The 531,885-nt window shown below is 42.1% G+C and overlaps 2 protein-coding genes across 5 annotated transcripts; one reads left to right on the top strand and one right to left on the bottom strand.

Annotated features, from left to right (window-relative positions):
- Nucleotides 1-21,805: 21,805 nt before the first annotated feature.
- Nucleotides 21,806-31,338, bottom strand: ESX1 (ESX homeobox 1). Its single transcript, XM_075763498.1, has 5 exons — nt 31,065-31,338; nt 30,756-30,984; nt 30,590-30,635; nt 24,503-24,789; nt 21,806-23,202 (listed from the first exon to the last, which is right to left on the bottom strand). The coding sequence occupies exons 1-5, from the start codon at nt 31,162-31,164 to the stop codon at nt 22,977-22,979; spliced, it is 888 nt and encodes a 295-aa protein (XP_075619613.1). The 5' UTR covers nt 31,165-31,338; the 3' UTR covers nt 21,806-22,976.
- Nucleotides 31,339-112,897: 81,559 nt separating this feature from the next.
- On the top strand, nt 112,898-519,458 carry IL1RAPL2 (interleukin 1 receptor accessory protein like 2). 4 transcript variants are annotated; one of them, XM_075763494.1, is made up of 11 exons: nt 112,898-112,994; nt 132,354-132,470; nt 319,628-319,901; nt 334,638-334,824; nt 340,664-340,817; nt 403,208-403,282; nt 490,300-490,429; nt 496,682-496,827; nt 502,446-502,589; nt 506,446-506,616; nt 516,113-519,458. In XM_075763494.1, the coding sequence occupies exons 2-11, from the start codon at nt 132,389-132,391 to the stop codon at nt 516,808-516,810; spliced, it is 2,061 nt and encodes a 686-aa protein (XP_075619609.1). In that variant the 5' UTR covers nt 112,898-112,994; nt 132,354-132,388; the 3' UTR covers nt 516,811-519,458. The 4 variants fall into 4 exon arrangements, with proteins under 4 accessions (XP_075619609.1, XP_075619610.1, XP_075619611.1 ...); XM_075763495.1 differs by lacking the exon at nt 112,898-112,994 and adding an exon at nt 119,635-119,939 and having other exon boundaries at nt 132,370-132,470; XM_075763496.1 differs by lacking the exon at nt 112,898-112,994 and adding an exon at nt 280,696-280,769 and having other exon boundaries at nt 132,368-132,470.
- Nucleotides 519,459-531,885: the final 12,427 nt, after the last annotated feature.

The following is a 531,885-nucleotide window of genomic DNA, read 5'->3' as shown; positions in this document are numbered from 1 at the left end:
GCTGGCATGAGGATGTATTCCTCTGTTCAGAAAGTCTGCAGCATCTCGGGGATATAAACTGCCTTGTTCATCCCAGCTAAGGCTCATCAAACTCTTACAGAAGTTAAAAGTGACCCGATGTTACCATCCCAGTCTGTTTCTGTAGATACTGAGGGATGAAGCGGGACAGATGAGGGCAGAAACACTGCATGTCACGGTAAGTCTCGTCAAACTCTGAGGCCTTTAATTGTTGAGTCTGTGACTGGGAAGCTGCAGAATGTAACTGCAGAAACTATTGCTCTTGTGTTACTTTGCCTTCACTTCAGCAACCTGCTTGTGGTTTTGGTCTGTTTTCACCCAAAGATGGGTGACAGTGCAGTGTTTGGCAGCAAAACAAATTGAAATGTTGCCAGGGACCTTGACGCGTTGTGGCGGTCGCTTACAGTGAGGACTTACCGCTTTCTGTGTAGCACCTAGAAGCTGCAGGGAAGTTGATGCTTATGCTTTCTGAATCACAGGGTCTCGGTGAGCTAGTCTGCTGTGCTTTGGACTTCCGAGCTCTCCCAGTAAGTCCTGTTGCAGCAGTTCCTTACCGAGGTAACGGTTGTTATACCTCCTGGCAAACAGCTGTCTATATGTCAAGTGAGGTCATGTGGTCACAACTAAACACTGCGTGTTATGGATCTCTTATTAGCCCTCCTTTGACATTTCTCTCTCAAATGTATCACGTTTCACAGCAATGAGAAAGTCTCACTGATGGCCAAACACTATTTGGGCACAAGCTGAACCAAAATTTCCACCCTGGCAAAACAAATTGATAACTTCCTTTACTAAATTGATGGGGAAAGATGGCATTGGCTCTGATCTTGCTGTCCTCAGCCCTCTCTTACTACTACTTAATACTAGTAGTAGTACTGAACTGTACATTTGATCCACACATTTCCCAGTACAGAAATAGTTACAATTTGGTTTCCTGAGATCCTTTATATGTGCTCCTAAGTAGCCTGTGTCCTACTAGATGGAAAACATTTAATTTTTTACCTCCTTCCAGAACATTCATCTCTAGTAAATGGTTTCTCTGGTGCTTAAATTCTCAAATCCACATTTCTGATCAGAGATCTCATTTTGTGCTCTTTTCTACATGCTGCAGTGGCTTGCACTTGGCAGCATCACTGGTGTAAAAACTTGTTCCTCGTAATGTAGACCACATTCCTGAGGCTTAAGTGTGATAATCCATCTGGGCTGGAGAGTCTTTCTAATGCTACTTCAGTTGAAGTACCTGCTGTATTGCTACAAAGTTTCCCGAAGAAAGAGGAATTATTGCTGTAGCTGAAATTTAGAGTTTGACCACCAATATTCTGTGATTTTAGTGGAAGGTAAGTCACCCGTGTATATTGTCACTAGAGGGAGCACTGTAGTCATCTTACTCGCCTTTGAAACTACAGCTGCCAACGTTGCTTTGCTGCAAACACTTTTCCTTTACTCTGTTATATCCTATTAAAAAAATAATAGGGGGATTTGCTTCTCCTCTTATGCTGTTTTTGAAGGAGGAATCTGTCTGTTAGGAGTTAGTTTTACAATAACATTTCCAGTGACTAAGGAAAAAGTTTGCTTTTTCTTTTCATGGTGACTGCTAATTCCTGCCTGATACTGCTTATTGCAATTGAAAGATGGAAGTATATTCCTGTTTAGTGTTAACTTTTGCGTGCATACTGTATTGCTGCTTTAAATTTCCTGGTCTCTGTTTCAAATTCAGCCGTCCTCAGTGTGGGCTGAGAATTTGCAGTTGAAAATACTAGGTGGTGATTAAAAACTGACTGCTTGTTTTCTGTGTGCTAAGTCTCCTAACGTACATACCTGTCTGTCCCTGGGAGGCAGAGGAGAGAAGATGTAGCTTGACTATTTTATTTTTTTTTAATGTAACTTCTGAGTAGGGCTTTGGGGCTTCCTTTGGAACAAAGGAAAATACTGTTTCAACGGGAGCTGTTCTGTAGTTCAGTCGTCTTTTTTTTTTTTTTCCTCTCTACTTGTCTGACAATTATTTCTACCTTTAAAAAAGCTTACTAACATAAGCATATTCTAACTGCAGAGAACATGTGAGGAGTTCTCCCTGGAATCTCACGTTCATTCTTAGAAGTCAAGCTTTTAATGGTCTTGTGTAGAATTAGGAAGGCTTTGAGCACTCACATGTGATTATGCAGATATGCTAGTGACTCCTCCTCTTCTATCTCTGTGTCAGTAGCTGTCATAAAAACAAAATGCAAAAGGAAATACAAGTTCTAGTCATCAAGTGAAAGACTTTAGACAAATCTTTGCTCAGCGTGTGCTTTATAAGGTCTTTGGTTTAAAATTGTCATGTTACTATAGTAGAGAGATACTTTCTCATGTTCAGTGGGAAACTGCTGTTGGCAGTTTCTGCGTGCTGGCTGGTTGCAGGGTGATCTGAGGCAGTTTCTGCAAACAGCATGTCTGGTCCTTGCACTAGCCATGCTCCCTTAAGAAAAAGCAGTATCTTCTCAGTTTGAAGTTCTTTTCACAGAAGGATCATCACGCAAATCCAGTGACCCAGTGACGTTCACCTTCACGGCATGCTTGGCTGCTGTTTCTTCAGCGTTGTGAGAACTGATGTCATCAGCCTAATACTTGTGAAATCCTGAACTTCATAAGCCTATGCACTATGTTTCTCCTGATTGCTACAGCATGGCCTCGCAAGAAAGCAGGATGCTTCTAATTGTATCAGTAGGTTAAATATTGCCATCTGAGTTTAATGAGCTGCACTATACCAGCATATCATCAAAATGTAAGTTGCCTTATGTCCAGCAGCAGTATGCTGCTGCTGCGGAAGAGTTGAGGTGGCTTGGCCCTCAAATGCACTTTTCCTTTGAAAACGGAACTGATCTGAAGGGTTGTTAGTTCCACTGGGACAAAGGTGTAAAGTTTCTTGTGAATGCTTTGCTTATCCTTCCTCACTGATGGCTTGTAAATGGGGAAAAATACAGAGCAAACGGTCTGAAAGCTGCAGTGCCAAGTTCAAAATAGAACTTTAACATCTTTAGAGATGACTGTCTGTAATGTGGGTCCTGTGAAGGTGCGCTTTCTACTCAGGCTCTCGGTAGCAGATTCTTAAGTCTTTAATTCTGGGATATCTCCCCTAGAGAAAATGTGTGCCCAAATAATCTTGCAAGGGGGGACTAAAGTTTTAAATTATGATTGCAGAGTAAAGAGCTTTAAAATGTGACCTATGTTAATGTCTACATAGCTCTCAACTTGCTTTTTCATGAACTAGGTGACAAGAAACAGTAAGTAGCAAGTACAACATGGCAGTTTGTCATAGGAGTTACTGAAAATATATTTTTAATTCATGGTAGACCCTCCTAGTTATTTAGGTAATTCTCATTTCTTGGTATTTATTTCAATTCTTAGTTAAAGTTAGTTAAAAGGCAGTTGATTTAGTCCTTGCTTTCTTTGTTCAGTGTAGAAATAAATAGATCAGTCACAGGGTTTTGTTTCACCTTCCATTGTGCATAGTAGGAGCAAAGGGAGCTGAGACAAGTTAATTTCAGTGGTTGCTCAATTTTCATGTACGGACAGCTTCTTTCAGACATAGTTTAGATCACTTTGTAGGTTTGATGTCTCCTGCATTCAAGAGATATCTAACAGTGTAATGCATCAATTACTATCTTGAGTAGCACTGGAAGTATACGCAAGAACTGTTAATGACAGGAGTATTCTTTGAGCAATGAATGCTCCACACACAAGACAGTTTTGTGCATGTCCACGGATCTTGCACTTGACCTTTTTCCTAAGCCAGAGCACAGTGGTGTGCTCACTACCTGGCTGGTACTTTCTGGCAAGAGCAGCGTGAGCTGATTAGCAGTTACTATAGATTATTTTTTCTTAGGACCTCACAGCTCTCGGATGGTTCTACATGGCAACTCCTCTCTACTCTACTAGAATACAGACCAGCTTGGGGACCTTACCACCACATCCCTTCGTTAACATTGCTGCATTGTGGAGAATCTAACTGCAGTGTCAGTGTAAACCTCGTGCTTTCCAGATGGCTGTGTGATTCCTAGCATTACAAATGCTGCTGATCAGAGCAAAAACATTGTGTGTGTTAGGAGGATCTAAAAAACTTGTGAATGATGGTGCTGACTATATGACTTTCATCGTACAGTCACAAGTACATTTATTATATTCAACTAATGACTCCCTTCTGAAAGCATAATTGAACACTAAAGTTGATCAAATTGTCACATATTTAGTTAATGTTCTTTAACTCATGTTTGATATTCAGCCAACTCTGCTTTGAAATAGTCCCTGCTTGGTAGTACAGGGATCCAGGGTCTATCATGTCTAGGACTGGTGCAATCTTTTTGCCCTGGAAAATTACCCTTTGTACACTGGAAATGATCACTCCAGAAACAATTTATATTGACAGATTAGGTAGGCAGATAAAGATATGTGCATGTGTCTATATGATTATTTAATTTCATTAAATTCAAGGTGAGGAAAAAAAAGTTTTGTGGTGCTAGCAAGCCTTTATGAAGTTTGAAAGAATATTTTTTTTTCTGCTTAATATTTAAATAAGGTGAATTTATTTACCAAATACAAAGTATTCACAGTGTGTGTATGACATGTCGCTCAACAAATCCATGCACTTCCTCCTGAAACGATTTAGATCATAAAACTGTTTGTAGAAGTTACAAATGTTAGTCAACCGAAAATGAAGCAGTCTAAAATCTTAGTACAAACCCATTTGTGGACTGATAAACCCATTTGCAGACTGATAAAATGAGTGTAATTTATGGTCTAGATACCTTATTGGCATATGTATTAAAATTCTGGTATATGTCTATTTTTCTTAGTATTGCATTAGCTGTAATTTCTATGTAATGCTTCAATTCATTTATATATTTGCACAACACACTATCAGATAAAAAAGTGCCAAAATGTGTATAAGGAGGTCATCACTTTAGCTTAATTGCACACAAATTTCCTGCAGACTCTGATGCTTAAGACCAATAACGAGACTGCTACAGCTAGAATAAACGCATTAGCCTATAAATTTAGAGCTTCTACCTGCTTTGCAAAGGGAGCATCATCTCTAAATGAGCCTAGTAACATTGATTTGTGATTAATCATTTTACTTAGTGACTCATCTATGATCACAGTACAACAAAAATGTCATGTTTGCTTAGTGGCATTAACTCCATTTATCTTCTCTGCATTTGGAGAATTGCCTTGTTGTCAATGTGGGACTGGGAGTACAGCTGAACAGTACTGTTGTTAAAGGACTTATGATGTCAGTTTACCTAAAGCAGAATATAGACAAAAAAGAAATTTTTTTTGTTTGTTTTTTAACCATTCCATTCCTTGAAACTTAATTTTTCGACATGGTCAAGCCAAACCATTTGCAGTAATGATCTTGCATCTGCAAAACAAAATGAATTTAACCTTGAAAATCGGTATTATTCTAGTTGCTTCTGAATTTTTCTTTTTAAGGCCATCTCTGCAAGTTAACAAGTACTCTTAACTCTACTTTTGAGACTAATTTGCTTTACGTTTTGCAGAGTTAACCTACCCCTTGCTTACTACTAGAATGCTTGGCTTTGCCATGTTAGCACTGCATTTCTAGTTGGATGCCATCAGAATGGTTCTCTAAAAATGCCCTGCTAAAGAGTGTTTATGGAAAGTGATAGTCATTATCTCTAAGAAAACTTCTCTTACTTGCTTTAAGTTAAGAAACAGTAAATGCTTGCAGCACCCCCATCCCCCAAGAGGAAAAAAAGTCTAAATGAAGCTATATTGTTCTTTCCTAAGACTTGCATTGCTCAAAAACAGGAATCAACATGTGAGCATTTCTTTTTATTATTTTTTATAGCATCTCTTATTCAACAGTGTCATAATGGCGAGGATCTGCCTCCCTGGTCCTGCAAACAGAGTACTGGGTCTGGAAAGGAGATGCCTAATGTCTCATGTCTGGTTCTTTTGCTTTTGCTCTTGCTCTTGGCAGTGTGCTTTGTTGTTATTCCTCTTTACTATTCGGCTGTTGCATTGAAAGTGAAGCTGCTTTCTTCAGACTTTCTCTACTGCCCTCAGCATCGCAGCACCACAATCTTAACCAGGGTCTCTGCTCTTTACCAGAAGTAAAGACTGAAGGTGAGTTGTACTTGTATCGTGCTTCGGAATAATAGAAACGCCCACTGTGAATGTGTCTGGAGATGGATCGGGGTGTTAAGGATACAAAACATTGTAGAGGTTTCCCAGTGAAACAAAACTTAGAGTTGGATGATTGCTGCTATAATAATGGGATATTGTGTTTTGTGACAGAAGTCCAAAAAGGCTTTGTTGGTGTAAATATGCCCTGATTAGGTAGCACTGATGATTATTCCAATAATGGGGAAATATCTATGTAGTCTATAATTAAGATATTTTTGCACCGTGTAGTAGAGCAGGCAGAGGGCACAGGATGTTTTCTGACATGTAGGAAATATCAAAATGAAATAACAGACTGCATGATGTAGGACAGTACTGAAAAGAAAAAAATGCAATTACTCACTAGACAAAGACTGTTGACTTTGGGACTCTAGAAAGATGTTAGCAAAACAAAACCAAACCTGGCATATGCAGAGCAAACCACCTCTGTAACTGAAGGTTGAAAAAGTTAAAGTTACAAACACCGATAGAGCTAGATGCTACCTTATCCAAAATATTTTTGCTGATCTGTATATATTGCTAAGGTGATAAAAGGATTCATGTTGAGTATCAGAGCTGAGGGGGAAAAAACCCCAAAACCAACCAACCAAACCAAAATTCACAACCCAACAATGCTCAGAGGGAACTTTGGTTTAAAGAGCAGTATGTACAACCAGAAGGTTTAGTGAGGATGAAGAATACACACCTGCCCTGTATCGCCTACCTAGTGTCTAAAAGTCTGAGTTAGATCTCTGCACCAGGAAATTACTTTTAAAAAATCACTAATCCTTGCACGCACGCACACATAAATATACCTGGCCTCTGGTTATGGATTTAGAGGATATGCGTTCAGGGTTTCTTGTGACTATGAAAGCTGAAAGTCATCTTTAAAGGAAGAGACACAGTCCTGCAATTTCATAGCAACATCAGCAAAGCTTTAATAAAAACACAACCTACAGTGAATGCTTGCAGCCTTGCGTAATACATCTGGAGAAGGGCATATCAATGTGATAAAACTTGAATTTAAAAAAGAGCTAAGGACTCGTTGCTGCTTCTGTGGTAGTATTGAGGCGTTTTTCTTTAACTTTACAGCCGAGACTGCCTGCCTCTGTGCAGTTTAGTGATGATCAATGTGGACATGCTGGAACTGTTTACATGAAGTAAGTCGAATCATTCAACCTAATATTCATTTGTTTGACTAAAGCCTCTTTAGAGCCACTTGTGATCCGATGACTAACGTGGCACAAAGATGCTAATGCTCAGTGTATGCATAAATCATTAACTACTTAATTTGGATTTGGAAACCTGAGGCAACAGAATGCTCCATGGAGAAGCAGCTCTATTTATCTCTCTCCATCCTGAACCACCTGTCTCCAGAGACCTGGAATGCATTAGAAAAATGAATGTAATGACTGAGCTAAATCTAGGTCCTCTGTTTCAGAAGAAAACAGTTTTTATGAGCAGAAGAGCATGGAAATCTAGGATCTGTTCTGCTGAGACAGGAAAAATTAACTTAAGCAGGAAGATCTAGTAATCTAGACAGATTTTTTTTTTTCCCAGTACTGCCAGAAAAATAAGTAAAAGTTAAGGAGAATCTGAGGCCAGCTATTTTTTTTTTTTTTTTTTTTTTTTTTTTTTTTTTACAATTAAAAAAAAAATTTTTGGAGGTGGTCTGGGTCAGAATGCTTGTGGAAGAGAAAAAGGAGTTTCGGTCCCTGTTTAACTCTACACAGTAGGATCTGATGCTTTAAAGTCAGACCTGAAAGCCCCACTTCAGCTATATTTCAGCCCATTCCTGAAGACACAGTTAACTACATTTCTTTAGTGAAGTGTAGTGGCACTGATGAGGGAAGTGTATCTTCCAAACCGGTAAGCTCACCTAGCTAGACGCACATGATGTGACCAACTTCCTGCCATTCAGAGCCGACTTTTCTTCTTCTTGTCGCTCTTACCTTGTTCCTTACCCATGGTTATTTATTAAGAGCTGTGTCCCATTGACTAAAATACCCTAAAGAATATTATTGATGTTGGAGCCTGATGGAACGTGTGCAAGGGATTCTGTCTTTGTGCTGGTGTAGGGCAATAAACTTTAAACTTCATAAAGAGAAGTTTTGAGACTAGCTCACTTTTTAGATATAAATTGGCAGTGAGATAAGCATTTCTTAATGACATCAGTGAAAGAACTCCATCCTCTGAAGCTTTTGTTTATCTTGTGCTACTTTAGTAGGGTTAGGTGGGTGTATTTAAGTATGTTGTGTACCTAGAGCACCAAAGCTGCTCCTGTACCAAAGCTGGTTGATCCTATGTTTGTTCTGCAAGTCCAAGAGGTGTTATCACCCCAGTTCAGAGAGGGGAAAACTGAAGGTGCCATGAGCTAGCGAGGATCCTGCCGCGTGTCGAGCAGAATGGGAAGCAGGACCCTCCAACCTTCTTCCTGACTTATTTATCTATTCCTTCTTTAATACTACAGTACTACCAGATTGGACCTTTTCTTCTTCATTTCAGTTGTTAAATTGATCCTCTTGAGTAAAGAGTATGGTAATTGAAAATCTACTGCCATGTTGCCAGGTTTTTTTATTTGAGCCTGTTTAACTGAATGGAAAGCTCTGTCCCAATCTGAACGTTAGACAGGTTTTCTATTTAGTAAAGTAGACATTTTTTAAAAAATATTTTGTTTTAAACATCAGGTTGACTCACTCATTCTTAGAGAAGCATTACTTAAATATTTAATGACATTATCTTAGTGTTTGATCTGTCCTAAATAAAATGTTTGCTTCATCTTTAAATATATAGCATCTAAACCCTACTCCTTTAGACCTTTATGGTAATATAAATTTGGAAAAGTGATATGGAAAAAAACCCAACAGTGTTGAAGGGCAAACAGGAATTGTCACGTGCTTCAGAGAAATCAAAATCACTTCAATATAAGGATTTTAGCAATGTGCTCTTATTTAGCTTAAAAGCTGGAAAGTGAAATTTAATGGGCAAGTCAATATTCTCACAAGAACCTGTTTTACTTCATGATATAAAACCTGGAGATTACTTGTCAGCTACGTTGGTTTTTAAAGTCTGTTTTTACGGGATATATATACTTTGGAAGAAAGTTCTTTTTCAGGGATAGCATTTTAATTTTATTTCAAATATCGAGTGCAGAAAGCTCCAAAGAATTTAGTACAATAAGCCATTGCTGTGTTCAAGACAGTAATATAAGGGGGGTTTTTTTTGGGTTTTTTTTACAGTTGCTAATAGCAACTTATGTGGCGAACATAAGTACAGCAATTTAAAAGGACACTGTGGTAATGTGAATTTCTTCAAGTAGTTAAATACTAATGTCTTTCACCACAACATCAATGTCAGCTTTGCTTCCAGTCAAAAAGCAAAGGACAAATGAACTTACCGTTTTATTTGCTTTTTTTGAAGGGTTTTCAGAAAACTGACAGTAGCCAGTCTAGTCTGTAATTTTAGCTTGATTTATTTGAATTAGTGAAATCTTCAGTAAATACATCTCAGTACACTTCTTAAATATTTCCCCAGAGAGATTAAACATCCATTTACTTTAACTCCACCAGTGCTCACAGACTTTAATTGAAGTGCCTGACAAACTTCTCGAGAAAGGTAAAGTGAAGAAAGAGAAGGTGTCTCACACAGAGGGCTGTCACACTGAGCAGGAGCACTGGCTAGCACAATTCAGCTGCTCGTCTGAACGCCAGGCAAGTGTGTTCGTACAGCAGGAACCGTAGCCAAATAATTTACACTACAGATTTCTTTCTCTGTGTGTGTTGATCAGGAGGAGTACGGGTCTTCTGCTAAAGAACTCGCCTTTCTGTGTGGCGTTCCCAGCTACTTGCTGTGCCTGTGTGCATGTAAGAGTGGCTGCATTCACGTTGTTCACCTTAATCTATGTTTGGGGTGACCGGTTAATAGGTAGAATGTTTAAAGCAAAATGCTAGATAGGAGTCCCGTGCGTAGTGTCAATGGGGCGCAGACCTGTCAGAAGAACCTGGTAATAAAATTGACGAATTGCCAATGTTCATCCTTGAGGTGGAGCCCTACCCATGTTAAAATGGATACCAACAGTGTAGTTGATTTTAGCCTTGGGTTTATTTGCTCTTTGCTGCTGGTAACCATGGTATGGCACGTGTGTTCTTAAAGAAGATGTGGTGTTGTCTTAGCTTGAGGCTTTATTGCAAAGGCTATAGAAGTTGTCAACAGGGTTTTTACTACCCACAGCAAGGTCTGGACTTGGCAATGTCAAAATGGAAAGAAAAGGGCTGTGCTCTGTCCTCCTCCTTCACCCCTGCAGAATCCTCCACTAGCTCTCTTTAAGCCATCCTGGCTGAAATGGTGGACACAAGTGCAAGTAACCTCCCCCACCCATGGCATCACTGCCTCACAAAGATAATCCCGCAGACAAATGTCTTGGATCGACCCAGAAGTATTTGCGAGAGTTCACCTTTAATTCTTTGTTTCCTGCCATCGCTGCTTCTGTTGTCCCAGGAGTTCACCCTTTAAAGAAGTAGTATCCTGCCTTCCTGGGACTTGCCTGTTCCCCGGTAAACTGAGCAACACAAGTAAAGACAGACAGACACACTAAAGGTCCCTTCTGAAACAGAAATGAGTTGCTCAAGAAACAACTCTTCCAGACTGGAGGCTTCTGTGTCGATGTCCCATGCTGCAGTGCCCTCGGACTTGCTTTTGAGAGGCGTGTTTACAGACTGGCTGCAAGGAGTGAGGAACCGGCCTTGCCGATTCAGTGTGCTAATGTGATCGTCCTTGAGATGTTGCTTGGCTGCGATGTGCTCAGAAGTGTCTTCTCATGCCCTTTTAGTTTTTCTAAACAAATCCAGGCTTAACTGATCATTCTCTACCCTGGTGAAGTTTCTGGAAACTTTACAAAGGGAAAGGTATGGTCAGTATTTTGAAAGATATATGTATTTTCCTGCTATAATTAGGTAGAATATGGACATAGCATTATAGGTTCAATTAAAAGCATGTCAATAAAAGGCAGTTGTGTGCTACATAAAAGATTCTTTTGTTGAAAACTGGCCTGAGTTACGACTGTTTTATACACATTAATTTGCTTTGTACATACAGAATGGAGCTGATTGAACAGCATGATTGTCTGACGAGAGCTGAAAAGCAGCACTTGCTGTAGGTAATTTAAATTGAGCCCTATTATCATTTACGGATTTATTCTGCTTAGAATCAATAAGATGAAAAAGGGTCTGAAAGCTTTACGCTAATGCTAATCACTTCTGGGTCAGTAACTCCTTGTGTTTAAGTTATGTATTTCTTCCCTGTATTCACAGAGCTACTTGGAAAGTGAAATATTTAAAATATCTTCCACTGAAGAGAATCTTCCCAGCTCTTCTACTTCACAGAGAATTCAGCATTGATAAATACTTTGTTGTACTGAAAAAGCTCCCTGAGAGGGAAGTGACACCAACCAAAAGGACAAAAGTGATGCTCTGGAAAGAAGTTCAGCACAAAGTACCCTGAAAATTTTGTTATAAAGCAGCATTCTTGGTCGCTGGAGATTCAACTTGACTCTAGGATGCAGAGTGAAGCTGGGTTTGGGTAGCTGGAGTCATTTCACTTTCTACTATAGCAATGATTTTGTTCCTGGATAATTTATTTTTTCAGGTTAGAGAGGTATCAGCGAGCCCAGGATGGAAGAGAAAAGACAAAAGAGAGGCCAGAACCAAGATGATTTGGTATAGTGATACAATCAAGAGGGAATACAATTAAAGGAATTTATGTTATGCTATGATTATATGCATCAAGCAGAAAAAAAGGTAAAATTATCCCAAAAATCAGCTCGACAAATTTAGTTGTCCAGTCAGACCTTGGTTGTTGTCTTTGGGGCTGCAGGCAAGGGGCAGAGGTGTGCTGTGCTGTAGGGTTGTGTTTGGCAAGCTGGAGGAGAGCTGACAAGTTCTTAGGAGGAAGAAACCTAAACACAACATCACTCTGAGCAAGGAGCCATGGTGAATTTCCCAGTCCTCCAGACTTGCTTTTTTCCTTTTGAAGTTCAGGAACTGATGCTAAAAGTATGGCTTAAAGAGATGGTGAGGAAAGAAAACAAAACCAAATGAAAACAAAAAAAAACAAAACCCAAAAGGCCCCTGTTACAGTAAGGACATCTGCTGCATTAATGCCTAATTGTCATTTATTGGTCAGTGTGTCCAGTAGTGGATGGACTGCATCCCCTGCAAAGAAGCTGGGAAGGGTAGTAAAATAAATGAGCTGAACTGAATCTCTTCAGGAATCGTATCTGCAATGGCATGACAGCTTACTGCTGTCTGAAGGCTGTAGCTGTTCACGCAGAGGAGCAGACAAGAGATGATATATGTATCACTGCTGTGAAAAGGGTTCCTTGTCTTGGTTCTGCTGACTCGGCCGCTCCCAGCTTTGCCAGAAAAGATCAGCTCTGCAAGTTGAGAGGGCCCAGGTGGTCGCTTCTGAAATGACTTATGTCAGGGATTGTGCTATGGCAGTGCTGAGGCTCGGGATCCTGGTGGCACTGTAAAGGAGCAGGGCGAGCGATGCTCCTCTCCCTAAGGAGGCTGTGCTTTGCAGACAGGGAAAAGCACGGTAAAAGGATGAAATGCCTTGCCTAAGGTGTGTGGAGCTGCAGGGGCAGAGTCTGAAGTAGAATTAGTCTTTCAAGTCCCAGGTGAGTGTCCTGGCCTCTGCACCCTGCTGCATCTCTGTTCAGATACAGAAAGGTTAGTTCTGGATGATTAAACCATCAGTGCTATTACAGCTATAGTCCGTCATGTACACCACTGTTGGAGCCGATTGCCAAATCTTTGTTATTTCATCAACGAAGTGGCTTTCCCTCCTCATCTTGGTTTCCCCAGATACTCAAGAGTACTACTTCAGAGATTTAACTTTTTTTTTTTTAAAGTGTTTTAAAAAAACATGTTAAACTTTTCTTGTATTAAAATGGGCTGGAGTAGCTAATACAATCTCTTGCAGTAAATAGCTATAAAAACATCAAAGGTTTTGATAACTGTTAGCTGTATATTTTGTAATGCCTATTGTATTTCCATTTTGTTAGCTCTATTTAAAGAGCAGTATTATCATGCCCCATTTCCTGTTAGATAGTTCTATTTGTCTGCTCTACAGGAGGCAGGAGATTTTAGGTCCAAAAGAAATTATCTCTCAGTAAATTACTCCTAACTCCATTATGGAATACTAAGCACTCTCCCCTTACTGTCTGAGTAGCTTGAAGAGATAACATTGCAATTTATTTATTTGTTTTGTCCCATGTACATAGGTGACACACGAACTCATCTGAGCAGAGATGGTGATAACTGACAGGTACATTAGATCAGTCACATATAGCAAAGTTTACTTTGATTATGTAGTCAGTGTCAAGATGTACAGTAGCTGATGTCAGTTTGATCTCTCTTATAGTATATAATGGCTTGTCTTTTTCATGGTTGAATGGACACTAATTTTTGTCTAATAAGTAAGCTATCACTTGAGTGTTTTAGAGAGTAGCCAGAGTTTTTTATCCTACCGAAAGGGAAACCATTCGTGAAATTATTTTAAAATTTGTTTGGATTGCTTGTTGTATTCATTTTTCTCGTTCTAAAGTCCCCTGTTTACTCAAAGGTACTAAAGGTACAATATTTTCTAAGGACCTGCTGTGAATCTATTGCATTGCGTATGAGACCTTTCCATATGGAAATAGTAGCAGAGAACAGAATGTTTTCTATCTGTTTTGATGTATAGCTGCCAAACTGCAAATTCTGTATGTAACACCTTTTAAACTTTAAAAGCAGAGAAGAAATGATATTCTCTTACTACAACCCACATCCTTCTCCCCTGTAGGTAATGTAGGAATTATCTAAGACAACTTTGTAGGTTTGTTTTATTATTATTATTATGCAGCCATGATTTCAGTTGAGTTGTGGTTATGAAAATAATTTATAGAAGTATATTTTGTAAGGCATAATGTAACTGATTAATAATGGACTTTAAAAAAACCCCAAACAAACCAACACAACACCCAAACAACCAGAACCCCAAAATAATGCCAGCAAGCTCTGGAAGTGAAGGGTAACCTTCTGGGTTGTCTAGCATGGCTTAGCCTCCTGGCACATGGGTAGCTCCAGGGGAAACATAATTACAGTAAGTTGTAATTTCTAAATTTTGGGGAATATGTCAATTAAAAAACCCAAACCACCTGCCTTTCTGGCTACTACAAGTATGGTAGTAATTATTAACATCTCGGAACCCTGTAGTGTTAACAGTATATGTCAGGGGAGACCAGAAGGACTCAGGTCAGTATGGTTAGATCTTCTCTTGTGCTTCTTACTGACATACTGAGCTAGTTTAGCTCTAATTAGTGATCCATGGCTCTTACTCAGCAGGGTGCTGAGGCCTTTGATGCCTGGTATGCATGGTGCTAGGTGTTTTCTTGTTTTTCTTGTTCTTTTGTTGTTTGTTTTCTAGTCTAGAAATATGCCTGCCTTCTAGATTGTTACTACTGTATAGGAACTTCCTGCACTGTTTTATTGGGGATGCCAGGAAGATGTAACGGTGAGTGGAAACCCCCTAGTCAAATGCAGAGTGTGAATAACTAGTTTTTAAGTAGTAACAGTTGGGATTTTCAGGGTGCTTTTAGATTTGCTACAATGATCAAAGCTTTCTTTCATTGTCAGGTATGTTCAGATCACCTCAGATATGCACGTCTAAGTCTCACAGGACTGGGATTTGTACAGACATCTGAATGGCCTGCGCTGTTTTTTATTTCTCTGATCAAAGGGTTCTTCCACAAGCAAAACTGCTGAATGCTTCAGTGTTGAGGCTATGAATAATTTCACATATTGGGCTGCAGCATAGATGAGCATTTTTGTCTTAAATGTTTTCAGGAATAACGGTTCTTGAAACAGCACCTTCATAAGGTAAAATTCTGTGAGTCATTAGTAATGGCTGTGTCTGTGCTGGAAACCATAAATGAGGTTCTTTCCTGCCTTCTCTTAGACTTGAGATGAGAAATTGAGATGCAGATTGAGTTTTTTTTAAAATTGAGAATTTTGTGTGTGCTCTAGTAATGCCTGAAGCTGCTCTTCTATTGTTTTCTAGGCCATGTCTTGGCAGTCCTTAGCTCTTGCCATCCGCTCTGCTTGGGGAGGGTTATTTGTTTTACATCCAGGGCTGGGCTCAGAGCAGTGCGCTCAGCACAGTCCCAAAGCAGAAACCCTGCTGTGGAGCTGGGAACTCAGTAGGAATCTCTTCCATCTGTTCCTCCATCCTTCAGATGTAGCCCCTCACTCCTTCGTTCTCTCTTTGCTTAGCTCTGTCCAAAGAAGGTGGACGCTTGCAGCACCACTGCTAAAACATCAACTGAAAACTTTATTGCTGCAGTCAGCAACTTCTCTACTAGTTCAGTTTGAGAGAGCACTTACAGAGGTAAGAACTTAGATGTTCTGATAACTTACTCATGAGAGTGTCTCCAGGCTCTTCTCATACATTAACATTGCAGCCTGCTTCACTTCTCTTCCTAGATTCACTTTGGGATATATAGAAAATAAGGCTATAATAATGCTGTCCTTTCTTGTCTTCTTTCACAAACATTAATCCCGTGATTTTTTATCCGTACAAAATAACCCTGGAGATAGGGCAGTCTGTGGATCAGCTTCTATGAAACTAGAAAACTGAAATTATTTTGTTTAATTGCGTGTGAAAGTCAACTTTTGTCAAAATCTCTAGCTGTGACTGGGTACTTACAAAATGCAATGTATTCTTTTCTTTAGCAGATCACCTAAATACATTTTACTAGCAACCCTTTTGAACCAGATGAAACTGTAATTCAAGCTGTCTTGTCTGCTTCTGCTTTAGTTCACAATAATGTCACTATGCTGCTCACACCAAAGACTTAAGTTTTTATCTGTAACAGCTACATCAGGTATTTTGTCCTAGTTTTTCTGCAGATCATTACTGATAAGGTAGGGTTTCCAAAATAAAAAGCCCAACAAACAACGATCCCCTGTTCAGTATATATTTTAAATGTAAAAGTTTTGTTACTCCATCAGTGTGACTTTGCAAGCTCATCCCAATCTTCCAGTGACTTCCCGCCAGCCTTCGCAGAGCAATTCTCCAGCTGGAATATAGGAAATGTTGCTGCAGCCAACAAATGAAGTTAATTGAGAATATTATGTTCTTTCCAGGAATTGTGCCTTGGCATACTGCTTGACTAAACATCTTCAGTCCTTGAAGGTTAACCTCACATTTTTTAGTAGACTGAATACATTAGGGGTTGGGGGACACCATGGCCAAGGGCTGAAGAGAGGACAAGCCGCTGGGAGAGCTGGCTTCTCGTGGATGATCTGCCATTGCTGTGAGGTAATGCGTAAGCCACTTTGTGCTGCTGTTCCTTTGTCTCCAGCAGGGATGAGCCCTGTCCTAAGAGCAGGTCGGGGCAGGAGGGATGTCTGGGGCAGTGTCCCCACCTGGACCCTGCACACAGGCAGTGCATGGATAGGCTCTGTATGGGCAGTAAGAACAGCCTTAGCTAAAGTCAGGTATTTCTGAAGCTGTGGGGAAGTTCAGGGAGCAAAAATTAGCTTGTGACATGTCCCTTCTTGTACGTACTCATCACTGCACTGAGTGCCCGTGGCCAGGTGCTGGCAGCCAGGCTGCAGGGTCCCCTCTGAGGAGAAGCTGAGGGGCTGCCCTGTGCTGGGCACAGATGGTTCCAGATGGTTCCAGCAGCCCCACCACAGGGCAGAGCTGAGCCTCTCAGCCAGGCTGGCGGTGCCTCGGGAAAAAGTTACTTCAGGATGGGCAAAATGCTGCCGGTTGGTGAGGGGAAAAGTGTGAGAAACAGCCCAGGACAGCGAGGGCCAGGAGGGAGGAAGCATTCCAGGCCCCGAGCAGAGACTGCCCTGCGGCTGTGAGGAGACCCTGGGGGAGCTGGTTTTCCTGACAGGAACAGCAGCCATGGAGGGCCCACGCTGGAGCGGTGCATGATTTTGTGGAGATCCATGCAGACTGTAACACAACCCACTAGCTTGATTTCTTTGTAATTCATATGTAGAGCTGCTTGAATATAAGGTCTATAGAAATGCCCTGTCCTTAACTGCATTTTATGCAATCTCGGGTGGTTGTATAGCTCAAATAAGTGAAGTACAGGTGGCACACATATCATCACCTGCTTCTTCCTGCGTGTGTGGTGTTCATACAACTTCCTGGGAAGACACAACTCAGACATTTGCTGGTAAGTATTATTACATCACCGGGCATATACTATGTATAGTATCTTTCTCTTTCTCCCTTTTTTTCTTTTCTTTTGGCAGCCTGGGCTTTATCTAGTTGTGATCCATGGCACTTAATGACAGGGTTGAAAATGAACAAGTTGTTTAAAATCTCAATAATAGCAAAAAAAAAAAAAAAAGTTCTGCCTTGGGGACAAATATCTGAAGTTTTGGAATGTTTCTCCCCTATCTTCCTTTTCCTTTGGTTTCAGGCATCTTTTGCAGGATGAACAAGTGGAGCAAAATTATTACCTGGCTGGAGAAGAATATTTACAGAGAAATTCTTATTTACCTGGTTTAGATTAAAGTCAGCAGATTTCTATTTCCATATGGCAGCGCATTTGGATTTAGTTTTTGGAATAAGGAAAAAAAAGTAACATCCTACCCTATGGCTGGCAAATTTGCAGTGAGGACCCAATTGCAAGCTAAGCTGGTGGTTTACATCTCATATAACTTGAAATAAAGGAGTCACTCACACATTCATAATCAATACAATTACTTCTACTTTACATGAATTAAGTAATTTGTATGGCATTACTGTTTGGGGCATTTGTATCCCTATTCAGAGCACTTCTTCAGTATTTCAACCCCACTGATGGTAAAGGCAGGTGCATGCCAGTTACCCACAAAACCAAGGCAAAGCTCTATGGGGAAACTCTTTTATGTCCATCTAGATTTGAATTTGTAGTCCCTTTCCAATTACTGTGCTAATTGTTTAAGAGATTGCTAGACTAAAAAAGTTTTTAATCACTAATCTGTTTTTGAAAGGAACTTATGGGCTCAAAACCTGAACTACATACTTCTTAAATTAATTTTCTTCATGAATACTTCTTTCTCAATACAGATTTGTGAGTCAGAACACCCTACTGTGCTTGTTTCTTTGTCTTTTCTTCAAACACCTGGCCTATTATTCTTCTTTTTTTTTCCCCCAACAAAATTGCTCTTTCTTTGTAGGCAAGGTTCTGATGATATTATGTCACTGGAAATACAGAAATTTACCCAACGTCCTATGTTATCAGAACTGAACTTGGGACAAGGAACAAACTGAACCAACCTGACAATTTAGCCAAATGTGAGCACTCCAATAGACATATTTGTGAACATTTCTTGAAGAGATACCAATATGCTGCAGAATCTTCAAAAAAAAAAACAAAACCAAAAAAAACCCAAAACCCTCAAAAAATTGTGACATGGAGGGTAATGTCAAGAGGTTTAATCTGGAGATTGAGGTTTTTTTATGGTGGGCTAGTGGCTGTGGAAAGTGAATGGGGGTGGTGGTGTAGTCAGATCTTCCGTGTTGCTTTGAAAATCCTCCCCTACATTTTTGCTTTCAGGAAAACCAGACAAACCCAATAAAACAACCAGGGCTCCAGGCCTGCTTCAGTGGAAACCTCTGCCAGGAAACCATCTTGATGTCACCCAGAGAAGAATTAGGCTGCAACCCTTCTTTATTCAGAAGAGAGGCATAGGGTCAAATCCTGCAGTCTTAATCCAGATCTTAATGCAGGCTTTGCCTAAATTAAGACTAAAGAATTTAGTGCATAACGCAAGATAAAGTGTCTGGAAATAATTGCAATGTTCAGTGTGAGAAACTCTCTGTAAAATGGCTGGCCTGTTTAGAATGTGGGGTGCTGCTGTCCTCATTGCCCTGAGAAAATCTAGGAAAGTAAATGTTGCTGCTTAGTTCGTGGTAAGCGTGTTGACTCATGTGTAGCTATGAAACTAAGCTGAAGGTTTTTCAGTTAAATGCTCCCCAACATTTTTTTAAAATGTAATTTTAATACTATGTCCATAATAGGTTGTAATTAAGCCTTTTTATTTAAATTTAAAATAGACTGAATAAGTAAACCTTCTTCCCTTGGCGTGATATTTCATTATAAGATAGTAATAACTAACATAAAAGCTTGTTGAGTTTTGGTTACAGAGGCACTCTTGATTCCTAAACTGATTTGAAGTGTTGTCCTGCATATTTATTTTCATAATATCATTAGCTCTCACAGCCAGCTTTTCAATTCACATGAAAGAATAGAAATTTCTTGGAAGGACTCATTAAAGCAGAAAAAAATTAAATCAGCTTAGAGAAAACCTCTCTGCATTTCAAACTAAAACCAAATGAAACATCAGTAAGCTGTATTCTCTACCTGTACCCACTGGGAAACACTAATGACTGCAGACACCATCTTCTGCCCAGATGGCACAGGAATGGCAGCTCCTATTTAATCAGTGATGTAACATAACAGGGAATGTACTTACCTTTGCAATTCTGTCATGTATCAAATAGGACACAGTAGCTTGAAGCCACAAAGCCATGCATAAATATACACCAAAGTGGAGACTGTCCCTGCCTCAGTGTGACAATGTCAGGGAAGCAGAAACCACAGCAGGTGGTGGCAGGGGAGAGGTACCAAGCAGGTGCTTGGCAGTGGTTTCAGTAAGAGAGGAGGCTGTCTTGGAGGACGGCTGCCCTCTTGTAAGGAGAATTAGGAAAGAGCAACACCAAATCAATCCTGCAAGGGTTTAGGAGCCAGCCCTGCTGTCCAACCTTGCAGTTCCCAGAGTAGCATTAAGTGGCTGTGTGAGCTGGGTAGAGCTAGCAGTTCCTAGCTTTGGCATGAGCTACAGTGCAAATAAGCAAAGTTACTTGGCTCTGCGTGTGAATTGCTGTCCCTGAAATGATTCCTGTCTGTAGGTATTGGAAAACTTTGTTGATAGATGAAAGTTATCTCTGATGTAACTCCTGAAATCAAGGGAATTTTAACTTGTGAATTTGATATACACACACATTCCGCCCCCCCCCCCCCCCCCCCCCCCCCCCCCCGCCGAGTGAGATCCCTGTGGTCAATGATGACGTTTTTTGGTGATTACTATTTCATGCCATGTATTAAAACAGGCTTCAGCAGCTATTTTTCACTGAATTTGTGAATTTGTCTAGGAATATAATTTGGCAAAAATACCTAGGTTTTATTTTTATTGAAGTTCTTTTCTGAATGGTTCATGGCAAATGCAGGGCAGTTTCTGCTACTTTAAATAAAACAGTCATACAGTCTCCTTTCCTGCAGAACCTCCTTGCATTGCAAGAGAGATGCACTAATGGCAAGGAAAGATGCCACAGAAGCTGGTACAGAATAGAACACGAGTCGTGTAATGACAGTTTTCAAGCCATTAACCTACTTAAAAGGTTAATTTGGAGCAAACTCAGTGCTTGAGTGGATACCGTGTTGTGCTTGCCAGTTGGCAGTCTGGGCCGTGAGAGTGGATTGGTGGAAGCAAATAGCTGTTGTGGAAGAAACACACTCACACTTTGTGTGCAAGGTCCTGCTTACATCACTTCCCAAGTTTCCTGCTGCTTGAACCATAGTGCAGGCCTAGCGTAAATTGGGTAGAAAGCTTGCTTTTCAAAGACAGTGAGCTGTTGGAGTGAGTCCAGAGGCAGCCAAGAAGATGATCAAAGGGCTGGAGCACCTCTCCTGTGAGGACAGGCTGAGAGAGTTGGGGTTGTTCAGCCTAGAGCAGAGAAGGCTCCGGGGAGACCTAATTGCGGCCTTCCAGTACCTAAAGGGGCCTACAGGAAAGCTGGAGAGGGACTGTTTATCAGGGAGTGTAGTGACAGAACAAGGGGTGATGGCCTTAAGCTGAAGGAGGGGAGATTTAGATTCAATGTCAGGAAGAAATTCTTTACTGTGAGGGTGGTGAGACACTGGCACAGGTTGCCCAGAGGAGCTGTGGATGCCCCATCCCTGGCAGTGTTCAAGGCCAGGCTGGATGGGGCTTTGGGCAACCTGGTCTAGTGGAGGGTGTCCCTGCCCATGGCAGGGGGGGTTGGAATTAGATGATCTTTGAGGTCCCTTCCAACCCAAACCATTCTATGGTTCTATGATTCCTAACAGTAAAATACCACCACTACCTCCTACCTGTGCTAACAGTGGGGTGTCTGAACCTAGAAATACTCAAGAGCAAAGCTATTAGTATTTCAGAGGAAATGGAAAACTGATCTGTCTGATCCACCCAACTGGCTCTCAGGAGTCTACAGAAGCAGCAGTTAGGTATCTGGAACACTGCACTCAAAACTCTATCCTTGAAAACATCTATGTAGTCTTAAAAGTCCCAGGTTGCCTTGATAAAGAAGTTCTAAAATATACAAAATCTTTTCAGTGTGAATGTAAGTGCTGGAGAATTGTCTTGAGGAACCAGGCAGCATCAACGGAAGAGTTCCATGTTATCTCATCAAGCCACAGAAACAGAGCTTGCTTGGACTGCTGCTACAGATGTGGGAAAGGTAATCTTCATGTGTAATTAGGTGCTGGCCTTTCTTTTGTAATTGCTAAGCAACAATTAGCACTTGTATAACTCTACCATTTACAGTGTCATGTTTGTTTAATCAGCCCTCACAACAGCCCTGTGAGGTAGGCGAGTAAGCTGCAAAAGGAGGATACTACTTACCCTCACTTTACACTAAAGCATCAGACCTATAGATGAGACAGTTGTTCTCAGTCCCATTTATTGGATGGGGAAATTCAGCAAAAACTTTAAAATGGCCTGTCTGAGGCCAGAAAGGGAGTCCAGGAATTTGATGAACTGTAGACTCCTGCTCAGTAAGGCCTCTGTTTTCACTCATTTCAACATCAGTCTAAGGAAGAATTTAACACTTCACATTTAGTTTTCACTTAAATTCTGACTCAAGGCATGAAATGTCTGGAAATGTACAAGTAATCTGTTAACTTACTGGTCTGGTAAGATGTGCTGGTAATCATGCTAAAAGTATTCAGCAGCCTCATACTTAAAGCTAGGAGCTACTTATTGATATGTATATACATACATAGAGAACTACACACAATTTACTGCACATTGATAACTACTTTCACAGGATATAGTTTTCATATACAAAGGTTAAACTTTTTGAACTATTAAAACATTGCCATCCTGAACATAAAGCAAACATTATTGTTTTTTTTTTAGTTTGAAACAAGGTACTCTTTATACAAACCTAATTCTGAATCAAAAGCCTACACTGAAAATAGTCCCCATCTCATTCCTGCTAAGTCTGTCTAAAATGCAAGATTTCATTGGCATTTGCACTTCAACATGAAGCATGGTCTCAAAGTTAGTAACTGTGTACTGATTCTTACGTCTCAAATACTGCATGTAGGAGTTCCTCCTGAGAAACGAGTTAAGAATTGCTTATAAAACTGTATTCATACAAAGAATTCTGAACCTTTGGACTAGCATCTGGTGACTTTGGGGATTTCAAAGCTTCAGATTCATGTTAGCCTGAATTACAAAGATGAGGGAGTTCCTGCTTTTATTTCTGTAGGGTCAGAAATGATACAAGCCAATTTACTACCTGATTTCATGTTGTAATGAAGGAAACCAATTTTTAGTGGGGTTATTTCCTTTCAGTCTGTTACTGAAGATGGAGGAACTACAGCTCTGTGTTTTCTTTCTTTTTTTAAATGTGTCTCTCTAACAGGAGCTACTTATTGGAGAAGGCATTCACTTTCCCCTCCGTGGCTGTAGTCTGTGGGAGAGCTCCTAACAAAGTTCTTTGTTAGTGTTTGTAAGACTGGAGATGAGGTTTAATTGAGGGATTTGTGCTGAATGTTCTTTCGCTTTGAGTCTTAGTGCTGCAATGCTTGACGTTTTCCTTTCAACTGCTGCTGGATCAGTGAAGGCAGTAAGAGCAGGGTCTGACGGGGGTCCAGGAGCTTTCATTAGTACTGAAGCTGTTGTCATGAGAGGATTTAAAGCATTGAGAAACCTGTATTTGAAAGAAGTCAATATTATCCAAATTAAGAATTGTTTTGGAGAACAAGTACTTACTGAGTTGCAGCTTGCCCCACCCAAAGTATTACAAAATAATGTGCCAAAATTTCCAATTTCTTCCAAATGTACATTTTGTTTCCCAGAATGTATTTCAGCTATATTTTGCAGTATAGTCTCTTGCCCTTAAAAAAAAAACCCCAAAACCCCACCCCAAACAAAAAACCAAACCCTTTTAACTAAAACAAGTAAGAGAGATGATCAGACATGGCATGCAGATACCTAGAACAGCAACCATTTGCTTAACTCCTATTGCTAAATCCTTTCTAAACAAACCTTGGATGCTATAGATCAGCCTGTTCTGTGAAAGCAATAAACCACCTCATAAAAAGACCAATTTATGTGGCTGTTTATGCAGCCAATTTGTTCAGACAAGTTATTTCATGTGAAAAGCAGCGTTTGTCTGTCTGTTAATGTGGAACTACGACACAGGCTATAATTTCAGCAAGAAGAGAATGCTAATTTTTTTAAATATACATGTATCTACACACCTGTAATATGTATATACAGACAGACTGCACACATGTTTTTTTCCTATCTTATGGGGTGCACTAGAGGAGCATCTTGCTGATAAATTTCAGGTTGCTGGGCAAGAAAGCCCAGACAGCAGGTTTAGCTGAAATAAATTGCTGGAGTTCTAGGTGTCTGACTACAGAGAAAGAAAAGGAGCGTAGCTGTGGGCTTGCTCTGTGTTGAGAACACATCACCTGCCAAAGGAAAAGGACTGGCTTTTAGTAGAACATTAAGAATCAGGAAGATTCTTTCTCTCAATCTCTCTCTTTCTAGAGCTGTGTCACTCCTGCATATGTAGCCAGGCTCCTGGTCTCCTGAGAAGAAATGTCTAATACCTTTATTCCATCAAATCACCTACAAGCCATGTCTGTCTGCAGTCACATCTTTATGATGTATAATCTATGTCAGTCTGTGAGATAAGGATGGAGCTGGAACCACCTAGATTACAGCAGTCTGTGTGAAGACTGGAGTTCAATGAGACCAAAATGTCAGTAAGTACACATAATCGTTCTTCAAACAGCAAATACATGTTAAGTTTTTACTAGCACGACTTAAAACTAGATCTTGCTATTCCTAATCCAGTGATCCTACACAGGAACTAACCCCGGTTTAGTAAGTTTATTTATCTATGGGAGCACATTTATTGAGAACATGTGAGTATCAAACTAATAAAAATGCAGCATTTTTAACACTTTTGAGATTTAGAAAAAAATTTAATTCTATACCTTCCAAAATGTGGATTTAAAATAGGATTTCTGAAGAGAGAGGTCCAGGTAAGGCTGCTGAGGCCAAATGGCCCTAAGGTTGAAGGACTAAAGGCTGGAGACATGGATGGCACAGCCAGTGTTGAAAGAGGCATTGACCTCCACGTGTGATCTAGGAGGGGAGAATGACTCAGTGGAACATCCAAAAATAGACCAAGAGGGTGCGTTAAGGAGATTCCTGGAACAGTCCCCAGAATTTCATTTTTTTCACGTTTCCTCCACTTTGCCCTTCTGTTTTGGAACCAGACCTTCAATAAGAAATTATAAAGGCATTAGCTGAACTTACTCTGCAGTTTGTCTTACCAGCTACTACTGCATGCAGTGATACAGGCAGCAAAATATTTACTGTTAAACCAACAACCACTTCTTTAATATAAAATATCCATTCATGAATGCCTTAGTGGGTTTATTAATAAATAAATCAGTTATAAATATTGTAAATTTGACTACTCTCTAGCTCTGACTGAATAGTCCTGTATGTTTTAAAGCCATTGTAATATATAAACCTATCACCTGAGAACTCATGATCAGTTATTAAGAATGATCATTCTTCCTTTCCTAAGCAATTTATTGAAAATTAAATTTCAACAAAGCCATTCAAGCAGTGGCTATTTCTGTACAGACACCTCAGGAAGCAACTTAATCATGACTGTAAGAGTAACTAGGCCAAATATATGGTGTGTGCTTTTTATCTCGATAGCTGGGCCATACATTTTTATACAGAGGATTCAAAAGTAAAAGCAGCAGCTTTTGTTATCTACCATAAATGCAAACAGCATATAGTTATGTGAAAGTGATTAACTGTATTGCAGTGAAAGCCAATACTAAACTGGAAAATCTAGTAAGCAGTATTACAACAGGGTATCAAGCTGTTCCTAAAGGGGCTTTAGCTAGTATTGGTTTTGTGTAGTAAGCCATTGAGTATATTGCCTCTTCAAGCCTGACTAGTCATTATTTTAGCCCATTAAACATCTTTTAAAGATTTTAGTCAATCGAATCTACAGATCAGAAAACTGACTCTTCACACTGTTATTCTTTAACATTCACTGAGCAGAACCTTTCAGACCCAGGATGGTAGCAGAGAGTGAGGAGCATCAGCTCTAAAACAAGGGAACGCTCAACATCTAAATGTACTCGCTGCTCAGGTCTTCTAGCCCCCTCTGCAATGGAGGCCATTGAGGGTGGATTCTGAACTGGATCTGGAAGAAAGGCATTAGCTGTGGCCCATCACCTTATTCAGCAGTCTTGTATATAACTACTATTGATATTCAGTGCTTGCAAGCATCTTCTATGTATAGTACTTGAATACTCTAATCTGGATTCAATATTTAGTAGAGTGGTAACACAAGGAACAAGAGTTATTGGAAAGGACAACTTCTGTCCTGTACAGAATTACGACTTTCTGAAATTTACTTCTGATTTAGGACAAAGGTAGACTTTAAATATGAAGTTCTTTTACCATACAGTGTAGATAACTTCCTAATAAGAATGTAGCAGAGTCACTAAACCAAACTAAAATCATAAAATTAAATTGCAAAAACTTAAGTCTCAAAAAATTACAATAGATGCTAAAAATAGTTACTCATTTGGTATCAGTATTTCTGAAAGTAAAATTCTATAGAAATTTGCATTGTGACAAAATCTTTGGATGCACGATTTTTATGGATGCATAGATTATTTTAATAGTTCCTTTTTTGTACCTGCAATTATATGTCAGTCAAAAATGTTTTCAAAGAGTTTTAAATTTCTGTTGTGTAGCGCTTAAAAAAATCAGGTTTTGGGGGTTTCCAGCTTCACTGCTTGCTTTAATCTCAGACATGCCATATAACCATTTCCAGTGATGTGACTTACCTTCAGGTGCTTAAAGAATGAGTAGTGTGTTCGGAAGGAAAGCCCTCCACACACCAGGGTGCTGATACCCAAACCAGGAGACTATAGCATGCCACAGCCTTGCTGTCCTGAGTTTGATGTTGCTCCTATAAATGTCAATAACAATTTACTCTTTCAAAGCACTTGCTATGGGGTTCTCAGGAGCCAGCTGAAGAATTACTACTCTAGTCCTTTCATTGCATACATTATCTTTACACTGGGAAGTTGCTGTCCTCCTAGAGGAGGGATTCACACCCCTCAGGTCAGAATTGTCAGACTGTACAGGCAGTCAGCAGAGGGAGATGCCCTTAGAAGAAAAGTCATCAAAATTTTGAAGTTGGTACTTAAAATTCTTGAGTGCTCTGACTCCTTCTTTGGCCATTTCTCCAGTAACCACAGGCTTTAAATGATCAGATGCCTTACAAAGGAACATCCGAGCCAGTAAAACACCAGACAGCTATGCCTGCATGACAGTGAGGACTAGACACTTCATCTGTATTCATCCAAGACAGGGGTCTAGTAAGAAAAATTAACTCAATTACTGGGATCAGATGACTTTAAATCGCTGTTAACCAGTAATCCCAAATATTTGTAAGTGGAGCTTAACTGAGAACTCACAGAAGACCACCAACTCAAGGGAGTTAGTGTTTTTTATGAAAATAAAATCCAATTAAAAAGGCAGTGAACTGATAAAGCTTTTCCTAAAAAGGATAAAACAAATGCTGCACAGGTACTAATTTCCTTATTAAATCTTAGCATTGTTCTTCAATCTGTTCTTCATAAAGTAACCTAACACAAAATGAGACATCTGCTTTTCTGCTTTTTCTATCCTAAAGTAAATCCATTTGATCACTCAGACATGCGCTTTGACTGCAAAATAACTTTTTTTAATGTTACAGGTGATTTGGTGTATACAACCAAACTTAGTTTAGTCATCTCTTGGATTTTGTATTTATCAAACTGGAAGGAAATACCAGCATAGATAGCTAATAATTATCTTTAGAAAAAAAATAAAGCAAACAGCATTCAGTTCCTTACTGGTACAAGCTCATCAATGCAAGTGATAAAAGGGGCAAAGGCATGCCTCATACCTTACCTTGACATGACAAACAGCTTTCAAAATTTAGTGCATACATTATAGTCATTAACATTCAGATTAGTCATCTTGAACCTTTTGTTAAGCAGTTTTCCTGTGCTTCGAATAAAAGGCTTAACTTGCCTTTACTCTATTTTCAGGCACATCTGAAGTGCCAAACTAAACATAAGAGAAACTGCTATATCAGTCTTAAGATTTTTATGGTGTGACTGTAATATCAGTGGTAAAATACTTTGGAAAAAATGCATTACTTAATACTCAAAGATGAATTTTAAACTACTAAGTTTGAACTGTATGCTAAATATTACCCAGATTATTTTTGTAATTACTAGCACTGCACATATCTGACAAGAGAGATTTACATCTTTTTAAAAGAAGCTGTGTGTAGAATTGATAGCTTGCTTTCTGTAATTTTCTTTAAAAATGTATCCTATTTAATTTATGTAATACCTAATGATGATAAAAAGACACACAGATGTGGCTAACTGTATCGTGTTTCTGCTGTAGCTGAATACCGGATCATAATCAGAAAACTTGACAAGGATGCTTAGATCAGTTGTATTTTTAAGCTCATGTTTCAACACTGATGGAGTTTATTGTACTGAAATACCCAAGTAATGTTTCATTCCTCACATTAAGAAAATAAAATACTCCTTTAACTTTTTCTTATTTCCCTCCCATCGTAACAATACAAATTACAAGAAGCAGAATGGCAACAACAGAGGTGAATGCTATTGAAGAGCATCCCAACGTGGCTTCAGATTATGAAAAGGTTTTGCAGACTCTCAGACTACCCCTTTCCCAAGGTAAGGAATACAAAGATTCTTGCTGCCATCTCCCTTCATCTGTACAAGCACATAACGGGGGTTGCATGAGGGGAATCTCTTTGAAGTGATGCTGAAATGAGAATATGTTCAGGGGCAATTTTTTCTTGTTTGTTCGTTTTCATCCAATACTCAATATGCAAGAGAGGGACAATGGAGTTGCTGGTACCTATTTCAGCTGGTTGATGGAGGGTTCTCCCCAGAGAAGCAGACCTCAATTTGAAAACATGCTGAGGTGAAGAATTGATCTGATTGCATTCGGTAAGATTAGTTCCTGGGTTTACACCCAGGTAAATAAAAAGATACCATTTTGCATGCCAGCTGGTTCAGCCACATACCATGGGAGAGGGATGGAGTCTTCGTTTCACAAAAGACACCATACGGAGCAACTATGAGCATAGGCAAATGAGACAAGTATTTGGGAATTAAGATACCTTGTTAAGTACAGTACATCACCATCTATATAGTAGCTGTTCCTATGCATCCTCTTACCTCCACGCTAAGTTGTCTCCCATCTACCACAGGACAAGAACTCATACACAGGCAGATGCACTGTGCACCAAAAGTTCACCCTAAGTGAACTGTGCTGACTGCGTGCTCGAGCACAGGAGACTTGTGTTAAGATCTGACAAGGAGTAAGGAGGTGCAAGGAGCAACTCTCTGCTGTTCCTTCCATCCACTGGGGATACATCAACTCATTCTATTTTGCTTGTTAACTCCTTTTTGACTCCATCAAACCTAACATTTCCATTTCTTTTAGATGAGCCATTAGGAAAGGAGTTTCTCTCTGCCATCTACCATTGCACCATTCCTTCACAGGTCAAATGGACTACAGAGCAAGTACCCCACAACACAAATGTGACAGGAACAGGTAAGTTAACAGCTTTTCACTCGTGTCCTTTCCACTGGTAGATGCCATGTGTAATTGCCAGATATTCGGTATTTCACTAACTAGAGGTTTTAGTGATTGGAGGTGGCAGGGAGAGGGGAAGGCACATAATTTCCTCTAAGTCCACTAAAGAAATATGAAAAGTACATCTAGTTATTCTCAGATGAGTCAATTATGAAGTATCAGTCATACTTCTAAAGCCTTTTCTGAAGATGGTGCGTTTTAAAATAAAAAGCTAAAAAACTTAGAGCTTTACAGATGTTAGCTAGCATGAACCATTTCAGATCCAGTGACTGAAGCAACGACAACATATATAAGCAAGGATCTGGCATCAGCAGTAAAAAAGCATTGCAGGAGTAAGTAGGGCTGTCACACTGAGCAGCTGTGCCAGTTCTCAAGTCTTTCACAAGTATCCACGTACCCAGAGCTGTGCTGGAACAGTAGTTCAGTCAATATCTGACATACAGCACGAGCCAAATTTAGTACAATTGTCATTTTGAGCTTAAAAATACTTTGACTGCCTTCACACCTTTTGAAACAACTTTTTTTTTTAAAAAAAAAAAAGCTAGTGTTTCTGTATAAAAAGGGATTTCTAGCTTAGACAAGAGATGAATCCAAAGAAACTGTTTCTAAGAGGTATTGTTAAGTATGAGTTCTTAGAGTCAGGAAAAGCTACTAGGGTCATTCATAGTTTAAGAAAACTGCAGGCTACAAGGTGATGAGTTCTGTTTCTGTATGCTGAAGTTCTACGGGCGTTCCTATTATTACAGCCTGGCTAGGCCATAAAATTCTCCTGGGCAGTGCCTGACTGTTGTACGACTGTCAAATTAATCTTTTGTTTTAACCAGAAGTGCGACTGTTTTGTTGAGCTAAGTTAGGGCAAGAAAAGGGTGTAAGCTTCTCTGAAGCCTAGGTAAATAACTTAGGATGCCTCAGAGGACCCCTCATTTGCTGTAAATCAACTGATTTTTTTTTAATAGTTTTTATAATCTCCACACTCAGGAGACAGTACCTGCCTTTAGACCCGTGAAGACAGCAGCAAACGTGAGTGTGAAGTGCAATCTGGGAATGTTTCTAAGACGCCGTTTGTTTTCCCGTCGCTGAGGTAACTTGCCAATTTCTCCGTCCTTCGAGAACTAACTGAAACGGACGCCGCCGGGCACCCACGGCCTCCTGCGTCCCCCCTCCGCTATTAACTTCTCGCCCAGCTGAGGAAGAGGCGATCAAGCGTTCTTTTTAATGGCTGCTTTCAGCCCTCGCGAGGTGGCTTTGAAGCCCGGGGAGGCCGCACAGGGAGGGAGGGAGCGAAGGCCCCTTGGCACCAGCGGCTCTACGGACGAGGCAGCCCCGCTCCGCGCCCCGGCACTCACCTGCACGCGGGCTTCTGTCAGGTCCAGGCGCACGGCCAGCTCCTCTCTGCGGGGGCAGCACACCGTTAGCCGCCGCGCTGCCTCAGCGGCGCCCGCGGCCCCGGCCCAGCCCTCTGCCCGCCCGCGCCGCCCGGGAAGGCCGCCCCCTCCCGCCGGCGGCCGCTACCTGGTGAACACGTCGGGGTAGTGGGACTTGCGGAAGGCGCGCTCCAGCTCCTCTAGCTGGAAGGTGCTGAACGTGGTGCGGTACCGCCGCTGCTTCCTCTTCAGCGGACCCGGTGCCTCGCCGCCCGCTGCCGCCGCTCCGGGCGGACGTCCCCCTCGCCCCGTCGCCGCCGGCTCCTCCGCGGGGGCGCGCGCTCGGCCGGGCCGCGGCGGCGCCGCGCGCTCCTCGCCTGAGGAGAGAGAAGCGGGGAGTTACCGAGGCGAGCGGGGAGCGCCCCGTCGCCCCGCCGCCGGTGCTGCCGCCCCTCACCCTGCCGCCCCGTGGCGGGGCTCCGGCCCAGGATGCTGTCGATGAAGTAGGAGGTGAGGAGGTGCAGAGCCGGCGGGGCGGCGGGGGTCGCGCTCTGCATAGCGGCGGGCTGGTAGCGGGCAGGGCCCCCGCGCCGCGCCGGGTTTTATTGGCGCGGGCAGCACCCGGCTCCGCGCCCCGGCATTAGCATTTCATTAGCGCGCTGGCGTCAAGGCCGGGGGTGGGACGCGCCGAGCCCCGCTCGTCGTGCAGGGGCCGGGCCCGCGGCGGCCTCTCCCCGGGCGGGCAGAGAGCCGCCCGGTCGGGGTTGCCCCACGGCCGGGCCCTACCCTTGGACCGAAACCGCCCGCTCCCGGCAGGCGGGCCGGCGATGGCTTTTTGAAGCCTCCTTCGAGGGCGCGGGTTTGGAGCGGCTGCGCTGAAGTTGTGCCCATGCCCGCCGGGATGCGGGAGAGTTGCTCGGTTTGTCGGGAGCTGCCTCTGCTGGGTCGAGATCGTGTTCACCCCCTGCGTTGCTGCTGGGAAGAAGGGAGCAAGGCGTGGCAGCATCTGCCTGAGCTCAGGGAGTGCGAGGGCGAACTTACTGCTTACACAGAAGAAGAAGGATCACTAGAGTTTGACGCTATTGCTTCTGCTGAACTTAAACTTGTTGAATTCAGCTTTTTAAGACTGATCTTGCAAAGTGCTGTGTGCCGACAAGTGCAGGGAAAATGCACAAAACCATGCAAGATTGAGCCTTTTTTCATGGAGATCTTTAATTCCACCCTGATAGAATTCTGTTGTTGGTGCTATTACAGGAGGTCTGGAAACTATTTCGTACGCAGACTTCCAGCAGTTCTGTGATCTTACTATGGTGTATTGCTAGAGACTGATAGAACTTAAATGACAAATGGCTTGATCCTGAGGTCTAGATTTTGGAGTATGAGAATAAAATATCAGTTTCTAGAGGGTCATACAGAGAGTGCAGCAGAAAAGGGCTTAAAAAAATAAAATAAAAAACCCCAGTGGCTGAAAGCTGAAGCCAGACAAATTAAGATTAGAAATGAGGCATAGATTTAAAAATCTATGTGTTTATAACTAACCTTTGAAACAACATAGCTGGTGAAGGTCTAGGTTCTCTGTCTGTCTTTGCATCAAGGCTGGATGGTTTACATTTTAGCTGAAGACAAAAAGGCTGTCAGGGCGGAGATGTGTCCTGAATCTGTGACCTGTCTTATACCAGGTGACTGGCCAAATAATCTTTTGGTTCCTTCTGGCATGGTAGTCCACAAACAAATGATTTGTTGCTTTTGTCCTCCTCTCCTCATACCTCACTGGGGCTGTGTGAGTGCTTTAGTGCTTCTGTCTTTGGTTACTGACAGACATCCTTCTTGCTGTCTCACTGCTTTGCCGCAAGGCTCTTCATTGAGTCAGCCCTCAACTTCATTCCTTTTGCTACGAAAATTGTCTTTGGCCCGAAGCAATACTTTCGTGAACCCATTCCTGCAGCATCTTCCATGAGAAGCTTTAGGAAAGCACTTACTGATGCTAGCTCTTGAAAAAGTAGGCTGCCTTTATGAGAGTTGACTATATTTGAGGGTAACATTTCAGAAAGTGGGTTTTTACATAGTTTTCTTGACCTTTCCCAGATTCTTGTCCTGTTCAGATCCTGACCCTCAGCTTCAAATCTCAGATTGCATTTTCTCTCTTTGGCCTTGTAAGGTCCTACTTATGTTTGTAGAAGCATGTCATCAGAGGAGGACTAAGGTAAGAGCCATATAATAGTGGTAAGTGCTGAGGGGAGCACAGGAAGGGACAGAGAGATCATGTAACTGAACTCCTGCATCCCCATACATGGCTGCAGTTTGCAGCTGGGGCCATTTTAGAGGAGCAGGGTTTGGAAGTCATCTTACCTTTCCAAGATGTGTGTGGAAAACACAAGGTCCGTCTGTGGCCTTTTGGAGGAGCTGTGGGCTGTGCGTGTGCAGCCTTTAAACTCAGAATGGAGAGAGAAAACTCCTAATCTTCTCCATCTGCCATGAGTTTACCTGGCATACCCTGTGTTATGGACAAAGGCTTCCTGCTGCATAAATTCCCTGGGTGGTGTGGGCCTTTGGCTGAGAGAACCCAACACTGTTTGACACAGAAGAGCTTATGTTAAATATATGGGGGTTTTTTCCATACAGATCAAACAAAATGAAATATTTAATTTCTCCTTGTGTTCACATGCAGTCAAGTGTGTGTTTCCTGTGGTTTTACGTGACTGTACCATAAATTTGCTTTTACTAACAGGTAAACAGGATGTGTGTGCTATAACTAGTGGAAGTATTGTGCATGTATTGCCTTTGCATTTTGGGAATGACTGTAAGGTTCTCTGGTCCACAGAATGACTGAAAAATCTTCTGTCTAGAAGCACTATCTCTAGTGCTTTTGCTAGGTGCAAAAGTTTTTTTAATTTGGATCCCAGGACATTTCTTCAGTTGTGTTTGCTTCTGAGCTGTTCATTGCTAAACCATTCTGAATCATTGGTGAAGGTAGGTGTATTTTGTGCTTCAAAAGCGTTAACTTTTATAGTAAGAAATGAATATTTGGGAATTATAAAAAATGAAAGTAGATAAACTTAGCATTTTAAAATGATGTATGTTTCAGGGTATGCACAGTCACCTGCAAGAATGGAGGGATGCAATTCAGTTGTAGTGGATAGTGGAAAAAATTTCCAAGTATATCATAGGAGTATTGGGATGTGGTCTGGGAGTAGTACAGTGCAGCGGTCATAGGCCAGTCCTGCACAAGTCTAGGTTAAATTGCTAAAATTTACTAGCTATGCTCAGTGCTCTCTTTTAAAGAATGACGTGGAGGGTGCGTGCATGCGTGCAGTTGTCTGTGCTATGCTCCTTGACCAAATGGGCCACCTCCCCTTCTTGCTCTTCCTTATGTGCCTCCAAGAATTCTCTAGACACTTTTTTCTGACAAATTCCCTGATAGTTCAACATCTCAGGGCACTGCTATTGTTTTGTCTGCTTGCGATTGTATTTTTAGCAGCTTTTGGCTTCACATACAAAAGACCTTACCTGTGTGCAAAGGCTTAGGCACTCATTTGTGGTGGAAAGAACAGTGGTTCTGTGCATACTATGGTCTATAATACAGTTTCTTTCAATTCCAAGAAACAGAATTTGAGTGATCTAATTTCCTCTGGCCACAAGAAACTGTCAGAAACTTGTCAGGGAATCTGTTGGTTGTGGAATACCCGGTGATGTGCTTCCTTCCCAGGTTATAGTCGCACATGCGTCTTTGCCCAAAAAGGAGCCTCTGAATCTTGGAGAACAGGCCCAGGAACTCCAATGAGATCTCCCAGAGCCAAAAGTGACTAAGTTTTGTTACTTTTGTGTTCCAAACAAACCAAATGCAAGAACAACTCAAACAGCAGATGAAGTACTATTATGTCCTTGCTAGTTGTTCAGCAACAGCCATCTGACACAGGCTGATTTTTGCAAAAAGTATTTTCCTTCATTGCCCTCAGCAGAGCTGTCTATTAGGAAGGTGTTTTTCTTTCTACAGTTGTGTTTTACCAGTGTTTCTTCTTTTGAAATGGATATAAAAATAGCTTTTTTAAATCAAAACATGACTGGATGAGAAGGTCAGTCCTATTTTGTGTTTTTGCGCGTCATTTCGAGGTGCTTCATTCTTTTATTTGGCAATTTTCTAGCACTCTTCCTATTTTATGATTAAGTGAATAAAGTTACACCTGGAAATTCTCAAGGATGAATATATTATAAACATTATAATTATAACTCATGGCTTAGATGGGTGCGCTCTTTGCTGGGTAAAAAACTGGCTGGAAGGCCGAGCCAGAGAGTAGTGGTGAACAGAGTTAAATCCAGTTGGCGGCCGGTCACAAGCGGTGTTCCCCAGGGCTCACTCAGTCTTGGGGCCGGTCTTGTTTAATATCTTTATCAATGATCTGGATGAGGGGATTGAGTGCGCCCTCGGTAAGTTTGCGGATGACACTAAGTTGGGAGGGAGTTTCAATCTGCTTGAGTGTAGGAAGGCTCTGCAGATGGATCTGGACAGGCTGGATCGATGGGCCAAGGCCAACTGTATGAGGTTTAACAAGGCCAAGTGCACTTTGGTGGCAACAACCCCAGGCAACACTACAGGCTTGGGGAAGAGTGGCTGGAAAGCTGCCAGGAGGAAAAGGACCTGGAGGTGCTGGTTGACAGGAGGCTGAACATGAGCCAGCAGTGTGCCCAGGTGGCCAAGAAGGCCACCAGCATCCTGGCTTGTATCAGGAATAGTGTGGCCAGCAGGAGTAGGGAAGCGATCGTTCCCCTGTACTCGGCTCTGGTGAGGCCACTCCTCAAGTGCTGTGTTCAGTTTTGGGCCCCTCACTACAAGAAAGACATTGAGGTGCTGGAGCATGTCCAGAGAAGGGCAACAAAGCTGGTGAAGGGTCTGGAGCACAAGTCTGATAAGGAGTGTCTGAGGGAACTGGGGTTGTTTAGTCTAGAGAAGAAGAGGCTGAGGGGAGGCCTTATTGTTCTCTACAACTACCTGAAAGGAGGTTGTGGTGAGGTGGGTGTTGGTCTCTTCTCCCAAGCAAGAAGTGATAGGACAAGAGGAAATGGCATCAAATTGCTCCAGGGGAGGCTTAGGTTGGATATTAGGAAAAATTTCTTCACTGAAAGGGTGGTCAGACATTGGAACAGGCTCCCCAGAGAGGTGCTAGAGTCACTGTCCCTGGAGGTGTTCAAAAAGCATGTAGACATAGCACTTCAGGACATGGTCTAGTAGACATGGTGGTGTTGGGTTGATGGTTGGACTTGATGATCCTAGAGGTCTTTTCAACCTTAAAGATTCTATGATTCTGTGATTATTTCTAGGATGCAGCGTAGTTTTCCTTTCATCTGGTATTGGGTTTGCATGGCAAGGTTTTGGTAGCGGGGAGCTGCAGGGGTGGCTTCTGGGACAAGATGCCAGAAACTTCCCCCATGTCCAACAGAGCCAATGCCAGCCGGCTCCAAGATGGACCCGCTGCTGGCCGAGGCTGAGCCCATCAGTGATGGTGGTAGCGCCTCTGGGATAATTTATTTAAGAAAGGGGAAAAAAACCTGCACAACAGCAGCCAGAGAGAGGAGTGAGAAGATGTGAGAGGAACAACTCTGCAGACACCAAGGGCAGTGCAGAAGGAGGGGGAGGAGGTGCTCCAGGCACTGGAGCAGAGATCCCCCTGCAGCCCATGGTGAAGACCATGGTAAGGCAGGCTGTCTCCCTGCAGCCCATGGAGAATGATGGGGAGCAGAGATTCCACCTGCAGCCCCTGGAGGACCCCACACCAGAGCAGGTGGATTCCCAAAGGAGGCTGTGGCCCCGTGGGAAGCCCACACTGGAGCAGGCTCCTGGCAGGACCTGTGGCCCCATGGGGAGAGGAGCCCAGGCTGGAGCAGATTTGCTGGCAGGACTTGTGACCCTGTGGGGGACCCATGCTGGAGCAGTTTGTGAAGAACTGCAGCCTGTGGGAAGGACTCATGGTGGAGAAGTTCATGGAGGACTGTCTCCTGTGGGAGGGACCCCACACTGGAGCAGGGGCAGAGTGTGAGGAGAGAGAGGAGCAGCAGAGACAACATGAGATGAACTGAGCACAACCCCCTGACCCCCTGTGCTGCTCGGGGTGAGGAGGTAGAGACATGAAGGGGAGTGAAGCTCAGCCTGTGAAGAAGGGGGGGGAGATATTTTTAAGATTTGTTTTTATTTTCTTATTAACCCACTCTGATTTCATTGGCAATAAATTAACTTAATTTCCCCAAGTCGAGTCTGTTTTGCCCATGACAATAACTGCTGGGTGATCTCCCTGTCCTTATCTCCACCCACGGGCCTTTTGTTATATTTCCTCTCCCCAGCCCAGCTGAGAAAGGCAGTGATAAAGCAGTTTTGGGGGGCACCTGTGACGTGGTTTAGCCCCAGCCGGTAGCTAAGTGCCACACGCTGCTCGCTCACTCCTCCCCCGGTGGGATGGGGAGGAGAACGGAAAAACAACGGCAAAGCCTCGAGGGTTGGGATAAGGACAGTTTACTGGGACAACAAGGGAGAGGGAAAACAATCAACAACAGTGCTGATAACAGATAGTAACAATGGGTGATAACAGAGAACGATTTACCGATCCCAGGACCGACCCACCGGATGCTCGACCCGTCCTGGAGCCACGCTGAACCCGCCCCTGCCCGACTAGCCCCCTTTTATGGTGAGCATGATGTCACATGGTATGGAATAGCCCCCGGCCAGCCTGGCTCACCTGTCCTGGCTCCTTGTGAAATTAACTCTATCCTTGCGAGAACCAGGACAACCTGGCCTCCAGCCAGGGTCAACCCACCACAGCCCTTTTTTGGTGCCCAGCATGGTGCCCAGACAATGGGACTCATTTCCAAAATAACTTCATAAACTCCTGGGCAAAGAAACACGGTATTGAGTGGGCGTATTACATCCCCTATCACCCACAAGCCTCTGGAAAGATGGAGAGAGAGAATGGACTGTTAAAGACTATGTTGAGACCGTTGGGCAATGGAACATGGAAGCATTAGGATATAAATTTAGCAGAAGCCACTTGGCTGGTTAACACCAGAGGATCTGCTAACCATCCTAGTCCTGCCCAAACAAAGCCTCTACATACTGTGGGAGGAGATAAGGTCCCTGTTGTGCACATGAGGAAGTGACTGGGGAAGGCTGTGTGGATTGCTCCTCCCATGGGAAAACGAAAACCCATTCTTGGGATTGTCTTTGCTCAAGGACCTGGGTGTACTTGGTGGGTAATGTGGAAGGATGGGGACACCTGGTGTGTGCCTCAAGGAGATTTAATCTTGGGGGAATAATAATCTCTGATGTGAGTTGTATGTTGTAGGAAGTGATGTAGCAGGAACAACCTGAACCAACAAAGAGTGAGTTTCATAAGGAACTGGATGAGTGCAATGATGACCCAAATTAAGCCGGTGTTGGTGCCCAAAAACTGAACATACTGCTCCTCCTGTCCTGAACACCCATCCTGACGGAATGGGCCCAAGTCATAGCCTGTTCTTATGAGCATTTGGAGGAGTGGAGGAAGCCCGTGGAATGGGAGAGTAATATCTATCTGTTAAAGGACGAGATAGTAGTTAATGAGAATATTTAATTCTGTATGTTGGGTATAAAGATGGTTTAAGTATGTAGTATAAGTTGTAAGTGTTGGTAAGAAGGGATTTCAGTAATGAGAAATACAATGGGATGTTTAGAAGATATATATATGTATTAAATTATGTGGGACCTGACTATAATGCAAATGGTCTGGAATAAGGGGTGGAGACTGTATTGGGTCTGGCTGAGATGGAGTTAATTTTCCCCTAGCAGCCCTCATGGTGCTGTGTGTTGAATTGGTAGCTAGAAAGGTGTTGATAATGCACCAGCGTTTTGGCTACTGCTGAGTGGTGCTGGCACAGCATCAAGGCTGTCTCCCCAGCATTGCCCCCCTCACCTGTAGGCTAGGGGTGGGCAAGATCTTGGGAGGGGACTCAGCCAGGACAGCTGACCCAAACTGACCAAAGGGGTATTCCATACCATATGACATCTGCTCAGCAATAAAATCTAAGAGAAAGGAGGAGAAGGGAGGGCATTTGTTTTTACAGCATTTGTCTTCTGGAGCAACTGCTACACGTACTAAAGCCCTGCTTCCCAGGGAGTGGCCGGACATTGTCTGCTAATGGGAGGTATAGAATAAATCTTTTGTTTTCCTTTGCTTCCATGTGCGACCTTTGTTTTTGCTTTATTTAAGTGCCTTTATCTTGACCTACGAGTTTTCCCCATCTTGTTTCCTTCCCCCAGTGTCCTGTTGAGGAGGGAAGTGATAGAGTGGCTTGGTGGGCACCTGGCCTCCAGACAAGGTCAACCCACCACACCTCTGTATTTTTTGGATGTCCTAAGGCAAGTCACACCCTGTTGACTGGACTTTTGACTTGGTATTTTGGAGTTGTATTGCGTCTTGTCTTTAGCTGGACAACCTGTGTTGTAGTTGATGCCTAATGCCATTGAAAAGTATCCTAAAAGAGTGTGATCTAAATGACATTTTAATCATTTCATGTTTAACCAACCTGGCTGCTACTGCTTTCTTGGTTTTCTTTGACTCCCATGCAAAATAAAATGTGACAGATGAATCATAAAGCTCACCTTGTCCACAAAGTGTTTGAAAGATGAAAAGAAGCATATGTATATGTTTGTGGATGACAGCAGAGTTGCAGCTGCATGAGGGGGACTGATATTTGCCGTGCTTGAAATGTTTCTTTGTTTTAAGGGCACATTGATTATGTGCATCAGCATTCTTCATAGTGCTTTAAATACATAAATATATTTTAATGAACTTTAATATTTAGGCTTAGAAAACAAAGCCTACCTATATTTATATTAAAAGAAGGTTCTGAGATAAAATATGTGATGAGGTTAACAGGAAAAACTTCTTGAAGAAAGTCCAAGAAGTTAGTTTGACAGCTCAGCATGGATCTTTATTGGCTTGAGGAAGGATGGTGACTGCTTACTGGACACTTATGTGCAGAACTTGGATAAAACAGAAGTGATTCTGATGAGAGCTCTGAGTCAGCTTTGGTTGATGTTCCAGGAACCGGATCCTAAAAGATGCTGAACATCTTTAATGCCAATGTACCTCTCCATCTTGTTTCATATTCTTATTAATACAATTGGTATTTCTGTTTTACACAGCTGTCTGAAGATCTGGGTGAACTTGAAGATCAGCACCTCTCTTGCTATTTATGGGTTTAGATCTAGGTTATGCGTGGCAATTCTGTACATACTGGGGAACTGCAAGACTGAATGTTATGGGACAGAGCCTTAGCTGACATAGCTAGGTTCTCTCAAGCCAGTTGATACTTATTATACCAGCTGCACTTGAGCGCAGTAACTCTTTTGTAATGGAATCACGGTATGCTGCTTTCACATTTCAGTTAATAACTTCTGAAAATTATGTAAGTGCTTTTTGCTGATTAGGCATACCTGACTGCTTGGAAAAAAATGTGTACACAGTATATGGCAAATCAGCTTCCCTTTCTGTGTTGCATATTCAAGAGCACAATAAAATATTAGTTGGAAAACAAATGAGAGAAGAATTGGGGTGTGGCTGACTAACTCTGGAGAAGCTGTCATGTTGAGATGGCTGACATATTGCTGTCATTGTGCTCATTCTGACCAACCAGCCTGAAGCAGATGCCCTTCTGTTGTGTCCCCATCCAAATCTGTTTGCAGTCTTAATTTCAGATCTGTCTTTTTATGCGAGCAAATAAAGTGAGAGCCTCAGTCTTCCCTTTGTGCGTTTGGTTCTTGAAGGAGATTGTTCATGAAGGGCAGGCATGTAAGAGGTTGTAAGAGATTCCTGTTGAAATTATATGATAAAGTATTGTGAGGGAGACTTTGAACAACCTAAATGTACTGCACTAAGTGTTCTTTCAGCAGCTGCTGCAGTACACTATTTTTCAACCCTGTAGGTGAAAAGTGAAGAGCTCTTTGCCGCATGGATACCTCTGGCAGTGCTGTTATGATATTGTAATATTTACTGGATCTGGTAAAGCCACTCCTTTTGGGGTCACAATTGTATGAGGCTCTCGCCTCTTCTGGAAGGTAAATAATGTATGTTTGAACTTCTAAAATTTTCTAGACTTTGCATTTATGGAGAAAAACTTAAAAACCTGGTAGAGCCTAGGGGCCCAAGTCCAAGGATAATAAAAAGGATAAATGAAAGCAACTCAATATTAAGTTATTTTTTTCTTGGCATTCTTAAGACAAAGTGCCAGATAATAGATTAACAAGCCAGTTCCTATCTCTGTTTAAGGGTTCCTTTTTGAGTCTTTCTGAGGGGTGTCAGTCCTCTATCATGGTTGCACATTCCTAGAGTGAAAATTACTCTCTTTTTTCCAAATTACTGTGTATAGGGACTAACTGGACAGAATGTTGGACTACACTTGGATGTCCAAGTTTCTGGTTCCTCTGCTGACCAGCTAGGACAAATCACTGTATATTTATGACTCATTTATTCAGACATAAAATTGGAATAGTCATACTGTCTTTGCTAAATGTTGGATTTTGCTAATAAATTATCTCTGGGAAGCTGAGTGTGGTTAAAATACTTCACAGTTGATGTTTACCCATTTGTGATTGTGAAATGGATTATACACTTAGCTTTTTGCCTTTTTAACCCCTAAATATAAACTTAGGTTTGCTTCAAAATAAGCACTGAAAAATCTGTTTCTGATTAATTTGTTTTCTGTATGCAAGTTAATTATCATGCCTACTTTAGAAATGAGTCTTTACCAGATATGTTCTTCAGTATTGTCTGAGGTCCTCCGGAGTTTCTTTATGCAGATCTGGAGATACCCAGTTCTTCCCAAACATTGCAGGTACTATGGCTAGTTCCAACTCACTTCAGTGTTTACAGACAGGAACTGAAGTCACTAAACTTCAAAGAGTGTGAGCTGTCTAGTGTTGTGCAAGGGATGGCTCTGCTGCCATCTCTGTGTTATCCCTGTCTCACTCCTCCACAACTGGAGTAAATGATTGCTGCTTCATCCTATTTCTTTATATCACTTTTTGCTGCTGCCATCATTTTACATGGGGAGCTGAGGCACGGAGACATGGAACAACATAGGAAAGGTGGTGGGCTGTTCTGTGTATATAAAGTGATTGCCCATGTTCAGCCCTATTGACTGAACTGTCAGACTATCCCTTTAATACACCCACTTTAATACACTAAAAATTTTATAGTAAGCATATCTGTAGAAATCCATAGTGTCTGCATCTGTTCTCCTGATAAAATTTTAAGTGAAGCAGCCTATCAGTAGGTACAAATCTATAGTAGTACATTTCTTTTAGTGAGCCTGTGTGCTCACGGCTATTCCTTAATAGCTGAAAAGTTTACTGCAAAACAGATGTAGTCCTGCACTGTTTTGTGGATTGCTTTTCTAACTCGTTCTTGTCTTTTTAAGGATCTGAGAGCCCTGCATTTGGTAACAGGGTGATTTGGGAACTTCCTCTGCTGGATGTATTGAGGTATGGAGTCTGACAGGGCGTGCGAGCTTATTGCAGGCCTTTCTGACAGCAGCAGTTCTGCTTCTCGTTCGAACGGTGCAAGTGCAAGGGGAATCAGGTCTGGTCTGCATTCAACTGAAAATGTGTCATTCTGAACTGTACCACACTTAGTAATAGCAAGTGCCTGGAGTCTGCCACTGATGGTGTTTGTGACGGGTGCTGTCAATATCAGAGGGCAGTAACCGTGGTCTACAGCCAAGCTGACCTCTCAGGGCCTCCACAGGGATGTTAGAAACAAAAGGGCACTTGTTTGTTCTTTTAAATTGGGAAGAGTCTCTGACTTGGTTCCGCAGGTTGAAAGCATAGAAGAGATACTGGCATTTATTAGTTACTTGGCTTCTTTATTTTATGAACTAGTTCTGAACAGCAAAGGCTGTATAAAATTACTCTGTAATTAGCTTTGTGGAATTGGAATGGGGTGAATTATCAAAAGGAAACAGCTAAGCGGCTAAGACCTGAGGTGAGCAAACCACTTATCAGTGTGTTGGAAACTAATTGTGAATGATGGTACAAATGCAGTCTGGATCTGAGCAGAATTGGGTAACTACAGCCAGGAAACCTTATCCAAGAGGAAGGTGTGAGGCAGAGTGCTCAGTTCTCTTCTCTCCTCCTCCTCCTAGAAAATCTGTGTCTGAATTTAGTTGATCTATATCCAGCAATGTGCAAGGATATTTAACTTGCTGTGTTTGATACCAGTGGTAACAAAGTATAGTTAGAACTGCTATAAATTGTCAATGGGCTTAAGGACCTGCTGGAACAGTGTATTCGCTTTTAACAGCGGTGTCATCATATTTCAGCAGCAACCTGTAACTGCCTGGATTTATGATTAATTTCTAATCATTATAACTGTTTAGTTTTGTAACAGTAGAACCTAAAAAGAGTTTTGATGACTGGAGGGAGGTTGGTGTGGGTGTGTGTGGGGAGAGAGAGAGAATGACTAGACTGACTCTCCTATACAGAGTTTGTTCCCTCTTTATGGTTGTGTATGCTGCAAAAGAACAGGTTTAGGGGGATTTTTTTTTTACGGAGCTATTTTCTGATGTGTTTTAATGAGAAATCACAGTACACTGCAGTTAAAAGCAGTATGTGCAATTGGAAGGGTATAGTTTTCCTCATCTGTTCCCTGTCCCCACACTCATATCCGATATGGTTGAAAATGCTTATCAGTTTCTTGCAAACATCTTATTGACACTGCTGCGATGAAGCTGCAGGTTTCTTTCCATCAGGGGTGTCTTGATTTTACCAGCCTGTGGCATCACTCTGTGTGTCTCTTCCTCAGGTGAGCTCTGCAGCATCTGCTGGCTTTGAGGAGAGCTCTGCACAGCATGGATGTGAGGCAACACGTTTCTCAAAGCAAAAACCTGTCCCTTTTAATTGGCTGAGGACCTATGTGCTGTATAGAAGCATTGCAAACTCCTAGCCTGAACTTGGTCGTGAGTAATGACAACATCGAGCTGCTTATCTGTACATCGTCTTTGGAATGGAGAATTTAAGCAAGGTGAACTCTTTGCTCCCTCTTGTGGTAGATGTACAAATGTAAAAAAAGTTTTGGGAAAATCTGCTTGTAACACTGAGAGAAGCTGAGTGTCTACGTTTTCCTTAGCATCTTGTGACAGAATTAAATGAGAGTTTTGATGTTACCTTAAATGATATGAAAGGAAAAAGTTTTCTGAGGTCAGAACGCAGCCCTGAAGCAAATAGCTTTTTAAAGCAAGGCTAAATGCTATACTGTATTGTAGCTTTGAAACAGCCAGGGAATGCAGAATGGTGAAATATAGTTACATATACACTCTGTTGATTGACTTTTACATATGCACATGAAAAAACAGCTTAGGGATATTTGTCTAATACTGGTTAAAGTTTTTATACCACCTCTTGCAGATTTTCATGGCACTTGGTGTATTTTTTCCTTTATATGTTCTTGATTCTTCTGCAGGTTTGTAATCCAATAGTAGAAAATGCATTCATTTTGTGCCCTGTTAGCTTTCTTGACCTTAGAGTGCACAAAACATTTAGGTAGAAGTTTGAAGATCCTTATGCCATAGGTGGAAATTATGTGCATTATTACTCTAGAAATAAGAAAAGAAATAGCAATAGAGAACAAGACCCCAGATTACTGCAGATTACTATGTGCTGTCTAAAGATGCTGTGTTTTCTTGGACTTCATAATACCATTTTTAATAATGCTTTTTTGCTGGAAATGTTTATGCATTTACAGAAGAATTGTCTTCTTTTTGGTCTTTCTAGTGGAGCAGTATGCAATGTCATCTGTGGGGCCAGGAGCCTGGTTTGAAGGGGACTTCACTGGCAGCACACAGTAAGCTTCACGTCTTTGCAATGGGCAGCAGCGTTATTGCATGCGTTACACACATATGGGAGTGTCCAGAGCCTCCAGGACCCCCAGGTACTCTGCAGTAATGAACTGATACAAAGCCTAATCATGAAGATACCGAGAGGCAAGTGAGGAACGTCAGACGGGTAAGCAGTTATGTACTGGTTACAGCTGATGACTTGTGTTACCCTTTTATAACAAAGGAGAGACAGGTCTAGCTCATTTATACAGAACCTAAGACGATAGAATTACTGCCTTTTTGGCCCAATACTAGTTTAAGTGTGAAGCAATGATGTTATCAGTGCCTAATTTTTTCACCTAATTAAAAAAAATTCTGCAGCCCTATTTGGTAGGGGAAGATCCTCTTTGAATTGCTTTAATGTCAGCTGCCTCCTTTGCAGTGTTCAAATGTGTGGCTGAGGGTATGAAAATGTGTTTCGAGCAGGACAACTGCCTACTGGGGAAGTGTTTTGGCCAGATGGACCTCTTGGCAGCAGTGGACTGTTTTCCTTGAGCCTTCTGAATTCCAAACTTCCCATGGAGTCTTTTGAGGGAGGCATCTTGTTTTGCCTGATGTTAGAACAGGGAAGCCACCTTTTGCCACTGCCTGAAGAGTAGCATCCCAGGCCAATAACATCCTGCAGCTTATATCATGACTTTGTTGGCCATAATTATATCTATTAAATATCTGCAACCTCCAGTATCACCAAAAGTCTTTCATACAGTATGAACCATTGGCATTGGCTAGATGTATCGTGATTTTGAGAAGGTGGTGAAAGATTTTAACATTAGTGAAACGCTCTGATTTTGATGTGGTGCTCTTGGCAGTTTCAATCAAAATTGCTTTGCATTTACCTTTGCTGTGGTTTAAAGAATTTCAGTTTGCTGCAGAATGAGTATGTAGATATCTGTAGTTTTACTGCTGGCATAGAAAAAAAAATCCAAGCGAATCAATAGTTGCTTTATCTGGAATGGAAGCTGTGCTTTAGGCCTAAAGTGCTCCAAGCAATGCAAGCATTGTGAGCCACCAGGACTTTTATTTTCAGGGATTACAAGCTGTTGTAATTGTGGAACATCCTGAACTGAAATATCTTCATGTTACATGCCAGTCAAACGTGTTATCCAGAGTGTACTTAAGTGGGTAGGTGTCTCCTCTTATATTTTTCCAAGGTATTGCTGTAACGTTGCTGGGGATCTGCAGAGATACAGAGCTAAATATTTCAGTGGTGTAAAGTTTTGCTTAATGATGGGGCATGTCTCAAAACATACATAAGACCTACTGGAGTATTGATTGCTCACGTAGCCCCATAAGCCCTTTCACTGCACGAACAATAGAGGATTGATGCTTACGCTGAGAAGTGACCTACGTGCAGAAGTGGTGAACGAAAGACCTCACAGGGAACTGGAGCAACAAAACACAATGAAAAATGTTCTACTTAATTAAAAACAAAGAAGCCAATGAACCAGATTAAAGTTAAATAGCTATCTGTCTCATGGGTGCTGGAGCTCTAAGCTGCTGTTTGCCATTGTGTGCAGTTGTGCCAGCGACGGTCAGTGTTGAAATGTGCTAAGTAGAAGTTGAAGCCTATGGGACAAATCTGTTTCCTTCTCTTTGTCCTTAAATGGCCTCAATGCTGCTAGCTCCAGGCATTTATACCTCAGGAGAAAGGTGCCAAATGGCTACAAGAGTGGCCCAGAAAACCCTGAGATTACGATAAGTAACTGATAGCATGAGTTCCTTTTCATATGCTTTCTGGCTTGGAGGTGTGCAGGATACACATATGTGCACTGCTCTCAGTAACTACAAGGGATATGTCTCTTTTTCCTCTTTCAGATGAAAACCTAAGATTCTGATGGGATCATGTGAGTATAGTAATTGGGTCTTTAAAACAGACCCATGAAATAGTGCAGCACTTGTGGTGAGTTATGGGAGGGCTGACAATACTTTAAAAAATGGCTCTGTCTTGACTCTTGCTGCCTATTTCCTTGTGAACCCTCATGTGTGCTGCTCTCCTTCTTAGTATGGACAATAACATGATTGTTGTCCCCAGAGTAGCCATGTAAAAGGGGAGGGCTTTGTAATTCTAGAGAAATGAAGCAGAGATTTATTTTTACATTAACCTTCAACATAAATATCTTTTATCCTGTTAGGCTGTTTCACAGTCCTCATTAATGGACTAAACTTGCTTGTTTGTCTCTTTATCATGTTGATGGACCTGTTAAATGAAACCCTGAGAGATCAGACAATTTAGTCCTATGGCCAGTGGCAGCTTTTCACAGCAGTGATTTCTAGCTGGCTTGTACGTGCCAAATGTCCAGGCAGCTTGTGCTTATCAGCATCCATTATACTTTTTGTTGACTTGAACCATTAATAACCTGTCAGATTAGGTAATTAGGCTGTCTCTAGTAGCCAGGGGAAATTGTTTTTCCCTAACTGATGGTATGGATTGTGCAGTTGTGCAGATAAGCACTTGGTCAAACGGCAGTTCAGGCGATTTTTAACTGGCCTTGCTGATGAATGCAGAAGTAGTGCTGAGACATGAGAGGCAGATAGCAACAGAGAGACAGGCACTAAGAAAAACAACCTGCCCATTTCAGAACTCTCTCCAAATAAAACACTGATTGCGGTTCTGATTCTGCAAATCTGCTGCATGTAGGAGCAACCCCTTTGATTTCAACACTGTGATGTTTTATAAACATTGCTCCATCTTCTGAATTACAACTCTTCCCAGATCTGGGGGAATTACAGGATTTCTTTCTAGAAGGTGTCGTTTTACCTCCATGAGCAAAGCTGGCTACTGGCTACCCACTGCTGCTCTGAGATTCTCTTTGTGCAGTGACCTTCTCTCTTTGGCACTGATGGAGTTTGTTGTGCCCAGGAAATGCTTCAGCAGTTAGTAGATGTAGGGAAGGTCTGTTTATTCCATTGGAGCTGGGATCCCAGTCCTTAGGTGAATGACGTTTACCCATTTCTAGGAGTCATCAATCTTCAGTATGAAAAGGCTGAGTATTGTGGCAGCATCCATCAAACAGATGTGTCAGTTCAGTTATGTGAAGACTTTCTGTCGAAATAGACAAGAAAATGAATTTTCCTGAAAAGCTATTTGGGTTCCCCATGATTAAGGGCTTAAGTTCTCAAAGCTTACTTTCTTTATTTGAGCCAACTGATAAGATGGGTTCAAGAATTGCAGAGGGTACTTTATTCTACAGGATTGGTAAGGCGAATGAATTTCTGCACAGAATCCAACTATACCCCCCCCATCAAAAATATACCCACTCCTCTGAATTGGAACGATGTTTGGGAGTGAAGCAAGCCAGCACATAAATAGTGATTCCGCAAACCCGATTGTATTGATGTTGGCAGATTCCTACAAAGGGTTGTGAGATGGTAGCAACAGCGTGTGCTCAGCTGGCCAGTCCTGTAGACTCACAGTGACACTGAGCAGATGAGTTGTGCTTGGGTGCAGGGGAGGTCCAGGAGGTAGAGGGACGGAGTGACAGAGGGCTGGAACAATCTCTGCACACCTAAATGTACAGTGAATGAGAGAGAAGACTTGCTTCTGGCTGAAACCCACCTGCGTGTGCCCATCTTGCACCTCAGGTGAGTGGAGTGGAGTCGATCTTAGAGCCAGCCTGCCTCTATCGAGCGTTGTGGCTTGAAGTCCAGATGCATTACAGAGGTTTGTAGCCAGGGGTCTGCCATCCTTTGCCAGCTGAGTGACCACTGAGATATATGTGGTGTAAACCTAACCACGCCAAAATCAAAATACTTCCTGAGAGGCCAGCCCTGCCCAGGATACATAGTACAGGAGAAGGAAAGCCCCCTCATCCAGTAAGAAGTCCTTGGAAATGGAGTGTATCTTCACCAGTGGGTTTTCCTAGTTCCCTGATGCCTCCTTGGGAGATGTACCCAGGGCATCAGCCAGGCCAAGGGTAGGGCTGGTCCTTGCCTTGCAAATGTAGTGTACAGACCCTAAGGGGAGCCAGGCGTTTCCTGCGCAGGTGGTGGCATGTGTCTCTGTGCCCAGGGAGATACCTGCTTTTGCACTTTATTGCAGCCCCTGATGGGATGACAAAGATCTCACTTTTAAATGTCACTGAAGAAATTTTGCTGAACTTCTCACTGACAAAACCAGAAGATATCTTTAAACTTTCTCCTTTTGATTTACTGCCTGAACTTCTTTGGTTGTGGGCTCCAATGCAGCATTAAGTATTTACTGTGGGTTCAGGGATTGGAGACAGTTGATCTCCGAACAACGATCCATTAGAAGCCAGCTTTATCCATCACATCAAGATGGGTGAAGCCACTGCTTGGTTTATGGAAGTGGCTGGATTGAGCCTATTGAACTTTTCACTTGAAACAAGATGCAAATCCACTTTCTTTGAAGTTCAGCAATTGGAGTTAGACTCAAGCAGGTTTTGTCTTTTATTTTAGGGAAGCAGTTGAATTTTCAGTGTGGCTTTTCCTTAACATAGTTACAGGTTTTGAGCTAACCAAATTCCCTGCTGCCTCCCCTTGTCATGATTAGGTATGTACGTTGTGGTAGTGCCAACGCCTCTCTGTCTTCAGCTAAACCACACTGCTGTAAAGCTCCTTTGTCCCCTGGGTCTGGCAACGCATTAGCAGTGTTCCATGGAGTGAATGGGACAGCCTTCACCTTCATGAGCTCCATGTGAACTTCAGCAGGGTTTCTCCCTTCCCCTGACTCCACAACCCCTCTCCCTCTTGCTTGGGCAGCTGCCCACAATTGCCTGAAGCCCTTCATTCCTCTCGGCCCTAGTCCTGGCTCTACCCAGACTTGTTACACTGTGATTGTCCTGGGCTTGTAGTAGTTGCCCTGGTCTGGAGACGTTGATCAGATTTGCCTGTGGCAGGATTCCTGTTTCAGGGAAGTCCTAAGAAGTTTACTAGAGACACATCAGATCTCTGATACATTTGTAACACTACCTGAAGCTGTTTGAGACCAACAATGTTCCTACGACAGTGAAAGTGCATAGAAAAGGGAGTTGAACTTAGAGAATTCCATTGCATTTAATGAAAATGTTGAATATGGGGGTGTTTTTCATCACCAGTAAAGGGAGAGATCAGCTGAATTCAGCTGACTGAATTTAACAGCCTGAATATAACAAATTCGGTGCAGGATAAACCTTAAGGTGCACGAAGTGAAGGACTGGCTTAGAAACACTTCCTGCAAAGGTAATGCAATAAATCAGAGTCCACTTTTTTAATATCATGGGGCAATTGAAGCTCTTAGTTGTTTTAACTTCCAGGCTGGGCAACTTTTCTTTCCATAACATGTTTAGTGCTCGGGGAAATTGTGAGAGGAAGGGAAATAAGGAGGCACTGTGGAGTGAGAGGGCAAGAGTCACACTGGCTGGAGGGTGGGGAGCTGGAGGGATGGAGTGGGATTCTCTGTAAAACATGCTCTGTGCTTACAAGTGATTGATTTCTGTAGCTTACTAATGCCATGTCAGTATTAGTGAGCTGTAAGATCTTAAGTTAGTACCAGGGCTTTGATGGATAATGAAAGCTCATTGCAGATTTTGCCGTGAATTAATCCCGCGCTGCTCTCAGCTTCATGGTGACAGCAGACAGGCGATGGACGCCTCAGCCCAGGCTCCCACCGTTGCTTTTAATGAGGCACGTTGCTAGCTGTGGGAACTGCAGCCTGTGCGATACCCGGCTCCGTTCTCCTGCCCCGGCGGGGCACCGGCTCCCTGCCCGAGCCGCGGGGGAGCGGGACCGGACTGGCCGCGGGGTGTCGCCCGCCGGCCGCGCCGCCGCCGCTGCGTGCGACAGACGGGACTTCTGTGTGCCACCCCCCTTTAAATTGTAGAGCCCGTGTGTCTCCAGAGCTGTTGGTGCTCCGCACGTAGGTTTGTATTTCGGCAGCGTTAAAAGAAATCATCGCTGCTGCCCACCTGGTTTTTGTGATTGCAAGAGCTTTGTCATCTCTAAAAACTTTGTTACTGTTTTGTGCAGCATCCCAGGAAAGCAGCTGAAATTAACTTGTTTCAGCATCAAATATTGGCAGTAGCTAAGAAACAGCAAGAGTAAATGGACAACAAGAGTAAATGGAAGGGAACTTCTGTTTGATTCCCTGTCTAAACAACTTGTTACTCAGTCTGTATGAACACTATGTTGTGTCTGCTTTCTACAGGAATTCCAAGGAGGAAAAAGGCAAAAATAACTTGTCTAGTAGGATTCAAGTATGAGTCTTACATAAAATTTAACAGAACCATATGAATAGCTCTTATAGAGGTGACGCCTCAGACTGAGAGCATCCATCCAAACAGTCACAAAGGGTAGGAATTAACTTCTGAATCCCAGAAGCATCTGGCTGTAGATAGCACAAGAGGCTTTGCATGTGTATCAAATCCATTTTCAAAAATCTCTGTGCATTCCAGGACACTACTTATTTTCAAAGATGACTGAGCAGTCAAGGTGTCAGTGTCCTTTTGACTTGCTGCAGGAATCCAGGATGCTGAGGATGCATGACTCCAGCAATTTGTGTTGACTGGTGTGAGGTAATACTTCCAGCCAGCCCTTGCTCCTCTGCAGAGATTGCATCACTTGTAGCAGAGCAGGCAGTGGTTCAGTTCCTGAGCCCTCACAGTTTACAGCTGTTTTGTAACTTAAACCACCGCTGATTCCAGCCTGTGAACATGCTACACTGGGAGCTGCAGTGGCCAAAGCTTCCAGTTCACAATCTGTGTGGAAGTGGCTGCAACAGCTGAAGAGATAACCTTTCTTGCTGGTTTATACCTGACCTCTTCAGCTGCTGCAGCTCAGCCTGAAAGTACTTGTGAATCAGAACCCTAAATTCGTATCAGAAAGAAATCCGAGGTTTTAACTTGGTGCCTCCTCATTGATGGTTATAACAAAATAGAAATGTTTTATTCTTGTTTGCTCCACAGAGCAACTGCTCCTATCCCATGGAGAACAGCTTTTTTGAAAGATTTCTGTAGCTGAACTTGCCAATAGAAGGTATTTCTCGTTTCCTGTAGGCAAAACAGCAAGGTATCCCTGGAGAACAAGATGGCAGAAGAGTTGCTGTCCCCTGACAGTGTTAAATTAACACAAACTAGTGAATGGTTTCCTTTGTTTTGAACACTTGGGATGGATTTGGTAACCCCAGCAAAAGTTGGTTGCCCTCTGTTCTAGTTAGCAGGCTTATTTTCCTGCTGTCATCAGAAATTTGGGCCCTTTAGCCTAAGAAACTCTGCTAAGAGAGTCCTTGGCTACAACCAAGGTACAGTAGGATACAATTGAATGCTCTATTGCAGTTCTCTGAACTTGCAGTTTGCCACTGTTGGCACGGAGTTGGCTGTCTGCAAGGCAGCTGCAAAAGGTAATCTGATGACACGTGTACTGCACGCTTTTGAAACAGCACTTCGTGCTGGGAACTGCCCTTTGTCTTGTCAGACATCAAATCTTGTGGTCTCCCTCAGGTGATGACAGATGCGTTATCTTCCCTTTCAGGTGGGGATTCTAGGCAGAGAACTGGAGTGATGTAAAGCCCAGAATTAGGAACTATACCTTCCTTCCTGCCAGGGTTCAGACCCTTTGCCACTGCAGGCCCTGGGTTATGTTTACAGCAAGACTTTAGGTAGTGTCATGGTGTGCAAACACTTCTGTTTATTGAAAGTGAAGCAGATTTCACAAGCGAGGAGGAGTGGAAAGGACAGGAATAATGAAGCCGGAGTAGTTCGGCATTCCAATTGTGTTTTGGCACAAAGCTCAGGGAAAGTGACCTTGTACTAAGTAGGAAGTAGCATCTGTGGGACAGGATGCTGAACAATGTGGATTTTCTTTGTGCAAGGCCTCGCTTTGCCTATTTCATTGCCCTCCATAGTTTGGCAGTGCTTTACAAACCAGTGCTTGTGTGCTGGTTCACTTGGTGGACCGTCTAGTCCCCTGGCTAACTATCCATCATTTTGCTCTCCTACTAATGTGGCTGGGAGCTGCTGTTTCAAATGGGTGCCTGTTTCATCCTGGATAATGACATTGCTAATAAGCTGTGGGTATAATAATGGAAAATCAGCAAGGAGGATTGTAGACACTTTTCATCAGTGCCAATGCCTTATGGGAATAAAGGAAATGTCCTCCAAATGCAGTGATGCCCAGAGAAGTGACTATGAGCAAAGAGCTTGTGCCCTACCTGCAGGAAGCTGGTACCAATTTATGGAGGATTGCACCCCATATGTTTCTCTGGCTTGCTAAAATGTGTCCACGCTGCATAGCTAACCCAGCTGTGGAAGAGAGAGCTGGTTTGCATGCTGTCCCCTGCACCATCAGCCACGGGTCCAGGTTTTCCTCATCTCTGAGTTATCTTTATGACTCGTGGATGCGAGGCTGGACAAAAGTCAAGCAAAACAGAGTTAGACTGTCTGATCCAGTAGCAATCCTGCAGCATTGGTTTCAGGTCAGAACCAGACACTTTGCTAGAAAGGCACAGAGAAGTGTTTAGCATGCAGCCGAAGATTTTTCCATGAGGGGAAATCCCAGAGAGACGGTCAAGTACCGGTGAATTATCACTGCATCATCTTGTCTGGGAATTGGGATTCTCTCTGTTCTTGGGTGAAGTAAGATTCTCCTGGGATAGTCATAGTCTCAGAGATGCGTGTAAAACTCACTAGAGCTATTTTGGCTGTCTTTTCCTGTGCCCATTTCCAGTGTCCATTGTCAGAAACTCCTCTCAGCAAGCTGCTCAGCCAAGTCTCTTGGAGAGCTTTGGAGGAAAAGCTACAAAAATTCTAGGGACCTGAGATTAAGACTGAGCCTAGAACCTAATTCCTGTATGTTCAAGACAAAGAAGATACAAAAGATGGTCACTTTTTACTGCCTCGGTTTACTTTTCCTATAGCTCATGTCTTGATCCCTTCAGAAGCAAGACAACAAGGTCAGTCATGACATTTCCATGGCATGAGGTTCAACAAGGCCAAGTTCAAGGTCCTGCACGTGGGTTGGGGCAAACCTTGGTAATAATACAGGCTGGGGGATGAAGGGATTGAGAACAGCCCTGAGGAGGACTTGGAGGTACTGGTGGATGAAGAGCTGGACATGAGCCAGCAATATGCACTCACAGCTCAGAAAGCCAACCACATCCTGGGCTGCATCAAAAGCAGCATGACCAGCAGGTTGAGGGAGGTGATTCTCCCCTTCTACTCCACTCTCGTGAGACCCCACCTGGAGTACTGCGTCCAGCTCTGGGGCCCCCAACATAAGAAGGACATGGAGCTGCTGGAGTGAGTTCAGAGGAGGCCATGAAGATGATCAGAGGGCTGGAGCACCTCTCCTATGAGGACAGGCTGAGAGAGTTGAGGTTGTTCAGCCTGGAGAAGAGAAGGCTCTGGGGAAACCTTATTGCAGCCTTTCAGTACTTAAAAGAGGGTTATAAGAAAGATGGGGACAGACTTTTTAATAGGGTCTGTAGCGATAGGACAAGGGGTCATGGTAAGGAAGAAATTTTTTATGATGAGGGTGGTGAAACAGTGGAACAGGTTGCCCAGAGAGGTGGTAGATGCCTCATCCCTGGAAACATTCAAGGTCAGGTTGGATGGGGCTCTGAGCAACCTGATCTAATTGAAGATGTCCCTGCTTATTGCAGGAGGGCAGGAATAGATGACCTTTAAAGGTCCTTCCAACCCAAACCATTCTGTGATTCCTTCCATTGCCTCATCCACAAAACAGAGCTGGAGGGAACATCTAGGACCAGAATTTGTCACTGTGTTTTTAGGGAGTTGGTTTGCCACAAAGCAACTGTTAGCACAGTTGAAACAGCAACAGGACTTGGAGAAGATGTCAGAGACCAGAATCATTGACAGACCAGTAGGTTACCCATAGACCCTGTTTCCTCTTGGCTTTTTACTGAGAGTTTTGCGTTGTGGCAAAAAGCACCACACTTTAATGCGTCCAGCTAGGAGCATCCTGCAGCATCCGATATTGAGTGCCAGAGTATAATGAAGCATTGATCAACTCTTCTCTCCAGCACAACATGCCCTTACATACTGCCATCCTGAAATTATTGATTAGCCTGAGGTCCGGCTGATCTTGAGAGCTATTTTTGTGCACAAACATCAATTCAGAGAGTCTTCTTGCTCTTTGGGAACAAGAGCTACCTCACTTCCCTGGACACTGATTTTTTTTTGTACCATCTGCAGCAGCCAGGAGCATGCAAACCTTTGCTGGTCTTGTAGGGTATCTGGATGTGTTGGATCCCAGGATGGCCCAACATCTCTTTGGAGTTGAATTTTAGTTTCTTATTTCCTAAAACCTTCTAAACCAAAAATAACTTCCATGTTCCTGTATTATGCCCCAGCTGTCTCTTGTACTTTCTTCATCAGTGAATGATCCTTTTGTATTGGGAATGATTTATAATGTACATAGTGCAGTTGAAGTGTGGCTTCTTTGCTTCCTTAGCCTGCCCTAGAGTAAGTAATCTCTTTTTAGAGATTACTATACCTTCCTATACCTGTGAAATTCTGGTACATATTGGAGTTGGCTTCATTTGCCTCTGGCCTGAGCACAGATCTGAAATGTAATATGTGTATAAACAGTTTTTGTTACTTATGATTTTGGGATTTTGGAACCTGTGGCTACTGAAGATACACTTTGTTTCCTTTTCCTATTCCCCAAGCAATAGGTGCAGATTTTTTCTGCATTGCCCTAAAATGATTCCCCCTTTGTTTATTCCTGACCTGAACTTCAGCATAATCAATAGAGACCATGCCCAGAAAATGTTACTTGTGTTTGATATGTTTGGACAGGAATTTAGAAATTGTGTCCATACTCACAGAGCATGTGATTCAACAAGAGTCCTCCAGTGAAGACGACAGGCTTTGGACTTAGCCAGAGTATATAATTATTTACATGCTGACATGAGTGCTTTGATCGAGGTTGTTTCCTGTCACTTGGAATTACAACAACATCCTTGTCTCTTACCATTTTGCTACAGATTCCCCAAAATGCATCATTCTAAGATATCACAGATTCAGGTATGTTGGTTGCTGTGTGAAGCTTTTAGTGCTTTTCAGTTTCTGCAAAGCTAAAAGAACATCTATAAAATGTCAACAGGAAAAATTTATCCTTATCTTGCATGACCTCTTGCTTAGTTACAGCATCTCACATGTAAGTCTGTGCATACCTCTGTACCTTAGTTTTGCACTTTTCATATCTCATCAGAGACTCGCACACATGCTGTTTTAGAAGCATAGAATGAAACATAGTGGGAAAGGACTTAGCTCTTAGTTTAGAGAGAGATTTATTATCCTAGCCTATTTATATTAAATTAAATTGCATTATTACTCTCTCTTCTCTATTGATTACCTTCTCGAGTGTGTCTGAAGTGAGCAATTGCCATGATCTTCCAACTCATTGACATCTGAAAAGAGGGAATTCACACAGCCTCATTTCAGGCTCTTTCGCTTAAATATGTTTATGGAATTTTGTATTTTATCCGTTATTCCCCCCTCCCCTCCCCCCCCCCCGAGTTCATCTATCTATCTATGTATAACTATGCCTGCTTGCATTATGTATGATGTTAATACTGTGCAATATGGTTTTCTTCACTGTAGGCAGAAAATGTGCAGTTGACAAATGAATTGGTCAGACTGGTGCAAGAAGAACAGACAATTTCTGAATCATTACAGTTTCCAAGAGCTTCACTACAAGTACGTTATCACTTCCTCGAGATTTCTCTACCTATGCGGTTAAACAGATCTTGATAAGGCTTGTCTGTAATTGCACTTCTTAATGACTCTAAATAACATTACACCTTGCAATCTCGTTATCTGTGTACCATGGTATCCAAAAGTCTTTCAATGCTTATGGAAAGTAAAACAACAGTAATGCCAAGTTTATACGCAGGTCGTGTTTTACTGGGTTTTATATCAAGCTTTGAACATTACTGTAGTTCTTAAAATCTGGAAAAGCATGACAAAGAATTTTGCATTCTACTTTTTGGTGCATTGATGTGTCCCTCTTTATTAATCAAAATGAGTTTATTTACCCCAGTTCTGGTAAGTTGGCTATACTTAAGTAAATCCTCTAATATTGTGTCCTTGCAGGCACAATTTCCTGCAATGGGAGTATTGCTGTTGACTGATTGGAGGCTGAGGGATGGAGCGAGGCCCTTAGAGGCAGCCACTAAGGTCTAGGCATTCGTATAACGGAGAGTAGTTGTAACACATTGCACAGGATACATGCATGGGTACCCTCAGTCACTAAGGGGAGCTATTTTGTAATGGAACTGAGTTATGAAAAGGGAAAAATGGAGCTAACATTGATGCTGAGAGAAAAACTGATTATGATCTAAATTTTTTTTTTTTCTGGAAACCTATCTTACATTGAGGTCCCTTCGGTATCAGGAAGCCAGCAACCCCTTCACCCTGCAGCAAGGCAAGAAGAGCTCACAGGGGCTGCACCTAGCTTGATGAAGGCCAAGTCTCCCTACTGTTAATTTCACATGACTTTGGAAAAGGCTTCTGCCCTGTTTCCCTTGTGAATAGCAACATGAGCTCATGCCTGAATTTTTGCTTAGCACCTTGTCTAGACATTTATACCTGTGAACAGGGAGTGTTGAGCTGCCACCAAGAAAAAAAGGAGAATTCTTATTTGAAGGAATTTCATAGACACTTTGTGCAGGCCAAAATGAAGACGTGAAGGCTGTGGCAAAGGAGAGTCAGACCTAGAGATTGTCTTGAGCTTCATGAGAATGATCAGCCAGAACCCTTCCCCATCGCAGGGCATTGCTGGCATGTCTTTGGTATGTTGTCTGTATTCATCAACTAAAGGGTTTGCCCTAGGCAGCCAGCTAGCACAGGAGGGATACATAGGTCTCAACCCTTGCATCTCTGCTAGCTCCCCTCCTTATCACCCAGAGAATTATATGACATGTCATTTTCTGTCAGCTTCTTTTCTCCTTTGGGAGCGCTGAGGCAAATAATTAATTTAGCTTGTTTTAGAAAATGTCATTTTACTATCTTGATAAATTAGCCTGGCTGCTGTATCCCTCTGAGCCATTCAGGCAGTTTCACTCATCGCACCCCATGTGCCTTCTGGACTTGAATATTTTTATTATTATTTGTCTGAACATTTTGTATTATTTTTTATTTATTTTACCCCTTTGCTTTTCTTCTCACTTGTTCACAGCTGATGACTGGCAAGATTGAAGTTATATCAGTGCCTGAAGTTTTAAGTGTCCGTATGCCTCTAGAGCTCTTTATAACTTTGTATCAGTCTGTATTGTCCTTTTATGCCCAAGGAAAGCTCACTTAGTGAATTGTGTCCTTACCATGGAGCCCGAAACAGTCCTTGCACATAGGTGCACACCACAGAACCTACAAGCCACTTGCCTTTTTCTGCCCTGAGAGCCTTGTGCAGTTCTTATTTCCGTCTGATTTGGTTAGTTCTCAGTGGCTTGGAAAACTGTTTTCAGCTAGCAATATGAAGAACTTGCATCTCATGAGATCATGAGGTCCAGAATGGCCTACCGACTCCTTAGCATTGCAAAAACGCAATGTCCAAGTCTTGGCATTGCTCAAAGGAAAAAAAGAGCTAAGTTTTCACATGATGATGCATGAAAACTTTGTACATTTGCTGCTCTCCTACAGCTTTGCTCAATGACTTGGAAGACAGTTTAGCAGGCGCTACCATTAAAACAGTAGCCTGTACTGATGACACACAGGGGATAAGGAAGAGGAGAGAAAGGAGCAGACTGAGGAAGAGGTAGGTACCAGATATGGAAGCCAGAGGGGAGATTATCTATAGACACCTTTTAATATCAGCACTGGTTTTGGTAACATCGTTGAAAGGGTGGGAGGGTGGATGGGATTAGGAGCTAGTCTCAGGGTGAGAGAATCACTGGGTGAAATAGGAGGCTTAGGTCCTGTGAATTTAAAGCATGAGTGCTTTGCATGACTATTATTTGCACTGGATCCCTGTGCCTATGGAATCAGATCCAATGGCTTTAGTGATGCACTCAATTTGGATTGGTTTTTGGCCCTGCTAGTGCTGTGGACAAGGTTAGAGAACAGTGGTACTTTTTTGCAGGGAGCTGTTCAAAATGCACGCCCCACTCTGCAGAACTTTTTGAGGAAGGCAGGATAGCAGCCAAACTCTTCAGCTGGCAGAAACTTTGCTGACTTTGGTTGTCTTCCCCCCCCACCCCTTATGAACTGAACATATCTGATCTGGAGTCACTCAGAGACAACAGGCATGAAATCTTATGAAAAATTTCAGGAGCCACATTTCAAAGTAGATCTGCATTTTACTAAGCCTGGAAAAGACCAAAGTGTGAGTAAAGGATTGAGAAGACAGAGTGAAGGTAACTATATCCAGGGAGGTGATGGCAGGTGAGGGTTATGTGGGAGGAAGAGAATGAATTCATATTTAAGGATCTCTCTGACACTTCATGGCCTGATCTGTGGTGGGTCTAAGTTTAGAGAATAAAGTTAAGATCTGAGGAGAGGGGAAACAGATAGAGGAAACATAGCGCATAGAGAATGTGCTACCCTGGAGGATTTAACTCAGTAGTAGGGAGTTATGGTGTAGCCAGCAGTTGACAGCTTAAAGCAAGCCAGCTAGAGGGAACTGAGTGAACTGTCCCCAGAGCGGTAACTCATTAATGTTACCAGAAAGACAGAACTATGTAAGTCTGTCTTTCAGGTGAAAGAGATGTTATCTTCCAGCAATGAAGGGTTGGCTGATGAAGAATTTCTGTTTTAAAAGCTTTGCTACTGACTAAAATTAGCTGCTCTCCAGACTCAGCAATAATGAGGGCTTGACTATTTATACATGTAAGGCAGCCTGTGAGAGTTGGGCCAGCATCAGCTTGATTCTCCTGTAGCCCGCAGTAAACAAGTGAGCTCTCCCTTGTCCCAGTTATGCACAGAGAATTGCAGGCTCTGCTCTCTGGGGGCAGCAAGGACTGTTCTGTCCCCAGGCAGTGGAGATGCAGAAAGCTGTAAAGAGCACAGGGGGCCGGATCTGTGGCCAACCATCCTGCCATAACAGTAAGGTGCTTGGCTGGGAGGTACACTTAAAAGAAGGTAGGATCACTCTGCTCTAGTATTGCTTCCTCAGCCAGGGCTGCAGTAGTTTTGTTTCCATGTCTTAGAGTAAAAGGACCAGCTGTTTTCTAGTTCTCCCTTTCTAAGCATTTCTCTCCCTAAAGAATCACTGTGAACAGCTTAGACAAGAATACCTTTCCTCACAGCCTTACTTTTTTGAGGAAGACTGGGGTGTACTGTACTGTTAAGCCAAAGTAAAATTCTAGCAAAAATTAAGGTGGTGTGGTTTTAATGTGAACTAGTGGTCTGGATACATCCTCAGCTCTGCCACAGCCTGCCCTAGCCCATGGATTACAGGCTGTATTAGCAGTTTTGAACAAAGAACTTATCTATGGTGTAACACAGTAGTTAAATTTTTTGACATGACTTATGAACAAGGCAGCCACCTGTCAGAGCTTTCTTTTGCCTTCCTCTGTTTTTCTGCGTTGTCTCCTGAGGCCCTCCAGCTGCTGGGCTGGTAGCAGTTATAGCGCTTGCACACTCAAGGGCAAGGCAAGATCCATCCGTCTGCTACATAAAGATGTGCTCTTACACAAGACAATTCTGAGCTTCTGTCAGCAGTGAGCATATAATATTTCCCAACTATTTTCTGACACTATGTTTGGATGTGTTTTGGGTGGGACATAGAATGGGCTGAAAATTACATATGAAATCTAGTGGAAACTTCCTTTCTCATGTTGCGTCTTTCATTAAAACTTGCAATTTTGAAGGAAAAAACAGTGAAAATTCTGTGAAGTCCTTGTCACAAATCAAATACAGACTAGTAAGAAAGAGTTAATATGGAAGATTCCTGCTTATCTGAAACCTATGAATAGACTATGAATAGTCAAATAGACTGAAATATTCAGCATAGTAAACTTTCCCTTCAAGTTTCTGGGTGAGCAACTAAGGACTCGTTTGTGCAGCGTGAAATATAGTGCCTGACTATGTGACCAGGCAAAAGACCTGAATTCATGAGCTTATTCCTGAGCCGTTCTTCGCTAGCTAAATCCACGATGTCATATGCTCAGAATGTATGTGAGTATCTCAGCTTTCAGCATGCCAAGAATTAGGCCAATATCTGCTTGTTCTTCTGTGTATAAGCACTTGACACTGAATACATTGCAGTACTCTGAGCTATCCAATGTAATGGGATTTCTGTAAATTTTTTTAATGTAGACTTCAGAAGTACAGTGTTTAGCTTGTACATCAGATGGATCTGTTTCCCAAAGTTAAAGACCTGGGGCTGAGCAAACAGATCATTCTTAGATGCTGTAGCATCACACAGGGACAATGTAGCTCCAAAAGCAGCAACAAATACACAAGTGATACTGAAATGAGGTGTGGAGGAACTGGAAAATAAAATAAAACTCCAATGTGCAAATTCAGACCATTTGCCTCTGATTCTACATGAGAAGTGTTTATCCTAGGACTGTGTTTGATGCTTAGCGATGATGAGGCATGGTATGATAGGAGAATTAGGAGCCACGAGAAGATTGGATGCGCAGACACTCGTGCCTCTGTCAGGCTGGTCCCGCTAAGGTACTGCTGGTGCTGTTAGTGTTGTCTGCAGCTTGCTTTGTTCTGCCTCTGCATGGAGATGGAGGCATTTTGCCCAATGCAGATTGGTAGCATTCACAGGCCAAGTTTATCAATAGGAGGAAAGTGATATATTTGCTAATCAAACAGAATTGATTAAAATGTTTGAAGAACTACCCAAACTTTCTGAATGGGTTCAGCCATTTGTTGTCATTTATTGACTGGCCTTATTGCAACATCTTGCCTAACTGGACAGATGTAAAAAATACCCTATGGAGGTGGTGAGTTATGACTCTTTTTGGGTAAGTTGAGGTTTCAAGGATGATTTTCCTTCCATTTACAAACATTCCAGTGCAAGGACACACACACAGAAGTTTCTTTTCTGATTGCTCATTTTGGAATTACATGGCTTGCTTTGTGTTAATGAGGGCTTTCTAATCTCATATAAGCAGTCTTATTTATTGACAAGCTGTGCTTCATGGATCTTCATCTTTCCTCAATGAATGTAAGCAATGAGTGGAATTGGACTAGATGACTGCTATAGCATCTTTTTCTGCTTGTTAATAATGGTCTATCAATCATTGCTAAACAAAGCTTATGAGATAGCTGGCTACCTTAATGTGAATGTGAAGTTTGCCAGCTCTTTATTACCTGTGTTATGTACATTATGGCAATTTGTTGAGTTATTCAACTGGAGCGAAGAATTTTATGGTAAGCATCAGGATGGAAATATTAGAGCCAGGGTGTGCAGGAGCAGGATACAGCTAGCTAAGTGTTATGCCAGTATACAAGTCATTAATTTTAGGTTACTTAACACAATAACACTGAAAATAAACTTTATTTATATGAGAGAGGTTTTTTTTTTTTTTTTTTTTTTTTTTTAGGGAGAATGGTGTTTTATTGAAAAGTCAGAATTTGTAAACAAACATTCAAGGTGCCTTTGGGGAGGCAAATAAAATCTGTTCTCTTATTAATCTATGAGGTGGGAGACTTTTCTGAATATAGAATTTTAATCATAAAGAACTGCTAAGTATGACATGAATAATATCTGCTGTGACTTTTGCTGGATCTCTTCACTGACTCTATCCTAGAAATCCAAGCAGTTGTAGTCAAAACATAGTAAATGAGAAGATCAAATGTTGGAAATGACTGGTTTTTGTAGTGAAATATGGCTGATGTTGTCTCAAGTTGGAGTGAGCTAAAGCTCATAGCAGAAGCAGAGGAACTAGATGGAAAGTGGACTCATTTCTATTCTGTTGAAATAACAATATAATTACAGGAAATAGGGATTATTCTTAAAGGACTGAAGGAGGAGACAAAGGAAGCTATCAGGGTATTATCACTGGAGACAGGAGTCTGGGGTGAGATGAGAGTAATAGTAGGAATAGCCTTTCTGGAGGTAACTGCTGAGGTAACATATTCTGTTTCTCTTTTTATTGACTGGTCATCCTTCCCATGGAAAAGTCTCTAGGAGGGGTAAGATGATGCTGAAAATAGCATCCCAAAATAATGTAAGAAAGAGGAGTATAATCCACCCAATTCACTGTCACTGCCATCCTCAGTGGGTTTAGGCCATATTAGGATAGGATGGAGGAATGGAGGGATGCCTCACACCTGCAGTGCTTCCCTTTTGCTTGAGAATATCACGGGTAGTCAGAAGCACTTGTCTCATCCCACTGGCTGCCCACTGGGTTGATTCAACTAGTCCTCCTTGAATGGAGGGCTGAACTACCAAGGATCTGAAGACAAAAGACCATAGCTCTAGGTCTCACCTGGATTTTCTGGCAGTTCTTGATGCTCGCCATTTACCTGAGGATGGAACAATAAGATCTATAGTTGAAATAAAAGAATGGTGCAAGGCCTGTCCCAGTGATGGAGTATCTCCTTGTTCATGCCTGTCCTTGCTTGGCTGAGGGCAGACTAAGCCTTACATGATACTACTATGTCCATCTTGACTATGGTCTTCATACTCTGAATGTCAGTCCAAAGTGAATAGTGGAGGATGTCTGAAGCTTTTATTTGATTGGTACCAGGGATCTCATTTTTGATTTATCTCTTGAGTTTTCAGAATTTTCCTCTTGTGGGACTACTTCTAAGAATATTTAGAGTTTCTTAATCCTGGAAGTTTAAGAAATTCACACAAATACCAGTAGTCTTGGCATAAAGAGGGAAGAAGTGGAAACCATAATCTAGTTTCCCATAAACTAGAGACAATTCTTCAAACTACAGAACCTCTGGAGTTTGGGGGTATTTTTTCTATGAGTCCCATATTGTTAACTACTTCTGCCAGGCTGTATATCTCTTGAAGTTTAAACCAAATCTAAAGTAAGCATTTATGTTTGGTTATTATTTATTTTTGATGCTCAATTTAAAGAGCTACAATTGTGATCTAAACATTAAATTAAAACCTCGGCATGAATTGGATTGTGTACATCTCTGCGTGATTGCTTTTATATTAAATGGTTTACATGAATGCTGTTATTTATCTTGAAAGCAGGTTGACATGCATATTAATGAGACCAGGTGTTAACTTCATGCTGTTTCTTTCCAACTCAGAAAATCTTTATATTAACTTTGTGTTTCTTCCAAGTATTTCTTGTAATAATTATATGATGACACTTTGTGCATCATAATGTTCCAACATCACAACTTTCTCATTTTAATCTTGCCCTTCTTCTGAGTCTTTTGCTCAGTTGTAGATGGATCAAAAAGGGAGCGATAGCAGATGTAGTCCAACATAAGCTGAATACAATGCTATTGAGTAACCTACCAAAATATCAATAAAACCAAATAAAGCTCTGAGAACCAAATCCCAATCAAGCCAGTGCTCTCTAGCACAGAAGACAATCTTGGTGTATTCCCAGCTCTCCTTGACTACCCAGCTTTATAGCTGTTCAGTCACTAACACGATTTTCCTTATTTTGCCTAGTGCCAGAATTATGGTACCAGCTCATGTGGAGTTGAAAAACGTTACATTCAGGTTTGTGATCTTGCAGCATGGATAGCTTTTATTTGTGACCTTTTATTTTAAAGACAAGTAACACTGTCAATGATTTAAGTATGTTCTTGGACTTGTTGGAGCAAGCTAGGTAATACATACAGCTAATCCACGCAATGCAAAGACACTATCGGGTTGCAGAACTGCAATTCAACTGTAACTCTTGCAGTGCTGACTTCACCCTTTGCTTGCATGTGAGATATTTGGAGGCTTCTAAAGCTTAATTTGCCTCAGCTGGAAAGCAGAATTCATGTGTGTTGAATGAATTCTACAGAATTATACTCTGTACAGCTCTGGCTTCGTGTGGTGAGCTTTTAGTTAGCAAAGGGAACAAGGAGTGAGTGTGTCTCACACCACTTATATCTTGCCTGAGAAGAGCTACTTGGATATGGAGGGATGTAAGAAACAGGAGGAATTCTTCAAAATCTGAGCCACACAAAGCAAAGCTGACTCTGAGGAGCTTAGGAAAAAGGCCTGTATTTCATAAATAGACCTAGCCCCTGTAAGAGTTCAATCTCAATTGCTTTGAGTTTTGGGTTCTAGTAGAACCATGTGGTTTTACTCTGCTTGTGATACCTGATTATTCACATCTATCACAGTACTTGCCACAAGAACATTGTTTATCTGTGAGAATCTGATCCTTCAAGATGCTGGATTTCATGCCCCTAATCTGATCAACAGCTTTGGTTCTAGTTCTGCAGGGGACTTAGGCATATGCTGAATGTAAGTATATTAAGTTCAAGTTAAATAAGAGCCAAAATGCTTCCGATCTTACAAGTTTATTCCCAGGCCAACTAATGGCTCATAATGGGCATATTAATCCCTGCTTATGTAAAGTATTTGGATTGACCCTCTAGAATAAATAGCTTCGTACATTTACATCCAACAGAGCTTAATTATAGGTTTTAAAGGATCAGTACAAGAAGTTTGGAAATAAATACATCTTTAAAAAGAAAAAAAGATTTAATGTCATTACACTTAGTTCAATTTATTGCATGTTGCCAAAAGACACTGTATATATAGCAAGTGTGTGTACTCAGGTTACAGAAATAAATTGATTTATTAGTGTTGCTGAACTGAAATGGATGTAAAACATAAAAGTATTTTAACAGCAAGCCAAGATATAAGCAATGAGTTATGAATTGTTTTTAAAAACATGTTTGTTTTTCCTTTTAATTTGAAATTATGAGCTCAGCGAGCACTTAACTTTATTTTCAGTGTTAGTTACAGGTACTAATGGCATCATTTACATTATGTGAAATGATTACATTAAACTCTCACTCAAGCAAATCTTTTCATGGGGAGTCACTAGGAGTTCTTGTGTAAAGGAGCAGGACCAAAATTTACAACATATGGGAGTTGCCATTAAAATGTTAGCATCTCTTAATGGGTTGGTGTGTCAGATGCTCCTTAGAAGATAGGGTTTTTTTGTTTGGGTTTGGTTTTGGTTGTTTGTTTTTTTTTTTTTTTTTTTTTTACTATGGAATGGGGTGAGTCTATGTAAATGTTTTGATAGAGAAGAGCCCGCTGTGAAGGTGGTCAGAGAAAGAGTGGAGAGCAGAAGGGCTTTGTGGAAATAGTTGATGGGTGTTTTCAATGGTGGGGGGGAAGTGCTTGTCTATTTTTGTCAATGTTTTGAAAAATGTCATCAGCTCTCAAGGACTGTCAGCAGGTTTGTGAAGCTGGCACATTGGAGGGTGATAGAAAGAGAGCATTTGGCCTGTTCTTCTCACCTAGAAACCCTGCTCCTCTCGCCAACCCCCCGACAGCTGCGATTTTACTTCTTCACAAGTCTGTGAGAGGGGAGGAACAGAACCAGGACTGGAAGGGGCCTGAGAAGTTCTGGCCCCAGGCTTGGGCGCAACGTGCAGTTGCCTAGGGCAGCAAGCAAGCAGAGCAGACAGCGACCACTCTGCCTGGTCTGTTGCACAAAGCTCCTGGTGGAGCACTGGTCCTTTCAGCCCCACAGTAGTAAGGGGACCCTGACTCTCCAGAGCCCGTGGTTTGCCTTCGAGCATGTCTGGCATTTCCATGTAGCATCAGGATGAGGGCATTTCTCTTGGACAGAGATCCTCTGCTGGCACAGCAAGCAAAACTTGAGGCCTGATAGACATACTGACATGCAAGAGCAGACTAATTGGGCAACTCATGTACCAGAGCCATAGGGATGTCTGAGCTGTGAATGTTCAGATGTGGTCACCATAAAGTGCAAGTTGAGGCTTCCCAAAAGACTGGACTTCAGTGCATTCTGCACAGCTTAGCACATGGCTCAGAGGCTCTGGTAGGAATGTGTGGATGTGTGACAGCTGAGCTGGAGATCATTCTGGGGTTGAAATCCAGACATAAACTACAGCTATTCTTGCTGGAAAGCTGGAATGTGTGATGCCCTGGAGAAAAGTGTTTGGTATGGAAAGAACATGCTACTAATTCAGCTGGCTGTTCTCCTTGATTTAAGCTGAAGCTCCATGTCATGACTCGGATTTCCTCTGTGAGTCCAGGTTTTCAGGAATGCCTGTGTGTAACCAGGGAGACTCCAGCAAAACCTGCAAGAACAGAATCCTTTTGCTGTAAAGTTATTAAGCTAATGAGACCCTGTAGTGTAGGATAGCTCAAGGACCCAAGGGACAGAGCAGGAAGGAAGCAAGAAAGCTGATGTAAGCTGTGGCCAAGGCAAAAGGAGCATGATAAATTAGGTGAAAGTGCAGTTGTGTTGCCTTGGCTGCTGCAAGCTTGAAGGATTTGGAGATCATTGTATCTCAGCTGGGGAGGATGAGGAACAAATAGACTTGTGAGTGGGCTTATGAGGTTTGGAAGCCAAGTGTATTAGGTATAAAAGCAAGAGTTTATTTTTTGGATTTGTAAAGCTTTTACAGCTCTGATTGAGGACTAGATGAGAATTTGAACTTTTGGAAAGACTTGGCAAAAAGAAAAAAGGTTTTCTGTGAATGCAATACTGATACTAGGAGACAGATTTTTTCACTGCTGGGGCAGGAAGTCCTCAAGAACATGGCTACAGAGCTGGTTGAGTCCATTACCCATGAAATGATTTTACCCAGCCCACTTCTGGTAGAGGTTGGGATGTTGATGGGCCCTTTGCACTGGATCCTAAGCACTGCCAGGCAGGATATGTTCCCAGGCTCCGTGGAGATGAACTCTCACTGTCCTAGGCTTGTAATGTCTGAGAGACTAAAACCTTCACTACAGACATAAGTTATCTTTTTCAGGGGGAAGTTCTTGGATGGGATTGCTCATCACTTGAGTACAAAAAGACCCTACCACTAACTTCCAGAATGAAAACAGCTGTTCACCAGTATTTTTTCAGAGCAGTCTCCCAAATTTATGCCTCAGTTCTGATAAAGTGAGTGAAGTTCTTTGATACCAATAGTAACCCATGCAGCTGGCCTCAGATTGTTGCTGGGGCTACTGCATATTGTATGTGTTTCTCAAAAAATCTGTTAAACTAAAGCACAGTGTCTCTGCCTTATTCCTTAGAAGCCCATCTTCTTCTTTGTAATAAATCCTAACCATTGAGATATCTGTAGCTGACACTGGGTTTTGAAAGACAGCAGAGACTGATTAAGCCTTTCTCCAGAAATTACTTATGGTTGAGGATGGAGAGAAGAAACAAATAGCATATGCTGAATGGGGAGGAAACTATGCAGACCAAGGGATTCACTAGCTGGTGCAAGAACACAACACCCAACCTAAAATGCTTTTAGATCTACTGGCAAGTTAGTATTATCACTGATTTTTACTGTTGCCCAACTTTTCTCACTGTATAACTCTACTTCCAATTGTCAGTAACTTTTCCACTCTTTCAACATTTGGTTGAAATTCCTTCACCTTCATTCCACGTTATCAGTGCTTGATTCTTCTGGGATGTTATGAGTGTGTGTAGTTCTCTGGATATTGAGTTAATCATGTACTCACTGTCACTCCACTGACATCATCAAAAATGAAGTTACCATTTAATTATGGAGAGGGGTGTGCCTTTTCAATTCTTCATTGACCCTTGCATTGCTGACATTGAACCTTAAGGCTGTTGGGAATGTCTTATTCAGAATGCCTTGGGGAAGGATTCTGGTTATTTTTATAAATACCTTTCATTTCTCCTACTTTCAAAAGACTTCCTTTTACAAAATATCCCTTCCCTGTCAAAAACACTAAGCGGCCAGCCAACAAAATTTGCTGCCATCTGCAGTTTTTAAGAAGTGGCAGGAAGTGTGGTTAGTACATGAGTTCCCAGGGGAGTGTCACTGGGGGTGAGGCTGGTGTGGTAATTGCTGACCATAGGTAAGACTAAGGGTGATTGCTTGGAGGAATAGTATCAAGAGATTGCTGCTTACAGCCATCCAAATTTGCTCTCCTTTGCATCTTGGTAATGAGCAATTAGGACTTGCAGAGCAGCTTTATTTGTTTGCCCTGGTTCATTCAACGTACCAGGGTTAGCCTTGTCTCCTGCCTTGTTATGGGGTTTTGAAGTTTTCAGCTAGTTGGTGCTAGATTTTTGCTGCCTTGGAGGGTTTAGAGGAGCCTGTTAAATCACAGTATGACTGCAGAAGAGCTGGAAGCAGCATAGTGAGGCAGTCATGAGATCTAGGACAAGGAGACTAACTTTATGGTATTAGTCCTCACTGGAGGGTATAGCTAAACTTCCAGCTGTGGCCGAGGTTGTTTTTGGGATGTCAAGGCCCTGCAAAACAGGCTTGTGGTTCTGATTCTGGATCAAGATGGAGATTCCTTTGTTTGTCCTGCAGCAGCTCCATGTACAGTGATGGCAGTGGGGGCATTTCAAAAGGTTGGGATTTATACATAGATATTTTGCTTTGAATCAAGTTAAATTTAACTAAAGGGAATTTTCAAGCTGCGAAGTTCTGGTTAGAATTAGGCCCAATTTTTCAAGCCTGGTGTTTACTATAGCTATGGTAAAATACCTTGCATGGTTCTTGTATGCCATGTGAATGCTTGAGCCTCTGAGCTATAATGTCACCGTACAGCCCACCTCTAAGAGGTACGTAAATATTTTATAAAGAGAAGAACAACTACAATAGGAGATTGCATATAATCAGGGATATAATGCCTGATTTTTGTTTAAAAATAGCGTTGCAGACTCAAGGAATAATTTCCAGTGTTGATTACGAAGTTGACCAATTTCAATAGAACTGAGTTGGTCCAGAGAAAAACTATCGTGACAAACAGATTTGAAACTCTCTTCTGAGCTGGGTAGAAAAAGGATATGTCTCCAGATTTTTCTTTTCTTTCTAGATTTGTCTTTCCCTGGCTGAATTAGTAGATATGATGTCTTGCTGGTTTTGTGATAGTGTGCAGCTGGCAACTTCTACTCTTTGCTGTTATTCGAAATACTGTGAAGTGAAACAAAATCATTTGGGATTGAAATGAGTAGTTCAAGCCAAAACAAATTGTTACCATTTATTGTATAAATATGCACATACACATTTTTTTATATATATATTTATATATTTATTTATATATATTTTTTAAAATAAATTGTTTCAGGTCTACCTAAAGTATTTTTTCTCTCCCCAGTTGAACCACTGATCTAAAAAAGATCAGTTATTCACACTTCTCTATTGGTGATGGATGTTTGCCTTTGTCAGATCGTCAGGTTTGTAATGAAATTGTAGTATACTGTAATAGCTTCTTTTTGACAATTCCCCTTTAGGGCTCTTCTTTGCTAGGTGTCTTAGAAACCTGACTTTTAAAATTTAAGGATCCTGTGTTTTCAACTTCAACCTGGACTGTAACTTCACCACACAGTTTTTCAGCAAAAACTTGAATTTCAGAAAGTATCTTAAGGCAGCTGCCTTGCTTCCCTTTTAGGCATGTTTGGTTTCTTTTCTGACTCAAACCAGAAAGAGTGGGGGGGAAATGTCATAACTTCTTCTTCTCTTCTTTTTTAGTAACCTTTTCATCAAACATGAGGAGCTGCATGTCTTTGTGCTTCAAATAGTGTTATCCTTAGGCAATGGTTAAGTAGAAAAATGTGTTTCTGCCTTGAAAATCTTATCACCTTGCTTTCAGATTCTTCACTTGTCTTGTATCTTCTGTCTGTGTATCCTTTGTGACTGGGCATGTACTATAACAACATTATTTATGTAAAGTACAGGAAAGAGCTGTACATTAAGAGTTCAAAGGCAGATTGTAATTCAATAGAGATCAGGTGTTTCTTTGATTGCAGCTGGTTTGAAAAATGAAAATGAAGTACAAATCATCATCATTTCCTCCCCTCGGTTATTTTGAAAAATAGAATAGCATTCATGTTTTAGAGATTAACTTTTTTGTTTTTAAAGCTTAAAAATGTACTTAAACAGACATGGCTATCAGAAAACTTTTTTTTTCAAATCTGTGGCTTCCAGTTAATTTGATATAAAGAGGACACAGTCCTGGATGTATTGCTGCCTCTGCAGGCAAAACCAGGTTAAGAGCTCTTGGATACCAGAGGCCTCCCCAGGCCCTAAGTAATGGAGCAGTCTTTACTTGGATGCAGCTGGCTGGACAGCTGGTCAGACTTGAATGGAAAAGCTGTTTATTTTGCTTCTCCAATCTGCCCTCTGAGGAGAAGGATGTTTTCTTACTCTGCTTGGGTCTGAGTAAGACCTCTGTCGGTTCAGACATCTCAGGACACCCAGGGGTGGTGGGGTGAGGTTGAGGAGTGCTGTGGTGAGAACAAGGAAGATGGAGTAAGAAAACTGCTGGGCAGTGAGCTGGGCTGCTGGAAGAGAGCAGGACCCTGCATCTCCCTGGTGCTGAGCAGGGTGGGAGAGGGGAGGAAATGCAGGTGTCATAGCCTTTTTCTTTTTTTTTTTTTTTTTTTTTTTTAATCCACACCAATGGGACATCGATGGGACTGATTTCAGTGGGAGCCATTTAGGGTGATGTGGGATGTTTCACATTCCAGATGATGTTAATGAGGCCTGTGTACCTGACTGAGAGATGATGGGACACCCCAGCTTCTTTAGGGTTTACCTACCTCCATTAGTGCATCAGCCCCCAGCAGGGCAAGCCCAGGAAGAAAGCAAGCATTTCTCCTCTGGGGCAGAGCCGGTCCCCAGGAGATTTTCTTGGCTGTTGCTTGAATAGTGGTAGATCCATCCAGTCTCCTGCACAATCTCTGTGCATGGTGGGAAGCCTCCATTGAGTGTGGCCAGAGGTTGCATATCTCTTACCATGTTCCTCTGAATTTTGCCCCGTGGCTGATGCTGAGGGGCAGTTTCTTCCTCCAAAACATGGGGTAAGACTTCCCCTTGGTAAGCAGGCACTGGGCAGGAATCCAAAGTAGCTGGCAATGCCTCAGTACCGTGTGTCTTACAATTTCAGTATCTTCTGATATAGCTTTAACACAGTAGTACGGAGGAGGGTGACAACTGGGTACATTCTGCACCTGGATTGTCTTCACTCCTTGCCTCAAAACTAAGGACTCTTGCCTATGAATATCAGAGCAGTACTGAAATAAGGAATCATTTAGCATTGAGAACCTCCTGCTGCCTGTGTTTCTCCATTCCTGCACCAAATGAAGAGTTGTCTAACTGCTGTGTGATAGTACCACGAAGTACTGAATCGGGCAGGCAGTTCCACCAGGTACTGTAAGCAGCACAGCAAAATGATTAATGAGACCTGGCCCTAGCTCTGTCAAAGCCAGATCTGTTGGGTTGCAGAGTTTCTTCTTTTTTGGAATATTTTGCTCAGCAGCATGTTGCTGTACAGACTCATCAGCAAATGAGTAGCAGATGGAGCAGGAACACATTTTATCTTGCAGCAGTGGGGACATTGTATGTGCTAGGAGAATTCAGAGAAGTCAGTTTCATGCAAAGTATGTGATGAAAGAAAAGCTGGTGATCGTTTTTCTTTTTCCGCAAAATTGCAGATGGACAAACAGAGAGGAAAGTGGTTGTCTCAAGCAAGGCAGTAACAAAGAATGAAATGTTCGAGAAGTTAAAATTAAAACCTCTACTATGGCAAAGACACACATTTCTGCCTCCTGTGCCCAACTGTTACACCATGGCTTAGTTTTTGTTTCAGATAGTATCCTTTCAAGCAGGGCTTTACAAATTTGTAGGTAGAGCTACTGTTCTTTAAATGTCAGATGCTGCCTGTCATCAGAGAGCAGTTAATCCATATCCTGGGCCTTGCATAAATTCATTCCTCCACCCCTCATAATATATAGCAGATGAGATATTGTAAAGGAAAATCTGAAAATGGATCTGAGCTGAGATTGAGTTTCAGGATTGTTTAGTTCCTGGGCTCTGCCCACATAGGGCTTCTCCTCCTCTAAGCTCCATGCACCATAATGTTTACTAGGATACTTAGACTAGAAATTGCTGATTGTGAAGTTCAAGCCTGAGGCTGGATCCTGAAGCTAACTAGACTGTGAGAAAGAGTGAAGCAGACATTACAAAGCAAGATCGGTGTCCAGACAACATCTACCTCTTGAAGATGCAGTCATTGTCCGAGGTGCATGTAGGGTTTAACCTGCAATGCTAATTGCAGTAAGATTTTTTTTTTCCTCTGTTAACAGACATGTAGGGAGATGCTTCCTGCCTGGTTTACGTGGGTAGTGTTTCCTTCTCATTTTCACCCTGATATTCATGCTGCATCCAGGGATTTGGCAAGTAATTTTTCCCAATTACTATATGATCTATATGGAGAGAGCATATGCAGTTGGCAGCATGCTGTGTGCCTTACTGTTTACCAGGTACAAGGCACATCCATAGATGTCAGTTTGCCATGGCAGTGCTATGCAGTATTGGTGGATTTGGGCCAATGCACCCAAAAACTGTCTCAGCCCTTCCAGAGTCTGATTGCTCTTGAGATAGAGCTTGCTCAGATGAAGAAAGAGATGTGACAAGGTACTGGTAGCAGCAAGGAATGGGTCACAGTAACCCAACTGTCCCTTTCAGTCCTTTATCCCAGTCCCTGTGATGTCTTCTACAATAATTGATATCCTGTATCAGTGCATAACATTAGACATAATTCAATATTCTATTCTCCTCACTTGCTCTATCCTGTGACATCCTTGATGCACAAAGGGCTGTGACTTATAACAGAAGACATACTGGGAACCATGTGCTGGTCTGCGAGGTATGTCATGCAGAGAGGGAGATGCCGGCAGCCAGAGTCAAGCCTGACACTTCCTGGATTTAAAGGTGCGACTGCACTGCATCACCAGAGCCTGTCTGAAGTCTGCAGCGTGAATCATGGTGACTACCAGGAGAGGACAGAAGTTAACAGGAGCGGGACACGTATGTCAGCTCTAAAGCTTCACATGCAGTAAGGATGCTATGGTGGGAAAGTGATTCCCCCTCTCCAGCCCAAACATTGGCCAAACCAAATTCCCAGTCCCAAATTCTTTGGGACAGAGGATCTTTAACCATCTACTGCTGATCTTTCTGATGACTGTGGTCTAGTAAGAAACAGTTGGGGTTTTGGGTTTTTGGGGTTTTTTTTTGTAGTTGAATGCTTTGTTAAAGCACCCAGCTCTGCACACAGTCAGCAAAGTAACCAATGTGCCTACCAGACACACATGAATGAGCTTAGTGACCATGAAACCTAATAGTCCTGCTACAGCTAGGCAGAGTTTAAACAGATGTTTTGCAAAGAACCTCAGGCCAGCTCTTAGCAGCAAATAACAAAACTTTCCTCAAGAGGGTCTGATCTATATGCTAGTCATGGAGTTTTGAATGCTTTTAGAATCAAATTGGTTGTCATATAAAAAAGTTGGTGGAGAGGAAGAGACAGCTCTTTTTATCCATGTGAACAAAGTTTAGATGCACTCTGAGATGTACTTGCTGCTCCCAAGCCCAGATCCTCTATTAACTTGTATTCTCAGAGCTGCTGAGATTTCACAGTTGTACTAGTGCAGCAGTTCACGCGTTACTGCTTCCTTCTTCCAGCTCCAACAGTGTGTTGGAGTACTGCTTCCTTTGTCCAACAGTGGCCCCTCCACAGTGTTTCTGTCTGTATTAGTAAATTTAACCCTGCAAAGGAATGTTCATGGGACATGGTTGTCTGCAGTGGTATGAAGCATTGCTCCATGCATCATCTTCCCAACACTGATTCAAATGCAGAATACATGAGGGTGTTGCGCGTTCTTCAGATTTCCTGAGAATCCCTTCAGGCTGCTGCCTATAAATAATGTGACTCTTCTGAGTGCATACCAACAAAATCTTCGTGCTGCCCCATCATATCTTCTTTCTTCTCCCTTCTTTTTTGAGGTGTGTGTAGATAAGGATACAGATCTGCACTTGTACACCAGCAAGTGATCGGTATGATGTTCAGATACGGAAAAAATGGAAGTGATCACCTGTCAGTGCCATTACCTTGAGGTGTTTAAAGGACATGTTTGAGAGATGTAGGTTAAGAACATGCGCTCCATCCCTTAAAGAACAAAAAAAGGAGCATTTATTCATGCTTAGTGTGGGTTTTGTTTTCGGAATTTCAACTGAAGGGAATAATAGAGTCAATCTGACCTCCTTTTTGGTAACATGCAACAACGGTGCTCTAATGACAAGAACATAAGTCCAGATATTTTCTGCTCTCCTCTCTCTTTCCTGAAGATCAAAGATCATCTAATGACAACTGTAATGAGTCTCCCATAGAGATTGAGCTGCATGTTTTAGTATTTTGCCAATTGAAAACAATCTGACTCTTTACTGCAGGAGAGAAGGAGAGGCACAGTGGAGAAAAAGGCGTTCTGACAACAGTCAGCACTTCTGCAATGCTCAGATGATAGGCTGAAATACTGGCCTTGTCACACCTGGCTGGATTGGGCAGAGCTGTAACAAGAGGACTTCTTTTCCCTTTGAAATGTTTAGGGTTTTTTTCTTTGTGAGAGAGAATTGTGAGGCAATTGTTAGCACATAGAGCTTTTACACCAGAGTAAGGAAGATACAGGGGCAAAAGCTTTAAATTGCCTGTCAATAACCTGTTATATTCCGAGAAGTCATTTCTGAGGCTTCATTCTGAGACATGCATTCAGTGTGGTCAGGGAAGGTCTCACTGCGCACTTCAATCACCAACTAGTCTTCTCCAAGACATTGACTTTCTGGTTGGATGATGGATGCAGAAAGTCTCACAGAGCATGAGAGCGGGAGAAGAGGGTGCTAGAGGCACATGCTGTTGCTCTTATTTATTTGACACCTAGTGGCTGGAAACCTGGCTGATATGAAGAACTCCATCATGCTTTGTTGCTTACAAAGTGTTACCTGTGCTCCTCACACCCTGCCTCTAGGCTCTTCCTCATGGAATGGTATTTTAGTCTTCAGAGTTGAGGCAGCTGATCTGAGTAGTGGCAGGTCATCACCCTAATGGACAGGGCAGGATAAGGGATTTGTATGCAGAGATGGGGTCTCAAAGAGGAGAGAGTGAGTGCCCTGCTCTTCAGGGAGAGTGGCAGCTTCTGGGTGGTATGAAGAGAGAAGTGTGTGCCTTCTGTGGAAGATGGTAGCTGTCACAAATGACCAGAGGGATGGGAGTGGGTGTTGTTGGTAAAAGATAATTGGACTTCAAGCAGTGACGGCCTGAAATGCACTTTACTAAAAAAGCAGCAGATCTAAAGCACCATGAAGTCCCCCTGCATGATGACTAGGGTGTGGGGGAGAGGAGCACAAACTGCACAAGGCTGAGGCAGCCTGAAATCAGTCTGTGAGCTGTCAGTGTGGCACTTAACTGCAACTGAAGACTCCAAGGTGGTGCCCAGTGTTTTCATCAGTGCTTTGCACTGGAATTCACGCTGTCTTTACAGGTGGATAATTAAAACATCAAACAGCAAGGTGCTTTGCCCAGTCACCAACGTAGCCAAGATTACATTCTTGACCTCCACTGTTGCAGCCCTTCCCCGTTGGCAGCACTGCTAATAGGTGGTCAGTTTGGTTTTAAGTGCATGGGATCCTCTTGTGTCATCCAGCATCCAGAATGCAAGGCTGCACACAACAAATTGTAGTTGTCTGAGCAGACGGAGGGGCAGTCTCCTTGCTGCCACCAGGAAGTCTCCAGAGTGAGCGCAGATAGAGGCATTGCACTCTCATCTCTTGTGAGTTACAGCCTGGAAAGCAAACCACTAGAAAACCTCTTCTGATCATTATGTCACATGTGCAGCTCCTTAATTAAGCAAAACTCTCACCAAAAGACTTACTTCCTTCCCTTTCTTAGCGTAGCCTGTCCCACCATCTGCTGGGGAAAGACAATTTGGTAAGTGATTTACAAAAATATGAAGAGGTCCCTTTCTACTGTTCATGAGTAACTCTCCTCCAGTGCTGTGGTGTCTAAAATCCTCTGCAAAGCCGACTCCTAACATTGTCATTAATGTCTCTGGCATGGTTGGGAGGAATGAAGGATGAGCTTTAGCTGAACATTAATCTCAGATTAGTCTGGTTTAGTAAAAAAAAAAAAAAGCAATTGCATAATTTCTGAAAACCAAAGGGAGACAAAAACCTATTCATTTAGATGTAAATCACTTTAAAGTGCTGCTCTGGGTTGAAATTTAGTTGATGTTAAATTTGTCAGCTTAAAAATGCAAGAGGGAAGAGGGGAGAGGGAGAGAGAGATTGCAGGACTGCTTTCAGGACTCTTTATAATCCTATATATTTAGAACGAAGTGAAATCCTACCTTGTGGTAGTACTACAGATTTGTCTGAAGGAAGAGGAGGGAATATTTGCCTTCCAGTGCTTGCTTTGAACTTCTGAGCTTATTAGAGCCCTGAATCAATATTCAGTGCAATTTCATTACCAGTTAAGTGAATTTGGATTTTGCATTCAAAGTGATTATTTCCCATCCTCTAGCTGTCAGAGAGATTCTTAAATACCCTTTTGCTCCAGACTGATCAAAACATTAGTGGAGCTTTGTGAAGTTTGGACCTGCTACTCAGCACCAGATTCATTAATCTTTTGGGTTTCTGACAGATGCTAACTAAAAGAAGCTGTATGTTAAAACTTTCCTTTAGTGATCAACACATAAAAGTATGAGGAACTGGGAGGAATAACACAGAATATATTATGTGCTGTGAATGTATAACTGAAACAGATAAAATAGCTAGAAAATAAAATATAGAACTGCAGCTTGACATGATTCGTTATAATGTTTGAGGAGTATTTAACAATTTAATTTTCTTAATGATTTTACGTGTTTGTTCTGAATATTTCTAATAGATATTCACAGACAATAGGAAATTTAGCATTTTATATCCGAGGCTGGAATTAATTTGTACAAAATTCCTCCAGTAAAAAATAGATTTCTTTAATACTCCAGGCACAGATGCTGCCAATTCTTTAGAAATTTCCACGGTTACCAAGAAAAATTGTATGTATTATGAGACAAGTCTAATAGATCATAGAGTTAGTCACTTAAACCTGCAGGAAACACATTTATTAGGGCTTAATCTGTATTATTAAGTACTCATGGGGAATTCTCTATTAAAGCATAAATCATTGTCACTGATGATCTCTAAAAAGCAATGCTTGCTGACTATGATCTCTCAATTTTTCCTGCACAGAGAGCAGGCAAAACATAATTTCTAGATATGCATGGGTTCAAAGTGAAGTCTCTTGGGAGCAGTCTGCATGGTCAGTCCTTTCCCCAGGCATTGGAAGTGCTCACTTTTGGGTGAGTTTCTCAGTTTGCAGAAAGTCTTGGCCATAAGGCAGCATGAGGGGCCAGGCTCACAGAATAGGCTGTGGGGAAGATGTGCTGTGGAGCTGGCCTGGTGGCTGCAGATAATCTCATGGCAGGGTACTCTTACAGAGATGATGTCCTCTATTCTATTCTGGGTTGGGGGAGAATGTGCAGTTGTGAACCTTACTAAATACTAAAACAACTGCCCCTGGAGCCAGGGACTCATGGTTGGCCTCCCAACATGTACAACATGTCGGATCTGTTCATCAGTCCTACAGCTAGGGCACAGCAGAGCCTTTTACGGACAGAAGTTTTTGTGTTTTGGACCTCATCCTGCATTATAAACTCGTCATTTCAGTATTTGGAAGGCACCATTCCTGGCAGGCTGGAATCCCTTGAGATTTTTGGCTATAGATAACCAGTAATTTTTAAGCTAGGGTTAATGAAGTAAGGTATATCTTAATAAATGTATTCGTTTGGAGTAATACTGAGCTCTGGTCCCCCTGGGCTTCTGTGTGTTAAGGAAGAAGAGATTTAACTTTTGAGTGTGAAGAGGGGTTTACAACAGCAAGTAACTGGGCAGCACTAGGCAGTAAGTGGCAGCATGAGCTAAGGACAAAATGCTTTGACCAGTGTGTCCTTTTGGACAACGTTATTGGCAGGAGGTGGCTCTTGTTTGACAGCTGTCAAGGATGGCATAACAGGGAAAAGCCTTAAAATTCTGCTTGGCAACAAGCAGAAATCTTCGAGAGAGGCAACATGGTAAATATTTTGCTGCTGGTCCATCCTGAAGGATGGAGATTGTCATATATGCCGTGGCATTCAAACAGCACCCTGCGTAATGTTTGAGTTCTGTCCGTTAGGCATTTTATGTAAGTCATTCTTCTGATGGCAGTTTGATTTCGTTCTTGTTTGTTTTAATACACTGTGAACTCAATTCTCAATTCCACTAAAGTATTTTCCCCTTCTTTGACAGCGTGTCAGAGGCTACAAAGTATGTTCATATTAAGTGCTTTTAGTATTGTCAGAATGACGTGAAGTGTCTTAGTTTGAGTGAGGAGAAGGTCTTGTCTTGGTGCAACTTGCTGCTCGTAAGTCCACAGAAGTAAAGTCTGCTGAAGTAAATGTTTCTTTTCAACAGTGTCTGGAAAATAAATATCTAGTGTGATCACCAGACTGTGGCTGTAATTCACATTTAATTCTCCCACAAGATCCGGGGAATCGGAGACAGAGACTGAAAAGACTATTAGGTTATCTGCCGTCTTTCATCTAGAATCTTTTCATTGACTAATACTAGGATTAAAATCAGTCTGTTATTCCTCCTCTATACACATTTCCTACGGTCTTATTAAATCTTCTTTTAGATGGCTTTGAACAGAAAGGATAGAAATTATTATTTTTTAAAAAAGGCTGATTCAGAGTTAGAAAGTATAAAACTATGTAATGTTAAAAATAGATGCAGAGCCCCATGTCAGTCTAGTTTCAGATCCAAAGCTGTACTTCTATTCTTGCGTCTTTCAGAAGAAACGCTTGGTTTAGCCTGGTAGGGATGTAATATATTGACATCAGTGGCATGAGTATAACTGAGATGAATTTTGATTCCGCTCCTCATGCCACTTCTTTCTTCAATCTATATTTCACTTGAGAAACTTGATTTGGTGTCAGACGGAGTTGCATGTGGTAAAGGGTCCTGGCGTTTTATTGCTCCTGCTGAGATGATATTACTAATGTTTCAGGGAGTGCTGTAAAGCATGAAAGCAAGACATAAATCTCTAAAGGTAGCCTAGCTGCTGTAAAACTATAAAATGCAAACCTTTTGCATTTTCTGCAATTTTGTTAGAAAAGAACTTGACCGATTGACTGCTAATTCTGCTGATTGAAAATGGGGGACAGATTCGTACTAGCCAAATGAAATCTAACAAGCAAGCTACACCCTTGTTCTTACAGTTGTGCAATGTAATAAGGGAAAAATAGAAGGAAGTAACACATGCCAAGTTTTTTTGAGCTGACACTGGGCTATCAGTTAGAGCTGGCCAAAAGGCAGATTTTCCATGTTGTAAAACAACTTTTTTTTTTAATTATATTTTGTGTCAGTTTGAATCAGACTGCTACCAAATATTTTGACACTTCCTGTGAACTGGATATCCCGGCAAAACATCATTTTGGAAATGCTGAAATATGTCATTGTAAATTTACTCCCCTTGGCCCACACTACTTTTGGGCAAAATACATTTCTCTTTTTTTTTTTTTAGCATCACCACTGCTGACAGAAGCCGTGAAACAGGCTGGAGTAGTTGGGGGACTGATGAGCTGGGGCTTGTTCTGTGCAACGTGCTCTGAGCCGTGGGCCCCGCAGGTTCCTAGGTGTCTGCCAGGCACACGTCAAGGCAGTGGCACTGGTGGCTGAGGCTGCCCTGCTCTGTCTCCTCCCCTGCTACTCTTCCTCCCCTTGTTTACTCAGGCTCTGCTCTTTGATGGCTCTGGTCTTGTCTGTCATTCAGGACCCCTTTTTGTGGTAAGGAGTCACAGTTTCGTGAAGGTAGACCCATCCTCTGCGTACACGCTCACTGTCACCTTGGCTTGCCATGGTCCTTGCTTTCTGTGGCCCTGACTACAGTGAGGAAGTTCCTTGTACCTCTGCGCTTAATTGCAGCCTAGTTTTAATCACTGGATCTCTCTCTGTCCACAAACCTGTTTTGAAAAATGTATTTTGATTTCATTGATTTTGGATGAAATTGGTTTCTATGGGAAGTTTTGGTTTACCTCATTGTGTGACATTTCTAGGATTAGTATTAGTATTGCTTTCAAACCTATTCTACTTTTGGGAAACCTTCCTTCCTGTGGACCTTGTTCCTTGAAATCCCTTCTCATCTCAGCCTCAGGTTCATCTTCTGTGCTTTGTATTATTTACTTGGATGTTTCCACTGACATTTTAGATTCCTTTAAGAATTAAGGGTTGTGGTACACACAGTTCTGCTTTCATTTATGTAGGTCTTGCCCTGACCTTGCTAGGTGACCTGCAAAGTCTGATTTCCATGACTTTATCATCTGGCACATATTGCAGCTGGAGCTAAAGGGAAGGTCAGGAGCTGTAGCCCTGCAATTGAGACTGAAATTTCTGAACAGACAGGTGCTGCACTTCACCTGACTGGTTCAAAGCAGAGATATTAATTCCTTACTTTACTGGACATGCTTGCACAGCTTATTTAAAAAAAACCCCAAAACCGCACAAAACGAACAAAACCCAAAACAACACAAACACCCAGAAAACATCCCAAAGTGATGCTTGATTACTTTTGGCTCATGCAATGTTAATTACATTGGCTGGGTGGTTTGGAATCTAAAAATTATGATCTTCAATCTTTAATGAGAGACATCCCTGCCAATGACAAAAAGCGGGGAAACCGTTCACAGGTTGGCAGATAATGGCAGGTTGACTTAAATTCTCGCAAGTTACTAAAGGATTCCAGTGCCAACCTCAAGTCGCGCACCCCATCCCCAACTGCTTGGCCTGCAGTGTATGCCAAAGGCAGTAACTCATGACTAAGCAAAAAAAAATTATAATTGAAAGGGAGTTATAAAATATTATTTTGTACTTTATTCTGTTTTCCTTTGTGAGACAATGTTGCCTGACACATTAGTAATACTCACTGTTAATGCGTCACGAATTGTGTCAGTCTCTTCCCAGGAGGAGATACTGTAATCTTGATAAGGTGTTTCAAAATTGCTGATGATGATTTAAGGCATGAAATCAAAATATTTCATTTACTATATGGCACCTCATATTCTGGAAGTGATTTACAGTACTGTGTGACTACTGTAAGTAATGTGAAATGGGGAATTAATTTTTCCAGATAAAAATGAGGATTTGTCAATTTTTTTCCAATATGCTAAAGTTGGTAATTGTGCCACAATTGAAATTGCATAAATACTCTTGATCAAAGTAGTGCTTTTCAACAAAAACCCCCCTTCCAATAGTTTCAGCACTGAGTATTTCTAGGAAGTTACATAGCTGCACAGAACAGTTTTGAGCGACTAGAAGACTGATTACTTCACCTCTGTTTCCTCTTTGTTTGAACCAATGCCAGAGGCTGGCAGTGTGCGAGGTGTAAGAGCTAGTTGGCTGGAGCTTCATGTAGATAATACTGCAGTGTAGTTGAGAGGCTGGGGAAAAGACTAGAAATGGCAAGATTTCTCTCTGCTCTGCCGTGAAAGATGGACACTTGCCATAGGACATGACAATTTGCTGTGTAGAGTTGTTGTAGCTCTTGCTAAGCAGGTGTTGCTCGATCTGTGCAGGAGTTTGCAGCCATGTCCTTGGATGTGCTCCTTGCTATCACTTGTATTTTCATTTATTGGAGATGCTGCTGCTGCATTCACTTTTTGGTCTGTGGCCTGTTAGTCCAGAAGCTGAAGCCAGTAACAGTGTGGCACTGCCTTAGTAAGCTCTCTGTCCTTCTAAACACTATAGTGGGCATACTTATGCAGGAGTCAGCCTTCAAAAAGCCAACCCCCAAAACAACCAAGACGACCAACCACCCCACCCCACCCCTAGATCTCCTTTTCATTTGAAGATGTACGTGCTTTGTTTCTCTTGTGAGTGGGGGCTCTTGAGACACTCAGTGTCTTTGGGCTTGCGCTGATCAGAGCACTGCCACTTTGCATCCAGGTCCTGAGTTAACACGGGTATCTAACCTGGGTTTGTACCCGAATAGGTAACACTGCTGCTGGGTTTATGCAACACTAATGGCCCATGAGCTGCGTTACTTGTCTAGAGTTCTCTGGGCAGGATTTAAGGGATTGACCTTGTTCTTGTGGCTCATCTGTCTGAGAAGTTGTTCCCCTTCCTGTGCTATGCTGTTTTAAAAGAGGATGACCCACTAGAAGGGGAGGGACGTCACAATTCTTCACTCTTAAGTTGGATTGAAAATGGCTCTAGCTTTAAAGCAAATTTCAAAGCACATGTTTTCCATCAGGTCTTGCAGTTACTTTCTTTATGTGCAGTGGGAATGTCCTGAAGACATTCTTCCCTTATGTCTGCCTACCTTCTGGAAGAATTTCCTTGGCTCTTTCCATCAGACTCCCAGGTCTGGGCCCCAGTCCCAACAGGGACACTGTGTAGGGGGAGCTTTGCATTCTGCGCAGTTAGACCTATCTGCTATTTCCTCAGCTTTAGCAATAAAAACACATATCGTGCAGACAGAAGCATTTAATAGTGAGCCCAAATAGTAGCCAAGTTTAGCAACAGATATAATCGCAGATGAACTTGTTAGAAGTTCCATTATTTTATACACCTCTGTGCAGATATCACATGATTTGCGATAAGCTTTGAATTGGAAGCACTAGTCTGTGATTAATAAACCACAAAGAGAGTGCATACATGGTTTGTTGTTGTTGTTGAACTTAAGGCATGAAATATGCATCTTTTAAAGCAGACGCTTCTCTGTGAAATAAAACTACGGAAGCAGAGGGACTCAGATTATGCCTATGTTTTTATAAAGAGTGAGCTGCTGCTATGGAACAATGTGTAGAGGACTTTGTAATGAAAAAGATATCCAAAATGGTAAAGAAATGAACGTAAAAGAAAATTACAGCATTGTGAAGTGATATGAAATAGAACGAGAGTGTTAGGGTATAAAACTCAATGGAGGTTAACATTTAGGCAAAGAAGAAATATTGTTCCTGAACTGATGTTGTCTTTCTCTCTCCTTGGCTAATCTTCTCAAAGCTGTTGGCTAACACCTACTAAACTGTATTCATAATCAATAAGTCTATGGTCTGTTTTGTCCTTTGAGTTTGATGTTTGGTAAATTCCTGTAATCCATTAAAACTGGGACTCTGGTGTTTTGTAAGCCCTGAGCCCTGAATCGCTCCTGCTCTGTGAGCAATTCTATTCCCTTCCCACTGTATTGTGGCTAACTATGAAGGAAGCTGAACTACGTCGAAGTTTAATCAGTTTTGCTAATAGATTATAGCAAGTGATTAATCAACACAGAATCTGTCTGATTTACATCAAAACTTCTGAGATGTTTTCCACCTCTGGGTTTTGGGGATCACAGTTGCCAGTTAGCATGTCTGCTGGTTGGGATGTCAGTTCACAGCGACTGGTCTCCATTTGATTTCCTTGGGACTGCTATCTGCTCTGTAGTCCTGGCTCATGCTAGTGAAGCAATAGTCTGCTACACCAGAAAACAGCATGGCCTGATGGTGTGGCTCACCTTGGGAAGCAGAGGAGAGACGGTGCAGGGTACTTGCCTTGTCATGGCTGACCCAGGCACTCTGCTGAATGGGAGCTTTTGTTTCCTGGAGTTGTCAATCTGGGATATTTTGTGAGCACAAAATCCTCTTTAAAAATACTAAACAAACAAAATAATCCCCTTAGGACTGAAGCAGAGCCAAATTGCAGAAATAAATTACCCAGAGTTAGACAAGCATAAACACTTTTTTAAATGACACAAATGTTAGAGAAGGGGAAAAAGTGCCCAGTTTTGAAGAAATGAGAATTCATCTTAAGAGTCCCTGGTAAGAGGCTGAGGCTCAGCCAGGCATGGTCCCAGGCAGCTTCACAGATACCATGTTTGCTCCCTGCCTCCAGGCTGCCTATCTTGCTGTTCTGAATGTGGTTGGGGACTTCTCTCTTCTTCCTCCCCTATGATATTCAGTTTCTTGCTTTGTTTGGTAACTAGGGGAGGGCTTCTTTTGTATGTCACTGTAGTTGCTGCAAGCAGTCATTTGCTATAGGCTAGCTACAAACACCCTTCTCACCTTTGGGTTGGCCGAACCCTAACCATCTGTGAGTAGTCCCTTCATGGAGAAGGTCATTCCAGGTTGGAGCAGGTTGACAATCACTGGCTTGATTCTATTCTCTTCTGCTGACCTGCCCATCAGTCAGATGGTGTCCTTTCCGGCATGCATTGCCTCTTTGTGCAATGAAGCGGTCATTTAACGCAAATGGTATAGACAGCGTGTTGGATGTGGAAGGAAGATGTAAGCTCTGCTTTTTCATGCCACTGTATTCCCAAGGGCACCACTACCATTTTTAACTTTTCTTCATGAGTTCCTTTTTTGTTTAGCTTACCCCACCTGCTACTGGTTGCTGTAGTTCTATCTTTAACCGTGTGTTCTCTGACTTTGTCCTGCAGGTTAATTTCCCCAGCATGTTTGGCTGAAGATATTAGAAAACAGTAAAAACTGCTATCATTGCAGTCTGCTAGGGTGTATCTGAACCTTGGCTCAGGTCTGACCTGAAGGTAAGAACAGAAGGCTGCAGAGCTAAGGATGCTTAGGAACAAATGGATCTAACTTCAGAGTAATGTTTCCAACCAAGATAAGTACAATTGCTAAGAAAGGAGAACGCTTAAGACGGTTGGACAAGGCTGCCGTTAGGTGATAAGATGCAAAGGCCAACAACAGCTATTGTGCTTGTGCTATCTAATGATCTGTACTCAAAGTGGCACAGAGAAAAGGGGAAGCTAAATTTATTCATCCAAGATAAGACAATCCAGATGATTAACAATGGGCACCACCCTGAGCACTGCACCTTGAATGTGGCAGAAAATTAGATAGGCTGATGAACTTCAGTTAGTGTAAAGTGGGAAGGTATAGTTGGAAAAGGGAGAGGGGACAAGACCTGAAGACAAGGTATGTCTTTCCAGCTAGAACAGTCAAGAGAGGAAAATAGGTGATTCCCATATGGGAGAGGTATGGATCAGTGGCATGCATGGCATTTTACATATGGAGGTGCTTTTTCACGCCATTCCATGCTAGATTTGACTTAAGCTTTTTCTCTTTATTCTTAATACAATATTTTTAATTGGCCTATTTGGCTTTAATTAAACTATAGCACTTTTATGGCCATTTATAGAGCACTAATGTGGATAGAAATGCTCCACTGAAAACAATACCTGTGCATGAGGTGGTTAGCTGTGTATAGGGTTGGCCATGCCCTCAGGGCATGTTGGGAATCTGGAGTCAAATGTGGGCAGGTGTTGAAATGTATGAGAAGCAGAGCAGTGATTTGGCCTGGCAGGTGATGCACTGGCCTGGGAGCAAGGAAACTCCACTCTGCTTTTCAGCAGTGCTGTGCTGGGACTTATGAATTCATTACCCTTTGTATCGTTTTCCCTCCCTCTGTTGATTTTGTCTGTTCACAGAGCAAGTGAGCGTCTGTCCATTGGTGCACAAAAGCGCCTTGCCTTGCACTGCTATCACTGTATGATCCCACTGGTATAAATAATGCATATGGTTTTTAACAGCCCTACCTACAGCAGTCAGAAGAGACAGATGCTTTTTTAAAGCCTAAAGCATGCTAAGATACCTTCTCTTAGATAGGAAGCTTTTCAGAACAAGAAGTTGATGTGCTACTGGAGTATGTTGCCCTTAAGTAATAACAGTGAATCCATGTGAATAATTTCAGAACCACAACAGGACAATTTAGCTCTGGATCCAAACCCAAGATGTGCAGCTCAGTGTCAATTTCCATTTAGTGCTGCTTTGAACTGGACCCCAGGGTCATTACATGTGGTTCTGTCATCAAATCTCCATTAAAAACACCATGTATAGTATTAATTTTAGTAGCAAACCTGTATCATCCTTATTTAACCTCAGTGGCTTTCCACAGAGAAGTGTTGAAAAGGGGCTGCCAATTTGCTTCATGATTAAAATTGAGGCTAGTAAGAGTGTGAGTCTGTATATGCACACACATGTATTTATATATACATATGTATGTTAATCCAAGGCAGAAATCTCATGGGTCAAGAAATTCAGAGAATAAAACCCATTGCACTTACGCATCTCAGCTGGCACAGCAGTCAGTCTGGGAGATCAGCCTCTCTTGCCTAATACTTTCCAGGGGCATCTTTGGTTATTTTCACTGTAAACCCTTGTTTACAGTCACAGGGAAGGGACAGGAAAGCAATGGCAATTCCATTTTACCCTCCAGTTTTAACAAAGGGTGAAGGGCCGTTTTCAGGTTGCCTGCAGCTTCAGTGGCTTCAGGAGTTTATGCTGCAAATGCTGGGCCTGTTCTTTAGCAGCTGGAGATGTAAACATACAGCAATCGAGCATTCAATTTAACTTTGTGGGGCTGCATAACTTTCAGATTCTGAGGCAAATTGGCTGCTATTATAGGGAAAGACTGATGTTTAAATATACATTCATTCCAGCAAAAGGCTGGAGGAACTTTTTAATATTTATGGTGCAATAATTGATCCTTTACCACTGTCAAAAGCTGTTAAAGACTTATCAGCTTGCTATTTCAGCACCATATGCTCTATACAAGTTCCTCACCATGTGTCTTTCCTGCACTTTAGGGGAAGAACATTTGTTAGAATATCAAAACAGAGAATCACTTCCTCAAATGATGGTGCCTGTGTAGATATGTGCAACTTTACCATAAGCCTTCATTTATATCTAGACCTCTTGAGTATGGAGAGTTGGGTCTTTGTGTTGTGAAGCATGGAAATAGTATTTTGTCAGAAAAAAATGTATTTGAATTTGCTTTAATGTTGGCCACAATAACTTAGTGCAATGCTGTTGTGAAGGTACTGAACTGCAGCCTTGGAGTAAAGCAAATGTTTTTTGCACTGACGCATTGTGTTAGGTTTGTGTAGCAAGGTTTTGGTAGCGGGGCGGCTACAGGGGTGGCTTCTGTGAGAAGCTGCTAGAAGTTTCTCCTGTGTCTGATAGAGCCAATGCCAGCCGGCTCCAAGATGGACCCACTGCTGGCCAAGGCCAAGCCAATCAGCACCTCTGTGATAACATATTTAAGAAAGAGAAAAACAGTTAGAGAGCGCTTTTGCAGCCAGAGAGAGGAGTGAGAAGATGTAAGAAACTCTGCAGACACCAAGGTCAGTGCAGAAGGAGGGGGAGGAGGTGCTCCAGGTGCCAGAGCAGAGATCCCCCTGCAGCCCGTGGTGAAGACCATGGTGAAGCAGGCTGTCCCCCTGCAGCCCATGGAGGAAGGATGAGGGGGTGTAGAGATTCCACCTGCAGCCCGTGGAGGACCCCACACCAGAGCAGGGGGAGGCACCTGAAGGAGGCTGTGACCCCGTGGGAAGCCCGCGCTGGAGCAAGCTCCTGGCAGGACCTGTGGCCCCGTGGAGGGAGGAGCCCACGCCAGAGCAGGTTTGCTGGCAGGACTTGTGACCTAGTGGGGGACCCCACGCTGGAGCAGTTTGCTCCTGAAGGTCTGCACCCCGTGGGAGAGACCCACGCTGGAGCAGTTTGTGAAGGACTGTAGCCTGTGGGAGACACTCACGTTGTAGAAGTTCGTGAAGGACTGTCTCCCGTGAGAGGGACCCCACGCTGGAGCAGGGGAACGATGAGAGGAGTCCTCCCCCTGAGGATGAAGAAGTGGCAGAAACACCGTGTGATGAACTGACCGTAACCCCCATTCCCCGTCCCCCTGTGCCGCTGAGGGGGGAGGAGGTTGAAGCCGGGAGTGAAGTTGAGCCAGGGAAGATGGGAGGGGTGGGGGGAGGTGTTTTAAGATTTGATTTTATTTCTCATTCCTCTACTCTGTTTTGCTTAGTAATAAATTAGATGAATTCCCTCTCTAAGTTCAGTCTGTTTTGCTCGTGACAATCATTAGTGAGTGATCTCTCCCTGTCCTTATCTCGACCCACAAGCTTTTCGTTATACTTTTTCTCCCTTGTCTGGTGAATTAGGGGAGTGATAGAGCGGCTCTGGTGGGCACCTGGGCCCCAGCCAGGGTCAATCCACCACACGCTTTCACCTCATTTAGCTTTTATTGTCGCTGCTTAAGTTCTGATCTTGCATCTTGTTCCCACTCTTTCTGAAGTCTTACCTTCCTCTTGCCCATATATAAAGTGTAGTGTGATGGTGGGAGGTCTCTGGAGGCCCACGGAGCAATGAGAAATGATCTTATAGACCACTGAATACAGCTGAAATAAACCCTTTACTTCTTGCCTGAGTTGCTGCATGCAGATTGACACCCAGAGCAAGGGATAAATGGATGTTATGAAATATTACGTGCCAGCTTAAGTCTTCAGCTGTTTGCTTTTCTGTAGAGCTCAGGCGTTAGGGCTTAGCTTGGCCAGTTAGAGGTCTCCTCTGGTAAGAAGAATTCAAGTGGGGCCAAGTCAGTGTAAGTAGTCTCTGCGGCATCTCACCTCCACAAGGCCAGTGGGGAGGGAGTTTATACTCTGCAGGTCTCAGCCTGGGAATATATGGATGATGCAGGTGTCTGCATTGCATTTTGCCTTCTGGTGGAGTACAGAAGAGTCTCAGAGAGCTTCCCTGTCACCTGAGCATGTTCCATCACAATCCCTCTCTGCTAGCCTCGCTCTCATTTTCTACATCAGAAATGCTTAATTAAAATAAAAAGAATTGAGAAAAGAGTGAGAAAGTAGCAATAGTAGGGTGGGAAGATGAGTTAATAATATTGGATTTCTACTTATTTTATTGTATAGCAAATTTCTAGAGAAAGAGAGGTGGAATGAGTTTCTGCAGTTCATTAAGATCCTGCTTAAAGGGTCAGCCATACAATAGCCAGTGAAGAGAGGAAGAAGCTGAGCCTTTTGTGAGTCTTGTGTCTGCTCATAAGATAATCATGGTCTTTCTAAAGACCTTAAAGTACTGAAGAATTACAGGCCTCCTCAGTGGTGGCCCTGTGCCATACCCCCACCTGAGAGTTTGGGCTGTGTCTGTTTTTTGAAGGAATATAATTTTGCAGTTGAAGCTTGCAAAGTCTGGAGCAGAAGAAAAATGCCTGCAGATTTCAGAGCACCCTAAGCTGCTGCCTCCACCAGGAGAGTCCTTGCAGGATTCTGGCCAAGACATAGATGGCTGGGGCTCTTCATAGACTAAGGCCAGATGGACCTATTATGGATGGCTAATTGGATTCCTCCCTCAAGGAAAGCTGGGAGTTGTGAGACACTCGATTCCTGTTGCTTTTTATCAGTGTGATTTGGGCCCCTTCCTCTTTCAAGCTCCTGTGAAAAATCCCTGCCATAACATCTCAGAAGGAGGTTACTGTGGCAACCTTAACTCTTACTTTCTTGGCTGTGCAGCAGATACTGTTGTGCCTTATTATAAGACAATTTTTGAAGATTGTGGAGCTTTTACGAATCTGCTTGTTCTCTACAGGGAAGACGAAAAGTTCTGATGGGTGGTAGTGTCTGCCCTGGCAGCTCCATCAAATTCAGAGCTCCTCTTTTAGGTGAAATTACAGCCCTCCTTCATTTTGCTGATCTTTCATCAGGTTTTCTTCCTCTCCCTAACCTCCCAGTGACCTGTTCTCTCAGAGAGCATCTAAGGGCTTTTATAGACCTACTGTAACTCAGCAGTGCCTTTGAAGACTAGGATGTTAAACTGTGATCTTTTTTTCCTGCTGTTTTTCCTCTTAACCTTCCTCTCTGATTTTAGCCGTGTTCTCTGGATGCTGGTTTCCTCTTAAGCACAGCTGGCTGTCAGAGTAAAGAGACGCTTTTGGAAGCAGCCTAGAAGTAGAAGTTACTTAGGGTAAGCTTCCTGACATCAGAGTGCTGACTGGTTTTTAAGTCATGTTTTGCTGTGAGGACTATTTTGAACTAAATTAAATTATCTGAGTGTGAAACAATCTAGCATGATCCTTGATGGATAGCGCAAGGCTGGGAGTGATGGGGGAGGTGTAACACCCTCCAAAACTGCTATGTGTGTGTTTTTATATTCACCTGTAATTGGATGAGGTTTGTTTATATGCAGTAAAACGAGGCAAAAGCTGTGAGAAAAGGAGCAAACATAAAGGTCCCAATGCACCCGTGTTTGTGGACTGCTTTCTAATGAGACTGGCAAAGCCAAAAAAAGTAGAGAAATTTGGGAGAAGTTACCATGGCAGCTTTACTTCATGTTAGTTGAGGTAACACCTGACAGGAAGACTGATAGGTTTAAAACTGCAGCATCTGTGTGCCTGGTATAGTGATGTGGTGCTATAAGCATAGGGCTGGGAGCCAGGACACCTGGGTTCTGTATCCAGCTTCTCTACTGCAACCCTAAGGACGTTACTCACCCTTATGCTGTTATTTCTCCTCGTGGCTCTTGTCTGCTTCATCTGCGGAGATTGTTGACTTTCCTCTGCAGATGCTGTCCACTGTATTTGAACAGCACCTGACGCAACGGGGCTTTGCTTCTTATTGAAAGATTTCTTGGGTTCACTAATGATATCTGATGCTGAAGAAATGCCACCCTTGAGTCATTTTGATTTGGGGATGAGTCAAGCTCTGTAATACTTCAAAGGATCACAGCAAAGCAGTCGGTCCCATCCCTGCTTCCACTGGAAGGAGTTTGGGAATGCAGGACGTAGTCGGGCACCACATTCTGGAGCTGATGACCTGCTTTGGACAAATGCATAGATGTTAAGATCTTTTACAGCCCCTTGATGGGGAAGATTATTCAAGGCCATGGCATGATTCTGGAAGGGCCTAAGTCCATCTCTGAGCAGCCAGTGAACCTGTGGCACTTGGCTGGAAGGTGGCAGGTTCAGGTCTGAGTCTCTGCTGTGATGGACTTCAGGGTGGGTGTCCAACACTTCAAACAAGCACCTTGGATGCTGATCTGTTTTCTGTTTTTCATAGCAAAAGGCAGAAGCATGGAACAACTGCTGCATAGGTACATTGTGTGCATAGTGGAACTGTTGCTTGTGCTTCACAGCTGTGATTCTTTCCCACCAGTCTTTAGAGACATGTTTCTCTTTTCTCTTTCAGGGAACAGAGACTGAAGACAAAAAGGACTTGGAACAATGGATAAGTGATCAACACAAATAGTCCAGTGATGTTTTTATCACATGACAATAAGGCTGAGCCCGTGGCATGGACTCACAGTCTCAGACTTCGTTGTATATAATGTGACTTGAGATCCCAAAGACAAAGCCTCTCCTCCCTTGGTCTGGCATTCCTCATGCAGCTCCATTACCTTTTAACATCACAGGGAGATCTGGAAATCTGTCAAAAATGTAGGATTGAGCCTTAGGTCACCTCAAATCTTTTCTGCTAATGATTTAAAATGTCAGGCAGCTGAATATTTATGTAGGTAATGTATCAATGCATGTTTCAATAACATAGTAAAATATGTTTCAGCAATGTGTAGTGAGGGGGGGCTTTGGCACTTTGTGCCCGTTTACTAGCTTTGTTTCTTCATGAGGCTACACATTTTTTACTTTATTTGAGGATTTTTTCCCTCAGAAATGGAGAAAGTGTTGACAAATCTGTAGAAGTGCACTGAAATTAAGAGGTGCTACACAACAGTCAGAGATCACAAACTTAATTTGTTACTAATTAGCTTGCATTTCAGTATAGCTTAATTGATTCAATGCCTTATTCATTAGGCAGAACAGGAAAAGGTTTCTCCACTGAAGGCCCCATTGCAGGCACTGCAGACAAGCCCTTGGGAGGCAGTTAGTAAACTCAGCTCCTATGGAAATCACCAAGATACTTCTTTACATCCCACATGGCCATTGATATTTGGAATTGCTGATTGAAAGCAGTGATGGCTAATTCAAGAACATGCCACCACAAAGCAAGGCAGAAGCCATGCACATTTGGCCCATGCATTGCTAGGGAAAAAAAAGAGGTTCATGACACTAAGTAAATCATTGTCCTAGATTATAAACTTGAGAACATGAATTGTCTTTAACCTGCATTTTCTGTATTCTTTACTAGGTGCCAAGATGGATATAATGAACAAATTTTTGTGTTGGGTTGACTGACTTCTTATCTGAATTACACTAGGCAATAGAGATCTGCACAGGACAGGAATAGGAGGGGTTTTTTGTCCCCCTCCAATATATTATCTTCTCTTATTAAGTACATTTTGTGGTGCTTTCCTTTTTTCTTTGTGTGCCTAGTATGACTCTGTCTCCTATATACAGTGCTCTTGCCAAACTTGTAGGAACTTTATATCTTTTTGAATGTCTCACTTTTTGCTGAATTTAAATTAAACTGGTCAACAAGTTCAGTAGTTCCTGGGTGTGGGTGGACAGAGGGCACAAACAGTGCCTGCCTCTTCTGAGGAGATGAGACTAATAAAAAAATTCATATTTTGTTTCCTGCTCTCAATTAATAATGTTGCTCAAAAAAGAAAATCTGCTTCCTTAGAAGTATTGTTTTAGAATTTATAACACAGTAGCAAGTGTGACTCCCCAAGGCAATTGTTTCCTTGTTATAACTTCTTAAATATATGTTCCTAGAATGGTACTAAAATGAAGTAGAGAATTCACTCTAGACAAGGTATTAGATGATGTGCATAACATAATTACTATGGAAATTGCTATAACCAGTACAGCTAAGTATAAAGTTTGTTTCTTGCCTTTGGTAATTTAGGATTCTTTTTTTCACTAAGTTTTATGATCCTGAATTAGAAGAATTAGATTCAGTTGAAAAAAAAAAAAAAAAAAAAAGGAAAAAAAAAGGAAATAACTGTGTGCAGTTCTTTTTAAAAAAGGCAATAGAAAAACGATACCACAGTGTTCCACCTTTTTTTTTCCCCTCAATAAGCTCTGTTACATTTGTTCAGTCTTGTAATATTTTTCAAAACTGCTAGTCCTGCAAACTCAGCCTGAGTTTTAAAAAATGAAAGTTCTGTGTCCCTGTGCCCAGAGCATCATACATAGTCAGGAAAAACTAGTGGAAGTGGAAAGAAGTGGAATTTTGGCTCTATCTCATGCTTCTAGCACTGAAAACGTGTCTTTTGGTTTTTATTTTTTATTCAGAGTCATACTTTTTCTTCTGTACCAAATTCTAGCAATTTGATTATTTGGAAAATACCACCAAGGTTTGGTGCTAGAAACACATTGAGTCCTGGCTACAGTTGTGGAATGAATCTCAAGAATGACAGGAAGCAAGCTTTTTCCTCACTCTTTTTTCCAGAGTACTATATTTCATGCAAAGTCTCTGAAGTCCATGGGAACATCACTGAAGTGGTGCGGTGTGAAACCGGCATTTGCATTGTATCTGTAACTGTACAATGAACAGATCTGGGGTTTATATCCAGTATTGTATTTCTACCAATTGACAAATCCAGTGTATTAATTTTCATCCATTCAATACCTAGCCAAAGGCTTTCTTGGAAGTGATGGTGAATTTATTAAGACTAGTAGCTGGCCTTTGTGTTTGCATCTGTATTCTCTTTCCTAAAAATATTGGCTTTGTCTGTCGATTGCAGGAGGGATTGACTTTGAGGTTTGGGAACTAAGAAAACCTGCTGTACAGGAAAGAATGATATTCCTATCACTGCCTTCGGGGATAATTTGAGGTACAAGCTGTCTGGTTTCTGTTGGAGAGCAGCAATCAGATCTCTCGTATTTATTTTTCCTCACTGCATCTTTTAGATATCCTAGTAAAACCCTTCTCTGTTTAGACATCTGGCTTCATCTCATTAACTTGATGAGCCTTGATGCTCCATTCATCCATTTCTCCCATAAACAGCTCTGTGTCTCATTTTCCTGCTGCCTCCTTTTCACAGGATCCATGCTTATTGTCCTGGGTTTTGGCTGGGATAGAGTTAATTTTCACAAGAAGCTGGAAGGGGACACAGCCAGGACATATTCAATACCATGATGTCATGCTCAGTATATAAGGGGGGAGCTGGCTGGGCAAGAGGAGTTGCTGCTTGGGAACAGGCTGGGCATCAGGTTCCACGCGGTGAGCAAATTGCATTGTGGATCACCTGCTTTGTATGTTGTTGTTATTTTCCTCTTCCTTTGCTGTCCTAGTGAACTGTCCTTATCCCAACCCATGAGTTCAGTACTACATATAGGGCTACAGCTTGATATGTCCTCACTAAATATCATCTTTTTCTTCCAATTCTCCTCTCCATCCCACTGGGAGGGGAGTGAGCGAGTGGCTGTGTGGTGCTTAGCTGCTGGCTGGGTCTAAACCACAACACTTACCTAGAAATTTCTACTCCTTCCTAGCTTAAATCTCACCTAAAAATTCATTTAAGACTGCCCATGGTAAGCAAAGTAATAACAATCTTTGTGTTAGCTCCTCAGCTAGCAGATTTAATAATGGGCTTACTTTTTTTGGAGCCTTGAGTCAGATTTGACTCTGGAAAGGTAAAACTGCTGTGCTGAGATGCTCTCTCTCTTACAGGTAGGCAACATCAAGGGCTGGCATAAAAGAACTGTTAATTTCCCAGGGATTTTAGATCACTTGTGTCTTTGATCTGATGGATTTGAAATCTATGGCAATTAGAATAAATTCCTTTATTTCCCAACATTAAAGCTGAATTTTCCCATGTCCCATTCAATAAGGGCAAGGTTTTACTCTGAAGGTTGCAGGAATCTCTCTCACACACACACACATAAGGAGGCAGGTCTCTTTCTCTTATAAAACTTGATAAAAAGGACCATTATTATCCTTGCAGTCTTCAATGCATTCTGCACTTTCTTAGTTGGCTCAACTTCCATTTCTCTAATCCTTTAAAATTCTTCAAGGACAGGCTGGGGAAGAATGGATAAGCATCTATTATTGTTGTGGTACTTTATTGTTCTGCATGAAATGAAGCCTTGCTACCTCCAAAGACCTATTTCCTTTCCTTTCCAGGGCAGTGGCTCAAAATATTTTAAGAGGTACATTTTTCTGTTTAACTATATCTGTGCTGTGCCGGTAGCATGCAGTGCAGTGGGATGAAAGGTTTGTTGCATACCACATTTGGAACAGGATGTCAGCTCTGCACCGGTCCTCAGTAGCATCTGTAAGAATGCCACTACAGTGACAATAACAGATGACAGGATAGAGCTGGGAGGTAGCAGCAGGCTTCAGTAGTCTTCTCTGCCTTCAGTTTCCTTCTTTTTTTTTTGTTTTGGGCTAGATCCCAAACAGATGAGGTCCGAACAGGACGGAAATGTTGCTGTGTGGGAGGGTCAGAAATGGGAGAGAGGGAATGGGGGAGACATTAGAAGACAGTGTGGGGGTGCACCTTCCCAAGCTGAGAAGCTCCAGGCGATGGTGACTGAGCTGAGGCTACCTAGGTGCAGTACAGGCACAGGCAGAGATATACCATCTCCCCATCCTCCTGTGGCCTGTCACAGCTCTGAGGCTTCAGTGACTTTGCCCCCAGTGACAGAGGATGGGGAGCTCTGTACCTGAGAGTTTGGTGAGCTCCTGCGTGTCTTTTGGGCTGGGCCTGAGAAACCTGTTCAGCACCCACTCAGCAAGTACTGTCTGCTGGTCCCTCCCTCAGGGCCAGCATTACGCTTCTCAGTGCTGTCTCTGCAGTGCTCCTGTCAAGACCCTGAGTGGGGTGATGTGGCACAGGGGATTTTGGAGCACCAGCAGGTCTTGCTCCCTGACTAGGGCTGATGGAGCATTGGAGGCTCAGGAGCTGAGCTAGCAGCTCTGCCCAAGGACCTGAAATCTAAATCTACACAAGTCCTTGGAAAGTGTTGATCCAAGACTAGCTCTACTGTTAGGAGCGGACTGGTAGTTGAATGTAGTACCAAGCGATTCATCGTGTCCTGGACTCCCGTTGCCTACTACTTTGTTTTTTTCTACACTGTCACTGACTTTGGAGAAGTTACTCAGAGAATTAAGTCCTGTAACTTTTCATAGGAATATCTGTTACTCTAGAAATGAGCATTTGTCCTTTTATTCACCTCAGGATAGATGCTAGACATAAAGGCTGGTACTCTGAGATCTATCATCTGTGGTGTCCACAAGACATGCTGTGTTAATGGAGCCCTTTGTGCCAAGTCAAACCTGGAAGTCTCCTCCTTTTTGATTTTTACCAATGTTAAGTAATGCCCAAGGGGGATTCAAATTACATCAAACAAAGCTCTGGGCTGAATTCTTTTGATGGTCCATCACTGCTAACTGATAAATCTATTACATAAGCAGGAAAGCCATGTGGGACAGAGGATGTTCAACAGAAGTTGTATAGATAATCCATAAACGCTGTCCTGCTGGGAAACAGAACAGAAAACACTGCTGCTTTGGCAATGAAAGATCTGAGGATAACACACCAAATCCTGTAATTAAATGACTTTTAGTGTTCCTAAATGTTATGTTTCATCTAGACTTCCTAAATAGAATTAATTAGAAGCTAATTAAAAGAGCCTCCTGCTTTCTTTCAAAGTTTCTTTCTGGTATTGACTACAGTGAGTTTATCTATTCACAGAGCACCATGAATCACTCTCCTGTTTAAGAAAAAATTGATTGCTGTTCTAATACTTATTGAACACCTATAACAGATGTTTAAATCTCTACAAGCTTGAGATAATTAAAATAATAAATCTATACTCGTTTGACAAGACCGTTAGCAGGAATCAGATATAAATAATCTAGTGGAGCTGTGAGACCTTATTCTGCCAAGTGTTATGATCATGCTCTCATGGAAATTTCAAGCTTGATTCTACAGTCCTTATTTAGGCAATGCTTCCATCAGATGTTGTTGTCATGAATAAGGCAGTGCTCAGTAAAGATGCCAGGATCAGGGCTCGGGACTGTGTAACAGCAAGGACCTCCACCACAGTGCTAGTGCCTCAGCACTTAGCTGTCCTTGCCTATATCTTCTAGGAGAACTGGACACAGATCTCTTTTGTCTTTTTCTTAGTGTGAATTGATTATTTGTAGTAGTATGTGGGCACCTGCATTTGCACTTTGTAGTGCTTGGCTGCCCAGGTGTGCCTCCCAGGCTAGGAAATGTCACCTTGTACGTAGCCTGGGGGCAGAGATGTGGTGAGAGGAGATACAGCTTCCATCTCCCTCCCTTCCTTTGCAGCAACAAACCTACACCTCCTGTTGCATCAGGAGGAGCCCTGGTGGTTTCCAGCCCTCCAGGAGGGAGCTGGCACAGCCCCAAGCTGGGGTGCTGTATAGAAGAATTCAGGAGTCACTGGGCCCAAGAAGAAGAGGTGAGCTCCTAAAGCCTGATAATCAGAGCACTCCTAGGACAGGGCCGTGGCATGTCCCTGACCCCTTTTGTGTTATTGACTATTGTGTGTCCAATATCTGAATGCTTCTTGAAACAGGGACTGAAAACCATCTCTTGCTTCTTCCAGCTGAGTGCCTGAAGGAGACCCCAAACCAAGGGACATTACCAACATGCTGAAACTTCTTGACTATGGTGAGGATGTACCTGTGTCTCCATGATATCCAGCACTCTGGGAATCTTTCTTTCAGCTTCTGAAAGGAGCTGGGTGCCAAATCAGCAAAGAAGTACCCGTAGGTTAGACATTGCCTTGGAGAAATCGTGAGGTGTAATCCTGACATGGCCTTGCTTGCTTGGTTGGCTGTTGTGGTGGCAGCAGTGGAGTTGCACGTGTCATGCTTTACTCCCCAGTGATAGAACCAAAGAGGTATTGGTCACTTTCATTGCACCAACAAATTTAGTGGATAATCTCTCTGGGTACTTAGAATGAAGATACAGGCAAGCCAGAATATTGCACAGGCAGGAAGACAATGTCTAGCACCTCTGTGTACATGGAGAGAAGTTCCCATGGTGGCTTCTCTGCCCAGGGGCTTGACAGTAGTTGGTTTTAATAATTTTGCGTGAAGCCCATGAAGACACCAGAGTGATATACATTATTCTCTTATCCACCCAGCTCCTGACCAACAAGCACATCTAACAGACCTGATGAAGGCCAGGAGAAAGAGACATCCATGGGGAAGCTGAACAAATGAAGAGTGATGTTCATCCAAGAGGAACCTCTAACACTGTAACACTGTCTTTTTATAAAAGAGCTATGGGACTAGAGCTCTTGATTCACATAGTGAGACTTGTATGACAATAACTAGACAAGGAAACAAGCAAACAAAACATTTTAAGAAACAGCAGTGTTTGCTTTCATCTCACCGCAGTGCTAGCCTTGCTATTAGTTGTGACGTTCTCCTGTTTTCAGACTAATGAGTATGTTAAACTGTGTTTCGTATATAATTTCTGGCACCATGTCAGCTTCTCAGATCACTTGAAAGGGAGATCAGTGGGAAGAATGCCACAGCAGAGCTTGGAAAATAACATTGCAAGTCTCTTGTTTTTCCTTTCCTCCAGCCTTTGCGCACTCCTGCAAGAATCCTGGCTGGCAAAGGAGACACAGTGCTGTTACACTCGAGGCAATGTCAGTCACGCTCTTTATGAGTGAGTCGTGCTTTGTGGCGCGAGGTGCTCACCTCGGTGCTGCAGTTACACACATCCTTGTTTGGACCTGCTGAGTCCCTGGCAGCATCTATGGCTGTTTGTTCTCCTTTGATACTTGTGCTCTCAGGTGCTCTATTTGCGTTGCAACTTGGGGTTTGTTTTTTTTCCCTTCTTCCCCGGTAGCTCTGTTAGCAAAAGAAATCTACCAGCACTTCATTTATCACTTTTTTTTTCCCCTCTATGGCAAATATATATAAATAAATAAATCTTTGTCAAGGGAACTCTAATGGTATGTTCCTATGTGGATAATTATTACTTCCCTGTCAGCAAAAGGTTATAAAATCTTTTCTTTTGGGAAAATGCAGTAGAGACTTTTTTCCTGGCAGGCAAATACTGTACAGATGTTCTTCTCTGGATAATACAGCTGAAATGCTCCTTGTAGGATAACCTGACATAAATGCTTCTGTAAGGCTGATTTCTGTGTCACTGAAAGACTGTTGACTGTTTTCCTAGGAGGAAAAAAAGCCTTACGGTTTCCTCCTGCTGGGAAAACATTCTTCAGGCACCTGGTTCTGTCCAGAAAATACAAATAAAAAATGCTATTTTTTTCCCTTTAAATGCATCAGAGTCTTGGTTCAGAAAAGCTGTTAAACACATGCTTAAATCTGTCTGTATTTACAGGGACGGATTCTTACCTGCTCAGCTGTTGACTAGCTGCACAGCAGGGATTGCTCAGCTAACCAGTTTCTTTAGTGCTGGGAGTACAAGTTCACAAGTGAAGTGGAAGATTTACTACCTGAGTGGAACGATTTGCTGCTAGAGCCATGGTTTAGCTGACACTAGCAGTGCTTTCAGCTGGCTTGGCTGGATGGACTTTTTCCTGGAAACAGCTGTATTGCACTGAATCATCCCAGGCAAGTTATCTGAGGGAAACATCACCTTCTGGAGCGTCTGTGGTGGGGGAAGACGGAAAGCCAAACCTTGCCGTGTCATAAACCTTTCTATTTTCTGTCCCCAGCTGCAATGCCCAGCCCTAAGTCCCCAAGCTTAGTAGTGTCTGGAGGAAAAGGCAGGTGGCACAGCGTCTGTCCATGCTGTGGTGCCCCTGTGTAAACACTGTACTTTTGGGTGGGGGGTGAGTCCCTGACTCTCTCTCTGAACATGAACTGCAGCTGACTTAGTTGCCTTGTGTCAGGCATCACAGGCCCAGAAGAGCATGTTAGTGCAGGGCAGCGTGCCTGTGTGTGGCGGCTGCCATCTCTGATGCTTGTTTCTGAGCCTGGTTTTGTCTAAACTTGAGGAAAGATATTTCAGAAGGGTGTTTTGTTTTGGTTTTTTTAATTCTTCTCTTCTGACCCTTTTTTGCCACTGGGGGTGGGGAATGGAGAGACTGCTTTGGGCACTTCAGATACTTTTGACTATCAGCTATATAATGAAAGTGTTTAGGATTAAAGAGTAGGCCTTAATTGCTGACATGAATCAACGCCCATGATGTGTGTACAGGAGAAAGAGCAAGCTACTCAAGAAAATTATTGCTTTTCACCCTCTTAATTACTGCTGCTCTGAGGTCTAGGCTGAGGTCTAAGTACTGTTTCTCAGCTGTTTTGTGTCCAAGACAGAGTAAAATGATTCTGAGAATTAAGAGGAAATGGAAAATGATTTGTAGTTCAGACAGGTCTAATTTGGTCTCATTCTTTTCTGTCAGTCTGTCCCCTCCTTGTGAACTACCAGTGGAGTCACACATGCAGATGGGTGGTGGCATCTCTGCTCTCACAACAGACCTGAATAGTAGCAGCTGCTCTGCGGAGATTGCTGCAGAGCTGGGCTAAGCGAATTTGACTGGTTTTTTTCTTTCTATAGAACAAAGAATTGGGTGTGACTTTATGAAACCTTCTCTCAAAGGTGGTCTGCCTCAGCCATGTGTCCTGGTGCTCAGCGAAGGCAGTGGTTGCCCGAGAGGAAAGTTAAAACGTACCTCTTGCTCTCTTCACCATGGAGAAAGAATAGTGTGAGGAAATTGGGCAAATGTTAAAGCCAGTGGAGCTCACCTAAGGCAAAAGTAACACACCTGCTGGATGAGCAGTTTCCTGGAAAAGCAGTCAAAACTATGGTCTGTGTAAAGGAATTGGACCCACTGCATGGATCTTATCGTATAACAATGATATTTCTCTGTTCTCTCATAAAATTATTTGTTAGTTGGTTCAGAGAGGAGGAAGAAGTTCTGAAATGGAGATCTTTGAGCAAAAGCAGAAACAAGGGTGAAGTGCAGAGAATTAGGCAGAGGTCATTTCACTGAGCAGGCAGGCATGATTCCTGAGGCTGCTGAGCACACGTGGTGAAGACAATAATAGGCTTGCAAATGAAGGGGAAAAATTAGCCTTTGAAGAAGGATCATCTTAGGGAGAGTGAGGGAGGTTGATGGTGTGATATTGTTTTCATCTGAGTACAAGGAAATAAAATCTCCAGAGGCACTGGTGCTGTAGGAACTAAGAGGCTGTTGAAGTAAATGCTTTGGAGGGAAAACACACGGTGCAAAACATCAGTATGGGTTTGAGAGTGACCATGGCTAAGAGGAAGCACAAGGACACCTGATGGGCACAAGGACTGGGAACAGGACATGGGGATTCTAGTTTGCGGACTCTTGCTCCACTCACAAAGCTTTGAGTGAATACAAACTTATTCCAGACTCTTGTATCCTCCTCTTGTAAGATCTGTCTTCTCTCTCTCCCTTACAAGTAATACCTTTCTGCAGACCAGTATAGAGTTTATCTATGGATCCCTGACAATGTAGCATCTTTACTGGATTAACCTCCTCCGAAACCAGTAGTGACATATAGGAGACTGCCTTATCCCCTCCAATCCATTTGCGTTGTTATAAATGAGTGAAGCTGAACTTGGAGGAGAGAAGAAAATACTTCCTAAATTTTAAGCAGATGGGGAATTCAAAGTAAAGGATTTCCCCAAGGTTTAAGCCATTATTGCTTTGATGCAAAGTCACAACTAAGAGTTGTTCAGGCACCAGGGCATGTATTTCAAGTACAGTTCTGCACAGTATAGTGTGAAAGACGGCTGCTAGCCTTACTATTTCTCTTCCTCTACTAATGAGAAATGTTTGCTTACAGAGCAAGAAGAGCAGTCTGACTGCCCAGCCTGATACCCAGACCATGAAACTGCAGGGTCACATCCCTCTTGTGTGTGACAACCCCCCTTTTCAGAGCTAGGCTTGCACTTGAAATAAACTTCCGCAAGGTAACTGTGGTTCATAACTTGGTTTTGGAAGAGGCTTTCAGTATTCACGTATTTCTTTCCAGCAGTAGATGGCAGCAATTTTCCTAGTCCTAATCTGATAAGATCTGTATGTTAATTATTTTAAATTAATGTATTTTAGAAGGTAAAGGCTTCAGTTGCCCTTTTCAGCAGTCATTATTAACTAAGATGTCATCCCTGCTGTCCTCCAGTCAGTCCAGTGCTGAGCAACAGCAGAGACCAGTGCCTGAGCCTGCCTATCCTGTGCTTGTCTTCTGAAAAGCCCAGCCAGCACCAGGGATGCTCGCTGCCTCAACCCCCATCCTGGCGAGGCAGCGTGGGACCAACAGCCAGCTGAGCTGCATCCCCCAGGCTCTTAGCCATCGGTGGTGCCACCAGGCACCACCAAGAGGTAGAGCAACCTCCAGCTCCTTTGGGGTTACACTTTGGGGAGAACACAGGTCTGGGAAAACATGGGCCCACATCCTCGCCTTCAGCTATGAGGGGAAGTAAATAGCTTGGCAAATAATGAAGTACAAAAAAAACCTTATGATGAATGACTAGTTAAAGTCTGAACAAAAAGAAAAGAGCAGAAATGATCCGGCTCAGAAATAATCAATGCTGTACGTGTATTTCCAGAAGATGGTCATTAAGAGACTCATTTTTAAATGAAATGTTCGTGATCAGTATAAAGGTTTGCAACAGGAGATAGAAAGTGTGAGAAATAAATTGAGCAACATCACTATATGAATCTAAAATATAATGGCTCCTGTTATGTGCACATAGAAATAATGATGTTGAAATTAGGGAAGCTTCATCAACTTTAAATGAATAACTGATCTCCAGTGGACAGAGAGAAAACTGATTTTAATGGTTGTTTTAAACTAACATTTGGTGTAATAAATGTTTAATACATTTGTTCTGAAACAGAATTAACTGCAGTGCCATGTCTTATTCATGGCACAAGCACTGCTTCTATTCAGCAGTTTCTCTATCCTTTCTTTCTCCCAAAGTCTACAGTAAGTTGGGATTTTTAAAGTTTATGATCCATTTCAGAATGTCTGATAAATATACCCCCTGCTACTGCTTTTGATGATGTGTCTGGTTGATTTGGCTGTATCACGGGAAATGCAAGTGCAAGGCCAAGAATCAGACATTTATAATTGGGTAATTGTATTAAAACCATATCAAGCTCTGTTCACCCTGAAACATTGCAGGAATTATGACCTGCAGCTTTGCAGTCACTTGTGTTCCATTTCTGGTTGTGTATTGGGAACCCACTGGCTATTTCACATTTAAAAATATGCCTGAGGTATAATACAGGCAGATGAAGGAGACTGACCTGCCCAAAATCAGAAAAAGAATCAGAAAGGGATGGGCGGGGGGAGAGAAGGATCCTTGAATAACCTGGGCATGATCACCATCACAATCATTGTGGACAGCTGACCTATCCAGCAAGGGAGAAAAAAATCTTTTACTTAATCATTAAAGGAAATTAGGTGTAAGATATGAGCTCGGAGGAACGGGTAAAAATGCTCTTGCCTGCATCTTGGATAAAGCAACTAATTCTAATATTATGCCCTTAAAAGAAAAACAATTGAGGGCTGGCTTCTGTCCTCTAATGCCACAAGGAGCTCCTCCATCGCTGTTTTTGCTCTTTTACTCTGACTGCTTTTATGTTCTCCTGGACCGGATGTTCACTGGTGAAGCTGTTTGTCTACTTCCAAGTGCTCCTTTTGACCTTGCCCTGTTTCCCCTGCTGAAAAGGTCATGTACACAGTGAGCAGAGTTGTTGTAGAGCCACCTTTATGCCTATATAGCAAACATCCTGCCTTTTCGTATGGTAACAGGGCCATTTCACAGCAAACTGTTCCCAGCAGAGAAATGCAGGCACACAAATACACCTATCCGCTTCCAGGGGCTCTCGCAGACTCTCCAGCTTAGAGCAGTGAGGTGAGCAGGAGGCAGCCCCTGCAGCACAGGGCAAAGGGGCTTGTTTAGGAGGAGGTGGCTGGGAGGATGCAGAGCAGGAGCTGTCTGCCAGGTGGGAGGAGAGGGATGAGCTCAGACACTGAAGTAGCTTGTCCTGGCACTCACATACAGCTGGTATGAGCAGAAAGCAGCAGAGGTTGTGAGGAGCAGGCTGTTGTGTCCAAGTCATTTAGGTGCTTTGGTTTTCACCTTCTAAGTGAGACTTAGACTTTTTATTTATCTGCTTGATGCTTCTGAAATGTTCTCTTGCTGACAACATTACCAGTATGGGCACTTGCATTTTCTGGAAACAGGCCATTTAATACCTAATACATTCTCCCCAGGGCCTGGACTGAACTGATTTTGGTCACTGAAATGCTCCCTGCATTAAAGTGACTGTTACACGTGAGTATGGGATCTGTGCTTGTCTTCTCCATGACTGCTCAGCAGGCAGGAGTCCCTGGACTCCTAAGCTTTTCTGCCCCTCACTACTGCCAGCACTGTAGTTCTTTGGTATGTGATGGTCTAGTGCTGTTTTTTGACAACGTGCAGATGTAGATGCTGTGAAGGGTTTGTTTGTAGCTTCATGGTAAAGGTTGCACGGGGATCCGCGACAGCAGGGACCAGCTCCCTTTGTGGGGGATGAAATGTAAGTGCTCTCAATTATCAAACATGCACCACACTCTCACTGAGCGCAGGCTGCAACTGCTGGGAATTTGAAAGGCAATGAGTTTGCATTAGACAAGTAAACTTGCAATATGAATTCTCCCTCTCTGAGATCCCTGTATCCCTCATGATGCAGTCCTTTGAGCAAGGACTGTCATGTACTACATGGCTGCGTAGCTTATCACAGTAGGACTCTGGCTTGGCTGATGCCTCTAGATACCAGCGTGAAATAAATATTAATAACATGGGAGCCTCCCTGCTTACTGTATTCCTGTTTCAGGCCTCCTTATTACTGCTCCTTTGCAGCTGGAGAAATGGATGCAAAATCATCTTCTCCTTTCAAGTATGGCTAGAGCTGAAAGTGAAAGGGGGCCAAAAAGGGCAGCTGAAATAATTACAGGCATAAGAGGACTTTAATTTGAGACAATATTATGCAAGATAAAACCCATTTAATTCTAAGAGCAGGCTAATAAACAGGGGTGTGACAGAAGGATGTATAATAATGAATGGCACAGAGAGGGTCAGCAGAGTTAATACTGTGTGTTTGCAGTATACGGAAGGGATGCTCAATGAAACTCAAAGGTGACAAGCTTGAAATTGATAAATAAATTCTTTTTATACTGTGCATAACTTAACCTGTAGATCTTAATTCCACAAGATCCTATGTTGTTATGAGATATACTTAGATACAAAACTGGTGAGGATTTTACATGCCACCCTTATTAAATCTATTCAGTTCATGTAAAAGCAATTTAGCTTCATGTTTTAGCTAGAAATCAGAGGAGGTTGTGTTTCAGAAGCAGAAGCGGGCAACTGCATTCAAAAATCTTATAAAATATAAAGTGAAGACTATACCAAGAACAACATTTAGCTTTCAAAGCTGTATGTCTTTCCCTTATGCCTGCTAAGAGGTGCTAAGCAGGGTAAAAGTTGATGAGGCTTGTTAAACCATGTGCTCTGAAATGGCTGTGTAGGCTCACAAATACTGAATTCACAGTTGTTTTTTATACTTACCTTGGAATCAGCTAGCTTAAGAAAGCAAGTTCCCTGTTTTGTTCTGATATAGCCAATGTTTTACTTTCTTTATCAGAGGAGATTGTGCCTATGTAACGGAGAGCGTATTTGACTTTGTATTTGGGATACAGATGATGAAATCCTGGTTCCTGAGGGAAAAAAGAACCTGCCTTTCCTTTAGTTCTGCTCACTTGATGGAGTTGCCAGAACTCACCCTTTCCCCTGTTGGAAAGGGAGCCGACTGGAAAATCTGTACTGAATGCAAATGTACTGTACTAGGTGGTGGTGGGGGGTTGTTGGTTTTTTTTTGTTTTTTGCTTTTATGATTGTTGTTGCACTTGATGTTTATTTTTGCTTTCTAGTACTTGCTAGAAGATTCTCACCACTGGAACAGAAGTGATGGAAATATTTAATGCATGACATTTATCTTTAGATATTAGTGGAAGTAGGATAAATGACTGCAGATTTTACTTTGTTCTAAAATTGATTACATCTCTTTTGCATGCTTCATATTATCATATTATTCAGTCACGCATATGATTTAGTTATCTTATGGCACTGAGTCGTACCTGCGACTCTGGAGCCTGAGAGAATTGGATAGGTTTAGTGCTAACTTGGCAGGATGAATTCCATATAGCTGGAGAAAAGTAGGTCGAGCTACTTGATGCAGTTTGCATTGACTTGTACAAACCCAGGGCTAGACTGATTTCGGTTACATTAGCACTGACTCCACTCAATAGTTACCAAGGAAATAGCCAGGCCTACCAGGTGTATTCATTCAGGCAGACAAAAACTGTTGCTTCCTTTTGGCCTATTTATTTGGGTGATGATTATCACATGCTCAGCAACATGGACTACCAGACATGAGACATCTGGACAGATAGTCACTGGGCATGTTAAGCAACTCTCTAGTGCAGATAACGGTGCTGCATGCATTCGTTATGTCCCATGTGGGATATTGTGAACATTCCACTTTGGACTGCCACTGTTGGCAAGTCTGGACTACAGTCTGATGCAAAGCCCTCCTGTATCAGTAGCACTCCAGCAATGCAACTGAGCTCTGAATCTGGCCATTTCTAACGGTACCTTTGATGTTTGATAATGTAGGCAATTCCTCACTGCACTGAAAAACAGAATTGACGGCTGTCTTCTTAAACATGGAGGATCTGATTTTCCAGGAGCACAGCCAGTAGTTTGAGGGAAGTGATTATCTTTTTCTGCTCAGGACTTCTTGGATGGCATTTTGAATACTGTGTCCAGTTTTGGGCCGTCCAGTTCAAGAAAGATGTCAATAAACTGTAGTGAGTTTAGCAGAGGGCCCCCAGATGGCTGAGAGCTGGAGCACTTGCCCTGTAGTGAAAGGCTGAAGGAGCCAGGTTTGTTCAACCTGACCAGAGACGGCTTTGGGGAGACCCAATAGCAGCCTCTCAGTACCTATGAGGAAGCATCAAGGAGGCAGAGCCAGATTCTTCACAGTGTTGTGTGGTGGAAGGATGAAAGACAGTGGGCATAACTTCAAATAAGAGTGGATATAAAGGAAGCTTTTTTGCCCCATGAAGACAGTAAAGCTGTGAAACAAGGGCCCAGGGAGGTTGTCCACTCTCTGTCCTTGGAGGTTTTCAATGGATCTTGAAAACCCCAAGTAGACTGGTCTGATCTCATGGCTGACCCTGCTTTGAGCAGAGGGTTGGACTAGAGACCTCCTGAAGTAGCTTCTAGCCTGAATTATCCTGTGGTCCTAAGCATTTTCATTCCTGTAGGGTCTGCAGCCCCTGGGGAGCCTGTATCACAGTGGGCCAGGCTGTGCTCAGTGGAGGGCAGGAATCTGGTCCTATCTGGACAATCTTTGGCATTTGTAGCTTGGTGTGAGCTGCTTACTTCTGAAAAGTTGCTGGTCTCATATGTGTCGTGTCACTAAAACACCAGCTAGTATGGAAGAAGACAGGCTGTATATTCTGACCATATGTTGCATAAACCTTATTCCTAAATCTTCTTTCTGGGGTGCATCTTCTGCTGGGGGTCAGAACCATTAACACATCTGGTGAATTCTTCCCTGGAGTGTTTGGTACTAAATTATTTCCAGTCGTGTAACACCTTTGTGGCTGAGAAGATGCAAATAATGATCCATAGATATTCACTGTAAGCTAGCAGTTTATTTAGCTTCATGAATCCCATTAATACAATTAAATCTGAGATAATGATCACCGGTCACTGTACAGCTTCACACGAATGCCTGGGCACCTCATAAGGTAAAAAGTTTATTTTCTCAGACAGGGTTTGGATGGATGCAATAAAACTGAATCCTATCTGTCTCTGGAGATTTCTGATGCAATCACTGAAATCTGTGTATAAACCTGTAAATAACCTGATCCTCCAGTTTATTTTGAGTGAGGAGCTCTAGCTGCAATACTCGTGGAGTGCTCATTTCTAAAGCTATTGTAGAGCTAAATTTTGGTCAGTAAGACTCCTTCAGTCCCATAAAGACCTTTGAACAGAAAGTTATTGTAAGTTTTGTAGCTTTTTTTTTTTTCTCTTGTAAGGGGGGAATATTCCCTCAGGGGCTTAGGAAAATAAAACAAGAATCAGATGAAGAGGAGGAAGGTGAAATGCCAAATGTCTCAACCAATCCTGCTTAGTACTGAACACGAGCATCTATTCAATACAGAAGGCAACAGAAATAACTCTGGTGTTTGTTTTACAATCAGCTAGTTTACACAGAGGACCAGCAGGGGAATTCAGTGTGCTTGCATTGTTGGCCATTTAAATTTTCAAATGCAGCCGAACAATGAATTTTGATCATCAGTCTCACTAACATACTTAGTAAATACAAATCAAGTCATTCAAAGGACTTGGGTTTGCATCTAATTATTAAAATCACTGAATTGGAAAACACTTTTCACTCCCAGTTTTAAACCTTTTGCTACATGAGTCATGTCAGCCAAATAGCCATCCCACAGAGTGTTCATCTAATCCATCTGGTAGTGCAAATAGTTAAAGGACTCAAAATAACAAGAACATTGTTTACCTTTCTAAATAGGATGCGGAATGACTTTCTTGCCTCTTTACAGCAGCTCAAACATTTACACAAACTTGTTAAGCTGCTTAGAGAAAGGATTGTTTGTCCAGGTAATGCTTCTTTCAGTAAGTTAAGCTGCAAGGAAAGCAGATGCTTGACTTCATGGAATTTGGGGGATTCTGGAGAAATTGCCTCTGGGAGACATTTAAATAAATTAATGGAGATCTTCTGATTTCTTTCCTTCTCTGTCTTTATTTTGAGCGAGTTATTCCCTCTCTACGCAGATGGGTCTGTGCAACACTCATAAGGAAGACATTTAATTATGTAAAGCTGCTCCAGGTAAATATTATTTACAGATGGCTGAAAAAATTTGGATTATACTCATTTGCCAAGAATAACCTCCCTCTTTTCACTCTTGGCAGAGAGGTGTTTTTAGTCGTCATCAAGGTAAGCTGCAGATTGCATACTACTGTCTACATCTTTTTACCCATTTTACTGTTTTCTTTGTGATTTTTAAATGGTAACCCTGCAGGCACTGTGCACATAATTGAAGTAAGCAATCTGCTTGTTTATCCCTGTTTTCCATTAATTAGATATGTGCAATCTAAATTTCCTACTGAAAAACATGATATGACATGCTAAGGGGCCAAATTTGCTTTCCCTCTCAGTGTTAGAGGAGATGTCTCCAGAGCAGGGGCACAGCAGTGTTTGTAGCCATCCTGGCTTGGGCTGGACAGTGAGCGGAGGGCAAACAAGTTGCACTGGAAGAGGCTGGAGGAGTAACTGGAGAGGCCCCTACCCTCAGCAGCCTTCCTGTCCTTCGGGTTTGCTGTAGGCTGGATGTGCTGGAAAGCGAATGCAAGTCCACAGAACATTGTGAAGCTGCAGCATTGGCCCTGGGCAGTGTGAAATGGTGCTCCAGGAATTTCACTCCCTGCCTGAGCCGGGCTCACGGCTGTATCGATGTGGCTCCCGGATGCTTTTCTGTAGTTCAGATTTCTTTTTTCCTACTTTCACTGCTGATCTAATGGCTCAAATCTTTACTTTTATAAGAAACTAAGGTGCGAACCCTAACCTGAACAGTTACTTCTGACCTACGGCAGCATAGGTACGACCTAAAGGTACTGCTATTTGTTAAGGGTTCTCTGTAGTCCCCAGAGACAATTTTATTCAGAAATGGCCCAGGTCTGCAGTGGCCACATATTCGAAATGGGCTGGTGATCAGCTGTCAGATTCAGCCAAGAACTGAAGAATCTGCCAAGAGTGAACTTCCTAAGAAGAAATTGAAGAGATCTTAATGTAACAGGGAAAAGGAAACTGTTTTCAGCCCGCCCACAAATGAGAAGAGAGGAGAGGGAATAGCCCCAGCTCTGGGTGTGCAGAACGGCAGGTAAGTGGAGAATTTCATAAAGGAATGGGTCAGTGAAAATTGAGCTCTGATGTAAGTCCCGAGGCACTCATAAGGAAAATCTTTGGAACTAGAAGAAACTAGTGCTGTTTTTTGAGGTTGTTCTGTTGCAGCAAGGACACCAAGCTGGATGAATATCCCCAAGGTATTCTGCTGCCCCTGGAAGTGACAGGAGATACACCGTCTCTCCTTCCCAGTTTGTGCAGGATCAAGTGCTGTTTTAAGCATCCTGGCTGTTGTAACTGAGTAGCCTGCTCTTGGTCACCGGTGTCTGGGTGAAGAGCCTGTGGGGAGGGAGGAGTCTCACCTATGGAGGAGACCTTGCTGCCTCCTGGCAGAGCCGGTGGGCTCTGACACTTTGGATCCACAGACAGACAAAGCTGAGCACGCACATACACGCTTTGTGAGCTCGGGGCCCACTGCTTTTTACCGCAAGGGATAAATAAATGGTTCTTTGAAGCTAATGGTCTCTCTTGTCTGTATATATACGCCATAATCCCATCACAATCCTGTAACAACCTCCCTGATGTCAGACTGGCCTTGTACACCCTGACATTAATGAGCTGTCGTGTGCTAACTCCCTGCCCAGCCCACACCCTCTTCCTTCTCGCCTTCCCTCTGTTGCTCTGAATCATTTTTCTTTGGCTTGCTTGTTACTTGCCTGCGGTGATGGGTGTGTGCCCTTTTGCTCACTGGGAGTCTGGCAGTAAATCATAGGTTTGCTTTTTTTTTCTTTTTACATTCTGGAGCAGCTGCTCTGTTTAGTTTGAAGCAGAATAAAAGACCTATAAATGGGGAGAATCCTGAAGGTAAGTACTTTACTGTGGACTTAATGTCAAGGTACAGTACACATAGTAGCTTGTACAGGGACCATTTAAAAACTGTTATCCGCTGTGTATTTTGAAGGCAGGACATAATTCAGACATCTGATTGACTGCCCTTGAACATTGATTCTTCCTCTACAATTTTTATTTTTAAGAAACCTTGATCTGAGAACTTTTGAGAAGATTGTATATTGCATTCATCACCCTTAGTGGATTACTTCTGGTGTCTGAGTTGTGCCAGATTTGCGGTGGCAGTAAGGCAGAGGAAGGAATGGTAAGCTCTATCAAAGGAGCAGAGGAAAAGTCACTCCTGTAAATTTGAGGACTGCTTAAGTATTGTCTTCCTTTTTCACTGTAGAAAGTGTTATTTTGGATATTTCTCCTGGTTCTGATTACTCCAGGGAGGACATGATTCGGTGATCTCAGATCCCTGCAGAGACCATGACACGGTCTTTGTCCCTCTCAGGAATGGGGAAATGACAGTGACCCCCAGGGTGCCCTCGATAGGCAAAGCGTTGCCATTCTGAAGCACTGAGTCCAGGGATTTAACACAAGGATTAGGAAGGGAGCTGGACTTGAAATGTACTTCAGAAAGCTGTCGATCAATGCTCTGTAGCTTTCAAGTCAGACTTTTCCTCTGATGTATTGTTGCAGTAGTCTTTAAACTGAGTCTTCCTCACAACACCTCTAGTAAAATTATGGTGCTTCCTATAACTCTTTTCCTGCCCGTGTTCCCATCTGCCCCCAGACACACTCTCTGTGTTTCCCTTGGTGTTTGCAGAGTTTGGTGTTTGATCAAGCCTGTGCTCCACTTTTCAGCTGTTTTGATCATGTCCCCATCACCCCACCATTTCACTCGGCTGCTTTGACTCCTCTTCATGCTGTTCCCTAGCTCAACAAAGAGCTCCCTGTTTCCCAACCCCTACCCTTTTCTTGAGTCTTGGGACGTGTCCCCCCTCTCAGAAGGTTTCAGACCGTAGGGTTTACACTGCAAAGGGAGTTTTCTCTGGATCTTATGAAGCACTTGAAGTCAATGCTGTGATTTTGCTACTTGAGCTAAAACTGTCTCTGATGTGCCTGTTCTAAAGCTGTGGCTATTTAAATTCCGGGACAACTGATATGTCTGCTCTGTTCAGGTCTGGTTCTGTACGTTGAGTTCCAAATAGTGGCTTCTTTATTTTGGAAGTACAAGAGGTGCCTCTGGCCCTAACCAGTTCGATGGAGGTTTGATGGAGGTGGAGGCTGGAGAGCACAGGCAGTATGTGCCTGTGTGGAGCAGACATACCTATGCGCTTGTCTTCTGCCTGTTTTCTGCCAGGGAATATTAATACTCAAAATAGAAATTAAGCGGGTAGTTTCAGCATGCATGTTCTGTTTCCTTTAAGACAGCATATAACTCCAGTGTGTTAGATATTTCCAAGTACTGGCATTTTTACATAGGTAAGAAACCTTCAAGTCTGAAATACACGAAACAGCTTCTTACAGAAATTCAAGCCAGTTTTAGAATATTACTGTGTTATCACAAGCCAAAAGCATTGGCAATCAAAGGTGTTTTTGAAGCCGTTAGCTCCAGTTCCACTGACTTGTTTTGGGTTTTTTGTCTTTGATAACACGCATTGCTTTTGAGGAAATGAACTGACTGACAGCTTGGAGGGCAGGACTGGCTTAGGCATAGTGAAAAAAACCCAAATGCTGTATCTAAAGCCACTGTTTAGTCTTTGAATCTGAGATTAAATCATAGTCCTTTATTTCCAGAAATGTTTCTCTTTGCAGATGTACTGGGAGAGGGGAATTCAGCGCCTTAGAATGCATGGACAACAGAGGATGACAAAGACTGAAAACAAACATCCTGAAAAGTGTTTATTACGAGGCATTAAAACAGGTAAGGCTGGAAGAAGAATTTTAGCATATCTTTGCTTTGTTGACTGCTGCCAATATGGTTGACTGCTTTTTTTTTTTTTTCCCCCTCATATCATTCATCGGATATGGTCAGTGATGCTTAAAGAGACCTTGAAATATTGACATCAGAATTGAATTACTGATTTGATAAATCAGAAGACTACTTGATCAGGAGCAGCCTGCCAGGTGAGTGGGTGCACGTGCAGGTGTGTAAATGTGGAGTACCTTTTTCTTGCCAAATGTATTTCATGTACGTACACCTCAGAAAAACAAAGGAACCTCTTTTCTGCCAAATACTGTGTTGCCTAAAAGCTAGAGGATCTTTATGCTTATGTTTGCCCTCGAGGTGAAGCGAGGGCTTGAGAAAGGGTCTTGGCACGTGAGCGTCTTTGCCATGGCTCTGGCCTCTGAGGTCTGTGCTCCCCTCTCCAACCCTCCTCACCTGGAGCTTGGCGTGGGCTACTCTAGCTGGGAGCTGTGCTGCTGCGGCTATGCAGCATGGGTCATTTAACGCGCTTGGCTCTTTTTACACTCTCTGGCAGGCCCGGCGGTGACTGCAGCATGTGAGTGTGCAGAGCCAGGGAGGACTCTTGTGCAGACATAAGTGGGAACAGCGAAATTCTCCTTTTCTGCGTGTCAGGTTAGCCCGGTGCTTCTGCTTGAGTTGAAGCCCAGTTATCTTTTTGGGAAGCAACAGAATCAGACTCTAGAATTTAACCTTGAGCTTTACATTTTAGTAATGGTGCTGGTCAACTTGAAAAAGAGACACTTGTTCACAGTATGCTTCAGGTATGTAGGTTTAACACACGATTTATCTATCTGTGAACAAGGATATGAAACAAACTTAAAGTTGATCATTATGATTTTTACCACATTTCTTCCCTGCCCTGAAACTCCATTTCATTTTCATCTGAAACAACATTTTTCTTTTCCTTTTGCCAACTGACCTGGAAAATCCATTATTCAACTAAATCTAAGCTACCCCAAATATGTGTAGCTTCTGTCCAGAAAAGTAATTTGCAGGTTTTTACCATCAGTGCAGAGTTTCAGACCATTTGTTGTACCTTTCCCTTCATTGCTATGATTTGCCCTGTTCTGTGGCCTGAAATATGATAATCTGAGCAGAACAGAAATGCAAAATAGGATGATTTTTTACAACCAGATTTACAACTTCTATTGTTTGCCACAAACACAAAGAAGTAAACAAGGTGCTGTATTAATTTCTTCTTTTCTAGAAAGCACCAGCAAAAAATGGAGAAGGGAAAATAAATCTGTAATACAAAACCATCAAAGATCAACATCAGTATTTGTTGATTTCTAGATTTTATTTCCTTTTACTTTTTAACTAGGTTTTTCAAACCATCCACTTGCAGAAATTTGCATTTTATGAGGACAAAGTTACAAAATATGATGAGATCATTTTAGGTAACTTAACTTACCTCTTTTTCCTCAGCTTGTGGCATCTAAAACTAACTGCTTGTCATCTTCTCAGTAATTTCTTATCATTGAAGTTAAAATATAATCTAAGTTTGCACCAAATGAGCTGTTCCAAAGATGAGTTTGCCAAACTGTGTATTGCAGTGGGATTTCTGCAATTATGATTAGATACTGCCAAACAAAAATGATCTGTGGAATACAAGTGAATCCACCGTTGATTAGCTTCTCTAAATCTCCCAAAAGGTTAGAAGAAGCACAACTTGCATTTAATCTTTTGTCTCTGTGTCTCTGCCAACCACAGTTCTGCTGGTAGATACTGCACAGCTGAAAGGAGGTGAAGGGAGGAGAAATGAGGGGCTGATGGAGGACTTTTCTATTATTAGGAGCTGATCTGCTTTAGTTGGTTTTGGTGCTCACCAGAGGTCTCAACTGCTGGATTGATTGTTGTGTAACTACGTCCCATCCAGAGGACAGAAATGACCAGTACGAGTGTTTGTGTGTTAGTGTGTGCTAATTATTTTTACTCCTTCACACCCTCCCCCCTCCCCACCTTTTTCAGCTGATTATTGGTTCTCGCACCAAAAAGTGAAATAAACAGCCAAAGGCAGCATTTGTCTTAGTCTTGTCTGAGAAATTCCCAATGGGAAATGGAAGCATATTTCCACTATCTGTTAGTGGATTTTTACATTCCTGCTCCACAAAGTATTCTGCACATGAAATAAAACTCTCCATTTGAGCAGTTTCCCTAACAAGCTTTGTAGCTGTTTGCTGGATTAAGGCAAAGTTAGGATTTGTGTCTGATTTTAATTAATCCCAAACAGTGCTTCCATTTGTGCTGTTGACCAGTCAAGAGAGACAAGTAAATAGTCAATATGCTGTATCTTTTTACTCTTTTACAAAAATATAATGCCTACCACATGAAGATGTTACCTCTGCTGTAAGTCTGTCGCATTATTCTTTGGGGAAGGGAATTCTTCTTTTCCAATCCATATACTTATGCAGAGCAGTCACTCCTCTTACACTCTGCACATGCAAAATGCTTAATAATTTTATCTTCAGCTTTCAAGCATAAAAGCGAGAAAGTTACCCAATTCCAAACTTAACTACTTGTGTATGTTGTTGGTATCAAATAAGATTACTGCTTGGAAGATAGTGAATTTATCTTTCACTTGAAATAACCCAGGAGAATGTCAGATGCAAAATGGTTTTTGAAATCTTGGCATTTACTGCTGCTTTATACTGTCTGTGTGCAACTTCAGTCAACAGCAGTGACATTATTGTGCGAGTCCCTCCAACCGAAGGGAATTGGCACCCTATTAAAACTCCCTCTTTGCAGAGCTGAACTGGAAATATGTTACTATGCAGCTCTGTGTTTATCTCCTGACAAGCAGTGATCAGAATCATGGCTGCTACCAGCCAGGCAGGATTCTCTCCTTGTCAGTTTATTCCTTCCTGTAGCTAATCCTTCATCTGGTCTTATCCGGCCGCCGATGTCCTCCTCATTCCTTTCACAACAGGCTCTCTTTGCTTTGGCTTTTGTCCCGTGTAAATGCAGCCCTGCCAAGTCTCTCTGTGATGAGCTCCCTTCCGTGCTCCGCTGTTGCAGCATCAGCATCTCACATCCTTGTGGATCAGCGCTTCCGCCTTTCTCTGCTCCGGCAATGTGGGTGCTACTGGCAGAGCAGCCCGTGGAGAGTGCAGGGTCCTGGGCAGCAGGACGCAGTGGGGCTGGAGATGGTGGATGCAGCATTGGGAATAGGTGATGCCCTGCAGCATCTGCAGGTTTGCAGTGCTGGTCTTAGGGAGGCTGGATGCTTGTGACTGGCTGCAATAGAGTCATCTACCAGCTTTGCATCACTGCTGAAATTAATTGCTGGGAAAGGTTGACGGTGTTTTTGGAGAGATGGACTTAAGTTTCAACCTTTCCTCTTGCTTATGGTGGTCACGGCAGGGTCTCTTCTGAGCAGGAGCACACACACACATGCACACGCACACGCAGAGTTTCCATTTGTGGCCACATTTCCCAAAGATCAGACCTGAACCTGTGCTGCTATATACAATAGACATAAAGTCAATAAATGGGACTCTACACAGCTGTAAATTCTCTCATCCTGTCATCTTCCCATTGAGGTAAGAAAGATGTGAGAATCATGTGGATTCAGCAGCAGAGGTTCATGGCAAGACTGGGGGTCTCTTGATCACAGCCATGGATGATGGCCCCTTCTCGAACTAGCTGCATTAGTAGTAGGGTTTATTAGAGCAATTTATGCCCCCCAAATACCCTATTCCTGCTGGAGGCTGCTCACTTAGTACCCCAGCTCTGCCAAGCAAGCTGCTCAGGTGGGAGCTCTTTAATTTCTGCTATTTAAAGTCAAACCAAACCTATCTTCTTTGACTGAAGGAGGACAAGAGTGCAAGGCACTCAACTGGTAGATCCGTCGATCTTTGGTAGGTGAGAAAAGAGCAGCTGGGAGGACAACCTCTGCTGATGGCAGTCAGAAGAGGATGTTTGGCCACAATCTAATTGTAAGGGATGTGGATGAATCCACGCATAGATTGATTAAAATTGATTAAGAAACTGTATCTGAGGACTCTTCCAAAGCTAACTGAAGTCAGTGGAAAAGAGTCTTTTTCACTAAATTCTCTGGCATTGGATTAAAACCCCAGAATACCCGATCATGGAATAATTTGGTTAGCAGAAAGAATGCAGTGATTTAACAACTCAAGGATTGGAGAACTAAATGGGATTTGAGGTGATGCATTTGGTTCCTGGCTCTCCACAGACTTACTGCTTGACATTGCCCAAGTTCATCTGTCTCTTTGGACATCCCTTCCTAGTATGGACAGGCATGATGGTGTGAATAATTTCTCTCTCCCCTTTCTACCAGTGCCAACTGCATTATTCTCTGTTCTTTCTCTGTGTGTCTACAACACACAGCGTACCTGGGATGTCTTAGCTGGGGCCCTTAGCCTGCTTTATCACATGTATTAAAAAAAAAGAAAGAAAGAAGGTCAGAAACAAAGGCCAAAACAAGTCTCGTTACTTCTTTAGTGGTACACCAGAAATTAGCGCGAGGCTTGGTACATGGCAGGCTGTTCCTACAGTTCCTCTGAAGGCTGCTATCTTCTGCTCTGTATTCAACTCCATTAATATCACATTCCTCTTTTCAATCCTACTGAGCCTACCTAAAGACTGACAGCTGTATATCATATTACTCTTGTCTGTGAAATGGATTATTTTCCACATGGGCTGAAATGAGATCAGAATAAGGGAAACAAAATTAGTTTTTTTAAAAAATCAGTTAGTGATATATTCCCCTCTTTTTTACGAATAATGTATATATTCATATAGTATAGCATAATAATTAAGGTTTTTTGACTTATTATAAAATGTTGAAGAATGTCTAATGATACAGCTTTATTCATTTAAAGTTCAAATATAAATCCAAGGTATCATTAAATACAGCTTCACCTAACTGTATATTTCAAAGTCCATGGGATGTTTTATTTCTAGGCTTTTAATCTTTTAATTCAGCTAAAAAGTGACTTTAGTAAGTGACTTGATAAATAATTTAAAGAATAGCACTTTTACACTGTAATCATGCCAAGAGAAATGAAAGAGTAGCTGAAGTGTCAGAGGTTATAAATTGCAGCAAAGGTATTAGCATCTTGGTGAAGAAGTCTATGTCACACAGAGAAGCAAGGTCTCCTGGCAACATATTGACTCTTTCTAATTGGTTAAAAGATTTATACAGACAGTAAAAATAGGCTAGTTTATTGGGTTTTGTCACATTCCTGCACTACAATAGTTTTGCTCATTTACTGTATGTAAGAATACCTTGTGTGTGCCTGAGCCCTCCCCACCGCCGGGACTGTGAACAGTCCTTGAGTTTGGTTGTTCTTGGCCTCACCTTGCAGAACAAAGCGTCCGTACGCTGTTCGTCCCCAGCACCTCCTCAAGAAAGAAGGTTTTAAAGGATGGTTACGCTCAGAGAAATGACAAAAAATGCTGCTACTTTTGTTGTCCTTGTGTGACATCTAGTTTAGATTTGCTTTGTTTATAGGTTACAAGACAATTTTTGTAATTGTCAGCTCTGCGTACGTGATAAAGACCTGAAAGCCGAGCTGAGTCTTGTCTTGGCTTTGACATCAGTAATTGCAAAGATGCTGACACTGATGTGTAGCTGAGGTGGGCTGTGGGTGACTGAGCAGAACCTGGCTCTTCTCAGCTGCTCTGGCTTGGGGGCAGGATGCTGAGGGGACACTAACGTCTATGGTGAGGATCTCCCAAGGAAGATGTTTCTCTGTGAGTGGCTGGACTCTACTCGCGTGTTTAGGTTATGAGCTTCTCGCTGCTGCGTTGTTTGGTGTTTGCAGCCTCGCAGGGGTCACGTGCAGGAGTGACGATCGTACACCGTGACACAGCACAAGTCAGTCCAACCAATGGCACTGTAAAGTCGTGTTGCTTACATGAGCATGAAACACACTTACAGAAATTTGGCCCATGATTTTTCTGCCTGTATCGCAGTTGCCTAACAAAATGGGGTCCCCCTATGAATCTGAGCAAAATGCAGGAGTAGATTATATTCAGCATGCAGCTATTCTAAGATATTTAAAAGCGAATAAAAAGCAGCACAGGGAAACTAAAAATAACACTACCATGCTGTAGAAAGCATGGATGTGCCACGTCAGAAGCAGAGTTAGGGAAGACAAACTTAACCTGGTCCAGTTGAAGGCAGTCTGGTTAAATTGGTACTAATGATGGTACGAAAATGTACGGTTTGAAAGCGGCTTCTCCTGGTTTAGTGCAAGTGTTGTAACCCCTGGGATCAGCTACACCCCTCTCTGCTGAAATTAGGCTGACGCACGTTGTGCAGGCAGCCCGAGGCCAGAGCAGCGTTTGAGGGTTGTCAGAGGAGCAGGAGTTGGGGTTGTGCTCCAGGAGGTGCGTTCTGGCCCCAGCACGCTGGTACCCGCTCAGGGCTGGTTCAATGCCGCCCTTTGTGATCTGAGCCTTGCAAGACCAGGTTTGAAGGTGCCGACTCCTCCTTACGCTTCTACAGCGCCGTGCTGACGCTCCCTCTGTTCCTCAGGATGGTTCTTGGCCGCAGGCCAACGTGCGGTGCCCCGCGGGTCCGTGCTGGTGCCCACAGCCCCTTCCCCATCTGGGCTTTACGGGGCATTAGGGGCTTTGGGGGCGGTGTTTTGCTACCCCGGGGCCCGGTGCAGAGCGGGGCCGGCGGGGGCTGGAGGCGCAGCGCCGGTGCGGGGCGGTGGGGAGGCCCCGGGGGGCAGCGGGGCCGGGGCGGTGGACGGGCAGCGGCGTGGCGGGGCCGCCAGGGGGCGCTGCGGCGTCTCGCTGCGCGGGGCGGGCGGGCGCACCTGCCGCGTGCGGGGCCGTCGGCGCGGGGGGCAGCGCCGTCCCGCTCCGCTCCCTTCACCTCACGGCGGCTCCGCCGCCCGACCGCCCCGCCGTAAGTCGACCGGGGGGGGGGGGGGGCGCAGCGCCCGCTCATCCGCGGCGGCGGGAAGCCGCGCTCCGCGCAGACGGGCGGCCCGCGCCGCCCCCGCAACGGAACCGCCGGCCGCAGCTTCTACTCTCTCCGCGGCGGGGGCCCGTCCGCAGCCCGCCGGCCTCGGACGGGGCCGTGCCGGGATGGAGACCTAGAGGGGGAGTCGCCGAGGAGGTAAGCCCTGCCGCGCAGCGCTTCTCGCGGCAATTTCCTTTTTTTAAAAAATTAAATTCTTCCCTCACAAAAAAAAAGTTCGGGTGTAACGAGTATCCCCTCGGTGCCGCCCTCGCCGTGCGCGGGACGGGGCTGAGGGGCGGCTGCTGCCGTGTCCCTCCCTCAGCCCCGGCGGTATCGCGCGGAGCCGGGGCGGGCGGAGGGAGCCCGTGGGACCCGCTGCTGCCGGGGCGCTTCCCAAGGACTCCCGTGCGGCACGGACGCCCCCGCAGCTCCGGCTCTCAGTCCCGGGCGGGCGGCCTCCCCCGCGCCCTCCGGGGGCCGCCCCGCCGCCGTGCGGGTCGCGCTCCTCCCGCCGTGCCCGCCGGTCTCCTCAAAGAGCGGCTGCGTGGGGCTGGAGCCGTCCGTGTCGGCGCGGCGGCTTCGCTGTTCCCCCGGATCGGGCCCTGCGGCTGTGGAGGCGCCAAAAGAGTTTTCTCTCACGAAGGGAGCTCTTGGTTAGCATCGAGGAGCTCTCTGCGACCGTGCGTGGGTCTTCCTGGGAAAAGTGTTACTGCCGGGGATTTAAAGTAAAACCACGCCAGGACTTGTTTTTTTGGGACGTTGCAGCTTGGTGGAGCCTGTTGAAAAGGTGCCGATTCTTTGGAGGCTTGGCTGCTCTGAGGTACCGCAATGGTGTCCTGAACGTTGGGCCACTTGGAAATCTCCAGCTGCCTCCGCAAGTCTTGTGGTAATAAGGTGTCTCAAGTTTTATTTGGGGTCTGTTGGAAACCTGCTAAAGGGCATGAAACCTCTCTCAAGCACTTGATTAAGCAGCTGTTTTTAAAGAGTTTGTCCGTGGACTGCTGTTTCTGCTAAGATTCAAAGAATCTGAAGTTTCTGGTGGAAAATGCTGTAAGCTGCAGTTTCTCAAAGTTACGGTAAGGTTTGTGTGCTTTGGGCAACCTCTGCTCCTGTTGTGTTAACACCCAAACTTAGGCTTGTACCATGAGGAAAAACCCACTCTGGCAGGAACTGGTATGTTTTCGTGCTCCTCTGCAGTGTTTATACTTTCCTGGTTTTATCATGATTATTTTAAAAAAATCATATTTTTAGAGTGTGCCTGTGGGTTTGTGGCTGTTACGATATTACCATCAGAGTGCATATAGTTTTGAGGTTTTCCAGAAAATTGTTAGAGGTTGGTGCAAGGTGAGGTGAGCCGCTGCCTACGCAGGAGCGGGGAAGGGTGATGGGGAAGGGCTGTTTCAGGGTGCCCAGGCATTGTGCAAGTGTGGTTGCATTCACGCCCAAGAGAGGCACTCACCCCAAATGCTTGCTGTTGGTGCTTAAAAGGGGATGTTATTTCTTAGCAGGAATAGAACTGTGCAGCTGCCTGGTGGTCTGTGATACCTGCCAGATATCTTGGCTGTAAAAGCAGGTGACTGCCTGCCCTGCTTCTGTGTAGTGTGTGGGAAGGGGCTTCCCTCTGGAGGTAGTGGGCCAGTTTTGAGGAGGACACAGTGACTGAAAAACTTTGCTCATGCCAGACCCGAGGCAGGAGGTAAATCTGGGGAGGAAGCTGTCTGACAGTGAGTCAAGTTCTCACTTTGCAATAGACAAGTGGCTGACGAGGAAACAGAGGGACAGGCTGGGATTTGGGGGTTTGGGCTCCGTAAGCCAGTGGGTTGTAAAGCATGCACAACAAACATGAGAAGTGAAGAATTCTGGCAATTCACCAAGGCACAGGCAGTGCGCTTCAGGATTTGGCAAGTCTGTAGTTAAGCAGGGGTTGTAATTGGTCATGTGCAGGATGGCTTTCCAAGAAATTCCTAAGGATCACATCCTTCTGCAGGTGTTTCTCTGTGCATAGGAGACCTCTTGCAGTGGGAGGACAGGGACATGCTCCGACCTCCCTGCAGAGTGCTTGTGTTGCTAGGCAGCAGCTTGCACCTCCAGCATGCTCCAGATCCGAGTCTGCGAGGGGATACCTTCCTTCTCTGAATTAAAGCTTTCTAGCTGGTGACCAAGGATGTTGGAAAGCATGTATCCTGTGTGCATGGGTGTGCATGCACTTCTGGACTGCTCCTGGGTACCGGGGAGGTTGCTCAGTTGGGAACATGCAGGGATGTTAGCTTATGTTAGACTTCCGTATACTCACCTCCCTGCTTGGGCTGCAAGTGAGCACAGGAGAGAGAGAGATGAATCTTTGGTTTTTCCATTTGTAAGGCTCAAGAGTTCTCTGCAGACCACCCTTTTACTTTCACTGTACCTGGAAGCTCATAGGAGGTTTGTCTTCAGATTGGTGATTGATGCTTTAGCAGGAAAACAAGGGGGAGTGAGAAGGGAGGGAGATTTGCTTGCACAAGAGGTAAGATAAAAGGCCAGGTGTGCCACATTAATGCACTTAGCCAACTGTAGTCAATTTTAGTGGATGCCACACAATTGCTGGAGCCCCTGTGCATATGTGGCGTCAGCCAGCTTTGTCAGAACTGCGTCGTATCTTGCAGAGCGGAGCGATGGAAAGCCTTTTAATCTCCAGGGCTGCCAGTCTAAGTGGCTGCACTTTGAAGCAGTGCAGTAGCCGAAGCTGTTGGAAACCAGTGTCGGGGGACTGGCCATTCTCCAAAGACAAGTCAGATCAAAGCAGAGCCTGAGAGGGTTAGGAAGGATTCATAGGCTGTCAGGGAGAAGGTGAGCTCAGCAGAAGGACTGTTCTCGTGGCACAGATCACTTCTGATCAGGCAGGGACCAGCAATGTGGGAGAGGGAGGAGCAGGTTTCCTGGTTTGATGGAGGCTGGAGGCCTGGGCCTCAGAAGAAGCTGGACTTTGCGGCCTTAAGCCTAGAGGAGGGTGCAGAGGAGTAAGGAAGCAGGGGCAGGTAGGAGCATGCTTGCTGGGCTCAGGATCTCATGGGTGTTGTACCTTGCCACCGTATGGTGAGCTCGAGCCACGGTGGCTTTAAGAGTGTGTGTTTCTGGAGGTGTAAGGCAGCTGCTGGCTTCAGTTCTCCTCAGAAGTAATGGCAGCATGTGTATGGAGGCAGTGTGCATGAGAAGCCCAGCGGAGATGCAAGTAGGCCGCTGGAGAGCAAGGGCGAGGAAATGGGGACAACATGTAAGGCCTGTATCCCTTGGGATGCTCTTGGACATGATAGGAGCATCCAGGTGAGGCTCTCTGGCTGGGATGGGTCTGTAAAGGGATTTGGTTTGTTTGCATAGGCGGAGTAATTTCTTCCCTGACTGTCCACAGCTGTTTCTTGGGGAGAGAAGGGTGCATGTTACAACTATCCAGTTAAAGCTACAGAGAACAGTGGCTGCTATGTGGCATTTGGAAGAGAGAGGTTGTTTTGTCCAAATTTTTTATGTCCTGGGTTGAGATGACCTTGTGGCACTGGAGGCGGAGGAAGAGTTCCAAGGAGCATGTCTGTGCCCTGTGCAGCCAGTCATTGCTGCTGGCTGAGGTGGGAAGCTGCCAGGGAGGGCTGGGGCTGGTGGCGTTGACCTCTGCATCTGAGGGAAGGGGCTGAGAATTTGTACTCGCCCTAAGAAGTACAAATAAAGCATTTATAATGTATGGACTTTTCCTGTTCTCCAAAACATTTGGGCTCTGAGTAATCTCTCACTTCAAACTGAGACTCAAGCTGAAAATATCAAGGGATGCTAAATCGTGAACAACTATTAAACAGCCTTAAAAGGCTGTATGGGAAACAGTGTCTGCTCTCTGTTTCTAAGGCTTCCTCAAACAATGTGAGTCTGAGCTATTTATCAGGAGGTCTTTAGTGCTGGAAAGGGAAGCGAACATTTAAAGTGTACCGCAAAATAGTCACTTTAAGAGGCCATTTGCTTTTCAGGTTATCCAACTAAAAATAAATCTTCCTTTAAACAGCCTTGAAAAGATGACAAAGGGAAGAGATCTTGCCCTTGCTGAAAGTAATGAGAATCTTTTTGCTAGCTTTGATGGTCAGGGTTTCCTCATCTGGTACTTGACCTAGGTAAAGCCCCCCTTGGAATCAGTGGAGGACAGAGGGTTGTGTTATGTTCAGTGACAAAGCTGGTGGGAGAGAGACTGTGTTAGAAACTTCTGCAGGGGCTATTTGGCTAATCCTTTCCTTTCCAGCCCCTTTCCATCCCAAAAGCACTACAGGAAGAGAGTTCCTTCCACTTCTTCCCACTGCTTTATGTAACAGTTAAATTAACAAGGATGTATATTTGGCAGAGCAATAAGATAGCACATAAAATACATATTTTAGTTTGATTTTGGCCTACATCAGAGCAAAACTCCATTTTTTAATAAGATTTCCACAAAATATCTGGAAGTAATGTTCTATAAGCAGTTTCTTGTGATTCTCAAATTCTGGGAGATTTGTTTGTTTGCTTAATTAAATTCTTATTTTCACCCAGGCAAATCTGGCAAAATACATATATGTAAAGGCTACCCTCTGGTTATGTAAGGGGAAAAAAAATCTTGTCAAGAATACGTTTATCACTTTAAGGTACTATGAGATGGTGCCGAATACAGTGAAAGCAACTTGCCTTTGCTGACAGCAGAGCAAAGTGCCCTGTCTTGCTTCTCTGGAACTGTGTTTTCTAAGTGGAAAACTGTGGAAGAGTGTTTTATAAGAGGCGTAACAGCTGGTATGTCATCTTTTTCTGTTAATTCTGTCGTCTTTGAGCATTATATATTAGTTAGGGAAGCACGTGGCCATGAATGAGATCAAGGAATGAAATTCTAAGCACATTGCATGCAGAGTTGTGTTCTCTCGGTGCTTGTTTCATTAATGTGCAGGAGTGAATGTGGACCACGTTTGCCATGAATAATGCAAATATTGTTATTGTGTAAATATTGCAGAGGTATGAATGTATATAGGAGCAGATATAAAGTCAATACGGCTGACACTTGTAACAACTGCAGTCCATCTTCTACGTGGTCCTGAAAAGAGGACTGTTTTAAGACGCTGTAAAAGCAGTTTCTCTATAAAAGCAGGGAATGTTTCAGCATGCAGATGGCAGCCCAGTCTAAAATCTAGTTCTGTTTTGTGCTGAGCACCTCTGTAATGAGCCTTGAGGAACACAAGGGGAACAAGAGAAGCAGTGTGGGGGGAAGTGCAGGGATATACTATCTTTCGGGATTGAGACCTCTCTTTGAACTAACTGTCTCTCCATTTTTAATAGCTTTTCTACAAAAGCTGCTTGGGGAACAAGGTTGGTATGAGTATGAAAGAAGCAAAGCATCTAATCTTTTGGCTTAATAATGCTTTTGCGTAGGCTGCTGCGAATTGGACAGGCTTCCTTATTGATGTAAGAACCGTGAGTGAGTTTTGAAATTGGTGTGGGTGAGAATGGACTCTTCTCATCTCTTTTAATCTGAAATTTCTCCTTTTGTGGTTGAGGCTCTGTAGAGGAGACCTGTGATGGCTGGCAAGACCATCTAAAGCACTTGGGAGGAAAGGCCATGACCTGAGTGGTGGTGTTTGCTTTGGGTGTCAGCAACTGAAGAGCCAGAGTCAGGTGAAGCCATGGGTTTTTTGGAATTTACAAGGGTTTATCAGTGACTCTGAAGCCTAAGAGTTCTCATTGGCAACTTGCTTTTTTATTTTCTCCCGAGAGAGCTGAAAAGCAGGGTTCAGAGTCCTTTTTTCCTGAGCAGAGCTTCTCCACAGCCCAGGGCAGGCTGGCTGGGCTGCATCTGAGAGAGTAGCCTCCAAGTTCATCTGAGCCCAGAAGAAGCCTGTCCTCCTGGGACAGTGCCCAGCAGCTGTCTTGGCATTGGGAAGCATACGTGGTCATCTGTGGCTGGGCTCCTCTTTCCCCTCGAGTGGCTGTGATTACTGCCGCAGCTTACTCTGCTTTGGGAACTGCCTTGCTGTAACTGCGTCAGCTCTAGGACTTAGGCTGATTTAAGCTGATTCTTAAAATCACTCCCCTTTCCCCAGTACTGGTGTACATGTTCAGCTTTCCAAGTGTAGACCGTCTTCACGTTTTCTTCTCTCCCTCAGCTGGGTTTTCTGTAATCTTTTAAGTACTTCTGCAAAGTGGTAAGAGGCTAAGCCCCACTCTGTAAACCTAAACTCCCTGGGTCTGACAGCCTTACATTGCCTACGGTACTTCACGTTGCCTGAAATACTGTATTGATTAAACCACAATCTGCAGAAGTAAATATATGTAGAATATTAATAGCTCCTACTCAAGGGGAAAAAAAGGCTATAAATTAATAGATCCATTATGTTGACCTCATAAACCATGAGGGCTTCAAGTACAGCTGTAATCCTCCTCCCGCAACATGTATTTCACTTTGAATGTCTATAAAAGGCCTGGACTGCTCAAATTTAAAAGCTGTGATACTGGACAAGCATATCCATATATCCTGGGATGTATAGTTAGAATATTACAAAGTTAAGGCTTGAACTATAGTTCTCTGTAGAATCCAGGGTAGTGCTGAATCAGTACATCATTGATGGTGCAGCTGGGCTTAAAAAATAATAGCTAACTTTCCAGATCCTTTGTTGTTCTTGTTGTTCCTCCTTACAGTTTTCTGCATTTTCAAGTGCAGGGGTTGCTGCAATAAGGGAGGAGTAGGATTCAGGGATTTAAAATCCAATTTGAAGATATAATGAACTTGAATTCTGTGTGAGTTGCTTAGGGAATCGAGGTCAGTCTGTGGCGTGAGCTGATAGTACTCAATCTGCTAATCAGTGCTGACTAGTTCTACTTCTTTTGGTTCATGAATCTGTTAAGATGGGCTGCTCAGTTTTTTGTCAAATTTTCTTAGTAGAGATTTAGAGGAGTGTCTATATTTGAGTAGTGATGAATATCTACAGAGATATTCTATAATATCTGTAGAATTTTGATTCTATAGATATTGGAATCTTTATCTGTATTTGGAATATTTCAGGGGATTTTTCCATTTCTGGCTCATACTGCCCTGCCAGCGAGTAGGCTGGGAGGGGACGCAGTCAGGACAGCTGACCCAAACTGGCCAAAGGGATGTTCCATACCATATGGTGTCATGCTCAGTATGTGACTTGGGGAAAGCTGTTTGGGGTTTTAGACCGCAGCTCGGGAACTAGCTGGGCATTGGTGGTCCGTGGGTGGCAAGCAATTGTGCTGTGCATCAAATGTTTTGTATATTCTTTTATTATTATTATTATCTTCCTTTTCTGTCATACTAAACTGTCTTTATCTCGGTCCATGAGTTTTACTTTTTTTCCCCCCAATTCTCTCTCCCATCCCACTGGCGAGGGGTGGGAGGAAATGAGTTGTGTGGTTGTTTTAGCTGCCTACCAGGTTAAACCATGACAAGGGCAAAACACCAGTTTGCTCACAGTGTTGTGTCTGCCACTTTAACATGACTAAAATTATTTCTGCTCTTTGCAGCCAGAAATGTTAATGGGAGAGGTTATTGTGTGGAGGCCATCCGCTGTGGTGTGGGGTTTTTTTGGGTTTTTTTTTTTGTACTTGACACTGAAGCCCATTTTCTTGTTTCAGTGTTATACTGTAAGATGCTTTTTGAAGCTTTAAGATGCTGCTCTTGGTATCTTCTATGGTTGCCATTTGGAAGTTATTTAACTTTTTAATGGAAGCATTACAATCTTTCAAGCAAAACTCTCCTAACGCCTAAGAGAGTGGTGCTATTTGTTTCTTCTGAAATAGCTGATAAGATTCTGAGTTTAGCCCTTTCATATCACAAAAGATCTGTGAGTTTTACTGTTTGTTCCTTTTCTTTTGTATCCAGACATGCAGCCTTCGGAAGAATCATTACAGATTGGTGTTGTGACCTTGTCGGGTGCTCTGTGTATTTAGTTGTCATTCCCTTTGCTTCCTAAGGACAATATCGTGGTCTTGTATTGCTATCATGCAGCTGATACACCGTTGAGCTGGTAATAATCACAGACATTTTAGAGGTTGTCTCATTGTTGGTGGTTACTTTCAGTTCGCACAACACAAGCACTGCAAGGTTCCCTCTGCGGTTACCTCAGTGTAAAATTTCTTGTAGAATTTCAGCTGAACAAGGAGAATTAGCAAGTTCTGAATTTGAGCCCAATGGAGGCTCAAATCCAGCAAGACAAATGCCAAATGCACATGCTTTGTAGAATTAATGTTCATTGTGTATTTAGACAACGTAACTGGCTGGTTATGATGGTGAAGATACACAGTGAATTAGGCAAAATGAAATATTCTTTGATGATCATTGAGCAGCAGAGCGAAGAACACTGCATGTCCTGTATCAAGCAGAGCTGAAGATACATTATTTGAACTAGCATGCCTCTCTGATCTTAAATATTTTCTTGCTTGTGTTTGAGGTATCAACAAAAAGGGACTGGTGCCCATTGTGGATTGCTTCCATGCAGCATATTACATAGAGTGAAAATCTTTCAGTAATAAACAGCTCAAAGTGTGGTGTGTTGGCAAAAGAAGAGAAGACCTGAGGGAGAGTTCATATTAAAATTCGAAGCCTTAAAAAAGTGAAGTGGGGAAATGGTTTGAAAAGAAATGAACAGAAGTCACCATCTAGCATGCCGTAAAGACAACGAAAGAATTACTGTTGCCATTTCATCCTTTGTATGTGGAGTGAAAACTGTAATTTATTTCTGTGAGATTTCTGAGCAACAAAACCTGACAACTGGAAACCACTAAAGAGGTGGGCTGCTGTTTTTAATGAGCACCTTCTGCATCGCAGCTTCTGTGGAGAAACCAGAACCTACAGAGCCTCACGGTGTGTCAGCAAATCTTGGTCTGCGCGCAGACGTGTGCCTGAGTGCACACATGCACCACTTTCCTTGCTTTCTCTCGAAAAGGAACACTGTATAAACAAAGCTTGTGGTAGAAATTAGAGCAAACCTAAATTATATTTAAAGCAGGAACGTGGGAATCGCAGTGCTGGGTTTTGTGCAGAATATTAATGCTCCAATTTCCTTCTTGTTTCTAAGCACTTTCTTCTAACCTTGTCACTTGAAATTCTCTTGAATCTGGGAAGCTATGTGAACTGAAGTGGGTGCTAGAAGGACAGCAAGCATTACATGAAGAAAACGGAACACTATTTCCCAAGTTCTGTTTTCTGAGGACTCAGAAGAAAGAACTAAGTTTGTCAACATAGGTGAAGGGCATCAGGCAGCATATGGGAATCAGGGTTTCTGTTAGAAGAACAGAATTTGTGCTGCATCACAGCCTGGTCTCCTTGTAGCTGCTGGGTGCTCACAGCAGACTGGGAAAGCTGCCTGAAGGTCTGTAGCATCAAATGGTATGAAGAGGGAAGGGAGGCCTCATTAGCAGTGGAACGATTGAAAATAAAGTTGTCACACCTTGCTTCTCTGACACTTCTCCCTCTGATGGTAGCAACCTCCCTTTACTTATCTCGATACAAATGCAACCTGGCACATCACAAGAAGGGCTGGATTAACTTGTTTAGCGATTATTCCAACCTTCTCAACAAACACTCTCGATGATCTTGGGCAAGTTAGCTGTAATTGGTATTTCTATATCCTTATTAAGACAGATGTCTTCTTCACTCTTCTGGGAATGGTCCTAAACTTGGTCACCCTCTTGAGAGGGTGTATCCAGTGGAGTACTATGTTCTTGTTAAAGCTGTGAGGCCCTACTTACTGCTTGGAGTTGACAGCATCACAGTGAGCAGCTCCTCAGGGAAATGCTGCTCAGCGCATGTGAGGAGAAAGTTTGTCAAATGACAGAATCAGTGCTGCTTGGAGGAAAAGGCCTCAATTATAGAAAAATGGTATTAAATGTTAACTGGTTTATCCCATCTCATATCTCTTCAGGCTTATTCATGTTCTTCATCTGACCATGGATATTCTCCCACTCATTTATTTCTAGAAGTGCTAGTAGGTCTAGCACAGGATTGTCTTGAGTCTCTAGTCCATCCCACTGCCTGATAGGTGAGCGAATGGCCCAGAGGAGGGAGCTGTGAGACTGGTTCCGCTGGAAGACACGGTGGGAGTCTTGGCAGGCTCAGCCCCAGAAATTTCCTCCTGAGCAAATTTCGTGACTTTTCCTTGGACACATATGACCTTCCTTCTTCTGGCTGCTTGGCATTCTTCTGGAGGAAATATATCTTATACTGTACCTTGCATTCTTTGTAAAATTGTATGTTTAAAAAGTTATCTATAATATGGCAGTTTGAACAGCCTTGTTGTCTATAGCTGTCTGCTGTCTCAGGACAGTAATTGGCTGACCCACTGGTCACACTGGTGTGACTGTTCCTACCTTCTTCCAGTTGGATGTCTAAGATGATGAAGATGACACCTCAAACTCTGATGTGTATTTTCATGCCAGCTTCAGTGGGATTGTGTCAAATGTGACAAGCTGAGGCTCTGGGCTAGGCTGTGAATGACTGGGTAGTGGAGTAGTTTCTTGCCCTTTTCCTGCTGCATTTTCCTGATTTTTGCAGGAACAGAGACTGCCTGCCTTGGTGAGGTCAGGGCTTCAAAAAGCAAAGCTCCTATCAATGCTGACAGAACCAAGAATTTTCCCCTATCTCTAGCATGAATGTTGGCTGGCAGAACTTGCTTTGAATTTTTAAGTGTATTTAATGCAGCATAGCGCGTTTGGGGTGGGGATGGAGGGACCCACATGAAAGAAGACCTAGGAGTTACATACCTCAGCTGTAATAACTGAAGGGAGGGAAGCGGAGAAAGTAATTTGCAAAGCTACTCTTGAAAATCACTCTAGCGTAACATCATCATTACAATTATCTGTCAAAAGATTTAGTTCAATTACTTTTTTTAAGCTCTCTTGTCAAGATGGCCTTGCTTGTTTCAGGATTTTGGTACTCCAAGGAGAGGTTAAGGGAGAATGAATACTAATTCTGCTATTAACCACTGTCAGACAGCCTTCAGCACGTATTATTCCTTGAAAACCCCTTTAGTGTTGTTACTGTGGGGAATCAATAGGCATAAAGTGCCAACGGGAACATAGAATGCACGGGGGGAAAAAAATCCCCTGTCCTTTTATAGCTCGCAGTACGGTAGGGTGAGAGGGAGAAAACTTCAGTTGTAAGTGGTAATTTTGAAATAATTGAATAGCAGCATAATTGCCACTGTGTAAAAGATTATACATGGTTCCTTACATCTTCTTCACACAACAGTAGGCTGGTAGTAGAATTGCAAGGGAAGAATACTTGATGTAATAAACTCAAATTAAACTAAATAATTTTCAGTGACGTGCAGGACATTACACCCTCTTGTGGGTTTATCACGTTGAGCAACTGTTCGGAGCTGCAGGAGTCTGGGCTGGTCCCAAAGTTTGAGGGTGCCTCGGAGCGAGCTGGGCAGGCGGATGTGGTACAGCATTTAAGAAATGATTCTGTTTTGTTGGCCTTCATTTTGACTACTAATGCAGGTAGTTTTGTGGATTTTTGTTTAAAAGAAACTGCTATAAAATGTTTGCTGAATCTTTTGGTGCAAATAATAATTTTATACTGATTTAGATGACTGCCCTCTTTATCTGAGAATAAGGGTCCTGATCAAAAGTCTGTATCTGATATGGAGATGGATTCCTGGAGTCTAAATATATCAAGCCACTTAAAGGCCTGTGACTTCAAGCTAAGCATATATTTCAGGACTCTAGCTTATAATTAATCATCTCTCTTTTCCATTTAGATATAGAGAGAGAGATATAGAGAGATGGACTTTGCTTAGTTCAAGTTTGTTCTACCTGTTTTCAAGTACAGATAAAGAGCCTCAGTCTGCTCTTGCTATGTTTTCTTGAATGACCTTGTACTTGTAAATAAAAACAGATTTAGTTCCAGTAAGTATATAAAATTAAAAATACAATTTTAAACATTATTTCTTTTTTAAATTTATGTAATATAAAGTAGGTAGTAAAGTTCACAGGAGAGACTACTTTTATCTTTTTAGTAAGAATCCCGAGACCTGTATTCATTGATTTCTGAATTTTGTTCACCTGCCTTTACCTTATTTTATAGGAGAACTCTCTGGAATAGCATTAATTAATTGTAGGAGCTTTTACAAGGTGACCAGTGGGAAAATACGATTGCTAAGAGGAATTGCATGAATAACCTATTCTTTATCTTTTCCTGAAAAATGTGAAGTTTTTTTTAAATATGTGGCCTGTTTGTATGAGACAAAACTAATCATGACCATCAGGGTCTTCCCCTTAAATCATGTACAAAAATCTGCCAGATTAGACCCATACTATTTCAAATAAACAGTTAAATCTTGTGGGTTTTTTAAGCAAAATGGTATTTTCAAAGTGTCATTTAAAAAAACCCCAGCCCTTTTGTGTGATAGAGATAAATTATTCATAGACAGTTACTTTGAACCGTTATGTTTTCCTACCTCTGCATAAAAATAAACCCAGAAGTCACTAGATTAAGCCATTGCCCTGTAACCGTTCTTTGAGAAATGTTTAACTATAGCTGCTGCTTTGTTGTAGTGAAGAGCTGTGATTCAGACTTCATACTATGTTTGCATTTCAGCTGTCACAGAAAGTGAAAGATGAAGCCTCTTGTTCTCTTGGTTCTTGTGATCTGTACTGTAGTCAGCATGAATTTGAAGCTCGTGTCAAAGAGAAATTCTGGTAAGTCACAGAAAAATATTTTTACTTTTGAATCTGGACCTAGTGCTCATGCAATCAAGCATTTTAGATGACTGCTTTTTGTTTTGCATTAATACTTCTTGTTTTCTTCTGAAAAAAAAAAAAAAAGGTCATAACCAATATGGTTTGCTTACCAGATGTTACAGGATGATTTTTCTCACTATAATGTTCTGTTGATGTGACTAAGATATTTGAAAATTCCTTATGTTTTCTTTTAATAATAATAATTAAAAAAAAAAAGAAAAGAAAGAGAAAAGGTTGATCTGATTGAAAACCTATAAAGGTAATAATGACTTTGGCATTAACATTCAATCTTTTACTCATGCTAAGGGATTTTCTTAACTGTGGATGTGGTTTGTGGTGAATTTTAAGTCTGGATGATTTTTTTGTATGTTGGAAGGGCATCTTCCAAAAAGTCATGCCAGCCATATGTGCGATCATATGTGAGGCTAACTGGGAAGAGCTTTCCTAGGTAGATTATCTCTGGCAGTAGAAGGGAGTGGGAGTTGGTTTATGTTTACATCTGCTTTTGAAACCCACTAATAGTAACAGAACACTTCAAAGAGGTATTACAGTATCTCCTTCCAGGATACACATTTGCAGAATTAGATGTCACATCCCAGGCTAGGAAGCATGACTCTGGGAACCACCAGATGCTAGGCTGAATTCTTTCTGCTGGGCTAGAAAGTATAAATGGGTGTTGCTAAATTGAACTAGTCTACAGCTTTTTGTTGTGGTTATTGTGCCCTGAGCCCTGTTTGCCCTGTGAGAGCAGTTATGGATTTGGCTACAGTGGAGTTTGATCTAAACTCTAAGGGCGGTGGTGTTCCTGTTTTTCAAAACTGCTATTACTGGCCTGGATGGGAACCCCTATGAGATCCATAATCTGTATAACTGAACAGCCTTGATTCACTGATGCCCGGCAACACCACCTGGCTGCAAGGAAGGACCTTTGCATTTCCTTTATCAGAAGTACGTATCTGTAGAAGTAACATGCCTGTGTTTATAGCATCATTCAGCTAGTGGTTTAATTATATTTTAGTGGGGTTTTTTGTGTTTGTGGTGGTTGTTGGGCTGTTTTGAGGTTTTGTTTTTTTTTAATCTGCTTTCTTTGACTGCAGAATGTCTTGTGTTATTGGCAGCTGATGACAGTATCAATTCAGGTTGAGTGCTGGTGGGAAAAATGTTTTAATATGTTAGACTGCCTATTGCTAAATATAGCCCACTAGTGAATAGCTTTTTTCTTTTCTTTTCATTTGATTGAGTTGGTATATGTTGAGTATAAGATGAAGGGGGAAAATGCCCGTAAAGTAAAATTATAGTTTTTTTTGCAAGTACATGAAAATGTAGTTGATTTTCACCTTCAACATTCATTCTATTATATGTGCTGATTTTTAGCTCGCTGTGTGGAGCAAACTCTTGATTTCTTTCTATTTTTGCTTCTTCTTTTTCTACTACATTGCGTGTGAAATGCATTTTCTGTTTCTGTGATTTCAGCACTTGGAACAAAATTGATAATTTGACTCCCTTTCTGAAAGGGATCTTTAGATATGAAGGACTGTTGTTTGACTCTTGAGGGCTTCACTAAATGTTATCTGTTTTGAAGGGACAGATGCTCCAGAGGTTTCTGAACTTTAACTATTTGTATTCTTGTTTAAGAAGAAAATCAGAGAGAGTGGATGGATGCAGCCAGGCAACACAAAGAAACAATGAGACCATGTTGCTTGATAGGGTGACAGTAGCTATAGCATGCTGTAGTTCAGGGTCTTTTTTTTTTTTTTTTTTTTTTTTTACTGATGTCTTGATAAAGGAGAGTAGGAAGGGGAATGCAATTTAATGCTTATTTGTGGGCAGCTGCGCTGCAGTGGAAACAGCAGGATGTCTGAACACAGGAAGACTGTTTCAGCTGCAGATGGGACCTTGGGGGTGGGGGGGACTGGATGGGGTGCCCAAATGACACCCCGTGGATAGGATCTCTACAGCAGTGTTCTGGATGGATGCTGTAGTCTTGGGTCTTGCTGGCTATTGGTATGGGGATGTCTAAGTTGGTGAGCAACTTTACAAGAGGAAGGGAAATTGTGCAGACAGTTACGTAGAGCTGTGTGAAGCAGTGCATGGAAAGTGCTGACACTGATGATAAAGACAGATTTGGGCTACTAGGTCAATAAACCAGCAAAATCAGGGTATTGGTATCTTTGCTGACTTATGTAGACTGGCATTTTCCCAAGCAGTGTGTAGAATTATTGCATGAATGGTCAGAATTGTGATTAGTGTTAAGTACAAGAGCAATTATGAAGTTGACTAGCATGTGTGTAGTATCGCATAATGGAATATGAATTCCTAAAGGGGCAGGCAGAATCTAAAGAGAGCTGAGTTGAAGAGGACTTGGAGTGGAGCAAGGAGAAGGTGTAGTGTTGTCTTCAGGCAATGCAAAGGCATCACTACAACTCAGGCAATCAAGGGGGAGGGGGGAAAGAATGTCCAGAAGGGCATTATCAGTGAAACTGAAGTTGCCTTAAAGAGAACAGTGGTTTGGCTAGGAAGTCATCTTCAGAGGCTGATTGGAAAATATTCCTTCGACGCTAAGGAATGGAAACCCAAGGAGAGAAAGTTGAGAATGGGACTTCAGACAGCAAATGCAGAGAGTACACAGGGTCTGGGCAACAGGCAAGAGTCATCAAAGAGAGATCAGGAGTGGAGGATCTGAGATGTCAAACAGAAGGTGATGAAACAGTCCTCCAGTTGCAAGCATAGAATTAAAGTTTGCTGAAGAAACAGTTCTCATGGAAGGGAAAGCAGAACTGAAAGAGATCTGTCTCATGTCCTTTACTTGCCCTTTGTTAGAGATTCAGGAGTCCATATTTCCATTTGGAGAAGACAAGCAGGAATGCATGTGAGGCCTCAGATAGGTTTTAGAGTTCCTTGCAATGCTGCAAAAATGACACAGAAACTCATAGCAAGACAAATTTGTTTGGCTGCTTCTCACTTGAGATGTGGTGCCAAAATAATTAAAATGGGTGAGCTAATTTAATTATGCTAGTCAGATTCTTCGTTACAGGCAGCAACTTCCAGATGCTCCAGAAGAAATCTGTCATGTCTACAGAGTAACGATTGCTGTTTGTGGTGGGAACTGAACAGTTTGCCTCAAGCATCTGTGTGAATGTAACATTGACTTAAGTTTCACAAGCATTTCTTAATATTAAGAAGCTTTTTTGCAAGCTGCACATCATCCTTTCTGCCTGCTTTAAGAAGTAAAACTGAGTGAACAGCTATTGCTGTGTCTGCAGCCTTAGCAGTAGCCTAGAAAAGGGTATTTTACAGGTGGAGGTTATACAAATAAATTGAGGATGTGGGAACTGCTAGGTTCCTAGCTGGCAGGTGATTTCCCTTTAACCTGATTAAGTGACTTCTCTTCCCAAGCCCTTTGTATATAGTGCTTTGAATAATCATAGCAGGGAATATAAAACCAATTAAAAGAACATTGCATTTTTTAAGTAAAAGATTTTTCAGATTATAGATTCTGTTTGACTTACTAGACATAATTCCATTAGTGAATAATTGATACCATTTATTGTTGCTGTATTTATTTGCTGAGCTGAAATACCCTGTCTCAGCATGCTAGAGCTCCAGAGGGCATGCCAACCTTGTGTGGAGGAGCACGGGCAGACATTCGCAAGGTTTCTACTAGGCTGCTGGCTGTAGAGCTGGTAGTAGTCTTTCTGCAGGTTAACATGGCTTAATTGGCTCAGGCCTGGCACTGGTATGTCCTCCAAGCTACAGAGCCAGAGCCTTGTGTCTTCTCTTCTGTAGTGTGTCAGACAGATGTTCTCTGGGATTCTGGCCTTCCTTTTCCTCCTCTTTATCTTGGGAGCACCCAAGAGGCAGTCATATGCCAGAGAAGCAAGTGTGTCTGCTCACACACCTCACCCACCCCATCACCCTCCACCTGTATCCAACTTTGTCACCAATGGCTTGGGAGAGAGGGCTTGCCGTAGCATCATGCCTTGCTGTGCATGGCATAGCCAGATCCTCTCATTGATGTTGCAGTGTTTGGGACTTAGTGCTTTAACACATTCATTTAAAACCTATTGGCTTGATTTTTCATGCCTTTTAAATGTTGTGCAACAACTTACTGTGCTCTGCTATAGATGTTTCAGGAGAGCTTTGCTCTCCTACTAGTTGTCACTGTTCTAGCCAAGGATTTCCCTCTGCTCCCTTCTTTCTCAGTCTGTCTGTATTGGTGCCTCATCACTTTGGCCATGAAAACTGTGACACACATGGAAATGGAGGTGTTTATACTTCAGAGGTGACTCATGGATTTGTGCCTGGAGTGGGATATCCTAGAGGAACATAACTCTTAAAAGTCTGTTGCTCCTGCTGGGTTGGGCGCCTAGAGGAGCTGCAGGATGAGCCCTCACAGTTGCCATTTGCTTTTTGTTTGCAATTGCATCTACCTGAAGAGCTGACTTCTGGCCCTCATGTAAAATGCATGGCTATGGGTTCTCCCAATGTCCGAGATATGAATGATGCAAAACAGGCTTTCAGCTTTTACTTCCTGCAAGTAACGTGCATACATAGAGTAAATGGGAGCTTGGCAGCATTAATCAGCACGCACTGATCTCCTACTTTCCCCAGAAAATGTTAAGTTATTCACAGCTCCAGCAAACAAAAAAAGTCGAGATCACTGTTGTTCTAAGCTGTCATCGGTGGGGGAATGTAGGGTCCCTCTTGCATACAGTTGTGTCTGCTCACAGGTTCACGGCTGCTCTCCATCTGTTCAGTTTGGATCAGTGGGAAGCGAGGAGCCAGGCTCCTGTACTCAGTCAGGTCTCGGGGGGCTACCAGCCAGGAAGCTGTGAAGCATCGGTAGTCCGTGCACCTTGTTATGGGAGTCTCAGTCTTGGTTTCCTCTTTTCTAGAAAGAAAGCGGCATTGTAGCTAGACAGACTTATCTGGGAGACAGCTGGCAACATTTAGACATTCTATTTGCTGGTGGGGAGGAAGGGAGATGCATAGAGAAGAACAAAAAAGGAAATAATCTGCTAGAAGCTTGGGGTTTTTTTTAGTGACCTCAGCCTGACAGGGTTTAAATATTGAACTTATTTAAACACTCAAATTTTTAGCTATTACACTCATTTAAAATGAGTTCATGTATAATTTAAACAATTAAAATATTGATCTGATACTTAAATATTAAAGCTAGACTCCTTTCCCAAAAGGGAAACCGCAACTGTATCTGAATAAAATAAATGAACACAATTAAATTGTTCCAAGTGCAGTAAATCACAAAGGTAGGATCTTTAGGGATAGGGGAAATAAGCAAAGCATGAAAGAAATGTCACTTCCTCAGTTAAAAATCTATAATCTTCCACTCTTGCAATATGAGCATTATGTCAGCTGTTTGGATATCTGTTCTACATCTAGCTGCAGCATGTAAGAGTTTATTAATAATATCTGAACCTCCAGTAGACATTTCATCATGATTGAGAAATCTTCCAGCTCTGTGCCTTTGACTGGATATTTTTTTTTTTCCTCCTCAAAATGGAACCTTTTAAAATTAAAAAAAACAAACTAATGTATCCAGGTGTCTTTGGTTTGTTTTCTTTAAGATCCTAAATAGAAATTTTGAGAGATCTTTATTTCAGTATTTCTAGTATGTTCACTTTGAGGGTGTGTGTGCTAGGTTTGTGTCCTTACTCTGAAACTGACTGTCCTGAGGGACAGAAAAAGTTGTTCTGGCATGATTTGTTTTTCAACTTGTTCATGAAAATATTTTTGGGAGGTCTGTCTTACCTAATGATTGAATTTATATAAATAATACAGCTGCAAACTTACCCAGCACACAGTCTTCAAGCTCAGCATGTTCACTAGTCCTACAGATGAGTGCTCAGTTTGGGACATCTCTTGGTCATGCAGAGACTCGGAGGTGACTTAGGGGGATATGGACCTATAAAACCTATGGGGAATTTGTGATGTAATGGCTTAGTTATGGTTCAACTCCTGACCAAGAACAGTTCTGAAGTGTGCTTGGTTTTTCGTAACCTGAATATGTGTTTAAAGCAGCTTTCGCAGACTGCTGTATGTATTTGAAGGAATGTAGATAAGGCTCCTTACACTGGACTAGGTATGAATATTAATACACATTCTCATATCTCTGTCCACTGAATTTAAAGAACTTTTTCTGCTTGCAGAACCTTGCTTGTTGTTTGGAGTGCATTTCAGTTTTAAATTGCTAGTCCTTGTGACACACTGGATCGGAAACTTCTTTTTTAGTTACATACTTGTTTTTGCCATAAGTGTAGCTGTGAACGTGGCAAGCAGTAAAATTGTGAGGTAGGAGATGCTGGAATCGCTATGGGAAAGAACAACAAAGGAGAATTAAGGTGCATTTTTGGTTATTTTTTGGCATTTAAGTTTGGAGAAGTTGGCTTTACAAATAATGAAGAAAACAGGTTTCCCTTTTTGGGAGGTAGAGTGTTAAGTATTTCAAGTTGTTGACTGAAGAAGGAAGGAATTCTTTTTAGTGTAGTGCATGTGTGTGCAAATGTTGGTATATAGACCTGCGTGAGATTGTTGTGGTACTGTTATAACTTGCTAAAGTAGAAATGATTGCCTATCTATGAGTTGAAAGCAAAATTGATCTGAGCTGCAGTGTCACCTCTAGAGTGTACGTTTTATCACTTTATTAATCTCTAACCCTTTCAAATCCAATTGATTCTTTCCTACAAGAAGCATGATTAGTACTTATAATACATACTGATACGAAAACATATAGTGCTCTGCCACTGAAGACAGAGACTTAGACAAAAGTTAAGCTTCCGACCTGAGCACTTTGCTTTTTCCATGATATGGTAACCAGGCTGCCTGTGCCTGAGCGAGTTCCTTCTTGCTTGCCCTCCCCATGTGGTTCCTTGTTCAAGGCAGGAAAGGGAGGCAGTGTGAGGGTATTTCTGTTAGCCTGACTTGTTTTAGACCTCTTCTACCTTTGAGATTCACAAAACTGTAGCTCTGTTGTGCTGCATATGACCTATGGAAACTCACTCCCAATCACTTTTGTTTTTGATTAAGGTATTTTGATACTTTAATTTAAGACAGGTGCAGTTGGTTTGCATCTTTGAGGGATCAGTATTCCTTTAAAAAGGTATCTACTGAGATTTCTATAGCCATTATTCCAAATGGGAAATTAAATAGTAATTGAATAAGTAGGAGACCATTTGATCCAGGCAGCTGTAAGCATTGTTCACTGGTTTTTAATAAAGAAACTGGTCATAGTAGCGGTACCTGACATGAGCCTTTTGTATCTGGCTTTCTCATTCCTGTTGCTGCAATGAAGTGGGAAAATTGGGAACCTGCATCAGACCCTGACTGCTAACCTGACCTACAGCCCCTCTGGGGCAGGAGGCATCAGGGAAAGTGGTACATATCAGGGCAAGCCCCAGAGGGATTCAGCTCCCCTTTCAGTCAACAGGCCTGAAACAGGGCAAAAGGGAAAGCCTGAAGTTCCCAAATTCCTTTCTAATGTTTAAAGTACAATATTTTGTATGTCACTCTTGCTTGTTTCTGGGGGACGTACTGCTGTTTAGGCATCAAGTAATCACATGTACAGTTTAAATGTTTTAGAGCTGTGTAGTAGAGGCCTTGAAACATGATAGTATTATTTTCTGGACTTTCAGTATTCTAATTGTGCTTTGTTACCTTGGCAGGGTTGGTTTTTTTAAAGTCTCATAGGACTATATGGTGTTTTTAGTAAACATCTGCTACCATGATATTTAATACAAGTGCTTTTTGTCTCTAATGCTTTGCATCATAGTTATTCCCATTTTATAGATGGTAGAAAATTACCTGGATGAAGTGATGTTCAGGTTGCCCAGCACACTGAAGGTGTGTGGATAACACAAATGAAATGTTTCCCTCTGTTCTGTTGCTAATGCCTTAGGCAAGGATGAGGAAAACAATGCTATCTTCTAGAAAAGTTTTGAGGCTAAATAAGCATGTGTGTAGAATGTGCTTTTATGTCCTTGGATACATGTGCTAGGGAAAAGTATTTGTAATTTCTGCTGTTTTTCAGTAGAAGATAGTAAGATGTGTCTGATAGAAATGGAGGAGGAAGAGGAGAGAGATTCTGCTATACCAGGTTTTGTGCACTAGTTTTAGGCTAAGAACTTTTGCCTTTGAATGTTCCAAGTCTGTTGTGTATATTGGCTATAAGCTGTCCTCCCAGTGTATAGTGAGGGACACAGGAGGAAAAAACACTTATGACTGTAAAATGGCATATGGAATACCTGAGGGACCACGAGCCTTGGAGGCACCAATTGTCTCTTGGGTAACCAAGTTTATAGAAACCTGTGTAGATACTTAGTCCTCTGACCTAAAGAACATTTGTTGATCATAAACGGCAGTGACTCTGCAGGCAGTCAGCTGCATTTGAACCACTCTGGGCTCCATCTGTGCTTACCTAGTAGCTGCCTTTAGATTTTTAGCAATACCAGGAACTGGAGTTCTGTCATCAGATGTGTGAATAGCTTAAAACAGCTTTATCCAAGGACACCTCAGTGTATAGTCTAACCAGATGTTCATGTTTGTTTAAAGAAATGCTGGTCCTTTCATCCCACTGTACAAATACATATAAAAATTTGAGTGCCAAGTTGTTTCACAGACTTTAAAAAAAATAATTATTTGAGAGTTAATGGATATTGACTGATATGGTGAAGATAGAAGTGACTTAATATTTGTGAAGACTGTTCATATAGTAGGTCAGATTTTTCACAAGATGACAGGAATTGCTTGGGTTTTGATTTAAGCATTATGTTTTTGTTTTGCGGATGCACTCTGTGATCCTAAAGTTATTTGGATCAATGTGCGAGCCACTTCATGCATGCTTTTGCTGTCTTACGTGTTCAGCAAAACACGTGGGCCTGGAAAGGGAAGAGTAATGTGAGAAATAATCATTCTGGTGTCTTTGAGGTAATGGTAAAATGCAGAAATATAATCACATTCTGCAGAATAGGGCTCGTCAGAATTTCTTTTTCAGTGACACAATTTCATTTTGAACAGTAAATTCTCTGAGATGGATACATTTAATAAGCAACGGAAAACTGCTGGAACATGAATCAAAGTCAGGGTTATTCTCAGGCCCTGTATCTCTGGGGCATTCAAGAGTTGCAGCTGAATGCCAGGACTTCTGAAGTCTTTAGTATGGATGTCAGATGAAGAAGCTGGAAGATTGAACACATAGTGGTCAGGACCCTCCTGTTTCTGGGATTCCCTGCTGGGAAGCAGTTGGCCATGCCAAATCTGTTGGGTTCCCTGCAGAGGAGATCTGAAAACTGAGAAAGTGAGAGCTTTTTAGTGGAGCCAGGTCATCCTGCAGGCTTCCTTAGCTCCCAGGTTGGAGGTAGATGTGCAGCTATCAGCACTGCTCTCTGGCAGACCTCCCGGGTGAAGAGGGGCCTGCTTCTTCCTCTCTAGCTGCAGGGTCCAATTACAGAGTATGTTTTCTTAAGAAAATAAACCTTTTTAAAAGTATTTCTGAAACCTGTTTGTTCTGGTACTTGAGGTTTAGAAAAGCAGATTTGAAACTCAAGCCAAGAAAATAATTATTGTAGATTTGAGCCCTTGAATCTATTACTTATTTTTGATGTGACCTTGAATCTTGTCCCACTGCATAAAGCCAGAGAGGTGTGAATAATGATGTGGTTTTAGACAATCAGAAATAAGGAAAGAAATTACAATGTGTATCACTAATGACATTTTGGATGTAATATTTCCATTCAAAATGACATCTGTAATTTTAGGCAAATCAGAGGACTACAGAGGCAACTGCACTTTGCAGTGGAGTGTCTCAGCTTTATTGGAGCAGATTGAAAGCTGAAGCTTTTTGGCTGACTTCTGATGTAGGTCAACAGAATTCTTATTCACTGTGACTTTACATCATATTATTTACAGCATTATGATTTTTTCATCTGGATTGGATGATTAAACTTGCTCTTTACCATTCCATTGTTATTGCAAATGGTTTTGTTCCAACTGCGAAACATGCCTCTGACTTAGGGCATGAGAGATGAAACCTAAATCCAGCTACCTGGGATGCCTGGCTGCAACTGTTTTGGACCTTACACAGGGAAAGTATAAACCTCAACTGATGAAGAAAGCATCTTTATTAAATGCTGTTTTATAAATGTCTACAAATGAACTGCTCCATTTCCTTCATAAACAGCTGTAATTGATAGTTTTCTCTGAAGGACGCAGATCCCATGCGAACAGTTGGTTGTCCAGCATGTTCTTGTGTGAAATCTCTTGCAGAATGTGTCACCAACTTGCTGCATCTTGTAATGAGGAGGACACTTGATGTGCTATAGTAATTTGTCTTTTGTAGTTGTCTTTTGGAACAATTTCCTTCTCCCCCCAGCAGTACCTTGGTCACAAGAACTTAAAAAAATGCAAATTCCATAATGTGGTTGTAGGATGGCTTGGTAATGTCAAACCAAGTTGAAATGTTACATTAAGTCTCTTATTGGTGTGTAAATAAGGGAGGCAAGTGTTTTGCTTGCTGGGGGCTGCTGGGTAAAAGCTCTCCTCTGTAACAGTTTCAGTGCTGTGATTGGAGTTGGCATGTTTTTCAGATTTGTGTAAGACAAGCGCATCCTTTCCTGCACATAGGGTTGCCCTTTCAGAATCGCGATGTGTAATATACTTGTAAAAATCAGATCTCCTTTAATGGTTTTATTGTGCACATGAAAGTTATGCATTATCAATGTAATTACTGAGATAATTTAATACTCGTTCTATGCTTTACTACAGTGCTTTCCAACAGGGAGCTGTAAAAGGTAATTTTGATCTCCTTAAACTTTGTTTAGGTTATTAAGAAATATTTTTTTAGTGGCAGAAGAGGGAATTCTATTTTTGCATAATCTAATAGCCCCTTAAGGCTCACCTTTTAAAATAACATCAGTCAAATAAGGGATGAGATGGGAGCATATTGCTAAGCGTTCGGTGATTCTTGAGCATGCAGCATCCATGGATGGTGATCCTCAGTTGCGGAGCTGTGCATCATTTGGTGATAGTCAGTGTCAGATATTTCAAATGAATGGGAGATGAGAGGGAATAAAACCATCAAAGCTTTTACCATGTAAGCGTGGTATTGGCTCTTCCAGTCTGTCCTTTGAGGCGTTACTAAAGGTACTGTAGTGACCCAAACAATCAGGAGTGAGGGAGAGGGCTGAGCTACCCCCTTTGCAGGATGCTGTTCCCTGTCTTGGCTGCGTTGGGAAGCAGCAGTGCAGGCCCTGCTCAGGGTGGTCCCAGCAGGGACTTCTCAAGCTTGTGTCCCACACAGGGTTTGGGCTCTGCTCTAAGGAATAAGACTGAGCTGTGTCATGTTCCTCTCTTTTATATTCTTCTTTTGGAAACTTTCTCTGGAATAAGATATATGGTAATATGCCAGGAGAATTAACCGGAGGAAGCTTCTACATAGAGTGAGAGAGGAGCTCATTAATTGCTTAAAAATTAGGCGGTCTCCATCTGAGTAATCGGTGTTGGCTGGCCGGCCTTCCTCAGTCTAAGTAGCAGCTCATTAGTAGAATACACACAGATGGTACTGTGCTCTAAGGTATTTAAAACACACAGGCAGAGTGCTGTATTAATAAGGCAAACCTGTCCTTAGTCTCCATGACTGAGTTTGCTACAAGCAGCAGAGGGAACAGTGTCATTTGGTAAATGCATTTCCATAAATTTATTTAGTTTTCACATTTTTCTGCAGATAACAGATTATGATAAATACTCAAAGTAGTTTACTGTTTCTGGAAAAATTGTACTGCAAGAACGGACTTACAATAACTATTTCATTTGTTCAGTAAGTAATTTACCCATATAATTGCCTAGAGGGAGAGATGTATTCAGACCCTAATTTTTATTTGGAATTTATATAGTTTTTTGCTTTTTGTTCTTATGATATTTTTCTGTATGCAGGGTGTTCACAGTTTATTCAAAACAAGACTTTTTCTGAATGAGTTGAGTTCCTTCTGCAAATTCTAGTGGATAGCAAAATAAGAAATCACCCACCAGGGAAGACAGAAAGTCCAGATCCTGGAGCCCCCAGCGCTGCTGCGGGAGAAGGAGCCACCCTGCAGCGGGTGAGCAGGGGCTGCGCAGGGGCACCACCGGCTTCCTTCCTAACAAACCTGCCAGCGCAGCTGAGGCTGTGCAGCCCTGGAGAGGTTCTGCACCGGGACTCCCAGCTTCAAAGCTGTAGGGTGAATTCAGTGGTGGTCATAATCATGGCTTCATTTCCAAATGACAGACTTGCCCTCTGCTCCTCATCCTGTGTGTCCCATTGAATAGGGAACTGCTCCATCCCTCCTTCAGGCAGTCTCTTTTTTGCCTGAACAGGGTCTGAGCCCATCTTATAATTACTGTTATCTATTAGTGCACTTGACTGTGAGCAGTGAGACTCTCTTTCCTCACTCCATCTGTGAATTCATAAGTGTATTGGCTTTCCTGTTTAAGAGACTTTTACCATTAAGAGTGGCCTGGGGAAGAAATTGGGCTCCCTCAGATAATCGTTCTTCCCCAGTCAGAGTTTGGTCTCCTATGTAGTTACACCTTGTTTAGAGCTACTTTTCCCATCAGTGCTTGCATGTCTTTGTCATGAACTGTGATAAACTCTTTCATTAGAAAGAGTTTAATGTTTCCTGTGTTGATTCTCTGCAAACTCAGTGCATTTCATGCCTTCCTTGAGGGGGGGTTTAAATAGAGCTGCCAGTTACACCCTTCTAGTGCACATTTTTTCACCAAACCCTTAACAGATCTCTTTGTCGCATTTTCAGCAGATATAATTTACTTTGTTGCTTTACTCTGTTTTTCATTTCTGATAGATTGGATGTCTGTTATTTGAGTGTATGCTGTTGAAAAGAAGGGTTCCACTTCAGCTTGATTAGTCTTTCTGTTGTTGTGTATGTATGTGCAAGTTACAGTGCCATTTTAGTAGATCTTTTTCGGTTAACGTTTGTTTTTGTGGAGTGTATTTTAAAAATACTAGCCTGGCCTAGGTCACTCAGGAACAGGTGTAGTCTGTGAAGAATATTTGAATAGTTACCATGTTGCTTTAGTGATACACAAGTGTGTTGAGTGATGCCGATCCTCTCTGAGGTAGACTACTATTCAGTTTAAGTCCTGCTTTGGTCTTAGGTTCAATCCTTGGTAGCATGTGTGGCTTCCACAGCCTGCACTGGAGGGAGCAGAACTATCATGAAACAATGTTTATTTTGTGGAACTCCAATATTTGAACCTGAAAAATTTGAAGAAACAGTGGAAGGTACTTACTGCTCTGGGGCAATGGGATTCAATATTTCCGAGGTCATTTAAGGATGGCTGCAGGTAGAAATGCAACTTAGTGGTATATGGAGAGATGAGAGGATGGGATAGATGTTGTGCAGAGAGAACTGGGAAGGCTTTTTGCAAGGATATTTGTAAAAGACTAAGGCTTTAGAAGAAAACCCTTTAAAATGTGTACTTGATTATAGATTTGGCTTGATGGAGAAGTGGGGAGGGTTTGAGGTTTACAAGGACAGGAAATTGCCAAATGATGTGATTTCCAAGGATCAGGAGTTTGGTGGCAGTGGGATTCCATAAACTGTTCAAAGGCGGCAGTGTATGCAGTCCTGGAAGTGAGGAGGGCTTTTAAGTGAAGGTGTTGAAGAAGAGAGAGCAGTACTTCATTTCAGCTGTCAAATTACAGGGTTATTTGATAGGGTTTACTAGTAACCCTAGGCTGTGGTTTGAGGTTTTTTTTTTTTCTCCTGCTATAAAGCTATTGAAGTTGGTGGAATTAAACTAGGAATTAACAAACATGACTGTGTAGCAATGGGACTGTTTCTCCCTTCTGTGTGCCAAGCTTCTGCTCATTTGGTGTGAATCTGCAAAAACATCCATTGATTTCAGTTATTCAGGAGCTAATTACCTCATAACCCACAGGATCAAGCAGCAGAGCTGCTTATTTAGCCTATAACAACACAGTTCTTATTATGGTGCCCAGTTGTGTTGGCAGTTGCTGCAGGGAACCTCCTATTGACCCTGCTTGTGAGATGGCTGCAGAGCAGGTCCCCACGCACGTATCCTGCCTCTAGACTGTGACTATTGTGCATGCAAATGGACAGCAATTATCATTTAAGTAATGAGTACTTAATGGCCGTTTGTACTCTGTAAATTTGAAGCATTTTGAAGCTGAAATTTCCCTGCCAGTATAATTTGATGTGTGTCACAAATTGCTGAGGTGAGAACACAAGCGGGAGGAAACCAAGTTATCAGTGGAAGTAGACTCTGACAGCTCCCTCTCCTACTTCTACCTCAGACATTGCAATGGGTGAATGGAGAGGGAAGTATAAATGTATCACAGTAAATCCCCAGGAAGAATCTTTGTATTTTCTAGGTAGTATCATGATGAAAATTGCACTGTAGTGGATTTTGTAGGGACCTGGCTCTCCATAAAAATAAAAGTCAAGTCTGTCAATATGGTAGGTGTAGTAGCAGAAATTTCCCTAAAATGACCTTGGCTGTGGTTTGACTAAACAATCAGCAAACAGTTTAGTACAGGCTGAATTCGGGCATGCTGTGCAGATTCCTTCAGTGCATCCACTTGAAAAGGCCCTTTAATGCTAATCCATTTGGAGACCACAGTATTGTTTCCAAATCCAAAATCTGAATTTTAATTGAAGTTTTGTACCCCACAAGAGAAAAGTAATACATCACTATTATTATTTCAAAGACAAATCTTTTGGGGGCAACTCCCAATTGCAATTCCTCAAGCATCTTTAAGATTCTCAGAAGCAAATCAATACATTTCTCAACAGCAACTCTCCTTGGAAACCCTCTCAATTACATATGATATGAAGAAACAAAGCTGTGGTGGTCTCCAGCTGAGCTTTGCCCATGAAAAACTGCATTTGCAACTGGAAACCTAAATGACATTGTAAAGCAGAACTATCTTTTGTAAGCAACTATCTTTTGTCAAGTACATGTGGTGATAAAATCACTTCTGAGGTTGGAATTGTTGACTCATTTAAACTGTAAGTTTTCATGGACTGGCATAGTGTTTCCTATATTTGGGTGGAGCTCTTGAGTGCTTCAGCTCTATGAAGGACAGGAATACTTTAGTAGTGCTAATTAGTGGCCATAGCCTGTCCTAAAGTGCTTGTTTGAACTTACAGTGATAACGATAAAATATTAGTCTCTCAGAATGTTAATTAAGATTACTTATAGACATTGGGATCAATTTGCGCAGAAGAGCAGAAATGCTGCAATTCCTGAAAGGGCTATTTTTTTAAACTTCAGAAACAACTATTTTAGTGATATTATTTGTGATTAACTTTTAATGGACTTTTGGTGATTTGAGTGACTAAGAACTACACTGTGGATCAAGTTGGGTACCATTCTCCAGCACTTGCCTGATTGAACGCACAAATTAACATCTTTCTGCAAGAAAATACATGGGATTGTCTGACCACCTGTTTAGTGACCATCTCAGTCCTGTTTAGTTTGCAGCAGCAAATATATATATATGTAATCTATATTTTTAAAGGTGGTACTTTGAGAGAAACAGTTTGTCGGGGTGGAAAGACTCAGTGCTGTGTAATGAGAGTTTGCGCATTAGTTCTTGGAGCAATATGGTTGGATGCAGCTAAAATGGTAGCGGCATCTCCATCTCCCTTTAAAAGGCAAAAGCAGCAATATTCTTAAGTAGCTAGAACAAATTTATTTTGTTTCGAACAAATTCATCGTGCTCAAACATGAGTGTTTGAAGGATGCTTCTGCCAAAAAAAGCTATTCGTCTGGGGTTTTTTTTGGGAATAACAGGCTGAAGATCTCCATCGTCTCCCATCATCATTGTGGCTATGAAGAGCCAGTGAAGGCCACCAACAGCTCTTTGCCAGGTATCTTCCTCAGCAAACACTGAAACTGAGGCTGCGGAACAGCCTTCTGGAATCCAAGTTTCCTCCACCCCAGGTTCATTACCTTATTCAACCTGTTTTGTTTATCTAAATGGAATAGTCATGGGGGCAGAGGGTTTTTAACAGGATGTGGGAAATTCAGGTTCATGCTTTCTGGAATTACAGAAACATAATTTGCTGTTATTTTCTGTTATAAATCATCTTCCCGCATTTAGTCATCTAGTCTGCATTTGGTTACAACTTTCACAGTTTGACTCCAAGTCCATGTAGTTTGTGTTGCTAGCTGGCAAAATAAAATATGACAGCCTCCTACGGATAGTAAAGGACCCCAAAATCAGAAAGGATTAATTAAGTCCCTGGGTGAGACTGTAAATTATGACTGCTTTCTGCTATAGTCTTTGATGAGACAGCCACATATTACTACTGTCAAGTGCTATTCCAAAAGCACCACTAACATGCTCCTTTGGTTTGTTAAATTTTATGTCTCTCCATACTGACAACAGCCCATCAAGCCACATTTCTAACCAGAAAAAAAGGATCAAAAAAAAGTCCCTATGTTTAATGCAGCTGATTTAAAAATGTCAAAGTTGAATTCTCTGGTGGTGCGCTGTATTGGAAAACTGTAGGAAAAAATGTCTTCTGCAGGGGATCCCAGAATGATAAAGCATTTGAGGTCTCCTTGCACTTGATGGCGTCTCTGGGCTGTTACACCTTAGCAAACATCTACTCTGCTGTGTTAGCTCAGAAAGGGTTAAAGACTTTCTTGCAGCTTCTGAATACTAGAGCAGTTATTCTCCCCCTGTAACAGTGGAAGAATGACTATGCATAATCTAATTTTAACTTAATTTAGTGAAACCTCATAGATTTTCATATATAGAATAATGCCAGAAGAATTTGAAGAAGCTTTTCTCTTACTGAAGCCTGTGTTAAAACTCTGACATCAACAGAGAAAAATATGTTGATTCAAAGAACTTTTAAAAAGCCCTCCCTTGACTTCTGCATTTGATGATTTAAAAAAATTACCATGATTAATTTCTTGTTCTTGGTAAAATCTTAAGCTCTCCTTTTAATAAGATTGTGCTGATAGCAAAACTTCATATGCTGGTGTGATTTCCCTGTATGTTAGTTAATAGCTACCTAATTAGAAATGTAAAAGTAATTCTTGTTATGTAAACAAATAGACTTAAAAACCTCTTAATGGATAATGCAGTTTTACTATTTAATTTCTGCAGTACTGACAAAGAGAGGACTTTATTGTGAGATTGCTCTAGCAGTAATAAAGAGGTATATTTCTAACTAAACTGATTCTTGAGAGAGGGGATAAATTGCAGTTTTGAAATGGTGGTGTGGGTTGCCCTCTCCTGTGGGAAACTGAAGCAAATGAACGTTCTAGAGAGACTGGGGGTGTTTCCTGTGTTTCGTATGCTTTCTGGAGGCTCCTTGTACTATTCACATTCCTCTCCAAGGATGTATTTTGTTATATCTTCTCTTTTTAATTTTTTTTGAATGAATCGGGGTTCTCCAATGTTCCTGTCATCTTTTCTGAATCAGAAAGCAAAACATTAGGGAGAAGGGTAGAAAAAATTCACAATGTGACTTCTGAGAAGTACTGAAGGCCTTCGTACCCTTCAAAGAACTGTAGCTCCCAATTCTTGTTGACTCTAATACATTTTAAAATACCTACCCTTTAAATAAAAATTGGCCTTGAGTACCTACAACTTGCACTGCAATTGATGAGAGCTGCAGAACCTAAGCACCACTGAAAATCAAACTATCAGTCACGCTCACTGGCTTCCTTTGATGGAAGCAACAACACGCCTTGGGGAGTTTTGGGAACTTTACTTAAAATTCCAACCCCTAAATGAAGAGAATTTTCTGTTCATGCTTCTGGTGGTGTCGCCTTCTGGGAACAGAACTGGCACTTTCCTACGAGAGCGGGTACTGAAGGGTCACCTGAAAGCCCTTTCATGGTCCCTGAACCCGCACATACCCTCTCTCCCCCATCCTGCGATGGAATGGGCAGCCTAGAAAGTGAGCACTCATAGCTGCTGCTGGTGGCGAGTTCAGATTTGTTTACTGATTGCTGTAGCTTATTGTTAACAAGAGGAATTATTTTTTTTTCCTTTGGGGAGGAAACAAATGTGCTGTTCTTCTGGACAAGAAGAATTACCCAGGATGGCAGGTCTTGTGCTCATTAAATTAGCCAGTTGTACCTCCTCATTTGTTCATCTGTGTTCATAGCCTTTGAACAGAAGAATGCACCATAGTGTATAGGGCTTTATTAAACTATTGTACCTTCTTTATGCTGAAGGATGCTAATACTTGAAGTGTTACATACTGGAATAACTAAGTTTAAAAAAAAAATCAGTAGGATGACTTTTTTTAAAAGAGACAGTGGTATGTGTGTGTTCAGAATTAGAGGTTTAAACTTTTGATGAGGTGAGTTTCTTCTTTAATTGATGTACTAACTTGAAAAAAGAAAGACTTAAGTATGCAGTATTGCATCCTGGTACATATGGCATATGTTGAAAGGCTGATACCACAACAAGTGGAATATAAGAGCTCTGCTGGACCTGTGCACCTGGCTCATTCACAGCCTGCCTGTCTCTGTGCTGTAAGCTCTTTCTAAGGAAATAGAGTTTCCTGGGCTTCTGCACACACTCATGGACTTTTGCGAGAGTAGATTAACTTCACTGCAACTATTGAAAAGATTAACCAATGCATAGCAAAACACCAGGCATGTTATAAACTATATAAAAGAGTGGAGCTGAGGTTCTTTGCAAGAGTGTGTTTGCATGACAGATGAGGGAAGGAAGGAGGAGGAGAGGAAAGTGAAAAGTTTTGCAAAGCCACTAGCTTTGCCAGGACTCAGAAGCTGGATAGAAGAGTGCTGCTGTGTTTGTGGAGAGTGGGTTGTTCATTCAGTGCGCTGTTCCTCGCAGCCTGGGTTTGAATCTTGGGCTGTGTCCTCATGATGCCTTGCAAGAGGAGGGGGGCTTGCCTCTGGGAACACAGGAGCTTTGGCTGAGCACAATACTAGCCAAGGTAAACGAACAGCTCCCAGCTAGTCTGGAGTCTGGGCTGAGTACTTTTTTTTTTTTTTTCCTTGAAAAACTGTGGAGAACTGCAGAAGAAGAAAAATAAGTAGAAGTTGAGAAAAAAGCATATATGGCAAAATTGTCAAGCAATGACTGAATTCCTTTGAAACTTACGGAAACCTCGATGGCTGCAAAGCCAGTCTCTCTTCATCCAGGTGCAGCAAACTGAGGCTACCACAGTTGTCCTCCCACTGTGTAAGGGGCTCTGGTTTTTACTGAGGGACTCTGGCAGCTTTTGGGGCTTCCAACAGCTCATATAACACCTGGGAACTCCTATGAATTGGACCTCAATGGGACTTATAAAACTTTTGTCCTTCCAAACTCTGCATTGGTGGGAGATGGAGGGAAAAGCTGGGCTTCGTGGATCAAGGGAGTGGACTTGTGCCAGAGAAATAGGCTTACTCAATGAAGAGCAAAGCAATACTGAGGAGATTAGAAGTGAAAATGTCAAGCAGTTGGGCAGAGAAAGCTCTTTTCTGTATACAAAAAAGGGCTGGGAAAGCAACTGAATTCCTCCTGTGCTTCCAGTCTACATTTAGACCATTTTTTAAAAAATTTTTATTTTTTACTGTGCAGAAGCAGGGTCTTGGCTCAATGTGTTCAATGAGAAACCTCAGGTTGCAGACTTTGCAGTGTGCATGTAGGCTGCAGGGGGCATCGGGGCAGAACTTCTCCTCCAATTGAAAGATGCTGTAGTGCCCACAGAGCTTAGGATGCTGCAGCAACCCCAGCTGCCTTTGAGCAATGTTGTATGCCCCCCCTCGAGCTGTTGGCAAACACAAATAAGGGGCAGACTAACATTAAAAATGCACGGGGTTGTTGTAATGTAGCTAAAGAGGCTCTCTGGGTCCTACTCCTGTCAGCCTAGTGCCAGTTTCGTCTCAGTGAAATGTACTGAATACGAAAGGCAAAGCCCTTTCTGGAGTGCAGCTTTGTTGGGCTTTGCTCTCTGTCGTCTCTGACTTGCCTCAAAGCAGGACTGAACTCCTGAAGTTTGAGTTGGCAGCTCTGGCCCCAAGTCTTCACTGCCTGCCCTTGAGAGGGGTCATTTTGCTGCTAGCCAGAGATGGATGTAATGTGCTGCTTGGGGGTGTCTGATCATCATCCTGTGATGAGTGCCAGGCAGAGCCGTGGTGGAGGTGGCTTGGCAGCACTTGAGAGCAAAGGTCTCGCCACGTTACTCTCATGGGCAGCAGTGCCAAAGCTGAGGGACTGCTCTTGAGGTAAAGAGGCTTTGCATCAGCAAAGCAAGGATAAGCGTTGGTTCTTTGCCTCGAGCAAGCTTCCCTCGTGTTTGAAGACTTTGGGACTGATGCTAGGGAGGTCATTTGACTGACTTGCACATTTCTGTAATACCTGAGATGAGTGCTTGCTGAATTTCATTATATAGCTGCTATTCAAGACAGAACCCAGAACCAGAGTATAATTAATGTATAAAAGCCTCTTTTCTTTGCCTCAGGCTTGTTTCTAGTTTGTTTGTTTCAGTACATCTCAATGTGTATTTCTCTTGGTTCACTGACTCCAAACCAATGGCTGGCATCAATACATAAAGCCTCACAATCACTTTTGCCTCTTTCATGTGTGACTGCCTCAGAAATGGTGGCTCAGAGCACTAGAAATGTCAGCTACAAGCAGTTCTGGGGCCTACAGATCTCCTTGTTGGAGTAGAGCTGTAAAAAAACTTTGGCAGTAGGATGAGTTTGTTCCGCTGAGTGTGGGAGACTGTGGTGGTGGCTGCAACTATTTTGAAAGAAGGTTATCTCCTGGACTTGATCCTTTTGCTGTCTGTCACTCTGGTTTCTGAAAAAGGGATGTATATCCCTTGGTTTTTTTTTAGAATTTGTATAGAGTAAATAGAGGGTTCTTCACAGAGGTTTGATTAAAATAAAGATGAGATTGGCATTGCTTTGAGAACTGCTGAGCAACAGGCTTAACTAAAACTGCTTAAACTGAGGGAGGTCTCAAAATGTTGAGGAGTGAGGGGGATTGCTGATGAATGGAGAGTGTCTGGGATTATCTCCCTCCCCCAAAGTAATCCCATTAATAATTCTGTTAAATTATGTGGAATATTCAGGAGTGGCAGCTGTACAAACCATTTTGGACCATAACATGTCAGTGCGTTTAAATTAGTGCTTGGTCAGAACTTCTCTGTTCCAAATTTCTGTAGCTGTCATGATATAAATATATTTTTTTTTCTTCCTGTCTCTGAACACCTTAAGTCTAGGATGCTGAGGGTTACCAGTAAGGATAGCAGCCTTCCCCCACCTGGTATCATCCTGGTTGAGACTGCATGTTTTCAGAGGTTTGCAAAACCCTGACGTCTCTTGCCAGAAATAATGCCTTTGTCTAGTGGTTACTTATTTATGATGTGTCAAAAGCATGAAATTATATTCCATTTCCTTCCACTTTCTCGTCCTTTATGTGAGTCCTCTTACCAGGTCAGCCAAGCAGCCTGTCCCCTGTCCTATACCTCCTTAAAGTCTTGAAATTTTGAATTTTACAGATAATGGTAAATGCACATTGTCTATTAAAGTGCACAGTGGCACAACTGCAGTTCCCACATTTTTCCTTTAAAAGCGGAACACTCATCTAAATGTGGGGTAGCATCTCAATCTGAGAGTTTGTGGTTTTATTTTGAGATATTTCACATGAGTTCACACTTCGTTAACTCAAATACATCTGCCCAGTACTTTGACATATAAAAGGTCAGTGAGGTTCACTCTGATTTTCTTCTTGACTTGGTTAAATACATAACTGCAGCTTAAGGCCATCAATCTTAAATAGAAACTTGGTGAAATGAGATGCCAACAAGAATGGGAATAGTGGTGGTTCTGCTTTATGGGAGCTCATAGGATCCCAGCAGGGCCAGTCCAAACTCAGGATTTCTGTTTAATGGGAAACTTTGCACACTTTAAATTTAGTTTCTGTTCCAGTTCAAAACAAAACCTCACCTTTTCTCTACTTAGAACAAAACAAATCTTTCAGAGCTTTTACATATGGGAAATAAGATTTTACTTTAAAGACTGATGTGTTCCTGAAGGATTTCCAAATGAGGGATTTCCAAGTGTACAATTTTTCTTTGATTTTTCTTTTGTGTGTGTTGTTTTTATGTAATATTGAATAGAGGCCAAACACACTACAAAATAATCTTTTAAACAAGAAGGAAGACCATAAAACAAAATTCTAAATTTAATGTGTAAATGAATAATTCTTTTTATGACCCAAAGATTTCCCTAAATGAGTCACTTGCAAGTAGTTTTCTCAGTAGAATTAAGAAAATCATGGTTGACTCCATCAGCAACTTCAACCAAAAACCATGTAAAAAAAGCCGTCTGCCTAGCCCTTGAATCGCAGTCTGTGCGATGCTGCCGTGTTTCAGCAGGGATCGGTGTCAATGCAAGGAAGGGCTCCCAAGTGAAAGAGGAATGTGATATTAAGAATGTCAATATTTCACTTTCTAAATTGAAATTCTTGGTAGTGTTGAGATAATCCATATGTCTTAATCAACTCCTGGTGTTTGAGTGGGAGGAAGCTAACACAGTAACTAGTTGAGGAGGAGGAGCAGTTAGTCAAAATAACTGCTTTTCTCCCCGAGGACTTCTGGGTTCTGGAAATATTTAACAGATGAAATAGCAAGAGCAGCTGTCCTAAGGGAACTATCAGAGAGGCGTTTGACATTGCGAATCATATAGATTGCTAAATGAATGTTTTGTCTGCAGAGGGCCTGAGGTGTGATAGCGCGGGAGCAGAGTTGAGGAATTTGTCTGGCTGCTGTGATTGCAAACAGCAGCGCGGCAATGGCAGCTCCGATGGTGCGGGCTGTGTCTGCCTGCCCAGCGTTCTGGAGAGGGCTTCTGGGGACAGGTATCTGATGGAGCCCCCACTGCTTGCCTTGCCTTTTGAAATTACCCTGAGATGCAAGTCTTCAGAGCCGGGTGTGGGGTGCTGTCTGCAGTCGAAGGCATTGTGCATCTGAGGGGTTTTGCTGCCCATCACTGGGGTAGCAAGACAGGTAAGTGAGGCACCCTGTGCCTGTCTGCTGCCTGGCCTCTGCCATCCCGTAAGGGCCAGATCTGGGTAGAAATTCAAATGGTTCCCCAATAGATGTGGGGGGCAGGAGGTGCCCCCAACTGCAGCCCATTGCCTTCTCCTAGGGAGAGAGCACCCATGTGTCCCCAGCTCCCTGTGGCACAGGGTTACTGGCTGCTGCTCTCCTGGGGCAGCTCCGCTGCCGGAGTTCTTCCCTGCCTGCCCGGGGATGGTCTGCTGCCTCAGAATTAATAATTTAACTGATTATGAAGGCACGTTGGCAGATACCATAGTACCTGTCAAATCTAACTGCCTGTAAATTTAATTAGCGTGCAAAAACCGGCTTTGGAGTATACCAAAACTTAATTAGTCAGCAACTTAAGGTTGTTAGCGTACTCTCCAGGGTAATAATATCCAAAAAAGGGTACGTGAAGGCTGTGATAAAATAATTAAAAGTATAAGATCCTCATGGCATGTTTTCTTTACTACTCATCTCTGCTGTGTATAAATCAGGATAGAGGAATAAGAACAGCAGCATCTTGGAGCTGGGCTCTAATGGTGGGTTTCTTCCCTTAGTAGTGGGGGAACAATTAATTAGCAAGTGCAGTGGCTCAGGTCTGCTCAGTCCTATGCAGAAGATTGAGCCTGTCTTTGGGAGCATCCTGTGTGTGTCTCCATGATGGTGGGGAAAACTACAGTATTTACAGAAGTGTGGACTAATAATTAAGAATTTGAGATAGAATAGAACAGAATAGATTATTTCAGTTGGAAGGGACCTACAATGATCATCTAGTCCAACTGCCTGACCGCTTCAGGGCTGACCAAGTTAAAGGGTGTTATTAAGGGCATTGTCCAAGTGCCTTTTAAACACTGGCAGGCTTGGGGCATTGACCACCTCTCTAGGAAGCCTGTTCCAGTGTTTGACCACCCTCTTGGTAAAGAAATGCTTCCTAATGTCTTGTCTAAACTTCCCCTGGTGCAACTTTGAACCATTCCCATGCATCCTATCACTGGATTTGTGGACCATGGAGCGGCTGGGGGATTTCTAACTGATGGGGAAGTCTGTAATTAAAGTATTATGTCTTTCAAATGAGGTAATTTGGGAGAGAAATTAGACATTCTTCAGGACTATTGTGAGTAGTGAGCAGTGGTGACTTGTCCCTAGGCCTGTCCCCATCAGACTGAAGCACTTTAGGTGTCGGAGTTGCTTCTGGGTTACCGCAGTGGCTTTGCAGCAAAGCATGAAGGCTTTCTACCCTGAAAGGAAAGCTGGTTTAATGTTTGTCTGCGTACTCCTGCCACACAGTCCTTACGTGGAGAGAAGGATGCATGGCTTGTAGCCAGTGTTACTACTGAGAGGTTTTTTAACACGGTGATGGGATGGCATAGTGTAGCAGTGACTCACTGCAGGTTGCTTGAAAGGAAGGGAATGGGATTTACTAACACTGAGTGTGCCCCATCTATCACACCCCAGAGATGTACATGCTTTTCTTCCTAATGTTCTGCTTCAGCCCTAAGCTGCTGAAAAACATTTATCCCAATGACCTGTATTTTTGTGGGAATAGCCTCTCCTATGAACGGAGCATGGACTAAAATGAAAGCAACAAAAATTTCTTAGAGTAGCCCTGGTCCTGACTGCGGTTTGTTGCTAGGTGCTTGCCTTCTGAGTGCTCCTTGTCTCTCATTGTCCCCATGCATCACAGGGAAAGAAGGAACAATGAACTTTCTGATCCCTGAAAGGATATGTAAAAGTCAACAGTGACTAAGAAATGTCTGGAGGGTGAAATCACTTAGCCACTTACATTCAAAAATGAAGGAATCAATAAAACATAATTTGGCTTCTCTCTGTTTTACACCAGGACAGCAAGTTCAGTTCCTGTGCCCTGCAACCCTCATGGAGGAGGTATTTCGGGGGCACCCAGAACTCCTCTAGCTGCCAGTGCTAAACCCAGGTGCCGCAGCCTTGCTAAATGCTTGTGCCATGGGTCTCACCTGTCCAACTGGGTGGTCCTGCCTCCCTCCCAGACAGTGTAGAACAGGGGTGGTGAATGGGCGATCTGCTCTGGTACTCAGACTGGGAGATGGAAAACACCAGCCTGTCAGTACCAGACTGCATACCTGGACTGATGTCTCCAGCACTGCCTGGAGACCCTGTTTCGCAGCATGGGACTAGTGGGAGGGGGCCTGGGTCCATAGCAAAGAGCATCTCCAGGGCTGGTGTTTCACGCAGTGGGAGCGTGTTTCACAGTATGATGAACAGCCCAATGGAACCTTGTAGAGTTTCTCTGATTCCTGTATTATCACTGGGTGGTGTATGCATGTGAGCTGGGGTTTGGTGTTTGGGGAGTTGGTGTCTGGAACAGAATGAGGAAGGGAAGAAAGGTTGGGTGCTGTGTGTGTGCACGCATGTGTGCAAACATCTTTTCCCCTGGATTTAATACGCATCTCTTGAGTTTCACTATGGTTTCTAGTGAACCTGAAAGATCAAAGCAGGATTTGTCTGCAAAGGCTCTGTATCACATGTACAAGGTTCACTTGCAACTCACGCAGGACCTGCTGAAAAAATACAATGATTTGTCAACAATCCCCTGCAGAATTGGGAGCTTGTAATGGTACTGGACCAGAATTCTGCTTAGCTCTGGGTTTTTGCTGTGGCTATCTCATGTAACATCCAGCAAAAGTCCAGCTACCTTAAAGTCTATGGAAATTTGAGGTTGATTTGGGTAAAACCAGAATTTACGTGTTTTTCATCACAGGCCTGTGACAGTGTGAAGAACGACTGACAGGATTCAGTAAACCACCAGATTTCTGGGAGACAGTCTGCATACTGCTGAGTGGGCTTAATTTAATGAACTGAGGGATGTCCTGTAATCTAACTGCTTATTATGTTAAGAGGCAGTGGACAATCTAATAATCCACAGGTGGCTATTTTGATTTTACTGTGTGAAATATGTGCTTAACTCTACCAAATCGAACAGTGTTTCTTTTGGTGCTAGAAGTGGTACAGAGCAGTAGATGTCACGTCACCGGTCAGAGGCATTTAGTCTTTTGGCCTGACCATTCATGATGTGATAGCTCAAAACAAGTCGTCCTGCATTAGCTGTGAGGCCCTTCCTGGAGGGGCAGGACCTGGGGCTTGCCTGGTAGCCCCCTCCCCACATGCAGAAGTGGGGGGTGGCAGTGCTGGGGTGCTGGCAGGAGCCCTCACAGCTCTTGGCCGGCTGGTGGGGTGCTGTGGGTGCCTGTCAGGATGGGGCAGCCTCAGACTTCCAGGGATCTTCACTTTTGTGACCAAGAGCTCCTTGCTTTAGCAAAAGTGAGGGTGAGGATGTGCCCAGGTTTCTTACTGAAAACCAGCAAATGTGATTTTTATTTTTTATTAAGAACGCATGGTAACTTCCTGCCTTCATATGCATGTATAGGTGCTCTGATAACTGGAGAAGGGCACATGTCATTTGTTATTTATTTTTGTGGAATGCTTACTATATAAAAAAAGTACCTATTCACAGCCTGTAATCAGGCTGTAATCATTGCCTGTAATCACAATCAATAAATTAATAGATTAATTAATAAATTAATGTAAATATGTTTTTTTCTATTGATTGTGTGTCTGTTTATTGATTTTGGTGCCTGGAAATGCCAACCTTATCTTTGGATGTATCTTCAAAGGAGCAAGCTGCATTTCAATGGGGTTCGTGTCTAGTACTTAAGAATACTACTCTTCTGGTGTGTGCCCTGCTCCCCTTTCTGGCAGCATTTGTTATTGATATAAGCTGTTTCCAGTCTTTATCATAAAGCTCAGCTTTACTTCTAATTGGTTTTGGTTCGATTAAATCTAACTGTAATAATTTAATTTTTTTTTGTTTAAAATTTCAATCATGCTTACCATATGGTGGGTATCATTTATACATAAAAGCTACTTGCTGTTTTACCTTTGGAAATCATTAGGGCCTTCACAGTAAGAGCTTCCTAACCATCTGCTACCCTCTCAAATCTCGTGTTAATTTAGACATCTGCAGTTGTGACTCCAGGGTTATTAAACACTGATGTCCAGTCGAATGCCCTTGTGCCTGGCTTTCCAAAAATCAGCACTGCAGAAAGCGATTGTTTTAGCCACAACAAAAGCCATTCAATTTGCACAAGCGGTGGGCAGGCACATGCCCCTCCATGCACTGTCCTGCAGGTCCTGCCGCACAGGCAGAACAAGTGGGTTTTGCCATCCCAATTAGCTGTGAGTTCAGATTGATGTCCTGTAATCCTTTAATGCTAGAGAGGCTCCAGCATTAGACCCTGTGCTAATCCATTTTTAGAATGTGCATCGCACACAAAGAAGATTATGCCATTTTAAAATGAGCTAATTATTTGTAGTTAATCACTCAAATTACAGAAGAAAATACTGTAGGTTGAAATCCTGGCCTTGATTTAGTCAACAGTAAAACTCTCCCTGGCTTTGGCAGTGCAAGACTGGGGTGCTGGAGCGCGCTTACCCTGTCGGCTCTGGCTGCCTCACAGCATACTTTGTATTCTGGGGTTTGGGGCTTTTGGTTTTATTTTGCTTTTTTCTGTCAAATTTCTATATGCAAATGTTTGTCAATAAGGTGGAAGAGGTGGCTCCTATAACCTCTGATCTTGCAGTGGCTGAAAACAATGGAGCTAATTACAAAATTTAAATATCTAATGTTTCCAGTGGTTAGAGACTTGACACTCTTCATCTGGGTTCTGTGTAAATTGCAGGTGAAGACAAACTGATAATTTCAAAGCCATACCCTTCTTTAAAAAAAAAAAAAGCAAAGCTAATTTCATTGTGTGGTTAATAAATATCCTTTTAATGTGTGTTTTTTAAGATAAATATTGCTTACTAAAGCTGTTAAAGTTTATTTATATACATTTTTGGCATTGTATTCAACCACAATAATGAAAATTAGACTTAATGCATTCATGTTAATACTGGTCTGTTCTCCCTAAAGCGGAATGCTTTTAAGCCTGTGCAATAATTTTGCTATTGAATAGCAGTGTGATGATCAGTAAAAATATTTTATCTTGGTAAATTTTTCAGGTAATATGTCAGTCTAAAACTGATTCTTATCCGCATTAGCCCTTTTAAATAAAACGACAAGAAAACTGTTCTAAAATGTATTACAGATGAATGGATAAAGTATAGCAGTTAAATGCTGGGTTTTCTGATTAAACTTATCTGTTTTTGATGGCCCAACTGCATGTAATAAATCTTGATGAGGTGGTAAGAGTTTTTTGGGGAAAAAGCTGTGTCCTGGGGTGGCAGGTACAGCCACTTAAGTGTTGTGTTTCCCCAGTCTCTCCACAGCCCATGGGCAGGGTGTCCGTTTGACCCATAGAAAAATTAAATACGTTTGTATTATTGGGTCACATGGATTTGATTTCTAAAATAGATTATTTTCTGTGAAAGTGAAAAAAGTTGTCCACTCTGTGGCAGGTAGATAAGACAGTCACTGTGTGCAGATGGAAAAATGACCAATTTAGGTTACCAACATGTCTGTTAAAGTCTATGGAGAGTAAAAATTAGGCTGAAAAATGCATGCATTCTCTGAAAAGAGATCAGTGAAGTATCAAAAATGCTTTTTCATTTTTTATCCTTAACCAAATTTCATAAATATTTTAATACAAAGTATTTGGTTTTCAGTTACCTCGATGTATGGATTTTTTAGGAAAGTTGGTGGTGACTGTGTTTCTTGGGAGGATGTGGGTAGGAGGGGGGTGGCAGATGGGAAAGTCAGAAGAGGGTTATGATACGCTTTTTAAAGGATATGCAAATAGAAATGTAATTAAAAAGTAAAAATGAAAGAAAAAAAGTGTTTCTGGAAGGATCTGTTGGGTGAAGTAGGGTGGCTATGCTGTCAAGACGAGGGTTGAGGTGCAGAGTTTTAGCTTCCATTGGGGGTCCAGAGCCTTCCTTGCCGGAAAGGAATGAGTTTTGATTTCAGCCTGGCAGAAGCGCGAATGTGAGCTATTTGTGCTTTTCTTCAGCCTGGTGTAACTCCCACAGCCTGGCTGTGGCTAAGCGGTTCATTAGGGAGTGTAATTGACCTTGAAATGTGCTGTGAGTGCGGAGGACAAACTCTCTCACACTTTGGGGAACTTGTTTATTGCCAGTTGCTGCTTGTTCCTAAGCCTTAATTTAACTTCTTTCAAATTCCTCTTTTCAAAATCCCTTAAACAAATCCATGTGGAACAAGGAGAAATGGCAATTAAGCAGTTACAGCAGTGGGTGCTTGCCTGCAGGGAGGGGTATAGAGAAGGGAGCCCTGTGAGCAGGGATGTCCTCAGGGCTTTGCTCCTGTAGCAAGCCCTGTGGACCCAGTGCTGCTGCTGCTGTGGGAGACTGGGTCTGCAGGGACCTTTTTTCCTTTCATGGAAAGGAGATACCAGTAGAGGAGCTGAATGGAAAGTGTAGCTGTGCGTTAATTTTCATGTAGTTATTTTATTTAAGCATCTCTCTTGCTGATTTGAACTTGAAATAGGGTGCAGCCGCTTTGCCTCGCTGTTTGTGCTGCATAATTGGAAATGAGCAGAGCGTGCTTCCGAGATGGCAGCATGCTTGTAAAATTTTTGTGAAGATGAGATCATTGTGCGATGTTCTCATACATGGTGAGGCAGATGTTAAAGTGATCTGCATGTGATATAGTATCCATATCCGTTCAAGCCTTTGTTGCTTCTGCTGCAGCTGTTCAGGTGAATGCACTACGATTCCTTTACTCCTGCCCTATGGTAATTTACACAGATTTTGCAGATCCCAGTACCTGTGTTTCTTTAGCTTCTGGGATGAGGAAATACAGATTTGCCTAAAGCTGTGAGGTGGCTGTGTACAGCATGATAGCTGGGAGTGGGATGGGTGAGTGGAGTGCCTTGTCCTCTCCAGGAACTGTGCTCTGTATCCATATCCTTCCTCCGCCACTGGCCTTTGCTGCGTGGAGGGGTGGACTCTGGAGGTGATCAAGCCTTCTGCTCAAGTTTAGGTCTGAAATAACTTCGCACAAATTTTTAACTGCTTATCTCCATTATTACTGTTTCACTATTGTCCATGGTGCTTTTTGAGCTGGGGCTGTACCCATCAGCTGCTCTGACGTCTGTGCTGGCTGAAGGTTGAGGGCATGGATGGGAGCATGGATGAGGGAGTAGATGGATTATAAGTCACCTGGACACTGTTGACTACTTCAGGATGATGTTTTCAAGTGGTTGTGTCTTTTACATTTTGCTTTGAAAAATCCCTCTTTGTCTCCACCAGCAGACTTGTTTCTGGACTAGATGCTCACAATTGTACTAACAAGTCATGCCAGTTTGTGCGTCTTTGTTTCATTGCAGACTCTCTTAAAACAGTTTAATACAATTTCAGCAGTGGAAGGTGTGTGCTTTGTCTTGTTACTTCCAGAGTAAACTGCTTACTATTAGCAACCACTGTGTAATGTGACTGCTGGCAGTTTAATTAAATGAACTGTTTTTCTGCCTGAAGTTCAGCTCCTGTCATTGCAGCTAGTCACCTTAGAAGAAAAGATGTGGTGCTTGTTGCACAGCCAGAAAATTCAGGTATAGGGAAGCAAAGAGACTCGTCCATTTCCATTCTGGAGAAGGGATTTCGGTGATAGTCTTCCAAGTCATAATTCACTACACTAAGGCTTAGGTGAGGAGTTCTTCTGGGTCCATCCTGTGGTGGAAACCTTGATTTAATCTTTCTGCAGAAGGTAACAGTGCCATTTTGGATGCTGCTGATCCTGATCAGGCTTTGACCATGAGGCTGGAGAGACCCGCACCTGGTAGCCCTACTGCGTGGTAAATATTCCTGCTCCCAGGGATCCCTAGAGTCTGCCCGAGTGCACCTTTGTGCACAGTTGCTCATTTTTCATTAGGCAGTGATTTGATTAGATAAAAATAAAAGTTGCTTGAGCATTCACTTTTGCAGTGATGCATAACAAATTTATGCAGATTCGAATAGGACTAATCTGCATTCAAAATATAAAAATGTGATTACTAACCCATATGCACCTGTACTAAAGTTTAATCGGGTACAAATATGAACAGGAAGAAAGAAGTTTAACAAAATGCACAGCCTTGAATTTGGGTATGAATTAATGCAAAGAGATCCTTATAGTGTTAATGATGATTCAGGTGTTTCCAGAGTAAATTAAATCTTTCAGTAATTTAAGAACACTGTTATTCTTTAATTAACTTTGACTTTATTAAAAAAAAAAATCCTAACTTTCTGCAGGCTTTTCACTGTTGATGTCCTTTAGCTATCCTGTTCTAGTGGCATCAGTTCATGTCTAGGATCACCCTGAAAACACAAATTACTGATTCTAATCATGCGTGAATTAGTTTACAATGAATGTAGTTTCCTTGACATAAAGGAAACTTTATCAATGCTCACAGTGCACTGGGAGGTCAGGACTTAAAGTCAGAAGAGCTTTAAAGAGCACATTATTACTCATTTTCATAATAATTTTGGTGTTGTTCAGTGATTTGTTCATCTAACCCTGCAGCTTGTGTTCAAGTTCGGTTCTAGAGCATATCACTTGGCTGTGAAGGTTTTCATGGTCCAGGACAGTTGGATGTCAGTGGGAGTGCATTTTACCTGATGTTTCTTGCTTCCAGGATGCTCTGAGAAGGCTGTTAATGTTCCGTGGTTTAGCAGAGAAGAGTGAATTCAGGTTGTAGAAATGAATAAGTAATGAGAAGAAAAGCTGAAAGTCAATTACCATCACTTGCTTCTCATTCTTAGGGCATGTATCTGAGGGGAGACTCCAGCCCTTGCAGCACCCATCTTCACAAAAAACCCCATGTCACTTTTATAATGAAGCAAGTGAATGGAAAGTATTGCTGCCTGGTACCATTACTGTACTGAAAAGCTGGCAGTGTTTGAGCAAGGTTTTGTCACACACTGAAACAAAGTATTTCCCTTGTAAAGGGTACAGTGCTGGGAAAGTAAACCCTCTGCCTGGCTGAGGAGGCCCGGGCAGCCAGCAACATGGCCAGCTTGCCTGCCTCATGCACAGTGCAGGCAGCCCTGGTCACTGGAAATGCTTCCATGTAAAAGCTGTCCCAAATGGGTTTCTTGAGGACCAAACTCGTTCCAGTAGGAATGATGCTGTGATGAGGATAGCTGTTCTCAGAGAACCTACCAGTAAACATTGCACGTTGTGACCACCAGCAGTTGCAACTGGGTCCTGCTAACCCCTTTGGGTTAAGAATGGTTCTGACTAAGAGATTTCTGAGACATTTTGATGGAAAGCAAATGCAAGTAGTGGGAATGCTTTAAGTAAACTGAGCTGACATCAAATGATCAAAACCACTTAACACTGTGACACAAAGTGACAGCATCACAGAATCTCAAAATTAAAGTTGACACTCTGTCCTATGCGTTAGTAGATACAAGAACGACCAGCACCGTGGCATGGGTTAATCATGGACCATCAGGGTTTCCTGAGTGGCTGCGACACTGTGAGGCTGGCCCGTAACCTTGGTGTTGTTTTAAACAGAGTGGTGGTTTTGCATAGAAATAAACAAGCCCTTGAAAAAGTAAACTGCTTAAAAAGTGTCTTGTACAGAAGGCTCAAAATGGAGTGTTGTGCGGGAGCAGCGGCTAGGGTTATTTGCTGTAATGACCACTGTGCTTGTTGAAAGCTGTGTGCGCTGAGAGGGGGTTTGTGATTGGAGCCTTGCTAGGTGGAGCCTACCCTTTAATAAGAATATCCCCAAATGACTGTAAGGGGAGTCTTAAGTTCAGATTCCTGTTGAAGTTACGCATCTGAGACCTCTCCATTTATACATATTTCCCAGAGGAAACAGTCCATATTATTTCCTTTAAACAGTTACACAGGTTATATGCTACTCACAACAGCTGCTGCTTGCAAGAACCTTTGTTTTGTTAATGTTACCTTTGCCAGAAAATATTCAAAACTGAAAATAAAATATCTGTAGTGATGTGTTCAACAGGAAGCTGCATTGGTGCCAGGATGGAAGGAGACAGAATTCTGTAGCAAATAAGGTATTAACCTTCAATGTGCAAAAAGATGGGCTGTAGAAAGAAAGGATGGCCTGATTTGGCAATGCTCACAAGCACCTGTGAAGGCTTTGTGAGTCTTGGGGCTGTACTGAGTTTCCAAGAAATATCTTCATGTTCTAGGTCCTCAAGAAAATGATAGACAGTGAAGGAACCACCCAACCTGTTTATACACTAGCATGCACAGTGCTGACTTTACCAATGCCATAGTAAATCTTGGTTATCAACTGTTTGATCAAGCAGATGGGAACGGGTTTTATCCTGCACTGCCATCCACAAGGTCTCAGAGCTAATGGTGAACGAAGACAAGGATAAGATGTTCCACAGACCCTGGAAGATCTGATAATTGCTTATCAACGAATGACTAAATGACTTGAAAACAGACAAATGAGGGTGTGCAAGTGTTGTAGGTGAATTGGCTTCTGAGAGGTCAATGTTCTGGGAGTGTTCATGGGGTCCCAAGTTGCTTTGACAGCACTGGCCGTTTCAGAAGGCATTTGCTAGTGTCAGAATATTTTAGAGAGGTTTAATGAGCTCTTGAGAAGGATAGAGGAGTTTCTTAATAGAAAAGGAAGAGAAAGTATACTAAAAAAAAAAAAAAAAAGAGAGGGCAGTGAGGAAGGCTTGTCTTTTTCTGTAGTTATTCCATATTTAGGTGGACTCTGTGCTCTAGTATCTACGAACAGCCTGTGAGTATAAATGTTCCAGGAGAAGGTGGTATTTCAAGACAAAATACTCTGATATTCCAGGCTCAAGTGAGCTCATGGTGTATATATAGCAAAGGATAGCTTTGACTGTGTCACTGCCACTGGTTGGATGACGTGGCATCATCCGGCATTGCCCTAGAACATGTTCGGGCCATGGAGGTGTGATGCGTGGGTATACAGCGAATGCGTATTTAAAACTTGACTTTTGGGTATAGAAAAAACTCAGTTTTCCATTTTGGTTTACCTAGGGTTTGGGATTGCAGTGTGGTGTGGGAGTACCCTGAGTGTTTAGGAGAGGGAATCCAATGAAGTGCTAGAAAGTCACCATAGAAACATTCATGTGTTGAGAGTATGACAGAATTGTTTCTGTAGATACTTCCTGAGGCTTTAAAGGCTGATACTTTTCAGAAATAGTGGAGTGCAACCAATTAATTGAATGGGGAGATTCAAAGCATTATACATTCGAGTGCCTGTGTGGGGAGAGGTGGGCATGCTTTTAGATCAAGTCCTCTGCTGCAAACATGTCATGTATTCCCCTTAATTTTATCAAGATGTATTGTGAAAGCAGTTGGATCCAGGCTCCCAGTACTGCTCCTCCCTCAGAACCACTGGGCTCTGGTGACTGGAGACCACCTTGTCATTCCCACCCCAACAGTACCCATTTTTACTTGGGGCTGTGTAAATAGCTTTTCCGCCTCCCTGGTGCTTCCCCCAATGTACTTAGGAGACAATTATTTTGCTCCCTTCATCTTGCAAAATTGAATCTCAGTTTGCTTTTTCTCCTATATTATCCTTCTCAGCACTCCTTTCAATGTGAATTTCTCAGTCATGCGTGACTGGAACCGTGCAGTTCTGTGGAGCCTTCTTCCCATCAGCTTGTCATGTCCCATGGATGCGTGAAGTCTTGAAGTGGACATGTGCATTGGACAAGGATACATTTTCCTTTAGGAAGAGCTTCAAGGTGGTTTGTATTTGAGTTTCTTGACGAATGATCATGTTGTTGGATACTGAATTGTCCTCTACAAGAGGTCAGAATTGTTATTAGCTCACATGTCCAATGCTGTGAGGAAATATTAAGCATTAATTAACCATTACATCTGTTTAAAATTCATATACCAGTTCTCACTTGCACAACAAATAACCTCTTGCTTGCTGGCAGTTTCTCTAGTCAAACGATATTTTGCCTCTGTCTTCGTCTTGTTTTAGAAGAGTAAGGAACTAAAAGAGCCCTTGGATGTCACTTGCACATGACAACTGGTTTGTGTGTGCTGTTGGCACTGCTGCGCGCGGTTGACTCACCAGGATATCTGAAAGCTCTGGTAGGTGCTTGGAGTACAGATAAGGAGCTCAAAGCTTCCAGAAGTTCTTTGCTGTGCTGCAGTCTGATGGAGCAATGGACCTTCCCAAGGCTTCTGCTTTTGCCTATAATAATCTTGCAGATAGAAATGACGTGGGGTAGTATGGCAGGAACCATTGACTGAGCTTTCCGTTAGATAATCTGAGGTAGTCAAGTTTTGTACCCAATTCAGAAGCCACATTTGGTCAGTGTTGTTTTTTTTTAATCTCTGACTATATCTGTTTGTAACCGCATGCTTCTGAAGTTCTGTTGACAGTAATGAGTCTTCAGGTTCTTCCTGCTTTTTATCCAGAATTCTTGAGCATTCAGAAAAACCTTTACAGAAACTATAGAGCTGAAAGAATGGTCCTCAGGTGGGCTGGTGAACAAGTATTAGTTGGGCCAGTCCTAACAGAAGGTAATCCAACTTGTTCTTAATAAAATTAAGAACAAATTCCTTAGTTTTAGATAACCTGTACTGCTCTGTTTCAGTGTCCTTGCAGAGAGGTTTCTAATGTGTGAATGTCAGTTGTGTGCTGCAACATAATGTTGTGAAGATGAGGACAATTGCTCAGTTTTAAGTCTGCTTTCTGGCACTGCAGTATTTTGTGTTCTAAAAGTGTTCTGTATTCCTTTTGAAAATGGATCAAAAGTAAGGCCATGTGTATAAGAAATGTGCAAGTGTGCTTGCAAACTAGGCTGAAGGTTCATGGTGTTTGGTTTTTGGCATGTCTGTTAAGATGTTTCCCATTGCACAGAGCTTTACAGAGAAATTAATGAAGAATAAAAGCTGATGGGAGAAAGGGTCTATTATGTTCTTAACTCCTGCAATGAGTAGAAAAGTGACCATACAGAAATGGTGGCTAGTGTCAAATTAGGAAATTGAATCAATTTGTCATGAATTTCCATCCATATCCCATAGAGGATGATCTTAATGGTGCTGTGACTCAGAACTAGTCCTCAGCAGGGCCTTTGGCTGGGGAAACTGGAAACATCTGAGTGGACAGTTGGCGAGAACTGGGCTAGAGTGAAGCCAGTTGGGATTTTGCCTCTGACTTCAGAGGCATTGGGATTTTTTTTTATTATTTTTTTTGTTTGTTCATCTCAGTGGCCCTGTCTTTGATGGAGCTAGTCATCCTCCAGGAATTTGTTTTTTTTATTTCACAATAAAATATTTAAGACAGCATTTTCATAGAAACTTTCTCAAATAAGCTGCTGCTTGTCTTGGACAATCACTCTAAATTATCCATCGGGCTCGCAGTACTTTTCAGAATTAATGGCTTGACCCAGTTATGCAATTCATTCCTCATTCATTTTTCTTAGTATCTTGGATAGTCACTTATTTCCCATCTCATTGTATATTGAAATTACCTGTCCTATATTTTTATAGTTATTTAGCTCCTGTTGGGTAATGGGAGTTTGTAGAGGTTTGACTTTCAGTACCAAACAGGCATGTTCTAGTCTTTTGTTTAAGTTCTCACAGGAGCTGTTTGGTGACGGATTTTGTGTTGTGCAGAGACTGGCACTACATGATGCTGCATAGTTAGAAATGTGGAGCAATCTTCATCAAATGCCCTGGTTTTGAGCAATCTCTGAACAACATTCTGAAATTGGCTTACACTGATTTTTTTTTTTCCCCTTCCCCATCCCCAAATATTGCTAAATTAATGAGGTTATAACAAAATCGATTTATTTTGTCTTAAGAAATGACACATTGAGAATTTGCAGCTGCAATGTCATGTTCTCTTATTGCTAATCACTGCAGCTTCTGTTTTTCCTCACCAGTGCTTTTCCAAACTGGAAGTAGGTGGGTTTCTTTGTGCAGTGTTTAATTGAATCAGTTGAAGTGAATGGCAGTGGGCTCCCACTCTGCATGCCATCCTTGTGGTGAATTTTGAAGCAGCGTGCATGGTTCTAATACAAATTCTGTCTATGCTGTTATTTTAGTGCTATTTTTTAATATAACATTTACAAAAACATTGGCAATCAAAGAACTTGTTACCATTTGTGCTAATTTCAGGAGATGATCACAGGACTATGTAATTAGCATTGATTAAACAAGGAGCTGAATGGAGAGGCTACTTATGAGATGGGAGAGCAGGACATTTTCACTGCTAGACAAGGAACATTTAACAGTATGTTAATGAATCAAGACAGCTGGAGAATTCATAAAGGGCAACATCAGATATGATTGCTTCTGTTACAAGGCAATAGGTAGGTCACTGGGCATTGTAAGATACTTAGGATGGTATCCCGTTGTACTATGGGGAAAGTAAGAGATTTATGTAATGGAAATCCTGTTTCACAGCTCTAATAAGCTTGTTAATAACAATTCAGTGTGTCATGGCATTTAGTAAGGATTTCAGAATTTGTCATGTAGAATGAGAAGAAAGATTCAAGTGGAAAAGGAAGAAAGACTTTGCAATGAACATTTTTTTTATGTACAGCAGTGTAGACTAGCATCACCCTTGGAGAGGCTTGCAGGGACCACGATTTTAAAGTCCAGTTGCACAGTGTGAAGAAAGAGTGGTTCCAGTTGTGTTGCCTCTGTGCCACCTGCCTGTCTGCCCACCTTTAAAATGGGGCTACATTACTAGAGAATTTGGTGGAGGGAATTAGGCAGGGCCAGTTTGCTTTTGTCAGCACAACAGGCCATCGCTGCGTGAAATGGCATGTGCTAAAGGTTTTCTGAGCTCTCACATGAAACCCATCATGCAAAAAACTCACAAAAGCTTGTGTTCTTCCTTCCCTGTTTGGCAAACAGGGCGCTGTGGGCGAGAATTGATAGGTTGCAGGCTGTGTTTCTCACCTTGGCATTTACCCACCTGCATAAGCTAAGCAGATTGATGCTACCACCTGGGAAAGGGGCAGAAATTTAGGGTGTTGAAATCTAGGAATGAGTTTAGTGAGTTCCGTATCCCCTAGCAGTGGGAGGGATGCTATGCAATGGTATACCTAATTCATTCATGCAGTATGTTTGGATGCCTGGGTGGGTTACCATTTGGGTTCATCTACCATGGATATAGTGGTCTGGAACCCTTTGAAGAACTCTAGTTTATCACCCAAATGAGCTGAGTACTTAGACTATGCCATTTCTGACCTAATCTTCTTCAGATTTGACTTCCCCTGTAATTCCTTGGAAGGGCCATTCAATTTTCCTACCTGCCCGTCTCCTCAGACCCAAAATCCCAATATCAGGGGAACTCCAAAATCTTTTTTTTCTTCTGTAATTGCCATCAGAAGAACTTGTCCATGACGATTGGTCTTTCTAATGGATGTTCCTTCTGGAACTGACCATTTGTATGTTCTACACCAGTGTGAAAGTCTTATATCATTATTGTTTGGCATTGTCACAAGACACAACAGCATCTGTATGAATCTACACAAAACTTGACTGCAGCAATTGCCTTTATTTTGCCTCTTCACTCAAAAAAGCCTATTTTGATTCATGGGCATAACCACAATTCTATCCATTTAACTGCCGGTTCAATAGTTCGGTAGTGGTTACAGTTGTTAACTTTGGTCTGTTTGGGATATTATGCGATATCTGTGAAACGCATCCTCTAATAACTGGAGAGCAGTCTGAAGCAAAAGCCTACTTGTCTGAACAGCTTTGCAGCTTGAGAAGAGGTGAGGAAATCCAAGTTTTTTGATCTGGACTTTCTGTGGCTGATCCTTTTCTCATGATTAACCCAGGTCTTTGAATGTCTGCACTTATTTTGTGTGTCTGAAACCCCTTTCTAGACTTACCTACAGAGGACAAGGGCTGTGGCTGTTTGTTTTTTTGGTGGCTTTGTTGGTTTTTTTTTTTTTTTTTTTTTTAGAACCTGACTTCGTTGATATAGCACAGAATATATTTGCTCTTGCTTCCAGGTCATCTGTTCATTGTAGACCGTACAATGTATTGATATGGGTGAGCACATATAAGCTTATTCCAGATCGCTTGTACATAGTTTGTTTTCTGCCTTGAATTCAGTTAAAGGAGGAAGTCTCAGAGCTGTGGAGGTAGTGCAGTTTTTGGTCCATTGCCAGTTCCAAATAAGGTCTTTTCACTAGGAAAAGTCATGTTGGTAATAGATATCGACTGTCAGCTTCACTTCGTTTCTTTCTTTATTTCTTCTTATTTATTTTATTCTCTCCTTGAAGGAGGAGGATCAGACTAATTTGAGCTGTTCCTTAATTGCAGTAGAAGGATAGGTGGAGGTATACATTAAAGCATGAACAAACAGGAATCTGCTAGATAAACATTTAATTTCTGCCTGCCTACTTCAATTTTAAGTCCCAGAGGACCAACTTCATATTATCCCTGAACCTCATTATAGTTTTATCTCTGGTCTTATAATAAAATCAAAAGCATTAAGTAACTAGAGCTGTCTTAGGCTATTTGTGATCGATTCAGGTAACCGCTAATTGTAGTTTGCCTCCCAAATGCTGTGGAAGTTGAAGGTCTTTTGCTATATGTGGTGGTCAGATACCTTCTGAGATACTGTATGAAGAAAAGTTAATAGCGACTAGGGTTATTTAATATCCTAAATAAGGATACAGAGGAGGAAGTGGAAAGCAATCTGGCAATGTCTGCTGTAGCTGCTGGCATGGTTTTGTTACAAATTAACTGTATCAGAGTGAATTAGAAAGGGAAAAAAGAGTTGCAAATGTTTATATGATTTGGAAAGTGAATTTAGATTTGCTTGTATATGTGACTATTTCCATGTTTTCCGTGGAACTAGTTCATGTGGCTCCAATTATTCACTTAAGTCCCATATTATTATTTTCAGTTTCCTGAGTGCATGATTTATGTAACTAGGAATATTAAAGCCAAATGCGCAAATTGAAATTCACTGCATGTTGATTAAATTGGCTGTATGCATTACTTAAGTTAAATAAATTACTTATGTTAAAAAATAAATGGCAAACTATGACTAGAATAGTTACAATTTGCAATTCGAATGACCTATAAACTAAGAATTATTTGCTGACAAAATGTTTTAATAATATTGAATAATGAATACATTAGAGGATTTCATGATGTGTTCATCACGATTAATGAATAAGGAAAAAATACTCATCAAATATTAAGTAAGTATTTGTTCAGTGGAAAATCAATTTCACAACGGGTTATTTGGAAAGTCCAGCTGAACGTAAAGGTGGCAGGAGTGGGTAAGGTGTGATGAAGCTGGTAAGGGGCATTTTCAGAAGCAGACTCATTATCCCACATACCTTAATGGCTGTTGAATAACCTTGAGAAAGGCACATATAAGGAACTCATGGTCACCTTTGTAGCAGTCCATTAGTGGTGTTACACATAACACAGTTTTTAGAAGGCTGGCTTTCTGCATGTGTGCATCTTTCTGTGAAGAAAGAGAAAAACGTAAGACCATGGTGATGCGACATCCATGGAAGCTCATAATGGTGTGGTTAAAGTGCTCACTCCTCTTTTGCTCCAGAATTTGAGCAGAATCTAGACTGAATCTTGCTTTGATGGTGCTCCCCTTTTCTCTACGAACGTGTTCATGTTCTTTCTGTATTTGTCCAGGTGCTGGGGAGGCCTGGAGCTGCTTTACCTACCAGTGGGTATATGGCCCTTCTGGGAGGGTGAAACTTCTGGGTTGAAGCTTTTAAAAAGTAGCTGGTAGCTAAGAGGCTTGGGCTCATTTTTTCTGAAAGTCGGTCTCTGTTGAGATGTTGCAAGTTCAGTATCTGCAGTCAAAGTGAAGTATTGGGATGCCTGGGCAAATGGATAGGTCTCACTTCATAAAGCTGTTCCTTCATTGTTTGTTCTAGTCCTGTTGAAAACAAAATAGTACCCTAAAACCTGTGGGCTGTTGAGCTTTTAGTCTGATGGGAAAATTATACAACAGACAAAAACAACCAAACAAGCACAGACTGACCCCAATCCAACCCAAGCTATTTCTTTCAAATGCCACCGTCCAAATGCCAGCAATCCATCAATTTACAAACCCCTTTCTAGCCCTCTCCTGGAGGAACCCATTGTGTGTTATAAACCTTGTTAATGGTTCATGTTATAGCAGTAACACTAATGAAAGGTGTAGAGTTTTATTTTAATGTATAGACAAAGCAGCTTTATAGCAAAAGATTTAACTGTAAGACACTTTTAAAAAGATACATTAAGAGATGAAGCGCTGTTGCAGTTTAACTGCAGCTGGCAACTAAGCCCCACACAGCCGCTCGCCCACTCCCCCCCGTCGGTGGAATGGGGGAGAGAATCAGAAGGATAAAAGTGAGAAAGCTCGTGGGCTGAGAATAAGACAGTTTAATAGGTAAAGCAAAAGCCACACAAGCAAAGCAAAACAAGGAATTCATTTGCTGCTTCCCATGGGCAGGCAGGTGTTCAGCCATCTCTAGGAAAGCAGGGCTCCATCACGTGTAATGGTTACATGGGAAGACAAACGCCATCACTGTGAACGTCCCCCGCTTCCTCCTCCTTCCTTCAGCTTTATATGCTGATCATGACATCATATGGTATGGAATATCCCTTTGGCCAGTCGGGGTCAGCTGTCCCGGCTGTGTCCCCTCCCAACTCCTTGTGCACCCCCAGCCCACTCACTGGTGGGGTGCTGTGAGGAGCAGAAAAGGCCTCGACTCTGTGTCAGCACTGCTCAGCAGTGACGAAAACATCCCTGTGTTACTTACACTGTTTCCAGCACAACTCCAACCCACAGCCCCACGCCAGCTACTGCGCAGAAAATTAACTTCCATCCCAGCCAAAACCAGCACAAGTGCTCAGAAGAATTAAAAACAGATTGTATGGGGAACTTGAAAGGTCATACCAGTAATGATTGCATTAAGGGAAAAAGGGCATGTTAGTGAGGAATGGGCAGGTATGGATGTTAAATCTTGAATGGTAAATTATTTCATCTTAGCCTGGTACAGAAATCTCCATGTGTTACTGAAGATACGGTGTTCCTCATCTCCTTCCATCAGTCCTCATTAATTTCTGGGAAGATGCAAAAGACAAGGTTAGTTCCAGTTGGTTGAGGGGTGGTGCCTTCAACATTTCTTTCCTACTTAATGCACATTCTTCTTGAAAGTTATTAATTCACAGTGAAGAGACAGACGAGTATGTTAGCATCTTAGCCGGGTTGTTTTTTAATAATTTTTTTTTTTCTTCTCACTTTCTAATATTGCACAAACTGCTCTCTTAACATTTAAAAAACACCCCTTTCCTGTATGGTCTTTTCTCTTCTCCCACCTGGGAAAAAGAAAAAGATTTTGAGTTGTTGCAGACTGGATTTTAGGACTGTCTGTAGCAGCCTGGGCTTGTGCAGCTGTCCAGGAGCAAAAGATAGCACAGCTGCATTTCCCCACACTCTTTTCTGCACTCCTAACATCCTATATTCTACCTTGTCACAGCCTCCTCAAAAAGTATTGTGGCAAGTCTAAAACCCAATTTGGTTGTTGGAATAGCGCTTGGAAATATTACTGAGTTCTGAGCTTAAAAAAGATCAGAGATGTGCATATGGAGAGCACTAACTGAAATATGTAGTGCAGTACATTACGGGTAGTATTTTTATTTTCCATTTATTTCCATTATTTCCCTCAAGTAACACTCTTGTGGGGGGAGTGGGATAAGTGCTCGTTTTAAAAGTTTTCTTTAGAACTACACTTTTGCTGACTCTGTAAATTGGGCATTTTTAAATGCCATTGCAGTCCTTTTATAGTGAGGTGAATTGTATTTCTGTCCTGTGAAGTACCACATGCCTGGCTCTATTTGTTATCTTTCACCTTCATAAAAGTGCATTTGAATAACAGAATCTGCAAATACAGCTTAGGAGGAAGAGAACAATATATGAATACGAACAATTCTGAAAAAGCCCTTGTAAAATAAATAGGCAATACTATTCTTACTGTAAAGAAACCAGGGGGCTGATATTATCTGATGTTGAGCACTCTGTACATCGGTGGCAGTCGGGTCCTCTGAATTTCCAGTCATAAAGCCACTTGCCAGTCAGCAGCTGGTCTGTGACTGGACTACCAAAGGACCTTGTTCCCCCTCTTATATTCAAACTGTGCTACCCTGACAGTAATGGCATGTTGTGAAGATTAAGCAGGCTCAAGATTTGAATTTGAAATTAATTTTATTACGTTTAATTAACTATTATAACCTATACAAATGTACTGTTTAAAACACACAAAATGAAAACAAATGACCATCTGTGGCAATTTAGCATCTCTTCTGTGATCAGAAAAATGAGAGGTAGCTTTGTCTTGAAAAGTTACCTGGGAGGTAAAAGGTAATCCTCCAAATCTGGCTGCCAGATAGGAAAGTGTAAACCTTCATGTTTGTGTTCTACTCAGGGCTCTTGCTCTAATGTGGAACTGCTTTTGCTGTTCTTAAATGAAACATATTGATTTTAATGAAACTTCTTGTATTAGGATGTAAATAAAGATGCTTGTGCTGAGAATTACGACCTGGTTGCAAAGATGGTCTTTCTCGGAGTCTGGTGGATTCAGTGGAAATGCCTCACTGGTGTTTTTAATTTCGTTAGACCATATTCATAGATTCACAGAATGGTTTGGGTTGGAAGGGACCTCAAAGATCATCTATTTCCAACGCCCCTGCCATGGGGAGGGACACCTTCCACTAGACCAGGTTGCCCAAAGCCCCATCCAACCTGGCCTTGAACACTTCCAGGGAGGGGGCATCCACAGCTTCTCTGGGCAATGTGTGCCAGTGCCTCACCACCCTCACAGGGAAGAATTTCTTCCTAACATCTAATCTAAGTCTACCCTCCTTCAGCTTAAAGCCATTACCCCTTGTCCTGTCATTCCATGCCCTTGTAAACAGTCCCTCCCCAGCTCTCCTGCAGGCCCCTTTAGGTACTGGAAGGCTGCTATAAGTTCTCCTCAGAGCCTTCCCTTCTCCAGGCTGAACAACCCCAAGTTTCTCAGCCTGTCCTCATAGGAGAGGTGCTCCAGCCCTCTGATCATCTTCATGGCCTCCTCTGGACTTGCTCCAGCAGGTGCATGTCCTTCTTGTGTTGGGGACCCCAGAGCTGGATGCAGTACTGCAGGTGGGGTCTTACAAGAGTGGAGTAGAGGGGGAGAATCCCCTCCCTTGACCAGCTGGTCACGCTGCTTTTGATGCAGCCCAGGACACGGTAGGCTTTCTGGGCTGCAAATGCATGTTGCTGGCTCATGCCTAGCTTCTTGTCCACCAACACCCTCAAGTCATCCTCCTGAGGGCTGCTGTCAATCCATTCTCTTCCCAGCCTGTAGTTGTGCTTAGGATTGTCCTGACCTGTGTGCAGGACCTTGCACTTGGCCTTGTTGAACTTCATGCTGTTCGTATGGGCCTGCCTCTGAAGCCTGTCAAGGTCCCTCTGGATGGCATCCCTTCCCTCCAGCGTGTCGACCGCACCACACAGCTTGGTGTCGTTGGCAAACTTGCTGAGGGTGCACTCGATCACACTGTCCATGTTGCCAACAAAGATGTTAAACAGTGCTGGTCCCAGTACTGACCCCTGAGCGATGCCACTTGTCACTGGTCTCCACTTGGGACATCAAGCTGTTGACCGCAACTCTTTGAATGGGACCATCCATCCAATTCCTTGTCCACCGAGTGGTCCATCTGTCAAATCCATGTCTCTCCAATTTAAAGACAAGGATGTCGTGTGGGACAGTGTCAAATGCTTTGCACAAATCCAGGTAAATGACATCAGTTGCTCTTCCTTTATGCACCAGCATTGTAACCCTGTTGTAGAAGGCCACCAAATTTGTCAGGCATTATTTGTCCTTAGTGAAGCCATATTGGCTGTCACTAATCACCTCCTTATTTTCCATGTGCCTTAGCATAAATTCCAGGAGGATTTACTCCATGATCTTGCCAGGCACAGAGGTGAGGCTGACTGGCCTTTAGTTTCCCTTTTTTCTTCCCTTCTTTCCCTTTTTAAAAACGGGGGTTACATCTCCCCTTTTTCAGTCAGTGGGAACTTCACTGGACTACCACGATGGATAGTGGCTTAGCCACTTCATCCACCAGTTTCCTCAGGACCGTGGATGCATTTTATCAGCTTCCATGGAATTGTGGACGTTCAGGTTCCTTAGATGGTCTGGAACCTGATCTTCCCCTACAGTAGGTGATTCTTCATTCTCCTAGTCCCTGCCTTTGCCTTCTGTGACTTGGGCAGTGTGGTTAGAGCACTTGCTGGTGAAGACTGAGGCAAAAAAGTTGTTGAATACCTCAGCCTTCTCCATATCCCAGGTCACCAGGTCTCCCGTTTCTTTCTGGAGAGGGCCCATGTTTTGTCTTTCTTATACCACTGATGTACCTATAGAAGCTTTTCTTGTTGTCCTTGACATCCCTGGCCAGGTTTAATTCTATCAAGGCTTTAGCTTTCCTAACCTGATCCCTGGCTGCTCGGACAGTTTCTCTGTACTCCTCCCAGGCTACCTGCCCTTGTTTCCAGTCTCTGTAGGCTTCCTTTTTGTGTTTGAGTTTGCCCAGGAGCTCCTTGTTCATCCATGCAGGCCTCTGGATGTTTTTGCCTGACTTCCTCTTTGTTGGGATGCATCACCCCTGATCTTGGACGTGGTGATCCTTGACTACTAACCAGCTTTCTTGGGCCCCTCTTCCCTCCAGGGCTTTGTCCCATGGTACTCTACCAAGCAGATCCCTGAAGAGGCCAAAGTCTGCTCTCCTGAAGTCCAGGGAAGTGAGCTTCCTATGTGCCCTTCTTGCTGCCCTGAGGATCTTGAATGCCACCATTTCATGGTCACTGCGGCCAAAGCTGCCCTTGAGCTTCACATTGCCCACCAGCCAGCCCCTCCTTGTTGGTTAGAACCAGGTCCAGCATGGCACCTCTCCTCATTGGCTCCTCTATCACTTAGAGAAGGAAGTTATCAATGCATTCCAGAAACATCCTGGATTGCTTATGTCCTGTTGTGTTGGTATATATTGTGGTAGATGTTCAAAATATGGATGTGTCTGGATTCACAGAGGACAGCAGATTCATGCTTGAGGTGACTCTCATTCCAGGCAGTTGTAGCACTGATAGGAATCCAGAAGGCACTCATTAGAGAGAAAGCTATTGCTGTGTTATTTCTGATCATGAAACAGATGATGGGATCCATCCTGGCAGGAAAATATCTAGCTTATGTTTGTACTTGTCGTGCTAATTTTATAGCAAATGTTTTGCTTTATGTAACAGAGCTTCAGGTACTGCAGGTTTTAAAACAAGGTCTCCAGCTAGATACTGAATTGCTCACCTCCAGGAAAGTGGAGAGAAAAGTCTGGACTCTACAAGAGGTGTGTGTCTTGCGGGTAAAATGCCCAGACCAGATCTCAGTGCTGGCAAGGGTGCAGGGAACTGTGCTGAGGATGAGCCATTAAGTTCTGCCTTGATGAGCTCTGCACCTACTGTCAGGTAACCTCCTCGTGTGGTGGTAGGGTCAGTCCCCACCAGTCAGCCTCAGGACTTAAATGGCTATCTGATATGAAACCCATCAAAATGAGCCTTTTCACTACAGGCAGTGGGCTGCCTCTCATGTTTTTCTATGTTCTGGAGATGTTATAATCTTTTAAGTCCTGTATCAGATTTAAGGGTAAAGATAAAGGATGTTTGGGTCTGTTCATTGCTATACAATACAATTTTACTTCAACCAGTCAGCTAATCTAAGTTGCTTGAGACTGCTAAGTCTTCACTCGGTTGGAAAGAACAGGTAGTTTAAAGCTCTGAAAGAACAAACGTTGCACTGTCCAAAAGTGCCACAGTAGTGAAAAATTGCTTTGTGTGCTGATGCTTTCTAAGCACATCTTCTCCGCAAGTGTCCCTCTGTGATGACAGATTTGAGAAAAAAAATTAAAAAAAAAATGCTTTGCCTTTGGAGGATTCTGTAAGCGGGTAGAATATGTTGAGATCTGCCCCCCCTGTGAACAAAGCATAGTGGTGCTGGCACCTTGACTGGGCTGTCGCATCCATTAGGTAGCGTGTAAGCAGAGCGGTACAAGAGTCTCTGGAAACTATAGCTTGAGAAAAACATTAATGTTAATGTCAGCAGGACCAAATCTGCCCACCTATTAACTAGCCTGAACTCAGAGATGCTGGAGCTGAATTTAGCTGGAAGTCCACGTGCAGGTAGTCTGCAGGAGCAGAATGCCCCTTGCTTGGCTCTCCACAGCCTTCCCTCTGGCAAGGCTTGTGAAGTATGCCCAAGGGGTGCATGTCCTGTCAGGCCAGGGCAGCTTTCCATCCCTTTCCTTCCTCCTTTGGGTATGTTTTCTGAAATTGTGGTTACTGGTTTGCATGGAGGCTAGCTTCTGTTGTGCTTGGTTCTTCATATGACTATATTTACATCTTCTTCCCTTTGCCAGCTCTCATAGATTTTCTTTTGTATTGGTTCGTCACAGGCAAGATCTTTTGTTTCTTTAGTTTTAAAAAAAAATACATATGGGTTTTCAAGTTATTGGAATAAATTAAAAGCAAATGTACTGCAATGCTTCTCATAAAATACATAATTTGTCCAGAAGCAAGCTGGACACTTCATTTTCCTCATCAAAATTAACTATATTTCTTGACCTAAAGAGCTGACTATAAGTTTTAAGTTCCTGCTCATCCAGCGTCTGCCTGCTTTGCTCACACTGTATTCACAGCAATTATTTCTCATTTTTTAGGGAGGCTAATAAAATACTGCTTTGAGAACATTCTTAACCTTATAAGAAAGATCCTCTTGTTTTCTCTTCCACTGTGGAGAGGCATCTCCTGTGCTTCTCTCGAGTTGTGCTGTTTTTAACAGGTTTGTTAGACTGAGGTGTGAAAACAAGAGCAGCTCTGGGCAAAGCAGACGGGTGCTCAGGCAGGGGCAACCCCGGCAGCTGCTGCTCTGCTGCCTCCTCGGTGATGCCAGAGCCCTGGAGAGCCAGGCGGGGGTCTAAGGGACAGGGCAAGGCATGCTTCTGATGGAGGGGATGGCTTGGTCCCAGCACCAGCTGCTGTTGACTGTCTCTCTGCTGTTCCATCCCTGGTAGCAGGAACAGCAAGTCTGACTCCTTATGTGTCTCCCACCAGCTGGAGCAACCCAAGCTTGATCCATGGGCAGCAAAATTCAATTTTGCCTGCCCGACTGGAGACCTCGAGCAGGGGCGATGTGGCAGCTGCTGCCCTCCCTGGTGCCGGTGTGGGCTGGAGGAGGAGATGCTCTGCAAGTGACACTTACTTGCTGCATCTTGTGAAGCACAAGACTTTTCTAGAATCTGTGCAAGACTGCAATCCCTTATCCTCGCTTTCACACAAAAGTATGCTGTTCATCCCTTTTAATTTTTCTAGACACTTTCAGGAGAGGAGTTGGGCCGAATACCAGGTGGCCAAATGGAAATGAAAGTGTTGTCAGCCATTGAAGCATGTGAAAAAGCTATTTCTCTCTTCTGGCTCCACTTTGATGTGACTGCTCTGGGTGCCTCTGCTCTGGGAAAGCGCACTTTCAGGCCATGACTCAGAGAAGTCCTTGAATGGGTTTGTGGTCTGCAGTGACGGGGTGTAGCTCGGAAAGAGACAACTGTCTTTTTCCTCTTGTTGTGTATTCTTTTTTTTAAAAACAAACAACAAATTTTTTCTGTCCTTAGCTGCAGTGTACGATGAACTCTGGTTGAAATGCCAGCTGTATTCACTTGTGTTTTCCATCCTGTGCTATCTCTTCAAGCAAACTTTTTTCAACTGCTGATTGCACAAAGACAACAGACATAAGCTGATGTGCTGCCAGAGCTGCTGCCTTACGCTGATGGTATTTTGGTGCTGTAGCCTGTTGAGTATATGTGATAATTGGTTTCCCTTTTGGTCTTTGAGGACAGAAGATGCAATTAGCCTGTCCAGCATATTTTCCTTTATCCATCTCAAAATTGCAATTCTTTTAGGAACATCGAGGAGTCATTAAATTGGGACTTGGTTCTTACACTGTGAAATACCTTTGCTTTCTGAGCATCATAAGAAATTGCTTGCCCTAGCTGCTGCTCCATTGGTATATTTGAATTCATTTGTGGTGTCACAAGTGCAAGTACAAAATCCTATTGAAGTACACTAAAAACATTAAAAGTACCTCTGCAAAGCTCTTGAGACTTGGAGCTTATACCAAAGGATGGGTGTCGGCCCTCAATTGTCTTTCAGGCAAGGCTTGAGAAGCTTGTAGGTGGGTGATGGGGGATATTTACATGTTAAACTTTAGATAGGATTTCATAGTGTGCTGAAAACAACTTGTCTGGAACTTGAAAGTTTACCAACATCTGATTTCTAGTACCTTTCCACTTCTGAATAACAACATGGCCAGCCTACACCGCAATCTGGCTACCTGGATGAAGGCTGCATCTGAGGAGAAAAGAACAAAATGTGAGGGGCGTAGGTTTCAGGTTTGTGTATGTCTGTGTATACAGGTGTACATGAATATACTGAAACAGTTTTCCCTACTAGAGACGACTGGAGACTTTCCTGGGATGCTGAAGAGCAGCTGAGCAGTGGTAAGATCAAAGGCTGTATGTCCTTTTCCCACACATCCCATATCAGTTGTGTTGTCTGCTGGCTCATGCTTATATGCAGATGTACGTTTATTCCTTGCTGAGGCAGGAAAAAAGTGTATTTATTTTGTTCCAATGAGAAATGGTAGCACACTGAAATTTCAAGATTTTGCAGGCCAAGAAATATGTCTGCTGATGAGAACTTAGTGGGATTATTCCAATCTTGGAATAAATGATCAGAAAAGGAAAAAGGATGGAGCAGGAAAAAAAAGTGTGATTCCTCTGACTTTGGTTCTCTGTGAATGCTGCTGAGGAAATATGTGACCAACTGCCAACTTCTGCAGGGAAAAGGGAAATTTCTTCATTGGGCTCTGTGGAATTCCTTTGCAAAAAACTGACTTAAAGGGGTAACTAATCTTTTGGCAAAATTTGCCTTGTGTAAACAATACAAATAGCAATCTGCTTTTGACTGTTTATCAGTTAACTGATTCACATTTCTATTTCACTGATTTCCTATTTCTGCTTAAAAAAAGAAAGGCTAGACTTGAACACAGTGTTCTGGTTTAGAACAGACCTGGGAGGACACACCTAAACCTTGCTCTTCCATACCTTGGTCTCTTTGGTAATCTGCCTTTAAAATGTCACTGTTTACCAGCAGCCACTTCAGATTTACAACAGTTATTGTCCTAATTACACACAGAAACTGTTGTCTGAGAGAAAACTGTATGGAAACTGTCAAATGCTGACATTTAATGGCAACATGGGAGCTGGAGATCTGTTGTTTTGGTGGGGTTCTAAAAATACTCCATAAAAAGTAAGTTTAAGATCTGTTACTGCTATACGTTTTAAAAATCTTCCCCGTCACTGAATTTCATATTTCATTAGAAACTAAATATACTACAATAAAATAAAAAAGAAAAGTAAAAATCCACAGTAGGAATAAAATATGGCATTTGTGTTCATTTGGCTGTTTCTTTAGGGTAATTACTAGCAAAGCAAATTTGGAACAAACCCTGTTAGGATTTCTACTCCTGTCTGTAGAGCCCTAAGCCTGGCATATAGCCATTAATTTACCAATTTGAAAGAATTTTTGTCTAATAAAAAGAGAGGTAAGACCCTGCACTTCATTGCAGACGCAAAGATACACTTTTGACAAGGTTATCTCAAGCTCCTGTGATACAGCTCCAACACTCAGTGGAGAGGAACAGGCACGCAGAGCTCTGCTCGCTAAGCATCACAGTAAGCCTGCTCTGCCGTGCCCGCCATCACGCTTGAGTCTGGCAGTGTTGGCTGGAAGGTTTATGTGCACAACTCGTGGCTAGGCTAATGAAAGCCAATGCTTAGAGTATCAGATGTGTTAGTGAGAAGGATGGGAAGGAATGAGGGATGAAGCAGGGCCCTTGCCTGCTGCTTGACAGACAAGTCAGTCACAGCTGGAGGTGGTGCATCTCTAGGTGCACGAGGGCTAAGATCTGCTAGCAGTTAGCGAAGCTGGGACTAAGTGGGCTCAGGGGACTGACTGTGGATTGCCTCTGAGGGATGCCAGAGGTACCAGGAGGGGTTTGCGTTGCACGGGTCTCAGGGAGCAGATCCAGTGCAAATCCACGGGAAGTGATGTGGTCGCACCCAGGAGGAGGGTGATGGTGATGCTCTGTACAGGCTGCCAATTTGGACACCATCTCTGCTTGTTGCTTCTATTTTCAGTTAGTTTGGCTTGGAAACAAGGTTTTAAGCAAGGCAAGCACTGCGCATCAAACTGTGCTATGGAGGTGTGTGGTGGTGGGAGCATGAGGGTCTGGGATTGTCTTGAGCCGAGAGGGGAGAGGACAGGTCTCATTAGGTGTCAGAGCCAAGGTGCGTGTCGGGGAGCAGCGAGGTCTGAGGTGGTTGCTGGGAGAATCTTCCTCTGTCCTGGAAGATGCTGAAATGATCAGGAACGAGAAAACTGGAGGGTGGGGGGAGGATTTGATCCAATTTCCTCTACTTAGCAAAAGGAATGTTATTAAATGGAAGAGATCAGGTAAAGTAAGGCAAATTGTGTCAGAAGAGGGACTGGGGCTGCAGTTGTGCCCTGGTTTTTGTGCCTGACTTCAGCTTAGCATAGGTCAGACGCAGGGGAAGAGCCTCACCCCTGCCTGGCATGTTTGTCAGATGGGCCATGGTCAGGTTACTCTGGTGCTGAAGATGCAGCACATGAGTTTTTTCCACCTACAACAAAGAGCAGGTACGTCTGTGCTGGGCCATTTTTAAGAGGAGCTAACTTTTGCCTTGTGTGTTTTGTAACCTTCTGGGGGCACTGATGTCTGATAACAGCATGTGCAGTGTGCATGCAGGTGCTTGGTGTTAGCACTTTTGAATAATCTCTTCTCATCTTGAAGGGTTGATGAACCATAGGTCATGCACAGGAGAGGATTAGGTTCTGCCATTTGTAACGTCAGTGCTCCTGTTCCAAACTGTGCTTCTTTTCCTTGCCAAGTGGTTGTCGTGATATCTTCTTCCCATATCTCAACTACAAAAAATGGGTCGACCTTCAGTTTAGTTGGCAGAGTGTCAGAGTTGTAGCTGAAGGGCTGGAGAGGGAAAGGTGGTTTGGGGAAACCAGCTTTGTGATGAAAAGAAGGGTACTGACTGTCTGCTGGCACCAGTCTAGCAGATGCTCAAGTTGTATAAAATAGGTTAAGGGTGAGAGGTAGAGAAAGGCATCGTGAAATCTCCCTTCAAAATTTGCCAGCTCTTACAATGGTGGGATTAGCATACTAGTTATTTCCTAATAGAAAAGGACTGGGATTATTTGCTTTCATCAAGATTATGGCATTGTTTAGACTTTTTCCCCCCCCCCCCTACACTTCTTTGTGCCTTAAAAAAAATCTAGCTGTGTGGGCTGGAATAGCTCTGAAATGCAGCCAACTGGCAGGCCATAAACTAACTTAAAGCAATAATTTTATAAAGCTAAAATAATGGAAATCCTAGGAAAAGCAGTGTTTTGCATGCACATCTTGAGATCTGTGGAGTGTGTGTGTGTGCGTGTGCTCATGCTTGTGATGGGGGAGGTATTTGTCAGAGTACACCTGCCTGTCTTCTAAATTAGCTAACTGAGGGTTCGGTTTCCAGCGAGATCTATCTGTCCATCCGGCAGGCCCCACGGTTGCCAATTACTACCTCCGCGAATGCTGTCAAGCCACCGCCACGGCTGGCAGTGCTGTGCTGTTGCTCACGCCTCGGCAATCATTGTTTTTTGTGGCTTTTTCAGCCAGTTTGAGGCATGCCAGCGACGGTGCCCTGCCGGGCAGAGGTTGGCCCCGACCAGTTGAGTGGGTGAGTCAGCTTCTGCCTCTGCACTAGTGTCATACGGACGGCCAGTCTGCTGATGAGGCCCTGGCTCTCCCTTCCTCCCTGGCTGATCCTTTCCTCTTGGTGAGACCCTCGATGGTTTCCCCTGCCACTTCAATCGTTGTTTGAAAACATCTTACCCTGTTTATGCTTGAGATAAACCTGAAGATCCTGCCACTTACATATATTTCATAAATTTTCTTGTTCTGACAAGATGTGACTTTAAGATGTAGATCATTCTTGCCTTTTTTGCAAAGCATCTTTTTCTTTCTCTTCTCTGATATTTCTGAAGTTTTCTATTTGTGCTAATAACTTGACATCCAAATGGGTCAATACCTTGCTGATTTGTTCTCATATGCGTATTCAGCAGGAACTATCTTTCCCTAGAAAAGAGGTGTGTTGGGGGGAGGAAATCCTACTCGTCCTCGGAAGAGTCTTGGCAGGCGCAATCACAGGATTTGTGATTCATGTCCAATATACGTGAGAAGAGCTGACATCTTAGGGCAAGTTGCAGATATTAAGGGGCTAAGTAAAACCTGCTTTTGATGTTTGTGGATTTCTCTGTGCTAGATCAAAAGTGAAGTTCTTAATTCAGTTGATCAAACCTTCAGTCCCTTTTTACACTACAGTTAATAGGTTAAATGCTGTCTTAATGAGCTCAAATCCCTACCTTTTCCTTCTGCAAGACACCGCAAAAGTTAGGCCTGCAACATTAGTCTGTTTTAATGAACCTGCATCTAATGCTGAATAGGATGGAACTGCTAAAGGAGCTATAAAAATTGAGGTAGTAATTACATGCAGTTACATCATATTTAATGATGAAATCTGGCCGTAGGTTTTTGTATGTGGAGGGTTTCTTCTCCTCAGTTGATTTTCTCAGCATGTCCATGCTGGGTTTTCTTTGCCTGAATTTGGAAGGAGTTGGAGGACTGGGTCAGGTTCTGTGTTACCATGCTTTGTGCTGGAGTTAGTCTCTTAATTTCTGTTTCTCTGACTTGTCTGAGCTTAAAATTGTCAGTACCATAAGGACGTAACCAAGGGAAGGGTTCTGGAGTCCATCTGCATTGCTGAAATTCAGATCCCCATGGGGCTTATTTCTTAGCAATGTAAAACTTGCCTAAACAATAACGGGAGCATTTAAAATTACAGGACTTGGCCCTAAAACATCTGGGGTATTCAACTGCAGTGATAGCACAAGGTCGTAGAGGAGGGGAGACCTTTTGATTTTGTGAAAATAGTCAGCAGCAGCTCAAATGCAGGGGTATGTTATTTTGGGGAGAGGCTTCAGCTTTAGGGGAAGGTTAGCTCTTTTGGCAGAGGAAACAGGGCGAGGGCCCCCGCCGAGGTGCGGGAGTGGTGACTGTGGAGTGCGAGGGACTGCGTTTCAGTGGAAAGTATCATGGTTAAGAGCGCTGAAGCAGAGGGGATGTACAGAACAGTTTTGGAGGCTTTTCTAGAAAAAAAAGGTGTAAAGCCCCAAATCCTGCTCCTGGCATGTTTTTGCAGACCCACTGAAGCACAAGAAAAACCTTGAAAAATTCAAGCAGTTACTGCATCCTGTCCAGCAGGATGAGCAGCATGTGGCAGTTCACAGATGCAGGGCTGTGCACTGCAAAACCCCTCTGTACAGTGAGTGCGTGGTCTTTGCCGGCGTGCCAGCAGCAGGAGCCGTTCCCTGCACACACCAGTGAGACTGCCGAGGCAATGGGCTTGTGTGCCCAGAGCAGGGCCAGGCACTGGCTGAGAGTGGTAATTACACATCAGAATTTTAAAACAAATTGTTTATAGCATGCTTGTAAAGAAGGAGCAGATAATACACACCAGTGCCTATTTAATGTAAAACTCGAGGTAGTCTGTGGTATGGCCAGCTCTTATTTTATTTTGGTTTAATTTTTTTTTTTTAAACTTTAATGCTGTCAGGTGATGCATTATCGATACCGAGATGCCTACTGCTCACTGTGCAGGTTATCTCCACTATGACAGCTCTGTATCTTCAATGTCAGATACACTGCTCTCGAGTCAGAGTAGATTTACAGATTCTATTATACTTCTATTGAACAGCTCTTAATCTGGGCAGGGGAAAACATGCTGCAACCAGCACGTTTTATCCCTTGCCTTTAGTGTTAGAACCCTTTTTGGCAGGGCTGGACATTGTGTTACAAATAGCCCAACACTAGCTCGGTCTCGAACACTAAAAAAAACCCCATAACCCCGTAATGCTAGGGGTAGTGGTTTCTGTCACTCTGAAGCATGCCTGAGTCTGAAAACTAGCACTGGCATTAACTGAAGGTCTTTGCCTATGTAACCTGGGTATAGTAAACAGGTCACTTCATGTTGCTTTCTGCTCTTGTGCTGCATTCCTGTGTACCACCTTCATGTAAAACAAGAGTGTTGTGAGCCTGAATATAGAAGCTGTCTTCAGCCCCTTATTGTTTTGTCAGCTTTATTTTTGACATCACAGTTTCTTTAATAATTGAAGGTTATATGCGTGAAGAAATGTAACTGCTCTGTGCATGAAAAATGACATTTGTTTTGCTTGTATGATTTTGCAAACAGAGTTACTGCATTATTTAGCCTCTTTTGAGCAGCAGAACACAGGATGCTGCCCTTGACCTGTAAGGAATAGCGATGGCATTGCTCTGTGTATGTAGCACCTTGTTATAATTAGCAATGTTTCTTTCCTTTTTTAGTTGTAAGCAGTATAATATAAATTAGCAGTAAGTAGGTAGGAGCATACCAAATACTCCAGGAATGTTATGAATGTGAATAGTCCCTGATGGGGTTTTTATTTTTTTTTTTCCCCTTCTCCTCTGTCGCTCAGCTTTCTCCCACCAGCTGCTTTGACCTTCTGTCTACCTTGAGATTCACACTCCTTACCACCTTTTTTTTTTTTTTTTTCAATTGATCCCCGCTGTTAGTGCTTTGAATGCCATTGAGTCAACGCTGTGGTTATTCCTATAGCTCAGCAGTTCCACCTTGTTTCAGCTGCTGAAGTCTCTCTCTCATCTTTTTCTCCTTTTTGTTCATTAAAGGGAAAGGAAGGAAGATGGTGAGTTGGAATCCATCACTGGGAAGTATACAATTTGATTTGATTCTGTTTGAGGAGGGGGAGGACCTTGGCTCTTCCTTGTGTGCCGATGTAGGTCATGAAAATGTATAATCAGCTTACACTTGTATCCACACGCTGCCAGGAAGTAATCCTGCTTAGCATCACTTTATGGGGTTTGGAGTCTTTCTGAACCTTCTAATCCTTGGTGATATTTAAATAACACGTTGTGATCACCGTTTGGCTTAATTCACGTAGAAAGGATGGATTATACAGATGTGTCAGCATGGAAACACACATGTGCCTAGACACACACACACACACACACACACATGCAGAATGTATATATTCAACATGCAGAAGCATTTTCATTTGCAGACTATGGGCTAAACCCTGGAACACACTGGGGCAGCTCTCTAGACGGGTGCTCTGGGATGGCTGTGTGTCTGAGAAAGCAGAGATACTTCAGTGGTGATTTGCCATGCTATTTTTTGATGGAAACTTTGTTCTAAAACCAGAACAACCGTGATTGTCCCATTTCTGCAAATAAAGCTCAGAAGGCATTTGCTACAGCAGCACTCAGGATGAAACAGGTGTGAGGTTTTTCCCCCCAATTATCTGGGTTATTAGGCAAAGGGGGTCTGCCCTGCAGATTTATTATTTGAAAATAGCTGTGAAGAGCTGCTTGGTGAGTCGTGCAGAAGGCAACAGAAAATTTCTCAATCTGCAGCATCCAGCACCTACACAACCTCCTCCTGCCTCCAACATGCCAACACCTGTTCTGTGAAGCAATGAACCCCAGGGAGGTCTAGAAGTCCTGTAGGCATCACTGGCCAGGGCTGTGCTTTGGCCTTTTTCTAAGAGAGGAACTATTTGTGAAGCTTCACCAGAGTCAAAGGGAGTGTTGTTGGCCAGAGTTCCTCCCTAACTTGTCATCTCCAGTGGTGGAACTGTGAATACAAATTTTCTTCCTCCAGTTCCCCAGCAACCATCTGTGTTTCCGCCATCAGCTGTGGTATGGCTGTAGGACATACCACTCTGTACCTTTGGCTAAATAATTCCTGAGGAATTTACCCAGCATGCGTTCCAAGCTTGGGTCCAAAGTGTAGCAGTTACTATTCTGAATTAAGCTGTAGTCCTGTCCTGGCTTGCTCCAGTGGTCAGTCACATACCAGCAGGTAAAAACAGTGTGCACAGGAGGTGCCAGTACTGACCCCTGTAAGGGTCTGGCTTTGTGCAACTGGCTGGCAGTCTGTTATACACATATACTGCCTGTAGCATACATTTGTCTTTAATGTAACTCTCACAAAATGTGTGATCTCCATTGCCAGAGAGATGGACTTTGATCTAGCAAAGCACGTAAATGAGTAAATAGATCCACCTCTTAATGGAACAAATGAAAGTGCTTAAACTTCAACCCTTGCACTTGTGTACCGCTAGCTCTGATGGTAGTGTGCAGTTAGCACTATTGGTTGCTTTTGGAAGAAATGTCGGAAAGAGGAACAGTATCCACAGCAGGAAGCCAGGTTGTGATTCATGAACACCAATTTCAGATTAGAATCAGGTCCATACAATGGTGTCATTATGAATTTATATTAAAAGTCCTTTCCACTGGCATGAGAAATTGCTATTGCAATAAGACCCATTCTATTGTTAATAATAATTGAAATGCTTGAAATAAGAAAATACTAGCTGATATTTACACTACTTATTATCAAATCAAAGTTCCTTAGATAAAATCACTTAATTAAGCTGCATTCTATTTTCTAAGCATCTAGATCAGTATTCAGTAGAGGTAAATAATGCTCCTATGATTTCTAATACCAGCTAGCATATTCATTTCTTGAAGCATTACTACAATAACCAGCATTTTTGGAAAACTGTGTTGTGTAGCCAGAAACTGATCTGCTGTGCAGTTGAAAAAGTATTATTAATTTAAAGCAAATGTTCAGTTACACACAGAAAATCTTTGAAAGCCTCCAAATCCTGTTTTGTGAATCAAGGTTTCCCTTGTCTTCTGAAGTTATTTTTTTATTGCTATGGATATTGATACTTGGAAGCTCAGGTGATTTCTTTGACACAGCCAAGCAAGTCATTACTACTGTACATTACATGTAAATTGACATTTCTCCTTTTCTTCCCCCCCCCCCCCCCGTAAGATTCTTGTGACTCTTGTCCTGCTTTGCACTGAGAACTATTCAGAGATGTAACTCATGTCACCACGACAAGCACACTGCAGCCTCCTTCATTTTTCATTGCTTCCTGAAGGACATTTGGGGAGGGAGATGCTGTTAACCTGCAGAATTTTTATCCTGAGGAAGTGCAATGATTCAGTGCGTTGCCTTATTGAACTGTAATTCAGTCATAAATACGAAGAAATGATGTTTAAAAGATGTTAAATCTCTGACACACATTGACGAAAGAGAAGTTGGTGCTGATGACTAGGAGTTGATCCTAAAAATCCTTGGTCCTCCAGGTAGACTAGCAGATTATGATCTGCGAGTAAATAATTGTTCTCTTTCTTAGCCCTGCAGTGCGATGTGCACGGTTTGATTTCTGCACCTGCCTAGAAATTCACTGTAGTATTTGGAGTTGCTGAAATCTGGAACGTGTTTCAGGTTATTAAGTTGTATCTTCTGCATATGGAGAGAGGAAAAAAAAGCTTTGGCACAAGTGCAAGAGAGATTTGTTGGGATGATTGCAGTGTTCTTTGTGGTATCCCAATAATTAAAAAAAATTAATAATTATATGAATCTCATTTTGAAGAGAGAGTTAGGTTTCGAGCACTTAAATCCCATTGATTTCCTGTGGAACGTGATCTCATAAATCACTGAAGTAATTTTTTGATATTTCACCCTGTCACCTTTCCTATGCAGAACTTGCTAATGGATTCCAGCACATATGTTGTCACTAGCTTTTAAAACTGATAATTAAGTCCAGTTCAAAACCAAACACGTTTCTTATTAGATGATTATGATCTTCTAGCAAATAATTATTTAAGAAAGCATAACAAATGCAGCCATTTATTAAAAGAGCATTGTTGACAACATAAGCACTTAGTATGAGTACAGAACTGCTTATTTTAGTACTTGTTGAGCACCTGTCGTGAGGCACCTACTCCTGGTAGTGCTTTGTTGGCTTGTAATTTTAATTACTGTAAATTACTTTTGAGACTGTTGAATATTGGGGAAAAAAAGTAATGTACATCAAATATTCCTTGTTCAACAGTATTTGGAGGCTATTTTATTCTGAACTTGTGTGCATGTGTTTTTTGATAGAACTTATATAATTGGTTTATTACAGAGTTTCTACAGAAGGCGCTCCTAATTCTCCACTTTTAAAGAAGGTGCTTAAACGTTCAGACTGATAAATTTCATACTAATGAAATTTTCAGCTAGCTAATTAGCAAAAAAAGTATAATTCATTGTTAGAATAATCGTTCAGTATCCTTCAATATCAAGTCAAGTTCTGCAATTTGCAGAACAGCGAAGAAATTTAAAGGATAAAATTACGGTTTCAGTGCAAGAATTGGCAAGGTATAACACTTCCTGAAGGAGAAGCTGTGCTTTCTGATGAAAATTATTTCTGATTTATCTGGCCTCCTATGATTTTTCTGTCACTACTCCTAGATCTGGATCAGAACAGAATCCTGTGATCCAAATGCTGAAAATTTGAGAGAATTTGGACAGTGATAAATATTTTGCAGCTGGCTCACTCTGCTCATGAATGAGCTCCGCTAGAAAATCTGGCTCCCACAATTAAGTGATTTAGAGACCTAATTGCAAGGCAAAGGGGAATTGTAAGCTCCTATTTCTGTGGCAACTAAGGTAATTTTAGATCCTGAATCTAAATGGTGGAACATATGGAAATTATGGATCCAGACTTGGGCTTACAATGAGCTTTGCACAACAATAAAACCCAAAACCGGTGATGGAGAGAAGCTCATCCACAAAAATGGAGAATGGCTGAAAGGATGGTCACTGGTGTTAGTGCAGTGGAAGACACTGTGCAACTGCAGAAAAGAAGCTGTAGAAATGAGAGATAGCTAAAAGCAACAGCATCACTTCATCTTACGCTGTTCTTCACTGCTCTCCTAAGTAATTGGTAATTATTTATTAGATTAGTAGCCACAGGCTACAGCTGAGATCAACTCTTGTTTCCTAGATTTGTAGTCTTAATACAAAAGATGAAAGGGTGAAGGAGCAAGAAAGATATAACAAAGTGAAGTCATTTGCCTGAGGTCGTGCAGCACATCGGTAACTGTCTGCGGTTGGGCAGCCAGTTCGGCTTGGCCGCTGCAGCTGGTGGGATGGAGGAGAGCCGCAGCAGAGACAGGGAGAGGACAGGAGTGCAGTGCTGCTGCTCGAGTCTCTGGAGTTGCAGCTCAGTTATTCTGGTCGTGAGAATGAGTTATTTATGGCTCTGGATGGTGAATTGTAATTTGGATGGGGAAGAGAGGTAGGAGAAAGGAGAGGAAGGAGGGAAATGTGTGTTGGGGTTCTCTTGCTTCATGTGCTAAGGAGCAAACACCCTGCACAAGGCAAAGGTGATGGCAGACCAGCAGGCATGCTCAGCCCCACTGGTAAGTCTGTACTTGGCCACTTGTTAATTCTGTTGATTTTCTTTCGCTGTACAGTTGTGTAACACTGCAGGGAGCAGAAGGCGCTGAAGGGTGTGTAGGAGCAGAATAGCTCTTGCCAGGAGCACAGATGGTTGGAGAACAAGCCACCCTCGGCAGCCATGCTGGGGTTTTTGTGTTGTTCTCCCCCCCGTCTCCCCCCCCCCCCCCCCTTTTTTTTTTTCCAAACCACAGGTTTAAACCAGGAATACTTTAAACGGAAATAATCTGATCCCTCCCTCTGCTTCCTGGGGTCTGCATGTGCGCATGCTCTCTGGGCACACAGTGAGAGCAGCAAAGCCAAGCGGTGTTTTGTCAAAGGAGGGAAGCTCTGGTTTTTCCCGTTATCCAGAAAACAGGGAGCAGCTCTGCTCTGAGCAATGGCACATCAGATCCTTTGGGGTTGTCCATGTGGTTGTGGATGTTGTTCTTGCTGCTTTTTATTGTTGTCATAATTTATAGAATCCCTGCAAGTATAAAAGTGTGGAGGTTACCTAATCTTTCCAGAAACTGCATAGACCCCTTTGCCTTCCCCAAATATTGTTGTGATGGCACAAGGCTTTGGACTGTCATAGGACAGCATTAAAAAAGACATAGCTCAGACTCTTTCCACCTGATGGGAACTAGGATAGCAGGTTTGTGAGGGCAAGACCTGTGCTGGCATGGAAAGAAATGGAAGGGAACAGTGAGACCCAGTGAGCATGTGTTACTTTTGCCAGCGAAGCGAGCAACAGGCATGGATGCATGTGTGTTTGGATGTGTTGCTGTCTCAAGTGTGGACCTACCCAGAGAGAGTCTTTCTAGTGGAAAGGGTCATATGTGTTCATGGCAAGCCAAATGCAATGGGGTTATTGCCTCGAGGGATTTTTTTTTTTTTTTCCCCTGACTGTTGCCAGATGTATTTGTGCAGGTTATTTTTCCATTAGTGCTTAGGTAGATGGAGGCAGCAGTACCCTGCAGGTTTCTTCATGGAAGTGTTGGTGCACAGCTGCTGCGTACATAAAATAACTTGGAATAAGTATGATATATCCCTGAGTTAAAATGAAATGTGCTTATGTAAAATATACAGTTAAACATGTTATTTTTGTAAACTATATGGGCACATATGTGAGTATGTATATAAAGTTGTAAAGATTTTTTTATTTTCTTGGTGGTGAAAGTTTCCATATTGCATTTGTGTTACTAGACTGAGTAATTAGGAGGTCTGATAAGGAGCTGAGGTTCCTGATTTTCTATTTTTTTTATAGCTATACTGCTGATTTCCAGCACTCCTTTTGCCTCACACCTGAGGACATCAGTGGTCTGCCATGGAGCAGTGTGCTGAGCAGGGGTCTCCAGCTCCTCCTCTGCAGAGCAACCTTTTTGGAGAGTTTGGGAAAGGCTTTGCCTTTGGATGTTGTCCTGAAGTAAGCTGCTCATGGGAATGTTTTTGTTTATGAGTTTGGATGCTTGCAGATGGTAGTATCATGTCCCAATGGGTGCCAGCGGGCTGTGACCACTGTCCTGTGTGGTGCTGGGGAAGGCAGAGGCTGCAGGAGCCACGGGCCACCCTCTGATTTATCCCTCCTGCACTGCAGCCTCCTGCGTCATCGTGAGGCGCCATTAGAGCTGCTGTGTGTGTCCCATAGTGGGTCTGTGCCTCCTGTAACAGTGCGCACGAGCTCTGCCCTTCGCCTCGGCCCTCTGGGAAGGTAAGCGGGGGATGCTGGCTTGAGCAGCAGCTGCAGGTACTTGGGGCGATGGCTGGAGGTGCCTCAGCCTGCTGGTGACTCTGTTGCACTCTCGGCGTGACTTTGCAATTACGCAGTTAGTCTTGAGAATAATTATGTGTTTCTGGAGGGAGAGTTGAAAGTGGAAAGTCTGCTGTTCCTTTGGAGGGGGCAGAGTAGGGGCAGACAGTCCATGTATTGGCTCCAGTCATGATGTGCCTGTATGGGATGGGAGGACATGGACTGGGGGAGGGAATTCGTCAACAAATATGCAGACAGAAAGACACTGTGGCTGGGCCTACAAATTAGTTCTGCATAGCGTTCATTCCAGTACTCTGTGACTTAATTTTAAAAAAAGAAAGCCTCATTGACCTTCTTTGTGGGGTACGGAGTTCACATCCAGCCCCAGGGCTGGAGCTGGGCACAATGGTGACATTGCTGAACTGGGCTTGGAAAATCCTACCATTCTCACAGTTTAGAAGAACTGTTTGCAAATAATTTGGGGTTGGCTTTGCAATTGCACCCTGAAAGTGTTCAAGGTCAGGTTGGATGGGGCTTTGGGCAACATGGTCTAGTGGAGGGTGTCCCTGCCCATTGCAGGGGGGTTGGAACTAGGTGATCTTCAAAGGTCCCTTCCAACGCAAACCAGTCTATGATTCTCACCTGGTGTTATGCAACACATTTTGAGGTTAGAAGAGGAGGCTGAGTCCCAGGAAATTCCCTTCTAGGGAACTAGATGTGAGGAAAGCATATATCCATGCTCTTTCCTTAGTGAGAAATGGAGTCCCATATTTTGGCTCCCAGACACTTTGTCGCTCTGCCAGAAGTCCTTCCTGAGCTCTAGGAAGAGACAGAGGGGCATACTGTAGTGGGAATAGCTGGACTTGCGATGGCAGAGGGAAAACATCTGAATATAAAACGTTCCCCTCCTCCTACCCAATGTTAGGAGGTTTCCATTTCAGGAAGGAAGTGTGGGTCTGTTCTGTCATACCTGGGGGTGGGAGAGCCTGGTGGCTTAATTAATGCTGCACGCCTCTGCTCCACAGTTGTAGACTGTAAACAGAGCTGATCAAATGATGGTGTGGGAGAGGAATTGTTTAAAATAAATTTTAATAAATTATAAATAATGTATGACTTCTGTTTAACCAACTCTAGCTAGCCAGCAAGTATTTCCAAGCTTATGAAACACAGCATCATGACAGTAATACTCATGTGGGTAACTACATTGGTTGTTGAATGTATCATCTCATCCATGTTGAATTTAAGTTTAGTGTACAATAATAAGACCTAAAGTCCCAGTTGAAGATCAAAGTTTTATTGCTCTTGGCACTCAGTAGAGGATGGCTGTTATCTAGCTGTATCAGGAATTCTGCAAAAAACAAAATTCAATGCCTTTCTGTTCTTTGGATGGGAGGGAAGGGGAAGATTTCAAGTCCTGCTTTGTTGGTCAGTGGTTTTGGGGATTAACGGAAACTAGCTTAGACATGCACTCTATTGCTCTGTCCGAATTAGCAGTGCATGTAGTATTGCTGGCTCCATGCAGATTCACAAATGGCCCATAAAATAAGAAGAGATTGGGAGTAGTGAGGGGAGTCAAAAGCCGTTTTGATGAAGGCAGCTCTGCTGGGATTGTGCTCCCTCCCTTGGCTCTCCCAGAATGGGGCTGGTTAAGGGGCCATGGAGTTTGAGGCCATGGCAGAAAGGACTGGAGTGAGTGTAGCTGGGATTGCATTGGATTCTGTGCTGAAATTATGACACTGCTTCGTTACTGAACTTAGGACTTCTGTTCGCAGGTGCATAGGTGATGCTTTCCATTTGTTGCCAAAGAGTATGAATAGTCTTAACATTGGGATAGCTGGATTCAGAAAAAAATGGTATGTTATTTAGCTATTATAGAAAGGAGCTGAATAGCATGAATCAGAAATTTGACTTTAGTGGAAGTTAAACATCTAAAAATCATTGTGTCTCAGCCTTATGTCTCCATATTTCCTTCCAAGAGGAATAACAGCACTTCCCTATCCCCAGGGTTGTTTTGAGGATAAGTATGTAGAGCAGTGGAAGCAGTTTAGATAAGCAGACTGATTCAGTGGGGATTTCTTTGTTGTTCTTTTATCCTAACAAAATCGGTATAAGATGGAATACAGTACAACTCATTGAAGATTGGAAAGCCAACAAATACCTTTTTCATTCCTGTAGATGACTGAACCCCCACATGTTTTTCTTTTAAGAGGTATTCGGGAGGCAGAACAAAGCTCTGCTATTGCCTCCCAGCAAGTGACCTAAACCATTTAAGCCGAAACATATGACTCGGAGGAAGTATTTTGCAAAAACAGATGCACAGAAAGTCAATTTCCTATTCATATTTTGTTGTGGCAATTGGTACTTTAAAGAGATGGCAGACTTAAATTAGCTGGAAAAGTGACATCTTTAATTAGGAAAGCCTCTCTGCCAGCACATTGAACAGTTGCCAGTTTCTCAGCATTTAGGGACCATTGATTGCCAACAATGGCAGCTAAACTGCTTCTGGGTAGAAACTAATTGAATTTTCTCAAGTTAAAATGAGGATCTGAAGTTAAAGCAAGATGAACTCCTTTGCTTGCTCTCATTTTATTTACTGCTGTGATATTCTCAGCAGTCCAAAGGCTCTGCTGCACGTTGGTGAATGATGCTGCCTGGGGCATGGCTGTACAAAGTACTCCAGCCTCAGTCGTCCTGGGACTCTGCTGTTGGCATGCACAATATAGATCCATATCTGCCCCGTTGGCCCTCCCATACTATTTTGGCAGTGGTGTTCTGGAGGGACTCTTTTCCTGGGTCAGATTGCTTTCCTTTAGTCTGGCGCTGCCATGATGGGAGCTGGTGGAGCCAACCTGAGGAGCTGGGCTATATCCCATTCCCTAAGCATCCTGGCCAAGCCAGTGTTGCCTACTTGTTTGAGATGAGTGAATAGCCAGTGGTTGCTGTGCACAAGCTGTGAAGCTGGGTTACGGATCTGTGGGAGACTTGCCAACTAGCCTTTCAATGGTGCATGGTTGGTGTTGGTTGCAGATCTCTTGAAAGCTGAGGGCTGAGCATACCCCGAGGTGAAGCCTTGTGTCAGATTGGCAAAGACCTGGGAGTCAGAAGGACTGCTGCCTTTGCTTGGCTGCAGTGTGTGTGCCTTAGCCATACTTCTGTCCCTTCTTCAGTTATTTCCTCAGTTTCAGGTGCAGCTTCTCTGGAGCAAGTCTTCAATTTTAGCAGTTCCTGCCCCTGCAAGCCTAGGGAGTGTTGTCTTTTCTCCAAGCAGGTTCTGCTCCTACTCCTCTTGGTAACTATCCAGGCTGAAGTCTGGCCTAATCTGCTCCCATCCCATCTTTCCTCTGTTGCTATCGCATGGTCTGAGGGAGCAATGTGATTATCATTTCCTGAGCTCCGCTATAAATGCTGCCGAAACCTTTGGCTGCATGGAGACCCTGAGGGGAGCACTGCTGCAACGGGATCGGCTTTTTATTTCTTCTCCCCCTCCGGACTTTTTTTGCCAACGCTGAATCTGAAAACTTGCCTAACTTGTGTGGAAGCTACAAATGCTTTGCCTGAACTGTCTGCCTTGGGTCTATGCTTAGAAGAGGAACTCAGAGACATAATTATGTGTTTCCCAGAGGGCAACTCAGTTTCTTATTTTCCTCTTTACCTTCATCCTGATTTATCTCCATTTGCTCCCCTTCCCATTAGCAAGGGTTTTGGAGGATGGTGTCTGCTTGCGTCCTTCATGGTTTGAAATATAACTCTAGCTCAAGTCAAAATACGAGGCTGGTCTCAGGGGAAGGAGCCTGCTGGAAGATGATCTCGTTCTAACCATACACATGGTGTTTATTAAAGCTGTTCAGCTCTGGTAGACTCTCTTAGGGCTGCAAGAAAATGATTCTCCCATGTAGAATCTAGGCAAAACTTAAACTTTTGTTTTTGATCAAAATGGAAATATTTTTTTTCAAACAGCCTATTTTACACTCAAGTGTTTCAAGGCTTTATTTTCAAGTTAAAACATTCAGGTAAATTTTGGGGAAGGGCAGCTCATGCCTTGCTGTGTAGCCTTTCCTCCCTGGCAGAAGTTAAGCAGCAGAAGAAAGGAAAGGCTGCTCAGCAGCAGCTGCAAGGAAAGGCTTTATTCAGCGTGCTCAAGAAAGGCAACTTTATGCGAGGCATCAGCTGAGTCTCCAGAGGGCAATGGCTTCCAGCTGTTGTCTGCTTTAGAAATGTGTGATTAAAATCTGGCTTAGTGGTGTGGGGTTCTCCATCAACACAGCACTGTCTTATGCCTCTTTAGCAAAAAAAAAAAAAAAAAAAAGGCAAGCAAGCTTGTCCAGTGTGTCTTATCATGAATTATATACCTTTGCTGTCCACAAGAGTTGTCTTAATAAAAGGGAAGAAAAAAAAAAAGCTGTTGGGATGGGTGGAAACTTGAAACAGATTTGAAGATTGAGCAGGAGAAAGAATTCAGTTAAATCTTTTGTTAGAAAAAAAATCCTTTTTTGAGCAGCTGAGGGGAAATTATTCAGCTTTCCCTCGTTACCCTCTAGTGTTAATCCAGAGCAGAAATATTTTGCTTATGAAATGTACATTCTGCTTTCAGGTACTTTACAAGTGTTTTATTCCTATTGTGAATACAGTGATAGGAAAAAAAGATCCTTGCACCTTTTACAGGTCCATTGTCAAGGAGCTACTCTTCTTACCTCTCTTTCTGGGTGGGAAACATAGGGAGACTTCCAAAAGGATATTATCTCTGGAGATATTAAAGGAGATTCTCTCATCACCGTGTAAAAATGACAGCAAACATATTGCCTATATTTGGAAGAAAAGGTTAAGAGAAGTCAAAGCTGTGGTGAAGATAGGTTGTTCCCTTAAGTGTTCTGGAAATAATCTGCATGGAAAGTGAACGGGACAAATTGCTGGGGAGTGTATGAGGGTTTTAAATGGAGGCTGTGAAAAGTCTACTCAGCTGTTACCAGGGAATGGCAGGAACAGATGAGTGCCTTGAGGAAATTGAGATTTCCTGCATTTCTGTCAGCCAGGCACCAGGATGTGGAAGGCACTAAGAGGCTGATGCCATGTGTCCTGCAGTTGCACTGAGGATGAAGGAGAGAGGATGGACAAACAGGTGGTTGCTGACATGGGGGTCGGACTTCGCTGACCTTGAAGGGAGAGAAATACTAGGAAAAACACTGTGAGGAAGAAATCCTGGGGAATGTGTGAAGTGTTTTCTGTGGTGAGTAGAAAGGTCCTGGAGCAGAGGATGGTGAGACTCAAAAAACCTCTATGATAAACAAAGCTGTGCGAGTGTTGTGAGAGATGGGAGCCCTGACCTGTGACATGAGTTTCTCAGCAAGCTGCAGCGCTCTAGACTTTTGATTCAGTTTGAGATTTTTACTGTTAAAAGAGACGCTATCTTTCCTGCTGTAAAGCAGATTTCCAGTAGTCGAAGCAAGCAAAATGGGCCAACTTTCTTAATAAAACTGCAAGGACTGGGGAGATTAGAGTTTAGCTGAGAAAGGGAAGTGCTTTTCCCCTCCCATAAAAGACCAGAAGTTTGTTCAAAGAAGCTGTAAAAACCAGCAATAGTATCAAAAAGTCTGTGGTGCCGCAGGTGAAGCCTGCCCTTTTTCCTTTGTGGGCAGGCGTGGCTGTTCGTGCTTCCCGATTCTTTGGTCTTCTGCTAATTCACTTTGTGTGTGCGGCGTAATTCAGCTTTCCGCAAAGGAGCAAAGTGATTTGGTAGAGAAGGCAGAGGCCTTAGAAAAAACATGGAGTATGGAAGAAGGGATAGTAAGGGTTAGTTTTGATAAATGTTTTGCTGTGCTGTGAAACTTCTGAAGTTCATTATGTGGCATCAGTGGAGAGGGAAAAAACCCACCCCAATAAACCTAAACATTGAATGAAATATGGACAGGGGCTTTAATGTCAAGAAACTGAGAAGGCACTTGGGGCTTTCTGGCCAAAAAACTGTTGAAGTTTGCTGGTGATGAGATAAAAAGAGAGTTCTTGATAGTGTTTGCAATCGAAACTGTTTTCCCACAATGCTGTTAAAGATTTACCCATTTCTTTTGCCCATTGAGTTTTGCTATTTGAAGATGTAGGATTGGCGCAGAGTTTTAAGAAACTTGCTCAGATTTGTGGTAGTGTGAAACATCAGCTGTATGGACAGCCCTGGGCCCATATAACCCCTGCATCTGTCTCTGGAAGGAATGTCCTGTCCAGCGTGTCTCTACTCATGTCCTTCTCTGCTCATTGTAGGAGAAGAAGCCAAGCACTGGCATCACATTAAGCCTCCCTGTAGCTTCATCCAGCCTGGGAGCAGTCCTTGTACTGTGAGGACAAGGCTGTTTGAACCTGGGACAAGGCTGTTCAGACTAGTGAGGTTTTCCTCCTTTCCTGCACATCTTGTGTGTGACCTGAGAGATGGGTAATACTGCAAAATTACCTGCAAAGGTGCAAGTTTCCATTATCCTGGCCAATTTGATGCTTCTGTGGGGAATGCAGCCTCGTGAATGTACTCTTTGCCTCCCAAGATTCACTGCGAGGTGTGACACTTTGAGAGGAGGTTTGGCTCAGACATATAGGAACCAGGTTCTATTTCAGCATTAGATGTAAAGGCTTTCAGTCTTACTGAGGGCTATAAGCATGATTAGGGGACTGGACCATCTCTTTTATGAGGAAAGGCTGAGAGAGGTGGGTCTATTTAGCCTGGAGAAGAGTGAGAGGGGAATCTCATCAATATTTATAAATATCTGAAGGGCGGATGTCAAGAGGATGAGGCCAGACTTTTTTCAGTGGTGCCCAGTGACAGGACAAGGAGCAAGGGGCACAAACTGGAACACAGGAAGTTCTATCTCAATATGAGGAAAAAATTCTTCACTCTGAGGGTGTCCGAGCACTGGAGCAGGGTGACCGAGCACTGGAGCAGGCTGCCCAGACAGGTCGTGGAGCCTTCTTTTCCAGAGAGATTCAAAACCCGCCTGGACATGATCCTGTGCAACCTGCTGTACGTGATCCTGCTTTAGCGGGGGGGTTGGACTAGATGATATCCAGAGGTCCTTCCAACCCCTACCGTTCTGTGATTCTGTAATCTTTTTCCTTGTTTGTATACTTCTTTAAACTTTGGTTATTTTTCTCCACCAAGTGGTATTCTTAAAGTAAAAATGCAGTTACCTCATCAAGAGATGTTTAGCAGTAGAAAGTCAAAGAACTTTCAATCAAGAATAGATTTTAATAAGGTCCCAAGATCCCCAATTAATTCCCCTTCTTTATTATTTTTTTTATATACTCATCAATTCTGGGCCACCAATTGCATTGAGTGTCCTTTAAAAATAATTAATACTGCAATCCCTTAAGTACTTTCAAGGTAAATAAGTTTTAAAGTTGAACCACAGTAACAGTAAAGAGATAAAACTTCTATTTTCTGTACTTGTCATATATAACTATAGGCACATATAGCTAATCAAACATTTCTAGGCAGATCTGGATCGATTTAGAGATTACAGCTGAAGCAGGGGTTGAATTGCAGCTGGATGTTGTTGAAAATGTACAAGCTCTCTTCTTGACATTTTTTATATTCCAGCTTCCTCTCACTCTTTTCCTCTTCCCTATGAAATCTTGTATTATCTGCAGGTTTTCAAGACTTTTTTTCTAATCTGGGTTGCTTTTTTCTTTTGCTCCTTAAATAGAGATTGAGAAAATGTGAGAGTAGTAATTGACAACCAAATTATGTTGGAGTGAAACAAGTTGACTTTGTTGCATGGAGCTGGATCAGCTGGTCTTCTGGCAAAGTACAGTTCAAGAGGAAAGAGTAATGAATGCTTTATATTTAAGCTTGTGGGGAAATACTGGATGTAGTCTGGTTGTTATGGCGAAGTAATCTTTAGAAACTAGTGTTTAATAAAAACATATTCTTTCTGCCAGCATTTTTAGTTTGGATCAGCAGTGTATTTTTAAGTGAATCTTGCATGTCCCCACTTGCCAGGCTTGGTCTGCACTACAGGCTGGTCTCACAGTGCATGGGCTGAATTCCTTTCCAATAAAGACAAATGTGAAGATGGGCTCCCATTGCTTACCTGATTCATGCTAACTACTGGCAGGTGTTTGTTTGGGCTGCATGACCAGATTAGTGCTGATCTGAATGATATTGGTCAGAATGCGTAAAATGTGGGGGTTTGGTCCTTAGCACCCTGTTTCACTTCAGACCTGTCCCATTGTACTGTACTGCTTGGTAAGGAAGACCAAGCCACAGTTGGGTAATTTGTTCCATCAAAGTCATGGGCTTTGCTTTACCTGGGATAAATACTCTTTTTTACACTGGGATAAATAGAGCACCAATGTTTCAGTGTCTTCTGGAAATCCTGTCCCAGATGTAGGGTGTACTCTGCTGAGAAAAGTCTTCTAACCACTTGCAGTATCTTACATGTTTTGATACATAGGAGTCTGGCTATTAAAAGCAGCTGTTATGAATCTCTAAGAAGGTACCTTATACAAAAAAAATTAACATCTCTATTACTTGTGGAGTTAATTTGTTGTTTTTCCTGTGAAGTCCAGCTTTTTCCTTCACTGAAACTTTGGTCTGTCTTGCTCTAAGAGAGTCTTGTTACTTGTATGTACGCTGCGACCTAGAAATGCTCACATTAGAAATTCATCTATAGATGAGCGAGACTGGATTTCTGTATTCTGCAGAACTAATCAAAGCTCATTTTAATAACGTGATTTGTCTTAAATTTTCAACCGGGTCTAAACCTTTAGATTTTTCAATCTGCCTTCGAGTCATTATAGACAGATTTCTGTATGAATAATGCATTGTTTTGCTTTAAAAATCAGTCTACACAAAACCACTTCATTTTCACTTTTTATTGATTCCAACCTTGATGGCTTGCATACATGAGAAATTTCGCAACTTAAAAATGTGCCTATCCCTACAAACAAGTCATTGATCAAAAAAAGGTTAATTTGACTCCCTTGAATTTTTCGTCTCCCTTTTTTGTTTGTATCTAACTAGTAAAAACAATTTCCATTTAGAAACTTCACTTTTCACAAGATTAGGGATTCACTTTCTCTGCTGAGTATGTGTGCGTGTGGCGTATTCATTTAAGGAACCAGTTCACAGAAAATTTGAACCCATCACGGTAATTTATCATTGTAAGAATGCTTAGGTTTTGCTTTCCTCCCAGATTCATCCATTGTTAACTGCTAATACTTTATTCATCTTAAAGTTCAAGTACAAGAGAATATGATGTTTTTTGAAATGGTGAAGAAAACATTTTTGACCTCTACATTGGCAATGAAATTGCCAGCAATAACCTTTTCTTCTCTTTTTCACCCCTTCCCTTGATCTAATTTCTTTTCCCTCTTGAATTTCCTCGGTACTTTTCTTCCCTGTATCCAGGCAGTCTGTCATCCCACTTCTTAATTACTTTCTTCCTTTCCGAGCTGGATGTAGGAGGGACCCAAATCCTGACTTGGAGCTGATGGTGGGAACCCCCGTGGGTTCCCGGCATCCATGGCTCAGCCCCGTGAGCTGGGGTCTGGCAGGTGTTAACTTCCCACCTTCAGAACTGGATGCCGTGTCTGTCCTGGTAGACTGTGGTCATTTGTGGTGCCTAGGCTGTAGTCTTGAATCAGAGCTCTGTGATTGTATGAATTAATAATTTTAAAACAGAAAACACACCTCAGCTTACATGAGGAAGAGATCTCTTTGTCTTACATTGGCAACAGCTGCTTCAGACCTGGTTTTCCCACCCTCCTAGAAGGTGACTGACAAAATCCGCAGAGGAGCTTTGCTGGAGAGGTCGCGCATTTGGGTGCGAGTCACCCTTCAGAGTGCTCTGCAGGAGGTGAAGACAATTTCTGTTGCTCTTTTTAGGAAAGGTGATTTCTGTAAAATATCTGCCCTTCAGTATGGAGTTTGAAGATCCTGCATGGAGGGGACAGTTTTACAGAGCCTGTGGCAAAACGTGCTTGTGCAAGTAGCAGCCCCTTGTGTGGGGAGGAAGGGACCTGGTGCAGTTGGGCTCCCTTGGAGCAGTACAGGTGCTGCTGTGAGTAGGTACTAATCTTCCTTTGCTGCCTCTGATAGCGTTTCCCCACATTGGCGTAGGCCCTTGGAGTACTTTTTTTGATCACATCTGAATTATGTGCTGTCTCAGAGGGTTTATTGTACAGCACCTGTTTGGTTTTTTTTTTTCCTAAACCCAGCCACTGTGTGATCTGCATATTGTTCTCTTTGTTGTTTTTAGTGCTCCATTTCATACTGTTGTAATGCGAAGGGCAAAAACCTGTAGGGAACAGCATACTGCCGCACTGCTTTCCTGTGCTGCCAAACCTCTTGAGGTGAAGTGCCTTAAAAGCAACACTGTCAATATTAAGCTGTTAGCTGAGTGACAGAAGTGCTGTGCTGACCACTTGTTAGATGCTTGGTTAGTTGTGAAATGCCGAGTGGTTTTTATCCTCACCTGTAACTCCCCTGACTCAAACAGGCACTTCAGGACTCTCCTTCTCATAAGGTAGCTTTAGTTAATATACAGATTCTTGTATTAACCTCAGGAGACTAAGCAACATCATGGAAAGCTCAGGCAGTCTGACAGAAGCACACTGGAGTAGGGCAATGATGACATGGTATGCAAGTGCTGAAGGAAAAGTGAGCTTTCCCATTTCAGTGTTGGTCCATCTGGGGCTGGGCTGTTATGATTAATTGCTTCTATGCTTGCAAGTGACAATTGTATGATAAAAACCTGTTTTCTGTGTACCAGATTTTGTTTTCCTTCTAGAAGAAGTGGTTGCTGGTTGGACTGTTTGCATGCGGCTCCCTGGCTGACTCGCACACTTCCCCATGTACATGATACGTGGGCGAGGGGCCAGGAACCTGCTTCCCTGCGGTTGTCGAGCCCGCCCAGCACACACACCCCAGGCATTTCCTTTTCTGCTACTTTCTTTCTCATTCTGCTTGACATCTATGTGAGCTGGAACTTAAATATGCTCCATCCAGCCCTGAATACTTGTGCCACTGATTAAGTTGGTGATTCAAAGAAAAATAGAAATTGCTCCTGTCCTTCCCATGGTGGTTTCAGCCTTTCTTCTGTTGTTTCCTTACCAGGTCAACAGGTTCTTTGGGAACCAGTGCCTAAGTCGGCTCATTAGCTGGCTCTCTGTTGAGGCGATGGGACAAGCGACCCTACATCCCAATAGGTTATGTCTGCTTTGAAATGCTCTCAGCCACCACAGCCACGGTTCTCTGGTCCGCCTGTGTCTGCAGTGAGCTGCCTGCCTGGCACGCAGCCTGCTAACATGTCCTAGTGGTGGAGGTGTTCCCTGCTTCAGAATTTTGTGTCTTTCCTGTGAAACAGAAATGGCAGCAAAGATGTATTTATTCAAAGCATCAAGGGGAAGCGGCCTTTAGCAGTCTGGCTGGCTGTGTGACATTTACCTTCTCGTGTTTGTCAGGAATTTCATTGCTAAAATGAGGCTTGCAAACTGCTCCTCTCAAGACCACTTCTTCAGCAGTGGCAGAAGCCATTAAGGATGCCAGATAATCACTGACTGGCTTCATTTTACGTAGTGAGGCAATGTCCCAGGTATTTGGAACACTTCTGTGGCTTGTCTGTCGTCATTCTTCATCACATATTCTTTGGTCTTGTGAGATTGATGAAAGAATCACTTAAGCATCTGATTACATGTATCCTTTTTTAGGACAACATTTGACTGAGAAGTTGATGTTGATATTCAGTCTGAATTTTTTTCCTGAACTGGGCTCTAGGAGCTGGATGTAACTGTGCACAGACTTCAACAGACAAAGATGTCCCATCTCAGTAACTGGATGAACTATTTATTTGTTCTGGCAAGGTCAGAAAGACGAAAATACAGGGCTGGATTTAAAACTTGTTGTCGTAAGCAGGAAGACATCCATTGCTTCAGTGGACTAAGTCTATCCAGAGTGCTGGACTTCATGCTTCCTCACGGACCCTCCTGCCTGTCCCCACAGAGGCTGACCGGGGAGGCAGACGAGACCCCTGGGCTGCCTGGGTGCTGGAGAAGAGATGGAGCTGGAGCACTTGGGGGTTTTTTCCCAGCTGAAGATGCTGCTGTTGTGAAGCATGAGAGATTTGGCGAGGCGCGGGAAAGGCTGTGGTTAGGAAATGTTCTATGGTGAAATCCCATGAAGGATTTTTACCTAACTTTTTGTTTAATTTGAATGCGTTGGTGATCAGCATAACGACAGTAAAAATAGCTGCTAGGACAGAATGAAAAGGAGGATTTTTATTTTTTTTTTAATTAACATATGGGAGATTGCTGTGCTGTTTTTGTTCTGCTTTTTTGTTCCAGTATTAATCTGCATCGTCTCAGTACTTGAGACTTCAGTGCCTTGGAGATGTGATAAACAGCTGCCAGATGTTTCATTCTCTTTCTGTTCTTCTAGAGACAACCTGAATGTGCAACATGCTACTTGTTTTCTCAAAGTGTGGCTATAGTAGGATTTACTATGGTTTCTCCCCATGTGTTGATTGTCCCAAGCATTAGAGAGGACTCCTAAATTGAAAAAGACCTGTTAAAAATGAATGTGGCAAAATAAATAATTAAAAACAAGGAATAAAGCTTAACACATAGGTTTTATGTAATTCTTCTAAAAACTTAAATCTCTTTCTTAAGCTCTAGCAAGTTTATTTTGCACAGAGAAGGGAAACACTGCTAACATTTTATTAGCACCTTTGTTAACCTGGCCTTTCCAATCTAACAGCAAAGAGTAGCTTGGGGGAGGGTGTTACAGCTTGTTTTCTACTCTTTTGACATCTTGTCCAAATTAATGACAAAACCCCATGCATTGTGCAAAGTGAAAATGAGGTTTTGGTGGTGCTCGAAAACCCTACGCTAAAACTCAAAAATGAAAATTCTCTTTTCTTGAGCCCAGTGACCTAACCTCCTCCTGTGAGCAACTGGGAGGAGAGTGGGAGAAGAAAAAAGGGAAATGGGGAAAGAAAAAAGATTTTAAAGTTTTTCTGAGATTGTGATTCATTATCCTGTAGCTCTCTGGAATGCCACGAGACTTTTTTAAGCATCCGCTATTTGTTACTTGGCAGAAAGAGGCTGATAGCTTGAGACTTGAATTGTCATTTTATGCACAACACACTGACAGATCAGTGCAAAAACAAACCTACCAGAAATTACATTTTAAAAATGTATAAAGACACTGAATTAACTAACAGCGAGCTCGCAGACAGTATTCTTAATTCTGTGATAAAAGACAGGAAAGAGGGAGCAGCTGGAATTGTGCCTTTTGTATTTGCGCTGATTTTACGTACCTGGTGCTATTGCTGTCTAGTTGTTCTCTCGAAAGGGAGTGGGCTTTTCCAAACCTCTGGTAGAAGGGGGAACCTGGTTTTTAGCTCTTTAGAGGCAGAACAGAGAATCCAACTATGCAGGGAACTGCTTGAAAGCAGAGAGTGATCACCCTTATTGAGCAAGGTGTCGTGTTGATAATTTGCTATCAATACGTGCCTAAATTTGAATATGAACTTGCTTTTGGGCATGCCAGCACTTTTGCTAGTCTGCATTCACACACAGTTGGAGGATTGGTTTTTGTTTGCAAAATTGTCAGCTTGGATGTTTGGACTGTAAGAAACTGTTTTCAAAGTGATCCTTTTCTAACAGGGTGTATTAGTGCAGAAGGAAGAAAGGTTTTATCAAAACCCAATTGTCAAAGCAGACGTTGCAATGTGTGGCAAGATAAGGAAGGGTTTCACTCACCCATTTCTTTGCCCAACACTTGTGTGAAAGTGTGAAAATGTTAATTTTTGTAGCCCACCTCTACATTTTATTTTTGCCCACTATTATAAGGAGCAATAGTTTGTTCTCCATCTCTCCATGAATTATTAGAAGCTTTTTTTTTTTTATGCTCATACTTACTAGTGCAGTTTTTTGCTCTGTAATTCTCAAAAGTTTTCCTACTTGTTCTGAATGACTTTTGCAGTGGTCTGATTGATTGCTTGGGAGTTGAACACTCCCATGCAAGTACTCAATCCACTGAATCTCAAACTGGACCTGTGCGTCAGTGGCAGTTAACTGGGAGTTCTTTCTGTTTTTCTGCAGTCAATAGGTACTATTACTATGTTTCTTGGAGTAGCACTTAAAGGGTTCAGGTAGAGACCAGGGCCCTCCTACACTAAATGACATCTAGGCGTATTGAAAAAGAAAGTTCCTGTTCCATAGACTTTAGAGCTAAGTTACGCTTTTACAGTGAAAAAGAAATCTCGAGAAAACGAGTACTGAATACCCATGTCAGAGGAGCCAAGGAGAACATTATTGGTCATTCCAACCACTTCTGGATAATGCATTGCCTTGAATTTGAGGGGGAAGAGTTTACCTGGCCCTGTTGTCAAGGGTGCACCAAACCGAGTATTATAAAAAGTGATGCTTTGAAGTCAAGCTGCGAGGTACACAGTAGGGCTGTATACACTGACTTGACATGTTGACCCTGACTGTTGCAGATCCCATGGTAACCCTTGGAATATATATGCATGTATATGAGAGGACTGAGCAGAGCTCTTAAATTTCAAGAAGAGTAATCACTGTATCACTGCTTTCTCTCTGACCTTGAAAGGTCTTGAATTATTAAAGAGTCTCTTAAAAGTGCAACCTAGTTTCCAAGCTCTGTAACTTTTAAATGGCAGAACCATTGTGAAACTTAGTTCTGGAATCATTTAGGCAATTTTTTCTGCATCACTTTAATTACAAAAATTGGATGTTTCTCTTGCTTCAGAATGTTTTATCATCTTAATTAAAAATAATAATTTTACGTACACTGCAGTGCTGTGAATTCAGGATAACAAAAGTTCGAAGAACTTGTAATACTCTTGCAAAAGTATCTTGAGTAGCTGAAATAGTGGGAGTGTTTCTGATAGCTGAGCAGCACCTGACTGACTTAGTATATACTCAAATGATATAGGGATCTTGGTAGCTTTTAAATACCACTGGGGTACAAAAGTATTGTTTATGCTGCCTGTGAGCAGAAAGCAGACTCCACTGTGAGAACTGGAAATGGACCAAGCTTTGAACTGCTTAACAAAACCACCTCCATTTGGGCAGCTTGGCCTATGAACGAGAAGATTCTGAAATAAAGATATAAGGGTGGCACCTCTGTCCTTTGCATTGGGCCAGTAGTTTTCATCCAAGAAATGTCTCCCATGTTCCTCTATGATGCAGGTGGTGATGGTATGTAGTCTTTGCCCCAGACTTGCCCTTGACACAGTGAGGCAGAATCAGGACTGCAGTTGTTTACAGCTTATTATTTTTATATCTCATTTATTAACATCAAAGAAGTGACACGTCTCCCTGATTCCTAGGTCTGGGTTATTTTACATTCTCTTGTGCGTAAGTGAACTTTGTATACTGCAGGAGAAACTTGCAATGGAAAATTTATCCAACCCTCTCCCCTCACACGCATGTGCCCATGTTTCAGCTGGTACCAGAAACTGGTTCTGCTGCAGGAGCACTTGCAGACTGTGGTCAAAGCTGAAGGCTTGGCTGTGGGACAGCTTCAAGTCTTGCAAATGACTTTGAGCTCCATCTAACAGTGAGGCCTTTGAATTCTGGGTTATTGTCAATGTTTACAGCAGTGTGAGTAGAGCCAATTAGTGATTTGTGCTTTGTATGTGCTGTAATAACAGAGATGCTGTTTTCCCACTTTGCTTAATTGTCACAAGGCAAGCAAACTTCCTCCTGGCTCTGAGGAGGAAGGCTGTACTGAAAGACAAAGTCTCCTCTGCATGTAAAACCAACGTCTTGCTGCTGGGCAGGAGTATCTAAAGAAAGCAGGCATGGGAATATACAAGTGTGTGCTGAGAGGAGGAGCAGGGCAGGTTTTTTCAGTGTAGATGTGGGCCAGGGTCTGTCACTGCATATGTATCGTGATTCCACTGGAACAACAGTGCAATGCAGTATTTTGATGGCTGTTGTCAGCTGTGTGCTAATATAGACGCACTTACTGCCGTATAATTTGTGTCCATGCAGAACTGCTTCAGCAAAGGTTGGGAGAAATGGGGAGGGGTCAAGAGGAGCAATTAATTTTGTCTTTTCAGAAAAGCAGTGTCCCTTGATTCTGATAGGATCACATCCATTTTTTCTGCTTGTGCATTTGTCACAGATTAAGCCCTGCTACCTCTATTTTTAAATATAACTACTTTAAAAGAGACAGTCTCTGATTCCATTATCCTGCATCGTGCTGGAGCTGTGCAAATGTCCTGCAGGAATCCATCCTCCATTGCTCAGGTACAGGAATGCTGCAATGAAGCATGACCTGTCCCTTTTGCTTCCTCTGTCATAATAAAATAGAGACACCTTTCAAAGTTAATTTCAGAATTTTCTTTGTTGTCAGAAGTAATTTGGTGGCCTTGAAGGGCTGAAACCCCCACCCCCAGACAATCAAATGCACTTTTCGATGTTTGTAATGTGATTTGCAATGTGTTAAAACCTCATTGCAAAGCAACAGACAGCTTCCAGACCCTTCTCCCTCTTTATCTGAATCTGTAGGCTAAAAACAGTGTGGGTTTTAATTAGGAGATAAAGCTGTTCAGAGATGAAAAAATTGGAGAGACAACTGCTTGTGATATGGATGTGCATTCCTTTTTCTTAAACATGCTCGTGAGCATACCTGCTCATGGTGTCCAGGAGCTCCAGCTCTGGCTCCCTCCATGAGGCCGGGGCTTGGCAGAGCTGTGGAGCCTCAGCACCGAGAGCTTGGATTAGTGGTGGCCAAAGGTGCAGGATCCTTCCACCGAAGGATCCCACTGTGTCTTTCCAATGCTGGGGACCAGGACTGGCTGTCTTTTGTTGGCAGAGATGTAGCCGGGGCAGGCAACTCCACTACTGCGATCTGTCATGAAAATTGTGGAGCCGAGGGTCATGGAACTGGTGAGCCCTTCTGGTGGGGAAGTGCCATGCCCTCAGGCCTGCAAAGCTCTCCCTGCACAGTGCGGGCATGCATACAGCACCCAAAGGGTTGGAGGGTGCCCGAGCCGTGGGAGATGAAAGGAAATGCCACGTGGCTCTGGACCCATCTCTCATAAAACTTACACAGTGAGGGTAAATAGTAACAGTTGGTTTCTGCTTTGCGAGAGGAATTAAGCATAATAATGTGTTAGCCTAGACTGCTACCTGCCAGAGTTAGACAGACTCAAGACTGGGATAAAAAAAGATTGTCATCTGATTTTTCCATCTGGATGAGACTGCTCAGTTTGCCTGCAGACTCTGTCTCCGGGGGCCGAAGAGGAGCGACTGCTGCTGCACTCTCTGCATCACAGGAGGAGATAGGACCACTGATCGGGAGTCCTACGGGAATACAGATGCCCTTCTGGAGCGAACAGAGATGTAGATCCAAACATGCTGATGGAAAACATCCTGAAGATACGCACATTGACCTATTGGTGTCTCTCCCCCAACTTGCTGCTGTGCAGAGAACTAAAGTGATTTCAGATGCTGGGCAGATTTATCTAAAATGTTTTCATCGTGCTTGTCTCAATTTAAAAAATATATTAGCAAGGAAATGAAGCAACAGTTGCAAAGTATCCAGTATATTAATACTAAAATGATATGACCAGCATCCCATAAAAAGATGATTTCTATTTCATATCTAGAAATTAAACTATATGCAATTATGATCAGACCATTTATCGTTTGTCCAGTCCAGCTGTCCCTACCTGCTCAAACTTCCGTAAGCAAATTAGTTTTATAGCAAAACCACAAACAGTAATTAGCATAGAAACAGTATTTATTCTAATTATCCTCCAGTGGCTAGACTACTGCAAGAGTTAAGCCTCATTTGCATCTTTCTGCAAACAGATGTGGATGTACAGAGAGCTGTCGTATCACAGATAGTAAGGCTAACATGTAGGGTGTGTGATATATCAGCCTTCTGGTCCGGCTGGTTAGGCTTATAATTTCCTGCCAGTTTATAGTGGCTTCTGGTTATTTGATTGTAAAGGGGAAGGCGAGCACTTTGGGGCTTAGGCAGCAGGGGAATTGACTTACCTGAATGTCCTTCATCTGGACGTGATTTGTTCATTTGAGATTTAAAGACTATGCTGGTCTTTCATTTATCTGCTTAAGCCTATAGTTTGCTTCCTTGTATGTTTTATTTTTAACTGCAAGGTTTTACATCCATATTAATAAGTCATCCAAGATGTATTGTAGCGCTAAATAACCTGCACTTTCCCAGTGACATAATTGTCACAGTTTGCACAAATAGAACTGTCTGGTTTGCTACAAGTGACACAAATGTAATGGAGCATAGTCCAATGGTGGAGACAAACTTCAGAATAGGTTTTTCAAGGATTTATTATTGCTTTGCAATGCATGTTTTTGTGTAATAGGCAACCGGGCTGTAGTTCAACTTACAGCCTAACCTGCTGGTCATTATTTAAAATCATGAAATCATTTTTAATCTCCAACTCTTCGTCTTCATGAGTGGCTTTTTGGATGGACAGCATGTCAGCTGCTAACTAAATTTCAGATTTTAGGAAGGCCTTTAGTCGTATAACTCAGGATGATAAATATCCTATGTAATGGGGAGCACTCCTTTGCCACGGGCTTGATCAATAAATTAAATAGATTAATTAAGTTGAGCTGTCAGAACCGAGGACTGTCATGAAGTCAGGCCAGCAGAGCTGGCCATTTATCAGAAGCAAAAATTTGTTGAGAAAAGGCGGCCTTTAATGGGTAATTCTGGAGTGCATGCAAATGAGCAAGTACATAAAACGTCTAGCAAGGAGTGAGTGCCTGTCATCTGATCACAAGTGGTATAAAAGGAGATGGATACGTCTGTGCTAAGTCATTAAATTTGCTTATCAAACTCCTTCCTGTGAATTTTTGAACTTCAAGTTCTGAGGAGATGAACTGGCTTGTGATGTGGGTATATAGTCTTAGGTATTTCCATTTTTTAATCCTCACTGAGAAATTCAATTGGTTTTATGTTTTCAGATATATATATTTATGTGCTTGTATATAGATGTATGAAGTGATTTAAAATGCAAATCTATTAAAAAATAGGAAAGCTTTTATTGCTTTCAGAGCACTCGGAGAAATTGAGCTCTGCAGGTGGGATCCAGCACAGACCAATGCATTCCTGCCATGTCAGTGCAGGACACTTTGAGCGTTGTTTATGCCCAACCCCATTATCTGCTCACAGGAGAGTCCTGTCGATCCTGGTCTGGGGGAGTCTCGCAACTGGGTGCTGTGGATATCTGCAGAGGTGACCCCAATGACTGAACCAAGGTCTCCTCCTTCTCCCCCAGGACCCAGCATTGGAGAGGGACGGTCAGCAGGCTGTCAGCACCCACTTACTGAGGCTCTAGAGACAAAATCCTAGGGGTTCCATATCTTTAATTTTGCCGTGTACCTTAGGTCGCTGAAAGAAGTTGATAGTATTTCTCTGGCAGTTTTGGGTGTGATGGCTGAGGGAACTCTGTTAAGATAGTGTCACCTGAGGAGCTCCACGAGGCCAGCGTGGTGTGAGCGGCAGAGCAGCAGCAGCTCCTGGCTCTCACAGGCAGAGGAGCTGCTTTGCTACGGACCCCTTTGCTACCACGTGTTTCTCTGCGGATGCAGTGGGAGTGAGATGGTGCGCACTTCCCAATGTAGAAAGTGAAGCAGTGCATATAATTGCATGAAAGTTGCATCTCTGTTTTGATACTTCCAGTTTAGCTGTAAAGCTCTGACCATATGGATGTACTCCTACAGCCGCTCTGGAGGCAAGCTGAGAATAAAATGAGCTGTGTGCAAGTGCTGCAAGCCTGTGTAAATGAAACCTGCCTGACAAACCAGAAACATGCCTTTTTGGTGTATAATAAAAATAAAATTCTCTCCAGGCGTAGAACCTTACGTATGTTCAATTCCTGTTGATTAAATAGTTCTGAGCGCAAAACAGCAAGGGAGTGAGCCAGGGAAGCTAGTGCCAGGTTAGTGATCTGTCAGGAGAAACGTGGAAGAAGACAGTGCTAGAAAAATGTGCCTGGCCATGCGGGAGAGGCCAGAGTCTTTGGTGTGGCTCCAAGAGAAGACCCTGTTTGCCAGGGTGAGAAGCTGCAAGGAGGAGTAAGGACTTGCTCTTTCTTAAGGCTGTTCAGGAAAGGCAGAGGTATGCCTGACATTGGCCCACAGAAGTGCAACTGGGGTGGAAGAGGATGAAGATGAAAGACTGTCACTGGTGGTAACTTCTGGATTGCTTCCCTGCCCTGCTTGATGAGGCGATGAGAATTTTAGTCCAGGGTTTTGTCTTGGGGACTTTGGATAAAATTTAAAAATGCTCCCAAGTGGCTGAAGTGCCTCAGTCATGGTGTGAGCTGCGCTCCTTGGAGGGCAATTTGTTTGTGGTACTGATCTGTAGGCTCTTGATGGACATTTTAAAAATGGCCCTGATACTTCAGCTGTAGGAAAGCCAGGCTTTCTTTACTTCTTTTTCTTATACTATTAGCAGCAGCTGTGAAGAGTGATGCATATGCCTTATGGAGCACCTATATATGAAAATCTGACATATGGATGTTGTGAAGTTCTCGGAAGATTCCACACGCTTGAGATCACCCACGTTTTAAAAACATTCTGTTTGGGAATTAGTTGTTGAGAAGTTATGTTGAATTCCCCGAAGTGAAACCAAGGAAATTGTGCTGGGAATGTTTGTAGCATGGAGCCAGGTCTGAATTACTCTTTTTGGTCCCCGATGGAGCACCACAGGCTTTGGGAGGGGTGCGTTTGAGCCGAATGTTTTCAAGCTGTCTGGCCGGATGACTTTTACTGGGTCTGTTAGCCTAGCAGATGTGAGCCATTTTTAGCTTGTGGTTCTTCGCTGTTGTCTGCTGCACCTCACCTAGTTGGGAGCCTCTATTTACATTGGCAATATGGGAGAGGAGGATGAGGCACAATATTACTGAACACCTGGTTTCTCAATTAAGTCTTCAGGACTCTTTCCGCTCAACAGTGTTGTTTTGCTGCATGGAAATTAGGACAGCCTACTGACTGCTATTTATGAGTGACTTGAAGAAGGCAGGGCATTCAAATGCAACCAGAAGTTAGTAAAGCACAGTTTGCAAGAAGTTGCTGCCTTTGCTAACATTGATTTGCCATGCTGTTGTAGCTTGTCATCTCAAAACATTTATCTGGAAGTTCTCCATGGCTAACTAGCATGAGTTGGCCAGACTTTTTTTTTTTAAATCCTTTTTTTATCCACTGAGATGGGAGTCCATCCTTCTACTGCTGATTTGGCTGATGCAGCAGTGCTGGCGGCACTAGCTTCCCTGGGGAATTTGCCGTTGGAGCACATGAGCAATCAGCAAGGTGGGCATAAGACATGGTGAGCAGACGGAGACTTAGCAAAATCAACAACTGAATAAGCAAATGGTAAGGAGGAAGGTACATATCAAATGAAAGACTTCAGTTTTACTCACTGTTTAAGAACCATATAGCAAGTGCTATAAAAATACAGATGAATAATAGGTAGTTGGTTGATCTTCCCCTGGCCTCAGCCAAGGCAGATGGACATGCGTCCATCTTATCTGCTGATTTTGGGGCTTGTTTGGAGTGAGTGTCAATGCAAAATCTGCCTGTACATAAGGATCATGATCTGGGGAGGCCTTTGCTCCTCAGATGCCATCCTTCTCCCAGCACCTGTAGAGCTCAGTGTCTCCACAGCTCCCTTTTTGCAGGGAAGGCACACGAGGGATGTGCTGTGCCCCCAGATGGTTTGTACCAGTGCCTTAAGTTTTCATGAAAGGCATCTCAAATTGCTGCTGTCCTCTCTGTCAATTTTGTTCTTGTGGGATGGCAGAGGATTGACAGTGATTTGAATTCTGCTTTCTGAAATGCTTAGTCCAGGGCTTCAGTGATGTGGAGTAGCAGCAAGTAACACACTCTGGAGCTTGGTTATTTAGGAGCTCGGGTTATAGGTGTACCCCTTCCTCCCCAAAGAGCTGTCAAGGTGAAGTTAATTCCACTAGCAATAAATGTTTGTTGTAATCTGTGAAGCAATAGCAGGAGAGTGAGCCTACAGCAGGTGTCTGTACATCACTTTAATCTGTAATCAACCTGTTATGATTTCTTGTTCATAGCTATGTCTTAGTTATTTGCATGTGCTGTGCTACAATGGATCCTGCTTGCTTAAAATCCTTTGCAGGGAAGAAACATTTTTCTGGCTTTTATTTGAAATGAAAGCTGTTCCCTAGAGTCATGTCAGCTGCAGAAATCCAGACCCCAGTGCAAGTGTATGCATTAAAAACTGGGCTTTGGGCTCCATTAAAATACTGTGACTGCACATGTCACAAACAGAGGAAGGCAGCAGCACAGGCACTTAAAAGATTGCATCCCTGCTTTGAAACCGAGGGGTTTTTGAAACTGAGGGGCTGCATCCAGGGGAAAAGAAAATTATTTCCTCTCTTTGCCTCTTCCAGCACCCTGCCTCCAGTCCCTGTCAGCTCTTGGCTTTAAACTTTGTTTGAAATAATATGTTTGTCTCTTGGTAGTCTTCCCCTGTATTTTAATTGGGGATGGCAGGTAAGACATAAAGTCTAAGAACTGGAAATAATCTGTAAAACTGAAACAAGGGAGCCAAAAAGAGCGCCCTTCAATTAAAGGTGGTGATGGTAACTGCCAAATTTTCGGGAGTGTTTGCAAACTTGTGATTAGATCATGCAAAATTGTATAAAACTTTTAAGGCCTTTGAATATGAACGGAGCTGGAGGAGTCCGAGAAGGCAATGGCAGGGCTCCAGTAAGAGATGTGTATCATGACAGTTTACTACGTGCTGTGTAGGCAACAAGCCATGCTGAGGGGTTAATACATCTTTTTTCGCATTTAAGAGAAAAGTACATGTTGTCTTACTCTTTGGACAAGATGTTGCATGTGGTTATAGATGTATGTATGCATGTCCTTAAAATATATATGCAGTGTGTGTGCCATTCATTGTCCCTAAGACAAGTATTGACCTCCTCTGTTCTGTCTAGGTTTTATAGATGGCTCGTTGCCATAATGTAGGAGCGCCTTTTATTTCTGTAGCAAGCACTATGGCCGCTACCTGTTTTATATTAGTCTATTTTCCCTCGATTCCTTCTAGAGGAGGAGAGTTGGAGCACTGTTGGTTGTCTTGGCTGCTCTGTTTTGGTGTGGCAGCATCAGTGCAGGTGTATCTGTTATTACAGGAGGCTGGATCCAAGGGGACTTTGAAGCGGAAGGGATTAGGGTTTATGCTAAGGTCACGGTTCCTGGCAGAATTCATGCTTTGCGTCAGGTGATGAGAAATGCTGTCACCTGCCCTAGCAGGTAAACATGTGCTTTGTTTTTAAGCATGTGAGTAGTCCATATTGAACCTGGATTAGAAGCTGAGATTGCTTTTTGACAGTGTCAAAATGAACTAAAGAGCAACAATAAACCCCAAAAGAAGAGATTTGGACTGAAAAAACTGAAGACTGATCTCACACATCCTCTGCTCTTGTCCTACTCTTTTTGACTGTGGAGCTGAAGCAAAAAGAAGAAAGTGCTCAAGGCTATTTGGATTTTCAGTGAAAAGGACTAATGTTTTGGTGAGATGAGCAGGAAGTAATGGCCAGAGACTTGCAGAAGAGCATTGGGATTTGCATTGATTTTGAATCCCTGCTTAGCACCAGATCTTCCAAGATCTGAACTATAACAAAGGGCATGTCAGAGGTTGGGAGGAGTAGAGAAAGAGACATCCCATAAATTCAATCTGGATGTAACAAGCAGCTTATTGGTGTTAGGGATTCTTATTGTTTGGTGTGGGACTCTGCACGCTGTTCAGTGTGTGCTCTTAGGCAGAATTAACAATTTTCTCAAAGATTTTCCAAGGTGTTAATCCCAGTAACTAGGGTAATGCTGCATAAGTGGTGATTAACTTCTCCTTAGCTCTCTGGCAGCCTGAGAAAACTCTACTGCAGTTCTCCCTTTCCCATCCTAACACAGAAAGCAGAGGCCGGGGAGGTTGGGTCCCAGAGTATCTGTTGTTACATTCCTGCAGCCGGTGCTGACGGGATCGTTGGAGATGGCAGACGGGGCACTGTGGTTGCAAACGGAGCTTGTGCATTAGGAACACCCAGAAGGTGAGTGGGTGTCTGCGAAAGTCTTGGTTTAAGGATCTTAAATAGCATCATGAAGAAACCCAGGGGTAAAGAAAAGGAGAGAAGCCAGCTCTCCCAGGCCATGCTCAGTTGCCTACATTGGTGAGAGGGTGAGCCACTTGCTTGCTCCAGTTCCCTGCTTCGGCACCAGATTTTGCTTGTATTTTCTTTCAGTCCCTGCAGGAAGTGAAGCAGGGCTCGTGCAAACAACTTCGTGGTACCTAGACCAACCGTGGGAGTGGAGAAGGTGTATTCTGTAAGGAAATGTCCTTCTAGGAGTAAATAGTACATTATGAGGGCCAGCACAAGCAATCCAGACAGCAGTCTGGATTTGGATTTTCTGAAAGGCTACTTCCCTGTCTCAGTTCAGGACACCCCATTTCCAAAAGCATTCAGAATTTCCATAGAACTTTAATCTGTCTCCAGATTCCCACCCACTCAATCTCTAATTAAATGAAAGAATTTCCACTTTATGATTAATCCTTGTTTTCAGGGCAAGCTGCAAAATAGTTGAAAAAGTAAGACTTATCTGTCTGCCACTTTCCTTCTGCCTTTTTAGTTTGCAAATGAATGTAGGGTCATCTTACATCATTTGTCTTCTTAGAACTTTTGCCAGTTTTAATTCAGTAAAACACAGTAGTCATTCCTCATACTTATCTGTAAATTGCATTGAATCTTGTTGCAGTCATATTAGGTGGTAATGATTTATATGCCTTCTAATAATTTATTCGATTATGCCAGCTATGTTCCATTTTTAAAGAATTATCGAATTAATGCTCTTGTGTAGGGAACAAACAGAAATATTTTCCATAGTTCTTACTTTGCCTTTCTGCAGTTTGGTACAGTGCTGCATGTTTTGTTCATTAATATAGTGATATGTAAGGATCAGGCTGACAATTTATTACAGGTATTTAATATTGTTAGACTTCAGGTTGCGCGGAAGCTGTGTATCCAAAGGCAGTTTAAACGTGGGGGGGTGTGTGAGAGTGTTTAGGTGGTTCTGCCGTGTGCACGTCCCCAAATTCTGCAAGTCTGTGATGGGAGTATCTGTGCTGGGCACAGAAGGGGCTGCCGGCTCTGTGCTTGGCTGCGGAGGGTAATTCGAATGTGAAGGATGCGTGATGCTGTGTCAGAAATCGCAGTGGCAAAATACGTCGGTTCCTCCTCTGCTTTTCCTTGTGCCCCAGCAGTTCTTCCATGTGGAGTGTAAGGAGCCCTGTCAGCCCCCTCATCGGCAAAGGGCTGACTTCAGGGAAGTAGTTAGGTACAGGTTTAACTTTAGGATTAAAATTACTCCCACTGATTTCTGAGGCAATTGTTCTCACAAAAATAAACAAATATGAAATGGGGCTGCTGAGGAGGGGCAGGGAAAGAAACACTCCTTTAGTCTTGTGGAGAATCTTCTATCTGGTGTGTCTCGTACATCTGAAACTTTAAGTATCTGCTTTCTTGATGGACTGTCTTACCCTGTCTGTTTTCTCTCCCTTTTGGAAATGTGTGCCTAACTCCTGGATAATATGCCTCCCACGCCAGCTGACAAAACACAAAGAAGTAGGAAGAAGCTTCAGCTCTAGGGGGAAACCTCTTCTCTTCATGAAAAAATGATGTAGTTTTTCTTTTCTTTTCCTTGACTTGCATATTTAGGGAGGCATAGGATGGAACAAAGTCATTGCACAGGTGCAAATAACCTCCAACTTCTTTTTTTCTCCAAAATTTCTCTTTGAAAAATGGTGAGTTTCTTTCTGAATATGTTGGCATAAAATACCAGGTTTAGGCAGTATTTGAACGCTGCTTTTTCCCCCATTTGAGAGTAGTAGTATGCTGCTGAGCCATTCGACTTTTGAACAGGATGAAGTGCGGTTACTTCTTAGGGAAATTGTTTGCAATTACTCCAGAAGCAAAATTGTTGCCTTTTCCAGAGTTCGTGTACAGGCTGGTACTGTGCGAGTTTGAGAGGAGAGGTAGTGTGCAACCCAAAGGGACAGAAACGATGGGTGGAAGAACAGAAAGATATTTTACCCAGTGTACAAGCACCTGGAAACATGCAGAAAATTGAACAAGAAATGACTTCCTAGCAAGAAATTAAAGCATCCAAGCAATGAAATGAATAATCAAACAGACATATGATATTCTCTTCCTTTAAACCAGGTTTTTCTTCTCCTGAAGCAGTTGAATTTTTAGAGGAGAATTTGAGTCGTGACCCTGCAAACTGCCCAGTTCCCAGCTCCGCTCTTGAGTGGCTCAGCCCCTCTGATCCATTGAAATTGGGGAGCCAGATCCACAGCCTGAGTCACTGCATCTTCCCCCCGGTTACAAAAATACACTCCATGTCTCATCACGTCACATCTGTGGTTTTTCTTTTCTTTACCCTTTCATATTCACTTTGCTCTTATTTGGTTTATTCTGCCATGGAACGTCACTGTATTTGGGAATAGGCCTCCTTAACGTCTCTGTTCATGTGCTTTTCAACATTATTTGCTTTTTGACGTTATTGAAGGCAGCTGTGTGCACACAGTAACATCTGGGGGCCTGCTGAACTTTAAAACCTCCTGACATCAATGTTTAATTTACATTGACGTATTTTCACTTTTACATGATACCTGTTTGCAGTCCTGCATGTCTTTTGGCTCTTTACTGTTTTACAGATTGCAAGTAGCAGAGAGCCCAAACCAAGGAATACCTTTGGTTTTCTGCAGAGATGTGATGTGTGAATACGGGGTCGCTCCCAAAACTGTTCCGGTGGCTGCTGAGGAGTGTTGGTGTTTAAACAGTCACTTGTTATTTGCTGATACTCTTTTTAAATGTTATTGTTTTGTAATGGTCATTTGCACTTGTACAATCTCCTTGTCATGAGAGTGGATATTTTGCTAAGCCGCTGATTTCAGCCCAATCTTTTCACAGATGTGGTTATTAGGGAATGCAGCAATCTTCTGTCAGATTTTCTACTCTATTAAGCAGCCATATCATCTCCATGAATAAAAGTGCCTGCTTATATAGGAGTTGGCTTTAGCATGTTGAGGCCATTTGGATTTTTACAGTCGTGCGTTGAAACACAGCTCATCCTACATGTGCTGGTTCTCTGGCTATCTCTAGCTATTTTTGGTGCAGACCTGAAAGTACCATGTCTGGAAAGTCTCGTTTCCTTCTTTGCTCCTGGCGCAGCTCCGTTCTAAAGACGCATTAACACATATAAGGCAACACGCATCCCACAGCCTTCTTTGGACCTGTCAAATTTGTGCAAGGAAGGAGGTGGCCCAGGAGCATGACTGGTCCCCAGGGCACGGCTGGCTGACTAAGGGCGCTGCTTTGGGCCCATCCAGTGGGCGCTTCTCTTTTGCCCACAGCTTCCTCCTGAACCATTGCAATTGCTCGTTGACCAAAGCCTCCTTATTTCTTTGCGTCTGTAGTGACCCGTTAATGAGGTTAGGGCTATTTTTTCCCAGAGATGTGAAATATTTGTTCCCTGCACACACTGGCCTTTTGCTTATTCTTGAAAATACAATGTAGAGAATTGCATCGCTGTCTGTTTCTGTTCTGTTGTTGATTAATCTGTTTTTCCACTAGGGCTCTGTTATGAGGAAAGATTAATATTACAGAAAAGATACTTGTTTGTTTCAAATATTTTGTTTCCTTTCTCTGTTGGGAATACTAGTATAAACACCAGGCAATCTGAATTTAAATAGCTAAAGTATTAGTCTTGCTATTCCAATTGCTCGTCATTACACTTGAGGATATGGTTACAGCTGATTATACAAAAATACCTGAGCCATACATTTTACATTCTCAATCAGCATATTATAGATGAACTGTGAAAATTGGAGATAGCTTTTTATGATAATTGGGAGATATTTTCCTTGAAGGATGCAAGACTCTTGAGAGAAGTTGAATTGCTTGTCTGTAATTCTGTTATAAGCTTTACTGGTATTTATTTAACGTGCATTTTATTGCTACTGAATATTTTTCTTATGGCTCTCTGCATATTCAGAAGGTTGCTCTCAGTTTTGATGTCCTCTGCACAGCAGCTTGTTTGTTAGACCAATTCTGAAGCATGCTCCACAAGCCTGACTCACGCACAATGCAGCGGTGCACTTATGTGGAGAAAATGTGAATTGTTACATTCTGCGCGGCCCCCTTCAGCTCCCCTTTGACGTGCGAGGGTACCAGCCAGCCTGGGGCCCAAACTATGAACTGGCTTAGATTCCTCCAGCCCTTGAATTGGGCCTTTTGGGCCCACCCCAGACCCAAACTGCTCATTGCAATAGACCCCTGGTTCTTGGCTTTGGAGGCTTGAAGTTGGGAGCTGGTCCCTGAGTTGCTCCTGCAGGGCTGGCCTGCCCTGTCCCCCATGCCAGCAGCACGGACGACTTGGATTAACTTGCTCTTGGCTCAGGGGTGTCAGTGCCTTAGAGGTATCCCCCTATAAAGCTGTGTGAGGCAGCCCCAAGGTGCTCCTGGTTGTCGAAAACATGCAATTCTGGCAGCTCAATGCTTTTAAAGGAGATGAAGGAATTTCATGCACTGGGACTATGCAAGCAAAGGCCAAAAGGGACATTATATTTGACTGAGAAACTACTCACCTAGCACATCACTACTTCAGACTGTTTAGCTGGGAAACCGGCCGAACCCACAGCTTTTTCTAGCACCAGGATGCCGAGTTTTACCAAACGTGGGGCTTACGCAAGCACACGGGACAGCGAGGTGGCTGTTTGGGACCTAGCTCCCAAGGAGGACCTGGCCGCAGCCTCCTTCATCTGCAGAAGCTGGACTTCACTGGAGATGCTGCTAGACTCTTACAATCCATCGTGGGTCTTCTTGTTCAGCTCTTCCTTGCAATTATTACAAATAAAAATAAAGATGAGCCACGCTGATTGGCTTGTTGAGATGCAGGTTAAATTCAGTTTAAAAAAAAAAATTAAAAATTAATTTCTTCATTTAAATGAAGCAAATGAAGCACTAATGCAGCAAGCTGGAATTTGTGACGTTTTACTACAGAGGGTTCAGCATGTCCCTGGGTATATGAGGTACAGACTGGATTCTCAGGAGAGAAACAAATGGCTTTCTGCCTGGATGTATGGTAATACATGTAAAGTTACAACTCTCGCTTTTCTTTGTTGGCACGTGTGAACAAGGTTATTTTGTGCTTGGCTAGTTTTGCTGGTCTTGGCTCACAAGAGTTAGTTTCTTTACAGCTTTAAGGTACACTCTCATTTTCATTAGCATGGGAGATTGCTGCTGCCCCCATCCCTGACATCGACGCTGCAGTAGAGGTTTTATGTAGCTGGAGACTGGCATGCAGCACGGGTGAAACGCCTCTGCGCAGGGGGTATTGTAGGTGACGCCAGGGCGGTGGGGCAGAGCTCAGGCCTCAGCTTATGCACAAGGATTTGGAGGTTGGCGTGCCCGACTGAGAGCTGGTGTAAAGCACTTGACTCTGGTTTGATTGGAGTTATGTTCACCACAGTGTGGCTGGATTCAGCCCATTCGGCTGTGCTATCCGTTTGTTTTAGTGTTTATGGGGTCGACCTCTGGGGTATTAACTCCAGAGGAGATTTTTGTCTGTTTACCAAAATGGAAATTGCCTTGTTCAGGAGTGGGCTGCAATCCCTTCAGAAAACTCATCTTTAATATATTTCCTGTAATCACAGCTTAAAAACAAACCCACGTTTCTAAAATGTTCTTCAATTTTTCACCCTGCTATTTCTTGCACAGGCATTAATCATCCACTTCTCCATTTAAGTACTGAGCACAGAGTATTGCAGTGAAGAACTGACTTCTCATGCCTGGTGAAAAAAATGAGTGGTTTTATGGTGACATTCCTATCGCTTTGGGGAGCGGTGATAGTGCTGAAAAAATGTGCATTGACCTGTGTGACACAGGTGCTGTGTGTGTGTGTCAGGATTTCGGCAGTTAACCCTGATAGTTCACTTGTAGAACATGCTATTTTACACCACAAAGGTATAAACAGTGCTGGCTTTTGGGTTGTTTAAACCTAGCCCGGCTTGGTAATTGTCAGATTATCAAGTGTGTGCTGGCTCAGGTGTGTGCTGGCTCAGGTTGTAGAGGGCATGACACACTGGGAATTTGGGGTGCCTGGGTTTTGCCTGCTATAGTTTGGTGACGACTGCAGGGTTTACCCAGTGAACCTGTAGCACTGGGTATGCTCAGTGTAACTGATGGCTATGAAAATGCAGGTGTCCCCGCAGCATTGGCTTAGGGTTGAGTGACAAAAAGATGTCTAAGTTGTAATTTCCCTTTCTCTGGCAGGGGTCGGGTGGGTATCTGGATGGGGAGTTCAGCAGGGCGGGCGGGAGCGGTGTGCCCAGGCAGTGCCCTGCTCCGTCATCTGTGCTACTCACTCTTAATCCGCTTCCCCAGGCCCCTTCTTCCACCACGATCTCCCTTTCTGATCTGGGCCCTGCTCATCCGGGGTGTCTCAGACCCATGCGGTGAGCACATGAGCAGCAGCAGCAAACAGAACCTCAGCTTTGACTTTCTGTGCAGTCCTGGACTCAGGCACAAGGGCTTTGAAAAGAAAATCGGTTCCTGGTGGGGATGAACTGTCTGGCTCGTCAGGCTGTGGTGGCAAGGTCAGAAATCCTGAGGAGGCTGGAGCAGGATTTGGTTTTTGTACCTCCACGTGTTGCCACAAGTAACCTTTGTGTGCCATCACGCAAGAGCTGTTCTTTTTTGTCTTTGCATTTTAAACTGCACTGGTTGGCTCTCACAGCAGAGGGGTCAAACACACCATACAGTTGTTTTTGGCATCCGGAGTGCCTTCATGCTCCTGGGCAGCCTCTCTGCGTTTCAGCTGGAAGAAGCTTTGTACAGAAATGGTCAGAGCTGCTGAGCCCTGTCCCCTTCTGTGTCCGTGAACACTGGGCTCATGCAGGTGGAAGAACAGTGTGTGCAGGCAGGTTGTACCCAAACCAGGAGTGGGATCTGTGCTAAGAGTGGGCTCAGGGACCTCAGCTCAAACCCACCCCTCCCAGGCCCTGACTTGCCATGCAGCAGCACGGGCACGTGCTGTCAGTGCGGGCAGTGAGCGTGTGCAGCCTGCCCCTGCCTTCGTGTGCAGCGAGCCTCAACTCCCTGCGCCTGGGCCAGGGAGGAACTCCGTGCAAGCCCCGTGCCCGTGTCCCCTGCACAGCCTGGAAGCAGGCTCTTGGCAGTGAAACAGCTGAGGAAACCACCCCGGTGATTTGAAAATGTGTTGCTCTGTAATTTACTGCGTAGTCGTACAAACGTTGCTAAACAGGAATTTCAAGGTAGCAGGTTTGTAGCGGTGGGGAGGAAGGTAGAAGCGGATGCTGTGGGCTTAAATTTGCAAAAAATTTTGACTGCAGTAAAGTAAAGCAGTAAAGCTGTGGACTAGGACGTTTAAAAATTTAACGTGAAAACAACAGGCTGGCAGCCTGCAATACCGAAGACTTTTAAAAATTAAAATACCACCATGTTTAATGGAATCATGAAAAGTAATGATAAAAATGTAATTGCTTCTGATGAGACAAATATTCTATTAAGTAAAGAATACGGTAAATCTCAAGTGGCCTGGGTAACCTAGGTAATTTAAAATGAGTTACGTTTCTTAGAGCTCAATATGCAAGTGAGCTGGAGATTATATATAGTTAATATTTGCAGGATAAACAGCCAGTAGTTTAAGTTGATTACAAACAAATCCAAATCTTCTGGGTGATCACAGCCATGCTCCCATTTGAGTTCAGTTTAATGGAGGTTTGACATTGAGACCTCAGTTCCAAAAAGCACTTAACTGTTTAGGTGACTGGGGCGTGAGTGTATGCAGTTTGTTTTCAGTCTCTCTTCTGTGTCCTGAATGCATTCACGCCTTGATTTCACAGGTAAATGAGCGCGGTAGGAACAGTTTATTTTTCAGGTTTAACACAATTTAATTGACACAATAGTAAAGACCTTATTTTTCTACTGAATTTCAGACTGTTAAAATTGAGAAGACAAACATCTTTCAAAGGTACCATCGAATTTGATGCTTAACTTCAGTCAAGAACCAGCTTATTTGTAAAATAGAAGTGACGTTACCAAATGATCAATCATCTACCATGATGGAAACAAAATAGTGAACAATCCTCCATAATTGGTTTGTGTGTAGAGCCCACAATTTCTTCAGACCTTTCTCCTCTATATGCACGGTTTAAAAAAACCCAACACCCAAACCCCTCCAAAAAAGTGGAAAATAAAAGTAAGCATGCAACATTTATTTTGGCAAGTCTTTTTAAAAAGAGACTGTCTGATGTGAGGTAAAACAGGATCAGACATGCTATGCCAATTTCAATCAAGAGATGTAACTGGTATTGAATTCGCTGAAGCTGTCTGTGTCTGTTCATACCAGGAATGAACTTGGCCAGACGATTGCACTCCATTTTAATAGGAGATAATGAATATTGATTAATACTGTTGCAGGTGTTGCTGCAGCCTGAAGCAGTAGCCAGAGGAGCTAGAGATACAATGGGGTACAGAGCAGATGGTCCTGCCCTCCTGCTATATCGGCCAAGAATTGCCAGCGGCTCGTGGTTCTGCTCTGCCCCAGGGTTCCAGCCAGGAAAGCAGAGCTCGGTGTGAAGCGTGAGGCTGCACTGTCCTGGGGCTCCCCTGCAGTTTGTGCAGGACTGTCTGGGTGCCAGGGCTGTGAAATGGGCATGTTGGGGCCATCTGTGTGACTGAGGAGGAGGGTCGGTGTTAAAGGCTGGGTTCTGCTCTGAGTAGTAGAAACAGGTGGATTAACGTTTGAGCTGTCTGTATAAATTGGAAGAAATACCTTATGGAAAGACTAGAGTGCTTATCCTTTGGTAACTGTTCAGCATCCTAACAGAGGTTGGCTTTCTAATGGACTTGGGCATTAGTAAAGAGGAACCTGTATGTGTCTGCTATGGAAATGCTGAGTGTGGAGTATTTATGTACTATTGTTAGCCAAGCTATAATCAGCGCTATAGAGGGTTTAAAAATAGTATGGCCTGCTGGGAGGAAACGTAAGGTAATAGTATGTATTAATATATTGTATTTATACCCACAGCATGCTTTTCTTTACACAAGTGAGTTTTAACTGTAGTATATTACACATATGGCCTATGTCTCAGAGACAGCTGCGTGGCACTGGGGACGAAGGGAACAGAGTGCCACAGCTGTGGAGATGCTCGGGAAGGTGTGGGAAGGCCAGAGCTGGCTGTAGGCAGGGAAGGGGCAGCGGGTCCGTGCAAGGCAGACGTCGCTTGCGCTATAATGCAGCGGGGTTTAAATTTAGAACTCTTATGCGACCCAATGTCAAGTCAGAAATGTGTTGTTGAAAGTGTATTATCAGCTCCAAGTGGCTGCCTTGTAAATCTCAGGAGTGGAAACTGGCCTGAGGCTAGCAGCCGTCTCTGCTGCATCTTTGCTTGAGTGAACTCTAATTTGACTCTTTATCAAGAAAAGCAGTGAGAGAAAGAGGGGGAAAAAAGGTGAACACAGAGTTGCACAAAATAGGCTTTGTATGGATAAAGATGATTTTGCTGGAGACTTTGCAAAGACTTCCGTGTGCCCTCAAAGAAAAGCAAAGTCCCTTACAAAGTGTGTGGGAGAAGAAGAGGCAAGAGAAACTCAGAGAAATGCTCTCCTCCTGACTTTGAAAGCTCCTTTTGACTTTACTAGGTTGAAAGTGTGCACAGCACTCCAAAAAAATGAAGTAATTTCAAATTGGGCTGTTAAAATCTGATGCCAATCTGAGGCTGTACTTTGTGCGTGGCTTTGTCTGATTAAGCTGCTGACAGTAAAGAAAGGAGCATCTCTGCGAGCATCCGCAATGGCACTAATCAGTGTGCTGTTTGTACGCAGAGGTGTTCAGTCAGGGAATCGGGGGTTTAAACGCTGTCTGAAATTTTCGAGTAGCTCCTGGCTAGGGAGTTTTTCGATGACATTATAATGTGAAGTCTACATTATGAAAAGAGATTATCGATGTTGTGAAACTCCGCAAACCTCATCATGTCTTTCTTGATTATATGTGGGTCTGTTGTAACCTGCCATGCTGGAGACCGGGGAATATTTTGAGCCAGCAGTTTTTCACAAGTCTCAGACAATGTAAAATAAAGGAAATATTAGTGGCAAATGAAAGTTTTATCTCAGGCCAGTTTATAGTCCTGGGAACAATATATTTTGGAGCAACCTGTTATTAAGTTTTGGGGAAGATGCTTCATTTTGTGGGTGCTAAGCATAGACTGATTCAAAGGAGCCAGTTCACAGAGTCTGTGGACCAACTGAAGTCTGAAAATCAATTTGTTCTTAAATGAGTCAAGTCACTTTTCAAAGCTGTAGTCTAGAAATTTAGCTTTTTACCATTTTCACGGGTGAAATATTTGATATTTACTAAACTATGAATTTTACACATGTCCATATGTTGACAGCAAACATAAACATTTATATGAAGTAACACTGAAAATCTGTATTCTTCACACATTGGAAGGGTGTCTGAGTCCATTCTATTTTCCCTGAAGGAATATCAAAATAATTTTATAAAAGGAAATTGGATATAAAAATAATGTTTAGTGCTGAGTAGTCTAAATATATATATCTACTACAAAAACTGTTATTTTCCTTTTTTCCAGGAAAACAAGGGTGATATAATCTCACTATGTGCATACATACAACGTGTGTGGCCTAAAAATCAATCATGGAAATAAACAGTCAGAAATTCAAGTAGCTCAACCCGTTCAGCCTATTAAAGAGAATGTAACTTGTAATAGCTGCCCAAAGAATTACAATCTGATCAATGCTATAATCTTCCCTTGGATTTTTTTTTTTTTCCTTACATAGCGTATCATTGTTTTTTCCCTCAAGGTCATCACAGTGCTTGAGAAGGCAGAATGTACTGAGACTTTATAAAAAGTAGAAATACTTTGTCTGCTTACCTTGCCTGGTGGTCTGGTGGTTTCACTTGAGTCATGGCATGACGAATCTTGAAGGGCCTGCAGTGGAGAAGCCTCCATACTTCAGTCTGCCAAAGTCATAAGCTTACACATAGCTGCATCATGGCTTTGCTGCCCTCCTCGTTGATTCATTCGGTGTCTGTAAGTTCAAGCCTAGGCACATTCACATTTTCACACCCTAGAACAGTAAAAGAAACTGGCACAAAAACAACCATAAACTGTGAAACCCCAAAATATCAGGAAGGAAGAAGCATGAGTTATTTTTGAAGAGTCTGCTACCACCTCTTTTGTTAGGGGAAAAATAGTTGTGAGCTTCTGAGAGGTGCTCTAGTAGATGCTGAAGCCTGTCATAAAGCTCATTGTTCAAAAAGAAATCTTAACTAATGTAAACTATTTGAAGAAGTGTTTACCAATAAACTTAAAAATAGCTTTAGCTATTCTCTGATCTTAGAGACCTTCCTTTTCCTCCAACCCTGGCTATTTACAAAATTTTCTCATCTTGAAACTAGGTGAATGGTTACAAAAAGCTTTTTTTCCCCTTTGACATCCATATTGGAGGAGAAAATTATGTTAAATCCCCTTTAGCTTAAAGCTAATTAGAGCTAGTAATGAAGTCTTTGTTCTCGTATGCTGTTTCTCTTATAACTATGATAATTACATAAGGGTAGTGGCATCTGTCTGAGAGATTGGCAGGCTGAGAGGCTTGAGCATAAAGCTGAGGTCTGTTTGAGCTGTGGATGAAGTCAGGTCTCTGCAGCTCCAGTGCCAGAGCCAGACGCTCACGTGGCTCTAGTCTTACAAACAGGCAGGGCCCAGTGCCCGTGGGAGGACACCGGCATGGTCAGTGCATCCAAAATCATCATCTGCCCCTGTGTTATAGGGTGAGCCATCTTAACGTTCAGCTCAAGTGTAAAACTTGGTAGAAAGAGGTTGCTGATATGGTGAAAAGAGGTTAAAAAAGTCTCGCAATATACGGTGCTTCTGGGCTTTTCACTCATTTAGCTGCGTGGGCCTGTCTGAAGGTGAATGAGCCCCTGAGCTCCTGGTGGGACTGGGTGAAGGACTGGGACTGAATAAATAGGGCGTAGTGGGGTGAATATTCATAGACCATGTATGTGTGACTGTAACGGACCACCAGGCTTTGATCTTTTGAGTCTGAGTTCAGTGTTTATGAAGGAAGGTAATGGATCTGAGGACCTGCTCCCAGATACTTCTTTTACTCAGTCGGTAGGAAATGAAATGGGAAATGAAACTGCCACTTCAAGTGAGTTATTTTAAAGCTGAAAGCTTTGAAGGTCAGCCCCACTGGAGTGACATTTTAGCCAAGGGGAGCAGAGAAGAGATCATTCCGTGAGTGAAGCAGAGATAGTTGTGACCTTAATGGAGTTGTAAAAGCAGAACAAAACACTGTGGAAGTGAGTTTCGAAATCCAAGGAAGGGTTTTATATTAAATCAGGAACAAAACAAGCAGTGAAGAAAAGTTTGAATGGTCCCCTCTTTTCGTCAAAACAAAAAGCACAGTTTTTCAATTGACTTCTTTTTTTCTAAAATAGTTCCTGTTTGGTAACCATCGTCAAAATAAGCTCTAACTTCAGATACTTCAATATGTGAACAGAATTATCTCTTATCCCTGAGGATATTCTGTTCTCATCTAATTACTTTCTTTGCAGAGGTAATTCAGTTGTTTGTGAAGGACTCATCAAAAATCTGGAAGTTCTGGAGGGGCTGACCACCTATTAGAGTTTGTTCAAGGCAAGATTTTTCAGACATTTAAAAATCTGCATTTTGTATTTGAATTTCATGCTCTCTGGTAGGGCTCCTATGCAATTTGTTGATGACCAGCGAAGCCCAGTAATGGATCCTATCTTGTCTGATGTTGGCTGCTTCAAGTGCACTGAAACTTCTCTGGGGAAAGGCAGTGGGGTAATTCACCGTTAAAAGAGTGCGACAAGAAGAGCAGTGCTCTGACAGCCAGAATCTCTAAATTGAAATGTCTTCTTTTAAAGACGTTTTCGATCAAGCATGAATTAATAGATGTGACGTAGGAACTGTAGAGCACGACTCATGTTGAATGCTCTGCACACAGAAGGGATACCATCCTTGGGTGAAACTAGATTGCATGTGCTTAGAAACATCTTGGTCACTTGGGCTCAGGTAGAATCCTTCCTGCTTTACTGTAGTAAAATTTATTTAGTGTATCTTGCTTTCAGTTTGCTTTCTAATAAGAAGACTGAAAAGATTTCTCAACTCCTACAATGTTTAATTTTTGCTTCCAGCTGAAATGTAAGCCCTCCGGACGCATGGCTTAGCGCTTCCAAAACATAAGTGATGATTTTTTCAGGCTTTTAAAAAAAAATCCTAAATTATGAATGTTGTTTGTATTTCAATTCTTTTATACCCACCTCATCATATTAACAGCCAGGGCCATGAGGATGTGAGAAACATGGATTATGATGAAAGAATTAACTTTCGTCCCTAATACAGGCCAATGCAGCAGCTATCATAACACTCCTAGTGGTCTACAGGAGGAAGCAGAATGACTTCAGTAGACTGACCAACCTTCTTAATTCAACTTAACCTCTATTCCTCCTTCCCTATGCCACATTTCTCTCACAAGCACTACTTGCTTTCAAGGCTGTGCTCCTGAGCCTGTTACCTCTTTGTGTAGCATAGTTATTGAATTGTGTTTTCCCTCTGTGGAAATGGGGCCTTCTAACAAGGCAAGCAAAACCAGCGTTATTTAACGTCTGTGCTTGAAAATGTGACAAACCACCTTCAAGGTAACAGCCACTGCTTGAATAGCTTTCCATATTACTGATAGCCATCTTTCTTCACTTGTAATTGCTGCTTGGAGAGAACTGTATTGATTTGTAGATCTAATTATCTTAAAACAAAGCAAAAAACATTATCGTTACAAGAATATAAAATCCCATGCTGCAGAGAGGTTAGTGCTTCATCTCTACTCAGAAGTCCAGGCATGGAGAACTGCTTAAGAGCCGAGCTGATGGGCCTCAGACATTTCATGAAACATCGGGAAATGGGAAAAGCTCGGGATCTGAGCAGTGGCCGGTTGCAGGGGTCTGGAGAGGAGGTTAGATGTGAGAGCTGGGGGGTTCTTCAGTGTTGTGGGATGTTCCTGGAGGTGACCGAAGAAGCTTGCTCTTCTCAGGCTGGACTCTGAGGACAGCAGCGCCTTCCCGTCTGTGCCCACCAAAGTCTGGTTGAACACCATCTCCTCTGCATAGCTGAAATGCTTGTATTTGCTGTCTCTTGGCATAGCTGATCATAGAACATGGGATGTGAAGTCATGTAGATCTTGGAAAGTACTTGCTTGTGATTTCTTCAACATCTAAGGAAAAGGACCCATGTCCCTTCTGACAGCTTGTTCTGTTCTTAATAGTTCTTTAATCTTTGTGTCTTGTAGGATTAATTATTAAAACTCACTTCATGCTGCTGACTCCGGTTAATAAAAGTTACTGCCTTTGTGCTTCTCACAGCTACTGGGCAGGTCCTCATGCTTCGTATGCTGCTGTAAGTTGAAAGCAGCCTGTTTCGGGGCATTTTGGACAGAGGCAGATAGTTTCATGCTGTCTCATTGCTTCCTTGCAGGTTGCTGAGACTAACTGCTTTCAGGGCTATACAAAAGCCTGATTTCATATGTTCTGCTCTGGGTGCAGCTGTACATTGTCTAATAGTAAAGCAAGGACAGCACGTGAGATTGTTTTATGGTGAGAAGGAGAAAAATCAATTTTAATCGCAGGAGTAGAGGGCTGGGGGGGAGAAGGTCATTGAAGATTAGCAATTGTGCTACAGCACTGAACCTGGCATGGAGTTGCTGGAAAAATAGAAAACGGCAAGCTGTGGAACAAAACCTGTGCGTGTATCAGTACTCTGGCATATTGTTAAGGGAAAAATCACTCACAAAAACAGCTGCATTGTGTGGAACTTGAGTTTCAGAGGGAAGGGGAGTTTGTTTTGAACAGCATTTACTAATTACCTGTAAAATAAGGAGAGAATGGGGATTTGAGATAAAACCAGTCAGATCCTGCCATAGTGCTGACTGAAGCACAGCATTTTCAATCTTTACTCACTCCTGTAAGCAGCTCTGTGAGAGTCTCGTTGGGAATGGTGTCTTTGTCAATGTCCTGCTGGAATTGAGAATGGTCGTGTTAGCCTATGTGGGGGGTTTTGAAAACATATAGGAGGTGATGGCCCCTTAGTACGAACTGCCGTGCCTTCCCACATTAGTCTGTTTTGTTCAAGGCTTCCCCCTGCATTGTTCTTTGCTCTGACTTTTCTCCTTTGCAAGGAAATGCGGATGATTAGCAAGTTTTCTCATATAATTTCTGCTTTAGGACACTCATGGGAGTTTAGAGACCCTAATATGTGCTTTGGAAAGAGCCAGAAAACCAATTGCTTGCTGTTTACGCATGTAACCTTGCACAAGAAAGGCTCGGGGCGGGGAGGGGGGAGTCAAAGAACTTAAAGGGAAATTATATACTGGCTTAGCTTTAGAAGCATTAGACAGCTTTCTTCTTCCTTATCAAAGAGTGATAATCAACTTTCTTCTTTGTGACAGAAGTAGCTGTAAAATAGTTCTTTTCTCTTCCACCCTGCCTTTTTTCTTCTATATTTCTTTAAAGTTTGTTTTCCTTGTACATACACACCTGCTCCACTATGTGAGTTGATGGAGAAACTCTTTCATGAAATAACCATTAAAAAAGTCTGTAAAGTTTTTGTTGTCATGTACAAAATTGCACTTGCTTACTGTTTTAATATTCAGCTAAAGTTCTGTTTTTGTTTTGAAAGAGTTCATACAAATAAGATATAGGATAAGGAAACTGAGTGGTAAAAGATATAATCCTGAGAGATTATTAATTCCTACAAAGAAAAAAACTCTTGAGAGTAATTTTTTTATTGTGTGCTGGGAAATGATACCAAGGAGAAAAGTACGAGGTGCAGCAACTCCTTGTCTAGATCAAACATATATCACTTCCTTGGGACTGAGAACCAGCCTATAGATTTCTCTAAATAGAAGATGTTTTCCTTAAAGATACTGTGTCAGGTTAAGGAAGCCAAATGCATTACTTGATTTCCTTACTTGACGTCTAAGAGCAGAATATGTTGAGAAATCTCTCGGATCTCTTCTGAGAGCTATTTAGGTATCTCACTCCCATTGAATTCTCAGTTCAATGAAATTGATGGGAATTAAGCACCTGAAGAGCTTTACAAATCTGGCTTTAAATTTACTCTTTACGCAGGGGAGTGAGGGGTCGGGTCCCTCCCTTTCAGTTTTGTTCTTAGCAGGTTCAGGTGGGAGCATAGGTACAAACTCTGCAGCTGCCTTTGAAGTTCAGGGTGTCTGTATGTGTTTTAAACAGTTGTTTTCATGTTACTTTTTGGTTTTCAAACCACCCCCTTTTTTTGGAAGTAAACCCATGCAGTGGGGCATGGTGGATGAGTCCCTGTGCTTGACCTCCCATACAAGAGAGGGCGTCTAGTCTATTTTGTGCTTAATGTGGGAACAGGACCCAAATTAAGACATATCTTGGTAGCTGATTTTAATTAAAGTCCAAATTGCTGTAAGGAATTTATTCTTTTCCGATGGAAATGAGTTCTGCTGTTAGGACGTGACTTCATCAAACTAATTACACTATGAGAATGAAAATGTTTCATCTCAAGCCTGTGCTTTAGCACTTAGTACCTTCTCTATTTTTAGTGTATCAAATGCTTGCACCAGAAGTGTGAGGTCACAGGCACAAAATAATCTGTATGAATTATGAATCTTTACCATTTCCTTTTTATTAGTAGTAGGGAGACCATTTGACTCAATTACTATTGCAACCAAGTAAAAAGCAAGTATGTTACTCGTTGATATACGATGGGAGTTAGCTGCTTCTTGGTATGGGTCAAATGTCTTATTATCATCCTGAATATTAACTCCTTTAACAGTCTGGAGCACTTCCATACCCCTTTTATTGCCTCTGGTGCTATCTCTGATGACCAGAATGTCAAAATGGATTAATTAAAACACAAGTACTCTCTGTAAATAAATTTAAAATAAATGAGGCAGATGTGTTAGGTGGCCTTTTTTTCCTGCCCTGTAAGGTCATGCAAAGGAGATGATCAAAGATAAGCAAACATAGCCTTTAGCAAGGAAGAATACAGCAAAATTCAGCTCTTCGTTTTCCACAATCCTATCACCTCTCAGTGAGAAGTACAAGACGATCTCTTATGTACTCCTCCACAGGGACACGTGTTTATTTTGCTTATGTGACCTTTTTAATTTTCCCTTCCATTGCAGCTTTCCCTGCAAGGAGAGGGTGTTTTGCAGAAGTTGTACCTGAAAAAACCCTACATTTAATTTCCTGTTAATCGTAAAGACAGTCAAATGTTTGTGTTGACATCCTGGCTTTCAAAGCAGTCAGTAAGGTTTTACCTGTTGACCAGAAAGAGAAACGTGTTGGCCTCTCTATTTGGTTTTGTTTGAATAATAACCACAAGGGTTCTTTGTCCCTGATAGTTGGGGGAAATGGGAATTTAAAATCATGCAAAAAGTGGTGGCTGCTTTAAAATATTCCTGTACGTAGTCACAAGTATTTTTGCAGAAAATGTAGCTTGTTTACAGATTTTCAGGGTACTATGGTAATTGACAGTCTTCCATTCCTACTCACTTCTGTCATTCTGCAGTAGTGTCTCGTACCACTCCCTCTCCCTTTGGTATTTCCCCTGAAGTTTGACCACGCAGAAGATCAATTTTGCTGTTATTTAAACCCCTATGTCCTCCTTTATTTTAGTGTAATAGCAGACAGAGGGGTCATCTGAGTCTCATGCTGTAAACTAGAAATAAAAATTATGTGCATCCATTGGTCTGACACATAGGAGAATAAAACAGTGGCCTTAAAATTGGTGTTAGTAGCTTCATCTTCTAGAAGAGGTGGGCAGGGTAGCACTCTTTTGCATCTGCCCTCTGTTGTGGGCTGCAGTTGACGGCAGTCGGTTCCAGCTTAGTGGAAGAGGATTCCCCAAAGATTCATCAGTCAGCCTCCCTTTTCATTGCCACTTTCACCAGGAGAAAAGATGTCTGTGGGATAGTTTCAGTCACATCTATCAGGTTACTGCACTTTTAGTGTTTTTCATCCCTTTTCCAGTAGTCTAATGTTGAGTGATCAAAGTGTGAGTGGAGAAATCCTGCTATGGAAATGGTTTTCCTGCAGCCCTTCTTTGAGAGGTGACAGGGAACAAGTTGGGTGTCCTGAGCAGAGCTGGAGTGGTGTATGTCGATATACCAGTCAGTTTTGACTACTGATCTTTTCCCAGTCCAAGTATGTTTTTTGTTCACCAGCCAAACATTTTGTATTACTGTTTTTATTGTTGACAGTGTTTTATCTATGTCTTTATCTGATATGACTCCAGGTAGTTTTGTTTGCTCTGGCACATTAACTGGTGTGGATTTTTGTGCAACAATTCTTCATCTGTTTTGACATGTGTATCTGTCATTTTTATCAATTTTTGCCAAGACCAGACTGGGAGAATCTTAATCACAGTATTTGTTCTGGAGGTGTCTGCATGTGAGCTCCTTCACATGAATTCAATGGTTGGACTTGATGATCTTAAAGGTCTTATCCAACCTAAACAATTCTATGACTTCTCTTTCTTGGTGGCTGAAGGTCCCTGTGTTTTCTGAAAATGAGGGTTTAATTTCCTTATACACTGGTTGGTCAATTTATTAAAATGCTGGCATTAGTCAGTCACTTGTTAACTGTTTTTTATTACATTCCAGGGCAAATACCCCAATGACATCACAAGCTGGGCCATGTGCTGGGCAAACAGAACCTCTGCTGTGTCCTTGCAGGGCAAGTAGAGAAAGTGTGTCCAAGAGCTGGAGATCCAGATAGGTCAAGTTTTTTTGCTCACGATCACATAGGAAGACTGTATTCGAGCCGGAAGTGAAACACAGGTCTCTGACTTTCAGCCCGTACTATTGCTTTTGTTCTTTGCTCAACCTTCCTGATTTCGCAGACCTACCCTGGCATCATTCTGATTTTAGTTACAAAAGGATCTATTAATTTTTTTAAACTGTTCTGGTATTCTCTGCTGTAAGCTTTTCTGCCTCGGTGAGTCAAAACTTTCCTCTCTCTGTTTCTGTTAGAGCTGGCTGAAAAATATGTATGGATGAGTTGTTAGATGGCACAGCACAGCCAGATTTGGAAGTAAGGGTACTTTTCTTGAGTCACTCTTATTAGTCCATTCAGAGTTTCTTTTACATTCAGTCCCTCCAAGACAACCAACGTCTCTAATTTTTTACATCCTCAATGGAAGGAATTAATCTGAGGCTCTGTCTGTCCACCAAATAGAAAAGACAGCAGCTTCCCAAGGTGGGATGCAGGTGAATCACATGGGATACAGGATAATCACCTTGGACTATATTCTGCTGGGTTTACTGCTGATCCTCTGGGAAGGGATCTCTGTTTCTTGCAGGTTTATAGAGCTACCTATCAGTATAATCTCTGTTAGGTCCTGGGAGTTAATGATTGTAGCCTGACTTGATGAAGCTGGACATTCACTTTACCTTTTTAATTTGCTTCCAACAATTGTTGTATCCTGCAGTACTCAATCTTTAGCACTGGGAATAATCAGGCTAATGATCCTGCTCTTTACTTTGGGCTTCTGCAGCACATTGAAAGGTTTTGTCCCACTAGCAACTAATGTTGCTGCTTTGTCTGCAAGAATGTATCTGTCTACTTCCTTAGATATGCTGCTTCTTGGAAAGGAAGAGGAGTAACGATGTGAGACTTTCTCGCCCTCCTACAGCCCTGCTGTGCTCCTTGTTCATGCCTCCCTCACCAGCTTCCTTCATCCTTTTTGTCTGGAGCTGCTTGAGATTTGTTTCATGTCCATCTTCCTCTGTTGCTTTCCCTCTGAGAGGGCACTGAAAGAATAATGGGAGTGTTGGAAAAATGAAAAGCAAAATTGGGAGCAGAGGCTCAGGGAAAAGAGAGGTTGTAGAAGAGAGGGAAGATGTAGCAGGACACAGCATGAACAGAATCTGAAAGTTTCTTTTTGGCTTAAATCATTTAAACCTATGATGTTTGCCACTAATCTCATTCAAGTACTTCAATGATTTGGACAAACTATGTGAGTTTGTGTATGAGGAGTCTTTCTGTCTTTTGTTCTAAGTTATTATTTGGAGAGTCCTAATGAGCCGTGATTGTGCATTAAGCTAATAGCTATCCAAGTGATTCGAAATTGTGGGGAACAATTATTCGAGTGCATTATTGCTTTATCTTCATTACTGCCAAAATCTGAAGGGTACTATTACTGTAAGCTGACTATAATAAGTTGTGTCTGATTTTCTTTTAATTAGTGAAATGTTACCTCCTGAAATACTGGTTAATGCCAATTAAGAAAGCATTGTGAGATATGTCTGATGTAGTACTGTTGGAATTCCTCTCTGTCTGAATAAAGGGAGGGGGGAAAAAAAAAAAGACAAGATTCTTCTCAATGATTTTATCTTCCTTACACACTTCTTCATTTAATAAATGCCTAGAGTAATTCAGATGCCATGGTTGCTGATGAAGGTTACTCTGGAACAGTTCTTTAACCCTCAGTAATTCTTCCTGTTCAAAAGAGTGTGGGGTTTATGAGTCTCAGTGCTCTGTTAAGCAAAGTTGTAGGTGATGGGGAACACTGGAGTTTCTACATCAGTCCTGATGACAGCCTTCAAAGCTCTAGAAAGTGATGAAGCAAGAAACCATCACAGGGGTTGGCTTCTGATCTGAAAGAAAAATACAAACGTTAGTTGTCTTTGAGCGTATTTGGTACAGCTGATGGGATTTTTTCGATGCTGGACGAGACGTTTGTGGTTGATAACCTCTTGGGTCAGTAGTAGGAGGTGGGAAGCAGGGCTTCTGGAGCTAAATACAGAAACTTCAACAGCTTAAAATAAGATGTTTGACCCTAGCAGAGTGATCGTTGTGTTTCAGAAACAGCGGTCCTTGCAACACATAGTGGTTTATGTAGTAATCTGAAAATAGGTAAACCATACATAAACAAACAAACTGGTGTGCCGTTGTCATTATTTTTGCATGTAATTTGAAAGGCAAATTATGTTTCTGTAGTAATTTCCTCCATTCTATGCAGCTTTCATTCCTGGCTGTCAGTAAGTGGTTCATTAAGAGCTAATATTAAATTCACTAGTGTATACAAGGAATGGGCCCCTGAGCCACTGATTAAAAAGCAAGGTAGAGAAGGCCAAAGCATTTAATTGGAAGCATGAGAGCCGTTAATCCTTTTGTTTTCCTCCAGTCAACAAATTGTTGTTAAAATGAAAGAGGGAGAAGGGCTGTGCTTTTTCAGAACACAAAACGTTTGCAAAGAATCCTTCAGCTCCTGCTGCCTCGGCCCCAATGAATGCAGGATAATTCACTGGGAGAGGACAGTTGTGACAAACCAGAAGCGCTTTGAGTATTGCAGAGCATAAATATGATGGTTTGAAAATGAGCGAATGACAGACAATGCACACTTGTGACTGTGTGCTCGACTCTAAGCAATTTTTGGTAGTGACAATGGTTTGAGAAACATTTAGCAACATCTCTTGAAATGCTTTTGTGGACAACTGGTGGCCAGAAAATATGGTGAGATGTTTTTCACTGCTTGATTCAGCACTCCCTAATAACATTGTATTTTTTTTGCACCTTTTAATTCAGAAAGGGCTGGAGCGCCTTCCCAGGTTAATGACTGTGCAGGAGGAGAGTTTACTCTGCTTACTCTGGAACAAGCCACCCAGCAGCTTTTGAGCTTCCTCCATCCTGTTTCAGTTGCGGCATGCTCCATCCTTGACTGTGTTGTGTGTTTGTTTACTCTGTCTCTTCTACACGGAGATCATGGTTAGGACGAGGATGAGCTTTCTACTCTGTGTGGTTTCTGGCAGAATGGTGTCAGCCGTAGCTGGGCCTTTAAACATTAACTCCATACAAATGTTAAATACTAATGTGTAGTAGCATAAGGGATTGAACAAAAACAGATGTCTGGTTAAACGAAGAGAACCTGCTCTCAGGAATTTTAACAAGAGACCCCACAGGAAACAAAGGGAGCACTGAAAGGGCATCCTTAAAACAATGACTGTAATGAATAAGCTGCTCATAGACGGTGTGTTGGGCAAAAAATGAGCCTTGGGCATGGCAGGGAGATCCATTGAATAGTTCATCTCTGCAGACTCTTTTGATTTTAAAAAAACAGAGATAACATAAATATATAATAGCTATAAATCACTGGGTTATTCAATTATTCATATCCATACAAAACCCCTGCATTTATTTTAAGAGAGGGAAAACCAAAAGGGATTATTTCTCCTAGTTATTTTTTAATATAGGCAATGGAGGAACAGTGGTAAATGATCTTTGTTTTGTGTTCTTTCACAGAATTTGTAGTGTTCGTTTTTTTCGATCGCTTTACTAAGTTCACTGGCAAAAATTTTTAAACAATAGCATTGACCTTCTGGTAAATGGCACAGAATAATGGTGGGAAACAACTTTTGCTTTCCACATCGTGTATTCCCGGAGGACAGAAACATGCTGTGTAACCTTGAGGACAGGTCAGAAATTCTCCCATCCTTCTGTGGAGACCTCACAGCAGTGTCATGGGCAAGGATTATTCAGTGAATAACTGCAAATAAAAATAAGAGAGGAATTTGGAGCCTGTTTGGAGCTAATTGAGATTAATTAGATAAATGGTTCAGTATGAATTATTTGCTTAGATCCTTGTAATGGGACAAAATCTCCTTCTGATGTAGTTTCATTGACCTCAGGGAAGGTGAGTCACTGCAATAGAGAACTTGGCTGTTATTTCTTTATAATATAATATTGGCTCAGATTTAGCACCTTTTTTTTTCCCCCATTAATCCCAAATTAAATGCCTGGCAATAATGATTATATGGCAATGGATGACTTGCTAAGTTCAAAAGTGTGTACAACACCAGCTGTCTTAGTGCCGAGCTGACCCCCGTGCTCTCAGACGTATACTGCCTGCAGAAGTGGTGCTGTCTCTGCAGAGAGGAATCTGCTGCTAAACCTGAAGAATTAATTTCTCCCCATCTGTAGCAGCTCCAGGCTCCCCACAACGTTTAATTGTTAATCGCATGGTATCCTCCAGTTGATGTTTCCTTGTTCTTGTTGCTATGAGAGGGCTCCTCTCCTCCTCGTGCTGTTGAAGCAGTCGAGTAATGTTTGCAATGATGTACAGTGTGTGCTGGAAACGCATACCTGCCCCTGCGAGGGGAAGCCAGGACTTGGTGTGCATGCCGAGCGTGCTAGCATGCATTCTGTATGCCTTTGCTTTTGCGTAAGCAGGATATTTAATGCTATTTAATGTAACTTTCTATTTATGAATTATGTAGCTCTACATCTCGCACACTGGTTACAGCATCTGAATTTTAATCAGCCTTTTCTAACTGCTGCTACAGGTTTTGGTGCCGCATCAAATACCTCCAGATCCTCCTTCTACAAGTAGCATCAGTCTTTGTCTAAATCTGGGACACGTGTCTTCCCCTCTCCATTACGCTCATCTCAAACAATACTTAATGGTCTTTGCTAAGAGAGTATGGTGTGAGCTAAAATATTTTTGGTTTTGAAATGGACTTTTGTTAAGAGCTCTTTCTTTGGCTTCCTGGGGAAATAGCCTTTCCCTTTACCATCCCTTCAGTATATTTATATGCCTGCTTACAGATTAATCTATTTACTTTTGTGTAATCAATTCTCCACATAAACTGCATCTTTGGAGTGTTGTTAACAGGCACTAAGGGGACTGATTCAGAAGTTTTTGAGGTCAGGTGGACTCTTTCAGTTGATCTCTGTGAGCCTTGAGTAAGATTGATAGAAATGGGAGAACACTAAGTAACTCCCTGTCCACACTCCTTTCAGTCTGAATGTTAATTCTCTGTGAATATGGTTGAACCCTGTCAAGATTTCTAGGACAAATTACTGTAATGGCCCTTGCAGAATTTGTAACTAAGTAGTTACTCTGGGAAAGCCGGTAGTTTGAACCTTTCTGCACGGCTCTTCCTTGATGCTATGAAACTGTCTCCAGTTGCTACTTGGCTTGAGTTTCAAACTTTTATTCACAGCTCAGTGAAAATAGCCTAGAGATTGAAAATTGGTATTTTCTTCATTTTGTATGTTACTTTGTCTGTCGTGTCATTGGTGTGCATGAACTGTGTAGAGAACAGGGACTGACTGCGTTATTGAACCTCACAGGGTTTAAGCTCTGAAAATATTGAGAAGGAGTTTAAATTTTGAAGATAAGTGAGTAGCAATACAATCACTAGCAAGGTACGTGTACTTATTCCTGCATGATTTAAGTCTCCAGGCAGAACATCAAACTTACAAAAATCAAGTTGGTAGCACTTTCATGGTGCTGAGCCCATTCTTCAAGACCTGCTTCTTCCTGCCAATGACCGTTTCAGTAAATGTGAGGAATCATATTTTCTTTCAGGTTGAAATGAGGAGTTGTCCCATGACTATACCAACACAGCTTAGTGTGTCCTGTGTGTGTTGTTCTCCTTTTATGTGTTGATTTAAAAAAAAAAAAAATTAAACCCCAGTATTTACCTCTGACTTCCATTGCTGACCGATCTCAGAGAATGCAGGCAATGTGGTTTAATTAGGATAAGGAAGGACTTCTAGACTGCCCCTGTAATCATTACTAAAATTTTCAAAGCTATTTTCCTCTAAAGTGCTTTGAAGCCTGGTTCTTGACACTCAAGTTAAATATGATGGAATTAATTTTCTAGATGGCCTCGTCATAAAAAGCAAGATAACATCAGCTCTACGAAGAGTATTCCAGTTAGTACGTTAATTTTAATTATAGGGAAAAAAGATCTGTTTTACCCTGATAAGTTAGTGCTTGTCATCGCTTTAGATTTTCTTGGATGTTCTCCAGAGCAGGTAGAAGGTTAGCTAATTTTAACATGTGAATAGAGAAGAGGATATTATTAATACCCTCCCCCCAAACAAAACTGTTTAACACTGCTTTGAAGAGAAAATTATAGGCTGCAAACAAATGATACTGTTCACACCTAGACTTTACATGGGTCTTTGAATACAAAATGGTAACCACTTTCTCTAGTATTCCCATAGCAACGAGAAAATAGTAACACAGATGTAAAGTGATATATCATGACATTCCTGCTGTCTTCTCCTGTGGACAGACTTTCTCTTCCTCTCTGCTGCCGTCGAGTATCTTCTCTCCTGTTCAAAGGCTGTCTAGCTCAGGGCTCCTGCAGGATAGTTGCACGTCTCTGTGTGCCTCTGGTTTCTGAAGCTGCTTCGCCACAACATGGTATCTACAGCCTCATTAACCGAACAAGCCTGTTTCCAGCCCAGAGAGGAGCTCAGTCAATGCAGTATGTGAGTAGCTGGAGGCTGAGGAGGAGTCTTCCCCTGCCACTGTGGGCATGAGGCGCTTCCTCTTCCTGGCAACGACTGTGCTGAACTCCCCAGCAAACTGAGAAGAATGGAAGATAGCAAAAGTTTACTCCCATACGTTGTTTAAAATGGTATTATATTCATTTAAAGAGTGAATCAACGCCCAGTATCTTGATCCTTATGGGTCCCTTCCAACTTGAGATATTCTATGATCTCACGGAGGCCTTGTTAGCTTTGTAGTAGAGCTGCATTGCCAAAACAGGTGCTGTTAGTAGGGAGCTTTTTTGTTTTCTTGTTTGTGTTTGCAGTTAATTCATGTTTGATACTATTTCAGTCTATGTTCTTGGCAATGTGGGTTATTTTCATACTAAAGACACATTGAAAGTATTGATATTTACAGTATTTATGGAAAGGTGCTAGCTGAAACGGGAAGCTTCACTTCTGAAATTCCAATATTTATAAATTTATTTTCCTCCACTGTAGACCACAAAGACATTTAAAAGTTCAATATGAGATACAGATATTTTGTCATGGAATTACTGACACCAGTAAAATCAGAATGTTTTGTTTCAATTTCTGTTGTATTTTGATTTATGACTGTATAAAAAGTGAAGTGTTTTGGCCACCTGATAAACTGAAAATTAAGTATTCTTGACACTATCAAAATTACAGTCCAGGGAATCTCTCTTCTAAAAGACTAAGAAAAAGGTTTAATTTGGGCAGATCAGAACATTAATTAAAAAAATTTAAAAATGCCACTGGAGCCTGCATGCATAACCCGTCTGTTTGCTTTATTCAGTCTGAACTCTTGACATTGATGATATCACGTACTCTGAAGTTCCACAGATAGATAATGTGTTGTGTCAATTTTGCAACCTTCTGATAGTGTTGAACGTATCCTTGATCTTGCTTTATGAAAGAGACTGAATAGTAGACCTTGATTTATCTTTGCTATACCTTTTATCATATTGTCGTCTTTATTTTCATGTCGACTCTACCTTTGCTTTTGCTTCTCTGATCTAAGAAGTCCCAGCATCTTCAATCTCTACTGATATGGAAGAATCAGCACGACTTTAATCATTTTTATTGCTCATCTTTGAAACTTTTATAATTCTGCTGTGTCCTTTTGGAAGTGGCGTGACCCGAATTGAATGGGACACCTCATCCTTTTTTATGTGCTCTCGTCCCCTTTGAAGTACATTTAGAACTTAGTATTTCTTCTTTCTTTGGTTGCAAGAAAAAGATGGATGCAGCTGGGCAGTATCTGTTTTGAATGGGTAGATTTATTTTTCCTTGCAAAGACTTTAGGCATGTCACTTGAAATCAAGTGGAAGACAGTGCCAGTAGCTTGCAAGTATTGTACCAAATGTGAAAGTACAAGTTCCTTTTGAATAATGTATTATTTATCATGCATTAAGCTATTAATAGAGTGAAGAGTCTAAGATTGCCTAAGACGAAAGTCAGGAATTTGGTTGGAAGGAAAAATGCCTTTGTTAAGTGAAACTTTTTTAATGTGTTTTCTTTGACCCACATTTTGGAGCATTCTGTTGTTGTTTTGAATTGGATTTCAGTTATTTTGGGGGCTGAACAAGAACTGTTCAGATTTTCTCTTCTCTTTCATATTTCTCTTTAGAGCCTGAAAGTCCTTACTGGCCACAGCGAGTGCATACAAGAGAACTGGCAAAACTACCATTCTAGCTTCTTAATGAATAAAAGAATAAGTCAGAGTTAGAATTCTCTTATTTCCTCTGTGTTTTGTGTTTGGAACTAGCCATTGTTGGCCACTAACATGACTTCTTCCAAAGGAAGAACCTCCACCACTTGAGTTAAAAGATTGAGTCCCCTGCAGAACGCAAGCCTTGTACAACTGGACAGTCAATGCCTTGCAAGATCGATGTTGCAAAATGTACCTGATTTTGCTGTGTTTCTAGTTACTTGCTTGCGCTTCATGTTGAGGCATGTTCTGCAGAGGTCCTTAGCTGATCTTTTTGGAATGCAGGTTGGCTGTACTATTTGTGGAGGTTTATCACATCATTGGGGTTAATAGAGAAAAGGGAGGAAGAAGAGATATTTAGAAAGTAAAATCTTACTAGCACCAGTGACAGTGAGTCTGCCAGCCTGGAACGACTCCTTGTTCAGCAGGGAGGCTTTGTCAAAATGAGACTGAGGAGGAGATGAGGATCCAGCCAAACTTATGGGACTGATCTCTGAGGAGTATCATAAACCCCTGTGCTTACCCTGTGATTTATCTAGTCAAGTTTGAGAATGCTACAAAGCTGCTTTAATTTTCCTGTGTCATGACAGTGAGAAGGACAAATGATACAGTACAGAAAATACCTATCCTCCCCATCTCATCCATTTCATTCGGGTACACTTGTTTTTAAATGGAAAAAAGATAAAGACAGAATTTCTCTCTCTCTCTCTCTCTTTTTTTTTTTTTTTTTTTTATTAAGAGCTTTTAAGGGTAAAGAATTAATTGTGTATCTTTTGGTTTGCTTGTTTTTTTTAAATTTCCAGTAACTGGGTCCAGCAGCATGATGTGATTGTGCATAGTGTCTGACAGCACCATCAGACACGTTAATCAAGGAACTAGTCTGCACCATTGACTAACCTAATTCTGGGAGCTTTAACTGGTCTGAAAGGACAGGAATGGAACTGTGAAAACTGTCTTGACACTTGGTCATTTCTTTTTGATGGTAATGGGGTTAACATCCTCCTCTGCCATCATGAATTAGAAATTTTTATCAGTTGGCTTTTAGCCCACAGGGCTATTAAATGGAATCATCAAATGCAAATGAAGCCCCAGTAAGGTCTCTTGAAGTTTTTCTTCTAGTAAAATAATGACACAAATGTATAAATGAAAATGTAGATCACTGGAAGGCAGCAAACCTAGGAACAGGAAATAGCACGAGTGATAAAAGAAGTAGTCATGGTAGGTAAATGATCTGCTTTCTCTGATGGTGTCAGCCTAGTAAGAAACAATGTTTCTGGAATGTTTGAATATTTAGGTATCAGATGCCATTACTATGTTGTTACTATGTGGAGTTACCTGCTGTAGGAGCCACCCCAGGTAGTCTCTAGTAGACAAGATGACAGAATGAAGATTTTTTAAAACCAAGCAAACCAAAGCTGTAGAACCCCATGCTGTTCTGGCAATTTGTAGCTTGTGAGTGGTTTTCTCAGAAGCCTTGACTGGTCTGTGTCATGGAAAGTGGCTGAAGGAATTTACCCTGGCTTAGGGAGTTGGACTTAGTAGCACTTCCTTCAGTCTAATGATTTCTGTCTGAGACTTGGTTAAAACACTAACATTAATCATAGAATCATTTAGGTTGAAAAAGTCCCGTAAGATAAGCGAGTCCAACCGTTAACCTAGCACTGCCAAGTCCACCACTAAACCATGTCCCTAAGCACCACATCTATGCATCTCTTAAATAGCTCCAGGGATGGTGACTCAACCACTTCCCTGGGCAGCCTGTTCCAATGCTTGACAACCCTTTTGGTGAACAAATTTTACCTAATGTCCAATCTAAACCTCCCCTGTGCACATACACACGTCCACACACAGATTGTTCAGCTGTACAACGTTAAACAAAGATCAAGAATTTGATGTCATAACCCTGGTTTGACAGACTTTGGCTAATACCCCGGTTATCTTCTAGTTCCAGTCCTATTTTATGTTTCTCAGTTGGTACCTTGCATGCAATGGGAAAACAAGGTAAAATAAAATACCAGCTTGTGTGTGACCAAGAAGTTCAAATGTTTAACTCTGCTCTTGAGTGTTGCTTTCCAGGTACCTCTTACATTGATTAAATAATTCAGTCTGTCTTGCACAGGAATAACTTCTTGTTTCAGTTTTTTTTTTCTTGAGGAGGGCATGTGTGTGTTTGTGAGAAACAGTTTATTAACATGTCATGTTGTAGAAACTAATCCTATTACCACCATTCCCCATAGAAAACAAGCTCAGGCTTGTGGTGCTCACATCACTGCAGGGCTTCTTCCAGCACAAAGGCAGCCTCCATTCTCGGTGGCCTGTAGGTAATCTCTCTCCTGTACTTCTGCCTCTAGGGCGCTTTTCAACGTTTTGAGCTTAATGTTGCAATTTGGTAAATGCTAATTACCACAGTAAAGATTGCTCTTGTATGGTGATTAGGAAGTCTTTTTATCCCGCACCAAAGTAAGATTATGTATCATTGTCAGAGTGGTTAAGCCCAGTGAACTTGACTGATCATTTCAACGTGTCACTTCATACCATACAACATTTTAGTACGCTAAAGTTGATGTAGATGACTGTAGAAACATGATGAGTAGGGCTGTATGAATCTTTCGTAATGAAGCATGAAATAGGATGGAATTCTCCTGGACTCCAATCTTGCAGACACTGATTTAATGGAACTATATCTCTTACTAAAAGAAAATTGAAACTGGTAATAAGCGCTGAAGCTGACTCAAAATTTGTGGTCAAAACTACTTTTTAATTACTAAAAACCCCCCAAAGAAACAAAAAAAAAAAAAAAAAAAAGAAAAAAGTGGTGTGGACAATATAGTTGTGTGTGTGTGTGTATTCAAAAATAGGCATCTTTCCAAGAGAGGAACTTCCTCTTTTGTGTTGGCTTTTATGATTTAAATGATTCTTTTGTGCTTCACAGGATTTATCACAGGAAGGGAAAAAAAAGTAGTGATTGATAAGCACCAAACCAAGTAGGTCCTGTAGTCCCAACCTACTAGTCAATCAGTGGAAGGTATGGGCAGATACCATGTGCCTGAAATGGTGGGGTTGAAGGTGAGATTCTCTGTTTGTTCATCTCTGGAGTTTAAAGGAGGTATGGAGGAAATATGAAGATCACTCCGAGGCTTTGGAAGGGCCAAGGAAACCAGATCATTAAGCAGAGAAAGCAGACAAATTTTGGTGTGATCTGAGAAAGCCCTATAAAGTATAGTGGTATAGTGTAGGTAATGCATACTGTTGCTTGAGTTCTGCAGATCTGGGAATAAGCAAAGACTCCGTGGGCTGCATGTCAGCAAAGGTAATTCTACCTGAAGAGAAGCCGGAGTTAATGGAGAAGTCTCAAAAATGTGAAATTCTCTGTGCTCTGGAGCCTTCTGCATGCTGCCAGTTACCAAATTCAAGACAGACGCCTAAAAACTCGGAAGGCGGAGATGGGTTACTTGGATAATCAGGGCAGTGGGAAGCCTTACTATTGAGATGAGACAGAACAGTCATCTTTGCAGCAAAATAAAGCCTGTAAGATTTAATTGCCATTGATAATACTTAGGGGAGTTAACAACTGGGAATGAAATAAATACCTATTTGGGGAAAAAGGGCAGGGTTGCTGTAAGAATAACAGGCTGTAACTTGGTTATGCGCAAACTAAAAGAAAATTTGTAATTACTTAGGTGGGAGGTTCTGGAGGAGTTTTCTACCAGAAGCGGTGAAAGTAGAAAGCAACTAGTTGTAAGGCTGAGCTTAATCAGCTAATGAAAAAGATTAACTGGTGTGTTTGTGGGTAGCAGAGGTGAAGTTCTGTTTTCAGGCAGTACCTATTGTTGCATTTGTTTTTCCCTTTCCCTAAAACAACCCCACTTTTGGCTGCCTGCCCTTTCCCTAGGTTCGGAGGGCTGTTGGGGAGGCAGAGGGGAGACTGAAGTGGAGAAAAAAATTGTGACTGGAAACAAAATTTGGCAACTGAAAATGAATGATTTTTTCCTCAGTGGTTAGGTTTTAAGAAAAAAAAAAAAAAATCAGATTCCAGTAAAAACTCCAAGTTTCCCAACTTTTTGTTTTCAACCAAATCGGAGTGCAAAGTCAATCACTAAAATTCCCACAAAAAGAAACTTGAAAACATATTTTGTTTTAACCTTTCAAAAGAATTATATGAAAGTTATGTGGACAAAAACAGTTGGTGAAGACAAAACTGAAGTGTCCTTAATGAGTTTTCTTGAAATGTGTATAGATAGTTCAAAAAATTCAAATATAAAAAGATGCATTTGAGTTTAACTGTTTGGAAGTAATTTATGGGAAGTATATTCCTCTGAAACTTCTCAATTTTTATCAAATCAGCATTTTTTTCAGTAGAAAAGTCTGAATGTCAAGTGAGTCAAATTCTGAACTGTGTGCCGGACTGTATTATTAAGTCAAAAAATAGAAATAATAATTGCAGATAATCTGCAGTGTCTGTGGGTATCGTATGTGCTTACACTTGCTGGAGTCATCCTGCTCGATTAGGAAAACATTGTAATAATAGGTGAGGTTAAGAGAAACATGACAGCTGAAGATACTGAGTTTATAGCCGATCTGGCAGTCTACCTCTTGCATATCTTCTCAGCCATGGATGGGGAGAACCAGTGGCATTGTGGTTTGTATCACAGTCCTTGTCCTGCTGCTGTCCTACCCACGCGTGTCCCACTTGGCAGAGTGGCACCGACTTTCGGTGCAGGCTTCTCTGAGTCTCCATGGAGAGGCTGGGAGGTGACACTGTGGTGAAGAACCAGAGTGTCTTTTCATTTCACCTTCCCTTCCATGTCCTTCCTACCCTGGCTGAAATCTGACCTCTGATATTTATACAATAGATAAACAAATTTAAGGCAGGAAAATGTTCTGTTTATTTTTCCGTGCTTGTAAATCAGTCCTGTTAATAAATAGCCCTTCTCTTGTCAGAGGTTTTATTAACATCTATAAACTGTTCAGTCTGTATTTTTAAAAATGACAAAAATCTTGTTATCTTGTTTTTGCTGACCTTCCTCCTAAAACTGATGTGACTGATGACATAACAGGTAATAGGGAGAGATGGTGTATTAATGTCTAATAGGGACAGATAGGTTTATTACTGAAACATGTAAAATGCTCTCACAGCTGTCAGCCGTAATTACTGCCTTTGTCTAAAAGGTACATACACATTTGTGTATTTATGGAATGAAGTTTAGAAAGTCAAGATGATCAAAGTTAAGCGCTTAAATAGCCTGTGTCAGAATTAACTACTATGATTGTAGGGCTTTAAAACACAGAACATGTTTCAGTGCATAAGAAATTTGAGGGTTTGCCCTCATTAATCTATTGTGTTTTATCAGGTGGATGGATCTTCCTGCAGCTTTAAGGGTTAATGCTGATCTTGGAGATGAAATAAGATTTATAGGAGAAGCAGCAGAGCTGTCTCCAGATCAGCTGAATATTGCCATAGCAAAGCCCGTGGTCAGGAGAGCCCACGTTGACCCTGGTCTGTGTGTCTGTGGATTGGTCTTCAGCTGGAGTTTTCATGCCTCTCAGCATCAAAACCTTGTTTTTAGGTTCTAAACTCCATCTGTGCAGGTGGTTTGACACAACTTTGAGGTAATGCTGCTATAGTACTTGGCCGGTTCAGAGTATTTGGATCCCCAGAGCAGAAGGGAACTCGTGAAATGTCTGAAACAGAAAAGGCCTAAACTAGATATTATTGTTATTCACAATGGAAGTAGATGGGTTTTTTTCTAGTGGCTGATAAAGTTGGTTTTATTTATTTTTATTTGATGCTCAAGTGACAGATTTTATCAGCCTAGAGGTTCTCTTCAAGTATTTCCATTCCAACAGGCAAATACTAAAAGCAAAGCTTCCCAAGCTTTCTGTCACTTCTGCTTTCTGTCAACATATACACAATCCAAGATTGTATCCTGTTATTAAATGAGTGAGAACAGTGTGCTGGAAGCATGGTTATCGTCACCCAGACAGCAGAGATCTTATGAAAAAAATATGTATCTTCACACAACAATGTTGTTTGTTTGTTTTTCTTTCCCTCGAAATCCCACCGCAGTTACGAAGTTAATTTAGTTGCTCTTGCTTATCATACACACTTCACAGGAATGTATGGTAAGGCTAAAGAAACAGCTTTTGTGCTTTTTAAAGATCAGTTCAGTCTTAGAATAGGAGTTGTATTTCAGGGGAAAGAATAGGAATTGTATTTCAGGGGCTGACAACTTTCCTTATTTCCTATCAGTAATCAAAAGGACTTCTCAAATCAAATTCAGAGCTGGTACTGAGTTACCTTTTCAGTGCCATCAGCTCATGATATCCACTGCCTGGCTGCTGTGTACACTGGGGTGATGAGGTCTGTTGCTACTTCATCCTTTCCTCTGCTTTCTGCTTAAAGACAGGAAAGTTTTAATATACATAGACTGACGGCATTTAATATAACAAGCATATCCCCTGGACGGTGTGAGTAAGGCAAGCTGTGGCAAGCTGTGCTCAAGTCAGCCTTTCACAGCACTCAGGCATGCAGCTGTTGAGATGCTCTCACTCAAACAAGTATTGTTGTGGATTCCCAAGGGATTTTTATTTTATTTTATTTTTTTAAAGGAGGCCTTCAGAAGCGGGAATGACTTGGGCATCTGTTCCATGGTTCCCACAGGTTCACAGTCCCTGAGTTTCGTATTTAAATGGGTCCCAAAAGAAAGCTCAGTGAAATTTTGCCTTTTGAAAATTCTCCAATCCCCTGTCTTAGCCCTTATCATTTGGAATGCAGCACATACATGCTACAATGCTTATACACCTTGAATTTCTCCTTTTAGGTTTTCTTAGGAAATCTTCATTTTCTTTGTCTAGTGCTGGAATATATTTTAGTAGCGTGAAAAAGCAGACCTGATGAATGCTCTCTGGATAAAGGACTGGTCTGAAAGGATATGAACTTTGGAGCTGATCAGTTTAAGGGTCAATCTTTGCTGATATTTTGTATATACAAATACAGTATTTGTATGTTGCCAATATGGGCAGCCTAGTCTAGTGGAGGGTGTCCCAGCCCATGACAGGGGGGTTGGAACTAGATAATCTTTGAGGTCCCTTCCAACCCAAACCATTCTGTGATTCTATATCTCTCTTGAGAAATTTAAAATTCCTAGATGTAGAGGAAAGTCTGTATCTTCATATGGGTCACACCTCATCTCAGGTGAATTGGTGTATTCCAGAACAGCTGAATGTACAATGTCTCTCCAGTTCCTGGTAAAGCATTAGAGGAGGAAAATCCCACCCTTCACATGCCCATCACCTTCCTGGGCTCCCTGGCAGATCCACAGCCGACATGCCGGCGGTGGGGATGCTGCGGGGCTGGGCAGTGCTCGGGGGGCTACGGGGCACCGGCCACCAGCCCTGTGGGCTGCACCCTCGTCGGCTTCCCCTCCTGGAGCTCGGAGCTGTAGTATTTGCATAATTGCTGCCTGCGTGTATTAATGTAGTAATTATGCAATTATGACACTTGTGTGACTGTATTGTCTGTGTGGTATGTGGAAATGATACAACGATTATAAAATCATTATACAATATAGCAGTGTGCCTGTAAAATCTAGTGCCTTACCTGTGCTATTGATAGTTACCTGCACTCTACAAAAGGACTGGCTCTCCCTGGCAGGTTGGTGAAGTTTGTTTATTTTTATCTGCTACCCTTTGCTGTGAAAAATTTAACCAATTTCCACAATTCAAGCTTTAATGGTTTCCTCTAACTACTGGCCATCTGTTGTAGTGCAGAAAGATTTCCTACAGGGATGCCTGCTTTAACAAATTTTTGCCATTGCTGTCATATCTAGTCAGTGTTTTCCTGTCATCTTTCTGTTGTGATAAATGGTTTCTGAATTGACAGCTGTCACATATGTGCTTAGGTAACGATTGGGAAAGTCCACCGATGGGCTAAAGCTGAATTCTTTCACTTGATCATCGGATCTGAAGAAGCTAGGAGCAGCTAAAAGGTTTTCTTTGGTGTGTTAAAATGAACTGTAGAATTTAATCTAATTTTGGTAATTTATCAAGATTAATATATAGCAAAATTCCTTACTGTAAGAAGTCAATGAGAAACACTGTAATGCACAATCCTGCCAGACATGGCCATGCCTAATTTTGCAGACACGGAATTTTGTTTATTTCAGTAGGACATCACTTGTGCATAAAAAATCTTTTTACAGAAAAAGTTTTCGAGATGGATTTTATATGAAAGATGGTAATTATTTAGTATTTGCCCATTTCCTGAATTAAGATTTTCTGATGGTTTTACTAAAACCAAACTACTGCAGTTTGGAGCCCAGTGACTGGAGATTTACAGAAGTGAGTCCAGAGAAGGGAAACATACAGTCTGGGCTGGAAAGTCATAAGTCTTTAACAGTGGCAGCAGTCCTGTATCTAGAAGAGACTCTCCAGTGTGGGGACTACCTTGTATATTCCACTTCAGGGGAGAAAGAAGATGGATGGGCATGGGTGTACTGAGGAAGGATTTTATTTCAGCCTTGGTGAAGTTTTGGAGCTTAGCACCTTTAGGGTTCAGTGCTGGCAGGTGGGGACATCGCTGGAGAAACTGTTCTGCGGAAAAAGTGCAGGCGGAGCCTCTGCCCAGTTGTCGTGTCCTGTTCAGGACATGTCCAGCCAGCGCCACGGACTGCGTGACGGGAGCCCTGGGCTGGGGAGGGTTGTGTCCCATGTTATGATAGTGTCGCTTCCAGGAGATGGCTAGTATGGCTGCGTGAATGTAGCATCCGAGAGTCTGTGCTACCTGTCATGACATGTCTAAGCAAACAGTCACTATACGGGAGCGAGACTTGGGTCTATAGCAGACAGCTCTGTGAAAACGTGGGTGCTAGACTCAGTAGCAGGCAGAATAGAAAACAGAACATTATGGGCTATTAGGAGATAAATAGGGAACAAACTGGAGAAACATCATTGTGTCGCCATATAGATCTATGCTGTTCCAGCACCTTGAATATTTTGTGTGGTTTTGGTGCCTTTTTATCAGAAAGGATAGAATGGAATAGGGAAAACTTATGGAAGGGCCAGGAGCGAGGCTGGGGCAGGGATGGGCTGTCCAGGAGGAGCACAGAGAGAGCACCCAGGCAGGGAGGGAATTAGAAAAGCCAAACCTTGGCTGTAGTTGAATTGAGGAGATAGATTTCGTCTTCCCATTTTGTCTGTATAGCTGTTGGGTCCCTCTCCCTTGTTCCCAGCTGCTGCACTGCAAGAATACTACTGACAGCGTACTGGCTCTGCATAGGAAACCGAACTGCCTGTTCTTCTCCTTTTGTTCTTTCCCTCCCTACACTGGTTTCTCCTGTGCTGCTCCTTTCCCGACCAAATCTCCCCTTCATTCAGCGCTATGCGCTTCCAAGATCTCCCTCTTTATCGTACCCCATGGTTTTGTCAGGTACCTGACTGCAGAGCAGCACTCCTCACCAGCTCTCTGTTGCCCCGCAGGGCGCCAGGGCTCTGTGCAAACCTACCAAGGGAACACAAAAAAGCAATGCAGGGCCACACACCGCATGTCTGTCATCAGCCTGTCAATGACAAGAGCAGATCTGTGTTTTCACATGGCACAGATGGGCTCAGATGTCTTCACCAGCCACACTCAAAGTCCCACTACGCTCTGGCAGACAAATCAGACCCCAAGTGGGCAATTTGACATTTTGCAATAGTGCATTTTTGTGATGGTCAAATATACTTTGAAGAAGAAAACGCTTGTGGAGAGCCACATTTTACCCAAGTTTTATAATTGAGTTATTACGGAAGTGTGTAAAAAATGGGGTTTAGAATAGAAGTGCTGACACTAGGACAGCATGAACACAGCTGTTATAATAGAGTAAATTTGTAAGAAATTGTATAGCTAACAAAGTAGGTCAACAGCTTCAGAGGAAAAACTGTTTCAGATGGCATGCTACTCTATCTTAGCAGATCTTGATGCTTTTTCAACATGAGAACAGAGATGTTCTGTGCTAATTCCTGTCATCTTTGTTTTAAAATATTCATGCTGGAAGGTGGGGCTGACCTCCAAAGGTGAGTAAATACGAATCTAGCATGTACAGGTACAGCGCAGTGGAGCAGAGACCAGAGAACGTAAGGATGACGGTACCGTGCCAGATCACAGGTTGCACTTGCCCAGTGTTCCATCTGTGACAGTGGCCAGTAATGGATGGACGTGGACGAGGGTGAGAAGGCAGATGGCATGTGTGGCAGTTTTTCCAGAATATTCTCCTAGGCATAAGCAACTTGTGCATTGGAGACTTCCCAAATCGGAAGGGTTGCCTTTGTATGTAACAGTCATTATGGCATCTCTTCTTCCATAAATTTATCCAAGCTCTTTTTGAACTTTTTTAGACTTTCAGCACGCTCCCATGGAAAGCAATCCCAGAGTTTAGGAAGGAACACAAGGCTTCAGCTTGTCTAATTCCCTCCCTGCCTGCCTGGGCGATACCTCTGTGCTCTTCCTGGACAGCCCATCCCTGCCCTGACCTTGCTGGTTTTTGCTTTCCAGCTCAGTTTGGAGTTCTCTGTTCAGCCATGCTGGCTCCTGCACTTTGGGATGGGCTGTGCTCGTGTTCTGTGCAAGTAATCTCTGAAGATTAGCTAGCTCTTGTGCTCCTATTTGCCCTTCAGAGCAGTGTCTGATAAGATCCTGCCCACCAGTTCTGTGAGAGGCTCTTAGTGTATTTAGTGTTACATGTCATTTAGGCCTGTAAAGTGCTAGTAGTTTGGGCTTCACTCGGGTAGTTTCCTTTATTCTTGCTCCCTAAATATGCCTTTGCCTTTCTTGTCTCTATACGCTCCAGAAGCTCTTGATAAGACTAGTCCATCTACCTGTGGCTGGGAAGTCCCCAGCTCCCTAATGCCCTCCAAGGGACCTGTCACCCAGCTGCAGTGATCAGAAGAGCAGGACATTTCCCAATATACCAGGACATGAATGAGAAAACTCCCCGCTGATTTAAAACTCAGAGCAAATTATTCATTCTCTGTTTCTCCCTCATTCTTGGAAGGATTTACATTGCTGTCAGTGAATTACCCAACATTAGATTTTCATTAGCTCATAACGAAGTTGAAGACTTGAACATCTTACTCAAATCCATTTACTGCATCTCTGGTCCCTTCAGGGTCCACCTCAAGTCTCTTACTTTCCACTTTGCTCTTCCCTCGTGCCTGTTAACCCCTGCTTACCCGTCCAGCTTACAGCTCAGCATAGCTACTTAGTCTAGCTCAATGAGTCTGGATATGAACATTACCAGCCCGCACATGACAGTGTAAAACTGTTCTAGGGGACAAGGTTAATCCAAATACTAAATACAGCCATTAGAATTTCTGTAAACGCTTTATGTTTCCCTGAACAAATATTGCCGCACGAAGGTGGCACTTTTCAGTCTCTCCATCCATCCGCACCTCTGTTTAAATTCCAGTACCTTAATTTCATCTTCCTTGTCCCATTGTTTTTTTTTCCTTTACTCTGCTCCTGGCAAAGAGGTTTTGAGGTTCTCTTCTCTCCCTCTTTCAACCTTCCTGTATATCTCTCTCACCAGCCAATTTGTTGCTTTTGGGGTATGCTGCTGCTGTTGGGAAGGTTCAGCAGTGATGCCCACTTGGCTCAGAACAATAGATTTTTAGATACAGTTGTTCTCTTGAACCTCCAGTTCTGAAAACACCTAAATACCAGTGGTACTTAGACTGACAAGCATATTGCTTAATGGGATAGTTTCCATGAGAAAGGAATCTTGAGTGCTCAAGTGATAACAGGGTTGGGACCGATGGTAACATTTTCAAGGAACTCTCCATTCCCTTCTCAAAAGTGATCTATTTACAGAGGAGGCAAAACTGAACTGTTTTTTGATGCGTCAAAGACTCAATGTTGAAATCATTTGTGACAGTGGCACTTAATTCCTCTGTGGAGCCCAGGATCTTATTTTCAGTGTAAGCAACTACCCTGCCCTAATTTTTGTTCTGGAGCTTTCACCAATATCGATAACCAGCTTCACAGGTTAATCCTAATGGTTTGGGGCTTTTTAAGCAGCTTCCTGTCTCATTCTAAAATTTGCTTTTTATATGCATTTGAAAATATCTAGTATTTTATGACAGAGGAAACAGTTGTCTGTTCTATGCTGCGGCTTGAGAATGTCTCATATCATTTGTGAACAATTTCCTCTCAAAACAAATTTGTCTCCATTTTTTAATACTCCATACTGCAGGATTTCCAACTTTTATTTCTTGTGTTGGCTGTCCCTTGACTGCTTTCCTTTCTACACAGTTATTTTTTGGACAAACTGTAAGCACTGCAATTTTGTTATGAGCTACCAAAACTCTATTCTTGGTTGATAATATTCCTACTATTTCTTGGATGACACCACAGTCTGGGAGCTGAACATTTCAATGAAATATATCTATATGCCAATATTTTTTTAATTTGGTAATAAACATGTATTTTTTGCACAGAAATGGACCTAGACGTGACCTGCAGTGCCAGTCTCAAAATCTGAATTCTTCCATGTTTGAGTCATTTATTTTCATGCTGACTTGCAGTTAGATGTTCGTGCTATTTTTTCCCTGGGTTATATAATCCTTATCTAGGCAGCTGACACTGCAATCTGAGTTGCGGTGGTACTTACCAAGGAGTGGAAAAATGATTGGAATGATACGTTTTAACATTTCAGAATCACAGGATGTTCAGCTTATGCTTCATGACTGCTGAGTAACCCTACTGATAACAAGAATGTTACTGAAATACTGACCCTCTTTTTAATAATACAGCAAAATCGTGCTGTTATGTGCTACTGTGTTTTACCAGTAGAGAATTGGAAAAATTATTTACTCCTAGGTCTAGTAAATAGGTACTATCTATTATTCAGAGAAAATCAAACACCAAGAATTGAACCTCTTCCTTGCAATGAAATTAATGTTGCATTATCAGCTGTGTTTCAACTTAATGTTGTTTGCTTTGATTTCACGTTTGCAAAGAAGTTTGTTCACAGGGGATTTAATTTTATCTACATGATGTACAACAGGTAATGAAAGACCAATATCCAACAAACACAGTAGGGGGATTCATTCTTCAACATGAACAAGTATTTTGGCTACATATACATTTTAAAGGCAGGCAAACAGTGGCTGATAAAGAGCTTACTACAAGTCTTACCAAAAATGCAGGTGATTCAATAAGCTGGGACTGTTCTTACCCAGACCATCTGGGTCGGGCTATGAGCAAAATGAAATATTTACTTTTGAACTAAACGCTCATTTGCAGTGTTCAGAGTACATACCCTTTCACGTGTGAAAGCCTTGAGCTCAGCTTTAATCATCCATCAGTTTGTGCTGCCCAGCTGGAAAGCAGCTTTGCAGGAAAGGACCTGGAGGTCCTGGTGGACACCAAGTTGGCCATGAGCCAGCAGATGTGCACTTGCCACAAAGGTGGCCAGTGGTGACCTGGGCTACATTAGGAGAAGCATTGCCAGCAGGTCAAGTGCAGTGCTCCTTTCCCTCTACTCAGCACTGGTCAGGCAACACCTGGAGTACTGTGCCCAGTTCTGGGCTCCCCAGTGCAAGAGAGACACGGACATACTGGAGAGAGTCCAACAAAGGGCCTCAAAGATGTTGAAGGGACTGGAGGATCTCACATGAGGAAAGGCTGGGGGAGCTGGGACTGTTTAGCCTAGATCAGAGGAGGCTCAAGGAGGTCTTACCACTGTGTATAAATACATGAAGGGAAAGTGCAAAGAGGACAGAGCTAGACTCTTTCCAGTGGTGTCCAGTGACAGGACCAGAGGCAATGGGTAGAAACTGAAATGCAGGAGGTTCCCTCCGAACATCAGGAAGCACTTTTTTAGTGTGAGGGTGACAGAGCACTGGCACAGGCTGCCCAGAGACGTTGTGGAGTGTCCATCATGGAGATACTTAAAAGCCATCTGGACATGGTCCTGGGCAATCTACTCTACTGTTAGACCAGATGACCTCCAGAGATCTCTTCCAACATCAACTATTCTGTGATTGTATTCCCTGTGGGCCTTCACCCTCATAACCTGAATGTAGCCCTTGGTCAATGTGGAACATGGGCACATGTGGGGACCACATCCTCTGCTTTTATTTGCTGTGAATTTTGCCATTGCTTTGTTTTTACATTTTATAAGTCCACTTTTGCAGTGGTGTCAGCTCTTTTGGCTGCAATGAAGTTCCTCAGTTATAGGGAGTTATCAGTCCTTGGCCTTCCAGACATTTTGGAGATTGCAAATTATAGGTTTCCCTGCCGGTAGCTCCAGGGCTTTAAAACACAGATTAGTTCCAGGAATTAGAACATACCAGTCACAGCAGAAGAATAAAGGAAGGGTAAAGAAAGGATCAAAATATTTTCACCCAAGAGCCTGGGAACAGGAGAACTGACATGTGTGTATGAACCTAAAGACGGGGTAGGAACTGGCTCACTGCTTTAGAAGAAACAGAACTAAAGAGTGGCTGAGACACTCAAAAATAATTTTCAAATTGTGAATATTGCTGAACAATTTTGTGAAAATAATGAAGCCCAGTTGCTTGAAAAACTGTAGGTGTCAAGTTAGAACCCACTTTTGTTGTCGTGGCTGGAGTGTGCATTAATGCTGCCATGAACAATGGGCACTCTGCTCATCTTCTGAATCACAGATATTGTCCTGAATTGAAGTGTGGAGTTTGAGTAGTACTTAATCAGTAATAATCACAATCAAGATTGAATTTTAATGCAGCTTAGGATAATTAGTCATTTATCAAATGGGTTTGGTTGGGGGGCATGTGAAACGCCTGAGAGTGCAGAGCTGTATTCTTCTAAGTTTCATTGAAGAGCGTTTGCCAAATTATTTTAATGAGTAGCTTTTGGCCTGTAGCTCATTTGTAAATGGGTTTTCTGCAAGTCTGTCATGGGGCATCTGTAGGTTGGGAAGGGTTCGTGGTGTCAGTGACTGATATGTTACAGTCAGAGCTGGGGTGTGAGATGTTCAGTGCTCTGAACTGATGATGTTCTGCAAAACTACTCACGCTTTGTTTCAGAGACGTCACGTCCAGGCGATTTGCAGCCCTGAGGTACTGAGAGGAGACAGAGCAAAACAAAGGGGACCCATTGAGCATTTTTGAATAATCATTTGGATCTACTGTCGCTGCTAAGATGAATTTTACAAATACATTTTAGTGGGACAGATGAAGTTGTGAAAATAATTACATGAAATCAAATGAGAGAGTGCCACAAAGGACACAGATGGGAGTTGGAAAAGTGTTCAAAGATGTTTGAACAGATGCCCAAAGGTCACCCATGTTATCTAGCAATAAAAATACTGAGAGTTAAAGAAACAGGGTAGTGTATCTCAACAAGAATATGCAAAAAGTAACCAAGGACAAAAAGATGCTGCCTTTTTTTTTTAAGGAATAAGCATTGAGATTATTGCAGAGTGAAAGCAGTGGTGTGAGATAACTGTGTGCCAAAAGGCGGACACTAAAGTGCTGGTGTGTTACGGGCGTGGAGTGTCTGGTGTCCACGGGGGAATGGATCTATTTGCTGGGTGAGATGTTACACACAGTGCTCTCTGCACTCTTTTGAGAAAAAATTATGCCATATTTCAAAAGAAAAGGAATGCCTTCTAACAGACAAAAAGTGAAATTGTGGTTTCAGCACCTCAGAAGTGCTGGTGATCTCCTTTCTGGTCAGCTGCAACTGAATTTTTTGGGGTTTTCTACACTGGCTAGAAATGCAGCTGAAAACCTGAATTGCACATTCCCTGCAAACACGAGCCTATGCAATCCTCCTGGGTTGGGGAGAGGGTGGATAGCCAGCGCTGTGAAGAAATAGGGGCACGATGCCTCTGTATGGCCCATAAACCCCATATTATTCTTCAAATACTTGGAAACAATGGTTCAGAAGGCAGGTAGAAGCAATAGCATGATCAAGGGAAAAAGGGAATCAAAGAGGTGAAATTTGCTAACCTGGTTTGAAAGAGCATTTTTTCTGTTATGGGGAAAAAAGTTTTAAAGATTTTTTTTTTTTTTAACTTTTTTTGTGCCCTGCATAAGATTAAAAACCAGTAAGAACTTTCTTTGCTAAATAAAATCTGATTTTTTATTCTCTATTGGAGTATTTGATTTGAGTAAACTTCCAGTGTGTTCTTCAGATTTATATTTCTCTCATTTTTCTTTAAAATATTTCCTTTAGAAGTTTAGTGGATTGAATAACATCTACTTGAAATGAAAAATTGAAACGTACTGCTAGATACATGCAGAGAAGTGGTGCTTTGTTTGCATTTTCCAGATATTTTCTATTTTTTCTAAATAAAAATGTGAAAGTGGATCTGATGCTGCAAAAATCAGCTGTTGTGCATTTGTTCATCTGATGGAAAATGGACGGTGTGATTTTTTGACCTGTTCTGAAGGAAGGGTGCGGAGACAGGCACAGAGATGGTTTGGAGCAGGCATGTTTCCAAGGCATCTTTCAGAAACGGTTCCAGAGAAGGCTGGAGCCTTTCCCTGGGAACCAATTCTTCAGCTGTTGAGCTAGAAAAAACACTGGACTCTTTGATTGTGTATTTACATGGTGCTTCAAAAGACCATAGAAGAAATAGCTGAGAGTTTCTAGGATTTGTTTGTTTAAATCATGCTTGGTGTAATTCAGTTGGTCTTGCTTTGTCTTTGGAGCCACATAGGCCAAAGGTGGTGATGTGGAATAAGGCAGAGGGATATTAACTCGTCTCCCACTTAAAAGTAGAGATATCGAATGCACAGATGTTTTTAAATCACATTTCAGCATGTTATCTAATTTTTATGGTTAGTCATTACTGTAACTAACTCAACGGAAAGGAAGGAGAAAATTGGTATGGCTTCTAAAACCAATGAGCCATTAAATAGGTGACAATAATCTTGATATAAACTTAGAATATTTAATTGGCATGCAAAATACCTCTAGAAAGCATTACCATTTCAGGCTGTTCTCTAAATACCAAGTGTTTGTACCTTGCCCATGAGGATCAAGGCAAGCCAGGTCTCTGACGGGATCACCACAGCCTTTCTCCAGCAGGACGTGGATTCCGTTTCTTCTCTCTTGCGTTTTGTGCGCGTCTGAGTTTGCTTTCATGGTTTTCTGTCTCCCGTTCTGCCTGAACAGATGGGGCCGCAGAGGTGGCAGTGATGCTCTGCCAATTTATACCCACTGAGGGCTGAGCCCTTTATTTTGCCGAGCGGGATTATTTCATACGCTGCATTTTCGAATGCGACTGCCATTCTTGTGGTACCTAGTGCAGATAACGGGATCTCTACTGCTGTCTGGGAGAGCGGTCTTTGTAGCTTGGCCGTAAGCAACAGCTTGGGTTTGGTTTTCTAGTTGGTTTGCCTTTGTTTTTCTCAGTTGATGTTGTTCTTTTGTCCCCAGTGTCACCTGTAATAATATCTTTTCTTACCATCATTTTTTGTTTTATGTTCTAGAATGTGTTTCCACATTGTGTTTGATGTTTCAGAAAAAACATCTAGAGAAAGAAAAATATAACAAAGTATTGGGATAGCAAATAGAGGCAGAGAAGCGGGTCATGGCTTGTGTAGACAAACAGAGTTGGTTGAACCGAGGGTGGATCTCACGGTACTGGAAACACCGTTATCTGGCCTGGCCAAGGAGGATTTTTCATTGTGTTTGACAGCAAGTGCCGTTGGAGATTTTTTCTGTTCTTGATTTTTGCATTGTTGTTCCCATTTGACTCACAGTTTACAAATTAGTTTTAGATTAATAGCAATTGTGATTTTCATATTGTTCTTATTTGTAGTATTGTGAATGTATATTATGGCCCCTAATCTTCTAGGAATGAGACAAGACAACGTAAACAGGACTCACAACTGAAATCTCGTGCAATTGAGATTGATCCTTTCCCCTACAGAAAATAAGAATTTAAACTTCTGGAAAATGTTTACATGAAGATAGACAAAAATACTTTATGGAAAACCCAAATCACATAAACAAAACATTATATTTCATTCTCCTATGATGCTAAATTCTTGAAGCTTTCCCCCCTTGCCCTGAAAACATTTTCTCATGTGTTTGTTGTGCTCTGTTGTTGCAAATCTACCCTGGGAACATGCAGCACCCTTTTATTAAGTTGCCAAATGATTTTAGCAATCTTATTTTCCACATCTGGTTTTTAAACCTCTTTGAAAAGCAGCCAGGCCTGTGAAAAGAAGTAATGAATTGCAAATGTATGTGTCTCTGAAAGTTACCTCACATTTTTTCAACCTAGCACTGCTGCTCTGGCGCAGTGCAAACAATGACTCCACTGAGTGATCCTGGCAGCAGCCCGACGCGGGTGGATGACTGCGCACAGCTGTGGAGTACTGCGCTCTGCGGCCAGATGTGGCTCAGGTAGGGAAATGCACTGCGAAGGGCATCTCTGGTAAAGTGCCCGTGTGCTGGAAGAGCCTTACAGACTTGTTGCTTTTAGCATCTATTTCTCTTGCTGGTTCTATTCGCTCCCTGGTCTCCTCAGGGAAGCTTTTTAACTGCTTTTTCTTCTGATGCTTGGTTTACAAACGTTAAATGTTGAAAGTAAAGTGGCAGCTCAACAATATTTTCAAGTATGTGTCCTTCATGTCCAACAAGCTCATTTTCTTTCCGTGTCGTGAGAAGATAACATGATGGCCAGTCAGCCCTTATAACACAGCAGATGTGTATGGTCACAGGCCCTCTCTGCCACCACGGAGGAGTGAAGGAACAAGATGTAGGACCTGAAAAACCCAGCCTCAGCTGCAGTGGCATACTCACCACCTCCTGCTGTCTGCCCAGGGCCCTGTTCAGAGCTCAGCGGAGTGCAAGCCTCCCTCCTTGCAGAGCTGAGTGTTGTGGCTTTTTGTATGTTAGGGCAAAGAAATTACTTCTCCAGTGGCTGTGGTCTGTTGTGTGATACAAAGCTGCGCTGTGGCTGGTAGGTGATTCATTAAGCTGCAACCATAAGAACCAAAACTCTTAAGGTCTGAAAGAAACTTTGACCTATTTATTACAGTACAGAGGTTACTAGTACTGTACAATTAGTAGTAGCATGTACATTAGCAATTAAGAAGTCAGGGAAGTGTAGACATGAACAATAGACCATCTGTTTGACAGAAATAACTATTAAGATCAGTACGAATTTAGATGCTTCTTTATTACTTAAACCGCTCTAATGACTAACGTTCTCGTGGTAGAATTGCCTCATTAGCTAATGAAAATTCTGTGGGAAACCCCCAGGAAGAACACTTGTGAAGTACCAGGCAAAAATTAAATATTGATTATTTTTAATGCATCAAATTAAACTTAATCTTTCTCTAGGAAATACATAATGTTTCCCAGAAATAATTGAAATCCCACTGCTGGTTTTTGTACAAGGTGATTTCATACTGCAATGAGTTGCAGTACAATAGAAGCTATTGCTAACTTATAATTTGTGAAATTCAAAAAGTGTTAGCATATCATTTAGATAATGAAACCTTTATACCCATCTAGATTTGTAAGTACCAACTTGAGTGAAGGAAATGCTATTTCAGTGCTATTATATTAAATTATATACATTTGCCGGGGGGGGGGGTTAGATGGCTGTATGTTTAATTTACAAGCTTTTCATTCCAAGCTTTTCATTTATTCTTAGCAATTTAGGAAACCATGGTTTTAAAAACTACTGATAGTAGTGTTAAAATCAAGTGCGCATTCACAAGGCTGACCAAAGTCTAAATGATCCAAGTAGTCAATAAATATGAATAATTTCCCAGACACTTTTAATAACTATTTTTTCTGAATGTTTTAATTGCATGTTCCTCTTAGGAACCACCATCACTCTCCCCCTCTTCCCCATTTCAAATGGAACCATTTGATGGAGGAGCAGCAGCCGAACGTCTCACTGCAAGTGAAGGGAAGAGGGAGGAGTGAAGCGATCAGCGGTCCCTGGCTGCGGCAGGGCTGGCAGGAAGTGTGCCGGTCCAGCCCCCGACACGTAGTCTTTCATGGAAAGCTCAACCGCTGGTACCATTCAGCTCCGCCATCTGTTGAGGACTTTTTGCTTGCAGGTCACCACAGAGTCGCTTTGTGTTCTGACTTACCCATCCTGTGCCTGGATGGGTCCAGGAGGTGCTGCCCAGATGTTGCAGAGGGCACATCTGGCTCCCAGAAGCCATGGCAGTGGGGCTCGAAGCCACCAAGGAGCCTTTGCGAGGGTCATGTGTCTCTGGTGCTGCTGTCTGCCCCGTCCCAGCAGCCAGCCGTCTCCACGTCCTGCCACGTGGCCTGAGCGCGGGGTCTCACGCTCAGTAAATACAGGATTGTTAGAGATGGTTGACACCACATCGGTCAGTTGTTTTCATCACGATGGGGTAGTTCTGCAGGCAGTTTTGGAAAGCATCTGTGAAAGATGGTGCATTTCTATATATTGTGTGTGGAAGTCTGCTTGGAAAATATTAGGAGCTCAGAAGCTTAAAAAAAAAATAATTTTAAAATTGAAAACCACTGTTCTGTATTTAAAAGCCTTCATGGTATTTACACTGAGCCAGGAGCATCTTGTTGCTACTTCCATTTAAGAGTATCTCTTAGCGTAAGGCAGGCTGCAAAAGCTTCATTCCTGGTGCTGATATGTGCACGGGGAAGAGCTGGAGCTGGGTTTGCAGGAGAGGTGGTTAGAAAAACCCTCTTTCTGCTGGTCAGCTGGCAGTCGAGCACATGCTATGCCAAGTTGCTGGCGCTAAATATAAAGCACCTCTTTTACAGTGCCCTTTCTGAGAAACACTGTCCGTCTGCAGCAGCTGAGAACATGGCCCCGTAGATCTGCTTTTTTGGATCCTGAGGATTTCCTCCTCTTGTCAGAGAAAGCTCTCCCCAGCGACAGTTTTAAAAGACTGCAGAGCTGTTCCTGTCTGCTTTGTGGGATTTATTAAGATGCACTTTGGGGCTCTTTGGTTTTTGCAAGCATTAGCTCTAAAGTTTTCTAGGTTTTGGTGAATTTTTTTCTCTCTCCAGTAGGTTTGCATGTCCTGCTACCTGCAGAACGAGGTGCTTTAATGTACTTGTGCAGTTGCTTTTCGTTGCTGGAGGGTCTGCAGGTGTTAGCAGTGGAGAACGGGTTGGTCAAGAACAGCTCTAAGGAAGGGCTGTCCGGATCCGTAAACTGGAATCAGAGCTCCTAGGAGAGGTATCCCAGGAGCTCACAACTGCATCTCTATGTTATGGCTGTACCTGAGCTCTTGAGCTCTCAGTTTAGCCACGTTAAGAGAGAAAGGCCGAACAGAGCCAGCAGGACCCCAGCACTGGGTGCTGCTCCGATCCTGCTCAGTGCCAAAGGCAGCTGAGGCCGGGCATCTCTCCCTGGGCCAAGCCAACAGCACGGCCAGGGCAGACTTGTCTGACTGGGCACTCGTTCTGCAGGCTGCAAACTCTGTTTTATGTCTTCAAGTGGGGAAGAACCAACCCCAACCAACTTTAAAAAGCAAGTCAGCAAGCCACCCAGATCTACTTTGGAGTGTTACCCCGTTCTTTTGCAGTGGAGACGTCTCAGAGGCCTGAGGCAGGTACCAACAGCTTCCCTGCTTAGCAGCAGCACGACACGAGATGTTTTGCGCAGCCGCTCACATAGTATCACCTTGCTAGATTTCGTTCCTAGTCCTTGTTATGAAAACTCAGGCAAATTGTTAGTTTTTCTTATCTCAGTTTTCCTTTTTATAACTTGAGTGTTTTCTGTAACTGTTGGATGCTTAAATATCCTGGTGATGGATGCCTGAGGAAAACAAAGCAAAACAAAGGGTACAGAAGTTACAGTCTGCAGCACTATTTGTAAAGCGCTGGGAGATTCTCGCACGCGAGTGCAAAGCATTTGCAGCAGATTTTGTTTAATTGTAAGCAAGCTGTTTATGGCTGAGCGTATTTTTATGGAGTTGCTGCATTGTTTGGTTGTTGAAAATAGTTTCTGAAAGCGGGGCTGAGGCCTGTAGGGTGGCAGAAAATTTTCAACTCGGGAAATGGAGGCGGCAAGTTTCAGCAGTGTTCCACCGCCTGACTCCTTTGGCTTTTTGAAGTGACTGGCCGGTATTCAGGGTCCTGGTGTCAGTGCAGACTGGTTGTAGGAAACGTTAAATGTTTTTGGAATTCCTGCCCTAATTTAATGGGGTTTGTGCATGTTGAATGCCATTGAATGTGAGTAGTGTTAGTGGTGTTTTCCAGCACAGCTAAGAGTTCAATATTCCTTGCAAATCAAGAAACTTTGAAGAATTAATGCAATAAATTTTCTTGCTATTTTAGTACCAGAACTGGATGCCATGCCTATACCTGCCCATATTTTGGTGCTGTCTTTGTTTTCCAAGGCCAGTGAGAACCCAGCTTGTAGGTATCATGGCACTTCAGAAGCTGCTTGAGCAGGAAATGGACTAAAAAAGAAAAGGGAGCTATGGTTACCATACCTTTCCATAATCCTCATGAATTGTTAATTAGAGCACAGTTATTTGTGTCATTATCATCAAAGTGCTGTCAGTATTTTTTTAAAATCATCCCCCCTTCTAAGGAGGGATTTCCTTCTTTATAACTGCTAAAATAATTCTGAAACTTAGCACACAAAACCCACAGCACTTAGTTTGAGGCCATTTATTTTTATTTTATTTGGGGGACCATAAGGTGGTCAAAAGATTGAATCGTTAAAGCAAACAGAGTGCAGAGATATTTCAGGAAAGGATTTCCCATTCCTGTAATTTCACGCTTCCAAGGGAAAAGGAGTGATTTGCAGGGATTTTACACTTGCCTTTTCATACTCAAAGTTAATACATTGCACTATTATACTCAAAGTTAATGCATTGCACTATTCCACAATGGGTCATCAGTGCTCAGTGTCTCATGGAGAAGGGAAATGTTGGGAAACAAATGTGAACAAAGTCATTTGTCCAAAGACGCATAGTGGGTTTGAGAGCGCTCCTGGTCTATATTCCAGGCCATGAACCTGTCTTGGGTTTTATCTGACAGAGCTGCATAGACTCAGCTGTGAGCTGCGAGCTCTGAGCTTGGTCCATCCCCTCCTCCTCTTCCTCCTCCACAGCTGCCTGTGACCTGGTGCTTGAGGCCAAAATCTGGCTGCTGACCCCGCTAGGGCGGTAGAGGAGGGAGCTGGGGACTGGATGGGAAGAGAATGTGTGGAGATGCCACATGGGCAGACCCACACATGGCTCATGCCCTTGTAAGCTGTGGGGCTGGACCATCCCCTGCTATGCAGAGATCTTTGGGAGGACTTATCATCCTGATTTCTCTATTTGGTTTTTGGTGGTTTTGGGGTTTTTTTTGGGGGTGGTGGTGGTGTTGGTGTTTGTGTGTGAGAATGAATTGGGGAATAAAACTGGCTCCAAAACAAGACTTCTGCAGAGCACCACTGAGTACATCTGGCCCGTCTGGGCAGGGCACCTTTGATAACTACTTTCAAAGAATGGTATTTCACTTGCTTTTGAACCACCTCTATAGTTGGCCATAAAAAGTTTTTGACCTTATGTCAAAAATCCACCTACTGAGCTTCCAGCGCTCTGAGCAACGGGCTCTAACAATGGCGGAGGAGGAACTTTAAAAAGGTCTTGAAAGGTTTTTATGAAATGCATTATGGTGGAATGTTTGAAGCTGTTAGAACTGATCTTTAATAGTTACACCCTTTAAAAGCTCCTGAAATCCATTCATGTTTACAAGATGAGACATGATTTTCAAAAGTCTTTTTTCTTCTTCGTTTTAGTTACTGCATTAATGGCCATAGTTCCTGTGGGGAGATGGGCATTGCTGAGGTCAATAATACGTCTTAAACGTGAACTGTCAGGATAATCACCTGTGCTGAAATTCACCTTGATGCAGAGGGAGTGTGCAGAGCTCTCACTTGCTGCTTATGCCTTTGTCAGGGTAATACAGTGCACATACGCTACCCCTCCTTAAGGTAACACAATGCAAATACCCGAATCTTCTCTCGGGTAATACTGTGCAAAGGGCCTGGAGTGGGCTGGGGCGGAATCACTCTGCTACGTCGAGTCAGGTGGGGGACCGATGCTTTTGGATGAACTGCAAGAGACAATAAGGATAAACTAACAGAAATTATGAAGATCTCTGCAAATGGGATATCTTAGAGCCTTATCACACCTTTGGGCTGGGTTTGCCAGGAGAATAAAGGGAGACATTTGTGTAAGTTTAGGTTCACGTACTAAAACTCTGTGGAGAAAGAGGTCATCCTTTCCTACATGAAGTTTTAAGCATTTTTCCAATATTAACTGAAGATTGCTCATTTAGCTTGCTGATACAAATACGCCAGTGTGAAGTGGGTTCCCTAAACTGTAGGAAAAATACTGAAGGTAAAATATATACGATTTTAAAATTTCATTACAACTTTCATATGAGATTTAAAAACCCCTTCAATAATCTTAAACTTTTGACTTCAGCTATTTGACAGACTCAGTTAAGCACATTTTTAAGCAGGTATTTTGCATGTTTGTCTTGCTATCATCATTTGCAAGTGAAGAGTTGGAATCTGTTTTCTGGTATCAGTGATTCATGGAATTTGCAGTACCCTTAGATAGCACAGGCAGCTCGTAAGAAGGTAGGGTGTGGAACCCATATTGCAAAGGGAAGCTAATCAGGTTCAATTAAAAGTAGGCACAAATCATGGACTTCAGGTCACAGTCTAACAACCTCCCCAGGGCTTATGTGGCTTTTTCATTAAAATGAAGTTTCAGTAAGGCAAAACTGATTCTGCCAAGAAATCTGGTAGTCTTATCTGTAGTTCCTCAAGCAAAATTCTCATTAGCTTCACTGTCATGAGCATGCAGTCTGTAGTTCATACACTAAAAAGCTGTAAATACTATTTGCTTTAAATTATTGTCCTCGATCTAGTAACTTTGATACTAGGAATAATTGACTTGAGAAGGTGACTAGAGAGCAAGTATTTATCATTCCCCATGATGCAAAAACTGGAAGGCACTTGATGAGGACTGAGACAGCAGATTTAAAATAAATAAAAGCAGTGTGTTTTAGATGAGACATGAAATCAAATTGTCACTAACTCATTGCCACTGTGTGTTATGAAGAGCAAATGTTTTGAGGGGTTAAAAATTCATTGGCTAAGTTAATGGAGGATAAATCTGTTAAACATGGTACTCTGAATCCAGCTCCCACTTCAGGGAGTCCGGGGCTACTTATTTCTGAAATCGAGAAGACCACATCAATCTCCATCCACCCACTCCTGGTCCCTGCCAGAGCAAAGTCCTGGCCAAGGGGGACCTGTGAGTCGGCAGCACGTTCCTCCTGCGGGGTGGCCGAGTACTGCAAAGCTCAATTCATGTGTGCTTCATGTGTACCATATAACTTCAGATTATGTCTTCACCAGATCTCTTACCGGAGCCAACCGTGAGCAGCCGGCTGGATGCCTGCGGGGGGTTTGCTCACAGGGCCAGCAGTGTGAACACAGCTCCTCACTTTTAGGGGATGATTGGGAAGAAGTGTTTCATTTTGAACTGATGTTGTGAAATGATATGTTCAGCTTCAGCTGAGACAGGAGGCATTTTTTAATTTCCATATGTCCTTACTAATGTTTTCCAAAGGTTTTTACTTATGGAAAATGTTGATATTCTGGGGAAAAATGATTTTTCAACAGTGTATCACTTAAAATGCGTATTCTGGAATAATTAGCTTGCATAGGTGTAGGAATTTACCTCTCTGCAGAAACCCAAATAATCTGATCATTTATTGGTGAAGAATAATTTGACAAGCTGTCACCAGAATTTCAGCTTTTATAGATGTCTTCTATTTTGGTTGCTTCTGTCAAGAGGGTTTTTTTTTTTAACATGAGAAAAATTCAGTTCAATGGGACAGATTTCCTTCCAGAAGATAATTTTGAATGTTTAGTTAGATGTAGTGGTTTTTCTCCAGCTGTCACTGCTTTCTTGTTCTTACACTCTTGAGAAAAGATTTTAAAAATAATTAAGTGTGAGTGCGTCTGTGTCAGCCTTTCCTAGCAAGAGCTTTTGTTTATTTAAATTTAGCAGCTCCTTGTGTTTGTACTGCAGACTCTGCACTACGTTGTGCCCTGCGGGTCACAGACTGGAGGATTATTATTCAATCTCCTCACCCTTGGAGCATGTCTTGGAGAAGCAAAGAGGAGGGCTGATAATTAGAGATAGACCACAAAGTCTTCAGTGCCACTTTGTAAGATTGTCAGACGAGTAGTGCGAACTATCTCTTTAGCTGCTTTGGAAATGTAAGGATGAATCCTGTCCTGGTGGTCCAGCAAGACCATAGGGAAGTCACCCTATGGTTCTGATGAAGATAATGGATTTAGGCTGAGAATTCACACACGGGGAATCTATCTGCTCCTTGGGGTAGCTACCAGCTATTGAAGTTTGGTATCTCATAACAAAAATAGCTCTGATGGAGGTATCCATGGGCATGGAGCTGTAAGGCAACAGAGGACGCCAGGTGCTTAGCATTGAGGTGATCTCCTCAATCTTTCCTGATTTGGAAAACAGAAATCAAAGGGCAAACAATATAGAAATTTTAGTAGCAGTATTGTTATTTGAGAAGAAGTATTTCCTTTAAATTCTCAGGAAGCATTTTATCTACCCTTTTCCCTGCTCTGTGGTGGGACTTTGCTACTGTTCCCCGCAGAGCTCCAAGGCCTAATGGGGAGTGCATAGGCGGTGGCACGTCTGCAGCCCCCAGCAGAGTGGTGGTCAGCACAGCTCCCCGTCGTGCTTTGGCTTTTCTGAATGGGTGGAGTTGTTGGACCCTGCTGCCGGGGGCTGGCGATGCACCTGAGGGTCTGCCCAGGCTCCTGGCTCGTCCCTGTACGCCTGCCCCAGGCGCTGCTTGCAGGAGCTCTGCCTAACCCCTTCCAGTTGAGCTGAGATGCGTGAGCTTAGAGTATTTAAATAATTGGCCTCTGTACATTTTCCTGGAGGGAGACAGCAGGAGCATCCCTCGCCTTGCTAAAGCCCACAGCAATCAAAGCTGGTAAATACACCAGGGACTCGGCAAGCTGCTTGGAGTCGTGGGTTTTCCCCGCAGCTCTCTGCAGGCACTTCACTGCAGGAATTTGGCTGCCCCTTTCCTTCCCCCCGTCAGGAAGGAACCAGCCTTTGGGGCGAGGACTGGAAGGAGCGGGGAGGGCACCGTGCTCGTTGGCATCGCCGTAATGTCTGGGGCGCGTGTGGGTTTTGTACCATGAAAGAACAGTGTGTTTCCCCCATTCAGCAATAGAAGGATATTTTCCTCCTGGTGCTTTTGGCACTGTTTGACTTGGCATTTGTGAGCCAGTGGCCCGCTGTGCAGAGCGCTTTGGGAATTATGCAGGCGTGGACAATTAGTCTTTTAAAAGGTCTGCTGCTTGGCGACATGCCAGTGAAGCCGGCGTAGCCCCACTACATGATATCAATTTTTAATGATGATAACTTTGCTAAATTCAGCCCTTGATAAATCTTAGAGTTGGGTTTTCAAAGTTTAAAATCAAACATAACCCAATTACTTCAGTATTTGATTAAACTGAACTGCCACTTTACCAAAGTGTTTAAATAAATCAGTGTTAATATACTTTTCTACAGTAAATAAAGTTATGTCTGTATACTTCAAATATCAATATTCACATGGAGCCTCTTGGAAATGAAGCACTGGCAGTCTGCACAGAAAATGTATTAACTTAAGGAAATAAATATTTTATTGATATTTAAAGGCTGAGATTATGATCTTGGTGATTGAAAACACTATTTTTAGAACGGTGAAACAAATATTTGTAAATACATCATAGGAAGACCATTATATTTTATTCTTTTAACTCTGAAGACGACCTGCTGTAAACTCTCGAGGACTGACAGACTTTGGAAGACGATGTCAAATGGACTTTTTGGCAGCTGCAGCGCTTACAGACACGCGCTCTGCTGGCATTGGCTGCCGGGTGGCACTGCCAGGAGACACCTACCTTTACAGTCAGTTTGCAAACGCGGAAGAGATCTTCACCTTGTGAGGCTGCCCGGCTTTCGTGCTTGCAGTGCTTGCTCTTCCCTGCTTGCGTGCAAAGATACCTCTTCTCCCATGGGGCTTCATCCAGAGCCCTCTTACCCCAGTGGGAACCTGCTCACTGGCTTGGACAGTTTTGAAATGCATCGTTGTAAGAGAGAGCTGAGCACCAGGGCCTTGATATGCAGTTAGGCATGCTTTTGCACATAGAAATAGTTTCAAGGGGTGAGAATTAGGGGCTGCTGAGTCCCTCTTAGCCCTCTGCAGAGTACTTGAAACCTGCTCTGCCAGGAGCCATTGCCAGCCAGCGATGGCCCAAGGCCCGTGCAGCTTGACCTTCGCTGCCTGGGCAGGATAAAAGGGTACGACCGACTGAACTCTGCGTAATGATTTCCGAGCTGTCAGTAAGTCACACCATTACTTGCTTTCAGTTGCTCATGTCCCAGCTTGTTTCAGCAAGTCTTACTAAAGACGTGATCTTCTTGTCAAGCAAATTATAGGCCTTCTAGAAATGGTGCGAAAGGCTAATCTGCCCATTCTTATGGATGATTTTATGTTTCTAGGCTCATAAGATTTGGGAAATGTGATCCTGAATTCCAGATCTTAGGTCTTCGGTCTTGGTAAGGCTGAAGAAGTGGGCTTTGCTTCCTACCTTCAGCTTGCCTCAGGAATGCAGCTATCTGCTAAAATAGACAATGTAAAGACATTACCCCAAAATGTGAAAGCTATCGCTGTTTTCTGCTCGCTCTGTCTTGGAGCCCTTATCTTTATTGTCACAGCACATGTACGTATTCCCAGGAGGTTTATTTTCTACTTTGCCATGGAGCAGCTTCCTGCCATCCAGAGATTCTGGGTGTGTTGTGCTTGTTTGGGGCTGCAAAAGTCTGTTCTGAAATCCTTCAGATTTCAACCTATGCCTGTTTTGATCTGCTTGACCTGGTGTAATCCGTATCCAGCATACTGTGGTGCTCTGTCTGCTTTTAATTGTGTCTGAAGTTTCCCACTGAAGTGGAGAAAAACAACCATCTTCTGAGCTGGGCGTGTTTCTCTGTTGATGCCCATTTGAAGGGCCATCTTTATCCCAGGATGCCTCTGGAACATTCTTTGAAAAGAGACCGAATGTTTGAGAGTATTGAGAGAGATACTTGGTGAGCCCACTAATTAGAGTTGACAAATAAAAATTACAATTAAGTGAAATTGAACAAATCTTTAAAAAAAACAAATCTTTCATTACCTTTTTTCAGAGGGTGAAAAAAGCATTTCTGAGAGTGGGAGTTCGAGTGACTAATGCGTTACGTTCAGTTAAATCAACTCAAGAGTGAAAACTTCTTGTTGCTTTTCAGAACATTCAATATTTTAACATTAATTTATAGTGAAAGAACATGCCAAGACAGTCTCATCTCTTTTCTTATGTAGGCTTTTACACTTAATGCCTGTTTTTAAGGCATTTTTTCCCTACTGGTTTACATTGTTCCTTTACTTCCATGGGCCATCAGGGGTAGTCATGCCGGGTAAGTTTTCTTACCTGGCCTTCTATGCTGTGGGCAAGCAGCCATACGGACAAGAGGCTTTTTACCCTAAAAACTTATTCAGTCCTGCTGTTAACTTTGCAGGAGGGAGCAAAAAGACCCAGAAGAGTAGAGCACGGGACTGCTTGGTTCCCAGATGTGTCATTGAAAGGATCTCCTGAAGGAGTATGTAACTTGGCTTTTTGTGGAGACATGTCTGGTTTGGAGACTCGTGAGATCACCTGCATGTGCTGCTTTCCTATCGTGTTTTATTCTCTGCACCTCTTCTTTTTCTTTCCTTCATCCTCACATATACCTATTCTGAAAGTCTCTATGATAGTTTTGAACCTCGTCCTGATGAGGAACGTGGTTATGCATCCAGTTTCCCAAATGTGTGGCATCTAGCAGAGCGGGGCTGTGCCTGCATGGCACTTCTGTGTGCGCTCATAACAAAAATAGTAGTTCTGTTTTGCTGGCTGCCATCCCCTGCCAGATCAGTCAGTCATCTGAAGCTCCTGCTTGTTCTACCATGGCTCACAATCAGTTAAATCCATGGAAGAATTTTTAAATTCCCTGCAAGGCCAAGGCATGGAGACAAATGTGAAGTCTCTGTCCGTCAGGGGGGAAAGTACAAGGTAGAATTAAATAAATTCAGATGAAGATATTGATGTGTAGAACTAAGTTTTAGTATAAGATCAACCATGGTGAGTCACGGTCTGTCAGATTTAGAATGGAAACTACATACATATATATATGGCAGAGGACCATGTGGACAGTATATTTGGCTAATTACTGCAAATATTTAAAAATACAGTCCTGGCCATGCTGTCCACACTGGGGGTCTGGTAAGCAAGAGGAAAGATCTTTCTCTGCTGTCAGCCAGAGATTTATCTATTTCATAAGTAATTACAACAGGTGTATGATTTTGTTCCCTGAAGAGCAATGCAAACGTGGCTGTGATTCGCAGCTTTCCTAATAAACGTATTACCAAGGCATTGCTCGTTTTTGTCTAAGGCAGAAATCAGTAGTATCTTCTCAAACGGAGCTCGTCAGTGTTTATACCAACGAGCAGATCTCCTCTCTGCAGCAGTAAGGCATACATCGGCTTTAGCAGCTGAATTTGGGGCTTCCAGTCTGACTCTAATGTTACATGTACAGATATAAGAGTTCTTTGTGTTTATGTTTTATTGTGGGCTAAAGAAGCAACACAGGATTTGAGCCAAAGCTCATTACGGTCAATGGAAGTTTTGTCCAGTTGATTTCTAAAGAATGATTCTGTTCATGCAGCAAGGGCTGTGTTCAGGAAATAAAACCAATCAAATAACGTTCTTTAATCTGCAGAAGTGGAAGGTCCTGTTACTTTAGTAACATTAGTGTCACTGCTAATTAGTATTTACTGTCTTCCCAGGCTGTGAATGAGTTATGACAATAATCAGTATTAAGTGGGATTTTTGTTTCTTTGCTATGGCATAAAATAAAAAAAGGAACAGGAAGGTATGATTATGCTTTTTATCTACATAATATATTGATGCCAGATAATTGTTTTGGTAGTGTTAGAAATATGAAGCATTGCATAGTTGTGCTTATTAATCTAGTGCTCTGTGTGCTCTCAAAATTGATGATGTTACATCAATACCTTCACAAGTGATCCTGCTCTGCTGAAACCACGTTGAAATACTGAAGCCTTGCTTCAGTGTATTCACTAAATTAAATGTAATGTTACATCTTTGCCGATGTGATGTCCTGCGTGAAGGATTCTTTGCTGTGGTTAATTTGCAAAGTTCAAATTAAAAGTTCTTTCAAATATATTCTTTAGATTAATGGGGGACTATGTTTCAGATCACAAGCTATGTGAAATGATTTAGAGATGAAAAAAGTACTAATGCTTTGCTTTTCTCCAAATGGACCAAAAGTTAATGAGGAGTAACAATCAGCTGGGATATTCTGCAGGGATCTGTGCTTGTCCTATCACTCTTCATTTTTTCTGAAGTGAAAGTAAAATAAAATATTCTTCTGATTAAAGTTGTAGAAGGATTAGGTGTTGGCAACGTGGTAAATAATGACTGGTGTGAGGTCAGTCGACACGGTAAACTGGATTCATTTCTTTTAAACTAGTTTGGAGATCAGGTGATGCATCTAGGAAAAAGAACGTAGCTTGTGCTTAACTGGATGGAGAGCTGTGTTTGGAGAGCGGCGGCTCTGAGCAGGGTGTAGAGCTCACTTTGGGGAACCTATTAAACATGATCCCAAGATGTAGAGCTGTGCTTAAGAGGAATAGCATGAATACGTAAGCACTGAAATACTGAGCAGGGAAAGGCAGCTTGTTCACTGTATACAGTACTAGCAATTACTGCAGTACATCCCATGCTGGTGGTTGAAAAGAACTGGGAAGAATTATGAAAATAATCTTAAATAAATAAAGCTGCCTTATAAAGGGTTATTAAAGGGTCTTGATGTATTTACCTGGTACAAGGAAAAAAAACCCCAACACTAGAGGTGTCTTGGACAGGGTATGTATTCATTTATTTGAGGACATATCACCTGATCATTTGAAAATTACTGGTAGACCTGAATCTGGTCCTTGAAAAGTCTGCCAGAAGGCACTTATCTTTGCTCTTTTATCACATCAACAATTTTCCACCCATCCCGTCACATAAGAATCGTATTGAATTAGTGTTAGTTGTCATCAGTAGGGTATGAAAGACTGATCATATTAGAGACTGTCACACTATATTAGCCAAAATTAATACTGAAAGAATATGATAAAAAAAGTATCAGTGTTTCAAATGCTGTATCTTATTAGCACAGGAAGCTTTCTCCTCGTAAAGCCAGTGTTTTCTCCCTCAGTCCTGCTTGTTGATGTGAGATGAAATGCCATGCTCCAGTTCCACAGGATGCTAATGCTCTGCAGAAAGGACTTTACCGGAGGAGCTCAAGTAACAGTACGCTTTGGTCAAGGTTTGGACCACTGTTCACCTTAACTTTATCAGGTGCAAGGTAGGAAGGTAGTTATCATTTACAGCTCCTGACATGTCAGTTTACAGCCTGACTTATTCATGTAGGGCAGCATCAATTTTTTCCATACTGAGCAGACTGTAGTTTGCAGAAGTTCAGCAAATGTCATGTGGGGGCTAAGGTGGAGCAGGGGCGACGGCTGGGGAAGATGAAACCCTTCATCTATCCTGGGGTAATATAAACTAGACCTGAATTACACTCAGAAAACTGCTTGTGGTTTACGGAGCATGCCTGGCCTTTCACCCTGCTTTTTTAAAGCTAGCCAGAGTGACCTGCTTGTAGAAGGGAAAACACAACTTCAAATGAAGTTGCCACCACCTGGCTGGCTGGGGATGCCAGCTCCTGGCTGCAGCCGGCTGCCTGGCACTTGGCAGTGCGAGTCAGTGTTCCTGTGTATTTTAGACACAGAAATCTCCTGCCTCTTTGGATGAAATGAATTAGTTTTTGCGTATAAACTTGAAGTAGATTTTGTGGTAATGACATGGTATTATGCTGTGTTAGCTGTATAGCAAAATATCCTGTCCTGTACCTGATGTAGTTATTGTTTTAAAGCTATCAATGTTAATGCACTGACCTGGAATCTTTGTTCATTTTTAGCTCAGAAGCTCTTTTCTCTGAGATGCTTTGCATTAATGAAACACATTTCAAAGCTGGACAAAAAGCTAAAAAGAAAAGTTGGAAAATAATTGGGGGGGGAAAAACCACGCCCTTAAAATCTAAGGCAGAAAGATTTCTAGGCAAAAGAATTTGCAAGCTGCTTAATCTGCCACATGGAAAGCTCCTGTGTGCTGATTGCTGAGATTGGGGACTGGGATCTTTGTTTGCCCCCATTGGGAACCGGTAGCTCCCCAACTTCCTTCAGCTGCCCCGCACGGCTCTGTGCAAGCCAAGCCCCTGGCTGGCCCTGCTCCTGCTCCTGCTCCTGCTCCAGCTCTGCCTCTGCTCTTACAGGAAAGCTGTTACCACATTTGTTTTGGTTTGTTTTGCTTTTTCCTGGAGGAAATGATGATTTTGCAAAATGGTGATTTCTTTTGGAATGCCACGGTGAGGAAAGCTCCTCACCAGCTCTCGCTTGATCCCCCACATCAGCTGTGCCGTGTTACCCACCGAGAGCGTGTGGGAAGGAGTAAGGGAAGGAGGCTCCTCTTAACCCGCAGGCGTGCAGCGCTGCCGTGAGGGGATGCGCTCCTCTGAAAGGAGGATCTGGAAAGGGACCTGAAAAAATACTGCTTCCAGGAGCTTTCTAAATATTTTCTTAGTACAGGTCTTGATGTAGTTCATCTGAGGTCAGGCTGTATGTCAGAGACCAAGATCTTTTTCTGCTCTGTGATGCATTTGTCTATCTTTCAATTCAGCTGGTTTCCAAGAGCTGCAGAGAAGCCATGGCTCAGAGGGGGACGGGCAGCTGTGTTGCTCACTGCTCTTGGAAGTGAATGGCTCTGAACTGTGCTAAAAAGGGATCAGAAACAAAAGGAGGCATCAGTACATCTTGTAAGGGGAGAAAAACTTACGTACAAAAAAGCATAATTCCTGTAGACATCACAAGAGCTCTGTTGCCTGCTTCTTACCTTTGACTAATCAAAATCAAACACGAAGGGAGTTGGATTTCTGTGCCCTATTTTTGAGTAGAGTGGGTGATACTGTAGGAGTCTGGTTATACTTCAGCAAGAACACCCAATTAAGATGAACAAAGGTATTCACAACCTAATTCAGCATTTTTGTGGCTGGGCCTCTGCAGGCTCTTGAATATGCTTGGACTGCAATTTGTATTGAACATCTGATTAAAGTTTACTACTTGTAAGACTTTGGTCACTGAGAAAATAACTACCTTGGTTAATTCAATGTATTAATATACCAGCCTTCCATGCAAGCATCTACGTACTGTGCTGGTTGCCTCCTCTGCTTAAACCGTTACGGGTGGAGGCCAGATCCTGCATTTGTGCAGCCCTACCTGTGTAAGGTGATGTGAAGGCGGTACGGTTTAAAAGAATCACACCTGCCATGTGCAGGCGTCGTTGGATCTTTCAAAACGTAAAGTGACATGAAAATTGTCAGCTGTTTTATGATTGTGTAACTGCTGAGGCTTGTGCGTGGATTATCACAGGGACTGCGTGTCATCATGTAATGCATGACGCATCTGTGACAAGCACACCAAAACAGATTCCCATCAGCTCACAAACATGCATCGTTTCATTTTTTAGGATGTACATGTCTGTGCTGAGGATCAGAAAAGAGAATTAAATGCTGGAGCTAATCTTCAGCGGTTGCAGCACACGTAAGCAGATTATGCAAAAATGTTAATTTTTTATTATTAAATACCACTTTAGGGAGAAGAAGCCCTTAATACTCTGGCTAAAGACTCTAGTCATACTAGATTAGCATTGTTGTACATTAATAATAAAAATAGCTGGGTCTGATTAATGTCAGTTAAAGTTTTCTGAATGAGAGATATAACTCTTTGAATTAAACTGCTTGAATAGCAGCTAAGGATTCCTGAGGAATAATTTGTATTAAAAAGTTAAGACCTTCACTACTTTTCTAAAGGAAAATCTATCGCCACTGTAGGAATTACATACCATTCACGTAGCAGCATGAAAAGAAAGGAACTTCACAGACCATAAAGTGTAATAAAGGAACATCTAAAATTGATTTTCATTTAAGTAGATTACTTATGTTTTCCTCTAGAACAGGGAAAGCGCACTCTAATCTTCATCACTTTTCACAAGCAGACCGACTAGTTTGATCCAGATGTCCATCATTAAATGCACCGAGCCACTCTCTCCAAGCACATGCTTCCCTGAAACCTGCATCTTTGCATCTGAGAGCATTGTGTCCAAAATAATTTAAAAGAAAAAGGAGACAAGACTTCTTAGTTATTCCCATCTTAATGGTTGATATGTAGGTTAATTTGGGGTACCTCATTTAATTCTTCTGTCGTAGAGGATCCATTTGTGGGAGGGATTTGGGGTAATGTGCTGTTCCCAGGCCCATAGCAGGTAAGCCATTAGGCTGTAGTAGGTTCTCATGGGAGCTCAGCATGGTGCTGGAAGCTCCTCAGGCATCTGCTCCAGTATTTGCATTTGTTCATCACAGGGGTTTTGAGTGGTGTCCAGTGCATGGGTGGCTTCCCTGTGGTCTGAGTGGTTTTGGCCCAGAGCGTGTCTGTATTTTTCGCTCGTTGGGAGGTTCTTGCTGAGGGCTTTGGGTTTGAAAAACTTGTGCTCTCCACCAGAGTGTTTCACATGAGATATCCTGACTTTGCGGAGTGTTCATTTGGTTTTCTGTCCCTGCCACTGTGCAGAATGCCTGAGCTATGAACTGTGAGCTCATATATTTTCAGTTTGGTTTGTCTGATTGTTTTTAGCCTGCTTGCTTAAGGAAATGAGGATAATGTGATCACCTTGTGTGTGTGTGCACACGCATTTGTGCTCTGTCTTCCCCTGTTCCCAATAACTTACAAACCATTGCCCCCACTTGACAAGGGAGATGTTATAGGCAATTACAATTTTATGAAAAGGAGTACCAGGTACAGGTATGAATGGCAAGTGTGGAGGAGGCTGAAGGAGAAGCTTGTTTATTGGACTTCTGGGAATCAGAAGGAGAGAGAGGTTATGGATGCACCAGTCACATGGAAGGCTTTGACTCAGGCTTGTTCCTTCTGGAACCACAAGAAATAAATCCAAGAGAAAGCAGAATTTTTGGATGTGCTGGTCCCAGAACAATTTGTTTCTTTGACTAATGTGGGGTTTTTTGACAAAAGAAACCTATTTTTTAATTGCACTCATTACAAACGCCATTGTGTCAGTGTCAGAGCTGTAAATAACTGTCAGTGTGCTCAGTGCAGTGTGTGTTCTGTAAGCCTTAAATAGTAATGTTGCCTCAACAAGCAAGTCTGTTTAAGTGAGCAATTCAAAGATGAGACATCCTTCCTATAGCAAGCTGCTATGCAGCATCAGAGACAATAAGGTTGTCAAGGTAACTTTTGAGTCAAGTTGATGCAAAAATGGCTAGAATTGCATATGTCTGTACTGATTCGTCTGTACAGTGTAAGACTGTTGCCTTTCATATGTATCCACAGTTCCATTGTAGCTCAAAGGCATCGACATGTTTGTAAATTGGTCAAATTCTCCATTTTTTCCCAGAATTTGCAATTCATTCTGGAAAGAAACACTTGCAGGTCAAATTGGAGCAGAAATACGTGAGTTTGGACCGTATTCTGTATTTTTGGTCATTATCATCATTTATTTCAGAGGTTACCTTGGCACCTTTTGGCATTGTCCCTTTCAGGAGCATGTGACATTGAGGTCTTGACCCTGGCTTCTTGGCTCCGGGTGGGCAGGGCTGTGGGGATCTGCTTCCCGCAGAAATGCTGAAGTGCAGTAGCTCCTCGCTGTGTTTCTGTGCTTGCCAAAGCACCTATTAGTAATCTCACAGGAAAGCTTGGTTTTACAAGATTTAGAGAGCTGCTGCTGCTGGAGCAGACAGACTTTGGTGGAGTCCGACGTACTCACAAGGCAAGAAGCCCCTTTAGCTGAGGATTGTATGGCAGCACTTGCATCGTACGCACTCGCCACTGTGCGCTGGCTCTAGACCTTCCTGGTCTCGCTGGCTCTGAGCACAGGGTTCACGCTCAGTGCAGAGGCTGTGGATGATCCTCATGGTGACGTCGAGCTGGGAAAGGCGAGCTGAGATGGCATAGTCAGAGCTGGCTGAAAGGAGACTGCAAATTCAGAGTAGTGCTGGAGCCCGGCAACCTGTTAAGAAAACTGTATGCCTCTTGTCTAACATTCAAAAGTTCTTGTTAAACTGGAGAAGATCTTATTTTGATGCTATTTGAGCCTTTCCTCTGAGCTATGCAGAATACGGCCCACCACAGGATAACCCAGCCTGTGACTTTGGACAGACCTGGTAGGCTCTGCCAGACACTGGCTCTCCTGTCCCTAAAGGGAATCCGGAGCATCTGGAGGGAAATATGGCATGGCACGGGGTGCTGGCGGTTTTGAAGGGATGACAGCAGACCAGGGGCTAGTCCTGATTTTAGGTTCTGATAATGTTTTGTTGAATTGTAGCTGAATTCAGTTGCATGCTCAAAGCTATGCAACTTTGTAAGTGCTTTTGCTGGCTCATTCATGTTTGTTTTCAGACCACAAAATTAGGCCCTTTCATATGCTTGCCCGTTTCTGAGGTTGTTCGCACTTCCACTTTGACAGGTCTTTCGCTAGACACAGACATCTTCAGAGGCTGCTTTTATCATTGTAATGATGACGATAGTACTGGCTGTGCAAAGAGCTGGAAATGAGACCGTAGCTATTTCCCTGTGCACAAGCAAACAAGATGCTGTCCAGAGGAATTTTCCTTGATCACTGTGATGCATCTGCTGTAGACGTGTCTTAAGAGCAGGCAGTTTCTCTGTGATCATGCATTGGAAACCAGTTTGTTACCCAACCAAAACACAGCAAAGGAGACTAAAACCTTTGCAGTGATGATGCTTCCTTAGTACCCAGAACAAGCTAAAGAAAATCAACAATTTAAATGACATGTGTTCAGACCATTTTAGAGATAAGATGTAAACAGTTTTCACTTGGTTGTTGTAGTGGCAGGATATTCCAGGGATGATGAAAGTCGGACCTACTAATATTATGAATTCCCAGTTCAAAACCAGCTGTAAATGTTTATTTGATGTGAAAGAGCTAATTGTACAAATCATTACCTCCAGCCTGACATGCCTCTGCTGTTTATTCTGTGGCAGTAATTAATTCTATAATTAGAAAATGTTCTGTTAGATAACTTCTCTGGGAACTCAGCCTATTGTCCAATGCACGAAACCTTCAAGAAGCTGAAGTGACTTGCGGATGACCTTGGCAATTTGACTACTTTCATCAGCAAGGGCTGGTTTACTTCACTTGGAGATCATTACTGAAAAATTTAGCCTTTATCAGTGGGACTAGAGATGAGTCTCTCAATGCTGAGATTCAGTGCTGTGGATGGATGGATTTGCCCCTGGCCGTGCCCCTCTGCAGAAGTGGAGACCTGACCTACCTGTGCGTTTGCATCTGCTTTTGATCTGCCAGCATCTGCCGTTCTATGAGAAGTTTGCATGAAATGAGTGTACTTCATAAGGTATCAGAGTGAACACAAGAAAATCAATAAGCAATCTGTGTGATAATTAATTAGTGTGCCAGGATGAATTACTGTTTCTTCCCCTCCTGATTCGGGTCACAGTCACATCTGATTTGGGAAGTTGTCAGTTTTTCGATTATAGCTTGGTCTTTGTTATTGGCATGTTTTTTTGCTTTTTTCATTTGATGTGACCAGAGTGAAGGACTGGCAGATGGAAAATCACGCTGTGCAAACTTGCTTGTCGTGGGAAGGAGACAATATTGAGCTCAGCACCCAGCAGAACCTGTTCATGAGGAGGTGTACTGTATGCTGATCTGGTGCAGAAGGGTTGTTGCTTATGAATGTGACACAGTGCAAGAGGTTGACCAAGCTCTGCAGCTTTGGTGTCCTTTGTGCTCCTCTACGTTTTCCTCTCTGAATTTGGAAGTTAATTATTTACTGTAGCCCTTGAGAAGACTGGCATGGTGCTGTGGATCTGCAGGGGTGATGCCACAGGCTGTGACAGGTAGTGGTTCCCTGCCTGCTGCCCCCCCAGCTCAGCAGCCAGCTAGTTATTTTCACATGGGGTCTCTGCCCTCTTTCCACTAGTGTTGCCCTGTGCACACTCTGCATTGGCTGGTGTGACTTGCTTCTGGTCTGCGTAACCCCCTAGTACTCGCCCATCGCCACGTCACGGGCTGAAGCAGCAGCCTGGGGCCAGCAATGCCAGGTCCTTACTACTGTAACCTGCTCCAGTCTGGAGGCTCCTGTCTCTTCAGTTTTCCTGGGAACTCAGATGTCATTCCTGGGAAACAGTCTCTTCATCCCATATGTTCATGCATATTCACCCACTACCATCCCAAAATACACATGTAGTTTGGCTTGCTTTCAACTAGACTTAACATGGGAGTTATTCCTCAGGGTCACCTTCAAGCTTTTTACTCCCTTCTCTGGGAGGAAGGCTGGTATTGTGAGCTTTCCAGAGACTCCTGCGAAGGCAAAGCAACTACTAGCTTATTATCAAGCTTCTGGTGTAAATTCCTGTCCTTGCTATCCTGTTTCCTTTCTGTAGTCACACAAAAGACTAATTATATGTGATAGATTAATGAACTCATTTTGTAAATACATCAGGTAGTGAGATAGATGCCTACTTAACTTTCTCAATGAACTTCAAGAGCCCAGATTTCCCTTCTTTCCAACAAATTGGCTTCCATCAACAGAAAAGAGCCTCTCAAAGCATCTCTGCCAGGTCCCTAATGATAACAAATAACTACGCTTTTTACTTGATAGTAGACAAGAAAAAGCACTCTACATCTAACACACTGAGTGTTTAGTAAGGATCAGAAGTGAGCTGGTGACGATCACCTGGAGCTTTATAAATTACATGTGCAATTGAATGGTGGGTTTTGGGTGGGGTTTTTGTTGTTTGTTTTTTTTTTAAAAAAACTAGTTGTTATGATGTCTGAAAGGATTCATAGAAAATTAAGTGACTCTGGAATTTTCATCAAGAATTACTTTACTTACGAAAAGCAGTTTTATTTTTCTCCATCCTAGCTCCTAAATTTTCAAGGATTTTTCAGTGTTCTTTCTCTTAAAACTGGCTTTTTTTTTTTTTTTTAAGAAACTTTGGAGAATATGGAATTTATTTCCTATTTGTGTCACTCTTAATATATTTTCCAATACAGCTTTCAGGGCATCAAGAGCTCATCTTTATTAAAGGCCAAACACTGAGAAGCACTGAAGAGCTGAAATTTATGCTAGGGATGGTCATCAGTGAGGTGTAATTACTTGAGAACTGTTTTGGTCTGAAGAAATTAATGATATTTATACATGAACTTCAAGCATTTTTATGAAAATGTAACCCTAATAAGTAGCTGTTGTTATTGCCCCTACTTTGAGTCTCTCTGTACTAGTTATGTGATTGCCATCCTTGTGGTACTTTAACCAACTATGTTTTAGGTGGACCAAACATGGTTTCAGAGGTATGACTAGCATGTGTGAGGAAGGGAGATCTGATTTTTCATTATATTTCATGGAATCAAAAAGAACACCTGGTGCGTACGATAAATATTCTGAAAGACTTCTAAACACATTCAGTGCTTTCTGACCATGCTAAGATAGATTTGTAGCACCAAGTTTAAAATCTGTGTTTTTTCTTTAGACCGGTCCAAATGCAACTTTTGAAAGAAGCCCAGTGGAGGGTTTCCTCCATCAGAAGACCGCAGGTCATGGCCGTCAGAGTAATTCTAACATGGCCATAAGTGCATTCAGGTAGAAAAACCCTCAAACCCATTCATACTCTGTTTCAGAATCACAGTGCCATTACAAGGAAATTGAAGTTTGGCCCTCAGCGCATTGTGGAGGCAGTGGCTTCTCACTCAACGTCTGTCTGTTATGTCTGTCACATTTTCAGGAACTGAAAGCAGAGAGTCACATGCTGCCTACTCAAACCCAGCTAAACTGCTGCTCCATTTGTAAGGAGTCATTTGGTTTTAATTAGCAGAACCTTTTGGATGAGCATATTGATACAGTTGAATGTCTCTGGTTATGCGGAGTCAGGTTTTCTCTGGTTCCTGTGTGAAACTCTTTTTTTCTTCAAGTGCAAGAGTACAATGTTTATTTATAAAGCAGCTTTTTCTTATCCAAACCCAGCTAGATAAGTTTAGGTTTTTAAGCAAATTGTATTTGGCAGAGGTTGGCTGGAAGGCATCAGCTCAAATGTGATGTAACTTTTGTTTTAGATCGAAGCCAAGGAATTGTTCAGTATCTCGATGTTAAGAAACAGGAGGTGAAAGACCTTAATGAGAGTAAAGTGCAAAATTGTGGTTTAAGGTACTACTGTGTGCCAGCTTAAGTGATTGGAAAGTAGTATAGAAAACCTTCTAGTTTTTCCAGACAATGATGGACTAATTATCCTCCAGTTGTCAATAATTCGGGGGGAATGAAGGGGTCTAAACAGGACCGGAAAATTGGAAATAATCCAGAATGACGGAAGTGCACATCGGTAATGAGCATCCCTGCCCTGAACTCCGACTGCTGTGGAGAAAAATTATTTTAGCTTCAGGTGCTGTGTTCGCAACACAGTAGTAAAAGTAATGGATGTTGGGTAGCTCCTTAACTTCAGACCATCTCCAACGATCAAGTTATTCACATGGTAGTTACTTGTGAAAATGAACCTGGAGTGCTTTGAACTCAGTAGTTCAGGCATAGTTGCTTTTAAACTGAAAGGAGGATGCTCTGAGTTGGGCTCTGACTGCAGTCCTGAGAGTCCCCCAAAACAGTCCTCTTCCACCTGGGCTTTCGAACCCTTCCAAGCACAAGTATCTGCCTGAGCTTTTGCTCCTGACACTTCACATCCCGCCCTTTGCTCACCAGCACTATACAGCTCACTCTGCCAAAGTGAAGTCCTGGTTTTGTTTTGGGTGAGAGTTTCCAAAACCTGAGAAACAACTGTGTTTACAAAAAGCCATTGAATAGGGTTTTGATGGTGAAAAAGTGTGTAAAGGCTCTTGGAGAGCTGAGTTGCCAGTTAGACTGGTAGCAGATGAGTAATAGCTGGGAGGTACAGACTTCGTCCTTGCCAGGCAAATCTCTGGATGAACTTACGCCACGCATCTAAACACTGCAATAGTTTCAGAAAGGTTGGATAAGCATTTGGGTACAAACCTCAAATTGGAGACTCAATTAGCAGCATTAGATCTTTTGGAGAACTGAGCAAAAAAATCTTACAGGAAGCAGCGCTGATTATCTCCCCCTCCCTCCCCAGTCTGTAAACATTACAGACTGCATCAAACCCTGAACCATGAGTGTTATCTCCAATAGTCTTCCTATTTACATGAGCTATTATAACTTTTGTTACAGAATTGTTTTCCTTGTGATCCTTTCATGATAATTAGGCAATTACTTTTAATCTAAAATTAATGCTGAACATCCACCCAAGTGAGTGAATTCCTCTAGTTAAAGATATTGACAGTTTTATTTGGCTGCACTGTATAATATGAAAACTTTGTGCTCTTCACTAAAAACAGCAATAAATGACAATATGCACGTAAAGAAAACAGGGATAGAACATGCTAGATGTTTGCAGAGCAGTACTCTTATTATCATAGAATCATTTAGGTTGGAAAAGACCCTTAAGATCGTCAAGTCCAACCGTTAACCTAGCACTGCCAAGTCCACCACTAAACCATGTCCCTAAGCACCACATCTACACGTCTTTTAAATTCCTCCAGGGATGGTGACTCAACCACTTCCCTGGGCAGCCTGTTCCAATGCTTGACAACCCTTTTGGTGAAGAAATTTTTCCTAATGTCCAATCTAAACCTGCCCTGGCACAACTTGAAGCTGTTTCCTCTCATCCTATCACTTGTTACTTAGGAAAAGAGACTGACACCCACCTGGCTAAACTACCTTCCTTTCAGGTAGTTAAAGGCTAAAGGGTAGTTCTTCCCCTCAGCCTCCTTTTCTCCAGGCTAAATAACCCCAGTTCCCTCAGCCGCTCCTCATTAGACTTGTTCCCTAGACCCTTCACCACTTTGTTGCCCTTTTTTGGACATGCTCCAGCACTTCAATGTCTGTCTTGTAGTGAGGGGCCCAAAACTGAACACTCGAGGTGCGACCTCACCAGTGCCGAGTACAGGGGAACGATCACTGCCCTAGTCTTGTTGGCCACACTATTCCTGATACAAGCAGCTGGCTGTTAACCAACACCCCCAGGTCGTTTTTTCCGCCAGGCAGCATTCCAGCCACTCTGCCCCAAGCCTGTAGCGTTGTCTGGGGTTGCTGTGACCCAAGTGCAGGACCTGGCACTGAGCCTTGTTGAACCTCATACCGAGTTGGCCTCAGCCCATTGATCCAGCCTGTCCAGGTCCCTCTGTAGAACCATCTAATCTTTGTCTTTGGGGCAATAGCAAACTTCCCTTGGATTCCACGGGAGTAGAGAGGAAAATTAAGTGAGAGAGTTGATGATTGACATTTATATTATCTATCATAGAATCATAGAATGTTTTGGGTTGGAAGGGACCTCAAAGATCATCTAGTTCCAACCCCCCTGCTACAGGCAGGGACACCCTCCACTAGCCCAGGTTGCCCAAAGCCTCATCCAACCTGGCCTTAAACACTTCCAGGGATGGGGCATCCACAGCCTCTCCGTGCAACCTGTTCCAGTGCCTCACCACTCTTAACTTGCAGCTTTCTGGGCGGCAAGCGCACACTGCCAGCTCATGTTGAGCTTCTCATCAATCAGTACCCCTAAGTCCTTCTCCTCAGGGCTGCTTTCAATCTATTCCTCACCGAGCCTGTAGTTGTGCTTGGGATTGCACCGACCCACGTGCAGGACCTTGCACTTGGCCTTGTTGAACTTCATGATGTTCGTATGGGCCTGCCTCTGAAGCCTGTCAAGGTCCCTCTGGATGGCATCCCTTCCCTCCAGTGTGTCGACCGCACCACACAGCTTGGTGTTGTCGGCAAACTTGCTGAGGGTGCACTCGATCCCACTGTGCATGTTGCCAACACAGATGTTAAACAGTGCTGGTCCCAGTACCGACTCCTGAGGGATGCCACTTGTCACTGTTCTCCACTTGGACATTGAGCCATTGACCACAAGTCTTTGAGTGCGACCATCCAGCCAATTCCTTATCCACCGCGTGGTCCATCCATCGAATCGACGTCTCTCCAATTTAGAGACAAGGATGTCGTGTGGGACAGTGTCAAATGCCTTGCACAAGTCCAGGTAGATGACGTCAGTTGCTCTTCCCTTGTCCACCAACGCTGTAACCCCACCATAGAAGGCTGCCAATTTTTTTGACCAAATCTAGATACTTATCTTTTTCGCTAGGAGGCTTCGACTATGATCTTTTATTTAAAGAGCAGCTGGGAGATTTAGTAACCGTTTGTGCAGTGGATGTTGAATGAGGTGAGCTGATGGCATCTCTGTTCACATGCATATTCCTTATTCAGGTCAAGCCATTCTGAGGGAGGAGCTGAGCCTGTATTTGGGATATGTTCAACATTTGAATGTTGCTTTAACTGGCAGTAATTCTGTTGTACTATTTAGATTCTTCCTGTTCCCAATGGAGACAGGACTAAGATCCAGAAAGTAATATTTATCCTAACAACTCTTCAAAAGAAACTGCATTTTTTTCTGATAAACTTAGTCTAGAAAGGTTTTCATCTCTGTTGAAGAGATGTAAGAAATTGAAGAGGGTTATTTTATTTACTTGTCCTGCTTCTCTGCTCGCTACTTTCCCAGTTGCATAGATTAGCGGGTAGTCTCCAAGAACATCATGTCATATCTAAAGAGGAGAAGATAGTTTTAGAAAACTGTTTCTCTGAATTCTCCAGGAGCATGCAGCTCAGTTGCTGCTTCTGATGCTGCTTTGTAGAGTTCCAGTGCCCGTGAGCTGGAGTTTATGATAAGAAAGAACTATCTGAAATACCGTTACTCTATACATGAACTTTTCTTTATGCAAGATAATGCTGCAGTTACAGAATTCTTTTCACATTTTCCTCAGGAATTTTGTTATCCTTGGAGTCTGGAGCAGGTTAAATTAGTGTGTTGACAGTGTACCTGCAGGAAAACCATTAATTATGTGTAAACTGATTCTATGACAAATGCTGAAGATGTCCAAAGTTTCTTTTCTGTTTCCTGCTCCACCACAGAAAAGACTTTTAAGATGAGGCTATTGACTATGCATTTTTTCTCATTAAAAATACACCTTTGGGTTTTATTGAACTGTGTGCAGATTTCTAAGTTGAGGATATTACTTTGGGAATTTGTTACCTGAACAAAGTATTTCTTCTGTTATGTCAGTTAAATCCACCTTGATGCTTTTTTGTTTGTTTATTTATGTATTTACTTTTTAAATAGGCATTGAAAATGTTATAGTTAGAGATATGGGGAATATTGCATTTAACGATTCAGTGGAGAATCTTGTTATGACTCCACTAGCTGCATGTTCAGTCATATCATCACGTTGGTATCTTTCCGGTCTTTTTTTGCATGGTCTTCACCCATATAGTATCTGAGTTGCAACATCTATATTCTTGCATCCATAAGGTGGACCTTGGGCATCACAGGTTGGGCTACCTCTGTCACTGCTGCCCGGGTCACCCCCATGAGGGACCCTGCAGCAGACCGGGCACTGCTGAGCTCGCCTGCAGATCACTGCCAGGGGCTCCACTCTGTGCTGCTCCACGTAAAACTGGTTTGGAGAGCTGACCCCAGTTCTCATGTAAATATTTCTATTGAGAAATAAGGGTCGATTTTGCCTTTTGTACCAATAACCAAGTTCTTGTAGGACAATTTCATTTAGGCTGTACGTAAGGAGGTAACAGGACCGAGGTCCTGCCTGTCGTAGCAGAGCAGATAACCTCATCTTTTATATCCTGTGCAGCCTGTCTTCCTTGTTGTGAGCAAGCTAAATTCTGTATTTTGAAGTGTCAAGCTGAGTTATCTAAAACATCATTTAAAACCTAGGTGGGCATTTTTTTTTCCTCTATGTTTTTTTTATATTTGTCAAGTTGAAACATTCCAATTTTGCCTTGAAAGTTCGTCATGGTGAAAATGCTGTTTGGCTTCTAATCTTAACAGCTAGATGTTAGGTAGAAGCAATATATTTTTCTTGCTTAAATAGCCCCAAATAATTTCTATTTTAGATTATGTAAAAGTCTGTTCTGTGTTCCTAAGATGAAGGAGGAATTATTTTTTTCTTGAGAGATCCACCTGCGGGAAAAATTGCCTTTCACCTGTGCTTTTGTGCTGTGCTTGTAAAAGCACCTCTTAGGAGACCTCTTTCAAGTTTCCATTTGCCCTTGGGGAGTAATGATGTGGGGGATCGCTTCTGGAAGGTGTGTTTATAACTTGCGGTGCTTGCAGCTAACTGAAGGTTTACTGCTGTTGTGTTTCGTTAATGTGTGGCTGTCGTTTGTCTCTCAGCTATGCACTTCATTGTGCAAAGCCATTTGGACAGCACAGGCTGATATAAAATTATTCCAAGACAAATGTGAATGAGAAATCTTCTACATTTTCTATATGAAAGTTCGATAACCCTCACATGAACGTTGCATTTTTAAATGTCAACAAGCATTACAGAGTAAAGTAATTTTAACATCCAGTATTTAGTATTATAAAAATACAGCTAATATATGCATGCACTAAAGATGCTGAAATGTATGATCTTGTGAGGGTGGAGTGCAGCTCTCTGTATATAGTACTGGATTATGTAGGCACAAAATTCCCAGTGGCATTTGGTTGCCTAAATCTTTTTAAAAAAACAGCCATAAATATCTCAATTTCTTCCCCCTCCCCCCAGTAACCCTTAATTATGTTAATGTAAGTCAAGTAAATCTTAGTGGAAATATAAAAATGGACCAAAGTTACAACACTGAGTAAGTAGTACCTTCAAAAGTTGGGACATTGTGATATGTGAATTTCAATACCAGATTGCAGGTAGCTGGAGTTACCGAGAATTTGTTGCTGTCATGAGATTTGGGGGTTGAGATGGTGGCTAAGATAGGACCAGTCATCTTGAATCCAAAGGCTGCTCCTGCTGGGACCCAGAAGACAGGAGCTCCACATCCCTTCTCTAACAAAAACAGGAATTTTGAAACTGCAATTCTGGGTTGTGTCAGGGTGGAAGGCAGAGCTTGTGGTGTTTGTGATTGCCACAAGGAACTGTTAGCTTCGGGCATCGCACTTTTAAGGCAGAAGTGCCGCTTTTGTTGTGTGGGATAGTAACTCCAGCATTATGCATGGATTCCATGGATACCAGAGTAGATACAGAGGGAACAACCAAAATCGATCTCTGCTTAGTAAAAAAAACAAAAGAGGACATTTCTGTGTTTCTGAATTATAATGATACAGGAGGAATTTCTTTTTTTCTTACTAGGGTTGGAGAAAATATTAAATTGCAGGCTTACGTGCATTTGAGGCTGAGTGCAGCAAGAATCAAGTGAGCCAGAGAAGAGTGCCTTGTAAGGAGCATCCATAAGTACTCATGTGATTTCTTTTTATTCCTCCGCACTCGTTCCTCATTTTCTTTCCCTGTTTGATGTTCTTCTGTCAGTGGTACTTGATCCTGGTTGCTCTTTGCAGCAGGACTGTGCTTGCTGTGGCTTCAGATCCCATCACTTGCCACACACCGTCTGGTCTGCAGTGGGTCCTAGAGGTGGGGTGCACTGAGAAGGAGTTGAGAGCATCTGCAGCCAGATGCTGTGGCACCTCAGAGAGCTTGTGCCTCCTCGCTGGTTGGTGAAATAGGGTTTGTTTCTTGCCCAGGAAACAAATGAAGAGCTGTTAACCACCATCCATCTATTTTCACTAAGATTATAAATGTAAGTAGTTAAACTGCAGGTTGATGGTGATCATTTGTTAATGCAGCAGTGTGAGAAACCACCCTCTTAAATCAGACGTTTTAATGTGTTAGGCAGTGAGAATTTTTCAAAACTGTTACATTTGGGGTGCTATGTTCTTTTGTCTTTTTTTCACCCTTATTTTTTCAATTTGAGTTAGATTTGCCTTGAGGAAAGGTGAAGTGAAGGACAAAAGGTGTCAAAGATGTTATGGGGGTCCTAAATCAGCTTTGGAAAGAGGTTCTGAATGGGAGGTTTGACAGTCTGCTTTGTCAGGGCAAGTTGCTGCATTAGGAGTCTTTGTATTACAACTAAAAGCTGAGAGTTGATTAAAAATTTATTTGGAAATTGGTTTTCAGAAGTGACATTTTTACAAGAAAATCTGTGTTTTCTTTTTAATTTCACAATGAAATTTCAAAATGAATCTTTTTCCTAAAAGTTCTATTTAGAAATCATAGAAGCACAACAGTTATCTTTGTTGTTTTGTTGGTTTTCCCCCCTTCCTAATTTCAAATAGCTGCCGCCTCCTATTCCTGCCCAGCAGGAAAAAGCTGAACTGTTTAGAAAGAGGGCAGTGGAAATGAACTACTTTCTCTCACAATTTGACAGCCCTGTCCTTTTCCTGTTTCCTCCTTTTAGGAAAACAGGTGAAGGGTATTAAAATAATCAAGTAGGAGCTGGATATTCCCGCTTCCTGGTTTTCATACATTTCCAAAAAATTTCCAACAGAAGATCAGTGTCAAGAACTTAAATCTCTTGTTGATGGGTGGTTACTTTGTAGATTTGACCACTGCAGTGATTTCTGTAAACCAAGGACATGGAAGCGGAGCAGTGCAATGCTGAGATGCTAAACTGCCTGTGATTCCAGGTAGTGTGTTGGGATTTTATCTATTCTGCTTTTCCTACCGGGCCTATTTTTGCTATCTCTGCATAGCACTGTGTTGTGGGTGCGTTGTGCATATGGGTAGGCATATGCCACGAGATGATTCTTTGGGGGGTGTTAGTCTATGTAATACAAAACCTTTTTGTCACTAGACCAGTCTGGCATTGCTTGTCTCTGAGCAATCACAGGATAACTCGAGGGATCTGACACAATTAGCGCTGAAAACAGTGAATCAGTTTAAATACTGATGTTTTGGAAAGGATCTTGTATTTGATATCGAATTTAAATTCTGTGATTCTTTGAACACTAATGTGGATTTACAGCTCTTGTTAAGAAAGCTTGACCTAGTAATGCACAGGTAAAAATAATTCAATTGCAGTGAATGTACATACTGAACATCAAGTAAAAGCAAATGAAGCAGATCACTGAATTTATGAGAAATAAAGTTATTGGATAAAATTTTACAGTACGTACCAACTCCATATGCTGTCTTAGTAATGCTATAATTAAGCCAAAGACTCATGTCACACTGGCCTTTTCCATCTGCTCTGTGATCTGCTCAGGGAGCAATTTGGAAAGAATGACAGCTGACCTCAAAACCGATGTGTTTGGTTAATGTATGTTCCACCAGAGCTGATGCTTAACCAAAGCTCATCCACTTTCATATACGGATATGAATTGTTCTTCATTTAATTGGAAAAATCAAAATTGGGCTTGCTGTGAAGCAGGCTTGTTCAAAATTTTTGTTTCAGTAAATGCCTCTTGGTATTAGCTGAGCCATTTGATAGCTCATAAGAATATTCTTCCATTTTATTTGCAGCTATGTAAACTGCAGTGTGATGGCACAGGTTTAAAATAGCACTGTTGGGTGTTTCTGTTCATTTTTTATAGCTTTTGCCAAAACAAACCTGTTAATAATAAAGTCTCAAAAGTTCAGTGTGAATAATTGACATGTGAGACACGTGAAACTCAGCCTGTATTTATAATACTAATTGATTTCATTTATTTTGCATCCCCTATGAATTTCTCACTGCCAGTCTTGCCATTATCTTAATGTTGTTGTTTCCAATAACACTCAGAAAAGTAATTTTAAAGGCAGGGGGTCTTTCAGCACAGATGCATCAGGTGTAAAGCTTCCTTTCCTCGGCAGTGATCAAATTGGCTAAAGGAAACCCCATGGAATGGTACAGCTTAAAAACCAGGGTCCGTCCATCTGTTTGAATCTGTGTTACCTTGTGAAAGTCTGCTTAATGCTTGCTCCCACGAGTGTCTGTATGCAGATAATGCGGGCATGGTGTTTTGTTGTGACAGGGAAGTGTGAAAAATGTTAACGCTGAAATCAGTGCAGTATCTGGAAGGTCATAATCATTCCTATGGAAGGATAGCAAGACCTGCTTGCCAGTGACAAGCTGCAGTTAGACTTTCTGATTAGGAAAAAATAGTTCCATCTGCACAGTCAGACTGCTGGGAACCTTGAAACCCACCCCATGCGTTAAAGCTGGAGGCAGACATCTGATCTTTGGAGACATTTAGATCCGTGTCTGCGCTTCGTATCTGGCAGTGCTGCTGTGCCTTGAGCTGATGGGAATCTGCAGGGCTTCCCATGAGCTGCTCGCCTTCCAGTTCTTTAAAGCTAGAGCCATCCACCTTAAAAATGTGGATCTTACTCTGTAGTTAGTGACTGGCTCCAATTTCTGCCTTCCCATCAAATAGAAAAAACTTACTAAACTCTTCTTTGCAGTCAAAACAAGATAGACAAACCTAACGTGCCTCCTTGTACGTACTTTCTGCTGGCCTGGAATAAGAAAAACAGTAGTAAAACACTTTGATGGAAAAATCTAATTTCTAACTCTACTTGATGAGCAGAGTGAAAATATAAACGTGGTTGAGAATACTCTCAGTTAATTGTGTGTTGCCTGGCTGGCTGATGGGATCTGCCTCTGTGTCTGGTGGGCAGAGAATCCTGGTAAGTGCCCATTCTCTCAGTCATCCACAGATTTTTAGCACCTGCCTTACTTCAAAGTCATCTTTAAAACAGAAGTCGAGTCTTTAATCTGAGCCTTCCCAAGTGTCCTTCCCTCCCCCGCCTTCCCTGCTGCTTTTCAGCATCTCTTTGGCTTTGCCATTTACGCTGTAGCCCAGCCTCAGTGATTTTGCCGGAGAGAAGAGACGCAGCTGTAGCGCTGGTGTCCCGGACAGCCGCAGTGAGTTGTGCTGTTCCCTGCCCGCCGCTGCTGTTGGCGTCTCGGAGAGAAATTTTTCCAAAGTCTTTCTGAAGTCTTCAGCAGCTCGACATTGGATGTCTCAAGTCACCGCACACTGGGGGCTTTTACCAAGGGCTTTGTTCAAGCTGAAAGCAGTTCCAAGGTGAAATTCAACCAGTGGAATGTGAATGAAGCGTGGTCACTTTTTTTTTTTTTTTAACTTCTGCTGATTTATTGGACAAAACTGTGTTTGGGAAATGTTTTTCACTTGTGTTCTCTCTGCTTTTCCTGCCCCCTTTTCTGAAAGGTGAATGAATAGACATGACCTGCTGCATCCCAAAGTGCCTGTGCTCTCCCCGGTGCATAGCAGGGACCTTCTCTTTAGCCCAAATGGTCTTATTCTTGCAGAGGTGACAGATTTTCTGTGTGTAAGCAAGTGCTATCTCAGAAATCAGGAAAATTAGAAGACAGCAAAAGAGGACCAGCAAGAAAGTCAGAATTAGGAGTGAAGAACCTCCTGACTTGTTCCTGTTTAAAATACCAGAATGGGATAATCCTTTCCACTTGTCTACATGTCAGGTGTCACAGGCTCAGGGGATATGGGAGGTGTGGTGCTCCTGCAGCCATCGAGCGATGGGCAGATCGCGGTGTGTGTTTGATGCTGCCTTTTTTGTTGTGTGTTGAGAGGGGAAAGGCACTTTACCGTAGACAGGGAGCCTCAGAGCAGTTAGTGTAACATTTTGTCGTAACACAATTCCCAACTCCGCTCTTGGAAAAGCCATATTGTTGCCTCACAGTGGAAACTGCATTAGCAGTGTCATCAGTAGTGTACTGCGCCTTTTCAGTAACTAGGGATGAAGTGGTGTGGGTGGGAGCGAGCGGAGGTGCACGCCTGGGTGACCTGCTGAGGCTTTCTGGGGGGGGCTGCAGGTTTGAGTGGTCACAGGCTGGTCCCGGCAGGGCAGCAAGCAGCACCTCGGTGCAGTGTCTGGCTGCTCTGCTTCAGCATCGATGCGGAAAAGGAAGCGATGGGCGTCTCGGCGTCGGGTGGACGTTACAGAGCTTTTAATTCACAGTCTGTTAATTACGCTGCGGCAGAGCTTTACCTGTCTGGGGTGGCAGATTTGCACTGAAGACTGTTGTCGGGGGTATTACGCAACAGTCTGTTATTTCAATGAAGTATTAAATAAAATTGTTTCCACATCAGGAAATAGGGAGATGACCTGCCACAAAGCCTTAGTTAAACTTTCAAACATGCCTGAACCTACTGACCTTCAAGATACAGTACAAGGCTTATCTTTTCTTTTTCCTTCAGACCTTGGCCAGATGGGATGGCTGGAGGCACTGTATCAGTGCATGAGGGAGGGCCTCCTAATGCTGTCACCGTCATTTAAGTATTGATCAGAGCATGCAGAGGGACCGTGTGATGGCTGCTGTGAGAGGTTAGTGAGCAGAGTCCCCGGAGGCTTTTCTCCACTTCGGCGAGCAGAAGGAGCCCACGTAACCGCTCATGGGTCAGTGCCGCTACGCAAGACCAGCCTTGTACGGTGCTGCGGATGGAGCTGTGAATCATCAAGCCCACGCAAGGAGATTGGTCTGTGTCTGGGGAGGGGGAGCCTTCCCACCTGCTTAGTGGGGCCCATGCTGACGAGGTGTGCGGGGACGTGGTGCAGACGGTGCTGGACTCGCTGCAGCCCAGTGCCTTGGCAGCAGTCCCGGGCTCGGCTCTTTGTAAGCACAGCATGGGCATTTTGAGCCAGAGCTGCGGCAGGTTTAACAGCTTGCAATGCAGATCTGAAACACATATGTGCGTGATCTGGTCCTTTCCTATAAGGCTCAGTATCTGTATGTCTCGCTTGAGACTACTCCTTCCCTCAGGATGTTGCTCGGGGGCATGCAGCCTCCTCGCTGTTGTGCATGCCCACAGGCTGCCGGGGCTGAGCAGCGGGACCCGGGCAGCTCGGCTAAGAGGCAGCATGCATTTGTACTGGTGATGCTGCTTTGAGGTCCTGCTGAGTGCCCTCCTACTCATACCTGCACCCTGCTGCTGGAAAGACGACAATTAAAGAGGGCTGTCTGCATTGATAATTCACTTTGCCAGCACCACTCTTCTGAAGTGCCTTTGGGGAGACTGGGTGCTCCAGAGGAGGATTTTTGCCTGCGTGGTGCCCCGCTGTGGAGGTACAGAGAGCACAGCCGGGGCACTCTGCCAAGTGGGGTTCACCATCTGCACAAGTCGGAGATTCACGTTTTCCCCCCCCAAAACCTGTTGCACAGAAACTTGCCCAGGGCCCCCTGCTCCTCGGCTGCCTGTCCTGGGAAGAAATGATCCCAGGGAGGGATCCCGGTTCTTGCTCTTAAGTACTTGTAGGAAGTAAAGGAAAAAAAAGTGAGAAAAGTAGGAGTAAGAGTAAAGGTCTTGCCAGTTACCGTAATATTCTGGAATCTGGCTTTTATGTGTCCCTTTACACAGGCTCCTGGCACTGCATGACCGCTGTCATATACTTTAACCGAGCCAAGGTGAAAAAAAGGCAATTAAGATTTAATAAGGGTCACGAATCACTTCAGGTATACATTTCCTTTAAAAAGTGATTTTTTAAAAAGACTAATTTTTTTTTTCCTTGCCTGCTCTGAAGCACAGGCGAGGGCAGCACAGGTTGGAGGAGAAGCAAGCGGCAGGGAGCAGCGGCGAATCTGCAGGGCATGGCCAGGAACCACTGACAGCCGAGACAAGCCACCGCTTCACGCTTGCTGGTGCTGCGGTCTAATAGGATAGTGAGAGCAATTGGTGATGCTTATTAGATTTCCTCCTGCTCTCAAATCAAAGCAAAGTTTTGCTGTGAAATGTGAAGTCCTGGCTTGCAGCCCTCCTACTCCACCATGATAAATGCGGAGATACAGCAGCCTGTTTGGAAGAAGCCACCCTTTCAGTATGGCCACAAGTAAAATTTTTAGCAACCTTTGCCCTGAATCATAAACTTGACTCTGTGGGATCTATGAACAGTTGTCTGGAGTCCTGCAAAGCATCCCAGCTCTGTGGAAGGTTTGTACCACAGCTGGCTCACCCACTGACTGCGTGAAATGTGCAGATCAGTCATTTTCCAGCGTAGCATGAAGGATCTTTTATAGCGCTTGTAGAAAAACTTCACCTTTTTTAAGCTATAGCTTCATGGATACAATGCACTGAAGGTGCAGGTGGAATCCAGTTACTATTTAAGGGACAGACAGCGATGCCTGGCCTTTGATGTGATTTGGGGATGAAAGCTTTAAAATACAAATAAAAAACGTTGTGCGAAGATGTTGGCCAAATAAGTAAGTTTCATCTTTCCTGAACTGACAGCCTGGAGATTTTAGGGCTCTGTCTGTTGAGAGACTGAAAGCAAGTGCCACATCGTCTCCTTAATGAGCATCACTCTCAATGTGATGCGGCCATATGGCACTAGACATTCCTCGCTGGCTCACGCATGGGTGACAGCACCGTTGTCTCTGTACGGGCTGGCTCGCTGTCGAAGCTGCTGTCCAGCCTGCAGCATAGTGTCTCTTCTCGTGATGATGTTATGGCCATCAGCCCATTGCAGAATGGTTTGGGGCCATGTATTTGAGTCACATCAACTTCCCCACATGGCCCTCACCTTATCTCCTTAGAAATAAAGATGCTCAAGATCTCCTTGCTGAGCTGTTGGGGTAGATATTGTGCAAAAGCTGGGGCTGAGTGGAAAGGAAGTTACAAGTCAAGAAAGGCAGCACCAGGTCTTTCCAGGGAGCAAATAATGTTATTTTGAGTACAATCAGGAACAGGCTTTTATAAATGAAAAGGAAAACTAAATTCAGAAATCACAATAGCTGTTAAGGAAATCGAATAGATAAATGATGCAGGGGTGGTTAGCTTGTAGCTTCTTGTTGGTTGTTTGGGTTTTGTTTGTTTTGTGTTTTTTTTTTAAAACCAGTGCACTGTAAGTCCTCATCCAGCCCCTCTAATCTAAATGCCTCTCTCTTCATCTGTGTTTACAGATTTTACAAATAGGCAGACTTGTGCAGCCAGCTGTCTCCAGAAGACACCTCAGCAGACTGGGGTGTTGAAAGTTCAGCTAGAATATCCTTGTTCATAGGTTGAAAAGGAAAAGCTGATGGGGAAAAAGTGGGGAGCCAAGATGGGGAAAAAAACCCCACTGAACGCTTTAAGGCATCACCGCAAGTGCATCACATAGCAAACCCACAACGTCGAACAGCTTGAGGGTGACGCTGTAAGTAATAAATGACAATAAAGTAGCACAGTAAAAGTAATAAAAAAGTGGCCTCCCACATACTCACATGGCCAAATATTAGGGGTTGGGAGGGAATCGCTGCAGTTCATTCCTAAGTGGCTTCCACAGAACAAGTGGATGGAAAATGTCATATTAGCATAGTTGTTTTGCACGTGTTAGTGTTAACAAAGCTCTTTTGACAAAGTCTGTACTAGATCATTGTTTCTAACAAACGAAAATCAGAGTTGGAACTGCATCTTTAATGGCCAAGGGATTTTGTTAGCATATTAATCTTGCCTCTGAACGGTGGGCAGACTCTGTCTCCTCGAGAAGGCCGTCCTAAGATAGCCTTCACCATCTGAGGGATGTAAGACCAGAGAAAGCCTTGGCAAAGCTGGAAGAAACGATCTTCAGATACTTTTTGTAGGAGGTCTTCTTTTATTTGCAGCTTGGAGCTTAGAGAGCACAATGCTTGGTCTCACCTGACTGTGAAACTCTTGTCAAAGCTCAGAAGAGCCTTGTTAAAGTTACAGACATCACGAATGGTTGAATGATTCAGCCACCTCCTTGTGAACATCGTCTTTTCCATCCCCAAAGAAATACCATCTCTCTTGTACATCGTCATTCCATTAGGGAAGCTTGGGTGTGTATGGCCAGAATATTTTTAGTTGTTGTCTTCCTGCAACGAAAGTGGCAATCCTCCTCCAGGCAGAAAGGAAAGGGCAAGGTGCTTGTAGGAATTCCCACTAGAATGTTTAAAACAGAACAAAAACTGATCTGAAGGCTCTTGGGGAGGAAGGCAAACTTCAAATGTCCAAGTTTTGAAGTTTTTACTGGTGTACAGAGTGCGTATGAACCTAGTTAAACTCTGCAGGTTGAAAGAATGCAAAGGGAGACACACACACACACAAAAGGATGAAAAAAAAAAAGCTTGTGGAAGCCTGTTACTTCTAAAAGGTTTGGAAGTCAGAGGTGATGTGCTAAGCTTTCTTTGCTGAGTGTAGGCAGTGGTAATTAAAATCTAGAGGATGTTAACAAGAAGTACAAGGCTGCACCCTGTCAAAGGAGGCTGAGCTGCGTACAAACTGGTTTGCTGGGAAGCAGGCTTTAAATTGGGTTTTCTTGAGCTGTGGTCCATAACGCATCAGAAGGTGACCTCTGCATCAGCTGTGAAAAGACTGAAAAGAAACAGTGTGGTATAAAGTGGAATCAAATAAAAGCACGAGGAGCATTTTAAAATTTAGGTTTATTTTGATGTGAAAATCACTATGGCAGCAGTGTGAGTAACAGCTGTTTATTGCTTACCTCAGATCTAGCTTAGGTTATTCTTCAATTTAGGACCGTTTCAACTGCCAGCTGATGCCCTCTGTCCACTGGTAATTCTTAGTCCCTTCGGCTTAGATCTAAACCAGAGCTGGGGTTACAGAAGTGACTGTTCCCATCCGCATCACTCTCCTAAGTCGTCACGGTGGTTCTGTGGCGCATCTCGCTGATGTACAATGTGCTCTGGTCACATTTGCGTGGGGTAGAAAAGACTGGCTTATGTTGATCTTCAAGGAATTTTATTGAACATTACTAGAATATACAGTTTAGAAAAACAAGCAATGATAGAGTAGATTTTATTAATTATTTCCCTTAAGATCCATTCAGGGATGCAATTCCTGCAGTTTCAATTTTTTTTGTTGTGCCTTAGGGAATACCGCAGTTAAAACCAAACACAATGCTCGTGATTATTAATTTAGTTTATAATTAAAGAAAGGAAGAACAAAGTACAAAACCAACCCAATGTACTTCAATTACAATTTCCTTCTTTTCACCGAAAGTTCTTCCCAAAGATTATGTGTTTGGGAGCTGGCTTGCCTCTGGGAACTCTTCTTTTAATGCGTGAAGTCTGAAGCATACGACTTTCAAAGCGAACAGAAAGTTCCATCTTAGGGCACCCTGGGCTAGATCTATGTTAGCACGTAACTTGGTGCAGCAAGAGCAGATCTTTAGAACAAAAGATTTGAGGCGGAAGCATCAACATCTAAATGGTTGTGGTTTGTGGTGGGTTGCTTCAAACCAGATGGAATCCTGGGGTTCTGCTGATCCCTGGCACTGAATGTCTCGCAACCTCATGTCTGCTTTGGAGCTATCTGAAGATCAGATGTTGGCTTGGACCTGTTTGTCTCCATTTGGCTGGGAGTGTATGTGTGTGTGTACCTGCAGCGGAGCCTCTGGGGTAATAGCCTCCTGGTGAAATGGAGTTTCTATACCAAAAACCACTTTGAGAGATTTAAGTGAGGACAACAGTAGGATTTGATTCAAAGCTGCATTGCTCCTCTGAATTGTAACAATAATGTGGATAAGATGACCAAAATCCTGTGAAGGTGGACAACAGCAGGATGTTGAAGGTAGGGGAGGAGGTCTGCCAGGGTTGTGTAAGTCAGCTCACAAATAGGCAGGTGTAATTCTTAGTTCTGTGAAACAGAGGGATTAAGTTTTATTCAGTTACTTTAAAGAATCTCTTCAAGGCACAGTTTTGTGGCAGGTGAAATTAATGTGTATGGATGTTTTTTATTAAAAATAAATGCAAATCTGTCTTTTGCTTTAACAAAGTAGAAACGAAGTCCAACAGTTTAGACATGCTTTGACAAGTACTATCTCCCCTGTGAAATGATGTCTTGGTGAACTGGATTGCAAAACCAGTTCTGTATTGGGATTGTTGTACTTGTTGGTACTGCATGGGGGACCTTTACATGTTCTTTATTTTCTTGGCATGCACAAGCTTAGTTTGAGACATAAGGATGTGTTGCTTGCTTTATTGAGAGAACTGTGGTTATCTTTCTTCCTGGTTTTGCTGTACGAAATTTCTCTTTAGAGTTTGTGGGGAGTTACACATCACCTTTTGTCATCAATACTGCATGAAGGTCAGTCTGCCCATCTGTAGCACCATGTCAGCCCTTTGAGGTGCTTCTGAGCAGCTTTGTGGCTGGAGCAGTGAATGTGAGCAGATGCCTACCAGGGTGGGAGCTGGAGAGCAAGCTGGGGGCTTGGGGTTCCCCCAACCAAGTTTGGCTTCAGCAACTGAGATAGAATTTGACCTCTTATAGAGTTTAAAGTTTTAGCACTTTCTGGTATCTCAGCAAATGAACTGAATGTTCCTTTTGTTCTGATGGGTTTTGTCTGGAACTTTAATTAATTATGAGGTGAAATTCTGTTTGGCCTGGGTCCAGGCATGCTTACTTCTTGTGTAAGTAGTTTAGTTTGAAAAGTCATTTGAAACTTGCTTGGAGGACCTTGGACCTCATTTGTTTTCTGAGCAGTTCTCAGAGGAGTAACTGGATTTGGTAAGCTGACGAAATGCAACCAGATAATTACCTGTGCACGGTCACCGGTGTTCCATATTTAAATGTCATAGGATCACAATATTATATTGCTGAACAGTATTGATATGATGAAGTGTCTTGAGATTGTATAAAATTGTGTTTGAATGAAAATATATGAAAACCAGCAGCTTGACAAATTTCCTGCCTATTTAAGGAATTTACAAAGAGTGCATATATATACCCTCTCCTGGCAATACTAATTTTTTGTACTTACTGTATAAAAACTGCAGAGCATTCATAGGAGGGGAATTTTTCCAATAATTAGTTACTTAAACTTAAAATAGAAACATTGTTTAATAAAGAATAAAGGGAAACCGGTATCCATTTCCATTTTACAAATGAAGAATAGATTATAAATGCCAGAGTTGTGTAGGTGTTTAACTCATACAGGGAATGGATACTTAATTATCTTTGGTCTGGGCCTTAGAAACTGTAATTTCATTGCTACCATAAACAATTCACCCAAAACTGTGATTAAAGGCTTAAGGAATGTGTAGTTAACTCATAAAAATATGTACATAAATTTTGCTGATTCATTGCACTGTAAAGCACATCCTTATTTATTATTATAAATGAATCTCTAATGTAGCTCATGCAAAATCTAAATGAGTGCCATTCTTTTTCATTAGGTAGCTCTTTAAAATCGATAATGTTTTCTTTAAGGGAAAGCTTTGGCTGTTACTAATTTAAATCTCATTAACTTTTGCCTTTTTTTTCCTAAGGTTCAATTGGAGCTACATTTTTCATTTAGATTTGAAGCTGCAGGCTCCCTGTAATTCCATTTAAAAACCCAAGGTAGGCAGGAATAATGTTGGGTTAACAGTAACTTAGAGAACCAAAAATTCAGAATATTTTGCACGCAGCCTACACTTGTCATTTAGAAGTAAATGGTCTTCCCAGCACAAAGTTTGGAGATGCACAGGCGTTTCCTAATCCTTTCCTAATTAATGTAAAGTTTGCAAAAACAGGTTGAAAGTCAGTCTTTCCTGCACCATATTCTTTTGATTTATGTACATGTATGTGCAGTGAAAGTTTGTGAATATTCTTGAGGCTCAGGGTTGTAATCCCAGTCCCCTCTGTCCGTGCCAGTGTTTGCACGTCTGTTGGTTTGGGTCTAGTGGGACACTGCTGTCATTCCTCCCATCCTTCAAGTGTGTTAGCTGTGCTCTATAGAGTGCCAAGAGTATTTTTGAATATATGCAAATAGAAGCAAAGAAGTGCCATGTCCATTTTATGCCTGCTGAGTAGATTCGTCTCTTCTAACAGGAGGCTACTACACAGAGAAGCAGTGCAATAGCAACTGGGCTATTAGTGATGCTTTTTGTTATCTCCAGTCTGTAGCTCATTAATGAGGTTGTATTTGCTTATCTTTCTTACTGAAGACACACTGATCAGTCCCAGGGAAGAGGAAAAAAATCCAATTCTCATAATTTTGATGGCATACTTTGGAATATTTAGTATTAAACAATAGCCAAAAAAAAAAAAAAAAAGGCATTGTAAAGGTTTATGCAGCCATGGGCAGCCTGAAGATTGAAAACTTAGCACAGCTTTTCAAAATAGTGGTTGGCTGGAAGGGTTCTGGCACCATGTTATTCACTGCACATAAAAATCAACACGTTGCAAGCAGTGGTTATTTTCAATTATGTAAAATCAGATGAGTCTTTAGAGAGATTAAAATGAGATTTGTAATGGCTTAGGAGAATTCTTAAAATTGACAAGTTGACACAGCATGATTTCAGATTATGTGAAATCTGGCATGAGGGTATTTATATTTCTGTTTGCAAAGATTCTATTCAAAGTCATAATGATGGAAATATTTAGAATGAAGACATAATAATGTCTTTAATATGCAAATCATTCTAATTGCATTTCTTACACTGTCAACCTAACAGTGAAATATCATTTATTTCACAAGTGACACATGAAAAAATATGATTGCATTTGTGATACTCTTATTTTTAACAGAAATACAACAGTGTCTTCATCTTTGAAGAACAACTCTTCATCAGCAAAAACATAGTTTATATGATGTCTGCATCTCTAGTTCTGATTCACACCCCTGGTTCTAACATGCTCTCTCTCTGTTTTGCCCTCCTTCCCCTTTCACCAAGAGGGTTTGCTGTAGGGACATGCTCCCAGGAGTATCGGCACCCAGTGCTGTAGGACGCAGAGGTTGTGTAGGGTGCGCTGACCTCCAGGGGAGCTGAATGCCATCAACACCTCTAAGGCTGGACCTTGTTTTCATAAGATACAAGACTGATTTGTTGCCATCAAATTCTGCTTTGCCATCAAATTCTGCTTTAACCTTGATGAGAGCCAACTCAAAGCGCTTTTTTGTGCCCCGGGACCACGTGTTATACTGTCAGAGACCTCTCGCTTCACTTCCCTGTCTGTAGCCCAAAATCCCTACCCTGAGGTCACATGCCTCCTGTGTGCTTTTTCCCCTCCGGCTGGGGACAGTCATTTTCCTCTTTCTTCAGATGTAGAGCCGGACAGATGACAGTTCTGTCATCTGAGCTGAAAAATCTGTCATGGTGAACTGAAAAAATAAAGTCAAAATAATAAGAAAATTGACTAGGTTGAATTAAATAGAACATTTTTAATTGGGAATGCATCTACTCACAACACTGTTACCAACATTAATCCTCTCCTCCATCCCCACTGAAGACTATTTGCTGAATTCAGCTTGCATTTAGCAGGGCAGTGAGGGAAGGATGGGGGACCAGGGCGGGTAAGAGAGCCCCAGCCCTGAGCTGGGAGCCAGGAGCCCTCCCCAAGCCTGCCGAGGGGGTGGGGTGGGACACAGACCGGGGACGGGAGTCCCCAGGGCACTGGGCATTTGTGGTCCCTCGAACTTGTCGAGATAACTGCAGCCAGGCTTGAAAAGTAGCACCCTCTTTGTGAAGAAGATGGATGGAAGAAGGAAGCGTCCATCTTCATATTTCTGTCCTGTCTTCCCTAATCACTGAGAGTGTTTTCTGTTTAAGAATTCAAGTACTGATTTTCCATATTTTAAAACATGGTTTCCTTAGTGGAAAATATACTGATTTTCTTTGGGGTGATCCCTACAGAAGCCAATACAAGCGTAACCATGTCAATGCTTTCTTGTATTAATCGTTTTAAAATACTACTTGAACACTTGTTCTCAAACTGTTATGGCAGTTGATTCCCAAGGCTGGGAAAGTAAATGATGGCTGCAGGTTAGGTCAAGAACTGAGAGTGAACAAGAGTATGATAGAAAATGAGCAATCTCTACATTGCTTACTGAGTTTTGAGTAACCAGTCAGTGAAAGTGGGGAGACATTAATTAAAAAAGTTACTCCAGTTATGTAATTTCTTTGGTTTATCAGTAGCTCAGGTGAAGACTTTTATGATGACTTTTCAGAGTTATCTTTTAATGTTGAGCTGTGATGATTTAATAACGATGAGCTGATGACTGGTGGGGCTGCAGGACGGTGTCCCAGCTGGAGGACGTGGTGATGTCCAAAGAAAGGCCTGGGGTGCCAAGGCCTCCTCCGCTCCCTTCCTCCATCCCGGATCCCAATTCCTGTCTTTGCCTGGCCTCAGCCCGGAGCTCAAACATCTCTCCATCTTCCCGTCCCTGTGCTGGGCGCTGCTTGGTGATACACACGGCAGCTGTGTGTTTTGCAGAGTGAGTTGGGGCCGCTGAGGATGACAGGAGGCCCATGAATAAAACACAGACCTGTTTGTTTTGTGCCATTCTGAGCAAATGATGTATTAGTAATGAAGTATTTGCAGTGAGTTGCTTTTGCTTACTAATAAATGAAACGTTCCCACCACCAGTTTTGTTTCTGGCTTGTGAAGTTACAGGGAAGTGTGAGGGAAAGGCTGTAAACTGGACTGGTTTGGGGTCTGCCTGCCTTATGATGGTTCTTATTTAAAAATAAATAGTTGCTGCTCCGTGTCAGCTCGAAGCAGTGCCGGTTTCTGTGGGGTGTCAGTCAGCCATTGGCCATGGTCCGAGTGTCCTGAGTCAAGACTTGGGAAAACAACCAGAAAGCAGCCAGAGTCCCTGGGAACATGCCCATGTGGGGACTTGCTGCCCCGGTGATGGCAAAATGGCCCCTGTCCCCCTGTGAGGGGCCATCACCATGGCTGGGGCTGGGGAGGAGCGAGGCCCTGGGAACAGGAGCCCGAGAGGGGGCCAAGCGGGGCCACAGTGCTGGTGACAGGGTCTGCTCAGCACTGCCGCTCACAACTGATCTGGAAGCAGGTTGGGATTTTGTGGGATCTGGCAGATGGGGAGGGCTGCCATCACAGCCCCCTTTTCACAGTCTGTATTTGAGAAATGAAGGTGCGTCTGGCCCCATAAACGTGGCCCTTGTTTTCACTGGAGATACATTGGGGTGTGTGGAGCTGCCGGTGGATGCAGTGCTGCAGGATGTTGCAATAGGCAAGGTTTAGAAAATGTGTATGTCAATGGTAAAGGTGTACCTAAACAAATGTGCAACACCGTGTTACGGAGCACAGCACTGCATTACTGCTTGCTGCTTTACCTAGAGAGGCACATCTGGAACACAGGTAGCTCTTGTAATGGTTCATTTTTCAATCATCCTTCATTTTTCTTTCTTACATGTAATTGTAACAGCTTGCAGTAAGGATAACTGTTTATTTTAAATAGAAACAAAATCTTAAGAACAACATTTACTGTTTAAAAATATCTCATTTTGAAAGCATTTCATAATTTAAGTTACAGACACATTTTAGTCAAATAACCCTCTACCAATTCTACTCATGCTTATCCTATAAAAGCAAATATTGTCGTGATTTGTGAGTGTTCATTTTACTGAAATGAAATTCAGTGTGTTCTGCAGTCAGGAGAGCTTCCTATTTAAATTCTGCTGCATACGTGCAGCTAATGAATTAAAATGAGAGGAGGAATTACAACCTAGGTTAGAGCATGGGTCACAACCTTTTCAAACAGAGGTGCACCTGTCACGCAAGTGGAAATGGTAATTGGCTCACTGCAGCTGAAATTGTCTGTGCCAGATAACAGGAGGAATGGCATAGCAATTGTAAATTGGTAAGTATGTCCAGATATCCAGAGGTAAATGTGTAGAGACAAAGCAAATGACCAAAGCTGGTTCTTTGTTGCAAGTAAATTCAGATGAACTTGACTTGTTCCTTTCTATTCATGAGCATGTCCTGATTTAAAGTTGTGCATTCTCTCTTTTCTTTATTTTTTTAACGTGGCGATTTGTTCATCAAGTATTTGCTAATGTCCAAGGCCCGAAACATTCATTCTACCTAGTGTGTTTATGATGGGGAGCTAGTTTTGTAAAGCATTTGGTAATCTTCTGATGGACTGACGGCATCTTTTTAAGCTAGAAAATAAATGATTATGAGTACGGTAGAGAGCGTGCACACCCAGATACGGGTGTTTGTGCGAAAGGCTCCCTTCGTATGTCTGTGAGTTGTGACCAGCAAGGGCTGTGTCGGTGGTAGAACCAAATCATTGGGGTCAGATAGGTTGGAAGAGGCCTCTGGTGTCTGGGCTCCTGCTCAAAGGCCTTGCATGATGGCATGGTTGACTGTGCAGGCAAGGCCCACACATTGGTCAGGCATGAGTTGTTCATGGTAAATGGGGAATCTGGACTTTCAGAAATGTCCCTGCTGAGGTGTCCCAGTGAATAATTGCTTAAACCTTGCACAAATACCGTGTAGCTCATCCACAGGAATAAATGAGTCCTGCTTTCCTTTTGTGGTGAGGTGTGGTACTATCTCTAGGCTCTTCTGATAGTCTCCTTGCTCCTTCTGTTGAGCAGGCTTCCTCTGCCACAAGTGAGATGTAGTAAGAGCCCTTACAGCAAACCCGTGTCACTCAAACATTCCCCTCTGCAGACAGTAGAGGAAATGAATTTAGCCCGGTGTATTCAACAGGGAGTCTGTCTTCCTAACCGAATCCAAACTCAAGAGGACTGTGCCCTCAAAGCAGATAATCCAACTGAAACTGTCCACGTACTTGAAAAACAGATGAAAAATAAAATAATCTTGTGCATGTACGCCAGTCCCTCTGCCCCACAGGGACCGGAAAGTTAATAGAGTTTCATTTTCTTTAATTTTAAATTCTTATTATTCGCAGCTCTTTCCTACAATTCCCTCCTGGGGAATAACAAGCAGTTGATGTAGAGTTTCCTAACTGTGGATTACTTGAGACTGCAACTACCTGATCTGGGATCTAGTTTGCATTTACTTTACCTTCAGTAACTTTATTCAAAGGGACTAATGAAAAGAGACTCATCAATTATTGAAATGAATTCAGCTTTGTTCCCAAAGTTTGCGTGGTGCTAAAGACTTGAAAATAGAAGTGTATGAAAGTCTCCGTGGGTTAATGTGGTTGGCTGGCAAATATTAAAACTGTCTCAGAGAGTGTCCTTAAAGAGCTCGTATATAGTCAGCACCACTTAAAATATTAATTGCATATACCTTCAGGTATGAAGTGTATTTCCAGTGTGTTGCTCCTTACCCAAAATCTTCTTAGGATAAAATTTTTATTTATAAATGCAATGGAATATTTTCAGTCTGATTTACTCATTACTTCAATCAGTTATTATTCTCCTTTTTCTTAGGTACTGATTCTTCTTGTTTTCTTTTTCTATTTAATTTGTCCAAAGGTAGTTCTGTGCACCAAAGAAGTATCAGAGATACTGGGAAATGTCTCTTTGTGCTTTTTCATCGTTCATTGACTTCCTCAGGAATCCAAAGAGCTAATAAAAATGGCAATATTCATTGTGGAAGATGTTAGGAAAAAATATTTTTTCCCCTTTCTGGATCTTAGAAAGTGGAAGTATGGTTATTTACTAGATTTTGGGGGCATTATGTGAAAAAAAAAAAAAATTGGGGTTCAGATGGGTTTCAGAGCTAGGTGAACAGCTAATTTACAGTCTTTATTGAGTTCAGACCTGTATTTGCGCCGAGTTGTTGAGTGCCGAGTTTTTTGTTTATGGAATTTAAATTTTAATATTTAACAGGAATGTTTTGTTACTTCTTCAGTCCAGGAATCAGACATAACGTCACATAACTGATCTGGCCACTCCAATCTAGTGCAACATAAGTTTTGTTTAAAATGATGTTCCCTTGCTTGTGGGATAAAGAAAAAAGGGAGATGTGCTAATTTAATGACGATATTTCATGGCAGACTTTGACGAAATGGGGTTTAATTTATAGATCCACAAACCAGAAAAGAAGTGTAATTGTTCACTGCAGATCACCCACTTGGCTTTACTTCTGTGGGAGCAAAGACAGAAGCTGGGCAGAGGCAGGAGCTTTGCAAGTGAACTTTCCTACGACTCTTCCCAACCTGCCTGCCCCAGTGCAGGAGGGGAGCCGGAGCGGGAAGGGCAGGGGCCAGGAGGGGCTGGGAAGGCAGGACAGGCTGGGGCACCGTCCTCAAACCCATGTCTGGGACTTCACAAAATAGACAAAAGCCATGAAGTATGATTTCTTTATTGTTCATGTCGTGGCTCTACTGCTGTTGATTTTCAAGGTGCCTTTTACATTGTTTTCTAACGTGGTGACAGCCACGGAGAACCAAGGCATTACACTGAATATTTAAAACCAAACCACTTTGTAAGTTCCAATTTCTGTACTGTTTACTTCAACAGAGACTCTTTAAAAACCTGCCAAATATTGAAGTGATTAGGAGATCAAGGTCACCAAACACTCATTTTTAGGGTAAATATGCTGCATTTTAAACAGTTGCTTTAGTGCCCTGCTCTTTGTGCTCAGCAGAGCAATCCGCTCGAAGCAAAGAGCACAGCTTTGGAAGGGCACTTCGGTTCAGGTCTGTCTGTCTCCAGGAACATCTGACTTGGAAGAGGTAGCAAAGAATATGATGAGACCAGAGATTTCCTTTCCATCACAGAATGTGTTTTTCAGAGCTCCCTGTCTCCAGCAAAATCTAACCTGCCAGCTGTGATTTGCTCTTCTCTCCATCAGCGAGCATTTCCGAAAATCCCTGTGATAAGGTGCCACCTGAAAAGCTGGTTCTGACAAGTGCGACAGGATGAAATGCCCCTGTCCAGTAACTTCTAGTGACACTACTTTAGCGTTTTTTGTTCTTCAAGTCTAATTTCTAAGTCTCGACCTCATTAATATGCCATTCCTCCTGGAAGCTGAGAGCTGTTTTTTTCTCTCCCTAGAGAATTTTGCAGATTGGTGATCTACTAGTATGTTCTTTCTTTTGCATTTTCAATATAAAACTAAAATGCTTCTGGCTCTATATGCGTATGTAAGTCAGGACAGAGCAATCCGTTCTTATTTGGACCTCTGGCAGTATATATTTACAGTTTGTTTGACCTCAAAGGAAATTATGAGTGTTCGGCTGGAATATTTGACATTTCAGTTGGGCTGTTTAGCTGTGGCTCGCAAGAAAAGCTGGGCAAAAAGAATGAAGCGTATACAAGTCTTAAAAACTTTTTAGCCTATCTTACAGAAATTTGAAGCTTTGATCAATATTTGGGAAAAAATCAGCCAACATATAAGGATAAGTAAATGCTTTTTCCGTATATATGAGCTGGATTTGGAGAAATATTTGTATGTTACTAAATCTAATGAAGTTTTTTTGCACTCATCATTATTTGATTTAGGAATTTTGGAATATTTGCACTTTTACATGCCTTGAAATCCCAACTTTTTCACCAGTAAGTTGAAGTGGTCTAAATCTTGCTAGAAAATATTCAGAAAATGGAGATCAGAGTAGAGAAACTACACAGTCTGTGAGTGATCCTTTTCTTAGATGTTGTGTTTCTACAGTAAAATAGTGTTGGTTGGTGACTGCTGAATCTTGATGTTACTGTGATAGAAATGAATTATTTAGTAAAGTTGTTAACAGGGTAGTAGGAGAAACATTGTAAAATTCACCCAGCTTGGATCATGATAAACTTGGTTTTTTTCTTAAGATCGAAGGTGGTTTTCTAGGTGGTCTTCATCTCTAACAGATACATTTTTTTACAATATTCCTCAGGGTCAAATATTTCATTTTTTTTCTAAAATGCAGTTTAAAATATGAGCATAGTCAGAGTCAAAAACTGGTCTTCGCTTGACTCAAAGAAAGGTGAAACTATAAGTCTTGGAAAAAAGCATCACAGGCGCTTGACCTGAACTTCCTTCTCCTTTCCTCCCTGCTGGCTGTTTGAGATGGGCTCCCCTGCTGCTGGAGAAGGCCACCCTCCGCTCCCCTCTGAACTACCACCCGCATCGTCTTCTCCTTCTCCCCTGTACAACTGGGTAACTTGCTCTCCATGTCAGATGTCTGTCGGTAGAGTGGATTTTTATCAATTGTTATGAGACTATCCTTCAAGCATCAGGTTTGGTAGATCAGCTAAGCTGAGGGAGCTCTACAAGCAAAGATCTCACCTTGCTTTGGAGGTGACATCCATGACTTTGAAGAGGGCACAGAGTGGTCAAGGGACTGTTTTGTTTGAAATGTGTTCTCTGACCAGCAAATGCATCTCTGAATATTGGAGTATGTAAAGAATTACAGACAGGGGGAGGGGTGGGGGTTGCTGTTAGTTTTTAGGCGGCTCAGCTCCGTGACTCAGCTCATGATGGGAGGAGCGGGGAAGGGCTCCGTGAGGAGGCAGGATGGCAGGGGACCCCGCGCTGGGCTCTGCTGACTGACAGGTCTCATATGGCAGCGCTGGGCTGTGATGAGGTGCTGGCAGGGGTCTGCAAACACTGTAGCAGAATTAGCATAGCGCAGCCAGAAAGCCAGAGATGTGAAACCAATTACGTGTGGTGAGCCTGATCTAACACCCTGGCCCTTTGTGAAGATCACATCCTGCCAAAGCTCTTAAAGGCATTACTGTGTTTGCTCACATCCTGGATGCATTCTCTTTTCTCCACAATCAAGATCTGAAAATAACAAGTTGCCTAAAATTCATGGGTGGAAACTGATTTCTTCCCTTTAAGAGTCTAAAAAATTTGCATCCCTTTTTGGACTTCCTTAATGGAGTGCATCTATCGTTGCTACGTGTCTGCAAACCCCCAGCATGATGGATATCAGTTCCTGGACTCTGCTGTTCTATGACTAATACGTAAATAAAAATACAACGCCTCTATCAGAGGAACGTTGGGTTTTTTTCTGACTGTGTATTTACAGTCACAAGCATTGCTTGCTTTGTGGAGTAATAAATTTCATACATTAGCTAGTATATTATTTTTTTAATTATTTATTTGTAGATGATTTCAATTTAAAATGAGATTTTCAGGTAACAAGGTAGGCAAACATGTTTAACAATGCCATGATATAAATTACTGTAGGTGACAGATCCTTACAGAAATTATTACAGGCAGATTTGCAATGCAAAAAATTATTTATATGGCAGCAAGCAGAAAGACAAATTACTTGGAGACTATGTACATGGTCTTCTATAATTGCTCATAAATTATTATGGTTCATGTTAAAATGCATCTAGACTCCCTGGACAATTAGATTTATTTAAAATAAGAATAATGGGAAATTACCAGGAAATATTGGGGAAGGAGACGCAGTACAACTGGGTGACTGCTAACATGAAAGTACAGTAACTTATTGTCAGCCAACTTAATCTATAATTTGCTTAATAGTTTGGAAACCTTCATTTTCAGTTCACTATCTCCTCAGGTTGCATTAGCCTGGATAGATAACTGGGATGGGCCCAGTGGGACCCCACCGTCATTAACTGCTGCTGCGGTTCCCTGCCCGCAGGGGACCCATGGGGACTCTCTCCCGCACCCACGTAGGGCTCTCGTGTTCTGTGAAAGAGGATGGACTTTAGTCATTTGGGTCAGAAGTTACGCTAACGGGGTGGGGGGATTGGCAGATAAAAGGGCAAACCTCTCTCTCCTTAGGAAGCTGGGCTAAATATGGGACAATGTTTTTCCTTATCCTCTCCATGCTCCAAATTTTAGAAACTATTTCAAATAATTGTCTTTATTGAAAGTGTCTAAAATACACCCACAATAGACAGGATTTAATTTGAATGGGTTTTCTATCAGGCATTTATTAAGGATCAGCTGATTATTGGGTAACAGAGAAAAGATGTATATACATTTATTATGTAATACATGCTTCTCTCTAATGCCATTATTTTTCTCTTCTTACCACCCTGATTATATTATGTATTGAGAGCCAGCCCAACAAAAATGACAGCAAACTTTGTTCTGGATAATGGAGTGCTAAACTCCACCTAAGCAGCTCTAGTCATTTGTAATGACAGCTTGGAGAATACTCCAAACAAATCTAACAGCGCTCACGCTCCAGTGACTGACAGCGCGGCAAGAGGAAAAATTCCAGCTTCCACGTGAGCGTGGGGAGCCTGACCTAGATTTTAGCCTCTACAGCTTCATAAGAGGAAACATTCTTGACTGTGTATTTAACAAGAAAAAAAGAGCAAGGGGAAAAAGTCGTCTCCTGTTTGATTAGTCTTTCTTCAATAATTAAGATTTAGTCAAGGCGCTCTGTGAGACTTCTCCCCTCTGCAGATGTCATCAACCCTATAATGAATGGTTACTCCGTTCCCCATGTGCACTCCTCTCCGTAATTACCACCTCCTGGCATGCTGCGGGGAGCGAGCTGCTGCCGGGGAGCAGGCGGTGCAGGCAGGGCCGATGGGCCGGCAACCTGCCTGCACCTTCCCCCTCCGCTGTGCTGGGATCAGCCTCGCTGCTGGCTGCTGAAATTCTTCCGTTGGGATACTGTTAATGGGAAAAAGGTCTCTTGTGTAAATCTCCTTTTCTTTCTGTTCTTCTTTTGAGATGCAGGTGCGGGGCTGGGCTCAGGTCACCGTGCCCGGTGGCTCACCTGGAGCTCTGGCAATGGCCAGCGGTGCCCCGGCCCCACAGTCTCGCTCCCCACCGGGGGCTGCTGGAGATGGGTTTTAGCCACTCTGATGGCCTGGCTATAAATTACCATTCAAATGTCTTTCATCTGTTCCACTGTGCTTTATGTACTCCAGCAGCTGTAATTTTGAAAATAAAATAGTAGAGAAGTGCACACTAAAAGGGAGAAGAAAGGAAAGTTTCAGATGAAAGTGGAAGATGAGGCAGGTGGAGTGATACTGAAGGATGCTCCGTGTTCGTCTGAGCTGTGCTTTGACAAGTTGTTTGGTGTTCATGTGGGAGAAATTTTATTGGAAGCAGAGGCATTTTTCAGCTTCCAAAGCTAGATTTCCATATTGGGTCAGTACCTAACTCCATAACTCTTCCTAATTGTGCCTCTGCTCTGTGAAATAAATGAAAAACTGGCACCTTTCTGCTTGACCCACAAGCTTGCCATGTGTGTCTGGATGTCAGTTATTCTTTACCGTGGTTTAACTTTGCTGAACCAGCACAGGTTCAAAAGCATTAGGTGACATGACAGGATTAGATTGACAGAAGATTGACAGAATTCATTAGATCAGCTGAATTAGTTTGGATCTAAATTCCAGTTCTGGGCAGGCTTATTCATTTCAGCTTACGCCCCTACTTAGACTTTTGTGACTTTGCTAAAGCACAGGAGGAAGGGTGCCTTTGAGAATACCTGTATGTCCTGGAGAACGGGGATGAGCCATCTGGAGAGCTCAGCGTTGCCTTTCGCATCCCGTGCTGAGAGGCGGCGGCTGCAAGCTCTGCACTGCTCATTCATTGTAAGCTCACGCCAGCCTAAAGAGGGGGGCTTAAAAGAGGCGCAAAGCTTTTGTGCGGAACGTCTGTATGGAGTACGTTGATACCTGCTCGATGTAAAAACCCTCAAAGCCACCTATATAAAATAATTTATGATGTCAGAACCAGGCTTTACTGTAAAAGTGGATTGGATGGGTTTGTAGGCCTGGGAGACTTGGGTTCTGTTCCCAGCGCTGCTGCTGGTTGCCCGTGTCTGTATCACACCATCGCAGAGAGAGGTGAATGCGGTGCTTCATCGGGTCCTGGCAAGAGAATGTTTGAGTTGCAACATGCGGCTTTAGTCATGGGGAAGGATGTTATAAACCTGGAGGGGATGCGCTGAGAAGAAATACTTCAGTAAATGATTTTCAAGTAATGATTATCCAAACTTGTCCTGTTCTGTGTGGCACTAAGCCGTAAGAGGGAGAACACAGAGGAAGAAGTAATGCTGTGGCAGTGAAGAAAAGGAAAGTCAGTAAATTGCTACCGGCCTTTCGTTTTATGTCATTAATAGTAGCCGTTAAAAGAAAGAAGCAATGAATTTTAGTTTAAATCAGCAGGACGTTTTCAGCTAAATGAGAATGGAAATGAAAATTGAAGTTAGCTGAAACTGTGTACATCAGGTGAATGTTTTAGTTTTGAGGCTTTTTTTGTTGAAATAAGAAGTCAGTTGGCACAACCGGCTGCTGCGTTTGCATCTGCTGCAGGGTGGGGGGCAGGAGCAGGTAGCCTGGTCTGCACCACTTGGGGTGAAGGTCTTGTACAATCTCCCTCTTGTCAGTGGATACATTAACAGTATAGGTTTGAGTAATGGGTTTCCCTTCCCTCTTGAGCCTATGTTAGTTTGTTTTACAAGTTAAAGTTTTACAACAAGCTATTACATGGAGGTTCATATGTTAGAAATGTATGAAAGTGGTCAGTGTCAACAGGGTTAAAACATGGTTCGGTTGCATGGTTCATGTGGTCATAGTACAATTAAAGCTGCTTTACTGCCATGGGAAAATTAAAACCTTCCATTTATCATGGTTAGTTTTGAAGGATTCAAGAGAAGCCTGCAAAAATGATAGACATAATTTAAAAGCAGTAAAAGCCACTAAAAAAAAAGGACTAGATCTGATATTCCACCACATGTAGAAATTTTGGCTCACTACATTTGTTTAGGAAGCAAATAAAAAAATCACTTAATGAGTGAATGCTATTGAAGATGTATCTGAAACGAAGAGTGTACGAGAATATCTAACACTTAGAGTTTGAGAATTGATACTGTAAATGCAGAAGAGGCAACTTGAACCTTACTTGGTTGAATTTGAGGTAGCTATATCAAGGGTAAAAGTGTTCCGCTTACATGTAGCTGGATATGATCAATAAATTCTAAACCCTACACATTTCATCAAGTCTAGGTAGTGTATTTGCCTATTGATGATCTGCCTTTGCAGTCTTGTTCTTTGATTATATTCTTGGTCAACTTTCAGGCTTACAGTTTTTCCAGCATTAAAAAAAATTAAATTAAAACGTCTCTGATATGTGAGGGGGGAGTTATGTGTTGATAACATATGCATGTTCTAGGATTATATTGTAACTAAGATAATGTACAATAACGAGAGAAAAAACTGTAGGGAGAAGTCTTTTATTAAACCGGCTGACATGTTCATTTTTAAAGTGAAGTATCAAGAAAATGGTTTCAAAAGTTTTTGCTGAACAGAACATCAAAAATCCCTTTTCATATTCGTCCAGTTCCTGTATTAAGCTTGATTGCATAGGTAGCCTGTTGTAATTGTATCTTGTTTTATGTAATACTTATCTCTACAGTTTGAGTAGGCTGTAGGAAAAAAAAAAAAGCTCTGTGGAACTGCCTTGAAAAGAAAATGATAAATGTCACAGCTGTTATTTATTTTTTTTTACATAACATGATCAGCAGAGTTGGATGCAAAAGTTTTAAGGGATAAGATTGGGATCAGACGCCAGTGTACCTTTTCCTCCAACAAGGAATTAAAGAATTCAAAAGTGGTTTAAAGGGGCAAGTAGTTAAGGTGAAAACACTTGGTTTATTTATTAATAGCGTGGTTTGGGCATGAAAGTAATGATGTTCTAAAGAAATGGAATCAAGCAGGCCCAACGTGCTCTATTTATTGCCTGCCTGCACATTCACATTGTCATGTAACTAAAAAAGATGTGTAAACCCCTTTAATTGCCAATAGCTGCTTCTGGTTTTTCACATTCCTATGAAGCCAAGATTCTTCTTGTTTAATTAATTGCATTGCATTTCACAAACTGCCTTTCACTATCTTGAAAAAAATATATCTGTATCTAATATTTCTTTATTATTGTTTTGCTTTCAGTTGATGGTTGCATTGACTGGTCAGTGGATCTCAAGACATACATGGCTTTGGCAGGTGAACCAGTCCGAGTGAAATGTGCCCTTTTCTACAGCTATATCAGAACTAATTATAGCATGGCCCAAAGCACAGGTCTTAGGCTTATGTGGTACAAAAACAAAGGAGATTTAGAAGAACCCATTATATTTTCTGAAGTTAGGATGAGCAAGGATGAAGATTCAATATGGTTTCACTCGGTTGAGTCGCAAGACAGTGGTTTCTACACATGTGTTCTAAGGTGGGTATCGTATTAAAATCTAACTAAGAATGTATAGATTGTCTTGGTTTAAAAAAAATGTTTCAATTTAGCTCTCAGGATTGAGATATTCTTCCAGCTAATACATACTCCTTATTTTTATTCTCGTAATTATATATGTCACATAATGCTTTGTCTCAAAATTAGTTTCCCTAGTAATTATATTTACCTCTTCCAATAGCTATAATTAAACATGTGCTTTCACTTAATTACTTTTTTTTTTAAGTCCAACATTTGCAAATTCTCAATTTGCCATAAACCTTCAGAACTGGATACTTTGTAAATCATGAAGTATTTTGGTTAAGTAATGCTCTTTTTCAAATCCTCTGAGTTGTTCAAGAGTTAGATGCAGTTTGAATTATTCTGATAGGGTTAGGCCATGGGGAGTTACAGTTCTGTCTGGTTTTGAAGAAATGTTTATTTTAATATACAGTTATGATTTGTCATAAATTGAAGCAGACCTCGTTTGGTAAGGCACTGAAATGCATGTCTCAGGAGTATTTTGGAACTGTTGGATGAGCCTTAAATTAAGCATGTGCTGGAGCTTGTGATTTCCATCTTGTGGATGTTGATGTCAGCTCTATGCCTAAAATGAGAATATAAAAAAGGAGGACTCTTTAAGAATGAATGAATAAATATTCCTTAAATGATCCCGTTTTGAATTAAAAGGAGTTTACAGATACTTATATGATTTGGTTTTAAAGTATTTAGTTTTAGAGAATATGAAATTATACACAAGGTTGACAAATTTAGTATCAAATATTTGCAGCAAAATAACAGCACTGTTCAGAGCCCAGAACGTGCACTCTCTCCATCTCTGCTAAGTCTCAGCTGCCTCAGTCCATTTTGATCCTGAAGAATGCTACTAAAATCAAAGATTGTGTGGTGGTACACGGTGGTTTGTACTGGGGACCAACGTCCAGTTTAAATATCAGATGCATCTGCCAAACTCACTATTAAGTCTGTGTTGGAGTTAATTATTCTTTTATTAGCTGCTCTGTCACAGTTTGGTGTAATGTGAACTCCGTGATTTTGAAACATTATGGGAAGATAGTGTTTTACATGTTTCAAGGGAGCTATACTTTTTTCATAAGAAGTCACTGTACTTTGGAAATTTTAATGCGAATCCTATGTGAACAATGAAGAATTGATCTTGGATCAAGTTCTGGGACATACTTTTTCCCGGGAAATTTCAAAACTCCTTGCTCATTTACATGACAAAGTAGATTTGGTAACAAAAAATGGGCAAGTTCTTAAATAATTCATGCATTCCCCTCATTTTCAGATAAAAACTATATAGCATGCTTCTTGGAAGGCATTATACAGCAATAAAATCTTCCTTGTCAGTTATGCAGTATTCTGACTTTGGCTAGAACTTTCTATATATTCACAAATCTTTTTTGCCTTTTCCAGATTTATGTCAGAGTGCAGAATATTATATATAGTGGGCACATATAAAAGGGTATATTTCTTCCTTTACTGAATTAATTTTTCCTTCCAAAAATTTGGTAATGTATCCTTGTTTATGAAAACATAGGTGGCTTAAAATAGCTGAGGAAATAGCAATAGTAATTTATTTTAATTTCATTAAAATTGGGCTAGATGTAATTTTCTGAAATATGATCACACTTTTGTGGTAGACTATCCACACCATTAACTGTGTAATTTCAGCTTTATTAATCCATTTTTTTGGAGGGGGATAAGCAGATGTTTGCGTTTTAGTCATTAACCAGGATCACCTGCTTTGTAAGAATTAAGAGGTCACAAATGAGAGCAGTAATTCGAGAATATGATTTTATTTTCCAGAAACATTAACAATTTCTGTTACAAATGCCTTCTTTTGTAGACTGAATGCATAGAGACTGGTAGGGAGAACTCAGTGCAGTGGAAACGAAGAGATGACTGTGTCCATCAGTGTGCAACGCTGGGATAGGGTTGTATGTATAGTCTTTTGGTTTGGTAGCTGAATGAAAAAAATTTGGGGGGAAAAAAGCTTTTGATTCAAGACAAACATAAAACTCTTGAAGTTTTTTCTCAACAAAGAAGGTTTCGTTTAGGTTCTCTAAGAGAAAATCAGAAACAATTCAAATTTAAATCGATGTCTTTCTAGCCAGTCACCAAGGACGTGGGAGCCCTGGTGCAATTCCCTGTGCTGCCCAAAGGGTGAAAACCCACGTTTGTGTGTCCCAGCAGCCAGGATGTGCTGCATTCAACCACTCCAGGTCTCTTGCCTTAGAACCATTCTGTCTGAAATTCCTCCTTGTCTGTGCAAAAGGGCTCAAGAGAGTGAGATGCCTGGATGCGGTGCTAAGGCTAAGTGGGGACAAGAGGTCCCTGTCCCAGAAGAATTTTATGGCTTGAAAGGAAGGACACGCTTGAGCTGGGAATAGCTTCTCTGATAGAAGGGAATTGAAAACCAAGGGGTTTTAGCAAGTTGTACGTAAAGGATGTCACAGGCAAAAGAGAGAGCTGTGCTAATTCACTCTCCCCCAACTGGTTACTTTTTTCCCCGGTCTAAACAAAGCAAACTGCATGAGGAAAATGACAACTGCACATTTCACTGAATTTCCTATTTGTTGAAAAGGTTCTGCACAATTCTAAAAAAAACCCCCTATTTTTCAAGAAGCTGCATATTGTGGTTGCTCACAGGTGCTTGGAGGATCAAGACATGAGTATCTTTGAAGCAATTGGAAAGAATTTTTTGGAAGCTGCTTGAAAAGGGTGGTATGACCAGGTGAATGATAGGCTGATATGACAGTGATTTGGAGATGAGTAAAAATTAAATGTGTCAGTGAATTCTTTCTTATACAGAATTGTCATTTCAATAATCATAATGTCTGTTTTCTAAATGAAACTGCAATTCTGAATAAAATTAAGGAATATTAGAACAGCCTTAATGAAAGAGATTGCTTCTCCAGGCTGAAGAGGTCTGATAGCATAATTTAAATATTACCTCTCCTTTATTAACCAATTAGACATTGTTCCATAGGCGGGTGTGTGGGGGGGTGTATAATAGGAGGAAATTGTTGTTGCATTAAAAGTTACTTCTGTCTTCTGACAACACATTTTGACATTGAGCTGACACTCAGATGCAAACCAAAGTATGGTATTTTTCTCCAGTGTTAAGCATGGCTGTAACATATTAAAGGGTCCCAATTCTGCAGGGACTTTTAAGAGCACAGAATTGAGCTGTTTTAGCTAATCCAGGTGAATTCCACGGATCTGCTTTGTTCTCAGGTGCCTTTTCTGTGCCAAATCAGGGATATTACTAGAGCAAGATCCAATGACATCCAAAAGGGATCCTAACTAATGGATAGGTGTGTGTTTCATTACAGTTCCCAGATAAATGCTGGGATGTTTGTTTTGTGACTTTGACCAATTTGGAAATGCTGTGTTCTGGAGGTCTCTTTGCAGTACAGGCCATGGATGTGCCATTAATCTACCAGAACCCAGCAGTGCTACTTTCAGATAAAGCTGTCAGCATTTCTGTTGCAGAGGTTTGGTGTTCTGGGATTTTCACATCAGCACTCTGGATCGAAGCATCTTCACTGAAGGATTCAGAGATGAGAGCACCAAAACCAAACATGGAAACCAAAACATCTCTAAATGCATAGGGTGACCCTAAAGTTCTCAGTATGCAAGACAGTCATTTGCCAGATCATATACTGCTTTTGCTCTCTGAAAAAATACATTTATTTTTCTGTGTTAAAAACATCTGTTTTTTAAAGAGGGGAAAAAAGAACCGCACCTACGTAGATCTTCTTAACCTGTTAAAAGAAGAGAAGATGATCTAGGGAAGAAATCTCAGTACAGTTTAGCTGCACGTTTGCCCTCAGCAAGGGACTGCTCCTGGAGCCCTTTCTTCTAACTGGGACCAGCTCCAAAATAAACTGAAGTACTGAATAAATGCTTTATGAACAAGATCAGTAAGAGTAAAACAGTACTGCGTACTTGCTGTTAATTAACTGTTGGTGAAATAAAATAAGTCAGTTCCCAAGATGTGAATCAGGAAGGTAGAAAGTCTGGGCCTTGAGGGGGTGCAGGGAAAGCAGGAGGTGGAGGTTTGTAGTCGCCGGACTGGCTGACGGAGCTAAGCCTTGATTTTTGTACAGGATGCAGAATAACAAGGGAGTGAGGGCCTTGAATGCCTATGAGGCAATAAGCCTCTTTAATACCAGCATTTGATGCCAGAGAACTGCCAACAAATCAAGTCAGGAAACCTGCGTATCCTTTTTCCCTTACTTTGTCCCTATCTGCACAGCTCTTAATGGAGAGCAGCATTGCTATGGACATGAACAGAAGAATCAAGCCTTTGCCGAGCCATTGGTGAAATATCGAGATGTTACTTTCTGAGCAGTAATAAAATAGACTGATAGTAGATTTTAAGCCTTCCGGCTTCTGAATGTCTGTGGAGCGCATGACCAGCAAATCAAAATCAGATTTAGTCAGCCTGGAGGGGCTGTCAGTGCTCCCACTTCAGTGGGTGTTAGGTGCAGCTGAGGAACTTGTTTCCCGTGCCTACAACCTGGACTGCAGTATGTACCCATCATCCCAGGAAAAGTTGCATCACTTTTCTGAGCACTGAAAGTCTGTGTTCCAAGCAAAGGGAAAGAAGAGTTTTTTCAGGTCCAAACAGAGACCAAACGGGAAAGTTGGACTAAATCATTTGTGAAAATGTGTAGGGGTAAGGTCGCTTTCTCTGCAGCCATCTCCCATAGTTCTTACAATACATGTTTTAATACAATCATTCATTTTGTTGGTGGCAATATCTTATCATTACAGAATGTTTCATTTTTCAGGTGCTTTGGCTTTATTGAGTGCTCAACTGTTCACAACAAAGGTGATTTTGTATCTCAGATCCCTTTGAATGAAGTGATGTAATTCCAGTCATAGAATACCTCCTTCCATATGCTTCACTGGCAAGTGCTTTTTTTCCCCATAGAGTTATTCTGGAAAGAGCCAGAGATGTCCAAGAGGAGCACATCTAAGTAGCTGATGGATTCCAGATCTCATAGTTGCCTCTCAGACTTGCACACTGGTACCTGATCAGCTTTCATGGCTGTACCATCCCAGGCACGTCTGTAGAGGCCAGCTAAATTTCACACTTTGACTAAGCAAGTGCACGGATTCAGCATGGCATAGTCTTCCCAGGCTCCATGTGACACTAACATTAAATGTCATGCTTTAAAAGCATGTGACATTTCCCACATTTCCCACATTAAAAGTGACTGTTTCTGTATAAACAAAATCCCTGTGATGTATGGTATTCAATACTTGAATACAGTGTTAGAGCAGATACAATATAAAGTCAGCATGATTCATGATAAAATAAAATTTAACTTACTGAGATATAATGTTTTGGCATTATCAAAATGCAGGGGAAAGTAGAATCAGAATACTTCTACTTTTCTATCTAAAATTGTGTAAAAACTGATGGTGCTCCTGCAAATCATTTTGATGACATTGTCTTTATTGAGAGAAAACCATTCTATCTGTTCTTTTGACACACCTACAGAAACAAAGATTTGTTTCTTTTCCATGGTGATATATGTATTTCTGCTCACTCACCCTCCTTGTCTAAAGCTTGAGAAGAGAAAATACCCCTCCTCTCTCTTTCTGAAAGCCAGTGTTTACTGTTGATAAGAAGCTGCAGGAACAGTCAGGGCTTGCCCTTGTTGCTCTGTGGTTGGAGAGCATCTGGCGGCTTCCCTGTTGCAGCAGCATGCACAAGAGTTAAGAATATTATGTATCCTGCAGTTTTGCTAATAGCAAAATCCCAGCTTCGGGTACCTTTAAAATGACTGGAATTACCTTCTAGTCCCAACAGATTGTCATAGTGAAAGCTTCATGGGCTGCAGTGCATCAGTAACGTTTCAGCTCACTGTCACTGGTTGCTTGTGGAAGATGTGCCTTCCCTGGTGGGCTTCAAACCTTGCCTGTTGGAGAGAAAGGATGCGAAGTGGAGTGACAGCTTCCTCATGCAGTCAACCTGGCATGCAGGAGACCTTTTGCCGAGACGTTGTTCAGCCCTCCTCAGCTATCTCCTCTCCAACATGTCAGGGAGTTTTCATTTCCCTTCTGTTCTCCAAACAACAATGGAGGAGAATGTGCTTACCCAGGTACCACTCCTGTGAAACCCACATCAAGCCAGCTGTAACTATAACATGTCAGTAGACAATGTGGTATGTGTCCTGTGACTGGAGAGACAAAAGGAAGGTATCCTGAGGAAATTCATCGTCCCTGAAGCACAAGGTGACAGAACTGTAGGGAGTTAAACTGGTATTTGGTAAGTGATCCTGGAGGATAAGTTCTTCTCTTCTGGCAGACACGTAAGGGAAGACACAGCCAGGAGGACTCAGCTGCAGAACTCAAACAGCTCTCTTTGTCAATTGGCATAAGGATGTTCACTTCATGATTCTTCATGATAGCATTCCTTGTTTACCCTATGAGATAATAACTGATCCACTGGTTTACATGCTCAATTGCCCGTATGCAAACTGTGGGGGGCTTGCCTTTCCTCATTGCATCTACAAATAGGACTTACATGCACGAAGAAGGATGTACTCCACACGTTTTGTTCCCAGAGGCAACAAAATCAGTGAGATTTAGTAATGCAGACAAGTCTGATGGGTGTACTGAATGCAACTTTCATTTTGTGTGCTAGATGTCTAATAAAAAAAGCATAGAGGAGTAGATACACTAATTCACCCACTGTGTGGGTTGGAAGAAATAAAGGAGAAAGTGTTCAGTGCTCTTAGAAACAGGGTATTGCAAAAACAAAATTATTGGGGATTTCTTAATACTTTCCTGGGAGCAGTTGTCCCTGTGCCTCAGATTTATGTCATCAGTAATGGGGCTTTTCAGTAAGACAGTATAATTTAACAGTAATATCCAGAGTTCTAATATAAAATTATTAGGAAATAAATGAAAAGGGCTTAGTCATTTGCAGTAGCAAACTTCAGGGCAACTTGCTGCCTTGTAATTCTTGAGGACAAGGAAAAAATTTTCCCTGAGAGCAAACCCAGCCTATTATAGGATTTCTTCTGCTGGAACAGGATGTGCTGAAGCTGATAGAGACCAGATAGTTCATGAACTTACGTGTGGTACAGTGAGATAACTTGGTGTTCTTTTGGCTTCTGCATTTCTGCTATGTTCTGTATTATGTTTTCATATATTCATTTCTAATTAACATTTCTGAAGACTAAAAAAACCAAACCAAAACCAAGGAACACTGTTGACCTGTGTGATTCAACTTAAAGCTAGGAGATTTTCCCTCTATGCCTGAGTAGTGCCTGTTGGAATGACTGACTGCTGATTTGTTTGTTTTTCGATTGCTTCTGTCATGACACAGTGGTCAGCGGGACCAGTGCGTGTGTGTGTGTGTGTGTGTGTGAAGATAACCAGAAAAGAAATAGCTCCTCCTGAGCCATAAGCATGTGCAAATCAGGCTGGCTGTCACTTACTATTCTCAGAGAGACTTAAGAAACATGATACTAGAGATTATCCCTGAATTTTCAAATCATGACCTTGCTGTTACGGGCTGTACCACTGAATATACTAGGCACATCCTGACATTCTTGTGTCATGTTTCCTTCTTAATAAGGATGTTAGCTTAAGTCCAACTTCAATTTAAACTTAGATCTAAGCTTTGGTGAGAGACATCTAACTGTACGAAACTCTACCCAGCTGCCAGATCCGAACATCTTTTCTTCTCTGTTCCAGTATCTGGGAAGCCTGAAAATTCCCTGAGCAGGGCTAAACTCACAGTGAGGAGTACAGGTCTTGCTTTTAAGTCCCTCTGGTGAGAACTATATTCCTGATGGTTAACTTGAGGAGACATCCTTGGATATCTGTTTTTCAAGCTGTCATTAATGTGAGCCTTTTAAAATTACCTTTCAGTGACTTTGCTCAGGGTTTTTTTTCTGAATAGTAATGATCTAGCCTTTCTTCATTGTAAAACATGGGCCTCTGGGACATCTAGTATGTTTTAGTCAAGTTCAAATTGTCATTTTGTTTCTAGTGAGTCTTGTGTAGCGATTGAATCTTAGGAGAAAAGAAGCACATAAAGAATAAAAATTCTTAGAGTGATGGGTTAGCTCAGCACAAATACTTTTTTCTACTTGAAGGACACGGGGTCTTGAATGGTACCTCCATCTGGATTCACAATGCAGGTCTCTGTTGGAGGATCAAAGGAATTTTGCAAGAACATTGGGTTTGTAACATTGTACTGTTTTAGCACTTCATTTTCTGAGACACTTCGATGATGATGATTTCTTTTACTAGTAGAATCTTGAAAACCAGTCAGACATAAGGGAGAGGTAACATGAGATTAGGATTTCTCCTTATCATGCATAGGAGTTGGTGCTAGAATTACAGTTATAACAGCAACGAGCAAGCAAATACAAGACGGGAATGTCTGGAGTTGTGCCAAGGCCAGGTACCGCACACATAAGCTACAGAATCACTGCACCTCTTGGCCTGTGGTTCAGGGAGCAACCACAGCAGTGTCAGCTGTCTGTTGAATTCTTCCTCTTCAGGCATTGCTCTCTCGCTTGACAAATTGAGAAGAAGAAAAAATCCAAAAACTTCGAAGGATCTGTGATTTGTAACCTCTGAGAGTGATTTACACCATAAGTGGGAATTTGATCTTTTCCAGACAATGACCCCAAACATGTAGCAGTGGTAGTCACGGAGAAATAAGTTAGCACTTGAATGAAACCTTGGAAGAGTAAGAAACAATCCATTTCTTTTTAGGAAAGATGCTACATTTGTGTGATCTGAAAAAAATAATGATAATAAATAACTCGTTTTTCTTTAAGCAGATCACCAAACCATGACCTCATTGATCTGAGCGAAACAAACTCAGATACCAATGAGACTGCATGGTAACCATTATATGAAGTGTAAAATTTAGACAGGAATAAATTTATAAAATTCTCCTGAAGAGAGAGGAAAACAATCAAATGCTCAATTAAGTCTGAAAGCTGAAAACATAGCACATTCTCATAGCAGCTGGTAGTGGATCTGGTAGTGCATGAATTGCTGTGGATATTCAGATGGACAAAGACAGTTGGTGGTGTAGTTTTTGCTATTGTTACTTTAACTCAGAATGAGCAAAGATGAATGTAAGGGCTGACCTATACAGTCCTGCAATCAGTATTTCAGTGAACCACTGAGAATGTCATTAAAACAGCCAGAGTGTTCAGGGACATTGGGAGAGATCTAAGTCTGAGCTGTGCTGTTCCCTGAGCAATGCTTTGGTAAATACACTTCCCAGCTTTTGGATCTACCACCATAGTCTTAGTTCTAAGACCAAAGTCTTAAAATGTAATAAAAGCCCCAACACTTTATGAAAAATGAACCTGCAAGGAAAAAAAAAATTGCAAATCCTCTTTTATAAATATGCAATTCAAATTTAGGGATTTTTTTGATCTAGTAGGTATAAAACCATTTTGCTGCCTCCTTCCTCTTTATAAGAAAATCGATAAGTGGGGAGGACGGTTCCGTGCATACTAGAGACAAAATTGTTTTACTTGACTCTCTCAGCAAACCACCCTCACTCACATATGCCAAAAAAGTTTTTCCAAAGTTGTGAATATTTCCTCTAATTTGAATTCAGCCTTAGGGCTGATTAATTGTCTTGAATCCAAAACAAGATGAAATAATTTAGGGATTGACACTTCAATTTCAAATGTCCTTCTTATCCGTTTCTTTATATCCTCCCTTTTTCCCTCTTGTCCTTGCTTCGAAGTCAAGCCAAACTCACAGTTTTGCTTGCTTTTGTTTTGAGACCTGTTAAACTCTCTTGATTTTCCATGTGGTTTTGTACTGGATTCTAAGCTGGTTCAGTTTGTGGTTCAGAGCCAGCTCCAGGTGGCCTGGGGATTACAAATGCCTTGCCACCAGAACAAAGGAAACTGCTTTCTGAACTCTGGCAAAGCTAAATCCTTCTTCACATTTCCAGTCGAGAGAGTAGGCCCAGTTTGTAACTAGTCCCTTGAAACAGGGAATTACAAATCTTAGTTTCAGTGTGAAAACATAAGACAATTTTTTTTTCTTTGTACTATGGAGTGATTCTTTCTTTTCCCTCTTCCTGTTCCCCATATGACCACTGCTACCTCCTATAGAAATGGAATCCACTGGAAATCAACTCCCCTGGAAAATGAATGGTTTGGAAACCTTTCAGAAAAGACAAATTATTAAAAGACCCACTTTCAGACTCATGGGCTTACTTCCTGTACATGTGGAAAGTGGGCTGTCTGCAGTCTGCCAGGTTCCTTTGGGTTCCAGTATTCTCTGCTTGTATACAACTCTTCTTACCTGGCCTCACAATACTGAGATCACCGCTGCAAAGCCCTCCAGCATCTTCCTCATCCACCTGGAAGAGGTTTCCTTTTTATTCCTTTGGGCCACCAGTTCTGACAGCAAAACCCAGATTATCAGCTTTGCTATTGTTATCTGTTATTCTTCTTGTATTCCAGCTTTCCTCATTAAACAGGATCATATAACCTTTCCTGCCAGTCTGCAGACTGCTGGGAGCATTGACCTGCCTCACCGAGCTCCATGACCATGTACTGAAAACAAAAGTGGATCCTCCTTTTTATAATTCATAGGCCATCTGTTTAGTTTTTACAAGAAGAAAAACAGTAAGTGTAGGGTTCATGCTAGTCAGTCTCCACAGCTTTAGAAAAAAAAAAAAAGAAAGATTCTTATCATAAACAACTTCAATGCAGTTCACCAAGGAGACACACAGGTGCTAAAAACAATTGGAAGGTAAGAACTAGATCCCTCCCAGCACAGCAGTTCTGTAGGCTTCCTGAGGGATCTCTGTAGGTGAGTTCCCATCACCTCAGTGTCCTGCATGGCCGCCAGCACCATGATATTCCTGTCTGTTTACCTGAGTGGTAAAAAGAATGCTGTAGTGACCATCAACTACTTTGTGGTCCCCTTCCTGAGCTCTCCCTCAAGCTATCACCTTCTAGAGAGCCCCTTTATACCCCAGGCCCCAAAAGAGAGGGAAGACAGCACATTCTTACATGCCAGTATAACCAAATGCACGTTTTTGGGCAAATTATAGTTCAAATTACCAGGTTTTTTTCTGTGTAAGAAAATGAACAGATTTATCTACTAATTCCTGCATAGAATGAATATGGTCAATTCCATGACAATCTTCTGGTTAAAATGAAGGGAATGTATTTTTTTAGGAAGCTCTGTCTCATAGCATTTGAGCTGGCAGAAAAATGGTAGCCATGGGAGTCTCCAAGAAAAAGTCAGCAGGGATCCATCACCCACTCAGAGGGCTGAGCGATGAAATCCATACCATCCTGGGGAGCAGTTTGCTTAGCACAGGGAGGAAGGGCTCACCTCTTCTACAACCTTCGGCTCCCAGACTTCTGCCTCAAAATTGAGAAAAACGGTGAGGCTGATCAAACCGCTGCTTCCTTTTGCACATGACTGAAATATAACCGTTATCCCAGCCTGACGAGATTAAAGGAAGGCTGCTGCTTCATTCACTGGCATTCCTGCAGAAGTTGCCCTTTTCTGAATTACCATCAGTAGTGCTAACGTGAGTGGCTGGTGAAGAAGCATTCATAAAGCTTTCAAGTCTGTTGCTGTTGGCTTATTGAGGGCTTTCTTCATCGTGAGCCTGAATAGATTTATTGTCTTGGTCATGGAGTGTGAACAAAAGTGATAGTGCTCACCAGGCACGCAGTTTTCTCAATTCTACTCAATTCTAATTGTGACTAATGAAAAGACTACTACATTTTTAGGTCGTGGTTCCAGGAAGCACTTTAAATAGAAGTAGCCTCCAGCGCTGTTCAAAATGCAATCTAAATAATGCAAGATTGTTAGCAGAAAATACAGCACTATTAAATAACACCAAGTAATGGACAACTATTCAAAGACATTATTCTTGATTAGGCTGGATCATTATTACTGAGTGCATGTGACCTTATTTGCACTCAGTAATACTTGTAGTCATTCAGGAAAGTTAAATAATCATTACTGATTAATTACTATTGATTATACTGAGTGTTTGTGTCCATATTTTGTGGATTTTCAGTGCTGTATTAGGAAGCATTGAAACTTTCCAAATATGTTTGAGTTTCTTCCTAGAAAAACGGTAACCCTTTTCAAAAGCAAGTAGTTTGGGAGAAAGTTGACTTGTGTTCCGTAAATCATATAAGTATTTCTGAAAAGCCCACCCAAAATGATGCATTTTTTTTCAGTCCAGAGAATTTCTGTTTCTGGTAAAATAATATGTTTTGTGTAGTTTGTGAGGATGAGACTTTTTTATAGCCTCTCAACTGAAACACATCATGGCAGTGTGCAAAGTGAGCCTTTCCACTCTGAGGTGAGGGACAGAGAAAATACCCACCAACTTTATTACATAAATAAATAGGTGGCATTTTGAAGAGAAGGGAGTAGGAAGGGGGAAGTCTGTGGTTCTGTTGAATACGCAACACTAACTATGCTGAAAATGGGAGGTTTCTGAAGATTGCCTGTTGATTTGCCTTGCAAATACCTCTTCCCGCAAACACTTGCTCATGGCACACCTTTGACAAGAAGCCATTTGCACAGTGTTTTGTCAGCGCTTGTTTAACATGAAGCTTAGAGCTGTGATGAAACGTCCCTATAGACCTTTTTATTTTCTTCCTAACTACAGGCTCGCTTGACAGAGTGACATGTTGAAACGTTGCATAAGAAAAGATTTGTTATGGAGCATGTTGGATTTATTATTTATTTAAAAAATTAAAAGCATTGTCATAAGTCTAATTGGAGGGAGTAAGCAGCCAGTATCGCTGGTGTCAGGGTTTGACTGACGGATCCCTTTCCAGGTGCACAGGGCAGTTTTTGCCTGCCGTGCCACCCTCTTGCCTCAGCCAAAAGCAGTTTGCAGCACAGCTGCAATGGGAGAGGCCGCAGCAAAGCAGCAGTATCTCCTGCAAGAGCTCTCCACAACTCCCTTCGATGGAGCAACCACCCAGCATGTCGGTTTTACTCCAGGCTTTTTTTGGTTGTGGTGCAGTCAATTAAAATGACAAAATGATGCATGATGGGAGGAAGACCCTCATTATATTGTCGCTTGTACTTTGTAGTTTGCTTTTAAAGGACTCTGTTTGCCATCACACATAATGAAGGGCAGAAGCTGTCAGTCTGGGTTGCAAGGATCCTGTGCAAAGTGCAAATGCTTCACAGTAACACCACGACAAACACCAGTTTGGGTTTGGTTTTTTTTTATTGTGTGCCTGATAGCTCTGTTAAAGATGCAAGTCTGAAGGAATTTAATTTAATCCTGTTTCCATGATTGTGAGGCACAGGAGCTGGGCTGATTGTGTTTATCCTACCCTGATATTAAGAAAAACTAGGCGTAGCTCACAATCCACTCACCTGGATTTAACTCTGTCAGGGTTCTTTGGTGACAGAGCAGGCAGTGGATCAAAGTGCTAAGAGATTATATTTTTCAAGATTTTAAGGCCAAAATGCATCTGTGTAACCAGCAGTCTGACTTTTTCCTATCTGCAGTGGGTGCTTGTTGCCAGGTGCTGGCAGCCAGGCTGCAGGGTCCCCTCTGAGGAGAAGCTGAGGGGCTGCCCTGTGCTGGGCACAGATGGTTCCAGACGGTTCCAGCAGCCCCACCACAGGGCAGAGCTGAGCCTCTCAGCCAGGCTGGCAGTGCCTCAGGGAAAAGGTACTTCAGGACGGGCAAAATGCTGCCTGTCAGTGAGGGGAAAAGTGTGAGAAACAGCCCAGGACAGCGAGGGCCAGGCGGGAGGAGGCATTCCAGGCCCTGAGCAGAGACTGCCCTGTGGCTGTGAGGAGACCCTGGGGGAGCTGGTTTTCCTGACAGGAACAGCAGCCATGGAGGGCCCACGCTGGAGGAATGGACAGACCACAACCCCCCCATCCCCACCCCCTGTGCCGCTCAGGGAGGGAGAGGTAGAGGAGTAAAAAAAAGGAGGTGAGGGGAACGTGGTTTAGCTGTTTTGTCTTTTTTACCATCGAAATCTGTTTTAAGTTGCAATTAATTAAAATACGTTTTTCCAAGTTGAGTCTGTTTTGCCCATGATGGTAATTGGTAAGTCATCTCCTTGTCATTATCTCAACCCACGAGCTTTTTAATTTTATTTTCTCCTTCCCATCCTGTTGAGGGGGAGTGAAAGAGCAGCTGGGTGGGTGGCTGGCAGCCAGTCCAGGTCAACCCACCACAGTATCACATGCTGAAGGATTTTATATAGCAATTCTGTCAGGGGGAGGAATTCTTCCTGCATGATGTGCTTTAACATCCAACACATAACCCTTCTTCTCAAATGTATAGCACTGTGTACTGGAGTGAAATCTGCTGAGGGTGGGAGGGAAAGAGGGAGAGGAGGATTGTGTGTGACACATAGAGGAAATGGGACAGTATATCCTGACCAACATTTGACATGCCAACAGGTTCCTGTGTTTGTAGACTTGCAAGCTCAAAAGAGCAGCTCTGCTGGGTTAGATCACTTGTGAACAAAATTTCTACAAGGTTCTTCATAGTAAATCAGAAATGAGCCTTTACATTTTCTAGAAATTCCTCTGTGTTGGAAATACATAACATGACAGTCACTATTTGAATGTGTCACTGAAGTGTTTGTGAAGATAAGAGCTTAACAAGGAAACTTGCTGTGCTGAAATGAACATGGTAAAAAGAAGGTAGGATAAATGAAAACATTTCTGTCCCTGCAGAAACTCAACGTATTGCATGAAGGTGTCCATGTCCTTGACAGTAGCTGAGAATGAATCTGGGCTTTGCTACAACAGCAAGATCAGATATCTGGAAAAATCAGAAGTCACTAAGAGAAAGACAATCTCCTGTCCTGATATTGAGGATTACAAAACAGCCGGTCAAGAGCCAGATGTGGTGTGGTACAAGGTAACTGTTGCTGTCTTATTGCTATTGCACTGAAACTATACAAAACTTCCATTGTTTTCAGTCTGAGGCTTAGAGATGGCATTTTCTGAACCTGCAGTGGTTTGTGACTGATCTGGAGGATGCTCTCCCAGTATTACAGAAGTAATACTAAAGTACAGGCAAAACTACCCCGTGTAGTCATTGTTGAACAGAAATCAGCATTAATGAGGATGTTCTGCGCAGGAGGTCAGATGACTTCTCTAACAGCAATGCCACAGTCCCAAACCAATGTGCCTCTTTACCAGTTTCCACCTTGGTGGGATGTCTCCCTGCCTGGCACTGAGATAGGAACAAAGGGAGGCAACCTACAAAGGAGCCAAAGGTGTATCAGCGCTACCACCTTCAGTAGTGCTACCCAATTGATTTTTATGACGTCTATTGGGTAATTTCACCAAGGCTTGTTAATTTTTATCTAAGTCTGCTGGGTAGTTTCAGAGAGATGCATTTACTTTTGCTGAGGTTCATTGAGTAATTTTAACTGAGGTCTGTTAGACACTTTTACCACTCAGCAGGTAACAGCTGGCTGTGTCTTCTCCAAGGCTTGTCAAGTATCTCACACCACTTTCAGCAGCAGATGTATTGGTGATGTGTTTATGTAGCTCCCCAAGAAAACAGAAGAATGACTAAAATGTGGGTTGTCAGGCAGACCTCAGGTACCAAGACCACAGCAAGGTCTTGCAGATTTTACCCATTGTCTGGACTTGGACCAAAGTCTGATGTTTGAAAAGCACTCAGATATGAGTTGCTGCAAGAAACAATGGAGAAGAATAAAGACCTGAGAGTCAGAGGGAACAAGAAATAGTTGGGCAAGAGGAAGAGCTCAGTGGGGTCCGTGAAAAATAGAATTTGGATCATAGGGATAAAGGCAGAATGGGTTTAGGACAAACTTGGTTTAGGTAATGAAGACAGAAACACACAAACTAGCTAAATCCTAAATTTTGAGTGCTTGATTTGCCAACCTTAGTAACATTCTTTAAATATAGTTATTTTGTGTGAAATAAGTAATATGTGTAAAGCTACAGATTTTTTTTTTCCTCCTTAGCAGGTTGCATCAGAAAAGAGCAATTATAAAAGTTGTCATCTATTTCTATTTTTTACAGAAATCTCACATGTTTAATCTTACAGTAACAAAATGTGTGCCATAACCTACTGGTAGTATAAACAAAGTTTTTCTTTCAGCCATTGAAGCTGTTTCTCTCAGCATATGGGTGGATATCTTCAGTGCTGTTCGTACATAAAATAAATGTATTCAGTCAAGTCTGAAATCTTGGAGAAAAGAGGGTACCAGAGAGAAGCTGTTTCTTGCCGTATCTACCTAGGTATTACTGAACACCAGATCACTAAAGATCTCTCTTTTTTTTTTTTTTTTTTTTTTTTGCAAGAGCACACTGCAAAAATAGTCTGGCAGGAATAATCTTCACCTGTCATGAAGCAAAAATCAGTCTAAGGAAGATGCACATACAACCCCACATCAGTGATGCTTTGTGCTGACCAAGCCAGGGAGTGGAAGGGTCTTTCTTCCATATGCCCACATGTGTTACCTGGATTGCACACACAGGTTGTGTGACACCAGGCTGGAGTGTGACAGCTGACTGACAAGTCATCACCATGGTGAAATGGAACAGAATTGATGTGGTTGGATGATAATGGTGAGACAATCTGATTTGACAGCCTTTAATCTGGCTTGGTAATGAAAAGAGACATTGGTGGAATAACCTCCTTATCCATAACTAACAGTAAGGTCCTATCAGTTCAGTTCTTAGACAACACTTATGTTATCTGGACCTGAGTCACAAAGCTCAGTAATGTGTAATGTCAATGTTATGCAGAAGGTATGTATCTCAGGTTATCCCTTGAAAATTATTCCTGAAACAGGGTTTTGGAAAAAATATTCTAGAGGGTATTATGGTACTAACTGTTAATAGAAGTCTGCCTATTCAAAACAGCGTAAGTCCAGTTTCTAGAAAATATATGATTACTTGGATTTCAAAATAATATGATGAGTACTGGGGTAACCCCTGCAAACCGCAATCTGGGGCTTAATATCATGCTGTGTGAGGGAACGTGTGTAACAAAAATCAGGTCCCTTCTCCTGAAGAATAATGTAAAGTGATATTCTACTTTAGGATCTGACCCTCACTTTCTGAAGAAGGTATCTGTTTCCAGTCAGAGCACTCTGGATCCCTCAAGTTTTTCCCCTCTACCTTTGTCATTGAGTTTGACGTGTACACAAAGGTGTAATCAGCCATCTTCTTGTGTAAATCTGCTCCATAGGCATTTGGGGACAATTCCTTTTCATTATGCTGAAAAGTTTAGAGCTTTTCATCTAAGAGGAGACCATAAGTTGTCCAAAATAGAACAGTAGATAAATAAATATGAGGAAGTCCTCGAGATTCCTTCTTATACCTGTGGCTGAAAAGAGAAATCCTTGTGTTCATGCAAACCTGCCAGTTTGCTGGTGGTCAGGGAGTTTGGACTTGTGACCAATGAAATACCGTCAGACAGGATAGTAATGGTGCAAGCCCACCATGTGCAGGACTCACCCTGTCTTCCAGAAGGCTTCTCTATGTGGAAGGATTAATGAATCTGAGCCAATAATTGCATCAATTTACAGGGAGTTAACTATCATTTAAACACGCTCTTAAAATAATTATGCCTGAATAGATTTCACATGCATACCCAATAAGTAATAAAACATTTGCTATGAGGATTTGTTTTAACAGTAGTGTGAACTTCACTTCTAGCTAGAATTACCCTGCATGAAGTATTTATTTTTAAAGATTTCCACAATTAATGCCATTGATACATACACAGCCCTGTTATACCTTAGAACTGTTTTGACAAGAAGTTTAAGGATTTTTCTGAAATAAATGTATGTGTCAAGGCATGATTGAATGAATGGGATTTAACAGTAAGAGCAGTTTCATGAAAAATCAACTGGCAGAGGAAGAAGGTATATTACATCTTGAATGTGGAGTCTTAATCCATTTCCACCATCTCTTTTCTACTCCTGGGTTGAAGGAAGGGCTGTGAAAACAATGCAAATGTCAGGTGAAGGACAGGTAGTTGTTATCTACCCTGCAAAAAAATTGAGTTGTTGAGGTGCTGCCGCTTAAATTTCAAGGAAGAGAAAAAGAAGCATAATAGTGCACAACTTAATTATGGGGGAAGAAAACTCCAAAAGATTTAAGATGTCTAAGGAAAATAAGTAGGCTAGAAAAAGAAACTTTCAGATTCTTCTAGGAGGTAAACATGGTGCAAAAGCAGAAAAAAGCAATTAATTAAACAAGTAAGAGTCATACAATGAAGCACTTACCTTTTTAGAGAAATTAGCAGACCTCTGACAGTAAAATCTAGATTGTTTTCACAATATGAAGACTAGTTGGATAATTTTTTTAATTGGTTTGTTTCTTGGCCATTTTCGTTGCTTAAAATAGAAATTGTTATGATTTTCCAGCTTCTTTTTTGCTTTTAGTTTTGTGTATTGAACTAGTCTGTGAAAAACAGGCAGAATAAACCAGGCATTTTCAACATATGTTTAGAAAGCCTGCATAGTCAGTAGAAGAAAAATTAATTAGCTAAAATTTGGAAAAGAAAGACTTATAAATAATTTTTAATATGAAGTGTTTTAAGTTGATACAAAAAGAAACGATTAGGTAATTAGTGGTACAGTTCCAACAGAACAATTCCTCTCTGTAAAACCACAGTAGCACAAACATTGTTCGTGCTAAAACATTAATCTCTGTAGTAGTTAAGATGTTGCCCTTCTTATTACAAAGATGTATTATATATCTCTTTGCAGCCAGACTTTTTAAAATAAAAGACAGAATATGAAACTGGTCACATATGATAGGGTCTTTCAGTGCTGCACTGAAAGGGTGCATATCTGAAATATGCCTACTTTGTGTGTTCTGGGAATTGTATTCCTCCTAAATCAGGATTGAATAGAAGTGAATCCTATTCTTTGCCCACTGTTGAGGTTTATTTACTCCAAGTAGGTGGTTGATGTACCTTTAAATAGGACTAAAAATTGAGTGCAAATCAGAAAGGATTTAATGGCATTTTCCAGCTCAAATCTGTGTCCTGCATGAGTCTCAAGCAATGTCAGTGCAATTTAGTGACAAAAGTAAGCTCGAATACCTCTTAGCACAGCAGATAGGATCTGGATTCTGATCATTCTCTGTCATCGGTGTTAACTAAAGCTCACATGCAAGACAAGATTACACTGCCCTTACAACTGTGCTTGGGAAACAGAAAGATAACCTGAACGCTCTGTTACCTGCAGTAGTATTGCACAGTTTCAGAATTTGAAATCTGACCACATTCTAACTGAATTTGTCCTACTAGAGATTGGAATAAACACTTCAGTGCTGCATTTTCAAGTCCAGAAGCTCACAGTCCCATCTTTTTATTTCATCATTATTATCCTTTAATGTATAATCTGACATTGTGGATTTGGAATGTATGTGGAGTCCCATGAAGAAATTATATTTGTCATTCTGATCTCTTGCTGTCATACAATATATTTGCATGTCAAGATGTTTCCTTGTTTGGATGCCTTCTGAAGTAAAAGCTTTGTTCTATTTTGTTTGCTGTATTTCTGACACTACTGTTGCAGACGAGCAGAAAATGGGGCATAGGTCTGGGCTATTTACATGAATCTCTGAAGTTGCTGGGTCTGATGTCTCTGATGCGAGATTGTCAGCTGCAGTCTGAGAGCTTATTCTGTGTTGCCACATTGAGAGAGGAAATAGAGGGGCATTAAGGGTACTCGGGCTCTGTGTTCGTTTGTGTGCTCTGGGTACAGAACTAGCCAGAGCCTCCAGAACTGTCAGGAGTACTGACTGTTTTAGAGAACTGAGAAAAGTGTGATTTTGTTTGCAGGCAGAACAAGCTTGATGTTAAAGTTATTGAGACACAATAAATATATAATCTTAAGGTACCATTTTAAAGAGACAATGCTTTTAGTTCAGAGCATTCCAAGAGGTATTCAATCATGAGTACTGTTAGGATGGAAGGTGACTTATCTGGCTGCAAGGATACAGTATGTTAGGACTTGCACTGTATCACACACTATACAGAAGGACTCAAATGCTATTCCAGTAGAACCACAATTCATAGTGATGAACCTAAATCTGCCAAGTAACAGCTACGGTCTGCCTGGAGAAGTCAGTGAGAGTTGCAGGCCATCAGTACCATGTACTCCATCAGAGGACCCAGGGGTGATGCTACAAAGAGCCCAGTGATGGGAAAAGGCTGAATCAGAGCTTATCAGGTGCCAGAGAAGCCAGTGATGAGAAACAAGACCATGAGGAAACCAGGCTTCCTGAATTCTCTTGCTCACAAAACTGCTGTTCTGCCTGTTTTCTTCTGTTGGTAAATGGTTCTAGCCTGAGACTGTGTGTAAGGTTTGCCTTCAGGCTAGCTCTTAACAGATGTTGCCCTTACTCCCTTTAAACAGAGATGTATTTTAATGGTCCATCCTAAAGTAGAGGTCTTGGCAGTTGTTTATCATGAAAAAGAGAAGATACTTAACCATTGCTTCAGGGCACCACATACTAAACATGGCCCATCTGATACAGTGGGAATTACTGAACCTTAAAAACATTTGTGTTTAATTTCTGTCTTCAAATTAATTCTAGTTTCAGATCTCTGTGTTTTCTGAAATTATATTTGAATTTGAATTGCAAAATATATTGAGATGGTTGTTTACTTATGTATAATACTCAAAATCTGATCAGGCAGCACTGTTTTATGTCATACAAGCTGGGTAATTTTGGAAACGGATTTTTTTCTGCAGGAATGCAAGCCAAAAATGTGGAGAAGCATTGTAATTCAGAAGGGAAATACTCTCTTAATACAAGAGGTCCAGGAAGAAGATGGAGGAAATTATACCTGTGAACTGAAGTTTGAAGGCAAGCTTATACGAAGAACAGTTGAATTGAAGGTTACTGGTAAGAATCTTTGTTCTATGCCAATATTAAAAATAAAGCTTTGAAATAATAAGAAAAAAGTGTTTTTCACATGTTAGTGAATCTATTTGATAGAAGTAAGTCCAAACCAAATCCCAATAGCTGAGCAGTCCCAATCTAGGGGAAAATTATATCAAGATCTTATAAAATTCCACAGAAGACTACTACTATCTTTTGCAAAAAACCCTGGCAATGCGGGTTATAAAGCAAAAGGTAGAGCGGACCTAAGTCCTCCCTATACACTGGAAGTAATTCAGACTCCGCTTTCGTCTTCAATGCTAAATAGAGAAAAGAAAGGCTGACTGAAGCTATAAAACAGGCTTTTGGTGAGGTTTATCCTAGAATAAAACACAGGCAAAAGAGACATCTTGAGGCATTAATTTTTTTTTTTTTTTTTTTTGAGTGATTGTTTCATATTTTTAAGATTTGGTTTAATTTATGATGATCAACTTCTCTAATCTAGAGTTTGTCTTCAGTGAAGACTGTGGCACAAACTTTTCCAAGAATGAAGTTAGGAACATTGAGCTGCCAGGGGGAAAGTAACCTGCTTATCAGGAGGTCATATGTTCTATGTTTCTGAGTCCATGTAGTAATGTACTAGTCAACAGTATTTTTCTTTCTCTTTTTGTCAGGTACTAGAAATGAATGGGTAAAAAGTATTGCTTACCGATATATTCCTGATCCCTTTCCATTCCACTGTGCAGTATGACATCTATAATTATTATTTTGCCTTCAATGTCTGTGGAACTTTGCAAGTATCTGAAAAAAGTTGGGTTTTTTCAGCCTGTTGCACAAAACCGTATAAACAAATGGTTAGGTTTTTTTCCTGTCTGTGTTTCGACATACTGATTAAAATGGGGGTCCTACTTAAAGCAATGATAAGTAGAATTCTACTTTCTTATATCATACTGAATTAGTCCATATGATATTTCTAATATGTTCTTGAAATACAATTCTTCCCTTTATTTTGAGTGAAATCCATTTTTCTATTCTTATCAATAGTTCTCATTTTAAATGAGTTCTTTTCCCTGTATGCCAGATTCATCTATCATGTGGTTCTTTATTGTCCATTTCTGACCACAGACAGATCTCTGAAGTATTGATTTGACCTACCTGACCCCAGACCTGTCAAATGAAGATATAATACTTGCCTTGTGGATAGTTGCTGTCCTAGGTAGCATTCTGGTCTTCAACCAGAATATGAACTATTTTTGACAAAGTGAAAATGAGATGCATCAAATTCAATTCCCCATGATGGATATTCTTTAGATAACAGCTATTCTATGCTCTCCCTCTCATCATGACCTTGCTAGAACTCACATGTTCTCTTCATTATTTGAACAGTGTGGTATATTCATATGTCACAATTTAATGAAATTGTCCTAAACTAACTATAGTATGTATTAAAGTTATTTGTTTTATTAAAATATTTATGACCTGAATTCTTAAAAATGTAAATATGGAATATGCAAGTGTTGTCCCTTTTACAAAATGCTTGAGAACCAGGAGATTTTTCCCCTTGTAATTAGATGTGAAATTCATATTAAATTATATTTCCTTTAGTTTACAAAAGCACATATGGTAGTAAACACCTTTTCCAGATTTAAGTGTTTGGGAGACATATCTGATGTTATGTGTTTGCTGGTTGAATCTCTCTAGATGGAATAGGCTAGTAAGGTTATGTAGATAATAACTTGAAAATACGGATTAGAACTATGAATGTATATTATCTTATAGCTTGGTGCTTCACCAAATTTCTTTCTCATGTTTCCATTTTGTTTCAGTTTGTGAATTTTATATGTATGTGAGTTTAGATTTTTATGGGGGAAAGGTCAAAGCAAACTCATATGACAAACAGCAGAGGATTACTTGTGTTGTGTGGCTGGCCACGTCTGGTGGAGGGTCCTGAGGAAGATCAGATCACAGACTGGGAGCAGGTACATGACATACTCAGGGACTTTGTTGAAGAATATGTCTCATGGGAGCCAGAAAGAAAACTACATACTGGTGTAGGTTTTGGCACACACATCCTTAGAGTTTGCTTTCCCTGGAACTAGTGCAGATCTAGGTCGGAGGCTCCTCAGGAGATCATCCCGTCCAACCTTCAGCTCAAGCAGAATCAGCTACAGCAGGCTGCCCAGGGCTGGGCCCAATCGGGTTTCGATTATCTCCAAGAATACACACTCCACAACATCACTGGGCAGGGCTGTCACAGTGTTCAACCACCCTCACAGTAAAAAAAGATTTTTCTTATGTTTAAACAGAATTTCTTTTACTTCAGTTAGTGTGCCCATTGCCTCTTGTTCTTTCACTGGGCACCACTGAGAACAGTCTGGATCCATTTTCTTTACACCTTCTCATCAGTTGTTTATACACATGGATAAGATCCCTGAGCCTTCTTTTCTCTAGACCAAACCCACCTCAGCTCTCTCAGCATCTCCTTGTTAGATGCTCCAGTCCCTTAATCATCTTTGTGGCCCTTCACAGACTCATTCCAGTATGCCCATGTCTTTCTCGTAGTGGGATTCGTGGTGCACTGGGCCACATTATTCACCTGTCTGAAAATGGAGTTCTCATCAAAATACTTTATCAGGAGGAGCTAGCGTGGGACCAGGGCTCAGACTGCTGAACCTGCTGGTCTTTGTAAATTGTTGTTAGCCACTACTGCTGAAGGCTTACCAGCAAAGCTGTAGTGGTTTTGTGTCTGTTAGCCTGCAATGCAGACGTGGAGAAAATGATCTTGCCTACTGTTTTCTTCTGTGGGAACCTTCTAATACTGTTACTTAATAACATGCTTGAATTGGTATTTATTGGCAAGTGCCTGAGTACCTCTAACAATACAGATTTTGAACAACAAGACTGTTGGCCATTGCTAGTGGCCACCGTAACCAGAAATTGTTACTAAAGAGTTATTCTGAAACAGGCAACTCCACATATCCCTTGAACAAGGAGAGCTGCACTGCCATGGAGAGAGGAGACTACGTTAGATTCCTTGTACTCTTTCACGCATTTGCTAAAGTGCACAATACTTGAAATACCAGTTAAGTCAAGTTATATACTTTATTGCTTGGATGTAAGACAAGGATCTTTCCTTTTTTAAAGTTGCATCAAATCTGGTACATAGGGTTTTTAGTCCTTTTTGGAGATGCTGGTAATTATGGAAGTGGCAATATGAAATAACTGATATTCATAGGCAAATGAAGTATGGGCATCTAAAGAGTGAAACTTGAAATCAGAATAAATGCAGTGCTGACATAGCAGAAGTTGGAATAATGGAAGGCTTCAGGAAAATTTGAAAGTGCAGGAGCCAGAAGCAGCATTTTAATTTGATGTTGGAAAAGGTAATCAGAAGAGTTAATGATACCCAAGACTAATGCAGCAGCTTTACTGAAGATGTGATCCCACAAGGCAGGCCGATCAAAGTTAATTGCAGACAAGAGAGCAGTGGTGGACTAAGTGAAGAATGTCTGTGTGTTTGGTATTCATGTTAGTGTTGTTTAAGCATTTATTTCAAGCAGAGTCTGCTAGGTGAGACTTTTAATTAGGGGCAAAGTTCTGGTCTTATCAATTAGTTGTCCAGCGATTATTTAAGTGAACTTCCAGGGAAGTCATTAGAGTTATTTGAAGTGCTCAACATCTTCCTGTGCTGGAGCATAGAGGCAGTTGCTTGAGGGGCTGTGGCTGTGCAAGGGAGCTGCAAGGACAGCATTTGCTGGTTCTTCCTCAGATCCAGTCCTGCCTTTTCACTTTTGCAGACCCAAACAGAAGATCTCAGTGTCTCAGAGGCAGAAGGGGCATTCCCACTCCTTTTCTTCTTCCTGTGACTAAGTTATTATAGTAGCTACTTTGAGATAATTTGTAAGAAAAAATCTCTGGCGTCATAAATAGAAACTGAAAGCCATCAATGACTGGCAGTGCTATCATATGGCTTTGGTGATAAAGGTATGGGCAAGTGTGATTAAGATGATAAAACGCTTCAGAGGCCATAGCTCTTTAGGGTTGTAAGAAAAAGGCTTGCAGCCTAGAATATATTCAAAAAATATTTTGACACAAAGTATTTATAGGGACAAAATCCTGAGCTACAATACAGCACTAACGAGCAGTGCCTAAATCTTGGTGTTTGGGTGCATTTAACAATAATAGATTGTCAACAAAACAGCTTTTTCATCACTAGTTCTTCATGGGTTTGTTATATTATGCAGACAGATGTGAAACAAGTCTTGTCAGCCTTTTTTGCTGAGGAAACACGACAGCAGCGTTATCTCTTAGCAAATAATATGTAACTCTTCAGTCTATGTAAAAAAAAAAAGTCCGTATACGTACACACTCTCACTTTGCCTCTTTGTAGTTTTGTTGTGGACAAACAAGTGAGATTAGCAAGTGTGATGCAGGGTTCTAAAGCCTAAAAATGTAACAGAAACTTGGTTTTTAATTAGAGTGCACCCACGTAGAAAAAATGAACATACTAATATAAAGTTACAGATAATCAACAACATCAGAATTTATTAGTTTTTAATAAAATTACAGGTATTCTGGAATATCAGAAATCATAAGAATTTTAATTAATATTGTTAAATACCACTGTTTATTGAAGAACAATTATACTATTCAGATAAAAAGAAAAACACAAACATAAAAAGTCATGTTGTTTTTTGAAAGCAATTTAGGCAACCTCCTGCTTTCCCCAACCCTACCAACCAGCTCTCTCTGTCTGATACATAGCAATATTTCAGTAGTTTTGAGGATGAAAAAGTGTATTTGAGAAAAATACCTGCTATGTTTCCCTGCTGCTTCAGCACTCTTTTTTGGTTTTGGAACACTGATCTGTAAGGAAACAGGCTTAGAAAAGGTGTAAGCAGATGTACGGTGGAGGTTGGGGAAGGGGTGACCCCTGAGAAAGGATCAAGACCTGCTCTCATGGGGTGGCCCAGGTGTCCCCTGGCAGATTGGGCTGTCTTGCAGCTTTTCCACGGACAGCTGTGCTAGTGGGAGAGGTTGCCTTGTTCTTTCTGCTCCCTGTGAAAAGAGGTGATTTGTGAACTTGTACTGGTGAATTATTTTCCAGTTTGACAGCAGAAGGTGGCCATCTGACCAACTTCATAAACTGCTGGTGATGGATTGGAGTGACATGCAGGAATTACTGGACCACTTTGTCCAGCAGCCATGTCCTCCAAGTTCCCTTCAACCTCTCTCTGTCATATTCTTCATAGGCTGCTAAAATGCCTGGCTGTTCCTAAAAGTCATTTATGCAGCAATATTTGTTTTGACCATCATAAATGACAAATTATTCCACATGGCTACATGAAATGAATGATTCTGCCTGAATTCACTCTTTGCTCATAGTTTTTCAATTAAATTCTTTCAAATCTCATTACATTGCTCACTTTTCAAATTACACCTGTTGCTGTTGCTAGATTTTGTTTGTGTGTTTGGGACCCCTTTATTAGCACAAGGAGTTGATGGTGATTTGCTATTGTTAAGCCAAGGGGGTGAATTGGATTTAAAAATACAAACAATTACTTATACTCTCCAGCAGCTCTAGGGGCGTACAGAGACAAGCTACCACAGGATGAGTGAGGATATGAGCTAAAAGTACATCCACTATTCAGTGGTAGTTGCTTTTTTTGCACATTCTCTGCATTTTCTCACACACTCTGTAAACTGTATGTGCTATATTCCATTATTTGTAGTGGAGTCTAGTGATACATTGGCAGGAATCAATGGGTGCTAATCAGTACAAATTTATACCTGCAGTCATCTGTAAGTGCCCCCAAGCCTTATCAGTTTACAGTAGATAAAGTATTATCAACAGAATCATATAAATGACATATTGACTGACAACATTTTTGGCTGTTGACACTTTCCAGAACAACCACAGCAAAAAGTGTTCAGATAAATTAAAAGCTTATTTGAACTGAACTGAAACATGTCTTTTGGAATTCAGACTATTGTAAGGGATTTACTTTTATAATGTAAAATATAAGAATTGTTACTTGCTTAAAAATGTGAGAACATTTAATTATGATTCTATCCCAACGGCATTATGTTTTGGCACAAGCAGTTTACTAATCTGCAATGAATTTATGAAATGCTTCAGTGTTGCTTAAGTAGTTACTTATCCAAAAAAACCCAGTTTAGCTCTAAAAGGTCACTAAGTTCTGAATATCATTGTGCAGATGGGAATTGGATATACATAAAAGCAGGGCCAACGTAAGACACAGGTTAAAAAAGCAGGTGGCTAAGGAATAAACGTGGATGAACTGAACATACTCAGCAGAGTTTCCTGCAGTGAGAGGTACTACGTTAAGGACAAAGCTCTGGTCTGTAGGGATTCCTAAGTTAACTCTGAAGGAGCTTTTTCAGCAGAGCCAGCTCACATATTTATATGGCTTTTGGTACCTAAAGTAACTCTGACTTCTCTGCCTGGCATTCTACTGTGCAAGGAGGGCAAAGACTCCGGGTCCTGGTGGAGGCTGGGTGCACTCTCACTCTCCTGTTATTCCTTCATAGTCTAAGCTCCAGAGCCTTTTCTTTGGGGATGGGATGAAATAGCTGTTGTTACCACCATTTTATCATCAAATAAGGCAGTAATATGTCAAGTAGAGCACTGTGTGGAAATAACATCCATTTCAGTTTATGTAATTTTTACATCAAAGAGCGTGTTGCAACATTTTGTATTTCTTATTTTGTTTTGTCAAATTACTTCTTTTTTGTGAGCCAAGAGATTTAAATTTGATTTGTGGGTGTATAACTTTTAGTAATACTTATAGCTTCTAATGTATATTACTTGAATCTTTCAGCATTCCTGAAATTAGATGTTTTGATAGTTCCTATTAAAAATTCTTTCTAATTGATATTTTAAAAAAAAAAGAGAAATTGATATTTCACGGGAAGTTTCTCACAAAATGCCAGAACTTTCATCAAATGCAGACTAGTTCCTGGCAGCGCCAGACATCTCATCTAATCCATGGGATCTGGGAGTTGCTTGGAGTGCAGGGGTAGTTTCATTGCCAATTTTGACCAGTGGATCTGGTGAGGGCTGCTAGCTCCCCTCTCTCTTATTTATTTGTATTTTCAAACATGGGTCAGAGTGCCTGTTGTCTCAAATAAAGCAGAAATCATTTCAAGGAAAGCCTAAAGCAGCCTGTGAATTTTCCTGATGAAACAGACTGAAAAGCACTCCAAGGTAAAAAACATGGGCATGTGTGGATGGTGGGAGTTCGCCTGGCCTTCAGGGTTTGCTCCTCCTTGCATACTTGCATGGCCAGTGCTGATGGAGATGGGTAGTGTTTGCTGCATTTGGAGCTGTTTCCCTTTTCCTGGAAACAGCTGCTCCTTCTAGAGAGCTCTTTTTTTAGCTCCACATCTCCAGATGAAAAAAAATCCCCTATTTAGGGTTCACCAGAATTGTATCGTATCTGAAGCTGTCAGTAGCTGTTGGACCCAGGAACATGCTTTTCCTTCTTTCCCTTCTCTCTTGGCTTGGCAGCTTTAGCCCTTCTTTCCCCGCCATGAATAATGTTCAGTTCACTCGTAGTGCTTGGCAGTCCTCTCCACTTTTGACATATGGCCTAGGGTGCCTGTCCCCCGTCGTATCCCATGTGAGTGCTCTAACTAGAGCTCACTTTTGGCAAGAAATGTACTGTTTCCAGCCGAAGGCCCAACTTCTGCTCTCCATAACTTCACAGGGAGTGCCGGAGTGCAGTCAGAGAACATTGGCACTTTATACTTTAGAGCCCAATTTTGTACTTACCAGCTATTTTTATCCATAAGCCATAACTCCCTCCTGTTAGTAATACTTAGTAATACAGACAGCAAATCACTGTGCAAAATGCCTTTGGAGTAAGGAGGTGATAGATGTTTGCACCCTGTTTCCTTGACTGATGTGAGGTCGTATCTCACGCCTCAACCTCAGCAGGATGCAGGGAGAAGGGGGCTCACGCTGTGGCTTCCCTGACGTCTGTCTGTGTGCTGCATTGGGCTTTAAGTATCATTCTTTAAGTGTCATGATTAACTGACCAGAACTGCTGAGCTCAAAATAAAGCATGCATTTTCAGATTTTCATCAAACATAGCATAAGCAGTTAGGGTGGATAATAGCTGGTAAGATTTTCATAGTGACTTATATTTCCTTTCTAATTCATAGTGTTAGTACATGCCATTGGTCAGTGGACTGTATTTATAGTGGTAGAGGCAGCAGGGCCTCCTTTCCTTCTGGAAAACACATTTTAACATTTTTTTGTAACAGAACTTTTAACAATATTTGAGTCTAAAAGAGAATAAATGAAAAAAAAATCTAGAGAAACCTATTGTTGCAGGGAAAACAGTTAAAAAAACCAAAAAAGGCAAAGAGAAAAGCAGCTTGCTTGTGACTACAGTTCCACTAACTGTGAAAAGGAGATACTTTTTTAATTCAGAAGAGAAATCTTAAAGTGAAAAAGTTAGATCTGCAGAAATTCAATACTTCTGGAAGGGATACTACAGATTTTTTGGGAACAGAAAATCCTTCCTGTTCCCTTATAATGTTGACATGTTAAAATATATAACATTAAAGTCATATATGAAGTGACATTTTCTTGCTGCTATTACTTATACATTTCCATAGCAAGACTTCATCTCTTCTCCATGTTTGCAATATCTTGACACAGTCAGGGAATCACTTTTTCATTAAATGCAAAGGATAGAGAAAAACCTGCCCAAATTAAGTTTTTACTGAGAGTCCCAAACTTTAAAAGACCTTTAGAAGAGATACTGTTCTTAGCATTTCCTCAGCTGCATTTTCATATAAATGATGCATTGCATCTTATAGTATTTTGATTTTCTAAAGGAAACCTTCCTTTTTGTGACAGAAACCAAGCCAGAAATAGGTTAAGTGCTGACAAATACAGTACTAAAAGACCAGGAAATGAATTTCACAGCTGGCTTCTCAAACCATTGCCAAAATAACTGTCTATTTAAAGCTACATATAGGAAGTGCCAAAAATTAGAGTTTTCTTTTGCTATATTTTATGTGATTGGTATTAATTTTTATCAAAGTCCTTGTTTTGTAAATATTAGGTTTCCGTTTCTTACAGTAAAGTATTTATCTTAAGCCTTGAATTCAGATTCTGACTTGTTACATGTCTAGCCAGCAGCATGCCATTAACTGCTGTAGGCAGCTAAGCACGTTTCTGTAGTCAAAGCACACTTAATAGCCACTAATTTCTGTAGTGACTCTAATTATTCTAGCTACCTCAGGCAAACCCAGTGTGATCCAGAAAGAGAAATGTGGCCATTTGCTTTTGACCACATTTGGAAAATGGAGCAATTTCTCTGCCTCTTTCAGAGTGTTTCTTGTTCAACCACGCAAAAACCCCAACATAAATCTGCAGGAACTTCGGTGTCTGCAAAGACTCAACAGCAAAAGTCAATCCAGAGCAAGGTATCAGTACAATGTGGGTGCCCATTCACCTGGAAGAAGTGACACAGGCAGTCATGTTCTATCTTTTAACATCTCCTTTTCACCTGACACCCAGCAAGGTCCTGATAAATTTACCCAACTCTGCTTGTTTCAAGAGCACCTCATCAGAGTCAGTAAGCTGAGGATCTGGACAGTATCTGAAGGATGCACGTGTCTGTCTGTGGTTGCTGTGCGAACTGTGTCGCTGTTGAAGTGACAACACAATATATCCACAAATATATCCAAAGCTCCTTCATTTTCGGTCCCTCAAATGATCCAGATTGATGACTTTCCCATTCACCAGAGTGACCTGTTAATATAGGGCTCATGAAAAACGAGTTTGGAAGATAAACATTAAGCATTACCTCCATATTTCCTGGAGAAAGTACAAGTTCTAAGGGCAATGAGAAATGTAGCAATATGCTGCAGTCTATGAATTATATATAGTGTCAGTACTCTTGGCGCTTTACTTAGAGCTTCACAAGCTGCCTTCCTAGCTCATGAACATGCAAAGTAATTAGAATGGCAAATAGCGTTAGTTTTTATTGACCTGTGATGCCCCTTAGTTCTCTGTCATGTTCTTGAACATCATCTAGGTTTTCTTCCTTCAACCTTAAATCAGCAGTTTGTAGCATTGATTATTTGGTATTGTCTAATTTATTGATGCGGACAGCCAAGGCTTCCACACTTGTTATCGGTTGCTCATTTATCCAATGTTCTGTCATTGTGCACAGCAACTGTAGCTTGCTGAATCACTTACTATATACTGTAAATGTCAGATATGAGCTCCTACTTTAAGAATTGCCTTTTATTCTGAGCCACATTCTCTAAGTGTATTGTGCTTTCAGTAGTGGAGGTGATTTAGTATAAATGATAGGATTGTGGGGTTTTTGCCCACAACAGTGAGGTAAAGCGCAGCCACTGAAATAAACTTGTACATTTTCATTTCCTATATAAAAGAGGCTTCCTTCATCATGAAAGCGTAGGCTGGATGCTCATTCTTCTTTATTAATAATAGATAGGCAGATAGATGCACAGACACGGAGTAACGCTGCCCCTGAAACCATTTTGCTAATGGTAAAATAGATATACATGAGTGAGCAGATTTCTTTACCCAGTAAAAATGCAGCCTTCCCACCCTCCCGGAGAAACACTGCAAATCTTGACTAACGTTGTGTCTCATAAGAAAAGCGTGAGAGTAGGAAGCAATGCCTATCTAGTTCCTCTGATGACTGGAGAAATTTTAATAGGTGAACTGTAGTAACTTTAGCTGGGGATTAGGGTAATGTTTTCTCAGCACAGTGTTGACACCTTTCAGAGCTGGTTTATATTGCATAGCACTTGTGGCTGAGTATCTCAGAGGAAGAGTTCTGCTGTGAAAGGCATAGTGCTCACTACTGAATTGTCAGCATTATTTCTTGCTGCACTTACGTGATCCTCAAAGGTGCCTTATTCAAGTGCCTGTTTGGCCTGACCCTGTTTAGCTTATGAGATCTGACAGTAGTAGTATTGCTTCAGGCTCTGATGTTACTCTTATGAAGTTCACCAGAAAACTGAAGCTAATAACTTACCGATGTTTGTTCTGTGCCTTGCAATTCTCAAGTTGAAAGGACATAGAAAAATATGGTTGGTCTGTTAAGTACCCTGTCTGCCTTTAATAGCATGGAGCAGCATGGAATATATGTTCTTAATTTTTATCAGGACCAACCAAGCTATTTTTTGTCTTTGATAGTATTGATTGACCTCTTGTAAGCAGGAGAAAAATAAGCATTCAACTAAATTCGTATTTAGGTTTTCATGACTCCAGTCTATTTCAAAGGGATAGGTAGCTACTAGGTGACATTAGAATTTCATGTAGTGACTTATTTACTGTGTGCGTTGAGTGGTTTTTGCAATGCAAGCATGTTTCAGTAAATAAAATCAATTTGCAACCAATGGGCAGGGAACAGTAAGTCGTTTAACTTTTCATCTTTTTCTTTGGCTTAAGATTAAAAGCTCTCAAAGGTATTGTTTATGACAAGCCCTATGGGCTGAAGTACTCTGAGAAAGTGCAGGAAATATAAAGCACAGAATTGAAAACCAAAATGATTTAACAGTAAAATTAATAAACAATGTAGTTGTAAATTTGTAAGCTAGCTTTGAGTTCTTATCCTCTATTTTTTTCCGGTATAGCCCAGCTATGGACCTAAAGGACTATTTCTATGATGAAAGGGCAGCATGGTCTGTGTGGTGTCTGATTTTATTTTATCTTGGCTGGTGCCAGTTCTCTTGTGTGGGTACCTGTCTGCCAGGAATTGGTCTGAGATAATTTCATAATGGCTTGACGTGATAAAAGGCCTCTGGTTATGTTGAAGCACAGTAGATTCAAGCACCAGATGGCTTTTCATCTTTATAGAGTACATATCACATTAGCAATCCAGTTGTGGCCCATCCTGGGCCATGAGTGGTTATAGTTTCTGGCAGGGAAGGAACCAATTTGCCATAAGCCGTATATGCCCTTACGACTTGTCTGGAATACACCAGCATGCTTCTTTTTCTTCCTAAATGGGAAACGAGGTGCATCTGGAACAAGGGAGGTATGACCCTGCCAGGGCTTTGAGAGCTCTGTAGCTTCTAAGTGGCTGTAGCAACTGTGTTTAGGCAGATGTTTTTAAGGAGAATATTGTTACCTAAATATAGGTATGTACTAGTGACTGTGCAGTAAAGTGATCTGATTTAGAGGTGTCATTTCAATTGTGCTTCTCTTGGGACACAGGATGTTGCAGAAATACAGGCAACTTAATTTGTAAATAAAATAGGAATGAGAGGTACTCACTAAGTTTTTTCAGCATGGTGTGGATGCCAATATGAGAAGAAGGGGCCTCAGAAATACTGTGGGAAGGACTGGACAGGCAGAGAGGAAGACCTTTGGTACTTAGTTGAGTTTTCTGATATAAAAGTCTGTTTGAAACTGTTGAAAAGCTAAACAAAGTATCAAGTTGATGAAGAAATGTGAGTTTTCTGAAAATATCATGAGTTTTGTCAAAGAGGAATCTTAACATACCCCCTTATGAAATACTTTTTTCCCTCCATAGCAAAAATTCCATTCTGGTATAAACTGTGGTGTTCTCCAGAGGGAGAGAATTCACTGTTTTCCTAACTAGAAGACTTTTTCCATCACTTGACAAAGAAGCTGCACCAGAGCTTTGGGCAGTGCTGCACTCAGAGGAAATACTGTGATCACAGTCTGTGGGTGGGAAGAAAAGATGGTAGAGAGGTGAGTCTGGAAAGGTGGTGGTGCTCAAGAGTTAGTGTTGTGGTGCCTACACCTCCAACGATGACAAAGCCTGTTATGTCCTCATCTTTAACAGGTTTTGTACAGCCTATGTGAAGAAGTGTTTCATAATTTACTCATACAACGAAGTTAATTCACTTGGGATTATTTGTTTTAAAAAACGTATCAAAGAGAAATTTCTCTACCATGTTAGTGGCTTCCCATACAGGACAATTCAAGTATGCCAACATGATTGAAGTGGTATAGTAAAGCATGGAAGTATTTCCAACCGTTCCCTCAAGGATCGTTATCAGCGCATTCATTTCAGAAAAGCAGTCACAGAAGCTGGGCGTGTCTAAAACGTACATGTTGTATTGTTCTATCTGTAGGGAAAAATGCCTCTTTTTTGGGTTTTCTTTTTGATTTCTACTTTTTCTCCACCTTTCAAACATGAATAATTCTATTCCCCACTATCCACTGTTCTGGCATCACAACTGGAATTGTGTATTTCATAAGCAAATACTGAGGTTTCTTCCAGCTGGAGCTCATGACGTTGGGGAGAGGTTAATGTGACCCATCATACTCTGAAGATAAGGAGTGGGAATTACATATATTAGTTTAATGTCGAGGATATTGACTGGAAAGAATTAAAGATGGTTTCTTTTCATTAAGTTGTGGGAGGGTCAGAGCAACAGCTTTCAGCACTTCCAAGATCTCTGGCTATCTGCCATCATTATCTATATTCCCCATCAGCCCAAACCTCATTTTAATATTTAAAATGGTACCTGTTTTCTTTTTCTAGCCCACGAAAGGGTTTTAATTCTTTTCCTTGTTCTGCCAGTGCTCTAGCTGCTACAGCTGTTGCTGTCACATTTGATAAGGACTTTGTAGAGTTTAAATATTGCATTGCTGCACCAGCTTTGCTTTGGTGTAAGAGCTTAGTTCATTAAGATGAGGTGCTCCTCGCTGGCTCTGCTGCTGACACGTGGGTTTCAGCTGAAGGCAACAGGAACTTGTAACTTGCCCCAGTGCGCACATGAAGCTCCTGTCATGCAAGTGCTGCCTGTCACGGTAATGCAGCCATTGATGGAGCTAGGAGCTTGCCGTGCTGTGTGATAGACCCCATCCAGCACAGAGCCCTCACTGATTTGTCCCAGAACTGTGGTATTCACAAACTCAAGTCTTTCAAGTAAGAATTTTAAATTGACCACATTATAGTTCCTGACCTATATTTGTGCCATTACTCCAACTTTGTGGTTGCATGTTTCTCATTTTAAAATCTCCAGTGACACTGTGGTTCCTGTCATGTAGTAAACAGGTAACTTTCCCTTGCTCACTTGCAGACTAGGTGGGAAATAAGGCAGCAATGTGGACAGTAGGTCGACATTTTAAAATGTCAGGGGGAGGAGGAAGTGAGACTAAAACTTGATGTCCTCATGCCTAGAGTAACTCAACTGCTTATTGAAATATTCTTCTCCCCAGCCTTGAGCTCTGTATGTGTCAATCCAGCTGAATATAATTGGGGCTGTTTACTTTGACAGACAGTCAAAATTCAAGAAAAACATGGAAGAAAACACTCGGCCCCCAGTCTGCAGAGTACTGCTGTATACCTTCCTTTGTACATTGTATCTCCTCCTGTTCTCCTTCCCCCCAAACTCCTCCATCCCTCTGCACAACCAAGCTAGATATTTACATTCATTCTCAATGTTAAACTGTACATTAAAAAAGCCTATTTCCTTCCTGAAGCTATTCATCATCTCCCAGGACCTTTGATGACATCCCCTTCCTTTGATTCTGAATCATTGTCATGTTTTCAGTATGACAGAGAGTGATTTTTTTTTTTTCCCCCCTAACATTACAGAAAGACCCACCTATCTTGTTAGGATTTCTTTTGAAGTATCCAGGGTGAAAAGAGCTGAGCTGCAGGATAGAAAAGTATTGCTAAAACATGACATTTTAAAAAATTGATAAAAAAGTGTAGGTAAAAAAAGAAGTTACTGTGCAATGCATATATTTTCATCTAAACATTACAGGCTGTTCTTTTGTTTGAATTTTCTGGGCGATGAAGGAAAACAGATGAGTGCTCATTTTGGTAAAAATGCTACACTTCAAGAATATTATCAATTATATTTGGACACCTCGTGGCATGTTTCTATCCTTTAAATAGGATTGGTTTTGGCTTAGTGTGCTTGTACTGTGCTTTAATTCACAGACATTTGCGTTTCTCTGCTATCACTGTTGGTAGCATGCTTGGTGAATAACAGCTTGCTGGGTTTACATTATGAAAATAAGAAAAGGAAGTGAAAATGCAGATCCTTATCTTAAAGCAAAGATGCCTAAATTAGAGCAAATCTTTTTGTTTTTCTTATGTTTGCTAAATATAAGGCATAGTCAAATCCCAGAAGCTGACAAGAGAAACATCTGCAGTGTGGAAAGTGGCAATTTGAATTCTCAAATCCATGACATAGCCATGCCCGTTAAACCCGAACCAAATAAAGATTAAACTCAAGCAGAGATTGTTTCCCTGTCTGCATTTGAGGTTCTCCTTCATTCTAATGCATGCTTTCATGTGTAGCTGAGAACTTACAACCAGGCTGCGCTATATTGTCATGGAGGGAGAAAGAGCGAGTCTCCAAAGGGCCGCTGCAATCAATGACCCAGCGTCAGTGTCCAAGTCACTCCAAAGACTTGGTGGAGAGGTGGAAGGAGGAGGCTAAAACAGGTGCCTGTAAGCAATCCAGAGCCTCAACTGGCACAAATCAGCAGTAGAATTCTGGGAGACAGTGCTGCTTTGTACTGACTGAGGGGCTTCATATTTCACTCTCAGTTGCTTATTATGGAGGTGAGTTTAAAAAGTTGCTCCTGTTCATTTAGATTCAGCTTGGAGCTTGTCATATATGCCAAGGACCTTGCCACTGGAGAGGACATTGCAAGATAACACAAGTAAGAAGAAAAGCAATTGTTCTCCTCTCATCTGGAGACTTAGTGTACCAATTACTATTTAAAGTCATTATTTAAAGTGTTTGTCATTAAACCTTTTCATAGCAGGAGCACTTTTGAAATATTAAATGTTATTTTCCTTTTAGACAGAGCAAGGATTGGGGGAGAGATGGAGTCACTTGAAAGCATGTGGCTGCAATTTCTTGTATGAAGCTCATTTGTCAAGATAACAGATGCACTGCTGTAGTGATGGGGTTGTTGTTGTGTGTGCTGTATATCACTCCAAGGGTTGTCCTGGAGGCAAGATGTGCATGTAATATAAAGCAGTGGAGGAACGTAGCTCTGTTCTGTCTCTGTCAGAGGGCATGATGACTGTCCCAAGGGAAAGGGCAGATGCCACCATGCTGACGTGGTGCCGCGTCCTTGCGGCACTGTGTGGTGGGCTGGCTGGCACAGATCCCATGCTGCCTGGGTGCTTCTGTGCTGCTAATGCAGGCACTGCTTGCTGAAGGCTCTCTGTGCTGCAGTCTATCGCATCGTGTAGACACACATACAATGTGCTCATTGTCTGAGCAGCTGCTAAAATTAAATGTGTAAGTGCAAGTTGTTTTTTACAGCTGCATTTTGATTTTCTCAAGGCAGTGGTTTGTATTGGAGGTGGGAGGCTGAGACCCTATCTGCAAGGGGGCTGGCTATGGTATCCTTTATGCTGGTTTGTGTGAAGAACAAAGTCAATGAAATTGATAGTTACATTGGTGTAAAATTCATGGGAAACCGGTACTAGGCTTTGAATATTTTCAAAGTATTTTTTCTAAATTTTACCTTGGTTTGGAGTTTCTGACCTTCAAAAGAGAAAAATCTGAACGGGTATTTTTCTTGCAACAAAAATGGCAACAGCAAAATCAACCCTGGCCTCTGAAAAAGCCTGAGAAATTTCAGCCTGAAAGGGGAAGGGTTGTAAGCCACTGACTCGGCACAAAAGTGCAACCCTTGTATGTGTACTTGTCTGTATAACTGTAACTATTATAGCAAGGGCTAATGTGCACCTATCAAAGAAAACTCAAAATGGCAAAACATAACGTGAGAAGTATAGGAGATAGAAAAGCAACCCAGTGAGTAAATAGTACATGGTTTGCAAGAAATCCATTGCAGCATGAAACCGAAAGAAGCATAGTTGCCAGTTTCCTGAGATGAAAGTTATTGTGCTCCAGACAGTTAACATCAGTAGCAAAAATCTAGGATGCAAGAGTAAACATGTATATTAAGCTGTTTTTATCTAATGTAGTCTTTCTGATCTAATAGCAATTAGATGGGTGTGTCATTTGTAGACTCACTCCCTGTGTCACTGGAGGGGCAAACCATCTGAAATAGTCTGGCTTCCATTAATGTTAATCAAAGTAACTTATGTTGTACTCAGTGGTCTTCCACCAGTGTACAGTTGAGTGGTCCATTGGAGACATATGCTGGAGAACAGCTTTTTGGATGCATAGGGTAAAGAGTTAGAAAAGTAAGAGGTGAGGGGAGCAGGCAAAAAAGAGCTTCCATTTCTATGGAAGAGAGTGAATTTTTGGTGGGTGTTAAGTTTCCTTTGCCATGGAGAGCAAGATTTTCAAGCCATGCTTTGTTCCCATCTAAAGAGAAACATATGCAGTTCCAGCTGTGAAAATGATCATGCAGTAAACTAGTCTCAAATGACTTTGCTGCTTCATTTCATAGTTATAATTTTGGAAGCATATTACAGCAAAGGACTTCCTCCAGGACTAAGTTCAAATCAAGTTTTGAGTTTTGAAATTGAAGTCAGTTGTCCAATCCCCAAGCATTTAAAGATGCCTCTGAAGAATTTAACAGATGAAAAATGTATCTTATGTTAAACAGTTCATTCAAAAGGTAAACAAAGAGGAGGAGGGAGGAAGCAGTTGTTTCTTAACAGCAAAATAATCTATTCACTTGATTTTTGGATTGTCGTCTTCTGTAGAAAAATGTGAGGACCTTAAAATAAAGGTAGAGGTGGGAACTCATTGATACGAGGAGCAGGCATGCATATACGTCTTGCTGTGTATTGTGGAAATGATGCTACATACATGAGTTTACTCAGAGCTCCCCATTCTCTACCTGCTCATCTTCCTGACGGTTCAGCTGCGTGTGTGAACTACTTTGTGAGCTGTGTGAGCTTTCTGACTCTCTAAGTCCCCTACTCAGAAATGTCAGGAGGGTACTCATGAGCCTTAATTGATTTCTGTGGGACCAAGGTTAAGCATGAGGCTATTGCCCATCCCTTAACCAATTGTCTGTTGCCGTTCAGCAAAACATAAACAAGTGTTTTATTCTCCTTGAAGTCATGAGGTTTAAGCACAATGCTTGAGGGCAGTCACATAGTGTAAGAGTTTGGCAACAAGAATGATTTTTCAGAGAAAATGCATGCAAAAACCGTTGCAGGGTCCTTCTGTTTCCCAAGGCTACCTCTGTTCACCTCCAGCTTGACTAGGCGAGGCCGGCACATGTCAGAGCACAGCTTTTCCAGCTGTGACAGCACTGCAGCTACCACTGTTGTAAAACATCCAGTCCCCTTCTCTGATGCCCTCTAATCCCAAACACTTGAAAGTATATGGGAAACTTATGCTGAATCAATACCTTACGAATAAGGAAGCTTTTCTTACAGAGCTGATGATAGAAATGAATGTTTGGCTCTTGTATTGAACAAAGTGTACTTGTGCAGCAATTTCATCTCTGAATGGCATTTTTAGCTGCAGCTACTAGAAACATAAATGGCAAAAAAAATGCTCTGTTGTGAAGGCTGTGTTGAAAATAAAACTTGTCTTGTACTCATGTACCAAGTAATAATGATAATAAAAAAAGCTGTTCAGAAAGTGCTACTACTTGAATTAGGCCTGTCTTCATCTCGTTAAAATAAATGTATTTATTAAGTATGCATATCTTTATCTCTTATGTAATGAGAAGAACAGAGCCATATCACAGATCTGCAGTGTCTTTTGTGCTCTACAAATTCGGTGCGACAGTCACCAGACAAAAAGTGATTTATACTATGTCTTGTAATGGGTGGAATAATTAACAGTGGTGGCATCCATCACTTCTACAACATGCTTATCTCAGAACTTTTCCATTGATTCAAGAGAAAAGCAGGAACAAAACACAGGAACAGAACAATAAAAGTCAGTTACATGCTTGGCCCTTCAACTTGGTGTGCCTGATTTGGACACCTGATGAATAAATCTCTACAGCTTGAACGAAGTGTTGCTTAATAATGTGGACACAGTCTGGGTTCAGTTTGTCAGACATTAATTCTGCAAGGGTAAGAACAAGGGAGAAATAAGCCCCACAACTGTCTATGGAATTTGAAGGCTATCAAATGAGTTTCAGTTTTGCTTTCTGCCGAGACACTTTCTTCACTGGGAGCCTGTAATAGCTAAAGATTTTGAAGTTGTTTCCTGTCATTGTAAGGCATGTGATCTTGGATTCAAAGGAAGAGTTGGTATCTTAACAAAGTATTACACATGAGTAAATTGTTATTCAGCTCTGGTGTAACTTATTTCTGATTTCTAACACCTGTTCACTACTTCAAAACTTCAAGTTTTTAAAAGTGAGACTGATTGAGAATCTGACTTTCTGACTTCATGCACTTTTCCTCTTTCGTTCTTCTGGCACAGGCATGCATTTGGGTTATTGTATCTCTCTCTTTTTTTAGATTTTTTCTTTTTTTTTTTCTCTTTTCTAATAACTTTTGCAAAGCTGCTTGCCAGGTACAGTGCCATCAAACTACATGAGAGTGGCAATCCAATACAGTAGTACCCTCTGATGAAAATTTGGGAGCAAAGGACTTTTGCATTAGATACGGAGCATGCCCTAGTGTAACCCACACTCATCCTGTGCATCTTCCTGCAGTTCTTTGCTTGTTTTGTGCCATCAATAGCCTTCTGTTAAAAATTAAAGTTTATTTGCTAGTGTTGTTGGTTTTGAAAAAATAGGGGAGCAATAAGATACTGCATAATTCTGTACAAGTTGTGGAGATAACTCTCAGAAGACAATTGTAAAAATCAAGATCACTGGAATTAGTCTTTTTTCTGTATTGAAAGTAAAACACAACACATAAATATGGGAGATGTCTGGGAAGTATTAGGTACAAGATTTATGAGAAGCTTAAGTGCAGTATGAAATTGGCTGGCTAAAGATAATACCAAGGTTAATAAGATGAGGAAATAATTTTCTGACTATAAATCACATTTGTAATTATGCAAAGTAAGGTTAAAAGGGCATTTGTATCTTGGGCTCCATCACCTGAGATGGTTCCCTTAGCACTGATGTATTCCTCAGCATTGCTTCATGCTACATCATTTGGTGTGAGGCGAAGGAAGGAGGAAGAGTTGGTTAGCATGAGTACCTAAACCCAAATCAGATTTTAGATTTTGGAGATTTTACACAAGTAGATCTCAGTTTAAGGATGGGGCAGTTGCACGTTTCCTCTCAAGGAAAGGAAGAGTGAGAAGTTTGTTAATTTACAGGAGTGCTGGTAAGAGCTTAGAGGAGGAAGTGTGGTTATCTCTAAAGCACACCACCGGTTCTGTCCAAAGAATACGTTCAGCAGAGGAGGCGGCAATAGTACAGGTCATCGTAGCATCGATTATGTGTTGATATGAACCAGTAGTGGAGAATTCAGTCTGGAAAATCACAGGAAAGAACCCAGGGAAAATATTTTGTTCACTCTTATTAAAATTGCACATTGACTTGTACGATTTGGGGGTTAATTTGGGGGTTATGATCTGAGCAGAACAAAAATGCCTTTCATACGAGAATCTTTCTGGCTGCTATAACTCAGCTCACATTCAGATGGAAAAGGAAGAAAAATTTCAGTTCTGTTGCCCTTGAAAAACAATGGCCTTTAATTAAAGAGGGATATTTTTAGTGAAATACAAAATAGCTTAACAAAATATAAAACTTTTCTAGTGGTCATTGAAATTCAAAGCACTCTGAGCACTGGCATTAGTGCAGAAAGAAATGTAATGCAAATATGTACATAATGTCTGTCCCTGCTCCCATGCCACGTTGGTTGTGTTCTTAGAGCACATGCAACTTTCTGTGAATTTGCTGACTGCTAAATAATATTGTCATTTACTGAGTTCCTTTAACAACAGACACATAATCATCTCTTCAAAGTAAGTATGTAAGATTCTGGTTGATCTGAAGATAGTCGTATAGCTTTTAAGCCTGTAATTAACATACATACTTGCCAGCTTTGCTTATTTTCATGTAGAAATAGGAGCAGTTGTGTATTTTATTACATTTTTTTTCTTTTCTGGGAGTTTGCATTCCAAACTGTACAGAAAGCTGTGAAGGATTTACACACTTGGTGCTGTAAAACAGAGCTTAAAAAACATACTGGGGTTAGATGCAAGGGCCTGTTTCAGTAACAAAGCCTGCTCTGGATCTACCTAAATATTATTTAAATAATTTAAAAAAGAAACAAAAGAATATGAACATCCCCTGAGGGTGCAAGTGCTTCTGGTTTTAGTGGACATGAATCTTTATCTGTTACTGAGGTGCCTAGCACATTAGAACAGATGTAATCCACGCTGGTAGAGCATGAGTCTTTGTCCCCCACTAGTGGTTGACCCAGGATGATAAAAATTTATCACAGCTGGTTGCAAGTTGCAGTACTCCCTTACGCTGGTCGATACGTGTGTCTGCATGGATATCAGAAGCTGCCAAAACTTAAACCTTCAGAGTTTCAGCTCTGCTGCTCACCCTATTCAATTCATGGCTTTGAACAAGTTATTAAATTTTGAGTGTCCTTTTCCCCTCCCAACAAAACTCAGTCATACATAGTGTTTGTGCAGAGTGTAGAATAACTGTTGAATTCATGCTTCCGAGATTCTGTAGGTAGAAGGAAAGAAGCAAAAATAATAGTTGTTGTTATCTACTCGGGCTGTAACTCCTAATTCTTCCAGCACTTGGCTTTGGCTAAAAAGTTTTCACATGTTTGGGTAAGTCATCATGTAATCTCAGAGGGTGTTTTAGCTGGGAACGTGGAGGTGGTTGTAAGAAAGCCCATGCCCCAGCAAATAACTCTTTTATAATTGGTCGTATGCCAGCAGGACAGCATTCAACTAGTTTAAATTCACACCAGTCCTAAGAGATCGAAGCTGAGGAAGAGTAGTGGCCATATACTGCTGTAAAGTGTTACAGTATTTGTCCAGTGTCCAAACACTTTTAAGACAGATCATACCAAATTCAGGTCTCTCCCAAAATCATAAAAATGGTGATGGATTCAGACACGTTAAATCAGTCACCTGGGAGTGTGAGGAGGATTGGTGCAGACCTTCCAGTTTTGGCCTATCACTTAGGGTCCAGAAATGAAGGGTACCATGCTGCAAAGCACCTGATCTCAGGCTCCCCAAGCTTCTCAGGTGGTAACACAAACCTCAGGGCTCTACACTGTGGTAAATAACAGCAAGGAGTCTATTCATCGTGGTGTCTGTGACATTAGCACTCTTGTTAGAAAGGCAGCTCTATTCAGGTAGTCCCATATTAGCTATTTTCTTCCTAGGGAATAGAAAGATCTGGATGAGAACCATATGATTCAAACCTACTTGGAAGTTATCCGCCACAACAGAAGAAAAAATTTGCTGGAGAGTCCTACTGGTGTTACAGCTCTGTGCAGACAGTGTCTGGCATCATTTTATTAGCAGACTAGATATGCTTTTAAAAATGATATCTATTATATCCATCCCAGAGGCATTCATTCAGAAGAGAGTAATGGAGCTCAGCTGACAAAAGGGATTTGTCCATTCGGACATGCTGAAAGGCCTTGAGATAAGAAATAATTCTCACATAAGCAGTTCCTGAGTTAAAATATTAATTTATAAGAAATACTTAAAAATAGGTCTTTTGAGGAGATTTTATATGGCTCAGGTTTCTCATTTTTAGAAGCTTTAGAGCTTACCTCACCTGGTAAGAATTTGCAAATCCAATCCCAATGATTTGTGTGTCCACATTCCCACTTTTCAAGGCCTAATAACTTCTTGAACAAGGAGTGTGTTTTGCTGAGGACATAGACGTGATATGTTTTTTGAGATTAGCTCAGGGAGCTCTTTTCTCTGGCAGTTTCACTGGACAAACCTTCGCCCTGATGGGGGTTTGTTCACCTTCCTTGAGTGGTGCAGTGGAGGTGCACGGGCATGACTGCAGAACTTGCCCTTTTTGTTTACTCCCTGAAAGCCCTCCCTGAACAACTGAGTTGCAGGCAATTCTCTGACAGAGTGAGCTGTCATTTTAAATATTACTTGTAGGCATAGGAAGTACAAAACCAACGCAGAAACAACCCTACATTTCTCTTTGGAGGAGCCCTGCTTCCCTGATGCTATATGCCCCACTCCATGCACCATCTTTATAAGGGGCTGCTCTTCATTCCGGCAAGTGGCAGAGTTCATAACTCCCCTTTTATGACCAACTTAGCAACTGGATTTCAGCTTACATGCCGGCATGCACTTCCTAGGATGTTTCTATACATTTTCATAATTAATTTATAATATCAGGTACTCTGCTAACATCTGAGTTCATCATCTGTGTTGCTGCCTGCCTTTACTGTTGTAATTCTGCCAAAGGGCAATCAGTTTGTCTGGCGTGGTTTATTCTTTACGCACCATACTGCCTACCACTTGTGTATCCATTACTCAGTAGATACATAGAGAGTGGTACTTTGAGGGGTGGAGGAGGAAGCGTGAGGGTTATTTTGCTCTTATAGTTTGCTAGAAAAACTGAAGAACTCTCAAGGCTACCGTGCTTCTGTTGAGCTCATTCTTTAGTTGGTGGAGAGCTTGCCACTCCTCTAAATGAGCTCAGGGATTACATATACTCTAGTCACTCAAAACCCCTGGTCAGCAATGTACAATAGGGGAATGTATTGGTTTGCCCTTTATCTGTTTTTGTGATAATTTCTTGTTAACTTCAAGAAGAAGTCTGGTTCAAATAATAGAAAAGATACGAGGAATGTAGCTGCTAGGAGAAATCGCCCCTTTTCAAGAACTGCTTTTGTATTAGTACATTTTTAAACGTTTGGATTATCGTCTTCTCAGTGGAAGAGACAGTGTCAAAGCCCCGTTTGTGCCTGCTTGGTTCAGATTGCAGATAAGGAGTGCTTTTAAAACTGTGTTTAAAAATGCCATTTATAAGAAAATGCAAGAAAATTGGACTGTGTAAAAAATGGACTTATCCCTGTTGTTAGGAATGAACTGTAGAGGGCTTGAAGACATTCATTGTAGTGGGCATCTTTCTTGATCATGATTTTGGGAACATCAGACGTTAATCTTGATTGTACAAAATGAAAGAGAGCCAGCCCAAATCTCTGCAGACTCCCCCTGCCCCTAGTGTTACTTTTGTATTAATTTCTTTTACAGGAATTGAGAATTCCTTAAAGTTTCCTTAAAGGTGATCTGTGAAATTAAAGGTTTCTCCTTGCTTTGACACAGTTAAAAGGCGAAAGCTTGTTGGGACTCAGTGAAGCACTCAATGAAGTCCAATTTTTTTTTCTCTGCTCCTGATGAAAGTGCTATTGCATTTAGTGAGACATTCCCAAGTAATATCTACTGTTTCCTCACTGTTATTTGCTATTGTCTGGGCAGAGTGTACTTACCTCCCCAACCTGCAAGAAATATGAAATTTGCCTCTGGCCCTTTAGATTTTATATTAACCTATTTTTCAGTCCTTAGTGAAGGAAATTCTTTTCCTTGCTCCTCTCTCCTCAGCGCTGGAAGTGGCAGCAGTCTGATCCTGCCATCTTGCAGCCTCCCCATCAGCCCTTCTCTGATTTCTGTGAGATTTTCTTTGTTCTTCACTGTGTCCATAATATGCAAGAAGCTGTTATTCTCCACAGTGCCACGTGCCATGTTTTTGGGGGTGTGTTTGTCTTCTAGTTGTGTGCACAGAAGTAATGTTTTCTGTCTGCTTGCGAAGTATTACATCACAAGTGCATGCAGGACTAAAGTCTAAACCTTATTTTCTTGGGAATAAGACATAGAAGCCCCTTCTTCATTTGTACACAGGCTGGCCTAGTCAAACAGGGAGGCCAGGCCAGGAGACGTGGGTGTTGGTGGCTGGAGCAGCCCAGCAGAGTCGCTGCTCATTTATAGTGTCAGAAATCATCTTACCCTCAGATGATCCTGCCTTACTGTGGCAGCAGCTTTGTCTGCCTAGAGCTTTCACAGAGCTTTGCTGTGGCTGGGAGGGGGATGAGGAACAGAAGAAACATGGAATTAGGAGCGGCAGCAGGTTTTGGCAGTAGCTGGAGGTCAGCTTGCCGGCAAATCCCAGCAAGTCTACTTCAAGCTCTGAAGTGAAAATGCATGATAAAATTTCAGGCAGGGAGCACTTTACAAGCCTCAGAAATTGGGAGGCAAGGCAAAGAGAAAGAGGAAGAGATGTTTCTTTGTTGTCTTTCTGAGTGATCTCACCCAATATCATCCACCCCTGGGTTTTTTTTCCAGGTATTTTTCATAATTCTGAATTTTGCTTTGCTTTTTTCCATTTCCCCAGCTGTTCTCTGCAATTGTGTGAGCAAGGAGAATAGAGGCATAATTTCTTCACATTCGCACTATTTACGTAGAGGGGATGCATCGTGTATGTGTACAGACAGACACACAGATGTAGGTGTGCAAAAACATGATGACTAAATATTGCAGGCCCAGAAATGGGCACCCACAGTGGAACTATTTCCACAGATACAAGCCATCAGCCTGCACATGTTCTGGCACCTGCCTAACTTTACTCAGACAGAATACTTTGTTATTTGCTATAAGGAGTAGAGGCTTTTGAACCCAGGTATAGTGTGTTTTAAAATGAGCTCTTGCATGCAGTGGCATGCCAGGAATAGCTGCTGTGGTCTCATTCTGATCTACAGGTGTTCTAAGCTGTAAGTGACTATGTGTTCCCATTTCCAGTATGGTCCCTTCAGGTGCTTTTTATCCTGTGAGTTTATTTTAATTACCTTGCATTGACCATTGGCTATCTCTGTAGTTACAGAACTACTGAAGTGATCTCTCATTATGTAATTTGGTGTATGCATAATTATGAAATTATAGTGTGTAATTTATTCATTTTGAGACAGGCCTATGATAAAATCCACAGCTGCTTCTTTCTCTGGGAAACCCTTTTTTAAAACTTTAAGGGTTGAGTGGGAGGTTCCACAAAGCAGGTGATGGGCTGTGTTTGCCTGGCAAGAGTGCACCTCACATTGGTGTGGGGGCACAAGAGGCCAAAGCGGGTGGCTCCTGAGCGGGTGGCATGGATGGCACCCAGAGACTGAGGCAGTTCTTTCTAGCCAGTGGGTGTGAGGGCCTGCAGGATGTACGTAGCCGTGTGCAATCGTGCGATGCATGGGCACCCTGCACTCCTGCACACCGGTCAGTCGCTGGGCTGATCCTTCCAGTGCTAGTGCATCCTTGGTGCATGCAGTACCAGCACAAGGCACTGCTGCCCACCCCTTCTGTCTCAGCCATGAACAGGATCGGGAACAGCTCTGCTATCCCATGCAATCAGATAATTTATCTGTCTTAAAAATAGCCCAGGTAAATATTAAACCAGCAGTGGTTTTGCACTTTCCTAGCAAATGGCAGCAAGATTGCCTTCCATGCTGCCTGTTTCTGCCCCATCAAGATCAAGTAGGGCAGGGAGGAGGGTATGGCAGTAGTCAGTGACCACTGTGATTTTTTAGCAATCAGTATGATTTATTTCGGATCTGATGTATCTTTCCACACTTGAGTCTTAATGCAGGTTCAGCAAGCAGATTGCTGTAAAATTCATTACAGAAGCCAGGCTGCTACTGCATTCAGGTTTTGATAGGGGAATGGAAATGTGAAACATCTTTTTGGTGAAACAAAGGAAGCTGATAAAGTATGTCCTGTGAATTGAATGTTAATGCTATTACAGAGCAAATACTTGAAGGATTGAGATGTTCTATTGAGAGCAGATCTGATCACAGGCCTTTAAGTGAATACAATGTCTTTTAACTCTCATCTTATTTCCATTTAGAAGTAATTAAATGACTTCCAAATTCAAATGTGAATTATTTTGTGGTGATTTAGATTTTCATACAGACAAGGTATAAAAGTATCCCATTTTTTATTGTATCTATGTTTTAACAGAAATTTATAATAAAATTGAAATGTTGCTCTTTATAGAAGCTTTAGGTATTACTCAAGAACTCTTCACAATTGGGATTTAGCAGCTATATTTTAACCCAGCTTCATACAATTACACATGATTAAAAGACAGAGGTAAATGTAAAAAATACATACTTAATTGACAAGAAAATCTATCAAAATCTTTAAAATAAAACTTTTACTTTTGGTTTGTAAAATGCTGTCTCATCAGTATGGACCTGCCCATGGAAATGCATGGATAGTGGTGGGAATGCCAGGATATTGGCAAAAGGGAGTGCATTACAGGAATAGCCAGGAGGCTGATTGTTCATGCAGTCACCTTGTGGAGACTGAAGTTTTCATCTCCGATTAGCTATTTGCCCTTTCTACCAGACCTCTGCTGCTTCTATTCTGGTGTCAGGATTTGCTTATAGATTACAGGCAGTTTTGGAAAAAAACCTGTTTCCTCCTAATTTCCTGCCAGATTGAATTGCTGTTTTCTGATTATCCCTAAATCATTGCAATTGTAAAGAATGGAAAATGGACATGAATTGTGTTTGACCCAAACTCTCAGTCTCAGCTTGCACGCTGTACACACATCAGCCCTTAGGGTATCCCTTGGTGTCATAGCCTAAATTGTTTCAAGGTCTGAGAATCATTCCATTTAATGCTGTTTTCACAGGTGATTAACATCATGAGCATCTTCCCATTGTAGTGTTTCATTGTCCAGTCTCAGGAGCAGAAGGGGAATTGCTTTGTGCCACCCCTGCTCTGGGTTGGGTGCATCTTTGAGCGCTCTGCACAGCTGGGCTGACTGCTCCCTGCACAGCTCAGAGATATGTGGAAAGGGACAAATGCCTTCTGCTGTGAATTACAGTGTAGCCCTGGGAACCGATGCAGGAGCCCGTTGTGTATGTTCTCTAGCTTGTGTGTATGGTAGAGCAGGGCAGGTGTACCATGTCCCCTGGAAAATGAATTAGCAAGTCCCTTACTAGTGTTAGGTAACAACAGGACAAAGATTTTACTAGAGTCCAGAAATCTCGGTAACTCAACAAAGCTCTCAATTATCAGAGCAAACCTTGCCCTCTCTTCAACACTTTGAGTGAATATTGGTAAATGCGAAGCAACCAATTAATTAGAAAGAAGGCTCCTCTATGGCTGTATATTTCTTTTCTTGCAGCATATTTTTCCCTAGTCTTAGGCACTATTTTGTTTTTAATACTTCTTGATTGCATCTTGTTATCATCTTGTCTTGATTGGCTTTGTGGCTTGTTACACAAAAAGGGTGCTAATCTTTGTTAATTAGTTCCTTATTAGAGTCAATTGAGATTTGTAGCACAAGAAGCGAGCTGTATTTCTGATGATAAATAATTGGCTGCCAAGGAATTCTTAGCGTGAAATTGTGTCAGTATAAGTGATGATACTTTAATATTTTATGTGGTTTTGTGTGTGTTTACTACAGTACTTCTTGGTTCTTCCAGCTGCTGTTCCCAAGACTTCTTTTTTTGTCATGTAGTTGTGTTGCTAGTTTGAACATAGCTTACCTTTCCAAGATATTTCTTTCCATATTACATTTTATGATTTCATTACTTTGTTGCTAGAAAGCTATTTTGTTCAGAAAATTGTCTTCTGTAAATGGCAGGAAGTACTTTTATTGCTTTTCACACTTGTCTTTATTCTGTCCTGGTTTTTGCTGTGTCATAGGTTTGGCTGTTATGAGAACTTTGAAGAGCATTAAGGGCATTAACACCTGAAATGTTTTGTGGCAAACTGGTAATAGGAAATGGGATGTAAGACACTACTTTAAATTAGTGGAGATGCTCCTGTATTTCAGCAATAATCAGAGAATCATAGAAAATGATAGAAATAATAGAAAAAAATCCATCATTGCTCGGTACCTGGTCATCCTGGTGATGACCAAGGTCCCATGTGGTGATATCACTCACAGCCTACCTCAGGTGCTGCTCCTGGCTCAGGAGGGAGAACCCGTGGGAAATGAGTGTAAAGAGTAAACCCCCTCTGTGCTTGCTTAGCTTTGGGACATACCCCAGGAGGTGAGGATGAACCCAAATCAAGCATTTTGCCTGACTTTCTGCTGTGACACAGGGCTTTCCTGGGAGGCAAAAGAAGATATGCTTTACAGCATTCACCCGTATAAAAACAAAGAAAACCTTAGGAGACCGAGCATTTTAATGAGACCTGTGTTCCCACCCTGCTCTGCTACAGCTCTGGTGCATTGACCTGGGTAGTGCTCTTTTTCTCCTCTGTAAAATGGGAATACAGACACCCTTGGGAGTACAGTGATGAACTGAACTACAGAGAAGCTGGGTCTCGGTTTTTCAGCCAGTGCTAGTGGGGAATCATCCCAGGTCAGTGTGGGCACCTCTGCAGCAGGGCTTCACTGTCCTGGTATGTTTGTATAGAGAAAGGCAGCTATCGTTGTATGCTCGTTAAGCCAAGCAACAGGAACAAGCAGAGAGGGAGAATGTATATGTAACCTCTAACTCAGTTTTTAGTCTATTTGTAGCCTAATTACTTGTATCTATTTGTTTTCATAATGTGCAGGGCTCAGTGAGATGCCAGGTGTCCCTGCTGCTGTGTCATGGTCAGCAGGGGGGTGTGGAAGCGTGGGACTTCCCTGTGTGCATCTCCCTGATGGGGCCAGGCGCAGCCTCTTGCAGTGCCATAGTACATTGATTTCAGTAGGACTCCTCCTAATTATGTAAAGTACTGCTTTGTAGAAGGGTTAGGGATGTTCTTGATATGGATATCCTGATCCAGGAGATACTCAGATCTTGGTGAGAGCTTTGATTTAACATGTTTCTTTTCCCAAGAAGAAGCAGAGAGAGCATAGTATGGGTAGTCTTACATGTTAAGGGTTGTTTGCCACATGAAAGAGAAGTGGGGCAAAAAGCCTGAAAAAGGTGTGTGAGAGAAGTGTCAGTCTGAGTTATACTTGGTTAAGAAATCCTTGGGTTATATGTTCCTCTCAAGTACTATAATGTTTTGCATATCATTAACATACATTTTGCAGAGCAGAGCAGAAAAGTCAGTCAATTATTTTAGTCCCAATGATAAATTTTGAAGTAGTTTAGCTAGCTTACTGCTTGTTTTCTATTTCCTTACATTATGGATGGAGCCTAGTGATGCCCCCCAAATATATGCTTTATGATTTGCTTTTTGTTGTCCAGCAGTACATTAATTTTATAAAACTACCAGAAAATTTCTTCTGCTCAAATAACACCCGTAGAAAACTTACTATTGTGACTCTTCTCAGAATCACATTTATTTGGAAGATTGCTTCAAAAATGGTGGAGGGGCATTCTGGAGGAGGTTACGTCTGTTAAGTTATATAGCTGAACTTTTTAATTTTGCAGAAAGGTCAGAGCTCTCTCTTGCTAAAATCCTATGGGACTTTTACCTTGAAGGGGCTGCAGCTTCAGTTCTGCATATTGGCCCCTAGCTGCTTGTTCTCTAAACAGTACAATTTATCTAAGTGAATATTGAAATTCAAAGACAGGCATATGGGAATCATGCTTGGTGTCCACAAGGTGTGCTTGCCTCAGTACGGTTGCTCCAGTATTCCCATGCCATGCTGAACTCCACTCATTTATCCAGTGCGTGCACCCCTCTGCAGGTAAGTGTGTCAGCAGCAGCATGGGCTGTGCTACAGCTTTGCTTTAGTTCACTTGGCAAAGCATTTTTAAAAGCATCCACTGTACCTGCAACTGATATTGATCATATTGTGTACAAATCTGTAGAGCCTTGTGATATAAAATCCATCCTAACTTTAATAATAAAATACATTCTTTCACTGCACAGTACATAACCTGGTTTGTACCAATTTATCAGTCTTTTTTCAGCTTACCTTTCCATCTCTAATCTCTCTAATATACTGCGTGAACCATGGTCTGGTCATGGAGCTTTACATCACAGTTTGTAAGTTTTACCATTTCTTTTGAGCAATGTAATTTCACAACAGATTTTAAAAAATAATAATACAAGAAATCAAATGCTTATAAACAGTCTAATCTCTGGGCATTCCATTTTACTGTGTGGTGGTCAGAACTCATCTGCAAAATAATGCTGTGTTATTTCTCAAGGATATGTACCAAAGTGTAAAATAGTTTTGGTATTTGAATTACTGAAGAATCACATTACATATCAAAACTGTTTTTTGCTTTTGAGATGCTGCATGCAGAGTGATGCAGATTTAAATCGTGCGTAAGCTATTTTGACAATGAAGTATTTTTTAAGACATAAACTGAATGTTTGTGAGTTATGAGCTTTATCCTCAGTAGTCAGAATAATGCATTTATTCCCATTAGTGCAAAAGAACTCATAAATCAGAATGGCAAGATACGATGCTCACAAATGCTCGCGTGTATGCAGATGCATGTACTCTTCCTACTCTCAACTGAGTAGTTGTGTTTAGTTCATTATCTTAAACTATGCTGGTGAAAATCAGCGTAGCTCCCATTACAGTCTAGTGAGATAACCCACTTAGCTCCAGCTGACTCTCTAGCCCATAGTGATAAATAAGTTGGGAATCTTATGGTCTTGAATTTTGTATCAATAGGACAATTTGTGGCAATTTCTGAAAGATTACTTCTGTGCTACAAGTTGGAAGTCTCTAACTGAATGAAGATACAACCCGGCATGAGCATACTGACTCTTTCCAGTGCTGAATGTTCCAATTGTGTGTGGTCTAGTGAGTGCTGTCGCTGTTGGAGGACAGAATTTCAAATAAAATGAAAAAAGAAGGAAAAAAAAAAAAAGGGAAAATCAGTGTGGGGTAGCCAGTATCTTGGAGAAATGTATACATTACTTGTGCTTCTTAAGCTCTCTTTTGAAGCTTTCTGTGAGACACCTTCAGTAACCTGGTTTTCAAAGTGAGATAAACCTCTGGCACTGAGCAGCTTCAGCTGAACATGGAAAATACTGTGGAGGTAAACCAAGCAGTGACTGGGATATGGTACTCCATTCTCTGCATGCTGTTCTTTTGCTGATTCTTGCTGCATGAGTGTAACTTGCTGCAGTGTTTAACAGGAAATGTCACCAAAAGATCCTCTTAATCCAGGAGTGACTGCTAATTAATAGATGAACTTGCAGAATGGGCAGACAGCTGGTCCTCTGTATCCCTTCTGAATCTCTTTTCTGTTCTGGACATGGAAGTATGTGCATAAATGAACATTATAGTCTAACATTTGAAGCAAAAGTGTCATCAAGGGACAATTCCTGTCAAAGGAAGACTCCTCATCTTAATGATTGCCTATCTAACAAGTTAAGAACATTTTTACAGTGAAACTAAAGAATTAAGCACAGTGCAGGACAAAGTCACAGTCTTGTAAAATAATAATAAAAAAAGATTATAAAAGAATACATTAGCACCTGTCATTTAAAAAATGATGAATCCTGAACTGAAGACAGTCATGAATAAGATAAGGATGCAGTCCTCCAAGAAATACTTCAGGGGGGTTCTTTTAATAAGACTTGAAAAATCAGCCTTGGGCATAAGACTGCTGGAAAGAGTTTTGAAAGCCTCGAGCCAACTTTCTCTTTTGCCATTGTAAGTTGACCCAGCTATTGTATTTAATCACTGAGTATGAGGAGGCTACAAGTTCCCATCCCTCAGATAACTTTATAGAAGTTCAATAATTGGAAAAGTTTCAGCTATTTCCCATCATGGCTAAATGGTTGGAAAAATACAGTTAACGCCCTTTCTTGAGCATTTCTAATGAAGAAAGGCACTTAATTGGGAACCTCCCGTTCCCAGTTGTTCATTAGTGGCATGTGAAGGGGAAAACCGATTTCAGAGCAGTAAGATGTTTCGGTAAGATGCCTAAGGGAAGGTAGGGAACACTTGACATGCGGTGAACCCAGGAACTTACAGGAATCCGATACCCATATCTCACTAAAACCTTAGGTAGTTTCGTGCCAGTGGGAGCTGAAAGTGCTTAGCCTTGTGTGAACAATCTCAGAGACTGCAATTTACTCCCGCACAGAGGGCTGCTGGAAAGGGCCTGGTGGTTACAGTGGATGCCAAGCTGAAAATGAGACAACAGCGTGTTTGATTGCAAATAAGGCAAACCACACACCGAGAAACATTGGGAGGGGTAAAGTCAGAAGATAAGGGAAGAAGGCAATGCATGTCCATTCTGACTTTGTTCTTGTTATGGGAGAATCAATGCTGACATAAGAGGTTTTTTTGTTTTGATTAACAATATGTGTACTATCTGATTCTGAGCATGTTTACTTGCATTAGCTCACTTGGAGTACTTTCGTTTGGGCGAAATACTTGAGCTCAGTTTGAAAATACTTGAGCTTTGCTTGTATAAAATCTATGAAGTATTAAAGAACAGGCTTCCAAAGCACATTTCAGACAGTGACTCTATGTCACCTTGAATATCTTATTGTAATATTGAAGACAAGGTTGGATGAACACTTGTCACGAAAGCAGTGGTAGCAGAGGATTGTTGAAGGTGGAGCTGATCCTCCCTTGGATCCACCATATATGAAGATTTCGTGGGGGGGAGTGTGTGTGTGTGCAATCTGTGATCACATCAGTCTCATTTAATTCTTCATTATACTCAGCATATTGAGTGGCCCAATTATTTGACAGTTAGAATTGTGACCAACAGTTGTACAATTGATTTTAATGTACCTTGTTCTTAGAAATTTGAACATCCTGTTAGTTGTTTACAGTGGGTTCCTTTGAAGAAGTTGCAGATTAATGTACCTTTTTATTGTAAAAATCTTACTAACAGGAATAACATCCAAATGCACAGTTTGTTCGAGAGTCAATAATGTCATTCTCCATACTGTCCTCCGGCAAGCAAATGACATTTTGAAATATTAGATTTTAAAATGTATGAAAGATCATGCACCCCAAGTATTGCTGAAAATCAAAAACATTGTCTGTTACATTAATGTCTTGATTCCAGACTCTGTGAAACTATTTTATGAAATTTACAGCTGCAGTTCTCCTGCAGACAATCATGATATATTAAAAAGTTCATGGAAGTAGACAGGCTCTGTGTCAACCTTCAAAACAAACCCAAAAGGATTATGAGTCTGAGTTTGGCTGGATAACACATTAATCATCTTTTGGAATTTATTGTTTAACAGTAGTATGCAGGATTATCTCTTAGAATTTAAGTCAAACATATTTAAAGGGGATTTATTTATTTATTTGCAGTTTCACTAGGAGAAGCAAGGCACTTACAGAAGGCACTTCTGAAATTGTGAGGTTTTTTCATGCTGAGTTTTGTCCTGTTAGCTGCCATATTGCAATGTGAACCTGAACTTTGCTGTTTTAAATGGCTTGAGAAAATGCCTCCCTCCTGAGTGCTTGTGTTTGTGGAGTCTCAGGATGACAGGGAGGAACTGTGCGAAACCAAGGTGAAGAAACAGCCTTTCACATAGCAGTTGCACAAAAATGGGAAGAAAAGCAGGACATGGACTTTTTCAGTTTTTCAGTTCCATTGCCTTCATATTGACAGTATGCTGATTTTCTTCCCTCCTGTATGTGGAATACTTTGAACTCAAGGAGATATGTTGCATCTTTACAAGGACACTCCTCCTGCTATAGAAAATATTTGCTCAGCACTGAAAGTTTTTTTCTTTCCAAGATTTGAACGTGTCATGGTTATCTCACCCACTTTTGTGCTAGATCCTTGAAATAAAATCTTCCTTATGGTTCAGGCTCATACAACTCTGGTGTAGATCAATACATCTTGTCTTCCAACTTGAGAAAACTTTTACCATTTGGATTTCTCAGATTAGAATTAACATCAGTGAATGCAGATACCTCCACTCCTGGAAAGACGTAGAAAACAGTGAAAATACTGAGTACAGTCCTCAGAAGAAATCCTTTCTCCGCTCATTTTTTTACTCTTAGAATAAAAGCTAGATTCTGAAAGGGACCTCAATGTACAGTGGAAATGAACACAGGCCACGTTACAAGCAGGTTTCAGATTTCGTGTAAACCTAAGAGTGTTGTAGGCTGCTGGCTGGGCTTTGCTTAAAGAGTAAGTTTTCACAGAGGTTTGATGCAATTGCTTATGAAATGAAAGTGGAAACCGTGGCCTACTGACCAGTATGGATGCACAGTTCAGGGCTGCGCAGTAGAAATTTTGGGGGGCTCAGATGTTTCCTCCTTTCACCTTTATCTTCTATCCCTAGACTGTGTTCAGGTCTGATATTCTCATTTAATTTGGAATATTGCAGCAGCTTGTGTGCAGTGTAATTAGGGATTCCAAACTCCATGGCCTGACACTCATTATACTGCAGGCAATGTTCTTTGTCAAAAGGGCAAGAAGGGGCATGTGCTCAATATGGATGAAGCTATCTGTATGAAAGGAGCTTCTAAGTCTGCATCTGCACCAGTGAAGGATGAGGCCATTTGGTGGTCACAGCTGAATTTTGGCTAAGTCAAAATGTTCACTTACCTGCATGTTCCCCATATGCTGGTGAGCAAACATCAGCATAATCAAGCATGAAATAAGAGCCCCAATTCTCAGATGAAGGAGTGAGGGCAGATTTGCATTCATCACCTGCACAGGCATATCATTCCAGAGTTTGATCCTTATCTCTGAGATACTGCAGAATATGTACAAAAGCTCCTGCAAACGGTTGTGCTGCCGATTCCTGCACAGACCTTAAGGACTCATTCTCTGTGTGTCCACGTAAATCAGCACAGGGACTGTGCAGTGCTCTCTTTACAGTACGGGGATAGGCGAGTGACAGGTTTTAGTAGATTTTACAGGCTACCATGTGATACACATCCACGCAGGAGGCATTAGTTTTTGCCACAGAATTTGTGTTCCTTAAGGGAAAATATTAATCCATGGCTGTGTCACATAAGCAAATGGAGGTATTAGAATTGTTCTCCACTTTGTTGTGGGTTTTTTTCCTGTCTGAATGACTTTTCTTTCTCAGTGGAAATCCCATTTAGCTTAAACTTGGGGGTTTTTTTCCAAAGTATAACCTCAAGCTAAACTCTTTTGCTTATGCTGCTTTTTTTTTTTGCAATGGTTTTAAGCTGAAGTTAACCTTCCTATTAGCATTTTAATGGCAAAAGAGATTCTACCACTTAGCGAGAAGTTTTGTCTGCTTTCAAATGACAACATGGTAAAGGTATGAAATGCTGCTTTCCAGTGTTTGCAAATTCCTTCTTTTCCTACAGCAAGAGTCTTTTCTCTTTATTGATATAAATAAGAACAGCATTTGGCAGGGACTTCACAGGTCATCTGTTTCAGTCATTTCCTTTATAACCACATAAAATATTTCACATTATAAGCTAGTCTGTCTTGTTTTAAATTAAATTGAAGGGGTTTGCCCCTACTTTGTTTAGTCAAAGCGTATTCTAAATGCTCACTTTTCTGGTGGTTAAAATACCTCTTAGTAGCTTAAATGAATTCATGGTCAATATGCCAGTGCCAATAATGTCCTTTAGCTGAAATATTGTTCTTTTAAGTGAATATGACTTTACAAATAGGATTTTGTTGCCATAGTCCTTCCTTACAAATGTTCCCATTGTGTGACACTGTATGAGGAGCCCTTAGTGGGGATCTGAAAGTGGGTCAGGGCATTGTGTGCCTAAGTAAATAATATTAAATGCACTGTCAGCTTCCCAAAGGTACTGCAGGGTCTTTCTAACACCCTCCCAAAATAGTGGAGGTTAAGCCATGTGAAAATTGAAGGGTAAGCAGTAGATTTGTTATACAGGCAAGAATTATTTATTGAAAGTTCCCAAGACAATAAAGACTTTAAAATAAGGGTTATAATAATAGCTTTGCTCCTGCCTTGCTAGGGTTTCCATTAGACATTAATTCTATGATTAAAAATTAAATTTGTTTTATTTATGATCCTGTTTTCTTAGAAGACACCTATTGATCAAAACAGGCCTCGCCTTGTTAAAAATTCAGAGCATTATCCAGATCAATTGTCAAGCTGGATATATTAAACCAGAATATGTTTTAACACTAGCAGGTACAGAATTATGTGCCCAGCAAGAGCCAGGCACACCTACAAAGTGTATCCTGAAAACCCGAAGCACCCTCAGAGGCCCAGGGATGAGAGCAGGTTGTGGTGCTGTGCCAATGGAGCCACGGTGGTGCCTTGGTGCATGTCCTGGGCAGCTGTTAGCAGGAAGAGGCTGGTGATAACAGCCTGTTGAAAGGGCTTTATACTGAGAGAATTCAATCTCTCTACCGACTGGGAAGGTGCCTTTCCGACAGCGTATGTGCTGCTTTTACATAGAAGGGCTGACTGACAGGCACTGAAGAAGATAAACCAGAAGCTAGAAGTGCCAAGTGAAGCCAGACAGGTTCATGCAGGATGCAGTAGGGAGCTGCTAACACTGGAGCGAAGTGTCCATGTGCCGGTGATGGTGCTGTCTCCATCCCATGGCCTCTCCTGGTTGGAGAGGGCGGATGAGCATCAGCACATGCCAGCCCCTGAGCTCCAGCATGATGTGGCATCTACACGTGCACTTACGTGGAGACAGTATGAGTGCATTTGCTTTTTACTATGCTGACTGGAAGAACAGTTGATTGAAAGCTATGTTTTACTTGTAAATTTGTTGAATAATGGTGTATTTGGGAAAGATGTTGGATCTTGCACACAGGTACCTGATGAGGCTATGTTAAAAGACAGAAACCTCCATCTGCTGTATGACAGCAGTTCAGCGTGTCAGAACAGCAGGTCATCAGGGTTTGTGTGACTTAACTGTGCCCGGAGTTATTTATATTCTTTTATTGAGAGCAAGGTTTACAAAGCTGCTGACCTGAAGAATCAGAAATTTGAATACAGGAGAATTTCCAACCAAAAGATGAATAGCGGATTAGTAAATTAAATTTAGTTATAAGAGGATAAATATACATTGTCAGGCACTACACCTCTTCCTATCCCTGCTGTTTCAGGGTGAGGTGGGTTGGTAATGTTGCATTACATTAACATAAAAGTCTTTTGTGAGGCAAGGTGACTGTACCTGAGATTATCCACTCTTACAGAGGAGAAAGTAGCTGTTAATGTAATGTATTTTCTGGTTTGGATAAACCATTTTGTTTGGACAGACAGATTACAGATTTTCCAAATCACTTTTCCTTCCTTTTAAACAAAAAATCATGAGAAGAACAAAACCACCAAGACCATATATTAGGTCCAATTTTCAAAATGATTAATTTTAACGAAGACATTTACAGGTTGTTGTTTTTTATATGTATTCTCTTAAAGGATTGTAACCACAGGCAGGTACCCCTAATTCCCACATATAAAACTGTCATTTTCATTTGAAATAGCTCAAAAGTACCATCTCAACCGCTCGATTCAGCCCAAGTTCATCTTACTTGGGATCAGGATTTTGACCTACGAAGCTGGCAGTGGTGTCCTAAGTTGTACTTGTTTGATTTGTCTGCATTCAGGAAGCAAAATTAGAAGCATGTAATGTGACTTCATTGTGGATCATTTACACAAGAGGAATGTTGTTAGTATGTGAGTGCAAAGTAACTGGTGTTTGCCAGCTGCTGCTCTTTGACTCTACTGTGCTAACAGACTGTTGACTTTGCGTATATGTAATGATTTTTTCAAAGAATCAGTGATCATTGAGGCAGCAATAACTGGCACAGGGAAACCTTTTAGCAAGCTTTCCCTAGCAGTTAGCGATGTGTTGATTTTCACTGGGTTTTGAATAGCTAGAAAACATGCTCATTTTCAGTTGTGTAGTGACACTTAATTAAAAATGCTATAAAGACTTGGAGGGGTGGGCTTAATGTTGGGCAAGGTCTTGACAAGCGGGCAGTGTGTACTGATGAGACTGAGAATGAGTTATTGTCGCAGACTAACTGGGAAGTGGAAGAATAGGAGGCCCTGCTTGTAAAGAACAAACAGCAGGAGGAGAAAAAATCACAGCAAAAGTCATTGTAATGAACTAAGAATGGAATTACATGATAAACTGGCCAACTTGGATTATTTAGGAGCCAAGCATCCTACCATGCTATTCAACAAGAAGCACTCGGCTTCAAAACAAAGACCTGCTAGGTCCAAAGCCCAGGCTTGGGGTGTTACCAGTTTAAGGGCATGTTGGGTTCTATGCATGCATGACATACAAGGGACATCTGGAAATGTTTTGTCTGACTGTGGGATTATGTTGACTTATCACTTGCAAGCCTGTCCATCATCATTATTTACTACTTAGAGCATCACAGCCCCCAGGCACAGAAGCCAATGCATTGATTATGGCTGGTGCACGCCAGGGTCAAGAACATTGCACTGAGAATATTCCTCAACCAGCTTGCAGTAGTTCAGTGTCTGGGATGACTCTGGAGAGCTGCTGACTGGAGCCCTCAGTAGGGAGAACATTTATACAGTTTTCATCAGAGTAAATGCACTCAGCTGTGCAGGTCTTGTACCTGCTTGCCATCTTTTCTAGCACCAAGACTGGATACCACTTCTCAGGAGGCATTCAGAACAATGGAGGCTGGAGATGACAGGCACCCTGATGAATTTTGGATCGCTCTTTCAGGATCCATGTGGAAAAGGGTTCCACAGATGTGTCCTTTTAGTAAATAGGCATAGACATTTAAATAAAATGCTGAGCTCCCTTTCTTAGTGAAGGTGAATGTAATTTTGACCATCCTTGTGACCTTACAGTTTCATGTGAGAGAGGGAGAGATTACTTATGACATGCTCATAGGTCATGAGTGACACCAGCTGACATTTCATACTGCTTCTGCTCATTCTGTTTGGTTCAAAGAGGCATCAACAAGCAGAACGTAATAACTTACATTTGGGAGAGATTGTGTATCTTTTCGGATGACCCTGTCTTGTGTGCTCCTACCTGTCACCCAGATTTACAGCAGAGCCCGGATGGGTTAATTTCCTTCCTGTCCCCAGTTCCTTTGACAGAGCGTTGTACAGCATCATTGGGTCTAGTTCTGTTCAAAGTAATGGCCTCCTTTACCCTATAGAAATGGGCCTTAGGCCTTTTGTGTAATCTCATAAGGGAAACAACACTAATAAAGAGGACAATGGCAAGTCTGTTTGTCTTTAGTCATGCCATGCTAATATGTCATGCTAGTATAGCTAGTGCAACATGCTAGTGTCAGAGTCAAACTCCTGCTGCCTATGGGTTTATTATAAATGTGCCACTTAAAAGAGCTTGACCTGGGATTTGGCACACACATATTTCAGCCTGAGAGTAGTTGTTTACTTGCGCACATTTTGGAAGCTGGTGATTTATAAATTTCAAATGTACAAAAGAATTAAAGGAAAGGAAGAGAGTTACCATTCAGGTGTTGCACACATTTCAGCAGTACGTGAAGGGCACGTCCAGCCCAGCAAAGCCTTTGCAGAATGTTTTACTCTCATGCGAAATGTCAAGCATATGCAATGGCTACAGGTCTGATCTAAGGCTCAACCAAAGACTAGTCTTAGGATTAGGATAGGGTTAGGACAGAGACAAAGCCTAATGCTCTGCTTGGAGTGGGGCTGAGGAGAGACTGCCAAAGGAAAATAGACCATTCTTCTGGAGCTTACATCAGAAACTTTCTTGCCAGAGCTGGAGCTTTGTCTTTCAGTGTGTGCCGATTGGCTCCTTTCTCACAGAGGCCATGTTCTGCACAGTGCTACGTTCACTCATTTACCTTAAATGTTGGTATAAAACGGGTTGTACATTTGGATAAGTGAACAGGGAACTCTCAAAGTGCATCTGTGCACTTTTTCCGTCTTCCTTTTCAGTTTAGTCAGTACCTCAAATCTATTTGCCTGTTGAATAGGTTTGAATTTCAGCATAGGGTTTTCTTGAGCCTGATTCATGTAAGTATCATACCTTGCAAGACATCCAACCCGGAATGGTTCTTCCATTGTCTTAGAGGTCTTAGTCTGCAACCCAAAGGAAGCCTGCTTGTGCAGGAACAGACAGTTCATGTAAGAAAGAATACCTACAGCTGAGTTCTGCAAGGGATGGGATATTCCTCCTTTGAAAGCTTTGACATGGGAGATACAGATAGTAGTTTGGTTTTCTCCAAATTCCTCCAGAATTTTGGATATTTTAAAAAAAACAAAAGCAGAAGTTAAGGCTCTAGCTGCTGCAGCTGTGAAAGAAGCTTTCCAAAGTAACATGAGTTTAAATTAGGAAGTTTTATCTGCCTGAATCTGAAGCTTGAAAATGTAAGTAATTTCAGTCAATTCAGTTGCTTAATGAAATAATGAAAGCATCATATGAAATTATGCAAAACCAGGGGAAATTCAATATCCTGAAACCCTACACCCAGATTAATCAAATTAATGGCAAGGTATAAAAGGATACATTTGGGAGATTATGTAGAAATTCAGCTGTGTAGGGTTTTAAGAGGAAAGATGAGCCTTTGCTAAGTGCTGTATGGCAAATTTCTCAGTACAGTAGTTAAATATAATATTTTGGGGGAAAGAAGTGATGTGATTTCTTTTTATTTCTTTTTTTTTTTTTTTTTTTTTTTTTTTTTTTTGCCTACAAACCTGCTCAACACATTTGGTTTAGATTGGAGGAAGTTAAATATGCTTCAAAGATGTTGTTTTAATTTTCTAAAGAAAAATATATAACTATGTTTCATATAGGAAAAATGTCATACCAAGGTGTTCCTATTTGGGGAGAAGCAGTATATTACTCTTCCTTTCTTTTTTCTTTCTTTTTTTTTTTTTTTTCATCTAAAGCTGAATTTGACATTAATTTACAAACAGTTTCAGGCAACCAATAACACATTTCTTTTCTTCATAAACCATTTGTCTGAAAACATTAACAGGGCTCCTACCTTGAATATTTGAGAACTTCTCAGTGTTCAAACAGTGTGAAAATATAATTGGAATCTCCTAGTTTCTGTTTCTTCTCTCTATCATATTTTAAATAGAACAAAAAATATGTACAAGTAAAAAAAAAAGGAATTAAAACCTGAGACGGGTGACATCTGGGAAAGGATGTAACACACCCAAAACTTATAATGAAATTTTTAAATTTAAAAATGTGCTTTCCAAGAGTACCAGCAAAAATGAACACTAAGAATCAGATACCTTACTGCCAAATTATTACCCCTAAAATTTGAGAACTTGGAATTCAGGTGCAAATTTACTGTGCTCTGTGACAGGCTGTTGTGCCAGCACTCGGAGTCATCCCAGTCACTACAGGAAGCTGAGAGACTCTAAAACCATAAAGGATCAAGATAAATAGCAGCATGACGACAATCAGCCCAAAGCTTCTGCTTGCCCTGAACGTGCTCGCTTGTGAGACTGCAGCCTCATCTCTCAAAGGAAACATCTCCAGATGAAATTTACTTCACTAGAGGGATTCAGGCTGGAAAGTTTCCTGATCTGAGGGTTTTTCCCTGCTTTTGAAACTGTGCTCCCCTGCAGCAGTCCAAAATGAACTGATTAATACGAGACTAGGCCTTTACCTAGGGCATGAGGAAAGAACTGCTGCTTTGGTGTTGGAAAGCTTGGTCCCATAAGGGCATCTTGTCAAAGCCCACATCTCATGTCTCAATTTCCTGTACAGAGTCCCTCAGGGAAATGCTCCATCCCCAAATCTTTATACTTATCTCAGTGCATCTCTGATAGTCCCCATGGCTTGTACATGTACCGTACATGCCTCTCTCATTCCCACCTAGGATCCCTCGTACTTGTTTCCCCAAGGAAACATTGCAGTGTGTGGTAAATCATCTTTCTAAGAGGCAGAGGGAAATGGAAAGGAGGAGGAAGGGGGCTTGCGTGCCATTAGAGGGATGGAAGGAGCACAGTCCGTTGTGCTGTTTGCTCCCACAGTAGTGCGGATTTGGAGATTCTGAGCATTCCCCAGTGGATATCACTTGCCCTGATCCAGATTTTCCAAATACGCCGACACAGCAGAGATGAGCACCAGAGAAAAACACATGCTCCTCTGAAAACACTTCATCAAAGCCTGTTTGTAATGACTAACAGCGATCTATGTACAGAAGAGACAGTAACATCTCCTGAGTTAAGATAACGTGAGGAAAGAGAAAGAAAATGAGCTTGTTTCCTCAGATGCAGCCTAAGCTCCTACCGAGCCAGTCTGCCTGCCCTGGCCAGCTCAGCTTGGACATAGTAAAGAGCATCTGCCTCTCAGCCACCATGGTCAAGGTGAGCACAGAGACTCCTGACCTCAAGCTGCCTGCTTCCCTCATGACTCACATCAGACTCTGTTGAGTCAGGTTCTTTAAACTAAAAAGTACGGCTGCAGAATAAGCCTTGTTGGTTCATTTCCATTTCAAGTAAGCATAAATCCTGTTGTTAAGGCCTCTGTTGCAGGGCTGTGAACATTGTGCTGCAAGGGGCTGGGTCTCAGGGAGAACTCGGATTGCCTCAGAGGTAGTTCACATATTATTAAAGGACATGTCAGACTGCCAGCCAAAGATGGAGAGGTGGTAGTTTGTGATAGACGTGTTTGAAAAATCTGGGAAGAACATATTGGGGAGGAAGATGGGGAGAGAAAATTTGCTCTGTTAGACATCTGTGTATTGGAAGTGACAACATTTAATATTACTACCAGAAAAATTTATCATGTATTAAATTAATGTACCGTATTATGGGGTGCTTTAATACAGCAGTTTGGCACTCTTGGTGAAGTTTTGTATTGAGAAGTAATAAAGAAAATTCTAGTGTAAAATATGTTACCTTCAACATTCATAAAACATTCCATACTTTACAGGACCCAATCCTGTTCATATCCACAGAAATGGAAGCTTTAACATTGACTTCCGCGGAAGCAAGGTCAGCTACAAAATGATCAATTAAATAGGATTCCAAGAATGATTTATTGTCCCCACGATATTCATTTTCACCCCATTAGTGTTCCTTTTCGTTAGTGTGACCTTCAGTCTTGCATAGTGAAATGCTCATTGCTCCAAATCATGACATAACATGATGAGAATACAACTGATGAGGCAATGATCTGAATCAAACAAGATAGTACCAGTGGGCAGGAACTTTCGTACAGTACAGTGGACTCTTGGCCCACACCTTGTAGTGGGTTTGGACACCCTGGCAGTATAAAATCTGTATAATTCTAATAAATCAGTTAATGTGTAGGTTTGAGGAATGAGAATATCTTTTATAAGATCCATTTGACTGCTGATATTTTTCAAAGTACTTCAATGACTAAACTATAGCATCCAGACATATATTTTCTTGGGGGGAGGAAATTAATATTGGTTTGCTTTTCCAAATAAAAATACCTAACTTTGGATCTATCAGACAAATGGAAAACAAATAAAGGGCTAATCTCAGTGGAACAGGAATTCAGTTATGAACCATCTATATCACAGACCTTGGAAATCTTGACTTGCAGTTTCCATTGAAAAACAGAGATGTTTGATGTAGTGACAGATGAAATACTATACTGTATTTTCTTTTTCTATTGCTGTTGGAATTGTATATTTAGTGAATTAGTCGTGATTGATGATAGCATTTTAAGTACTTGCTAGTTCTTCCTGGGAAAAGATGGCATATTTTAACTATATTAATGGTTTGAGACTTAAGGATAGCACCATATATTTTTGTAATCTTTCAGCAGCGAAGCCACAATTTATACAAATGGATTCACTCTGTCTTTAGCTCAAGCAACTCTGACAAAAGATGTCATTTCAAGTAATGTTGCTCATCATTCATAGACGCAAAAGCTTAAGGCTCCATTGCTTTGATATGAAATTGCGTTGGAGTTTTCAACTCCTTGCAAGATCACTGTATGGTGTTAGTGGTAATTTAACTGTTTTATGCAGCTCCAGATTAGACTACTTTTGAACACAAAGGTGTTTATTTACCAACAGAAAGAGATATTGAGAGTATATAGGAGGAGAAAAGAAGCCTTCCAGCCACAACTCAGAATTCCCTAAATGTCAGCTCTGGAGCAGTTAAAAAATAGTGCTTCCATGCGTTCAGCCAAAATTGCCTATTTACAGTACAGTATATTAGATCCCTTTACAGCACCTTGGTAAGGAAGCATATCATTGCAGAATAATTCCAAGGGCTGGGAGAGGTCTCTGACTTTTACTTCGGCGTATTAGCTGAAATGGAGCTCAATCCTGCAGTTGCATTTGAATAGTCCTTTCTGTTGTGATATCAGTAATGCATGCATAGGGACCCATCTCTGGATGGGTAATAGTCAACAAAAGCATGGTACAAAAAGTAGTCTTTAGACACAATCTGAGAATAATAACAGATTAAGGCGTTCTGCCTCAAAAGCATATCTAACATTACTGCTGCACTGTGGTTTTGCTTCTGTAATCCAACCCTTTTACGATGCCACTATGCTTTTACTGCTAAAAAAAATCCCAAACAACAACTAAACAAACCTCAGCCCTTCCTTTCTTTATTTAATCCACTGGTTCTGTAAAAAGCAATGATATCATATAATTTGTAGATAATGGATAGATCTTTCTTTATATAGTGCCTATTTTACAAGTGCGCTGACACACAAAGATTTTGTTTAATTATTAACTAAAATCTGGGAGAGAAAGTGATAATATTTCCCACCTGTAATCCTGTATTTAGATTGTCTCCTTATTACCCTGTTAAAATACTTTGTTCTGTAATTATTAATCCAAATATTGTTCACCTCCTGAGAAACTGTCCTGCTTTTTAGCTATGCATCTCATGTCTTTCAGTTTAAAATGTTGCCTTGTGTTTCTAGAAAACAGACCTTAGAATTGAAGTAAAAGACTTGATGAACAAGACACGATCTTTTTTCCTGTAATAAATAAAACATGAATGATAGCTATTGTTCATCAGAAGGAGTTGGTGGACATGTACATGTTGATTACAGAGAACTGAATGTGGTGCATAATACATTTTAAAGCAGACAACGAAACAAAAATGTTCAAATGGGGATAGGTGGTAGGTAAAACAATCACATGTACCCAGGGCAGGTTATCACACTCACCGTATGATGAACGTGACAAGTAGTGTAACCTTTACTGTTTCCTACACTGCCACTGCTGAGTTTGTGCTCAGATTCTCCATCAGCCAGTCATCCCATCCTTTGGGATTAAAGTATTATAGATGGTCAGAAATTTATATTTTTTATTTGGGAGGAAATTTGTGGGGTTTTTTCTCAGATTTTGCTTTCATTTTTGTATTGGAACAGAAGCCAAAATTCTCAAAATTCCCCTCATAAAGGCGTGTCTGAAGAAAGCCACTTGAGAATACTGTTTCAGAAAGAAATGGAAGTTTCAGGGTGGCATTAATGGAAAATTTTGGGAGGGGATCTTCTTTAAATGACTTTGTTACTTAAACATTTTTCCATGAGCTGGGGCAGTAATACTACATAATCATAGATAAGATATAAAATGGCAGTCAAAGTAGTTTCTTGAGTTTCATTTGAATGATGTAGTTTAAATGTAATGGCAGTTACTACCTAGAACAGATTGAATCATCTTATTCTCTTGTTGAAAATGTCAAAGCAAAATCTTAAATTGCTTCAACACATGACAAACAGAAGACAGTTTCAACAGGAAAATGAAGTGTCGAGCAGGTTCGTTACAACAAGCTGACACAATTTCATGAAAAATTTCTCAGAAATTACATTCCTGGTGCAAAACTTATATCTGGCTGCTGGAAAAAAGCAGCAGAAAACCTAAAAGCTGAGTAATGAATCATAGAATCATAGAATGGTTTGGGTTGGAAGGGACCTTAAAGCCCATCCAGTTCCAACCCCCTGCCATGGGCAGGGACACCCTCCACTAGACCATGTTGCCCAAAGCCCCATCCAACCTGGCCTTGAACACTTCCAGGGAGGGGGCATCCACAGCTTCCCTGGGCAACCTGTGCCAGTGTCTCACCACCCTCATAGTGAAGAATTTCTTCCTAATATCTAATCTAAATCTACCCTTTTTCAGTTTAAGCCCATTCCTCCTTGTCCTATCACTCCAAGCCCTTGTAAACAGTTCCTCTCCAGCTTTCCTGTAGGCCCCTTTAGGTACTGGAAGGCCACAATTAGATCTCCCCGGAGCCTTCTCTTCTCCAGGCTGAACAACCCCAACCCTCTCAGCCTGTCCTCACAGGAGAGGTGCTCCAGCCCTCTGATCATCTTTGTGGGCCTCCTCTGGACTCACTCCAACAGCTCCATGTCTTTCTTGTACTGGGGACCCTGGAGCTGGACGCAGTACTCCAGGTGGGGTCTCACAAGAGCAGAGGGGTACCTGCTGGTCATGCTGCTTTTGATGCATCCCAGGACACGGTAGGCTTTCTGGGATGCAAATGCACACTGCCAGCTCATGTTGAGCCTATCAATGTTAATCATGTTGAGCTGCTTCACGAACAGTGTCCGAGTGGCTGAGAGGTAGGAGCAGTGCTGATTTTTGTCCTGGCAGTAAGAAATTGCAGGACAACAGAAACCCCCTGTGTTGGTTTTGCGTGGCAAGGTTTTGGTAGCGGGTGGGCTACAGGGGTGGCTTCTGTGAGAAGCTGCTAGAAGCTTCCCCTGTGTCTGATAGAGCCAATGCCAGCCAGCTCCAAGACAGACCAGCTGCTGGCCAAGGCCAAGCCAATCAGCACCTCTGTGATAACATATTTAAGAAAGAGAAAAACAGTTAGAGAGCGCTTTTGCAGCCAGAGAGAGGAGTGAGAAGATGTAAGAACATCTGCAGACACCAAGGTCAGTGCAGAAGGAGGGGGAGGAGGTGCTCCAAGCGCCAGAGCAGAGATTCCCCTGCAGCCCGTGGTGAAGACCATGGTGAAGCAGGCTGTCCCCCTGCAGCCCATGGAGGGAGGATGAGGGGGTGTAGAGATTCCACCTGCAGCCCGTGGAGGACCCCACGCCGGAGCAGGTGGAGACACCTGAGGGAGGCTGTGACCCCGTGGGAAGCCCGCGCTGGAGCAAGCTCCTGGCAGGACCTGTGGATCCGTGGAGAGAGAAGCCCACGCCAGAGCAGGTTTGCTGACAGGACTTGTGACCCTGTGGGGGACCCATGCTGGAGCAGTCTGTTCCTGAAGGTCTGCACCCCGTGGAGGAGACTCACGTTGGAGAAGGTCGTGAAGGACTGTCTCCCGTGAGAGGGACCCCACGCTGGAGCGGGGGAACAATGAGTCCTCCCCCTGAGGATGAAGAAGCGGCAGAAACACCGCGTGATGAACTGACCGTAACCCCCACTCCCCGTCCCCCTGTGCTGCTGAGGGGGGCGGAGGTTGAAGCCGGGAGTGAAGTTGAGCCCGGGAAGATGGGAGGGGTGGGGGGAGGTGTTTTTAAGATTTGGTTTTATTTCTCATTCCTCTACTCTGTTTTGCTTAGTAATAAATAAGATGAATTCCCTCTCTAAGTTCGGTCTGTTTTGCTCGTGATGATAATTAGAGAATGATCTCTCCCTGTCCTTATCTCGACCTGTAAGTTTTTTTGGTTTTTTTTTAGTTATACCTTTTCTCCCCTGTCTAATGAAAGAGGGGAGTGATAGAGCGGCTCTGGTGGGCACCTGGTCCTCAGCCAGAGTCAACCCATCACACCCCCTCTCCAGGGGTATGCACAAGTAGTTCAGGCAGAGGAAGGCAGAGTATCTGGGTATTTGGGCAGCCCATTGGTTTCGCATCCGTGCACCATTCACAGAGACCTTGTACTGCCTTGTCCACTGAGGCTGGGGGGAGCGAGTTCGCCCTCCCGCGCACTTCGTGTGTATAGCCTTGGCTGAGAGGAAACTCAGCGCTGATTTGTTAATGAAAATAGGGTGGGCGTCCCCTCCCCTCCTCTCCCCTCCTGTTTTTCTGTGTGGGTTTTTTTAGCTTTTTCTGGTTTTTTTAAATGTTTTTTTCTTGATTTAAAGATTATCTTCATCTTTTAATAAAGGATGGAGGAAATATACTGAAGAATTAAATCCTTATCTACAGTCATTTGAAGTGCCTGTGGGACTGTTTAATCTCACATTTCAGGGGATTTGGAAGCTAGGCCCTCCTACAGTTTCTGCTGCATACAGTATAAACTGTGCTCAAATTGACCTGTGGGACAGGTACAATCCATCGCTTAGTCTGCTGTCAAGTTTATTTTATGCTCCTCTGATATAAACGTCTGGTGTGTTGACAGCCTGTTTAGCAATGGTCACATAGATTCAAAAAAAGCATAGTTCCAAAGACATTTTTTTGGGACTCTTCACTCTTTTCCATTGCTTTTAGTGTTGCCACAAGGTCTTCGGATTGTTTCACTGGGAAGTTAATTTGTTTCTCTCAACTGTGCTGTGTGTTATCGGGCTTGTTAACAAGGCTGCAGAGAGATACGCCGGTGGGTGCTGGAACGACATTTGTCCTCGTGCTTTTTGTACATATAGCTCTCTATGCAGCCTTTAGTCATGTTCCCCTTGGAGGTTTGCTTGCCATTCTTTGCATCTCCACTGACCATTAAACATTTTCAAGTAATATGTTAGTCTTAAAATATTACATGTTTATTGTTGAGTAGTTGCTTCCTGTAAACCTGATGCATGCGAGTGACAGTGTGCCCACTGACTCAGGATATGAGTCATTTATCTGGAACTTGTTTTTATCAAAGCTACGAAGTTTCTCATAGCATCTTTCTTTGAGGCAGTGCTTTGCACATGTGTGGTGTATTTTTGTGAAAAAGAAATTGCCTTCTTAGATCAGAAAACTGTCCTGTGTTTGATAGTAGCTGATACTGAAAGACTCAGGTCCCACGCTGATCACCAGGGAGCTATTCTGCTTCCCGTCAGCTGGTAGAAACTCTGATGAAAGTGGTGAAAGGCAGCAGTGCTGACTGAAAATGGGTCGTCCCGCCAGAGATTTCTATGGATGGTACTTTTTTTGTTAATTCTTTTAAATCCTTTGCCTCAAATAAGAAGACAAATTTCATGGGATAACTACCTCCTTCATTTCTTAAAGCATTGTCTTTCATCAAAAGATTTACATTTTCTTGATCTTTGGTCATGAGACAGGATAAACAGTAGCAAATGTATCTATGATTTCTTAACATGCCTATATTATGCCTGCTTTTATTCATTTTCGTGCTCATCCAACCAATAATGACATGATTCGGCCCAATTTTTTCTTAACAATGCTACGTGTGCTTAGTGAATAATACAATTCAAAACTTCTTCAGTGGTAAAATGAAAAAAATAATAGCAAAACCTGGTGGAATATATTTTGCAGCTTTTGAAGGCAAATTAGAGACAAAGAACCTACATAAATATTGCATAAACGTTTTATGAAAAGGTTTTCCTTGTCAAGTATAGTAACATTTTTCATCATTGTAGCAAGCTTTGGAAGCCAGGGTGCTAATCCAAAGAATGCATCAGAATTAATAGGCTGGATGGGGCAGGGCGAAACTTACTCATTAACCCCCTACAGAGCAAAATCAATTGGCAAGAGATGACTTAACAGAAGTTCCATGTTTCTTACTTGTGAATGCCGTTAATCTGAAAAAATTACAACTCAAATTCCATCTAAAAATTGTTTGCGGTATGGCAGCTTTGAAATTGTAATGGTCCTGCTGAACATCAAAGCAGGCTGAGCTGTTACACTGTGCAACATCTAATCATGTCCAAAGTACAAGTTTTTCTACTGTCTTTGAGACTTGAAGTGAAATACATTTTTAATGTTGATCTTCAGTAGCTCTGTCCTCTTCTTTAAAAAACTGCACAGGAACATTTGGTTACAAAGGTTTTGACTCAGGGCTATCTCAGGGCACAGGTAAGCCATGCAGTTGCCTGAAAGAGCAACCTGAGACAGGTGGCACAATGGCACGGGCTCCTCCTTCACCAGGGTATGGTGTGCACTACCTGAAGGCTGCTGCGGAGCTTGGAGATGGCTTTTCCCAGCCCCCAAAAGAGGACCATTGTTTTGCCTAGATGTAGTACCATAGGTTCTTAATACTTAGTTCAGCTGGCATTCATCTTCAACAATAATTCTCTTTTGATAGACTAACTATATTTAATATGAGCTTGTTACTTTCAGAGAATAATGGATTGCTTTGAGTTTTATTAAAACAATGCATAAAGTCCACTCCACGATAATTCACGTTGCTGGGGTTGTGCTGTGGTGCAGTAGTTCACTGTGCATGAGTGGTCAAATTGATCATGGAATATTAATTGGTTGTGGACTGCAGGCTTTTGGTACTCTGGTTCTGGTTGACAAGAATGATAGCTTTCATTTGTATGCAAAGTCTCCAGCTGTCCCTTCAAGATGGATGATGGGATCTGGCTTCATCAGTCACCACTTCTTTACTTTTTTATAAGACAGAAAGAAAAAAGAATTAAAAAAGCCAAAAGATAAAATGTCATAAAATGTTCTTTGCAGATCTCCTTGAAATAGAGGGTAATTTCAAGCATCTTATTTCTGCTCAGAGTGCAAGAGAAACATTTTGAGTGCAGATGAAATGATGTGTCCTTTGTGTTAAATACACTCTGTTCATTAAATAGAACACACTCCATTTGAGATTTTCATGAATTATATCGCAGGGAAATGTAATTTACATTTAGTAACAATTTATTACACTTTTTTCTCTACCTCAGAGGAAACTCATGCTTGCTTCATAAAAGAAATGCTTGCTTCATAAAAGAGAGCCAGCAGATCAATACCTGGCTCTGAGCCTGGTGTCACCAGCAGAATTTTGGATTTTTTGATCATGGGTTGGTCTACATGACACCAGGCCTGCTGGGGACAGACGAGGTACACTTGTCTCAAAGAGGGAAAAGGATCTTTGCACAGGAGTTAGCAGGACTCATTGGAAGAGCTTTAAATTAGATTTGAAGGGGGAAAGGGATAAAACCAGGCTCACTAGAGATAAGCCTGGGGGCAGCATACCAATTCTGAGGGACGGTTTTCCAGCAAGGTCCTTTGGTCTGCTGTCTCAATGGCGGTAGGAGATGGAGATCCATGCGACAGCAAAAATGCAAGGGTTATTGATGGGTTAGAAGCCACGGAAGCACCTGAGAATGGTCATGTAGGAATTAGGGCTTGCCCCCCACAAAAAAAGGTGGCAGGATCAGTAGCTGAACTGAAGTACATCTACACCAATGCACACAGCATGGGCAACAAACAGGAGGAATTGGAAGCCATTGTGCAGTGGGAAAACTATGTCATAGTTATACTATGATATACATCCTCTATTGGATGAGGAAGAGGCTGAGGTACTTAATGCCTTCTTTGCCTCAGTCTTTAATAGTAAGAGCAGTTGTTCTCTGGGTACCCAGCCCCTGAGTTGGAAAACAGGGATGGGGAGAATGAAGCCCCCATCATGCAAGGGGAAATGGTCAGTGACCTGCTACACCACTTAACACACACACAAGTCTGTAGGCCCAGATAAGATCCACCCAAGGGTACTGAGGGACCTGGCAGAAGTGCTCACCAAGCCACTTTTCATCATTTCTCAGCAGTCTTGGCTAACCAGGGAGGTCCACCTTGACTGCAGGTTAGCAAATGTGACACCCATCCACAAGAAGGGCTGGAAGGAGGATCTGGGGAACTACGGGCTTGTCAGTCTGACCTTGGTGCTGGGGAAGGTTATGGAGCAGATCATCTTGAGTGCCATCACACGGCACGTACAGGACAAGCAGGTGATCAGGCCCAGCCAGCATGGGTTTATGAAAGGCAGGTCCTGCTTGACTAACCTGATCTCCTCCTATGACAAGGTGACCCACTTAGTGGATGAGGGAAAGGCTGTGGATGTTGTCTACCTGGACTTTAGTAAAGCCTTTGACACTGTTTCCCACAGTGTTCTCCTGGAGAAACTGGCTGCTCATGGCTTGGACAGGTGTAAAAAACTGGCTGGATGGCCAGGCCCAAAGAATTGTGGTGGATGGAGTGAAATCCGGTTGGTGGCCAGTCACAAGTGGTGTTCCCCAGGGCTCAGTACTGGGGCCGGTTCTCTTTAATATCTTTATCAACCCTCTGGACAAGGAGATCAAGTGCACCCTCAGTACGTTTGCAGAGGACACCAAGCTGGGTGGGAATGTCGATCTGCTTGAGGGTACGAAGGCTCTACAGAGGGACCTGGACAGGCTGGATCGATGGTCTGAGGCCAACTGTTTGAGGTTCCACAAGGCTCAGTGCTGAGGCCTGCACTTGGGTCACAACAACCCCAGGCAACGCTACAGGCTTGGGGAAGAGTGGCTGGAAAGCTGCCTGGCGGAAAAAGGACCTGGGGGTGTTGGTTGACAGGAGGCTGATTATGAGCCAGCTTTGTGCCCAGCTGGCCAAGAAGGCCACCAGCACCCTGGCTTGTCTCAGGAATAGTGTGGCCAGCAGGACTAGGGCAGTGATCATCCCCCTGTATTTGGCACTGATGAGGCCACTCCTCAAGTGCTGCGTTCAGTTTTGTGCCCCTCACTACAAGAAGGACATTGAGGTGCTGGAGTGTGTCCAAAGAAGGGCAATGAAGCTGGTGAAGGGTCTGGAGCACAAGTCTTATGAGGAGCAGCTGAGGGCACTGGGGTTGTTTAGCCTGGAGAAGAGGAGGCTGAGGGGAGGCCTTATTGCTCTCTACAGCTACTTGAAAGGAGGTTGTAGCCGAGTGGGTGTTGGTGTCTTCTCCCAAGTGACAAGTGACAGAACAAGAGGAAATGGCCTCAGGTTGCTCCAGGGGAGGTTTAGATTGGATATTTGGAAAAATTTCTGTGCTGAAAGGGTTGTCAGTCATTGGAACAGGCTGCCCAGGGAAGTGGTTGAGTCACCATCCCTGGAGCTATTTAAGAGATGCATAGATGTGGTGCTTAGGGACATGGTTTAGTGGTGGACCTGGCAGTGTTGATTAATGGTTGGACTTGATGATCTTAAAGGTCTTTTCCAACCAAAATAATTCTATTCAATGATTCTCTGATCCACATTTAGGAACAGAATAAAATGATTGTGTATAATCTAATTCAATCTGTGAAATTTAGAAATGCAGTGAAAGGAAAAATGTGTTGGCAACTGTAGGAGTAAGGAAACTTGATAGCATCAGTACAGTGAGAGCCCTGCTAACACAGAATTCTTCTACTTTCCAGCACCCACCTTGCAATGACTGTAGTGACAGCACTGATAGCAACCCCTACTATCAGTGTCACTGAACGTTTCACATCAGGAGATGCATAACAGGCAGCTGCCACTGGCATTTAACGTGTATATTGCAGTAGTGTTAGGTGGTTAGCCCTGCTGTAATTACTTTGTGACGGGCACCTTGTAGGGTTTTGCCATCTGTGCTTCAGTAATGTGCAATCCATGCTATTGTTTCTATTCCACTTCACCAGAGTCCTCCTAAGGCATATTCTGTTGCACAAGTTCCACCAGAATCTCACCATTTCATTTTCTACAGCCCTACATGACTTGATTGTCTTGTAAGAAGGGGAAAGAAGGTTCTGCACCAATTTGAAAAACAGAAGATCCCAAACCCAAAATCTATTTTGTTTCTACTTTTCTTAACATTTCCATGAATTCAGCAGAGTTCATCTAGTACCTGACGCTCCTGCTCTTCTCTCCAAAGCAGTTTGGCTATCTCCATGCCCTCTGATAGCATCCTGTGTGCAGTAGCTGAAGACATCTTAGGTGAGAAGACTGACAGCAAGACATCTTGTTCAGAGATGATTTTGCACCTGGAATTGCCAGCTGCTGTTACTACTTTTAAACAGGTACCACGGGCTGCAAGGTCGTGCCTGCAGCAGCAGCTGTGGGAGCAGCTGGCAAGAACAGGACAGACACAGCTAGTTGTTTAGGGTTTTGACTGCTCTCAAAGTCAAGGGGGCTACAGTCATGGCCAGCTTCTTCTTGGTGCCAGTAGTATGACCTGTCAAACATGGGTCTGTTCCAAGTCATTGAGAACTTAATGGGTTAGAATCAAAACCACCAGTAATGATCCAAGAGCATTTGAGTGCCTCAAAATTCATTTCCCTTGCGAGCTGCATTTCAGCATGGACACAGCATCTTCCTTAAAACTGTGATTGTGTTGTCCTTCTTTCTATGTCATAAAAAGAATTCATGTGATGAATTCCAATTATTTACTGCTAATACAAAAATGCTAAACTCCTTCTTGCAGAAAATTGTCCCACAGAGGCAGACCAAACAGTGCATTAAGGCACTCTTGATCCTAGGTAGACTTTTCAAATAGTGATGTTCATAGTGATGGTGGCAGATGGGGAGGCATCCAGTTACTGTATCATTTCACCCCATCGTCCCAAAAGATGCATTTCCTGCTCAAATAGTAATAAATAGAGAAAAACTCTTTGTCACTGGTTAATGACTCCTGGCTTCCACACAAGTTCTGAGTTTATTGAGTTTGAGTTTATTGAGAATAAGTGTTGAGTGTTTATTTTCAAAGGTGGAGACATTATCCTTTGACAACATTTTGTTGCAATGGCTTTATTTCTGTTACAGCAAATGACGGATGGAGGTTCAGTCATTTTGTCAGCTTGATACTGTGGTGAAGGAAAGGCAGCACAATAGCCAAATGCTGAAAAGGTGTGTTTTGACTGACTGGTAGAACACAGTACAATACAGCTAATCAGGGGACAGTGTCCTCATATAAACACAGCCTCACAAAGTTGCATTTTTATGAATGAGTTCCTTTATGTGGTTTTCCACTGCTTTTCACCTTGTGTGGTAATTTACTGCTGTGCCAAGAAAATGAAAAGTGATCATTCTGATTGGGTAGCAGGACTTGCTGGTGACTGTGTTAGAGGCTCAGTCCACAAAGCGTACTTATTACAAGTTCAGGTGGGAACCCTTGGTTCTTCAGACAAGCTTTTAACTCTGTAAGTGCACAGTTCAGTCCCTGGCAGCCAAGACTATAGCTGTTACATTTACATTTACATCTGCACAATTGGCTCACATGTTTGCTTAGGTGTAAGCAGCAACATAAAAGATAAAGCAGTAGCAGGTCAGGCCTGAAGCATTTTACTGTCAGCCACTGAGAAATTGGCACAAGCTGGGATTTCTGATGAGCCAAAGGGAGTTAGGTACGTGTTTTTTAAAAGGCATAATGCTGAGCTTCCCTTAGCAACATGTGCCCTCTGGTTAACATATTGATTTAGCATTTTGCATGCAGTTGGTTCCATCTTCATCTATGGTGTGAAAGTTCCAATGTCACTGCCAAGATTTTTAGGTGCCAAAGTAGATCTAAGCCATGCCTGGAAGCATGTGTATTTGAACTGAGAGTGAACAAAAGCTTAACTTTGGGTATGAGCTAGTTTCAGATTAAGGATTTGGCATGCTGTTATTTGCCCCAGAGGACGTTATTCAAACAGATTGGTTCTGCTGTCAAAAGGTTAGCCAGATTCTTGATTGAATGATACTAGAGGCTCTGTGTTAATTAATGGTGGGAAAATGCCAGATCCTTTGATTGAAGGAAGTAGGTTGGCATGTAATTGTCTCATAGAAGATTTGAAACAATTTCATTAGATTCCCTGCATTCTGCTTCATATTTGGATAATTTTTCCTTTCATCATTGCAAATTACATGAACAAATGTCCAGGAGGTACATCAATAGCAAAATTACAGAGCAGCAAATGTACTTCGGGTGCTTATCACAAGAAGAGGAGCAGTCATTATCCACCCTGAGGAAGAAGAAGAAAACCCTTCCCCAGCATTTGACCAGTTCTTAGCTGCGTATGAGTTAACATTTTTAACCTTCTGCCTTCACCTCCCTTAGAAGAGTTATCTGGTCTGGAAAACACTCCAGCTGTGCTGAGTCACAAGAAAGAGGCCCTTCAAATCACAAGCAGCTGGATTTGAGTGCATGACCCTGGTGCTGACTGGCTTCACATGGGCAGCAATTCAGGTCCCTGGAGCACGAGCAATGCCTGTTGGCTTAGAGCATGCCTTTGCATAGCACAGGGGGAAGGTGATCTGCATTAAACTCCAAAGTTGTGTTTCACTGGTCCACTCAAAAATTGCACTAAGAGACTTGTGTTCATTGTAGCAACAGCTTAGGCTGTCTGTCTCTCACTGTGGTTGCTGTAAAAGAAGTCTGACTGGAGTGGGGAGAGTACTGTGAGGCGGCTGCTGTAGGGAAATAGAGCTGTGGCAAATAACAAACTGTGAAGGAACTGGTGCTTATCGAGATGCCTGGTAGTTTTTCTAGCTGGTTATCATTGCTTATCCCTAAATAATGATATCCTAAGGCTGTTTGTTTTCAACTGCTTTGTGCTTTTTCAAGAGAACTCAATAGTGTGTCAGATTCATGTTTGAATATGGAATGAGAGATTTTTGAAACAGTAAGGCTGTGGTAGAAAAAAATGAGCCTCTAGGCTCTTACGCTGCATTGGTACTTAGAAGCAGGAGCTGCTCCTTCAAGGCTGTTTTCCTCTTCAGTTGGTCCTCTGAGTATCTCGACATTGCCCTGTGCAGCAAGTCATGCTCTCCCTCGTCTGCTAAAGATCACTGTGTAACTAATTGGAGAGACCAAATCTTTTGCTGGCCTCTTCTCTGCTTTTCTGAGGCATTTCTCCTGGGACAGTGTGTTCCTTGTGCCTATGAAAAAGAGAGACAAAAAGTATCATGTGTGCTGGGAAAGAAAATGTACCTGGATGAACAGTTGCAGAGGATCAGATCAGTGTATTGATTTGTATGACACTGTACCTTTAAATCTCTTATGGAAAAACCCCATGACAAGTGTTGAAATCACAGCAACTTGATTATTATTTTAAAGTTTGTGTATTAGTTTTGTAATGGGGTGAATATAAGCATAAGAGGAAACAGCACTTTAAGCAGTGTCTTACCAGTCTGGCTGCTAAACAGCCTCTGGCCATGTCCACTAGGCTCTTATAGGAGGCACAATGCATTGCCGGGTGCCTCTGGTAAAGAAATGTCTTTCCAGCTTGTCATCCAGCACCTGTGACTTCAAGTGATGCCCCAGGTAACATGCCTGGTTTACCCTGGGACAAAGCACAGGAGCCCTGTGTGAGCCCTCTCAGTCTTAATTCAGTAGTGTGCTGTATCAGCTGATACTTGCATAAACAAATGCAGCTAAAGCTGTCCTGGCCTGTTCACGGGATGAAATCCTAGAATGGCAAGTAAAGGCAATGAAACCCCTTAGTGTGCTGCACTGTCAGACCTAGTATCTTGCAAAGATAGGCCTATCTGTATGTCTATCTGTGGCTGCAGGAATTGTTGCTTTGGGGAACTAATATCGTCCTTGTTCTAGTGGCTTCACAGTGTAAGTATTGCTGCCTAGAGCAGCCCAGGGGCATGGCATGTTCCAAGGGGTCTGGGGAAAAAAAAAGTAGACATAGACAGCTCTATCCCAGCTCTCCCTGTGAGAGCTAATGAGGAATCTCCATATTTCTTTGCAGAAGTGCTGCTGTACCTTTAGTAATAGGAAGAGTATTTGCAGTGCATTTAGTTGTTTTAATTTAAAGTGGCTTTGTGGGAGGTGAAGAGTTAGATGAGAACGCATAATACTGTTAGCTTTAATAAAGACATGTTGATACTGTAACAGCATTAATTTTTTTGTATGCTTCCCCTTCTAGCAAGGCTGGAAATCAGAGTGCTGCACATCCATAAAACTGTTTTGAGAATTAAAGAAACTTCTCTTAGAGGAATGAGCATTTGAATAAAGGTTGTTTATGGACTTCTGTCAAACACAGAGATCACGAAAGATTAGAATCTCTCGTAGCTGAGAATATCTTGTACTGCCTTACTGTTTAAGAAGGACCAAAAGTGAATTTCGTAAGGTGAATAAGTGATGTCTGACCTCTAAAATAAGAAAGGCTTTGTTTTCTGTAAACACGTATGACATTGGAGAACCAGCAGTCCATTGCCTTCTGAACTGAAAATCCCTTTGGGCCATTTCAGTTCCTATGTAAAGTGTTCTGACAGGCTGCCAATTCATTATAACAATCACTCTCTAAGAACAATGTGGTGAAATAAACCCATTTAAACTGTGACACACAGGAGCACATTTAGAAAACCTCCAAAGGCTGCAAGTAAAGTGAAGGGAAACAGGGGGAAGCCCTGGCCAGATTGGGTTGCAAGGGGTGCAGGTGGGAATGAACTATGAAAAGAACATTAAGTAAGGAAAGCTTGAGTACACTGGCACAGCATGGATGCAGCTACCCCAGCAAGTTTTCTCCATGTCCTACAGTGCACACAGAGTACATTTTAGTACCAGAAATGAAAAATAATAATACAAGAAAGGCCTGAAGGTAGCAACAAAAGCCTGAGAAACTAAGGGAAAATAAGAAAAAAAGTGTTGGTAATATATCAGAAAGTGAAACTTTGAGGCTCTTCGCAAAGTGCAAGGGATCACACTCAACTGGCATGCAAGGTTTTGGGGGTTTGGGCTCCTCCCCATGAAATTTGCACCCAAACCAAAAGTTACGTCATATACCAAGTTGTTTTGAATTGCGCTCTCAAGCTGATCTCTTTCTCCATTTCAGCCTTCTGAGGTCTTGTGTGTGTGCTGAGCTTTAAACACATCATAATGTCTCCTGAAGGACTCCTGGAAAGGGTTGGTGAGAGTCTAGGCAAAGGGCTTGATTCTGTTAGTACTGGGGTTAAATCCCAAAACCACTTTGCAGCCACTATGACCTTTCCACTCCCTCCAGCACGTTTTGCCGCAGGCCCATGTGGAAACTGCAGCAAATAGCTGCATGTGTCTGGCAGTAGCTCTTCTCTTCTCTTCTCTTCTCTTCTCTTCTCTTCTCTTCTCTTCTCTTCTCTTCTCTTCTCTTCTCTTCTCTTCTCTTCTCTTCTCTTCTCTTCTCTTCTCTTCTCTTCTCTTCTCTTCTCTTCTCTTCTCTTTTCTCTTCGTGCTGAGCATCTGAGGTACTCCTGCATTTAGATACAGGCCAACATGTTACCTTCCTAAGAAGTCTGAATTGTGTACTTCCTAGGCAAAAATGCATTTTCTAGAGATTTTTTGCTCATTCTTTTAAGAAGTTACTGACCTCAGTTGCACAGAGGCAATTAAGAACATTGTTAAATTTTTAATACCTTTGTAGAACTTCCTTTTCCTCTCTCCTTCCAGCAGGAGTTCTGAGGAAGTCTGCCTAGACAATATAAAAAACAATAAAGAAACCAAAACCAAAATTGCAGAAAAGCAATATTGTCAGGTTGTGACTCTAGTGATGAGGTTCCCCTGCAGCAGATGCAAGGGCCAGACAATACTACCTCTAATTTTCTGTGATGAGCTCAGAGAAAATGGCAAGCAATGCCTATGAAGAGTAGATAGCTACCCGTGGGTTATGGTTCAACTAATGTAATTCTAGTCTACTGGCTCTTGCTTCTTGCTAACTTATTATTTATTGACAGGGGTTTTTCATGTGAGGAATTAGAGTATAAGAAAAGCAGAGCTTTTATAGATGTTGAACAGAAAAATGTCAGTATTGAAAATGTACTGTCACTGTCACGTTCCTCCTTGCCAAATGTTCTGGATATCAGCGTATTTGGGTTTCTTGGAGAAGGTACTTTTTTCCTGGACTGTTGGGAATGAGCTTTGCTCGAAGCAGGTGTGACCTTCAAGTGAGAAACTTACTGTTTGAATTAGGGTGGGATTTGTGGAGAAGCTGGAAAAATAGTTCTCCATCTCCCCTTGGATGCAGTGGGATTTTATGAGGAAGAACATTTCAAAAGCTTTTAGCAATTTAAAAGTATCCGTTGCTTAAAAAATCATCAGTGGAATGTGTTCCAAAGTCCCTTGGGTTTTATGCTCAAAACTACTACTTAGAAGTTTTTGGCTTTGGTTAGGATTGAAATTCCTTAAAAAGCAAGTAGTTAGATCGTACTTACACATGTAGGTTTGGCAGTACTTTTCTCTTATTCTCTAATGACATTCAGATGACTTAGGTGCATTAGCACAGCAAATTAATTATTTGTTTCTGCCAGAAATTTTCTAGTCACAAGCTAATCCCCAAATAATGTGATTGTATAGGTAGCCTTGATGTTGCTTCTGGGTCAATCTTGTGACTTTGCACTGGATGAGCATTTTTGAAATGCTGAATTCTCATGAACAGAATTTCCCATTTATCTTTCATTCTGAGCCCTGCTTGTGCTTTTAGTCTTAAGAACATGCTGTTCAAATTACTTTGGAGATGCCTATGTTGTCCTTGTAGGTAAACTGTACAAGGAATTCTTAGAAACACACATGATTTTGATCTGAAATGTTGGCTGGCCACTTCTTACCGAAATGCCTATTTTATGATAAGCAAAACATGGCTGTAGCATCAGTGGAAGGAACACCATTTTCATTTAAGTGGCACTGGGGAGGTAGATTGTGCTGACAATCACTTCTTAAGGAGCTTTAAAAATAGCATCAACTGTAAAGCAAAATCAAACAGGTATTTCTTTAATACAGTTTGTAATTTTCTGTAGATGTAAAAATGTTTTGTATGTTGATGATTTTTTTTTTTTTGTAGCAGAATAATTCAGCTACCTCCAGTTTTACACAGCTGTCACTTGGTAGCTGGTTATCAGAGCCACATTAGTGAAACGTGTGACTGCTGCTCCTCTGCTGCAGCCACTCAGCCAGCTTGTTTTAAAGCCCTGGGGAAGGTGTGCTGAATGATTGACTTCTGCTGAAGCAGAGTGGGGGAGAGATGTCTCCCCAGCATGCTGATGGCTCAGGGTGAGCTGGGAGTGCAGGCCGGGAGCTTGCAGAGCTCAAGCTCCCTCTGCTTGGTTCAGGGAGACCTCCTGCTCTAGCCATGGGCAACTTTCACCTTGGGCTACCAAATTGCTGGGTAGGCTTATTTCCTATTAAATCAGTAAGTGTTGATTGAGGCTTCTGAGGAGATCAAGGTAATTTTGCTTTAGTCTTTTATTGAAAAATGCAAATTCATTGTACAAATTCAGATCAAATAATTTCAGGTGATTAATTTTAACTGGAAAAGTTTTGGAGTAATTTTAAAATGTTTAATTTCATGTAGTGCAAGATACTGTATTTGATTAAAAGCAGTTTTTCCCCATCACCAGGAATACTCAGTCCTTTATTTCAAGCTAGCCCCAACTTACAAAACCTATTTGCACAACCTGGCGCTAGGTTCTCAAACCGGGCCGTGAAACCCGTATCTGTAGCTGTGCTTTTCAGTGGTAGTATTATCTGTGACTGGCTGGAGCAGTCTCCTGGTAGGACCAGGCTGGAGTTTGTTTCCTGCTCTCAGATGGAGATACTTCTGTAGCAGAAGGCAGGGTCCTCACTCAGGCTTTGAGAAGAGGGTCTAGGTGCCCTAGCTGGTTGGGTGGGAGTGTAAGTTAGAGGTGAAGCTGCTGGGGTTCATCAGCCAAAATTATGTGCAAGTTTTCTTTGAGCATCTAAATACTGTTTTGGGAGAGCATAGAGACCCATTGGGACTGGTCACGCTGAAAGAGATTTGGTTGGCATTTCAAATTAATTGTGTTAACTTTGCAAGGTGATGATCTCAAATGTTTGATCTAGTTATTATATGTAGATTAACGGTGAGAAATTGAGAGATTTTTTGCTGCTTTGTATTACAAATGTAATTCTTGAAATGGCTCATTTCTGTTGAATCAGTGGGCCACCACAGCCACTAGGAAAGCGGTAACACGTTGGCAGTGTAACAGCCATATTGTGCAATAAATGTTTACTTGTCATCAAGTGTACAAACATTTGATTGCTTACATGACAGAGCTTTTCTTTTGCAGTCATTGGTCTCAATTTTTCCATTACATTTTCTCATTTTGTTTTCTAGCTTTGCTCACAGACAAACCTCCGAAGCCATTGTTCCCCATGGAGAACCAGCCAACTGTTATAGATGTCCAGCTGGGTAAGTCCCCTTCTGGGAATAATATATCATAAACTTCCACTCTGGTAGCAGATGGGGAAAAAATGAAAGTAGTAAGAAAGGTTTAGTGGTACTGTTATTACATGCAAATCAATTTGCAGCTTCTCATTTATACCTGTAGAATTTACTGCCATGGCAATTTAAGGGAATGAACTTGTGTAACATCAGGGGATGGCAGTACTAATTGGTTAGATTGGGTATTAAATATAAAGCGCTGCTGCTCTTTCTAATATATGATTGATAGAGTAATATATGTCTACATTGGTGCTGTATTGATCAGTTGATGTTCACTCTACCTAAGACAAATATTCTCATAAAAGAAGTGCTGATTCCTTTAAAAGTTAATGTAAAACAGTGCATTTTCAGGTTGTTCTGAATGCTTACCAGAAAGGGCTTTTGACTAAAATGCTTGTATGCTTTTCTCACTCCTGTTATATATTCTTCTGTGAATGCACATCTCTGGATCTCAGCTGGCAGCCAGTATTTTCTCTCATGTTGAGAAACTCTAATGTTAGAGAGTTCTGCTAACTTTGGGGAACTCTGGGGCATCTTGGTGCTGAAAGAACTGCTTAGCTTTGAAGTTCCAGAGGTTTATTTTTTTTTTCAGTGACTTGAAAATAGATTTCTAATTTTGAAAGGCAGAATTGGAGTTGCTGTTGAGGACTGTGGTGCCATGAGCTTAAATTACAGGAGATGTGTTTCGGATGTAGATTATTCACTCTGTGTTGAAGCTGTGGCATTTTCTTTCTTCTTGAGCTCGACTCTCCTCTTCATTTTACACCAAAGCTGGCTAGGATTCAGTGGTGGAATGGTGTTTTAAGGCAAGCAGGGTCAGAATGAAACATTTTAAGTGGGCTGATAAAGTTGCAGTAAAGCTGTTTGCTTGTTTTTGTGAAACCCTACAGGGTCCTACTTGAGCTGAGTACAAAGGCACATCCCTGTTCTTAAACCAGGTGCCTAGCAATTTCAGTGAAGTAGTTAAGATGCTATGAAGTATTTAAAAATGGGACTTGAATTCTTGAATGTGGTTGTTGAATTGTGGTGACTATATGAATCGTTGGTGACCTTAGCTAATCTTAAAAGTTAGCTTTCTCTCATATACCTGAAGTGACTTAGGAGGCTGTCAGGGTTTGCACAGGGAAGACAGCAGTGGATCTGGGAAGCAACCAGTGCCAGATGAATTCTGAAGACAGGCACGTATGTGCATATTCAGGTTCCCCTCCACAGGACTCGCATGTCTGTAGCTGAGGAGAAATTGGCCCTAAAAGGGGAAAACACAAAAAGGGTCTGAAGCCATAGTCAAAAGCCCGCCAGAATTAACAGCAAAACACAGTCATTGAAGTTTAGATCAGCCTAAAAGGCTGAATTCAGTCTCCCGGTCCAACTCCTTAAAAGTCAACTTTCTAATGATTTCCTTCGGGAGCAAACTGTCCCAGCATACATCTGTGTAATAAAGGCACTCAAAGAGTATACATCTTTGTTTCCTGCATTTTTAGTCCATCTTCATTTTCTCTTCCAAATTCCCCTGTTCCATCAGAACTCTGTTGGCTTTGCACTGCATTTCTTCTTTTTTCTGCGTGAAAACATTTTGTTCTGACTGATTAAAAAGAGGTTTGATTAAAAAAAACTGAAAACAAACAACCCCCTTCCTCTCCTTGGAAATATGGCTCAGTAATAGGATTCTGGAATATCTCTAGAGGGAAATATAAATCTTGCATCTTTATATGCTGGAATGTAATCCATTAGTTGTCCCCCAAGATCAGGGAAATTTACATGTGGTGTTTTTTTTCTGATGTGTTAGTGGGTTTGGTTATTGCCACTAAACCATATTCATATTACGTGTGAAAGATTAATGCTGACGAAAGAATTTGAACTTATTTCTTTAACATACAATGAAGTTGACTCATTTCCCTCTTCATTTTAAATGGCAAATAGAGCTAGAAAATTCTCAGGGAGCACCTTCATCTTGTGGAGGCCACCTGCAGCTTTGGGCTGGGAGGCTGTGCTGACCTCTGCAATGCCCTGCAGACCCTCACTATGTAGTAGAGCTTTGCAGGAAAGAGAATCATTTGATTGCAGCAAAGCAACAGAGGAGGAAGTTGTATCTAAGGTCATCTGCTGGAATCCTTTTTTGAAATCTTGTTAAGCTCCTAGGAGTTTTGAACAAGTGGTGTTCTTCAGTATTTTATTACAAATCAAAGCAAAGTTTCTGTGGTTTACAGGGCCTTTAGCCCATGGAGTCAGATCCCCCAATATGCCTGTTTTTCAGTGGTAGTACAAGTATGATCATGAAACTAAACTACAAAAGAAATGGAGTTTAATCTATCTACTTGTTCTGCAGAGATTATTTCAGATTTCTGTTGGAAAACTAATCTTTAAAGAAATAGCTGTCTTTGCTCTATAAGCAGAGGAGATTAATATTTACTGTCTTTATACTTAATGATTAGCACAATGCAATGCAAAATGTTCCTAGAACTCTAGGCAGTGGCCTAACTATTTAGCAGCTTATTTGACCTGATTGCAGACTTCAGTATTCACCTTTTGGCTTTCAGCTTTCATATGAAGATTGTGGTGGGTTGACCCTGGCTGAGGGCCAGGTGCCCACCAGAGCCGCTCTATCACTCCCCCCTTTCATTAGACAGGGGAGAAAAGGTACAGTGAAAAAAAAACTTACGGGTCGAGATAAGGACAGGGAGAGATCACTCACTAATTATCACCACAAGCAAAACAGACCGAACTTAGAGAGGGAATTCATCTTATTTATTACTAAGCAAAACAGAGTAGAGGAATGAGAAATAAAATCAAATCTTAAAAACGCCTCCCCCCACCCCTCCCATCTTCCCGGGCTCAACTTCACTCCCGGCTTCAACCTCCGCCCCCCTCAGCAGCACAGGGGGACGGGGAGTGGGGGTTACGGTCAGTTCATCACACGGTGTTTCTGCCACTTCTTCATCCTCAGGGGGAGGACTCATTGTTCCCCCACTCCAGCGTGGGGTCCCTCTCAAGGGAGACAGTCCTTCACGGCCTTCTCCAACGTGAGTCTCCTCCACGGGGTGCAGACCTTCAGGAACAGACTGCTCCAGCGTGGGTCCCCCATGGGGTCACAAGTCCTGTCAGCAAACCTGCTCTGGCGTGGGCTTCTCTCTCCACGGATCCACAGGTCCTGCCAGGAGCTTGCTACAGCGTGCGCTTCCCACGGGGCCACAGCCTCCTTCAGGTGTCTCCACCTGCTCCAGCGTGGGGTCCTCCACGGGCTGCAGGTGGAATCTCTACACCCCCTCATCCTCCCTCCATGGGCTGCAGGGGGACAGCCTGCTTCACCATGGTCCTCACCACGGGCTGCAGGGGAATCTTGCTCTGGCGCCTGGAGCACCTCCTCCTCCTCTCTCTGGCTGCAAAAGCGCTCTCTAACTGTTTTTCTCTTTCTTAAATATGTTATCACAGAGGTGCTGATTGGCTTGGCCTTGGCCAGCAGCTGGTCTGTCTTGGAGCTGGCTGGCATTGGCTCTATCAGACACAGGGGAAGCTTCTAGCAGCTTCTCACAGAAGCCACCCCTGTAGCCCCCCCGCTACCGAAACTTTGCCACGCAAAACCAACACAAAGATTCAAATGAAAATAGGTATGCACAATTCTTATTGACAGCAGATAAAAGAGTTCCTTCAGGCTTCAAACATGGCCCAGAGCCTGCCTTGTTCTTCTCAAGGAGCATAAATGTACTTTTTGCTTTTTCTGTTTTCCTCTGGAATGTGACAGAGATCAAAACCAACCCTGTCAAGGTTAGAGGGAAGCAGAAACTCGAATTTGCTTCTTTCTTGTATTCTGTATTTGCTTGTGTTGGAGAAACAGAGCCAGAGAGAGGAGGGTTGACAGGAGGACAAAAGAGCATCCCAGAGGACTAGAGAAATAGTCCAAAACAATTTCACTGTCTCAGATGCTTTCCCAGGTCAGATAATCACTTCATCTCTGGGCCGACCTAGAAAATAATGACAGAAAAAAAAATTATGGTTCATTTGCTGCTTCATTTTTATAAAAACAAAACTAAACCCCCCCTTTTTATTTGTTTTTTAGCTCTTTGCATAGAGATCAGCATAGTAATAGTTCTTGATTGCATAGTATGCAGCACACTTAATCTTACCACATCTTGGTTTCAACAAATAATGTTTATTCGTACCATATAGTATATGTTTTTGCAAATATATGACATTAATCTGATAATATCACGTTCTTCCTGAAAAAAAAAATATTCCTGAGTTGTCTTCATGACATTAAAGTCAAGTTTGATGGTATGAGCCAAAATATAGAGTCTTCTGCCCAGGAGGTGATGTGGCTTTAGCAGAAGGCCTTAAGATCTGAAGAGTTTTGTGCCATAACTTTGTACTCCTCCTACAAACTCTGTTTGTAAAATGCAACTGTCTCACATGTAACGTTCTGAACGTGCATTTATTAAAGCTTATGCCAGTATGATTTGTAGTTGTTCAAAGATCCCCCCCCCCTTTTTTTTTTAGTGCAGGAACTTGCTGTTGCTTTTTATTGACTGTATAAACCTAAATGTGTATGTGGATTGTTTGTACAAAATCCCTGAGGTTAGAAAACTCCTTATGTGATTTAGAAAAGTAAAGATCAAAATCCTGGTCGGAAGTCTTGAGGCTGCGGTGCAGTAAGTTTTAAAGATCTATTACCTGTTTGCACATACAGCTGTTCTGACAGTAAGTGGAGCATGCTTTGCTGTAAGTCTTAAGATGACATTGTGGTATCATCTCTCTGCTGATTTTTTAATTTATTTTTTAAATTCTTTTCCAACCAACTTCATTCACTCTTAGTGCTTTGAGCACGTGGAAGGAAAGATAACCAATCCTTTGTGATTTGATTAGATGATTACAGAGTATGCTTCTTCTCTGAACTAGCTCCTTTGCACAATTCTGGTAGCACCAAGGAGCCAAAATCTGACTGATACATAGGTAGCTGTGAGTTACTGCACTGCCAGCTCTCAGCTGGCGTAAAAGCCACACGGCAGGGGCATAAGCATTTGCAGAAGAAAGGAAGCACAGTTGTGCTCTGCTGATTCTTGGCTGGACAGGGATATCTAAGGATCTTGTAAGAGCTATATCTAGCTAGTCCATGTATAAGCAAATCCCGAGTCATGTAGCTTGCACTATGGCTGCTATTTTACACTTATATGTTCCACAGAGTATCAAAAAAGCTAAAAATACAATATCAAAACAGAAGCTAAATCTGTTTGTTAATTCTGTACCATGTATTACAGAGACTGCAATGTTAGGTTAGTTTTTTTCCTTATGAATGAGCGTCGTGGTTTAACCTGGCCGGCAGCTAAAACAACCATACAGCTGTTCGCTCACTCCCCTGTGCTCCTCAGTGGGATATGGGAGAAAATCAAAAAGGAAAAAAAAAAAAGTAACACTCACAGGTTGAGTTAAAGACAGTTTAATAGGACAAAAAAGGAAGATGATGTAATAATAATAAAAGAATACACAAAACAAATGCTGAACAGCACAATTTCTCACCACCTGAAGCCAATGCTCAGCTAGTTCCTGAGCTGCCCCACCTCCTGGCTAACTCCCTAGTTATATACTGAGCATATGGTATGGAATATCCCTTTGGCCAGTTTGGGTCAGCTGTCCTGGCTGTGCCCCCTCCCAGCTTCTTGTGCACCCCTCCCCTCCACATTGGCAGGGCAGTGTGAGAAGCTAAAAAGTCCTTGACTGCTTGGCAACAACTAAAACATCAGCGTGTTAACATCATTCTCATCCTAAATCCAAAACACAGCACTGTGCCCACTGCTAGGAAGAAAATGAACTCTGTCCTTGCCAAAACTAGGATAGTGAGTTAGTTGAGACTGGAATGAATGTTTGAATGTTTGTGTCTGTATTAATTGAATATATCATTTATGTGTCACTTGCTTTTCAACTATGTACTGGTTTTGTTTTCAGGCATTTACTTAAGAAATGTAGCAGGAAACAAAACAACATCTATGTTAATTCGTTTACTGCACAGGGAAAATGTCAAGGAGTTTAACTCACTTTTGTCATGGTAGTTTCTGCTTCTAAAGATGCTGAGGAAAGAAAATACATAGTTTATGAGGATTCTTACTTTTCCTAATAACTGACCTGTTCAGAAAGATTTTGTTTCTAGAAGATTTAACAGTGCAATTCCTTGGGACTCGTTATTAAGCAGATCAATAGAGCTACTGTAAAACAAGTGCAAGGGAATATACAAAGTCACATCTGCTAACAGGAATAGGAATAGAATAAAAATAGTTTAAATAAAAAAAATCCTTTTTTTTTTTTTGAAGCACTAGCTGGAAGGAGTCATTTGGGAGGTGAAAATCCATGCATTTGCTAACATTTTTAAGATACTATATTCACTGTCCACAGTCTTAATTTTCATTCAGACCCCACTTCTCTTCCTAAAAATAAATAATAATGATGAAAAAAAAAAATCTGCAAGATCTTTTGGAGACATCAATTTCATAACAAGCCTGTCTATTCAAGACAATCCAGCAGTGTCTGTGTCTGTCATTACTGATTTGCTGATTATATCGTGCTTTCTTCGTATTTAAAGGTACAGGTATTTCATAAACATCTTAGTTAAATAGTGTGGTGATCTTGGACAAAAACCAATACAGAACTTTTGAACTGTAAAGTAATTCAAACAGAGTGAGTGGTTTGAGAATGAACTGGGGAAGTAATCCTCATTAGTATGTTTGCAGTGTGAAAAGAGCACTGATATTCTTCCGTGACCAGGCTCTGAGTGTTAGGCACGTGCCTTTTGATTTACTCTTTGATTAAATGATCACATAGCACAACAACTCGGGAACGTAGCAGGTACGTATGAAAAACAGGCATCTTTAGGTGTTGGTAGCTACATGCTACCCTCCTGCCTGTCTTTCCCTCAGATCCCACCAGGCATCATTCTCCAGCCTAGGGCTTAGCAGGGGCTCTCAGATGGAGCTCTGGGTTTCTGTGAGCTGGGCCAAATCCAGAACTTTGCACCTCTCTGTGGGCAGCAGCCCTCTCTCCCTGTGCTGCTCCTGCTCCCTCTGCTCACCTGGGGCAGCACAGAAGAGATAAACCTTGAGGAATCAGAGGTGACCTGACCCATATAGGCCCTGAGTGAGCAAAGAGGCTGAACCGGGAGAAAGATGAAGCTGATACCAAGAAGGAATGTCTGAGGAAGATAAAATTAAAGCTTAGAGGCCAAGGAGAAGACAGGGCTGCAGATTTTTTTTTTCTCCCTGCTTTTTCTGTTGAGGTTTAGAGCTCTTGTCACTCTGTTTGAAATGTGGTGGCAGCCCAAATACACATTTGCAAGGAGTTCTCAGAACCCAGTGGGAGTGAGATCTGGGCACAGAAGTGTGCTGGGCTTCTGCAGCTGGTGCCCAAATCACCACAGAACATGTTCAGACTGACTCTTCTGAAAGCATGATTAGACTCTGGAGGATTTTCCTGGGAATGTCTTGTATAGACACTATTGACCGTTAAATTGGATGTCCCTTCTCTTGGGGTGAAAAGAAGGGGAGCAAAGGAAGGAAATCTTTTTCCTCCTCATTCTCTTCATCCATTCTGTGAGAATGCCTGATGGTTTTGACGTAGATCCCTCCGCCTTCCTGTCTTCCAAAATTTAAAAGCTCTAATTAAGATAATTAACTAATACTTGAGATTTGATTTCACCTAACAGATCAAGCTGTACAAAATCGTAAGCATTTGAAACCAGAGCCTTATAAAGAACAGCCTTGATAGGAGGTGATATTACCTATATGTACACTGTATTTCTTCTGGTTGGGAGATACAATAACAATCAGCAATACCATTTTTTTCTGTTGAATCCAACTTTTCAAGATCTAACTCCTTTTCTTGGCAAAATAGTCTGTAAATATTACTCCTGTAATATAGTCTGTATATATTATTAAAAATAATAGTACTTTAAGTGGAGTAGTGGCTTATGGTGCCCCATCCAAGTGGTTAAATCCTGCACTGAGTGCCCTACAGAGATGAGACTGAAAGTTGTTTATAGAGACTCAGTTGCTTTCCTTGTGTGAGGCCTGAGTGTGGGGTGGGTGACAGTCTTGCCCCAAATCCTATCCTACTGCCTTATTATGTCCAAGTGGAGTAACCCCTACCCCCACACCAGGGATCTAGGTCTGTGTGCACGGAACAGCAGAGCAGAGGGGAGGTAGGACTGCAGGCAGAGAAGACATGGGGTTAGTGGCCGCTCCACCCCAACACCAGCAAAAATTTGATCCCCTCCATCCCCAGTTCTCCCATGCTGCACCTTCATCTCACAGCCATGTCCCCCACACACTGTTGCTGACTGGAGGAGTGAGCTGGTACATTAACTGCTGTCCTCCACACTTTCTTCCAGCCATCCAGGGCTTTCCACTGCACCTGCCTCCTCCCATGGATAAGCTGGGAGATCCCCTTTCTTCCTACAGGAGATCAAACTCCACACACTATTCCCCTCCCTTCAAGTCTTGCTGTGTGAATGACCCCAGACTTGGTGCTGGAAAATCATTTCCTCCCAGCAGTGCAGACTATAATACTAAAACCTTTGTGTTCCTGCACAGAAATAAATGAAGGAGCAATTTTCACTAGGAAATGAAGAGGAACTGGGCGTGTATACTTTAGGACCTGCCTTCCTCTGCAGCACAAGGGATACGGCTCTGCAGCTATTTCAGCCATATGTGCCTGTATGAAAAGAGGCAGGATTTGCATCTATTACAATCATTTTGTACTAATCTGCAGGGAATATTAGAGACAAATTGTCTGACATTTAGGTTTAGAAGTAGTTCCCTAAATACCCTAAGTGTATTACAGCTAATGCTTTGATGCTAATTTGGTACGTTGTTAATATCCCTGCTTCTCTCAGGGATAACGGTGAAATGCTGTACTTCAGAGACTTGAGGCTGGGATCTGTTGTTCAGCTGGTGTAAATCTACAGTTGTTTTGTCTTTTGTATGGTTAATCCAGATTTATGTCTCTGAAGCAGAGAACAGTTTATTTGCACACTTCTTTCTTTTGTTTTAATGGACTTGGAAAGATAAGGCCAAATTCTGGCTACTGGTTTTTGTATCCATTGGGATCCACGGGATTGGCACAGATGTGTCAGAAACGAACATTTGGCACTTTCCAAATTTTTCTCTTATACTTCTATAAACTATTTATTGCTTATGTTGATTTCGGTGGTCAATCTTATATATACTCTGAGGACAAAATGACACTGTCTTTATAGAAAAAAATGATTAATTGATGTCAGAGAGATACTGTTGCAGTTAGGTTTGATACGGCAATACTTTAAATAAATCTTTTGTGTTCTTTTTATTACAAGAAAGTAGTAAAGAAGAAACAGTCTGGTATGTCCTGGCGTACACTGCAATTGTTCAACGACATTCATCCACGGGCAACAGCTAACTTACGATGATTGAGGAATGCCTCAAATCATCTTGCAGCAGTAAAACTGTCTCTGAAAGTGGTGTCTGTTGTGTGGTGGTGTCCAGGGCACGCACCTTTAGCACTTCACTAGGACTAAGCTGTCATTAACAAATACAACCATGGCTTCAACCACCACAGACATGCAGCTGTGCTGAGTTTGGCTAAAGGATCTCTTGTTTGGTTTCTAGATTTACTGCTAGATTTCTGTCTGAGAAATGGGCACAAGTTTGTTTCTGCAAAAATTAAGTTCAGCCCACGGGACAGAAAGTAGAAAAGATGGTCTTAGTGGAGAGCAGGGGATTAGGGCTGTTGATAAGAGCTGTGGGGTTTTTTGTTCTGGGTTTTTGGTTTGGGGTTTTTTTGTGGGTTTTGTTTATTTGTTGTTTGTTTGTTTTTACCTTGGCCAGGAGTCTATGTCCTCTTTTAAAGTGAGGATAGTACTTCTCTAGTTTCCAGGAAAGTTGTGACAATAAAACCACCTGGTATTGGGGAAGTGCTCTGAGAAGGGCGAGAAGTAGTACAGATAGGGAATGCTATGACCAGGATTTTTTCCTCGGGCACCTTGCCTTTTGGGTTCTGAGCCTGACTGCAAACACAGAGACACTTAACTGCACAGTCCTCAGACATATGCTACTGTGCGTTGGAAGTCAGGCAATATTAATGTTCCAGAAAAGAGAACCACAGGGCAAAGTGTGCACCATTTTCCATGCTTGTTAGAAACACTGTCACTGGAAGGACTTCATGTTCTGCCATTTTACATTCTCTCTACAGTGTTTGTCATACGAATGAGTTATTAGGCTGTGAACGCCTCATATATTCTGTAAATTACAGAATAGAAACATTCAGCGCTACTATTTTGACCTTTTCAGCATTCTGTGATTTGCTGGGCATGCCATTCCACATCTCTTGTTTACGGCCTCACTAAAAGGTAGGGATGGAGCCGAGTGGGCAAACAGTCAAAATATAGTGGGCTGCGAAAGGTCAGGGTCATGCATCACAGTGTCACTGTTCAGTGGGCAGTGAAGATTAAAATCTAGACTAACCATTCTCATGATTTTTCCTTCTTCACTGAAAAATAATAGAAAATTGTACTTTGTAATCTGTTCCAAGGGCAACAGTGCAGAAAATGAAGAGTGATGGTATAATTTTTATTTCTTAAAATTTCAATATCGTAATGTCATGATCTTAGAGGCCATGAGAATCAAAGCTGTCATAGTCCTTCAAAAGTAATGAGATGGAATTCTACTCACCAAATCTTTGCTTCATTTAATCCATGTTTGATAAATCTTGCTCTTAACGTCATCCTCGATACCCTTGTGTTTGTGTCTATCCTAGAGAAACAAATAGCTTGTATTAGGTAATTGAACTTTGACCATTAAAACTAGGTTGATATACTGTACTCATGTTAGACATTTCAGTCCAATGAAGACCAAAAAAGAGACTCAAAGCAAGATTTCTCTTGAAATGAAGAGATACCTTTATTACCTACTGAAGACATGTGTTACATGACTTCTTAGTACCCCTAATCAGCTGGAAAGTAAAAATATAGAAAGCAGTAATCTGTGGAAAGGCAGCAGAGGCACACAGTTTTCTACCACGCATTTTTAGTTTAACAAACCAGCCTCACAGTAAATGATGACTGTAACTTTCCAGTACTGAGTATGTTTTTGTTATCTGCTTATACTATATGGGAAGCTTATTAATTTTAACATCCTTGGCCCTAGTCCCATGAACAAATGAATACGATTAGTCATGAAAACATCCACTGAGATTTCTTCGATGCACAGTCAGGTGTGTCGTTACTTCAGCTCAGAGGAGCATAGGATTAAACACTTAATTCTTTGAGCAATGCTTTATATTGCTCAAATGCAAATTTCAGTAACGGTCTTGCACATTGCATTAATTAAAAGGCATAAGTAAATTTCATTTTATATCTAGCAGAGTCTAAAATGTAAATGAACTGCATATGCCACTGCTATAATCTCAGTGCTGAAGTTTGTAAATGGTGCTACATACTTTACTGGTCAAGTGTTACATAATTCTTTGCAAACTCGAAACGTTTTCCACATTTCGCTGATCAAGCTCAGTGTTTTGAGTTGAGAATTTAAATACTTAAGGTGCAGTAATTCTTATATTTAAAAAAAACCACCAAAACCAAACTGGTATGTAAAGTGTGCTTTTTCACTGCTAGTGAGCTGAGAAAATAATGTATTCTGTGAATTTTGTCTCTTTTTATGAAGGGAAAGATTGTCCATGTGGATCTTTCTTCGGATACATTCTCTAAATGCTTCTGGACTTGACAGGCTATTTTGAATAGTTTGTTGCTAAGTCCTGAATATGCAGGATTTCAAAAGTAAAGCTGCTTTGATTGGGCTGGCTGATCAAATCAAGCTTTCTATTTCCTGATTACATTACTGTTAACTCTTTTTAATGATTTCCTGATCTGCATTGGTGAATTTCAAATCAAATTTATAGATAATATTCTGCAGCCTATCATTCAAATTGTTGCTGATAATAATTGCAGGCAGAAAACAGCTTTGCCGGAACATTTGAGCATTTGGCCCAATGAAGTGAATGCATATAGAGTAAGAAGGGGGTTTCATTTGTAAGCGTAGTGGATATTTGTGGTTTAATTTCATTTGTATTCATCTGCCTGTCATGCTTTACTCACTTTGGAAACTAAGTTGTAGAGACTGCACTGCATGCAATAAGAAATTTCCTTTACCAAGGATCATTGACCAAGTGCTTTTATTTAGGATTGTGGTTTAGCTCTTCTAACTATCATCTGGCAAAGCGAGTAGTGTGTAGGTATCAGATTGTTATTCGCACTGTGGGCACATCGCCCCTGAGAAGGGATCTGATGCATTTGAGCAGTTATTCAGATGCAGACAAGCATGCTACTTCTCTCAGTTTCAGGATTTCAAACCCCAGTATCTCACAATCCAGCACATCCCTTCACAGCCTGACCTCTCTTTTATGAAATGCCTCTTCAGGCAGAAGACTCTTAAACAAACGTGTCATTTCAAACACCTAAATTTTCAGCAAGCATTTGGGGGTTATGAGCTGTAGTTTTGCTTTTTTTTTTTTAAAAAAAAAACAAACCAGGAAATCCACAGGTGAATTACAACGTGTAGTCTATATTAACAGGCAGTCTTAGATTATTTTAGAATAGCTATTTAAGAAAACACATCAATAAGTCCTCCCTGGGAATTTGCAAGCATCTTGTTTTCTGTGCTAATATTATATCAGGTCCTTGGTTCACACCTGTCTTGTACAATATTCTGTGCCAACTGTGTAGCGAGGTGTTTTACCAATATTTCTGCAAAACTGACCTTGCAGATTCTTTTTTTTCTGTGTGATGTAAGGCTCCTCTAACTAACTTGTAAATATGGGTGTATAACATTGTCTTGTTTCCTCTTCCACCTTACAGTCTCAAGCACTGAAATCCCCTTCAGAGTTTCCATTCATCTTGTTTCTAAGACCACATTAATTAAAATTACAAAAATCTCTCAATCAAGAGAGCTTTGGGGAATTTCTGTGTCCATTAGTATTTTTGATTAGAGATACTGTGATCCTACATAACTGTCTCAAAAGTGCATCATATTCAGAAACATCACTTTAAATGTTTAGGGAGCTCTGTTATGAGAAGTTTGGTGTATGTCAACTTTTGGCACAGCAAAGATTAAATAACAAATGGGAGTAGCTGAGGGTCTAAATTATGAACAGAAATGCTAAAACAGCATTGAGATGCCCAGTCTAGTTGATGGTGTGCCGTTATAAGCTAAACCAAAGGTACTTCTGTCTAGAGAAGGTGTGTTTGATCGTGTGCAGAAGCACCCATCATTAATGTCTACAAAAAATGTAGAATAATTGTTGTCTTTTGCTGTGTCAACAAATGACATGACCTGATACATTTGGCATGGTATACGCTACTGCGGTATGGCGTGTCTTTTAAATAAATAATGCAATGATGTAAATTTTGAAAATGAAGTTGGGGGGTTTTTGGTGGGTTTTTTTTTTTTTTTTAGACTAATCTGGGGTAGAAGCAGGTCAGGAAAAGGGCATGGCATCTTCTTGTCACTGGAAGTTCAAGGTTTTTTGCATTTTGACTCAGAATAGAAAACAATTCTCAGAACATAATTTAAACTCAGAATATTTGATCAACGTATCCTGCTGCCAATGTCATCAAAATGATGAAAAATTTAAACAGACCTAGCACTCAAGTATCGATAACCTGTGATGTCTCCTGTAGGAAAGGATGCATGGTCTCGTAGTTCCTGCTCTGACACAAGCTAATTTTCAGTCTTTGAAGCCATTGCTGTCCTTGTGTTCCTGTTTCTGATGGTATGAATAGGGTATGTTTTGTCTAGATCTTTGGGGATTCTGAAAGTGTGTGTGTGGGTGTTGTTTAGTGTTGTCGTTGTTTTAATGGAAGCCAGAGAAACTTTTTTAAACAAAATTTTTTAACCAGACAATAATGAATGATTATGAGATCAAAAGTGGCCAACAGAACAGCTGGCATGAGTAAAAACTTGCATTTTCTTGCTATATCCCTGATTGAAATCACCAGTTTTCAAAGCCGATGCTGACTCTGTTGAATCTAATTTAGTTCCCGCATCAACTCAGTTGACGCGTAAGTGTAACTGGGAAGGAAACCGATGTTCTCTAATGCGATCCCACAGCAGAATGCCACATCTGCAGTGTCAGACACGTGAGTCCCCACAAACACCTGTTTTAATAAACAGCCAATTTGCTAATGCTCAGTTATGCCCGCAAATAGCATCTGTTTCTGGCCAGTTGTCTACCTGAATATAGCATCCTTCTTAATCAGTGAAAGCCTCTATTGCATAACTAGTCTGACTCATTTTCCACCCAGAGATGGGAATTACCCGCTCTGCTCTCTAGCCTTAATATCCTTCTTGAGGGAATTGGTGGAAAATAGAAAGTCTGCTGGAACAGTTCCGCCATCCCTTCCAAGCGAATAAAGTAGTCAGGGCTTTGATATGTGCATAAAAATAAATACATTTTTAGAGCTGTGTGTTATTAAAGCACCACATTGGCTGCATGTTAAATAGTGATGGATCAGTGTAGCACCCAGGGTATTCCCATGGTGGATATCGCTTTAATGTTGGCTCCAGAAAAGTGCCCAAACCTTTTTAATTGGTTTGGATGCTGGTGAGAGAGAAACAGAAACACCTTGCTGACACCTGGCAGTCAACATCACCTTGTCGGCTAAAAGGATCCTGGACAGCTGATCCATGCAAACCTTGCACCACACGTTCCCAGTGCACTAAATATGTGTCTTGCGCTGTTTGCCTGTGGGCTTTGAAGAGAGCCTGACGTATGGGCAACAGTAAAAACTGCACTCGCTCTTCTTCCTCAGGAAAATTTTGTATCTTTAGATTGACATTCCAGATCTAGTAATAATTTCTGTGTATAAAGGCCTATTGCTGTGTGTACAGCCTTACGGTGCCAATAAAGGAGTAAATAAAACTACTACGCTATGTAATCTCTAAATAATGTCCTGCCTTCTCCTTTGAAGGAAACAGCCTAGTGGGAGAAAGAGTGGTGACAGAGCTAATCCTTTTTTTCTTCCTTCCATGCCCCACTCCTAACTATAAAGATGCAGTAGAAGTGGATTCAGTTATTTAACTGTTTTATTGCTTTGTGTTGGTTTTGCGTGGCAAGGTTTTGGTAGCGGGGGGGCTACAGGGGTGGCTTCTGTGAGAAGCTGCTAGAAGCTTCCCCTGTGTCTGACAGAGCCAATGCCAGCCGGCTCCAAGACGGACCCGCCGCTGGCCAAGGCCAAGCCAATCAGCGCCTCTGTGATAACATATTTAAGAAAGACAAAAACAGTTAGAGAGAGCTTTTGCAGCCAGAGAGAGGAGGGAGAAGATGTAAGAACATCTGCAGACACCAAGGTCAGTGAAGAAGGAGGGGGAGGAGGTGCTCCAGGCGCCGGAGCAAGATTCCCCTGCAGCCTGTGGTGAAGACCATGGTGAAGCAGGCTGTCCCCCTGCAGCCCATGGAGGGAGGATGAGGGGGTGTAGAGATTCCACCTGCAGCCCGTGGAGGACCCCACGCCGGAGCAGGTGGAGACACCTGAAGGAGGCTGTGGCCCCGTGGGAAGCCCGCGCTGGAGCAAGCTCCTGGCAGGACCTGTGGATCCGTGGAGAGAGGAGCCCACGCCAGAGCAGGTTTGCTGACAGGACTTGTGACCCCGTGGGGGACCCACGCTGGAGCAGTTTGCTCCTGAAGGTCTGCACCCCGTGGAGGAGACTCACGTTGGAGAAGGCCGTGAAGGACTGTCTCCCGTGAGAGGGACCCCACGCTGGAGCGGGGGAACAATGAGTCCTCCCCCTGAGGATGAAGAAGTGGCAGAAACACCGTGTGAGGAACTGACCGTAACCCCCACTCCCCGTCCCCCTGTGCCGCTGGGGGGGGCGGAGGTTGAAGCCGGGAGTGAAGTTGAGCCCGGGAAGATGGGAGGGGTGGGGGGAGGTGTTTTAAGATTTTGGTTTTATTTCTCATTCCTCTGCTCTGTTTTGCTTAGTAATAAATAAGATGAATTCCCTCTCTAAGTTCGGTCTGGTTTGCTCGTGATGATAATTAGAGAATGATCTCTCCCTGTCCTTATCTCGACCCGTAAGTTTTTTTTCATTGTACCTTTTCTCCCCTGTCTAATGAAAGAGGGGAGTGATAGAGCGGCTCTGGTGGGCACCTGGCCCTCAGCCAGGGTCAACCCACCACATCTTATTAAACATTCCTAATGGGGTTACAACTAGAGGCCATTGTACTTAGACAATTATAAAGCAACTTCTTCTGACCTCTGCCCATGCATGTAATAAGTAATATGTTGTCTGCTATGCAGTTATTACAAATAATAATAAATTGATGATATAAACAAGTAGGCAAGAGTGAGGCACTAGAGAGACAAAGCAATAAAATAGCAAGTTTTTTGCAATTTTAACCTTTCAGGAGCAGTAAAGCAGCTGACCATCTACCCAATCCAATAACCTGAAACAACATAATAATATAGCTGGGGAGAAGCAAACCTCTAATCCAGCAAAAGTGAAGCCATGACTTAAACCTTACTGTAAATTTCTGTAAGCCAACCTGTGCTGCTTGTTAACAAGATACCATCAAACACAATCTGCTGGGCGGATTTGGGAAGTGTAAGTTGGATCAGTGGAAGCCAATCCAAACTGCTTGTGGCTTGATTTATGTTTTATGGAAATCGACCTACCCAAAGTACTAGGAAAAATGTGGTTCCACGGCCTCTGATTTAAAAAATGTGATGGAGCTGATTATTCACCATTTATTCATTCCTACATTACATTTTCAAAAAGAAGTATTTGTACAGTGCAACTCTGCTTAGTGAGAGATGAAGCAACCAGAACCTTAAGCCTCTTCTGTAACTGAGCAACCAGCAGTGGTAGATGTTTATGTTTTGAGTCCATAATGCACAATGACAAGGCAGGTCAATGGATAGAGGTAGGCAAAAATAAAATTAAAATTGAATAAAAACAAATTAAGCCCTGGGACAAAATTGCAATGTTCTATTTTTATTTTTGAGACATCTGGGCTCACTGGGATTTTCTGAATGTCTCTCACCAAAGTTGCATATTAAGTACCTTGAAAGCAAGTAATGCAGCACAGAAGGGAGCTGGCTACTTGCTGTGCACTGAGCAGAGATTTTTCATTTCATTCATCATTCACAACGTGCTGCAGTACTTCTAGAACTTACCAAACTTACCTAATGTAGGGTGGAAGAAAACCAAGAGCTCCGTTTGCAATGTGCGCTCTGCTATCACTCTACCTCTGAACTGAGTGTGCTAAGGTGGTTTATAATTGTTGGGTTTAGTAGCATGGTTAATTCTATAGAATATCATGGGGCTGTGCACACTGCTTTTTAGGATATACAGAATGATCAGCTTTCAGAAGTCATTAATTGGGTATCTATAAATCACAAGACTAACTTACATATCAGACTCAAGGGGTTTTTTGCCTTTTGATTCTTGTAGCTGTAGAGTGCAATCTACTTGTAAGTACATCATTAGAACCGCACTCTGAAAAAATAATTTTCCAGCTTCTCCATTTTCCACAGTATATCCCATAGTACCCATGTAAATGGATTTTTGGCTTTTGAGGTCATCCCACCTCTCGCTATCCATACAATAGAGAACAGACTGTATAATCATTTACTCAGAGTGGCAGTAGAAAAATGGAGTTGGGTGTTGCTAGCTTACTAATAGTTGGCAAGCTTTGGGAGCTAGGATGGATGACCTGATCTCTCAAGACCCTTCCTGGTTCAGTATCCTTTGTGTTATGATTTAAGAAGCTGGAGATTTTAAAAAGATTGGTAAAATCCCAAGATATTGATGAATTTGGCAGTGTACGTCATTTTCTCTCTCCCTATTTTCTGTAGACCGTTTAATTGCAGTTAATTTAGATTCCATAATTGAATTATTAATATGTCTTTCATTTGTCTACTTCTTAAGTACGCTTCTAATCTTTGCTGTTAGCATGTATCAGTGTGTGCGGTCAGAGAGATTTAGTAATCTGTAGTGCCCAAAATCACTGAAGCTTTTTGATTTCCATCCTTAGGTCCCTTAAATGTTTATGATCCCTATAAGGCAATCATGAAACATGTAGTTGTGGCTGGAAACACTTCAACTTTTGAGCCAGTGGAATTTGGATGATTTAAGTCATTTTGCGTTTGTCTTTTACTAGTGAGCGAGCCAGACCGCAGGAAGCGGCAAGTACAGTTTCTGGTATCGTAGGGCTTGGCTTTGGGGACCTGGTGTTTGAGCTGAAAACCTTCCAACATTGCAGTTCCAGTTGGCCACAGGAGATGGACAAAGCACAGAAGAAAACTACTGTTCAGTGGTCTAAGAGAGAAAGCTGTGCCTGTGCACGAGCAAGGCTTACTGGCACGCGTGGCTGGTTGGGTTCATTGGTTTGGATGTTCACATTTGTTGCTTGAGCCCAGGGAACACTGTTTACATTGCTTTTAACTGCACCAAACCAAGGGCCTGAAACCAATTTACCTTTCTAAAACTGTGATATTCAGGCTGGTCACCTCAGACTGGTTCTGGCCTGCTTTTCAGAGCTTCTGTGTTACAGAGCATTTCTTTTTGTCATGCTGCAAGAGGGCAGGGGAAGGGCAGCTTCTAGGAGCAGAAAAAGCTCACTTAAACAAGCTTCGGTTTGTTTCAGCCTTCTTTGAACATTGCTTTTTCCTTCTTTACTTGCCACTTTCAGAGAAGAGAAGTCACTGAGTTGTAGATCTTGCTTGCAGAGGAAAAGGTGAGGATTTGCACAGCCACTTGGCACCCTGGGTGCCTGCTCTGCCATGACCGAGCACCTGAATCACAGCAGTCATCATGTGCACAAAGGTCTCCTTTTATCTTTCATAAAGTAGATGGAGTTGTTGCTACAGAGAATGAGGAGATAACCATTTTGACCCATGACTTCCAAAGAGTCACTCCTGGGCTATGTTCAAGTACCATCTTGCAACCATGGCAGGTTCCTACAACTGAAGTAACTGTATCAGACTCTGTAATCTGCTCTCAAACAGTGTGTGCCCACTGTCTAGATTATCTAAATTACTGACAGGACTAACTTGGACTTCTTCAGTGGTTAAGTTTACAAAATAATCTGCAAATTGAGATTTTTTTTCTGGAGGACTAGGAGGACTACAGTCCATAAATTCCTTTTCTGTCACTTCTTCTCAAGGGAGAGGAGGCTGTGGGCCCTGTTGCCTGTGTCACAGACTGGCTTCTACCATTTATGTGAAGCACCTCTAAAAAGATTTGTGGTGCTTTGTGGTGCCTGCATCTTATTGCTGGAGCCATCCTTTTCTCTTTTGATGTCTGATGGACTCCATATGTCATGTCAACCCGAGTTTTGAAAATCATTATTCCTTGCAGATTTTGTGCTCACCTATGAGGACAGTGCCTGTAGAAACCCAAAGCTGCAGGTGCCCTTGCAGCACATGCAGCAAGGAGGTTACTTCAAGATTAATTTTATGGCAACCTCATTTCTCTGCTTTTGCTGTTCCCATGCCTCGTGAGATTGAAGTCAAAGTTAAAAGAATCATTTTCCAAAATAGAAAGCAAACAATGATTTAGCAAGTCCATACCCCATCATTCACCATTCAGGCTTTGGACAATGGCAGCATTATGTCACTGTCTTAACAGTGAATGTTGCCTCTAAATTTGTACGTTCTAAGGATGGCAAGTGAAGCAGCTTTTTTCTGATAAAAGAAAGGCTGGTTGTCTTTGATATCATAGATAAATGCTTGGATAGTTACTTTTTAATTGCTTTATTGCCAGAAGTTTTCAATGAAGCCATAAAAGAGGAAAAAAATGATCAGCCTAATTGCCTCAAGATGGATATGTAATGCATAAATCTCTTGTTTAATGGATCTAGTAATAGAACACCTGTTTCAGTTGCCTTTCCCATTCAGAATATCAATGAATGCTTCTCTCAGATGTTCACAAAGAGAAAACACAATTGCACCATCAAAAACTCAGTGATTTTTTTTTCTTTTTACTTATTTCCTTGACGTTCATTCATTCTTGTTCTGTGTATCAGCCAATCTTGGTACATTTAACCTTGTGAAAGTAAAACCATTTGGTGTGATGTGTAAAGCCTCGTGTATTTCTGTTGTCCAGTTGTGTTTTAAATGAGCATTAAAAAAATTAAACTGAGAGACATATGCACATTAATGAAACATCAACCGATGCCCAGAGAGTCAGGCATGAGTTGCAGGTATTCCTTCAAGATGTGGTCCCTGTGTATTCCCCAGGCTGGATTTTTTTTTTTTTTTTCCTCCCCCCTACAGCTCTGTGACTTCAACAATTACTTGCTCTGGCAGGTTTCAGTGCTGCAAGGGGAGGGTGTTTGAACTCCAACAGCCTGTCTTGTGATTCCATAGAGTTTAAAAAATTTTTAAAAAAGGACCACACAACTTTGTGGGTTTGGCCTTTTCCTTTTTGTGGGCATGGGGACTTCCTGTGCCTTGAGCCATTTCTAGAGATTGTGAATTTTATTAAGTAGAAACCTTTGTTTTTCCTCTTGCAGTGTTAGGTTTTTGTTGATGCTTTTTGGTTGGGGTTTTTTGGTTTGTTTGGGTTTTTTCTTTAAGGATAGTTTAAATAAACTATTGCATTTGTAAACAGCTGAAAGTGCATATATTGCCAGATATCATAGAATGGTTTGGGTTGGAAGGGACCTTAAAGATCATCTAGTTCCAACCCCCCTGCCATGGGCAGGGACACCCTCCACTAGACCAGGTTGCCCAAAGCCTCATCCAACCTGGTCTTAAACACTTCCAGGGATGGGGCCTCCACAACCTCTCTGGGCAACCTGTGCCAGTACCTCACCACTCTAACAGTAAAGAATTTCTTTCTAACATCTAATCTAAATCGACCCTCCTTCAGCTTAAACCCATTACCCCTTGTCCTGTCACTACACTCCCTGATAAACAGTCCCTCACCATCTTTCCTGTAGGTCCCTTCAGATACTGGAAGGCCGCAATTAGATCTCCCGGGAGCCTTCTCTTCTCCAGGCTGAACAAGCACAACTCTCTCAGCCTGTCCTCATAGGAGAAGTGCTCCATCCCTCCAATCAGCTTCATGGCCTCCTCTGGACTCTCTCTAACAGCTCCATGTCTCTCCTGTACTGGGGCCCCCCAAGCTGGATGCAGTACTGCAGGGGGGGGTCTCACCAGAGCGGAGCAGAGGGGCAGGATCACCTCCCTTGACCTGCTGGTCACGCCTCTTTTGATGCAGCCCAGGACACGGTTGGCTTTCTGGGCTGCAAGTGCACACTGCCGGCTTATGTTGAGCTTCTCATCAATCAATACCCCCAAGTCCTTCTCCTTGGGGCTGCTTTCAATCCATTCCTCACCCAGCCTATAGTTGTGTTTGGGACTGTGCCCCCACAACTGTGGGTAACTTTCTAAGGCATGCTAACTTGCAGCCTTTTGAATTACAAGCAGCTTGATGCTGAGGTTATATCCTCCTGCTGTATGTCCCGGCATGATTGCTTTGATCACATCAGGAAAAGCCATCTCTCTGTGTGGCTCTTCTGTGTTCCCTGTGGTGAATGTGTTCCAAAGATGTGCATTTTCCCTGTGAAAATGCATTCCAGGGACCTCTTTTCAAAACTCAGCCCCACAAGAGTAGAAATTTGAGACTCAGAGGGCTTCTCATATCCAGAGACTTCATAAGCCCCAATCCAAGATGAATGAGTGAAATAGTCTAGCAGGCATTAAAATAGCAACAAACAAGGAAGGTGGAAAGGGAACAAATAAGCACTCATTTAGCAAAAAATCAAGATGTCAAGAACAAAATTAATCAAGCCATCAGGGGATGTGAAGGGGGGTTTTTTCTTTCTTTTTTTTTTTTTTTTTAAATGCCTACAGACTCTTGCAAGCAACCTGGATAATAAACAACAAGAAAGAGAATGGCACATTTATGGGCTTAAATTCAATCTGGTGGGAATGATTTGTATGATGGGAGTGTTAAAATCCATGTTTATAACCTGTTTAAGAGCAGATGAGGGGAGCAGGAGCTGTCTGTCAGAAGCAACATTTGCTGCTTCTGAGAACCTAGAAGCAGTTTCTGATGGATGCATATCGATTGGTGCTGTAGCCATGAAGGAGCAGGATGGGGAACAGGCTGGTGTGTCTGCAGACAGTAGTTTTGCAGTGAAGAGGAGGATGATCTGTTGTGAAGCCTTCCTCTCTTAGTGAAGGGCTAGCAGACCTGTTCCGTTGTGTTGCATTTCATTCCCATCGCGGCGAGCTGGAAATCATATTTTGTCAGCAATAAAACATCCCCCTAAAGTACTACATCCTTAGCAGGGGATTTATGTGTTACCTTCTTCCTGAGCGGCAAAGAGAACTAGACCAGAGCACTAAAAGCTAGTTGGGTTTAAGTAGACTGAGGCCTATGATTTGTCAATCTTGTTTCCACGTGATATATATGTATAAAGCCCAAATGGATGAAAAAACCTTCTAAACATGAGAAATACTGCATGATATCAGCTTTATTTGTCACTGATGCTATCATAACATTGTGGTGCCTATTCATCCTATGCTGTAATCTCTGCTGCCGTACCCAGCCCTCTACTCTCAATGCCCAGAGAGCTTGATTTATGGTAAGTCTCCATAGTATTGTTTAGTCTGATGCATGCAACATTTCAATGGTGTCAGCAATCACCACCTCTGTTTTGGTACCTACTGCTCTCCTTCCCTGTGGATCTCAGCTCCGCAGAAGCATCCAGTGGTATTTTGTGCTTACTCTGCTCTGCCAAGAGAAGTTAGATTGTCAGGGGAGGGGGATGCAAGAAAGACAGGAGAGAGAGCCCCCAGTCCCTGCTCTTCCAAAACTGTAGTCATCCAAACAGTTAATAGCACTGGGATGCTTTGTTGCATTGAGAAATTCTGTTTTTAAAATATGAATTTTGCTGAAAAGTTTCAGTTGTATTGCCTGTGACAAAATTAAGATGACTAATAGCGGCTTTCAAGGAGCTGCATTCAGTGTTGATAAAAGTGATGTGGCAAATCAGTTTGTAGGACATAAAAACTGTGGCTAAATTTGAGAAAAGTTAGAGAACACTTTAGTAAAAACCTCAGAAGCCACTAGTGAAGAAGGCTTTGCTTCTGAGTTACCACCGAAATGGAGCCAGTGCATTACTTAGTAACATGAATGTACCAGACAACAGGCATTTCAGTCCAGCTAAATTAGTCATGCCCATAGGAGCACAGGCCAACAAAAGGGTGAAGGAGTCTGCTTGGGAAGTGCTTTGGGAGTGCTACTGTGACCAGAAGGACTGCTACAATCTCTAGGGAGTACATTCATGTAGGACTGGAGAAATGATATTTCCGTATCTGGCATCTGGATGGGATCCTTAGAGCAGTGCAGTTTCCAGGTCTGGCTGTTAGTGCTTCAGGGCAGCTGAGTACATAGAGAGCAATCAGGGGAGGAGACCATAAGAAAGGCTAAAGAACTGGGAAGAGTAAAAGGTCTAGGAACTCTGTCTGCCACGTTCAACACAGTGCCAAATAGCTTAGTCTGTGAGTTACATATAGAGGGAATTGAAAATTGGTGATGGAGAGCTCTTGTATCTATTAAGCTGAAGTGCATAACAAGATCTGATTACTGTGTATTGACGCTGGATGAGTGTATGCTAGACTTACAGCACATGCTTTTACCAGGGAAGGTAATAAAGCAGTACAGCAATTTCATCAGTCTGTGACTCTCCATCAGTGTAGATTCTTAACTCAAGAATTGGGCTTTGACCAATTCAAGGTATGCTGCGGTCTGAACTCATCCTGTGGCTTGTTTAATGAGAGAGTTCAAAGTGGGAGATCAGTGGGCCCTTCTGCCTCTGTCATCTCCAGAGAAGCTGGATGCCCAGTGTTAAGCTCTTGAGCCTGTAGTTATACAAGTGACTTGATTTTTAAAATGTTTTGAACATCCATAGCCCTTTTAAAGCCAACAAGATCTGGGCCTCAGTACATAGCCAGAGTGAAATTCCTGGTCTAAAATTGTTAATTCTGTGGGAATGCTCCATTATTTACAAGTACACTCTGTAGAGGAACAGTACATCAGAGAAAATAGCCTAATTCAGGCTAAAATGTCGTGTTTCTACTAACCGATCAAACCAGAGTATGTTTGAGATGTAGACCCCAGAGGCTGAGTGCTTGTCTTCCTCTAGAACAAAACAGGGCTCATATACCGTAAGACTCCTACCCCAAAACACCTCCTAGATCTCCAGTTTTGTTTCCTGCAAGCTAATTTGTAATAGCTGGAAAATTGGGAGATGCACCTGCATGGCAAAGGTGTGATTTAATAAGTTGTTGGGTTTTGTTGGTTTTGGGGTTTTTTTCCTTTAATTGAAGTAGTTACGCCAGTGCACTCCCTGCTATATAGTTATGTTAATATAAAGGTATCTTTTATATTCCAAGATAGTTTCTTGTTCTTAGCATTGATTGTCTATACTTGTACATGATGATTCTGAGGTAACATATAGTTTTAATAACCCCCTTTGATGGTCTGAGTTTACACAAAACAAATACCAGATTATGCTTGCTTTTTATGTGCTGACTCTATTTCTGTTTTTATTTCTCTATAAATAAAGAGCTAAGCTCTAGTTACATATGTCTAAATTCCTGCAAAAAGGGATTTGATTCCAGAAGTTGTTGTTGTAATGCAGTTAGGTCTGATTTTCTGCTGGCAAATTCCATTTTGAATCATTTTAATGTAGGAGAAGAAAATAGACAGTGAAAGTTAGCTGTTTCTAGTGTTCAGAATAACCTGGTTTTTCCCTCAATTCTGTATTTAATGAAGGAAGGAGTCTAAAAAGAAAATTCTTTTGAGCTATTCCCAAGGAAATGGAGGTGCATGGTCTCATTCTGCCTCTTACAAGAAAAAAGTAATATATAAATCTTGTGGTTTGCCTAGGAGCCTTTAAAGCCTTATCTTGTTTAGTAAATCTCAAGTTTGGTCTGTATTACCTGAAAGATGAGTTCATAAATAGCTGTACTGGGAATGGATGTGTTCGTTGTACCTGATGGTTTTACCATTGTCTGCAACTTCAGGTGCTGAGATACCCTGATAAAATGAAAACAGATGCTCATAGATTTTTTTTACCTGCTTTTTCCTCCTTTAGTTCATTGACTTTTAATTGTTGCATTTTAGGCTGTGACTTTAACATACGGTAGTGTTATCAGTCTTCCATGTCTCTGGAGGCAATATGCTTTTTCCACATTTCTCAGGGGCAAAGAGCCAAATTTTCAAAGGTATGGCAAACTGCCAGGGAAATCATTAAATCTGCTCCTGGCATTTTATCCAGGGCTGTTAATGACCCAATTTTATTGGCTTCAAGTGAACTTTGCCCCAGGTGAGTTGCTGCTTTTCCAACCAGTCCTCTACCACTTCCCAACATTCCTATCTGTTCGAGAAAATGATGCAAACTTCAGCAGAGCCATTGCCTCATTCAGACAACTTGTCCCTTTGCCTGCAATGTGCCGTCATTGGGTATTCAGACAAAAGGGGTAATTCATTATGACCAAGTTGTCGTTATTAAGAATAAATTAGAGCAATTATGCTGTTATGTGGACCCAGAACATCCTACATCCGTTGCTGTATTGGCCATGAATTGTATGATTTAGTGGAATTCTCCCAGCTCAAAAAAGGAAGAACCAGTGATGAGGAATTAAAGCTTAATAATTATGTGCAATTGTATGTTTAAAAGTCTTGAAAGAGATTTCATTTAAATATAACCTGCAGCTCCAACCATAAAGACAATGGCTAGTCATCCGTACGTTCTTCAGAGACCTTCATAGCTGTAGTTCTGTTCACTTTTAGCGCCACTCTCTGTTTACCTGTATTAGTTGTCAACGTTTCCACATGCTATTCAGAGAGTAAGTAGACTTTGATTAGCATGAAGAATTCATAATGGTAGCATTAAAACATCTAAATGTCTCCAAAAATCATGATGATGTTTTAAAATGTTGTGAAAATGATGGGGTTGGGGAATTTATCCTTTTCCAGGGACTTCAAGAAGGGTTCTGCATGGGGTCTCTTTGGTATAATTTAACTATTCTGAGATGAATGGTCTATAACAGGTAGTGAAATGAGAATGATATAACAGCTGGAGAGAAAGAGAGTGAGAAATACGAGGAGATACAATAAGAAGTGGGGCAGGCGTTGGAGGGAAGGAAGAAAAAAAGTTGTCAGGGAGAAAAAAAAAACAACAATGGCAGAAAAACAGGAGGAGAGAAACAGAAATGTACAGAAAGAGTCATCACCTATCAGTGAGAAGAAAAGCAAAATGAAAAGGTCCTGGTGGAGCAGAAAGAATCTTGGAAAAGAGGAGGTTAGACAATTAAGAAATGTCTCTACCTAGCATCCAGCCCCAGGAGAGCTGTCCTAAAAATGAGGTACATAAATAGGATACGTCACTTCTCCTGACCATTTACTCAGATGTATATGTTTTATTAAAGTCTGAATCATTTCCTACAGTTACATTCAAACACTGGTGTCCATGCTTGCCACTCCCTGAAACCTGGCAGGATTTCTTTGAAACTCACAGCAGACCCTGACTCTTCTTCTGTCAGATGTTTATTGGCAAGCATGTATGACTGCTTCAATTAATCTGTATCGCGTGTATGTGAAGGGATGAGTCTATACATACATGTGTATCTTTGTGCTACAAATAGGGCAGCACGAGTTTGTATGGTCGGGTTACGTAACACTCTTCCTAATGAGCACAGATTATCTCTCCAGTTCTTTGCCTTGAATCATGCAGTATTATAGTTACTGTTGATTATTGCCTGTGAAGTTGAGCATATGGTCCTAAAAGGGTTCTAAATGATTTTGTTTTCTATTTTATTGTTATCCATCTGATACATACAACTAGGCAGCATAAGGCACTTGATTCTCTTCACCGATCCCTTGTGCACAATATTGAAAGAATTCAAAGCAGTGCATATTTTAGCTGTCCTTTAGAGATGAATTATTGCTGTTTCTGCTTCATGCAGAAGCTTGGAAACAGATTTCTGCAAATATATGGTATTTTGCTTTCAAGTAAGTGTTTAAAACTACAGTTACATGAGATTTAAATCTAAATTATTCTCCATTTCTTTAAATCTGAGATGAATTTTTAATTAGCTATCAACAGTAAATCTGAAGTGAATGAGGGAGATACTATGAGCTTGTTTTTTTAACCATTTCAAAATCATCTCTTAACTGGAGAAAAAAGTCAAGATTCAGAGTGAGAAATATCTTTCTAAGTGGAAGTGCCCACAACCCTGAAAACATTTTGTGTAAGCGTTCATGAAACTCTCTCAGCTGCTATCCTCACCTTGATTTAGGCTGAGAATTCAGTGTTAAAGGTGAAATATTGGCCCTGGAGAAGTCAAGGATAAAGCTGGTACTAAAGGAAACAACATTTTACTCCACTGTCCGTGTATCCATATGGACAGCTGAGCAACAGAATTCTGTCTTGGGCAGACAGTGAGTCAACATACACGATGTGACCATACCTGATCACTGTCTCCTATGCATACATTCATATATGTATGCTGTGCCTCTGAAAAGTTCTGCATCCATATATTGCATTTCCATAGTGAAGATTCCCAACCTGTCCTTTTTTTTTTTAATCCCCCCCCCCCAGTCAAATGCAGATAGCAGTTAAGGAAATTGTGTGGATAAATAGCAAAAAATAACTTCTGTCCCTCTGCCTTCACAGGGAAAGTCACTGCAAAGCCATTTTTTCTTATGTACAGTATTGTGTTATCTGCGTCTTTTCCTCACTGTAATCTCTTTTTCTGTGTCACTTATTAAAAATTCTGACTTTCAAACAGCTACATAAATTTCTTTAAACATCTCCTGACTCAATAAAAAAGGGAGGAAGGGATTAAATTGAACGCTCAAGCTTCATTCCATCGTCTCGCTCACAAAAGTGATCAGATCAACTATGAAGTAAATCTTACTGTCCTGTCAGGTCATTTAAATGGCTCTGATATTATTTACGGTCTCATCTGTATAATCCTTACTCAGAAGTAATCGGAAAGTTCCCCTTCATTCTTCCCTCCAGCCAGCTTGCATGATCTTTAGAAGTGGAAAGTGCGAATGCTTTTACTTAACTTCAACTCAGATAAGGGACAAGGAACACGCAATAGGAGTACGTAGTTATTCTCAAATGATATTAATGTTCAATGAAATGAAAAATTCTGGACATGATTTGCCCCATTTCAGTTCTGTAGTAACAAAGCTGGAAGTGGGCTGCTGCTGCGCGAGCTTTTCTGGAAAAGGACTCTTCAATTTCCTTTGTAAATGTGATGGTGTGGGGAAAAGAGTTCTATTGGGGATGACTGGTTTGCATTCTGCTTTGAGCTGTGAGATTTCAAAAGGCTTAAGGAAGGGGATATTGGTTTGGTTGCATTTTGAAGTATGGGTAGTATTTTTGAGGGAGAGAGAGAATTTCAGAGTGGCTGATAGTCCAGAGGAGAGCATAAGGGAGAGGAGGAGGAGGACCTCCAAAATCTGGTCTGCTCTGACCTTCAGTGTTGGTGACTCCTAGCCCAGACTTGGGCTTTAACCAGAGGCCATTGTTTCATTTTTAAACCAAAAGGTGTAGTCCATCCATGCACCACGGGGAAGCTTGTGCCTAAATCAGCTCACATCAATATGCTGAAGAAAGGAGAGGAATTTGCAAACATCATTGCACTCTGCTCTGAATGCCCTCACCTTCCGAGTATGCTTTGAACAGCTCCTGTTGGAAGAAAGTGATATTGGCTTGATTTTCTTGAAAATCTTTAAGTGCTTGTGAGACATGGATTTAGAGAACTGGACTATTACTCCTTAAATTATGTGCACTAAATAGATTATCTGTATTTCTAAATATAGAATTATGGTTTTTTTCAATTGCCCATTACATAATTCAGCATCACTGACTTTAATACTATAGCAACATGAGAAAAATAGTTGTCTTTTAAAATAAGACTTTGCTACAGGTAGTGATTGGCAAATAGATATATACTACTACTTCTGGACTAGTGAATACTCATACTTAGGGCAGATATTCTCCTCCATGCCTAAGAGAAAGTATTATAGGCTGCTGCATGAAGGACTTAAATTGTTTTTAAATGTAGAAGTCTTTCCTGCAAATACTTTAAAAATCGAATCTCATCACATCTGTTTCGTGCTGTTTAGAATATTGCTTTTCTGCAGGTGTTTGCTGATGTGTTTTTCTTTGTTTTAGTTGCCCCAGTTTGATTCTATCTGAAAAACCTTATGGTTTGATGCCATTCCATACATTACCTCACTGTCATAGTTCTGACTGGCTGAGATGCCGTGGTACCTAACCCTGTTATGCTCCATAACATACAAGGCTATGGGCCCAGATGGGATCAACCCAAGGGTACTGAGGGACCTGGCAGAAGCACTCACCAAGCCACTTTTCATCATTTCTCAGCAGTCTTGGTTAACCAGGGAGGTCCACCTTGACTGCAGGTTAGCAAATGTGACACCCATCCACAAGAAGGGCTGGAAGGAGGATCTGGGGAACTACGGGCTGGTCAGTCTGACCTTGGTGCTGGGGAAGGTTATGGAGCAGATCATCTTGAGTGCCATCACACGGCACGTACAGGACAAGCAGGTGATCAGGCCCAGCCAGCATGGGTTTATGAAAGGCAGGTCCTGCTTGACTAACCTGATCTCCTCCTATGACAAGGTGACCCACTTAGTGGATGAGGGAAAGGCTGTGGATGTTGTCTGCCTGGACTTTAGTAAAGCCTTTGACACTGTTTCCCACAGTGTTCTCCTGGAGAAACTGGCTGCTCATGGCTTGGACAGGTGTAAAAAACTGGCTGGCTGGCCAGGCCCAAAGAATTGTGGTGGATGGAGTGAAATCCGGTTGGTGGCCAGTCACAAGTGGTGTTCCCCAGGGCTCAGTACTGGGGCCGGTTCTCTTTAATATCTTTATCAACCCTCTGGACAAGGAGATCAAGTGCACCCTCAGTACGTTTGCAGAGGACACCAAGCTGGGTGGGAATGTCGATCTGCTTGAGGGTACGAAGGCTCTACAGAGGGACCTGGACAGGCTGGATCGATGGTCTGAGGCCAACTGTTTGAGGTTCCACAAGGCTCAGTGCTGAGGCCTGCACTTGGGTCACAACAACCCCAGGCAGCGCTACAGGCTTGGGGAAGAGCGGCTGGAAAGCTGCCTGGCGGAAAAAGGACCTGGGGGCGTTGGTTGACAGGAGGCTGATTATGAGCCAGCTTTGTGCCCAGCTGGCCAAGGCAGCCACCAGCACCCTGGCTTGTCTCAGGAATAGTGTGGCCAGCAGGACTAGGGCAGTGATCATCCCCCTGTATTTGGCACTGATGAGGCCACTCCTCAAGTGCTGTGTTCAGTTTTGTGCCCCTCACTACAAGAAGGACATTGAGGTGCTGGAGCGTGTCCAAAGAAGGGCAATGAAGCTGGTGAAGGGTCTGGAGCACAAGTCTTATGAGGAGCAGCTGAGGGCACTGGGGTTGTTTAGCCTGGAGAAGAGGAGGCTGAGGGGAGACCTTATTGCTCTCTACAGCTACTTGAAAGGAGGTTGTAGCCGAGTGGGTGTTGGTGTCTTCTCCCAAGTGACAAGTGACAGAACAAGAGGAAATGGCCTCAAGTTGCTCCAGGGGAGGTTTAGATTGGATATTTGGAAAAATTTCTGCATTGAAAGGGTTGTCAGTCATTGGAACAGACTGCCCAGGGAAGTGGTTGAGTCACCATCCCTGGAGCTATTTAAGAGATGCATAGATGTGGTGCTTAGGGACATGGTTTAGTGGTGGACTTGGCAGTGTTGGTTAATGGTTGGACTTGATGATCTTAAAGGTCTTTTCCAACCAAAACTATTCTATGATTCTATAAAGGCAGAAGTTAGAATCACTCAATATAATCTTGGCCACTAACTCTTTTCTAAGGCCTTTACAAACAGACACAATGTCATTTGTCATGTATATAACACTCTGACAGAAGAGATATCTCTCATACCATCATAATTTAGAGTAAACTACATTTCTAAGTTATTTTCCTGGACAGTAATGGGAAGGAGGTGTTGAACACATGGAGTTTTGCTTCCATTTAGTGGGTTTGGTAATATATACCTATTAGGGCAAATCGCGGGTGTTAGTTATTTGGCGATACCCTAGTTTGCATCATTCTTTTTTAAACAGCGTAGTTCCCTACATTGCCATGTAGTAAGTCAGATTCTGTCACCATTACTCTGGCAGAATCCCACAGTATTACGCTTACAAAGATCACGCACGTATCAAAAAATGCAGATAGGTTCAAGGAGTGGATGGGTGCAGCATACATGGCTAGATAGAAGAGCCTGCCAACTGTTAGCAATTCTGGGGGCATGTTAGGTGCCTTGTGTGCTCAGACATGATGTGTATCTCACTGGGCACCCTCTACTTCTGCAAGTCAGGCCACCTACTGAAGAAAAGATGGTCTCTGACATCAGTGGCACTAAGGTCAACCTTCAGGTTATTGCAACATGAGTCAGAATTTTGTCCTAAAAATAAAAAGCTCATTCAGTATTTCAGAACTAAGTGGAAACTTTGAGTATGCCCAGCTGCCACCCCTCATTTAACTACTTCTCCCATTTACTTCACAGTGACTGTTAATTACATAGTTCCTGTTCTCTTCTCTGGCATCTATTTTCCAGTGTTTCACATGAAAGTGGTAGATAATATGGTATGTGTGTCTCCTTGGAGATTTGGCACTTCAGAGAGCAGAGTTGTAAAGGGATTTGGTGGTAATCCATATTATTTTGAATAGTTTATGACATTGGTAAAAATAGTTGTTATGCTTGCATAGAAAATTGCTGCAGGTTCCATGCAAGTGTGGAATTTCTAATAGTCCTTTGCAAACTCTAAGGAGTTGTTTTAGGGGAGGGAACAATTGCTTCACGGCTCTGATTATTTTCTTTTTTATGCTAAATACATTTTAAGATCACAGAGTAGCATTGATGGTATCGGCGTTAGTGAGGTGAAGCCACTCTGAAAAAATGGGCTCCAGTTGCAGTCAGCTGCAAAACAGCTGCAGCTTAGCTGCTGTTCCAGGTAGCAAAAGATCACAGCCCGATGTGGTGGTTTCCTTCACTCGGACAAGATGATGAGGAAACCTTTGGACCTATATTCATAGCATTTCATTGGAACTAGGACATAACCACTCTACCACTCCTGTGCCCTTGCTGCCAGGGGAAGTGTGGTAGAGCTGAGATTCCTGCTAAGGACCTGGGCCCAGGTCTCTGACTTGGTACAGCCTGACCCACAGCCGATGAAATTCCATGGGGAAGGGGATGATAGCTTTCTCAAACTGTCTTTGAATCATCTGCAATGTCTGACAAAGACTTCTTGGAAAAGGCACAAAAAGACTATGTGAATTGAGAAGTGCAGCCAACTCACGGGATAATTATGCCTGTGTCTTAGCTGCCATATTTTATTAGCCTGAAAGAACAAAGGAGACTGACAAACACTGAATGACTTTCAAGGAATCAACTATATCAACCATTAGCTACTGACGACATCAATGTTCCAGCAAGCTGATGTGACAAGTAACAAAAAGTTTTGGCTATAATGAGAAAAGACAAAGGCAAACTACAGATGTGTCACTTTGATCTCATTTTAACAAGGTGCAAAATGCTCGCAGATGTGACACACCAGAGTGTCTTTAAGTATTTATCTTAATGTGATATTTTTTGAAGTCATTGGTACCATTAGTTGAGAAAGCTAGAGATTTCTTTTTTCCTTTTCCTATGCAGTCTGCCGTGCCATCACCCCTGCACAAAGCCTACAACTTCAAGTAGCATCTTAAATCCAAGAAGTAAGGTCTGACTACTTGAAACTATGAAAACTCTCCTATATATATGTATGTGTGTGTATGGCTAAGAGAAAGTGCTTCTTTCCAAATAGTCAGCGTGATACGCTGTGGAGCATATAACCACCCCTAGCCTTCATGAGCCATCCTCCCTCTGTACAACCTCTGCCTCCTCTGTAGGAGGGATCCTCCTGCTTCCATGCTTCTCACTGCCTGTGGAGCGGGCAGGTTTTGACTTTGCTTTCCAAGCATTGGTTATAGCTAGCACGCCAAAGACATACAGTCTAACATCCCAACTTATGAACACATTTGTGGAAATTTATGGGATCTTTTCAGCATGTGTGGGGTGAGCTCTGGGGCATTGGATCTGTGGCACATTGTGAGAACTAATGACCTGAGTTTAGAGACTGCCTTAGCCACAGCAGATTCTTGAGAAAGTATATTATAACCAGAATAGATATTACCGATTTTTTTTTAAATCCTGGCCATATCTACCACATTAAAATGTGTGTTCAAGATAATTAGAAATATTAACACACTACAGAAAACTGGCATCATATTTCTCTGCATTCGTCGTACCAAAATAGATTCCCTTCAACATTAAAGTGTTAATCTCGGGGGTATTTGTTACTTCCAAAGAATTAAAGATCATTTAGTCAGCCAACAGCCCAAGGCAAAGCAGAAGGGTTTAACGTTTTGCCAAGTGGTAGCTTCTTGTAGGAATGACTGCTTTCAAAGAATTAGCATTATGCAAAATGCTTTCAGGATGTGCCAGTCAGCTCAGTGGTTTATAGTACTAATAGTCTGCTTGGTTTTCAAATCATTTACCCTAGTGATTTAGATGCTGCAAGTTAGATTTACAAATCTAATCACTGCTTATAGATGAACTAATAATTATCCGACCAGTAAATATGTGATCTTACTCTCAATCAAAAAAACCAAAACAAACCAGACATATGTATGGTTGATGTTGTAAAGCATGGTGAGGCACTGAAACAGGTTGCCCAGAGAGGTTGTGGATGCCCCCTCCCTGGAAGTGTTCAAGGCCAGGTTGGATGGGGCTTTGGGCAACGTGGTCTAGTGGAGGGTGTCCCTGCCCATGGCAGGGGGGTTGGAACTAGATGATCTTTAAGGTCCCTTCCAACCCAAACCATTCTATGATTCTATGCCTGAGGGCTGAGTCCTGTAGATAAATCGAGCCTCTGGGTAGGTTTTTCAGAAAGCTGATCAAACTCAGGGTCCACTGAAATCAGTATTTCTGCTAACACATAGAGTAGCAGAAGTTCCTCTTCTGCACCTCTTGTACTTTGTGGGTAGTGCCAGGACTGTTACAGAAAACATTGGTGTACTTTATTCAGACAGAACTTTTAAATCTTAACAGCACTTAGAAATGCCATTTTGAAACACCTCCATGCCACAGAGGCACATTATTTCCATATATTGCAACATCACTGGGAAAGCTATAGCTGAAGAATATCTTCAGACCTTGAAAGTTTAAAACAAAGACACTGTTCAGAAATACTGAGGCCGCCTGATCTAGAGCCCTAATTTCTGCTCACAGAACACTGGCTCAGTTCACATTCACTTGAATACAATGTTATATCACTTATTATCTGCCTTTATCTCAAAACTGCAAATGGAATGTAGCTTGTGCTGTCACGTAGCAGTCCAAAACATGACTTTCCCACCTCAGAAATATTTCTTTGTGTGTGCTAAAACCCAGTTCTGTGTGACTCCTGTGGTCCAGGTTCAAATTTTGTTAATGGAAATGACAATCACTTCATAGTTTTCTGTCGTGTTCTATGGTTTTCGTATGTCTTGGTTTTTTTTCTGGTATCCACAAATGTGGTACGGACAGTTGGTGTAAAATTGATGTTATCAACACATTTGTACTGATAGCGAAGGTGGCAGATCATACATTCATTGCTGTCTGATTTAAAGTCCACATTTGGCATTTGCAAACCAGGACAAATTATTACTTTAAATTTGTTAAACTTGTTTATGATCTATGAGGGCAGCACAACCAGTTTTATGGAACATGGGTCATTTACTCGGCTCTCAGCCTTGGGAATAAGAGTGTATCTTCTCATTTAGCAGAACAAGGACTGTCCAGCAGAACCTGACAAAGTGATGAATATTCCCCCAACCCCCTGCCCCAGAGCTGGAGTTGAGTCCTAGACTGTTTTCTTTCAGATGTGAATGAACAATGTGAAATCTTGCGCTTTTGTTCCTAGTTCTTTCCAACTACAGCGTATTTGGCATATACTTTGTGGGTGTTCACTAAATGGTGCTAAAAAGTGATAGTAGACCTTCTGCTCATGTTCTTGTCTTATTAAGAGTATTGGACGCTCTCCACTATAAAACACCATTTTCATTTGTCTTCATTTAATTTGGGTAATATGTAACCTTTGAACTCAAATTTCCTATTCTGGGGGAGTGTGCCCTGGACAAACAATTAATTTAACTCCAAGCAACTCAGATGCATCTGGGAGAAAAGCAAAATGAAATACTCTGTTTAACTAGGGCTTTGTAAACAAAAACTTGCTAGTTTGGAGAGGAAAGTTACCATGGATTTCAGGAATGTATCATTTGGCATTCCCTAGAAAATCTGTTCAATTTGACCAAGCTGTAAGCCTTCACAGTGCAGATGAACGTCCAGTCTCTCACAGGTGTTATGTTTGCTCTCGTGTCTGCATGGACAAACACGGTTGGATCCAACCTCTCTGATCCAGCTGGCCAGGCAGGACCGGCTGTGGTCTGGGGCACAGACTGCTCTGTTAGTCCAGTCCAGGGGTGACCTATGGGAGAGAACATGTTTAAACTTTCACTCTGTTTATAGAAAAGTGCTTTGTCCTAGCATCTGACCTATGAAGAGGATAGAAAATAGCTAGTATTTGTTGTGATTTATCTCACCAGTGGATCTGTTGTATGGAGCCAAATCAAGATACCTCTTAAAAAGACCTGATGATCCTAGATAAGGACAAATTTCTTTGCCAATGTGAATTTGCTGAATCCCATTAATCTCTTGGATGTTTCTGTAGCGCTAAGAAACTATGTGGAGGGTTCCCACTGGCCGTGTAAAGAAGAATTTTGTGATGAGGAAATGAGCTTGTCTTCATTAAGGGAGAGATAAATCATCTTAAAAATAGCCTTGAAGTGGAAATGGGCCAAAAGCCAAAAACTGTTTAAAAGCTGGATTGAGGGCAGACAGTCTTGCATTTAGTTGAATAAATTCCACGGCTACACAGTAGTTGTTAATCCTGAGCCGGATTATCTGTTTTTTCAAAAGCACTCCTTTTGTGGCTACTGCTCAGAGTTGCACAGTGAACCTGGCTCTGCTCCACTGTGGGTATCGCAGCGCCACAGGCTCACCTGGTCCATAAACACTTCCCAGAGCAGGAAGGGGACTCTCCAGCAGCATGGAGTGCTCCATTTTCCTTTCCTGGTAAACACTGATCATTATCCTGGGTCAGAGTTGCCAGTAAACTTCAGGATGGTATTTGCTATGCAGTTATACTTCCTCCAGCTATTTAAACTGGAATCATTCAGTGGTTTGCATTTGAAACTTTCTTTTATTGCTGTGGCAAGAGCTTATGTCTTCATCATGTTATTAATCTTAGATATTTCCTGCATACAAATGCATCATTTAATTTAAATGTCTAAGACTTCATTTAGAACCAGTCAAATTTTAAATGGCATCAATCTTTCCTGCATTTTTACCTTTTAAATATTAGTTGAATCCTATGTGAGCAATTTGTTTCTCATCATTTTGTTGTTTTCAAGTCAGGTAATAATCACCTTTGGGTTTTGTCATTCCAAAGTGGGTACTTCTCATTTGAATGAAGCTAGGATGTCTTGAAAAGACTGTTTATTATCGCAACAAACCTATTATGCGTTGATACAGAGAGTCCTGCCTCCATTGTTGAAGGGAATAACAATAACAGCATGAAGCAGCTCAGCAAAAAGAGAAACGGAATTAAAAAAGAGAATAGTTATAGACATCCAGAGGCTGATTCAGCTCATGTATCAGAAGCCAGCGATAGTACGCTCCCCGGCAGGAGTTGGTTTTAGCTAATGATAGTAAGAGGAAGACAGGACTTGTGGAGTGGAAAAAAAATAATCAGACTGTTATCAGAGAACCTCACAGGCTGAGAGGGACAGGATTTTCAATGCAAATCCAATTGCTGTAGAAGTATGAATATCCCTGATTTTTTCAATGGAAACCAGTGAGTCTTCAAATTGCATAGGTGCTTTCTGAAAATCCTCTTAGAAGACATTTACATGGGACACAATAGCATCTTCCCTGCAGACGTATCATGTTGGTCTCTGTGTTACCCTGTTATGACTTTGGGATTCCCCCTCCCCCATGAATAAGGAGACTTGGTTTTCAGTTTTCTTCTACCAGGTCTATTGTAATTCAATAATGTAAGGAAAGGTCTTAAAAATTGTTCTTTGGTCTTAGACATGCAGATTGATAGTACAAACTGTATTTCACTAGTCCTAAATAAATTTACATTTATTAAACAGAGGGGAGACACTTTGACTTTTCTACTAATTTCTTTTTACAAGTCGAAGGTTCTTTTATTGCAAAATAGATATGCTGCTAATGCAAATACAGCTGAACTATATATTATATTATTATTACTGCTGTGCATACCCCAGTGTACAAGTGCTGAGACAGTAGCTAACATGGCCTAATACTTTTGGTGACTCTCTCAAAGTCTGTTAAAATCATAAGAGCTTTCTTTTGGGGTCAATGGGTTTTGGACCTGGCCTCTTTGAAGGGTTCATGGTAAAGCCCTATTTATTTAGGCCCCCATGCTTCGCTTGAAACATTGAGTTGCCCTATATGATTTCAGCAGTACTGCTTGCTGAGCATAAATTAAGCCCACCTTGTACAAGAAGTGAGCTGTCTGGCAGTCTGGTTAGCAGATGCTTTTTGTAGGACCGTATTAGTTCAACTAGGCACGCATTGGGGGATGGCGAGCTGCAAGGAAATGGAGGTACAGAGAGGAAAGAATGGGTCGAGATTAGTTTCCCTCCGCAAGCTTTTACAACTTGTTAATTGAAAGCCGAAATTGGTGTTTTCAAGGTTGTATCTCTTCCCAGCTAATCTAAAAATTGTTCTTCTCTAGGAGTACCCTAGAAGTTCCTATGCAGAGCAACTCAACAGGGCGAGAGGTCTGGTCCCACCTCTGTTCCACCCAGCCAAAATGGGGCTCTGGGACTGCAGGACCACAAGGCAGCCCCTTATGCCATACTTCACCTTATGCCAGACAGAAGTATGCCTAATACTATCTCTGTGGTCACCATGCAGAGCAGAGCTACCTCAGCTTTGTGATAGCCCTGAACAGTCTGGCAGAGTCATACGAACACTAGCGAAGCGAGGTTGAATTTGGGAAGGAGCATTAGCTGAGGTATTAAACCGTGGGGTGACGGCTGTGCTGCATTCAGTTCTGATCTATCTGCGTTGTGCTTCGCAGATCTCTGTATGCTACTGCATTGCACAGAGTACGTGTGCCCCCCAGGCACCCAAAATGATTGCAAGTCAAGGCCTTTTTGAAATTTTTGTGACAGATCATCCCTGTGGTGGAGAGCTACAGTCTAATTCTGGTAGTAAATAGATTTGGTTTTGGTTTAAGTGTTGAAAAATATTTGGAGCAAACCTTTTTTCACTCCTCTCAATAGACAACTTTTAGTGAGACCTAAGAAATCTTCTAATTATGGTATTTGTGCATTTCTATCTAGATTTGTACAGTGGTAACATCTGCTATTGCCTAATCAGCTTCTAAAGAATAATAACAATAATCATGGAAAATGGGTTTAGGAAATCTGTACTTTAATTAAATCTGCTAAGTGTCAAGTTTTGTTATAGTGCTTTCACTCACTGGCTGTAAGTTTTGTCTTTGATTTTATGACAAAATTCATCATAACCTGGGGCAGAATTATACCTTATATTTGCTATTGGCTCAGGAAGCACTTTCATTCTGCTCATAATCAAACTTATTTTTTACTAAGATTCCTAAGCCTTCCCTTTGGAATCTGCGTGCCGCCATTCACCCATGGTCTTAGCCGCATTATAAAACTCAGGGGAAAACCTAGTATAAAGTTGTTGAATAGCTATATGCATTTTCCTTCTGGAGGAAGAATTATGTCGCTAGTTTTTTTTAAAAAGGATGTTTTTGTGTTAAAGCAGTATTCTTAATATTTAACTGTTCTACAGTGGGATAGGACCTCTAAGTGTGACTGGAGTGCAAATAACTATTTCAGTGCTTCCAATGTCCTGAAAGCCTCGCGCGGGACAGGGATGCCAGCGTGCAGGGTATGGCACATGCGCATGGACGAGGGCAGAGAAACTGCTGCCCTCTCCGCTTTATAGGAGAGGCACTGACTTTTTTGATACAAGGCATGACTGGGCTCTGCATCCCTTCTTCCCGAGCTCCTACCCTTTGGAACAAGGCCTCCCCGGTTCTTGATACTACTGTGTGATGCTGCCTCCGCTATACAGGAGGAAGTTGGGGTTAAAAGCCTGGTTTTTAAAAATAGTTTCTGGGCGGGCCTGACACTGGTGTCACCTAGCTCGTTTGTCCCCAGGCACTAAATCTGTGCAGCGGGCAAAAATAAATAAATAATCGGAGTCTTTCTGAACTATAAATGTAACCAGCAAATAGATAAGAGTTCAGTGTCCTATAATAGGATGTCTTTTCGCTGACTAGCAGAAAGGGAGTGACTCAGCCTGACTGTGTACACACACTGAAATAGACTTTTCAAGTTTGGAGACAAAGGCCTTTACATGCATTTATAAAATTGCCTTTAAAATGCTTCTGAATGAGTTAATCACACAGCCATCTGATTAGACATGAACAACCTCCCTATTTTTGATGTGATTAGGTCATCCCAAGAGAATCATAAAACAAAATAGACTTGGATGTGTCATCCGAGGGTGACTAATAAAAAGTAGTTGAAAACAGCGCCATTAGGAAAATAGTGCAAGTAGGACATTTTCAAGCCAATTTCACAACTCTGTCCTTCACCTCCCCTGCCAGAGCCTGCTCCTGAGGAATTTGATGGAAAAAGCTCCCCTCGGCTTGCACGGGTCCGGACTAGGTCTCTGCTTTCTCCTTGCTCCTCTTCATTCCCTGCTTGGGGCTGTCTCCCCCCGCAGTAGCATTTTGAGCGTCTGAGCCTCCCACAGTCTCTGTACTTTCACGTGAAGATTGCATGTTCCTGTGAGCACACTGAAGTGGGAACTGCTGCAGTGGGAATTTGGGAGAGATTGGATGCCACTCAAAATCAGAGCTGTAGGACTCTGGAAAACAATAGAAATGGCAAAACTGCCACTGTCATAAATGTGTGTCTCAGTAGCAAGAGCAAGCTGTACCCTTTCCATACCCTTGCAGTTCTGCAGAGCGGTTTTGTGCCCACTCTTTAACAGCAACTCCAGTCCTGACTTGAGTTTCCTTCCCCACAGTTCAGCCTCCACACACCAACTCCCCAAAGTACCCCATTCTTCTGCCACACTGTTGTTCCTCAGCCTGTCTGTAGACTCCCAGCTCCCTCCTCTCTTAAGTTTCGAGGTGAAGTGAAAGGCAGCCAGTGGTCAGGTTGCTGGGAGGATGCTTCATCAGACTGCCTGGGCTTTGCTCCTGTTATCTTAGTCACAGGCTGGTGCCTGGCACTGTGGGATCTCTTTGTCCTGTCCTCCTGATGCCTTGTTACCATTTAAAGGGCAAGGACATGGAGAACATACGGCAAACGCTCCAGGTGGGCTCTCAGAGTCAAGAGGCACGTGTACTTAGAGAGCACTTAAGCATTTTGTAACGTACAGTAGAGGAGGATCTGAACCTTCTTACTTGTAGGCTTTCATCTTATGCTAAATCCCAACAATATGAAGCTTTTGGTAAGCTATCACCGTTGTCTAGGTATTTGTAACCTACTAAATGGGCTTTTGATTATAAGCTCAGAGAGCAAGAGATAGACATCAAAAGAAACATGATCTTTATAGTTTTCCTTCAGCTTTAATTGTGAGTGGCACCTAATCTCTATCAATCAGCTGTCAGATGCAATGCTGGGAAAGCAAAAAGCCTACAGACAGCTGAGAATTAAAAAGAAACATGCAACTCGCTTGATTACTCAGGTGCACCAATCTTCGAGATGTCTTTCTCTGTGCAGTCCTAAGAACCTTGTTTTACAACTGTCAGCTTTAAAGAATGAATGTCATCTTTCCTGAGCCTCTTTTTCTAATGGTGGCAGTTGTCTGGGAAGATAAAAACTACACAGACTGACACAATTGCTGATATGAAGAGGCTTTAGATGGCTCGCTCTCTCCACTGCTGTAATAAAATGAAGAGGTACTGAGTCCAAGATCTCTTTTAGCAGGTTTCTAATATGTAAAAAAACTGGCCAAAGTAAGTCAGATGTGTGCTAAAAATTTTGACAGTTAAAAAGATGTTGGTGGAGGAAGAGGTGAAGTAGTGACTGATTGGCTGCTACATTGCAATACGTTCTTGTCCTAGTGGAACCCCAAACTATGTCTAATTATTCTGAAAAGTAGCCATTACTGTTATGGAGTAGCTTATTGGCTCTGCATGTTTCTAATGTGAAAACACTGGGTACTTTTACTACTGGGCACTTGCAAATAAAAGTTGCATCTCTGCTAGAAGAATTTGCCATTATATCCCATCGGCCAGCTGTAATCACAAAAGACAGACAGCAGTCATGAACTGCTCCCAGGGCAGAGCCCATCACTCAGTTCAGCTCAGGCTCCCAGAAGACAGGACAGCTTGAAGAAGGTAGCGGAGCATCCTTTGTCTCTACTATCTAGTACAGAATCAGTGAGGAAGGCAACTGGCACCTCACTTCTGGTTTTGGAAGGCCTTCAAATATCAAGCCAGATGCTTGACCTGGTATTAGTCATCCTTCTGACACAGCTCAAATTTTGGGGATAAGAACATTGGCAATCCCAAGTGAGTATGCATTGATACATGAAAACATCATAAAATTGTTATTTTACCAAAATGCCATAGAACCCTCATGCCCTCAGATTAACTGTTTCACCTCCTTTGGGACTGCATGTGTGACCTGACTTCCCTCCCGGTTTTTGTGTTCATTCTTAATGTATCCAGAGGGACTCCCTGGCACTTAGGAAAGTACTTCCCTGCTCAGTAAAGGTTGTTAGCACGTGTTTAACTTCTCTCCTCCAAAAGATTTAAAGTCAGGCACTCTCAGTTCTGGAAAGGACTAACCAGGTGCCTGGTGTTTTACTCAGTGTTGGGATGTGTTAGCCACATGGTGTTTGGCAATATACATTAGTGATTTAGACATCTGTGGGAAAAATCAATGGAACACCAAGTACTAATTCACTCGGATATTTTAACAAATGTACCCTGGAGTTGTTCAATATGCTCTGTTTTGTTATGATGAATCTTAGAATTAGGCTGGCCCAAATCTTTATGTGTTATTAATAGCACTGCATTAATACTGTGTACTGGGATGTGCATAATCAGGTATTGCTTGATTTAAATTCAGGTTAATGTAAATGAATTCCTACCATGCTGACTGGTGGCACTCCATAATTCCAGTTTGTCTATGTAGTGCGTCACTGTTTTGCAAATTAGGGATTCTGGGAGCTTGAGTTTTGATGCTGCCAAAACTTATCTCAATAGCCTTGAGATGCACTGGAGTTACATGAATAAGGAGACTAAAGAGGAAAAAGCATCCTTCCTGGCTTTTTCTTCTCTTCTAACATCTTTTCTACTTTTTGGAAGTCAGCTTTAAGTTCTTACTTTACAAAAGGTGACTATGAATTCTTATTCTTGCCAGGAATGTAAAAGTAATGGGTTCAGGTCTTAAACATTTGTTCTCCTGTCAAGAACAGCTCCCCTGAAATCATTTCCCCTAGAGAAAAATATGAATAATCTTAAAGAAGAAATCTGTAGGTGGAAGAGAGCTGCTAAATAAGTAGTCCTAAGAAAGAGAAATGGTGAGCTGAAGCCTTCAACAGCTAGAAAAAATATTTCTCATATAGATACTAACTATGGTTTGCTATTCAAAGGGCTGGAAGGCGAAGGGAGCTAAGGCTCTACAAAAATAATTTCCTTGGAGATAGAGATTGAAGTATATAGCCTGTTGGTAGAGTTTAAGGGAGAACTGAAAATCTCATGTTTGATTCAGAAGTTGCTGAAAGGAAAAAAAAAAAATAGCTTTCAATGTAGGGTCTTTTTGAGAACTCATTTGTTAACATCCCGCTGTTCTTGGCAAATAAGGCACTGACCCCTTCTTGGGATAAGTAAAAGCAGGCCGTGACCTGAAGACAAACTATGGCAGGCTTGATCTCATCCCAATGGCAGTTAAAATCACCCCTCTCCCTGGTTTTACATGGTGCAGGACCACAGCCTATAGCCAGAGCGGTCAGTTGTTCTGTGTTTGCGTCCCTCTGCTAGAGAGGAAAGCAAATCCAATTCAAACCAATTATCCTGTTGGGCCAGGTTATGCTCTTCTGATGCCTTCGTTTGTGCTCCAGACCAGAGCGGGTTGGAGAATCGTGTGCCATGCTGCACGTGAACAGCGCTGGTGAGGTAGTCAGTGGCTGGGCATCGGTAGTGCTCCCCTGCAACAGGATTCAGGACCAGGAAGTCAGGTGCTGTTTGTGATCTTCTGCGTGAATAGGGTGCCTTAGCAGAGGGCTGAGCCCTGGGTAACTCTGGTATGTAATTAGAAGTGGTTCAAAAGTGCCTTAGTCCACTAATGACAAATCCTGTAATAGCTGAATTCATCTTCATGAGCGACCAGTAAGGCAGTGTGAGATGGCATATTACAAGTAACCCAAAAAGACCAGGCTGTAAGGAAAGAAGAAAAAACCAACTTGCAAAATGCCACAGACAATAAACCCATTAATCCAGAAGCAAAAAGAGGTTGGGAGTTGATGTATCCACTTGGAAACTAAGCCAGTGAGGATTTGCATGTTCTAATAAAAGTAAATAAAAAATAGCAGAGCATTTAAAAGAAGCTTATTTCTATAATAATGTAAAATGTTAAGCACAGATTTACAAGCATAAGTAAGAACTCAAGTCACAAAATGGATAGAGACATTATACCAGCAACATTAAATAGATGAAATAGCAGCAGTCAATCTAATAAATAGTTTCCCTTCGCTACCTTTGAAGCCAAAGAAATTATACTGGTTTAGGGACATGTTTGGGGGGGAAAAAAAAAAGTCAGAGAAATATCTGCTCTACCTTGCTGCCACTGCCAAAATGAACCATTTGAGGTCACAGCACTGAACCACTTTTCACTATTGTCCTGGCCATTGCACACATCACAAAATTCAGCTTTTAAAGGGCAGTGAAGATGATGAGGAAAATATGATGGCAGTGACCAGGGAGTTTAATTCTCATCCTGCTGAAATCAATGGCTGTTTGAATTGTAGTTGCTAAATTTATCTGCCTACTCCAGGAATTTCTGAAACTCACTTTGTTTAGTCCAACTCCTTTTTAATCATCTGGGTGCTGGTTTGTGACCCTAATTCCTCCAGAGGAAAAACACCACCACATCATTGCTTGGGGGTACTGGAAGTACCGGTCATTTTGTAGCTCTGCGGGGACATCTGTTGTTTTATCTACTCTCTCTGTGAGTTAGTGCCGGTGAAACAGAAACAGCTCAGGTCAAATCCCCCTTGTGTTCTCATAAAACCAGCTTGGAATGCTAGTTCTGATTATCACCTATTTTCAAAATCAATCTAATTTTTTTTCCTTTCCTCCCCCCCCCCCCCCCCCCCCCCCCCCCCCCCCCCCCCACCCCCGCCGCCCCCAAGTACCAGGCACTGATAATTTCCAGTTACCTGGCAATCACATAGTTGTGCTGGTTTACAGGGAGAGCATACAGAGCTAAGGAGGGACTGAGAGCAGACTGCTGCTGGTGTGTGTGTGATGCCTTAGGCAATCCGTTAGCTCTTTGCTGGAACGGCAGAGTCAGTAAAAGTTGATATTTTAGGGCTCATTTCAGCAAAGGTTGTGCTGAAGTCCATTGCTAAATACTTGAGCATATGCTTATATCCCCTGGTAGGCATCAAAGCCAGGGCTTCTGTCTGTTGCTACCTGTGCTTTTGTGCTTTGCCAAATAGAGCTGGAGAGTTAATTTGAGGCTTCAAATGCAAAGTAAGGTCATCTCCAGCCAGCGCTTTGAGACACTGTAAGGATTTCACCGACTGCTACTACTCCTTTAGTGGGCTGTAGTCGTTGAGGTCTGGGTGGGGACTGAGACATGTGAGCACCCACAAGGGAGGGACTTCCTGCAGAAGAAGAGTCTGGCCTTGCAATCCCATCTTCACTTCATGGGAACAAAAGCTCTTTCTGATGCAATCAGCCAACCAAACCCACAGCTTTTCAGGGCTGCAAGCCTTCGCCTGATACAAGAGGAGCTTCCACTGCTTGTGGTTTAGTCCCAAAAGATGGAGTAGCTCTTGTCTTGTTCCAGTTTCCCTAATGATTATGTGTTTTCCATTTCCAAATCCTACTATTGTTACACCAGAGGCTAGAGTGGATGATGATAGTGATGGCTAGCTTCAGCACTTAAAAATCTATTAATTCATTTCATGAACTGTAGACTAACCTCTTGTTTGGAAACCTATTTGTATAAAACTAAACAAACTCGGCCTTTTTTTTTTTAATACAATTTCACTAGAAACCTATCTTTTTAAATACATAGCCTCCTGCTTTCTGAAAATAATATGCTAAGGTTTTCTTTGACAGAGGGAGTCTGCAGGTGCCTTATAGTACCTTGTATTGAAGGAGTACCTCTCCATTTAGAGTGTGTCTTCATCTTACTTCAGTTAAATAAAGTACAGCTTTGGCTTCTCTAACAAAAGGCTAATTCCACTCTGCTTGAGGGAGAGAGGAAGAAGTGTTAAATTAGTACACAGCACCATCATTCTGGTTTTTGTTATCTGATTCAGTTGTCCCAGCAGTTAGTTAGTGAGGACCAGGATCCTCAGAGTTTACAATCCAGGAGCTGTGTGAAGTAGAGGAATTCTTCAGTGTCACTTGCAGGTGCTACAATGACAAGTGTGTTGTGAGAGAGCAAACCCTGTCAGGTCCAGTGGTGGTGTCCTCAGTGACACCCTTCCTACGCATATGAGGTGCGAGGGATTTCCACCTGGCACATGCATTTGACTTGCCAGAGCCCACGCATCACCGAAATGCAGTTTGGGGAGTTGGCACGGAATACGTTAAGGTTCGTTCAGGCACTTTACCCAGGGGGCTGTAAGTCCTCCTCAGGAATATCATGGCAAAACACGTGCTGCAGTAGTCCTGTGATGGGGAAGCATGCCGTACCGCTGTTACTGCAGTGACTCTGCTTACCAGCAGCTGATACAGGCATAGTAGACAGAGAAATGTCTAAGGCTTGTGTGAACAGCTCCCCTCTTCAGATTTTACATGTACTAACACAGCAAAATGAGTAAGCAAACACTCTTGTTTTACAGATCTCTCATGCTAGATTGTTACGAATCTTTTTTTCTTTTCTTTTTTTTTTTCTTTCTTTTCAAATGGAGCTAATTCAAGTGAAATCAGCTAACAAGCCTTTGGAGACATGACCAGAGCTGGAACATTAGAATATGTTTATGTTGCAGAGACAATACTGTTTCATTTAATTTCTTTTCTCTTTTTGCAATGCCTCATTTAAAAACAAGTGGATGTTTCCTATTTCAAGGCCTGTTCCAAAATCTGCCTGGATTTTTCAGTCATGTAAAATCACCTTTAAGTCCATAAGGATGTCATTGGAGAAATTAAAATTGTTGAAGAGAGGTAATTTAGGGACATCCCTAACCATTTATGAAAGCAACATGGATACGAGTTAAGAGTTCCCAACACAGTGAAGTGCTACATAATACATATGCAGACACAAGTCTGTCTTTTTGGCTTTGGTGGGCACTTGGCCCACAATATTTTATAGTGTTTGCCACAGACAGGCTACCCACGTACCCTGAAGTACTGAAGTAGGTATTCCCAATATAATTTGTTCAGTTTTTAGGCTTGGGATTTCCTTCTTTTCTGCAGTGGCATGCTGTAGTTTTTGTCCGCACTTAGCAGTATTGCGTCTGTTGCTGATTGACGATGGAGCCACTCTAGAGTAGTATCACAAGTCTGCTGGCGTACCAGAAGTGAACTGAACAGCTTGGGGATGCCCCTTAAGGGCTCCTAAGCAGAACTAGATCCAGTTCAGCAAAGACTGTGAAATTGCTGATGAGATATGGTGGGAAATATCACCAAGGAGGAACCAATAATAGTAAATGAGCTGTCCTTCACAGCATAGTATTAAAAGTTTACTAATACAACCTGTGCCCTCAGCAGCAGTGATGGCAGACTGCTTTCATGTCCGGTTATTGTGAATGGGTGTCACCTACCTGTTAGTAGCAAATTTGTCACTAGTGCCAATGGTCCCCATTGCTGCACTGCAGTGTATGGTGATTAAAGGAAACTATTACATCTTTTTGACAGTTGCAAAAGGTCTGTGTACATGGATAAATTTATTTGCTTTAAGGACAGAAAAAACTGGAAGATCATTGTATTTGATCCCCTGTATGTGAGTACTCTCAGATCAAGCCCAAGAACTTGTGTCTGTGCAATGCTTATTCTCCAAAGGCATCCTCCAACTGAAAAGTAAAGAAATGGAGAACTCACTATATCGCTTGGCTCAGCATTCAAAAGCAATGCCTTGTTTCCCAAATGAATTTGTCAAGCTTCTGTTCCCAGCCATTAGTTCTTCTCGTGTAATTTCCCTGCTAGACAAGAGAGACTGAAAGTACCCAGTGTTTGTTTTCTCCCTGGGAAAGTGCTTACACTGTATAAACTAGTCACTTGTCAATCTTCTTTTTTATAAACTAAATGTATTGAGATTTCTGTAGTCTCAGTAGGTGGATTTTTCTCCAGTAGTCAAGTTTTCGGGCTGTTTTCTACATTGTCTCCAGTTTTTTCTAAGACAAGACATGAACAAGCTGTGTGCTAACACAGGGTCTCACAAGTACTGTATACACTTCCCTACTTCTTGTTGCCCTTCAGTATTCAAATTCAAGGAATAAATTAGCATTTTCATACAGCTAAGATGATACTGGGAGCTGGTGTGTATGTGTAGATATCTGTGTATAGTTCTTCACAATAATGCAGATCCTTTCTGGAATCACAGAAGCATACTGGGCATGGCTTGCCAATGATCCCCATCATCTTCGCTGGCTTGTCCTCCTCACGATGTATCACTGACCCGCAATTTGTCACGTGCAAATACGTCAGCAAGGGATCTTGTGTTTGCTTCCAGGTCACTGACGAAAACTTAGAGTAGTATGAGTTCATCTTTGCAACCCCTCCTGTGGACCACCCACTACTCTTAAGGCTCAGTCCTAGCCGACAAAGTGTGCCCATCGTTGACATCCCCTTGCCCTATGATTTATACAACTGTCTACACATCTTAAGCCAGTAAAGAGTTCTTTCATAGTCAAAGTTTTGCTCTTAGCTTTTGCATTTTACTGAAAGAGAGAAAATAGTCGAAGTCCAGATCTTCAGAGAGTCGTGAGTTTGGGGCACAGGCTCTTCACAGTGACATGAATAGACACGCGTGTCTCACGGGTTTTGAAGAGTCAAAACTCATATTTCTGTTACAGGAGGATGAGTGAATAATGGACACGCCAAAGCAGCTCACCAAACCTGCCAAAACATAACTGCTCATCTGGCAGAAGTAACAGAATTTAAGAGTTCTGTTTCACAACTGGACTGTTAATCTCATTATTATATTCACTTGTCAGAGCATGTTAATGTAACTGACTGAAAAATGTTCCTAAATACATGCTATTGAATATTTAAAATGAAGAAGTAAATGTGACTTTCAAAGCATCTCAAAGATGTGATGCTAAATCATGGTGATCTTTAAAGAAGGATTGGCTACCCTTTACGTGTTTTGAGAGTCCACATAAATATAAACCAAAAAAAGTCAGTTATAAATCAATCGATTAATGAGAACATATTGTGATTTTTCTTTAAAATCTCCATTTTTATTGATATAGTAATTCTTTTTGCTAGTGATATTCATTAAGGATTGAAGCAGTGTGGGAACTCCACGCGTACAAAGTATAAGCTCAAAATTTGGTCACGGGGAACTATGCGGGCAAGAAGAAGAAATTAAAAGATTAGAACTTGGTTGGTAAGGCCATGCTGAGTTTCTGTGCTGTATCCCTGCAGATTTGAGCCCTGAAGTTAGTAGGAGGTTTGCAGCTACGTTCTGTAAGTGCTCAAACTTTTACTTAGTAGGCACACAAAGGCCCCACTCATCCATATGATCATTTATTTTTCTCCATAAATATTCTGGTTTAGATCTTTTTAGGTAGCAAGAGCCAGGTGTTTAACAACTTCTAAAGCCATCAATAAAACAAAATACCCAAATGCACATAGGTTCACTGGAGACTAATTTTTTTGTAGTCAATGAATATAGTCCTTGAAAATGACATTCTCTTTGCTTCGAGCTTAGTAACAGCGGGCCAAATCTTGTCTGCCTTATTGATTTCAATGGGACCGCTGGCATGAATAAGCAAGAAGGCTTTGACAGAGTACGCTTGCATGTAGTGTACGATACTCGGGTTCTGAGACACTGAAAAGAGATTCCTTCCTCCAATACAATAATTCTAACTTATACATCTCTCTGATGGCATTTGTGAGGCTCAGCAGGAGGAGGTAAATAACAACACGTTCACTGCTATTTGTCTGTGTGGCAGGGAGGCAGAGAAATGGAGCTGGGTCTCCAGTTTGCCTGGGCAGGATCCAGTGTCCCTTTTTTAGTGCAGCACAGAGCTGAGGCATGTGGTGAGCCAGCCTGGGCTTTTCTGCAGCGTGGTCCTTCAATGAAGAGCCCGGGGAGGTCTAGGGTGGATACACTGAATGCTTCTGCTGGGAGCAGCGCAGATTTTGGGATGATCCATACAGAGTTAGAGCTAATAAGCCCATCTGGATGTAAATGTCTTTGCTCCCTCACCCTCCAGGCTTCAGAAGAGCTTGCTAGCTTGGGAGCAGCACCGGATTCAAGCTGGTCCTGCATTTCTCTAGTGCTCAGCCCATAAAATACTGCACCTTCTGCTGGGAGTCTTGCAGAGCAGGGCACAGGGATAGTCAGGCAATTCTGCAAGGGCACAAAAAATCCAGATGGACCTCGTAGTTCCAACTTGGCACCAGCTGTGCTAGAGATGGGTTGGCTCAGGTCAGCTCTGCTCCAGTGTCTCCAGCTCAAAGCTTGATACCAAGGAGCCTGGTGCTCTACAGATGGGCAAACTGGCACCCACAGACCTTGCACAGGGCTTGCAGCAGGCTGATGGCAGAGCTAGGAGTCAAACCCAGATTTCCATTACTCTATCTTGCTTTATCCATTAGGCCATGAGACACATTGATCATCCTGCACTTTGCTTGTGATGTTTCTTAAGTGGGAAAAATAATCGCCAATGTTAGTGGATTGTGATTTTCCCAGATAAAACATACACGCATGCACATACATATATTTAGGTGTTTGTATTATTTATTACTACCTGTCACAGGCAGAGCCATTTCAGATAAATCCTTACCATTAATTTAGTCTACATTTATACATTGGTGGTCCTGTTGGCAATTGGTTGTAACTCTTATGATTGAGTTTCCCTTCCTTCTCCCTGCCCCTTGAGTATCAGTGTATACCCATACAATCTATTGTACATCTATTTATGCAGGTATACCAGCACACTGTAGTATCTGTACAAAATAAAGGTATAAATTTAAAGAAACATCAAATCTTTACTGGAGTTGTATTTTCCAGGGGAAAAAAAATGCTGGGGAAATTAACTGCTTAATGAAGGATTTGTTAGAATTGGCAAGATGGTCCTGGGAATATTCATTATAACTTCATTGAAAGTCATATGTCCCACTTCCCTCTTGGGGTATACAGGTCCTCCTTTCATTGCACGTAACATTTTAAGTAATCAGCCGTTAAATAAAATGTCGTGGCTTCCCAGCAATAATGCAGCAGTGCTTTGGTCCAGCCACACTCTTGTAGGAAACACAAGATGGATCAGCCAACTGTTTGGTTCAGGTCAGCGCCGGCCTGTGCTCGCCTCGTCCCAGCGTGTCGGGGGCAGCTGCAAGCAGCATGTATAATTCAGAGTGCTATAGGATTGTGACAGGGGAGCTTTTCCGGCTGTTGCTTGGACAGATGGTGAGCAGCGTACGGAGCAGAGAGCACGCGATACATTGGTGCCAAGATTGGGACTTAGTTGCCAAATCTCATGTGAAGTTGGGCTGTGCAGATGAAATAGAGACATGAATTATAGTTTGTTAATGTTCATTAAAACTTTTCGTGCTTATAGTCCCGCTGCGATGAAAAAATCCACAGCAAATAGAAATCCTTAGGAACTCACCATGTTTTCTACAAACGTCTCCTTCAATCTCTGATTTATATTCGCCTTCTTTCCCAAAAATGTTTAATTGCCATGTGTTTGATGGCTTCAGGCTTCTGACTGTTACGAAATTGAGACAGCCTTTAAGTGTAAACAAAACCCTCGCTTCAGCAATAAACCTAGAATTATTTCTACTCGTTCCACTTCGTAGTGCTACAGCAGTTTTTAGTAGGTAGGGGGTAGTTTGACAGATTGTGATAAAAGCAGTGATAAATGTGTTACTATTTATACTGTAAAACTGACTAGATAAAAACCCAAGAGCATTTTCCTAATCTGACACCCAATATAGAAAGCCTCTCTCCTTTAAGCCTCTTTTTGGGGGATTCTGGCTGGGAACAGAGCTCTTTTCTAGGCAAATTGCAAGATCCTCCGCAGGCAGGGGGAGGGCACTGAGGGACGCAGGAGGGCATTGTGAACTCTTGGTAGGCAGCAACGGTATGCTCTCAAGAAGCTGGTACTCAAGGAAGTGGAAAACCCTCAAATATTTATGTTGAAATAAATTGTTCCCTATTTCTTTTTACCTTTTGGCTGTTGGTTGCACAACCCAAAGCACACAGTGTTTTGCCTAAAGTGGGATTCCAGCACTCAGCAGTTTGGGGTGAAATCCAGACAGTGAATTCCTTTAAGCTGAGCTCCTGAACTTTGAGATAGTTACAAAAAAGGCCATTTGTCCCTGGAGAACATTTAGACCTCAGTGGTGCTGGTCTGTCAGTCATGATGCAGATAGATCCATAAGCAGAATACATGCTAATGCTTTGTGGAGTTTGTGCACCTTCAGCAAGATATACCGCATGGTAGGTCTGCAGTGCAGAGGGAAAGCGTGTATTTTCATTTTACTGGTACTGCTTCAGGTTACATAACTTCTTTTGGTAGGTAGGGATGGAAAAAGTTAGCCGGAGAACAATTCTTCAAATGTAACAGAAGGTTTTGCAAGTAAAGCACTGAATTTCTTTAAGAAGCATGATGCGTAACCAGGAGGAACAATAATTTCTCAATTTGATTTGGGAGCTCAGTTGCACTGGAGATCGTCATCACTGGAATGGAACATCAGTGCTTATTGTCCGTTTTAGCAACTTAGAAATCCAGGTTGCCTTTCGAGCAACTGAAACGCGACTGGATAAAAGGCAAATATTTTGTTGTACACACGAAAGCACTTTGGAAACGTGCACCATGTGTGGTGTCCAGGGATGAATTCAATCCCTTTTTTTCTTTATTTGTTATATATGTTATACTGCAACAAATGTAATTTGAAATTGGCTCTGGCTTTTCATCTTTAAAAGTAACGAGGCTTTCTTGGCTGCTGATGCTGGCGTAGTTGTAATTTTTTGCAACTTGTACTAAGCACATTTCTACAAAGCTTTTCCAAAGAGGTAAAGTGAGTTTTGGTTTTGGTTTTGAAATCCATGCACTGCTTTTCTATTGTGCTTATGAGCTTTCTTTGTTTTAGCATTTAAGACTCAATTCAATGGGAATATTTCCCACCAAAGCAACAGAAACGAACAATTGTCTCAACTACTGTGAGAAACGCTTTAGAGGCTTATATGTTCCAAACAGACATTTTAATCCTCATGGAAAACTATCCAGTAGGGTTCCATATTCTAAAAACATTACCATTTTTATACAAACCAAGCTATTCTTTTGCTTTGTTGCCCTGCAGAGTTCCTTGGCAGGGAAACCGTTCTGTGTTCATCAGGGATAGTTAAAAATATTACAGATTGGAACTCCAGGCCAGATTTTGAACTGCTTTATGTTTACATTTCATAGAGGAAATGTGTTGTCTTTGGATTTTGGCAATATAGTGGGAGACCTTCAGGTACAGGAGATTACAGTGAAATTTCCTTAACCATGAGGCAAAATGAAAGTCCCAGTTTGCTGCTTCGCATTGTATTAAGTTTGATAGTGAAGATACATGTAACAGGTGCTGTTATATTAGCTGTTGTGCTAATTCTGCTGGAATTTGTCACTGAGATGTTATTACAAACTGCTCCTGAAAATGCTTTATCAACTCCCTCTCTGCCCATACTAGCCACCAGGAAGAAACCATTGCCCACAGCTAGGTCTGGTAGGAAAAAAAAACCAACCCAGTGACTCTTTTGGGGACCAAAATTTTCTATGCTATCAGTCTTTCTAATTCACTGCCCTACTTCTCTTCTGCCAGCAGGCATGGTTCAGGGCATGGCTTGCTTCTTGGTTCACGAGTGAGGATTAGAGCTCTGTTCGTCAGCTGGTGAGGTTTGGCTGTTGATGCTGGGCGATCGAGGTTGTCCAGTGCTGGAGACAGAGCCCGCAGCAAGTGAGGACAGAACGGCCTGTGCAATTCACAGCCTGCGTTATTGAAGTAAAGGGAAGGTGGTGGCAAGTGAAGCCATATGCCATGTTGTAAGGATGTGATGGAGAATCACAGACTTGCCACCTATTCTGTCATCTCTGTTGCCTGCCTGATGGCCAGGCAAACATTTAGGGACTGTAACCTCTTAAACTGCCCAGGAGTTGTGGATTTTAGAAGGATATCTATGATTCTGGCCACAGCAAGATACTAAACGTGTTTATGCTGTCGTAATTTTGTGCCCTCCTGAAATCAACAGCAAATTTCCTATGGGATTTAACGCGAACTAGAATTTTGTCCTGCAAAAGAGAACAGTGGTTAGGCGGTGGAATTCAACAATATTCAAAAGTAGTATGTCATGCAGGAGGAAAAGGGGACTGGAATGATTTTTTTTTCCATCCTCCAAAAAGCAGAGTGTACCCATGCTAGTGGTTCATCCTTTATGTGCTAAGTCAATATATGCTAGTTTCAGAATGTCAAACAGAAACTTCCAGGAGCATTTAAATATACAAACATTTGCCTGTGTGCAAACTGTAAATTGTTTGTTCAGAAGAAGTTACATTTGTCATTACCTTAGGCTAAACCAAATTGCAGAGCAGAGTAATTTATTACAAACATGATATTTTGTGGCAGTTAAACCCATTTACCAGCTAATCTGGAAAGCGAAATTCTGTAATTGCACACATGGTTGTTTACAAAGGTCTTGGCATAGAAAATAATATTAAGGGGATAACTAGTAAGGGCTGAGTAGTACTTGTTGTGGATCAACATGCATGGTTAAATAATGGATGAAGTTAAATTAGTGGGGCCTCTCTAATTTGATCTCATCTTCCAGTAAGAGACATACCTAGTTATAACTTCAACTACCAGAACCAACTACTTTATACTGGGAAAAGACATTTACCACTCATTTAATCTGAATTCAGATGAAAAGACACTTGCCTTATTATTTTTCATTCCTTCATAAATTTGGAATGATATTGCTTTCATGACCTTGTTATAATTAGCAGTAGCTATTTCTTGTTAATGAGCTATTACCTGCAAATCCATATAATTCATCTGACAAGCTGACAGCCTGACTAATTAACAAGGTTTGACCAGTATCTCAAGTCCTCTGCAAAAGACTTTCTCCTCTGACACTAAAAAATGTTCTCTGAGGTATATGTAAATATATCAAACACTGCAAATGGTTTCTGCAAAGAGGTTTCAAAATCACCCTGCTGAGAATTTTGTCTGTAACATCCATCCAGTACAGAGGCTGTTACCTAAAAATTCTATTTTGCACCACATTTATCCTGTGATTAAAACTGTGCTGACATCATTGATATTTATAAATCCCTGGCAATCTATAGCATCATTTCTATGTGGCTTGCAAAAAAGATTTTAAAACTGAGAACACCAGGCCAACCTGCATAGAGAAGCCTCTAGACCTCTCCACTAGTGAAAAACACACTTTTGAAAAGGGATTTGCCCATTTTCAACAAAAAAAGCACCGTTAGCTTTTAGGGCCTGATCAGTCCTCCAGAGAGTAGGTATTCCTTGCACTTCAGTAGAATTTGGATCTGGCCCTGGCCCTTCTTGGCTGTGCATTGCTACCTAGCCCGTCTCCATCGACTTGTTTGTACCCACGTAACAGGAAATCGTTTCTAGGAGGTGTCTTTTAAATGATATTAAGGCAGGTTTTCATGGCATGATGTTCAGAAAAACTAAGACATCTTGTAATGTTATGGCTGCTGTGTATGGATTTATTGATACACATGGCACTTTACCACAAAAAGGAAAAGTCACTGCCCAAGGCAGTTTTCAAGCCAGTACGCAGCGGTCTTCTACATAACACGTGGTATTTTTATGTGGACCAAATTCAGTGCACGCACCCCCTGCTTCTCATAGTTGCTGTGAAAATTAGATTTGTTATTGTTTGTGAAGCCATTAGAAACTAGAGAGATTAAGTCCATAGAAAAGACGAGGAGGAAATTAATAATTCTGTCTTCAGAGTAGTGTTTGAATGATGTGAAGTAAATAAAGCACGGGACCACACAATGAACAAAGGGGAGAAAACAAAATATTGAATAGCTGCTCTTTACGTGGACAGCATTCATCCTGTGCGATGCACGAGGCAATGGCTCTGTGGAAACAATGTGATGTGCACGTGTAGTTAGGCTGTCTGGTGCTGCAGTTGCACAAGGAGGTTGAGTTAAGGTTGCAGATAATTCTTAGCTTTCAAGCACTTGACTTCGCATCTTTTGTTTCTTGGTGATGCTTTCTGTGACTGCATTTACTATGTGTTGTGGGAGTATCTGGAAGCTCTTCTATAATGACTCAAGATCCAAATGCAAAAGGTATTTTCAAAATACACAAGAAGGTGCTGTCCACCACGAAGAATTGACCAAATAATTTTTATCTTTTTTTAAGGTTATTAGTCAAAGCAAAAGATAAAAGGAATTAATTTAAGCTCAAATTCAGTGACTGTATTGTTTTAGGTTCTTGAAGGAAGGGAAAAGGAAAACCTTGGAAAGGCTTGTTTCACAGGCAGCTATATTGAAGCCTAAATGACAGATCTCATTTTGGACACTATGATGTTTGTACACAGAGAAGGAAGAGGCACAGTAGACAAGACTGTCACAGAAGTGGCAGCGAGGAGGATGTGGGTGTGCAGGCACGGCCTCGTTAGCGAAGCAGCCAGGATGGGTGGGTGCTGCTGCAGGTCGTGTGCACATAAAAGGCACCAGAAACCTCCGTGAGCATCCATGGTGCTCTCCTGTCCTGCTTTGCTTCCTCCCCATGTGCATTCCTTGCTGTTAGTGAAAAGACTTTCTTTTCTCCTACAGAATTCCAAAGAAAATAAAGTTTATTTAAAGTGATGATTAACTTGTAAATTTAAGTGGATTTCATGAATAGTTTCAGCTTTATTTTTCCCTTGGGGAAAATTCATCCATCTCTACCTACAGTTTAAGGGAAGATTTACATTCTGATTGGAAGGGAGGAACTCCCACCTTTCGTACCCTGTTTTCTCTCTTTCTCACTGCTGTTTTGCTTTCTGCCTGCCTGTTATCCTATTGTAATATGGGGGAGATCTGTAAAATTCCCCACTGATGTCATTTCTTATTTTTTATTTCTGGAGGAGAAACTTTTTGACAGAGTTTTGATTGTGGTACATTCCTTCCCTTGTTAAATCAGTGACAGACCTTTTTAGCTACTCAGGCTGCTTTCTCCGGTGAGAGGCATTCTCACCACAAAAAGAAATAATGATACGCTGCAACCCAGCTACAACTGAGAACGGTCCTGTTGTAGTAGTGTCCATGCAAAATCCCACCAGAGTTGATACTTTTGTTTACCTCTGTCCAGATAGTTGCGGTGTAGCCCTTGTCCAGAAATAAGGTGATCTCAGTTCATTACAGTAGCGTGAGAATTCCTGTACGATATCACCAGCAGTGTTTATGTTGAAGCGACTGCCCTGACACAGAAGTCTTGATGTAGAGAGAGACCTGTTTTTGCAGTGGGACATAGCCCAAGGCCTCTGCTTAGCAGGACTTTTAAGCACGCAAGTACTCCATTGATGTTGGCACTTAAATTTACATACTATTAAGCACTCTGGTGATCAGGGACTGCAGGGGAACCAGTTCTTGTGTGGAATAGAAATTGTGTGAAACCCTGAACAGAAGGTATCCGCAAAAACATTTACAACTTTCAAGGCATTTCTGGTTTTTTGATTGTAGCTGGCCCTGGGAAGATCTTCAGCAGAGTGTTTGGGCTTTTAGATTGAATACTACTCTGACCTTGTGCAAACTGGGTTCCGCTGTTGCTGTCTGATGGTGAGAAGGCTTCGTTTTGGGACAGTACATAATTTAAGAATTTTAGGTCTTAGTGTAGACATAATAAATTGCTTGCATTTCAAGGAAGAAAATGAAGAACAGCACCTGGGACTGTATGGGCTCTCCACAGATGCCACTTTAGCACAGCAGTGCGTCCTGTGTCAAGAATGCAGAGCTAAACACATAGCAGCTGTCAGCCTGCGGAGAGAGCAGCGGGAGCGTGTTTCTCTGCGGGAACCGCGCTGTCCTCGATCGCTTAGGCTCCGAGTATTGCAAATGACATGCAGGTTAACTCGAATGCAAGTGATGGCAGCTCTCTGCTGATGGACATACGAGACAACAAACCTGTCTTTCGCTGATGATTTCCAATAGGTAGAGTGCACACTTAAAGTACTACTAGGTTCTCGGAATAGATTGTGGGATAGATGAACTTCCCCTTATGACAGAGGACAGCATGATGAATGAAAGATTCACCACTGACGGCTACGAGGACACTTCTTGGATAAATATGCCATTAATCTTCTCACAAAACACATGTCTATTGTAGAGGACCAGTCATGTCAGTGTAGGAATACCATCAAAATCCAGACAGTAAAAGCTCCAAGAGACAGGCAAGCTTTGGTGCTAGCATGGTTTCCACCTTCAACTGCACCCGTCTACTTGGTGAGTTATTGTTATTGTATTTGTAAGTAACTCTCCGCAGACAATTTACATCTTAACCAATGCATCCCATTTGCTTTGTGACAGCTTTAGCACCCTGATTAAATATAATCTGTTCAGGCTGTAGGGAAGAACTGCTTCTCTTCTTATTCCCACATCACTTACACATGCATCTCCTGTCTCTCGCCCTCCTCCAAGCGGGCACGCAGGGAGCAGGAGGGGAGGGGAGGGGAAGCAGCATTCACTCCCCTTGTCCTTGGCTTGTTAGGGAAGGCATCCTAGATTTGTGGCATGACTTAGAGGAACCACAGGACCCCCATAGGATAACCTAACCCCACTTTGTCCCAGGGTTTTGCCCTCAATTGGCTCCTTCCCTTTTGAGGCTGCCTGGGATGCTCCATAGTTCCCCAGTGCAAGGTCAGTCTCTGAGGAGGTACTTTGTGTGGCAGAGCTCCCAGCAAGGGACACTGTGTCCATCCCATCTATTCCTCGAGAGAGATGTGTTTTTCTAGAGCACTACTGTCTGTTCAGGCAGGACACAACCTTTAGCTTTAAAGCTACATTTACGGAGGAAGAGGCCTAAGCAGTTCTTACCTAGCTCCTGGGTTCACACTGAGCTCTGGCAGCTCTGGCTCAGCATTGCAGGAATTCAGCAGCCCCATCAGTGTAACAGTGCCACCAGTGTATCACTATTTACTTAGTCCAGGAGCGATTAGCTGTCTAATAGCCCACAACTCCAGGAGTGCCTGTCCTGCAGAAGGCTTAAGATATCCACTTTACAAAATACAGGAAAAATATGAAACAAAACTTAGTATTCTTTCAGGCAGCAAAACACTTATCAAAGATACCTGGATTTAGGCTCTGGAGAAAGCATGACTCTTAGTCTCTGTCCAAGTAACTACAAACTGATAAATTTTAGCACAATTAAATAGATGATAACAAGGGAGATTAGTATGTGAATAAATTTGAAACCACCAGGAAAAGCTTATTTCTGTCTTGTCATGAGCTGGCTTTTGTGTGTTACAAGATCAGAAATATTTTGGTAATTATTATGCATCTATTATATAAGCAGGGAGAATGATCATTGTCAAAGCTAGTTTCAATTGTGTGATAATATCTGCTGTTATTGGCATTTGGGTGCAATTGATTGGTCACAATCTCAGATGATAAAATTATTCTGCTTCTAGACGCTATTACGAAGAGGCTCAGCATGTCAAAACAGGTTGGGATGGAGCCTGGTAGAGTATGACCATCAGCAGCTGTGAAATGCAATGCAACCTGTAGCTCAGGAAGTCCTTACAAAGCTGATTGCTGAAAGGATAGTTGTTTTCCATTGGCATTCATCCCAGTCACTGTCAGAGAAAAGATAGGAGGATGGATGAACTTCTGGCCTGATCCAGTATGGCTGGTTTTATGTTGCAAGGATATTGTTAATTATTCAAGAGCAATAGAATAGTATGGCATCAGTGAAAAATGGTAATAGACTCTGACAACTGCACAGGTTTTGACTGAGGTGCTGCTGATTTAATAAGCAGTTGAGACCTGATGAAGTTCAATGTCTCTCCAAACGCACTTTTAAAGTGTGGCTTTAATTTTGGAGTAAGATCTCTCCAGGCTGAGAGCTGTGCGCCCTGTCATTTGTTAGCAAAGTGCCATGTGTACTAGTAAGTGCATCTGGGAAGAAGTTGATGTGGAAGTGAAAGATGGCAAAGACTTTAAAAGCATTAATGAGTTGGAAACAGGTCAGCAGTAGAGTCTTGGCTCGTTAAAGATGTCCTCTTGGCTCAGAATAATTGCCAGTGTAAGTTGGGCTGAAATTCTCAGAACAGTACAGGAGACTCAGATGAACTGCAGAATTAGAAATGAATCACAAAATGTGCACTACCTTCTGCTGCTAGGAGGATGGGGAAATGTTCATTTTTAGCATTACTAGCCAAAATGATGCTTTAATATTTGCAAAGCCTTTTAAAATGTAGCCCTCCCTTCTAAGAATTGGTTCATCTATGTGAAATCCAGATTTGTGAAATCATATTGGGCTCGACCTTCAGATACTGTAAGTCCCAGAGAATTGTCTATATACAGCGAATGAGAATCTGTCCTGTTAAACTTATTGCTCTACTAAGAAAGCAGCCATATCATTCTAGACCTTCCCTCAGGCCAAAACTGCCAAGAGAACTCTGACAAAGGCCCAATTTACAGATAAGCAGGTTTTCATTCAAGCCGGGGGTCTGCTTTTGTATTTGTTTCTCATCTTAACCTAAAACTCATTTAAGGAATTTCATGTTTTGTATTTTGAATAACTTTTCTTCTGCAAATAAATTGCTGAAATGACCTTTCCTTAAATCCTATTAGTGACCTCTACATTTAAGGGGTAATAGGGTTTCTTCCTATCTGTAAAACAAGAAAAAAAACCAACCCAAATAATGTGTGCAGAGTTATGAGAAAGAAGATTTCACTAGATGTGTGAAATTCTAAAGATGAAAAATGTACTGAGATTAGATTTGGACAACAGCACTTCAGTAGTCAAGTGTACAGAAAACAAAAAGAAACCCAAACCTTGAGCAACTAGGAAATTGTTTGGGAGGGGGGGACACCCACAAACTTCTTGCTAAAAGTCTTCATAGCTCCCCTGGGTTTTACTGTTTCCCTCTAAATTAAGATGTAGGTCATCTTGCATCGTTGACATAGAGTACATCACATAGAGTATATCTGTTGGGAGCAGTTTTTGCTAGAAATTGACCTAGTCACGCAAATTCTCATTTATTTGGGTATTTTTTTCTCAAGTAATCCCATCAACATTAGTCCATAGACTCACAGAGCTTCACGAGACAGGATCATTAGTTCACCTGATTTCATCTTGTGTGCGTTATGGGCAATTAAATTTCCAGTCACCCCCTGTGTTGAGCCCAGCACAGTGTATTTTAAAAAAATCGTATAGTTCAGGAAGATAGCTTGCCTTGATCTCAAGGTGTTGAGAACTGGAGAATTCACTGTTTCCCAGCATCACCTCTTCCAATTGGTGTTTTATTTGCGATTAAAACTTTTATGGCTTCCCCTTTCAGTTCTCAAAATGCCTTTTCTGCTGTACTAAAGAAATCTTCTACTGTTGTGCAATTCTTCCCAGTGAAGTCCTTGTACGCTGTAATGTTGGCGCTTTTCAGTCCTCTTACTGACAAACCGAACCTGCTGGTACCTGAATCCTTCCCCTAAGGCATCTCCCAGGGACCCTGCCTGCATCTCTTTCTCAGCTGGTGGCAAGGCCAGCATCTCAAGACTCGGTGACTGTAACAGAACTAGCTGCATAATTAAGGAAATTGCCACAGAATCGTGACCAAAGATGGTAAATTGAGGATTTGGCTAAGTAGATAAAATAGCATTGACTGTGAATTCCTGTCGGATACCATGGGAGCTGGACTGTGCCTTTGCACAGGCATAGAGTAGAGAGAAGTTTTGTTCAGCACTGGATGCTGCCAAGTAGTTTAGTTAAATTTGCTGCAGTCAGCCAGTCCACATTTGGCATACAAAGAAATTGCACACAACTTGCTGAAATGTAATCACTGAGTCACATCATTGAGTGCTTAATCTCTAGGAAAGTTAACTTTTTCGGCACAGGGTAGATCACATCAGCAGGATTCTTTCTTATTTATTCCCAGGTGCTGATAATGCCTTCTGCTCCTCTTGCAAGAGAGCTTGTGGGCAATGCTGTGGGAGCTGCTTTGATGTCATATCACGTTGCTTTTACACACACATCAAAAATGCAAAAGCACAGCTTGTTTACTGTAGCTCAACAAAGGGGCAAGTACACTTAAATCAAAGAACTTGCCAATACCAACATCTGAGTGTGTAGGCTTCATTATTAGACAGATCTTTGGGAGTTTTAAAACATGGTGCCATCTAACGAAATCCTTAGACACCACAAATGGGGCTATTCCCCTTAACTGTACTTGGCAGGAATCTGTTAAATTAGCAGCTCTTCCTTTGGCAGCTGTGCCAGTAGGAATAAAATGAAAAGTCTGTGCCAGTATTTACTGACCGCACAGCTGCATTCACAGGCAGAGTTACAAAGTCGTTTCTTGACATGCCTCCTGTGACAGTTGGGCTCCTGCTCAGCGTTGTAATTTCCTTGATGCCCTCTTCCCAATGTGTGATGTTCCTTTGAAACATCACTATTTATTCATTTGACAGTTGCAATGTCAATGACAAGGAAAGAGAATAAGTGGCTGTAGCTTTGCAAAAATAAGTTGGAAGTGGAAAAAGTCAAAGTCCTTGTTGAGTTTTGAATCTTCAGCTCTCTGTTCTATCCCAAGATGTATGGAGTTTTCCCCCCATCTGAAGACCCCCAAAATGACTTTGTGTATTTGGGTTGTGCATGTTAGATCACCTTCTATCTTTCGATATTATTGCTTTTCTGACAAGTCAGCAAGAAAATGGGAAGCCTCTATAGCCTGTAAGGCAACAGTGGTATTTTTGCTTCAGTCATTTGATTTGATATTTGCTTTTCAAAGACTCAGCCCAAAAAAGCACCCCTGCTCCTCCCCCTAGTGTCTTTTGACTCCAAGTAGAGCTTCTTACCTGTATTTGTTTGCTTTCTTTGATACGTCTAAAGCATCACACTGAAAGTGAGAATAGGCCTAATGGAGAAGTTTCTCTTCCATGATTCTGCTTTGGATCTGAAAGGCAATAAAAATGATTTTCTAAATCCCTTCTTATCTCTGTCACTTCAAGCTACTCTCAGACTAGCAAGGCAGAGCACTTGCAATTAAACCCCAGGCAGAATTTCTGACCATCTCCAGTATCCATGGGCGTTCATTATTCTGCAAACCTCCTCCAGGCTATTCAGGCTAAAACTGAAGCACTTACATGGAAGAGGATGGGGAGGGAATGAGGTGGCCGAGCAGATGTGACTTACACAACTATAAATAATCATAGGAGACCTTTCATCATGTTCCTTTTGGGACTTGTAGAGTTTTAACAACCAAAATGGAAGCAAGGAGTTCCAAACATAGTTGAGAGGTTTGCATATCACATTTCTGTTCACCTGCAACTGGACGGTTATTATCTGCTTTCAAAACACTGGCAGCTAAGCTAGCTAATGAGTCTCTTTTTTTAAGACAAGAAAAGGAAATCAAGCTACATTTTCTACATTCTTAAATTCTTTTGAGGATTCTATTCTTTACAGTTAAGACCCTGATGAAATGCAGACTTTTCAAAGTACTGGGAGTTTAGAAATAGGAAAGCAGTTAGAATCAAACAAGTAGCCAGATGGGAAGAAAATACAGGTAATCTCATGGACAGCTTTGTGCTTACTCAAACCTTCCTGTCAGAGAGGCAACAGGTTTAAAATGACACAAGTTGTGTGACAAAACCCCCCATTTTCCTTCATGTGGGTGGTGGTAGGGGTGATTGCAAAGGTCAGTTCTGAAGACACAAACACAATCGAATGAGAAATCCTGTGCTTTCCTAGACTTCTTAGGAATTAGTTCAGGACACCTAGCACAAACATATTTGATACTATTTTGTGTTTTGGAAAAACAGCAATTCAGAATTCTCTTTTTCTTTTGTCCCCTAGTGATTGACTTTATCAATTTTCTTAATAAATAGGTTTCTGAAACACTTGTTAAGAAAGGCAGCTGCTAAGTGCTGCTGGTACATCCCTGTGTATCCCAAGGAGAACATGTACGAGCTTATGATGGTACGGAGATAATAATAGTGATCATGGGTCCAAATCACAGAAGGGATGAGGCTCTGGAGCAGCTGTACAAGTCAGTGCGAGCTTTGTGCATCTGTTGATGGTACAGATAGCCCATAGATGATAGGGGTGTAAACACAGTATGTGTATCTGTGAGTGCATAAATTCCAAGGGAACTGTCAATAAGAGTGTCAGTGCACCCTTACTAATAGCCTGCTAATTGTTTGCTGGTTTCTATTGATCTTTAAATTGCATAAAGTCAAGATCAATTTCCTGAGTAATGCCTCTGACATTTGTAAGCAGTACCCAATATAATAATTGATCTTAGGTCATCTTATCTGGGACTGACAACATTGTAAATGTTCACTGATCAATACATTCCCAAACAGTGCTTTAGTGATACCTCCTGGAAGAAGCTGTGTATCTCATTGAAGCTGTTTGTCTCATAGAAGCTATATGCACTGCAGGACCTTTTCTGAAAGTGCAGAAAGAAGAGCCCTCTTTTCCTTCTCTGACCATCACGTGTATCCATCTGGTCCCTGTAGAGTTGTTGCTTTTCCCTGGGCCTGTAAAAAATGCAGGACCTGTATTTTGAGAACTAGAGTCTTTTAGGAAAACAGCTTGGTGGGAATTCTAATGAAGTATGTTCAAAAAAACACACATTCCGGTTTGGATTAGATAATAAATTGCATTACACAGTGTGGACTGTTTGTGGTAATTTTCCCAACCAACACTGTCTTTGCATGAATCCCTCAGGAGTTCCTCATCCTCAGCCATCCAGTGTGGCACTGAAGAGAGAGGGATCAGTCACGATTCCTTCCTTAGACCCATTCCCCAACCCCAAGCTGAGACCATCTGATTCTCTGCCAATTGTACTTCCTTGAAGTGAGCTGAAAGATGTATTATTCTTTTCTACTATTGCCAGCCCAAAGAGTTAAAAAAAAATCCCAGAAGTCAGGCTCCAAGAATGCCTGAGATTGTTTTAAAATACTTGTAAATGCCAGAATGGTCTTCAGGCATTGTTGGGCACTTCATACTTGAATTAGATCATTGCACTTCAGTTTTCTCTATAATTATCAGTATGAAACCGAGCATTCTCCCCTAGACCCACGCTGCAAGGAGGCAAAGCATTGGAGCACCAGTCTATGCAAAACCTTATACAGCAGGGTCCTACAATACAAGTGCAAGAGTTGGTATTGGCACTTCTCCATCTCCTGAAGCTTCAGCATCATCGGCTGCTCAGCAGACAATATGATTTAAAGCAAAGTTGTTTCTGCCTTTGGCTCGAGCTTGTCCCCAGCTCTGGCTGAGTTGCTGTGGTGGGTGAAGGAGAGGATGTGTGTCTGAGATACCCAAGAGCACTAAGGGAGGATCTAGGTGCAGTGCTGTCCCAGCCTGCCTCTTTCCCTTGTTCTCTGCTTGGGCACAATGGTTTGTTTTTCAACTAATGAGAGAAGTTCAATAGATTTTCACATGGGAAAATTACTCCAGCCTGCCCTGTGTGCTCTTACTAATCACAAACTATAGTATAAACTCAATCAGATGCTGTTGTAGCAGAAAGTTCTGGTTTGAGAGGGAAGCTTTGGGGTGCAGTGAGGACAGGATCTTGACTCTTGGTTTCCACTTGTTGCCTATGAAGTTGTTCTTCCTTGTGTCTGTCTTGCAGTAAATATCAAAAGCCAGCGTGGGTGTTGGCTGATATCATTAAGATAAGCGATAGGCAGTTGTACGCTGAGCAGCTTCCTGCTCCCTGCGGTCACAAAGTAACCTTAGCAGCAGCCTGGGCTTCACTGCCACTGCCTGATGGACTGACTGCTGCTATCCCTTTTAATCCCTTCTGTCATTTTAATAACCTTGCTGAAGCCAACAGATTTAATCATGTCTGCTTACCTCAGTATACCACTTGCACTGGTCCTCTTGAGATCAGCACTGTGTAGATTTGAGTCCAAAATGAATCCCATGATATGGAGGATGAAATGCCCCATATGGGAAATGTCCCTACCTGCCCCCAGGTGGAAGGTCCCTGATGAGAAAAGTCTGTGTGAAAATTTTGCACCAGCTATGAAGAACATGGTAGCACAGCATTGACTCTCTGCTAGCTTCCTGAAGTGGTTAAATAACAGCCATGTGCGCATGATAGGGAGGTGAGACTAAAGTGGGTCAAAACATACTGAAATAGCTTGTTTTCCTCAATCTCATGCAAAGAGGAGGAACTCTCAAAGCGGTGATTGTTTGCATGTAGGCCACGTTCTCTCTAAATGAGAATATTTTTTCTGCTTGCCTCTTTATTTTATTTTTTTAAGTCCTAGATGAGGTTGTATTAGGCTTCTGTACATCCCACACTGGCACCCGGTTACAGAATCAGAGCCTGGCATTCCGAGTCCTCATTGTGATAGAAGTGTTGCTGCCGTATGTAACAGACGGCATGAATGCATCAAAAAAGACAAAGCTAACTTACTTGGGCTTAAAGACCTACCTCTGGGAAATGCTAGAATGACAGAAATTAGACATACTGCAGAAGCAGTAAGATTCTTTTCTTTTCCTCTTTTCTTCCTTCCTTAAAAGCAAATTAGGTTTCAAGAAACAAGGATCATTATAACTGGTGACTAGCCAGTTTGACTGAAGGACCGTAACTGCTTGAATTGTTAACAAGGGCTCTTACAAACAGGAATAGCTAAATACATGGGAAATTCCCCAACAAGAAGTTAATGGATACTAACAATAACTACAAAAAATAGTATGTCACCTGGTGACACACTATGTGCAGAATTGGTTTCTCATTACTACAAGCCAAGTCATGTAGAACTTGCAGTTTGCCCTTTATGATAACTTACATCCACTGGCGCTCTAAGCAGATTCATAAAAAATGGCAACCAATCCAAATCTGTCATGTTTTATGTTTGGGTGAAGACTATGAGTAGTACTTTTATTAAGTTTCATGAAATATCTGCTCTTATATTCAAAGTGATAGATGACTCTGCCAAAGGTTTTTTTTTAGGTGGGTTAGAGGTAGCGTACAGGAGGGGGTGCTAAAGGAGAGAAGGATGTTGGGTACGATTTTTATCTTACTGAGGACAAAAGCCATAAACCCTTCTTGCCTTGGGGGATATATACGCAAGAGACTTTCTGGCATAGCCAGAGCTATCTGTAACAGGACAATATTTTCTGCAAGGCTTCTTAAACACATTTTGCCAAAGTAAATTGATCCTGACAGAAACCTTCCTGTCACCGCTATGTTCTCACTTAAGCAGAGCCTGCCAGCTGTGCTGAGATTTGCCAGATTTACAATTCTCTGCTGGGGACTGGACCAGGGCTCTTTGTGATATTAGATGTCCGAATATGTAGCTGTACCTCTCTTCCAAAGTATATTTACTATCGAATACAGGGACTGCAGATAGCTTATACCTTCCAAATCACTACTTCAAAAATATAACATCATCACAGAAGTATTTTCTCTAGAAACAGATAAAATAAGCTAGAAGGTTTGCATTTTATTACCTTATTAATCTGGCATTATTTTTAATCTTTTAAAAAATTGGGTGTATACATAGCCAGCACTTAAAAAATCTGCAAGCCCTGGCTTAATGGTACAGATGCATTACAACTCACAAGCTTCCTAAAATGAGGAGTCTCAGGGCTGAAAACAGGTGCTGATCTCTGTAGTGGTGCCAAGGGATGCACAAGGCTACCAAACCAGTCCACAGAGGAGGAGGAGGAGGAGGGACAGCTGCTGAGAGCACGCTCTGCTCCCTTTGTGTCTTCAGTTTTACACCACAACTTTTCGAAGTAGTGGATCAGGGATTACAGAACATTTCCCATTCCTAGATGCACAGATACTCAGTCCCTTTCCGAATGCCCTCTCACCAAAGCTAATGGGCACAGTGTAAGGATTGGTAAGAACACCATTATGAGTGGGGATAGGGAGGCATGGTCTTGATGACCCATTCTGGCCTTAAAAAGCTGTGACACCTGCAGAAAGCCCAGTGCAGCTAACAGGAGCAAACCAGCATTAGACAAGTGAACTCCTGGTTGTTGGTAAAACAACATAGTTTAAATAGCGGGAGGGAGGTTCAGTTTTCAGCTTGAAACAGATTGACTTAGAGAGGCAGCATACTATGTGGTAGATTCCTGCAGATTTCCAAGACATCTTTTTTTTTAAATCAACCTGAGCATCAGTATGCTCAATTCTTGTTCTCTACCCATTGTGTAATTTCACAGACTGTCGCCATTATTCCCATTTTACACTGCAATGTGTGGAAAATTCAGGTCAGTGTCTTACAAAGTGCAGCAGTAATAGGGTTGCTCTATCTGTAGTTGTTTAAGGAAAAAAGCAAGGCAACATGCAACATCGGTGAGTGTCCTAGCACTGCTGACATTGGGAGTGTGCAGAACAGCCCAATATTCAAATGAATAAAGCTCAAATTTGTGTTTTCTTCTAAAATACAAAGTGAATAAATAAATCACTAAATATTTTTCAAAGTCATAAAGCACTATAGTATCTAGCACCCTAATCTGGCAAATGCATGTCTTTGAAGTTAATCTTCAAATCTTCTGAAGCGTGTAGTATCTACTTTATGAGTATCAGCTGGACTGAGATTTTTCTCATGTAATTTTACCTATTTTTTTAATAAAAAGATTATTTTCTGCAAGGCATCATTTAAAGAATCGAGGGATTTACTAGCTAAATCTATTAACTGTGTACTGCTCTGGGATAAAAGCATGGATTTACTTGGGACCAGGAGTAAGGAATGATACATTGTTCTGCAACATTAAGACAGAAGTACAAGACCAGGTTCTCTGAGGCTGGACCTCTTGCTCTGAGAGAGGATGTTTCACAGAGTAGGTGGATGCTCCTTTGGACAGATAATAATTGTAAAACCTTCTACAGTACTGCAGGAACTTGCTTTTCATCATTGCCTCTTAAAGCAGCTGTTAGAAGCAGTCCATGGACCAATGGAGCTAGGCAATTGCTTCTCTCTGAAGCAGAGCCCAGAGCTTTCCCCTTCTTTGCTCTCCTGCATGGATGAGGGGTAAGGAGCAGCCCTGTGGAACTGCTGGTGGTACAGTTGGCCATGCAGTCCATGCCAGATCATTTCTTGGGCATCAAGGAATGTGACAAGATGAACCAGCACCAGTGATAATACACTGGCCATCAGTAGTTTGCTTGATATTCTCTGGTTTCCAGTGGCTTAAAGAGCTATTTCCACAGCGCCTGAAGTCAGTTTTCTGCAGTACCTTGGCCTCCTTTCTTCTGGCTTGACAGAATTGTTAAACAAGAATCATTGATCCTAAGTCTCTTCATCACCTCTTGGTTTATGGTTAAGAGCGTTTACTATGTGCTTCCAAGCCTGCACAAGTTGGATACCGGTTCTTTCACAGCTTTGGGATGCCTCCGTGAACTCCTCTCTGATAATAATTTCCTCAGGCTGTGGCTTGTAAGCCAATCCATGCCTGCCTGCTGAGACATTGTGGAGAACTCTTGCAAAACTTTGTTAACAGTTTGAAGGAGGAAGGTCTCTGGTGAAAAATGAGGAGATGTAGAAACATTGGGTAAAGTGGAGACAATGTCCCACAGGAAATCCTGCTTGCTTTTGTCTTCCTTCTCTGTCTCATAGCCAAATGGCCGTAGGGATGAATCAGACGTTGTGTGTGTTGGTGCTTTTATAAGTGTCCTTGAACACAGGCTATGTCTTTAGAGCCACATCCTGAGATGCCATTTTAACACTTTAACAACGGGCACAAATGGAGTTTTGGCTAGCAACTCTCTATTCAAGAAGGCAGCGACCTGATTTGGTCTGTCTGGGTCAGGACTGAGATTCCAAATCCCAGAACTAATCAGTACCTTTTAAAATTTAAACATCTCTTGTACTGACAAATTGCTTTTAAAAGTGAAAATCTGGCATGAGAGCAGCTTGCTGGAGTTCCAGCAGGAACAGGGGAAAGAGGGGCATCTCGTGTGCGTGTAACAGAAGAAAATTGAGAGGATAATTCATGTCTCCTAATCATTGCTTGTTGTAAAACAGATCTTGGGCTGCTGGGGGGTATGGAGGTGTGTCTGTGTGTATACCTGAGGAAGATCTTGGTGCCTTTGGGCTGTTCAGGGGGGCTCTCAGGTTGGCACCCACTCATCCTCTCTCTTTGGGAGGGGATTGTTTGGTGGAACAAACTCCAGAGCAAATGAAGAACAGCAGCAGCGGGGGAATCTATCTGCTTTTGTAAAGCAGATTCAGGCTGTGACCCTAAAGAACCTGACCAGCCCTGGGAGAGTGGTTTCCATGGTTAATTTTCTCTTTTGTGTTACTGATTTTTCTTTTCATTATGTTTGAAATTTGGGAGTGCTTTATTCAACATTAGTAGCCAATGGCAATAAGCTGTAAAGATGAGACTTTGCAGGGATATAGGACAGGAGAAAAGAAGAGGTGTGAGAAATTGAAATGACAAGGTCATGTTGGTGACTAGTGATGTGGAGGAAGGAAATTTTTCCCAGTGTGGTTTGATAAGCAGTGAGAAGAGACCATAGTAGGCAGGGAAGTCTTTAGAGACCAAGTTGGCATGTCTGGAGCACATCTGGTGTAAAACAAAAGAAAATTGAATCATTTCTGTTTTAAATGAGTGTATTTGGGAGATTGTTGTTATTCTCTTTTTCAAGATGGAGACATCTGAGCATATTTTCTTTTGGGAGGGACCCGATATCAACTGCTGACTGCATCTCTCTGAGCATGGGAAGTGAACTACTAGTATGACTCGTGGCAGTTCCATCTGTCATCTGTGATCACAGCAGGTCTCGCTACTCAGGTGTTATGTGGAGTTGAATCCACTGAAAGTGTGGTCATGCTTTTGAGATCTTACCATTCAATGTCTGTTTGCAACCAAAAGCTTTGTTGCCTCAACTGTCCTCATAAGGCTTCTCTTCCTTGCTGTTCAGCTGTTTACTCCCAAAGTGCAAACAATGTGTTCTGCTGTTTGGGAGTAAACATATAGTTTCGTTATACTGGGAAAATACTTTGTAATCACTGAAAAACTAGACTTTTCCAGAAGTTTACCATATTGAAAATGAAAAGATTATGGGGAGTTAAGATATTTTTGATTGAGCTAAAATGGGTCATATCATGCTCTGGAGTGACTTGTATTGTCCTTGGGCTTCTGGCATTTCTCTCAGTTACCCCAATCCACATTTCATAGGTGAGGGATGTGTTAAAACAACTGTGCAAAAACCTGCCTTCCCTTTACATTCAGGTAGATGAAGAAAGAGACAACAGAGAAAGGCTGGGCATGTGTGTGTGGTTGGATACAAACCATCAGGTGTCTGCGGTATCTGCTGCAGCTGAGTGCAGCTTTGTTGCAGCCCACCAGTCACTGGCAAAGCTGTAAACCCAGCAGATAAGCCCAGCAGATAAGCCCTGCTTTGCACCCTGCCAGATGCTCAGGTTTCACTGCACATGATCAGAGCCTCTGAACCAGGGCTGGCTCACACAAAAGGCAGGTGACGGTCAGGGTTGGTGAACTCTGTGTAGTAAACAACCTCCCTGAAGCGCTTCAGGGTGGCCAGGAACTGAAGAAGGAAAGACAGACAAAAGCAGGTCAGCAACCGTCTGTGGGACCATTCACACTCCTTTGATTGCTTTTGGGTAGGAGGTTACATAAACCTTGTCTTCATTTAATCCAAAGTGAAATTCCTTTCTGTGAAATAGCCTTTCCCCAGGCACTGGTGAAGCTCACAGCCTCAAATTAGGTGGAAGTGCTACTCTATGGCTCTGCATTTGTTTCTCTGCACAGTAGTGCATGTCACCTTGGCTTTTATTTCATTTCCATTTGAGCAAGCAAAAAGCACCGTCACATAGGCTCTGAGCAGCTTGCAGATGACTCGACATGACAAAAGCAAAGTGCAGGGTGCCAGCAATCAGTAGCTCCCACAAACTGCCTGTCACATTGTCCTCTCCTTTTAATCTAAAGCCAACCAAAAAGTGGGCCAGGCAGTATCAGGGAGGGATGGGACCTCATGTGTCCTGCAGACCCCTTGTCCCGGAGTGGCAGCCCTACTTTAGCAGTGGTTGTGCACGATGGGGCTGAGGTTTCTTTAAGCCTCTAAGAAAAGCCACATTAGCTCAAGTGCCTGCCAAGCGTGACAGCAGCACAGGTAGCCCAAGGTCCATGGGTTGGGCAGTGCTAGCTGTGAAGACAGGAGGCAGGAGGTGGTGGCTGGACCAAAGACCATGCACCACCCCAGGTTGCTCTGAGCTTGTGGGCAGCAGGAATGGGGGGGTGCCAGCCCCGTGGGGGCAAGCACACTGCTGCCATTGCACGGCTAATCCTGCCAGGCAGTGACACCTGGGCTCCCCTGGCTGTATCTTCCCTTGCAGGCCCAGCACAGAGTGAGGGTACTGCCAGCCATGCATTTGCATTTACATTTGCATTTCCACCGGCAAGTGGGGCTGCTGTTACTTCTCTTTTTCTCCTATGAAACTACACCTTGCTGTCACCTTTCTCCAGCAACTGAAAAGAAACCCTTCCAAGCCAGCCTCTCTGGGGAACCCCGGCCGCTGTTAATACTACCCCTTGCACTGTGGAAACTGAACTTGAGACTATTTTGGTGGAGCACAGCCAAGGACCTCCACTGTGGCAGCCCCACACCATGGGAAGAGCAGCACTGCTGTTCAGGCACGGCAGGCGTTGTGCCGGGGTGGCCGCGCTAGGAGCCCTCCTGTCACAGCTTTAGGGAGGCCACAACCTGTCACTTGTATTCTCCCAGTTGGGTCTTTCACTGCCCAAATGGCTCATTCCCTGTCCCCTCACATATCTGTGCCAGACTTTGCCTATGCTGAGGTTTCTCCTTTCATTGAAATGCCCTTTTACTCTCCCATTTGAAGGTATCTCTCAGAAGCAGTCTTCTGAAAGGGAGACTGCTCTTTGCCTTCCGCAGCTATCCCCAGTAAGCTGCTACATATGCTTTGTAATCTTGGCGAACACCACACTGTGTACTGCTGTCAGGTAACTTCAGAGGGCAGTGGCTGGTAACGCTGGAGCGTGGCAGATTGCTCCTCAGGGCGCTGAAAGGGAGTTAGGCTGTGCCTTTATGTCGATGGGGGCAAGGGCTCTCAGGGAAGGTCAACAGCTCCAACATAAAATTTGTAGGGGTCAGTAAATCTAAAAAGGCTAAAAAACTAGTGCTACAGGAGTCAGTACAGAAGTATCTAATGTCTTTTCTGTCTGTTGGGAAAATGAGAAACGTTCAGCTCCCTAGAAAAGAAAGAAAAAAACCCCAACTTGTTAGCAAATAGAGCTACATTTCTGTGTGGAGCTGACTTTTAAAGGGGGTTTCGTTAGGGGGACTGAAGGGGGATGGGAGCATCTGGGTAGCTAATTTGTTTGGCATTTGGGAATAGGAGTATTACTTGGTCTGTTTGGCTGATAACTACTCAAGGGATCCTGTTTTTCAGCACACTGAGAGGCACGAAGTACAATGTGCTGCAGGGGTCTGTGCTCGTTCTCTGAGTGGGGCTGTGAGCTTGTCCTTAGTGGGAAATGAGAAATGACACAGGGACAGGTAGCACAGAGCACAAATCTGTCCTAGCCTTCCCAAGGGAGTGCTGCTTTTGAGGCTCTCTTCAGCAAGCCTTGAGTCAGCCCTGTTCTCCGTGACCAGAGCTGACAGCATCCTTCCTCTACCTGGGAAGATTCAGCCTCTTTCCTCATTGCCCCACGTCCCCCGCTCTTTAGGCAACCCTGCCCACAGTTTGAGGTTTGCAACATGGGAAAGATTTTTCAGATGCTGCATCCAGCCCTGTCTCCCTCCAGGCAGGCTTTCCATCCGAGATGAGTCCATCTGGCAGAGCCAAGCAGTGCATCTTGCCCATTATCTGCACAACTCAGCAGAGGGAAATGCTGCTGAGAAATACTAGGCTGAAATACAGCAGCAGTAGCATATAAGGGAAAATATTAGAGGCCTCCAGTGAAATCCCAGCGTACATAAACCATACCCAAGAAAAGCTTCTTTCTATCCATCACCAAGTCAGCACAGATGTAGTGGTGGAGATTGAGGCTTTAGGAAGGTTAACTCTGGAGCTGAGGGTTGAAGGGAGGGAAGATTAGTCAAGATGATTCCTCACGAACCGACCTGAGTTAGTGTCTTTTTCTGAGCCCTAACTGAAGGAAGAATGAATCAGCTAAGGAAATAATTATGTTTTTGACAGAGAAATGAAGTAAATTAGTTCAGACACATTGGTTCTCAACAAGATAGCACAGAAGATAATTATTCAAACAGAGGGAAAATTTTACCCGGCCTTTTCTATCTCTAATACTCGGCAGAAAAGACCTAGAGAAAAACCTCTCTTGCTTCAAAGTGCAGCAGCCCCCTCAGGGCAACTAACAACTCTTCACAGGTATCACCCGACCCTGGGTACCCTCTGCCGGTATTCCTCTGGGTGTTGCAATGGGAAATAACAGCGAAACGCTGCCATGTTCACGTTGCCCTGTGCATGGAGCAAATAGTGGCTTTCCTGAATTTGAAAATCCATTCCAGACTACAGCAGGTTTTATCTGCTGTATTTGTCTCTATTTTGTATTGCTGTTTGAGCTTTCGAGAACATATGCAGCATCCCTTTAAAAATTCTTGAAAGAAACATTCACAAGATTTTGGGGGGTAGGTATTTGCCTCAGCCTGTTATCAGGTGCAGGCACAGCTTTATTTAGTGCTCTGCGAGGTACCAGATGCACATCTCTAAAGGCCAGTCCTTTGGTCTTGCTCTGGCACATCTGTTTGTGATTAGACCATCACACTTCCAGATGATCACAATTACCTGGATCCTTGCTTCATTTTGGATAGTGGCAGGAGCTTTCCCAAGGAGAGAAGAGCAAGTCTGTGACCTTCTCTGGTTAATTCAGAGGTGAAGGCCACATAAAGGTTTCTGGCATGAGAAAAAAGCTCAAATAACAATCTTGACACTGAAGTGGCCATGGTTTCACATTAGATTTTGCAGGGAGCAGCTTAATTTCTTTCTCGGTACTAGCACAGCTAAGAAAAGAGATAAGCAATAATGAAGAGCAAAGCTCTTCTCTCAGGAGGGTTTTTTTTAAGATCCTGCTCTGAGCTCCTGAGATACTGCCTTATATCCAAACAGTGCTATGGGCAGGATACGAGAGGGGTATTTTGAGGCTCCAGGACTATATGAAATGAAAGTTGCTTTCTGTGGGAGCTAGCTTTGTGTGCCGAGTGCTCTTGCACGGCTGCTCACAGTGTGCTGGAGTAAAGGGCAGGTTTGAACTCTTACCTGGGCCAAACAGTAGTCACTTGTGCTTTGCCTGCTGTGTGTAACAGGACTGACAGCCCTGCCCACGTGGTAGAGGAAGGGCTTCTATTTCCCAATTCCTCTTTATTTTCAAACAGCAAATGTTCTTTTTAAGATCAACCACGTTAGGTTCACACTGAATTCTCATGAGGTTACTTTGAATTAAAACTGATAACATGGCTCTCCCAAATGGAAGGAGTTCACTCTGATTTCTCCACAGTGGGATAATATAGCTTCCCTCTTCTCAATATATTTCAGATTCAAATTCGTAACATCTTCTTGTAAGTCTTGAGAAGGCATGACATCCCTCTCCCCAAGAGGTGGGGGGGTAAGTGGAGGTGAAGGTCTTGGTCTTAGATTTATTATTATGGCTTGGGGTTTTTTTTATTTTTTCAGAAAGGTTTCTTATCCATGCATTTGCTTTCCATACCACACTGAGTTCTGAGAATCTCTGGCTCAGAGCCCACGTTCCTCTCACAGTATGACCTGTTTGTGCCATTTGCCTTAGCCGTGGGGAATCCACAGCTCGGCGATGTGGCCACCTGGGAAATCCCCAAGGCAATGGGACCACCTTAGGGTGAATCCATGCTCCCCTCTTTCCCAGCGTCATCCCACACGCGCATGAGATGTGGGCTCTGCTGCATCCCATGTCGGTGGCAAGACCATCCAGAGAGGTCTGTATCTATAGCTTACTCTGGTGACAGTTGTCTGCTTTCAAACCTGGAACAGGAGTCCACAAAAGCTGACCCCTGCTCCTCTGATGCTGTGAGCCAGAGGCAATGTTTTCCTCCTTCGAGGGTGCTCTGCTGTGATCTGGAGAAGACTGCTGTCAATCCTTGCGGAGACATCTTTCCTTCCCTGTTTACCCAGTGGAGTTTTGAAATCCTTGGATGATTTCCCTGTTAAGTGTTGAAATTTCCACGCTTTTCTGCAAGCATGTGATGTCTCATCACCATGAATTTCAACAGGGTGTTCCCCTTTGCAGGAGTTTCTGCTTGGGCCAGCAAAGTGGTTTTTTTATTTATGGAGTGTTTTTAATCATTGTTAATCAGCAGTGTTGAGAATGAGGGTGAGTTAAGTGGATTTGGGGAAGGTGAAACCATGGGGTGTGCCTTCACTGTCCGTGAACATCCAGGGGGAAAAAAAATGATGGGGCAGGATTTAGGAGTTCTGAGTTACAGACTTCATGGTTTGGCGCTCACCTAGGGAAAACTGAGATTATTAGACTCCTGTGCAACTAAAATTACATTTAATGTGTGGTTAATGTGAATGCTATCAACTGAATGCAAGGCAAGAGGCTTAGGGTAAATCTGAGTCCTCATCGCTAATAGGTTTAGGGCAATTAGTCTATTGACTTCTGTAAATCACAGCTGTCAGAGAACAAAAACAAGGTCATTTTCAACGTGGCATTTACCTGAACTGATAGATTATGGCTCTAGCTACTGAGCACAGGGGGATGCCACTGTATCTCTTTAAGAAGGAGTAGTTTTAACTCTGAGAAGTTGTCTGAATTTATAAAATTTCTTATGACCCATAGATCCTTAAGTGCTTGCTAAATTCTTGCACCCAAGATACAGTCCCTGGTTTAGATCTTGTGTCTTGGTTAAAAGATTTATAATCCAATGTTTTGGGGGAAAACAACAACCCACCCACCCCCCCAAAAAACAGAGCATCAAACCAAAAATAATTATGTAAAACAGTGAGAGTTTTCTGTGTGATTGACTTTTTTTAAATACTACCCACCTTAATGTCACTTTTTTTATTGTGACTTTTTTTTTTAACAATACTGGTAAATAAATATGTTTCCTTTAATTTTTACAAATTAGAAGAGATTAAACTTCCCTGTAAATTCTTTATTGGACAACTGATGAACAATATTGATTCACTCAATAAGCAAAATACAGGTTGTGTTTATTGAACTGTGGTTTACTTTCCTACTGTCACTGAATGTTATCTCTAAATTTAAGTAAATAATAAATGTGAATTATTTACTGGTGTTAGCTTGGAGAAAATGTCGCTCTGTGGCTGTTGTTTTCCTTTTTGAATCTTTTTCATAAATACAACCTCTATTTAGGACTCACGGTTGTCCTTACTCAGCTTAGCACTTAAATACGTGCTTAAATTTAATCAACAGGGAACCCTCTCCCTATTCAGCAAAATGTTTGAGCGCTCGCTGAGTTTTAAGCACATCAGTCAGTTGTAGGTTCTCATTTGAGTACAAGCTGATCTCGGTAGCTGCGTCCTCGTTGGTCCCTTTGTGCAGGGGAAGTGGGAACTTGCGTCATCTTATCACAAGCCATGGCAAGTCCTGTCCCTTGTGCTTGAGGGGCCACCTGCATGACTGAGGCCAAGCGAGGTGACAGTTGTGGTTATGTTGATTATCAGAGGTGATTGACATCTGTCCCTCCATCCCCTTGACCAGGACCCAGCACTGCATTTGATTTATTTGAGGAAGGCTAGGAAAGCTGGAGAAATGACAAGGTTGCAGCAGTTACTGCCTCTTACGTCTGGCCCCTTTTCTTAGTCCTCCCATTCTGTTCTCCCGCACTGTGCCCAGAAGCATGGCAGCAGATAGAGGAAAGGACTTAGCTAACATCAAAATACATCTATCAAGGTAATATTCTGGACCTTGTTAACCACACTAACATTTCTGGCTCTACATGCCTGTTGCAGGGCACTATGGAGGTATTAGCAAGCTGTTCAGGGAGAATTAGATTTCTCATTAACATCTTTGTACAAAACTGATGTCATGGTCCATTTGGTTCTTTCACATTTACAGGACAACATATTCTGTGATTTAAGGTTTATTATATTTCTTAATTAGCTCGTGAAATAAAAGAACATGACAAACGGGGGCTCAATCCCCTTTTGCCCAGACTAGTCTATCACATGAATTCACTTATTCACCATTGAAGTCATAAGGTTTCAGCAGTTATAACCCATAACTCTTAATATTGTGCACCTATGAGCAAAAGAAAAGAATTACCTAGCTGATGGTGAGAACACTCATCCATCAAGTTGCAGGTGTCCCCTGTATCACCAGGAAGCATTAAATCCTCATCAGTTTAATCCTCTTCAAAAGTTTTTTGGGCAAACTGATGTTTTGTACCCTCCAGCTTGGAGGTCTATACCGTTTCCATAAGTTAGTGGATTCTGAGGAAACTGCTAGACCAAAGATGCTGGCTGCTGGAGACAGCAATTTGCAGGTGACAATGTTGCATAATGGCCCTTTAGCTCTGTCTGGCCACCTGTCCTGCCCTCCTGGTGCTCTTGCTTTGACCTAATGGTGCTGCTCCCAGCATACATCAGACCTTAGCATGAGCTGGGTTAGCCAAAATCTAAGCAGGAGTTGAGTGAACAGTCACAAACGGAGTATGAAAATACTCCAGGTGACTCCGTAGATTCAAACATACATTTATTTCAAAGATTCTCACCTTGTTTATAGGGCAGGACATCCATAGCATAAAGCATAAGTTCACATTTGCTTTGTCCTTTCTAAGTGAAGAATAATTATCCATTCTATAGTCATTGCCTTAAGAAGTTCTATCATTTGTTTAAAAATCAACACAGAAGTTGGAAGAGGTTTAGCCGAATTTCTTCAGTCTGTTGCTGCCTGCAGCTGGTTTCCTTAGCAACCTTGAATGTACCCTCTGCATACTAAATGGGAAGTTGCTAAGACATGCAACTGGATAGCCGTTACATACTCCTGCAAGTAAGGTTCAGAATTTGGCCACATTGATGGAAGCAGATCTTGATTAGGTTGGTCCCTCCATGTACTTTCTTCACATGAAGCCAGATTAGTCTGTAGAAAGGGATGCTGGATTTCATCCTCTTTATCCCCTGAGAGAAAAGATCAAGACGTACTTGCTCAGGAAATGGAAATGTAAGACATGAACGTCCAGAGAAAATTTTATGCGTGGGCAAGTCAGAGAGTTGGAAAGTCCTGAAGCTAGCAAGAAGCAGCAGTGTGTAGGGTGGAACCCTACCTTCCCTTTGAGCCAGCAGATCACTTAGAGGAGACAGGAACATGTCTTTGTGGTCCATCTCTTTGTAGCTCAAACAAACAGTTGGCTGTTTCCCCTTCTCTTCATGGGACAGCAATCTAAGGAAGGAAGTGTCCCTCTGAGTAAGTTTTCTCTTCCTGCGCTTCCCTCAGAGCAACACACCTGTGTGTTGCCACGTATTTTGGCCATGCTAAAAAGCAGTGTCAGAATAGAGAGAAATGATTGCTGTGACAGCATGGGGCCATGCCCGTGCCCTGGCCGTAGAGAGTGATTTGTTTCATCTCACTCCGAGCTTAGTTCACCTTAGTCTGGATGTTACTGCTCTGTTGCTGTTGGGCTGCCACAGCATTTGGAACCCTACCACCAAGGGGATGTTTTTAAAGTACCTACAGGGCATTTCTCTTAAATAATATTTTTGTGCCTCAAAATGCACAGAAATGAGATTTTCAGAAGAACCTCAGCTTTGAGCCCAAGTTAAAGTCAGCACAAGGCAGCTGTCAAGCTGCTTCTGGAAATCCCACTAAGCATTTATCTTCATTGTAGGTGAATAACTGAAATGCGAAAATCCTTGACTTTCAGTTACACCTGAGCTCTCAATGACTACAAGTTCTGACCCCAAGACAGTTCTGAAAATGGGATAAAGGATTTTACAGGAGTCAGGTGAGGTTTACTTTGGGGGAGGGGTGGGATATTTTTCTGGGTGTGTTTTTGGAAGAAAGTTGCTCCAGGAGATTTGTGCCTTGATTGATTCATTTTTGGAACATCCAATAAATTTTTATCAGCAACATTTCAGCCTTGTGTGTATTTTAGTTTTGTTTTTGTCTTTTTGTGAGAGCCATGGTCAATAGCCAAGCCTACAAGCAGCACTTGCAGTGGGTCATGCTTGTGTTATTTAAATTCGAAGTGGTTGGGGCTGTATGGAATGTCAGCAAATGCATTGACTGGTGATCTTGGCAACAAACTATCTAGAGGCTTAGTTGCTTTGTTTTGTGTTTGGGGTTTTGCTGCTTGCTCTTAGGGTTATTTTTGTGCTACTTTTTATATATGACATTTGCTCACTTGAGTGAGACAGAAAAGCACAAATATCTCATGGCCATGTGTTTTGTGATGTCTCAGGGCATAAGAAATAAGAGCAGAGAGAGAAAGTAAGTTAGAATTAAGATCATAAACTACAGAGGACAACATAAGACCTAAAGATCTTTTGCATTTTTCTTGTCAAAGTTTTTACTGGGCTCTTTTTTATTACCAGACTTGTCTTAGTCAAAAAGTTCGTATATGAGTGAAGAGCCAAATTAATGTATGTCATGTATCGCCACCATTTAATTTTTCTACGTATCAATACAGCTACCAGAATATTATTTTAGTGGCTAGCATATGCTGTTCTCATAACAGGGGCATTACTTAGGGCAAGAGCACCTCCTTTAGTCTGTTTCTTTGTAGAAACTTAAAGAACAAAACAATCTAGTTTTTTTTTATATATATATATATGTGTACGTGTGAGTTTTTAAATGCTGTTAAACTTTGAAATGTCTGGAGGCTAGTTAGGTTTGATTTCACTATAAATTTATCTTATTAAAGCAATTATTATCACTACCCAAAGCAGGTTTCTTAATTTTAAATAAAATGTTTTCAATTCATTAATTCCCAGCTGATCTTTAATTATGCAAATGTTTGTATGGATCATATCCAGTCATGAATCTACCGGCTGATGGAATAGAATTTTGAAACATTATAGGATTTTCTGGGTTTTTTGGGTTTTTTTCAGAGAAAATAATTTGGTTTGAGTATGTTTTGTTTTCGCTGGATCCAATAATGTTCAAATCTTTGTTCACATAACACTGGGAAATGGCCAGGGAAAAATAAATGAGGGTGGTGATAATGTACCTGAAGTTTTTGCGGGGTTTTGTAGCTTTGTCTAAATTCAGTAGTGGATAGATCGGTGAAGAATTGCAGTGCTGCCTTAGCAGGTTATAGGAACAGATGCTGAAGACCCTGATGTGAAGCGGTACTGCAGTGCCTTGATCTGTGCTGAGATGGGACCGGGAAACACAGGTGATCAGCTGTGGTGGGTGACATGAGCAAAACCCAAGTGTATTCTCAGCTGCCTCTGCTGAACACCTCCTGACTTCTTTAGGAGGTCATTCCATTGTGGATGAGCCTTAGGCAGAGGTCTGGGGCTCAGCAGCTCAGCCCCAGGATTTGGCTCTCAGATTGCAAGACTGGCCTCAAGTGGACCCCGTTTGCTACCGTTGCCGTCCTCGCATCCCCAGCAGCAGCTCAGCTCGAGGTTCAGCATCAGCCAGCTGAGCTGAACCCGTGGTTTGGGTTGGGCTGTACCACCTCAGTGTGCTTCTGGGTTCTGCCCGTTATTGCTGAGCAGAGGAGAACAGCTAAGAGGATGTCCTTGCAAGGGACTTAGAGAAAATTGACATTGTCTGCAAACTAGATAGAAACTACCACACACAGAGATTGTTTTTCATGAGTCAAGGTCTGTGTTGCCCCTGGCATTTGTTTTGTGGATAAATTGCAGGCATAAGCTCTGTCTCCCATATCTTCTTATCCAGGATGTCCTTCTGAAGGAAAAGGAAATGTGTTCTTTACTTCATGGTTGTATACAACCCAGCCTGCCTTGCCAGGGGAACGTAAATCACTCTGCTGCTCTTTGGCCACTTTCTAGCACTTGTAAAGCACATTAGAACAATAATGTTCTTGTCAGTGACATGGTGATTTGCCTTGCAAACCTCACAGCCTGGAAAGTCAGATTCAATTCTGCAGACAGCCTGTAGAATACACTTATTGAGATGTGATAAGTAACCTGCCTTTCTTGTCCTCTGTCTCAGCAAACTGAAGAAACAAAAGTCTGTGAAGTGCCTGCATAACATCTGCATGTGTCAAGAGTGGGAAGCTGCTCCTTTGCAAACACTTCTCTCTGTCAGTCTTATAGGGAAGGAGACACAGGCAACATTATCAGAGAGGAGCTACGTGGTGCATATGCATCAATAAGAGAGACTTGGAGTGATGAAATGATTTTTTTTTTTTTTGGTGGCAGCAGTACACTTGTTTTCCCTTCTATGTGTATACAGTATCCAGCCCTGAAAGAGATAAAAGCAATGATATTACAGTCAATGGTATGAACACTCGGATGATCTGAAGGTGTAAGTCCAGCTAGCAACATGTGCAGGACTGACTACTGATGTTGCTTGGTCCAAAAGGAGGTCTTCCTTTGGCACTTTCAGTCAGTTCTACCACTAGCTTGGAAGGATCATCTGGTTCAGTTCAAGCTTGTTGAGAGTGGTGTTGTATCTGGCACATAAATGTGAAAGAATTGGAAAAAAACACTAATGTTTCAAGCCATAGGGATAACAAAAAAAAGCCCCCAGGGTTTCACAGATGACTTTGGCTGTTTGATGGGGTTACTCTGGGATGATTTGCTCTAGGAGTGAAAGCTTCATTTGCTGGAAGAACAGAGCACCAGCAGAATGTGGACATCAGAGAATATGGAGTCTGTGTTCCACCCTTAAATGGATGCTTGCAAATAAGCCACAAAATACACCTGCTTGTGTAAAACGAGTGAAAAAAGAACAAATAATCAATCTACATTTTCAAGACAATCCCTGAAAAAATGCCTTGGCATGAGCCAGATCTTGTGATCTGTGAACAGCTTTTGTCTTCCATGCTGGTCAGTCATCTACCCTTGGCATTTAAGTTCTTAAAAGACAGAACAACTTTTAGGTATTTTAAGCTTCATTTACTCGATGCTTGGAGCATGCCTCATTCAAGAGAGACTGCACTGCAGGATTTGCCGTTCTCTTTCAAAGCATGTCGCACCTTCAGTAAGCAAATTCAGAATCATGCCTGGCGAAATTCTTTTGCAGACCCGTTTTCCATCCTTAGCCAGTACTCATACTGCCATCAGGCAGCTATTTTGCTTGAATAATTGCATTTCTGTGGAATTCTCATTTTCAGAAAAAAAATAAATTGCTAAAATGTATGGTAGAGTTCACATAGATTTATTGAGAAAATGGTCAGGTGAAAAATGTATAATAAAATTTAGCCATAAAAGTCATTCCGATCGCCAGCAGTTGCGTCTCATCAGCTGGGAGTTTGCAACAAGCCTGCCTGATCGACAGAGTAGGGAGAAAAGCTAAAGCAGAGACTTCTGCTGGAACCCGAGGCTTTGCTGTAAGAAGGTGACCCCAGGAAAGCAGCGGACTCAGTGATGTCTACAAGCAGGGTTTTCCACTTTCTTCTTGTGTTTCTTAAAACATTCTCTTAAGTGTTGATTCATTAGAAATCTCACTAATTATTTTCTCTGTTTCTCAGCAAATTATTTTATTAATTAAAATTGCAACTGAAATATCTATCTGATTAGGCAGAAAGCATTTATAAATGGAAACTTTTAGCATGCCATTCATTCTAGGAACTTTGATGTTGTTAATTAAATGATGCAAGGGGAATTTTACTTGCTAAGATGAATTAGTAGTGGAACTACTTAGTGTCATGCAGAATAACAGCAACGATATGCAAAAGTTTGGGCCTTACACAAGGTGAGTTGCTGGAGTTACAAACTGCCTGTTAGTTCCTTCTGCCTGGAACTGTGACTCAGTGTGACACCATGTGGCTTGAAGCCAGCCTCAAAACCAGGACCTGCAAAGAGCACTTTCCATGCTTAGTGCCTGTTTCTCCCTATATTCAAGGGTATACATAGGAACCAGGGAATTCAGCTGCAGTTGTAGGATCTCAGTACTTGGGGGGGAAATGCAGTGAGATGTGCCGTGTTCTTTTCTCAATGGGAATTGGTTGAAGTTCCCTGAAAACCGCTAGTAACAGGTTGCTGCTGTGGCCAGCTGTGTCTTAATGTAGCAGGAGCGGGGAAACCTCCCTTCTTTTCCTTTTGGAGGCTTCTTTGAGGAGGTAAAGTGTTTCTACAAGGAAGAGCCAATGTTACCTTTTCTGACTGTCCTGCTTCCAGAGTCACAAAGGAGTGATGAGTTATAAACTAGAAGCTTCAGAGAGATAAGAAGAGCGAGATGTCCTTACCAGCTTGAGAAATAGAAGAACTCCTCAAGTAGAACTACTCAAGTAGAAGTATGTGAGAATTCGCATTTGGATGGGACATTGAGGTGTCATAAAGCCCCAAGCTCTTTCCACCCCAGGACAGATCAGTTCAACCCAGACATAGATCATTCTGCTTCTGAGATAAAAATTAGTTGTTCCATGAGAAACAGTTGCTTATACCTCCCTCTGATCAGCGATGGGTTTGCAGATGAGATGGACCATGGGTTTTTTCAGGTATGGCCGGTCCCAAACTTTGAGCTGAAAATACTAATTCATTTTAAAATTTGCTGTTGACAGAATTAGTTTATTCTGCTGGTTTTCCCTGATGGCAAAGCTGGGAAATAGATCTGCCTGGGCATGTTTGGAGCTTGCAGGCTGCCACAGTAAAGGCTACTGATGCTTTATATTGGGTTTGTTTATTACAGAAGCTGTGTACCAACAGCTAGTTTTTTTAGGTTTTCCTATTTGTATAGAAAACTTCTTATTTCTTCATACCAGACGTATTACCTAAGGATATTTACTCTGCATGTATAGAAATCTTAGACTCACCTTGGAATATTTTCATTTCTTCAGGGTTTGTTTTTTAAGTAAAAATCTGCTGGTTTGAGGAAAAGCACACCCTCTAATATATTTTGCCTGTACCACTTAATGCCCAGCATGGTGCGCCAAGGAAAGGGCATATACTGTCAATGCTGATAGGCCACGTCTAGATCTTTTCTTTTTCACATTGCTTCAATTGTCTTTTTCCATTAAAATCAAACACGGACTGAGCAGCCACATGCTAGGAATCACTAAGTGGTATTTAAGTAGGTGCGTATCGTGACTCTGAGGCAAGTGGCACAAAAGATCTCACACCGCGCAGGCATTCAGCACGTTAGGAAAACGTGAGATGGATATAGCCAGAGGCTCCAATTCTCCCCTCCACCCACCGAGGGGGCACAGCACCTCGAAGGGCTGGGTGAGCCGGTTAGGAGCAGAAGGAAAGAAACTGCTCCGATATTGTCTTGTAGTGGAATTAAAGGTCTGCCTAGCAGTGTTTCTCACTCTTCATTAGTTAATGAAGTTTGGAACTTTCTTATGATGATGGTCAATGCTGTGGGATGTACTGGTAACTGAATACCCACCCCTTCTTATGTTCTGGACGTTTGAGCTGGTTGTATATAATCTGTCAGCATCAGCACATGTTCAGTGGCCAGCTGTGGTACCAGAGTTCATAGTGAATATGGAGATAGTGAAAGGTTTTGTAAAACATTTTCAGGATAAACATTTTCCATTTTTGTCGTTCGCTATTTGAGAAACAGAGACTGAAGTGTAGTCTAAACCTTTTCTTGCTGTATCCTAATGTTTCGAAAGGGCTTGTAATTTTTGGCTCTTGACTTGGAAATAATTTAAAGACAGCTGATTTTCAGTGGCTGGGAAGGCTGTGCTTCCTGACTAATCAGTCTCTTTGACATGTCTTAAATTGGAATGGATAGACAAGTGCAAGTAGTTGACTTAGGACAGCTCTGTGGGGGTTTTGGCAAAGATGCTTTAACCCACAGCTCTGAGTATGCACACAGCGAGTTATCACTGCTGAGCAGACAAGGGGTGACTGATTAAGCCACAGTAAGCCAATCATGTGAAACCATTAGCCCATGTTCAACCAAGTGATGTGCTCCAAATGACTAGCCCTTTTTGAAAAGTTCTATTTCTGTGTCAAAAGAGTCTCCTGCTGACACTGAGAATGGCTGGCATAATAAAACATTTCTTCCAAATACAGTAAAATGCATTATCTGGACTTTCCATGTTTGATCCAAGTCCTGGAAGATTCGGCAGGAGTCTCCATTGACATTAAATGAGGTCTGTGCTCCCATGTAAGTTGGTGACTCTACAGCTACTTTGCAACCTGTACCAACTCTGCTGGGTGAAATAGGGAAAGAGGAGTGGCTGTGGCAGCTGTATTTGCATGCTAAGGGAATGGGCATGGTTCTCCTGAATTTCCTGGCTTGTCTGGGGGGTTTTTGTTCTTTTTTGGTTTTTTTGGGGTTTTTTGGTTTTTTTTTTTTTTTTGTCTTCTGCAGGCAGACAACCATCTGTCCTGACAGTGTAAGCACAGTCCTGGACTAGCTAGTACAGCTGAAGCTGTAGCCAAAAACCCATCTAAATGCTGAATTCTTGGAGAGAAGAAAAAAAAACCAACCCAAACCCAAAACTGATTAGTTTCCAAGTTTTATTTTCTTTCTTTTGGAAGTATTTTTGCAGAGCTGAAAGGGAGAGTTCTTTATTGCTTGAGTAATGCTTTGCAGTTTGGTCCTTTGCCAAAAGCCTGTTGACAGTAACATGAGTGTCATTGGTGCTCACTGGCATCATGTATTACTTGGGGATCTTTAAAAGCTCTCTGAACAGCTTAGCAAGACTTCATTAACATTTGATTTCTATCTAAGTGAGGAAGAAATTATTACTGTGTCTTTTTTCGGGTGGATAGGCAGCAGTAAGCAAGTTCAGTGATTTACCTGCCTCTTAGGGCACACTCCCCAGTCCTGGTAGAGATCCCAAGAGTCTGACAAAGAAGTCATCTCTTTCTTTTTAACAACCAGTCTGACATCACCTCATGTTGCCACTATTTCTATACCTTCTCATTGTTCATGTAGTATCTTTCTGGGAAAAATGAAGTGACAGATAACCTCAGAGTTTCATTTCACAGCTGTTCCCTATAGATGCAAATCAACATCACCTTTTTTCCTGTGGTTTGTCGTTATTCCTTATTTTTTTCTTCTTCCCTCCAATTTTAAATGGGGAGATTTATCTGAGGTGTTGAGATTTCTCATAATCATTCTCTCACTAGTAGCCACGATGAGGTGTCTAACCCTATCTTTTCTTCTTGTCCTCAGGAAACCCGCTGACTGTGGCCTGCAAAGCTTTCTTTGGATTCAGTGGAGAATCAGGCCCCATGATCTATTGGATGAAAGGGGAAAAATTCATAGAAGAATTAGAAGGTCACATTAGAGAAGGCGAAGTCAGGTACTTTTTGGAGTATTTACTTTTAAAAACATGGTGTGTCCCAAAAGCCTGTTGGGTTTTTTAAACAGGTTTTTAATTGGAAGTGGAAATAGTTTTCTGTCTAAAGAGTGATGAATGACTTGGAACCAAGGCAGTGTGAGTTGCTCCCTCTCCTTTGTAGTGAATAAACTCTAAAGACGTAGTAGCTATCTATGTGCCTGAAAATCTGTTCTCAAATTCCCCTGATGGTAGCTGAAGTGTCTCATGAGTGTTCTGGGGGTTGATTTCAGCCCTGCGTGGAAATGATGCTGTCCAATGCAGCTGCCCCTTGTGGCAGTCCTTGGCAAAATGACATTCATTCCAGCATCAGTATTAATCTTAAAGATGAATGATCTCCTGTCAAAGTTACCATACTTTTTCTCTTCTACTGAATGTGTTGTCTGCCTGTGATACAGCTCTCAGTATGCCTTAACCAGGGCTTTCAAAAAGCAGCATTTTTTCCTTCATGCATAACTCTCAAGGGAGAGAAGGAAGTCGCTGTGTGAGGATGTCCAGTATCCAACTTGTGCTTGGCCTGTTCCAGATGCTGGTTACCATTTGCTGTACCAGTTGTAAAGAAAACAAACACTTGTATCCTCGTGAACTTTCATGGAATTTGCACCTAACAGCATTGTCTTGTCTTGCTTGTTTAATAATTAATTACCTGATTCATAGCTCTTTGAGCAAAGACTAAGCTATAGTTACGCTATGGACAAGGTGGTCCCAGCTCCTATAGACATGGTGAATATAGACAGGTCTTTGCACCTTCCAGTGCACATTTTTTTTGGTCTCACTTCTGAGTTGTTTGTTTCTTGTAAAAGTGATTTTGGAGAGCAGGCAGATAGAGATTCCTTTGCTTTATTACTTGATCAATAATTTGAAGTTCAGCCATTTAGCCACTAGTTATTAAAATATACTAAAATAACTGACCTAACGTTACACCTGAATTGCATACAGATGAAATCTGTCATATATTGCTAGAATGCCTTTAGGTATACAATCCTCTTTTGGGCTTCTGACCACAAAATACAATTATTGGAAACTTCTGCCATTGCAAGTAAACAGCATTTAACAACACTGTGTCTTCTTTGGCACAATGAACAGAGTGATTTTGGTCACATTGCTCTCTGCATTGGAAGGACAATTTGAGGTTTGTGTTTAAAGAGCTCTCCAGCTCGAGCACAGTTCAAAACTTTTCCTTTATGCGCATTTGTTAGTGAAACTGAGTTTGAAAAAGCTGTATTTATCCTTCATTGTGCCATCTCGTTACACATTCACGTTTCAAATTAATTTTGTGACAACTCCCTTTTCTCACTCTGTTAAAAAGCTTTGACTCAGTTTACAGACCCGTCACAATTCAGTGAGTCTTCTCCTCAACAAAGCTACTTATCACATACCTAATCTCCTGTGCATTACAGCCAGCATTAAAATGTAGCATTTACCAAAATCTACTGCATCATTACCAGCCATGCCACAGTCCATCCCTTTTTTTCACTTAGAAGTAGCTATGGCAACTACGGTAGTAACTTTTTGCAAATGATTTTTTTCACAGTAACGGCTCTTGTTTATATGTCCCATTACAGGTATGCTGCTTCAGGGAAACTGTTCTGTCAGTGCCCTGAGCCAGCCCACATCTTCCACCCAGTCATATTTACTGATGTATTTCAAAAAATGTCGTGTATGTTTCAAATTTGATGAACCATGGTGAACTTGCTGGTTAGATGCATTTCCCATCAGTTTGCTTCTGTATGGTATTATCAGCAAGTTTCTGTTATTGTTGAGAAACTACAAGTAGTTGGGAATTGTTACAACAGACCAAGATATTCCATGGGTTGTTCCTTTGGCAGATGTCTAACATTATGACTCTGCACCCTTTTCTTAAATTAGTTCACAGATTTGGTAGTGCTCTGAATTTTTGGTGCTGTCCTTACCCTGGACTGTACCCATTCATTGTGTCACTGGATTTGCTGTATAGGATGAGAGCTCAGGTTTGCAGATCAAAGCAGTGTGGGAGTACAAAACATCCATCCCTATTTTGCATCCTCTAGCATGCATAGTTACCAGTCAATTAATGTGCTTTTATGAAAGCACTGAAATAAGGATGCATGTGGCTCGAGCATTTCTGTTAAAATCAAACCCATGGAACTGTTTTTTGGGTAAGCAGACTTCACCATGGGTAATATATGTGTAGCTCTGGGCTTTCTGTTATTTATTAGACCTTGTTACAGAGCCTCATAATAAAGAGTAACTAATCAGCACTGTAGGACTCGGAGGTGATGACCCCCTCTCTAACCTGCCTCCTTGCCTTCCCTTGAATTAAGATCCCCAAATGTTAGACATGCATAGGGGGAAAAGGAAAAAGAGGCTTTGCTTGCCAGGTGGGTTTTTCACAGTGGTAATAAAAATGTCATGTAATTTGAACCAAGGCTATTAAAGAAGGAATCAGAGTCTTTAAGCCTGCCTGCAGAGTTGTCCGTTGTACCTAATTATCAAAGGAGCCCACGGCAAATTTCAACACCATCTCTCTGCCATGGCAAAGAAGTATTTTCAGGCATAAATTGTGCTCTCACAGCCACCTCTGAGTTGCTGCTTTTTCTTCTTCAGGCAACACTGCAGAACAGTTTGCAGGTATCTTATAATGCTCAACTTGTAGACCATGTTTGTCCTATTTTTTTTCCCCTCTCTTTGCCGTTTTTACAGTGGAAATAGTTTGACTCATTCTAGAGGCATGAAAAGAAGTGAATGGAGACATTTTAAACTGCAGCCTTATTTCTTCCTGCTGATTAGTTTAACATCCTGCCTTTTCACCCACAGAAGTCAACTGATGGTTGCAAAACGCTCAGACAAGATGAGGATGTTGTATTCTGTTAGGAGGGGATGCTGAGGGAGGGAGGCAGAATTACCATCACTGCCTGGCTAATGCGCTGTGTACTTTGCAGAGAAGTATGGAAATGACAGCCCTCTCCTGAAAAGCTTATACTATTCACGTAGAGAATTTCTAGGCAAAGAATAAGAAACATGATGCAGGAAAGTGAGAGGAAAGATCACTGTGGCATGTTGTTAGTTGAACTACTTTTCTTTGGAGAGGTACTTATGTGCACACAGATCTGTCCTTTCATCTACAGACTGTTGTTAAGGACTAGGAAAGAAGGGACTAGAGTTCGTATCCCTGTTCACAGTCCAGATCCTCAACTATATAAAGAATAAAATTTCCTTTTTGATAACTGCCAACGTGCATGTAGGTTAGTAAAGGTTTGGAATTAGTGCCTTGGTCTTGCAAAGAGACCTGGTGAAGCTTTCTTACGACTTTTACATCTGTGATCATACAAAGCCTGAAAATTTTAGGACAATGTGGTTTCAAAGGAAAAGTATTTTAACTTCAGATTCAACTTAGTGCATAAATGCATTGGAAAAATATGAGAAAAGAATTGAAAAATCAGAAACACTGGATATTTTTCAAAGAAAACATTTGTAGTCTGAAATGACACTTTTGGTTTTAATTCATGTTTTCTTAACTGAAAAATGATTAGTAGACAAAATGTTTTGTTTCAGATCAAATAAAACGCTTCAGCTTGAACAAAAAGAAGGCAAGCTTGAACAAAAAGCACTGGGTACTTTTTTTACTTCACTCACCTCTTCTCTCCTTCCATCCTGTTTGTTGTGAGTCATCAAGCACTGTCATTTTATCTATGTATTAAATGATGTAATTACTCTTACAGTTTGTTCATCAAACCAGAAAAAAGAGCTATTCTTTTCTCAACTTGTGGGAGCTGGCATGTGTTGGCAGTGGTGCTGGCAAAATTTTCTCCATCTCAGGGGCAGAGCTTCATCATCTGGGTGTGCAGCAAATACTGGTGCAGCTTTAAGGTCTCACTTGTTGATACTATATTCCTTTTCTAACCCCAAAATATTGTGCTCAATGTTCTCTGAACCAACCACAAAATGCAGTCAATTAAAGGCTGCAGACATATTAAACAATGTAGGTGACCAACTGTGTATTTCTGTGGTAATAATGAATCATTAGCTGTAGAGTACTGGCTAAAAGAAAAAAAGAATAACAGAAATGAAAGGTTTAACACCACTAAGAGCTTTCTACACTTTGCTACCAACGTAATGCTTAAGCGTCTGTCAGCATTTTCATGATAGATCCCATCCTAAAGAGTTCTTTTCCTAAGGATTACAATTAGCATGAAAATAAGTGGGGAAAAAATTCTCAGTCCAAATGCATATTCTTTTTTATGAAAGCTCCTTTTTAGCTGATCATGTATTATTTAAATTTAGGTTCAGGGTCATTTATTTTATTTTAAATAGATTCAGAATAATAGTTTATCTTAATTGTAATCTGTCTTCATTTTTTTTTTTGCATAAACTATGCTGATTATAGTAAACACAAAACAATCTGACCATTCACAGAGTGCACCAGATTAGTGTCGCAGATATCCTCTCTGTTAATGATTTTACTTGTTCCTTGCAGCATGATTCGTAGGCCAAAATTTGTTGAGCATATAGTTTACCAACAGAAAAGACAGACTTTCTTGAGTTTAAAATATTTTGCTATATATACATATGGAATATTAGTAGGTAAATAAGAATTGATTTATCAATTTACCCCAAATGATTTAGACCAATTTTAGTCTGCAAACAGATCAGGCTCTCTGAGGAGGTTTCTTTTCTGGCCAGAATTGATGTGAATTCAGCTTTTCTTACAGTATTTTAAGCACTTGGCCAGAATAAAAAAAAAATGTAAAAACACACAATAAATGAGAGTGAGTTTGCAAAAAAGATGCAATCCAAGTTTCTAAATGCAGCACACATGCCTGTTCTTAAACTGATGTTTTTCCACTTGCTTTTTGGAAGTTACACAGCTGTAGTGAAAGAGGCTGAATTGTTGTGGATGCTCTGGTACGTCTTCGGAGTTGTGTCAGATCACTCGAGCCTTTAAAGGCTTTGTGCTGTATGAAATCTTACTGTAAATATGTGGTTTATAGCAGTCAGGCTTGCATTTTTGATTGTCTAGCGCAATGCCATCATACCTCATTTCTGATTTGTTTTCAGATGTGGAGTTCCATGTTTGTTATATGAAATGATGTACATAAGTGTGTGTGCATTGGAAACCCCCAAAGAACTTTGTTTTTTAATAGAGAAGTCTGGGGTTTGCTGTCATTAATGAAAAATTTTCTGCTCTCCAGAAGCAGTTTCTGCTTCTCTGGTTAATTACTTTGTGCCCAATTGCCTCCCTTTAGTCTCCGGAGAAAATATTTGGGTTTTGGTGAATCTGGATCTTATTTATACCTTTATCTCTTAGTGCTGTACACTATCTTTTCGGAGAAAGGACTCACTGAAGTACATCTTGCAATGTGGGCATCACACAATTTAAGTTTACCCCCTTACACATGATGCAGTGGCACACTAACAAGATCAAATGAATCTGGCAAATTTTACTTGACATTTCATTTCCTTATTCAAAGGACCAGTAACTTTTTTTAAGCAGCTGATAAGAAGCCTTTTGAGAGAACAGGGCATTGTATTTTTAGACCTAATGTCAGCATCAGAAAACACTTGCATTTACTTTGCATTCTTTTTCATGTTCACATCAGAACAATGACATGAAAAGACTATACCTCTGGCCTGAAAGTCTGCTAGAACTTTCTGTTCCCTTTGTGGGGATTTTGCATGTCTCCTCTGTCCTCTCAAAGGAGCAGAGAGCTCTTGTTCTTGACACTATTCCCTTTTAAAGTCAGGATCTAGCCCCCCAAACTAGAAGAAAATTCCACAGAGCAGCACAGCTCCTTTCATTGGTTTTCCAGACTGCATTAAAATGCATCATAATACCCAGCCTTTAAAATATTCCCTTATAATTTGCTTAGCAATGGCTTAGTAGTGCATATTTACTTCTCTGGAAAGTGAGTATTTATTGCTGCTTTTAAAAGAAATACTGTTTTTAGCATTTGATTCTGGTGAAGCTGAGGTAAGCAACCACACACAACCATTGCACTTGCAGCCACTCTTCCTGCACTTGATTCAGCTCCTCACTACAGACATAGTGGGAGAAAAAGGCTTCTGATTGTCATGAAACATGCCTCTGTGAAGTCTCTTTCAGGCAACTCGAGTCCTTCTCCAGGACTGAAAGAGGCCAGGAACACTGTGTATCTTGTGCTGAGAAATCATGGTTCTTTTGGGAATCCTCCACCTGTATTAATTCAAGTTAAGTGAAGTTGCTATCCTTCCTTTCAGACTCCTTAGAGAACATCTTGGAGAAAAAGAAGTAGAATTGACATTGATCTTTGATGCTGTAGAAGAGGCAGACCTGGCTAACTACACGTGTCACGTGGAAAACAGAAACGGACGGAAACACGCCAGTGTTCTTCTGCGCAAGAAAGGTAATTCTCTCTATTTAATTAGCTGTACTCTCGCCTGCCTCAGCAGCAACAGGTCAGCCAGTAGCAAAGGTTCTGCTGACCTCTCTGAGCCAGGCTGGGGTCCTATGTGCCTACTTGGAGCTGAAGTATGTTTGTGTTACAGCTTCAGTTTACTGTTTGTGAAAAAAATTATTAATTGTTCTTTAGTCTCTAGTGAACCACCCTTGCAGGTGATGCACTTGCCTGGAATACCATCGCCCATAAAGCACCGATATAATCAGTGGCAGTATTTTGGTCTGAACAACCTATGAATTTGACCCAGAGTTGACTGACTAGACCAGAGGTAGTGGTGTGATGGAATTAAAATGTGCCTTTCTTAGCAGAGGTACCTCAGCAGTGAGGTCAGATGTTCTCGTATTTCTCCACTTCCTGGCTTTGCTGTTTAAATTGAAAGCTTTAAACAGTTGTCATGCACTTTGGTTTCTAACTGCCTTGGGAATGAAAACATTGCAATGGGAGCTACAAATCAATGGAGAATTACCCCATCGTGGTTGCTTTGCTTTGTACTGTGCCTGGAATTGGGAATACCACTGCAGACAAGTTATCTGTGGCAGAAAGGAAACCATTTGGGTTTGAATGTTCCAAATTAAAAGGTGCTGCTATGCTCTGCTGTTTGTGGAAGTCATTATCATAAGGAGTGTAACAGTATCTCATTACAGTTCTTATGTTGTTTCTTCAATCACCTCTCCTATTCATAAGCAGGGTGACATTTAAATTTGATGGTGATCTCTCTAAGATACGGTGTATTAGGCAGTACAAAAGCTGTAAGACAGTAACTGTTGGGAAAGCAAAGGAGGGTTACACGCTCGGGATAAAGACACAGTGTGAAACCACAAAGCCATCAGCATGGGAGATGGACTAAAGAGTTGTCCAGATTTCTGCCATTATTCTTGGCTGTAAATTAATTTACCAAGAGAGGAGAAGAAATGTTTTCACAGGGGACACCTGCAAGTGCTGTTCCAGTCCTTCGTGTGCTTTCAGACCACTAAGGCAAAGGATGTGCTTCTCAGCAGATTGAGTTAGTGTCAGTTTAAAAAGCCAGTGCTCTCCATCGTCACAGTTAGAGCAAAATCCCACAAAAGTGCAACCATTTGGAGAAGTTTTAAATATACTGTTAGTACCTGACTGCGCTGCAGATTGACCTCTGGGCCTAGGGCGGACATCACCATGGGACAAGTGAACTAAGAGCCAGGTGGAAGAACAGGAACACCAGCCAAGGCCTTTCTACGTGGGAGAAAAACAAAAACAGTTCTGGAAAACATCCATAGTCATCGGTTCACCTAAAGGCATGCTGGCTGCTAAGTGCTGTGTTTCATGGCTATAATCTGTATAAAATGAAAGGTGAGGGAAGGGTGGTATTGGGACAAAAAAGGGCAACTAGGAAGAGGAAACTTTTGGGTCAATGTCCCCATTTTTTTTTTTGCTATTCTTTCATGTGATTCACAGGTAATATATGTGAAAGTACAGTATGCAGTCCTGTCAATCAGTTGAATCAAGTCCTACTTACACAGTTTCCTCTATACGTGAGAGTTTTATGTCCTGCCAGAAAGAAGGGCATAACGTACATTATATTTTACGCGAAGTGATAAGGATTAAACACAATACACAAGGTGCAAACCACTCTGAGAAACAAGGACACGCAGTTGTGGTGTGGAACACACACAAATGTATATTCAACGTCTAAACTGATAGGATGTCACAATTTTAGTTAAGGAATCTGGTCATCATGATGAAGGACTAGCCTCTTTAGTGCAAAAAGCATTCTACGTTTCCATCCCCTGAATCTCATAAATATACAACTAATAGTAAGTATATCTATGTTAACACTGTTAAATGTTCAGCTGTGTTGCATATATTAGAACAACAAGCTAGGTTTACTTATAACAAGAAAATGCAGATATTTCAGAGCTCCGCTGAAATTATGGAAGAAGCAATGCTGAATACAGAATTTGGAGGTGGAAAGGATCACTTCTCAGCTGCTATTTCATTTCTCTCTGCACTGTGGCTGTAGAAAGCTTATATTCCCCTCAGGCATTCTCAATAGTTGATTTTCAAGCTATTAAAGTGTCATTTAAAATAACCACAGTATTTTCACTGTGTCCTTTGACTGCCTGTCCCATTGTCCTGTTTGTTATTTATTAAGTTCTTACAAATACTTGACCAAACTTTTCCTGTCTGCAACTTGATATAATTACTTTTTATCCTAGCTTTTTCCAGCTTGGATTTGACTGTAGAGTATTCATGAGCCAGGAAATACTATTGTATTTACTGAACCGTGACAAGATTTAGGGCAGGACTGGTAGACTGTTGACCAACATCCTTTGTGCATGTCAAAGAAGGGATCGTGGATTCCTATTGCAATGTGCTGCAACTTTCCAGATGCTGGAGCACCAGAGGTGAAGAGGAAGCACAGATCTCTCAGCCAGAGAAATCCCCCTCCCTCCAAAGCCTTACCTGCTAAGGGTGCTTGTAGCTCTGTTTCGTCTCCAGATTGTCACCATGCTGTAGGTTATATCTGCCCTCATGTTCAGAGGGGTGATTGCAGCACATTAGGTGTACACAAGCTGGCATAAGTCATGAGTCCTGCTAAACTGGGAAGGCTTGGATTAAAAAAAAAACAACCAAAAAAACCGAAAAAACCAAAAACAAAACAGGAATAAACCCCAAATCCAAGTTATAGCTGTAGTGTAAGAGTTTCTGGAGTTAGTTCTTGTTTTGACATCAGGTGGTTATTTTTAAGCACATACTTTGCTTTAAGGAAGAAAAAGGAACTGTTCAAATACTTAAGGTAAAATACTTTAAAGTCTTTTGCTCTATTAGTGGTACGGTCCTCACAAATGCTCTCAGAGAATACAGGGTTGCTGTCTGTACAGCACCAGTGTACCGATAGCCTCAGAGCATGCATCATCATTTAGGATTTTTTTTTAATTTTTTTTTTTTTTTACTGAAAAAAGAACCAAATCCAATTTCAAACACCCAAAGCTACCACTGCAAAAACAGAATCAAGCATGCTCCTGAGACCTGAATACCACTGTCTGCTATCACGTTCTTTACTGACTTAATTCAAGACCACATTGTCATTTGCTTACAAGTAGTTAAAAAAATAGATCTGGACAATCCTGAGTTTGTTTTTCTTTTTTTTCTCCATGCTGTCCTAGCATGTTTGGTGCTCAAATTACACGGAAACACAACATACACCCACTTGTCCCTTAGATGTGGAAATAGTTCAGGGTTCCCTTCAAATGAATTTGAAAACAGTCCAGTATTTTAATGATTGAAGTCTAGAATATAACTGTCCTAGAACATGAATAACTTGTCAGGAACTGCAGAATAAATCAAGCCATGCTTTTAGTGGAAAGAAGCAGTGAATTTAGATAAAAGTAAATATTATAATGAAGTTTGCTCACAATTTATTTCATGGAGGCTGCCTTCATTCAAGACATGCAGGAAACTAATTTTTTGACACTGATATAGTACTAAATGATGCGGAACCTTTTAAAATACATTTGTGTCTCATTTATTGGCTGTTTATGATACTTGCAGTACTTTAAAGACCGTAATCCTCTGTGGTACATTGTGGCTAAGTCCTTCTATGTTATTTAACATAAGAAACTATCAGAATGTTATTATTTACTAATTTTCAGCCGCTATTATAGCACAAAGCCTAGATTCAGCTCCTTTCCTAATGTTGCATGTGCTGCCTTCCCTATTGACCTCAGTGAGGACCACTTGTGGTGTAAGGCATTAATCAATGGCAGAGACTAAGACCTGGAGTAGGCAAGAAAACGGATCATTCTGGGTTTCTCCATTGCCTCCACCTTGGAATGCAGATAAGGAGCCCAAAAGCCTTGGCTTTCTGCCTCCTTACGTCTAGAATCTAGGAGAGCTTATGGGGCAGTAGGACAAACACAGGACATGCAAAAGCAGATAATTTTTGCCTTTTGAGCTGAATTTTGTGTGTTTGTTCGATACCCTGCCGTTCCCCCAGCAAGTGGACGCAAGTCTGTGCTCCTTTGTGGGCTGCAGGTGATCAAGGCTCAGCATTTTCTCTCCTTCCAAGCTGGCAGCTTTGCCATCATCTCACTTTCCTAGCAAAAAAGATTCACTACAACTACCAAAAAAAAAAAAAAAAAAGTTTTTTCCCTGCAGTGATTTTAACCAACTCTGTTCTCCATTTGACCAGATTTATCCCCAGAGCATATGCTAACTTTATCATGCAGTGTAATAAAAGTCTCATGAATTCCCTGTGTTCTCAGAGAGATTAAATAGCTATTATAATAGACTTTTTCCATCTATTAGTCCATGACTTCTTACCAGACAGACATCAGAGATACTGTAAACCGGGAATAGCTTGACATCTGATGTTAATTATTGAAATACAAGGCATGGTGAGGCAAGAAAAACCCCAAAAGATACACAGCTAATTTGCTTTTTATCTTGAAAATGACACAAATGACATACCAGTAATTTTTTCTTACCAAAGTTTTAGAAGCGTAAAGATCACGAAAACTTTGTCTTGCCCGTATTACAGTTTTTACATTTTCATGCTGTATTTATCACAGCAGCAAATATCTTCATGACATCTTATCTAAACTAATATAGGCTGTTAGAGGCAGCTGTTTTCAAATTGTCATCTTTTGTCTTTTATGGCCAAGTGGTGTTATGAGCGATATTGTGTTCAGAGGACATTTCAGGCTAAAGAGCAAGACTGTTAGTGTCTTACATCAGGTAGAGCACTGGACTGGGATTCAAGAGGTTTTATCCCATTCTGGCATTGGTTTGCTGAATGACCTTGAACATGTTGCTTCGCTTTCCTATGCCTCTGTTTCCCTAGCTGTAAAAGATGGATAATTGCATTTTGGATGAATTTGTGAAGTTCTGTGGGGCAAACTGCTTGTGATGTTTCCTAACAAAAGCATCCCAGTAGGAAATTTGAATTAGCACTAGTTCCCATTAAAGTATAATGCGTACTAAACAAAGGCGAGAATTCTGTTAGTAGCCGTCACAACTCAAAGCGGCTTTTAGCAGCCTGGTGTGTGCTCCTGGCTTCTCACGTTCTGTTGGGCATTCTGGATGCTCAGTTCATTCTCCGGTGATTCAGCTGAAGTCCTGGCTTGGCAGCTCATATCAGCTCATCCACTGGCTTCGCAAATACAAAACCAATGTTTAATAATCTTGGGGGGACTAGAGCCTCTTAAATGGGGTACAATATGTCTAGTATATCTACTCTCGCATACTGCATGCAGCATTTGATGCACTTTGCCAATACAGAGGGTTCAAATTCCACAAGCTTATTAAAAGTTGATTAATCCTCTGTGTAAAATCACTACATAACTCCCTTGTAGAAGAATTATGATTATAGCCTCAAATGCATTCTGGATGGTGATTCCAGATGAGCAGTAGATGGAGTAAATGGGTAAAGTTAAGTGATAGGTAATGAACAAAAAAATCAGGCATCCTTAATGTTACAGCAGTTATAATTGGAAGCTGCACAATTTTATGTGAAATTGTACAGTGGATTACAGCAAATAAAGCTCAGAAAGATCATAACCTTTTTTGTCTTTCCTTGCTGATTTTAGATTTGATCTACAAAATAGAGCTTGCTGGAGGACTGGGAGCCATCCTTCTTCTTCTTATTTTGCTCGTGACCATCTATAAGTGCTACAACATAGAGTTAATGCTGTTCTACAGACAGAACTTTGGAGGAGACGAAGCAGCTGATGGTAAGCAGTTGCTCGGGAAACTCAATATATGCAATGGAAATACTTCAGAGACCCAAACTGATGAAACTTCTAGACTGAAATGAATCCCAAAAGGTACCTGCTGCCAGTTTCAGTTCAAACTACTAAGCACCCACCAGTGTAAAGCCCTAAGACTTTCTCCCAAAGCCCCCTGAAATCAATGTGTCTTTTCACTGAAAAGTCACTGGGCTGTGCCATAAGCAAATGGCAGTCAGAAGAATTGTTCATGAGTCTGTTAGAGGCTTTGAATGTCATTTGTGAACTGATTCCTCAGGAGAACTCTTCACGTTCACGTGTCCCGGTGCCACATATGCCCAGGATCACATCTCCTGATTCCATACTGTATGTGGGCAGCCCTTTCGCCAGGTATTTTTCATTTAATGTTTCCACTGAATTGTCTTCAGACTGCCAACTACCACCAGTAACTAGTGAGAGGTGATTGTTCCTGAGGCTAACTGGTTACCTCAGTTAATTGGGAGACTGAAAGCAATTTAGTAGAAATGTACAGCTTGCCAGGAGCATATGTTTAGGAATAAGCTAGGCTGGTTTTCAGTGTTCTTCCCCACCCCCTGCCCTCCCCACCTTCCCTCTCACTAGTATATATTCTGTTTGGTGCCTAAAGCTATCATATATTTTTAAATTGAAGCTTTAATTCTCCTGAATAGAGAACATTCCTGCTTCTATGAAGCTGGAGTAAGCCCTGGTAAACTAAATCCAAGTGGTTTAAATACTTTTATTATATTCTTAACACTTCTATTATAGCATAATCAATATTTTTTTGATATGCATATAACTAGTATCTGCTAAGGATCTGAAGTACAGTACTCAAGTACAGGTACTTTTCATAGCCCACTGTAACACTTAGGAATCATGCAGGCAGTCTGGAATGGTTTATCCAGAAACAATTTGAAAAAAGAGCAGGGAACACATTTCCCGTGTTGTGCCAAAACAATGTCCAGTTACACAGACCGGTTACTTTCTGCAGTTACTATTACTGTTATCAAAATAATAAATGTTTCTGTTTAACACTGGGTAGATATGGTGTGAAAATGTTTCGCTACAGTGAAATCCATAGGAGTTTTGGAGAACAAGTGGAATGACATCAAGGGGATTTTAGAATGTGGAATGATGAATAGCAGGGATAGAGGTCAGGAAAATTCCTCTTTCTTGATCTTCATGTGTGAGTAGGAAAACCTAAAATGATGCTTTTTTGATACAATGCAATACTACACAATATTTGTACTGATACCTAGGAGAAACTGAAGGGTGAGTTTATGTGGGTTTGGAAGTAATCTACCTCTAACACCTTGGGATTATACCACCATAACATCCCTGGTTCACACCAACAAAAAGTGACCCAAAGTGGCAACTTCCTCCAGATGCTTTGATTCATTTATCTCATGTTTTCAGTGTGAATCTGCTGCTGCATTTTTATTCATGTACCTTCCTTGGTTCAATCACTTTTTAATTTATGAATCAATATTATTTTCTAGTTGTTTAGAGGAAAGCCCATGAGTACATAGGGGATTTTGTGTGCATGTTAGTTCTGAAAACAACCTTTTATTTTTCCAGTGCATGATTTTAGAACTATTGCTGCTTTATGTCGCATTCTGATCCTGCAGAATAGAAGATGGAGGCAGAATGTTCCTGAAGTCAAAGCATGTATGGGGATGTTTCTTTCTACTTATGTAGGCTATTGGGAGAAGCATACAGAGCTCCCACGAGCAGTCAGTTGTATAGATGCAATTGCAGGGTCATTTTCCATTTATACATGTATTTCTTCAAAATAGAAGATTTGGAACTCAACAGATTTGCTTTATTCCTATTTCTAAAAATATCCTATGTACACAATGTTGGATGCATTCACTTCCTGTGTTGTGCGTAGCATTGTTTTTGAGGATTAAGGGAAACCATTTAGAAAATGGCACCAAACAGTGCTGCATCCAAAGCATACAGAGCAAGCACAGATAGGTCCTTCTGCTGTGTCCTGCGTATGTGAAGTTTGTGAAGACCGTAGAGGTGTAACACAAGCGTATGGATGCACAGGAGCCGGAGGGAACCGGTTCTGTCTATGTCTTGTGTTCTGAATAGAGGTGACTGGAGAGGGCAGTTGTACCCACGCAGCTGGAAGGGGCAGGGAGCTCAGGGTCTGCTTGCGCGCAATCCGTGCGCGGCTTTCACGCTGCTTTATAACCAGGGATGTCAGTGCTCTGGGGTTTGCTTTGCTGCCTTTGCAGAGCTCTCAAATGTTTGCAGGGATGTTTGCCTCCTGGATCACTTGGTGGTTGGCTTCTCTTAAAAGGTTTTGGCAGGCTTCATTATGGACAGGGTAGCAGGTTTTAGACAGGCCTCCAAAGCTGACTGGCCTTTATTTCTTTTATACTATTTTTGTATGCTGTTGATTTCAGACAAGTATCAGCAAGCCAGGTGGACACCGTCCCATACAGCTGTGGTGACACTAGGCAAATTGCCTTTTACAAACATATGATTATTCACATGCTTTGTCTGTAGCTCTGACCCTCATGGGTCTGGTTGTGTGTCAAGAATTATAAGAAAGTAACCATCATTTCAAGGTCATCAAGGAATGTATCGTATTGGGATTAGCTATTTTTTCTTTTTATCAGAATATATTGATGATTTTTAACTGATTTAATTGTCTTTCATGTGCATTATTCTTTACAGATAATTGGTACTCAGCAATCCTTCATTCATGCAGTTTTGTCCTCACAATATTAACTATGTGATTTTTCATTCTCTGTAAATACTGGCAGCTGCGCTCTTCTCTGGAGACTGAATTGCTGAAGGTTGACTTTTTCGATATACTATTTTCCATTCCTGCAGGGGAATCGCAAAGAGAAATGTCACTAAGACAGTCTGATCCCAGCACGGATCCCAAGCTCGATAGTGGTGCCACTTCTGTTCCTGGCACTGTTGCCAGCTCTTAGCTTCATGTTTTGGATGCAGAGAGCTGGAGACAAGCCCCAGAGCTGTGCAGGAGGAGGGGATGTGTTGCCCTTTCTAGCGAAGCCACTGTGTTGCAGCCCTGCTGTCCTCCTGTGGCATTGCCTGGGTCCCCTCTGTCACCCACTGCCTGCGTCCATCCGCCTTTTGATGAGGCTTTGCCTCCACCCCTGAGCTGCAGGCAGAATGCAGGGAAAAGTCTCCCCCTGGACCCTGATTGCTCTGGGAGTTATTTCCCTCTCTCTTACTGTGAGTCCCAAGTATTTAATACGTCCTGGATCAAGTGACCTCTAAAATTACCATACTGGTTTTAAAAACTACAAGATTTTTCTGAAAAAATGCTTTGGACTTTTGTCAGTGTTTTCTGCATAATCGGTATTCATTTGAGTCAAGCCATGTATTTGCTTAGAATTGCTTGTGCAAGGAAGTTTTCCTTGCTCAAAACTTGCCAAACTTTCCAGGCTCAAAAACTTTTCCAAGCTCAAAACTTTTGCATAATCCATAGCACTCTTGAGGCATGAGTTGAAAGAAAGATTGCCATTAGCAATAAGTAAAGGATTAAAATAAGAAGTTCTAGCTTTAGTATTTGTATCAAAATTGTGCCCACAATCTTTTCAGATGTGAAATGTGTACACTGAGCACATGAAGCAGAGTTACTAACTAGTTCAACATGCAGAAGAAAACTGAAAGGATATCCTTTGTCTGGATCTCAAAAAATTCTCTGTGGAAGCCGGGTTGTATGTTCCTGTCAAAAGTCCCAGCTTTGTCAGGAAATGCTTGATCCTTTCAAGGAATAATATGATTTCCTGGTACTTTCCTGGATTCTTTATAACACTCTTGCAAACAGCAGGCTGACCGTGAATTTGTTTTCTTACAGACAACAAGGAATATGATGCGTATCTTTCATACACCAAAGTGGATCCTGATGCGTTAGATTGTGATAATAATGAAGAGGAGCAGTTTGCACTGGAAATTCTGCCAGATGTTCTAGAAAAGCACTATGGATATAAGCTCTTCATTCCAGATAGGGACCTGATCCCTAGTGGAAGTAAGTATTTCAGACCTTTCGGTTTTAATTCTCTCTAATGTGTCATGAAGGCGTGGACTGTCCAATAAGTACTAGATATGGGAAACCTCTCTTTGTGAAGTGGTTGTGGGGATTGGTAAAGTTTTCTCGGTGCTGTAAATCTGAGCTCTAGGTTAGAGCTTGTTCCTGCACCACTGAAATCAGAGGGAACTGCCATTGATGTCAGCAGAGGCAGGAGCTGGACCTTCCTACAGGGAGGGCTGCAGCGCTGCAAGCAATACTGTAATCCAAAATCTCTACATCAGACACAGGTAGCTAAGCAGGAAACTTAAAAAAAAAAACAAAAAAAACTGTAGTCTCGGTTTTATCCTTGAAAATGGAATTATTGTTTATTATTTTTTCCAGTAATTATTTGTTTGTCTACAGCAGCTTTATAAGTAAAAGTCGTCTTTCCCATTGTGTCTTGTCTTTTTCCCTAACTTTGAAGTCTCATAAATAGCTACAATAGTTTCCCAGTTAATGGTATAGATGCAATTTTTTCATTAGAGTTTTGACCAAATGTTGCATTTCTGAGCAGTGTTGCTACTGTATGAGTAATTGGTAACGTCTAAGCAATACTAATTCTTCAGAGGACTGTGTACGGCCCAGTGATCCAATGCTGTTTTCCATGCTGATGGTGTAATACAGTTGTCCATTTCAAATCGGTTTTGCTGCCATGTCTGAAGATTCAGCAGTGCCTTCGGATGTCTGTACCAACAGTTAATGACTTTCTAGCTGTAGTTATGGTATCTCTTCTTCCAGAGTCATTTTTGGACAAGTCAAAAAAGACCATGAATCGTATGCATCATGTTGATGAATTGTGAATGCACAATATGTTCGCTTTAGTATCACACTTATTTGAAATGCTACTCTTGTGAAAAATAAGCTTTTTTTTATGAATTCTGTCTGCAAATCACTTCCATGAAAAATATTAGAAGAGAATATGAACTTCTCTCTGTATGCGCTACTGTATAGGAAGTATGAACAAGAAAACAAAGCAATGGCTGTGCTAGAGCAGATGTGCCCAAACATGAAACAGCCAGGACATGGCTGCATTAGCAACCTGCCTGCCAAAAGGCATGGAACTGCTGCCTTGCTGCTGCCAAACCCCAGTGGCTGCCCCAGAAGTTGGAGCCTACTTCTCTTCTGATGTTTGAGGGATCTGGAAATGGAGCTCTGAATCCTGTACCATTGGGCAAGAGGAGTCTGAGACTGGTCAGAGATTGTGCAAATTCCCGTGTGGTGGCTTGAATTTATCGTGTGCATTTGCAGCTCCTAGGTTAGAGCTGCTTCCCCTATTTCTTTTGCCCGGCCCCTGCAAGGTGTAAGTTTTACTCCCTTAGTGACTTACTCCAGAAAGGAGACTTGGCTCGTAGCTGCCTTATTTCTGACAGCACGAGCAAGTAGTACTGAATTTTTAGATATTAAGAGAAAATACAACTTTTTGTGTTAAAAATCACAGAACTGTTCTAAATAGGTGTTTTATATCCAACAATATAGCAGAGTTATACATAGCAATTATACAAGTGAATTAAAGAGTTTAAAGGTAGCCCTTCAATGATAACTGTACCGAAGCACAGATTAATCTGGAATGAGAGTCTTCTTTCCAAATGCTGTACCAGCCAGCACAGTATTTTATTTTTGTCTATTTTTGTCAGTCAGACACTCAGCAAATACTTGTCATCACTTTGGGTAGTCATTAAACCTCTCCTGAAAATGTAGGGTACCTGAAAACGTCAGTTCTCATTTATGAACATTCACAGATTTAATACCTCTTTTTTCCTCTCAAACTCACTTCTTCGGTAATATGAAAGGGCCTGATTCTAACACATGGAGCTTCAAGAACGCTTGATCAGACATAATGACAATGCAGAATAAAATGTGGAACTGAAATGAGTCTGATTTGCATCCTTTAGCTTTGAAAAAGATATGGGGGAAGGCACTTTATTTTGAGGGGGCAAGAGGGAGGGAGAGGTGATGGGGAAGGAGGGAAGACTCAGACTCCTGTATTTGTAAGCTCTCCATGTGCGCTGGAGAAGTGGAACGTGGCTGTGTTCTGCCTACTGCTCACCAGCCTTACCAGGACTTGCGGTGCTTAGTGAAGAGAGCAGGCAGCGTGATGCTGTATGGACCTGCTAGAAACTTCAGAGGTAAAGAATAACACATTTTAGAGTGACTGTCTCAAAAAGTGGCAGATGTTGACAAAATATATAGCTCTTCAGGGTCGATTTCTATAGAAAAATGGGGATTTGATTGCGGTTATCTTTTTTGATTTTAGGAAATATCTCTTCTTACACGTAATGCATCTCCTCATCTTTCGGTGTAAACAACTTCCAGTGTAATGTAATGCTTTCCTTCCCTCCATTCTGATGTGTTTCCTTCTATATCTGGTGTACTGAAATGTGTGCCATTCCACTAGGACAGCAAGTAAGGTGTGTTTTGTAAGGCTGGTGGTTTCATATCATCTCTGCAATTTTAAGGTGCTGCCACAGGAGGGTGTGCATTATTGCGCTTGCTTGCTGGCATGAAGCAATACATACAGCTGCTACTTGGATTTGAGAGCAAGCAAAAAATAAATAGTATTTCATTAACTTTCTTGCACACTTCTCTGAACAAACTAAAAAGCTGACTTCAGAAAAATTCAGGGACAAGTTTGATTATGTTTTTGTCCAGCTGGTTCATCTCTTAACCTCTGGGGAAAAGCTATGATAGGCTCTGCATGTCCCAGTGCAGCCGAGGGAGAGATTACAGCCAGATGTGCCTTAGCTGGGATGCACACACCCAGCAGCAAGCTCCTTCACACTGTATGTCTGAGCTCTGCCTTTCGGCTCTGTGCTGAGGATCATCCGTTTCAGAGATGCCCATGGAGCAACTGCTGCTGTCCCTAGGAGGAGGGAGATGATGGCTGTGGGGACTGACGCCACCTCTTCACCGTTGGGAAGCAGATCCCTGGCCTCCAGAGTTCAGGTCAGATGAGGCTGACTCATGTTTTGCAGTAGATGTTGGTTTCCGTGCCCTGCCAGGATATAAACGTTTTCCTAGTGGAGTGTTTTGTCCTAGTGGGAACCACCATGAAGGATGCCGAGGGCCTCAGCGATGCCCACCACATGGTGGCTAGCAAGGACTTCCGTAATGACACTTGGTGCTGCCTGCAAGCAGCACAGATGGACCCGGCTTCCCGAGCTGGCAAGGTGGAAATGGATCTGAAGCAGCTTCTGCTTCTCTGCTCTCACTCGGGCAGAAGCCCAGGTGGCCACACAGGTTGGAAGGTGAGAGAGGAGACATGGTAGGGAGACATGACATGCAGTGTGCTGTGTAAGCAGCAACACCAAATTTGTAACCCAGGATTTGAGTTGCATGTTATAGGAAGTACTATAGCAGCTATTCTTTCTTAAAGAATATTCTTTGGTCTTAGCAGAGTGAGCATTCTTCATTCTGTCCGAGCTGGCAGCACCTGTGCCTTTCTGCCTAGGTAACTAAGGCGTAATTGAACACGTTAGCCTGTGTAAGGAGACTGTGATCCCTAAGATGCAGTTGCAGTTGTTACTAAAGCTTCTTAGCAGTTACCATTTTTTCCACCCTATTAGTTTTCAGGGCTTTGTTAACAAACCCTTTCCCACAGCAAGCAGAGTCTCAAGCCCTGTGAGCTTTTTAATTCAGTGTTAGGAGACCTGAGGAGACTGAATAGTTTGGGGGGGTTGGGGGGTGGGGCGGAATAGGAATAGTTCTGTTTTTACCTGAGCCATTTTCTGTCTTGCTAGGGATGATGTGTCTACAGAGAGAAAGATCTATTTGCACTTGAATCTTCTAAAATTGGGACTACATCAGAGGAAGATATTTTTCTCACATGGTTTCTGCAAATTATTTTAAACCCTGAAAGTGAAGAGGTCAAAACTGTCAAGTTGGATTTTTAATACCAGCAATACAAATCTATTAGAGCATCATCTAGTTGCTCTCTAAGCATATGTGCATTTGATCTTGACAGGATTGAAAAAACATCAACAATTCACTCCAGCTCAGCCCAGGGTATAGATATTGGGCACTGAAAAGAACAGCAATGATGGAATAAAAATCTTTGCTTTTACCTGAAAAATGAGAGGTTGTCAGCACAACAGGAGAGCACCTAAGGCATGTGATAAAAAGCACCCAACAGTCAATATTGCAGTTCTGGCACTTTGTAGTTTTGTCTGCCTATCTGCGTGGTTTTTACCTGGTGAATTCCAGCTTCCTGGGTTCCTGGATGAAGAAAACCCATTTGGACTGTGTGCCTGGAGTTCCCAAGGAGCCTTAATTAGGTAGGGGACACCATTTATGTGGAATGGGAATAGAGTACCCAGCTCCACAAACGCCTTTCAGAAGTCCCTGGTTGTCTACTCTGTATGAATCTTACACTTAATGCCTGGCATGAGCGGGGGTTGCAGGGATAGTCATAGATGAAAGCGGAAGAAATATGAACAAAAGCCAGAAAGCCCGGCTACCCTTGACAGCCCACTGAAGGCCACCAAGGTGGTCAGGGGAGCTGGAGGACACAGTATGAGAGGAGAGCCCAAAAGAACTGTATTTCTTGAAGAAAAGGCCAACAAAGACAAAGCCAAGGAGGAATCTTATTGTTGTCTTTCCAGTGGAAAGCACAAAGATGGAGACAGACTCTTCTCAGAGGTGCACAGTTGTTGAACAAGAGGTCGCAGGTACAAGTTGCAACACTGAAAATTGCATTTAAACATTTGAAATATTTTCTTCGCCATGAGGGAGCTCAGACACTGGAACAGAACCCAGAGACACTGAGAAGAAACCTCCAACCTTGGCGGTCTTCAAAACTGTACTGGACAGGACCCCGAACAATTGTGGCTGGTCCTGCGTTGGACCTCCAGAGCCCCCTTCTAACCTGTATGAGTCTAGGAATCTTTGATTCTAAATATCAGAATTTTGATTCCAACATATATCACCAAAACAATTTCATCATAATCACCCACTTCAGAAACTTCAGTCTGCAAGGAGACATCCCCAGAGCCATCATCTTTTCCTTCTCCTTAATCCCTCCTTCCTTTGCCACCTCAAATACAGGAAGTCTGACAATGGCTAAGCAAGTGGTATGCTGAGAGGGCAGTGTGTCATGCTGATCTGCGTTATTTGTTTCTTTATGTTGAACCCATCAGCCGTCCCTTAGCTTATACTGGGATTGGGCTCTCTCTGGGGAGGGGCCATCACTCTACTGTGTGTTTCAGCAGTTCCAACTGCATTACTGCTCTGGTCTGAGCTAACAGAAGCAACAGATTTAATAAATAGGAAAAACAAGACATGCAATCATTTTTGTTATAATAAAGTAATCAGAGTTAGGGTTTGGGAACTCTTCAGTTAGGAAACCAGGACTGAATTATGCTTCTATAAATAACTTTCTCAACTGATAGTCACATTGCCAAACGCAGAAAGGCTGGTTATGTTCAGAGTGCCAGGAACCAGCCAGTATGGGGTTGGTGGTAGACACTCTGCGGTTCTTGTGGTGCTGCAGACTGTGCTTCCCAAAAATATCCGTAGGACTTTACATGATATCTAGTGTTCTTTCCCTTTCCCCCAACTGCTTCTGCAAATCATTTGACTCTGGTTAGTTAGTCATTTCTTTGTGTAAGCAGCTTTGTGTCCGTGGTGTTCATTAATTTCCTTGCTCTTTGTCTGCTTGCATATTAGGTTGTCTGGGTCTCCTTCCAGCCTCTGGTTAGTGTAGCTTATTGAAGGTTCAATAGGCAGCATGATTTAATTGCAAACGGGATGCATGTCTTGGACTTCTTCAGTGCTTCAAACTACAGCTCAGCATCCTTACACGTTGATAGGTTTGGTGAGCACATATTTGCTGTCAGGTGATCTGTCTTCATTACTAAGGGCAAGTATGCAAAAAACTGTTTGTTTATGGGTCTAAAAGTTCTTGCTGTCCGTACCTCCTTGGGCATTGTGTTGGACGTGATGTAAGTAAGTTACTGATAGAGCTACTAGTAATTTTTTTGACTTCTGGGAAATGCTAACATTTTGAAAACAATTTTTGTGTCATGTTGCAAAATGGTGTTTCAAGGGGAAAAAAGGGTCAAAATTTAAAATGTTCTTTTTCAATAAAATCACGTGCGTTAATTCTAATGCTGACATTTCATTTTTACATTCTAGTTTATGATGAAATACAATCTTTGAGAATTAAAAACTAGTAACTCCATACGGATTTTGTCAAGACAGTTTTTTTCTCCCCTCACAATGAAACGTCATTGCAGTTGACACCTCCTGCAGCAAAAGTGAATTTTCAGCAAAATTATATTTATTTGATGGAAGTATATTGGTCTAGAATCTTACAGTTGATCCTAGTTGGTTATGTCATTCCTGAAATCCCTGCTCAGTTTTTTTCTTGAGACAGAGCCATTTCTTGACAATTACTTCTTAGCTCACTGGAAAGGTGAAAACAACCCTTTCTCCATCCTGTGTTGCAATATGGATTGCTTGGATTCAATCCCTTTGAATAGACGGAACACTTAAGACAGACAACTCAACCTGCGTTTTTTTGAGTGGTCTCAAATTCTGCAGAGAGAGGAGGGTGGGTGATTTAGCAGCTCACAGGTTTATGCCATCAGTCTGGTACCACTGGAAAAAAATAAAGCTTGCATTTCCACAGACAGGAATCTGTACCCCCATGCTTTTCCTCGCAGAACTGTTTTAAGTTGTGCATGTTGGACATGTTGTAGAGTGCACCCAATGGAGCCATGTGCTCCAGGGAAGTTGACACCTACCTGTCCCAAGCTGAAGTTATTGGGAGTACTAAGTACTTCTGGACCAGATAGCTGGAAAATGCATTTGCCTTTTCGTTGGAGTTTCCAGTTTCCTACAATACACTTTATCCTGAGTGCACCACCCTGTACATTGACCATGTCTATCTAACCAGCTGCAAACCGGGAATTTGAAAGAGCACCTAGTGGTCAATTGTGAAGGTGTCTGTGTAGTTGTCTGTAGAAAGCTCTAACTTCTTGCAATATCCAGTAAGTAAGGTGGACGTGCCAAAGTATGGGAGAGGCACAGAGGGGAGAAGTATCCATCTGAGAAAACAGGGAATTTTTCCTGTCTTCCCACCTCATTCCCTGTTTGACTAAAGCAAAGTCTGGTGAGTTTTTGATTGAGATGGTATAATAGCTCATTGCTGGGTTGTTGCTATTGAAATTACTGCTGCTGGATATTTGAAGAGATGAAAGTGGAGTGATTTTTTGTTTGTTTTGTTGGTTTGTTGGTTTTGTTGTTTTGGTTATTTTTTAATTGGATGCATATGGTATACGCATGGCTGTGCTAAGCACTAACCTGGATACGTAGTACTGACCGGTATTGTGTCCTGCAGAGAATTGTCTTGTACATAGCAGTGTTCTGAGTTGTTTGAAGGAGGGATGAATATGTCTCAGGAAAGATGCATGATAGTTTGTTGTTTTACTGTATCTTGCAGATTCAACCTCTAATGATGAAGCTTCCCACCTAAATTCTTTCTTTTTGGGAGCAGAAAGAAAGGAAGAAAATGAAGAGTCTGAGCTGTTGATACATTGGGATAATCTCTTTCCATTGTATTGAACATTTCTACCTTTCCTTAAGTTTTGTTTCACCAGTTCTGCTTATCATTTTCTCATTGTTGCTGATTCTCTCCCCTCTCCGCTGCCTCTCCCATGGATTTTAATGTTGAATTTTTTTCATTAATGAGTAACTATTTTACACAGAGCAATGTGAGGGTTTTCCTCATAAAATATTTTAAGGAAAAAACCCCCAAACTGTAAATGCTGCATGATTAAAGAGTGATAAAACTTTAACTAAAAGTCAGGATTGTTGCATAGACATTTGTAATGTATGTGTATGTCTTAAATTTTTGTGTGTCTGTGGGATGTTTGCAATTGCCTTTTTTTTCCATTTGTGAAAGAAATTCTTCTTGCTGCTAAGTGGTGAAATAAAACATTGGTAAAGGCAGATTTGATGCTAACTATGCCTTCAGTCTCATGAAAATAAGCTATTTTAGAATGTTCCTGTTGGCCTATTTTGTAGCTGTTTACTTTACTGGAAGTGGTGTGAATAAGCATGCTGTGGTATGGTGCCTGGGACTATAAAAATGAGTCTTGCAGTAACAGATGTTGATTAATGATGTTATTTGTAATCGTTGTTCCTGCTAGAGGGCAGTGTGTGTAAGAGAGGCCCTGCCCTGTGCTGAGTAAAGATCTGTTCTGTGCAGCTCTTGTGTCCAAGTCTTCATTTATAACACATGCTTCTCCTCTGTTGTCAGGCGGCACATTCAGAGTAGCATGGTCAAGAGATTCATGTAGTTTAAAAAAAAAAAAAAAAAAGATTATATCCTGCCTCTAAGCTTGCAATCACAATGCTATGCAAGCAATGAACACTTTTCTGAGCTTAGTGTTTTTTTCTCAAATGATTTCATTTTTCTGGTCTTGACCCAAAACCCATTGAAATTAGTTGAGGTCTGTTCATTTGAATGGGTTTTGGATCAGGTCTGTAAGCAGATCTCTTCCCCTCCGGTTCCATGTGAGACCAGTGTAATTGGCTTCTCTTCCCTACCATCCCTGGGACGAGTGAAACTCAGGGATCCAAGTCCAACTTCAAGAATATTTTGTAGTTCAATAAGCTGACATCATGGAGCTAACGATGGGGCTGGCATTTCTGCTTACACTGATCGTTTGCAACTACTTGGCATGCATGAATAAAAGAAGAATACTATTTTCTTTGTCACTAATGTCTCAACAAATAAACACCTCCAATATGTTTAAATTTTCCATTTGTTCCTGTCACTTGTGAAGTTTCTGTTAATACCTTGGGGTACATAGAAGCACAGGTTTGTGATATGAAAACAGACCGTTGAGCCACAAAGAACATTATTGTGCTTTTGTGGTCAATACCTAAAGAACAAAGAGCTACCACGATGCTTCTATGCAATAGCACAAGTTCTGCATGTGATGAGGGTTGATTTCTTTTTGAGCTCGTGCAAGTTACAGTTCATACACCCTGCAGCACCCTCATGTCCTTGCATCTGAAACACAAGAACTGCTTCCCAGAGTGTGCTTCCCTCGATGCGATGTTAATCATAACCAGCGTTAATTTTAAAATTTTCGCAAACATTACATTGATCTTGACCTATATTTTTTCAGTAAGTGAAATATATATTTTTAGCCTCTAATGCATCTACACAGTGAGGAGATTATGTAAATGTCATTCTGTTGAGATGAACAGGGAAAAACAGTAATGGATGGAGGGTGTTATTAAGGAGTTTTCTGTATGTGCTCCATAAATAGAAATATGTTGTGATACACAATCCTGGTTTTGTTGGAGTGTATTGTGAAATGCCCCTTGTCTTAAATGGCATGGATCAGTAAGCTGTAGGATTTTGTTATACTTGATTGCAAGCCTGATGTTTTGATACAATAGACTTCTTTATTCTTTACTCTTTCTCTCTTTCTATAATTTGTAGCCTACATTGAAGATCTCACAAGATGTGTTGAACAAAGCAGAAGACTCATTATCGTGTTAACTCCAGACTATGTTCTCAGGAGAGGATGGAGTATTTTTGAGATGGAAAACAGACTCCATAACATGCTAGTCAGTGGAGAAATCAAAGTTATTTTGATTGAGTGTACTGAATTAAAAGGGAAAGTGAATTATCACGAAGTGGAATCTTTAAAGCACACCATCAAACTTCTCTCAGTGGTCAAGTGGAAAGGACCAAAAAGCAGCAAACTGAATTCTAAGTTTTGGAAGCGCCTAGTCTTTGAAATGCCAGGGAAGAAAAAGGAGGTGGTGTCTCGGCATCAGGTCCTGGATTCTGCAGAGCAGGGCCTTTTTGGAGACCTCCAGACTGTACCCTCTCTTGCCGTCACAGGCACTTCTGCCACGTTGGTAGAATCGCGGGCTGATTTAAGTGATTACCATCAAGCAGACTCTGTGCAAATGAGACATTATTGCAGAGGATATGAATATGATGTGTCAGCAGCAACATTGCCAATAGCTTCCATAAGCAACCATCACACATACTGTAACATACCTTTGACACTACTAAATGGACAGCTACCTCTTAACAATACCATGAAGGATCCCCAAGAGTTTCACAGGAACAACCCATTGCTACCTTTATCAGCAAAGGAGCTTAGCTTCACCAGTGATATTTGGTAGCGAAGATCAGGACTCTTTTGAGATGCTTCATGACCCCCATGAAGACACGTTTTTAAAGAACTTTGCCCTAACCCCGTGGGGTGAGAAAACATATTCGAAGCAGCAGCACACTTGTTTGCTTTTCTACTTGAACTTTTTTGTTTACATTTACAAATTACTGACAAAGGGGGCATTCTTTTGTAACTCAGCAATGTCCTTCCTGTCTTTTAATGTACAGTTTTATGGCTTCTTTAAAAAGGAGGGGGGAATAGAAAAAACACATCCCATCATTTTACAGTAGGTTTACAATCTGGGATGGATAAAAGATCACTGTATATGATCTCCGACATCCATACATGTTTAAGTAATAGTATTTGAAATACACGGAAGTCCTTGGGTTTTCCCACAGAGACTTCTGTTCAGTTTGAAATTCTAATCATCCAACAAAAATGATTCTCTCCTGCACAGATCAGACGGGGTGGATCATTCTCAAAAGGAAGGAGGACGAAACCTTCCTGGTAACGTTGTCTTGCAAATACATTTTAGAAGATGACCAGCTGAAACAATGCAGATGAAGCTTTATCAATAAAGTGCATAGTAACAGTTGCTGCAGAATAAATCACCTGCTCACATCAGCATCTCTTCATTTTATTATTGAGGCATGTTGTATTCCTAGTCAATGGTTAGCAATGTGATTTTATTGAACAACTTACTAGAATAGCGGAAGATGTTTAGGGGACAATTTTTCTGGCCATTATAGATTATTTCACAATATTTTGCAGATTTTTAATGACTTTTTTTAAAACAGTTTAAGTATAAATTTATCTGTCAGTCAATTCATTAATTTGAAATTTCTTAAGATCTCTTGAGCTCTTTTAAGATTTGTAGTTAATTCAATGTAATTTTACGTAGGATTTTTTTTTCCAAAGTCAGTAGTTACAATTTGCAATTAACCTTTTTGTGAGAACATCAGCAATAGAAAATAATTACTACAGCAATATTCAGAGAAGAAGTGCTAAATTATTCAGGTTTACTAGTCGTCTGACTTCAATTGCAGTGATAATCACCTAAGACGGTTCTCTCTCTCTGTTTATCTACCTGTCAATTTATGTACCTTTTAAATATGGCTGAAGCAGGAATATTTCTGCTCTCTGTGCAACTAGTGAAAAGTGGTATTTTTAAGCAGCTGGTAAGGTCTTGCCTTTCTCACTGATGTGAGTGATCCCATCAATCAAATAGGATACTGTCATTTATCTTTCACGGAAAGCATTCTTGCTGCTTGTGGATGAGAGGTGTTATACAGGTACTCAGCATCAGGCGTTACTACTCAGCGAGTTGAGTTTTCTTTGGACCGTATGAGATTTCCATACTCAGTTGATTAAGGGTTGCAGAGTCAGACCATGGAGACAACAGTATTCAAAGAAAAAGTTCTAAATAAGGAAGGCAGAAGCCAGTTTTGCAGGTTTTGGCATGGCTTTAATGAAAACACAGTAGACATGAGAGTTTTGTCTCAGTAAGATCTGCTGGAGCAAGTTCCCAAAAATATTTTCGTGGCAGGCAACCTTGCCTGTATTTCAGTATGTTTTTAGCATTGTTCTCTTTGCATGAATAAAAGTTAGCACTCTGCACTCGGCTGCCTGTGGTTTCATCAGCAAACAAGTTCAGTAAATCCTTGACATTTTGTAGAGGTTCCTAAATTGTACCCTACAGTCAAATGGAAACAAACACTGACCTAAGACTTAAAAGTATCCAGAATTGGCCCAAAGGCCATGAGAATGATCTCAAATGTGCAATAATTCATAGAGGTCGGTATTTTTCCATTGCTTCTTCCCCAGTTCTTTATTCTGTGCCCTCTTACACCAGTTATTATCTGTGAGATTTTCATTAGGTTCTAAATAATACATGTTTCTCTTGTTTTTTCTAGCATTATTATGCATTTGACACTAACACCGAAAATGGAAATCTGGAAAAGATATTAATTTATTACACAGTATAGGACTATAACTTGCTCTTTTGTGAAGTTAAGTTCCCAACATATAGGTGTTTAATAGACGTATTTTTCTACTGAGAAAGAAAGTGATTTTACCTCCATGATAAATATATGTATTTCAACCTCCTCCCAGAAAGTTACAAAATTTGCACTGTTTTGTAAGTGTTACAGATTGTGTTTACACTGGCTATGTTCTTTAATGCAAAGTGTAATTTAAAAAACGGAAAAAAAACCTAAAAGAAAACCCTGCATGAAAAGAGCTGCATATGTTTAAATGAAAAGCTGTACTTTTCATTACTTTCCTTTCCACATTACTCTAGAATCTGGTTAATTCACATAGAATGTTCGGTGAGATTTTAAACCTACTAGTTCTGTATCAAGCATGCCATGCAAACTCCAAAAAAAGAAAAAAACCACAACCATATGCAGGTTGGTCTGCTTCTTTTATTTACAATGACTAAATATAGGTAGCAAATTCATTTACCTGATGATAATACGTCTCTTAGAGCAGTAGCTATTTCAAAAGCAAAATGCAGTCATGTTTGCATCAAGGTAACATGAAAAGAACAGTTTTTCTGTCATTTTGCAAAAGCACATTGTGTGTCTGTGTATCGATATCTTTTAGTTATAGATGACAAGTCACAACCTGCTTTAAGATTTCAAAGTGTGTATTGAGTACTACAACAATATATACGTGAATCAGAACCGCCTGTACCCCTCTGCTTTTAGTGTGGGGATGGGGACCTGAGCTCAGGAGGCCTCTCGTTGACCCAGTTTCATGTAATACCAGTGTGACAAGTAGAGGCCAAGTGTTTCCCTAGGTAGCACTTAAGCGTCTGGAAAAATACTGGCAAACAGTGAAATGCATCTGTCGGTGGGACTGGGGTGGCACAGAGACCGGGAGCTTGTCCCACGGTGAAAGTCCCCTCCGGCGGGGTCCCTCGTGGCGGCAGTGACGGCTGGATCGGGGCCTTGGTGGCAACAATGTTGTGGCTCATTCATGTGAACTTCGTTAGCTGAAATAGAAGGGCATAATGGCATTTTGCCTTCCTCTGTCTCACCAAAGCCGGGTACTTATTCACCTGGATTTACCGGGGAAGAGGCCAGGGCGCTGCCCTGACAGCGCTTGGTGCTGCCTCTCACTGTGCAGCCCTCGCCACCCCCGGCTGCCCAGGCTGTGCCTTCCCCGGCGACAAAATCACCGGCAGCAAACGCTCTTATTGCAACCACGTGGGGCTTCTGGTTTGGGGCGTGTTCATTTTAAAAATGATTTATAGACTGTTTGGAAACTACTGTTTGTGTACTTAGCTTGGTGCGTGATGTGCTTCAGAAGCAATTACGGTTTGAAGGTTATATATAAAATGAGCTAGAAATTGGAAATCTGTTCAGCCTCTACAGATTTTATGTTCCTAAAGAAAATTCAGAGAGAAAACAGGATAATTGTAAATTAAGTAACAAAGTAGAGTGAATATTGACAGTTCTTTGGGGCCGTGTGCTGGACCAGTATTTTAATAATTAATGTTCCTGTCTCTAGACAGCGGATGAGTAACCTGTATAAAGATATTGTCATACACTGCCTACAGGTCTGCTCCAAACCCCATTCAAGCCAACAGAAAGAGCTCCATCAAATTCAGCAGACTTTGGGTAAGGCCAGGAACCCTTAGGTTTACTGTGTACAGAAGAATAAAACAGACAACAGACAACAGACAAAAGGGAAAGAAAGAAATCAAGAGACTAAGAAGCATTTGCTTATTTAATCTGCCTAAAATCAAGCTTATTTTTGTCCCTGTGTGGTGCGGATATGCTCCAGGACTATCCAGCCTTGGGAAAGGAATTTTGTTCATTCTTTGTTATAAACAAGATAAGGACTTGGGAATAAATAGCAGCTACTTTTAGGGGAAAAAAAAACCCACATGATTTTTAAGGGCTTCTACTCTGGTCTCAGTAGTTCCTTTGATTCAACAGGCTTTCTCTGTTCATCCAAATGCATAAGCACATACTTAAATTCCCCTTAATTCAGTGAGAAATACTTTACTGAGCAGGGGCCTGGAAGAGTAGTCGAGTGCCAGAAATCACGGCATTTAGCAGCCTTTAGAACCGTGCCCTTATGGAAAGCCTCAGAGCAGCTTTTCCGATTTCAGTCTCCGAATAGATGCGAGTATTATGGCAGAACAGCTGTCAGGTCTCACAGTCCTGGTTACAAGAGAGAAAGTCTTCACTGCTTGTTAGCCTGGCAGTGACATCTCCCTGGGAACTCAATGGCAGACACGAGAACAAGGGGGGTTTTTTCCATTGTGTCCCAGTTGGGCAACTGGGAGCTGACCCCATGGGCAGTGGCCATGGGGCAGCTTGCTTCAAAATAGTGTCCGCAAGAAACCTCTACGTCCATGCAGCGTTTTGTGCTGCTTCTCTTGTGCACCCTTCTTCTTTTGTGCACCCTTTGAGGTTCACGCTGGGGCTGCAAAGTTACTGGGACACCAAGAACTAAGTGGAGAGTGTGAAGAAGGGAGAAGAAGAAGAGAGCAGTCAGAGTCCGGGGTTTTCCATGCAAAACCGCTGATTCAGTATAGCACAATGACAGCTCTTGCATGAATGCATCATGTTTGTCCGCTTTTAAATGGATGCTGGGCAAAAATCCCCAGAAAAGTATAATTTCTTGCCAGCTCACTTGCTCCAGAACCTGTCTTGATGATTTTAATATTAAATTTCAGTTTCCTGTTGGATGGGAAACTTTCTTGATTTCTTCCACATTAAAAAAAAAAAAAAAAGAAAAAAAAGGCAAGCTGCTGCTTTATGCTTTTGGAAATTCCCCACGAAGTAAAAAATCACACTTTCTGCTGGTCCTGGGGGTTTGAAACTCACATATAATGCCAGAAGTGTTACTAGATCACCCCTGGTGAGGAGGTGGATGAGGTGACCGGTTTCACAGTGCAGCGGATGCCGTTGCCGGAGAGTACGCCTTCTGGCTCTGGCCTTTCAGCAAACCAAACTGCTCACTTTTGCCATTGCCCCGTTCTACCAGGTGTACATTTCCAATAAAGGTGGTCCAGAGTCAGGAGGACGGTGGGTACCAAACATTACTGTTTAGGACTGTCCCAGCAGTAGTTCTGCAGCTCTTACAACATGTAGTTGCTGGGTGCTGTTATCAGTTTGCATCAGTACCGTCCCCGGGGGTCTCAGTCTTGCAGTCTGCTGAGCAGTTGCGATCACAGCCAGAGCTTGTTTTTCCAAAGCAATTAAGCCACACAGGAGTCAGATCTTATCAAAAGCCCATGTGAATTAGTCCTGGTCCTCAGTTCTTGTATTACCAACGTTCGTTAGGTAGGACTGTGAGAAATGACTGCTCTGAGTAGTGGAGCTGGAAGAGCCGCACCAAGGCGGCAGTGAGCCAACGGCCCCTTCAGCGTGCAGTCAGGAGGAAAATGGGGACCTGAACATTATGATGATGTTCATTTAATGTAACCAATCTCGGTCTATTTGCTTATTAAATAATGAAAAATACATAACAGTACCTTCTTCCATGGTCTTGAAAGTTTTTAAGGTTTTGAAATTCCATAAATAATAGGGATTAAAACAGTTCTATTTTGGCAGTAGTTAGCACAGCAAATGTTAAAAATACAGGATTTTGGAATATTTTGTTACAGGAGGAAAGCAAAATTTGAAAATGGAAATTAATGACACGTCACGTTCTTGCAAACTCAAAGAACAACATTCTGAAATGTACTTTGCTTCCCTAAAGAAATGACATGAAGTGTTTTCGATGGTGAAGGAAGGACAGCTTTGCAATGCTTACCGCAAGAAGCCATTTGATCATTCCAATGCCACTGGAGAAATTCAGAGGTTAATAAGGCTGCTCCAAGGAGGTATAAAACAATGTCTAAAAAAATGGAAACATAAAGTAAAAGTTACCGAGCTTTGCCAGGATATTTGTCATTTAACTATAAAACAGTAGCACTGCCAATAGAAGCAGAACATGACCTGTCAGCATTTTCTCTTCATTGCACTATCATTGTACAGCTACAGACCAAGCAGTGAAGCAAATAAATAATAATAATAAACATACAGTTTGTCAAGCTGAGTCAGATTCTCATGGTAGGTGTTCTATAAACAACTCCTCTAATTCATTTTGATAGAGCGTAATTGGCTTTACAAGGTTTTAAGAGCTTCTCTTCAGGACAAACACAAAGACAAACCAATGTATTTTATACTAGATGAGTTTTGCAATTTCTTTTAAGACTGTAAAATAATTCCTTTGTACACAGCAGTGGGTGGTAAATGTTTTCCTAGCTCCGAGTTTCCACCACGGGCATGCAAAGCGGTTTGCTGGAGAAAGAGCACCAACAGCTACTGCTGAACCCGTCGGAGCTAGGAGACCCACGGGGCTGCATTTAAGTGCAGTGGGGTCCCCGCGGTGCTCACGCGTGACAGGGTGCGCTCGAGTATGGCGCTGGGCAATGCCTAGAGAATATAGCACCAGTTCAGGCTGTGCTCGTACTGTGTAGAGGGATTTGCAAAGTCTCTGGTGCACTCTTTTAATGGAGAGATGTAGGCAAGCCAAGGTGGAAATGAAAATTGTCAAAGGAAGAATTGTGCGCTTTGTTTCTTTTTAAATCCAAATTACTTGGGATTCAGAGCATGCCCTGGGATTTATGATGTGGAGGAGAGAACGAGTGATTCTCATGCAGAGAGCACAAGGGGCTTTGCTTTTACTACCAAGACATATTTTCATGAGAAATCCAGACCCTGATGGGGCCTAGACTTAATGTAAATTAGCATCTTATGAGGTGACTCGAGAAGAGAAGGTCTAATGAGATGTGAAGAAGCTTTTAAAGTACGATATACTCTAATCAGTGTGTGTATGTGGCTTAAAGGTAACTTCTGCCAGCACCTAAAAGGGAGCATTTAATCCTTAGCCCCCCAAATAACATTAGAGAGTCCATATTCTGTGTAGACTGCGCACAGAAAATTAACATCTATTCCACAAATTACAACCTTTAAAACCCTTAACAGCTCTTTGATTAAAGGATATCAAAGGCTTTCTGATCATGAAACAATTAATCTAACACCTAATTCCATGGGGAAATGTTTTCATCCTCCTTTTAGCAAAGGTAAAACAGGGTTAGGATCCATTTTGCCCAAGATCCTACTAAAAACCAAAGGCAGAGCTGGGGCTGTGCCCACAGTCTCCCAGTCTGGAGCTCTGCTCAGCAGATGATATTCCCTGGGCCAGACTGACAACTTCACAGCGGATTGCCTCGGCCTGGCTCCGTGGGGTGCGTCGTCTCTTGAATCAATGGAAAAAGATTGTTCCAGTCTGCCTGAACAACCTCTGAACATCCCCTAAGTGCATCACACTGTGGCTGCTTGGGGGGACAGGGGAGAGCTCTCCCAGAGCAAACCGTGAGGATTCCCTGTGGGATCAGCAGCTCGCTGCAGAGAGGTGAGAAGACAGAAGCTGGTCATCGGCGGTGAAGTGACTTTGGAAGGATGCAGGCTGATGAGATGACAGGAAATCTCTGTGCTGTAGCAAATTATTGGCAAAAGGAGACGGGGGAAAAATTTGGACTGATGGATAATTTGTACCTAACAACGAGCCTGAACCCAGATCAGAGCTCTGGCCCTTATACTGCCAAACTCGGGGAAAACCTGAACAAAGTTCAAACTTTACTGCTAACCCCCATCAACATAATGAACAGAGTAAGCATCTGTGATATGACAGTGCCAGTCTGCGAGGAAGGCTTCAATCCAAGGCCAGAAGTTTTCAATTACCCTTCTGGACAATTTCTCCTTGCAAAATACCTAGACCATTGCAGGTGTAGGTGTATCTTACTGCACAGACGATTCCAAGCCCCTTTACTGTGGAACAAAGAAGAGGAGCCTGAGACAGGAAGATAAAGGAGGACGTTCGTGAACGTGGTTGACCTGGCTTGTCCTTGGCAGACTCCCCCAGCTGTGAAATACAAGCACGGGTGCCCTGTAAGAAGAGTGACGTGGCAGAGGCAGTCGGGCTGGGTGAGTGTATCCGAGAGCTGCTACAGAGCGGCGATTCGGGGTGGAGAGGGGCAGGAGCCCACCACCACGTGCCTAGAAGACACGCCTGTGCCAGCAGCTGGTGGGGATGCGCAGGGTAAGGGCACTGCCTGGACACAACGGCTTCAGCATCTCGTGGTCGCTGCAGCCTGCTCTGAGGTCCACGAGAGGGCTACCAAAACTAGTTATGGTACCCAATTCCTGAGCTCCCCAGGGTCCAAAGAGCGGTAAATCCTATCCAGACAGCTCTGCCCCCAGGAAACAGGCTAATAAGGGGCTAATAAAGGAAACAATAACAGTAGTCATTAATTCAGCGATCTGTTTTAAATCCTGTTCTTAAACCGTTAACTATATCTTATAAACTCACCATCTTACTTTAAGATACTGAAGTCCCTGGAGAGGGTATAGAAATAGCTTTGCCTGTAAGAGGGAGCGGTTTGTGCACAGTGTAAAGCTGGTCACAGTCATACAGATTAAGTGGGAGATGAGGCCTTAGGTGGCCATTTGCAAGGTCTGGGCGCTGCCATCCATGGGAAGAGGAGAGGACACGTGCCTGCAGGGCAGCAGTGGAAATCTCCAGCACGGCACCACGAGCACCAGGACGGAGAGCTGGAGCAGCACAGCCCGACGGCCAGGGTACCACTGTGCCCCGTGGGCAGCCGAGCATCGCGGCAGCAGATCTACAGTCAGCAAAATAGAGGCAGCCCACGAGAAGGGCTTCTCTTGCAAAATCCAGCAATGTAACCTTTGAGCCGCTAATCATTTTTCCTTTTTGGCAGCCAAACAAATGTTACAAAAGAGTAATTCTCAGCATCCATTGTACCCTGAGGGTTAACAAACATGTGTAAGAAGAGCTCCAGATAGAGAGCTGGCAGCCTCTGCTTCTCCTTTTGTGAGCGCAGAGCTCTACTGAGACTTGAGAGATGGTGGGAGTTGTCTTTTCTTCTTCTTTTTTTTTTTTTTTTTTTTGAGAAATAAGGTCACAGAAATCATCAGAGGAGCATGTGGAGTGATTATAGCAAAAGCACAGAAGCCTGTCAGAGAGACATCCTGACTTTAGAAGCCTGATTCTTGTTATTTTACAGTAAGACTGTAGAGCACAAACTCTCCTCAAGAGCTGGCGGAAAGTGCAGTGGTTTGTGCAGGGCGGTGGCAGCAGTTGAGGCAGGAGTGTGCAGAAACCAGCGTGTTCACGTGAGATGGATGACACTAATCTCACACTGTGCCTTGAGGGACAGAACTAGCAGCCACTTTACAACGGGGAAATGCAGCGCCCATCACCCTGCCACAGGCTGACTCCCCAAAGCTGCTACCTCTGATAGCCACTTCTCTGTGACACTAGTTGCTGATCTTGGGGCGGTTTTTAGTGGACAGGCCTGGACCTCTCCTTTGGCAGCCTTTTCGCTTTGCTTGCCAAAGAGGCTGAGGCTAGAGCGAGCCCGAAGACTGAATTATCGTCTGGTGTCGGCAGGGGAGGAGTGCGGTGTTCAAGGGGTGGCACGGGGATGGTCAGGTGTCCAAGTCACAGCGGTTCAAGTACTGTCATTTCCTCAGCAGAAGATGCAACAGCATTTCAATACACATGTCCACTAGGCCTCGCGGGCCCAAAAACCTTGCCAAAGTGTCTGATTTCTAACACTTACTCCCCCTGAGCCAGCGAACACCACAGCAATAGCGCTGGTGGCAAAGCTACAATGTCAGAGCGGGACTAAAGTATCACCAGGTAACCTAGGCACGACCAGTTGAACTTACAGCAAGTTATTAGCTTCTTAAATAGGACTTAAAAATTGTGATGTGGAAGCCGTGTTTTGGCAAAGCAGCTGAAGCAGAACAAGCTCAGATAATCATCAGCCTCAGCATGTCCGTACGGCTTTGCCTGGCACCACCGGGAATGAAACCTCCCCCTGGGCTGACCTCCCTCACCCCAGCCCGCTCTGCTTTTCCCTGGGTTTGCTGTGCGCTGGGGATATCACTGCCGACCCGTCAGCCACCCTGCACAGACACTACACCATTTTCCTGATGATTTCATGTTTAACTCCTACTTTGCACTGTGCCATGTGAGACGATTCTCTGGCTGTGGGAAGGGAAAAGCTCCTTACGGGCAGCTTGAACTGCAGCGCTGGGGCAGTCAGGATCACTGTAACATTCTGAAATTACATTTTATGGTACCTGGTTAATTCAGGAGCTTACCAGGTAACACCGAGAAACCAGGGGAAGCTCTAATGACACCAGGATCAGACCCTAGCCTGCAGCCTGGGCGCTTTTCATACAGAGTAAGATGAATTCAGCGTCCGTGTGAGTGCTGAGCAGCTGATGACAAGCTTTGTTAGAACAGAGCAACATTTCTTTACCTTTGCTGTCTTCCCTACAGGCTGTGGAGGAAGTGACTAACTCCTGAGCAGGCAGTCATGGACCTGGTGAGAGATTTCAGGTATGTGTTGGAAGGCAAAAATGTTCTGGTGCCCTGTCTAGTCTTGGTGATGTTAGTCAAGCATAAGTCATAGCGCTACACCTAAGACAGGCTTCCCCCGGGAAATCATAGACTGCTAATTTGGAGAAAGGAAGCAGTGGGTATTTTTTACACTAAGATGATAAAATAAAGGTCTCCAGCTGAGAGATCCATTTTGGGAGATGAATGATAATTTGCCAGAACAGGGGACAGCCGAAATTAATAACGATATTCTGCTGTAATTTGTACTACTCAAAAGCCCAGGTCAAATCAGTGTAGTCACTAGGGATCTGTACCTGATTTCTCTGAATGAGAATTTGTTCCGTTAATCTGAGTGGCTTAAAAGGAAGATTGTGATAACACTGAGCATTTGGCTTCAGTTGATCCAACAGCTTCTACCAAGGACAAAAAAGGCTTGTGAGTTACAAGGTCTGTGTTTTTGTAACCGGACTAGTTAGTGTGATGTGGCTTGGCAGAACTCGTGATTCCTCGTACGACGGAGGGGAGTTACCAGCCGTATTTTCAGTTTGTTGTCTGGAGTACAAAACCATGCCCCTTGCCCCCTCTCAGTTTTACATCGGTAAGACATCAAGGACTTCACCAAATGCTAAGGAGTGAGCTGAAACCACACTCCCTGCTCAAACCAAGCGAACCCTCCCAGACTCAGCTGTACTGTAAAAGACCACAAAAGTCGCAGCATAAAGTCGAGGTTGCCCAGAGGCCGGAATTGTCCCTCCTGACCCCAGCGGCACTCGGGTTTCAGCCAGCTCAGCTAAAATTCAGCTACCTCTCTCCTAGCCTGCGCCTCTGCGAAGGGCCTCAGCGCGTCCCCGGTGCAGAGTCACCCCGGGGGCTGGTCCCCAGTGAGCCCTCCCTGCCGCCTCTCGTTTCCTATCTGATCAGCTGGGCAGGCGAAACTGCAGAAAACGCTCTCAAAAGGTTAAAAAAAAGAATGCAATAGAAATGCTGGCCAAGTAAGGCTCAGCCCTGGAAGCTTTCTAATTCTCAGTTTGAGCTTGGACATGTGGAAAAATAATAGTCATGAAAGGACTTGCAGGCCCTCCCAGTCTAGATGAAGACTAAACAATGCAAAGGGACACAGCAAAGAGACAAAAGGTAGATAAATGCTGATTATCCTCCCAGCAGTTGAAACATGGAAATTAGGACAGGGTAACAGGCAATTTAATGCCAGCATCTGCATTGGAAAAGTGGAGGTGGCCACGCAGGGGATTAAATATGACTGGGAAAACAGCTAGCATCAGTACGGGAGAATCATCAAAATAAGCCGAAAAGAGAAAGGGAATGGGGATACACCACACCGACCTTTGCTACATTGTTCACAGAAATGTCAAGGGAAAACACAAACCCATACAGCCACACAAATGCAAATTGTTACCTGGCTGAGCAGGAAGACATGTCTGGACAAGAAAGAAAACAATTGATCTCTGTGGGGTAACCTAAGTCCAGCAAAAAGAACAAAAGGGTTCGAGTATCGCAGTGTTAAACTGAAAGTTTTTCTGGGTTTTGGTTTTGTTTTGTTTTTTAATTAAAGAAAAAAACACCTAGGGAAAAAATGGAAGTGCTGTTGCTGCTTCAAAGCAAGAGGTGGAACGAGGCATGCAGCTCAGAGGAGTTGTGTGAGCACCCACAGCACGCGCGTGCGTATTCACAGTCCCCACGAGGAACATCTCTGGTTTTAGTGAGCAGATGAAAGAAGAGAACGCGCACAGAGCACGGCTGTTAATCTGCACCAGGGGCAGGCTACAGCACAGCCAGGCTGGTGAGCCAGCCTCCGCTGCGTCCCAAAGGGCTCGGCACAGCCGGGGCCTCGGCCCAGGGGGAGCAGTGCCGGGCTGGCTAAACCCACGGGATAACTCGTCACTGCCCGCCCGCTGCTGCGCGACTACCGGTCTCTGCAGGGGTTTATCCCCGAGTGGGTCTGGAGTACACGAGGCGTTGGTGTGGGCTGCTTGCCCGTGCTCTGCTCCGAAACGCGAGCGTGTGAAGGAAGCGGCTGTGGCCAGGGCTGCGCAGGGGACAGTTTGCCACACAGAGGCCACGGGAGCTGCGGTGGTGGCCTGAGGATGGAGGAGGAAGGCGGAGACCCCATGGCGTAGGGCGGGCTCTGCGAAGGCGCGGGGCTGTGCAGCTCCCACGGGCGCTGGTGCCTGGGCGAGAGCCCGTGCAGAGCGGGGCGCAGTTGCTGGCTGGGAGCGCGTAGGGCCGGGTTCCTGCTCCGGTCGCTCCGGGAGGGCACAAGCCTCCTGCACAGCACAGGCAGGGCGCAGGACCTTGTGCTCACATGGAGGAAGACAAACTGCCTGGCAAAGGCGGTCTGAGTTACAGCTGGGGTGCCCCAGAACTAATGGGGTGGAAAGCTTTGGAGGAAGCCTGATGGGCCATGGTGGAGGGCCTTGCTGGGCAAAGCCGTGACTCCTGTTGTGCTGCAGTAGACCAGGTACATTGCAAAATGCAAGCAATAGCTGCAATTGCTGTAGGTCCCCAAGTTGTACAAAGACACCCCCACATTGTCTCTGCAAGGAGGGGGCCCATGGAAAGGTTTTATCAGAGAGGCAGGATGTAAAATCTACGCAAACCAGCCACACTTGTGCTCTCCTTCTCTACCAGCTGTGATTGCTGGCAGCTGGGTCCCTGCCGGGGGAGGGAGCTCAGCTTTGGGCAGGTGGGTGTACGTTCCCCTCTCCTGGGGTTCGAGGCATCGGGTGTGTGTGCTGCCGGCTGTGTGATGTGGGGCGCACAGTCTGAGCTGGTAGGTACAGTTGTGCTGGAAATGCTTTAGTGGGAACTGTGCGGCTTTCGGGAGTTTTGAATCAAAGGTTGAGGTAAGTTTTTGAAATACCATCTGTGTTTGCAGGAAACGCTGGTGTTTGCAGGGAGGGAGGAACTGCTGAGATGTCTCCTGTTTGGTGGGGGGGGTAGGCTGGGAAGTTTTATAGTTAGAACTACAGCTGGACCTGCTGATGAGTTGGGTTCAGGTGATGAATTGCACAAAATGCCTTACGGGGACAGGGCTCATCTTGGAAAGCCCATGCAAAGATCCAGCACCCCCAGACCTGCTTCAGGGTCTGGACGCTGTGCCTCGGTGCCACATCCTCCTCAGGGGACGGTAACGCAGAGGGCAGTGCCTGGGTACTGAGCAGGCAGAGCTGATGGATGGGACGTTTTCTGGGGTGATTTGTCTCTGTTTTAGAAGAAACAGAGATGGTGACCTTGGAAGTGAACAACAGTGGTAGCAGCTCCAGAGCAATGGAGCAGGTCTGCCCTTCACGTGACGCTCGTGTAAATGCTCCTTTTCAGGCATAAGCACATGACTGACCTCAAGTGAGTGGGCAAACTGTATTTTTATTGCTATAAAATGATGCAGCGTTTACTGACAAAAGCAGATTGGGCAGCTGGTGGGGGTTTTTAATCACAGAAGATTCGGTGGTCACTGAATGTTAATCCACAAGTGTTTACAGGATCACTTTGTTACTGCAGTGTGTTGCTTTTCCTGTGCGGGAGTTAAAATACAGTTTTTAACACAACATAATGATGTATGGTTATTAACTGACTCAAAAAGACTGCCTGTGAAAATTGCAGCACTTGGGAGATAGGCAGTAATTTTATTTATGTATATATAATGCAAATCTATATACTTTATATATAAATACATCTAGCTATGTGGGATATGTCCCACAGGAAACAAAGGGGTCTGGTGATAGATTCACATAAAACTTTATGATGGGGTTTTCAGGGTTTCAAGATATTGCTGATTTGTCTATTTAAAAAAAAAACCAACAAAAAAAGCCCAAAACAGTACTTCAGAGACTTGACTGTAAGCTTTCATATTCAAATATCAAATGACTGTATTAGCATTCTCCTTCTTTATGTGTTAACAAATCCAAAGGAAAAAGACAGGAAGGGCAGATAAGGCGTGGGGATGGGACTTGAGGGGGGGACACACCAGTTACGTCAGCCAGCGCTACCACGGTGGATGTGTAAATGCCGATAGTAGCTGGTTTACTCCCACTCTTAGCGTGTAAAGTTTATGAGCTCATGGGCCATCTATTACTTTATAACCTAGAACTGAGACTTCCGGAAAGCAAAGAATTAAAGGTGAAGTTGGCCTTTTCCAAGTCTGTAAGAATGTGCTGGCAGAAATGAGGCCGTGGGAGTGCAGCACCCCAGATTTGGCCTGCAGAGGATTCCAGGCTCGCTGACTCTGCTTGGGATTGCTCGCCCCGTGACCTCATAAGATGTTCAGGTCTCAGCTAGATGAAATCAGCTTTCGCCCTCTAAAGCAATGTGGGCATGCAAACTGCTCGGAGAAGGTATGAGTGCTGAAGGACTTAAAGATGCTTAATTGGTTTAGGGAGCTAAACTCCTTAAAGAACTTAAGCTGCTGTGAAAAGGGAAGCTGGTTTAAATCCCCAGTTCTCCCTGCTGGAAGGCTAAGCCCAAGTGCGCTGTAGGGTGCCTGTCCTGGGCTTGGCTGCCACTCGGCTGCTGTAGCGCAGCCAGGCAGCCCTCCGGAGGGGACGGATTTCCAGAGTGGCACAGGAGCTGCTATGGCCAGGACATCTTGTTGGCCAGTTACTTCGGACTAGTGAAACAGTCTGAGAGGCTG

This window comes from Balearica regulorum, chromosome 11, assembly GCF_011004875.1.
Source record: "Balearica regulorum gibbericeps isolate bBalReg1 chromosome 11, bBalReg1.pri, whole genome shotgun sequence".
Classification (NCBI taxonomy): Eukaryota; Metazoa; Chordata; class Aves; order Gruiformes; family Gruidae; genus Balearica; species Balearica regulorum.
This window is presented reverse-complemented; position numbering and strand designations above follow the sequence as displayed.

Bases quoted from the DNA above. Each gene is read 5' to 3' on its own strand.
- ESX1 (XM_075763498.1), bottom strand. From the start codon at position 31,164: ATGCAGAGCGCGACCCCCGCCGCCCCGCCGGCTCTGCACCTCCTCACC. The intron at 30,985-31,064 runs GTGAGGGGCGGC...CTCTCTCCTCAG, and splicing joins CCCCGCCACGGGGCGGCAGG to GCGAGGAGCGCGCGGCGCCG. The intron at 24,790-30,589 runs GTGAGTGCCGGG...TTCTTATTGAAG, and splicing joins TGACAGAAGCCCGCGTGCAG to GTCTGGTTCCAAAACAGAAG.
- IL1RAPL2 (XM_075763493.1), top strand. From the start codon at position 155,446: ATGCAAGTCTTCAGAGCCGGGTGTGGGGTGCTGTCTGCAGTCGAAGGC. The intron at 319,902-334,637 runs GTGGGTATCGTA...CTGTCCCTGCAG, and splicing joins TTCTACACATGTGTTCTAAG to AAACTCAACGTATTGCATGA. The intron at 506,617-516,112 runs GTAAGTATTTCA...TATAATTTGTAG, and splicing joins GGACCTGATCCCTAGTGGAA to CCTACATTGAAGATCTCACA.